The 576,716-nt window shown below is 41.9% G+C and overlaps 1 protein-coding gene across 4 annotated transcripts; it reads right to left on the bottom strand.

Annotated features, from left to right (window-relative positions):
- Positions 1 to 98,869: 98,869 nt before the first annotated feature.
- On the bottom strand, positions 98,870 to 379,419 carry SHISAL1 (shisa like 1). Of its 4 annotated transcripts, XM_074936639.1 has the most exons (7): positions 379,403 to 379,419; positions 299,833 to 299,963; positions 193,999 to 194,123; positions 172,241 to 172,340; positions 164,901 to 165,114; positions 151,530 to 151,823; positions 98,870 to 104,193 (listed from the first exon to the last, which is right to left on the bottom strand). In XM_074936639.1, coding segments are annotated over exons 4-7 (576 nt in total). In that variant the 5' UTR covers positions 172,308 to 172,340; positions 193,999 to 194,123; positions 299,833 to 299,963; positions 379,403 to 379,419; the 3' UTR covers positions 98,870 to 104,192. The 4 variants fall into 4 exon arrangements, with proteins under 4 accessions (XP_074792740.1, XP_074792736.1, XP_074792747.1 ...); XM_074936635.1 differs by lacking the exons at positions 299,833 to 299,963; positions 379,403 to 379,419 and adding an exon at positions 216,599 to 216,904; XM_074936646.1 differs by lacking the exons at positions 299,833 to 299,963; positions 379,403 to 379,419 and adding an exon at positions 215,105 to 215,225.
- Positions 379,420 to 576,716: the final 197,297 nt, after the last annotated feature.

Below are 576,716 nucleotides of genomic sequence, written 5' to 3'. Positions count from 1 at the left end.
TTCAGTAGTTCTCAAATACAAATATTATAAATGACAAAACATGTCCTGTGAGGATCCCAAAGTACTTTACAAACATGAATTAAGTGAGCTTCACAATTCCCCTGTGAGGAAGTAAGTAGTATTATATCCATCGCTCATATGAGTAACCTGAGGCACATAGGGAAGTGACTTAAATGCTACATATTTGTTTACCTCTGCTTCTTCCTTCTCAGTGTACTTTCACTCATCTAGCACACTACTTAATTTCACTTAACACTTACACCCATCCTTCATTTTTTGACCAACTTACACAAATCAGGTAGTTTCTTGCACTTCTTGTCACTTCTGACATCAGCCTGTTTAAAAGGCAGACCCGATGGTGGAAGAAAGACCCTTTTTTGCACCCTGCTATTACAAATTTTTTTGTAGCACCTCATTCTAAATGTCTCAAGCAGCTGGACTTCTGCAGCGTCCCTTGGGAAGGGTATTCTGCTATCAAATACATTTTAAACCTGATATTTAGGGAAATTTTCTTTTGCTCAATTTCATCCTATTACCCCAAGTTATAGTCCCCTTGGACAAATACCATAAGCAATTTCTCTCCCTCCTTGGTGCTTAGATACTTCTTGTGCACAGCTACCACATTCCCCTCTGGTCATCCTTTTACCAAGATTAACATATTTAGCTCTTTTAAACTTTCCTCATAAATCAGTCCCTCCAGGCCCTTCATCATTTTTTGTTGCTCTTCTCTGAATTCCCTCCAACTTGACTTATTAAACTTGGATCATTTGGTTGCCTCATTTTCATTCCAACTTAGTTCAGTGAGATTTCGAAGCAACAAGAAGATATCAAATTTGTACCTTGAGAATATCCTGATAATGAAGGATAGATGGAAATTCTAAATTACAGCCAACAAGAATAGCTAGAATTAGCAGATCGGGAAAGTCATCGGTAGCTTATTGCCATGTAGGTCTGATGGAGCTGTAAGTTACTTTATTGATATTCATGTGTAATGCCCACTAATGCTCAGGAGAGTGATGCAGGTGAATAATGAGGAGAAAACAGACCCCGTAGTACACAAGCTGATAGGTAAGTAGGCTCTGCACACTGAGATGACGCTGTTTGAAATATCCAGCAGGAAATAAATTAGATTTCCCCCATGTGCTACCACCACCTGCCTACCAGTTGAGAAGTGCTAGTGATGTAAAACAGAGCTTTAGAAAGCTATTGAAGTTACACTGGACAAACATGGGAAAGATTTAAGAAAATGAAACAGCCTAGGAGTAGTAAAAGGAGAAAGTGTTTCACTTTAATGCAATTCTGCGATTGAATATTTAATGATCAAATTGGAGTCTAATTTTTCTGAAAGCCCGAGTTCAGAGTGAGTTGCTATAAATATTACCCTTTTGAAGCATTGTGTGTGTGAGAGAGAGAGAGGGAGAGAGAGCAGGCCTCAAAATGGCTGAACCCTTTAATCACATATCTCTGGCTTTGTAAAATGGATATATGAAAATTCCAATGAATAAATATATTAAGTAGAAAAATCACATTGAGAGAAAAGCAGCAATGCACCTAGAATCACAATCGCTTATTTGATGCTCTCATTGTGTGTTAAATTGGAGATAAATTAAAGTTGAGTTAAGCATAATTCTTAAAATGAAGCTTCTGGTGCAAATGGAAATATCTTCCAGATTTGCTTAAAATTCACTGTTTCCACAAGCATTCCTAGACTAAAGTATTCACAGACAGGAAACATAAAAAGAGCCCAAATACAGACAAAGTCAATTCATTTAGGAATCTGACCAAATATTCAATTCTCTCTCCCCCCAATATTTGCCCCATTCTGTTATGAAGACATAATGTAAAACCTGGTCCAAAGCCCACTGAAGTTAATAGGGTCCTTCCATTGACTTCATCAGAAGTTAGATCAGACCCAGGTCTGAGTTGTTTCTAGCTCTGTTGCTAAATTGCTGTAAAAGTCTTAGCCCCTCATTTATCTCAGTTTGCCCTTCTGTGAAATGAATGTACGAACACCTTCTTCACACTGGTTTTGAGAGGCTTAATTTATTTAATGTTTGTACATTTCTTTGGGGCCCCAGGGGTAACAGGGCAAATTATTTACAATAGGACTCTGCTCTTGCCCCTCACTGATCTTCCCATCCCATAATTTGTGCATATCCGAACAGCGGGTTTTTTTCTAACACTTGAGCCAAGATTGAATGGTGTCATAGGTGCTCAACAAATACTGAATAAAAATAATAATCTTTAGCATTTTTATGTCTCCTTTTTGTGTATATTTAAATAAGAATATATACAACAAAAGCAAAACTTTTCATATCGAATTTTCAAACATTTCCATCCGATATTATAAGAACATTTCCAACTAGTTTGCATTTACTTAATTATACTCCAGGGAAATCACTTCAGCAGCAAATTTCCAACTTGATACCCTGTATCATGCCTTAATGAGGGCTATCCTTAGAATGTTTTCTGAATATGTTGTCTTATGAAATAAAGTATTTATAAGTTCTCAGTAGTAATAATGCTGCAGCTCAACTCTCGATTCCAAGCTCCATTTTTTTGTACCAATGGCTTGAAAGGAGTAGCCGGTGTAACATTTTCAAAGCTGTGAACAACTACAGATAGATAGAATCTTGACATCTTTAGGCTGAAGGATCCCCTAGAACCACCGGCAGCAGCTTGTTTTTAAAGAGCTGCCACTATCCCAGAGCTCTTACTTGGCCTTCCCGAATCAATTGTGACTGCATCTGGGGGGCGGGTTAGCCCCTTTATAAAGGTCACGTTGACACCAGCAACAACAGTACCATCACTCTCAGGAGCCGTGGCCAGGAAACACTCTGGGCAATGTGGTCTAGCGGGTAGAGCACAGGCCTGGGATTCAGGAGACTTGGGTTCGATTGCCAGTTCTACCATGGGCCTGCTGCGTGATCCTGAGCATGTCATTTCACTGCTCCTGTGCCTCAGTTTCCCCATTTGTAAAATGGAGATGAACCTTACCTGTCTTCATAAAGCGCTTTGAGAACTACAGATGAAACGTGCTATATAGGAGCTAAATAGTAGTATTATGGTGTGGCTTGCCCCCCTCTAGCGTTGTGTACAGTGTGGATTCCACCTATCGTCTCCAACTCCTCTCCCAGCTGCCTTTTCTATAAAGGGGATATTCTCTTAGGATTGGGGTAAAATTAAGATTTTTCTTACACTTATCTGGGTTGGACTCACCTTTCCAACCAGAGTGGCATAACTGGGTTTGACACCTACCTTATGTATGGGAATGAAAGACTGATACTTGAAGGAAGGGGGTGGGTACTTTGTGGTACATTATTATTCTGTATAATTTGTATTACTGTAGTGCCAAGGAGCCCTAGTTATGGATCAGAACCCCATTGTACTAGATGGGATGTGCTGGAGGTCTCTGGCAAAGCCCTCTGTGTGCACAATCTTTTTACTGTTCATTTTAGTTTTTGTTATATTTTTAGTGGGAGTGGTTAACATGGCTGAGAAGGTGGGGCAATGCTATTGCATGCTGGGTAGATGGACACTGGAAGGGGATTTGGCTGTAAGAATTTGAGACTCTCAATTTTTCTAGTATTGAGTAAAACAGGAAAAAGTTTGGTGTAAACTAAAATGAAGAGGTTTAGTATGGTATCCACTGGTTTTGCATTGTTACCTCATAACCTTTAAAGAGCTATCAGTGAATGAGGATCCCAGTAATTGGTTCATGCTATGTAATACAAGACTGGTGATTAGCAAATTATCAATGATTGTTATTTAATAAAGCATAAGGGTCCTGACTTTGCATTCCTAACAGTTGGCTGGATGATGCTGCAGGGAGTATTTTTACCTTATTGGCTTTGGTAGGGCATTGAATATGGTATGAACCTAAGTGGAATTGTAGAGGAGGAGGAATGTCTGCTATTCATCCAACCTGAAACAGAGGCGGTCAATACTCAGTACAGTGTGTCCTTGTATCTGTGTCCTGAGATGGAATTAAGATGGTGTACAGCTCACCCTCTTCTCCGCACAGTGTAAGGGGTGTTGATGGTCTGGTCTAGTGGTCACAGCTGGGCTGGTGTCTATACATCGAGGTAGTAGTCAGTGAACAGGGATCAGAGTAATCGCTAGTGCTGTGATCATTAGACAAGAGTCAGGCCGGGGTTGGAGACTGGAGAAAGATGAGGTCTGGAGTCACAGCAAGCCAGAAGTCTGTGTGGTTGCTCAGAGAATTTCTCTCCAGGTTTAAATACTGCATTTGGCCAATCAGGGGGTTGCAGGATGCTGTTGCTCTGAACCCTTCAGGTGGTTCTTACTGTGGCGTCTAATCTCCACAGTGCTTCTTGGATGTGGCTCTGCATGGCCTCCTGGTGGCAACGTGGGAACATCAGCTGTCCCAGGCACTTGGGTTCTAGTTCCATGGGGCCTTACACAAAGACTGCATGGGTTGCTGGGGTTCCTCAGTGTGTGGTGGCCTTGGCAACACCAAGGCAAAGAGTTCTCAATGACTGTAATAACCATGTCTCTGACAGTGTAGTGTCAATGACCATGCTTTTGGGAAGTTCATGGGTACCATGTTACTATCCTACATGGTTTCTGGTTCTTGGCTACATTGTTGAGCTAGTTTTTGGGACATTGGCCAATAGGAAATTTTACCCATATCATGGATTTATGGGATTTGAAGTTGGGGCACACCTCTCCTGTTCAGGTGGTCCATCCTCAAAAGTTAATTGGAACGGAGTGTTGCTGTGGGGCTCAGAGGGAGAATATTCTTTCTCTTGCACATCGTGCTAACTATGCTTTGATACACATTTATTGGGGTCTTTTGTCCTTTATACAGTTATCCCTACATGCCCTTTTCCCTGACTTTATCCTCAAGGTCACATTGCCTTCTGGATGACTATCTTCAGTTGAAACAGGAGGTAGGATGGCTAAAAACTGGAACTGGAATTCTGTGCTGAAACTGGCAGAGACAAAGATATGTTGCATTCTTATGCCACAGGAAGCAAAGTACGGTTTCTTTTACCTCCACCGTAGTGTCAGCTAAGTCTCAAGACTTCAAGAGGTAAATTTTAACCTATAAACAGAGCTGAACAGGAAATCATTTTCCTGATCCCCAAACATTTTTGAGATTTGAAAATTTTTCCTATCCTGAATCAGGCCCCCTCCCCCCCCCCCAAAAGGTCAAAAATCACAAAAATTTTTGCAAACCAAAAATTTGAAAAAAAAATTCAGTTCAGTTCAATCAAAACTTTTTGTTTCTATAATTTCAAAATGTTTCATTTTGATTTTGAATTTTATATTTTTTACTATAATTAGCTTGAATTTTTAAACAGAGTGGTTTCAACTGGAAAACCAGAATTGTTTGTTTTGAAAATGTCAAAATATTTAATTTCGACTATTTCAAATCTTTATTCTCAATTTTATTTTTAGTTGAGAAATTTATCATAAATAACCCATCCCTCTAAAAAGCATTGGTTTCAACAAATCAGCATATTCTGACATCCCTCCCCCCCCCCCCCAAAAAAAGTTGACAATTTCTCTAGTTCTACCTAAAAAATCCTAAATTACTTGGGACTGCCCTACTTGAAAAGATACCTCTTTCCCCCTGCAGTCCATAGCTGTGGTAGGAAGGCATACGTGCTTGCTTTGGATCCCTCTCAATTTAAGAGAGATGTTAGTGCCAGAGCATTCTCCAGGGGAAATTTATTTCTCCTCTCCCTTGGTCCAAAATAGCTTAAATTTGTTGCCCTTAGGGGATGTTGCAAAGTCCATCTCTTCCCCCAGGCTTTTAGGAGGCAGGAGTACACTGAGAGCTGGTCTTTGTAGGTGAGGTTGGTATTTTGTTTTTTTTAATACCCCCTGGTAATTTTCTGGTGTTGTGAAATCTGTTGGATTTCACTCTTGTTGGTATCAGAATGGGCGTGATTGTATGTTTAAAGGCCTCTATTGATCTGTAGAGGCACTTTTTACCGAATCATATAACCCAGAATTACAGCTGGTTGGGAAATGTTTTGTGAAAATGAAAAACATTTTCATTTTTGTTGACATTTGTTTACTATTTTTGGAGGGGTTTAATCAAAACACAGAGTATTTTCAAACAGTATTTGGTTTTCTGCAGCTAGTTGGTTGGACAAAACATTTTGGTTTTTCTGCAAAATAGCACCTCAGTAACTGAAATTTTTCAGTGTTTCATTTAATGCTACCCCCCCAAAATTTGTTGGCTAAAGACAATTTTCATTGAAAATACATTTCAAAAGAGAAGTTTCTACCAGCTATTCATTAAATAGATTTTTAAAATAAACAATTGACATTAATGACTTGACCTGAATTTTGCAGATTAGTAAATAAGAGAATAGTCATCATTTAAAACCCCAGACGGATAATGTAACACTTTATTCTTCTACCTGATCAGTTGAATTTTAATTATTTATAGGACTACTTTTATTGCATACTAGTAAATATTCTGATATTTTGTGAGAACACAGAGGTCTTAGTAAAATCTGTCACATGGCAATATATGTGACAGATGTAGGTCACATGGCTTAATGCACTACTGGAAAATGCGTAGGCCTTGTCTACACTGGCAAGTTTCTGTGCAGTAAAGCAGCTTTCTGTGGTGTAACTCCCGAGGCGTACACGCTGCCAAGCCACTTAGTGCGCAGGAACTGCACAGTTATAGTGCTGTAAAAAAAAACACCTCAAGGAGAGGCGTAGCTTTCTGTGCCGGGACTACAGTGCCGCAGTGCCAGTGAAGACACCGAGGTCGATTACAGTGCTGCGATTGGGAAGTGTCCCACAATGCCTGTCCCACAGTGTCCTCCGGGAAGTGTCCCACAATGCCTGTTCTCATCTCTCTGGTCATTGGTTTGAACTCTACTGCCCTGCCCTCAGGTGACCAACCGTCAGCCCCACCCCTTAAATTCCTTGCCAATTTTGAAAGTCTCCTTCCTGTTTGCTCGGTGACATGTGCAGTAGTCTCAGTGCATCTTTCCAGGTGACCACGCCTGCTCCACGCACCAGCGATCCTCAGCTTGGAGCAATGCGGAGCTGCTGGACCTCATCAGCATTTGGGGAGAGGAGGCAGTGCAGTCACAGCTGCACTCCGGCCATAGGAATTATGATACCTACGGACAGATTTCACAATGCATGACAGAAAGGGGCCATGACCGGGAGACAGTGCAGTGCAGGGTCAAAGTGAAGGAGCTGCGGAACGCCTGCCACAAGGCGTGGGAGGCAAGGCTCCGGTGCTGCGCCCACGAGCTGCTGGTTCTACAAAGAGCTGGATGCGATATTTGGTGGCAACCCCACCTCCACTGCGAAAGCCACTGTGGATACTTCGTTGGCTCGCATGCCAGTTGAGAGTGGACCGAGCCAGGAGGAGGAACTCTTGGACAAGGATGTGGAGGGGGACCCAGAGGCAGAGGACGACTCGGAGGCCAGAGATGCATGCAGCCAGGAGCTCTTCTCTGCCCTGGAGGAGGCTAGCCAGTCACAGCTGTTGGAGCTTGGCGAAGCGCAAACAGGAGAGGAGGCCCCCGGTAAGTGGCTTTGATTTTGGGAATCGCTAAAGCAAGTTGTTGGGGGCAGGAGGGTTGCAGAAAGAAGGCTTGTGTCTGTATGATGCGTGTGCCGCCACATGCCTAGGCTGAGCGGTGGAACAGGGTGTTGATTGACTCCCTCACTTCACTGGAATCTGCCTCAGAGATCTCCACAAAACTCTCATGGAGATACTGGGCAATCCACTGCCGCAGGTTCTTTGGCAGAGCTGTTTTGTTTCTTGCCCCATTAACGGTAACTTTCCCACGCCAGTCTGCTGTCACTGGGGTCGGGGTGGGGACCATTGCTGCATAAAGGCCAGCGGAAGCCACAGTCTTGGAAAAGACCCTCCCTTGATTCCCTGCTCACCCTCAGCAGCGAGATATCTTCCATAATGAACACAGCCTGTGGAAAATGTGGGGATGGTAATGATTATAAGTCCCCCCTACAGTGCTGACTCGCCCCAAGAGCCATGTGCCCAGTGCACAGTACGGTCCTGGAACACTGATTTCCCCTGCTCCTGCGGCTACTCACCATTTTGTGGGTCTTGTGGCTCATGTGTTCCTGCCTGGGGTCGGCCAGTTAGTGACAGGTATGTGAACAGTGGCTGTGTTTTAAATCACTGAATCAGCGGTCTGCCTGTTGCAAACAATACTGCTTCTGTAAAATGTTGCATTTTGGCTTCACAGATATGACCTTGGGAGCCCAGCCTCTCTCTTTGTTATTGCCGGCTGAACGGCTGCGCAGAATTAGAAAGAGGCCACGAAGAACTAAAGAGGACTTTCTGTGTGATGTCATAATGCACTCCAGGGCCGAAAAACAACAATTGAAGGAGTGGCAGGACAGCGAGAAGAGGGACTGAAAGGAGAACGCAGTGCACCAGAATGAAGCCACAGAGCAGCTCTTAAACATTACGGAGTGCTAAGTGGACATGCTCCAGGTGATACTAGCACTGCAAACCGAGCAGCTCCGCGCCCGCCCTCCCCTGCAGCTGCTGTTGCAAAACTCTTTCCCATGAGCCCCCCAGACACCACCAACACACTGTTATCAACCTCCTGGCTCCAGTCTGTACCGGCTGCATTTCACTCCTGCCCCATCATAGTTCAGCCCTGCGGACTCCCAGTATCCACTGCACTCAATACCCATCCCTCTGCAGTTTAGCTCTGCTGAAGAACAGTACCCGCTGCACTGTACTCCAAAGGACAAGGTTGCATAGGATATCTGGACATATACAAATCTTTAACCATCCCAGGACCCCACCTCCTCCTGGGATCCCCCCCTCCCCCACCACAGTGCTGATGTGTTTTTTTGTTTGTGTCTCTCCTCCAGTTGTTGTTTTTTTTTAATCAAAGAATTCTTTTGGTTTGAAAGCAATCTTTATTCCATTAATTGAAAGCAAGCAGAGCCCTGTAAAGCAACAGGCAATTTTCTTAAACCTTCACAGTGCATCGTCTGCACCAATCACAATCACCTCCTAGCACTACAAGCACTGCAATCCCAAGCATAGCAACAAATATTAGTGGCTTTCAGTTTCAAATTGCTGCCTCAAGGCATCCCTGATCCTTGTGGCCCTGCGCTGCACCCCTCTAATAGTCCTGGTCTCTGGCTGTTCAAACTCAGCTTCCAGGTGCTGAGCCTCAGCGGTCCAGTCCTGAATGAAGCTTTCACCCTTCCCTTCACAAATATTATGGAGCATACAGCACACGGCTATAAGCATAGGAATATTGTTATCGGCCAGGTTCAGCCTCCCATATAGGTAGTGCCAGTGGGCCTTTAAATGGCCAAAAACACACTCAACAGTCATTCTGCACTTGCTCAGCCTGTTGTTGAACAGCTCCTTGCTGCTGTCAAGATTCCCCGTGTATGGTTTCATAAGCCACTGCATTAAGGGGTAGGCAGGGTCTTCCAGGATCAAAATGGGCATTTTGTCTACAGTGATCTTCTGGTCTGGGAAGAAAGTCCCTGCTTGCAGCTTCCTGAACAGGCCAGTGTTCCAAAAGATGCGTGCGTCACACCCCTCGCGGGCCAGCCTGCATTAATGTCTATGAAATGCCCATGGTGATCCACAAGCACCTGGAGAATCATAGAGAAATACCCCTTCCGATTAATGAACTTGGTGGCTTGGTGGTCCAGTGCCAGAATTGGAATATACTTGCCATTGATCATCCCTCCACAGTTAGGGAAGCCCATTTGTGCAAAGCCATCCACAATGTCATGCACGTTGCCCAGAGTCACAGTCTTTCGGAGCAGGATGAGATTAATGGCCCTACACACTTCCATCAACACAAGTCCAACGGTCGACTTTCCCACTCCAAACTGGTTAGCTACTGATCAGTAGCAGTCTGGAGTAGCCAGCTTCCACAGTGCAATCGCCACGCGCTTCTCCAACGGCAGGGCAGCTCTCATTCCCATGTCCTTGTGCCACAGGGCTGGGGCGAGCTCAGCACACAGTCCCATGCATGGATCCTTCCTCATCCAAAACTTCTGCAGCCACCGCTCATCATCCCAGCCGTGCATGACTATGTGATCCCACCACTCAGTGCTTGTTTCCCGAGCCCAAAAACGGCGTTCCACTGTGGTCAGCACCTCCGTGAATGCCACAAGCAATCTCATGTCGTAGCTATGATGTGTGGCAAGATCAATGTCGCACTCCTCTTGCCTTTGTAGTTTAAGGAATAACTCCTCTGCCACTTCTGACGAGATAGTGAGAGCGAGCAGCATATTGGTTAGCAGTGCGGGATCCATTCCTGCAGACCAAAGAGGCAGGACGCGCAGTACACAAACTGTTGAACGATGGTGCCAAATACAGACGGAAGCACAGGGATTGCTGGAATGCAAAGTAATGCATCACAGGGCATTGGGACAGGACCCAGGATGCCCCATGACCCCCTCCGCCTTCCCTCAGCTCTTAGTGGCAGAAGAGGAAGAGATGCTCTGTGGGATAGCTGCCCAGAGTGCACCGCTCCGAATACCGATGCAAGTGCCACAAGTGTGAACACGCTATTGCGCAGGCAGCTGACCGTGTGAACACACAACAGTGGTTTCCCTTCAGCGCTCTCTGAGTGGTGCTGTAACTGCCAGAGATGTAACTCTGCCAGTGTAGACATACCCTTAGGTACTACAGTGTTGAGGACAATATAGAACCTATATCAATAGAATAGAATTAGTGAAATGAGAACACTCTACCACACTCTGCTATTCAGTCTTTGCTGTGATGTGGGGAGAGACATCTGTTTTTGTGTATTTGAATTGTAGGGCGTGAAGATTACTGATGTGCAAATGAGCAAGGTTCTACTATAAATAATTTTTACTTTCATCTGCTGCTATCATCTTATAATGCCAACATTCACTTACATTTATAATGTCCAAATGGTGTATTAAAAATAAGTTAGAAATTGACTCATCTAAATTTATTTGCTAAAATGCATGTCCTACTTTTAATACTGAGAATGATTTTGCCTCTGAGAGCTCAGATGCCACTTCTTCAGCAGTTTCCATCAGATAATGTTCACCATCTATGGCTTTATTTAAATTAGAGTGATGCATATCCATGCTTTGTTTGGCTTTTCAGTTAGTGCCACAGAACTCTGTAAGTTGTTCCACCTATTCTCAGCTTTAACTTATCAGTTTCATCTTTGGCTTCATTGCTTAAGTCAAATGGTATTTTTCTTGGTGAATGGATCATCAGTAAGGCTGCGAGTCTGTCATGGAGGTCATGGAAATCACGGATTCCGTGACTTCTATAGTGGCCAGTACAGCTGGCCCAGGGGCTGCCCAAGCAGCTTGGGCAGTCTCTGGGCCACCCACACCGGCTGTTGCTGGGGCAGTCTTGGGCTGCCCCCACCCCCAGCAGCAGCGGGGGTCCTGGGCCACGTGCCACAGCCTGCCCCCTCCCCTCAGCAGTGGGGTTCCGAGCCACCCGTCGCCACCCCCCCAGAGCACCCAAGATTTAGTCAGGGGTATATAGTACAAGTCATGGACAGGTCACAGGCCGTGAATGCTTTTTAACTGCCCGTGACCTGTCCATGACTTTTACTAAAAATACCCATGGTTGAAACATAGTCTTAATCATCAGAGTTACTGCTTTGTCCATCAGAATATAGTATTCTTCTAGCAAGCATCTTTGATCTTGGAACACTTCTGATAATTGCCCCCAGTGTTCTCTCTGTATGTATGCTCTCTCCTTCTCCCTCTTGCCATGATCGTGTTATTTATAGCAAACATCATTTTCACTAATTTCTTTGCTAGGCAGGTTTCTAATCCTAACACAAGTAGTATGTCTGCATTTAGTAACTGGAAGATTATTAAGAGCCAGATTGTACTACCATTAATCAAGTTGAGTAGTACTTTACTCCTTGTGTAGTCCCATTAAAACCAATGATACTATTCATTGGAGTAAAATGCTACTCAACATAAGAGTGACAACATCTGGCCCTTAATAATTACGGGTTTTTAAACATATAATAAAGTTGGCATTATACTATTTTTATACCCAAAATATGAAACAAGTTATATTTTAGCTTTCTGTAGCCTTTCCTTAGCGATACTATTTTCTTTGAATGCCAATGCATTGTACTCTGGTAACTAGTTTAAAGGAAACAATTTTAGCACAAACATTTTTTGATATCTTCCATTTGAAATCAGTTTGTTTCTTTAGTCCCTGTACTTCCAAGGAGCTCTACCTCACTGCTTTGCTGTTCTGTTTGATCCCTCTTCGGGTTAACAACTCTCAGGGGAGGAGGGGCATGGATCAGAGTTCACGTTGCACTCCCTGTGAGTACTTGGCCCGAGCTAGGAAAGCTAATCATCTGACCAACAGACCAAATGTGGTGATGAATCCTGGTCACGTGCCCCCTGAGGCCCATTGCTCATAGGCTAAGAAGAAGAGACAACTCTCATGACTTTTATCATGAATCTCACAATATTTTGTGTTTCTCTTTACAGCTGGGCAAATAGTTGATTGTTCAGTTTGGCCAGAAAACTGAAAAATCAGAAAAAAAAATAGCTTTGTTTCTGAAAATGTTTGGAATTTTTTGAGCAAATTGGAAAAGCCTAGTCCATTCCAGAAAACCACGTGTATCCACCCAACCATCCTCTTGCAGCCTTTAGCCCAGTGGTTAGGGCACTTGCCCGGGATGTAGGGGACCCCACTCTGGAGCAGAGACTTGATCTCAGATCTTCTGCCTCTGAGGTGGGTTGCTCTCAATAGCTCTTACTGAAGTTGTGCTACTTTTTTTTATAATTACTTAACTATTCATTGGAGGAAGAGCTAGAACCCAGGTGTCCCCTCTGCCAAGTGAGTGCTCTACCCCCCAGGCTATTGGCACTACTGCTCTGAGCCTGCATCTCTCCTGAAGCTGTTCCACTTTTTATAACTATGTAAATATTCATTTGGCCAAGGAGAGTGAGAACGATTCGTTAGGCTGGTGATTGAGGCTTTCGTGTGGGAGGTAGGAGATGTGGATTAAAATCCCTCCTTTGAATCAGGCAGAGAGAAGATTTCAATCCACATCAATATAGAGATATGCGCGCTCGCTCTCTCTCTTTCTCTCTCTCTCTGTTTACAACATGGAACAGCTTCAACAGAAGCACCTGAAGGAAGACTAACCTATAGCCTGGTGGTTAGGTGTCCTACCTAATAAACAGACAATTTGAGTTTAAGTCCTTGCCCCAGAGAGGGGATTCAAACATAAGTTTCCTACATCCCAGCCAAATGCCCTAACCAATAAGCACGGTATTTTTGAAGCTGGCCCTGAAAAACTTCTTCCCAGACAAAACTAATGGGATCAAATTTGTGAATACTTTCAGGCTGACTGAAATGGCACTTTCAATGAATAAACTATTCATCCAAAAATTTCTCCCAGCTCTATTTCTCTTATATTCTCAGCTTCTGGAGCCATGTGATTACATGAGAATCTCAGCTCTCATTTTAAAAGTAGTAGAAAGTTCCTAGCCCTCACGATGGTGAAGAAAAGCATGAAAAAGTAAACTGTAAAGGCTCAGAAACTAGAAAGCCAATAAAAGAACCCAACACTTATTAATTACATAACTCTCATGTTTTTTGGGGGTCTAACTCATGATTCCCCCCCACCCCCAACACTTGGGATTGGCAATAACATGCTTCATAATATCAAGGGATTCTGGAAGAGGGAATGTCAAAATGGAAGCGTTAAGGGAGTGGTTTAAAACGTGCTTCATTTAGTGTTTGAGTGTTGGATGTTAGCTTTTAAATGATCCCTACTAAGCTTGAAGGTCACATTTCATTGAAACAAATAGGGAGAAGAAGAGGTGTGTTTCTTGCTAGTGCTGTTCGTTAGAGGCAGGCTTTTCTACAAGGCTATTTTAAAAAAGGCAGCAGTGTGCTAGCTGACATTTTGAAAGCTATTATTGCAATAAAAAAAAGCTAGAAACACAATTGTTTTAAACACCATTAAAAAGCTAATTTAGGAATTTCAGATTGTACAAAATCTACCTGGGAGAAATGACTCGTGACTGTGTGCTAATGCACATTTTTCAAAGCCCTGCCTGGTCCAAATTAATCCCTGCTGTTAACTCCGTTGAAGCCAATGGGTTGCACTAGGGATAAATTTATCCCAATTTTAACACTGATATTCTTGGTATAGAGACAGTTCTCTAGCAGGATGTGAGCAAATGTCCTGATGAAAAATTAAACAAGTTTGCCAGTCACCACAGGAAACGTTGCTGCCAGGAATTTAACACAATAAACCATGGCATATGCCTTCCTACACCCATGCCCTCTAATGGCAGTTTGGTCAATTTTGTCATTTTAAAAATAAATGACTAGGGTCATGTCTGGACTAGGAAGAGAGATAATGTTTTAAATTATGTTAGCCTACACATTGTAACATGATTCTAAACAGGATTTTGCACCCAGTCTATACAGGCCAAATGCAGTTTAAAATGCATTAGCTAGGTGGATCACAACAAGGTAAAACACTTTTAAATATGCCTTGTCTTGTCTACACTAGGAGCAGAGCCCTGTTTGACATCATGTTAGTTTCAGTGTGTTAGTTTCCATGTTTTAAAACCAGTCTATATGTCCCCAATCTAGACGTGATCTAAATGGCCAGAGAATATGCTACTAGTGTTATTACAACATGATAAATAGGTTTGGGATGATGGCTGAAAATGTAGAATTCATTTTACATTCTCATAACTTCTGGAATAAAGGGTGCCACATCTTCAAATTATTGGCAGAAAATGAATTCAAAATAAGAACATGCAAACTCCTTGTAATCCAGTGAAGCGTGTTCTACTTGGACAAGTTGCTAATTTGTTTCCTTTTGGGTTTCCCCTCCTCTGCACTTGGACAGCTAACCATTAATATATTGCGTATTAATCTCAAAATAGACAACAGCTGGCTGAAAACCAAGAGAGACAAAATTAAATTGTTATCCAATTTCATTTCTGCTGTGTTTTCAAGTTTAAATTGGCATCAGTTGAAAATTTTATTTTATTTTTTTTTAAAAAGGCATATTCTTACTTAACTAATCTACACCCTTGGAGTTTTCAGAGCTACATCTGTTTGTAAGTGGCAAAAATAAATTCTTGCTACTTCTTATTTCTGTGAGCCCTGTAGAGCCAAGCTGGTAAGAGGGAGCGAGTTGTGTGCCAGATTACTTTTCATCTATACATAATTCATATTTGATATTGGGTAGAATTAATTCTAAGAATTATATAGTCTTTAAAAGCAGACTGACCAGGCTTTAGGTTGTCACTTCCAGACAAAAGTATTAACAAGCAAAATCATGATTACTGAGTAAGAATAAAGAACAGATAGCCTTTGGTTTTGGGGAGGTTTATCTGGATAATAAAATCCATAGGTGGATATTTAAACATGACCTATTTTTCTAGTCCAGGCACAACCATAGTTATTTAGTCTTTAAAATTACAAAATTGATGAACTGCTGTATGAGGGACATGAGCATAGGCAGGCATATGCCATGGCTCATTGTTTTTAATTCCCGGCAGCAACATTTCCTATGGTGACTTGTTTAATTTTTCATCAGGTCATTTACTAACATCCTGCTAGAGAACTGTGGGTTGTGTTAATCTCCCTTTACAATAACTTTCAAAATTGTGTAGAAAGAAAGAGAAACAAAACTGTTTGTTCAAAGCAAGAAATAAATCCAAACTGCACGGTGGAATCCTGCAATTTCCTAAGAAATGGCAATGGCAACTCCACAGGCAGGACACCTGTGTAAATTCCTGTGTGGGAGACGCATGGTATTGTAAGGGGCAGGCTAACACCTGTCAGATCCAAAGAATCTATAACTCAGAGACCACAAACTGTTTAAGATAGAGGGAGGACACCTGAGAAGCCAAATGGGTCAGAGGGGAGAAAGGTGCATACTTGAGACTTCTTTGCTGTAATTATATGAATTAACTTTTGCTGATTGTGTCTCTGAGCAAGCTCCCATTGAAATCAGTGGGGGATATTTCTATTAGGCTACAGTGATAGTTGGATCTGACCCTATAATACATGAAAGATATACTATGGAGACTGTTTATTTTGTTTTATTCTGATTTTTCTCTTCATAATCAGTATTGTGTTTAATGAGGCCATTTGAGGCTTGACTTGTGTTCAGGTAAAGACACTGCAATAAGTCCTTGAATGGGTTGCAACCTTCTGACCCCTTAAGGCAGAGAGGGAGAAAACAGCCTGGAGGAATTAACTGAAGCAACTCCCTAAGTAGTACCACCCCTAGTACCATGCCTAATGCTGGCTGCAATGAGTAACAGGCTCTGAGAAACTCAAGTGACCACAACAAGTGGCAGGAGCTCAGTTTTATCAGCAGTGCAATCCCAATGAAGAAGGTTATACTGATTTAACTGGGGTTCACTATTTGCAGATTTGGAATGGTGATTGCACAGGTGAACATGAAGATATAATTCAGTCTATAGAACCTCTGTTTTAAGTGGTGATGAACAAGAAGGAAAGAGCTTAGGTTGAATTTCAGGTTCCAAGTTGAATCTGCAGGGATGGCCATTAGAAGAGGACATGTTTCTGTTGGCAAAATGAACACATTTTGATCTGGATGTCGCTGTGAGAGAATAAACATGGAACCTTACAATGCCATTTTCATTGGGTCATTGTTCAGAGTAGAACCACACTTGAAGGATTAACTGCTTCTTTTAACTCTTGATGCTTAGCAGCAGCGAGCCCTTTGCTTCTATATTAGATGCATTTTTGTATTGACATTTAACACTGGAAAATCTGACTCAAGATTTCAGACTGAAGGAGGTTGATAATATGTCTCAGGATCAGTGTCCTTGTACAACACATTTACTTACTGCACAGTGACATTGTAATCTGGCTGTATTTTAAAATCACTTACATAAGCAGGTTCCAACTTGCACCATTTCTTTCACGCAAACAGCACTTTCACCTCACACTAATTAGCACTGATTAATGTATCCAAAGTAATGCAGTATACATTCAGCCAATGCACAGGATGAAGCAGCCAAACACAAATATTGTAGTTTTAAATCCTTCGTATCATACCAGTGTCAAAATATTATCGGGAGAAAACTGATTCCTAAATTGTAGCATATGTTTTTCTAAATTATGTCAAGGGTGCAGTTGCTTTGCTCTGAGTACTCGCACAATCCTGCAGGAATTCTGTTTCATGAAACTGTCTCTCTGAAATGCCCATGTAAATTTAATTGACACACAGCTCAGAAAAGATTTATATCACACGATTCCTTTCCTCCCTGCTTTTAGTGGGTTCAGAAAGTTGCAGACCTGTATGTGGTGTCTTCCTGCTTAGAGAGGTTTCTACATGCACTGTACAGCCAATAAGCACTTGAAGCTGTGGTCCTGCCTACTGGGGAAAGGTAAGAGAGTATATAGTAGTGGTCTCCAGTAACAAATAATAGTTAGTATTTATAGAGCACTTTATGGAGCAAACTATAAGGCATTGGTTGGTGAGAAGGCATGGATTTTATTAACTGCATGAACACCCCGCTCAGGCTGATTCAAGGTGAGTTGCACCAGTTTAAGCCTCTGCTGAATTAGACCTCAAAGCACTCCACAAACATTACAGTTCAGGATTAGAAAAAAGTGAAATGTCTCAGATATATGATCAGCCTGCTAGAAGGGCTGCCTCTTGCCCTTATGCACTCACGGCAACTCAGATGGAGGGGTGATTGGATGTCTGGACCATCCTAAAGTAAAATTATGAGAAGATGGAAGGCAGGACTTACCATGAGTTTGGAATAGACTTGTGGAGTGATTTGCATGGGAGAATAAGGCATTCAGACCTTTTCAAAGGGGCTCAGGATCAGAGCTCCTATACAACTTAAAGCTGAAGACTGCTGCTGAGAGGTGTATGGGTTGGAGCTAACAGGGATGGGGGAATGAGGTAAAAGACAGAGACATATAATTTAATGAGACTTTAATAATCTGACAATAGAGAGAAAATGAGTGAACCTCTCCTTACACCAACTCTTAAGAACACAGCTACTGAATGTCTCTTTGCGGGGAAAATGGGGACTGTTTCACAAGCAGGGAGAAAAACACTTTTCCCTCCTACCTGGTGCTATCAATAAGCATTCTGAGGAACATGGTTTTATATTTATACATATATATATAATATATCTATATATTTAGTGCTATAGTTCCAAACAGCATGTATCAGTTCACGCAGACAGAAAACTAAGCTGGGACATCAGATATATGAATCTGATGTCCCATCTTAGTTTTCTGTCTGCGTGAACTGATACATGCTGTTTGGAACTATAGCACTAACCCAACCCACATGGTTAAAAGTCTTGTATAGCTGAACCTGCTATCAGAAGGTGGAATTTGTGCCCTGCTCTTTTTTCATGAAAAAAGCCCTCAGTCTCATTTGACATCTAGGAAGAAGCCTTATGATATTTTAGTTTCCTCAGAGTACATAATTTCTTTCAGGGTCATTTGGCAGACCCTTTAAAAACTGAATACCCTTTTATTTATTTCTTGCAGTACAAACACTGCAGCAGTTTGAAGGAGTGGACTCAGTGTACTTTGAAAGTGTTATTTCAAAATTGCAAATAAATCTTCCTTTTTTTTTTTTTTTTTGCATGCTAGAGATAGTGAAACGTCGGTAAACATTGACCATATGTGTCAGTTTGTTTTAAAAATCAATAATAATACATGGCATATAACTTAAAATAGTACTAGCTATAGTCTGATATATTGGAATTTGGTACAGAGGGCAGTTAATACTTTTATATAGTATGTGTACAATAAGGACTTTGCTAGGCCTTAAAATTTTAGGACCAGATAAGAGAAGAACCAATATGCAGCTAATAAAATAGGGCTCAATCCCATGAAGTGTGCTGACCCCTCACCTCTTATTGTCTTCAGAACTGCTGCCTGTCAGCCTCTTGCAGAAACAAGTCCTTAGTTCTCATAAGTGCATTGTACAGAGAGTGTGTGTGTTAGAAGTGCAGAGCCTTTTGCTGATGTCCTTAAAAGGAGGTGCAGCTGTAGGATACTATTTTGTGACTAATGCATGCGTGTTGTTCTGTTAAAATGTCTTGTATTAATGCAGTAAAACATACTTACCAATGGAATCTGTGTAAGATGTCCTTTTAAAAATCCTACTTTATTTCTTTATTTATATATATATATATATATATATATATATATATATAAATTTGGATGTCTTGCTGGTGAGAGATGTTATATTGACAGCTGAGGAAATGGAACTTTTCTGTTTCCCCACAGAACAGGGACAGCACAGGTAGGAGTAGTGCAAGCTTTCCCTGTTCCCCACATTGCCTCACTTCTGTGCTGGTAGTTCATCCTTCTCCCCACCCCTACCCTCATTCAATCTGTGACTTCTCTGGTGAGACTTCCAAATTATGGTGATAGCAACTTTTGTGATGTGTATACTTGACTGTTAGGAGGAGGACTGACACCTTCAGCTAACTTCACAAAGACCAATGAACAGGCTGGTGTCACACCTGACCTGGGCACAATTTAAATAAATGAGGCCTAGAAATGAAAGGGTCCTTACATTCTCCCATCATCAATCCTGTACTGCCATAGTTTTTCTCACAGTCTGTTATTTTTATTCTAAACTATGTAAATTTAAGAATTGGTAGCTCTGCCTATATTTAAAGTTGCCCATTATAAGACTGTTTTCAGTTGCTTATAACTTTGCCACACTGCAACCTTTTGGGCACAAATTTCCGATGCCAGGTATGTGCCTCATAAGGAACTTGTTTTTTAAAGTTTCAGCAAGAATATGTCAAGCATTTCTGAAAATGAGGTTAGGGAAAATAGTGTTTCTCCCATGTTTAAATTTTTTTTACAATTGTTTAGTTGAGAAGATCTAGCACTTACATGTTTTGGAACTGGGACTTGACCTTTGGCTGGGGAATTGCCTTGGTGCCTTTTGCTGTTTCTGTGTAAAACCACCCACATTTGACCAAGTTGTAAGCCTCTGAAAAATTGCAGGTCATACATTCTTGTAAGAGTTTGGCAGCTAACTTCTCAGATTCTTCAGTGAATTCTATTCAGTGAACCTCTCTGCTTCCACCTTAAGATGACTGATTGACTTCAATATTGATGTTCCTCAGTGGGACTATTTGTATGAGTTACTGATTGCCATTGTGAATAAGGGGTCCATAATCCAGCCCTTGAGTTTAGCAATCTCAGCCCAATTAATGCATATCTCCGAGGGCATGTCTGTGATGTCAGGCTATCTGCATACCATCCCTTGTCTTTCCTGTGCCAGGTTGCAATTTGTCTTTGAGTAGACAAAATGATCTATGATCTATGCATTGTTTACCTCTACCAATTTCTGTGCTATTCACATTGGCTAGTCCAAAACCTGCTCCATTTTTAAAACAAATTGACAACCTGGTATCTTTCCCTGAAATATTGAGAACTGAATCCCTCCAGCCTAGAATTAGTATGTAGCCTCTGGATGGCCTATGGCTATAAAGAGATACTTGCTGTATAGAATACATGAATTCACTAATATTCTTTTAGTTTTAATTTTTTTAATTTATTTTTTATAGATATGAGCCTAAACTGAATCTTTGCTATACTTGAGCTCTCAGGTATGGTGCCTTAGAAGTTAGGGAGGGAATTGAGGTGACCATGGCATTTTGATTGTGGAAGCTGTCTGTATTCTTTTGATGGTAATTTATTATACCATATAGTGTGACTACACATATTTTCAAGCAAAGAAGTTTGAAACAAGTGGTTTCTCTATTACAAAAAAAAAAGAAGAGGACAATGAATGTTGACCTTTTTAATACTACCCTGTCATCATTGCCTCTTTTAGTCATCTATTGTGTCTTTGAAGTGTTAGCTCCTGAAATTGTTACTTCAGCAGGCAAGGACAAGAAAAGTGCAAATAAATAAGATTCTCACAGATTTTGTTTTGAAAGACACAGTTTGGAAAACTTGGATTATTAAGCTAAATTTTATTTATATATATGAGAGAGAGTGAGGTTTTTTTGAAAATGGTCTGATTCCTGCATGTCACATGCATGCTATTCAGCGACACCAGCTCAGACCATGCACAGTTATCGTAGCCCACCACTAGCTAACACTAGATCTGTTCCATCTATGACTGTGTATCTGATCTAGTTGGAGAGAGACAGAAAAGACCTATGAAGTTGAGTTGCCCAAGACCCTCTTTCAGGGAAGGATTGTGTTGTTTTGTTCACTCAATATATCATGAAAATAAGAAACTAACATTGGGATTGAGGGCATCTATATACAAAAATCTAATATAAAATTTGGAAACAAGAAGGCCAGGTACCTATCATTTCCTTTACATGCAAATTGCATCCTTTTCCGCCAACTTCTGTTTGTCCTTTGTACTTTAAAGTCCTGATGCTGTCAATGGTGCTCTGTGAGCTCTTTTGCTCTTACCTTTCCTTGTAATTATGGGCTGTATTGGCAGCTCAGTTGGAGAAGCTAGCACATGGGCAGGCTCCAATAGTGGCCAGGAAAAAGATCACATCATGCCTAGCGCCATCAGTGGAAGCCCCAGTAGCCCCTCTCATCTTCATTTGCTTCAAATTGGTTCAAAAATCACAAATTGTACAATCATCTCTTTGGAGACCTGCAAGTAAAATCTCTGTGGAATCAAGGAGTGTGTGTGTTAGCTGGCTGGGAAATGGGGTGTTGGACAGCAAGAAATGGGAGAGGGGTTCAGGGCTCCCTAGAAACAGGAGGTTTAGGGATGAAGAAATCAGGTAAATAGCTAATTGAGATTAATTGTCAGTGTGACTGATTAGCACAAATATCTAGCCCTGCAATTACCACAGTGGGTGGCCAAGCAAACAGTTGATATTATTGGATATATAGATGCTATATGATGAATTAACCTGCAGAAGAGAAGAATGAGGGGGGATTTGATAGCAGCCTTCAACTGCCTGAAAGGGGGTTCCAAAGAGGATGGATCTAGACTGTTCTCAGTGGTAGCAGATGACAGAACGAGGAATAATGGTCTCAAGTTGCAGTGGGGGAGGTTTAGGTTGGATATTAGGAAAAACTTTTTCACTAGGAAGGTGGTGAAGCACTGGAATGGGTTACCTAGGGAGGTGGTGGAATCTCCTTCCTTTGTGGTTTTTAAGGTCAGACTTGACAAAGCCCTGGCTGGGATGATTTAGTTGGGGATTAGGTCCTGCTTTGAGCAGGGGTTTGGACTAGATGACCTCCTGAGGTCCCTTCCAACCCTGATATTCTATGATTCTATGAATAAATCTCTTGAGAGAGAGGCTAATTATAAGTAAGGATACAATTTAGTCATTGAGATCAGGGAAGAAATGGATTTGCCCTCCCTCCCCTACCAGTGGCTGGGGCTGAAGCATTACGCTCCCCTCCCACACCCAGGAGCTTCCGCTGGGGCAGGTAGCCCATAGCTTTGGACAGGGTTGGGGTTATGCATTCCTCCTGCCCATAGCTTGGGCTGGGGCTGTGTGACCCCCACCCCACGGCTATGGTCAGGGCGGGAGCTGTGTGGACCCCAACCCCACCCCTTCAGCCGGGGCTGGAGCTGGGGCTGTGCGCCCTTATGGCTGGGGTTAGAGCCCGGGCTACATGCCCTTCTGGCTGTGGGGGCTGTCCATCCTGCCCCCTCGCTGCTTCAGCCGGGGGTGGGGCTTTGGCTGGAGTTGGAGCCGGAGCTGTGCCCCCTTCCGTGGCAATGAGGGTCTGGCCGTCAGTCCCCCTGACCCTCCGCGGTGGGGCTCCAGCTGTCATCCCCCCCACTCCCCTTTTATTTCTAGTAAAACTCACAGACAGGTCACAGGCTGCAGTGAATTTCTGTTTATTGCCTGCGACCTGTCCGTGACTTTTACTCAGAATAACTGACAAAATCTTACCCTTTTATAGAAGCAATGAAGTGTGCAAAAGCCTCTGAGTGCTTAGAATAACTGAGAACCTGAGTCTGTTGTAATAGATCTAGCTGAACTCCCCCTGCTGGACGCTCTCCTGACTTCTGTGAGAGCATTCAAATGCTGAATCTCGCGTGCCCGTAGCTTGCTGGGATGGGGCAGAGTTTAGGCATTGTCCCTGGGTTTGGGACCTCATGTCTGACATCCCTCTTGGCAATGGGGATGTTGTGATCCAATTGTTTACGTCCTAAAACTAGTGCTGTCCCCCTCCAGCTTCCTCAGCAGCTCTTGCACGTCCCCTAGCATCTCACTGAGTTTGTGGGACTTCTGGTTTACCGTTTACCTCTTCAGGAGTATGCGATAGTGAAGACAAACAGACACCCAGACTTTGCATGGGATTCTAAAATGTAATTTGCTGTTTATTTAGCATGAGAGATGCACAGATCTAGACAAAATAACAACACAATTCTATGTACTTTCCCTGCCTCAGTTTCCTCTCAACTCTGGACAGTTCTTTCGGCATAGGACAGAGTCCTCTAAGGAGTCCAAGGTCCTACCTCTGTCCAGGATTCTTCATCTGCCCTCCTACACATGGCTTCTCCATCCAGCAGAACTGGAACCTTTAGATCCACAGAACAAATGGCTGCAACTTGAGCTAAGACAGGAAATGAAAGCAAATGTAGGTTGTCACCCAGCTAGTGAGTGGGCCAGCTAGTACAGGAGGATGAGATGTACACTGCCAGGGGGTTTGCAGATATTTGCTGAGAGCAGAGAGATGTTAAGACTCAGGAATCCTGGGTTGTATTCCAGGTAGTAAGGGCAGTGTTCTCTAGTGGTTAGATCCTTCTTCCCCCGGTCCCTTCAGTCTGCCCATGTCCTGGTCTTCTCCCTCCACAATCTTCTCATCCCCCTCCCTGCACCTTGATTACATGTCGAAGACCCCACTGGCTCCTCATCCAAATCCCTGTTTTCCCCTCCACCCCCTTCAGCACCATGTCCCATTCTCCTCCCCTCAGTCAGCTCACACACCCCTTGACTCCTCATCCCAGTCTCCCCACATGCCCTTTAAGTTCTGCATCCCAGTTTTCCCACCCAGTCTTCCCAGTCAGCACCCCTCCAGGCTTGACTACTCACTCCTACATTCCAGCCAGGCTGCTGCCTCCTTCCTCCTCCATGATGCCTGAGCCCCCAGCAGCAGAAGCATCGAGAGCACATAAGAGATGGTCTTGCTACTGTCGGCTCCAGTGACCGGCACCACAGCAGCCCCCGGCTGTCAGAAGCAGCACTTGCTGGGAAAGTGCGGCTCACAGCCCTGCAGCCCCAGGATGGCGCATGCCACGTGTAGACAGAATCTTTGAAGAATTTAGCAGCCAAACCCTAACAAGTCTCTGCTGAGCATGTACAAACTGAGATTTTCAGAGGCTTATAACTTGGCCAAATTTGGGTAATTTCCCACCAGGATGGCAAAACGCCCATCCCCCTCCCTGATACCAAGATGAGCCCCCTCCCCACCAATTTTCAAGTCCCTGCTCCAGAGCATGGAGGCTCTAGCCCTTCTGAACAACATGATTGTGCGGATTTTTTTAACATGGGCAAAACAACATCCTTTCCCTTTGACACATTCTGAGAAATGGTTGAACTGTTTTGACTAACATTTTCCAAAAAACATTTTTCCTGAGGCAAACACCGAGCATGGGTAATTTCAGTCCAGATACTTAAAGTTTGGCAAATTTATAAGCAAATGGGTCTTATGATGGGAAGTGTTGGGCAACCTTAAGTAAAGGTGTTATCACCTGTGCCACCTATAATATGAAGTAAAATTTTGATTGAGAATTAATTTAACGTTGAAGACGCTGATTCAGCTAGGTAGCCCCATTAAGAAAATCATTTAAGCATGTGCTTAACTTTAGACACATTTTCAGGTATCAATGACTTCAATGGGATGCAAGCAAAAGGTTAATCATGTACTTCTAAAAGCTTTGCTGCATAGGGATGGATTTAAGAACATACTTAAATGCTTTGCTGAATTCAGGATCAAAAGATTAAGCTTTCAACAGCTAAATGTATGTAATAATAAATATTATAGATTGGTATGAGCCCAAGCAAATTAGTACATTTGAAGAGAGTTGAATTTTATCTAAGCTGCAGGAAAAGAAATATAAAGTCAGACTTTTTAGAAATCTGATCACTTATTATTTCTTATGTATTATTTATTTCTCATAACATAGCATCATATGCAGAGGTTATTGCAATGTATGGGCCCAACCTTGCAGTGTTTAATTCTGTGAGTAAGAGCAGATAGGGAAAATGATCTTGAAGTTAAGGCAGTAGATGGGCATTTAGGAAACATGGGTTCAATTCCTGTCTCTTCCAGTGACTTTCTGTGTGATATTGGGCTACATCTAGTAGAAAACAGACTCTTCAACGAAAGATTTTGTTGAAAACAGAGAAAGTTTCAACCAGCTGTAGGCCTAACACTGAACTGGTCAATGCGCTGATTTCTCTCCTGTAAAATAAGAATTCTTCCTCCTACTTTTTTGTCTAGTTAGATTGTAAATTCTTCAGGGCAGAGACTATCTTTGTGCCCGTGCAGTGCCAAAGCAAGGCCCAGACCTTGGTTGGGATTTCTGGGTGCTACAGTAATACAATACCTAATAATAATAAATTAATAATGTCCTATGTTGAACAATAATGCATTATGATCACATGTTAAAGGGAGCAATAATATATAATTCTCATGCCGTCAGCATAGAAAGTAAATTGTTTTCTCAGAAAGGAAACTGATATGTACAACACCTTGAAGGCTGCAACCTAATGCCTTTTTAACGAAGACAGCATGTTGAATGGTGATGTACGATCACTAAGAACACAGAGCTTAGTCCATCATTATTAATTCTTCTATACACTGTTACCTAAAATTTGCCTTTCAGTACTCCCTCATTTCAATATTGGAATACCTTGTTTAATACAGAGGCTTCCCCTGAAGGATTTAATATCTGACTATGGTATTAAAACTTATTGCAACTAAAGTAGATCTAGAAAAATAATTAGACTAATCCCCCATAGTCTCTGAATCATAGAGGCCAGATCCAAAATCATAGTAATTAATAAAGACAGAAGAGAGCCAGATATCCATTAATCCCTTGAGTATTAGTTCAGCAGTTGTGTATTGTTTGCCCTACCCCATATATTTACCTAACTGCCTTTCAAAACTTACCTAAAGTAGTTGCTTCCACTGCGGCAAACTGTTCTACACAGTAGGTTAACTGATCTATGTAGAAAGTAATTCTGCTTAAATTCCTTTAAGGTCTGACCCTTGTTTCAGTTCATGTCTCCTGCTTCCCCTATTTGACACAAGTTCAAATAGCCAATAGACCAGACATGGCTAGCAAACCCTAAGATGTTAATGAAAAGGGCAATCACTCCCTCACCTGTGGCTGAATGGCTGGTTAGCAACAGCTGGGATAAAAAGCTGCAAGGCCAGCAGAGCTGGCTGGCTACTGGAGAAGCTGAGAGCTCCATAGCATTGGACTGAGAAAAGCCTCCCAGAGAGAGACAATTTCTTGGCAGAAGGGTTCAGGGAAGGTTACTATACAGTAGATGCCTGCAAAGGACACAGGTAGGAAGCAGCCTGGGGGGAGGGGAGGCAGTAGGAGACTTAACTGCCTATCAGAGGGCACTGGGGCTGGGAACCAGGTGTGTCTGGGTCCCCTTACCAGCACCCATGCCAAAGTGGGGAAGAGACTGCTGAAGCCCAGATTTGGGGTGGTGGTCCTAATGTTTTTCTGACCTTGCACAAAAACACTGGACTTTATTTTTGTCCCTGTTTTGACTTACTTTTTGTTCCTTCCCTGCTGAAGACAGGAGAAGGAGAGTTTAGGCCCTGTGACTAGCTGCTGGAGGCCATCATGGGGCTCTTAGTACCTTGGGGTGGGACCCCCTTACTACTCCGAAAGGGGACAGACTCAAATGACTCATCCAAAGGGCTGGAGCTGTAAAGAGATTCCAAGCCCCACAGGCCATGCTTCTGAACTGGGATAAAAAGGGAAACTGAGGTGAGAGCATTGTTATCAAGGGCTTGGCCAGGAGGGGGCATACTGAAGGGTGAGAGGCTTGACCACATGGATCTGTGGGTTTAAACTAGGTCAGAGTGCACCCAAGTGCAGTTGAACCTCCAATTAAGAAGACCAGTTGCAGAATTGATCCAAAAAAGGGTTTTGTTTTTGTTCCCCTCCCCTCCCCTCTCCTGGTGGAAAAACTTCGAGTTTCTGGCAAAAATAGAAAACAGAAGTAATTCTGCCAAAAACCAAAATACTCTAAATCAGACATGCTGTTGCATTGTCTTACGGGAGATGAAGCTTGGGTGCCTCATGCACCCATTCTCCTCTGTAGGCCCAACTCCACGGTCAGACTACCTCTCCCTTAATACAGCACATTCTCCCCTCTTGGTGAGGGGAGGTGGTAAGTCCTGGCAGTCACACGGCAATGGTGCATAATGGAAGATGAAGCCCAAGTGGGGAGCTCAGCACATTGGGAGCATGAGGCACCCATTCTCCTCTATCTATAATTCCATGAGGCACCGTGGCAGTATTTCAGAATCCAAAATATTTAAGCTGTTGGCTGAAATAATCCAGTTTGCAATCTAAAACTAAAAACGTATTCAGTTATCGGATGTTCAGCTTTTTTCAGTTTGAAATATTGAGGGTTTTTTTTGGCAGAAGGCAGGTACTTTTTGGTTAAAATTTTGTTTAGTTGAAAATCCAATTTCCTGACTTAAAAGTAGTTTTGATAGAAAATTTTCTATCCGCTCTAATAGGTAGCATTCCTCCTGTTTGCACCATAGGGCGTGCAGACCTAGCACCAGTATTTTGCTTGCGACGTACACCTCACATGCAGCAGACATACTGCCATGATCAGATCAAACTGTGTGAGTGCTGTCTCCATTTGATCGTCGTCATTTTACTCTGTTTTTGTGCAAGGTCAGAAAAATGTACTTAGCCTTGGGTTCAATACCTCTCTTTATATTCTAATATTTTGTTTGCCTTTTTTGGTGCTTCTAAGTATTGTTCCAAAAAAGTCTGAATTTTGTCCCCCACTGATCCTCCTCTTGATCTGTTTTTAAGTATAGACCTATCAGCCATCCTTCTGCTTCAAAGCAGGTGCTTCTGCTATTTGAACTAAAGAATAATCTACTGAGTTAAAGTTAGAGGTGGACAAATACTGCAAGCCAGAGCTGGTTTAAAGTTTTCAAAATTTGATAATATAGTAGAATGAAAAATTGGGTAAAATGTTGACAAAATGTTTGGGTTAGAATACTCACTATGAACTGCTCATGCAAAATCTCCTGAACAAGAAGTAATCAGTGAATTAATTTTGAATAACAAATAAATTAAAGCAAACTTATAATGTCTTATGGGGCAGTTCAGAAACAGAAAGGTTTAAATCGATTGTGAGTAAATTACTTGCTCCAAATTATTTGCTTTGCTCTAGTTCTTGCACACACTCAAGCAGGCTGACATTCCATCCAGCAGAGAGTTGTTAATACACACACACATTAGCCTCTACATTACAAAGCCAATATCTGTCAGGGCTCCTAGTCTGCCCATGCTATTCTGAATTTGATTTCCCACTTCTATTATGCAGTGCTGATTGTCTAATATATCTCACTGCCTGTACAGCACAGAATGTCCTTTGGTAGGATCTACAGCCTTTGTCCCTTATTGCATGTTTTTTCTTCTTGGTCATTGATACATGAAACGACCTCTCTTTTAGATGTAGTAATGTTTATAGTCACACTCTTCTTGTTAACTTCTTTTATACAGAAGTGTTTCTCCTAATGCTATTCAGTTTAATCCTCCGGGACATTTAATTGGCCACCAAATCCCTATTTCATTCCTGCTGACCTTTTGCATTTTATCATTTTTGCGTGATACGCTATCGCAGTCTTTTTTAAATTAGAGGTAAATTATGTCATCATTATTGGTATTACAGTAGTGTCTAGCATCCTATTGGGTGTGACACTTCCTGTCCCAAGGAGGTTACAGTCTAAATAGATAAAACAAGCCAAAGGGTGGGAGGGAAGCTGGAGTCTTCAGCAAGGTGAAGTGGCTTGCCTAAGATCACAGAGCAGGCCGGTGGCCAAACTGGGAAGAGAACCCAGATTTCCTGGTTCCAAGTCCAGTGCACTACGCATTAAGCTACACATCTCAAATTCTCTTGGTTACCTCTCTGTATTGTTGCTTCAGAAATTCTGTCAGCTTTGTTCTGACATGATTTTGGTAAATTCATGCAGCATATCTTTATTCAAACTAAGTGTTCCAGTCAGGTATATCTAGTCTCTCTAATCAATATTTTCCCTTCTGATGGAGTCAGCCTTTCCGATCTGTATTTCCTTAATAGTCCCTGGATCCTTCTGTCTGTTCTGTATGACTTTACGATATACACAGTGTGATGTTGCACTCTATATGTTTATGGAAATATGCTTATAAGTGTAAATATAACATAACTGGAATATGCTTTATGCTAGATATGGCATGTGACATCTTTGCAAAGGTTATAAACTACTGAATATATTCATCCTATTTGTATGCATGTGTCATTTTTATATCTGAAGTTATGAGTTTTGGCTATGTGCTTGTATTTAAAGTGTTTGCTGTAGGAAACACACAAGGGAGGTTTGGACAACATACTGTGAAGGGGCTATTCAAGTAATTGGGAGTACTTAACTAACAATGGACTTTGGGAGACACCAATCCACATCTGAGTTTCCTGGGAATGTTCAAACTAACACTTAAACCATGGCGTCGGCCTGCAAAAAGCTTAATCGTTCATGGACATATGACTTGCCTAGGTGGCTACAAATCTCCATCTTGTTGCTGTGATTTTGCACAGAAGAACAAAGGGGTTTCCGCCCACAAGAGAGAATATAAAGGCCCTGGAAGCCTCTCCATTTTGTCTTCAGCTGGCTCAAGAGATGGCCCCTCCACTCCAAAGAGACGCCTCAAAGAAACTGGAACAAAGGACTGTAACTACGGGGGTGTGAATGATTGCTGGACCCAGGCCATAAACTACAACATTGGTCTGAAAAGGATTGTACCTGAGATAACATCTAGAATGAGACATTAGTATTTGTAACTATATCCTTAGTGTATTAAGTTAGTATTGCGTATTTTGATTTATTTTACTTAGTAACTTACCTTGTTCTGTCTGTTACTTGAAACCACTTAAATCCTACTTTTTATACTTGTGTTTATTAATTAACCCAAAGTAAGTGATTAATACCTAGGGGAGCAAACAGCTGTGCATCTCTCTCTCTCTCTCTCTCTCTCTGTGTTATAGGGGGCAGACAATTTATGAGTTTACCCTGTATAAGCTTTAACGGATTTATTTGGGGTTTGGAGCCCAACGGGCTCTGGGTATCTGGGTGCTGGAGACAGGAGCACTTCTTAAGCTGTTTTCAGTTAAGTCTGCAGCTTTGGGGACGTGGTTCAGACCCTGGGACTGTGTTGCAGCAGGCTTGTGTGTCTGGATCAACAAGGCAGGGTTCCAGAGTCCCAAACTGGCAGAGAAAACAGGCTCAGAGATAGTCTCAGCACAGCAGGTGACAGTCCCAAAGGGGGTCTCTGTGACCCACCCCATCACACATAGTATATATTTTGAGTTCTCAGGTTATTCCCCAGATAGAAATACCTCCACCCCAGCCTTTACAAATTTGTGTTGAAGTTTGAATAGCCCTGATGTCTTCAGTAATTCTGACTTCTTTGTTACCAGTTCTGGCTTATCCTTTCTTAAAAAAAAATCCTTCTGTTTCATGGCATCAGTCCTCCCCACCATGTGAGCACTGAAGCAAGAAATTCATTTACATTTTCTGTTATCTCTGCCTCTGTCACTGAATTGCCTGTATCTCTGAGCCCTTACTGACTCTTTCAGTTGACCTCTTTCATCTTATATACTTGAAATTACATTTTATTATCTCTCATTGTGTGCAGTGCAGTCTTCATTGTGTTCTTTGCTTTAGCTCTATCTCAATTGCATTCACCTGCACTTCTCTGTAAATGTTCCCATTCACCTCCTACAAGGTACCCTGGCATTTTGTTCCTCTCTGAGGGCTTTTTTCCCCCCTTAACATTGATTAATTTTTGCATTTCCTTGTTCCTCCACTTTGGCAGTTTCTACTCCTGACTGTATTCATCACACAGTTAGCAGTAGAAAAGCAGATGGCAGACACAATGCCATGAAATACCTGTTTGAACACTTTGCATTTTCTTATCGCTTCTATCAGATCCTTCCCAGAGGTTCTGTCATTCTTTCTTTCAAAATGTGTTCTGTTAAAAATTCAAAGTCCCGTCTGAATAAAGGCCTCTTTTGGTATAGAGCAGCTACTCATTACAAACCTAATTAGGCCAGGCTCACTATTTGTTAGATGCTGTCTTCACTTTCACATCTAGTCACGTCAGCTGTATTGCAGAGAAGAACCAAGTTGAATACTTCCTGTTTCCATGCTGTGTAAGGAAGCAACCCCCAGCCAGATCTATACAATATAGTTGTATAGATATACATATATAATAAAATAACATATATAATAAAAATTCTTTCTCCTCCAGTTTTAGTATCATCTGCAAATGTGGCTGTATCGTGCTTGGAGTGCCACTGCTAGATGAGTGATAGTATGTAGTATGCCTGGAATTTTCAAAGACTCGGCACCCAAATCCCATTGACTTTCAATTGCAGTGCCTTAATTGGTGCCTTAATCCTTGTGACCCCTTTGAAAATCTGAGCCTATGTGTGTAATTGTTCACAATATATTAGTGCCAGGGAACTTTAAAGCCCTCCTCTGTTTGTGGCCCATTCATAGCTATCTTTCTACTAGGAAATATTTCCATCTCAACTGTGGTTAACTTGAAGCATAGTGGGAAAATTAATCCATGGATTACAGACCGTTTATAAATGCATCAAAGCTGAAGAGCAGGTAGATAATTTTTTACAGAGTCACAAAGGATCTAGAAATAGAGATGGAAACTACCTCCACATTTGCAGATGGGTCTAAAATGTAGAGGAAAAAAATCAAATATTTAATATTAGATTTAATATCAGGAAAACCTATTCTGACAGAGAGATGTTTTTGGGTGTGGAATAGGCTGCCAATGGAAGTGGTGGAAACACCGTCACCTGTAAAACTAGTCTAGACAGAAAACTGGTAAATACATAACAGGGAAGAGTCCTATACTGGCATGAGGCTGGGCTAGTTGATCTAAAGGGCCCCTTGTCATCACGGTCCTCACCTTCACTTCTTACCTCTCTTTCTATGGAAATAATTCTCCTTTGATTTTATTTATACTTCTTCTTTCCATCTCTTCCACCTGCCCCTTTTTCTATAGAATCAGAGACCCCCCACATTTATCCCTGGTGGAGTGCCATTAATTTCAACCAATGACATTTGGAGACCTCTGGGAAGAAGGGGATATTCTGCACAACTGCCCTACTTTTAAACCAATGGCTGTTAGTAACTTTTAGAAGCCTTATTCTCTTAAAGCAATACATTTGGAAATGGATTAGCTAACGCTTTGACATAATCCCACCTCATCCTTGGTTTACTGCAGGCAGGTTAGAAATTTGGGGGTATTTGAGAATACACTTATTGGTTGGGCTGCTCTCATCAGCAGTTGTAAACAGCAGCATGTAAATACATGTGAGATGGTCTCTTGTGTAATATACTGTATCTTTCCGATGCAAATAAAGAGAGACTATGCCTCGTGTCTTTTGATTCTAGGATGGTAAACCTTTCATCTGAAAATCCCGCTGTCCTCAGCTGCTCGTTATAATAATTCTGTTGAAACATAAAAGAAGTTAGATTTTTTTTTTTGTCGTCATGACTGGGATTTTTGCTGCTTTAAATTACTTGGTGGACTCTAATCTCATCAGAAAATAAGATAGTCTTAAACAGATTGTGGATATTGGCTTTCTATTTTTTAACCAGAGTTTGTTTTTTTGGCAAACCTTCTCTTCTGTTTTATTAATGATTACACAGGGCTTCTGTAGTTCGGCTACATCAGAAGGAGGCTTTTGTGGTGTTGTTGAAGCTAAACCTTTCCCTGTTGGCCAGACCCAGACTCCCCCTTCCAGTTCCTTTAGGGATTTTAGGCTATTACCTTGGCTACTGGGTAAAGCTAGTCTTTTGGGGAGAGATTCATTAAGTGGAAAGAAAACACTTTCCCCCCTCAAGTTCTTTAAGGGCTATTGAAACATCAAGATTAATACCCCCCTTCTCACTGTGCACCCTGATTCTGATTGGGCTGCAGCCTCATCAGCTGGTTCACAGTGGAGTGTGATGTTTTTTATCAGCAGCTGAACAGCTGCTTTTCTTTGATTTTTATTTATTTATTGGGGGTGGATTTAGTGCTGGTGAAAGATCTCGGACTGAGAGGAAAGACAGTCTTGCGATTAAGGCCCTCGGTAGCTCTGGGTTCAGTTCCCAACCGTGCTACAGATTGCCTGGAGGAATTTGGGCAAATCCCCTATCTCTCTGTGCCTCACTTTTTCCATCTGTAAAATGAGGATGTTGTTACTTGCTTTCTCCCACCATTTTTGCCTGTCTGTTTAGTCTGCCTGCTGTTCAGACACAGACTGCTCAGCACAAGGGAGATCTGATCTTAGCTGGTCCCTGTATGTCCTCCTATAATAAAAACTAGACTGTAGACTGGAATTTTACTTTCCAAAACAGCAAGGTTAGCAGGGGTAGCGGCAATACAAACTTCCACACAATGTGGCATATATTTTCTTTTTGAAGGGCTGAGAATCTGGTTCAGTTTCCATATCCATTTGCTCTTTGGTGTCCTCCCAGAGGACTGGCAATTTTAAGGGAGGTGGGTACTTAGGAAACCCAAGTTCAATTTTCTGCTCTCACCCTCAGCCATGTCCCACTTAGTTCACCTCCCCAGGTGGAGAAAATGAAGAATATCCCACAGCAGGCAGGCCGAGTGGCTAAAATCAGTCCTTCTGGGGTATAGATAAAACCGAAGCCGGTGGAGAGTCAAAGGGGAGAGGGCAGACTTCATGTAGGAAGCCCTGGGAGTTGCTGCTTGGTAGAGAGAGAGAGACTCAAAGGAGCAGGAGAGCTGAATGAGCTGCTCTACGCAGGGGGGCTCTCCATAGTTCCCAGGCAGAGAGCTTGGGGATTGCAATCCTGCAGGGAGCAGGAGCCAGCTAGGAAGGCTGGAGACAGAGGAAAGTCTAAGCAGGGATAGGACTAAGAGCCCTGCATGAAAGGTTGAGAGCCAGCTAGGAAGGCTGGGTGGGAGTTTTTGTTTCCTTTGGAACTTCATTAATAAATCCAGACCCCATGGAGGGATGTTACTTGTCTTACAAAAGCCTATGTTGAAGCTATTGGGGGAAGGAAGAGGAGGAAACTGCGGCAGTGGCTAGCAAAAGCCAGAGAAGGTAGATGGTGCTGTGACAGGCTTCAGTGATGAGAGTGCTGGCAAAGATGGTGGTTGTGGTGACTTTTATGATGTAAACCTCTATCTTCTCTTATGTACTTTCATGACACCCAATATTGTAGTAGCTGAGTACCTCATCTTTACTGTATTTATCCTCCCAACACACGTGTGTGGTAGGGCAGTGTGGTTATCCCCATTTTACTGAGGCAGAGAGCAACTAAGGGCTTGTCTACATGAACAGTTAGTTCATGGCAAGTGGAGGGGTGAACCTGCCAAGGACTAACTGTCCATATGGACTGTTCTGAGGAATATTAGCAGTTTAATTCACTTTGATCTAGTCCCCTTTGAAATGGGACTAGATCAAAGTGCAATAATGAACTGCTAATGTGTCTCCGCAGAGTCCACACAACAGTTTGGTCTGCATCAGGCCAGTATGGAGTAGATTCAAACCCCATTTTGCCACAAACTCACTGTTCATGTGGACAGGGGCTTTGTGACCTGCCCACGGTAACAGAGGAAGTCTGTGTTGCAGCAGAAAATTGAACTTGGGTTTCCTAAGTACTGGATCAGCACTGTACCACTGGCTTTGTCTGCAATGTCTTCCCCTCGGAACTGAATTGGGACTGACTAACTGCTTTTGAAAGAAAACTAGAAAAGTGGCACTTTGTGAATTAATTAGTGATACCTATCCCAAATATCTATAATCTTATTCCAAAGTGTAAAATGCAGTTTGATGGATTGCAAGCAGAATTTAATCTTTAATGAATTTCTTCTCTGTGTTCATGGAGCACAATGAAATGTGATTCTTTTTTTATCATCATAGGTTCAGACAGAATGAAATGTTCAAAAAAAAAAAAAAAAAGGCAGGGGAGAGGGGGAAATCATTTGTGGACAGATAGTTGAAAAGGAAAAATGAGGAATAGTATAGAGTCTTATCACATTGATTATTTTACATAGAAAAGGATTTAAACAAACAAATCCACCAAAAATGGTAAAGGGAAAAAGCAGTTAGTGAAGAATTAGTTTCACTGCATGCATCTCTGCCCATTTTATTTCTGACCATCCAGTTGACTTTTATTTTAACATCTAAAATGCTTGTCATAATTATAAATAATGTTAATAGCTGTAATAATTTATTATTCCAAGAAGTGTGAAGGTGCAAGGAGCTATTGGATTTGGAAATACATTTTGCTTTGACTAATATTTTCCTCTGCTTTCCCTTAATGACACAGGCAGAGTAATTCATCCTTCTAGATGAGGGTGTTGATGCCTTTCACGAGTCACCTACAGACAAGAGATTTGCTAGAGGCATTTCCAGTCTCTGCTTCTGGGACTGACCAGGTTTCCTGTGCACCTCTAGTTCCATGCCATCCTGATGGACAGAGAATGGATCTTGCCACTAGAACTAGGCAAATATTATAGAAATGTATTAATGAGTCCTGTTTGTTTACAACCCCCTTATGATTTTGTCTCAGAACTTCCATTCACTTTTTGTGAATATTTGTGCCAGGGGAAATTTTGTTTGTAAGAAGGTTTGCAGAAAGAGTGTGTGGCTTTCACTTGTGCAAAAATATATTCACAGGCAGATATTTGTGCAAATGATTATTTTGAAGGGTATTCACACCAGAAGGACTGACTAAGCCGTTTTGAAAGCTCTGTGTGGATTTGGGAGCAGAAATAATGCCTAGTGACTTAGGTGAGCAGTCATACAGCATGAATTGTGAATGATGCATAGAGCGAACTCCATACAAGCATCATGGTGACTAGTTCACAAACCAGTCCATAGGCTGAAATGTTTTCCATTTTCAAAAGCTTTTGAATAGCAAATGTATTTGTTTTAGAATAACATGAACAGGAAAAGAGGCTAAATTTATTGAATAACCATTTCACTGCAATTTTCAGCTCTCCTGAGCACCCAAATTATGCAGTTCCCACATAACAGCACATTGCTGTGCCATTAAAGGGGCCATGCCACATCAAGGTACTTAAGCACATGTTTAACTTTAAGCATTTAAGTTGTCCCATTGAAGCCAATGGGGCTACTCATGTGCTTAAGAACCTTACTGAATTGGGGAGTATGGGGAAGGGTAAGCACATGCCCTTCCAATTTTGAAGTTCCAGTTGAATTAGGGTCAGATTTACAAAGGAATTTCGGCAGCTAAAGATGCTGATAGGTGCTTTTGAAAATCATACTAGGCACTTAGGTGCCGCATTGGATTTGAGTTAGGTGCCTAAATACCTTTACAAATCTGGCCCTGTGTTACTTTTCACAACCAAGCGAGAAACTGTAGCACACTATTTCCTTTTGGGCTCCAAGGACAAAAACCCAAATTCGGAGCTGGTGGAAGCATGTGCAACTCGCACCAGATCCAGATATAGCCCATAATGACTCAGGCTCTATCTAAGCTATGCTTGATAGGCTAACATGCAGTGCTTTGGTGCAATTGTATGTGGAAAGACCTCTTCATGACTGACAAGAAGATACAGAAAAATTTGTTTTCAACATGTCCAATGATTTATACTGTGAATCCAGCTGAAGAAAAGGAAGGCAGATAGAATTTGGTCCTATCCATAAGGATACCTGCTATAAGTTTGTTCTGTTACTAAAATCCTCAGTGGATCAAAACAGTGTGTGTGGGGAGACTAACGCACTTTCACTAATAAGTTTAAGAATTAAATTTCCCTTTATCCCTGGCTCTAGGATTCAGGGATCTTGCTGAAATATTTTTTCATGCATTAAACCTTACTAGAAGCACTGAATATTCTTTAGAATTTTCTCCCCCTTCCCTTGCTTTCTGGATTACAGTATTGCTAAAAGAGGAAGTAAAAGTCAATGTCTGTTTCTCTGCCTTTTGCATCTAATGGGTGTAGAATCCTCTTTTTTCTTTAACAACTCATAGCAATTTGGCTGTTTTGTTGCTGATATGAAAAGCAACATGCCAGCGATTTGATTGCTGATGTCCAGTTAAGACCTTTTTACCACCCACACTTGACTGACTCCAGTCCAGATCTCCTGACGCAATCTATCAGTCTGATGCTAAATTGGATGCTAATGAAGAGGGTTGGTGTCGGTGTATAGTTTTCAGTCACTTTCACCACTTACTAATCTTATATTTTATAGCTAGAGCTGTTTAAGAAAAAATGAAAAGAATGAGGAGCTAAAGGAATGTTGTTGACGTTAAAGGAATACTTCAGAGAGTGAGTGTGTGTTAAGAAAAAGAAAATTGATCTTATAGCTAAAGAGTCTTCAATTCCAATTCCCATCTCATCTTTATTAAAGCAGCTGGCATGTAGCAGGTTGTGCAGATGGATCAGCAATGACTATATATAATATGCTGATCCATCAGCATATATATGATGTGTGACTGTTTGGGTGTCAGTTTATCAGATTAATTTTCTTTGGCTTTGTAATCAGAAGACCAACTGTTTCATTCGTATTTGTTCTGCTTTGCCCCCAGACACCAGGCTTCAGTGTTCTGAGGCCTCAAGGCACTACCGTCCATCCTCAGAACAGCACAGTATGTGTTGAAATAAAGCCCCCAAAGTGTGTGGATCACAGAACTGTCATGCTAGGCAAGCTACATATTTAAAAACCAACAATTTGGCACTTAAATATCACTTTCCATCCAAGAACCTTGCCGTGCTTCACAAAGGAGGGTGAGTATCTTCAGCCCCCATTTGACATGCGGGGAGAAGCGAGGCACAGAAACACTGACAGGAGGTACAGTGAGTCCATGTCAGAGCAGGGAATAGAGTCCGGTTTGCATTGTATGTCACTTATATTTCTAAAAGTGCATTTTCTAGCTGATGTGCTTGGTGTTATCAAAGTGGGTGCTGAGGGGCCTCTCTACCTCTCAAAAATGGCTGGTGGTACAAATACAAGCATGCAGACATATCTTTAAAAAGCCTCCATGTGGGCAGTTTGAGATGTCTGAAACCTATGACTAAAACCGGAATGTTTCTGAACTTGTCTGAGGTATAACAGGAATACTTCTGATCACCCATATTAGCTGTTATATTGTCTCTAATGGCTTGGAGCAGAAGAAAGAGCCCTTATAAATTTCAGGATTCATGTTGTGTACATTTATATTTCAAATGTTCTACAAAGTTTATATTGTTTTCTGGTTAAGATTTGTAATGTCAACATGCATGGAACCATATGCTACCTGTAATGGCAAAAACACATTGTGTGTAACCTGATTCACAGTAGGCGCTCTCTGCTTGTATGAATTTGCCTGCCATGACTGGGTCCTGATGATCCCCCTCGCTGGTCTACTGCTGTAGGGTGCCTGGGAGCCTCATTTAAAAACCCTGCACACAGGTCCTATGCAGCGCTCGTACAATCTAAGACACCTGAGAGGCACCCCCTTCTTCATCTTGCCTGTATCACATTAAATTCAGCCTGCAGTGGAAAGAGCCATAGCAGTGTGCAGAACTTTCCTTCCTTTGCTGGCTCAGTCCATTAGAACCATTGTACTTCAAGGCTTATAATGAGATTTAATAATAATTCAGCGTTAGCAGCCTGAGCCAGCCATTGGGTTTCCACTACATATTCATAGACTCTAATAGATGCTTCGAATGAACTGACCTATAAAAGTCACTAATAGCTTTGAGATACACTTACCACTAGTCATAATGACCATGTAAGTGTTAAATAAAAAAACTCCTACACAATAGACCTGCTGTTAATAAAGTGACAGTGTATATTTAAAAATGCTCAGCATTGCACTACAAAGCAATCCAGCTCCTATTAAGTTGGCACAGAATGAATAATGCTGTGAAGTGTCTGCAGAGCACATGATGAAGATGGATAGGACAGCATTGTAGCGAAGATGCTGCTTTTAAGAACCATCTGCGTTTTTCTTGATTAGAATGAAATTCAAGGAATGAAAATGTTGCTGATAAATGTTGTGCATACGTGGGCAATTGCATGAAGTCATTAGATTTTTTTATATATATAGTTAACTCATGGGAATAGAGATGGAAAATCCTACGGTAAGCATCTGCCTTATTTTGATTACACAAATATTTTATTTTCACTTTTAAATCCATATGAGGGAAAGCTGCTGAAATGCTGATCTAATTTTTGCCAATAAAAGGTGACAAATCTGAAGAACTGTCCCAGATTGAGGTGTCATTAGAGGAGGTTTTGGAACAAATTGATAAACTAAACAGTAATAAGTCACCAGGACCAGGTGGTATTCACACAAGAGTTCTGAAGGACCTCAAATGTGAAATTCCACTACTAACTGTGGTCTGTAACCTATCATTTAAATCAGCTTCTGTACCAAGTGACTGAAGGATAGCTAATGTGATGCCAATTTTGAAAAAGGGCTCCAGAGGTGATCCTGGCAATTACAGGCTGGTAAGCCTGACTTCAGTATTGGGCAAACTGGTTGAAATGATAGTAAAGAACAAAATTGTCAGACACATAGATGAATATAATTTGTTGGGGAAGAGTCAACATGGATTTTTTGTAAAGGGAAATCATGTCTCACCATCTACTAGAATTCTTTGAGAGGGTCAACAAGTATGTGGACCAGGGGGATCCAGTGGATATAGTGATTTTAAATTTTCAGAAAGCCTTTGACAAGGTCCCTCACCAAAAGGCTCTTAAGCAAAGTAAGCTGGCATGAGATAAAAGGGAAGGTCGTCTTATGGATTGGTAACTGGTTAAAATATAAGAAACAGAGTAGGAATAAATGGTCAGTTTTCAGAATGGAGAGAAGTAAAATCATGACCGGTGTGGAGAAAGTAAATAAGGAAGTGTTATTTACTCCTCCTCGTAACATCAGAACTAGGGATCACCAGATGAAATTAATAGGCAGCAGATTTAAAACAAACAAAAGGAAGTATTTTTTTCCCACACAACGTACAGTCAATCTGTGGGACTCCTTGCCAGAGGATGTTGTGAAGGCCAAGACTATAACCAGGTTAAAAAAAGAACTAGATAAATTCATGAAGGATAGGTCCATCAATGGGTATTAGCCAGGATGGACAGGGATAGTGTTCCTAGTCTCTGTTTGCCAGAAGCTGGGAATGGGCGGCGGGATGGATCACTTGATGATTACCTGTTCTGTTCATTCCCTTTGGGGCACCTGGCATTGGCCACTGACGGAAGACTGGATACTGGGCTAGATGGACCTTTGGTCTGACCAAGTATGGCCATTCTTATGCGGGAAAGCTTCTGAAATGATGTTCTAACTTTTTGCCAATAAATGCATTGGGGGTGTGTGGATAGGAGGAAAGGAATAGATCCTTACCTGAAGTCAATGGAGCTATGCCAATTTAAACCAGTGTAAGATCTCTCCCAAAAAATAAAGTGACTTGAATGTTTTACGTTGTTCCTTAATAGAGCTGGTGAAACTTTTTTCCAACAGAGTGTGTGTGTGTGGATGGATGGATGGATGGATGGATGGATTTTTGTCAAAGATTTCAACAGGACATCACTGAAACATTTTGGTTGGTTTTGACCTTATAAAAATGGTTTTTTTATGTTATAATTTCAACTATTTTACCATAGCGTACCATAGTTGAATATTCTACATAAAAGTTGAAGTGATAGTCAAAATGAAATATTTTTTTTTGCAAAAATTCTGAAGTTCTGATTTTTTTTTATTCAAATTTGGAACAAAACCAGATTTCCAAATGTTGGCATTTCCCATGGGACAAATTCAATTTTTCAACCAGTTATATTACTTAATATGTTTGTAATGCTCTGGTCAGGAACTGTACGCCACTTCTTGGTTTCCCCTTTGGGATCATCTCAGGGTTTGTGGGTGGTATAAATCGGAAATTGTTTTAGTAAGTGCCATAAATCCCAGGAAAGTACTGGTTTTACTGATATACCAAGATGTTTAAAAAAATATCCTATAATTTTTCTCTACTAAGATTATCAATAAATAATATTTTGAACTGTTCTAGCACATCTCACCCAAGGAGCTCAAAGCAATTTGTATAGTTAGTTAAACCTGAGAGCAACCCTATGAAGTTCAACTGTGACCAGTTCAGTAGCCACACTTTTATTTTTCTTGATTAGATAAAACTTACCTAGATGACAGTTCAGGAGTTTTTAGAATCTTTTTGTGAAAGATCAGTCATCTTGTGATACTGCTACTTAGTGATCCTGTTCGTTATTGGACCAAATGACAATTTTGAGGAATTGGAATTTATCTTAATGAGAGATCCACACAACCTGAATATCATCACTGGGAGGTGAGGACACATCTGCAGAGTAGAGAAAAAATCCTGAATGTAGTTATAGCCCATTTGAGCTTCATGCTCTGACAGTCTCTCTCTTGCTATTAAAATTCACTTGTAGTAACTGTTACTAGTCTGTGCTGATGTAGTCCGTCACAGGAGACCTTTTCTGGAAGAGGGAGAAGGGTAATGGGAGGGGGGAATGTAAGTGATGAGATGATGAGATTACTGATTCTGTGGATGAAGGGAAAGCAGTGGATGTATTGTTTCTTGACTTTAGCAAAGCTTTTGACACGGTCTCCCACAGTATTCTTGTCAGCAAGTTAAAGAAGTATGGGCTGGTTGAATGTACTATAAGGTGGGTAGAAAGTTGGCTAGATTGTTGGGCTCAACGGGTAGTGATCAATGGCTCCATGTCTAGTTGGCAGCCGGTGTCAAGTGGAGTGCCCCAGGGGTCGGTCCTGGGGCCGGTTTTGTTCAATATCTTCATAAATGATCTGGAGGATGGTGTGGATTGCACTCTCAGCAAATTTGCGGATGATACTAAACTGGGAGGAGTGGTAGATACGCTGGAGGGCAGAGATAGGATCCAGAGGGACGTAGACAAATTGGAGCATTGGGCCAAAAGAAACCTGATGAGGTTCAATAAGGATAAGTGCAGGGTCCTGCACTTAGGACGGAAGAACCCAATGCACCGCTACAGACTAGGGACCGAATGGCTAGGCAGCAGTTCTGCGGAAAAGGACCTAGGGGTTACAGTGGACAAGAAGCTGGATATGAGTCAGCAGTGTGCCCTTGTTGCCAAGAAGGCCAGTGGCATTTAGGGATGTATAAGTAGGGGCATAGTGAGCAGATCGAGGGACGTGATTGTTCCCCTCTATTTGACATTGGTGAGGCCTCATCTGGAGTACTGTGTCCAGTTTTGGGCCCCACACTACAAGAAGGATGTGGATAAATTGGAGAGAGTCCAGCGAAGGGCAACAAAAATGATTAGGGGTCTGGAACGCATGACTTATGAGGAGAGGCTGAGGGAACTGGGATTGTTTAGTCTGCAGAAGAGAAGAATGAGGGGGGATTTGATAGCTGCTTTCAACTACCTGAGAGGTGGTTCCAGAGAGGATGGTTCTAGACTATTCTCAGTGGTAGAAGAGGACAGGACAAGGAGTAATGGTCTCAAGTTGCAGTGGGGGAGGTTTAGGTTGGATATTAGGAAAAACTTTTTCACTAGGAGGGTGGTGAAACACTGGAATGCGTTACCTAGGGAGGTGGTAGAATCTCCTTCCTTGGAAGTTTTTAAGGTCAGGCTTGACAAAGCCTTGGCTGGGATGATTTGATTGGGGATTGGTCCTGCTCTGAGCAGGGGGTTGGACTAGATGACCTCCTGAGGTCCCTTCCAACCCTGATATTCTATGATTCTATTTTGTGGTCTTCCTTTATTCTCAGTAATAGGGGGAGTTGACGTGAAAACATATCAATGTTAACACTTTTTTTTTTTTGAGTCCGTGTATTGTAATAGGGACTTAACTACCTCATCTCTAAAATCCTGCAGCTCAGGGTAATATTTTTCATAGCTATGGGTAAACACTGTTACCTCAAGGGATTGATAAATTACAAGACTACATTTTGTAGTCTTACATTTGCAGCAAGATTAAAATGTATCATTAAAGATGTATGGTCATTATTGTTTCAAACTGTGTTTCAAAAGTTTTAGATTGCTGCTTTGCACGTATATCCTTGCAGAGTCCAAGAGTTACCTTGCTACTGAGTTATAGCCCAGACTGTATTTTCTGAGAGCTGGGTGTGGCTGGAATGTGTCTCTGTAGGATATTCCACGCAGAAGGCAGTCAGAAAGGGCAGCTTGGGATTTATCAGCTTCAGTTGTATAATATTTTCAGCACACTTATTAGCTGAATTATTCTACAAGAAAAATTAGACTGCTATTGCCGATGGTACGAAGTGCTATTTACAAATTGGATTTATGCACTTATGTCAATTCAGCTTATGTCAATTCAGCTTGTTATGTGGTAGACACCTGTAGAGCTAATTTTTTACACAGAGCTCTCTCAGAACTTGATTTAATTAAAACAGCAAATACACTTCTAGCATCAATTTTCTTTCTTTTCTCCCTACTAAGCATTCAGCATGGAGGCTGCACACTCACAATTTTTCACTGTATTCTTTAGTCCTCCTTTTTTCCCCCCTCCCTCTCCCCCCACACAATCTCGATCTGTAACTAGGCTTTTGTAACCAGTACTCAGGCTCCCCATACTTTACCCTACTGTTGAATCCCTGTATTTGACTCCGATGCATTGCTGGTGACTGCTTGCCAGTGCTGTCAACATTATCAACTACCACAGAGCTAGGGCTGCTCCAGACCCCATCTTGAAAGAGCAGCCCCTGCTACCAGTGTGTGTTAGAATGTGTACAGATGAAAGGCAGGGAGCATGTGCTAACTCAGGGGTTGGCAACCTGAGGTATGCGTGCCAAAGGTGGCATGTGAGCTGATTTTTAGTGGCACTCTGCTGCCAGCCGCTGGCCCCACTCAGCCTGCTGCTGGCCTGGATGGACGGAACCCCGGGCCAGCAGCGGGCTAAGCGGGGCCAGCAGCGGGCTGAGCTGGGCCGGCGGCTGGGCCCCCGGCTGGCAGAGACTGGCAGATGGAATCCCAGACTGAGCGGCTCAGCCCACTGCCAGTCTGGGGTTCTGTCGGCAGGGGAGGAGGGCCTGTAAATGTAAAATTTATTACTGGCACGCGAAACCTTAAATTAATGAGGACTTGGCATTCCTCAAAGGTTGCCAACCCTAATGCTAACTAATGAGTAGTCAAAGACTTAGGGCCCACTCCTGTGAAGTGCTGTCTCCTGCGGGTGATACAGAGCGCTTTTGCTTTCCATTTACTCTAATGGGAACTGAGGGTGTTCAACATCTCATAGGCAATTAGGGCAGCTGACCAAAATACGTTTACCCCAGCTCTAGGTGACCAGTGATAATTCACTACATATCTGTCCAGTTCCTCAGGACTGGCTTTCTAATGGGTTTTGTCTTTGTTCACACAAATAATTGCATCATTGTTGGTGAAGGCCTGAATTTCAGTTAGAAACGTGGTGTTCTTGGTAATTCATTATCGTTGTTGGTTTTCGCACCCTAATAATACTGTTGTAGAATTGTTTTATAGATTGACATAGTTTTATAAAATGGCAAGGAAAGAGCAAATTACCTTTTATAGCATTTTTGTCATGCAAGTATGAGTCATTAGGATGCAGACTTAATTAGTAAACAATTACCAATAGCTCTTTTAAGTTTTCATGAAGGGTTAAATTTTCCGCTCGTATTACTTTGCAAAGCTCTTCTGAAGTCAGTAGCGCATGGAAACATTGCACAGTAGAAACTGGCCCAAAGACACTAGATTTAAAGGAAGAGAATGAAGAATAAGAGCGGGAAAATGTAGAACTGTAGTGTGAGACCGCAGCAACGTGTAATAGAGTTCTTTGTAAGTTTCTGCAATTTTAGAGATGAATTACCAAGCACAAAACCAATTGTATTTGCTCATTATTGCTTCATTATGATACATATAGAAAGCATTACCTTTTTAAAAAAAGAGCTTGTATGTTTACTCTAGATATAATGTGGGACAGATTCTCATCTAATGTAAATTGTTATAACATCACTGAAGTCAATGATAATGGAACTCTGACAATTTATGCCAGCTGAGGATCTGCTCCCAAGGCTTTAGGACAAACCCTTGACATTAAGGGCCACATTGTGCAGTGGCCCTTTGAAAATCTCTAAAATTGCACCTGTGAACTTTGCTTTGTTTTAGCAGTTGTGTAGCTAGCAGTCAAACTACACCATTTGTAAAAAATAGCTATTGTGGCAGGCACAAATTTAGATGCCCTTTGAAAAATGTCCTTTAATGTCAGACGAACACCACAGATTGCATTGTTTTCTTAACAGACTGAAACCAAGAGTTTAACTTGCTATGATGATCTTATAGGTTTGGTTTTTTTTTCTTTTTTTAATACTTTTCTTCCTTAAGGATCCAAAAGATCCTAACAGTTGAACAAACTGTATAAAGATCTTTTCATCCACTATTGAACAGACATGATATGTGGCCACTCTTGAGATGCACAAACAGCCATGCAACATAAAATTTGGAACAGGGAGTGAAGAGGGGGGGTTTGGGTAGGCAGAAGAGGTGGGAACTATTCACATTAGAATTTAGTCAGGACGCTGGACACTGCTACCTTTTACAAAAATTCTCCTGAGATCTTTAATGGCCACAAGTGGTCAGGACCTTGGTTTTCTGTCTTCTCTAAAAACCACACCTCTAGCACCAGTGCCCTTTAGCACCACAGGGATGATTATTTTCTTTCTGATCATTGATCCAAGACCAGTTCTTGGAAATGCTGGCTGTTTCTGAAAGCATGTGTACTGGTCCTGCAACTCTAAGCAGCTTTGCATCACTCATCCATGTTACCCCCCTGATTTTTTTTAGCAGTGACTGCTGGAGCTGGAGATTAACCCTGTACACTGTTTGAAAGCTGGCATTCCATTTGTTTTCACAGGATATAAAGGCATTAACCTTCTAGGTTTACGAATTCTCAAAACAGTGGCTGCTACAAGCATGTCTGATTTCAAAAGCAGGTGAGGAAAATCATGGTGATAATCAGAATGACACATGGTTAAGGTCTAATATGTCTCAGTCTGACAGTTAGGAAAGAATTCTTTGTACCACTGGGGAAGGTTCGTGGTTCAATTTTGCAGTAAGCCTTTTCTTTCCCCAGTGCTGATGTTTCATCAAATATCAGACCTTAAAACTGTCAATGGTTGCTCAGTCTAATAGTCTTGTTTTTGACGTTGATTTAGGACTGAATATATAATATGCCAGAATTTGGACCAATCCAAATTTCAGTCCCTTTACCGAGAGACGTTGATTCATAGCTGATTCAGAGGGACGAATATCACTTATTCATTAACACTAGAATTGGGCAAACATTTTGTGGTGTGTCGTTTATTTGCCAAAAAATGCAATTTTGACAAACTTTCATCTCAAAACTGTTTGCAAATTTGTGCTGAATGAATGACCGTGAATAGTCCCTGGGCTAGGGAAGGAGTGAGAATGACTTTACCTGGTCGCTAGGGCACTCACCTAGGATGTGGGAGACCCAAGTTCAAGTCCCTTTTCTAATGACTATTTAATGATTTATGCAAACTTGAACCGCTTCAGCAGAAGAGATTGAGAGCAACCCATACCATATTCTATTCCATAGCCCCATGGCTATCGCGCTGGCCTGCTGTGTGTGAGACACTAGTTCAAATCCCTTTTCCATATCTGGCTGAGCCGCGAATTGAACCTGCGTCTCTCGCCTGGCAGCCTAACCACTGGGCTAAAAGTTTTAAGGGAGTTTCTGCCCTTCCCTCATTCTATGAGTCTAGTCCTCCTTTGCTTTTGTTAAAATGTCTGAAATTGAAACAAACATTCAAGTCTTGGCAAACAAAATGATTCACTTGCCCCATTAAAAAGGTTTTCCAGCTTTTCAATTTACTAAACATTTTGAAAAATTTTCATTTTACATTCAGTCTGAAATGACTTGAATTGCCAGTGAACTGAAAAGTCCATTGCTTGTCCAACTATAAATAACACCCCTATTTTTGTAGCATCTGGGGATTATTTGAAAGTCTCCCATCCAAGGGCCAACCCCTATTTAGCTTGTGAAATTTAACAAGATCACAGCAAAAGATTATTTTTACTTGCGGGCAGAAATCTGGTGCGCAGTAACTCAGGAATCCAGTGAAACCGTTTGTTGAAATATAGGTGTGAGGAAAATATATTGCTTTTCTGGGTAAAGTCATCAGCTTTTAAAGTCAATCACATTTAATCCATACAGCACTGCACTGAAGAGGAAACTATTCATTGCTGAACATTATGGGCCAGATGCTTAGCTGGTGTAGGCTGGACTGCTTCACATAAATTGCCAGCTGAGGATATGGCCCATAATCTAGTTCCACAATAGATCTTCACACTGCGCTTAAAAAGTCTGACCTCTATTCTTAAAATATGCCCTTTTGATTCCAAGGCCTGTTAATGAAAATGGTAATGTAAAAAAAATATCAGGTCGAGACTTTTTTTTTTTTTTCTGTCAGCAGTGCTGTCCTCCGCTAGGTAACTGCACCATTTGTCTTCCCAATCCTAGCCAGCACTTCTTCACGGCTGACCACTGCTATTGTCTTGGTGGAGTTCCAGCCTTCAGCTTGACAGCATCTGTAGCAGCCGCACTTCATTTCTGCATTCTGTTTTTGGTCCCAGGGGATGCAAAGTCATTTCACCCAAGTGATCTTCTGTCATAACTAGTTCACTAGAAAGTCATGCTCGTTAATGTATTTGCCCCTCCAGAATGACTCTGTCTTTAAGACTTTCATTCAAAGCCAACCCAGTGGTCTTGGCTATTATTGATGTTGTTTTTCCATGTTTCCTGAAAATTTTTACACCTGATCTTAACCAGCAGTGTAGTCACAGCCGTAGACTCAGCTGAACTCCCATATGAATGATGATGCATTCATGCGTGCTCATGGTGAACCATTTGAGCATATTTTCCCAAATGACCATTAGCAGCATCACACTGCTTTTCCCTCTACAAAAATAGTGTAAGTTATGCTGTTGTGTTCTAAATCACTGAAGTAAAATCTATCCCTGTCTTGTTTCACCTTGACCAAGTCATTGAACTGCTCTGTGCCTCAGTTTCCCCATCTGTAATACAGGGAAAGTCCTACTTCCCTCTGTCCCTCACAGGAGAGTTGTGAAACTTAATTAACATTTGTAAAGCAGTCAGAGTCCCTTGTGTGTGTTGTAGTCGTTCTCTGTTCTTGCCACATTCGTGCCCAGATGCCCTGCTCAGGACCCCATTGTGCTGTGCACACACACATAAGAAGACGGTCTCAAAGAGTTTACAATCTAAGTATGAGAGATGCTATAAAACTGTGTTCTTGTTTTTCATATCCTCCTATCCCATCCACTTCTGCATCTGTAAATGTATTCATTTAAGCCAAATAAGTAAAGGAAAATAGTTCTGAAAAATGACCATGTTGCATATACCTGCTTTGATGATGCCAATAATGAAAACTCAAAGTATTCAAAAATCATGAATCAGACTGCCAAAAATCATGAGATTAAATAAAAATAAAAATTTGAGGTTCTATTTATTGAGCTGATTTTTTTTTTAAGCTTTAGGGTGCACTTGGGTCTTAATCTCAAGCTTTTCTCTGCAACCATGTGGGCTAGAAACGTACTTTAAAAAAAAAAAAGTTGAGATTCTCATGTGACTAAGTGCTTGACTTTGTTAAAATAACATGACAATAAAAAACTGAAATCTTAATTACATGTGTAATCCTGCTTTAAAACCGGCCCTTGCTTTTGACCACGATTTGAGGACTTCAATAGCTCAGACACAGGTGAGAGGTTTTTCGCAGGAGTGGGTGGGTGAAATTCTGTGGCCTGCGTTGTGCAGGAGGTCAGACTAGATGATCTTAATGGTCCCTTCTGACCTTAGTATCTATGAATTCACTCACTGTTGTATCTGCTGCAACCAATGCCGGGCTGAAGTGGCAGTCTGGTGACTTCTCCTCACAGGGGATAGGACAAAATGATGACTAGAGGCTGGATCACAAGATAAAATGCTCTGAGACTTGACAAGTGAAGTCTGTAATTAAATAGCACTTTCATTGACATTAAAGTCCTAGGCTTTCAGACGTATAGTGAGATTTTTTTTTCATTTCATTAATATGGTAGAACTGTAGGACTAGGAGATGGAACGGATGAGTTGACAAGGTCTTTTCCATCTCCATGCTGATGCGTGACTCTGTTCCCTTCAGTACATTTTACTGGTGCTTTGTCCGCTGCACATCTGCCTGGTACTTGAACATCTGAAGTTATTTTACTGAAATGACCTGTATACGTTGCATAAATGTGTGTGATTTTTGTACGTGGCTATGTGATGATAGCGTGTAGTTCTGTTTCCAGGAGCTAGTTTACTTTCCCATGGCAAGTATCTGGGTCTAGTGCTTAGATCATTAGGATCCCGGAGCCCTTCCTCGCAGCCTATTCAAGTCCCGCTGCTGTCACGCTGTGTGACTGTAGGCATGATACTTACAGAACCTTTGAAAAGTGAATGTAATCACAGGACTGTGAGGGTTCCTTATAACTTCTGAGAGACTGATCTCCTTTAGAAAGCCCATATCTTCGTTTTAGATACAGCCCAGTACCGAGGATGCAGTCGGTGACCAGCAACAACCAGAAAATAAGACGTGCTCAGGTAAAAGGATGTTGTTTCTAATAGTGAGCCTTGCAAACTCCCCATGAAAACTAAGCTCTTGATGTTATGAATCAGAGCATCAGCAGAGTGTAATACAAATTCATCCTAGGCTACATCTTGGCATACACATTAACTAGAAATTCTGCTGTTTTGTAGCACCTGTGTAGTCCTGTTCTAAAATGTCTAGAGATGGGCAGCCTCTAAGCATGCAGAACAGATCGGGCCCTGCTTGCAACTTAGGCAGTTGAACATCTATCGTCCCTGGTTTGTGAATCGTGGTCCGGCTTAAGCAAGAGATAAGTGTCCAGATGCCTAAATGATGGCAGCATTGCATGTGTTTCGAGGCAGAAATTTAGGCATTAAGGGTATGTCTATACTGCAGTTAGACCCCTGTGACTGGCCCATGCAATCTGCCTCAGGCTCATGGGGCTCTGAGTGAGAGGCTGTTTAACTGCAGTGTAGACACTCTGGCTTTAGGACCCGGCAAGGTGGAAGGGTCCCAGAGGTCAGGCCGCCTGAATGTTTACAGTCAATGAAACAGCCCCTTAGCCTGAGCTCCACAAGCCCAAGTCAGCTGGCCCCTGCGAGCCCCAGGTGTCTAATTGCTGTGCAGACATACCCTCCGAGAACTTTTATCCTGAAAACTTAGGGGTCTAAACTCACTTAATGCCTACAGGGTTCAGTGGGAGTTTTGTGGATTGCATTGGAGCCTAAAACTGGGATTTAGGTACTTCTCTGTGGTTTAGGTGCTGAAGACCTTTGTGGATCTGGGTCTTTGCCTCTCCGTGTTTTCAGTTCCCCATTTGTAGAATGGGCGTAATAGTACTTCCCTACCTCACAGGGGTGTTGTGAGGATAAACACACTAAAGAGCGTAAGTACCATAGATAGATGGACTAGCTACCTTGATCTCAAAGTGCTTTACAAACTGTGAGCAATGAAATTCAGATTACACTTGTGAGGTATTTTACAGTTTGTTGAAGAGAGGCATAGAGACCTGAAATGACTTTATCGAGGTCAAAGAGTGAGTCACTTGCAAAACTGACTAGGACCTAGGAGTTCTGATTCCTTAGTCCTGTGCCTGAACCACTAAACAATACATCGAGAAGGCAAGGACACCAAATAAACTACTGCTGTTTAACTAGGTATTTATGAACACTCACATGATGCTACTATCTTGGTGCTCATAGCCTCAAGAAAGTCAAAAATTGCTCTTCAAAACATCCATGCTAAGTAGTAGTTGTAGCAGCAGGCAAATGCTCGGAGTGACTCAAATCTTTGGCTGGTTAATATTAATCATATCTTTATTTCTTCTTTAACCACTATTGCATCAGTGCCCCCAGAAAAAGTGCAATTTAAGTCTCCTTTATGGGAAACTTCATTATTATTAATACGACTTCAAACCAAGTTTTAGGCTTTCAGAACACTTAATTATGGATTATAACCAAGCCTTTTGCTTTTCTGCCACCTCAGTGCAATTCTTCCATATAGTCTATATCAATTTTTTTCCAGTGAGGGAATTTGCACATGTATGCCCGTGCTCTCTGTCGTAAAGCAGAAATAATTGCTTTCACTGCAGAGGTGGCAGCTTCTGCTGGAACCTTTTTCGTATTTAAACAAAGAGGTATTGTCATTTAATGAAGAACTGTTCTCATTACTGTGATTTCACCTATCTCTGGACATCTAATATTTGTGAGTAAACTCTAGTCTTCTCAGTTGCAAATGTTTTTCATTAGGTTCTCAGAATCCTCCTTCCCAACATCTGGGCTCTGCATTCTTTGGCATGGTCACTTCAAATTTCTGTAGGATACAATGAGACAGTAGAATAAATGGGAGTACAAATTTATAGAGACAATGATATGTGATCCTGTTAACTCTCTGCTACTGAGTTAGTGCTATCTTGTATTTTCAGCCAATAGATTTGGCACTCCTTTCTGGAAGACTGTGGCCCAGTGCATAAGACTTGGGTCTGCTATATTAGAGGCCTGGGTTCTAGTCCCAGCTTTCTCCAATATGACCTTATTATGCAACTTCTCAGTCAGCATATTTGTAAAATGGAAGACTTATTTGTCTGCCTTCTAGGGTTGAGATACAAAGCCTTACTCAATAGCAAGGGCTTGAAAGGGTACAGGTGAAACTAGAGCTTCTGATGTACTGACTCGAAGGTCAGTGCAGTTTCCCTAGGCTTTCAGGGTAATTCTTTCCACTTCTGCCTTCCTATGCAGAACAATGCCCTGACTTGACATTGCAGCAGGACAGGCAGTTGGGGTGGGATGAGTATCTGGCAAAACAGAGACATTTAATCTCTGCTGTTGCCATGTGACACTCTTGAATGAGTGGTTTCAGAGGAGCAGCCGTGTTAGTCTGCATCCGCAAAAAGAAAAGGAGGACTCGTGGCACCTTAGAGACTAACAAGTGAGCTGTATCTCACGAAAGCTTATGTGCAAATAAATTTGTTAGTCTCTAAAGTGCCACAAGTCCTCCTTTTCTTTTTTCTTGAATGAGTGGCATTTCCTTTCTAGTATCAGATGTCACAAAGACTCTACATGTGATCCAGTTTTCTCCTTAAGGGTATTAGGTACAGAAAGAAATGCTAACCATGTTAAGTAAAAGGTCATATATTGATGCTAAGAAACATTCAGCTTGGATTCTCTCATAGAAAAAATATACCGGTATTTTGTTTGCAGAACAGATAATCTGGCTTTGGGTAAAAGTCTGTTCTGATATAAGATGCTCTGCCCATTCTGCTTTTTACACGAATCGTTTTTCATATGGAACAGTTACGAATGCTAATGCAGCTTTGTCAATTTTTTTTTAAATAAACCATATTTATAATTCATTTGCCTTTTAATAACGTTCTTTCCCTCTTTAATTGAGATGCTAAGGTTAGAAATCATACATTTAAAAAAAAATTGATGTTCCCTACCTCTGTTGCTAATAACACTTTTGGTTATTATTGTGATAGATTGGGAATAGGTCTGTGCCAAATTGTGAATTCCGTTTTTGCTCAGTGACCCCTGTTTTATTTCAGGGACTCTACTCTGTATTGTAACCTTCAGTTTTGAGTGTCTCCTTGCTAGCGAGTTGCAACCTTCTTTATGGATTTGATCATCCATGTTGGAGTTGGGACTTGAGAATGAGCGGAGAGACTGTGCTGAGACGTTATGGCAGAGCCATCAATGTTGAATGACTCTTCCCTGCTGTAGCGTTGGGTTTTCTGCTGGCAGGCCATTGACTTTGAATGTCTGTCTCTCCAAAAGCCAACAGGGTGTGGGGTGTGTCCGTAAATACTCCCCAGCTGCAGGAGATGGACAGAAATTGTGCCAGTCTGTTTTTAAAAGTGGAGTGCTTTGAGCGTGATGCCCGTCCATTGCCACATGCCAGATGAACAGGTTGCAGAGAGCGAATGTGAGAAGGACTGACTAGCCAAAGGACGATGACTATACCTGGTACTCACAGGAAGAGTGAGATCAGACTGAGGGGTGGGTGTTCAGGATTTTGTTGTTTTTCAAAGAGCTGTAACTTGGTAGCGCTAGTGTCTGCGGTTAAGAAATTCCTTAGCTATGCCTAAAAAGAACAGGAGGACTTGTGGCACCTTAGAGACTAACAAATTTATTTGAGCATAAGCTTTCGTGAGCTACAGCTCACTTCATCGGATGCATGCAGATGAAGTGAGTTGTAGCTCACGAAAGCTTATGCTCAGATCAATCTGTTAGTCTCTAAGGTGCCACAAGTCCTCCTGTTCTTTTTGCAAATACAGACTAACATGGCTGCTACTCTGTAACTTAGCTATGCCTGTATTCCTTCCTTGCTTGCCTGCCACATTGTTCCTGAAGGGGTTAATCAAAAGCTAGAACTCCTGTAGCCATGTGGACTCTGGGGAATGTGTCGAAGCAAGGGGTGAGGGGGCTTGGGAGGTCTGAGGCACCTGTTCTGAGATCTGGGTGGTTGGACTGGGAGGTTCTGCTGACCAAGAAGGGCATCAAACATAAGGTCTGCACCTGGGAGAGTGCCTGAGAGACCCAGAGCTCTAGAAACAGTGACCAGCCACTACCTGGACCCAGGGAGCTTACAGTTGCCAACTTTCACGTGATAAATAAGCACACCGACTTTCACAAGAAGCCAAAAATCAAGCTAATCCCATTTCAAAACAAGGCCAAAACAAGCCAATCCCTAAGAACCCCAACACTCCCTTCTGACTAGATTTCTTCCCCCCCGCCCCGCCTGCATGCAATCTGGGACTGTGGTGGGCCTGCTGTGCACCCCGACTCTTTCCCCGCTTTCCCCTGCTTGCCAGGAGCCAATAACAAACAAACAAGCCAAACAAGCTACAAGCCAAAAATTAGCCAGCAATCAACTCTCAAGCCGAAAACAAGCCCAATTTCTGTGTGTGTGTGTTGTTTTTTTTCCCACGGGTTTGGCATGTCTGCTTACAGGCACACAGGGCCTAGGATTTGGGTCCATGTACTGCAGACTGCCATCTATCCCGATGAAAGGACAGTGCCAAGCTGTGACTACTGAAAACAAAATCTAACTTACTTTTTTTTACCATTTATGCTGCTTATTTACTAATGTTTTACCCCTGGGGCAATGAAACGAAATTGTCTCTTGTTTATAGTTGGTGTCTCTTTCTGATTCTCATGCAGAATGCTGCAATGTTTGGGTTCCAAATACAGCAAGGAATAGTGAAATACAAACCAAACCTTGTGTTTGTGGATTTTTTGTTTTAAAATTCATGAAACATTTTTACTAACTGTTTTCTGCAACCATATATATTTTTTTTTCTTAAGAGGAAACTTAATCCTGGGCCTGAGCTATCTGACAGCATTGCTTTTAAATAGCACTCAGACAAATGTAAAGTCTCGTTCATCCCAGGTACAGCTGGATGGAAAACGGGGGGTTGGAAATGTTAGCAAAAACTTTCATCAGAATTCCCCCCCCCCCCCCCCCGTTTCATTAAAATGTTCAGGCAGAAATTTTCCAACCAGCTCTAAACTCAAGATCTCAAATTTCTTTTTAAACATTAATTAAACCTCAAAGCAGCTCTGTGGTTTAGAAACCAGGAGGATACCTATTACAGGTGATTTTTCATGTGTTCCAAAAACTGGTTCTGATTGGTTAACCGAGGACACCCTGGGCCAGATCCTTAGCTGGTGTAAATCAGTGTACCTCTATTGATTTAAATGAATTGACATATCTTTACACCAGCTGCGGGCCTGGCGCAGTATTTTGTTCAACTGTGCATTAGAATGTAAAAATATTCAGCACTGCACAAATGCATCCTTTCCAAGCTGTCAGTGGAACCATGCCCAGGGTATCCTGGCTGCAGAGCTTTGTGGTTTGCTGCTCCTGTTCAGTTTGTCCCAGCAGACACGGTCTTTGCATACAGATGTCGTGGAGAAGATGCTTGAGAGAAGAGATCACTGCTCAGACCATGCTGACAGGAGAATTATTGCTGTTAATGAAAGCACAAGCCCTCTGAGTTTTTCCTTGACCATAACTGATGGATAATTAGCAAATCCTCCTGCTGGTCCATCTGTTGACTGTGTTTCTTGTTACAATCTTAATCATTTACTTCCAAAACACACTACTTGCAGCATTTTGCACTCCAGCCCTAAAATCAGCAGGAGTGGCAGAGAATTTCTCCTCGCCTCCCTTTATAAATGCTCTCTTCTGGGGATGTGAACAGTGCATGACAATGTGAAATCTCTGTGCATTCCCATGCCCAGGAACAGACACTGTTTGTAACAAATTGACAAGATCTCTTTCTGGTCTCTAGCACGCAGTTGCCACAGGTCTTTGGGCTTCTCCAGTCTGAAGAATCTGTTCCCTGAGGCTTCCTGGAATAAAGGGTGTTTTAAATAATATGTTGACTGTCTCTTACCTTCCTAAAGCAGAAACTGGGTGGGGTAGGGGTGGGGTCCCTGCTCACTTTCTGAATCACTTTTTCCCCTAATTTTAACCTTATTCCCTCCCTCTCTCTAGTGGCTGTAGCTGTGCTCAGTCACAGCATGCTCCTGAAAGTTGCTCTCAGTATTCCTTACTATACTTGCTTGGATGCTGAGCCACCTCTGTACTTCTGCCCTCAAGACCTTTAGGGTATGCCACATGAGGTTCTCTATGTGCGGGGAGTGGACTTGTCAAGGTACTATCAGAAGTTGTCCAGTTAGCTTAACATGGCTGAGCTGTTTCTTCCTAGAGTTAAGGTTGTGTTCTGTTTAGTACTTAAAGCAGCCTGATTGCTTTATAGCACAAACACACTGTACCTGTCCCCGGTTTTCAGCACATAAGCACTGAATAGGGCTTGAATTTTCTGAGGAGTTTGAAGAAAAAATTGGTTTAACAAGTTCCAATCAATTAAAGATTGGGCCAAAAAAAACCCTTATTCACCCAGACCTGAGTAGGCTTGGCAGTCCAGAACTGTGCAAAATGGACTGTAGGGCAAATGTTTGGTCTGCTTATGGATGTGGGGAATATGGGAAAGAGGGTGCTGAAAAGCTGGCATCCCTATGGGATGGAGTTAAAATAGGGGTGTGTTTTCTATATACAGTGGTTATTACAGTGATAAGGTGGGTGTGCATGTCTGTCTGTCTCTCTCTCACTGGATGAGTAGAGGGTATGTACCATTAGATGTCTTAACTTTTCAGTTCCTTGGTCTTGTGTAACCTTAATTAACACAACATAATTTGTATATCGATAGAGATAAAGCTGTCAGTGTCTATGCAGTACGTACAACTTGTTCCTTAATCCAAGAACAGTATCCTGGAGTTAAAATATATCATGTGTCCCTTTACTGATCTCTGATTCGGGTAAAGGCTCCCAAGTTTAGCTTCACTAAATCGAGAATTTGTATTGGAGAAAGACCAAAACCCTGGATGCAGATGGCCTCAAACTAAGGGAGCTCAGATTTGATCTGAATGCTGCAGATGGCCCTTCTCTGTAATGGCCAAACCAAATCCCTGGCATGGAACGTGCACAGGCTTTGTGAAAATTCACATCTGGATCTGTAGTTTGGGATCTACACTCCTCTCTAATTTTAGATTGTTTATCTTGTAGATTTTAAAAGAACTTGAATTCCAGGTAACTGCATATACTTGAAGGTGACTTTAAAAGGACCCCTCTAAAATAACCTCCAGATGTGGTGATGATCCTTGCTTTAGGATAGTCAGCAAGCTGAGTTAATGCAGGCCAGTATGTAGACTGATGCTGTGAGGTGAGGAGCTACAGGGTGTGTGTGTGTGTGTGAGTGATCTTGAACAAATAATCCCTTTGATGCTTACAACACCTGAGCCCTGTCTCTTCTCTGTGGTGAGGGACAGTTGATTTCCAAAAAGAGGGGTATGGCTAGACTGAGTAACAGACTCCAGTGCAGAGAGGGGTTGTGGAAGGGACAAAGCACAGGGTCTGTGGAAGGCCAGCACATCAAGGGCACAGTCTGGACTGTCTGTGACAGGATTTTCAAGCTGTTGCTAATATTCAGAACAATAGTAATTAGCTATTCATGACTTCTATATCTAGGGAGTAAAGAGGGGACTGTATTCTACACTCAGAAGAAGAAATTAGCTATGCATCCCATGGGCATCACCATAAAGTTAGCTGAATTTGGAAAGCTAATCCTGTAGTTCTAGTCAAGCTGTGTGAATGCTTTGAGCGTTTTAATAAATGGAAATTAAATTAATGTTAAATCACCACCGCGTCTCTGGCTGTGAAAAAAGTGCAGTAAATATAAATAATTAAACCGGGGACACAGTAACACTAGAGCAATTTAGCTGTAGCATCATGTGTATGAATCCCCCATCCCCAACCCCTCTTGAAATGGGAGCATTACAACAGCTCAATTGTTCTTTAAGAAAATTAGTTTAAAAAATGCAAGCATTTAATAAATGTAAAATAGTGACATTATTAGGCTTCTCTTTCTGCTTCATCTCACAACATTCAGGCTCTTAACATTTCTGTAGCTTTACCATAAAAAGCTTCATAAATTAGTTTTCTAAAAATAACCCACCAAACTGTACCCTGCATTTTTCTCTGGAAGTACTGGGCCATGTAAATCTAGCCCCAAAATGCTAATGCTGTGAAAAGCAAATATTATTCCTTCCTGGAGCGTATGCATTATTAATAGGGGTTGGGGTTTTTTTTAGTGCAGAAAGTTCTGATGGGTGCAGCTTTGCAACAAGGGTTTTAATCTCAGACCCCCAAGCTCTTAGTGCATGCACGTAGACCTAAAACTGATGAATTATGAGTTGACTGTACTCATGCCTCCAAAGCCTGGGAGGACAGAAATGGTGGTAGTATTTAATGATATTTATCTTGATTCCCTAGAGCCTGGTGTGGTTTCTAGACAGTGTTGATGATCTATGCTCTATCGAAGGCAGAATGCTGTTCGCTTTTTATCAGGGCTTGTCCTTGCTTTCAGGTCTCTTTTACAAAGGTGACACTTATTTCACACTGACATTTTCACAAACTTTTAAGAGGGGAGGACAGAAGATGCATAAAATGATTCTTCTTTCTCTTTAGCGAAATGGCATCCACCCTAATAGGAATGACACTCATTTCCTTTGTTGAATGAGGTGCAAAATTTAAGACCAAACTCGCTGAAGGGAATTTTTCAAAGAAAGTACAGTATTCCGATCTTATGCTTTTGTTAGGGGAGGGAATTACTGGGGTGTGTAAGTGCTACTGCAGCTCAAGGGCAGCAGTAATTGATGCGATGACATTGAAAAACCGCTTCATTGAAGAGATTTATTGTAGGTAGTTCTTGCTCTGAGTTTTAAAGGGGGAGGGGGAAATTCTGAAAAGGAAAAAGCCTGGGATGGAAATTGCTTGAGTCACTGCTCAGGATTTTTTTTAAAAAAGTGCAAAGTGGTAAAAGGATACATCCTGTTAAGTATCTCTCCACATTACTCAAGGGGACGGAGTATTGTCTAGAAATTGGAGAATAGAACTGGAAGCTGGTAGTCTTGGTTTGTATTCCTAGCTTTGCTGATTTTCATGTAACCTTGAATCCAGTTGTTTAGGGCCCAGTTTTACAATTGATAGAAACAGGATTGGGCCCTTGACCTGTGTGTACTTCTGTTTTACTGTCTGAAAATTGGGGGTGATACTCCTTCTTTTCCTCGGAGGGATGTTGTTGAGACCTAATTAACGAATGCTGCCAAAGCACTTTGAAATATTCACACGGAAGGAGGTACAATAGAGGGTTAGACTGGCCTATAGGACTTCATGGAACTTTTCTCAGGAGACCCCAAGATTTGGCAGCTTTGCAACCCCCCTCTTGACACTGGAAGATAAACCAGAGATTTCACTGAACTGTTGATCTGGGTCCTAGGCTCACAAGATGCTAACAGACACTGGAGAAGAGTGTGGTCAGGCGAAAAAGCTGGGGGCTGCCCTTGTTGCTTTTAAAAATTTTTTTGCTTGCTACCATATTCTACATTACGAGCTGGTATACACTGGTGTAACCAAATCAGGCCCGTTATTTTTAATGGGACAGGTGAGTTGCTGTTGGTGCCCCCCAGCCCTTTTCAATTGAAGTTTGGAAGTTTGGGAAAGCTTATATCCCTTCTTAAAAATAACCCACTAGGCACAATTTGGGAAATCCACATGGGATGCCAAGTCTGCCAAAAGAATAACTGTCTAGTTAACTTCATGCTCCCTTTGAAAGGAGCTAGAAATATTCCTTTGGGGTTGTCTGGGTACCTATGAAAGTTACGACTCTTTTTAGAACTATCATTTGTAAGCGGGGGAATAGTCCCGCTATTGGGGGGAACTTTCCTGGCTTCTGCACTACCCCGGTGAAGTGGGCTAGCAAAAGGATCTGAGTCCTCGCTCCCACTTCCTTTACCCAGTGGCCTCCCTGCTCCTGAGGACTCCCCTTCCACTCTCCTGTCTGGCAGAGTCCTCGCAACCCCAACAAGGCTGGGCCCAGGATTCCTGGGGGGCTCGACCCCCAACCCTGCTGTGGTCACCTAGGACAGGGGCTAGGGTGTCCCCACTCTGGGGTACTCTCTCTGCACTGGCACTTCTCTGACCCACTGACCATTACATACAAGTTAAAGCAAATGCAAGTTATTTAATCAACAATTAATTTTAAAAAGAATAAGGAAAAACGGGAAAGGTTAAAGGAAACACATCACCCCACTCTGTGGCAGGGAACGTCACAAACAGTGTCTCTGGAATGTCCGGGCAGTTCACAGTCTGTTCCTTGTAAGTCCCAGGCCTTCTTCTCAAGCCCCGGCTGTGCTGCGGGGATGTTGTGGGTCGGACACTTGCTCTGGTGGTGGCCACACGCTCTCAGGCTCTAAGTGGTAGGACCCTTCTTCCCAGTGTCGACCCCGCCCTGTCGGGGTTACGATCCAAGCCTGGCCTGCAGAGCCTCTTGGCTGAGGTGTCTCCCTGTGCTGGGCCCGCTGCCCAGGGTCCCCCTCGCTCTCCCCAGCTGCTCACTGCACCCAGCTCCGCACTGCTCCAGCCCCAGCTCCACCACTCTGTCTCTGCACTGCTGCTGCTGCTCTGCCTCCAGCTCCCTGGGCTGCTTCCTTGGCCCCTCTGGCTCTGGTTGCTGCAGCTCTGCTCCCGGGGCAAGTCTGCTCTGTAGGCTGCTTCTGTGACTCTGCTCCCAGCACTGACCTGCTTCCTGGGCTTCTTTTCTGGCCCCTCTGGCTCTGGTTGCTGCAGCTCTGCTCCCGGGGCAAGTCTGCTCTCTCTGGGCTGTGCCTCTGGCTTTGGGGCTGTAGCTCTGCTCCCAGGGCAAGTCTGCTCTCTCTGGGCTGTGCCTCTGGCTTTGGGGCTGCAGCTCTGCTCCCAGGACAGGGTCTGCTCTCTCTGGGCTGCTTTTCTGGTTCCTCTGGATCTGGCACAGCTCTGCTCCCCAGCTCAGCTCGGGCCCCTGCTTTCGGCCCCACTCTGTCTGACCCATGCAATTCCAGCTCACACCGAGGACGGGACCTCCCTGGCCTCCTGACTCCCTGATTAGCCTGCTCGCCCTGTCATTCAGGCTGACCTGGAGCATTGGCGTCTCCCCATTGTTCCTGGGGGCTGTCAGTCTCAGGGTCCTGATTTCCCATAGACCCTTCCCCCTTTTTAGTACTGGGAGCCAGCAACTAAAACACCCCCACTGAATGTTAGTAAGGGGGCAACAGTCCCCTTACATCATAGAACCTTTCCGAATCATTTCAATGGATGAGAGACAAAATGCAATTGTGGGCTCTACTGTCTCTTTAAATCTAGCCTCAGGGGCAGCCTAGGAGCGCGCACAGACTTCCTGTTCCCCTTTTGCTCCTGGTGGGGCAAGTAGTCTGCTACAAGTCCTGACCAGGAGTGAGTTCTCCCACACTGGTTCCGTGGTGCTGGTTGGTGCCCTGGGAACAGAGTCAAGTTCTTACCTCCTCCCTTTACAGGGGAAATATGAGCCATACAGCCCTTGTTTTCCTCCCCATGCCTGCAGTGGAGATTAGGGGAATTTTGTGCAGGGGTCTGTGGTACTGTTGGTACCAGATACAAATATTAATGAATCGACTATAAAAGCAACAAGGAAAATATATTATGAAATGCACTTTAGTCATTAATTTGGCAAATATAATTCAATCTTAATTATTCAAACGCCCAATTTGGCCACTGTCATGTGGAGTAAAGTAATATTGGGTGTTAAGTAAGGAATCTAGGATCGAGTTAGTGCTTTGTAGCACCGTGGTACAAATAATGGTCTGGTGAGTACCTGCTCTTACAATATGTTGTTGTGTGGATACGTGCTATGACACTGCTGTTAAATTGTTACTGAAAAGTGTGAGTGGTAGCTATGTGAATTAGTGTGGGGTGTGCTAAGTAAATATTTAGTAGTTATAACACTGGGTAGCTACCATGTTAGCACAAAGTGGCCTAGTGAATAGAGCAGTGGAGTGGGACTCAGAAGACCTGGCTTCTATCCCCAATTTTGCTAGGAGCCTGCTGGATGACCTTGGGAAGTAGTCACCTCTCTGTGCCTTCATTTCCTCATCTGATAATGGGGAATAATGACACTGACCTTCGTTGTAAATCACTGTGAGATTTACTGATGAAATTGCTGTGTAAGACCAAGGAGGAGTTGTTGTTAACACAGAGCAATGATCTCAGATTGAGGCCTGCAGGCAGTATTGCAATGGAAATAATTAAAAGGATCCCATTTCTATTAGACAGTCAGGAGAGAAAACAATGGTGATATCCGCTCAAATGCTGGCTAAGTAGACTTTGCCAGATTTTAGCAATTCTAGATGGGGTGCCGCTGATTTCAATGGGGCTTCGGATTGGGCCCTATGTGACTAATACACAAACACTATTGGTGTGCTGTGCCAGTTTATGTAACAATGGCTATAAAGGCAAATGAATGAAATCATCGCCTCATTGGACAGTTCTGACCCCTCCGCTCTTAGGCACGCAGCCTGAGAAAAGCTGGGATGGGCAAACCCCCATTCACAGACAGCTGCTTTTGTCATAAACTCTTAAAATGCTTCCCAGCTAACTCACTGAGAGAACCTACTGCCAGCCAACTGTCAAATCTAAAATAGACCCAGTTCAAATCCAACCCCCTCCCCTCCGCTTCTTTTTCCAAACTGCTGTCTTGAGTGATGTTTCAGGATTATGCAAATTCTGCTCTCCTCACTTCCTATTGTCTCTTTGCTGCTACAAATACACATAATTATTCTCCTGTATAGCAGCATATGTCTGTCTGTTTCCCCCCTTTACAGTAGCAGTAACATGCCCATTTATCAAGCCAGGCAGCCATTTATTGTTTTGTGTATAACTCATCAGTTGAACAATGTTTGATATGAAATGTTTCATAGATTCAATGAAAACTATTTTAAAATATTTATTATTTGTATTACCGTAGCCCCTAGAATCCACAGCTGAGATCTGGGTCCCATTGTGCTAGGCCCTGTACAAACACACAGTAAGAGATAATGGTCCCAGATCCAAAGTTACAGTGTAAAGGTTAGGAGAGGAGAGAGGCAAAGGGTATGCTTACTCTGCAAAGAAAACCCCATGGCACCAAGTCTCCGGGGATGTCTACACAGGGATAAAAAACCCATGGCTGGCCTGGATCAGCTGACTTGGGCTCACGGGGCTTGGACTCCAGGGCTGAAAAATTGTTGTGTAGACATTCGGGCTTGGGCAGGAGCCTAAGCTCTGGGACCCTGCGAGGGTGAAAAGTCCCAGAGCTTGGTTTCCAGCTGAAGCCTGAACATCTACAGTGCTAGTTTTAGCCCCACAGCCCAAGCCCCATGAGCCTCAGTCAATTGACCCAGGTTCTGGGACTCGGTGCCGCAGGTTTTCCTGTGCAGTGTAGACATACCCAAAGGGATTTGCTGAAGGTCATGCACCCAAAGAGCTGGTAGAAAAATTTCTGAGGGCTTGTCTTTCATGGGAACTTTAAAAAGCTTCCCCCGAGAAAGACAAAAGTTTTGCCGACGCAACTGGCAGCGTGAACGTGGCTTTGTCTGCAGGAGCACTCGTGGGGCTGGAAGTCTTTTGTCGGAAAAAGTACCGACAACAAGCATTTACACGCGCTGACTTTTAGCAAGAAGGCTGTGTCGACTTGTTAGCCTTGTCGCTAATTGCTGCATGCTGTAGACAAGCCCTGACTGAACAGTTTGCCCTGCTAAAACAGGGGCGGGCAAACTTTTTGGTCTGAGGGCCGCATCAGGTTTCTGAAATTGTATGGCAGGCCGGTTAGGGGAGGCTGTGCCTCCCCAAACAGCCAGGCATGGCCCGGCTCCTGGCCCCTCGGAGACCCCTGCCCCATCCACCCCCCCCCGCCACTCTCTGTTCCCTGACCGCCCCCAGACTCCCCGCCCCTAAATGCCCCCCAATGTCTGGTCCAACCCCCCCCCCCACTCCTCCCTGACTGCCCCCTCCCTGGGACCCCTGCCCCATCCAACCACCCCTTCTCTCTGACCTCCCCTGGACCCCCCACGCCTAACTGCCTCCTGCCACCCCATCCAACCCCTCCTCTCCTTCCTGACTGCCCCCCCGGGACCCCTGCCCCCATTCAAATACCCTCCTGTTCCCTGCCCTCTGACCACCCCGACCCCTATCCACACCCTGGCCCTGACCCCGAACTCCCCTGCCCTCTATCCAACCCTCCCGCCCCCTTACCTGACACGGCTGCACCAGGTCAGGCCGAGCTCTGCAGCTGCGCTGCCCCAGGGGCTCACAGCCCAGAGCATTGCACCGCTGGCGCGACGAGGTGAGGCTGCGGAGAGGGGGAACAGCGGGGGAGGGGCTGGGGGCGAGCCTCCTGGGCCAGGAGCTCAGGGGCCGGGCAGGACAGTCCCGTGGGCTGGATGTGGCCCACGGGCCATAGTTTGCCCACCTCGGTGCTAAAGTGTAGTTGTTTAGGCTAAACTGCAATATTTCACACAAATGCATTGATTTTGACACAACTTGCAAAGTAAATGTACTGAAATGAATTGTTTTGACTATCATTTTTTGTTTTGTTTTTGACTTATATTATTATTATAATGTTTTGACATTATCAAAATGAAATGTTTTGATGTTTCCAAATAAAAATGTTTTGGAATTTCTGTTCTGTGAGAATTTTTTGTTTTTGACTTTTGTTCTCAACTGGAACACGCAGAACTTTTGTAGTGTTGGAATTTCCTGTGGGATGGAAATTCTGTTTTCTGATCAGCTCTACATACCAGTTCATTGGTAGACCTAGGAATAAGAACCCATGTCTTTTGCATCCTGGCCCACTGCCCTGTCTATTGGATCACACTGTCTTTAAGATTTAGATTTAAAACCATTCTGTTTTCTTACTACCTCTGACTCGATGCTATGTCAGTTGCTGTATTTTGGGGGCCAGACTATGATCACAGGTATGCAAAAGGGGGCACAATCGTTCAAGGACCCACTGCCTTTCAGTCCTCAGTGCAGTGGATCAGCACAATGGAATTCCTTGTGCTTAGGGAGGGCAAAGATGCTGTATGGCTAGTGTAGGATGGCTATTAATAACAGGCACTGCAGTTGAGATTTTTAAAGTAACTAGAGGATTTAAACATGATTCCCATTTAAATTAATGGGGGTAGTGTGGCTAAATGCTAGCCAGCTTTGAAAATCTCAACCTGTCTGCTACACCCTATTTACCACGGCAGACAAAACTGTGTGGAGATTTTCCAGGTTCCAAAGTTCATAGAATTCACTCCATGTGACTGGCAATGTAACTTCGTTCCCCACAGAGCCAACATTGCTATGGCAGAGTGAGCTGCATCATGCATCAGCAACAGTACTAGCAGCTATGTTGTGACTGCAGATGCACTACTGCTGTTGGGGAAAGGGATGAGGCAAGCTTGATTCTTTTCAGATCCCAGGTTGATTTTTGTACTGCTGACAACTAGAGAACCATCTCTTAGCTTCCACCGCAGTGTTCAGGGTAATGAGGCAGCACTGGTGCCATATGTTCAATGATACACTGGCTGCCTTTTGGCTTTTGGTCGGGGACCATCCCAGCTTACTGCTGCAGTTGTTCATTGGAGGCACTCAAGCTTACTTTGTTTATGTGAGTGGGAGCTGCTGGGAGGGTTTTCTCCTTGAGGGCCCCATGATTTTGGAATTCACTTTTCATCCCAGACTGAAATACTGCTGCAAAGCTCATAGTTTTGGGCAGGACCTAGAAAGGGCTGAAGTAGCTGGGGCAGGGCTGGGTTTCTTTCTGGGGGTCTGGAGTTTTGGAGGTCTCATTTTGTAACTCTATGCTTGCTGACTGAGTGGTGAGGGAGTTGCTGCTGGGTTGGTTTTTATGAATTACATATTGGGTGGATGGCAAGGGGCCTAGAGTCTGGAATAGGCCTCTTCAATGATGTTTAATCTGAATAAAATAAATATTGAGCCCCCCCATGACATTTTTTTTTCAGCCGTTCTCCTGCCCAAGTATAACCACACTTTAAAGGATTGTGTGACATGAGGGCAAGTTGAAAATTTCCCCTTTTTGCGTATTTATATTTTTTTGTACAGGTTGGGGCCAGATACATTCCTTTGATCATGAACTGCAGCTTGTCTGTTACCAGCACTATTTCATCTTTTCTCTGCTAGTTTCTTTTCCTTTTGATCTTTCTCTGTTACTCTTACACCTTGTGCTACGTGAGGAGAATAAGCAAATTTGAGACCCGCATTGGCACCAGAAAGGTAGATCTCTCCAGTTAGTAAATTACTTTAGTTGGATGTCTTGGAAGCTTGTCTGCATCCCAAAGTTTAGTGGTTCTGCTGGATAGTAAAACTAAAAAGTTTGTCTGGCGTGAATCTGACACCATCTGCATAGAATTTCTGTTGCACTTGGCTTGCCATGATTTGATGTGTTCATAGTGCAAGTCAGTCTCGCTAACATTCAGATTCTAGGTCTTCAGGACTAAACCTTAGAGATGATTGGAGAATTCAGTGATTTTTCAGTCTGATCTCCAGGACTCTAGTGTTATAACTTATAGTTGCTTATAGTCTAAATTTCAGCACATAAGGGCTAAATGGTCCCCTCCAATGGAAAAACCCCACAGGAGAGAAAAAATATGTATGACAACCTATATATATCACCTGTGCGGAGAAATCAACTATATTTCTTCTGAAGGCAGATGAGCTTGCAGTTGCCTGGAGGGGGAAGGAGTTCTGTCCTGAAAATCCCACACAACTTGCTGATCCGTAGGGACATTGGGACCCAACATCATGGAACACAAAATACTCATGTTGTGTCCCTGCCTCATCAGATATTTTTTTCCCCTCTTATTGGCAGCATGGCTTCCTCAAGAGTAGAGCTGGTCAGGAATTCTCCAGCAAAACCCTGTTTTATTGGAAAATGCAGATATGTCAAACTGAAATGTTTTGTGGAAATATATCTGGTTTGATGAGCTGCAGGCAGAGTTCCAATGGAAACCTGCCTTGTTTGCTCCTAGCTCAGCTGATGGGCTGCTGGGGACCCCTGGGAGCCCCAGCTCTGACTAGGGTTCAGCTCTGCTCTGCAGCAGGGAGTCTGGAAGCCTTGAGAAGTCTAGGAGCAGGGAGCCCTGGCTCCCAAGGCTCCTGGCTCAGCCGTGGCCCCCACAGCTTTTAGGCTTCCAGCTTCACAATTTTTGGAGCCTGTTGGCAGTCCTGTCCTCTCCTCCACATCCCCCAATTGGGGCATGGCAGGAATGGGCGGGGGACGGACATGTTCAGGTTCTGATTCAGTAGGGCCCTATAAGTCTATTTAACTAAATCTAACTCAGCAAACAAACAAACCATATATTTTCTCAAATCTGAGACCCTCGCATACATAGATCAGAGATGCCAACTCTTACGATTTTATCACAAGTCTTGTATTATTTGGAGTTTTTATTGAAGCTCCAATTCCTGAAATCATGTGATATGAGAATCTCAGCTTTCATTTTTTATAAAGGAAACTTTCTAGCCCTCATGGTTACAGAGAAAAGCTTGAAAATGTGACCCAAGTTAGTGCCAAAGGCTTAAACCGAACTTTTATATATAATCTCAATTTTTAATCCAATCTCCTGACTTTTTGGGGACTGATTTATTTTTGAGAATATGAGATGAGAATATGAATATGAGGTGAGGCCAGTCAGCCTCACCTCAGTCCCTGGAAAAATCATGGAGCAGGTCCTCAAAGAATCAATCCTGAAGCACTTACATGAGAGGAAAGTGATCAGGAACAGTCAGCATGGATTCACCAAGGGAAGGTCATGCCTGACTAATCTAATCGCCTTTTATGATGAGATTACTGGTTCTGTGGATGAAGGGAAAGCAGTGGATGTATTGTTTCTTGACTTTAGCAAAGCTTTTGACACGGTCTCCCACAGTATTCTTGTCAGCAAGTTAAGGAAGTATGGGCTGGATGAATGCACTATAAGGTGGGTAGAAAGCTGGCTAGATTGTCAGGCTCAACGGGTAGTGATCAATGGCTCCATGTCTAGTTGGCAGCCGGTGTCAAGTGGAGTGCCCCAGGGGTCGGTCCTGGGGCCGGTTTTGTTCAATATCTTCATAAATGATCTGGAGGATGGTGTGGATTGCACTCTCAGCAAATTTGCAGATGATACTAAACTGGGAAGAGTGGTAGATACGCTGGAGGGGAGGGATAGGATACAGAAGGACCTAGACAAATTGGAGGATTGGGCCAAAAGAAATCTGATGAGGTTCAATAAGGATAAGTGCAGGGTCCTGCACTTAGGATGGAAGAATCCAATGCACCGCTACAGACTAGGGACCGAATGGCTAGGCAGCAGTTCTGCGGAAAAGGACCTAGGGGTGACAGTGGACGAGAAGCTGGATATGAGTCAACAGTGTGCCCTTGTTGCCAAGAAGGCCAATGGCATTTTGGGATGTATAAGTAGGGGCATAGCGAGCAGATCGAGGGACGTGATCGTTCCCCTCTATTCGACACTGGTGAGGCCTCATCTGGAGTACTGTGTCCAGTTTTGGGCCCCACACTACAAGAAGGATGTGGATAAATTGGAGAGAGTCCAGCGAAGGGCAAGAAAAATGATTAGGGGTCTAGAGCACATGACTTATGAAGAGAGGCTGAGGGAGCTGGGATTGTTTAGTCTTCAGAAGAGAAGAATGAGGGGGGATTTGATAGCTGCTTTCAACTACCTGAAAGGGGGTTCCAAAGAGGATGGCTCTAGACTGTTCTCAATGGTAGCAGATGACAGAACGAGGAGTAATGGTCTCAAGTTGCAATGGGGGAGGTTTAGATTGGATATTAGGAAAAACTTTTTCACTAAGAGGGTGGTGAAACACTGGAATGCGTTACCTAGGGAGGTGGTAGAATCTCCTTCCTTAGAGGTTTTTAAGGTCAGGCTTGACAAAGCCCTGGCTGGGATGATTTAACTGGGAATTGGTCCTGCTTCAAGCAGGGGGTTGGACTAGATGACCTTCTGGGGTCCCTTCCAACCCTGATATTCTATGATTCTATGAGATGGGCAGTACTGAAATGATGTCTGAGACTGTCTTGACTTGGAAAAAGCATCCCCTTAGAAAATGTGTTAACTACCATGTTGTAACTAGCATCATGTGAAATGCAATTTTGTTCTGAGTGTAGATGTGCTAGTTGATTATGTTTAAGTCTAACTGCAACCAGCTGGCATGTTTTTAAGTTCCCTGTTAACCCTGGGTGCTAAATTGAGTTTAGCATTGGATGAGTAAGAAAATGTGTCAATTAACACATTTTTGAATATGACCTAGATGTGGCCCTTGATTACAGCAGGATGACTGGATAGCTCAGGGAGTTGTTAATGTGATGCTCTGCTTTTCATCTTTAAGACCCTGCATCAACTTTGACCCCAGGTGAGTAGTGACGAAAAGTCATTACAATCTGTCATCTGTTTGCTGACTTTTATATTAAACAAAATGGTGGCATTTGGGTGCCATTTTTTAATTTTTGTTTTACTGATTAAACAATTCTGTGGCTGAGCCAGGAATACCTCTTAGGTCTCCCAATTCCCAGTCTTGCACTTTGGTCACAATTCCCCTTGAATTTTCATCTATATTGCTTATTTCTAGAACTGTTTACAAATCACTCTGGAATTAAGGTGTATGTGGACTGTAAATTATGATCTTATATTATTTATATAGTAGCTTCACAATTTTGTACCATCTTAGACTGATTACATGTTCCTAGGTGGAGGGCATTTCTTACAACTCCATCTCTATCAGTGGGGGTCAGGTCATTGTGCAAGCATGCACCAGCTTCATCTGTCTGAAGCAGCACTAAGGTACACCCCTGGCTTGAAGTGGTGTTTGGTTCAATGGCTCTGAGAACCCCCACTATAAAAATTGTTCGAACACCCCTGCCTACTGCCATCTTCTTGGATGCAATCCATCTGTTGCATCTTTGCCTTTCCTCAGGGTCTCTCTCCAACCACCCTCTCCTGCCATGCTATTTTCACCAGGTCTCCTTCATTCATCCTCTGCATGTATCCAAATCAGCAAAGCTGTGCTTCCTGGATTTTGTCAGCCACACCGTGGACTTTGACTTCCATCCTAATACTCTCATTCTGAAATCTGTCTCTTCATGTAACTCTTATTGTGCGAAGACATCTCATCTCAAACACCTGTAGGGGTTGAACCTGCCATCTCTTTATCACCCAGGCTTCTGCCCCACACAGCGTTGTGGGTTGCACCATTGGTTTATACTGTCTCAGTGGCATCTGCTTGTCACATGCTACCTCTGAGAGACTGTTCCACACTCTCTTCCAAACACTCCACAAACTGGACTGTATCTCATGTTCAGGCTCACCATCTGCCATGACCCAACAGCCAACATACTTGAACAGGTCCGTCTGGTTTAGTCTCACTCCGTTAATCTGTGCAATTTCCCTATAGAACCTCTGCCGATCCCCATAATGTCAGTCTTAGTCATGCACATTTCCATCCCATGCCAGCTTAGCTGGTCATACCACTGGTTTACGATTTCCTCTAGGGCTTCTTTTGAGGATGCCCTTATCGTTATGTCATCTGCCTATAGCTGCTGCTTACCTTTTCCCATTAGGACCTTCCTGCTGACATGGTACATCAATATAATAAACAACAGTGAATTTAGGGCTCACCCCTGGTGCAGGCCAACTTTCACTTCAAAAGGACTTGCCATTCCCAAACATGTTTAGAGCACTGTGTTTAGGTGGCCTGTATAGAACATTCACCGTAGTTATTAAATCCTCAAATATGCCATATTTCCTCAACACTGATGTGAACATCTTTTGTTGTTTTTGTTGTATTCCTTTTCTAGGTCTATAAATGCCCAGAAGCTATCCTGCCGGTACTCTTAGATCACTGTCAGACTTTATTTTACCACTGATGGGCTCACTGTTGCACAGAATACTTGTCAAGCCATTTGTTTAATGTGGCTGTTAAGAGGATGTGGTGCTCCCCAGGAGTACCCAAGGTTGTGTGGCACATCACTACCATCTGCCGTTAGCGTGAAGCAGTCTCAGCTGTGCCTGCAGTGGATCAGCCCCCTGAAACCACCAGCCTCTGGCAATACAAGCACTGCCTTCCTGGCCTCTGTAGGCCTTCCTCACTTCGTACAGATAGGGATAGGCCCACATCCGGGAATGCTCCGAGTATTCGGGGGGTTGAAGTGTCCAGCTCCTATCCATGGAACACTCACCGAATTATCAGGCCTGCTGTTCCCAGAGCACTAGATATGTCTATAATGAAAGAAGAAAAAGTTAATTATCAAAGAACAAAGATTCAAGTGATTGTAAGAATATTAAAAAACACATGGTTGCATACACAACAAAATAATAACATACTTTCTAGAGATTAAACTGGACTAACCGGTTAACCACCTGTCTAAAGAATTTTTATCTCACCCAGAGTAGTTCTCCTGCATTTTCAGCCAAGCTTGGTTGAGAGCCCACAGTCATGAAGCACACTTGCTGTCCTTTTACTGCTCAGGTGAGGGATGCCTCCCAAATGTAGAAGAGCAACCCTCTGAGGTGCACCTCAATATAAGGTTCTCTCCTTCCACTACTTTTTTCTTGGTTAGTTTCTTTCTGAAGTTCTTATCCTTCATTTACCATTCAATTCATACTGGTGATAGGAGAACCCTTGTGCGTGAGACAGTACTCAACTGACACACAAAGGGATACGTTTGACCGAAAACTTGGTTTTCACCTTTGCTGGTGACCAACCCCCAGACACAGACTTTCAGAATATATTTTATTTATATGATGGCCAGTGCAACACCGGCTTTCGTTGGAGACCTCCCATGACATTCTTTGGTGAACTAGAATATACATCCCAGACCCCAGATATTTCTATAACCTCCTATGCACAGGGCAATGCTAGCATACTCATTTTTGGGGAAAGAGGGAGCAAAGGGGTGGCAAAGACCATTATTGGGGCAGCAAAGATTTTGCTATACATACTTTATAGAATAGGGATAAATAATGTTGGTAACAATTTATTTACCTTCTTGAAACTGGCTACGTCTGCTTTTGTCAGCAGCAGCAAATGTGTCAAAAACTGTCTTCAGATCAAGATACTCTGACCACTTTTTTCTTTCCCCCCAATACCCATGCAAACCAAGTCTTAGTTTGTCACTTATCATATAGTTTCTCAGGTAATCTTTCACCTGTTGAAGGCATGAGAATGTTCTTTCACACTTTGACAGCACTTCATGGAGGAATACACACCAATCTCTCTCTCTCTCTCTCTCTCTCACTTATGCAGTTTGTGGGAGGCATGTTTGTATTTACCCCCCCCCCCAAAAAAAAAAATTGCAGCTGCAGCAAACTATCAGTCTTGGACTTCTGCTCTTCTTCATACCATTCGGTTACTTTTGGCAAGTGTTTTACCTCCATCTCCATACTGTCTATATTGCATCCATAGTGTTCTGCAGGTGGTTTTAATTTTAGAAAGTCATGAAAGTTCTCATACTTTGGGTTAAAGGAATTCACACCAACAAGAACAGATTTATTTTCAGAAAATCTTTTTCAAAGTTCTCCAGTTATTTGATCAAGCACTAGCAAAAAGGCATGTTTCCTGAAGTCTCCATTATCTCAAAGGGGCTGTTTTTCAATTGACACTTCAGTCAAAATGTATTCCTGAAGCATGTTAGGAAACTTTTGTACACAACTATGTGTTCAACAGATTTCAGTTGGCTTTAACTCTCTTTGGAAGCTATGGTAATGACTTTACTCCTTATTTTATCAAACGCCTCTTCCAAATCACTCATGTTCAGAAATTCACTGATTAGCGCATTCACAGATAAGCATGCCTGAGACAAATCTTACTCAACTGCTTGCAAGTAGTCAGATATAACTTTAAGCAGTTGAAGAACTTTTGTGAATTGTTCGCATGTTCAAAGTCTAATACTCGACTAAGATCTTGTTCATCCATTGCCCTATCAACTCTTGACACATCTCAAGACGGAACAGCGAGCGTCACAAGAATGGATGAAATTGTCTCTTTCACAGAATTTCAAGCAGAAACTTGGTATGGCCATTAAATATTAGAGCTTCTTCAATTTCAAGACCTTTTTTGAATGACTATGAATTTAGTGTGTATAGCTGATCCAGACAGAAGTGTACAATTTCTGCAGGATAGTGGAAAAAATTCAGTGCATGTTTCTTTCCTTTTGCATACATCAATGACCACTTATATTTGAGCCTGTGACTGAAACAATGAATGTACAATGCTTGAGGTACCTCCTTCAGTAAAGAGCTTGCACACCACTAAGATTTTCCCTCATAACATTGGCACCATAATAGTTCTGGGCAATACAGTTCTGTATGTCCGTATCACACCGTGACCACGCGTTCTTCACATACTGAAGGAGAGACCTTGCATTAAGTGACTTGGCGGGATGGAAACCAAGCAATCTTTTGCATATAGTGTCATTCAAATATCTCAACACAAATGACACTTGTTCTACCTTGCTAATGTGCGTAGTTTTGTCAACCATTATAGAGAAATGGTTCTCTTGCACTAAAGCAAAATATGCATCAGTAATTTGCCACTGAACTGAAAGACTGTCACCCTTTGACTGAATATCCTTGAATGACACCCACACTACTTGACACCTCTCGTGTTTCTGTTTTCATGCTGTCAGAATTCTGCATCCTTTGCCATAGCTTCCCCCCCCCCAGTTTGTTGAAGCCATTGTCAAATAAACAGATTTTTCTACAGTAATGGATGTGGAAAAAAATCTGCATTGGCAGCTGTAAGCTACATTCGCTATTTCTCTTTGAACTGTTTACCACACTTCAGTACAGAGGTTGTTTTGTGTACAGTTGCCTTCAGGTTTTCCATCTGGCAGGCTACCTTCCCTTTCTCTTATGGTTGTGTAACATCAGTGTGGCTTTGGTGGCAGCAGACATTGCCTACCTAGAAACGTAACCTTAGGAAAGGGTTTAATGTATTGGAGCTGCAATTTAAAAGTTATAAATAAGAAAGAGGAACCAGGACCACGTGATCAGTCAACTCTCTCTGGACTGAAAACAAGTGCACAGCAGACCACCTCTTGTCCTAAAACCACAGTCTGGGAAACTCTGTGCTGTCCAGTTCATTGCAATACTTAGCACTTTAGATTCTATTTTCATCTTCCAAAGGCTAAGAATACATTAAATCATATCTTCCAGATGACTTATTCTAGACTTTCTGTGCCTTTAAGGAAGATGAGTCAGAATTTGCCGTTTCTTCTATGTCTTTCCACTTCACAGCTGTCTTATTTTGCTGTAATAACAATTTGCAAAAAAACATTTCTTGCCCTTTAATGATTATTGATACGTAGAATGCCAGGTCTCTGCAGTGTAATAAGGACATGATGAACAGATAGTTCACCAAAAGAGCAGGCGCTCGGGCCTAGCAGGATAGCAAGAACAACACCTGCCATCTGTGAAGATAAATTGGATTTCTGAAAATAGTACAGCAGTTGAATTGAGAGCCTTGTCTAATGTGAAATTATATTCCTGGAAAAGCCACACAATATTACATTTGCCGGCCGTTCAATTGATTTAACTGAACTTTTGCAAGTGTTATCAGTCTGGGCCTCTTAGAGGAAATCTTTTGTGCAGACTGAACTTTTCATTTATGTTTAGAGACAAGCTGATAGACATCACCAGACAGTTTTGTTCTGTTTGTACAACCAGGGGGATTAAAGCAAATAAGTGGCTAAGAAAGATCATTTGTGGCAGAATTTTACTTCTAGGAAGTAGACTTTTAGCTGGTGGATCTAAAGTATATTTAAATTGAATTTAACAAAAACTGTAAAGAAACAAAACCCGCGTGTATGAAGGCCATTCTTTGTCTCCAATTCCTAGTAAAGCTACTATATCATGATCTTGGGTAGAAGTGACACAACATGGGATCACGGAGTTGTAAAGAGAGCCAGATTGGAAGATGGGGGGGTTGCACAGGTATAAGTGATGAAAGAATATGAGGATAGTGGATGTACAGGTATCATCCAGGGCCAAATTTTCTTGGCAGGGACATTATGGCTGATGGTAAAGCATGAAGCAGAAAGAACCCAGCTTTCCTTTCAGTTTGCAGCCAGAGTGTTGTGGGGCCGGCAGGCTAAAAACAAACCAAAAAACAAAACAAAACATTTTTCTTGTAAACCTTAGCTCTGAAAATAATTGAGGCAATAAACAGCAAACCTTTTATTGCCATTTTTAGTCACTTTTCAGAACTGAACCACGCTTCCAGGTCCAACAATAAAACAAGGCAAATTATGAAACTTTCTGAAAGAAGCAGGTCCCTAAGTAATACTTGCCAGGTTGAATCAAATAAAGACCAACTGCTCTTAGATTTATACCTTTACCTATTTGCAGTGGTGGATATCTTGTCCCTTCACCTGTAACAAACTGTAGTATAAGCCTCCCAATGCAATCACCTTCTATTTATTTTCAGAGCTTTCGTTTTTCATTCCAGGAGACCAGTTGATTTTATTTGCTTCCTGTTTGTTTTAGATTGTATGTTGGGATTTAATATCCAATATTAAAAAAGCAATAATTTAAGATAGAGGCTATAAAAGGAATAAGTGAAGAGCTATTTGAGAGGCATGCTGTCCTCGGAATATACCTTGTATTCATACGATGTACATAAAAAATCCTGAAAAATTGTCTTTTTTTTTTCCCCCTTCCACATTCTAAAGGCATGTAATGAATGCCCCTTGTCTATCATTGAGATTTAACATTAGAGAGGTTCATGATGTAGCTGGTATTCATGTTAAGATAATCTATGCATGTACAATAGATGAAGCAGGATCTCCAGATAAGACTCCTGTGTTTTCTGATTTATTTGGATGCAAAGTTGTTAGAGTTTAATCATGTTACAGTGCAAACTGAACTGGGGAAATAAGTCACCGTTGGGTGTATGTAATTAGTGTCTAACGCTAATGGAAAACAAAACCATTCTTTTTAGGTGAGCTTTTAGAAATGGGTGCTTGTACCTGTTTTGTGCACACTCATTACCCTTCTGCAGTGATACTCAAGCAATGTATTATTAGCCTAATGCTTTGATTCCTCTTCAAAATTTTAATTGACTTTTTAAAAAGTTGTGGAATATTGATGGAGTTACAGCTTAGTAACTGAGAGAGTCAGAAAGTACTTTAAAAAGAAAAGGAGGACTTGTGGCACCTTAGAGACTAACAAATTTATTTGAGCATACAGCTACAGCTCACGAAAGCTTATGCTCAAATAAATTTGTTAGTCTCCAAGGTGCCACAAGTCCTCCTTTTCTTTTTGCGGATTCAGACTAACACGGCTGCTACTCTGAAACCAGAAAATACTTTGTTGCACTGGTCTTTTCCTTATACTTCCATCTCAGCTTTATTTTCGTGAATGTTTGAAAGCCCGCCTTAAAATCAGTGGTGCTGAATATTCCCTGCGGTATGCTTTTTGGCATGTGGGATATAATGTTAAACGTAGAAACCCACTAACCAAACAAGAATGTGATGCAGACTTAAAAGTGAATAACATAATGTGATGTATATTTTTACTAATGTAATCTAATAAAATAAACAGACATAGGTTTTAAAAGTAAAATAGAATGCCTGCCTGCTAACTAGGACTGGCCAAAAAGAGGAAGATATTTCACAGGAGTATCATTGGAAAATGTCTTCTGTGCGTGTGTTTTAGTAGCTTCAACCAGTCTAATGCTAACTTGGGTCCTAATCCTATAGGCTGATCCACACAAGTGGCTCCTTGCCTTCCCTCCCCCCCGGCCCCGGGCTCCATCTGCATGGATCAGCAGGACTGGGGCCCTTGTATGTAAATATAGTGCATGAAGTTATGAAGTTTTCAAGGTCCATCAACTTAGGCATCTCATGTGGTTTGGCTTTTCATAGGTGCTGAGCACCTCCCGGTCCTATTGACCTCAGTGCAAATTGCAGATGCTCAGTGCCTGAATATTGGGTCATTTTATTTAGATACCTATGTATGTTTCGAGGTACCTAATTTTAGGCAGCCACGTTAGTAAATTTTGGCAGCGGTTGGGATAATGTGCCCACATACACACACCCTGGTTTAAGTATACATAACCATGACTTCAAATATTTATCGTTCGTGCCTTTTCTCCAGGAAAAAACGGACCGTCAGGTTGCATTGCAGATTGCTCTCGAGGGCAGAGACTGTTTTCCTTTGTGTTTGTACAGTGGCTACACACGGGAGCCTTGTTCTTGAGTGGGGCTTTATTATTATTTATTAGGGGATCTTTAGGCGCTAATACTATACAAACTGGAATCTGTGCTAAATTGGTCTTGCTGCAGTGTATATATACGTAATGAAAAGACTGTCCTTGCCCCAGAGAGATTCCAGCTAAGATCCCAGTCCTGCAAAGATGTATGCATGTGCTTAACACTGCACATGTGAGGAGCTTAATTGAAGTCAACAGGACTGTTCATCTGCATAATGTTGAGGTAGAAGCATACATTTCTGCAGCACTGGGACTTGTGTAAGCTTTTGGGTTCGACCTCAATATAAATAACCTGTACCTCCACCCACAGAATAGTAGCTTGCTTTCTGGGGTAGACTGCAGCACAATGATAGCGGAGAGAATGGAGCATTGTGGCTGGGGCTAAAGATGAGACAGACACTCCTTGCTGCAAGACTTGGTGCTTTGTTAGATCACACAGATTGTCTTTGCATACCATGTAAATTAGGAGTAATTTCATGGAAGTCACGGGAGTTACATGGGAGCAAAACTAATGTGAGAGGAGAGTCAGGCCTATAGCCTTGCAGTCAGACACCTTTGGTAGCCAGCTTTGTAGATGAAATACCAGGCATATCTGTGTTCCAGCTACTATCTAGTCATATCTGCTGCCTATTAACAGGTGCAATCAAGAATAGTTTATGGTTGCTCCTAAGCTTGTACGGTACTACTAGGACAGAGAAGCATATTCTGAAGCCCTTTCTTTCCCATGACATTCCTAGAACTTCTAGTTTAAAAGCCAGTTCTGTACCTGTACTATAGTCTGAAAGGATGACATGTTTGCAGGTTGTCCGAAGGTTTGTGGGGTTATAACTGGGTTTTCTTTTTTAAATTTTAGAAACTGGCATTTTCTAAAAGTGAGGCTTTAATGAAAGCGAGAGTACTGTGGTGCTATTACATTAGTGCTGTTGCAGCCTCAAGTATCAAGAAAGCTGCCTCTGAATGACTGATTTTGGCTGACAATTAGTAGGGCCATCAGAAAAGGGGGAAAAGACTATTTGGAGGCTACCTTTCCTTTTACTCATTTCCTTCTCCTGCACCCCCATGGAAGCAAAAGACAGGGCGTAAGACTTGGCCTGTAGAGAGGCGGGGAGGGAGAGTAGAAAGGGGAGCAGCAGTGAGACACATCCTGAAGGAGTCTTCAGGAGATGGGTGATTATTAGCCCTTAGCCATGTGGACTACGCTTGTCACTGCTTCCCCAATAGGAGGTAGGAGGGAACTTGGACTGTGCTAAACTCTATCTGCACAGACCTAGAGACTTCATCCTACTCTATCCCTGAGAGGGGTGGCTGGCACAGAGTGAATGGGGAAGATGAAGAAGCAACAGAAGTTGGTGAGCAAAGAGCAAGGTCGGGGAAGACCACAGAATAAGTGAGGGAAAATGGTATGGTAGCAGGAGAGTTCTATGATTGGGGGAGCGAATGAGTGAATGGGAGGGGGCAGGTACATGGGGAAGGAGGTAGGGGAAGAGAATGCTATTGAGTGAGTGGAATTGAATGGGATGGAGAAGAAGAGGCTGTGCAGGAGGGAAAAATTAGGGGTTAGGGAATAAACCAGAGGGGTCAGATTGAGAGGAGTGAGCGAGATCATGCAGAGGGAGGGAGTGAACACAGGTAAAGAAACTGAAGAAAGGGGAAGAGCAGGAAAGCTGGAAAGAAAATAGTGAAGGGTAAAATAGAAGAAATGAGAAACTGAAGGGAGACAGAGAGAAAAAGGACAAAGGGTAAAATTTTCAAAATCACCTAAATTCCCTTAGTGACGTAGGGGCATGAGTCCTGTTTTCAAAGGTGATTTAGGCACTTGTCTGTTTTATTGAAAGTCAGTGGGGTTTAGGCTCCTAAGCGCCTGTGTTACTTTTGAAAATGGGACTTGTTTTCAAAAGCACCTAAGGGCTGGTCTCCATTTTGCAGAGCTGCAGTGGCCCAGCTGCATCGGTGTGCTGCTCTAGCATCTAGTGAAGACGCTACCTATGCCGATGGGAGAGCTCCTCCCGTCAGTGTAGGTGGTACTCCTCTGATTGCCTCTCGGGGAGGTGAAGTTCTGCCATCGACATAGCACTGTCTACACCAGGAGTTAGACTGGTATAACTGCATGGCTTGGGGTGGATTTTCCAGGGCTGGGTGACTTAGGAGTCTTTTATCTCAAGTGCCTTTAAGAGACAGGAGACTGATTTGATCCTAGATTAAAAAGTGGACCTAAACATGGTAACATGTTAGAGAAAAATGAGACACTGCTTGTCTTTGCTATGCCACAGTGTGGACGACAGGGGTGTGAATTGTTGCCCACTAACTGTCCTGTTTGGATGCTGCTGGCATGAACTAAAAGGTACCTAGTTCATAGTCCTGTTTGAAAGAGACTACTTCAATGTGCACAAAGTCCCTTTTAGTTCATGCCAGCAGCATCCATGTGGGCAGTTAGCACGCAGCACTTTGGTGTGCTCTGCAGTTCACAGGACAGCACATTTTAGTAACTGTCCCCACTCACTCCCCCAAAAAACCTCACTCCCCTCTGTCTATGGGCCTCTCTTTCAACCTGGTTATTCTACAAATATAGTAAGCTGACGGCGTGAGAATTTTAGGGGAATACCTATCAATTAATGGGAGCACAGGACTGAACATCAGAGCATACCTACTGGGCTAACTGTTTCATGAAGATACAGGAGTATGAAGTTGTTTATTCTTCAAGATAACGGACTAAGACAGTGGCAAAGTCTGGATTTTGAACCCAGGCACCCTGACTCCCATTTCCCTACTTCACAATACCGCTATCCATAGATCACAGAATGTGGAAAAACAAAGTTGGTGAAATCCTGTACAAGATATCTGGGAAAAGTAGGATTGCTGGGGTGGGACATTTTAGCGTAGTCTCTACCATCTTGGTTTAAGGAAGTTTTGTCTCTGAAAGACATGAGACTGTTTAAAATGCTTCATGGGGACACAATCTGTTGTACTGTATAGGAGCTCTGAGAACTGTGTTGGTGGTTTGTTAGTCTCTGGAGTCGGGAGTAATATTGTGAGGAAGATTGAAAGAGTTGAATCTTTAATGCACCAAAGTGCTGGTATAGGGATCTATATGGGCTATTCTTTGGCTTTAATGAAAAGAAGTCAAGGATTTGCCGACGTGAAAAAAACAGCTACATGCTGTGGAGATTACTTTCTCTGCGTTGTATCCTCCTCCTCCTCTAAAATGTGCTTCTCTGGCCAAATGAACATTCTTCCCTGCTCCAGATGAGTGTGGCAGAGACTTTTACTGAGCAAAGAAAGCAGAAGGCATAACTGGAATCTGAGATTCATGAATTTAGGGATGATGTGATTATATCACTTGTTCTGACATTTTTCTTTAATTCTCCACTGTAATCTCATTGTTTACCATTTCTAGCTTTGCTGCCTTGCCCTTTAGTCCAGGCAGCCACTCTTTTTAAATTAATGAGTCTCCCTCTTCTTTTGTAACCTTTAAGGCACGTGTGTTATCACTTAGGTATATTGTGGTTAATAGCCTGTTTCCAAATGAAGTGTATAAATACATTGACACATGGGAAATACATTTCCTACTGAAGCTTTTTAAAATCATTCCCTCTGCAGATGTTTGCTTGGATGGGGTTAGAAGTGCACCCTGACTTTACCGTTTAGGAGCACACAGTCAAATTACCAAATCTATTTATGTTTTTAAAGGTCCTCCTGATAATTTTTTTTTTTTTACATTTGGTGGGGGGAATGAATTCCATAGCTCCTGTGATATTTGAATTTCCCATCCCCTGTCAGCACTTAAACCTCTTAAAAATAATTTTTGATCATCCTGAAGATCTTTCTTGGGGATTTTGACATTTAAAATGATACTTTCTACCTTAATCTTCTATATGAATGAATACACACACGTTGTGTGTGTCTGTGAAGTCTGGCCTATACGCAGACCCACAGAAGCAAGGAAATGAAAAGTTAAGGCATCCTACTGTGACTGCTTCCAGCTTGATCAACACACTGGAAATTGAATCGGAGACCTCCAAAACTACAAGCATACGCCGCTCTGGCTTGAGCTGAAGAGCGAAGACTCGAGCTGGGGCTGCAGCACTTATACCCTCTCTGGGTTGGCCGGAGAAGGAGACCTGTCTCATCCATTCAACAGTGGGCGACAGTAACAGTGCGCACCCTCTGCCCAGACACACACCGCACTACTACAGCTACTACTACACATAGCCAACACGCCGTGCCCTGGTAACCCTGCCAGCGCTCCCCTCCCTGAACTCCCCGCTATCAGCACACAGAAAATACTTCCCCCTGCTATCGCCTCTCTGGAAAGCCGCACTCACTCGTGCTTGTATTCGCTCCCAAACTGTTGGAAAAAGCTGCCATATTGTGCCAGAGAAGAGAAGTAACTGATATAACCCGTGTTCTCTGCTGGCTTAGCCACCGTGCCTAACTATCGGTTATGATGAATAATGCCTCAGAATCATGGAATGTCAGGGTTGGAAGGGACCTCAGGAGGTCATCTGGTCCGACCCCCTGCTCAAAGCAGGGCCGATCCCCAACTAAATCATCCCAGACAGGGCTTTGTCAAGCCTGACCTTAAAAACCTCTAAGGAAGGAGATTCCACCACCTCCCTAGGTAACGCATTCCAGTGTTTCACCACCCTCCTAGTGAAAAGGTTTTTCCTGATATCCAACCTAAACCTCCCCCACTGCAACTTGAGACCATTACTCCTTGTCCTGTCCTCTTCTACCACTGAGAATAGTCTAGATCCATCCTCTTTGGAACCCCCTTTCAGGTAGTTGAAAGCAGCTATCAAATCCCCCCTCATTTTTCTCTTCCACAGACTAAACAATCCCAGTTCCCTCAGCCTCTCCTCATAAGTCATGTGTTCCAGTCCCCTAATCATTTTTGTGGCCCTCCGCTGGACTCTTTCCAATTTTTCCACATCCTTCTTGCAGTGTGGGGCCCAAAACTGGACACAGCACTCCAGATGAGGCCTCACCAATGTCGAATAGAGGGGAACGATCACGTCCCTCGATCCGCTGGCAATGCCCCTACGTATACATCCGAAAATGCCATTGGCCTTCTTGGCAACAAGGGCACACTGTTGACTGATATCCAGCTTCTTGTCCAGTGTAACCCCTAGACAAGAAGTGCTTGTCTGCAGAACTGCTGCCTAGCCATTCGGTCCCAAGTCGGTAGCGGTGCATGGGATTCTTCTGTCCTAAGTGCAGGACTCTGCACTTGTCCTTGTTGGACCTCATCAGATTTCTTTTGGCCCAATCCTCTAATTTGTCTAGGTGCAACCCTTTCAATGGGGTTTCTTTTTGTTAATTAACAAAATATGCATGGAAAGGCCTCAATGCTCTCCCTGAGTAAATATTTTTACTTTTTTGAAAGAGGGGGGTGGCATTTACGATTACAAGTTTCTAAATTTAGAATCTTAAAGAAATGTCTGTCTCTTTTGGTTTCATTTCCCTTTCACTTTGCTTAGCTCAATAATACAAACCATATTAAGAAACTACTGTCATTCGATAACATCTAGCTTTGCTTATAAAGTGCCTAGTTTTGTGCTTACAAATCCAGACAGGTTGTACATAAACAATTATTATAACTGTAATTTTGGGAAAATTATGATCTTTAGCAGAAATTATAAAAATCTCCAAGGAAGTGTTTGGGGAACTTATAGAACAGGTCCAAATATACCCTGTAGGTTCTGGTCAGGGTTGTCCTTTATTTTTTTCAGCAGTCATCTTAAATTTATTTATTTTTTAATCCCCCCAAATCTGTGTTTTTTGTGTATCACCTAGAGTTTACCTGCCAAAAGCGAGCTGCTGCTACTCCACCCCTTTCTTTATACAGCTTTGTTTTACTTTTTATAAAGTCTTATTTTAATCTGAGTTTAAGGAAACTAAAATACACTTCCTTCTTTATGGTAGATCACTCTTGCTTCTGCCCAGTCCGAGTGCAGATCCTGAGTCTTTGTTTTGTTTGTGGCTATCAGTCTGCCAACTGAATTTCCCTTCTCATCTTGCCCTCTCGTTGGGATGTGATCGTTTTTTCTGCCACGTGTAGCAGATGTGCTTGGTAATGCACAGAACTGTGAGCAAAATGATTTGAGTTCTTCTCCTGACTTTACCACTGAGTTGCCACGTGAGCTTGGGTAAGTTTGTTCATTTCTCTCCTCTTCCATTTTCCCCTTCTATTTAGTAGGTAAAATATTATTATAGATGTAATGAATTGAAAAGTAGGTTGAGATCCTTGGATAGAAGACAGTATGGGAGAGGAGAGTTATTCTTGTTCTCCTTGTTGTTTTTTATTGTTCACATCAAGAATTTTCAGTTGGAGTTGTTGCACCAAGGCTGTAGGATCTGAGCTTCCCCTTCATGTTACAAGAGGACTTCCAGTTTGTTAGGAACTTCTCCCGCCTCTCAGGAATTGATTGGCTTATATAGAATACTATGGATTTTTGAAGCCATACCTGGCAAGGTGGTAGAGAGGTTTTGGAACTCAACCAATTGTTTTTTTATTTCCATTATCTAATCTAATAGGAAGTGGGCTATATTCAGACCTGGTGTAAGCAGGTTCTGCAACCAGTGACATGCTTACATCAGATGTCAGTTTGCCCTGTTACCTCAGTCTTGCATTCCAGGATATCTGTGGCTGCCTGTATTCTATTTTTTCATCTAAGTGCCTCCAGACTGACAGGTTCCCCCCGCCCCCGTCCCTCTCCTGAGACACACTTTCTCTTCCCCGTGTGTATGATCTCCATTATAGCATGCAGTCTGGGTTTGCCACAGGTCTGGATCAAAAATAAGGCTGTCCTTGTTTCTGCATGTTAGGCATTTTCAGCTCATTAGATGCAATCAGGAATCTAGCACAAAGTATATTCTCCAACAGCTTCATTGTTCTTATGAGTGTAGCTGCTTCTCTCTATCACTTTTGATGCCAGAGCAGGGCTTCCTTGACATATGGTGCTCTGAGTCCTGCCTGGTTCCAACCCCCCATGCAAAGGGTATGTTGAAGAGCCAGTAGAGTTGTTGGAGGCGAGTGGGGGTGTGGGGAACCTAGAGGGGGAAAAATGAGGAGCACTAAGGTCTGTTGGTCTAAAACCAACAGGGAACATTGAACTCTAATTTTGGTTCTACTACAGACTCCTGTGGGCTTGCCACTATGGTGATATAGTGTGTGGCAAGCTGGGATGTAAATCTACAGCGTACTAGCCTGCTGTGCACTAAATGACTCTGTGGGCCCTGCTACCGTTCACTGAAATTCCTGTAGTGCATGGTAGCAGGTCCATAGAGCCAGTTAATGCATGGCAGATTTACACCCCAGCTTGCAGCACAATAAATCGCCATATAGAAAAGCCCAGGGTGTGGCCTTCAGCAGTCAATTTATTCGGCCGCCACGTTCCCTGTAAAAGGAGGGCAATGCCTTATAGCCGATAGCCTTACCTTATGACTGTGAAAACGGAGGCCAGGGCTACATTATAAACTTACATCGGTATAACTGCAGTGCTCAGGGGTGTACCAATCTAACCCTCCGTGTAGACAAAGCTATGTCGATGGGAGGGCTTCTCTTGTCTCTCGCAGAGGTGGATTAACTACACCGACGGGAGAAGCTCTCCTAACGGCGTAGTAGCATCTTCACTGCAGCACTACAGTGGGGCAGATGTGCCGCTGCAGCATTTTAGCTGTACTACCATCAGCAGTTTGTTTGTAAAACACTTTGAAGATCTTAAATGCTCTTTAACACTTGTACTGTATCAATGCCTAGAGGCTCCCCAGGTCAGAACCACATTGTGCTAGGTTTTGTACAAATATATAGTAAATGACAATCCCTGCCTCAGAGTTTACAGCTGAAGTGCTAAATATTAAAACCCTATTTTAATAAACCTAATTACATTCCCGGTAGAGTCGCAAATTTCGGGCAGGAAAGCAAAATGTTCAACGGGGTCTTTGCAAAGCTGTAGATAGGGGAAGAGACTTATTCTGTGTAGCTCTATCCTACAGAATAGAATAATTTCTAGCTATCTTAATCCTTTCAGAAGGAGGTGGATTTAAAAATGGTGATAAGATGTTCTTTCCAAGTGTCCCACATCCACGGTTAAACTCAGATTTGCTAAGACCAATCTCCACATCCACAAGGCATCTGAATTACTTGAATGAAGGATGAGCACATTGTGCAATTTCCTGGGCAGCATGTCCGTATAAAGAACATTCTGAAATGAAAAAATGTCTTCAAAATTTCAATGACCCTTCTTTCAACAAAAAGGTTAACACAGATTTATTATTATTATTATTATTATTTTTTACTATCCCTTTATGGGAAGGACAGCTAGTAGGGAATGAGGGAAATTGTGTTAGAATTTAGCCAAATGAATAGGATATGGAACAACTTAGCCCTGGAGTATTAGGGGGAAGGGAAGAGGAAAGAAAACAGAGCTGAGTAAATAATTCACTGTATGAGCTAAGCCTCTCTCTCTTCACAAATTGTCTGTGGGGCTCATGCTTTTCTTAAACATGTTGTTCTGAAATTAATTTGCCAGTTCTTGGTTTGTACAGTACGTGTAAATTGAGCTGTGGTAGTTCGTTTTAACTGTTGGGCACATTGTATTATCTCCACTCCCTGACTGGACTCAGTGTCGCTCTTAGAGTCAGACTTGGCTGCTGAATACCTGCAGAGGTGCTGGAACAATTTTTATAGTGAGGGTGCTGAGATTCATTGAACCAAACTGTAAATCCCGTATATAATGGAAACCACTTCAGGCCAGGGGGATGCTGCAGCACCCCTAGTTCCAGCTCCTATGAGTACTTGCCAATACAAGACCAAAAATTGCCTTCTGTAACTATTTGCTGATGTGGGAGCTCTCTTGGGCAGGGCTTGTCTTCCTGTTGGTTATGGATACAATAGTGAGTGCAATGGGGCTCATATTTGATTGGGATCCTTAAGTGCTACCACATTAGAAATAAGAAAAATAATTTTAACCTGAAATTTGCTCTCTTCATGAACATCCCTGCCATTAAACTTCTTTAGTAGGCTACTCATGGGAAGCCTACATAAAGGAGTGAACATGCCTATAAAAAAATCAGTGTTTTTATTCAAATGAATACATGCAGAAGTGTGCTTTTTTTTATAAAGGTACAGTACTAGTTTAAAAGTACAGTACGAGAGCATTTCTGTTAAGTTACCTTTGTGCCCTTCCATCAGACTTCCTTTTGGAGCACTGGAATAAGGAATTATTGTATACATTTTATTGACATATATTCATTGAAATATTCATGTTCCTAGGATACTTTCAGCCTCTCTATCCCATGAGTTGTAGTAAAGATTTTGTAGTTTGTGTCCTTGCAGGATTATTTTAGGGGAGCTGAATGGGTCCCAGATTCTACGGGGAGCTAGTAATATGAGGTTAATTTGGCACTTGATGCTTGTGGCACAATAGGCATACTACTAAACATGGAGTATCTGGATTTTGTTTGCTATAATGGGACATGCCCGCTAAACTCCTGTAGTGCAGAACACGTTCATGGCACCAGGGTCGGCCTGCTGGTTAAGGCACTGAACTGGAATGCGTGAGAACAGAGTCCTGGCTCTGCCACAGATGTCCTGTGAGACTTTGGGCAACTCAGTTAATCTCCGTACCTCAGTTCTTCATCTGTAGAATGCTGGTAACGATACTTCCTTAGTCTGTTTAGACTCTAAAGTCTTTGGTGGTGGGACTGCTTCTTACTATGTGTTTGTACAGCACCTAGCACAATAGGGTGTTGATTTTTAGTTGGAGGCATTTAGGTGCTACTGTAATACAAATAATAAAAATTATATTTACCACATCTGCCTCTCCTTCTGTAACTCTAGCATGTCATTAGACTTCTGGTACTCAATAAAATTCTTGTTTGATAATCTGATAGCTGTGACCTTTCCAAGCTAAGCTGGCTCTCTTTGCCTTTGATCTTTATCCTACCACATGTATTCCTGCAAGTATTATAGACTGTCAAAAACAGCTGTACTTTCATTTTGATTGTTTCCAGCTCCCTTCACATCTAGTGACTTTCGTACTCTGGTTAACTTCCAAAAGATATCATCCCAAAGGTGGCTGTAATTCAGAGCAATTCAATCTGTCTAGGGAAGGCGGTTTTCAAGTGTCCACTTATGACATTGCACGCTGTAACAGATAAAATGCAAACTAATTATGTCATAGTGCTTAAATGATTCATTACCTGTATAGTGTATTTTTGCAATGATTTTGATGAATGCAAGGCTTGAAATGTGAATGCAGCCGTATGACTTCAGGGAGCTCCAGAGTAGAAAGTAAACTGGCACTTGTAGAGGGCATATCATTTACAGAGAAAATGTAATCACTCAACTTTATAAAGTGCTGGGGGAAAATATACATTATTCTAAGTCTGTAAAAGAGGCCTGGACAAAATGCACTCAAATAGATGCCTAAAATGAGGCTATTTGAGGAGGACACTGCTCCCTTCACATGGACTCTATTTGCTTCTATGGCCCCATCATAATTGTGTCTGCATGCCTCAAACATTTGTGAAGTTCCCTCAGAACACCCCTCTGAGGTAGGGAAGTGTTCTTATCCCCATTTTATAGATGGGAAACTGAGGCACAGAAACACTAAGTGACTTGCCCAAGATCACACAGGAGTTTGTAGTACAAAAATAGATCTCCTGAATCTCATGCAGTGTCTTAACAGCAAAACCATCCTTCCTCAAGACTGTAGAAGAAATTTGGAAAAATGGCACAGAAGAGGTTTGCATGATTTTGAGATGAATGCCTTATGACCTATTTTACAGGAATACCTGTTAAAAATAATAAATGCTACTGTGCTGTATTTTTACTCTTGTGGTAGTAAATCGTAAAAACAAACAGCAGGTGAAAAATAACCATTTCCCCCCTTCATTTTCTCTATTGCATAAAATCAACTCACTGTGTTAAAGGTTTAGATGGAAAAACAGTGCAACTTAATTTTAGTTGAATCTATTGTATTTTTGGTCTTGCTAAATGCTGACAATTATTCTTCACCTCGTGGCTGAAGATGCATTTCTCCATCTCCTGTTACAAGATGCTAGGATTATTATTGCTATGGATTGGTGTGGGGGAGAATAAGGGGAAAATGTTCCTTCACTTGACAGATGGCTTATGAAATTCTGGGAGGTCTTAATCATGAAAAACATTTAGTGGTAAGACAGGTTGATGTGACAGATATCTGAACACATGGCTACATTTCATCACCTACAATGAATCTAGGAGCTGGATTTGCAAGCCAGCACTCTTCGAGACCTTTTCTCCTTACCTTAAGAACTCCCACTTGAATGGGGGAACCGTGTATCAATGCTACTGCAAGATAAGAGAACCTGTGCAATTAGGCATAAGCTCCCTGACACCAGGCTACTCTCTAATGCCTCATCCTGGCTCCTGTCGCAGAGAACTTTTTGATGTGGCCTCTTCACAATATTTCACAGGCAAACTTCAGTCCCACAATCTTGCTGGGGTCAGATGTCCCTGAGCCCCTTCATTTTAGCTGCACTTTTTGAATTGGAAACAATCAATCAGTAAGCAAAGGCAGTGCAAACTTATTGAATTCTACAGCTGAAAAATGAGATGGTTACATCAAGTCTTGCCCACTGGTTATTTATCATCATAATAAGAAATGATTTGAGCTCCACAGAGATTTTTTTTTTTTAAAGACAAACTTCTTTCTGTTCTATCACAAGCTCATAATGAAATTTCAGCTTTAATTTCACAGTATGCCTTCATCTTCTTTGTGCATTTCAGTTTGGAGGAAAAAATCTTTCCAATAGATTTTATTATTTCCTGAGGTTTATTAATGGGAAGAACATTGTTCATCAATCACCAGAAAGAAAAACAAGTCTTGTTATTAGCGAGTAATTTTGTTGTTGTGTTCTTGCATCTGCTATTACTCTCTCTACTTGTACGATGCCCTGATGGCTCTAACCAGACAGGTTTTTGTGATATCAGTAATTTTCCATTTTGCTTATTAAAACCAAAGCCCTCATAATTGAGTATGGTTTTGAGAATGAAGTAATGTCCCATTTAGTGAGCTCTTATGTTTGGTAATAAAGGAGAACTTTCACAGTGGACACTGAGAATACATTAACAGTAATATTTCATTGGAAGCTCTGCTTTGGGCCTTGACTCTGCAGTTCTGATGCAGGCATGACTTGATTTGAAGTCAATGTGGAAATTCCCTGAATAAAGACAGCAGAACTGAGGCCTAGGTAGGAATACAGCAGTTAGACCTGAAAGGTCAGGACAGAGGATGTATTGAATATTAATATGATATACTTGCTCTTAATCTCCACCTGTGTACTTCCACCTCCCTGTAATTCATATTTGGAGCAGAGGAAGCCAAGTATTTTTTAAAAAAATCTGTCATACAAATTGCAGCACCATATTTTGATGTATTGAATCTAATTTTTGCAAGCTATCCTTTTTTTGTGTGTGAAAATTTTAGCCATTTTCATTACATTTCTCTGCTAAACTTCTTTTTTTTTTTTTTTTTTGCCAGCTCTTGTCATGGGTCTTTAGAGCAGGATTCTTCATTGAAATCTATAATGAGTTGGGTTTTAAAATCGGTGACCCAGTAGAACACAGAGGTACAATTTTGTTGGTGAAAAATCTGGATATTTGCTTGAAATGTAAACTCCTAGAATTGTTCAGGCAGAAAGTTTGCCTTTGTTTTATTTTAAAAAAAGGAAAACAAAAACTCCAAACCCTTTGCAACTCATCAATTTTTACTATATGTTCAGATGTTTAATATATATTTGATTTTTCATAAATATTAGTTGCTAACCATTGCTAAGGCTCCCTTTTCCACAGCAATTCTAAATATTTGCCATATCACCTCCCTACATTTTGTCAGAAAACCAGACCTGACTTACAGAACTGCGAAATGTAAATTGTTCTATAGGCTCATTGAATTAAAGCGTTAATCACCAAGGTCGTGATTCAAAGCTACAGCTACTCTCATTGACCTCAACGAGCTTTGGATCCGCTCCCAAGGGCCCCAGTGCTGATTTCAGTGGCGGCAGAATGGCTCCTCAGAGCTGGAACCTCTTGCAGAATGCCTAACACAGTGGGGGCCCGGATCTTAGGTGAGACCTCTGCGTGCAAATGTACTACAAATAAGTCATAGTAGTAACTGTAGTAAGGAGGTTGGGTTTCATGGAACTCCAAAGGTGTCTCTTGGTTTTCACAGTCCTGGGCACACAAGCAATTTGGCCACATGTAAGGAAGGCATTCCTCGTTTTTCTCTGCTGTTCTCTGTAGTTTAAGCTGCAATATGAAAAGTATTAAATATTTAAAAAATTATTCACCCATTTCTGTAATAGCATAAAGTCAAAGCGGACCCCCTTGATGCCAATTGAATGTCAAGCAGTGAAGTCAGAGAGCATGTTCTATTGTTTAGCTTTGAAATGAGGACATGATGTGGCTTAACTGACACCAGGGCTGACAGCAGATACTTTCTGTGCTAAAAGAAAAGGAGTACTTGTGGCAGCTTAGAGACTAACCAATTTATTTGAGCATAAGCTTTCGTGAGCTACAGCTCACTTCATCGGATGCATTCTGTGCTAAGTGTCTGTCTGTAATTTTTTTTAATGTTTACCTTGCATTAGTGCCTGGAGGCCTCAACCCGGTCAAATTCTCATTGTCCTAGGTGCTGTACAAACACGATGTCTACAGCATTGCTGAGCCCAAGCATTCAAACCCCAGGTTCCAAAAGATCGTGATGTCTTTAAAATGTATATTTTGGGAGTTTCTTTGAGGATTTTTGTGTCTTCTGGCTTTTGAGCCTTTAGCGTTCACATTTCCAATCTTTTCTTCAAAATCATGAGGGATAGAAACCTTTTTTTTTTTTTAAATGAAAATTGAGATTCTCATTGTTTCAGGAGCTGGGGCTCAAAGAAAAAAACACCAAATAGCGGGAAACTCATGATTAAATCACAAGAGCTGAACTAGTGGGTCTATAATCTACAAATCTGTCTATAGAATCTAACCCTAGGCCTGCATCACAGTAGTATCTGAGTTACGGGAAAGTTGCTGTATTTGGCTCATGGGGCTATTCTGATCTAATGTCACGAGCCTGGTGAAGCTCATGAATTGGTGTCCCCCATTAAGGTACAGTCCACGATATTGGTCAGACTTGGGCTCTTTGTTGCCAGTGGTTAGAAATGCAGCATGGGTTAGAAACCTGTGCAGTGAGTAGTTTATGTTGGTTAGAGAGACGAGGTGAATGGTGAGTGGGGGTGGGGGGGAATTGTTGATCCAGCCACATTGGTACTGGCTTTTGTTTGCCTTTTCTGTAAACATCCATGTAGCCAGGTTTTGTTTACATTAACATTTGGAGTGGGGGTTACTCTTATTCCTGCATGAATGTGTAAATTCATGTGAAATTGAGTGTATTCATACTGGAAACTTTCACTCATCCAGCTTAAATATTCTGGCTTTGTGTTTTAGGGTGATGGTGTCAGGAAGCAGGAGGAGAATAGGTGTGTGAGGAATCCAGTGACTTTCCAATAAACCAAATAAGTACAACAGAGTGATCACTTGGCGTGAGCAGCAATGAAGAGGGGAGGGGGCGATGCTCAAATAACCCAAATGTTTCTTGTCTGGGGATATTTAGAACAAGTTTCAGCCCACAACATGGGGACAAAAGTGTCTCCAGTGTGACAGATATTGAGGCTGGGTGTTTGGCTGGACTGCCTTATGGAATATCCATTATGCATGGCGCGTGAACATACAGTCCTGTTAACATATTGGTGCCAACCAGCTGGAGGCTGAGGGCTGCAGAAAGGGAAAGAGGTTCCCAGCCTGGGAGAAATAGGGGACAGCAAGCACAACTGCAAATCCAGGAGGAAGAGGCTTGTGACAGCAGCAAGGTGGCTGTGGGCTGATCACTGAGGTATGTTCATATATTGGACTGGTAGGTGATTAAAGGCAGGGATGTACTCACCAGGAGCAGGCCACGAATGGAAGAAAGCAGAAACGCGTAGTGGGTGAGCAACTCCTGCAGAGGAATGGAAAGGTGTTGGCAGTGGGTTTTAGATGGCATATAGCTAAACACCAGCAGCAGGTGGAGGAAAATACAGAGTATCTATAGGAATAGTGAATAGCAGCTCAAACTCAGCCCCAGAAAACCCAGAGCCCTAGAACTCAGGGAATTAAATGAGCCAAATAAAGGCTTGGTCTACATTCCATACTCCCAAGAAACGTAATTATAAGTTAGTAAAGTCCACACCGCTAAGCAACACAGTTATACTGACCTGACCCCCACCCCCCAACCCCCGTGTAGATAGCGCTATGTCAATGAGAGGGCTTCTCTTGTTGACGTAGCTGCTGCCTCTTGGGGATATGGAATACCTACGCCGACCGGAGAAGCCTTCCTGTTGGGAGCCCACCCATTTTAAAATCTGGGGGTGTCCATGTGGTTCTCCAAAAGGGGAAAGGAGAAGACTTAATTGTCCTTCATAATAGTCATGCTGTGCCTCTTTGGAGGAAGGATTTAAAAGGTTATCCAATGAGGGAAGAGAAACCACACCATATGACTCGAGTGACCATCAATTTCACAACTCACATAGCAAATTCCGAGTAATGAAGATTCAAAGCCGTGCTTGTTACCAAGGTTATGCAATAGGCAATTTGCAAAAAATGGGACATAGTTAGTTTGCCATGAGGAGTTTGACGAGCTGTAATGTTAATCATTAGTGATCACTGTAGCCAATTAGTGAGCACCATTGACAACCTCTGAAAGAAGACTCTCTTCTAGTTTGAAAAGTGTTTCACCATACGACTATCTCCAATGCAATACAGTAATGAATCCTAGTGAGTTTCCAGTATTGCATCTTAGCTTGTTTTGAAAAAGATTTTAAAAAATTGACTCCATCTGTCTGATGGTAAAAGGTTATGGTAAGGTTCTTGAAAAATAGATTATTTTCCCTCTCTTTAATTTTATTTTTAAGTTTTTGCACTTTACTACCAAAACTACATTACATATAAATACTAATGATGAAGAGATTGCACGTGATTAATGTTAAATTGAACATTTGTTAAAATAAAGACTTTGTTTCATATAGCATAAAACTGTTGAATTACCAAAACACAGAGTTAAAATTTTGGTCCTTAGACTTAAGCATGACTAGTTTATTTTCTTGGAAGTGGATCTGAAAGCTGAAATTCCTTTCATCTCTGTCCTGCAGTATTTGTGGCTTAATAAACCAATCGGAATAATCTTTCCTTTCTAGTAGAAATAAAAGGAACTCTCAATTAAAAGGCCCAACTTTGATGCTTTTGTTTGTTTATGATTTTAGGGATAATGATTGGGTAGAGGCAGTTAGGTTTTACCGGTATAATTAATTTGTCAAGCAGTAGCACTGCACTATTTTCAGTAGGACACTTTAAGAAGCATTGGAAGACATTTCACTTGCTCTACATATACAGTACTTATTTAAAATCCCTAATGTTGTCCGCATGATCTTGAATATTCCTTGATTTTGCAATATCCTGAAAACAGTGGGGTTTGGGAAATATTAAGGCCACAACACACACAATGACTCTGATGAATTATGAGTAGCAGTGCCTCCTCATTGTCCTGGCCCCATAGCAACTTATCTGTTTTTCTATGTGCCTGGTTTAATTAGGCCACAAATTTATTAACTTACCTGGGAATACCCAGCAATAAAGCATACAGTGCGGGCCATCAGTCTTTCCTTAATTGTTTCCACGGATGTGGGAGGATTGCAGTCAGTCCTGGGCCTTCCCAACTTGTTCCCAGCCAGCCTGTTGCTGGGAACCCGCCACCCTCCCCTCATATAGGGAGAGGGAGGCTGGAAGAAGGCGGGGGGGTTCTTCCCCACAATACCAGATGTTAGGGGTGCCAACCAGCTTCCTCAGGAGAGGCCTTCCCTTAAGTAGCCTTCTAGCTCTGCGTTTTCAGGGAACCGGGTCCCTTATAGAACAAGTATCTGCGCAGGACACCTGCCTCAAAGAGGGACCAGCTCCTAGTCAGTGGTCAAAGAAGAGTCCGTCTGGAGCGTATAAACACAGACATGTGGTGTGCCTGGTATGTCTCTGCTCCCACCTGACAAGGGCTTCTGGCTCCCTCTTGCTCCACTCTGGTTTTGCCCCCTTGTGCCTTCCCCTTGTAACCCAGGGCAGTGGGAACCCTTAAAGGGGCAACAACCCCTTTTGTTCTTGCCATCCAGACAAAGACTCACTGCATCCAGTTGTGGTGAGCAAATTCTGTTTTTAAATTCTTTAGTGTAATAAATATCTTATCAGTTCCCATTTAAAGCCATTTCACACACTTTGAAATCATTAATGTTGACCACGTAATTTTGAATCTAAATATTCTGTCATTTTGCACTATGCTGAAAACACTGGGGTTCAGGTAATAGTAAGGCCACACACAATAATGACTCTGTTGAATGATCAGTAACAATGCTCTATCATTTGCTTTTTAAATTCTTCAGCTTTCAGAAATGCAAATGCACTTGTACTGCAGAACCTGAGGTAAGGGGAATAGGGACTGCTTTGTCTTCCAAACACTTAGCATAATGGGATCTGGCTGGAGCATCTAGGTACTACTGAAATACAAATAATAAACTAAGAAGTAAATGTCAAATATTAACAATTAAAATGGATCCTTTTATTTTTGAGATACTGTATACAGGTATGAAAGCGATAGGAAGGATCAGTGTTATGGGAAGAACACACATAATTGCAATAATTCCTCCTGTTCGCTTTAAAAATATAACTTTCAGCTTTTACTACAGCATGTTACCTGGTAGGTGTATTGCTGAAACACAGCATATAGGTCATTGTATGAATATTTATTTTATACTGTATTCTACCTATTCTAAAGCATTTATATAGCATTGTAAACTTCTGATGCTTTATGGAGATAAGGCACATTCCGTACCTCCAGGAGTGTGCAAGCAACATTAGACGAGACACCAGACAGGCCAATGGTGTGGGAGAGGGAGGGGAGAAAAAGGGAAGAGGAACGGCTTCCATTTGGCATACGTGGTGTTGAAAGGCATGAAACCCACTGTAGATCTCCCCATGTTAAAATCCAGTGTTACAGTCAAGTCTTAGTCAAGCATTTGATAAAGTAGTAAATACATGTCAGGAGTGGCCTTTTTCGGGGGAGGGTGTCGGATTTGTTTTGGTGGGCCGGTGTGTGTGTGAGTCATGGGACGGTGGGCTTTTTGGGGTGGAGGTTTGTTTTTGAAGAGATGGATCTGTTTCCTGGCCCCTGCTGCATGCTATGGGTCAATTGCAGATGGTTAACAGCCCCATTTTATGACAGCTGTCAGTGTCCACTGACTTTACTAAATATTGTTAAATCTTCCCTTTTTGGGAGGGGAGAGGAAGGGGAAATTGTAAATAAAATCAAACCTATTAACTGAAAATAACAATCCTTAACAAATTCAGCCAATTAACAAAACTTGCCCAAAGTGACATCTAGAGTGGAAGGGCTGTTGGAAGCTGTCAGTAATAAGTATCTCTGACCCTCGATGACTTTCTAATCACACGGCCTCTTTCTTATCCTCAAAATGGTTCTTTCTGCAGTCTGCTGAGGTGGATCTGCCTGTGCTTGTTGCTCTTAGTGGTGCGTTTCATCATTAGGGACTGGATGCGTGGGCATGCGTTCCTTTTATCTGCACAGGGACACTATCTGTAACATTCTGGATGCTGTCAAGAAATGGAGCCAGTGTCCCTGCTTGTGACTCAGCGCTTATCCCCATTCAGTCTGGTTGACTGAATGTTCATGTCCTTAGGCTTGGTTGGAGACTTTGAGTTGGTTCCCATGACTTCCCCTTTGTGGGCACTATTAAAAACATAGCACTGACATGGAGTGGTAACTGGAAACCCCAATATTTCTGTCCTCAGGGACAGATTTGTCCTTTTGTCCTTTCGTCGGTGCAATTTGTAGGGGTGGAGAGCAGACAGGGCACAGATGGTCTCACTCTGATCCTATACATGATGTGTACAAGATCAAGAGACCACTGTAGTCACTGTCTTCCCAGGAACACAGGGACTGCTCCTTCTCTTCATCCCTTGGAGTGCACATCACCCCCAAATTGGAGGGAAGGACCCAAGTCCTTAGTACCTCCCTCATCCTTGGTGCAATGATGAATTTGGGGTTGTGTATATTTTTCAGTGGCTCCTACTAAAGGCTCTGCTTGATAGATGCTAGCTAATACATAACTATGATACTGTAGTGTGTGTTAGTCTAAGGAGGGCAAATGGTGAGCTTCAAATGGTGCTCACTACCTAATATATAGGGCTTTCCTACGAGTAAGTGTGGCCATGTGAGGGCGTCTGAATTTTGTGAGTATGTGCAAGCCTGCTGAAGACTGGCTTGCACATACTACAATACATTGGCTACAATGTTATGGTGAAATCCTGGGTTTTCGTATCTGAGGTGACTCCTGTGTTTTGAGGAGTTTGCGTTATGATGTGAAAATTTGTTCTCATGTGAGACTTTTGAGAGGGTTTTTTTCCTCTGTTTGGGAATAGTGCTCCTAATTCCCTGGAGTAGGCTGAAACCCACCATTTATGCAGTGCTCACATGGCTCATTCAAGCCCCATTAGAGCAAGGGCTTATTAGAACAGTGTGGAGAATGGCAATTTGTTTTGTGGCAACTTTCAAGGTTTTGAAATTTTGTTTTCATTCCAGTGCAGATGTTTTTGCAAAATAGAATCATGTCAAATGTCTGTTTTTCAGACCAAAACCTCACCCTTCCTGAGTTGAAAAGCTTTTTTGGGTCATGTCCGTCTGTCTTTCTGACTCTCACCATGTAGCCTAGTGGGTAGAGCACTGGCTGGGGATATGGGAAACAACCCAGGTTCCAATCCCTGCTCTGTCTGATTCAGAGTGATCTGGGATGAAAAACTCTGCTTTGGATCAGGCAGAGCAGAGACTGGAACCTGGGCTGTTTCCTACATCCCAGGAAGGATAAGTTTCTGCAAAATGTTTAGGGTTTGAGATTTCATCAAAAATGTTCTTACTAGTTCTGTATGCTGTGTACCTGTAGCTGTGTTCGTCCCAGGATATTAGGGAGACAAGGCGGATGAGGTGCGATCTTTTATTGGACCAACTTCTGTTGGGGAGAGAGACAAGCTTTTGAGCCACATGCAGCTTTTCTTCTTCTAGCACCACCAGAAAAAGTTTTGTTGAAAAACTCAAATCAGCTCTAGTACTATCCAAATGGACCACTGGTTTGAACCAGTGTGGCAGTGCCCATGTCTCTGAGGGTGAGAGTGACTTTAAAGCAGCCTTACGTTTGAATTTCCTTTTTCTTTTCACTTATTTTCATACAAATTTTAGATGAATGGTTGACATCGGATTTGACTACCTATGGGAAAGGAAGGTTTTTTTTAATCTGCAGACTGGGATGGAAATAAAAACCTTCCAAGCTACGGTAGACTGTTTGGAAACATTAAAGCAAATTTTATTACAGGGATTATTTTACATTACACTCACTTATTAAACCCTAAAGACATCTTTTTAAAAACTACTGTATATAAAGACAAAAGCAGTTCAATAGCAGTGTGAAACATATTTTTTGGTTTTTTTTTTGTCTTCCTGGCTATCATTTCAGAAAGACCACACGATTCATTATATGAAGTCAGAATATTTAGCAAACAATAAGACATGAGTAAATCCAAAACTAGATTAGTAAATTATAGAACACTCGCACATATTGAATTTAAACATCAGTTGGTATGTAAGTGATATTTTCAGTGTATTAACAAAAATGAGAAAAACACTGTAACCCTAGAATTGTAATTAGAGAACTTAAAATTTGACTGTAGACTTAAAATATGTGATTGCAGTGTCTTCTAGTGTTTGTATTGTACTATTTACGAATGAAAAGTATTGGAGATTTATACAATAGTGTTTGCAAGGCTTATGAAGGAGTTACTCCAGATTAATTGTGTTTTGAGTTATTCTAACTTTTGTGTACCAGCTTGGTTGCTAAATAGGATTGAATAACTGGCTTCAAAATCTGTTTGAAGTGTACTTTAATATGCCACTTACTAACCTCATAATTTTCTTTATGAGGAGACTCCTCAAAAATTACAGCCATAATAAAAACTTACTTATTTAGAACAGCCACTCCAATAAGCTTAAGTACACTTTGAGATCAACAGGCCAAACTGTTGGACTCCTGTTTCTTTAGTGCAATCAGTACCAAGTATAAAGGATGAATAAATGTGACACAAGGCCTGGACTTTTTTACTAATTTCTTTTGTCTTATTTTATACAATAGTATTTAATTACTAGGAAGTCAGACACACATCATTTTAATGAAACATAAAATGATAGAGAATTTGTAAAGTAAGTTAGAGTCAAGGAATAAAGCCTTCAGAGTATGAACAACGCCATACACATTAAGAAGGGCAGAAGCCCATTTTCAAAGGGATAGGATGGGATTAGTCACTTCCATACTAAGGTGATTTTGTGCCCCATGTTATTACATAGGAAAGGGCATAAACAAAATACTTTTTTTTCTTTTTTTGAACAAAAGCCAACATATTGTGGACCTGATCCTTAGAAGTGCTTAGGTTTGCCAACTTTCTAATTGCACAAAACTGAGCACCCTACCCCGGCCCTTCCCTGAGGCCCTGCCTCCTGCTCACTACATTCCCCCTCCCTCAGTGGCTCGCTTTCCCCCATCCTCACTCACTTTCAGTAGGTTGGGGTGTGGGAGGGGGTGAGGCCAGAAATGAGGGGTTCAGGGTGCAGGAGGAGGCTCTGGGCTGGGGCGGGGATTGGGGTGTGGGCTCTGGGATAGGGCCAGAGATGGGGGTTTGGGGTGCAGGAGGGGGCTCCAGGCTGGGGGGTGGGGCAGAGGGGTTCAGGGTTTGGGAGGAGGCTCTGGGCTGGGGCAGGGGGTTGTGGGGCAGGGAGTGAGGGCTCCCATCTGTGGGTGCAGGGTTTGGGCTGAAGATTAGGGCCTTGGGATGCAGGAGGGGGCTGCTGGGTTTGGGAGGTAGGGCAGAGGGGTTCAGAGCGTGGGAGGGGGCTCTGGGCCGGGGAAGTGGGTTGGGGTGCAGGGGGGTGAGGGCTCCATTTGGGGGTGTAGGCTGTGGGGTGGGGCTGGGAATGAGGGGATTGGAGTACAGGAGGGGGCTCTGGGTTTGGGAGGAGGTGCAGGGATGGGGCAGGGGGTTGGGGTGCAGGATTACCTCTGGTGGCTCCCGGTCCACGGTGCAGCGCGGGGGCTAAGGCAGTCTTCCTACCTGTCCTGAGTCTGCGCTGCTCCCTGGATGCAGCCAGCACTGCAGGTTCAGATCCTAGGTGGAGGGACAGCACGCGGCTCTGCGTGCTGTTCTTGCCCATGGGTACAGCCCCCACAGCTACTGTTGGCTGTGGTTCTCGGCCAATGGGAGTGTGGAGCCGGTGCTCGGGGTGGGGGTAGTGCGTGGAGCCCCATGGCCCCCTGCGTAGAAGCCAGACCTGCTGGCTCTTCCGGGGTGCAGTGTAGAGCCAGGGCAGGTAGGGACTAGCCTGCCTTAGCTCCGCAGAACCGCCGACCGGACTTTTAATGGCCCACGGACTTTTAATGGCCCAGTCGGCGATGCTGACCAGAGCCACCAGGGTCTGTGGTCCCTTTTCCACGGTCCCTTTTCTACCGGGTATTCTGGTCGAAAACCAGACATCTGGTCACCTTAGAAGTGCTGAGTGAATGAGGCTCTTCAGGTAAAAGTAAATGTAGAATTTGGTGTAATTTATTTTGCTTTTGCTGTAATCATTTTACACTAGCTAAAAGTAGAGAACTGTTGGAGCACAGCCTTATTTGATGATGGCTGATATATTACAGATATTGTTTACCTAGTCATTGCTTTTCGAAAACTTCAGAATACAAAAGATGGGGACAGTGGGGGGAAATTTACCTGTGATACGTGTTTTGTTTTAGATTAAGGCTGAACTAATATTTGTTTTAGTCAAGATCCAATGTTCAAGTACAATATATAGGCTATAAGCTGGTTTTTTTAACTGATGCTAGATGAACTGTTGTTCCTCTGTTATGATATGGATTTATCCACATGTGTAAATTTGTAGGCAATATGAAAACTTCAGCCAGTGAGTATCTACCGAATATCAATCTGTCTGTACAGAGATTTAAAAAAAAAAAGCACATCACTTACAATGTGTACACATACCAGAAATAAAGCATAAAACTGCTCATTAATAACACACAATTCCCAAAGGGAAAAAACCCTTACAAAATCCAGTAAGACACACAAACCAGTATCTAGTACAAATTCCTTCATGAACACAAGCTTTTTACAAAGATCTCTATGGTGGCAATAACCTCACAATAAAAATAGGTAGTTCTAAACAATACTTAGGAAGAGTTCGCTTTTCTTGTTCTGAAGGAGACCGTTTGAATGACTATGTACAGGAAACAATTCTGTTGATTGTAAAGTTGCCGAGTTGCAGAAAATAGTCATTTATTTTAATGGATAATATTCGCTGTGGGCCTGATTCTCACCCTGCTGTAAGTCCAGAGTGACTCCATTGAAGTAAATGGAGTTACACTGGGGTAAAATGGTGCTCAAGATCAGAGTCTAGCCCAGAGAATCCATTTTATGTTATGCAAGGTTAAAATCAATCAGCTGAAGTTTGGAAACTGCTATTGGTATCTGACACATTTGTTTCAGTATTACTAAAATTGAGACCTGAATGGACAAAACTCGAGACTGCTACAATTAAAGGGACACCAACAATCTGAAAACTATTAATTTAAGAAAAGTGAGTTCTAAGGCTCACTCACTCCTGCGTCCCTTGTCCAGCTTTTGTGATTTTTACGATCCTATTCTTCTGTTCTTTAACAGTCTCACTCTCATTGCATGAAAGATCCAGACAAATGAAAGGGGAAATTGCCTCTACAGGAGAAACAGAGAGACTGATTACATACAAAGGTCTGGTCTACACTTAAAAAGTTAGGGTGACCTAGCGAAGTGGCTCAGGGGTCTGAAAAATCCGTACCCTCGAGCAATCTAGTTAAGCCGACCTAACCCATGATGTAGACAGTGCTAGGTCAACAGAAGAATTCTTCCATCAACCTAGCTACGGCTTCTTGGGCAGGTGGATTAACTCTGGCTGCCAGGACATCCCCTCCCGTCGAATTCGGTAGTGTCTGCTCTGCAGAATTACAGCGGCACGGCTGCAGCGCTGCACTGTATTTCAAGTTTAGAGAAGCCCAAAGTGCAGGCAGGCCTGTAAAGTAAACAAACTGGAAAAAATAGTGAAATAACTTTTCTCTCGTCTTTCATTGACAGTGAGCACACATGCTTCTTGTAGTAATATAGTCGTTAAAATATTACGGAGAAGTTTGATTTCTAAGTTGGCTTTGAAGTCTGATATTCCATCCTTAATTCAGCCTGTTGTGCTGAGGTAGGCATCACACAGTGAACGATGTGTAACAGAGTGTGTTGGTCTAAGAACCCTGCAATTCTCAGAGGATCAGCAGGCCTGATCCTTGGAAGTGCTAAGTGCCTCTCTTACTATTCCTGTTTGTAACAAATCGTTCCCAAACTTCGGTAGACTTGATCCTGTGGTACCTTACGTGTGTGTGTCAGGTCCATAAACAGTGGAAATGCTATGTTACTGCTGTGATGGAGGGAAGGGAATAAGTAGCAAAAAACATGTGCAAGGAGACTCTGTGTGTTGTAGATATAACCTCGGGGGGGAGAGGGGGTTGGTCTTTGCAAGCGAAGGCAGATAGGAAAAGAAAAGGAGGCATGTTGCCCACAGAGGCATGGCCAGAATCAATGTTACTTCTGGCTACGTGATTTTTCCGGCCTTTATGGCAAGTTGGGAATGAGGTGTCCATCTCACAGCTCTACTGTGTGTATTCTCCCTTCCATGCAAGCACAGCCCCTTTGCTCAGGCTAAATACTATTTTTGCAAAAACCCAATGCTGTATTGTACCAGTATCTGAAAACTCTCTATAATGCCCCTTTGATGGAGCTCTTATTGTCCCAGCTTCAACTAAAGTGCTTTGAATGGTATCATGAAATGCTATTTTAGAAAACTAAAAGCTCTGTGGTTTAAAGTGAATTGAGAATTTAAAAAATATTGACTCCCTTTACTACATTTGCCACCATGTACAATACCACAGTACATCTTTAAAGGCTCTAGTGTGGCTCTACAAACTGAATCACGTGCGGGGAAGAAGGGGGGCATCAGAGTACCCCTCACAAAGGGGACGCTGCAGGCATTCTGCATGGAGCAGGAGCAAGTCCAATGGCTGCAAGGGTGCTGAGGGGGAGCATGCTTACCTGTAGCTCTTGCTACACCTTTTCATTGGGTATAGCATGCTCTTCCCCCCCAGTGATACTTTGCATTGACTGGTTGGCATGCAGGGAGGTGGGACATGGAGATGTCCCTGTCCTCCTCAGGCAGGCCTCCTCTCAGAACTGGACTGCTGCAGGCAAGATTGGCTGGCTTCCCCTGCTTCTGCTCTCCAGAATGGACACCTCTCTGTGCCTTTTCACTATCTAATGCACTTCTGCAAGGTAGCCATAATTTGGCCCAAAGTGTCCCGTAATAATGTATCCCTTAGCTGTTCAGTAGAAAAAGAAAAATGCTCTCAATTCAAAGAAGTTTTAACAGAAGACTTCGTGTTACTCAGTAGACATGGAAAGCGTTCCTGCTATTGATGATGCTCTCAAATATATGCAGCTAAGTCACAGTCAGATCATTTGGTGTTGGTCGGAATAATATCAGCCATCCTGAATTAGTTTGGCACTAATGTGGCTGTGTTGAGTACTGTGATTCCAGAGGAATTCCTCTGTTTGGTTGTAGTCACCAGGTGCTCTGTATAAAACGATGTCTTGCTGCATGACTTAATTTCACAGGAATGATTGATATAAAATGGGTGGCCAAACTGTGGTTCGTGAGCCGCATGCACAGTTAAAGTGCAGTTCACGGAGCCCTCGCTCCCCTGTTCTCCACCTACCAGACTGGGAGAGGGGAGCTCAGGGCTTTTGCCCTGCAGCAGGGTGGTAGGCCTAGGGGCTTCTGCCCTGCGGGGAGGGGGATCTCTGGGCTCTAGTCTCGCTGGAGGTGTCTGCTGGGGCTCAGGGCTTCAGCCCTGCTCCTGCTGAAGCCCTGAGCCCCAGCAGGTGCGCCCAGCTCTCAAACTTCTGAAGATTATTTTATGTGGCTCAGAGGGTCAGTACATTTGGCCACCCTGATATAAAATATATTGTATGTCTTCAGATTAAATCCCTACCATAAAATAGAGTCAGGCTATTGCAACACGCAGTGACTCAGTATCCCATTGCTGTTCTGGCTTGCAAAGCAATCCTCCCATTCCTGAGGGGGATGAATTATGAGACCAATCAATTGCTGAATAACTATCGCCCTGAGGGGATTGGATTATTGCCTTGTAAAACAGAGGAGTAGTGGTGTTATTGCTATTGTAATCTGAGGGATTTTTCTTTTCATTTCCTATCAGGTTGAGGAAGGGGAGAGGTTGTCCTTTTTTAAATTTTTGTACCCTCCTCTGGAGGGCAAGTACAGTTGAGGCCACTTGTTGTGCTCAGGAATTTCATGATGTCATGCCAGTCTCATTGCTGTGAATAAAATGACCAGAATCGGGGACTGAAATGACTACTACCCTGCACTCTGATTGGATGAGGGGTCCCTTTGTATTGTGAGGTGTGATTGAGGGAACAGTGACGGGGAATGTCAGCATCTACTCTATTGTGACATATTCACCAGAGAACTTTGGAATAACTCACATTCATTATTCTGACACAGATTAGGCTCAAATGGCAATTGATGGATGGGGAGGCAAAGAAAGTTGATCTGCCAAAGGTTTGTCTTGTTGTCCTTGTCCACCTTGGCTTGGATCTTGCAAGAGCAACTTGTATTTCACTGTATTGAGCTTTCCATCAAATACGATATCTCCTTTCAAAATAATAATCTTGACCTAAAATTAAAATATTGCTTACAGATGGTTTTCTGAACTCTTTCAACATTGTTTTTGTAAGTTGATAGGAGGTGATTCTTGTCAGATGTCTTGACCAAACTCCATCTTGCAGTGTCATCTATGTTTGTTTGTTTGTCTGTCATTCACTTGGATAGTTGGCTCTTGAAAGCTGCTCGCTGCATTCTAAACTCACCTCTCCCATCTTGAGGCACATCATTATAGTTTTCTGAAAAATATAAGAATGTTTGCCTGTAAGTGTCAAGAAGACAGTGTAATGGGAAATAGCTTAACTGTAAACCTGTATTGTCTCATTGTTTGTTTTAAAACAATCCCTTCTAAGTAGAGCTGAACAAATAATTGATATTTTTAGTTTGGTGGTTGAACTGAAAAATCTGAGGGTGGGGGAGTTTGTTTTGAACCGAAACTGAAATGAAAAACTGGAAAAAAAACCAAACAAACAAGTTGAGGTTGATTTCAAAATGACATTTTCAAAACTATTTGATTAGTTCAGGTGCCCTAGAAATGAACTTTTCAGTAAATTTACTATTTGCCCAATTTTTTTTGTTCAGCTCTTCTTATAAGGACCCTGATCTTGCAAATACTTTAGCACATGCGTAACTTATTAATTTAAGTAGTCCTATTGATGAGTTTGATTAATCAGCTGTGTAAGAGCTTGCTTAGTTGGAGTCTAAAACAGACACTAACATTCGTTTCCTTCCCAAATTTCTCCTCCTCCATTGTGGATGACAGTTGTCAATACTGATTGTCTTGTTGCCCAAGAACATGACAAGGGGACATTAGTCTTTTTGTTTGTTTGTTTGTTTTGTTGTTAATAAGAGCATGACATATTTGTCTTGAAACGCGAAGGAAGAAACACATGTAGCGTGAATTACTAGCAAGTTGAATTTAAAAAAAAATCACTTTAAATAAAAAAAAAATTGGATTTTCTTTATATTACACTTCCTTAAAAAAAAACTCTTTAAAAATTGAAATTGTAGTAAGTTTAGACCTTAACACATGTCAATCTATGAAATAATTTTAAATTAAATTCCCAAAATAATATTAAGTGGTAAAATTTGGTAGTAAATTTTAAACAACGTCAAATCACAGAATTTGAGGAAGCCAGTGGCTAAGCATCTGGAACCAGAGTTTGACAGCTAAACCAGCTTTTGACAGCAGTATCCTCTTCTGTAGGTGCAGAGAGAATTTCAATTTATTAAACTAGGTCAGTTCAAAGACTACTTCATTCAAAATTAAGAAACCAGTTGGGAGTTGCAAAAGCAGGAAAGCTTGTTCTCCTCTTCCAGTGTATGAATAAAAGCTTAGGTGTGAAAGGATGAGATCTAAAATCTTGAAGGCCATAGTGACCACAAAGAATTTACTAACTAAGGATAATACTTCCTTGGTTTAATAAATCAGTTCATTTTAAATGCAAACCACGTTGTGATACATTTTTCTTTTATATCCAGAACACTTAAGGTAGCTTTATTGAATTAAAAAAAAGCAAAATGCTGCTTTTTGCATTTTTAATTGAACTTAAATGTCAATTCAAACACAGCTTGACACAAATCGTAAGTAAAAGATTAGCCATCTAGTAAATAAAAAATGCTGAATGATGCATTTCTCAATATAATAAAAATGTAAAATTAAGAATCTGAATGAATGTAAGTCAAGCTATATAATTGATTAAATAAATGTGTATAGATGCACTGTTTCCTCCTGGTTAGCAAAAAGAAGAACCAAACCCGTGTAAAGGTTATATTTAATTGCAAATCCGTGTTTTAATAGTTACTAACCAATGAGGATCAACTTTGTTTAGGAAAATAATTAAAAAGTACAAATGCAAAACATAATTAAAATGGATTTTTTAAATAAAAGCTTCCTGCTTGCTGATTTTAAATCATGATGAAAATCAGTGATTTAAACCATTTTGGTTTAAATCAATCCACCTTGGCTACTACAGTTGATCTAGTAAGTATTAACACTTGTAGAACACACTCTAAAAATACCAAGTATGTGCACCTGTTCCTCTTGTGAGTTAATATCACTAACCTGAGCAGTCTCGTTGGAGCCACTGGGACTATTGGCCTGACCAAGTTTTACTCGTGTGAATAAAGGCTGAAAGATAAACCCCTATATAAGTGCTAAATATTATTCTTACTGATGTTGTTAATACCTTATGCATGGGGCACTGACTAGGAAACTAGTGTCCAATCCAGATATTCACTCTGCCACTGACTTATTTTGTGGCCTTGAGAAATCCCTCCATGTTTCTAAACAGCTATTAGGATATTTATTTACTTTGCTCACATAACCCTTGAGAGGGTTATTCAGTCTGACAATAACAAATGCTATAAATGTGCTAGGCGTTATCAAGTATACAGTCTTTGCAAATGACTGTGGGCCTGATCCTGAGAGGTGCTGAGCACTTGCAAGTCAATGTTGTTGATTATTTACTACAGACATAAAGTAAGAGGAACAGTCTGCCTCAAAGAGCTAAATGGACAAAGAATACAAAAGGTAGAGGAGAAAGAGGTGAAGTGACTTGATCCAGGTCACACAATACTTCAGTAGCAGAGCTCAGAGAAGAACCTGGGCCTCCTGATTCCCAGCCCAGAGCCCTATCTATTAGTCCATGCTGCCTAAGGGTTGGGAGTGATCAGTTCCTCTCTGGATGTGGCCAGTGTCAAACGTTGCTCAGAACAATGACATGTAGCATAAATACCTAGTCTAGATCAATACATAGGGAAATAATGTAGATTGCATTTTGGGATAGGCCAAGCTTAAAAATCTTCCAAGGAGCAAAATACACTTTATTATAGTTTGCCATAGCATATGTCGGCTGAGGCACAATATATATTGTTCTAACCCTAATAATACTCATTTACTTAACCTAAGAATGGCCATACTGGGTCACACCAATGGTCGATCTAGCCCAGTATCCTGTCTTCTGACACTGGCCAGTGCCAGATGCTTTTGAGGGAATGAACAGAGCAGGGCAATTATCGAATGGTCCCAGCTTCTGGCAGTCAGATGTTTAGGGACACCCAGAGTAAGTGGTTGCATCCCTGACCATTCTGGCTAATAGCCATCGATGAACCTATCCTCTGGGGACGTATCTTATACTTTTTATGAACCCAACTATACTTTTTGGCCTTCATACCATCCCCTGGCAATGGGCTCCACGGGTTGACTGTGTGGTGTGAAGACATAATTCCTTATGGTTGTTTTAAACCTGCTGACTATTAATTTCATTAGGTGACCCCTGGTTATTGTGGTGGTCACTTTCTCCACACCATTCATGGTTTTATAAAAAGAAAAGGATTTATTTGTCTCTAATTTATTAGTCTCTAAGGTGCCACAAGTACTCCTTTTCTTTTTGCAAATACAGACTAACACTGCTACTCTGAAACCTGTCATGATTTTATAGAGTTTTATCATATCCCCTCTGTTGTTGTCTGTCTTCTAAAATGAACAGTCCCAGTCTTCTTAATCTTTCCTCATATAGAAACTGTTCCGTACCCCTAATGATTTTTGTTGCCATTCTCTGTACTTTTTCTAATTCTAGTATAGCTTCTTTGAAATGGGGCAACCAGAACTGTGTGCAGTACCCAAGGTGTGGGCATACCATGGATTTATATAGAGGCGTTGTTATATTTTTGATCTTATTATCTATCCCTTTCCTAATCGTTCTTAATGTTCTGTTCGCTTTTTGGACTGCTGCTGCACTTGGAGCAGATGTTTTCAGAGAACTATCCATGATGACTCACAGATCTTTCTTGAGTGGTAACAGCTAATTTAGACCCCTCATTTAAACTGATAATTTATTCCTACCCTTTGTTTCCTGTCTTTTAACCAGTCACTGATCTGATTAGCGGTGTTTAGAAATTTCATCTCTGCATCCCCTCCTGAGGTGACATGTACCCATCAATATGGGGTTAGTTGAAATCCTCCATTATTATTGGGTTTTCTGTTTTTGTAGCCTTTCTAATCTCCCTGAGCATTTCACCATCACTGTCACCGTCCTGGTGAGGTGATAGGTAGTAAATTCCTACTGCTATATTTCTTCCAACAGAAATTGGTAGTTCTTTACCTTTTGGGTATTCACAGGTCTAGGTGCTACATTATTCAGCTAACATTCCATTAATGCAGTGTAAAGAAATCTATGTTTATAGACCCAAAATTTCTGTGGGAATCACTGTTTGCTTCTATCTAGTAGACAGCTACCTGTCAAATCAACTCAGAACATAGGGCTTGATTCACCTTTTTGTTACTCCATTCTTATGCCAGTGGTAATGCTGTTGAAATCGCAGTGATGAATCAGTCAGGATGTTTCTTTGTTTGCTGTATGATCTGGACCGTCTGCTCTCATGCATAATGAGCAATGGTGTCTTAGAATCTTGTGCAAAGTAATCCTGTGCGATATGCTTCATCTACCATGTGCCCTTTGAAGAGGTAAACTGTGGGTCCAGAACATCCACATGGTCGGAGTTCTGGGAGGGAGTGTAAACACAGCCTATGAGGGAGTCTGCGGTTCAGCACTGGTAACAAGGATGGGGCAGTTGGATGGTAAACTGGGGTTGAGAATGGGGATGTGCTAGACAGAGGATCAGTGCTCCAAGAGTGTGTCTAAGGACCTCAAGCTAGGGGCAGTGCCTGGACTCATTTCAGACTCCCAAGGCTTAAAGCACTTGAACCCACTCACAGGAGTCTGGTGAGTGGTCAAGAGGGGGCACTCTCCTAGATCCGTGACACCTCATAAGAACACAAGAATGGCCACACTGGATCAGACCAAAGGTCCATCTAGCCCAGTATCCTGTCTTCCGACAGTGGCCAATGCCAGGTGCCCCAGAGGGAATGAACAGAACAGGTTATCATCAAGTGATCCATCCCCTGTCACCCATTTCCCAGCTTCTGGTAAACAGAGGCTAGGGACACCATCCCTGCCCATCCTGGCTAATAGCCATTGATGGACCTATCCTCCATGAATTTATCTAGTTCTTTTTTTAACCCTGTTATAGTCTTGGCCTTCACAACATCCTCTGGCAAGGAGTGCCACAGGTTGACTGTGTGTTGTGTGAAGAAATATTTCCTTTTGTTTGTTTTAAACCTGCTGCCTATTAATTTCACTCCAGTGTCACTGGGTGCTCAAGATGGACAGTGTTCACTGAATGGGTAGCTTTCAAGATATTTTGTTTTGTCATTCTCCTTATGTGTGAGCAATCTGAATTCTAGCATTTCCTACTTTTGAATGCTTAACTTTGCAACCTTAATATTCTTGTAATGTGGCTTTTTGGATGTAATTTCCAAAGTTTTGTAAAACCTTTTAAAAAAGAGAGGGATTAGGAATGTATTCAATTAAGAAACAAACCCAATGCTTCTTAAACAGAGGTTGTCAGTTGGAGGCACTCTTTGCAGTGCGACTCACTTAGTCCTGCATGTGGTCAGTACCTCCCCTTTTCTCATTCCTCAGGATGGGATTCTCATATATAGCAGTTGAATGGGGCAGAGACTCAGAGTTAAACAGCTAACTAAGCACTATAGGTGGGATTTCAAAAGCTGCTAAATTACTTAGCGCTTGTGCACTATGGGGGAGTGATTTCTAAAGTTCACTATCATGTTGGGCATGAATAGGTGCATAGAGACCCTGCTGGTGTGCACTAAAGGTTCCCTATTTCTATGTTAAAGCACACTAGGAAACCTTTAGTTTCCTTTAGAAACTCTACATATACCAATTCAATGTGCAACATGTTAATACTTTAGAAATCACTCAACCCCCCCCCCCCCCGCATTGTGCACATTACCCCACCATGCAGGCATGCCCTTAGGTGCACAAGTCCCAGTGACTTTCAATAGAACTTCTACCTTAGCTGGCCATCTCACTCCATCAAGGCCTGTACAGGATTCTTCAGCTGTGGTACCCAAATGCAGGTTCTGAGGGGTCCAAGTTATGAAAGCTATGTATTTTTGGTACTTATATGGTCTTTTGGGTACTTATATTACTGTAGTGCCTGATCATCTTACAACCTTTAAAGTATTTATCCTCACAGCATTCCTGTGCGGTACGGACGTTCTATTATGCTCATTTTACATTTTGGGGAAGTAAGGCAAAGAGACAGTAAGGGCTTGTCTGTACAGATGTTCAGTTCATGGCAAGCTGGGGTGTGAGCCCACCCCTCAGTAGTCTGCTGCAGACTTAGGGCAAGTCTATGCACAAAATTAAGTCAACCCAAGTTATGTTGATGTGCAGCCACCGTAGTAATTACATTGCTTTTATATAGCCACACTACTCTCCTTGTATCAGTGGTGTGGGTCCTAACTGCCAGTGCTTGCATCAATACCATGGGTAGGTATCCCACTGTGCAACTCGCCACCATCTAGCACAGGCTGTTTTGGGGGAAGGGTTCGCAATGCCCCATGGGGGCAAATGAGGCATGCAGGCATAGGCACCGACTATGGAAAAAAATTAGCAGGTGCTTAGCACCCACCGGCAGCCAAGCTCCCCTCCACTCCCATCCGCCGCCGGTCCTGCCAATCAACTCCTCCCCCTCCCTCCCAGTGCCTCCTGCACACCATGGAACAGCTGTTTTGTGGCCTGCAGGAGGTGCTGGGAGGGAGGGGGAGGAACAGGGATGGGGCAGAAAGAGGTGGGGCTGGAGTGGGCGTGGGGGCTTGGTGGAAGGTGTGGAGTTTGGGCAGGGCCTGAGTTTGAGCACCCCTAGGAAAAATTAGAAGCTGGCACCTGTGCATGCAGGGATGACTGGGAACATAATTTCAGTCTCCCATGATGCAGTTTTCTCCATCTCCTAATGTTATCTGCACCGCATAACATTTCAGGACTCTTTTCAGAAGCCCCGCAAACCCGCACGTCCACGATCTTTGCGAGACGCATGGATCCTGCCCAGCTTTGTGCTGTTGTGGTGAGTGCTGCAAGCACAATCTGCCGGATCCTGCAGTATTTGCAGAGCGGCCAGAGGAGCAGTGGGGAATAGTAGCTCGCTGTGGGACATAGAAAGAAACCATTCTTTTCCAGGGGGTTGCTGGCATTCATGGAGCAGCTGCAGACGGTGGAGTGCTGGGTCTGGGCCTGAGGAACAAGCACTGACTGGTGGGGTCGATCGTTGTGCAGGTCTGGGATGACGAACTGTGGCTGCAGAACTTCTGGATGTGGAAGCTGCATTCCTGGAAGTGTGTGCAGAGTTCGCCCCCACCCTCTGGCGCAGCCACATCAAAACGAGAGCTTCTCTGACAGTGGAGAAGTGATTGGCCATCGCTGTGTAGAAGTTTGCAACGCCAGATTGCTACCGCATCAGTCATGAATCAATTTGGAGTAGGGAAATCCACTGCAGGGGCTGCTGTGATGCAAGTGTGCAGGGCCATTAATTGCGTCCTGCTACAAAGAACTGTGACTCTGGGCAATGTGCAGGGCATACTGGATGGTTTTGTGGCAGTGAGGTTCCTGAACTGCGGTGGGGTGATAGCTGGCATGCATACCTCTGTTTTGGCACCAGACCATCTTGCCACACAGGACATCAACAGCAAGGGCATCAACAGCATGGCGCTGCAAGCCCTACTGGATCACCAGGACGTTTTACTGACATCAGTGTGGTCTGGTCAGGGAAGGTGCATGATGCACACATCTTTAAGAACACAGGCCTGTTCAGAAATCTGCAAGCAGGGACTCTTTCCAGATCAGAGGATTACCACTGGGGATGTTGAAATGCCAATAGTGATTCTGGGAGACCCAGCCTACCCCTTACTCCCATGGCTCATGAAACCGCATGCTGGCCACCTCGATAGCAGCAAGGAGTGCTACGACTGCAGGCTAAGCAGGTGCAGGATGAAAGTTGAATGTGTCTTTGGGTGTTTGAAAGGTCGCTCGCACTATCTATGGAAAGATTAGACCTCAGAGAAAAAAATATTCCAAAATGGTGATAGCTGCCTGCTGTGTGCGTCCTCATATGTGACACAAAGGGGGAAACGTTTCCAGTGGAGTGGAGGGTGGAGGTGGAATGGCTGTCTGCTGATTCGAGCAGCCAGATACAGGGCTAAAGAAGAACTCAGAGGAGAGCTATGTGGCTCAGGGAGGCTTTGAAAGGCTATTTTAATAGTGAGCCACAGTAATGTGTGCACTGCCTGGCGTGATTTTTTGTTTGTTTGTTTGGTTTTTGCACCCCAGTATAAACCGTGTAATGTGTGCTGTGTGTGTAGTAATGTAACGTTGCAAATGCACCTATTGCTATTAGCTATGAATGTCGGCCCCAGCCAGCATATGATATGAACTAATACAATGATTAAGTTTTCATAAACAGACTTTTATTCCAAACCACTGCAAACAGACATACAGGTAAGTGAATGAAACTTTATAAATACAGGGAAGAGAAACCTTGGAAGAGGAAAGAACAGTCATTTTCCTTTCATAAACACACACACTGACTTGTAAGAAACACAGTTGGTGTAAGTGCGGCTGTGATTGTCTGTACTCACCCCTGGGGTGGAGTGGTAGGGGTAATGCCGTGGCATCCAGGGCCATGGCATGTGGAGTGTGTGTAGGGAGGGCCCAGAATGTAGTTCTCTATGGGCTACAGAGGGAGGTGAGCCATGGGTCAGAGCCTGAAGGTCAGCAGGAGTCTCCAGCATGTCTGTTTGTTGCTTGAGAAGGGCTAGCATCTCCTGCTGCTTATGTCTCTCCTTTTCCTGTGCTTTTCTCCTCTCTGCTCTATCCCTGTCCATTCTGCCTGTCCTGTGCTTGGTATCTGAAGCACCAGAGGGTGGGAGGTGAACCCACATGAATGCACCCCTGAACTCTGGGGCTTTGCTGACCAAGGACAGCCAACTGTGTAGGGGGTGCAGTGGAAGGAGAGGGGAGGAATGTGTTAAAAGGACATTAGTTTGTTGGACTACCCCTTTTCCCCTCCCCCCACAGAAAAACCATGGGAAACTGAGGCCAAGGACACTGCCCAACACACCGTGGAGCTGGGTTGGCTTGGCTTATGATCGCATATGTCTGAATACGGTTGTGATGTTTTTCCAAACTAATGCCTGATTCCCTTTCCTTTTTAATATATACAAACTCAGTGCTTGAGAGTGGGCAAGTATTGCCTCTTAGAGGCAGCTGGGATGCAGTTAAGTTTTCCCCCATTACAGGGTGGGGGTTCAAGCCAGTTCTGTGTTGTAATGTTAAGCGGAACCCCTAGATATTGAACTCTGCCCTTGTTGCTGCTGACTTCACCTGACAGGGTTACACCATTGTACGTCTGAGTCTGACCCTGAGAACCAGTTAAATAATGAGGACCAGGTCCTCAACTGCTGTTAATTGTTGATTTCACTCAGTTATGCTGATTTATACTGTTGAGGATCTGGCCCTTTGTATAGTTTAATCACTTATGGTTGGCTCCTAATGGGTCTGGTCCAACTGAAGCCTCATGTTTGCTAATCCCTATGGTTAAAAATAGCTTTTGTATGAAGAATATTTTGTGTCTGTATCAGCAGCTTCTACTACTTATGAGATCAGTTATTACTTTGTCACAAGCCCGCTGTAGGGACAGTGCAGCCATAGAATAGGCTAGGAAACAGATTATGACTTGGTCACAACTTGCCTGTAGCTGCCTCCTGCTTGGAAAGGGGATGTACCCTGCACCAGCTCTGTAGCTGGCACAGCTTATGTCCCTGGTGCAGCTGCACTGGTTGGCATATTTGGAAGTGCAGGGCAGATGTATGCAGGTGGGGACTCTGCCCTGAGGAGACTGGGTAGTCTACAGGATGGGTAGCTGGCAGAGGGCAGTAAAGTAATCCCCCACATAGGCATGCAGGGAGGTCACTGATCTGGTCCTATGTGGCTCATAATATATGGCTCCTAATGTACTGAAATAAATTGAGTTTACTTAAAGCTCCCGTGCTAATAGCTTGAGTAACACATTGACTTCTTCATTAGGAGGTAACTAGATTATGTTGGTACTTCCTTATGCTGCATAATTGAATCTATGAGTCTACTGCAAGTGCTCTTTTAATATGCAGAAGATTCACGGGATCCAAATGAACTGTTTAAAGCATTTGTGTACAGTCGATAATACCTTAAAGCTTTAGTCTTCTCTGAACATATTCATATATAACGCCCTTCGCTATTAATGGAAATTACGGATGCACGTGAAGGGAGCGGATAATTCCCTTCAGTGACCGAAATTTGACTGGGTGACTAGACAGCTGTTTACATTGCTATTTCATTATGTGTTTTTGAATGTGGACATCTGATTCTGCAGTCCTCCATGTGCAGAAAACTCCTACTGGTAACAGCATGAGTTGCACAGTATAACTGGTACATCTTTAATATGGTAGACCACATTTTGTCCTGGCGTTAGCTAAGTAGAAGTCAATTGTAAAAGAGAAAATAGGTTACCTCTGTAGTTTTGGAAATGGCTATATCTGCACCAATTAAGTACATCCCAGGTCCCTCTAGCTGGAAAAAAATGAAACCACACAGAATGCAGTTTTCTATATTTACTTAATGAAGGGACAGATTTTGCAGCCTTGTCATGCAATTAGTAGCAGTGAGAAGTCCATGGGACTACCAGCATGAATAAGTTACTTATTGTGAGCGTGAGTTGCAGAATTGGGTCCTAAATTTTTGAAAGGCAAGTAGCTGTAAATTAATTTTAACTGGTATTCATCTGATAGTCCCTCATCTGGTTTGCAGCTGAGAGTTTTAGAAAGGAAATATATCCAAGTTCAGACTTTCCTTTCAGAACTTCGGAGACTTTAAAGAAATGTGAAATATGCAAACTTTAACAGAGGTGTATTGAACAGGGAAACAGATGAAGGAGACTTACGGACATGACACATAATGCTGGAGTATTTTGCTGAAAAACCTAAAAATTCTCTCTGTGTGTGTTCCTTAGGTCACTGAGTATATTATCATTTTTTTAATTACAAGAAATTCTCCTCTCTCCCCCATTAAAGTATATTATCAAGGAAAAAAATGTTTAAAAATATTTCAGCTGAGATTTTTAAATCACATTTTTACTTTTGGACGGATCTGTATTGGAAATTTAATAAGAACTGGACACCCAAATCTCTTAGATGGCTTTGAAAATCACATTCTTAAAGTCCTGCCCATGCTGCCCAAAGCAAGGCAATTCATTTTGGCTGAAACATTTGTCCTTAATTCATCCAGCTGTGTACGTTGAGAAATCATCATATATTTTAATGTATAGTGGTCATAAAATAACTAACATGGCCATTTAATTCACAGGGGTCACAAGAAAAACTGGCTTGATCAGGTGAGGACGTTTGAATGTATACCTCCGTCAGCCTTAATTGAATGTGGTTGGTTTGTCAAACCTTGACAGAACTAGTATGCCAAACTGAATAGAGATAATATGTAATGAAGCCAGACCTCTTGCTCAGCTAAAGAAGGTTGTAGTTAATGTTTCATGTCTTCACAAAAAAAGTCAAGATACAAGGGAATTATCAAAGTCAGAATTGGGCTATTTTAAATTATTCATATTTCTGAAATGTAGTGAAATGACTCTCTGTAGGGTAGTTGAATGGATCATTGTAATGTGTATGGAGAGAGGTTTTTTTTCCCCCCCTCTGTGTCTTTAGTGTCTGGATCAGACAAGTTGTTCTGGAACTGAGCCAGAGGTGGTCTGGAATTTAAAATGCACAGGGCACCAAAACTACTAACAAACTATCAAAGCGATTAAAATCTACAAGTGCTATAATAAGGGAAGAGATTTTGGTGGAAGAATCCAGGAAAAACTCTCTTCAGTAATTGAATGCCCTCACCTGCACCTAGCAATAGAAATAAGAGATTAAGATGGTTGGATTGCATAGTTTCTTATGTCAGCTCCAAACAGTCAGAGTTACTTGTGCAGTCCCAGAGGGGTACAGCTTTTCTACCAAATTCCTGAAGTTTAGTGACACTAGAAGATTCCTCTCACAAGCATGAATATAGAGATGCCGTTTCAAAGAACTACTACACCTGAGGCAGTGTGGTCAGCCAGATAAGGCACGAGACTGAGACTTGGACTTGGTTTCCATTCTTGACTAGCACCGAATTGCTGTGTAACCTGAGTCAGGCCACTTCACCTCTATTTTCCCTCCCACTGTTTCTTGGCTATGCTCATCGGGCCAGGGATTGTGGCCCAGAGCCTCAAAGCTATTTAGGTACCTAATTTCCCACTGGTTTCAAAACACCCTTGAGGATATGTGTCTCTCTTATTATGCGTTTGCACAATGTCTAGCACAATGTCCCAATCTCATTACATATAATAGAAAATTGCAATAATGATATTTTAGACAGTTCTCCATTGGTGATGAAGACTGGATTTTCTGAATGTCTCTAACTTCAGATCATCCCAAACCCCCAAAAGACTGTGTCACAGATTTTGCAAATGTATTTCCACAAAAGGACTTTAAAATATATACAGTATATAAAATATACTGGTGTTCTTCATATTTGCAGAGCTATTTTATACTGGACTCAGAGTGTATATCTAAAGACTAAATTAGAAAGCAGCACACTGAAGAGTAGGAAAGGCTTTAAAAGAGCATGCTGTTCCAGGAAAAATTCAAATATGGGTGGGAGAAAAGGCCCTCTTTCTCACTCTCAGCTTGAATTTAATGGATTCTTATTCACTGAGATGCTACTCTGTTGTTGTCTCAAAGCCAACTTCAAAAGTTAGCCGGTAAAATCTATCATGTGATGCAATCTTTTGCTTCCTGCTGTATTGCCAGTCCCTGGTTACATACCCTCTCAGCAGTTTGTTCTTTGCAGTGTAGAATTTTTGAAAATGTAGATTTAAAAAAAATCTTCTGTTCAGTAACAGTGGATACTTGATTCATGAAAAAGGTATTCTACAAAATATAGATACATTAAAAAAATTATAGTTCCTTCCTTTTCTCCATTCATCCAGCCTTTATTGGCCAACATAGAACCAAAAGTAATTTATCTATTTGTCAATGGATATTTGCCCGCCATTTTTCTCTCTCTATATATAATTAGAAACTGTGGGTAAGATCCTCCGTTGGTATGAATCTGTGTAGGTCCAGTGAAGTCAATGGAGTATACCAACTTCCCAGAAGTCACCTACTACAGGACAGGCCTAACAAAGAAAATAACAGAACGCCACTAGCCGTCACCTTCAGCTCCCAACTAAAACCCCTCCAACGCATTATCAAGGATCTACAACCTATCCTGAAGGATGACCCAACACTCTCACAAATCTTGGGAGACAGGCCAGTCCTTGCCTACAGACAGCCCCCCAACCTGAAGCAAATGCTCACCAGCAACCACATACCACACAACAGAACCACTAACCCAGGAACCTATCCTTGCAACAAAGCCCGTTGCCAACTGTGCCCACATATCTATTCAGGGGAAACCATCACAGGGCCTAATAACATCAGCCACACTATCAGAGGCTCGTTCACCTGCACATCTACCAATGTGATATATGCCATCATGTGCCAGCAATGCCCCTCTGCCATGTACATTGGTCAAACTGGACAGTCTCTACGTAAAAGAATAAGTGGACACAAACCAGATGTCAAGAATTATAACATTCATAAACCAGTCGGAGAACACTTCAATCTCTCTGGTCATGCGATTACAGACATGAAAGTTGCGATATTACACAGAAAAACTTCAAATCCAGACTCCAGCGAGAGACTGCTGAATTGGAATTCATTTGCAAATTGGATACAGTTAACTTAGGCTTGAATAGAGACTGGGAGTGGCTAAGTCATTATGCAAGGGAACCTATTTCCCCTTGTTTTTTCCTATCCCTCCCCCCCCTTCCTCAGATGTTCTTGTTAAACCCTGGATTGTGCTGGAAATGGCCTACCTTGATTATCATACACATTGTAAGGAGAGTGATCACTTTACATAAGCTATTACCAGCAGGAGAGTGGAGTGGGGGGAGAGAAAACCTTTTGTAGTGATAATCACCCATTTTTTCATGGTTTGTGTGTATAAAAACGTCTTCTGTACTTTCCACAGTATGCATCCGATGAAGTGAGCTGTAGCTCACGAAAGCTTATGCTCAAATAAATTGGTTAGTCTCTAAGGTGCCACAAGTACTCCTTTTCTTTTTACCAACTTATACTGGCTCAGGATCTGGCCCTTTTGTAAATACAAGCAGATTCTAATTTGCCCCTTGAGTTTACATCTGTCTCTTCACTGTCACCTTTTGAACATTTCAATGAAAATGGAATTGTCAAAATGTCCATTTTTGGATCGCAACCTGAGCTTTTTGAGTTAGGGAGGGGGAAAGAGACTGACTTTTGTATGCTGGTGATTAGGGCACTGGTCTGAAATGTGGAAGACCCAGGTTCAAGTCTGTATTCTGCTGGTTTCAGAGTGATCTGGGATGACGAACTCGGCTCTGAATTCTGATCCTAGAGCATTCTGACTCAGGCAGAGCAGGGGCTTGAACCTGAGTTTTCTACAATCCAGCCTAGTGCCCTAATCACCAGGCTCTAGAGTGAGAATCTCTCCAGAAAGCTTTGGACCCAAAAATCCTACCAACAAAGTTTTCATCAAAACTAATATCTCAGGTCAAATGTTCTGGCTTTGGCAACAGTACCCTGACCATTGGGCTAAAAGTTCTGAGGGTGGTCCTCCTCTGCCCTGGCTGCTTTGGGTGAGCTTGCCTATAGGGACCTGCTCTGGGAGGTGAGCTCTTGGCATGCTTACTGGATCAATCCTCATAGGCGAGTTGGGCAGACAAATGCCTCTCTTCCCCCAGTTCATGCATTGTGGTCTGGTGCTTAGGCATCCAAATGCATAGAATGAGGCTGCAGTGTACATGCACAGAGGCAGAAATATAAGCACCCAGGGAACTTCTATTGTAGATCTCAAGTGAGTTTAGGTGCCTGCAGGGTTCAGCAGCAGCAGAACGGGGTTTTTGTGAATCCCAGGGTGCCTGATTGCCTGTCTTGGAACAATGTTTTGGGTTTTTTTAATCAAAGAACCATTATTTTTGTGTTACTCCATTTCCATTTCAGTGTTAAGAGGAACATCATGTTACTCTTTTGCTCCAGAGATTGAGAGACAATGTTAAGTGTAGTAATTGTTTGGGTGAGAGCTAGGTTTCAGTGTGTGAGATGCAGGATGAGACATTCATTGTTTGTCCTCTGACCATTTTTTAAAAATAAAACTCAATTAAATGTCACCTTTTAGCAGGAAGAAACCTAAAACTAATCCTTTTAAAATAAATAATTGCAGATCTTGTATTTGAGACTGCAAATCAGTTTATTTTTCAATGTTGAAATTCACAGGACAATACCTAATAATTTTTTAAATCAAGACTATTCCTGATGCAGAGTTATCTGACCTGTGCACCCATTTCTATATGATCACATATGTTCTATGTCTACTATAGGTTTGTTTGCATCTGGACTGCATATAGAATCACTTAGTTTTGTTTTGGTTTTCCCTTAAAATGTAGTGAGGGTTGGAAAGCAACTCTCTGTATACTTTATTTCTCAATAGCTTTTATAACAACTTTATAGTGGAGATGGATTTTAGAAGTGTTGTACAGGGCAATGACCAGAGATTTGGTGACAGCGTTGGTGCGAGGGGAGAGGAAAGAAAGGCTCTCAAAGTTGTGAGCTTGAGTGGCTAGAGGATAGTGGAGTTACGACTGGTGATAGCAGGAGGAAAAGTGGCAATGGAATAAGAGAGATGGAGGTGTAGTTTTAGCCCTGTATGGTTTCAGGAAGTGGTACCATACTTTTGGGGAGATACTGGAAAGAGAGTAGGAGAGGTGCACTTGGAAACATGGGGAGGGGTAGATGAAATAATGTAGGGGTTGAGTGTTAATGCAGTCGGAGAAGGAAAACAAGATTTTCTGAGGTGACCCCAGTTGTAGTTGCGCTCTTTACAAAGAGTGCTCTTGACTCCAGCAATGGAGCTGTGTTTCTTTTAAAAACTGTTTCAGGGCCACATCTTAGTATTGATTTGTCCATGTGTAAAACTCCCTTTGGCTGGACTAGGATCTATGCATATGAATCAATGCATGGCATGGCCCCTGGTGAGCAGCTCTTTTTGAGTCACAATAGAAGTAGACACAAAAGAAAAACGAGTTTTGTTGCAATATTTCACTCATTCAGCAGCATCTGGTTGAGGTGCTTTACTGAGTCTGGCTTGATATGAATGATGATTTATGAAGTATGGAGATTTTGTTTTGAATGATTATAGCTGCCAGCTGGTCGTTGTTCCATGTTTGTTCTTGTTATTAGGAATTCACTTGTGTATCCGTTTTTCACATCGGGAGTATTTATTTATTGCAACTACACTGGGATGACTGACTGTTTCAGGTGTTGGCTTAATGTATGAAATGAGTTACAGAAAGGAAGTAAAAATTCGGAATGAATAATTCAACACTCTACAAATATTACACACATGCGAGTGCGCACACACACGCACACCCACTATGTAATGAAGAATCCTGGTGTGCTATGTTTGTTTTGTGTGTGTTTTTTTTAATCTGTCTATCTAAACACACACTCACAATCATAATGTATGAGAAAGAAACCCCACAAATCCAGATTTCTGTACATGCAGAATATTAGAGATGGGATTTGGCTGGTGGTGCTGAGAGCAGAATTTTCCCCTCTGTTTTCAGATTGATACATTCTATAATCTGACTATGTAATCACTGCATACTCCCATTGACATCAGATGCTATTATGTGGCTGCTGCATAACCAGCTACTCTGTGGGATGAGGTGGGGGGACATATGTTTGTCTCCTATGTTAAAAACATATTGTGGGGAACAAAACAATCGGAAAGATTTTATAAGGTTTTGATGTGCAGCTGCTAATCCACATTCTCTCACATCTCTGCAGACCTGATATGGATGCCATGTGGGCAGGGCCAGAAAAAACTGAAGTGGCTGGGAATCTGCTGGAAACTCTATTCCACAACCCCACAGATCCCTAGCTAAATTAATAGGGATCAATATGATCATCTAGTCTGACCTCCTGCATAAGACAAACCACCATAGAACTCCACCTAGTGATTCTTGCATCAGCCCCATAGCATCTAGTTGAACTGTAGGATATCTGTGTGAGAACATCTTGATTTAAAGTTGAACGTGCCAGAGAATCCACCAGGCCCATAAGTAAACTGTTCCAATGGTTAATTACCCTCGTAAAAACAACCACCACCTCATTTCTAATCTGAAATTGTATAGTGTCAGCTTCCAAACACTGGGTCTTGTTATACAGTTGTCTGCTACTTTAAACAGGCCTAAAAACATCAAGAAACCTTCATCCCAAGTATACACTTATAGACTGTGATGAAGTCACCGCTTAACCTTCTCTCGGATAAACTAAAGAGCTTATATTTGAGTTCAAGACTCTTAATGAAAAGCAAATTTTCCAAAATTCATAACTTTTGTTGCTGTTTTCTGAACCATTTTCAATTTGACAGCATTGTTTGAAGTGTGGATACCAGAACTGGACATAGTAGTATTCCAATAATAATCTCACTAATGTCATAAACAGTGGTAATAACACCTCCCTACAACTACTTGATATTCTCCTCTTTATGCTTCCCAGGATCACATTTGAACTATTTTTGGTCAAACTTTACCAAAAAATCCAACCTGAAGCAGTGACCAAAGCTTCACAATTTCAATCTGGGTAAAATTTGCCCAAGTTACATAAAGGAATTTATAATAGAAAGGGGTTGGGAACAGGTGTCACTACTGCTCCAGCTATAACAACATGTCATATAGCACTTTTCACCTACAAAAAACTATGGCTTACATCATCTCTAGGTACGTGTTTAGTATGATTAATGGACTCGGTCATAAACTGAGCAATACCTTACTCTGGAGTCATCTCAGTGAACCCAGACTAAGAGATCCCACCAGCCTTAGCGTGGTAGCAGAATTTGGGCCTAAGTGATTTTGTTTCAAACATCACCACAATTAGGTTGTATTTTCAGATGAAGACTTGTTAGTGATTTTATCTTGGCTCACTTGTTCACCGAAAATAGCATGGTTCATTTAGTCATAACATAGTACTGCTGCAGAGCTTGAGAGAGATTATTCAGCAATCACATATTTTCTCATGCAATTTATTTGAAATGATGTCTTGAAAATACTGATAGACAAGCATTGTTCTATGTGATTTCAGTCTTGTTGATCAGCAGTTTTGTTTATCTAATTCCAACAGATGAAGATAAATTTGAGACATTTTCAGTGACACCAAGGCAAAGGCCTGACGATTTCAAAACAGAATCCCCTCAAGATGGGCTTATTTTCAGTTAAGATTGGGCTGAGATCTACTATTACGATTCAAAGTGCAAAAATGGACCATATTCAACAAGTTTCCTTGTGACTCGCAACATCTTTGTTGCGAGATGAAAAGCTGAAGAAACAATAGAAAAGAACTCGTGTGCTCGGAGTCTGCTCAAAATGATTAAAACTGAAGAGAGAACAGGTGGGTGAAGTAATATCTTTTATGGGACCAACTTCTGTTGGTGAAAGAGTCAAGCTTTCAAGCTTACACAGAGGTCTTCTTCAGAAGTTGGTCCCATAGAAGATGGTATCTCACCCACTCAGATACTGGGACAAACACCAGCTCTGATGACATTGCATAAAGCTGATATTGCTAAGCCACGCTTAATAGAAATGTTTAGTGATTATTTAATTTGTTTAGTTTTTGATGAATTACAGATTTAATTACTACTTTAAATTGCCCTACATTATGGTAATGAATTTAAACAGCAATAAAGCATGACTGTATTTTGGGCTTGTTTCTGCTCTCCCTTGCAGCACCACTCTGTTGACTGTGCAAGGAGTCACTCTGTAGTTACTCCAATGCAAGCAAGAATAGAATCTGGCTCAGTAGTGTGCTTGAATGTTCCGTTAGTACACATCTCAAATTACTTGTGAACAACCTTGTGCATCAACCCCTTGAGATGTGTTAAAGAAACATTGTTTCCATATCTGCAGATGGATCCAGGGTCCTTTTCGAGAGACTGCTGTAAGGGCTTGATCTTATCAGGTGCTGAACATAATAGACCAGATCCAGCAAAACCCTTACCCACACGAATAGTTGTATTGATTACTTAATTTCACATGCATAAAAGTAAGTGTGTGTTTAAGTTACATATGTGCATAAGTGCTTTACTGGATCAAGGACAAATGCACAGCACCTTGCAAGATCAAGCCCTAAAACATGATTGAAAAGGTGTTCTGTTATAATATGGCTCTTTGTTTAAATTTTGGTTTCATATTTTACATTTATTTTCCCAATTTCTGCAATATATCTTTCTATTATGATACACATTTGATCACAGAAAGCTACAACAATCTTGTTGATGATTGTTTTGCTCTCTGCCTACTATTTTAAATGAACGTTGATTATGCTTTGTAAATATATTTAACTCTTTCCCCCTCAACCTTAGTTGGCCTCAACTTTTTCCTCAATCCCACTGCAAACATTCCATCTGCTCCTTTCAGTCAGCAGCCTTGCTGGTGTGTGTTCCCAACTCAGGGCCAGTTTCTACTTTTCATTCTCATTTAAAAGATCTCTCGGGTGGGGTGTTCAGATAGAAAGTGTGAAAAATAAGGACAAGGGCATGGGGGGGGGGGTAATAGATAATTTTGCCTGTATAAGACAAAACCCTGAATATTGGGACGGTCCCTATAAAATTGGGATATCTGGTGACCCTAATATCAGGAGCTGGGTCACACAATAACACATAGGGCTTAAGCTGTCTAATAGGAAATGGAAAGCGAAATGTGCTAGAAAAATTACTACAGAAATGGATGCTGTGGGCTAGCAGTCAGAATTAATTAAATCATCAGCACTAGATTCATAGATATTTAGGTCAGAAGGGACCATTATGATCATCTAGTCTGACCTCCTGCACAACGCAGGCCACAGAATTTCACCCACCCACTCCTGCGAAAAACCTCTCACCTGTGTCTGAGCTATTGAAGTCCTCAAATCGTGGTTTAAAGACTTCAAGGAGCAGAGAATCCTCCAGCAAGTGACCCATGCCCCACGCTACAGAGGAAGGCAAAAAACCTCCAGGGCCTCTTCCAATATGCCCTGGAGGAAAATTCCTTCCCGACCCCAAATATGGCGATCAGCTAAACCCTGAGCATATGGGCAAGATTCACCAGCCAGATACTACAGAAAATTCTTTCCTGGGTAACTCAGATCCCACCCCATCTAATATCCCATCACAGGCCATTGGGCCTATTTACCATGAATATTTAATTATCAAACCCACGTTATCCCATCATACCATCTCCTCCATAAACATCGAGTTTAATCTTAAAGCCAGATTACCAGCACTGCTGTATCCCCCCAAGTAACTTCTCTCTCTTCAATGGAGTTACTCAGGGTTTAACACTTAGGTTAGAAAAATGAGAATCTGTCCACAGGGATATAAGATCAACTAGCTGATCTTTTGTGATTTTTGAGTTGTGACAAGGAGGTGGTTCAATGACAGTTTGGTTGTGCTTCAGTTGGGGATAGCTGATTTTTTTAAAAAATAAACAAACCCACACTGAGCCCCCCATAACTTCTGAGTCTTTCTGTTACCCTGACCTCTCCCTGCATTTGGTAGGGCAGAAGAGCTGAGAGAAACTTCTGTCAGAACTTTTTTTGGAAAAACAAAATGGCTTTTACAAACAGTTTGCGAATGGGTCAATTTTACTGAATAAAAATAAATCAAAGATTAAACATTTTCAAAATGTGAAACACGATTTTTTTCAGTTCAAAATGATTTTTGTTTAGACATTTCCTTCATTTTTTTATTTTAAAAATAAAATAAAAATGCGTTTTGTTCAACTCAAAACAAAGCACTTTGAATTTTTGATTTGGCAAAATTAAAAAAAATAAATTTCTTCAATGGTTTGGAATTCTCTGTGAACCAAAGAATCAGTTATTCACAGAGCTCTTTGTCACCCTCACTTGTCTCTGTTTTTAGAGTGCAATCTCTTTAGGAGAGGGACTATCACTTAAGTCTACATTGCAACTGGGTTTGAGCTTCCCAATGCATGAAGACAGCCACATGCTGGTTCTGTTCAAGCTAGCACACTAAAAATAAGTGTGGCTGTGCTGGTACTGGTCGCAGCTCTGGTTAGCTGCCTGAGTATGTACCCAGCGAGTCCTGCGGGATTGTAATCGGGCAGCTAGCCTGAGCTGGCACCTGTGGCCAGTGCTATTTATAGCATACGAGCTTGAGCAGAGCTAGCAAATATCTGCCCATGCTGAGAAGCACCCTTCCAGCTGCAGTATAGACTGTGTGTGTGTGTGTGTGTGTGTGTGAGACAATCGACCCTTATTTTGCCTGGGTCATCCAAACGCTGTCATAATAGACCAGATGTAAGTAGAGCTGGTCAGGAATATCGGGTTTTTCCTGTGAAATATTTTCACTTTGTTGAAAAAATTAAATACTCAATTACTGTAAATCTTTGCCTGAAACGTTTTGTTTAACTGTGAAAACAATTTTACATCAAAAACAGTTTTGATGGAAAAAGTTCAACCAGCTCTAGTTAAGACTGCATCTGTGTGTGTGTGCAGGCACATTTTTAACAAGTTTATTTACTGCTTGTGAGAAGCTCAGAACTGACGGTCCTGAGTGTTAGGATATAGATATTCAGGCCTGTCTGTAAAGGCCTATACTCTAAGAATTTAGGTGTATTCTTATCACTTAGCTAGTTCTAGAGGTATAAAAGAGAGAATCAAATCACTGTCTGCCAGTGTAAGGGCCTTCTCTCACTGTGACAGTCTGGGGCCCTGTTGTTAGGCTAAGGCCTTTGGCTAAGCGGCAGAGGCAGCCATAAGCTGGGAAGCGACCGGTCACATCTTTACATTCCAAACTAGTCTCATTGAAATAAGGTGCTATTGGGCTGTTAGGCATTATCAGGACAGGACTGTATTCCTATCACCTCCAGAGAAAGGAAAGTGCCTAGAAAATGTGAAAGGAAACTTAGTTTGATAGCATCCTGTCTGGCAAGAACTCACTTATCAATAGCTGGGATGTGAAATCCTCATTTCTGTATTGTTCTATCACTGTAGTCCCCATTTCCCTATTGTTTCTGTATAATCTCTGTCTAGTTAATTAATTTTGCTGGGTGTAAACTAATTAAGGTGGTGGGATACAATTGGTTAAATAATCATGTTACAATATGTTAGGATTGGTTAGTTAAATTTCAAGAAAATGATTGGTTAAGGTATAGCTAAGCAGAACTCAAGTTTTACTATATAGTCTCAAAAAGAAAAGGAGGACCTGTGGTACCTTAGAGACTAACAAATTTATTTGAGCATAAGCTTTCATGAGCTACAGCTCACTTCATCGGATGCCTTCAGTGGAAAATACAGTGGGGAGATTTATATAGAGAACATGAAACAATGGGTGTTACCATACACACTGTAACGAGAGTGATCACTTAAGGTGAGCTATTACCAGCAGGAGAGCAGGGGAAAAAAACCTTTTGTAGTGATAATCAAGGTGGGCCATTTCCAGCAGTTGACAAGAACGTCTGAGGAACGATGGGGGGTGGGAATAAACATGGGGAAATAGTTTTACTTTGTGTAATGACCCATCCACTCCCAGTCTCTATTCAAGCCTAAGTTAATTGTATCCAGTTTGCAAATGAATTCCAATTCAGCAGTCTCTTGTTGGAGTCTGTTTTTGAAGTTTTTTTGGTTGAAGAATTGCCACTTTTAGGTCTGTAATCGAGTGACCAAAGAGATTGAAGTGTTCTCCAACTGGTTTTTAAATGTTATAATTCTTGATGTCTGATTTGTGTCCATTTATTCTTTTACGTAGAGACTGTCCAGTTTGACCAACGTACATGGCAGAGGGGCATTGCTGGCACACGATGGCATATATCACATTGGTAGATGTGTAGGTGAATGAGCCTCTGAAAGTGTGGCTGATGTGATTAGGCCCTATGATGGTGTCATCAATGGCCCACCTTGATTATCACTACAAAAGGTTTCTTCCCCCCCGCTCTCCTGCTGGTAATAGCTCACCTTAATGACAGGTTTCAGAGTAGCAGCCATGTTAGTCTGTATTCGCAAAAAGAAAAGGAGTACTTGTGGCACCTTAGAGACTAACAAATTTATTTGAGCATAAGCTTTTGTGAGCTACAGCTCACTTCATCGGATGCTTAAATAAATTTGTTAGTCTCTAAGGTGCCACAAGCTCATCTTAAGCGATCACTCTCATTACAGTGTGTATGGTAACACCCATTGTTTCATGTTCTCTATGTATATAAATCTCCCCACTGTGTTTTCCACTGAATGCATCTGATGAAGTGAGCTGTAGCTCACAAAAGCTTATGCTCAAATAAATTGGTTAGTCTCTAAGGTGCCACAAGTCCTCCTTTTCTTTTTGCGAATACAGACTAACACGGCTGTTACTCTGAAACCTGTCAGTAAGTTTTTAATCACTGCTAATTTAGGTTAGATTTGATTCAGCAATTTGAGGCTACACAATCCAATGTAAATTCTGGGAGCAATCCAGTGCCTGAGTATTTCTCTTTGATGCTCTCGATGCACTCCAGCTCAATAGCACTTCAGAGGCAGCTAGTCTGATTTCCAGTTGAGTCTGTATTTACAAAAGCTAAATTGGGAGTGATTGTCAATGACTGATTTTAGCTTTTTAAATGCAAAATGAACTTGAAATCAGCCAACCAAGACATCTTTGAAGTGCTATTGAGATCAATGGCCAAACTGAATGAGGTATGTGGGTCTTTTCTTTGAAGTTCAGTTGTTGCACTCAGCTGTACTTGAAGTGGCTGGGCTTGATTTCAAGTTTTACTGTGACATTTAAGCAGCAAAAATTGGAGTTTCAAACAGCTTCCAATTTTGTTAGGTCTCTTTGAAGTTCTGCTTCACATAGAGTATGTGCCTCTAAAGAGCTGTTTAGTGTCTGGGTCCTAGCAAGATGCAAAAGGGTAGGAAAAAGTACTAGCAACCTAACTACACTGACTGTTAGATGCACTGGTTGCTGCCACTTTCGGTATATTTCAAAGATAATAATTAGAAATGGCTTATATCTAATGGAGATAGTGAGACATTTGGTGATGAGGTTAGTAATGACACACTCCTCATTCCTGTGTGGGTAATTAAACATGGATATGACATTACCAAAAAGACCCAACCACAATCCAGCTGTAGACTCAATTGGACTTGACTCTGATTTCACATTAATCATAACTCTAGTTACTACAATAGCTACTTCTGATTCATACCAGTGTATCCAAACTCACACTCAGGCCATAAGACACCTGCAGGGAATGCTATATAAAGTGTAAGTGTGGGTGGTGGTCAAATCCGAATTCCACTATATGTATTATTCCCCCCCAGTCTGCACAGGCAGGAACAGACTTTAATTGTCCTTTTAAAATATTTTAGTTGCTATTTTCTGACCATACTTCACAAGCAGATGGCTACATTGATAATTAGTTTAATCACAGAAGGCTTTTAACGCAAAGTAACAAATGGACCTGGCTGTGAGTGAAATGCTGCTGAATGCAGCAGTCCCAGTTTGATGCGGGGGTAAAACGAAGTACCGTGCAGTTCACAGAACAAACCCCTACAGGCATCACCCATTAGACTTATGCTTCATAAGGCACTCCAGGCACACTGTGTTTTAAATACTTTGTACAGCGAAAATATTGTCCCCAAATACGCTTTATTTATTTAAAATCTTGACTCCTTTGTCATCATGGTCAGACAACTTTTTTTAAATATATATAAAGCAGATACTTAAGAAATACGGGCTTTGCTTTCTCTGACATTAGAAACTCTAGTTGCCAGGAAACAAGCTTGTTACATTAAGGGTGGTGAACATTCAGATCTGAATTTGCACTTGACACTTGAACTTGTAAAAATGAATCCCAGGAGGTTGCAGCTTATTAGGGCTCGTGATTAAATACACAAACCCTCTCCCATTCATTTCTGTGCCCATGACAGGTTTATAACTTATTTTTTTATATATTTCCTCTTTCAAATTTGCAGGTTTCTTTAATATTAAAGAGCCAGTTTTTTTTTCACTTACTCTAATTTTATGCCTGTTAATGCCAATGAGACGTTGGTCCCTCCCTCCAATCCTCACCTGACTTGTTTTGAGACGTACCAGTAAATCTTAACTGTGCTCTGCCCTTGTTGTTGGCCTCATCAGGAGCAAAGTTCAGGTCTTGTAACCACTTAGGAACACAATTGTTTTTGTGTGCGCACTGGCCTGCCCCAACAGCAACCCTCATGCTCAAGTTTTCCCTCCCTGCTCTAAATTTGTATGGGCATGCTACAGTGCAGTTTCTCAAATAGTGGGTGAGCCTGACCCAAGGGACTCCAATCCCCTGTATGTCAGCTGTCTCAAAGGGCTTACAGGGATAGGTCTCCTGGAAGCCATCGGCAGGTTGAATTTGCCTATAATTTATTGTGCTAGGCATATTACTTACACCATTCTCTGGGTTTCAGAGTAGCAGTCGTGTTAGTCTGTATTCGCAAAAAGAAAAGGAGTACTTGTGGCACCTTAGAGACTAACCAATTTATTTGAGCATAAGCTTTCGTGAACTACAGCTCACTTCATTCTCTAGGTACACCAAAATTTCAGAGCAGACCACTGAAAATTTACATTTTATCAAATTGTACCTGTTTGATCTCATTTTGGGCCAGAGTGTATGTGCTCCTTGCTCTACCGCACATCAGCAGAAAGGCATCCAGGAGCCTTTACACCAGCAATCCCTGTGATCTGCTCACTGCTGCTTCCTTGATGGAGGCGGATGCTGGGAATGGAGGCACAGTGTTAGCCTCATGTGTCTGCACCATCCCACTGGGTAGGACCAGCATGCTAATCTGGTTCATCCTAATGGATGGATCAGATAATGCACAGCACAACCCTGGATAGACCACCTGCCTAGGAGCAAGGCACAGTCTCTCACCTGCTCCTCCTGGGTTGCCCCCCCTGTCCTCCATGCAGGGGTGTGGTATAAGTACCACAAGCTGACCTAATCTTCAACAGATTTTTAATAAATATGCACAGGGATGTGCAAGTATAGTTTGTCAATACTCATACATTTTTGATTCTGCCATTTAAATTACAGATGTCACTGCATTACATGTGTGGCCTGTATGTTGTTGCACTGTAGTAATGGTTTACCTGCTGCTGGTTGAAGTCTGATCTGTGTATTTTCAAAGAGCTTGCTTGCATGGTAAACCCTGACTCCCACTAAAAGCAATAATAAGCGGCATGGGCACGGTCTTGCCAATGTACATCAGAGCTGATCTCAAGGAGCCACCTTGAAGTGTGAAAGAGTAGTTTAGTCTCGGTCAGTCGTTGACCTCTTTTCTGAGGCTGATGCCGCGTGTGATGGCGTTGGTTGGTGATGTGGATGTATGTCTACCAGGCCCTGGATTCAGACTACTCAGGCCACTGAATGCCCCTCAGATGGTTTCCATACTAAAGAAAAAATCTCAGTTAGTTGGCCTGTACAATCCACTCGCTGTTTGATGCAGCACCGTTATTCTAACTCGGATTTACTGTTTCTGAGATTTATGGTTTTCTTTCCTCTCCCTGCACAAAACTGCAACCCTATTACAGAGCAGGCAGCAGAACATGTAATGGATTCCAGACTCCTCTGGTTATAATAATATTATGACTATACATGGCCCTCTTTGTCTCAAGCAAATACCTAAGTGGTCTGCTATGACAAACAGTTTAAACATTTCTGGCCACCCCTACTCTTTAGTTCACTATGGTTTTGAGAAGGAAACTGGACAGACTTGTCCCTTTAAATACCTCAGTTTCTTAGTTGCAGGATCTGAAAACCACTGACTGAAATTTTAAGAATAAGATTTACACAGCATTTGAATTGGGGCAGGAAATAAATGGTTCTGTGCAGAGAAAGTTGTAACTTGCACATCATGCAGATGGATTCCAGTCCACTTTACAGACTATGGTTTGGGGCCAATTTCTTAGACTCTAAGGTCTCCGGGACAGCTGCTGTCTCAAAGAGGCAGAGCGGCTCTCTGAACTCCTGGGTATGCATAGATTTTAGGGCCAGACAGGGCCCATTAGGATCACTTAGTCTGACCTCCTCCATAACACAAGCCATAGAATTTCACCCAGTGTTTGTGGTGTCAAGCCAATAACTGCTGGTCGAGCTCTGCCCATCTTCTAAAAAGACATCCAGTCTTGATTTAAAGCATACTTATTGCATTCGGTATGACCAGCCAGCTCAGCTGACCAGAACAAGTGGGGGAATGGCAACAGAAGGAGCAACGTGTCTGCCTCCTCCCCACCAATCCCTGCCCATGTTGGGGTGATGGGTACCTTCGAGGAGTAGGAAACGAGAGACTAAGGTCATTGGGTAGCTGTTTTCTCCTATCACTTACTCTGGTGTGCCCTGGTACCTAATAAAGCACGGGGCCTGCAATTGTTTCTGGCCCTTATGTAAGCCACGCATGAAGAAGAAGATGGCTCCTTGCACCCTCACACCCACATAATGGCCAACCAGTAGCTGGCACATAGCCATCACTTTCCCCACAACCATATTGCAGCCACCTCTGGGATGGGCAGTCATTTAATTGCACCCGTAACAGTGTAGTACAAGAGCTGAACAATACCATCCAATGGAAGCTACAAGGGAAATCTAGGACACACAATAACTAAAGGGTAACATTTCAGAGCAACCACAGGGGACAGTTGTCATCACCCAATTTTCCTTTCACATTAGTGTAACTCCCCTGGCTTCAGTAGGGTTAGTCTGGATTTACACCAATTAACAATATGAGAGGAGACTCAGAACCCCAATAACGTCAGCCAGAGCAGCATGCCCAGATTTTTAAGCAGCATCGGGAAATTTACAACAATAATCTTCTTGCTAGAGTAGAAAAACATTCCAAGTTCTCTTTTCATATAATGAATATTTCATGAGACATTTCAACAAACAAGGTATCAACCAAGATAATGGGCTTCATGGAGTAATTCCTCAGCAAATCAATAAAGCTAATGGGCTCAGTTGTCTGCTGGTGTAACTCCCTTGGACTTCAGTGGAGTTACGGCAGCAGAGAATTTCCCCCAATGTAGTTTTAAATTTTTTCTTTTACCTTTGTCATTATTCTTGTCAAAGATAAATGCACAATTCTGTCAAATAAGTTAATCCTAAAACTGACAAAAGGAGATGTTTAGGAACAGCTGGATTCTGCATTCCCTTGCCTATCCAAAACGCCTGTTTGGGGGTGTGAAGAATGTTGGAACAGACTCCAGGTGAGTTACTATAAGTTACCCTTCTTTCATCCACAGAAAAGAAATTGCACACTGATCTAATTATTGAGGTCAAATGTAATGCACATTGTATGCATGACCTTTTGTCAGCCTCGTGATTCTTCTTGGTGTACTTGCATATTTTAAATTTTTGTGTTGCAAAACCAGAAAATAGTTTGTATTTTAAAGTAATTGCAACACACTGAGGCTGTTGGGTCATGCACCATCAAAGCTCAGGAGCTGGACACCATATAGAAAGCAACACAGATGAAACATTTTGGGGGATAATATGAAGAAAGAATGACTATACTCTGGGAAAATTGTTTCTTTTTACAATTTCAGAAACGCTTTAGTTTATATTTATATGCGGTAGCCCAATTTGTGTGCAGAGAAACACACACACACACACAATGTCACATCAATAAATCTCTTAACATTTCAATATGAGGTTTTATTATTGTTGAGTTGAAACAGAGCTTAATTATATACAGAAACTATGTTAACCAGTAAGACACTGCCAATTCTTTAAAAAACCTCTCATTTTGCTAAGTAGAGGGAGACTGATTAATTAACCAGCAAAGAAACTTGGATATGTTTGAGACACTTTATAATTGTCTATGTAAAATTAAAAGCTTTATGGCTGGAACTGTAGCATTGCTGAAATACCTCAAGATCCTAGAATCTGTACTTGGAGCAATGAAAATTTAAATATAAAGTGGGAAGTGTGGCAATAATTTGATAAAGGGCCATCTAAAAACATTACGATATTGAACCAGCATCTCACTTGGTTCATTAATAACATAATAATTAAATTGGAGAAGACTTAATATTGAGATCATTCCCCAAATATGGGCTGTATCAGAGCTAGGGTGACGAGATAGCAAATGTGAAAAATCGGGACAGGGTGTGGAGGGTAATAGGTGCCTGTATTAGAAAAAGTCCCAAATATTGGGACTGTCCCTATAAAATCGGGACATCTGGTCACCCAATTCAAAGATGATACTTATACTATACTTGATTCAAGCTACTATTATATCATGCAGCGTCTTACCTGCTGAAATAGGAGGGGAAAATTAGGATCAACTAAAGGAAGCACCTACTTATTTCTTCCAAGTAAAGACACTAGGAGAAAAGGGAATAGCTTTGTGTGGGGATGAGGAAAACAAAAAGACAGGGAACACTGAGTGGGACCCACCACTGCCTGTCTCCTGCAGTCACAGGAAACTGAGCATGTGGGATATGCTCACCTGATCCTAACGTATGATCCCCGTTTAATGCTTCAGGAAAAGAGGGGGAGGAAAGGTAAATCATTGAAAGTTTCTATAAAAGTTTAACAAGTTAAGACAGGAGTTCTTTTTATTAGTAATTTTACAGTAAAACTGCTAACCACGTTACTGAGCCCTATATGTTTAAAAAAACGAACAGCTATGCAATCACTGTATTAAGAGCTTTATATTTACATAAAAAGAAAAGGAGTACTTGTGGCACCTTAGAGACTAACAAATTTATTTGAGCATAAGCTTTCGGTACTATAGTTGGCTAATTACTGTGCAACTGAGGGCCCTAGTCTGTATTGGGACTACCACTGAAGTAAGTGAGAATTCAGTGGGCAGGAAGGCTGCCCAATTTGGAATATGAATTCTTATAAATGTAGTAAAAAGATTTGAGACCAAGATATATTTAAATTAAATTGAAAGAACAACAACCCTTCTCTAGACCAAATCAAGACAGCTGGCATTGAGTCTCATTATATTTACTTTATATCCCCAGAGTATTTTCTTTTACTCAGTTTATCATGAAATCAAATATGGGAATTCAGTTGCAGAAGTTAACATCTACACTGTGATGTGATGTTTACTGTTTGTTTTTCATAGGAGAAGGTGTATAATTTAAAAGGCTGTGATTTATATATGCCTAGACAAGCAGACACATCCTGGAGCTATTGTGGAAATCCTCACTAAGAACGGATACAGCAACTGCAGTATGTAAACTATTGCTTTTAAGTTTCAGCTTTCAAAACGAAGAAATTGTGGCACTTTAAACATTCTCTTTTACGTTGTTGTGGTTGATTTATTATCATCAACGATTTCTAAACAACATTTGGAAGGCTATTCCAAAACTTCACTCCTCTGATGGTTAGAAACCTTCATCTAATTTCAAATCTAAACTTCCCAATGACCAGTTTATATCCATTTGTTCTTGTGTCCACATTAGTACTGAGCTTAAATAATTCCTCTCCCTCTCCGGTATTTATCCCTCTGATATATTTATAGAGAGCAATCATCGCTCCCCTCAACCTTCTTTTAGTTAGGCTAAACAAGCCAAGCTCCTTGAGTCTTCTTTCATAAGACAAGTTTTCCATTCCTCGGATCATCCTAGTAGCCCTTCTCTGTACCTGTTCCAGTTTGAATTCATCCTTCTTAAACATGGGAAACCAGAACTGCACACAGTATTCCAGGTGAGGTCTCACCAGTGCCTTGTATAACGGTACTAAAACCTCCTTATCTCTCCTGGAAATACCTCGCCTGATGAATCCCAAGACCGCATTAGCTTTTTTCACGGCCATATCACATTGGCGGCTCATAGTCATCCTATGATCAACCAATACTCCAAGGTCCTTCTCCTCCTCCGTTACTTCTAATTGATGCGTCCCCAGCTTATAACTAAAATTCTTGTTATTAATCCCTAAATGCATAACCTTACACTTCTCACTATTAAATTTCATCCTATTACTATTACTCCAGTTTACAAGATCATCCAGATCCTCCTGTATGATATCCCGGTCCTTCTCTAAATTGGCAATACCTCCCAGCTTTGTATCATCCGCAAACTTTATTAGCACACTCCCACTTTTTGTGCCAAGCTCAGTAATAAAAAGATTAAATAAGATTGGTTCCAAAACTGATCCTTGAGGAACTCCACTGGTAACCTCCTTCCAGCCTGACAGTTCACCTTTCAGTAGGACCCATTGTAATCTCCCCTTTAACCAATTCCTTTTCCACCTTTCAATTTTCATATTGATCCCCATCTTTTCCAATTTAACTAATAATTCCCCATGTGGCACGCTATCAAACGCTTTACTGAAATCTAGGTAAATTAGATCCACTGCATTTCCTTTGTCTAAAAAATCTGTTACTTTGTCAAAGAAGGCGATCAGGTTGGTTTGGCACGATCTACCTTTTGTAAAACCATGCTGTATTTTGACCCATTTACCATTGACTTCAATGTCCTTAACTACTTTCTCCTTCAAAATTTTTTCCAAGACCTTGCATACTACAGATGTCAAACTAACAGGCCTGTAGTTACCCGGATCACATTTTTTTCCTTTCTTAAAAATAGGAACTATGTTAGCAATTCTCCAATCATACGGAACAACCCCTGAGTTTACAGATTCATTAAAAATTCTTGCTAATGAGCTTGCAATTTCAGGTGCATTTGTAGAGTTCTTTTCATACTAAAGCACTACAGACAATTCCACAAAAGGTCAATGAAACTGACTGCTAGTTTGCAAAACATTTTCCACTGTCCACACTGGTTTTGATATGCTTATAACTTCATGTAGATAAGCACTTATAAAGATTTCTATAAAATTTCAGGAACTACAAAATTTAAAACTCTCTGAAAAGTTAAACCTTGTGGGTCTGATTTTGTTCCATAGTTGGTTTTGCCCAAAAGTGGATTTTATTTTATTCTTTGCTTTTGGAATTTTTGAGCAATAGACCTTGACCCATTTCTGAGTTAGGAGAAACTGGAAAAATACAGTGGTCTCGTTGTAACCATACATTAACCAAACTTTTCTGAACAGTACAGCAAAAATGGAAACTTAATGAGGGGCAGGTAGTTTAATAGGAGGATGGAGAGATGAATTAATTGGTTGAATGATTGGTTGAATGATACTTCCATGCACACTCTGTGGGTAAATACCCTAAAACTTTTTATACGGTTTAATGAAGCCCTTTCTGACATCACTGCACATTCTCTCTGCCCACCCAACTAGCACAAAGGCTGCTTCTGGGACAATGTGCATGAAAGAGAGTTTGTGTCTTATGAAATACACACAGCAAAATTCTCAAAAATATCCTAACTTCAGGTAAGGAGAAAATCGAAGAAGGAACCCCACTCCCTGCCAACCACATCTAATTTTAGGGTCTCTGCAATTTTTGCCTCAGTTAGACCTGCTGAACAGAGCTCATGGTGTGAAGCAGGGGTGCTGAAGGACCACAGCTCCTTCCTAAGGGGGCAGTGAAATCACGTGGCTTGCCCTGGAGGAAGAATGAGACCCCCCTAGGGCAGTGCTGGGCAAATTTTTGCAGTCATCGCCCCCCCCCCCCCCCTTACCATTCATGGAATTTGTCACACCCCTCCCTCCTCCATTACTTGTAATCTGAAGTAATCTCTTGCTTCCACACTGCTGCTGGTGACGGCACTGCCTGCAGAACGGGCTGGCCGTAGAGTGGAGGATGCTGGGCATGGCTTTCATGTTGTTTGCGGCTCAGGAGGACGATTTTTTAATCCCACTCCCATCCTACCTCACAGTACGCAGTCTGTTTTTACCCTGCTCCTGCTATTATGGCAGAGGGTCCTGTGGGATCCCAATTTCTTTACGCCCCACCCCCACCCCAGAGAACCTCTTGCACCCCTCCCCTCCAACTTTGCGCACCACTGCCCTAGGAGGTCTGGCCCACTGAAGGGGTCCTCCCAGAGATTGTTCCAAAGCTGATGTCCTAGCACCGGTCCTGTGGATCTGTGACAGCTGCATAGTAAAACAGGAGTAAAACGGCATTTAAAAGCCCCCTTTTGCCATAAAGTCAACAAATCCAACACTAGATACATACAGGGTATAGATCTGCTGAGTGAGAAGGTGCCATATTTTTCTGGTTTTAGTTTTGGACAAAAGTTGAAATTTTCTGTTCTCTACTGTTGCCAAGATAGAGTTTCCCCTTTATATCTGTGTGCTACAGCCCTATTGACTCAACCTTGTAGAAGAGAGGCTAGGTCCGATGCCAATTCAGAGTATCTGAGGATCTGATGCTGTAGAATTTCTCTAGCCACATAATAGCAACAATAAAAGGAATGTATTTATCCCTCTTCACCCCATTCAGAGGAATGAATTTCAAAGTGTAATTGGGACTAACTATAATTATTTATTTCCAGTATCACCTGTAATGTGGTAGGCACTTTCTTAACAAAAGAGAGAGCAGGAATGTAATTATAATCTCATGGGAAACAAAGACAGAAGGAGTATATCATATCAGTTGTTAGGGTACCAAGATTTATTTTAACATATGAACTGAATTTAAAGTTCTATTTATTAAGCACATAATCTACCCCACTTGCTTTGTTTCCTTTTTTTAAAAAAAAACCCAGAAAAATACATTTAAAAGATTATTAATTACTTTAATCATTCTTTGTCATTTTAAGATGTTGCATTAAGTTTCCAACAGCAACTTCATTTCAGCCACTTTTCTATTTCTATAGGTAACTGTGTAGGTAAATAATGTATTACTCTGTCATAAACTAGATACCGTAAAACAATCAACAGCACAGGAACCTTAACTTTAACATTTCTCAAGTGGAATTTATACTGTGCAACCTGAACATTTAATTATTGGAGCATTTTGCACAGGCTTACACTGGAATCACTTTTCCCAGCACTGAAATAGAACGAGCAGCTGTTTAATTGCACACAACAATTTAGAACAGCAAGCTAAGAACACCATGATATCGAATTGAAACTGCAGGAGAAATATAAAACACTCAACATAGGCGGAATAAAGTCTCATATTAGCTGCTCTTAATTTTATTTTTTCTAGTACTATACAAATGATGAAGAAAATCTGCTTGTTTACAGATATCAGGGTTCTGTTCCCCTGATTTGAAACCAAGCCTGCCTTTGTAAAAAGAGAGTGTATCTGACATGCATTTTCAACCATGCTTTCAAAGAAAGCATTACACATCAATGGTTAGAAACTGTTAAATGCAATGCTAGCCACAGCTTCTTTAGGTTACAGTGATAAAATTGTTAGAAGACAGAGTAGGCCTAAAGGGTTTTGTGGTGGGTTGAAAGGGTCCAGCTAATGAAGTTGGACACCAGATTTGGATTTTGGACGCCTAAAACTTCAGGGATGTCTGGCGCTGGAGTTTTCATGCAGTGCATTAGGAAGACAGAGGCCGCTTATCAAATTCAGATGGGAGTTGGTTTAGGGCACAGCGTTCTAGGATTTCAGAATTGGGAGTTTTATTTGGATCCATCTCTAGAGATGGGAGCAAGAAAAGTGACTTGGCAGGGGTGCATGTGAAACAAGTCATAATGAGATTCAATATTTATAGCCAAGCACAAATAAGCTTCTCTCTCAAGTAGTAGCATAAAGGCTCTTTCAGTTAAAGAGTAAGGCCTTGTCTACACTACAAAATTAAGTTGACCTATGTTAGGTCGACCTACAGCCACAGCAGTAATTACTGTGGTTTTTTACGTCCATGATGCCCTCCTTCTGTCGGTGGTGTGCGTCCTCACGAGGAGCACTGGCACTGACTTAAGTGTGTGGGGGCTTAGAGCCCAGGCTGTCAGTCTGGCACGGGGTTCACAGCTGGACGCCCCGGGGCTGACAGCCAGGGCTCGCACTGAACACCTCCCTCTGAAAGAGGTATATAAAATTATGAGTGGTGTGGAGAAAGTGAATAAGTTATTTACTTGTTCCCATAATATAAGAACTAGGGGCCACCAAATGAAATTAATGGGCAGCAGGTTTAAAACAAATAAAAGGAAGTTCTTCACACAGCGCACAGTCAACCTGTTGAACTCCTTGCCTGAGGAGGTTGTGAAGGCTAGGACTATAACAGGGTTTAAAAGAGAACTGGATAAATTCATGGAGGTTAAGTCCATTAATGGCTAAGGAATGGTGTCCCTAACCTCTGTTTGTCAGAGGGTGGAAATGGATGGCAGGAGAGAGATCACTAGATCATTACCTGTTAGGTTCACTCCCTCTGGGGCTCCTGGCATTGGCCACTGTTGGCAGACAGGCTACTGGGCTGTATGGACCTTTGGTCTGACTCAGTATGGCTATTCTTATGTTCTTGTTCTTAGGTTCCCCCCGGCGCGGGACTCCAGTTGTGAGCCCTGCATGTGCCAGCAGGCGATGTAAATAACGCAGTGTCTACACGGACACTGTTGCCCTAACTACATCAACCTAAGCACTATGCCTCTCACGGAAGTGGTATTAGGTCGGTGTAGTGGGCATCTTACATCGAGTGCTACATTGTAGTGTAGATGCTTACAGAGTTAGGTCAACATAAGCTGTCTTACGTTGACTTAACTCTGTAGTGTAGACCAGGCCTAGAATTCATTGAGATACATAAGTAGAATCTGTACTGAATGCATCCAGCTCTGACTACGGTTCCAAGTGTGCCTGTTTCCACTGTTCCTAACTCCTGTTCAGAAATGAAGATGAATTTGGATTATTAAAAAAATTGTGCTCTAGGATTCCTTTTATTAAATAAGTCAGGCAAAAGTAGTAATAATAGGACTACTACTTCATTATTTGTATTGCAGTAGTACCCAAAGGTCTCACTCTGGGTCAGGGCCCCATTGTGTTAGTTACTGTACAAACACTGTCCTTGTTTGTTTGAAAAAATTAGAAAAAACCTACCACTGTGCCTTGATTTACATCTCAGTCTCCTGTAGCCTCCCTGATCCACTGGGGAGAACCAACTTCCTTTTTTTGCCGTTTCACCCATGTTATTCTCCTACTCAGAGCTCTTAATTGGCTTTCTCTTTCTCCACATCAAAATAAAACCACACACACGCACCATCGAGATCCACCCCCACTGTGCCTCTTAAAGCAGTCTTCAGTTTCTCCTGTTTGTGCCATACGCTGTGCCTGCTCCTGAGGTCGGTCTGTCTCCCACTTGTGTCACTGTGTCCTGTTCGTATTATCTAACCTTAGAACAGCACTCCTCCCACCCCATCTCCCCCAACACTTGTTTCTAGGGCTGGCTAGAAAAAGGAAGTCCCTTCCCTCCCAAAAAATTAGCATTTTTGACTTGTCATCCCAATTTGGGACAGTGTTTTCAAAAACATGACGTTGTCCCTCATTGGGATGACAAGTCAAAAATGCTACATTTATTTGGAAGGGAATTTCCAGAAAAATTCTGTTTTGAGAGAACTGAAATGGAATTTTCCAGTTTGCTGGTTTTTACCCCCCACAAACCCACCCCAGGGACTTCTACATGTTTCCCAAGATACACAAACAAAGGAATCTAGGCCCATCATTTATGGTAACAGCACTACTGAGGGAATATCATAGAGACCATCCTCAATCCACTCAGTGCACAACCTACTTCATCCAGAAACTCTGCAACACTAACAACCTGCTCAAAATACCATCCTTTCCACCAAGGATGTTGTCAGGGTTCCCTCCCTACTCTGGGGTACAGATGTGGGGACCCGCATGAAAGAACTCCCTAAGCTTATTTCTACCAGCTTAGGTCAAAAACTTCTCCATGGCACAAATTTCTTTCCTTGTCCTTGGATGGTATTGCTGCCACCACCAAGTGATTTAGACAAAAGTGCAGGAAAGGGTCTCTTGGAGTCCCTATTCCCCCAAAATATCCCCCCTTCATCCCCTTTCCTGGGGAGGCTTAAGAATAATATACTAACCAATTGGTTACAATGTGAGCACAGACCAAACCCTTTGGTTTTTAGGACACTGAAAATCAATCAGGTTCTTAAAAGAAGAACTTCATTATAAAGAAAAAAGTAAAAGAAGCACTTCTGCAAAATCAGGATGGAAGGTAACTTTACAGGGTAATAAAAAAGATTTAAAACACAGAGGACTTCCCTCTGGACTTAGCTTCACAGTTCTAAAAAACAAGAATAAAACTACCTCTTAGCATAGGGAAAATTCACAAGCTAAAACAAAAGATAATCTAATGCATTCCCTTGCCTTACTTAAAATTTTCATAATCTTAGATGGATCATTTCAGGTATGTTTTCAAGAGATGTTTTACCTACCCAGTCTCTCTCTCTATCTGGGGAGGGAACAAACAAAGAGAGCACAAACAAAACCTCCCCCTCCCCCAGATTTGAAAGTATCTTCTTTCCTTATTGGTCCTTCTGTTCAGGTGCCAACCAGGTTATTTGAGCTTCTTAACCCTTACAGGTAAAGTGTTTCAGTACAGCTGCAAGGAGGGATTTTATGCTACCCTTATCTTTATGTTTATGACAGATGTCATCTCCCTATACACAAACATCTCTCACCATGAAGGCATTGCAGTCTGACAATGACAGCACTCAGATATTCACCTCAAACACATCCTCACCCATAACAACTTAACATTTAACAACAAACAGTTTGTTTAAACCACAGGAACTAGGATGGCTGCCCAATATGTCAACCTCTTCATGGGCCACCTCGAGAAATAATTGCTGGAAAACTACACCACAACAACCAATGAGATACCGGAGATATACTGATGATATTTTCATTCTCTGGACAGATGACCTAAACTCTTTCATAGATTACCATCACAACTTCAGCAACCACCACTCATTCATCAAACACTCCCACACCAGCATCAACTTCCTGGACATCACAATCAGCTTAAACAATGTAACCCTACAGACTATATGCAAGAAACCAATGGATCACCACACTTACCTCCACAGATCCCTTAACTACTCCAGACACACCACGAAACCTGTTTATCTCCTGCCAGGCACTCAGATATCACAGAATATGCTCTGATGAGAAAGTCCGGGACATACACCTCAACCCACTTAAATCACCAAACAAGGACACTCCATCAGAGAAGATCATCGCATCACTGAAGGGGCCAAATGCCCCGAGAGAGCATGCTTCAATACAGGAAAAAAAGAAACCCACTAACCACACACCTGTAGAGTCCATCTACACTTGGGAATGTACACGGTTGCATGTGTGTTGTTATGTTGCAACCGTTCCCCTGCCCCACCCCATTGTCCACATCTGAAATCCTGAAGCAAGTTCCTGAAAAACAGTCTAATGTGCTAAAGTTCAGCATGCATGAAGATGTGGGTATGTACACATCTCCGCTGTGGCATGGCCCCATACCCATTCTACAGTCCAGTGTGGACAGGGGCAAGGGGCATGTACCAGTTCATGGGGTATCGACAGTCCTCCAGAGCCATTCCCACAATGCACTGATCCCTTTGCTGCCTGCCCCTTACCCAAAATTACACAGGTTCCTGCCCTCCATTGCCAATGCTACTAGCAACCTCTCCTGAGCACATTCAGTTCTCCCATGAACGCTGTTGATCAGTACCAGTCACCATGGAGCGTTCCATGAGCTGCTACCTGGTCTCTGAAGAACACCTTGGTGCTGATCCATATGTGGTCAGAGTACACCATGCTCCATGACTTTGCCTGTAGCAGCAGAAACATATACATATATCAGGAGAGTTAATGGAGGTGAGCATTCACCAGACTTTGTTCCAGTGCCTGGAGTGCATGAAGCACCTCGGGTTCCTGGCACATGCCCCTGCTATAATGAGCTAGACCAGGTGCTCTCCACGTCTCTAAGTACTGAGCCTGAATTCAGTCATGACCCCCTCCTCAACCCTGCCATCCTCATTATACTGCAGGACACTGATGAGGGGCAGGGTGAGGAGGCAGAAGGGACCTTGGAAGTCCTAGAGGAAAAGCCTGCCTAAGTACCCAGTGGACCCAGTTGAGAGAGCCGCATCAGGAGGACCACAGCAGGAACCGGAATCCAAGGCTGGTAAGGGACTATACCCCCCACATTCCCCAGAAATATCCCTGTTTTCTGCAGTAATAGATGGCTGAAGCTGGCCCCCTCACTGCACTCCATCCATAGTCCAACCTGATGTGGTCCCTGTGACAGTCTACACTATTATGATCACCACTTTTACAAAATTATGAGAAATCTTGTACAAAGTATGCCTTGTGATGTATCATTGGAAAAGCCATAATTTGCTGAATATCATTGTCCTGTTGATTCACACATTTTAACATTGTATATGGAGATATGAGATTTTGTTATATGTTTGTTACTGGAGCATGTTGTTTTAACTCTGGGGAATGCCCACGGTCTAGCTCTTCAGAGGCAACAAAGGGGTGGCCAACATCCAGCCAGGTGCAAAGAGACTATTGTCTTTTTAACCGGCCATTCACCAGCAGGGGAGTTGTAATCAAGAAATTTACAATTCACCTGAAGGACAATCGGCAGCTCACATATTCCATGGAACTGCCTGATGCACCAAGAACTTTTTCCAGTAAAAGGGTCAGGATATAAAAAGGGGATCAAAGGCCCCTGGCCACCTTTCTCCTCTCCCATCTCTACTGAAACAAGATTGCTTGAAAGACTTTGAACTGGGGAGATTGATCCCAGGCTGGGAAGGGAATTCAGCCTGTGTATTAAGAACTGTGAATTGCTGCAACACCCAGAGAGGTAAGAAAAGCTGTTTGCTTCAAATCTTACACCTTGTCTGCACTACACAGTTTTGTTGACAAAAGTCAGCTTTTGTCGACTAAACAGTGGTGGTTTACACACTAAAATGCTTCTCCCACTGATGTAACTAACTCCCTTGCTACGTCAACATGGTAAAACTACCTTGACGAGCGGCATAGGGCTTTTTGCGATGTAGTTAGAGTGAGGCAGCATCAGTGTAGACATAGCACTTGGTTATGTCACTCTCATCCTCCAGGAGGTATCCCACAGTGCCCATCCTGACCGCTCTTCTCAGCAGTTTGAACTCCGCTGCCCTGAAGGTACACAGGTATGCACCCTTTCCCTTTTAAAGGCCCAGGAATTTTTGAAATTCCTCTTCCTGTTTGCTCAGTGTGCACAGTTCAGACAGCATATTCCCAGCTGACCATGCTGGCTTTCTGCAATAGAAGTGCTCCTGCGTGAACACTGGTGCGGTTGGATCTGCTGGGTCTGTGGGGAGAGGAGGCTGTGCAGTTGTAGCTTTGCTCCAGCTGTAGGAACTTTGATACCTCTGGGCTGATTGCCAGTGGCATGCAGGAGAAGGGGCACGAAAGGGACACGCAGTGGTGCCGTGCTAAGATCAAGGAGCTGAGGTAGGTGTACCAGAAGGCAAAGGAAGCCACCCATTGCTCCAGAGCAGCGCTGAAGACATGCTGCTTCTACAAAGAGCTGCATGCTATCCTTGGTGGCAACCCCACTTCCATTGCCAAGAGCCCCACGGATACTTCGGGAGGACTGGAGGCAGCGGCCAGTAGACTCAACCCTGAGGACAAATTGGTGGATGAAGAAGTGGAATTCAAGGATGATGTGGAGCACACAGCAGAGTCTTCCAGTGGCGTGGTGAGTCAGGATCTCTTTTCTACTCCGGAGGGGTCTAGCCAGTCCCAGCACTCCAGCTCTGGCGCACATGATGCAGGAGAGGGGAGCTCCTGTAAGTGTTCATTTTGCTTTGATACTGCACGGTGAGAGGAGATTGAGTGCTCGTGTACTTTGTTATATGGTAGAGGAAGGATAAGGGACAGAAATTAACAACAGAGCCTGTGCATCTACACAGTTGGGTCATGGCAGAAAAGTTTGTTAATGTACACCGGGATGTCCTGGGAATCCTCCATAGAAATCTCTAGGAAACTTTCCTGCAGATACTCTGCAATCCTCTGCTGAAGGTTCCTTGGGAGAGCTGCCTTGTTTCTCCCCCCGCTGTAGTAAATTTTGCGACACCACCCGCTAATTATTTCTGCAGGGACCAGAGTGGCACACAGGTGAGCAGCATATGGAGTTGGCCTGTAGCCATACGCATGCAAGAGATGCACTGTTGCATCCTGGGTTACCCTTAGGAGTGACAGATTGGGTTCAATTACCATAACCTGTGGAAAAGGGTGCCAATATTCAGAATAGTCTCCCTAGGCACTCGTAGTAACCACATTTGCAAACCACCCAGACCCTATGCTTTGAAAAAACTGTTGCTGGCCAAGGACCACAATGAGAAAAGACAATAATTAACGAAGACAGATGTCATAAATATAAAGGGAAGGGTAAACACCTTTAAAATCCCTCCTGGCCAGAGGAAAAACCCTTTCACCTGTAAAGGGTTAAGAAGCTACGATAACCTCGCTGGCACATGACCACAATGACCAATGAGGAGATAAGATACTTTCAAAGCTGGAGGGGGGGAGAAACAAAGGGTCTGGGTCTGTCTGTGTGATGCTTTTGCCAGGGACCGAACAGGAATGGAGTCTTAGAACTTAGTAAGTAATCTAGCTAGATATGCGTTAGATTCTGTTTTGTTTAAATGGCTGATAAAATAAGCTGTGCTGAATGGAATGTATATTCCTGTTTTTGTGTATTTTTGTAACTTAAGGTTTTGCCTAGAGGGATTCTCTATGTTTTGAATCTGATTACCCTGTAAGGTGTTTACTATCCTGATTTTACAGAGGTGATTCTTTTACTTTTTTTCTTCAATTAAAAGTCTTCTTTTAAGAACCTGATTGCTTTTTCATTGTTCTTAAGATCCAAGGGTTTGGGTCTGTGTTCACCTATGCAAATTGGTGAGGATTTTTATCAAGCCTTCCCCAGGAAAGGGGGTGTAGGGTTTGGGGAGGATTTTGGGGGGAAAGACGTTTCCAAGCGGGCTCTTTCCCTGTTATATATTTGTTAGACGCTTGGTGGTGGCAGCAATAAAGTCCAAGGGCAAAAGGTAAATTAGTTTGTACCTTGGGGAAGTTTTAACCTAAGCTGGTAAAAATAAGCTTAGGGCGTTTTCATGCAGGTCCCCACATCTGTACCCTAGAGTTCAGAGTGGGGAATGAACCTTGACAAGAGACATTTCCATAAAATTCTTAAGTGAGAATACACACACAAAGGAAACTAAACTTACTAAAGATATCTGACACTGAATGGTGCTCTAACAACTCCGCCCTCCCTCATTAAACAGCTACCCCAGCAGCTATTGGAGTACTCATGTCACGGAGCAATCATGCACAGCATCTGATAAGAGATGTGAGCTATGGTGTCAGAAATAACACATTTTTTTCCTCAAAACTAATTCCCTCTCCAAACCTTAGAGAACTGTTTGTAATTACTTTAAACAATGTTTGTGTTCCCCATAAATTAACCCAAAACAGAGCAGTTAATAAATAACAAAAACATTGCTCAATGATGGCATTAAAGTGTGTCAACCTTCTCCACTACACAAAGCCATGGCCAAAGGTATTGACCTGAAGGATCCTCCCTCTGTTGTCTGCTTTTGATTAGTACATTAATTGCAGGGGATTTAACCCCACTGAGGTAGCTCGTGACTGAAAGATGTGACCATGCTCTAGTGTGCTTTTTGAGCAGCACCTTGATAGTGTATCTTGGCACACTCCCAAGTCATCTTCTGGCTCCCCATTGTTGCACTATGTCCAAGCACACAGCATCACAAATTTCCCTGGCCTGCTGGGAACCACAAGCTGTGTGCCACATGGGTGGGGTCAGGTTGCCACTACAGGCTTTGGAAAGCAGTTTTGTACTATGCCCACTTTGCTGTGGAAGTATTTCCCTTTAGCTTCATATACATTATGCAAAGCACCGCATGTCACAATAAGCCAAAGTGCTTTGGCCACACTGGCATCCAGAGCATGGGAGGCATGTAATGGAGGCTGGGGGAGGAACCTCATGCCACGGTGTGGGGAGGGGCAGTGGCAGATTACTGAATGGGCCCCGGCACAGAAACACCATATATAGTCATGTCATTTCAGGGAAATAAAGTCCTCTATTTTGTTCTGCAGTACAGCCCTGAACCACCCTGGTGTCATGGACCTTTCCCATGTGTTCTGCATTCATGTTCATGAACTGACTGCTTATGGCCTTGGAGAACCAGTGAATCCTAAACGTCACAGTTCATTTCTTCACTGGTCCCTTTCATTAGGCAAAGTATAGGTACATGCGTTCTGTCGACGTACCCCGCACAGTTTGGAAAACCCATCCTCTTGCTATAATTTCAGGGAGTTGTGTTATGACAACTATCCATAGGTACGTCACAGTACTGATAGCCTGGCAAACCTGTGCAACCACCATTCCCACAGTTGACTTCTCAGCCCCGAACTGGTTGGTAACTGACAGGTGCTGTTAGCTTCCAAAGGGCAATAGCCACCTGCTTCTGCACTGGTATGGGTTTCCAAAAACAAGTGGTCTGGCACTGGTGGATTGGTGCAAGCTGCTCGCACAACTCCTTGAAGATCTGCTTCCTCCTTCTTCAGTTCTGCAGCCACTGGTCATCATCCCAGGTTTCACAGATGATGTGGTCCCACCACACTGTACTGGGTCTCCAGGACCAGAAGTGGCAGTCAACCCATGGGCATGCCATTGCAATCCCAGCATTCAACACATCTACTGCAGGGGACTCAAGTGAATTTTCAGTCCCCCTCTGGGTCACCTGTCTTTGTTGTCTGAAATCTCTCTGGACCAATTCTGTCCAGTATCTGATACTGGATGGTTCTGCTCACATGAACATTTGTCCAGTGAGCAGTAGCAGGAGCAGAACCACATCTTCATGGACTTGCTCTATGTATCCAAAACAGTTTGGCAGAAGGGAGAGATGGCAGGGAGCTGCAGTCATCAAATGTGTGAAGGTGACATAGAGTTCCAGCAACACGTAGCAAAGCAATTCCTATAGCATCTCCTGTGATACAGGAGATGCAGTAGGATTGCCACCTTTTCCACAGACCAAAACTGGACATGCCACATCAGTTAATGGATATATTACTCCTGGGGGAATTCTGAGCCACTGCGCAATTCAGAATTTTGCAGAAGTTAATGTTGTGCGCGCAGAATTTCCTTTTCTGAACAGAAATGGGCTGCAGTGCAGCTAGCTACCACTAGGGACCGCTGGCCCTGACAGATCCCAGCTCGCACATAGAAGACACTGCTGTGGGGAGAGAGAGGGAGCTAGAGGGTTCCTGGCAGCTGCAGTTCCCAGCATGCCCTGAGGGAAGGAGACTGCAGTGTGCAGGAAACTCCATGCAAGCCTGGGACCGAGCATCAGGCTGTTTCTCCCTCTGGATCCCTGGGCTCTGGTGAAGAGGGGGCGGGTGTCTGGGCAAGGGGTGGGCCTGTGGCTGGGCTCTGGGGGGGAAGGGATTGTGGGTCCAGTCCCTCTGGCTGGATTGGGGGAGGCAGAAAAACAGGTACAGGGTTGTCATAGGGGTTTCTTTAACTCTCTACTTCTGGGGGAATTTTTGTGTGTGTCTGTATTGTTACGCACATACTTGCTGACAGATATTTTGAAATAAATTACCAAAATAATTGAAACTGGTGTTATGTAGTGTTATTTTGACAAATAAATGTTGTAGAATTTTTAATTTTTTGGCAGAGAATTTTTATTTTTTGGTGCAGAATGTCCCCAGTAATATATATGTCAAAATATATATGTCAAAACAAGACAACAGAAAGTGCTAGGCTTAGCTACATGACATTTGAAGTTCAATGAATGAACAGTGCATATTTTCACGTTTAACGTAAAATAACACCGAAACATAGAATGTATATTTCAGTACTAAACAACATATTGAAGCATTAAGGTTGTTGGCATTGCTTGTGTGTTTCACTTAAAACTGGACATCAGGACTTGTCAAATGGCACCAGGACACAGAAGCCAAAAACCGGACTATTTGGGTAAAACCCGGATGAGTGGCAATCCTGGGACTCTGGGATACTGCCCTGACATGTTAGCACTAATGACGCATGCTGAAAGGGGCAGTGTGGATGAAGGTGTGGCGTATACTTCTTACCAGCACTGGATAGGTGGACACGCAGTGTATCCCTAGTTGTCACCTACCAACCGACACTCAACCCTATAAGAGTATCACCAAACAAATGCAGCCCATTCTTGATGGGAACCACATTTTGAAAGAAATCTTTCCCCAACCCTCATCTTCTGGCCATCAAACAGCCTCCCTACCTTGCGAAGCTTACCATCAGAAGCAAGCTTCCCAAAGACTACCGCACACCAGCTCAAAGCACCTGCCAGAACAACAGATGCAAAGCCTGCAGGCATATCTCCATTGTTACGATAATCAATATCCTCACCCCCACAAAACACCTTTCAAGATCCATGTTTCCTATATATACCAATCACAACATGTGGTATACCTCATCCAGTGCATCAAAAGCCCCAACAACTATGTGGGTGAAACCAAATAATCACTATACTCACGAATGAACCTATGCAGAAAAATGATAAAGGACAAAAATGCTCTGTCACCCATGGGTGAACACACTTTCACAAAGCAATCACTCCATATCTGATCAGTCCTCATCCTCAAAGGACACTTGCATAATACCTTCAAAAGATGAGTCTGGGAACTTAATTCATAATTTTGCTAGACACTAAATGTCCTGGCTTCAACAGAGACACTGATTTTATGGCTCTTTACAACAATTTGTAACCTACTAATCCTCCTTTGTCCTATGACTGCAGTGGTGTTAATTGCCCACTTCATTTCAAGGGTTTTCTTGCAACATGTGTTAACCCCTTATGCTTAACCATCTGTTCCATCTTGTATTCAGCTGTGACTCTCCGGTTACCTTTTCCAAACCTGACTCTGTGAAGCATGAAAGTTGTCTCTTCCACCAATTTCCCCTACAATTTTTATCTCACCCACCTTGTCTCTCTCATACTTTGGGACCAACACACTACAAAGAACCTTTGAGGCAGGCTGCTGAAGGCCGACTACCCTGACTCCCAGCCTTAAAAGTTTTGATTTTTTTTTGCGATAATGATATTTTCCATCAGAAAATTCTCGACCAGCTCTACACATTTCTTTCAGTTAACTGTTCACACCAACCCTATTCCAATGCCTGACCATAAACTCTTCACAGGAAGCAAAACAAACTCAAAAATGATCTTTAATTTTTGCAACTCTTGATTGTTAACTTTTGTAACTCCGCTCCACTACCACTGTCAGAATGTTGTGTACATTCACTGTGTTATTCCTTTAGATTATAAACGTTTTGAGTTGGGGGTCCTTCCTTCTTATTTTTCTGTAGAGCACCATATCCACCCATGACACCATACAAATAATAGATAATTTACAAACATTAAGTGCTATAAAACTATTGGTATTAAAACACATTTTGACATACATGTATACAACATGGCAAGAATAATAATAATAATAAAAACCCTAGGCTATCACTTGTCCTTTTTAAATCTGTAAAATCATTTTCTCTCCACTGTAACTAACATACAGCTATATTTCTGTGACTAAGCAAATAAGACATTAAGCTAATTTTCACATTGTTTCTGTGTCTCAGTGGATAGTATGGATTTCTCACATCTCTAATTAAAACTGTTTTCCACTTAGTGTTTACATTGAACACTTGGAGTTAACGTGGTTTTTTTTTAAACTGAAAACAGATTAATTGCTATACATGGCAAAACCTTGGGTACATTTAGAATTTTATTTGCATGCTAGATTAATAATTAACTCTACAGTGGACTTTTTGTAGAAGCAAAAAGAAAAGGAGTACTTGTGGCACCTTAGAGACTAACCAATTTATTTGAGCATAAGCTTTCGTGAGTTACAGCTTACTTCATCGGCTGTAGAAGCAAAGATTGTAACCTTGTTTATATTTAGTTTGGCAGAATTTATTTATTTTTTTTTTATAATGTTGATGGATAATATCAATGTTTATTTTTAAGCTTTTTTATTGTTATTTATTTAAATGTTAACAGTATGCAGAAATTATGGGAAGGCCAGACAATGGGGAGTATCAGACAATAATTATTTAATGACAGTAGATATTGAGATTCAAAAAGTTAAAGTTTTATCACCGTTAAAACACAAATTGTCAACATCATATGTCAAAATATACAAAGTAAATATTCTTAAATCAAACTCTAAGTTCTCAAGCAGCATTTTTCTTACTTGGCTGATATGTATATTTTCATGATCAATAGAAATATATTTTTGTCGGTTTGTGTGTGTGCATACAGTGAAATTGACATTTAATGACATTTACCGATAAAAATCTAATCCTTCCAAACCTATTTATATTCACCCAGTACTGTAAATTTACTTACCTCCAGCACATATTTCTCTAGAGACAATCATATTTTTATCATAATTTTCTATGAAGCTGATGCATTTCTTCTGAGTGGTGATTCTGTAATGCAGTTCATACTGTAAAATTTATATGGTACAGATCCTCAGCTGATGACTTAAATGGAGCTATGCCAATATATACCAGCTGAGAATCTGGCGCATAATTGATAATGATGTTCCAAAAAGACAGATGACTGTTTATACCACAAAAGAATATGGTGCAAAAGTATCTGAACTTACCAGGCAGATGAACTCTGAAAAGACATCAATGGTGGGTTCAAAGCATCTCCTTTTAAAGTATGTACTGCCTGTGACATCTGAGGCTGAGGCTGAGTCTGTACTTGGCTTGGATTCTGAGCAGGGTTAATCCATCGGCTCTGTGCCTGTGTCATCCACTTTCCCTGGATTCCCCACCTTGCCAGGTAAAATTTGCAAATATCGTAGTTCATTGATGAGTAATATAAAAGGTCCAGTACCAGCAAGATCACAACAAAAAAGCCATAGATCCACACTCCTAACAATGCACTGTAATTGCTGGGGAGGAGGGGAAAAAAAAGAAAACAACAAAGGAAATGATTTAACAGATCATTCACTGTCATCACTCCATTTATCAGGGTTTTTTGTTTGCTGGTTTGTTTGTTTTAAAAATAATCTGGATTTTCATCTAAGAGAAGCAGGTATTTTTGGTAGAGTAGGGTTAAGAGAGTGGTTACCCAAAATGCTGCATTTCACTAGTATTAAGTACATCAAAACTCAACATTACAAAGACCAGTGATTTTATAATACAATTCATTCAATAAGTACAGAGGTGAAAACACATAGTAAGCTTACGTGTAAATGTTGGCATAGCTATAACATATATATGAGTGGTTTCAGAGTAGCAGCCGTGTTAGTCTGTATTCGCAAAAAGAAAAGGAGTACTTGTGGCACCTTAGAGACTAACAATTTTGTTTGAGCATAAGCTTTCGTGAGCTATAGCTCACTTCTGTAGCTCAAGAAAGCTTATGCTCAAATAAATTTGTTAGTCTCTAAGGTGCCACAAGTCTTCCTTTTATATATATGAGTAAGGATCAGGATGGTTACCACCCTGTCATTGGCTTATAAAAAAGTGCCTCAGAAAGCTTAATTGAATAAAGACAGAACAGAATGAGTAAAGATATCAAATAAAGTGAGAGAGAATAGTAGGGAGATAAAAGCAAAGGAGAGTGAAAACACTGTTGAGACAGCAAGTTTAGCTGTTTTTTTAAAAACTGATTGTTAGGTCTATTGGCAATTGGTATGGGAGACTGGGGTTTGGGAAAGAATTAGGCTAGAACAAACGTGCAGGTTTTGAGGAGGAATTTAAAGTGGGAGAATGGAGGTTGTTAGGTGTATGGCGTAGGAAGGTCGTTCCAGACAAAAGGCCTGGTGTGATTGAAAAAATGCAGAGCAGAAGTGGGAAAAGAAAAGGAAGCAAAAGGGGTAGTAGATAGAGATGCAGAGTCTTGAAAACCACATAAAGAATTGCAATGTGGCCCCCAAGCAATGCTTTAGGCATACATCATTTACGGGAATTACAAATTATATAAACCTGCCATTCAACCACCTGCACCCTGTTGAAAGCAGGGAAAGCAATGAATGTATAAGTTACAGCTGGTGAGAGAAACTTCGACAGAACCACATTCCAACAGAATATGCAGTTCTGCTGAAATCTATGTGTTCTGCCAAATTGGGTTGATTTCCCCCAAATTTTGTTATGGAAGAAAAACCAGGAAAAATGCTAACAATGTTGAAATGTCCCATTCTGACAGTTTCAGAAGAAACTGTTTGGAATTCGTGTTTTGAAATGACTGTTTTGAATGGTTAAATACTTTGTATTAATGACATATAATGCAAAACAAAAAAGTTGAAGTTGAAACAAAATGCTTTGTTTCCAGAATTGTTCCTTTGTTGATAATTTTGAAATGTTTGGTTTTCGATCTGATTTGGGACAAAGCCAAATTTCAAAAAAATCTCAAAAATCCTTTGCAAAAATGGTATGCCATCCTCAACCCAGCTCTATATTCAGTGATTTACTTCATTGAGCTATTCTGTGTTGGACGGGGTGGAGTCTTTGTAAGCAGTTCAAGGCAGCATCTGACTTCTTTTTATATGTTTGTAAAACCTGGAGGGGAGAGGGGGGCATCTCATGCACGATTGGCCTGACCCATCTCCCACTGTAGTCAATGGGGAGTCTTTCAAGGGGAATTTTGCCTATGTTAGGGTTCAGGCTCAGGCTCTTAAATGCAAAAAATATCTAAAGACTAAGCAGTGGTATGATTCAAAGCCCAAAAACATGTGCTTGTGAACCAATGTAGTATGTTGTACCTGAGATTTACTGTGCTAGCCTGAAAACGCAATGCTTTTCTCCTGTATTTCTGTCAACGCTTCCCCTATCATATAATGAAACTGCATTATCAATTTTGTACATTTCTATGTTATTCTAGACACACATGCACACACACACACACACACACTGCTGTCCAGTGTGTCACATACATTATGGCTGGACACCACAATTTGCCTTAAAAGGCAATCAAAAAATGAAAGCATTTTGAAGGCAGATTTTGATATCCAGGAAGTAGGGGAGAAAAGATTCAAGAACATGCTCATAAATTTAATTTTGTTTTAAATCAAAATTTCAGGTACGATTCTGAGTTCTTGTCACATCAAGATTTAAAGGGCCCAATTCGCCACTCGTTTATCACGGATTTACACTAGTGTAACTGTAGTGACTTCAGTGAAGGTAACACTGGTATAAAGCAGGTGCTAAAGAGAGGAGGAACAGGCCCTTAATGGATCCTATTAGCATGTAGCTTTAAAATTTCAAACAAACACTGGGTATTTAATGCTGGGATTTCCAGTAGTGTTTAGTACTACATCTTCAGTGGGAATAGAGGTAGACCAACGCTAAGTGCTTTTGAAAATCCCATCTGATCCTCTAAAAGGCCTGTTCCTGTGAAGACTTGTGCATGTGCTTAACTTTATGAACTATGAGTAGTCTCTCGTAATTTTTGTAAGTCTTTGCAGGACTGGAGCCTAAAATATAACCTGAGAGGTTTGGGCAAAGATTTTCAATGGCATTGCTCCTGATTTTTCCGTGGATATACTCTTGTTTACACTGGTAAAACTCTGGAGTCACTCCATTAGAAAATGAAAGGGGAGTCGGGCGTGAAGAATTCAGGATGAGCTCCACAAGGAGAAATCCTGTTCATTGTAACCATTGAATCTCAGTGAAGTCCCCAGGACCACTTCTGGGAACAGAATTTGGCCCACAGTGGGGAGGACAATGTATTTTTGTTTCCCATAAAGTTAGAAATCATGTAATTTATATGCTAGCAAGAACTTGTAGGCAGGAACGTTACCTTCTCTTCTAGTTGTTTCATATGGACGTTTTTATGGTTGTGTTTAGGCATTTGTTTTGTTCATTAAAAATCGCTTAGTGAAAAATTAGGTCTATTTTGAGCACTGCAATTTAAAGCACCAATTTATTAATCATGCTGTATGTGAGTTCTCCATCTGTTCCTTGTAAATAACAGCTGTTTCTGACAAGTACAAAAATGAAAGTGCATTATTTTAATTAAGATATAGTGGGACAACAGCATTGTTGAAGAAGCCTTGTGCAAATCACAGGCAATTAATAAATTATATGGGTTGTTCACAGGGAGAAACTCTATACATTGGTATGGTTTGTTAAATATTATGATGGTGCAAAATATTAACTTTAATATTGAAATTAAAGCTTTCACATACATCAAGAAAAAATAATACTATGAAAAAATGTGAAGCCAGGTAGACAAGCCCTAAGTTTCACATTTCTAGTTAGTTTCATTACTCTCTAGTTCTCCTGTGCTTTCGCATGGATGCATTATCTGGGTTGCAAGGAACTATTTTAATTTATATCAATATTCACATCCAGGTTTACATATGGATTTCAAATCTCAGTAAGATTCAGGGTTATTTCGATTCAGTCCATTACAGAAATTCCCTAGTCAAGCAATTCTGATGTGTGTTATTGTCCAGATTTGAAATCATGTTCTTTACCCTCGTTTCCCTGTGTCTTCCTAAGAAGTGCAAAGGTTTTCATTTTGAAGGTTCCTCTTCAGGCCCTTCACTAATTTTAATAATACAATACCTAAATCTGGACCATAAATTACCTGACAGCATTCTTTTAACTCACTAACTAGAAGCAGATTAACTCATTGGCCTATTAGGAAAGCTCAATGACCCAATACTTTGGCTTTCATTCTAATACAGTATAGGCTTGATCCAAAGTCCATTTGAAGTCAATGGAAAGACCTAGGCTATGGCTACACTAGAGACCTTACAGCAGCACAGCTGCACTGATGCAGCTGTAAGCTCTCTAGTGTAGCCCTTCTAAGCCAGGGGAGAGAGCTCTCCATCAAATTAATTAATCCGCCCCCAATGAGTGGTGGTAGCTATCTCAGCAGGAGAATCTGTCCCGCTGACATAGCCCTGTCCATGCTGGTACTTAGGTCAGTGTAACTTCTGTCGCTCCGGGGAGTGGCTTAGTCACAACCCTGAGTGACATATGCTATAATGACATATAGCCTCAGAGGGTATGTCTACACCGCAATTAAACACCCGTGGCTGGCCCATGCCAGTTGACTTGGTCTTGCAGGGCTCGGGCTAAGGGACTGTTTAACTGTGGTGTAGATGTTCAGGTGGGAGGGTCCCAGAGCGTCTACACCACAGTTAAATAGCCTATTAGCCTAAGCACTGTGAGTCCGAGTCAGCTGGCATGGGAGGTGTCTAATTGCAGTGTAGACTTACCCTGCATAATTTCAGTGGACTTTGAATCAGGACGTGTGAGAATGGGAAATACTTTTCTCCCTCATCTCCACCCCTTCCAATTGCAGAAGCCTACTTAGATTTTTACTTTGGGCCCTAGATGCAAATGGGGCAGTCACTCTTGTTGTTCCTCCTTCCCAAGCTAATTTTGCACCAGGTCCCGAGACTCTTTAGTCAACTAGCAAGCATGATTGGACCAGAGCATTTTTAAAAAAATCAGAATCAGTAGCTTCTATTTGGCATACATGAGCCTATGTGGAAAAATCAGGGAATCCACAATTTTGTCTTTTTTAAAAACACTTGCAAACAGCTCAATGCAGCTGTATAATTTATATGTAGGCAAACAGCCATGGAGAATGTTGTTTTCTGGACAGGGCTGATAATTACAGTAGCAATGCATTTCAAATTCTTTCTCTCAACCATACACAGATGGCTGATGGTGGTTAGATACCTGTATAACTGAGGATACAAGTGAATATTTTGACGTGTACTTCTTATGTATGACCTTTCCTAATTATATTTATCATATATGTTACAGAAAGAAAGGTCCCTAGAGCTACCTTTACGTTTTCTAGAGAGCCCATCAGTGTGGTACCTAAAGGCTGAATCCATAAAGTGATTTAGGCACCTAACTACCACTGTAGGCTCCTGAGCCCAACATTTAGGCACCACTGAGATCCTCAAAACCCCTGTTCTGCTGGTGGGCATGATCAAAACTGCCCAAGTCCTAATGGTGCTGAGCCGCTTGGCACCCCAGCTCACACCTAAGCTCTGGCAGGATTTTCACCCTAAGTGTTCCCCCTCCTATCTCACCTATGGGGATAGGCCTGCTCAGAGCCCCACACAAATGACAGCCAGGATGACCAGCTCAGGAATTGTGTGTGTGTGCGTGCATCCCAGAATACCCAATAGCCCAGTGGTTAGGACACTCACCTGGACTGTGGGAGAGCTGTTCTCAATCCCCACTCTGCCTGATTTGGAGAAGAGTCTTGAAACCCAGGTCTCCTGGACCCTGTTTCAGGAGAGTGCTCTAAGCCCCAGGCTCTAGGGTATTCTGCTGTGGATCTCTCTTGATCTCTTCTGTTGAAGATGTTCTACTTTGTATAAATAATTAAATGCCCCAGAGAGAGAGATTGACACTATAGACTGGTGGGATACAGCCAAAAGTGTCAGTCACTTGGGACATGGGAAACCCCAGTTAAGTCTCTGCTCCAAATTCAGCAGGGTGGAGATTTAGAAACAGGTCTCCCACATCCCAGGTGAGTGTCCAACCACTGGGCTATTGGCTACAAAGGGTAGGTGGCCTTTCTCACTCTCTGTCTCTCTTGTTCCCTTTCTCATGAAAAACGAGGCCGGGGGGTGGGGGCTGACCTGGCTTAGGTGTTAATCGTTGTGAATCCCAAATGGAGATAGATGCCTAGCTATCTTTGGGGCCGGGGCTTAAGCCCAGTTTATATGTATACAATTAGCTAGAGATCTTGAGGGACATCTAACAGCTTCACATGACTGTTTCTGAAAATTAGAGATGCTAGCTTAAGGGAAGAGGTTTGCTCAGAGTTTGAGGGCCAAGGACCACATCAAATAGGAGGCATAGGACAATCACAGGGGACATAACTAAAACTTGGTGAACGGTGAGTTTTGGTTAATTGGAGTTGTCTGAAATTACAGGCACAGGCATGCCCATAAGTAAAGATCACTCAAACATTTCCCCTCCAAAGGGCTAGTTTCAGATGTCCGTCGCTTTGTCAGTCTCCTGTACCTTTCCCAAAGAAATTTTGCATTGTGTAGATTCAGCCCACACACCCTATTTTCTTAAAGAAAAAAGACAGTGGGTGGGAATAATCTTGTGAAAACTTGACATATGTGATGGATTTCAGAAAACCAAATAACCAAACCAAGTCCATAATTTAATTGTCAAAAGTGTGTCCCTTTTGGCTGCTGCTGACACAGCACTCCAAGTGTATCCCTCTTCTCTTGAACAGAAACTTTTGGGAAAAAGAATTCAGCTGGTCTTTTGAAAACCTCACAAAATTCTTGCAGCATATTAAAAGAGAAGTAAAACTTTTCATAAACCTATGGAGCATAATTAAGTACATTTTCAGCACTACAGGGGCAAGCTAATATAGAACCTCTGCATTCTCCCATTGAAGTTAACAAGCGCTTTGCTAGACAGACTTTAGCCTGTTTTCTCGATTATGGTGAGTTAAAATACTATTCATACAGTTTTGTAACAGTAATAACTCTCATATGGGTATGTGGGTTATAGTTGACTACAAGCTCAAAAGTTCTCTCTATTGAAAGAATCACAGAGCACCAACTGGATATCCTTAGCAAAAGCCTTAACTTTTTTTTAAACACAGAAAAGAGATCCGATGATGTGAGTGATCTAAATTGTAATGTAACCAGGTTAGAGACCAGCATTCATTTGTCTAACAATTCTCAAGTTACTCTTCTGCAGACTAATTAAAACAGATGCAAGCTAGAACATTAGTCGTAACAGTGTGTAATCTGTAGTTATCATGCCCTTCTAGTCCACAGGAACAGAACAGACACATTCAGGTCTTGTGTAAGCACGTGTACAGCTCATCACATCAAGTTTGAATTTAGCTTATGTAGTCTACCTTAAGGGTCATGTACATACATTTTGAAACTAATTCACCATTTAAATAGTTGAGTTAATGAATAATGCAAAGTTGCTCCTTCAGGGACCTGAACCAAAGTTCATAGAAGTCAATAGGAATCTTTTGTCTTCAAGAGGTTTTGGATGAAGCCTCAAGAGAGCAGAGATATTTATTGGAGCCAGATTCTGCCACTTACTCATGTTGGGTAATACCTTACTCCGTGAACAGTGCCATATTCAAAATATATTGGATGAGGTACTATGTCCAGTATTGTATCCTCCCAAGCTAATTTTCTCAGGTAGGAGTAGATTAAGTTCAGGATCATTTATATTGATCACAGGGGTTTCCCCCCAAATTTTCACCCAGTCAGTTTGAGAAAGGAATTCTTGTATTACTTTTTAGGTTATGGTGTAAATTATTACTCAGGATGAATAAGGCTGGCAGAATCTGGCTGCAAGTAATAACCCACAAGCTAGGAAGCATTTAAACAATAGGCTCTGAAGGAGATGCTAGATATATACTTTGTGTGCCCTTTGCATGTGTATATGTGCATGCACACATTTATAGTTTATGATTTTGATCTCTGATCTTACAGTGAGACCAGAGGAAATGTATGTATTGAACACAGTACTATACATACCAAGAATCACTAATCTTAGCTCTGATTAATCCCTTGCAATAAAAGTATACTCTACTTAACATCTAATCTTGCAGACCCCATGTAGGCAAAACTTCCATTCACTTCTGTTTGCAGAAGGGTTGCAGGATCTTAGGAACAGTTATGGCTGCTTTATCAGGACACCTCCCAGGGAGCTGATTTAGCCTAATGACAGTAGCCTAGATTACCCCCTTGATTACATAAAGTGGTGGGAACTAAAGTAGCGGCAATTCTGTTATAATGCCTCAAAAACTGTCAGAGGAAAGAGAGCTGAGCCAGACTGGCATCATTACCTCTTTCACTGAACCTCTATGCTGCACAAAAAACCCATGCAGTCAGGGTTTGTGGCTAGGAGAAGTGAATATAGGAACTGCCCAGTCAGAGGCATGAAGCCAGGGAACAGACATGTTACAGGTAATGAACTCCAACAAACCTGTGGCATTTCATATTAAATTCCCAGAAGACAAAGGTCCGAATTCTCTCCTGGGTATAAATTGGCACAGCGCCACTGATTTCACTGGAGCTGTGCGAATTTACACCAAGCACAGAATTTGGCCCTTAATGTTTTAACATTAGAGCTGGGTGACATTTTTTCAGTGAATAGATTTCTTTTTGCATCAAAAATGCATTTTCCGATACTCCGAAACTATTCATGTATTAACTAATAGTTTCAGTTGGGGAAAAAATTTCAAAGTCAAAAAATTTTGTTTCAAAATATTTTCTTTTGACTTTTCATTTTGAAACAGTGTTTCGAATTCAAATTTGGCCAACTTTTTTTAAAATAGTGAAAACACCGGAAAATGGCTGAATTGAAATGAAAAACTGAAAAAATATTTGTTTAGAGTTGACTGAAGCATTTTGGTCAGCTTCAAACACATCAAAAAAACGAAAAATTTCCCTTTGAGTCAACCTGAAATGTTTCTTTTTTGATCTTTTGATTTGATGAAAATGTTTGAAAACATTGGTTTTCATTGGTCAAACTAGATTTTTTTTCTGTTCCACCCCTAAACTGAAAAATCCATTATTCACTGAGCTATGATTAACACTTTGTGACTTTCTGCTCAGCATTGGGGAGAGCGTTAATTGGTGACTAGGGAGGAGTATAAAAATAGTGCTCAACAATGCAGGGATGTAATCAGGAAGCCCAAAGCACAAATGGAGTTGCAACTAGCAAGGGATGTGAAGGGTAACAAGAAGGGTTTCTACAGGTATGTTAGCAACAAGAAGAAGGTCAGGGAAAGTGTGGGCCCCTTACTGAATGGGGGAGGCAACCTAGTGACAGATGATGTGGAAAAAGCTGAAGTACTCAATGCTTTTTTTCCCGCGGTCTTCACAGACAAGATCAGCTCCCAGACTGCTGCACTGGATGCAAGTTTTGAGGTCACTGCTTTACAGAACTCTCACTCTAGTTTTCCCATTCATTCCAATATAATAGAGATATAAAAGGACTAGATTCAGACCAAAATTAAGTTCAAACCCTCTCAAAGCTCTAAAATAGTAGCATACGAAGGCTAAGGGAACAAGGTGCCCAGCTCCCAATGAAATTCAGACCTCATTCTCTTAGGCTCTTTTGAAAACCACAGCCTAGGCCTACTTTCCCAACAAAGCCTACATTGTTTGTACTTTTACTGCATTTTTCTTATTGTCCTCAAGATACTGTATGCAAAAGCAAGAAAGCAAAACACAATGGGGTGGGGAGGAGGAATTAGATCCGTCTTCCCCTGTGTTTTTATGGCCACTGTAGTATCTGAGCACATCACATACATTAATGTTGTTTATACTCACAAAATCCTATATGAAGTAGCAAAGTGCTATAATTCTCATATTACAAGTGGGGAAACAGAGGCACAGAGAAACCAGAGGGAGAAACAGGGGCACAGAGAAATGACTTGTCCAAGGAAGTCACAAAGGAAGTTTGCTGAACTGAAACCCACTCTCCTGGGTCTGAGTCTAGTCTCTTAACCATCTACACCACCCCCCTGCTGTACATTAAATAAGTGGAGTCCCAAAACTTTGGACTAAAGCATGTTCCTTTTTAGCTATAGCCCTCTGGCATCATTGTAACTGAACCATTGTCACTGTTTTTAACCAATAATTAGGGTTTATATGCATACAATATAGCTGAATAAGAGTAATAAAATATATTTAGGTATCATTTTCTCTGGTATCTTGTACTCACAATTACACGGGGCCATTTGCAGTAACATCAATCCAAATCTGACCACATATATAACCCCACTGATGTTAGCATTGAAGTACTCAATGCTTTTTTTGCCTCGGTCTTCACAGACAAGATCAGCTCCCAGGCTGCTGCACTGGGCAGCACAGCATGGGGAGGAGGTGAGCAGCCCTTGGTGGTGAAAGAACAGGCTAAGGACTATTTAGAAAAGGTGGACATGCACAAGTCCATTGAACTGGATGCAATGCAGCCAAGGGTGCTGAGGGAGTTGGCTGATATGATTGCAGAGCCATTGGCCATTATCTTTGAAAACTCATGGCGATTGGGGTGGGTGGGGAGTCCTGGATAATTGGAAAAAAGCAAATATAGTGCCCATCTTTAAAAAATGGAAGATGAACAATCTGGCGAACTACAGAGCGGTCAGCCTAACCTCAGTCCCCAAAAAATCATGGAGCAAGTCCTTCAGGAATCCATTTTGAAGCACTTGGAGGAGAGGTAGGTGATCAGGAAAGGTTAACATGGATTCACCAAGGGCAAGTCATGCCTGACCAACCTGATTGCCTTCTATGGTGAGATAACTGGCTTTGTAGATATGGGGAAAGCACTGGACATGATATACCTTGACTTTAGCAAGCTTTTGATACAGTCTTCCACAGTATTCTTGCCAGCATGTTAAAGAGTATGGATTGGATGAATGGACTATAAGATGGATAGAAAGCTGGCTAGATGGTCAGGCTAAACGGATAGTGATCAATGGCTCGATGTCTAGTTGGCGGCCGGAATCAAGCGGAGTGTGCCCCAAGGGTTGGTTCTGGGGCCGGTTTTGTTCAACATCTTCATTAATGAGCTGGATGATGGAATGGATTGCACCCTCAGCAAGTTCGCGGGCTTTGGGTCAGGCTCTCTATATAGACTAGAAGGCAAAGCTGCACTAAAAAGTACTGAAGTTTCACATGGATGGAGGAAGCAGTGATTCAGGATTCTCCTTCCCTTTCTACATAGCTGTCATTATTCTTTCCACAAAAAATGTACATGGCTGAAGCAGAAGTGGTGGGGATTGGGAGGAAGAGCTGGAGAATTACAGCTATAAAGCAAGATGTTTCCTTTTTTTCCTACATGGATTAATACCACATCAAAAAGAAAGGGTAGGGTGGGGAGGGGTAGGGTGGGAGGAGATTCATTAATGCAGTTTAACTACCCCTCCATGATCAAACCACCTGGGTGGGAACTGGCTGTGTTATTTTTGCCTGGGAGAACCCATCTGAGTGCCTGACCAGGAAGTCTCAAGATTGTGGCCAGAGTTGCTCATAAATCTCTAGCTTCCACTCCTTTTCCTGACCCTGATCAATCCCTTCACAGTCCTGATAGTCCAGTAGGTTGCAAAGAGGGGAAGACTGGCTCAGCTGCAGCAATGCTAAAGTCATGGTCCTGGGATTTCTATTTTTTAATTCTCCTTCTACTGTGCATGATTTTACACATGTACGGTACAATTCACCCCTGTGCAGATGTGCAGCACAAACCTCATGCACCACTGAATCCCACTCCAAACCTGAAAATAGGACTTCAGTGGCACATGGCCCTTTTGCTGGTTCTTGGCACAAGGTGAATTTCACCCATAAGGAATATGGAAGTAAAACGTTCCCTGGCAAAGCTGAATGATTTGTTAATTATTATTGTTAGATATATAAATAGTGGTGCTTATCAAAGGCTCTAGCCACCACTCCTATAAGGTATGAAAACAAAATTAGATTGCCAACGGGGACCCCAAATTATCCTCTCTCCCATATGCTATCCATTTCTCTCTTTAGAGTACTGTTCATAAATAAATTGCCTAAGTAATCCAAAATAGATTAAACAAATTTGAAGTTGGCGACATGAATAAACAACCCATGAATGAACCCCAAAAAATGCTTTGCAAGTTTATCTCTAAAGGTGTAACAAACTTGGTGGTAGTGAACAGTTTTTGGTGTATCACTTTTGTAAAAATATAAGGCTAAATTCTGTCATGCATCCAAGGCCCAGACTATGGACAGTTTTTATACTTGTATAGCTGTTTTGGTTAGAGAGGTGATTTTTTTTTTAAACTGAGACATCTAGTGTGGATGCTCTTATACCAGTATTAAGGTGCCTTATACTGGCATAGCTTATTCCTCTTCCCATTTGGGAATAAGCTATACTGATATAAAGCACCTTACATACTGATATAACTGAGACCACACTAGAGGTATTGCACTGTTTTAGCTAGATTGGCATAGTCAGTGGTACAACTTTTGTGTGTAGACAAAATCCAAGACCCTCTCAGTACAGTAGTGTGAGGGGGCTATTAAGGAGGCATAACTAGCTCTCTGATTGTGCTGGCCCTGGCACCACTGAAAGTTAAAATAGCCTAATTTATGACAGGAGAATATAATCTCAAAGGGACCTACAACCCTGCCCCGGCTCCCATAGAAGTCAATGGCAAAACTCCCATTGACTTCAGTGGTGCGTGTTCAAGACCTAAGAATCATACCCTAGCTGAAAACTGGTGCAATGGCACTCCCTACCACTCCTTCTGAAGCTGAAACCTTCCCTCCCCTGACATTGCCCCTAAGCCAGGATGAGGGGGGCAGTTGTCTTAGGAGCTGGCTCTCAGTTGAGAGCTCCACCCTCCATCAGGGGAATTCAGCCACGGTGAGAATTCTTGAGTAGTGCAAAGGAGCGAGTCTGGACCTGGAAATCTTGCCCCCACAGCATGGGCAGTCCATAATTCAGGATCTACTTACTACCTTGTCAGTTTTTCTGCAAAAGTTCTTATTTTCTATCTTTAACAACAGGCCACAGAGCTGCTTTTAAAAAGAGAATGTGAAAAGAGATCTCAAACAGCAGACAAGGTGATTAAACAACCAAGTGCATTTTGCTGATCAAGCTCCGTGATTGCAAGTCATTAATATGCAAAACATGCACAAATTCAAAATAGCAGTTATCCATGTAAAACATTTGGGATGGTCTGAAAAATGTCAACTTGCCTTTCTCTTGCCATCACTTGTTGGGGTTTTCAGATACACATTTAAACACGGTTTTGTCCAATTTTGGGCGGAGAAACAGCCTATTTGCTTATAAAATTTACACACATGCTCTTAGGAATTTATATAATGGGCACAGAAGCAATAGAAGCAAAGGTAAACATCCCCTTCATGAGAAGTAGACTTGTACAGAAGAGCTTCTAGGAACGTTTCTGTGTATGTACAATTATTCTAATTGCTTCCATCATTAAATATATCTTACATTATGTGATTAGACTAGGAATAATTTGGTAAAGAGTACTTTATAACTCATTTACTTACTTATGCATATATCCATCTGCATTCCCCGTTAGGTTCATCTGCATAACAGTCTGAAATTCTGTCTCATTGCAGCAGTATTTAAAAACCGTGTTGTTATGGTGACAGCAGAAGATGTAAGATTTATTGTCAGAAAGACGTGGACAGTGAAAACCAAAGTGGTAGCGGCCTTTGTAGTCTGTATATGGCTCACAGACACGAAAATGTGCAGACAATGCTGTAAAACAAAGATTGATATTGTCTTTGTGAGTCATATGTGTTAGTTGCATGTCACATCCATTCTCATTTTTCAATTATCTTAAATAATTTTCCCCCTGGCTTCTGAGAAACAGTAATCATGTATTTCAGGCGTGTCAACCTCATAATATTTGATACGACTATTGAAAGCAAGAAAAGCATTTTTGTGATATTTTCAATTTTGAGTTACTATGTTTCTGACTTTTTTTAAATTTTAATTCATTTATTTTTTAAACAGAAGAGACGAAGTGCTGTCCATAACTATCACAATTTTGAACGGCAAGGAACACTAAAATATTTAAGTACATATCTTCAACTATGCAGTTTTAAAACTATGGGATATCAGCAAAGATCTAGAAAAGTTAGTTTAAGATTTTTCTGTGATGATTTTACTATCAGAAAAGAAAAAACATACATGCAAACTGAAATAAGAGTCCAAAGGCACATGATTTACAATGGCTGTTATTAATGTGTCAGAAACATCTGCTCTACTGTAAAGGTCATTATTTTGATAGGCATTGATCTTCCAAAAATAATAATTAAAAGATATGACCATGCTAACAGACCTGAACAACTGTGAGTATACAATATCTAGAACAATAACAATGGAAACACAATTACTGTTCAGATCTTAATTTTTTTTAAATTAAATCCTCATGTATGGCAGGTATTATGTCTTTTAAATCATTTTGCAGGTTTTTTGTTACACTGTTTTTTCTGGTCAATTCTCTTGAAAGAAATAAATCATCTCTGTATATTTCCCCAGAATTTGGGCTCTAGGCTAATTGTTGTGTGGTGGTTAGTATGCCTTGTAGGAGTTTGAGGTCTGTTGCTAACCCCAGCTCTCACACTTTGGCACTACTTTAATTTATTTAGGGGTTATATTATGGTAGTGCCTTGAAGCCACATCTCAGATTACACACACAGTCTCTGCCCTTGGAAGACCTTACAGTCTAAATATAGACAACAGACAAAACGTGGGAGAAATGATGTATTTTTACTCTGATTTTACAGAACTGAGACAGACACACTATGGACTGCTGTACACCCAAAGTTGCACCAATAAATTAAGGTGTTATTTTAAACTGATTTAGTTAACTGGTGCAACTTTGAGCATGTACACTCATATTTTTATATTTGTTTGAAAATTGGGATAATGATTCTGACCTTTTTTGTTAAATCGCTTTGAGATCTTCTGTTAAAAAGCTCTATATAAGAGGTAGGTGGTGGTCTCATTATTACTTATTATTATTGTATCAGCTTACCAATATAGAGTGTACACACAAAGGTTTGCACCAGTTTAACTAAACTGGTATATATTTGGCTGTAGACAATGCCTGAGTGAACTAGGTGCCAATGGAAATTAAAGAGAAATGAGTGCATTTCAATCCTGGCATTACTCCTTTGCTATCATCTACTGAGAGGAAGACTATGCCATCTTTTGATTAAGGCCACAGCCATTGAACTCAGAGGTTCTGAGGAGAGCTGATCGAAAAACAAAATTTCCATCCTGTGGAAAATGCAAATACTTTGACATCTATTTTCATCCTGAATCAGGGTGAATATCTGAAATATCAAAACTTTTCATGGAATTGAAAGTTCAGGAAAATTTCAGTTAGAAAAATGTAATTTAGACATTTCTAATCTAAGTGAAATGTTTTGATATTAGCTAACCAAAATGTTTCATTTTGGTTTGTTGAACTGAACTGAAACATTTAATTTCAGTTTACTTCAACATTAATCTGTATCCGACTGAGCAGCCATGGTGCTTCATAGGAACTGTAGTTTGAGTGTCTCATGCTCCCATTCTATATGGGATGGACTCCCCAGCTGGACTACATGTCCTGTGATGCACCACATTGATTCAACCAGAGAGAAGTTTACAGTGCATCATGGGGAAACTTAGTCCAGCCAGGGAACTTGGCCCACGAGAAGATTGGGGGCACAAGGCACCCAAACTACAACTCCCATAAGACATTACAGCAGCTCAAGCAGACATAGATTAATGACTAACTGAAATGTTTTGATTTGGGTTGACTTGAGATGAAATATTCCACTTAAACCTTCCTGAGAGAAAATTGAAAAATGTTTCCCACAGAAAATTTCATTTTGGCAGAAACTGCATCTTCTGTCAAGAAAACATTGATGGAAAATTTCTGAACAACTTTAGTTCTGAGTTCTGTACCCAGATCTGCCATTGACTTCCTTTGTGACCATGGGCTACAGTTTCCAACATCTGTCCCTAAAGTTAGGCTTCTAAATCCATACCTAGGCACTTCAGTAAGTACCTGATTTGTGGGGCTGTTCCTGCAGACACCCATCCCTCAAAAATGCAGAGATACATACTAACAAATTTAACATTTATCCAACTGTTTTTAACATTTAGGAACCCAAGAAGTGCTGAACTTAATCAGCTCTGTGATCTATCTAATCCTATATCCTTTCTTTGGCAGTGTCTAGTTTCAAATGCTCCAAAAATGAAGATGCAAGAAATGTCATCATGGAAAATAATGGCATAACCTCCAGAAAAGTGAAGTTACTTCCTAGCTCCCATCAGATACTGTTTGGCTTATGTGCTTAAAGCAGAAATTTTTAATGTATATATTTTGTCCTATCTAATATGTAACTCTGAATGTTATCACTATCCATATACATATGTCTGATCTTTTTTCTTTCAAACCTACTGAGCTCTTACCCTGAATAATATCTTATGACAATGAGTTCCACAAATTAATTTATATGTAATTGTGTATGTGTAAAAAAAAATTTCTCATCAATTTTACATTTGTCACTTTTCAGTTTTATTGTTCTCCTTGTCCCATAGGAGGACCCAATTTACCTTCTCTTACCTTATTTCCACCTACCTACCCCCGTGGTTTTATTGAAATGTTTAAGTTACCTCTTGCAGAGATGAAAGGTATAACATACTTTTTCTGAAGTGAAGTAGCATATGTAAAACTCTACCCCACATTTGAAATTTACTACCAATAATGTGAGGAGGCTATATCCTCCTATCTCTGTGCATGCACATTTCTAGGGCAGAATAGACTATCAGGCTTTGAATGATTGATTTATGCTTGTCTTTCAGGGTTTACTTGCAATATGTTCAGAAAAATAAGCAGCCAATGTAACTAAAATGTCTGAATACGCAGTCCAATGTAATGCTGCTTTCATAGATTTTGTTAGCTAGCTCTGGAGAGTATTGCTATGAGTTTAGTACCAAGTTAGTGTAGAAGTCTTTTATTTTATTTGTTTTGAATACTGATGCTTTCAATCAGAGGCAGGTGCTCATTGTAACAAAATATATACCATTCACTTGATATCCTGTGATTGTTTAAACATAGACATGACCCCTTTCAAGTATAAAAGAAAATGATTGTGAAGTGCAAAAAAATTGCCAAGTTTTGTATGTTAATATGAAATTCACTACCATCCATAACTTCATCAATGAGTTTCAACCCATTATTTTGTAACAAAAGCATCATTCAGTTGAATTAAATCAAACTATATGCTTAGGAGTTAAAGCAGACAGGGCAGATATTCTTTGTAGCATGCATGCATGGCTCCCTTTATTGTGAGTTATTGGTACAGCCACATCGAACTAGTGAGTACCAAAAAGTCCTACCATTTTGTCTCTTCTTGCTCTCCATCACAGTCTTAATCGTCCCAGTTCAATCATATTGGTCAGAGGGTTGCCATTAGAGCTGGCCTACACAAATTCCATTTTTGTGGAAAATGTCAAGGTTTCTGAATTTGTTTTCATTCCACATTAGAATGAAACCAAGACCTTTCAAAATTTTCATAAAAATAACAAAGTCCCTGTCCCCCCTCCAAAGAGCCACTAGCCCAGTGCTTGAGTATCAGAAACCATGTTGGGGATGGTCAGGCTTAGTGGTCAGAGCTGTGGCAGTTGGGCCAGTGGTCGAAGCCAGGGTGGTCAGAGCTGGAATCAAGAATCAGAGCAGGATTGGAGCAAGAGCTAGGCTGGAGCAGGCTAAGGCTTATGGAGTCTGTTAGCACTATCGGGCAGGGATGAGTCTCAAGCCATGAAGTGACGCTGAGCAAACTGATCTGCTGTTTCTCCTTTGAGACTTATATACCTGCCCTGAGAGTCACCGGAGTGGCTTTGGCCTTGTGGATTGGCTGGAGCCTAGCACAGGAATAATTCATCAATAATGTGTGGCGTAATCAGTCTCTAGTTCAGGGATGACCCATCACCTCCCATTAGGGCACGCACCTGGGATACGGGAAAGCCAGGTTCAAGGGCCTGCTCTGCCTGACCACTGGGCTAACCACTAGGCCAAATCAGGCAGAGCAAAGCCTACAACCTGGGTCCTAGGAGAGTGCTCTAAGCAGTGGCTATTCTGGGGTGGGTCATTCTCTTCTGTCCTGGAGCTGAGAAACCTTTTGTTTCATCAAAACCATTATGTTTCAGCCAAAAGTTTCAATTTTGACAAACTGCCATTTTCTGACAAAAAAATGTTTGTTAAAAAATTCCTGACCCGCCCTAGTTGCAACGTTCCTATTCTGCTACTGCCTTTTCTAACAGAGCTCTAGCCTGCCGGTCCTCACCGTAGGCCCTCCTTTTCATTCTTATTTCCACCTACTCAGACACCTTTCTGCCTGCTGGCAGGGAGCTGCATCTCCTTTCCGAGGCCAGCCAACACAGCTGAAGCTGCTCAGTGCAGGTCTCTACTATTCTGGTTCTTCTACCAACCCCATCATCTTATTTGAGCTATCCAGCTGTTCCTCTACCCCACTGTTGCTGCTTCCCTGCCTGCCTGGCTCTCCAAAACAATGTCCCCAAAAGTGCTGCACTGTACATCTGGGACTTATCAGTTCATTGTCATCCCAGCCTTTGTTATCTGTGCCTTGTGGTTGTGATCAGACACTATGCTCTTAATGATTATTAGATATGATCTTCAAATATCCTTGTTTTTATACTTTCCAATTCTACTTTTTTCAAGTATGAAATTAGTATAATTGCAATAAAAAGCAGCATCCTGTAGTTCTTTCATTCAAATTATGTAAAGCCAGTCGTCTCCCTTTACAGAATCTGGGGCATACGGGACATACACTGTACATATATCTGAGTTGATTACATAGATAAACACAAGTTACCGTGTAATTACTATGGTTATCAGCAAAGTTACTATGGACCTTTGTTACTGTGATGCTGCTACAAAATTAACATGCCTCCATTGTTTTAGGAAACTTGCTGTTTATGTGAAAGGAGGCCAAGAAAACACTCTCAATTGTGTTAATGCTTTATAAAGGCTGGGGATAGAATTTTCAAAGGTACTTAACACTGGTTAACATCATTCCCAACGTAAAACTCTCACTGACTTCAGCAGGCATAGAGTTAGGCCAGCACCGAATGCTTCTGACAGTCCTACCTGGGGTACATAAATTAAAGCTGCCATTATCATTTTAAACATCTATCCTGCAGCATAGCGTCATGCACCCTATGTGCTAATAAGAAATGTCAAAAAAATAATAAAGGATCTATTACAGGATAAGGTATGCATGCATAAACAAATAAAATAAAATGCTAGAATAGTGCCTGGTATTTATCAATGATTTATAAAATATGCAGAAGTCCTATGTAAACAGGATCAAAGCAAACACATTTTTCTTTACAGACAGCATTTCACCTCTCCCCAAAGAGACAGTGTCAGGGCTGAAAAGCCTAAACATATTAAATTCAGACCTAACAGCTTTGTTTTGGTTCGAGGATAGATGTTTGTGTGACACATAAAAATGGCTCAGCTTTGTTTTGGTTTGAGGATAGATGTTTGTGTGACACATAAAAATGGCTCAGCTTTGTTTTGGTTTGAGGATAGATATTTATATGAACAGTCAAGGTATAACATTAACGTTGAAAAGTAAAATTCTCAAAAGCCAGTAAATATGAACATTATGGCTGATGGTGCAAACTTAACTCTATCCCCTGTGCATATGCATATGAAATAGTATTTATTACTATGATGACATGCTGTTTCTGAGATAGATGATGATATATTTTTTTCCTACAATATAGCTGGGCACGTGTAGTTGGGATAAGTTATGATCATGTAATTAAAGGTTATCAGCCTGCCTGAACAATGTGCAGAGTAAAGGTTCTAAATTCAACCCGATTTTGCCCACATTTCCTGCCTTTAGATTATTTGACTCTGCCGCTATCTGTGTAAACTTGAGTAAGTCATTCAACTTTGTGCTTCAGTTTCTCCACCTCTAAAATAGGGATACTAATGCTCCTCTAACTTCATCAAGCACATTAAGAAATATGAATGAAAATCATTATATAAAAGAGCTAGTTGTTATTATTCATCCTCAATTAATCCATTCCAAGTTTCAAATGTATCTGCTGTATTCCTCATGACAAAAGTGCAATTAGAGTATTTTAAAATGGGATGGATGTCGTTTTACTCCTTCATGGAACTAGGAAAAAAATTGATGGGATTCTGCTTAAACTTCCCGAGAATAAATCACCTTCAGACAGAATTACAAACATGGAAAATTTCAGAAAACTGGTGAGCTTCTGAAAGTTATGAGCCTGTGAAAAGTACTACTTCTAATTGGAACTCTTCTGTAAACTTAACTATAGCAGCAGAAGACTATGAACAGGCATAGCGTGAAGATAACATGATCCGTACACATAAACACACATCCTCTTTTGTCCAATGTGAAAATGCACATGATACAACCTTGCTTCCTAGGTCTGCTGTACGTGGATCATTTGGCAGAATTGTTTGATTTATATGGTGTGAATCCTTCATTTTAAGGAGCTGATAGCCTATTCAGAATTAAAATAGTAAAGAAAATGATTATTCAAGTTGAATGTCAAATGTTGAGTCTGCTTATCTTGTCTGTGTCCTATTAGTGTTCCTTTCCTAAATGAAATAGTATTGCTATTTTAGTATTCTTGTTTTAGCTTCCAGTCACCAAATGCACAGCTAAGTTTAAGTTGCACAGTGCTTTTGTTTCAACTCATAGCATTACCTATGGTACCATTAGTTTTGTAGGCACTTGGGTTTGATGAAGTTTTAACCCATTTATCCCCTCGCCCAGCTGACATAAAAATAAATTTCTGGAAGAAACATTACCTGCTGACAAGAGCAATAAGAACACAACCATCAGCACATTCAAGGACTGTTGACCACAACTTGTCATCGTTTTGTTTTCATTGATCCATTAGAGAATTACCTGTTTAATAAGATGCAATGTCATAGTTAGGTGTCAATATCATCTCACTTTATCTGCTTAAATCTGTACTTGCAAAATGGCTTTGCAACAGAGAAAATGGTTTAGAGCAGTAGTCTCCAACCTTTTTATGCCCAAGATCACTTTTTGAATCTAAGGGCAACCCAGGATCTACCCTGCCCCTTCCTCAAGGCACTGCCCTATTCACTCCATCTCCCCCCCACCCCCCGTTGCTAGCTCTCCCCCACCCTCACTCACTTTCACTGAGCTGGGGTAAGGGGTTGGTATTCGGGAGGGGGTGTGGGCTCTGGGTTGGGGCCGAGGGGTTTGCAGTGTGGGAGGGGGCTCTGGGCTGAGCCTGGGGCAGGGAGTTTGGATGTAGGAGGGGGCTCTGGGCTGGGGCAGTGTGTTGGGGTACAGGAGGGGATACACGGTGCTGGCTCTGGGAGGGGGGTCAGGGCTGGGGAAGATTGTTGGGATGCAGGAGGAAGTATGGGGTGTTGGCTCTGGGAGGGGGCTCAGGGATGGGGGTTGGGGTGCAGCCTCGTGCTGGGCAGCACTTACCTCTGGCAGCTCCCAGTCAGCAGCAGGTGCAGTGAGGCTAAGGCAGGCTCCCTGCCTACCCCAGCCCCACACTGCTCCCGGAAGAGACCAATGTGCCCCTGCGGCCCCTGGTTGGGAGGGGGCGCAGGAGGCATGTGGTTCCGTGCGCTGCCCCTCTCTGCAAGCACTGCCCCCACAGCTCTCTTGGCCAATGGGAGCTGTGGGGGTGGTGCTTGCAGGCAGGAGCAGCGCGCAGAGGGAGACCCCGGCTCCCCCTCCCTCAGGGCCATGGGGCTGGGCTGGCCACTTCTGGGAGCAGTGTGGGGCTGGGGTAAGCAGGGAGTCTGCTTTAGAGGCAGCCACGCTGCACCACCGGATATTGCGATCGACTCTAGGATCAACCAGTCGATCACGATCAAGCGGTTGGTGATCACTGGTTTAGAGTAATACAATGCGAAAACAAAACTGTCTTACTTCCACTGCAACCGTTGCATGGAAAAACACATTTCACATAAGAAATTTTAAAATATGCTATCCTTTTATTTAGCTATGTGTACATTAAACAGTGTGAGTTATGTATACCCTTTATATTCTATAGCACGAAGTAGAGGTGAGCCAAAGGGAGTGCTCGGTTGGCTATTCACACCAAACTTTGTAATGTAAGAGGCCATGTCTCAGGCAGTGGAATGCTCTCAGAAAACTGGGCTATTTCAGTATGTCTGGAAGAACTAGGGGAGTTAAAACAATTTAAAATAAATAGGGCTGTCGATCAGTTGCAGTTAACTCATGCGATTATCTCAAAAAATTAATCGTGATTAATCGCACTGTTAAACAATAGAATACCAATTGAAATTTATTAAATATTTTTGAATATTTTTCTACATTTTAAAATATATTGATTTCTATTACAACACAAAATACAAAATGTACAGTGCTCACTTTATATTATTATTTTTTATTACAAATATTTCCACTGTAAAAATGATAAACAAAAGAAATAGTATTTTTCAATTCACCTCGTACAAGTACTGTAGTGCAGTCTCTTTATTGTGAAAGTCTAACTTACAAATGTAGATTTTTCTGTTACATAACTGCACTCAAAAACAAAACAAGGTAAAACTTTAGAGCCTACAAGTCCACTCAGTCCTACTTCTTGTTCAGCCAATCGCTAAGACAGACAAGTTTGTTTACTTTTACGGGAAATAATGCTGCCTGCTTCTTATTTACATCACCTGAAAGTGAGAACAGGAGTTCGCATAGCACTTTTGTAGCCGGTGTTGCAAGATATTTATGTGCCAGATATGCTAAACATTTGTATGCCCCTTCATGCTTCGGCCACCATTCCAGAGGACACGCTTCCATGCTGATGATGCTCGTTAAAAAAACAGCGTGTTAATTAAATTTGTGACTGAACTCTTTGGGGGAGAATTGTTTATCTCCTGTTCTGTTTTACTCATATTCTATCATATGTTTCATGTTATAGCAGTCTTGGATGATGACCCAGTGCATGTTGTTCATTTTAAGAACACTTTCACAGCAGAACTGACAAAACACAAAGAAGGTACCAATGTGAGATTTCTAAAAATAGCTACAGCACTCCACCCAAGGTTTAAGAACCTGAAGTGCCGTCCAAAATCTGATCGGGATGGGTGTGGAGCATGCTTTTGGAAGTCTTAAAAGAGAAACACTCCAATGAGGAAACTACAAAACCCAAACCACCAAAAATATGAAAATCAAGCTGCTGGTGGCATCTGACTCAGATGATGAAAATGAACATACGTCGGTCTGCTGTGCTTTAGATTGTTATAGAGTAAAACCCGTCATCAGCATGGAGGCATGTCCTCTGGAATGGTGATTGAGGCATGAAGGGACATATGAATCTTTAGTGCGTCTGGGACGTAAATATTTTGTGACACTGGCTACAACAGTGCCATGCAAACTCCTGTTCTCACTTTCAGGTGACATTGTAAACAAGAAGCGAGCAACATTATCTCCTGCAAATTGTAACCAAACTTTTTCATCTGAGCGATTGGCTGAAGTAGGACTGCATGGACTTGTAGACTCTAAAGTTTTACATTGTTTTATTTTTTGAATACAGTTCTTTTTGTACATAATTCTACATTTGTAACTTCAACTTTCATGATAAAGAGATTGCACTACAGTACTTGTATTAGATGAATATATTTCTTTTGGTTTCTACTATGAAAATATTTGTAATAAAAATAAATATAAAGTGAGCACTGTACACTTTGTATTATGTGTTGTAGTTGAAATCAATATATTTGAAAATGTAGAAAACATCCAAAAATATTTAAATAAATGGTATTCTATTATTGTTTAAGAATGTGATTAATCGCATGATTAATCATGATTAATTTTTTTAATTCCTTAACTGCTCTAAAAATAAATCAATCATTTTTACTTTTAAATACTTACAAGCAACACCTAGGTTCATCCCATTAGAACAGTGGTTCTTAACTTTTTTTCATTTGCAGACCCCTAAACATTTTTGAATGGAGGTGCAGACTCCATTGGAAATTTTAGATACAGTCTGCGGACCCCCAGAGAACCACAGAGTACAGGTTGAAAACCAATGCATTAGAAGATGCAGTAGTTCACAAATTGGGTTAGATAACAGAGCCAGTCAGAAAAAAATTTACAAAATGTTTTTTATCAGAATTTGCTGATTTGTGGAAATTGAAATGTCCATCAACTCTGATGGAAGTCTGCTTGATTTCCTGCAAGCTCGTTCACCTACCCAGTTCCTCGGCAGTCCACCTGACAGCCGCCATAAAAAGGCTGCTTTAATTTATGTCCAAGGCTGGTCCAGCCCACACCAGCCCCAAGATTGGAGGAGTAAAAAGTTGTCTTAAATCCATGTTTGTTCTACCCCATCAGTTATGCTGAGCATTCTTTGACTGTTGTTGAGGATCTGCCCCAAAGTGAATTTTACCATTTATGTCAATGGGAGTAGACCCTATGCCTGGTACCTAGAGTGCTGCAGTACACCCTATCCTGTCTTCCATGGCAGTATATCTAAAGTTAGTACTACATTAGCTGTGACACCAAAGGGCATGAAGAGAAGAAATTCTTTTATTGCTTATTCACCAATGTTAGTAGCCTGGATAATAAACAAGAGGAACTGGAGTTGCTCAGTTGTGAGCATAAATTTTATCTAGCTGGTATTACTGGAACCGGATGGGATGATTGGCATGACTAGAATGTTAAAAATCAATGGGTTAAATCTATTTTGGAAGGATGGAGTGGAGAAAAGGAGAGAGGGGAATGGCACACTATGTCAAAAAAATTACTACTTATCACCGACAACTCAGAAGCAAATGTTCTCGAATGTGGATAGATAAATGTTCTAATAGATAAAGCACAAGATGGGGAAGTAGTTGGTGTCTTCTACAGACCACCAAATCTCTCTCTCACACGCTCACACGCAAAAGGTGAGTTCAACTTGAGTGACCTAAGGCTGATCAAGAGTTCTGTGGACTATTAATGTTGATTTTCAGTAAGTCTTGGAACACTGGGAAAGTTCCAGAGGACTGGAAAAAGGCTAATGTGCCAAGGGTAAGCAGGACGACCTGGGTAATTATAGGCCTTTCAGTCTGCCATCGATCCCAGGAAAGATAATAGAGTGGCTGATTCGGGACTCTATTGACAAAGAAAAAGGAAGGTAATAAAATTAAAGCCAATCAACGTGGGTTTATGGAAAATAAACCCTGTCAAACTAACTTGATTTTTTTATGAGATTACATATTTGGTTGATAAAGGTAACAGTGTTAATGTGATATACTTACAGTTCCGTAAGGTATTTGACTTGGTAACTCATGACATTTTGATTAAGAAACTAGAATGATACAAAATCAACTTATGGCACACATTAAATGGCTGGATCTCCAAATGTAATCAAACAAGGCATCATCATTGAGCAGCTGTGTTTTTAGTGTGGTCCAAAGGGGACCTGTTTTTGTTGGTATTCTATTTAACATTTTTATCAATGACCTAGAAGAAAAAAAAATCACAACTGATAAATTTTACAGATGAAATAAAGATTGAGGGAGTGGTAAATAATGAAGAGAGCAGGTCACTGATACAGAGGGATTTGGATCACTTGGCACCGCACCCCAACCCCTAGCTCTGAGCCCCCTGCTGGAGCCAGCATCCCATACTCCCTGCCCCAGCCCTGCCCCCCTTTCTGGAGCCAGCACCCCAAACCCCCTCCTGCACCCCAACACACTGCCCCAGCCCAGAGCCCTCTCCCTCACCCAAAATCCCTCCCAGAGCCTGCACCCCCTCGTGCACCCCAACCCCTGCCCCAGGCTCAGCCCAGAGCTCCATTCCACACTCCAAAACCTTCGGCCCCAGCCCAGAACCCACACCCCCTCCCCAACCCCGCCCCAATCTGGTGAAAGTGAGGGGGGGGGGCAGCGAACGCGGGGGAGGGCCTAGAGTGAGTGGGGCAGGGCAGATCCTGGGTTGCACTTAAATTCAAAAAGTGATCTTATGTATAAAAAGGTTGGAGACCACGGGATTAGATGGAATATATGGGCCAAAGATTTTAACATAACCCAGTCACTGTCTGACATTTAACAGTGTATACCAAACCCCAGACCTTAAGAGACCTCAGCATGCTTAGTACCATGGCACACACCTCATTAAACATCCGTTTTATTAAAGATAAAGAAAAGAAGGAAAAACCGTTCCATTTGAAATGTAAAGTATTACATAAGGCTTTTGTTTTAACAGCATCCCTTGATCCCTTTCCTTTTAGCTGGAGAGAGTTTTCAAAAAGCCCCCCACCCCTTTTTTGACAGTTTCTTAGATGGTATCAAAGACAGCAATAACTCTCGTTTTGGGGAAAAGAGAAGAAGTTAGTCATGATGAGCTGGAGCCATTGTTGTTAAAGTCTGATCCCATTTCATCTCAGGTGGTGTTTGGGTAGGAGTGGTGATGTCAGCTGGATCCCTGTCTCTGGCCTGCTCTGGTCAGTACATCCCTCAGGATCAGGAGGACTAAGGCTTGGGGTCCCAAGAAATGGTAGGGATGGCAGCAATGATGGTGAAGCTTGCTCCAGTAACCTCCATACTGTTCTTTTTTCTTTCCCCGCCAAAGTCTCTTTCTTTAAGGACCCACAAAGAGCATAGTGAGTGGAATAGCCCATCCCCTCATTATTTTGTCCATCAATTAGGCCTAGTTGCCGACACACCTATTTTGGTTCACTGATTTCCTGAGCCATATTTCATGTTTACCAAGCGTGATCTTAACACAGTCCTTGAGTTATATCAGAAGCCTTTGTGTTTAGACTAATTCAGTCTTTTTGTCTCCTTTTTATGTCTTTTCCCATCAACATGTGTTATTATAGTTATTGTGACATTTTATGAACTTTCACATACTTTTTACAGTTGAGCTCACAATTAAAGTGAATTGATAGGCCCAATTATTAGTCTTCTTATCTTAAGAAAGATCAAGAAAGATAAGGTTAAAGGGTGCCTTGATCAAAGTAGATACAAAGGAAACAGAAATTTGAGAATAGAGGGCTTTTCAGACTAGCCGAGAGTGGTAGAACAAGACCCAGTGGCTTGAAGTTGAAATTAAACCAATTCAGACTAGAAACATTTTTAACAGTGAGGGTAATTAATCACTGGAATAATTTACCAAAGGTTTTGATGGATTCTCAGTCACTGGCAATTTTAAAATCAAAATTGTATGTTTTTTTCCTAAAAGAGACGCTCTAGTTCAAACAGTAATCAATTCAGGGAAGTCCTATCGCCTGTGTTATACAAGTCAGGCTAGATGATTACAACGGTCTCTTCTGGATTTATAATCTATCAATCTATGAATCAATATTACCAATTAGTATCCTTGTGGCACTCTATACCTCAGAGTAGCACCCTGGAACCCCATATTCACCACAGTCATATAAATTATGATATGTTTTGTACAAAGTGTACCTTGTGAAGTATCATTTTAAAAGTCTTGATCAGTTGAACATTAATATCCTGTTGGATTGTATCATTATATGTGAAGTTATGAAGTATTGCTATATGTGTTACTGAAATATGTTGTGAGTTTGGGAAACACCCACAGCTAGCCTTTCGGTTGCAACAAAGGAGAGCCAGACAGGCGTTGATGGCCCATCAAAAAGAATCCACTCTCCCAGAGAGTGCAGGTCAGTAATGGAGACTGCCTGGCCCCCAGGTCACAGAGGGGATCTTTCTAGCAACTGGAAGAAAGTATAAAAAGAGAGACAGTGTCATGATCACATGATCTCTCTCCCCCCTCCCTCCATCTCAACACCTGGATGATCATCTGGACTACAAAGACTTGGAAAGAGAGAGATCCCAGGCTAGAAGGGTGTTCAGTCTGAGCACTGAAAACTGTAAGCTACCTGTAACATCCAGTGGGGTGAGAGACTATTTGATTCAAATCTTGCTTAGTCTGTTAAAGTTAGAATTTAGAATTTAAACTGCAAATTTATTTTGGTTTCTTAGGTAACCAACTTTAATTTCTGCTACTTAATAATCACCTAAATCTAGCTTTCTGAAGTTAATACATTTGTTTTATATTTTACCTAAAACAGTGTGGTTTTGGTTGAAATGCTTGTGGAAATCTCAGCTCAGGTCACATCTAACAAGGGCACATCTACTACCCTATTGTCAGAATGGTGAACTTATTCATGAGCTTACACTGTCCAAGGGAACCTTGAGCAGTGTGAAAACGGTGTATTTCTGGGGTGCAAGGCTGGGGATTGGGGGGATTGGTATCTCTCTGTATGATTCATGAGTGGCTCAGGGAGCAGTCATGTAATACAGCTGGTGTGGGGCTCCACATGTTGATGGCTGAGTGATCACAGTGCCTGGTGGGGTGTTGCTGCTTGTCACTGGCATAGGTTTGTGAGAGAGAGCCCAGGCAAGAGAGTTAAGGATGCACAGTGATCCCACAGTTCCAGGTTGTACCTAGGGATCCCCATCACAATCATAAGTCTTAATTTTTTCCTTAAACACCTGCTCCTGGAATCAAAAACCAGAAGACAAGTAAAAAGAAACCCAAATGTTTCACTTTTTTAAAAATTTAAAAATTGCATGATTTTTTTAGGCCTGACTCGTGATTTTTGAACACTTGGGGCTGGCAGTACTGCATTAGTACTAGATACTGGTGTCTGGATGCCACAGTGATAGGTGTGTGAAAAATGCCAAAGACAGATAAACAGATGCTAGTAGTACAGACTAGTACTATACGTCGAAGGCCAAGCATATGAAGGAATCAGGGTTTTTTGCTTAAAAAAAAAAAAACAGGAAACTGCATCTATTATATAACCCCTGATTGCAAAATAAAGGGAACATTTCTGACCTCTTCTTGCTTCTCCCTTTGTGCCTGCTGTTCTCTGTTGCTGGGTGAAACAGTCAGATTCAGTGCTGTGTAGCTCAGGATGCTCCCTGAGCTATTTGGACAGAGCAGCAGGTAGAATAAGTGAATCAAGAAGAGGTGAAATATTTCCTAAGATTTGGCCACAAAAGTGAAGTTGGAGATAGGAATGTTATAAATTGCAAGGCAGTAGCTGGAGAATATTATTATTGTTAATAGTTAGACTAGACAGTTGGGGGATTTAAAATGAGTTTGGAGTATTAAGCTTGGAGGGATGACGAAAGCATTGTTTTATCAGTGTAAGCAGCTTGTCGCAAGTCCAGTGGGTGGGGCATAGGACTGGGTGGGAGCCAAGAGACTGGGGGGTTCTTTTCCAAGCCCAGCCAATCAATGACCTTCTGCATAGCCTTGGGCAAGATGTTTCTCCCCTCTATGGTTCAGGTTACGGAAATAATGGTACTCGCTCATCTTTGTAAAGTGGTTGAGATCCTTTGATGAAAAAGTATTGTGTTAGTATTTTCACTGGTGAAAATGCAACTCAGAGAGATTAGGGAAAAAAGAGAATTCCAGAGGAGGGTCCTGTGATGTTGTTGCTAATGAGCAGAGCAGATGTATAAGTGAGAAATAATGGGAAGGCAGCTTTTCATTTTCACTGGCTGAGAGCTTCTGGTTGCACTGTAATCTGAACTCATTGGCCTATAGCCCCACTCTGCTCACGATGGACCCTGGATGCCATAGTGTTTGAAATTGTAAGCTCAATGTTCTATGTTTTATTGTTTAATTGATGGAATATGTCAGCAGGCTTTAGTCACATGAGTTGGTGCATTTTGGCTCTCCCTGTGCTATTGTGTACACAGCTTTGGTTGCCTATGCACCCTGTCTGCCTGCTTATCTAGGAGTCTTGTGAGTCATTGGAAAGAAAGACATCGCCAAAAGAAAGAACTGCTTCATGTGACAAGCAGCCTTGATGTAAAAACACATAAGCACCTCAGAGTACAGGAAGGAAAGATATTGCATCTTTAAACATAGTTAGATAAATATAAGTTATACTTGTTTTTTTTTTAAAGTGAAAAATGTAAGACCAAGACAACCATGAGGATTCAGTAGAAGAATTTACAAAATATAACGACAGTATCAAACAAGTTCAGGTCACCACCACGTCTGGATACTTTACTCATCTTAAAAGCATATTATATGACAGTGTATGGATAGCACCTTAACATTAATTTGCACAAAAAGAAAAGGAGTACTTGTGGCACCTTAGAGACTAACAAATTTATTAGAGCATAAGCTTTCGTGACAGCTCATGAAAGCTTATGCTCTAATAAATTTGTTAGTCTCTAAGGTGCCACAAGTACAAGTACTCCTTTTCTTCTTATGGATACAGACTAACACGGCTGCTACTCTGAAACCATTGATTTGCACGTTACTGTTGGCTAATATTTGTACTGTTATTATCCAGAGGCCATATTAGGGATGAGGGTCTTATTGTGTTAGGCCTGGCCTGCTCATGTGGTAGTAGGATTAGAGGTAATAGTAAAATAAAATAAAATAAATAAATCAATTAATAATTAATAAAAAATAAATAACAAACAACAACAATAATAATAAAGATAGTCCCTGCCCCAAAGAGATTACAGTTTTAGGCCTTATCTGCAGAGAGAGGATTTTGCTGCAAAATCCTCTAGTGTTGTAATTGACATAAAAGTGCTCAGATCTGCATAGCTTATGCTGGTTCTCCTGACCACTGTCAGTATAGCTACACCTACACTAGGGCTTTTACAAGCATAAATGGTGCCAGTAGAAAATACCCCACACATCTAACTGACATAGCTATGCCAGTAATACTAGTGATATATTAACTGTGGTGGCTTATCGACCAAAATTTGTAGTGCAGACATGGCCTTAATCTTGTAAATAACGCTCTCATTTCCTTTTCCTATTTAATAAATCTTCATATAGTTTATTATAGGATTTGCTACAAGCATTATCCTTGGTGTGCGATCTAAGGTGTAACTGACCTGGAGTAAGTGACTGGTCCTTTGGGACTAGGAGTAACCTGACTATTGCTATGATTCTTGGTCATAAGGGCCATCAGTCACAGAGATACACTCATCTGGGCGGCAAGACAATCTGGAGTATCCAAAGGGACTGGCTGTGATTCCATTTAAGGCTGTTAAGGTGCCTTAGGAGTTTGTACTCGGTGCAGTTGGTTGGTGAAATCTGCATTTAGAACGCATGATCAATTTGGGGTTTGTGCCCTGGTTTTTTAACAGTCTGCCCTGAGGTTGGTACTTGCACTCTTGTGCCACTGTTAGGAACATCATAGTCACATCCATCTGTTACAAGTTATTGTTGTCAATAACAATGGCTAGAGACAGCTTTTAAAGTAGACTTCCACAGGAAGGGGAGCTGTGAGGGAGCACTGCCAGTTCATGCCAGGGACAGGAAAGGAAGATCCCCTCAGCCTTTAGAAGAAGTGGGGAAGCTATGTTTCCACTCAGAGCCCCCTTTTGTGCTAGCCCAAGTTATTGATCAATATGTCAGATATCTAAAGAAGGTAACCTGGCTTTTGACTGGCTAAACAGCTGCAATAATCTTAAAGAATATAAAAAGCTGATTTTAAGAAACTGATCAGCTGGAGTCCTAGAGCCTGCTTCCCTGCAGCCATACCATCTTATAGGTTTTTAAATTGAAAAGCTAAATTTGGAGCACAGTGAACTCTCTCAACATCAGCTCCTTATTAAAAATTAAGGGTTACAACTCTGCATGGCCAAGGGAAGCGCTACTGAAACCTTTGTCCACCAGTCTTGAGCTGAAAACCTGAGGGGGAGGGAGGGAGAAAGGCGAAGAGTTAGAGGAGTCAGAGAACAGCAGGTGTGGAGGATGCAGAACAGCAGGACATGAGGGAGGGAGAGCAGCTAAGCTCCACTCTATATGTTTGTGTTTTAGGAAATAAAGGACTACGTAAAACAAAGCTATGCTGCTGATGGCATCACAGGCCTTAGGCTTTGTCCCTGAGCCTTTCCATTAACAGTCATTTATACACAAAAGAAGTGACTCTATAACTCAGAGTTCTTGAAAAATACCACATAGACCAGCAGGTAAATGAGATTGTATCTATTTAATAAGACTAGTAATTCCTAGCACAACATTTTGAAGAGATGCTGGTCCCAGTCTTGCAATTGGCTGTTCACAGGCAGATTCCTGCACCCTGGTGGAGCCCTATTAGCTTCAAAGGGTCTCTGTGCAGGTGCAAGGAGTCTGGTAAGAAAGATAGTTGCAGGACTGAGACCACTATCAGTTTAAAAATTATATCCTTTATTTAGTGTGCTTGTATATGCATGTTCATACATAGGCACACACTATATATGCTATTATTTATTATTATTTGTATTACAGTGGGGCAATCATGTAGTCATGGATCAGAACCCCTGATGTACTATATACTTTACAAAAACATAATAAAGTAGTGGTCCCTACCCAAAAAAATTAATTACATATGATAATTGTATGCATACAAAAAGAAAAGGAGGACTTGTGGCACCTTAGAGACTAACAAATTTATTTGAGCATAAGCTTTCATGAGCTACAGCTCACTTCATCGGATGAAGTGAGCTGTAGCTCACGAAAGCTTATGCTCAAATACATTTGTTAGTCTCTAAGGTGCCACAAGTACTCCTTTTCTTTTTGCGAATACAGACTAACACGGCTGCTACTCTGAAAGCTGTCTATATGCATACAGACTACCAATAATCTGTATCTATCTATATATTGCAACATTATGCTAGTGCATGAAAACCAAAAGGTGATATAGATTAGTTTATTTTTTAAAAAATATTGCCCAACCTGATTTAAGTACAAACCCCCCTATATAAATAATGAAAAGTAAATCAAGTCCAGACCCTGCAAAGACCTATTCAAATGCTCAGAGTTCCTCAGTAGTCCCACTGCATTCAGTTTTTGTGTATAACCCAGGTACTGAGGTGCCCACAGTTTAAAACCAGTCTTCCTAGGTTAACACGCCCTGTGTTACGTATGGTAGAAAGTAAACAAGAACCGTAATCCATCCTAAAACGCAAAATGACCAGAAAGCAACTGACTGATGAGTTGCAAATGTAGGAGTATGAGTGTCCTTGAACTGACAACAGTGTTTTATGCTGGGAAAGAAAATATTTCTGAAAACACTGGTGTGCTTTTCTCCAAGCCAATATTTTGTTTCTAGTAAAAATCGACATCCTCCTAAACCCGAATTCACATTAGTATGCACTGACTGTAAGCACCTTATGGCTTGCAGCTGGAAAGTGCACTCTGAGTCATGCATAAAATAAACATGACCCAACCATGTATTTTATTCAGCTCAATTGATTTATGCTATATAAGTTTCCTCTCCATGGAGAAGTGCACCAATTTCCATATATTTTATAAAGGAGCTTAAATTCTGTGTTTTGATTATCACCTTAGATGACAAATAATAAAGTTGCAGGGTGAAATCCTGGCTTTTTGAAGTCAATGGGAATTTTGCCATTATAGTCAATGGGGCCAGGATTTTACACTAAGTGTTCATATCTGTAGTAATAAACCGCAACTATTCTTCTTTGGCTTGCTATAGGTAATATAAAGTGACACTCTTAAAATCACCACATTTACATCCTCCTGTTATAATATTTAGCACATATGTAGCACTTGAGATCTTCAAGTAATTGTACAAACACAAATTCATAGCGTGTGAAGTAGATGAGTATTGTACCCATTATATAAGTGGGGAAACAGAAATATTACTAATACTTCATATTGCAGTAGTGCCTAGAGGTCCCAAGTGAGATCAGAGCCTCATTGTGCTCTGCACTGTGCATATATATATATATATATATAGAAACAGTCTCTGCCCTGAGCAATTTACAATCTAAATAGACAAGGCAAACAAGGGGTAGCAAAGAGGAATTATTATGCTCATTTTACAGATTGGGAACGGAGGTCCAGAGAGATTAAGACGGTTGTCCAAGGTTACACAGGAAGTCTGTGACAGACCTGGGAGTTGGACTAAGATCTCTCAGGCCAAGTCCAAAGTCTTAAGTACAACACTGTCCTTCTGTTTAAAAGAAACATTCTACTCTGAAAAGTGACTATATAAAAATTAACAACAGACCTGCTTCCTATGTGTATACAGTTATATAGACTTACGTTAGTACCTAAAATAATATTTTTATTATATATCTGCAGAACCAACACACGAGAGAGAGAGCACATCTAGGTAACTTAGGATATGTCTACACTGCAATTAGACACCCATCTGGCCCAGGCCAGCTGACTTGGGCTCGTGGGGCTCAGGCTCAGGAACTTGCAGTGTAGACGTCCGGGCTTGAGCTATGGGACCCTACCACCTTGCAGGGTCCTATAGCACAGGCTCCATCCCGAGCCTAGCTGACTACACTGAAGTTAAACAGCCCCTTAGCCTGACCCATGTGAGCCTGAGTCAGCTGGCATGGGTCAGCCGCGGGGTTTTTTACTGCAGTGTAGACTACCCATAGTGGTGGACAGTACCCTGTCTGCACTATATGTAAAATCTCAAATTTAAGGTGACTTTACATTTATCATAATGGGATTGTATAGTGCTTTCTAGGCAAGTAAAATGTCAAAGAGGGAGTTTTACAAAGGGTGCCTAATGTCAATTAAGTTTCGGTGGGAGTTAGGTAACTGATTGCCATTTGCGTCTTTGAAAATATACACCAAGGTCCCTGCCCCAAAGAGCTTAAATGTAAATGGGGAAAAATAGCCTAGGCTGGATCTAAACCAATACATCTGTTTCTCGCTTTATTACAAAGTTATGATGAGTGATGCTAGCCACACTTTAACACAGAAGCACAGATATTCCCATTTACAAATAGATATTTCTAACAGGATCCTCATTTGGCTTTGAAACACAAAGACAACAATGAACAAGGACATCACTCAGATATGTTAAAGAAATTAAACAAGGCTAACAGTGCTTTAAATAATACTTTGATTTAAAAAAATAATGCTTTGTTTTTTGAAACTTTAATTGAGTAAGAATACTTCCTACTCTTTGTTGTTAAGACTACACAATATATATTACCTAACCGAGGGCCTCTTACTGAACCTCTTACTCTCAGTGGTGAAGTTACTCTCAACATGCCCCTAACTATCCAAATCCTTTTATTTTTTAAGTAGATCTAACTTATTTTATTTTTATGTCAATTTTATGATTACATACAAGAAAAAATATTAAACAAAAGAGAAAGCTAAAATTAACTGGTGAAGACAGAGAAAGAATAAACAGTAAAGCTAACAAATGACAATTTTTTTTCCACTAAGCCTGTCACTATCACCCCTTGCCTCAAGGGGCCACATGTGTGTGTGCAGATTATAGGTTTTCACTACAAGCTTATTTCAACCCTAATATCGCAGTGGATTTTCAAGCTATGTTACAATCTACAGTATCTGCTGTCAAGAAATTCTTTGACCTTATGTCAAACAAAAATGTAATCCTTTTGGCAGCTATCACAGATGCCCATTCTCTGATGATTTTCTTTTAATTAACCATAAGGTTTCTCATGCCCACTATATAATAGATCAAAAAGTAGCTGCAGAGTTACATACTCCAGACACTAAACTATGTCTTAGTGAAGTAATTACACATTGTACTGAATTATGAGTTCAAAGGTGGTTGGACTGGATCTAGTGATGTGTGTGACTTTTTGAATCAAGACTAGATCAAAGAGCATTAATGAAATGTTAGTGCAGGTTAGCAGGGTCCCCACAGACAGTTAGTCCAAACAGGCAGGCTAGTGTGGGGTAAACTCACACCCCAGCTTGTTACAAACTAAATGCTCATGTAGACAAGCCCTTAGTCTCCCAAATCTAACCCTTGACCCGCATGTGCCTCTTCAATTACTCTCCTTTTCCCTTTCATCTTTAAGCTCACTGATTGTGTTGTATAGTGTTTCTCTCCTCCAATTCTGTTCAAGACCTTCTCCAATCCAGTTTATGCCTCTTGCGTTCCATGAAAGGGTTCTCACCAAAATGACCTCTTCTAGCCAAAGCTCAGAACCAGTACTCCATCCTCACTGACTTATCAGCTACCACTGACACAGCCGACCAAATTTTTCTTGTTCTTGTTGATGTCTTGTCCTTCCTTGGTTTCTGTGACTCAGTCCTTTCCTGGTTCTCCTCCCTCTCTGATTGCTCCTTACTTGTTTCTTAGGGTGACCAGCTAGCAAGTGTGAAAAATCGGGACAGGGGGTGATGGGTGAATGGTGCCCTATATAAGACAAAGCCCTGAATATCAAGACTGTCCCTATAAAATCGGGACATCTGGCCACCCTAGTTTGCATGCTCTTTTCTGTGTTTTTCACAGCTCTGCCATGGATTTTTCACATGCTTTAATATGTGTTTTTGCAGTTACAATGATGGCAGAGGTAGTGGAGTGTAGGGTGTAACACGCGCATATTTATACAATGTCGCATCATTGTGAAAAAATATCTCATACTGATGAAACATCACAAGGTAGAGCAGGGAAAGTAAGCTCTGCAGACTTTCTGTGTATTAGCAGTTGAGAGCTTTTAGAACAGCTGAAAAATTTTATTATTGAAGCCCTGATCATTCTGATGATCTTTAGGTTATTTTTCATAATGAGATCACTTATGTTTGAGGTCTCTGTCTGGTAAGATTGTACAGTTAGTTGTCTTAAAGTGTGGGGAAGAGAACTCCAAGTGTAGGCTGCAGAGCATTTTCATTATGAATTAGGTATAATAAGTGCAGCACAGTGAGATCTGTTCCTTTTCCATTTTTGTCCTCATAGTTTTCTGCTAGCAATTTAGCTCCAAGGGTTATATCCTTCTCAGCCTGCCTAATGGAGTTTCAGAAGTCAATACATCCTTAGTATTGTAGCCACTACAGATTTAATTTATGCTGTAGCTGAAATACAAGGTTTTAACATGATGTCAAAGAACCTTTGTAACTACAAAAATATGTTGTTGGTTTAAACTCAAAGCAAAATACAATGGTTTTAGAGTCCATTAAGGGGCCAGGTTTTCAGCTAGTGTAGCTCAACATAGCTCCATGGACATTCATAGAGCAACACCAATTTACATCAGCTGACAATCTGGCCCAAGAAATCCTATGGCTTATACCACCACAGGTATAAAGTAATGTGTTCTTGATTAATAATCTTATCTAGTTCTGATTTAAATCCATGAAAAAACTTCCAGTGATATTAATGGACATTTGATCAGTCCCTATGCGTATTTATAGGCCAACTATCCCGGGATCCCTATATAAATTCTGAATTTTCAGACTTTTCTACACTGGGTCACTGTGACCAAGAGTGTTATACTTGCCTCAAACCCCAAGATATGGAAAAGACCTTTCTGTTAGTTTTGTGGCAGTCTGATATTCTTGATTATTTACATTCTTTTCACTTCCACATAAATCAATCATGCCATATAGATTTTGCTCTAATTTTCAAAAAAAAAGTCTCTTCCAGACTGAGACCAAGGGACAAATCTAATCTTGTTCACACTGTTCACCAGGAGTAATTCTGCTCAAGTAAATGAGGTAACACAGATGTAAAACCAGTGTGAATGAGATCAGAATGAGACTCCAAGAATGGGAATTGTCACTAAAAATGGTGAAATTTTAAGAAAGTTTTGAATAATGTGTTCTGATTAATTGGGAACAGAAAGTAACAATGCAATTCTGGACAGGAACTGCCATACATCAGATCCATGTAGTTCAGTGTCCAGAATCAGCTGCTTTAAAAGGAAGATGCAAGAAATCCTAAAGTGAACATCCATGGAATAACCTTTTGATAGGAGAAATTCTTTCCTAGTCCTGTCAGGTAGAGGATAGCTTGTACCCCAAAACAGGAAGATTTTTATTCCTTACAAGCTTTTCAGTTATTGTAACTGTGGATGTTCTCATTATCCATATAAATGATGGATCCTTTTTTGAATCCTACTAAACTCTTGTCCTCATTGGTAGACTGTGGAACTCACTGCCACAATTTAATCATGCATAGCATAAGAAGTATTTCCTTTTATCAGTTTTAAATTTGCTGCCGTTCAGTTTGATTGAATGTTCCCTTGCTCTTGTATTATGAGAGAAGGAAAACAGAAATGCCTGATCTACCTTCTTCAGACCATTCATTATTTGCATGCCACTATCACGTCCCCTCTTATCTGTCTCATCTGTAAACTAACAGTCAGTCTTTTCAATGTTTTTTCTTTTGGAAATTTTCTTATGTCTACTCATTTTTGTCACCTGTCTCTGAATCTCTTCTATTTCTGACATGATCTTAACTATAGGCAGCTGCAATGATCGGTTTTGCAAATATTTATTTCAAGGGACTATCTGTGTGAAAGATGACAGCTCAGGGAAACAAACATTTGAAGAGGAAAGAAATGTTTTGAAAACTGTTTTGAAGAGACTGATATTTTTAAATAGTTAAAAAAATTGCATTCTCCCTTCAAAGACATAAGTTCACAAAGTCACAGAAAGTTTAGAAGCATCCCAATGACAAGACAGAATCCTGTACTAAAGCCCCCTGGATAACTACAAGGAAATTAAAAGGAGTTGTTGTTCTTAATATTATGTCTTTTATGAAAAGTCTCAGACTGGCAGCTATTTGCTCTTCTAGATATTTTTGGCTTTATGCCTTTTTTGCCACTGCTGTCCATATATCAACTATGCATCCGATGAAGTGAGCTGTAGCTCACGAAAGCTTATGCTCAGATAAATTTGTTAGTCTCTAAGGTGCCACAAGTACTCCTTTTCTTCTTTCAACTATGTAATGAAAATGTTAAGATAAATAACAAAGGTTAGTTTTGCAATTTTATCCTGTGTGTTAATTCAAATACACTATGAAAGGATAATATTTTCTAGAGGTGTTTTTAAATAGTTGTATTTTCAAAGCAAGTGATGCAATTCCTAATACCCCTTCCACTAGGAGGTCGTTAATAACAATTGTGAATGGCTTTCTAACTTATGCAACACCACAAATCTCTTTCCCATTCCAAAAGAAAAGGCCACCTTAAATGCAGATCTGGTTAAGACAGAGCTTATTTTAAGCATATCATTCGGAGGAAAGCATTTCTCAGTTCAATCAGGGACTACAGCTTGAAATTGCAATACTGCGAGCCCCAGGTTCCACTTAATCCTTCACAGAAAGGTTAGTAATCAGGTTTGGCATCTGCACTACCATTGCCTTCCAATCTCATAAACCTTGTCACAAAGGACCTATTCAAATGAAAACTATTATGAAGTGTGCTCAGACAAACTAATAATCTCTTTTACAAGGAAAGTAAGAGTTAATCAGAACTTAAACTCAAACCTGGGACACAGGAGGGCGTGGGGGGTCACACGTCCTGTCAGATTTCTGCCAGGTTGTTGGGTTTGTTTTTTTTTTGCGGGAAGAGGGTTCAAAATACATGCCCCCAACTATCAGTTATGCGTCACCTCTGAACGTGTGCAATGTGTTTTTTCAGAGGGCATATCTGCTTGATAATTACAAATGCAAAAGCAAAAGATAAAAGTTGCAAAAAGTATGAAGGTAAGAATTACTGCTGCACGATAAAGAACTATCCTACTCAGAATGGGTCATATGGAAAGCCAGAAGGCATTGCTCATGCAAGCAATGCAAAGATATAGGCTGAAAGAGACTGGCTGGGAATGAAGAAAGATGTAGCCATTCATATTCATAAACCAAGTGATGATCAGAAAAATACAAAAGAAGAACTGATGCAAAGTGGCAATCTCTTCTGACTCTTCTTTAACTGGCTGCTAAATATCTGCTCTTCAAAACTAATAAGAGTGCTTAACAAGAGACCTGTGGGAATGTCAGCTCAATGATCTGCAACAAAGCATTTAATAAGACAGTGTTTGTGGGCTGGTCTACACTAGAAAATTCCATGAAGCTAGCTACCGCCTCACAGGTAGGTGAATTACCTACACTCTGGGGAGAACCCCTCTTGTCAGCATAGTTAGGTATGTACACACTACAGCGTAGGTCAACGTAACTTATGTCACTCAAGGGTGTGAAGAAACCATCCTCCTGAGCAACATAAAAGTTTCACCAATATAAGCGCCGGTGTGGACAGCACTACTGACCTAGTTACCAGCTCTCAGGGAGATGGATTAATTAAACCGATGGGAGAGCTCTCTCCTATTGGCATAGACCATCTTCATCAGCTGTGCCTCTGCCAGTGCCAGTTCTAGGATTTTTGTCGCCCCAAGCAAAAACATTTTTGGCTGTGCCCCCCCCCCCGCCCCTGGCTCCACCCCAACTCCACCCCTTCCCAACCCCTTCCCCAAATCCCCGGCCCCGCCTCCTCCCCCTCTGTGCCGCTGTAGTGTTTCAAGTATAGACAAGCCCTATACTGCAGCACTACAATAGGACTGGAAGGGACCTCGAGAGGTCATCTAGTCCAGTCCCCTGCACTCATGGCAGGACTGTATTATCTAAACCATCCCTGACAGGTGTTTGTCTAAGCCGCTATTAAAAATCTCCAATGATGGTGATTCTGCAACCTCCCTTGGCAATTTGTTCCAGTGCTTAATCACCCTGACAGAAAGTTTTTCCTAATGTCCAACCTAAACCTCCCTTGCTGCAATTTAAGCCCATTGCTTCATGTCCTATCCTCAGAGGTTAAGGAGAAGAATTTTTCTCCCTCCTCCTTGTAAGAACCTTTCATGTACTTGAAAACTGTTATCATGTCCCATCTCAATCTTCTCTTCTCCAGACTAAACAAACCCAATTTTTTCAATCTTCCCTCATAGGTCATGTTTTCTAGACCTTTAATTATTTTTGTTGCTCTTCTCTGGACTTTCTCCAATTTGTCCACATCTTTCCTGAAATGTGGCGCCCAGAACTGGACACAATACTCCAGTTGAGGCCTAATTAGCGCGGAGTAGAGCAGAAGAATTACTTCTCGTGTCTTACTTACAACACTCTTGCTAATACATCCCAGAAGGATGTTTGCTTTTTTTGGAACAGTGTCACACTGATGTTGACTCATATTTAGCTTGTGGTCCACTATGACCCCCAGATTCCTTTCTGCAGTACTCCTTCCTAGGCAGTCATTTCCCATTTTGTATGTGTGCAACTGATTGTTCCTTCCTAAATGGAGTACTTTGCATTTGTCCTTATTGAATTTCATCCTATTTACTTCAGACCATTTCTCCAGTTTGTCCAGATCATTTTGAATTATAATCCTATCCTCCAAAGCACTTGCAACCCTTCCCAACGTAGTATCATCTGCAAACTTTATAAGTGTTCTCTCTATGCCATTATCTAAATCGTGGATGAAGATATTGAACAGAACTGGACCCAGAACTGATCCCTGTGGGACCCCACTCATTATGCCCTTCCAGCAGGACTGTGAACCACTGATAACTACTCTCTGGGAATGTTTTTCCACCCAGTTATGCACCCACCATACAGTAGTTCCATCTAGGTTCATTTCCCTAGTTTGTTTGAGAAGGTCATGTGAGACAGTATCAAAAGTTTTACTTAAGTCAAGATATATCACAACTACCACTTCCCCCTATCCACAAGGCTTGTTACTTGTCAAAGAAAGCTATCAGGTTGATTTGACATGATTTGTTCTTGACAAATCCATGCTGACTGTTACGTATCACCTTATTATCTTCTAGATGTTTGCAAATTGATTGCTTAATTATTTGCTCCATTATCTTTCCGGGTACAGAAGTTAAGCTGACTGGTCTGTAATTTCCTGGGTTGTCCTTATTTCCCTTTTTATAGATGGGCATTATATTTGCCCTTTTCCAGTCACCTGGAATCTCTCCCGTCTTCCATGACTTTTCCAAGATAATTGCTAATGGTTCAGATATCGCCTCAGTCAGCTCCTCAAGTATTCTAGGATGCATTTCATCGGGCCCTAGTGACTTGAAGACATCTAACTTGTCTAAGTAATTTTTAACTTGTTCTTTTCCTATTTTAGCTTCTGATTTTACCGCATTTTCACTGACATTCACTATGTTAGGCGTCCAATCACTGCCAACCTTCTTGGTAAAAACCAAAACAAAGAAGTCATTAAGCACTTCTGCCATTTCCATGTTTCTGTTATTATTCCCCCCCACCACCAATTGAGTAACAGCCTACCCTGTCCTTGGTCTTCCTCTTGCTTCTAATGTATTTGTAGAATGTTTTCTTGTTACCCTCTATGTCTCTAGCTAGTTTGATCTTGTTTTGTGCCTTGGCCTTTCTAATTTTGTCCCTACATACTTTGTGTTATTAGTTTATATTCGTCCTTTGTAATTTGACCTAGTTTCCACTTTTTGGAGGACTCTTTTTTGATTTTTAGATAATTGAAGATCTTAAATTCAGTTGTATTCAATATGTTAACATATCAGTGGGTATCAGAGTGACTGGCAGAGTTGAGCACCACCAGGGGTGGGGGTACTATGAGAAGATAAGCGTGATAGAACATCCCCTACAAGGTCTGGGACAACAACAGTTGGTCTGGCTTAGGGAGGAAACTCGCCCAGTTTACTGTGAGTTGGAATGAATGCTCAGAACCTCCACTTCAGCATTCTCCACTCAGCCTGCTGAACTACTAGATATCCAGGAAGTGCCTGGCAGTCTAGTCGTGAGGAAGAAGCAGGAAAACAATGACTAGATGAACCAAAAAGAACAGGGGGATGAGGAGCTGGACTGAGACATGCAGCTGTGTTCCCACATAATCCCCATAATATGGAATCTCACCTCCATCCCTTCGACTACGTGGGCGGCTGTTCCTGTTTCGGGAGGAAGTGGCTGGTTCAGCAGCAATAGATGCCCAGACCCAAAATGGTGCACAAGTGGAGATTTTGTTTGTTTTCGTTTTTGCACTGAAAATGAAATGTCAAATTTCTAAAGTCATAGAGTTTTATTACAAGAAATTACACAATTATGTCAAAAAGCATTTCCATTACATTGTATCTATCAGCCTGTCAACACCAGATCACAGCACATAATTAGCATGCTGCTTTTATCTACTGTAAGTCGCATTTCAGGCTGCCTTTCTATTCAGAGCATGAAAAACATTCCTAGGCAGGTTCATTGTATCTCACTGAGAAACACTCGGTACACTTTAAAAGAAAATATTTATATTGTTCCTCATCTTGTATATATGTTATATCTTTTTATTATTCAAAGCTGACAAGCTTGTTCGTGTGCAACAAAGTTTAATTCTTGTAAACAAAGGCTCTGGTATTTTGCACATCAACCATGCTGTTCTATCATAGCAATAACAGGTCAGTTCACTCTTCACTCACCCATACAAACATAAAGCCATTGTAAAACCATCCAGACTAAAAAGCACAATAATTAACTCTTCGTAAACTTCCTCACTATACAAAAGATAATTGGATAATTAATGAAGGTTGTTTTTCATAACACCCTTCCTCCCTGCTCCCAACAGCATTACAAAAAATTGACTTCTGCGACAAACACATTATTATTTACTCTACTGCTCCACATCGGGTTCCCTCCTCCATTTGAAAGTGAGAGTTCGAAAGCATGTGCACAGAGCAGTTCTGAATTGTTAAGCATGCCCTCTTGCAGAAGGTGTTAACAGCCTCAGGCACAGCTGCTTGCATGTCTGGCTATGCAAAGGTTGATATTAGCCCAGTTGCTTCAACATTCCACTGTTAATCAAAAACGTCTCCTTTGTTTTCAAGCATGGTCTACTAAATACAGCCAGGAAATATGATAATCATGACATTATGATGAAAGTCATTGTGGGTAAACAGATGTCTTCATTTTGCTTTTAGTTTCCCCAAATCACAGTCCTTTCACCATCCTTCACTGGCTGAGTGTACAGCTAAATCTGCATCTTGCAGGGTCAGTAGAATAATGAAGAGTGAGAGTGGATTTTCTAAAGGAAATGAGTCAATAAGGAGCACAAGTCTCATTTTAAAGTCAATATTATGTCTTGCATGTAGGCCCCTTTGAAAATCCCACTGTTTAAGCCAAGTATGAAAAAATAGGGGATTTTACAGATGTAGTAATCCAACAACTAATAAGATTTTGTTGAAAGGAGGCCTGAAAATGATTTTTTTTAATGGGCCTGTCTTTTTTTTTTTTAAAATAGAAGTATCAGGAGTGGCAAGTCCTGGCTTTCCTGGAGAAGCACTGGCATATTTCATAACAAGTGTATTTTCAGCACTCACTTTCCAGGCCCTTCATAGACAATCCTCATTCCTCCTATCTTTCATTCACTACCAAACTGTTGGTGCTCATCTCCAGTTGTCCATGATGCCGGCCAGCATTGCCCATTCATTAAATTTTCAAGCAAGCACCTTTGTGCTTTCTCCTATGGTGCCCCAGAGGCCTAGGAGATAATCCTGTAAATATCTCATGATCCACCTTCAGATCCCTCCTCAAAACTCTCCTTTGCAGGGATGCCTACAAAAACGTGACAACAGTTAGGTTACTGGTATGCAGAGTCCACTGTCTATCATGCTGACCAGTATTGTCTCATTATTTCCCTGTACTTCTCCATCTGCCTGTGTCAATTTGTTCTCTCTTGTCTGCTAATTAGATTGCAAGCTCTTTTTGTGCTGTGTTTATATGGTGCCTAGGATAGTGGCATCCTGATCCATAATTAGGGCTCCTTAGGCACTATGATAATACAACAAATAATAATTGATTGAATGGGGATGGTCTTGAATCATTAAAAAAAAACCTTGTTGTCCAAAGCATTCATTAGACATTACATTAAGAAGGTGTTAACAAAAAGCAAACAAAAAGACAAAAAAAAATTATAGTCTGACTTAAAATCCCTTTTCCTCTCCTTTGTTCAGCTTTCACTCTCTGGACTGTTGCAATATTGTTGCTTCACTAGTTCTTTATCATCTGGGAATATTTTAAGATAGACAAGACCTGCATTTGTAATGTAAACAAGCAGAAAACACGAACAACTTTTTTTTTTTAAAAAGGGGACACAAGATCAACTTTAAGTTAAAAAAATGCTTCTAAGCTAAGGCTAAGAGGGAAAAACATCCTCCCAAAGAAATGTGTGTGTCAAAATGATTAGCCACATAAAAAGGGAGTTTATAATGGAAATTGCATTTTAGGTTTAAATATAGAGGTTAATACCACTCCCTCTAGTCCCATTGACTTCAGTGGGCTTTGAATTTGGCCCTATACTATATGAGCAAGCATAAATATATGTCAATACAGCTATGTTTTTACATCTATAAAATACCAAATGAACACTTTAATGATGTGATACTTCAAATGTTACCAAACACTATCCAAAATTAATATTTGTAGGCCAGACTTTCAAACTTAAACGTCTAAAGATAGGCACTTAAATACATATTTAGGAATTTTCAATAATTGTTTTCAATAACCTGGATGAAGATTATTCTAAATAATTCAGATTTGTCACAGCTTATATTCTCTGCATATTTCTGATTTGGGGCTGAAGACTGGAAGAGGGGTTAAAGCATGAAACATCAGGTTAGGTAGACAGTGGAGCGCTCCACAGGAGTAACCTTTCTTTCAATCAGGATTCCTCAGGCATTATATACAAGAGATGCATTATGCATCCTTAGCAAAATAAGAGTCATTCAGAACTTTGGGGAACCCTGAACCTTGGCTGGCCAGAGGGCAATGATTTATAATTAGGGTCCAACCAAATTCATGGTCCATTCTGATCAATTTCACGGTTACAGAATTTTAAAAATGGTAAATTTCATGATTTCAGCTATTTAAATCTGAAATTTCATGGAGTTGTAATTTTAGGGGTTCTGACCCATAAATGAGTTGGGGGGGGTCACATGGTTATTATGGGGGGGTTTGCAGTACTGCTATCCTTACTTCTGCACTGCTGCTGGCAGGGACGCTGCCTTCAGAGCTGGGTAGCTGGAGAGCAGTGGCTGCTGGCAGGGAGCCCAGCTCTGAAGGCAGAGTCGCCACCAGCAGCAGCGCAGGAGTAAGGGTGGCTTGGTATGGTATTGCCACCCTTACTTCTGCACTGCTGCTGGTGAGGCACTACCTTTAGAGCTAGGTGCCTGGCTAACCCCAGTTGCCGCTTTCCAGCCGACCAGAACTGAAAGCAGCTCAGAAGTAAGGGTGGCAATACTGCAACCCCCCCGCAACTCCCTTTTGGGTAAGGACCCCCAATTTGAGCAACGCTGGTCTCCCCTGTGAAATCTATATAGTATAGGGTAAAAGCAAACAGAAGACCAGATTTCACGGTCCATGATACATTTTTCATGGCTGTGAATTTGGTAGGATCCTATTTATAATATTATACATATTACTGCAATGCAATACAATTTAAAGTATTATGTGAGTTTGTGTAGAAATTCCACTAATTCTGATGTCTGAATTAAACTAGAAGGTATGCCACATTGTCTCAAGCTATTGTATGTTAGAAACAAGCTTTAAGCTCCTTTACAAGGTTCGACAATTCACTTAAAAAAGTCTTTCATTAGCATCACCTATGGTGTATGTTTAAGCAGAGTAACAGAATAACACAATATAAATGGAAAAAATAAATAGCACAAATCATGTCATGAGAGAGGTTGTTCAGAAAAATGACACAGAGAGGGAAACATTCAGCCCAACTGCTGAGCAATCCTTTCAGCAATAAAATGCAGAAGTGAAAAAGATGTTGAATACAAGAAACAAGTGAATGTAAAATATACTCAGGTTAGAATCCAACTGAAAGAACCACTATTTTAGCATAATGAAAGCACTTTTAGATGTAGTATGTAGGAAAATGTTTATAGTTGACTAAATTTATCATCTGTCAGAGCTCACTCATTACTGATGAATTAATAGCAAGGTTAGTGAAAACTATAGTCAATGGGTTGATCATCTGTGAACAGAAAACTGAGCTTACTACCTAGTTTGAACAATCATTATTTTTTTTCTTTTTTTAAATAAGAGCCAGTATACAGAAGGTGATGCTTACATGTATGTGCAACAAACTGGCACAGAAATCTGTACGGTCACCAGTGTGTTGCGAGTGGACCCAAATTGCTGGGTACTATGTGCTTCCATTCCAAGTGGGTCTGGGTAGATTCACACAGACATACTTTCCCCTAGCCTGAGCTCCTCTTCTGGGGGTCTATGGTTTGTCAGTGTTTCAGGCTGGGCAGAGTCCCCCCTGCCCTCTTGTTCCCACAAGCCCTTCTTATGTATGGCAATGGTTGGCCCCCTGCACACAGCAGGACCCTACTATAAAATAGGGTCTTGCCTCCGTGCCATGTGCTCACACTCCCAGCCAAAAGGGTAATGCTTTTCCCCTCTCCCTTCCTGTGTGTGTCCCTCTGCAGACATACTGCTGTTCCCTGGAGATGGGCCATGAGTTCAGAATCACTGAAAGTTGAGGGTCCCAGTTCGCAGTCTTGATGGCTCTGGGTGATGGTTTTTCAGTGAGGCATTAAATGCCTTTCCCCAACAGACTGCCCCATGGCAAGTCCAAACTAGCACAGCCTCGAAGACAATATTTCAACACCGGAACAAAACAGACTTCACAGTTTTTTAGTCACTTCCCATTCTGTCGCAGAGAATGGACCCAGCCTGACTCCACTTTGGTTGTAGGATACAATGAGATCACAGCTCGAGGTTGAAACAAGAGAGGGAATTCTTCAAATGGAACTTTTATGTCTTGAAAATGGATGTGTGGAAACAGTGAACTCTGTGTATGTGGGACAGGGGGCAAGAAACACATTCCATTTACAAATCTAGTCCATTTCAGTCCATAGGTGTCAAATTTGACTGGGGGTTGAAATTTTGTCCAGAAATGTAGTGGAGGGGGAAGGGGAGGAGGGATAAGGAGGATGGCTGTGGAGTTCTGTTTGTTTGCATGCAGCCATAACCAACTAAACCATATAGAGTCTAATACATCTTCCTGTTGATTCCCTCATGAATTCTGACCCAATCCCAGGTGCTGATAGCTGCAAACTTTTCCTAAAGAAGGAACTCTAGATAGAAAGTCACATTTTTGGGAAGGGCATATTTTCCAGGGCTCCCTCGGTACCTGACATGCCCACTCCATTCATAGATGTGCTGTTCAGTCATTATACATTTGAATACGTGAACATTTGCATGTTACACTGCAGGTTTCCCCAACAGCAGCTTGGAATAAGACCTCCCTTTGCCAATCAGCACCACAAGAACTGTTATGTCCTTCAAAATGTGGAAGGCCTGAAATGTCAGAGAAAGGTTTTGTAACATGGTTACTGATGGCACCGCACCCCCCTCAAATAGTTCTGCAATGGTTAGAAAATAAAAAACAGGTCTGAATTTTTAACTTTCCTTTGTCTCTGCACTTCTTTCACTGTGCTTAACCAGGTTGTGTCCAGGGAGCTTCTGTGGTTTGAAGCAGCCCTCTCACAATATATTGAAGTTCAGTTTGGAAAAGTAACATTTTATGTCCTTGAAATTCCACAAGGATGTTTTCTGTGCTCCCGCACTGGGCTATGTGAGATAATAACCCTCTATGCCTTGTCCTGTTCCAGGTCCCTCGACTTCTACTGGCTGCAGCTCTTCCCCAGCTCACCCACATGGCAGCAGAAGCCTGGGCCAATGTTCCTTCACAGGCCATTCCAAGGGGAAGTGTTGCCATGACGAACTTATGGTTGAAGTTCTGGAGAGGGCCAACAACCAGGTCCAGTACCAAAGACAAGCGAATTACAGCTAGAGGAAAGGCCTGGAGAGAGGCAAGAGGAGAGCCTCAGGCTGGCTGCAGAGCTTGAGGACAGGGTTTCACCATGGGAACAGGAATGGCAGCTAAGGGGGGGAAGGACAGAGCTTAGCAGAAAGAACTGCTTGAAATAGCTGATATCATTAATGGCTGCAAGAATACCTGGTCCTGCTGCATTACCTGGACCATGGCCTGAGTCCCCTCCGCAGTACCCTGTGATGCAGCCCAGAAGACTCCTGGCCCATGCAATCAGGCTCCATGAGCAATTATGTCCCATGCAGCCCTCCATATTGACCCCCTCCCTCGTGGATTCCTCCATTCCCCTCCCCCCCGGGTAAGTGCGCAGCAAATGGGGAAGGAAGGTAAAGGAGAGTGGGGGACCAGAGAACATGCAATATTAGGGTGTTTCTGTCTTGGACACAGTTTCACTGTTTGCACTTGTTCATGCACTTTGTTTGTCATTGTTACTGGTGTGTAGGTGTTGTAATGGCCGCTGGCCTGCCTGGCAATGGGTGAATGTTATACTTTTCTAATAGATATTTACACATAAAGCTTTTCATTTCATCAAGAAAGTTTATTACTATCACTACATCACATCATACAATGTGTATTACAGATAATAAAGGTAAATACATGCGCAGGGACAATTAGGAATTAGTATGCAAACACCATTCCTCAATACAGTTCTCTACATCAATCCATACTTCAATCGCTTCCTTACATCAATCCATACTGTGACTCACTGCCCCGCACCATTTCATAAGTGGCCATGTCATTCATAAATACGCTGCATGGCAATCAACTCCCCAAGCACTGAAAACTCCCACAATAAATGAGCCCCACCCTCACTGGCACATTCATAAAGGCACTATGCCCCGCTCCTGCACCTTCTATTGGGCCATGCAAGTCCATAGCACGAGAGCACAAAGCACGCCTGACTTTTGTTGCCAAGGTGCATCCAGCTCCAGCAGTCGTAGGTGCACTTTCTGGCTGAGTGTACTGGTTCACTGGCCCTTTGCTGACATTCCGGGGAAAATGGCTCACATCTGGCTTCACAGAGATTGCGAAGAGCACAGCAAGCCACATAATGCGTACAATATTGATGACACTGGGATCCAAATGGGTCTGTAGATCCAGATGAGCCTGTCCATGAATGCAGATTCCCAAACAGCAAAAAATGCTTGGCATCATGAACTTTTCCAGTGCAGTCCATGCTGACATTCATAAATCGACCTCTGTTGTCCATGAGGGCCTGCATAACAATGGGGTAGTGCCCTTTGGGGTTTGTGTACTAATGTGCTCCTTGAGAAGGGAAAACTATGGGCACATGAGTCCCATCAATGGCCCTATCGCAATTTGGAAACCACATTCCCTCTAAGACAACAATTACCTCAGGAGTATCTTTTATGCTGGCCACCTTGGGGTAAAGCACATGCCTGATTGCCTCAGAAACCTCTGCCACCACTTTACCCACAGTTGATTTTCCAACTCCAAGTTGGTTGGCAATGGACTTGTAGCAGTCTGGGGTGGCCAGCTTCCAGATGGTTAAAGCAACCTGCTTTCGGACTGGCAAGGCTGCCCCATGTGTGTGTCTTTACACTGGAGGGTTGGGGCAAGCTGCCCACCAAGCTCCTGAAATGTAGCTTTCTTCAGGTGAAAGATTTGGATCCATTGATAGTTGTTCCAGGCCAGCATGACAACGTGGTCCCACCAGTCTGTGCTCCAGAAGCACTGGTCTATGTCGGGGGCATCAGCAGCTGTACCGAGTGTCATGAGCAGCATCGGCCAGTTGAACTGTGCCATGTCTGTGTCCTTTTCCTCCTCAGTCATTAGCTCTGTCAGGTGCCTTTGGTGGGTCAGAAAATGCTAATAAATGTCCACCAGCGTCTCATGGAAGCTCTGCCCATTTCTTGGCATAAGAGTGAAAGTACAAGCAAGAGGAGTTCTTCAAATGGTGCCTCTTCCACGTTGCTGGCTCAGGTTTCTGGGAGCGCACAGACCAAAATGACTATTTGGCAGGCTGTTCAAACTTTCTGCAACATGCAGGGTGAACAGTCAAGTGCAACACAGAGCACCATGGCCAAAGGGCTAGAGCCACCATATTTCAGGAGGGCGCTAGGGAGTCTTGGATATGATTGGTTTGACTCAGATCTGAGTGCTGCAGTGTGGGCCCCACAGCCCCAGGTTCGAGCCCAGGTTAGAAAATTCTTAATGTAGGGTAGACAATCAGTATAGATGCTCAAGACCTTGGTTCTCTAACCCAGGGTCAGCTGACTCAAATCCCACTAATCCTGGGCTTACATTGCAGTGTAGACATACTCTGTTTCTGAAAATCAGGCCCTGGTTTTGCTAGAGTATTCTTTGGATGGCTCTAATGTGGATTATGAATAAACACTATTTTCATTTAATGTAACCATGGAATGTATTTTGTTGTATTTAGGATTTAAGTTTACAGAAAAAAATACTGCATAGATACACAAAGGAAAGAAATAAAACCATAATCCATTAGGCGAGGTGGACCTGCAGAATGACACTGATGACTAGAAGTTAAGAAATCCAGTCTATTCCAGTCTCATGTCAGTGACTAGTTATCTAGTGACTAAAGCAATATAGTATGTTTGCCCTATGGACTATTCTAAATTGATTAGGTTTTATGTACGTGTGTTACTTCCAGTCTTCTACTGCATCCTGCAGAGATATGATTTAGGGAGAGGATGATTATAGCTGTCATAAAACCCAAACAAATTTCTTCTTTGATTAAATAGAGAGGCCAGTGTCACATATGAAAACTTTTGGATCAAAAATTTTCAGACTAAGATAAACCATTGGGTTTTTGATGTTGTCACTGAAAGGCAGTTATACAACTATAAAATGAGCACACCTTGTTATCTTAGCTTCAAATTGCTTTTGATTTTCAAAGATATACACAGAAGGTAACATTTATGGCCTAATCTTGCAAGGTGCTGGGCACTCTGAGCTCACTGCCATGGGATTTGATATCAGTCAGCGACTTACAGGTAGAGAAGGGGCGAATGGAGATGTGTGTATGTTTCTGTTATGTATAATAGATTTAGAAAACAAAAAACTGGAAGCAGGCTATGGTCTCTGTGGCTTCTGGGTTTATAGTGACTAATGGTAGATGGAAATTTCCTTCCTGTGAATATGTTACGATGAGAAAGAAAAGAGCAAGATAGACAGTACAACAAAGACAATGAATGGACTAAGGAGCATTCTGCCAAGAATCGTCCAGAAGTGTGGGAAGCCAATGATAAAGACTGAAGAAGCAGGTGAAGAGTTATTACTGCCAATCCTCTTCCTCAGACATTTCTCATTGTTATATTTAGATGACTGGGCAACAGAGAATCTTCCTGACTCCTGTCCAATTTTTATGCAGAGAAAACCCAACAAGGGATTTCTCCAACAGCAGCTCTTCTCTTTCAGAGAGTAGGGGCCAAATCCTGATTCCATTCAAATCAATGGGAATTGTTCCACTGACTTCAAAGAAGCAGGATCCAGTTCTCAGATGGTACTTGTCTACAAAAGTTTCCCAGACACACGATTCAGTGGCATCTCTTAATCCACCCACTTCCACTCAGAATTAAACCTGCATTTATTTCTTTGCCATATAGTGGATTTTTTTTAATACAGCTCACTATGTGATGCTCATGCAATGTAAATGTTAATAAAATATAGTAGGGGACTGATTTTCCCATCTCTTACACTTATGTGACTCTATTGACTCCAATACAAGGTGAGAATCAAACCCCACATATATGCAAAAAGGGGAAGGCGATGGTGGGTGAGTTAGGCCACGAGGCTCAGATTCTTGGCTGCTGGTAAGGTGCTCACAGCACAAATGATTCTTGGATGACTGTGTGCCAGGCTGCTATGCTAGCATTAGAAGAGCCTGAAGGCTGTTCTGAATTGCACCAGTTGTTAATGGTACCAATGGACTGTTATAACATCAGGAGAGCACTGGGATATAGGAAAGACTCAACCATGGTGCCTGTCCTCCAGCTACACCTACTATACAAGGTTAAGGGAGGAATGGGCAGCACAGGAACCACTGCACTGACATTACACTACAAGGGAATGTACCTACACTGTATTGATCTTTCCACAGTTGGCTACGCTGGCTTTTGGACCATGTTGTACCAGCAGCGTAACACAAATCAGCCCAACATACTGGAGAATCTGGGACATGAATTCATAACGTTACAATTTCTGACTTTTGTGCATGTAAAATCTCCCCACATAGTTGGTTACAAAGTTATTGTTTATCTTCTGGCTGGAATCCAAACTTCTAAAGTGCTGCCCACTAACAACATTTTTAAATATGAAAAATCACCAATGGCTTAATCAAGGAAACGCTGAAGTACAGCCAGGCTTTCAAGGAGGATCACAATGAATTATTCTTGAGCTCCACATAATCACAGTGGCTAATGAGTATGGTTATACTGAACTTACCCGATACATATGACTCTATCCTTGGAATCAGCTGCAGATGATTTTCTTTCAGGTCTATTCAATTCTAGCCAAGTCTGCCAATGAGCTGAACCTTCTGAGAGGCCATATTGTCCTCTCAGTTACACCACTGGAGTCCTGTTGACTAGTGCTGCACCAGCCTGACTGAGAAGGGAATTTTCCTCAAGATGTTGGTGACAATCTTACATTATATTTAATGGGGAAGGTTTTACTATTTTCATAAGTTTGGATTACTACTGAAGATGGCTCAGTACTCGCATAATACAGATACTATAGTCCCAGTTCTACTCTCAGACGCACGAGTTGTCCATGAATTTGGAGAATGCAGTTTACCCATCTGTAGGGAGCCAGGGTGGCTTCCCTCCGAACCAGAGGGTAAAGAGCCACCCTCTCAACCTGAGTGGGCGGGGCCAGACCAATCTTACGCCAATCCCCGAAAGGGGAGGGGTGGGACAGGAAGTACAAAGGTGGGGCCGTTTGCCCAGTGGGGAGAGCACCAGGGAGGGAGACAGACACAGGCTGCTCCCTCGTGATCCTGCTGCCGACCCAGGGGAGGCCCTGTGCCAGGAGGAACCTGACCGGGAGGAAGGCCTGTGGCGACCAGGACTGCCAGCCGCTGAATACCCAGAGGACCTGGAGGGGCCCGGCTGTAACCCAGGCCAGTGTGAGTCTGACACAGAGGGGGAGCTGGAGCTGCCAGCGGCGGAATATCCGGATGAGCTGGAGGGACCGGAGAGACCCGCTTGAGAGACCGGGTAGGAAGTAGCCCAGGGACAGAACTGCACCGTGGGGTGGGTGTGTTTGGTCAGCGGGCGCGAATGGCCCCCTGCTGACCGAGCGGCAGGACCTTCGCCTCTCGCCACTGTCAGGGCCCTGGGCTGGAATGCAGTGGAGTTGGGTGGGCCTGCGTTCCCCTACCCCGGCCAACCTGCCTTGGGTAGCAGAACTGTGCGCGACAAACCCGTGCCGGCGCGCCCCTGCCTGAGGGGCGCACCGCAGACTCGGGCCGGCGCTCCCCTGCTTGAGGGGCGCACCGCAGACTCGGGCTGGCACACCTTTCCCGCTAATTCCCCAGCGCTCGAAAGGTGTGACTAAGGCCCGCCAGTGGGACCATAGGTCTCCAACGCCCCCTAGGGGCTCGGAGGACCAATTGAAACCTGTCACATCATCTCTCTAAAATCCTGATGTTGTACCCATAAGCAGTGCAAACAGTATAGGGTCTTTCATTTTTATTAGTGTGCTGGATAGCTACTATTTATGGTTATCTCATAAATTTTTTTTATTAATTTCTGAAAATAACTTTTAATTGTTGGTCTTGGGGGCAAACCCCATTCACAATGTTTTGCCTGGCTGATATGCCCAGGTTTCTCTTTTGAGGCTGGTATTTAAAACAACTATTCATACAAGGTTGGAAGTAAATATTTAAAGATATTGGGCCTGAATGTCAGAGGTGCAGACCGTGCTAAATTCCAGTCAAAGTCAATGTTTGCTGTGGGTATTTGGCAACATCTATAGCTGTTGCAAGACTGGGATGAAGGAAGAATTGTCTGACTCTGAAAGATGACATAATGGCTACAGATCATTTGGCTACAAGAAGGAATGACAAAGTAACTGGTTTTACTATAAAGTGTAAAGATCCACTGGGTACTGAACCATTTTGTTGAGACAGTGCCCACAGACACTTCCTGGGGCTTGAGACATCCATTCTGATCTGAGGGAGCCTGTGACAAACTGCCTGATGGAGATACAAAGAACTTCCCAATATGCAAACTGTTCAACTTGGTTAACCCGTGTGTGTAGCTAAACTTTGCTCTGCTTAGTGCTATTTATTGTAATAACATGCCGAGTTAGTATTATTCCAACTATCCTTTCAAAATGACAATTTGAGCCTCATTCTAATGCCTGCTGAAGTTCAATAGAAAGTCTCCCTGTGACAGTCTGTACCCTTATGTTCACCCCCTATACAAGACCAAGATAAACTTTGTACAAAGTATACTTTGTGAGAGATCATTTGAAAATTCATCGTTTGCTGATCAATATTGTCCTGGTAAAATGCGTGTGGCAACACTGTATGCAAAATTATGAGACTGTGTAACATTACTGAGATATGTTCCAAATTTAGAAAAGCACGCACAAACCAATTTCTCAAAGATAAAAGGCAAACTGACGCCTCAGCCAGGGACCAACAAAATAAAATGAACGATCACCTGGTTAAGTGGCCATTCTTTGGCAGGAAAAAGAATGTGTGTGAGAAATCTACATTTTGGCAAAGAAACAGCTGGAGGATCCCATCGCCCAAAACCTTATGTCTCCTGAACTTCAGGTAGAGGTGATTTTCAGAGAAAAAGAGAACTGTAAGAAAGGGGAGCAGACACTCCCCAAAGATCTCTCCCTTCATCTCTACTAGCAGCATCCACAACACTTGGATGACAAAGGAAACATAATTGGGCTGAGGAGGGATCCTGGTGGAAAGGAATTCAGCCAGTAAGACTGCTAGAACATGTGGTGAGAGAGACCTTTGCTTTTAATTCACTCTAGCTTGTAAAGTTAGGTATTAGTTGCATTTTACCTTTTATTTACTTGTAACCAATTATGACTTTTATGCTTCATTACTTCTAATCACTTAAAATCTATCTTTCTGTAGTTAAATAAACTTGTTTTATTGTTTTATCTCAGCCAGTGTGCTTAGATTTAAATGTTTGGAAAAATCCATTTGTGCTAAGGTTTGTGCATAACATTTTTCTATTAATAAAACGATAGACTTTATGTGAGCTTGTATTGTTCAGGAGAGGGCTAGGCAGTACAAGACACACGTTTCTGGGAGAGCCTGGGACTGGGAATTTGCTGGTGTTACTCTGCAGTGTAATTCAAGGATAGCTGACTGTAGCACTTTTGCAAAATAGCTGGAAGTAATTTACATGCTGAAGGCTGTGTGTGAGCAGGCCAGGAATGGTTGCTCTCACAGTGAAGGAGTGTAAAAGGCACCCCAGGTTGGAGAACTCAGGGGCCACAGCTGTTCAAAAGTCCAGATTGTACCCTGGGGAATGTCACACTCCCATCGTCTTAAACAGGCTGTTGGAGACTGGCCTTGTTCCATGCTGAATAGGCACCAGTCTGTTGCAAAGAGCAGTGTGTCTTGGAGACTGGTAACTAGACTCTTCCAAACCCAGAGGTCTTAGAAGCACCATTAGCTTGCAATGCCAGACACCCTAGCCCACAGCAGTGAAAGCAGTGAAGTGTCACTGTGGGCAGGTCTGCTAAGTTTCGTCAGTCTGAGAAGGTCAGCATACAAACTAAGAAAATCACTGTACAGGCAGTCTGAGCCGCAACCTGTGCAATTAAGCATGGTGATGATGGGCCTCTCCCTTTCTTCTTAATCAAGGAAATATTGATGCAGTTTTGAGTACAATAACTCAAAACATTGGCTGCTATTCGATAAAGGGAAAAAAGTGTATGCTGAGCAGTTTGTATCTACTGCCTCCTGTAGCTAAAAAAGCATAGGAATCAGTGTGACCATCAGAGCTGACAATGAGGGAGAAGATAGGACAGTTAGAAGAGAGGGAAAAAAGACATAGGGTACTACTTCTTTCACTGTTTTGGCTCTTTATGGGTATTTCCAAAGAACTGAGAGAACAGACGTTAGCTCAATCATCTCTTCACAAAAACCTTGCCTTAGAATTTGGTATTTGCTGGATAAAATAAGTGATTCTTGAGGTGTGTTTGGTGGCTTTGCATGACCTCTTGACACATCTGTCTCTCCGACAACTCCTAATCTCTTCTAGAGAAGATTCTACTATGCTACTTATAGATATTGGGCAGCTTAGATACTACATTAGCAGAGAATGGCATAAATCTGTCTTCTGAACTCATTTGAACTTGCCAAAGGCTTTTTCCACAGGCATATGTGTATTGTTCAAGAAAGGTTGTGCTATTTACACTGGGCTATTGCACATTAGTTTGTGGTAACATTTGTCCTTTTCTTCTTGTTTGTAGTTAAGAACATTGGCTCTTTAGGGAAGGTAATGTGCCGTGCTATCTTAATGCTAGTTAATACTAATAGTTTGCTTACATTTATTTTGGTCATTATCAGTAAACAAATCCAACCTTTTTCCCTAATTTTTTCTACCCCTTTGAACCATATTAATCTTCTTGTGTGTTGCCTTTTTCCTTTCTGTTTTTCATTAAATTTTAAAGGAACTCCTGAGAATAGTCACTTCTGAAGTCTGAAGGGTATTTTCCAGATGCTGAAGTAAAGGCTATAGGATAAGGCTAACTGCTTGCCACATTTCTGAATTTCTGTCTCTGTCTGACAGATCAGTTTACTTGCTAGAATCACAGCTACTTGTTTTGTTTAATTATGTAACTGTCACATATCCACACTTCAGCTGGGATGTGCCCCTCCAACCAGGAGCAAATTAATTCTGTACAACTGTTGAGACCATGCAGGGCATAGCAATCCTGATGACTTCATTCTGCTAAGTCTGCAAAGGCCAAATATGTAGTCCTGACTTTGTTTTCAGGGTTTTTGAAGATGTGATCCTTTTGTTCAGTGTCTCTGAAGCAGTGAGATCTTCTGATTTGCTCTCTCTCGGATCTGATCCATTTCGACATACGATTTGGCTTTTGTTTTTTCAGGTTTCTGGAGATCTGTTGAAATTACCTGGCTCATCCATTTCTGTACAACTTTTCTTTTTTAATTCCTGTTTTCTATGTGTGCTATTTATATTTTTAGAGACTAACCAATTTTTTGAGCATAAGCTTTCGTGAGCTACAGCTCACTTCATTTGATGAAGTGAGCTGTAGCTCACGAAAGCTTATGCTCAAAAAATTGGTTAGTCTCTAAGGTGCCACAAGTATTCCTTTTCTTTTTGCAAATACAGACTAACACGGCTGTTACTCTGAAACCTGTCATTTATATTTTTGTTTCTATTTTTTAAAAAAATGTCTTGCCATAAATGTATGTCATTTATTTAGGGCGAAACTGTGATCACCTTAGTCATGCAAGCAGTCCTGTTCAGTGCAATGGGACCACTCTTGTGAGTAAGGCAATCACAATTGGTGTTTAATAAATATTCATTTTGCTTTTGGTAAGTCTCAATGATTTCCTTCTGCATTTTGCTTTGCTTTTCGCTGAGCCCCCCAACCACTGAACTACCCTTTCAGTTTTTGGCTTGAACAATAACAATGTTCTGAAGCAATATATTTAAGCAGAGTTTCTTTTTTATAATTCTGCTAATTTTATAATAAAACCATCAAGATTCTCAGTGTGACTAGTGGGTTTGGAGGGTATACAACTTGAGACATTTTAAAGGGCTCTGATTTTCAGAGTGCACTATCCAGAAATCAGGTCACTTGTGGGGAAGGGGGGTGTCTCGAGTTTGGTATCCATAATCACTAGATATTTGGGAAATCTTGTACTTAGTTCCTTAAAGAAAAAAGAATATAGCACTAGGGAGAACTGATACCTTATCAGTCAAGATCTCCATACACAAAAGTTCAGGCTCTTAGGAGGAATGAAATGAAAGAGCCAGGGGCAGAGCTTTGTTTTACTTTGCCTTGTACCACTATGTGAAAGTATGTTCTTTGTTTTACATTACCTTATTTTGGCAGCTACACAGTGATGAAAGGCAGAAATAAAACTTGCAACAGAGGAGAGATCATTTTCAAAGTCATTTTTTCAGCAGTAAACCTTTCATAGGAAACAACCCTATTTCAAGCTAAAAGACTTAATGTACCAGACGGCATTTGTACCCTCTACAGTGGTTCTGTTGTATATGAAAGCCAAAAGAACATAGCTGGACTTATCACCAAATAGGTCACCTTTTGAAGTATAAATCTAGTTCTAGGGGGGGTCTATCAAGAGCTTAATTCAGCTCTGAAGTGCAGTAATTTATAAAGTACAGACATTACTTCCCTAGTTTCTTATTGACATTTCTCACTGTTACAAAATCAAACAGGATGTGTTGTGGGCAGGGAAAAGAGATGCACTTAGAAATGCCGCTTCCCCATCTCACCCCCCCCCCAATCCAAAAACACAGAAAATTAAGATTCTGCTGTGGATGGGTGGTCTGTGCTGACTTATGGTCTTACTGAACACTTTGCCATTAATATGCATATTATAAGGTCATAACTATTGTATTTTGACATTCAGAGAGCATATAATACAGACATATGCTAGCCCCAATGGGAATCTTGATTGTGCAGAAAATGCAGGATTGGGTCCATAATATAAACTCATGCAATTAGACCTCTGAAGAGCAAGCATATGAATTGTTATGGGTGTTATTTTATCCTTTGAGAATGTCTGTCTTGTTGTGTGAAAGAGAAAGTTCAGTAGATGTTAGTCCTCAAAAAAGGTTTTTTTTTGTGTGTGTCTTTACAAAAAAACTCTTCCATTGTACCTCAGCCCCAAACTGCAACAAGCCTGCTATTCACAGCATGGCATGTCGCAAACAGTGACTAGCAATCATGCCAAATCATTGTGGTTTTGGGGATACAGAAAAACCTTGACTATTATTCTTTATTATTAGTATTACAGCATCGTCTAGATGCTCTGGCAGAGATTGGGGCCAGATTCTGCTATGTGCTGTCTTAACACCTTGAAGAGCTTTATATTCTAAACAGATAAGAGAAAAAATGGGTCAATAGGGAAAAAGAGACACAGAGTGGTAAAGTGACTTGCCAAAGGTCACACAGCAGGTCAGTAATTGAGCCATGAATAAAACCCAGGTCTACTAAATTCCAGTCTGGTGTCCTAATCACTGGACCACACTACTTCTCCAGCACAGAGAAACAAGTTGATACTAGCAGACTTATTTTTCACTTGTGACCGAGATTCAGGGAGTACTTAGCTAGTGTATAAACACACAGCCTTCTAATGGAAGTTTGTACTTCAGTGTTCAGGAAAAAGCAGTACATCATACCTAACGTACTTGGGTATAATGGATACTTTTAAAACAATATAAAAGTATTATAATCCTGTGGATTTAGTCTTTAAAAATTATATATGCAGATATTTATATACCTGAAATCTAACACCTTCAGCAATAATTAATATTTTAAAGTGATTATGTACTGAAAAATAACTGTAAAATAATATAGGTTTTATGTATATAGGTTTTATGTATATTCTCTCACTGACTTCTTTAGCAAAGGTGATTCTTTTACAAGTCAAAAAAAATATTTTGGTGCAAACTCTACCAGGGTTGTGAAAATTAAGATGAAATATAGTTCCTCTTATCATCAGTACTAAAAAAGATTATGTAGTTAGAATTGAACTATGTTTTGCTGAGCATGTGCAATACTAAATAGAATCCAGCTCATTTTTCTCTACTTGTATTAGCTCTGCAGTGATAAATAGTAAGAACTTGGGTGAAAGGGGGTAAATATAAATAGTTAAGTAAAGAGCTATGACTCAGTAATATACAGGGAGCAGATATGCTGAGCAAGAAGGTGCCATGTGTATTATTTTCTTTCTCTTTTTCTACAAAATGATTCAGAGCATTGCTATAAAGTCATGTCACTAGGGCCACTAATGCTGATATGGTCATAACTTCTCAAGAAACTATCTAAGTCTAACTATATAAGTCAGGTGCCTTGTTGCTAAATTGTTGGAGATAATGAAATTCAAAATCAAGGTAATGGGCCAGCAGATTGAGGGACGTGATCGTTCCCCTCTATTCGACATTGGTGAGGCCTCATCTGGAGTACTGTGTCCAGTTTTGGGCCCCACACTACAAGAAGGATGTGGAAAAATTGGAAAGAGTCCAGCGGAGGGCAACAAAAATGATTAGGGGACTGGAACATATGACTTATGAGGAGAGGCTGAGGGAACTGGGATTGTTTAGCCTGCGGAAGAGAAGAATGAGGGGAGATTTGATAGCTGCTTTCAACTACCTGAAAGGGGGTTCCAAAGAGGATGGATCTAGACTGTTCTCAGGGGTAGCGGATGACAGAACAAGGAGTAATGGTCTCAAGTTGCAGTGGGGGAGGTTTAGGTTGGATATTAGGAAAAACTTTCTCACTAGGAGGGTGGTGAAACACTGGAATGCGTTACCTAGGGAGGTGGTGGAATCTCCTTCCTTACAAGTTTTTAAGGTCAGGCTTGACAAAGCCCTGGCTGGGATGATTTAGTTGGGGATTGGTGCTGCTTTGAGCAGGGGGTTGGACTAGATGACCTCCTGAGGTCCCTTCCAACCCTGACATTTTATGATTCTATGATTCAGCAAAACACTTAAGCACATGCTTAACTTTAAGCATAAAAGTCCCATAGAAGTCAACAGACTACTCATATCCTTAAAGTTAAGCATGTGCTTAAGTACTTCCATAAATCAATGCCAGAGTCCAGCATTCCAGGGTATCTTCAGCATTTGAAAGGCAGGAGGAGTTTATTTTTTTCCTGATGTAGGTTACTGACTTAAAAGGAAAAGAAAACAATCATACTTCTAACTGAACATTGGTTTGTTATTGTTACCAGTAGACTAAATGAAATAGATTAGAGACAAACCAATATTTTGTTGTTTGTCTCCGTCCCCGTCCCCGCGCTCCCCCCACCCGCACTGTGTTAACTGGGCATTCTACAATACTTTCTATGTTCAGTTCCACTGTTTCCTCTGTAGAATCAGTTAGTTTCTCTTCTTGATCCTGCTAGTTCTTTCACAAAGCAACCAGAGAGGGGGAAAAAACCCTTTAAAAATAATAGAAAGTGATTGTTGGGGGGAAAACCCCACACAAAAATTGGCAGGAGGCGTGTGCCAATATAATACCTGAAACTACTTGTAACTTTTTTTAAATTGACTATATTTCAAGTTGATTCACAGATTCCAAGGCCAGAAAGGACCACTGTGATCATCCAGTCTCGATCATCCAGTCTCGCTTCCTGTATAATAATTCCTAGAGCATATATTTTAGAAAAAGATCTTGATTTAAAAATTGCCAGTGATGAAAAATCTACCATAACCCTTGTTCCAATGGTTAATTACCCTTACTGTTAAACAGTTACTCTTATTTCCAGTCTGAATTTGTCTACTAGCTATTGGACAGTTTTTTATCTTTCTTTGCTAGATTGAAGAACCCACTATCAAATATTTATTCCCCATGCAGGTACTTATAGACTGTAATCAAGTCACCACTTAACCTTCTCTTTGTGAAGATAAACATGGTGTCCCTTTAATTTTTTTCAAGTAACATGCTTGAGTCTTTCCTAGATTATTCATGACAGTACAGCAGACAATCCAAAGTATTGTTCTAGTTTATAACATTGTGTCTGTCTTACTATTGTGTTTTTGACCAATTGCATATTATTTCTTATACTCTATAATATAAAAAAATGTTCCTATAAACAAAAGAACAACTACTGAAGAGTCTACATTTTTAATTTAATTTGATTTAATAGAAAACCAACCATCAGTAATTAGAGACACAGTGTAATAGTTTAAAAGTTTAAAATGTATTGAGCTAGAGCCTCAGCTGATGTACATCATCACAGTTCCATTAACTTCTTGATGAAACACCAGTTTAACTAGTTGACATCTGGTGCAATTGTGATTTATTTTTTAAAAATAGATGAAGGTTAGAAAGGGATTAGATTAGATTATGTCTATCTCTGCTCGTTTTCTGTGATGATATATGCTATGTTTACCAGTTGTACAAAAGACATGTAATGTACTGAAGTTTTCTAAAATAAATAATTATTTTACATTTCAACCGTCTTTTGACCAATTATATCAAATCACTTTACAAAGATTAGCATCACTGTCCTTCATTTTATAGGTGGGGATACAGAGGTACAAAGAGGTTCAGAGACTTGCCCAAGGTCATACAGTGAGTCAATAGCAAGGTCACACAATGTGTAGTGCCAGGTTCCCAGCTTTCTGCTCTAACAATTGAAATACAGGATTTATAAGACGAAAACACTGAAAGGACAGGTCACTGGATCATAGCACTCCTAAATACATGGCAAAACAAAATGACAAACTTATGAAGTATGAACAGTTCTCAAAAGTATTTTGAACAAGTAACTCAAAACATATTTTAATTTGAACCAATATATTTTTTTAAATATCAGGACATGCAATAGGTATGCTTCTTACACATCTCTCTCCCCTCCCAAAATATACTATTCACGGATGAAGCAGAGGGGAAGGGGACAGCTGAGTGGGGACGGCAAGGAAGGGGTACTTTTTGTTTGTTTCTAACTGGGATAACAATTGGATCTGCACAGCCTTCCGTTTCTCTTCGTAAACATAGGAACCCAAATTGGACCGAAAGATAGCCGGAAGAATCTTACGGTCATGGAAACAAGTCACCACTGAGGAGCTTTCTAAGGGATTAACACCTGCGTGCTACACATAATTATTGACTGGGAATCCAAATGTCCACACGGCAACCGCAGTGCCAGAAGACTGGGTAATGAGCAAACAAGACTGGGTAATGAGCTAACTGCACCAAGTTACCTCACAGTGTCTTCTTCCCATCACAGTACTGAGCAGTGCTATTTACATACAATGTGGGCTTCCTTTCACATCAGAAGCCACAGAAAGTTTCCTAATTCGGAGCTGCCAAACTGCTCTGTGGAAAAAGAGCTTCCCACACCCCTACTGAATTGCTCCTCTCCCCCCACCTGCCTAAGTCCACGCAACAGTTACACTTCCCAGGAGTCAAGATGACACTCTCACCTACCTCAGAGGGCTGTGGTGAGGCTGCCATGAGTCAGGACAGGGAGCTTGCTTCTTGTTAGCAAGGAGTTAGAAGACAGGAAAAAGACTCCACCCCCCATATAACTAACCTAACACACTGTCACGCCAGAGCCACTTTTCGCAAGTGTTGTTTGCTGAACCAAAGAAGAAAACACGCCAGTGGCTGCCAGAAAGCCCAAGCCTGTCCCGGCGCGAAAGCAGCTCTGTGCCACGGGTACTGCCAAGGGAAAACTCGCGCTGGAAGAGGCAGCCGGAGGTGCTGCAAAGAGATACCCGACAGCCACATGACTGCTCCGGGAGGAGGGGAGGGGACGGTACCTTTCAGTGCGAGAGAGAGACGCCGGTGCGCAGGAGCTGTCGCCAGCAAACTCAATCGCCTTCCTTGGCTCTCCTCCGCCCTCTTCGACGCCCCCAGGCATTGTAATAGGATTATAATACTTCTGCCCTCGCTGTCTCGTCTCCCCCCGATTTCTTCGCCTCCCCTACTTGTTTCCTCTTCATGCCCCCCTCCTCTAACGCCTGCTTTCCTCTGCCCTCCCCCGCGTCCCTTTTCACGCCTCCACTGACTCTTCCCCTTCTCCACCCAGGGCAGATTTGGTGCGGGGCCACCTCGCCCTTGCTGCCGGTGTCCCGAGCGCCCAGGCACTGGCTGCAAACTTCACTTGCGCTACAGCGGGCTCCCAACGCATCCCTGCAAGCCCCCGAGCAAACCCCAAGGTGCAGCCTGCGCCGGGGAGCCTCGCCTCCTGCTGCGCCTCCTGGCTCGAGCCACCGTGATCCCCGGCTCCTCTAACCCTGGCCCGTTCCCAGGTGTCTAACCTGGTCTTTTCGGTGCCCAGCCGGAGCCATCGGAGGGTTTGCGCTGGCTGGAGGACAGGCCTGCCTTTTGGGGAGTTATTCCGCCGGGCTGTGCTCAGGAGGGGCGGGAGTGTTTAAACTACCCTGCTGAGTTTTAGGGAGCAGCCCACACAGGGAGGGGGTTTGTGCCGGAGGGCACGGGGCATACAGCACGGGATTGCTCTGGGGAGTCAGTGCAGGGATGGGAATAGCTGGGCGAGGGGGGTGGGGGCCGAGGGCTGAGCGAATGGAGTTAGTTTTGGGGGCCCTGCGGGGATGGGGCAGAGGGGAGAACTGCACGCAGGGACGGGGCATTAGGGAGCACAGCATGCAGGGACGGGGCATTAGGGGAGAACTGCCTGCAGGGACGGGGCATTAGGGTGCACAGCATGCAGGGACAGGGCATTAGGGGAGTACTGCACGCAGGGACGGGGCATTAGGGAGCACAGCATGCAGGGACGGGGCATTAGGGGAGTACTGCCTGCAGGGACGGGGCATTAGGGGAGAACTGCACACACGGGGCACCGGGCATTGCCCAGTTGGGGCGAGGTTTGGAGCCCAGCGCCCGGCTGTGGTTGGAGGTGGGAGCCCTGCCCGGCTGGGGCGAGCCCTGGCGCGCTGCACCGACACGGGCACTCACCTAAGGAGAGCCGGGCAGATTCCTCCGGGGAAGAGCCAGCCAGCGGCGCTGGGAGCCTCTCGAGCCTGGCGGCGGCTCCCCGAAGCCCGCTGGAAACGGGGGCTCCAGCCCGGCGGCTCACAGAGCGGATCCCATCTCCCCCCCGTCCTGCCTTGGGACCCACCAGCAGGCGGGGAAAGGCGGCTCCGGCTGCCGCTGGCGGGGAGGCAGGAAGGGAGGGGAGCGCCGCCGCGCCCGGCTGCCTCTCCCCTCGGACACGGCCTCGCTGCCTGCCCAGGCGCTCCGCAGACTTCCCTGGCCCCTCCGGGCAATTCCGCCGCCGCCGCCAATGGCTCCCGGCGCAGGGGGGCGGGCCGGAGGAGCCGCAGGTCAGGAGCAGGAGCCTGCAACCAGCCAGGTTTCCCCTGCGCTTCCCCCGGGTTTCTCAAGGCAGCAGCGCTCCCGGCAGGCTGGGGCGGGATCCACCGGGACCCGCAGGCACGAGCCCAGCAGCCGCAGAAGCCCCAGGTAACTAACTGCTGCCCGGGCACACGAAGGAGAGAGCTTGGGTCCCTCCACATTTACCGCTCGGTTCCCTGACACTTCCCCCCTCCATGCTGTTCTTCGGTGCAAGTGCATCTGCAGCTTTACAAAAAAGAAACGTCCCTAAGAGCCTGATACTTACTTCAAACAATTCCTACGCGGTGTGGCGATTCGCGTGCCATTCTTCATCAGAAAGGCTCTGTGTTAAAGGCTGTGTCATAAAAGCTGATTACATTGAGGGGGGAATCAATATGAAACAAAAGGGGGGGAAAACAAAAGGGGGGAAGGGAAGAGGAGTTCAGCGTCTATGATGTAAAGTTTTGATCCGGATTTAACAAAGTAATATACTCCGCTTTTAGTATAATAACTATTATCCAAATAATGATCAGTTGACAATGCGGAATAATCTTGTCACAACATCGCTTTGAACGCGTGTCATTTCCCCCCTTCTATAGTCGCGCTCCTATTCGTTACAAGGGTTTTTCAGTGTACTTCCAGTTTAAGAGCGTTATTTGATAAATGGTATTTTGGGGGTTGTACACACCCCGGAGCATTTAGTAACCCTGTAAGAAGCAATCCTCTTTTGAGGATGTTTTAAGACTTGCTAAATCTCCAGGATAAGCCTCCTAGAGAAGGCTTTACATTTTTGAACATCGTTACTGATTTAAGGACATTCATCACATACATTTTTATTTTCAAGATTAAGGTTTTAAGGTTTAACACATCTATTGGCATCAGCAAGGAATTTATTTACTTCAGATTCTTTTTTTAAAAAAAAATCTCGCTGACAGCTCTAAGGAAAATATTTATCAAGACAAAGCCACGGTATAGTTTAAATGAATTGTACACTGAGCTAGATCCTAGCGAGTTGCTCATCAATAAAGCGATTCAGTTAAAAATACATACTATATGTGAGAGTTGTGCTCTATCTATCTTCATGCATATATCTAGAGAGATACGCCTTAGTTGGAACTAAATTAATTGCTCATGAAGACATGGTTACTATGATAAGCGTGTGTTTGTGTATGGTACAATCAAGCCTCAATTAGTGTTGAAACTGAACACAGCAAGTGCAAATACTATTTGCTATGAGGATGTGTCAAGACACTTGAATAGCATCTCCTAGGAACAGTGACGCAAGTAGTAGTGTCTGGTACCACTGCTGGCAATCAGTAGCTTTTGCTCAGTAACAATACAATAGTTTGAGTTCTGCATCTTACTACAAATTAAAATAGCTAAGGTCTAAAGTACTCTTACTTCAATTCCCAGAGTTTAAATAGGCTCTGGGGCAAAAAAGCATCCTGCAAGAGGTAAAAGTCTGATTTTTAATTATGTGAATCCACAGACACACACACACACACACAAAGCCACTGAAGATTTCATAATTCCTAATTTAAAGGCGTATTTAAGCAGACCTACATAGGTAATGTCGGTATCTAATCTGAAATAGGATACTCCTATTTCTCTGAAAAAGAAAAGCAAATGCTTTGTAAAAGCAATATTACCATGGGATGATTCTCTCTCTCTCACGCACTAAAGAATAGGGCAGTGTTAATAGGGAAGAAGCAGTGCAGTGACTTATGAGCTGTTTTCTGAATTGCTCATGCTCCCTTCTTCAAGCACTCCCACCCCAATCACACTGTGATCTGAAAAGCATTCAGAAGAGACTGACCTCAGTGAAAGGCAGCCTTAAATCTACCAAAGGTCTCTACATGTAATTTAAATTCTTAATAATACCTCTATCTCGTCTACCTTTTAGTATGTAAACTGTGCTCCTGCAAAACAGGCAGCTCTGTAGACACTGTTGCAAAAGTGATGACTCATGGTAGCCAGATGTATATTATTTATTGTTTGGGAATGGAGCTACATTTAAATTAGGCTGCTTAATAATACACTTTTGTATGTTCAAAACTCCTTCAGTTCATTTATAATATAGAGGAAATTAAGTAACATTTCTTAATCCCAATTTCTCTCTTTGCAATATCTTACCTAATTCTAGTGTGTGATTTGTTAGTCTCGAAGGTGTCACAAGTACTCCTTTTCTTTTTGCGAATACAGACTAACACGGCTGCTACTCTGAAATATGGCTTCTTAGCTATCAACTCTACTATTTGAATATAGCACATTCCAGCTGGTGAAATACACTTCATTTATAATATGCACAGGCATTGGACATGGAAAGGAGTAATTACAAATGTATTTAGCAAATCAGATAAAAATACGAACAGTGAGTTCTATATTTTAGATCAGCGTCTATTCAGAAATTTAAAAGCTACAGCAGACTGTTTGAATTACTAATTTTTTAGGATTTTAAAAAGAGATCAAGGTGCTGTGCCATCCTGCCCCTATTCTACATAACAGGGTCTTTCATTACATGATCACTTACAATGAGGCAATACTGTACTCCTGGGGACATGAGTTAAAACTGCAGGATGGTTGGTGAGTAAGTGTTAATATTCCATACACTAATTGTAGCAGATTTTCAGATTATACACAAAAATTGGCATATTAGTCTATCAATTTAGTATTACATAATGATTCTGTACTTTCACTGATTCCCCAAACGTCTATACCCAAAGGACAAAATACTGACTAAAATAACTAATAGCTGAAGGGAAAGTAGCAATGAGCTATTCCATTCCGTATTTTTTCCATTTTGTTTTGTCAGTAGGCATACACAGGCATCCTTGATGTAGGTTCTCCCTTGACAACCTCTATCCAATGAAGAGGAACGTGTCAAGGAAACTCTCTCCAGCCTGAGTCAAAGATTCAGGAGTAATGCCAGCTGTCTCATAGTAAGGCAATAAGGCTTAAATCACTCATTTATTCTGTTATTGTTCTTTCAGTTAAGCCAAGACCCCTCACTCATCCATCGGGTTGCTACAACTGACTGATATGGATCAGAGGGGGAGCTAGGGCTGTTAGTTTCCTCCAGGCAGCACAAGATGGCAGAGGCCTGAATCCACAAAGGGACATAGAGAACTTGAAAGTCACAGGAACACCACTACAATCCACAAAACCTGAGTTAGGTGCCCAGGCTCTCTATACATTGCATAGGGGGAGAGAAGCACCTAAGAATTCAATCCACAAAAAGCCAGAATGCTAGGCAGGGGGTCGCCTCAACTAGCCAATAGGAGATGCTGATGAGAGGGGTATGTCCTAAGCCCTGTCCCTCACAGTGTGGGCACTTAACTCCGGGCAGCTGAAGGCTCCTGTCTCTGCTAGTAATCCACAGCTAGGAACCCCTCTCCTAGGGTCAGATGGCTTAGGCACCTAAGTCATTTCTTGTGAGAATAAGTTAGGCACCTGCCTCGCTCCACAAAACGGTGGGGAGGAGTGCCCCACCTTATAACATTTAGCCCAGTTGTTAGGCTTGGGTTAAATTCCCCTTCTGTCTGATGGGGCAAAAGGACGTGAACAGGGATCTACCACTTCTCAGGGGGTGCTCTTACCACTGGGCTATGGGATATTCTGATATAGTCAGGCTTTTAGCATATCCAACACCAAGATATATTTGTTGCAAATAGACTTCCTAGCTAATGTTAAGGATTGCTACAGCTGTTTCACTTCTTACATCTCAAGACCCAGATCCTGCAAAGTCTTGTACACGAAGTATGCATAAAGTTAAACCTGTGTGCAAGTCTTCTTAGGGTTGGTCCCAAATCTCTGAGATTTTCATTACTAAAGTTTTTAGTTTGCCAATGTCAACAATTTGATGAAATTTCTTCTTTGGAAATTTTGCAGTTTATATAATGGATAATTGTATTAAAACTATTAATTTATTCTTAGTGTTACAATGTAACATGTATAATATTAATAATGTATTATTAGTATTTGCATTCCTATTATCACACAGGTATAGAATGCCAGATTCTTTTTTGATTTGGTAGCTCTCTCTCTCCTAAATATTTAAAATTGTTTTTGTTGGACTAATATAGTATCTTGTTACAGTCAAATGCACACTCTTTCCATACAGGTTTCAGAGTAGCAGCCGTGTTAGTCTGTATTCGCAAAAAGAAAAGGAGTACGTGTGGCACCTTAGAGACTAACCAATTTATTTGAGCATAAGCTTTTGTGAGCTACAGCTCACTTCAAGCTGTAGCTCACGAAAGCTTATGCTCAAATAAATTGGTTAGTCTCTAAGGTGCCACAAGTACTCTTTTTCTTCTTTCCACACAGTACATGGAAAAGGGATAGCATTGCAATAGCGTTTCAGCCATCTGCCGTAACTCATCTTTATTATCACAGGGATCTTTGTAGACTTTTTTTGGTAGGGAATTTGCATTCTCACCAGGTACATCCAAGACACCAGACCCTACCAGATGAGAAGTGTTGATATCTGCAGTGAATTAAAAGTCAGACTGCTGACTCTGGGGCTGGTTTACACTGGGAAGTTGCATCAGCATAGCCACTTCTCTCAGGGCTAGTCTACACTACAAGGTTAGGTCGAATTTAGCTGCGTTAGGTCAATTTTATAAGCAATGCGGCTACACAACCAACCCTGTTCTGTCGACCTAAAGGGCTCTTAAAATTGACTGCTATACTCCTCCCTAACGAGGGGAGTAGCATTAAAATTGACGTTCTTGGGTTGAATTTGGGGTAGTGCAGACACAGTGTTGTGCAATTTGACAGTATTGGCCTCTGAGAGCTATCCCAGAGGGCTCCAATGTGACCGCTCTGGACAGCACTTTCAACTCTGATGCACTAGCCAGGTACACAGGAAAAGCCCCGGGAACTTTGAATAGAAGTAGCTATGCCAACCTAACACCCGGGATAGACAGTCAACAGAAAAATTCTTCCATTGATTTAGCTACCACCTCTCGGGGAGGTGAATAACCTATGCCAAAGGGAGAGTCCCTCCCATTGGTGGAGGTAGTGTCTACACAAGTGCTTCAGCACCGCAGCTGTACCACTATAGTATTTTAAGTGTAGACACAGAGAGGTACAAGCTCGGGTGGTTTGGACGTAGTTACCACATGGCTTGGAATGATTACCAAAGAAGGTTTTCAAAATCAAATGTTAAGGAAGTGGCTCAGGGACAGGCCTTACAGTTGTTGGCCAAGCTACATATATCATTTGTAAGCAGAAATGGAAGCAATATCTAAAAGGTGGCCCAGAACCAGCAGCACTGGCACACACTTCCACCGACATTGGTGGAGCCATCATGCCACGACTCTGCTACAGTGAAACTATTTTGTTGATTTAATTAATTTGTGTTTCCATCCCAGGGGGAAAAAATGGAAATGTAATAACATGTAGGTGAAAGTTTGAAAACTATTTTAATGTAAGCACATATGTATATTCACAAACTTATCTATACACACACACACACACACACACACACACACACACCCCTTCCATTTTCAAGAATGTTTGAGCTAATTAATTAGCAAGTCATTAAGGGCCAAACCCTCAGACTGATGTACACAGTAGCCCCTTACAACCGTATAAAATGATGGAGCACCAAGGAGACTTAAACTCACAGTGCTATTGGGATGAAGCAATCACCATTTGCATAGTTATTGAAGAGTGAAGCTCATTTACACCTGGACACACTGAGCATCCTACCATGGTTTCAGGATGCTCTCTCTTTCCATGCCGTGCCCATGCAAATCAGACTGGAGCACCCCCATGGTACTCACCCACCCCACCCAGTTGCCATTCAGAAGAAGGGAGAGGCAGAAGGGTAACCATTTTTATTATTCCTTTATAGGAAAGAGTGGGCTTGGCTATAACATGTAACATTTACAACCTGTAAAAATTTGTCATATAAATATTATATCATAGGCTCCTTATCACTTAGTGATGAAATAAAATCAATACTAAACCACCCCAGGCCAAATATAACTCTCTGGCCTTTCAGACACCCTCCTCCCCAGATGCCTGGTAGAAAAGATGGGCCCCTCTGTTGTGTGGGTAAATTTAATCTATCTGGGCTGTGGTGGACCCAGGTGAGGGAAGAGAATCTGAGAGTCAAGTGGCATGTCACAGGTCTCAATACCATGACAGCTGAAATGGAGCTGCCATAAAGAGCCAACGAAAATCTCTGTTTGGGCTACATTAGGAGTAAAGATACCCTGAATGGCTCCCCATGACAGTCTGTCAAACACCCGGGGAAAACCCAGCCTTTGGAACCACATGCTCTGTGTCTCCTCAGCCCCTCCCCCCCAGCACAAGAAAGGGCCCCCACTCCAACATGGGGAGAAGTCACAGACTCTTGTGGCCTCATCAATACCAAGTAATCTTGCCTGAGAAGAGGTTGGCTCTACAGAATCCAGGCAAACCTCTGTGGCCATAGACCCCAGCCAGATCACACAGCTGTGACAGGTTCTGTGCCAGAGATGTAGCAAGAGCCAAAATTTGGCCCTACGTGTGAAATGCTTAACAACAAAAATATAATTAAAATGTGATGCAGAAGATATTACATGTGTAAAGAATGGGAGAAAGACTTCAATGTGAGGCAAGAAAAAGTGAGCAAATACAGTGAGGTCCAATAGACTGAAAAATTCAATAGAGTATAGTCTGTATGTCCAGTCTAAATTAAAATGTACGTAATTAGACAATGAGGTCACTAAAAATTTACCCTGTAGTTTCAGTTAGCTAAGGTATTCTTCACTTTCTGTCCTAAACTGTTATGATGAGTCCTTCTGCATTGTTAAACAGTTGCTACAGTTCACCTCAGAGGTGGCTGTACTTTAGTGATAGGTCAAATCATTACAGATGATGTATCTTGTAAAATGTATAAGGTTTTCAGATCCTTATGAATGAAGAGAGCTAGATACAGGTAAAAATTACTATATTTTACTGGGAAATAATAAACTGGAATGGGGAGGATACCTAATTGGAACTGTTTTCTTGTGGTTAGACCATGAATCTAGAAATTAGTTCTTTTTCCAGATCTTCCCTCCGCATGACATTGGGAAATCTGCTTAACTTGTATGTTTCAGTTCACCCACCTGTAACATGGGTGTAATAATAGGTCTCCCAGATGTGCTGAGACACATATTATTTGAAAGGCATTTTGCGATCTCCAAATGCAAGGTACTATAGAAATGCAAAGTATTTTAATTACATTATTGTATCTCGTATATTACAGGCCAGATCCTGGCTCACACTACATTCCCATTGTGCTGCTCCAGGGGCGCAAAGAGAACAGAAAGCTGCCGTAATGAGGCATCTAGGGTTTCCCTAGAATGGGGATTCCTGACTGCTGTATATGTCTTCTTCCTCAGGGAGGGGGTAGAGGGTATGTCAGGGGTTCATCTAGGAGTGGGAAGGGCCATGGGTGGATGAAGTGCACTCTGGTGATTCCCAGCTGGTGCAATGGCCCCTGGCAGGTCATTACAAGCCAATGGAATTGAAAGAATCCCTGCTAGGTGCTGACCCTTACAACCGGCCTTGGACTCCCCTATCCCATTCAGAGGTCTACCACAGCTGAGGATCTAGCCCAATATTCTCAGGGGGAGAATATGGTCTTTTCTTAGTAAGTTAAGGTTTTATTTTGATGGATGCTCCAAATGAGATTTTCCTTAATCTACTGTGCAATTCATTCAAATAATCTCTTTGAAGGCACATCACATTAATCCCTGCTATTGTGTGCGAGGGGGATGGGGAGATGGGAGAGAGAGAGAGAGAGAGAAAAAACCGAAAAAGCAAGAGTGTCAAATTCATTGATCCATGGAAAAGGCTAAGAGGTTGGATCTACTGACTCTTTCTGCAATAATAAATATTTATGTTGTTTAATTCTTAATATTTCATTGGAAATTCCCTGCAGTTGATTTAAATGAGAAACATGCAGCATAACAAACTGGAGTGCTGTGTCAGCTAAGGGATTTCTCTGATGTATGGTAATAAACTGCAAAAAGCTAGGTCGAGGGATTTTTAAATGTCGGGTGAACCCATAGATTGAAGCATATTTTGTAGTCACTTGTGTTTTCCTTTATATTCAGTCTCCATGGAATCTGTCAGCACAGAGCAGATACACCAAATATATTATAAAATCATGTTAATAGATTTTTTCCATAATATTCTACATTCAAAGGTTTTCTTCTCCCATCCTTGTGCTAAGGATCTGCATGCAATAACTAACTCCCACTACTATTAGTGGGAGTACTTGTATAAATCTCCTGTGCCTTAAAGAGAGATTACACCCAGAGCAATGTGCCATCCTCTTGCTTAATTTTTTACTGGTGAACTGGAGGAGACCTTTGGGAACTTGCTAAAGTTCTACACCAGTTGAAAGGGAAATCACGGATAGGAATTAAAGAGAGGAAAGTGTTTTAATTGTAGGTATGGAAAGAAAATCCAATGAGCAGGTAACTGGGGGTGACAGCTTAGTTGTTTAAGCATGTTTGAAGTACTTGGTCTTTCTGGATCCATAGGTTCAAAGTCAACCACTTCTTCTCTTTGGGCTAGGCAGTTCTGTACGCTTTGCCATATGAGGGTGTTATGGATGAGATCTTTATAAATTGAGATCCCTGTCTGTTCAACTTGGACATAGTAAGATCTCATGGTGCCCTTTGATAGAAGGGTGGTTTCATTTCACTGATGCTTTATGCATAGGGGAGAGTTCCTTTGGGATGAAAGATATTAAAATAATATGATATGTAATAACTAATGTTATTTGAATTTCTTCCTCTTCACCATGAAAATAGAGAGCCAATCTGCATGCTGTTTTATTGAGAAGATCTAGATCTGAATGCTGCATGCTGTTTCCCTCATGGAGTAAGATCTCCACATTATCCTTGAATTAACAATGAATGTAATATTGACTATATAATGTAAGATTGTCTAACACAGCAAGGGCTGACTTGTTCACCATACCCAATATTTCCCCAATAAAGACCATCCCCACCTCACTGTGGTACTGGGGTTTTCCCAGAGGAAATGTCTGGCTAACCAGACTCTGAGAACCACATTCCCACCTTGAAGTTGTGGAAGAGAGTTTGTAAATACAATGTTACTGCATATGGGGAAACCAACCTGTCACCTCTTGTGTTTTCTGAGGAGGTGTTGACAAATATGCTGCTGCCACCTTTACTGCCACATATTTGAATGCAATGGGCATCCGCAACCATATTGTGGAAGGTGGAAAAGTTCTTTATAAGCAAAATATTCATATTGTTGCTATACAACAAAGTTTTCTGATAAAGTTTATCTATTACAGGTATTGACTGCTTGAGAAAGGAATGCAGGGGAAGAGCTGGTAGAGGTCTGATGTTTATTGTCAGGGCGACACTCAGACATGAAAAAGATAAGGAAATGTAAAAGACAAACAAGCATACTGAATTAGACTGTATCACTGTCAAGTTCAGGGGTGAGGAGTTAAGAGCTGTCAATGTCTATCATCCGGATGAGAGCCCAACTCATAAAGAGAATCTTGTGATAGCATTAGGAAACTGCAGCCGAATCTATGGAGATTTTAATGCTTAAAGTTAAGTTTGATGGAACAGAACAATCAATGTGAATGAAACATTGCTAGGGACCGTCCCTGACAATGATTTAGTTGTCCTGAATGCTGGCACTATGATTTATACATGAAGATCATATAGCACACAGTCGACATTAGATGCAACTTTGGTGAGCAGTAGCATGTCCATGAGCTGCACATGGAATGTACTGGAGGTGTTGGAAGTGATCTTTGACCTGTACTCACCTGTTGAAAAGGAAGATAATGAGCTCTCAGCTGATAAACAGGAGGTGGAACTTTCATAAGGTTGACTGGTTCTATTGCACGGACACGCTTGAGAATATTATTTCTCAAACATCTAGGAATATCTCAAGGTTTTTGAATGTGCTGTGCAGAAATCGGCAAAAAAAAAAAAAAAAAAAAAAGAGCATCCCAAAGGCAGGAGGAAGAAATGGGTTGCACTTTGGAAAGATACTGGCATAAAAAGTCTTACTAAGGAACAGAATCAAGTTTGATTGGAGGCTGAACAGAACTCTGGAGATGAACAGGCCAGCCAACAACAAAACATTCTCAAAGGAGGTCACTGTGGAAAATAACAATGTAGATGAAGTTATTGGGAAGAGAATTATGAAAGGCTAGATCCTCAGAGAGGAAAAGATTTATGGATGATACTAAAGTGAATTGAAAATAAACTAAGACTTACATTTTTTTAATGAAATATATCAATCTCCTGAAAAGTGGACATGTAGAGGCATTAGATGACAAAAAATCGGTGAATATTCTGGTTGAACTTTATGCCAAGACTAGCAGGCTCATGTATAATGATGAGGACAAAGCCGTTGCAAAATTCAAAGGATGCAGTATTAAGGAGGAAAGACAAAGAGAATTTAAAAATCTGCACACAGATCGAACTGAGAACTTTGGCTTTATGCAGTGTTTTTGTAGCCATGTTGGTCCCAGGATATCAGAGAGACAAGGAAATACTGAAATATGTGTTAACTACTTATGCTAAACAACCTGTTCCACCGTGTATTTAGCTGTTACCCTCTCGGTAAGTTTCCCAGACCTGAAAAAGACCTCTGTGTAAGCTTGAAAGATTGTCTCTTTCACTAACAGTGAAAGAGTTGGCCCAATAAAAGATATCACCTCATCCACTTTGTCTCCCTACTTTGGGTCTGGAAAGATCTTTGTCATACATGAATTAGAAGATGCAACAGAGAAGCTCAAACCAAGCAGATCCCCTAGGCTGAACCTCATCTCTGGCTGTATGATAAAGCACTTCAGGAAGAAGGCTAAAGCCAGATTACTGGACATCATAAACAAATTGTGGATAAAAGGGAAGGTACTTAATAGGTGGAAGTTAGAAGTTATTGTTCCTCTTCTTAAGACTGGCAAAAACCTCTCTTCTCTGGGTAGCTATCAGCCTGCCAGTTACCTTTGCACAAAAATGGAAAGAATGGTACAAGCAAGGCTTCTATGGTAGCTTTCAAAAGAAGTGAAAATAGAACCTACCCAAAATGGCACACAAGTCCTTGCACTCTATTATGGACCTATTGGTGTCCTTCTGTCAGCCCATTCTCCACAGATTCCAACAAAAGCTACCACAGTCATCAGTAAGAATCTTTTTTGGATCTCAGTGTGGCATTTGATTGAGGTTGGCATGATAAGCTCTTAGTGAAACTCAGTGAGGTGGGAATCTGTGTAAAATGTATCTTTAGATAAAAGACTCCATATGGTACAGGACAATAACACTAAGACTAAATGGTACTTTTTCCAAAAACAAGGCCACTTAGGGTGTGAGTTCCTGGGGCTTCAATTTTAAGTCCTCTTAATTTCCTGCTGTACTTTTCTGGACTGTCAGGTGGCTTTAAATTATCAGTATTCATGTATGTAGATGATATTGCACTTCACACCACAGGTTGTGAAATAGCTTTATTGGTGAATGAATTGAAAGAGTACTTGGAAATTGTAACTACATGGGCAAATGAACAAATTCCAGCTGAATCCAGCAAAAATAAAGTCCATCTATTATACCATGAATCAAAGGCATTTCAACGACAGTTCAAAATTGACACTGGATTGAGAAGATATTGCTGTTGAGAGGAACACAGTATATTCTGGAATAACATTGGGAACAGAACTAAGATTTGGACCATAAGTCAGAAAGATGGCAGCCAACATGAAGAAATTGAATCTTCTATGATGTTTTGCCAGTACCAAAGGGGGTTCACATGTTAGGACACTGAAAACAACTTACTGCTCGATAGCTTGTCCAATATTTGAATATGCTTTACTTGTCTGGTCACATGCTCTTCTTCCTTGCCACTTCCCAGGGTTGGCGCCTTTTATAACCTTCTTCCAAGACTAAAGACTGTACACCTGGCTGTTATGTAAATTGGTCTCTCTAATCTCCACTGATATCCAGTCCATGTACTGAGTCTTTGGCCTCCTCCTGGGTTGTTTTCCATCCATGATCATTGCAAGGGCCATCCTACCAACATGACTCTTGAGCAGGGCCAGATTAACCTTTTGTGGGCCCCGGTGCCGAACGTATTTGTGGGCCCCCATGTAGTCATTGTGGGCTCTGAGTGTGCGCCCGATGTGACAGAGCCATTAGTACCATAGTATACCCGGTACTGAATCTCAGAAACATTTTTCATTTTGATCACACACGTCTGGATGACTATATGCATTGACATACACAGTTCCCTCAGCCCCCAGTTTTTCTCATTGAGCTGTACACCCATGTGGGTTTACCAGTGTCCACAGTGTGCAGAACTTTCATAGTGATCAGTGGAAACTCCCCACAGATTTATCTCCTTCCTCATTCAGACCATCTATAGCCATGTCTCCAGTACCACCTTATGTCACCAGTCACTGTATGTGGTTGTGGTCTCAGCTCAATAAAGTTCCACAGCCAGCAGACACCTGCTCAATTCTGACAAATGCCTCCCTCATCACCCATCCTGCCATTTGAGCAAGCCACTTGCAAACACCATTTCCCCAAAGTGAGGACTTAGCCCTTGGAAACCTGAAGTCACCGGCCTTTCTCCCTCTGCTCCCATCTACGTCCTAGTCTACTACCTGGTCACCACCACCTCTCCCTATGCCTGTTTCCCTTACTGTAGACGCTATTCTGCCTTGCAAGCCTGACCTGCTTCCTCTTTCCCTGCTTCCCTTGACATTCCTTTCCTATGGGTGACCTCTGTTCCTTGAGGTTAACTCCAGTTTCTTTATCTGCTCTTAGCTTAATGGCCCCCAGTAGTCACAGAGCCACCTGTAGCTTCTCTGGCTACAGCCATGGGGCCAATTGCCAGAGTCCAGCGTTAGATAGCTGTAGCTATTAGTCTAAGGAGGGGTGGCAATTCCCAAGGCTGTGCATGGTTGAACCTTGCAATGGCAGCACTATGGACTCTAAATCCTCAGCACTGGCCCTAGGCAGCTGCAGACTCTGCAGTTAGGCACTTCCGTCCTCTAGACCATGGCTTTAAGTACCTGAGATGCCCATCACCTGCAGCAGAGGCCACCAATTCCCACACACCCCTCAGCTACACGTAGGCGAGCAGAAAGTGCAGCCTGAATGATTTTGGAGGCTGGAGTTCCAGGGGGCTCCCATCCCTGCAACAAGCTCACACGTCCCCCCTCTGCTTTGGAACCAGGACCCTATGAAAACAGAGTTACCCTGTGTATAACCAGTTCTGTCCAAAGTGAATGGGATTCTTTTCATTGTCTTTAATGGGCTGTATATAGAAGCAAAGGACCCCATTCTAGACTCTCGGAGCAAAGTGCATTCTATGCTGCACTGATTTACTATTGTAACAGGAAGGTCTCATATTACCTAGTGAATAAGCAACTCCTCTTACAGCACCTAACTTTTTCTGAGAGGCTTCCCACACAGTTACTAAATGTAAACCTGCTTCGCTTACCAGGGCTGAAAACATCAGGTAGTATGGTCACAAAATCAAGGCACTTCTGAATTCAGTAGGAATTTTGGATGTGCACAGAACACAGACAGGACTGGTTCCCGCTGGTTACAAAACTGCAGTGAAGTGGAACAATTTTGAGCTTGTGAGATTGGAGGATATCTGGATCCACATTATAAGACTCTCCTACATAAATGAGGAAAAGTTGAGGTGTCTGTTATTCTTTTGTTCCACTCTTCGTTTGGGTGGGGAATTTGCTGATGCAATACTACTGTCTTCTTTTTAAATAAACAAAACTAAAAAAAAAAATGGTAATGGCTGTTGAAAATAGCAATTCCAGCCCTAGTTAGACTGGGAAGATGCCAGCATTTGTTGCTTAATTTTATCCTACGTTTTCTACAGCAAATTACAGTGGATCAGTATATTTGATTTGGGAGAAATGAAGTAATAGCAGCCTAAATTGAGCTTGAGCACGCCTGAATTTTGAGGGTGTTCAAATCTGGAAGGCAGGTGCTAGATTTCTTTTAGATAAATCTGGAAACGAAAAGCCAATTTCTGCTTCTGTGGCTCAGAAGTGGAAATCCTCCTGTACTGTATCTAAAGCTGCCCTGGTCCTCTAGTAGAGCCTCCCCTTCCTTACTTTTCATTTTAACTTCTGGTGGGATCCACATACCTCCATGCTAGGCTTCAGACAGAGAGGTGCACTGTCCATTTAGTCCACCCAATTCCTTCTTTGGGGGCTGCCAGGTGAGGTCACACCAGCATCCCTAATCCAGTCTGGGGAAGTCTTCTGAGGGTGATATTGGGGCCAAAGCCTTCTTCTACTCCTTGGGCATACTTGTTCCCCATTCACAGTGCCACACTTTCTAGCAGCCAGCTCTCCATTCACAGCAAGCTGCAGTGCATGGGGTCTCACTGCTTCCCCACTCTCTCCCCCTCCCTTTCCTGTTGATAGCTGCCAAGGGAATGCTGGGAAATGTGTAGTTTCTTCCCTTCTCCAGGGCTGGCTCTATAGGCAGGGAGCTGGCCAAGGAACTACAGTTCCCAGGGCCCTGTGGGTTGTCAGCTCCCTTGCTGGATCCCTGCTGCTCCGAGACTCACTCTCAGAGCCTCCACTTCTGCAGCACTGCGAGAGAGGAGGAAGTGACTGTTATGGGCCCCCTTCTGAGCTTGGGCCTGGTGCTATGGAGCCATTGGCGCCATGGTAAATCTGGTACTGCTCTTGGGTCTCTGCTAGCCTAGCCTCCCTCAACTTTTCTTCAATTGGGGTAACCTTCCTTAGGTCCCTCGTTTCCTATCATGGATTGTCGAACCATTTGATCATCTCAACATCTTCATTTCTGTAGTGGAGAACATACTGTTTTCTTTTCTTGTGGTTGACCAAGTCTCTGTTCCACACATTAGGATGGATTACAGTTTTAGACTCTCTGCCTTTTAACTTTATTGGCATCTTTTGATCACAGAGAATTGGGGTCAGCTCCCGCCATGTGCACCAAGGAGCTTTTGTATGATGCTAGGCATCACTCAGCAGGGCACTATTGTCAGCAACCATTCATCCTAGATATTTAAATTCTTTCACTCATCTAAGCTTTCTGCCTGTAATATCCTTTATGGTGAGTCCTCCCCTCCCTCAGTTATCTAAACTTTAGTCTTACCAACATTCACTTTAACTTCTCCACTGTTCAAAGTTGATTTGCAGAGTCTCACAATCTTTTGCACATATCACAAAGTCATCATTAAGCAGCAAACTCCAAGGTGGCTTCTTTTGTATAACCTCAATCATCACATCCATGACAGTCACAAACCAAAAAGGGCTCAGTGCTGACCCCTGATGCAGACCAACATTTATTGGAAATTCTCTGCTGTAGCCCCAACTGGTTTTAATTATGGTAGTGTTTCTATCACATATATCCTAGATAAAACAGACATAAGCACACCTCTCTGTCACAAACCCCACCAAACTAAATCTCTTGGTACATGATCGTAAGCCTTTTCCAAGTCCATAAAGACCATACTGAGTTGCCATCCATTTTCTCTGAACTTCTCCATGAGGATTCCTAGGACAAATATGGCATCAGTTGTGCTCATTCCCAGCATAAATCCATACTGACCTGTCCAAATTTCAACTGTTCCACACAGATGCTTTTCAAGAATCTTCTCCCATATTTTCAAAGCATGTGATGTCAACTTAATTGAGCAATAATTAGCACATGGTGTAATATTTCCTTTAGGTTTAAAAATGGGCACTACAAAGCTTTTACTCCATTCATCCTGCATTCTGTCTTTCTTAATAATATCATTGAACAGTACTCAAATGCTTAGCGTACCCTCCCTTCTCAATTTACTTCAGCACATCCATTGGGACTTCATCAGGCCCAGGTGCTTTCTTCCTCTTCATTTTCCTAAGTGCCTCTGCAACCTCTTCCTCCTGTATGAAATCTATCACACCCCAGTTCAGCTTCCATGGTCTTAGTTCCTCCTTTGGGTTCTCCTCATTCATCATGCCTTCAGAAAGATCACTCCAGACTGTTGGTTTATTTACCGTTCATTTGCATTATACCATGTTCATTTCTAATATAAGCAAACTTGTTCATACCCCTTGACTTAGTGAGTCTGCAGATGGTCTTTTCTCCCTCATATTCGCCTAGTCGGTTATATAGCTCACCACAGGCCAATTTTTTAGCTGTTGTAACACTTTTTTTTGTCCTCTGCATATGCCATCTTATCACTGCTCAAGTCACTGGCCTGCCATTTTGTAAAGGTTACCTTTTTCTTCTCAACATTCTTTAACTTGAGGATTCTTCCACCAAGTCTCCCTTTGTATCCTTTTTGGCACTGGTTTCAGCATTCCTAAGACTTCATGTGCTGTTTCCAGCAATGTTAACTATAGTTTGTACCAGTTATCCTCCACTCTTCCCTGTGTGTGGTCAGGAAGTCTATGAATTACATTGTGTTTAAAAATCTTTCCATTCACATCTTTCCATTTCCACCACGTAGATGTTTCCAGGTCCCAGGGGTTCAGATGTTTGAGGTCTCTGCATTTCTGAAGTCCATAAGAAATAGTCTGTGTTGGCTCACAATGCACTTGCCATGCATTACCTACAACTGATTATTTGTAACCTATTGCTTCATATTATTAACAAGACATCAATTTTGGACTTGTGTTCTTCACTGGCATAACTTATGAGGTGGCTTTCCCTCTTCTGAAAGTGTGTGTTTGCAAGCACTACATTCAGTGCCAAACAGGTCTGTAGGACTGTATTCCATCAGAGTTTCTGATTCCAATACTGTGCCTTCCATGGACTGTTTTATAGTCAGCCTCTGCAGTTCCAATGTGTGCATTTAGATCTTCTCTGATAATTATTTGCTTATTAACATAAGAATGGTCAGACCAATGGTCCATCTAGTCTAGTATCCTGTCTTCTGACAGTGGCCAGTGCCAGATGCTTCAGAGGGAATGAACAGAATAGAACAATTATCGAGTGATCATATCCCATTGAGCAGTATGTTTCCAATAAGGCACAGCAATTAAATGAAAAATTCCTCTTTTACCTTTCAACCCACTCCTTACTGTGTCTGGTCACATAGTGCTCCTAGTAATCTTGCTAGGATCATCATTGTGCAGTCATCTGCAGTTCACCTGATAACTGGAGCTATAAGATCCACTCCAATAGCAATTTGTGAACACAAGTCTGATGTTCAACCTCTTGAGAATCAAAGAAAAGAACAGCTAATTCATTTTGGAAATTGTCTTTGTTCCCTACATGAATGTCATCACTGCTCAGTAACTGGAAAACAAAATCAAGGCTGAAATGATCATCATGTGTTGGAAGGCATGTAAAGGCTGCTATAGAAACTCAAGAACTTGATGATGTTAGGAGGTAGTGTGTCTCAAGAAGTTTGTATGTCCAATAATTCATCCACATTAACCTATTTGTGTTAGTGTCTCCCCCTTTTGCAATTTTGCTCAAAGGAACACACAGACTTGGCCACAGTAAGGAAAATTGTAGAAAAAAGAATCCAACACAACAGTATCAGTCACAAGACAAACATATTCTTGTGTACACTGATGATGCATCAGACAAATCCTTCAAGAATGGTGGTTGTGGTGTAGTATCTCCATTAGGCCACTGGATGAAGACAAGAAAGGGCACTAGTTCAGGAGATATCTACTCAAACTTTATGGCCAAACTGAAAGCTATTCTCAATGCACTGCAAGAAATAAACAGAGCAGGAACAGAAGCAGACTCACAGGTGGCGATCCTCAGTTCCTTTTGAAAAAAACAGAACACTATCAACAATTCATAAGGAGGCTCAGAGGATTGGGAAAAGGGGCAATAAATTGACTTTTCAGTGGATTCCATCACATTGTGTATACAAGAGTGAGGTAGCTGATGACCTGGCCAAAACTGGAAGACTGAAACTCAGGTTGGCATGACAATAGTTGAAGATACTGATGCCTTATCAGGGGAAACATTAGCTGAAATAAATAGTCAATAGATGAAAGATTCTCTGACTGATGTCAAAGCATCTTGAAAAAAATATCCACTATTATGAGATTGCATATGGGGCACACTGCAGGAATGAAAATCAACAGAGACGGGACCAAGCTATATTCACTTTGCGAGATGTGTTGGGTTTTAACACCTGCCCATGCTTTTGAATGTCATATTGTAAGGAAAGTGAAGCTTTTCAGATTGGATGCCTTGGATCAAGCCCTTATAAAGAACCTTATATAAGTTGCCAAATTCATTCTTAAACTTCATGACCTGATATGATTAACTCAGGACAAGACAACAACCACACACCCCATTGTCCATTCTAAGAACACATCAGATTTTTCTGAAAAGTGGGTCAGATGAAGAGATATCAGAATTGGAAATGGGGAAGGAGACAGAAGAAGTATCAACTAGAATCAGTAGGTATGCAGGCTTCAGGGATGGCACAGAATAGAAGAAAGAAAGAAAGAAAGAAAAAGAAAGAAAGAAAGAAAGAAAGAAAGAAAGGTTTCAGAACCTCGGAAAGAGTAGTGTGAGAAGGAAAAAAGGGAATTTGCAGAGGTATAGAGAAAATAAAGGAGTGAGGAAGAAAAAATGATGTCTGGGGTGCTGTCCAGGAAAAATGTCAGGACCAAAATTGCAAGAGGAGAGGAGAAATTTAAAGCTGGGGACTGAAGGAATCTGCACAAGGAATGGGAAGATTTAGGGATCTACTGGAAACAGAATCACAGAGGGAGACTCTGAACTCTTTGAGGGAAAGGGCTGTCCTTTAAAAAAAAAAAAACTACACGTTCATACAGCATGTAGCACAGTGAGGTCCTGATCACTGCTTCATGTCCCCAGGTGCCACTCGACCACAAATAAAGAATAAATCACAGAAACAGAAAAATGTCAGGGATGGATTTTCAGGGGGAGAGAGTGAAATTGAGACTGGAATTGGCCAGGGAGAGAGGTAGGAGCAGATTCAGGGAGATATTTGGGCTCGAGCTGGGGGAACAATTTATTCAATATAACCTTTTTTTCTACTGGTGAATTAGCCATGATGAGATTTGGATTATTCAAAATTATTAAAGGTTTATTAATAAAGGGTTTATTACTCACTGGCCACTAATGGTGACTATTGCTATCACTACTTGATATTTATGCAGCTTGGGGATTTCTGATAAACTGCTCATGGTGACCATTACTAGGAGTATGTGCTATTCATGCAGTAATATTGGCCACTCAAGTCAAATGACCACGTTTTTGTCCCTGATGCCACAGACCTTTCAAGATGGCCATGCAAACACGTCCTCAGTGCTCATGCAAACACAAATTCATGACACTCTCTTGATGTAAATGTAAATAAAAAGGAGTCACAAATACTGTCAGAACCAATTCATATTTTAAAGACAAATGATCACAAATACTCCCCACCCCTCCATCCAAAATACTTGTCCAACTTTAGTAAGGACCAGAATCGGGTAGGGGAGACATTGCAGAGCATTAAACAAGATCATGTACTATCCTTTCAGTTTCTCATCCCCAGTTTTAAACAAATCCAATTTTTGCAGCTTCTTTACAAAGATATTTTCAGACTACTACTGTAGATATTCACAAGAATAATGTTTAATCAATCAGTTATTGTTACTGCTTTAATTATAATAGCATTATTCTCCTAAATGAGTTGTGTATATCAGGCACTATCTATATCTCTTTCATAAGATTTCCACCTCCTGTTTATTTGCAATACTTTTAAGAATCTCGAAAACATAATTTCTACTGATTCTGCCCTCCTCTGCTAAGGAAACATTTTGCTGTATTTCTACTGTATCCAAAGCCAGCATGACCTCCCTTCAGAGCATTTATTTGCCTGTTCACCAGCCCAATCAGAGAAGCGAGCAGGAACATGCAGTGCTGTGGGAATAATTTTTATGTTCGGTGGCAGAACAGTAGGAGATCTCCAACATTATTTCGTGGTCATTTTGTGTTGCTGAAACTTGCACAGAGGATGAGCAGATTTGGTGGAGATGCTGTAGCCTATCATAATTTGTGTCAGCCAATGGGGATTGAGGAAGATTTTTAATGAGTACATTCAAAAAGTGAGCAAGATGTGCTACATGGGTACCGATACTCTTTACAGTGTTCACTCGGTTATCAGAAACCATATCCAGCTGCCATAGTCCTTGGAGCATGTGCATTTACTTACAGCTTATTTAGGCAAAAGTCCCACTAAAGTCAATGGGAATTTGCCTGAGTTCAGACTTTATGATCAAGCCCTTAGACGTGGAGACAGATCCTGTTGAAAACCTTTGCTCATGTGCATATCCCATTGAAATTAATGAAGTGGATTGTTCAAGGTCACACAGGAAGTCTGGGGCAGAGCCAGGAAATTAACTCAAACCACAGAGTCATAATCCAATTCCATAACTAAAAGACCATTCCCTTCCCCCTCCTTGTTACAAAGTTCAGAAATTCTTAGAAAACACCACTATGCTGAGAGGTAGTGAGAAAATGATATCCACTGGAAAAATAACCCCCAGGGAATCTGTTGTGCAGGAATTTGTCCATACACCACTACTGAGATGTAAAGCTCTGCTCTTGGACAATAACGCTTACCTGTCTCATTATGAGGTATTATTAAAGGGATACTCTCAGATTAAAAATAAATAAATAAAATAAAATAAGATAAATGACTTAGATTGTCAGGAGTGCAGAACCTCTGCTTATTGCACCTCAAAGTGGTGAGAAATAAAGGCGGTGTTGCATTACCTTTTCACCTCCCCTGATACATAGTTTAGAGCAGCCTAGGGACTGCTCTAAACTACATGCAGCTGCCTAGTTCTAACAATGTCCCAAGGTGCTCTCTACCAGCCATAGATCCTGCAGTGTACTATGCTCTGGCCATGCCTAAGTCCCCTTTTCACCTTCAGTACATCCCCTAATTTGGGAGTAGCCAGGGACAGGTGATGCTCCTTTGCAAGGGGAATCCAGGTGGCTGTTTAAGCCAGCTTTCCACATGTTTTTATGTTGCCAGACTAGCACCAGGGGAAATGGGGAAAGTGTCAGGACTTGGCCCCATGTATTTATAAAATAAATGAGTTTCCTTACCCATGTAGCAAACACCACCTCAGTTCATTAAACCAGAACACATTTTAGAAATCTAATTTACTTTTCCCTGTATATGTTCTTTGATTACCTTGTGTGCTTCTCTCCATTTGGAATGAAAATAGAATACTTAGTTTCCAGTCACTTTCAATTTCAGGTTCTCCTGCACTTGCATACCTATGCAATGCCTGACTTGCAAATACTGCAGGGAAATGTTTGTTAAAATATCTGTTTTCATTGGATTTTTTTTTAATCAGAAATATTTCTGTTGGTTTTAGATAATGTGAAAGCTTATTTTTACAAAACCTTAATGTGGGGCTAGATTTGATGGGGCATTGTTCCTTAATATTTGTAAAGTGCTTTGAGATCCTCAGATGAAAGGCACTATGTAAATACAGAGGATTGTTATTCATTTAGAATATTCCTCACTTTGTTTTTAAGATCATATATATTTGATATAGTTAGAGTGGGAAAATGTCTGTAAAGGAATGCAATAACATTATTTCTAACACTTGTGCATGCTATGAAAGCCTTATTTTTCTTCAGTGAAAAATATTGTCTTTCAATTCTGCTAATAGGCTCATTTTTTAGCTTTCCTAATATGCTGCTTTAGCTATTTAGCTCTCTCTCTGTGTGTGTGTGTGCGCGCACACATGTGTGGCATAGGAATGGATACAGTAAATTTACTTTCTCTGTAAAGTGCCTTCTTAAAGATTGAGTCCTTTGCTATCAGAGGTTGACAGTTTGATTTCTTTACACTAATAAAGAATATAAATGACACTTCTATAGTGAATTTCATCTAACGACTTCAAAGTATTTACATTCATTACTTGCTACCCTACCCTTCTGAGGTAGTTAACTATTCATTGTTCAGTTTTACAGATGGACATTATTGGTTTTATCACCATAGTATGGATGGCAGGAGCTGGAAACCCTAATCAAGATCAGGGACCCAGAGTGCTACACATAGTGTAAACAAAAGACAATCCCACTCCAAAGAATTTACAAACTAATTTAAGACAAGGCTCTATGAGCAGGTGCAGTAAACATTCAGAGGAATGGGGAAGGAGGATCAAGGAAACAATAATAAAAACGTAAATATACAAAAAGTTCATATGTGATTAGCTGGGACAGTGCTGGGACATCCCCATTAGCTGGGACAGTGCTAACTTTTTTGAAAATGAGTAAAGGCCAGATTCTGTCCTCATTACTCCTGTGTAGCCCCTCTGAAGTTGCTGAAGTCTATGGGTTTACTGAGGTGTGAATGAGGGCAGAATGCAGGACTGTGATCATAATGGCACATGAAAATTACAGAAGTCGTCCCACCAGGATCAGCTTTCCACTCAATGCTGTGAACAGCACCTCAACACAGCCAAGAAGGTGTCTATCACATGATAGGACTGGAACTCATTTAGATGTACCCAAGCAGGTTATAATCTAGCTAGGGTCCCAGAGCACTGAAGCCATGGCAGTGCAGGCTTCAGCAAGGGCTCCTGGAACCGTGGGGTAATTACTCCTGTGGCTGGCTTGTGCTGAAGCCCATGTCACCATGGCTTCACTGCTCCAGGACCTGAGCTAGCTAGATTAAAGCTAGCTTGGGTGTGTCTACACACACTCCTATCACACTCTGTGATTGCAGAATAGGCATACCCCTAGATTCACGCCTCAGTGTAACTATTTCTTCTGGAGTCTGAATATGTTACGGAGCACTTTGTAGGAAAACACATCTTGAGGTGTCACAAGAGGTTAGTGATGCACTTCAGTCATTAGGGGCTGACGTTGATCTCATGCTGGTTAAGGCATTGGAGTTACACCTGGGGTAAGCAAGATTTAAATTTCACCCTTAGTCACTCTGCTGAGATTACTAATTATAGTGGTAGTTTCTGTGACAGACCCACTGTAAAATGGACTTAAACCACCAACTCATTTCATATTGACTGCCAAACTAGAGATGCACCAGCACCTCAGAAGTGGAAGTATGCAAAGACCATTCCTAGCTCTCCTGAGCAGGGTGCTGGAACAATTTTTATAGTGGGGGTGATGGAAACCATGTATTTGGGTTGTTATTACTACTCCCACCACCCCTAGTTCCAGTACCACTGCTCCTGAGCCATCCAGTCCCCATAGCTGCAGGAGCTGTTTTTCCTCTCACTTATACCAGTGTAAACCCACTGCTTTCAATGGAGTTAATTGTGATTTACACTGGTGTAACTGAGATCAAAATTAGGCCCACTGTCTTGACTTCTGTCACCACATGATGACTCTATTCTTTTGGCAACTGAATTTTCTCCTATCTTATAAATGACTATGCAAATTATACCAGTAGTATAATTGATATAAAATCCTATCAAATCAGGGTACTAGTGTTTTACATCCACTCCACACACTACAAGGTGAAAGGGAGTGGAGAATCTAAACTTAAGTATTTTTGCATTATGTCCTAGGGCCAACTCCTTAGGTAGTGTAAACCAGTGTTGTTCTGTTGACTTCAGAGAAGCTAAACTGATTTATACCACCTGAGGCCCCGGCTTTTTGTCTTTGGGGAAATACTATATAACTCGAATCCTTGCTTAAAAAGTTGCCCCTGCTTCCACTGAAGTCAATGAGAAAATTGCCATTGATGTCAATGGGAGCAGGACAGGGCCCTAGGGATCTGAATTTCAGAGGTTCTGAGTGGAGGATTCTTTGAAAATTAGGTTCTAAGGACCCAGGTCACTATTGTCTTGCACCTTGTATGATCACTTGCTCCCATGCAAAGTGGATCTACAAAGCAGAATGGTAGCATTTCACAGCCACTTTGAAAAAAGTGAAAAAGCTACACACAGTGCAGGGCAAGGGTGAATCAGTCCCTAAGAGTTTTAAGAGCAATATTAACAGACACTTAATACTGCTGTCAGCTGAGCTCACACATGGCCTCTTTTAAAGAACACAGCATTGTAGAATGTTCACATGATAAGCTGTTTCATTAATTAGTCAGCATGGTAATGCAGTTGAAAACAGCAAAATACTAAATGGCTGAGTTATGTTAGCTGTTCTTTGACAATAGCTCACACAGTAAGCAAACTAAGGAATCCGGCTATAGAGATAAAGTGAAAAGACTATGCTGCTCACCACAAATTCAAAATATTGAATGTGTCGTGATGAATGATCATTAAATCTGCTTGGACATATTTAAACCATATGGTGTGACAGTACACAGATCATGAAGCAAAAGGAAACTCCAAGCCTTCTATTTCCTGGGAATTGTTATTTTCCCAGCAGGGTACACCATCCTCCTCCTATCTTACTGCATTTGTAAATTAGAACCAATATTTTAAAAGCTCTTTTCATACTAAATAATGATGGATGCTTTAATTTTGGGAAAAGTTGCTGTAGTATATTATATAATGACATTACTAGTATTTTTTCTCTCTCCTAAACTATGTCCCCTTTTCTTCCTCAAGATGGGTCTGCTGATTGCATTTCTGCAGCTACCAGTCCACAATAAGCTTTTACTATTTATTAGAAAATACATTCTTAAGGTTTGTATTACTCCAATTTTAATGGCTAGACACACAAATGGAAAGCTATTATGGAGCAATATCAACTGAAACATTATTTTAGGTTGCAAACATGCTTACTATTTTTGCTCTGTAACCATCGTGGAAACCTGTGAGATGAACACGAAAAATACTCCACTAGAACAGACTAATAATCCATCTAGTCTGATGTCTTCTCTCCGACAATGGTTCACCTGAGATGCTTCAGATATAGGCAGTCCAAGTTCCTGATCTTAGTCTTTTGCTAAGTAGTTGGAATTGGGATCGCAGTGGAGATGAATCTCTGAACTACAGGAGCTACCATGGTCTATCTAGCTATCTAAGGAATATATATGTTGCTAATCACCATAGGATCTAATTGCTCTGGTAGCAGCAAATGGCTGATTTATGTGGAAACAAAACTGCCAAGGTGTCTGATTCCTTCTTTCCTTCCAATGAAAAAATGTCTCTAACAAAACTGATTTTGCCAGTATGACATCCCAGGATGCTCTGAAAAGAGGATAAATGTTGTGTGTGCTGGCAAGGAGAAACAATTTCAGTGACAGAGAAAGGATAATATGGGTTTTTGTCCTCAAGTTACACAAGGGTCAAAGTCTTGGATTTCAGAAACTCCAGATTCTCATCCCTGGAAAGGTTCTTGTGTGGAAAGTGAGCTAGAGGTATAAAATCAGGGTATGTCTACACAGCAATTAGACACCTAAGGCTGGCCAGTGCCAACTAACTCGGGCTCCTGGGGATCAGGCTAAGGGGCTGCTTAACTGAGGTGTAGATGTCTGGGCTTGGGCTTCAGACCATGCTCTAGGACCCTCCCACCTCGCAGTTAAACAGTCCCTTAACCCGAGCCCGAGTCAGCTGGCACTGGCCAGCCTCAGATGTCTAACTGGAGTGTAGACAGACTCTCAGAGACTTGTGCTGAGCAGGTGAGGCCTCACATTGGATGAACTGTGCGCTCCCTTCTAATCAAGAGAGATAAAGCAACACAAATGGCTGGATTTACCCTGGCTGGTGTGGGGGGTGTATATACATTTCACCCACCTGCCCCCAAAGAAGGCTACTGCATGCGGCGAGAGTGCTTGTAGTGTTTGTACTAGTGCCCTTCCCAGGGGTCTGGCTGGAGGAGGGCAACTTTAAAGAAACAGCCAATGGAGCCCCACTGGTGGGAGCTGCCATGGGGATACGTTGAATTTATGCATCCCTCAGGCATACTGGCCGCGCCACCTTTCTGATCAATATGCATTGTTGTGGCCCGTTATATTCTGGATGGACGTCCCCAAAGCTTTTGTTGGGTTATGTTCTATAACTTCATCTCCCTGTAAGATCACTGGGCCTAATATAAGTAGAAATGTTTTGGAGTGGAAGATGTTTGTTAGGGGGGCCAATTTAATCATTTGCTTCATTTCTGAGCGAAGGGCAGGTACTGAGGGATGCACTAGGAACTGTCAGACAGAAAGACATAGTGAGTCAAACACAGAGATTCTAATATTCTGGAACTGAACACTGAACTACAATTTACCAGTGTTTTTACCAGCTTACCTTTATTATAGACCATAATACTGCATTAAAACTCCTAACATTAAGTGAGATTCCAGTTCACCCCTGAAATTATCTCAACATTTTCATTCTATATGACAGATCTATTGAATACCGAAAAAGAGTATAGGATTATAAATTTTGACAATACTGTGACTCTTTATATGTTTTGACAGACTTTTCTATTTATTTGGAAATGTAGGATCAGATTGTTGACATTTTCTTTTCTACCAGTGTCAATAAAGCTCTGAAAATATATAAAGGCAATGGATAATAAAAAAATAATATGCCTGATAGCATCATTTAAAAAAAACCCATTTAAAAAAAGCCCAAACAAGACACTCAGCTAGACAGCCCTACCAGGCAAGCTCTCCAAAATACAGTACATCATCCCCACTGCCACTTTGCTGGAGTAAATCAGACCAGCTGGCGATTTGACCCATTAACTCTAATTGCATAAATGAAGTGACATTATACAAAACCACTTTCTAGAATCATTTAAAGGGTACACATATGCCTCATTTTGTCCTAAGGATATCTCCATGGGATGCTGAGTGCATATTTTATCCAGAATTATACCATAATAATTATGCAGTTGTGAGTCCCTTCCATAGGTTTGCATTCCCTCACATTTTACTGCATAGTCAGTCAGTAGTATAACCATACAAATTTTAGGGCTTTTTCAAATAAAATATGTTACTATTTGAATTACAGTAGCTCAGTGGTTCTCAACCAGGGGTACGTGTATTCCTGGGGGTACACAGAGGTCTTCCAGGGGGTACATCAATTCATTTAGATATTTGCCTAGCTTTACAACAGGCTACATAAAAAGCCCTAGCAAAGTCTGTACAAACTAATATTTCATACAGACAATGACTTGTTTATACTGCTCTGTATATTATACACTGAAATGTAAATATAAAATAAATCAATTGGAATATATTGTAAGTATGTGGTAAAAATGAGAAAGTAAGCCATTTTTCAGTAACATTGTGATGTCACACTTTTGTATTTTTATGTCTGATTTTGTAAGTAAGAAGTTTTTAAGTGAAGTGAAACTTGGAGGCATGCAAGACAAATCAGATTCCTAAAAGGGGTACAGTAACCTGGAAAGGTTGAGAGCCTCTGCAGTAGCTTCTAAAGGCCCACTGTACATGTACATTTTAATGTGTACATGTACATTTTAAGGGCTAGTCTACACTACCGGGGTTACAGCAGTATAGCAATGGTGCCGCAGCTATGTTGCTGTAACCCTGTAGCGTAGTCCCAGAGTATAGCAATGGTGGAGATTTTCCCCCTCACTGTAGGAACTCCACCAAGCAGCAGGAGCTAGGTTGACAGAAACCTTATTACACTGACATAGCTGTGTCTACACCAGAGGTTAGATTGGCATAGTGACAGTGCTCAAAGGTGTGGATTTTGCATGCTCCTGTGCGACATAGCTATGTCAATCTAAATGTTTACCATAGACCAGGCCTAAGACACTATCCCTGCCCTAAAGCACTTACAGGGCATGTAGACCAGGCAGGCAAAAGTAGTGTTTTCATCTTCATTTTACAGATGGGGCCACAGTGACACAGGAAATCCATAGCAGAGCAGGGAACTAAACCTACGTCTCCTGAATCCCATTCTAGTGCCTGAACCACAAGGCCAACCTCTCTGAATAAGCAGTGATACTCTCATTGTTCTCCTAGCTCTAGTCATGGCAAAGTTACTAAGCCAAAGAAGGCTCTTCTCCTGTGCCCATCAGTACAATACTCTCTGCTTGGCCATTACTGCAGAACAGAGTGAGAGTCTCCATTCCCATAGGAGCAAAGTGAGCTGCTTCATTACTATTTATTATTTGTATGATGGTAGCACCTAGAAGCCCCAGACCTGGCCAAGGACCCCATTGTGCTAGGTGCTGAACAAACACAGAACAACAAGACAGTCCGTGCCCCAAAGAGCTCACAGTCTAAGCTTCACTGGCATTGCCAGTAGCTGAAGGGCTCCCCATTGTTAACAAAATCAGAAGTGTTCAGCTGTGATTAGTGTAAGACTTTGGGCACACACTATCTGTATATATTTATGGTCTTTCAGACATTGTAAACTACCTACGAGGAGCTTTTCTGTGTGAATAGACTGATGAAACCACCTCTGTGTTCCTGTGCTCAGAAAATAAAGTGTCTTTGTTTGGAAGAGATTTATCCCACTGGAAAGACAGCTTTTATTGTTTAGGAATCCTGTGCTCGCTGGGAGATTTTGAATGTTTCTTTGCAATTAAATTTCCTTCAAGACTGAAGGAAAAGAAAAGATTATTATTTTGGGGGGAATAAAGAGGATTGTTGAGATCATTTCCACCCCTCAGATAAACAGATATTCAAGTAAAATACAATATATTTGACATTTTGGCTGCGGATTTACAAAAACTTACTAATAATAACCCATCTGTGTTATGGACAAAGGAAAAATATTTTTGAAGGATCAAAACAGCTGACAACCAGTTTAATTATTTGTATTGTAATTTTGACAGAAACCGTAAGAGGTTATGGTCTTACACCTTTCAGCTCTTTCAGGTATCTTGAAGAACAGAGGGAGGCTGAGGGAAAAGATTCTGAATCAAGAGCAGATTTACTGGAATATTTACATTCCACTTTAATTAAAAAATGATCTGGCTATAGGTCATCCCATTGGGATTCTAAATCCAAGGAGCCAACAAGATAAAACCCAGACATTTTGCTGTGCACAGGGATTTTGTGTAAATAATATTGTCTGATCCTTTTTTAAGTAGTACCTTCCCCCCTAAAATACTCCTATTAAAACCAATGGTCCAGATTCTGCCATCCTTACTCGTGTTAAGTAGCATCTTCCTCTGTAAGTAATCTTGCTTACTTCAATGGAGTAAAGGTGAGAGAATCCGGCCTTGAGGCATGAGGCAGGATAGTAGCTACGACAAAGCAAATCTGAGTTATTGCAATAGGGGAGACAGTTCAGTACAGCAAGACTCATTCTGATGCTCTGTTGGGGAGAGGAGGAGATTTGTCTCTTTTAAATGATTAATAAGCAAGTGACACACATCAGTTTTATTGAAAATGTTTTCTGACAACACACTCTGGGAAGTCTGTTACCCACAGAGAGTTAAAAGCTCGTAGACTTAAAGGCTAGAAGGGATCACCAGATCATCTAGTTTGACCTCCTATACTTCACAGGCCACCTACGCCACCCACACACTATACCACCTAACAGAAATGAGATCAAAGTAAATGATAATAGACTAGACTATTATGTGCCACAGGCAGAGAATAGGAGGGACCGAGGTGCATCATTGCCTGAGTGCCCCCCTCCACACACACACAATGGCAGGAAAATGATTGAGATGCACCCAGATAATCCTGGCAGGTGCCCCATCCCACACACTGTGGAGGAAGCTGAAAAACCCCCAAGGTCACTGCCAGTCAGACCTGGGAGAAAATTCCTTCCTGACCTCACATATGGTAATCAGTTAGATCCTGAGCATGTCAGCAAGAACCAGACAGCCAACCACCTGAGACAGAGAATGCTTGATGCTACTTCAAAGCCCTGACCCACCCCACCCAGTGTCCCATCTCCAACTGTGACCATCCCTGATGCTTCAGAGGAAGGAGACAAAAAAACCCTCCCAGAATTCAATGGTCAATGGCATCTAAAGCAGTGGAACCAGAAAAACCTTTCCAGGTCCCAGCTATAGCCAGGACTGGCCATTCAGCATTACTCCCTTAGGATTCTGAAGAGCTAAGCATGCTGAAGAATAGAGAAAAGAGAGTGGGCCAGCCAGTCACCTCCAAATAGCAATGAGGTGAGAGCTGGTTGTTCTCTGACAACACAGAAGGGGATGTATAAGGCTGTGGGGGACCTCTGGGATTATTGGAGGGAATTGTATTTTTCTTATGTAGCCTGTTGTTTTTATGGTGAAACTTGTAACTTCTGTTAAAATCTCATAATTTGCTCACTTCAGAATATAAAGTTATTTGACAATCTTATAGCACATTTCAATCTGTTGTTTTAGATGAATATGGCCCTGTCTACACAGAGCAGCTATAACTGACACAGTGCAATAGAAAACCCAGTGGTCCACTACACTTGGCTCACACCATTGCTAAATGAAATGGGGGCTGAACTCAGGTTAGCAATGGCAAGAGATTTTTAGAAGATTTCAGTAATGTAGGTAGGGCCTTACAGACAGGCTGGGTGCTTAAGTCTTATCCTTTTTCTAATGAATGTTCTTTCTGGGAGCTGAACAAGAATATTCTCCTCTTGATGTGCATGCGTAATTCCAATAAATGCTAAAAGAGATTAGCTAGCAGCCATGTTACCTCAGACTGAGCTGTCCTCAGATCTTGTAAGCAAATCAGGGTCAGACCTAGTCAGTGCTTGGATGGGAGACCTCCAGGCAATACCCAACTACTGTGGAAAATGTGTTAATGATTCAGCAGGTGACAGTTTTCCCTTTGAATCAGTTTTAAACAATGACTCAGCAGGCTATTAAGGGACACTTGGCAACAAGAAGTGCTGTCTTTTGCATGAAATAGAAAATCAAGGCCCTAGTCACTTGTGGTCACCATTAAGAATATCCTGGCACTTTTTTTTTTCTTTTTTTGCAGCCTAATTAATTTCGGTGTCCTCACCAAATTTCATGTCCACCTAAGATCCATTTGTGGTTTAACTGGATAACTGTCCCCTCAGCCTGTTATAATCTGTTGTCCAATACATGGGTTCTCAACCCCAAGGTGGTCATGAATAGCTCCAGGGGGATCATGGCTACCCTCCCTTTTTATGGCTAGATGGGAGAGGGGTCCTGAATTTATTTCTGTGGTAAGGTGAGGTCACATTACAGAGAAGGTTGAGATCCATTGATCTTGTGCTGTTAAACAGTTGCTTCACTCCATTTCTAGTGGTGAGTGAGTTAATTCCTACACAGAATCACTTGCAATGTGCTTTAGGATCCTTTAGGATGAAAATCACAAATGTAATGTGTGTTACTTAAGTCTTTTTTTCTTAAATTACTTTTGGACAAACCATCTATGACAGTGGAAGATTCAATATATATGAACCATGCCCTCAAAAATAATTAGGTAAAATTTTGAGCAATGACACTTAATCCTCTTACTATTTGTACGGACATCGCACAGTGAGTACTAAAAACCTGCTCTTTACTCATCCAGCGGTACTCCTGAGTTCAAATTAAAAATTCAGAATAATAATCAATCCAAGAGTTTTCTTGCTGGAAATAGAATAATGTTCCAAATCTTTATACACTTGCCAAAAGAAGAATGGAGAAACTGTGTGTCTGCATGTGCATAACAAGTAAAGGCTGTTAATTGTTATTCATTTTAAGAACTTCATTCCAAAAGATTCCATTAAATCCCTCACATAAAACCTCATTATGCATCTGCTTCCTCTCTTTTAGGCAAGTGCAAAATTCTATCAATCATTGTGATCCCATTTTATTATATACAAAACGAACATGATTACTAACTTATACAGCAAAAAGAAAAGGAGTACTTGTGGCACCTTAGAGACTAACCAATTTTATTTGAGCATAAGCTTTTGTGAGCGACAGCTCACTTCATTGGATGCATACTGTGGAAAGTACAGAAGATCTTTTTAAAAGATCTTCTGTACTTTCCACAGTATGCATCCGATGAAGTGAGCTGTAGCTCACGAAAGCTTATGCTCAAATAAATTGGTTAGTCTCTAAGGTGCCACAAGTACTCCTTTTCTTTTTGCGAATACAGACTAACACGGCTGTTACTCTGAAACCTAACTTATACAGGAAATCTAACAGAATTAGAGAATATAACAACATAAGAGTAAATGAGTTTCTCATGGTTCCGTCTGCTACTCTCCAAAGGAACAAAAAATTATTAGCCACTTTTTGTAATGTTCTATTTTGCTGAGGGTGTCTTGTAAATATTAGTATCTCATTTGGTATTAATTACATGATACCGATCCTATAAAATTTGTTTGGTATTACTGTGTGAATGCCTTTTCCGTCTTTGTGAAAATTCTATGTGAGTGAAGGGTTCCAAAGATCTGTTCTGAATTAGGTTTTCTTTAATGTACATTTTACTTTTACATTCCTGCAGTGACAACTGAGACACAATTTCCTATGGATTAAATGACTGTCTGAAAGAACCAATCATTCTTCATTACACTTGCATACAGTAAGTCTCTTTAAACATGCAGATACCACGATGATAAATGCTGTATAGAAAGAGATTAGATTAGATACAAGAAGAGATGGGAGAACATGTGGAAATGAAAAAACCCAAACCCATTTTTGTTTTTGAAATTTAAGTCACAGAACCAAACCTTAAATAAAAGAAAAATCTCTCATCCACCCCCCCACAACAAAATATAAGCTCAATCAAAATGTTTTGGGACTCATGTTCTCCAAGATAACGTGAAGAACCTTATATGCCATCACAAAGCGTCATCTTACTTTTTTTACTCGTGAGCTCAGCAGTGTTGTATAGTGAGTAGCAGCAGCAATAAGCAACATGGAAAATGTTGTAATGAACAAAGGGCAGGACTGAAACTGCAGGAGAAGTGTTAGGGGCTCAAAGAAGGGCTGGTGTGTGAGGAAGAAAATGAGGAGAGAGAAAAGATGTTAAAAAGCAAAAGCAAAGGGCAGAGAGTAGATGTGTGTGCCCGGAAGCAACTGGATATGTGCCAGATAGAGGCTTGAATGTAAAGAAAATGGCTTTGGAGTGAGAAGCAACTGAGGAGAGAAAGAACTGGAAGCTGACAGAATGAAAACAAAATTGCAGGGGGACAGGCTTTTCTGAAACAGAGAGACCATTCTGGAAGGCAATGATATGTGAGTGAAAGAGAGAGAGAAAGAGAGAGAGACACACCCACTGGCGAAGTGTCCCCTGTTCTTTACAAACTATTGTCACCTCACTCCTGACAAACTGACTACACCAAACACAGGTCTTACAGGATATTTATCCGTAAAGAGTAACATGTAAGAACAGCCATACTGGGTCAGACCAAAGGTCCATCTTGCCCAGTATCCTGTCTTCAGACAGTGGCCAATGCCAGGTGCCCCAGACGGAATGAACAGAGCAGGTAATCATCAAGTGATCCATCCCCGGACGCCCATTCCCAGCTTCTGGCAAACATAGGCTAGGGACATCATCTCTGCCCATCCTGGCTAATACCCATTGATGGACCTATCTTCCAGGAATTTATCTAGTTCTTTTTTGAACCCAGTTATAGACTTGGCCTTCACAACATCCTCTGGCAAGGAGTTCCACAGGTTGACTGTGCGTTATGTGAAAAAAATACTTCCTTTTGTTTGTTTTAAACCAGCTACCTATTAATTTTATTTGGTGACCCTTAGTTCTTGTGTTATGAGAAGGAGTAAATAACACTTCCTTATTTACTTTCTCCACACTGGTCATGATTTTATAGACCTCTTATCATATCTCCCCTTAGCAGTCTCTTTTCCAAGCTGAAAAGTCCCAGTCTTATTAATCTCTCCTCATACGGAAGCCATTCCAGACCCCTAATAATTTTTGTTGTCCTTTTCTGAACCTTTTCCAATTCCAGTATATCTTTTTTGAGATGGGGCAACCACATTTGCATGCAGTATTCAAGATGTGGACGTACTATGGATTTATATAGAGGCAATATGATATTTTCTGTCTTATTATCTATCCCTTTCTTAATGATTCCCAGCAGTCTTTTCACTTTTTTGACTGCTCCTGCACATTGAGTGGATGTTTTCAGAGAACTATCCACAATGACTCCAAGATCTTTCTTGAGTGATAACAGCTAATTTAGACCCCATCATTTTATATGTAGAACTGGGATTATGTTTTTCAATGTGCATTACTTTGCATTTATTGACATTGAATTTCACGTGCCATTTTGTTACCCAGTCACCCAGTTTTGAGAGATCCTTCTGTAGCTTTTTGCAGTCTGCATGGGACTTGAGTAGTTTTGTATCATCTGGAAATTTTGCCACCTCACTGTTTACCCCTTTTTCCAGATAGTTCTGAATAGACTGAATATGTTGAATAGACATTTATGAATATGTTGAATAGGACTGGGCCCAGTACAGACCCATGGAGGACACCACTATTTACCTCTTTCCATTCTGAAAACTGACCATTTATTCCTATCCTTTGTTTCCCATCTTTTAACCAGTTACCACTCCAGGAGAGGACATTCCCTCTTATCCTGTGGCTGCTTACTTTGCTTAAGAGCCTTTGGTGAAGGACCTTGTCAAAGGCTTTCTGAAAATCTAAATACACTATATCCACTGGATCCCCCTTGTCCACATGCTTGCTGACCCCCTCAAAGAATTCTAGTAGATTGGTGAGGTATGATTTCCCTTTACAAAAACCATGTTGACTATTCCCCAACAAATTATGTTCATCTATGTGTCTGACAATTTTGTCTTTTACTATAGTTTCAACCAGTTTGTCCGGTGCTGAAATCAGGCTTACTGGTCTGTAATTGTCGGGGTCACCTCCGGAGCCCTTTTTAAAAATTGGCATCACATTAGCTATCCTCCAGTCATTTGGTACAGAAGCTGATTTAAATGATAGGTTACATACCACAGTTAGTAGTCCTGCAATTTCACATTTGAGTTCCCTCAGAACTCTTGGGTGAATACCATCTGGTCCTGGTGACTTATTACTGTTTAGTTTATCAATTTGTTCCAAAACCTCCTTTAATGACAACTCAATCTGGGACAGTTCCTCAAATTTGTCACCTAAAAAGAATGGCTCAGGTTTGGGAATCTCCCTCACATCCTCAACCGTGAAGACAAAGAATTCATTTAGTATCTCCGCAATGGCCTTATTTTCCAAAGACCATTGAGTGCTCCTTTAGGATCTCGATCGTCCAGTGACCCCACTGGTTGTTTAGCAGGCTTCCTGCTTCTGATGTTCTTACTTTATTTATTTATTTATTTATTTATTTGCTATTACTTTTTGAGTCTTTGGCTAGCTGTTCTTCAAATTCTTTTTTGGTCTTCCTAATTATACAGGAACCTAGAGAAAGCTTGTAACTTGTCAAGACTCAATCATTGTGATATGTATGTGTGGGTAATATTTAAGGAATAATGTCTTTATATTGAAAGTCTGCTTTATGGACTTGGATTTTAACTGTGAAGCTGTAACAAGACTTTCTTGAGCGTATGTGTAAAGAAATCAGTCACCGGGAGGGTAAGATGTCTCAGTGATGATCTACTTAAGCAAGAGGGACTTGACACACACCCCTCCCATGTCAGCTGGAAAGGTAATGCAAGATTCCACTGTCTCTACTCTTGCCACATCCCAGAACAGTTAATGGAAAATCATCAAGGACAATTGCAAATGATTGTAACCACTTGGAGATGAAAAGGAGCATTATAGCATGCAGGAGACCCTTCTGGCTATGAATAAAGACAAAAGACTGTCTCAGTGTAACAGAGTGTAGGGAAAGGCACTCTGTAGCCATTTGCTGAGGAAATCACTTAAGGAAAGGGGGTGGGCTTTCATGAACATTTGGATCCTAGTTCTTGTGAAAGCAGACAGCTCTGCAACAGACTGAACGGCGGGGGGCGGGGGGGGCAGGGAGGGAGGGCGGGAGCCTACTTTATTAGATAGGAAAGGTAACTATTCATAAGTGTAGACCTAGGTTCTCATTTTATGATTTTGTTGTGTGTTGTAAGCAGTTGTTTCCATCACTTTCTCTCACTTCTAATTAAATCTTTATTCTTTCTTAAATAAACCTGCTTTCATTTTATTAAAGTGCTCACAAGTGCTGCATGGTTTACAGGAGGTGTGGTTTAAGGCAAAACTGATAAACTGGGGTACACTGCACCTTTGGGGGCAGAAGATCTGAAATTTCTGAGTCGCCAGTGGCAAGGGCTGGATATCTCAAGGGAACAATTCAAAGGGCCTCAGACTGGGATGCACCTATTGATAACCTGCCAGGCGAAGTTAGGGCTGACACAGCTTGAGTGTCAGAAAGATTGGTGATGCTAGGGAGCTGATACCCAGCTATCACAAGACTCTCTCTTGCTGTAGGCAGTGGGTAACAAGGTTCCTTACAGTCCTGGAGCCCAGCTGGGAGATTCAGGGGTGATATTGTCAACCCAAAGCAGCTATAAATCTAAGATTTAAATAAAAATCCTTGTCACAAGTTTAAGGTCACATACTTCGTTAGAAAAATGTATATTGTTGACTTAACTGAGAAAGCAAAGACCATTTTAGAATATCATGAATCTCTATTGAACAGTTCATTTTCAATCACTATGAATATTGTGAATGCATTTATATCTTTGCTTTGTTATGTTCTTTTTCCATTTTAAAGTTTCAGCCAAAACAGTCCAACCATTTCTGAAAATGGGATTAGGGAAAAATACATTGTTTTGCCAAGTTAAAAAAAAATTCTTACAGCTGTTGCGTTGAGAAGTTCTAGCACCTCTATGCCTAGGACTACGGATTTGAAATTTGTCAGGGATATGCCCTTTGTTGGTCCTGTGAATATCTGCCCAAGTTTGGCCACGTTATAAACTTTGGGGAAAAAAATCTCACTTTACACACACGCTCAAGAGAGTCTTGTTACAGCTCCACAGTTAAAATCTCCAAAGATTCCTTCTGTACTGAGCATGGTCCAGCCCAGGGCTGCAGGGGCTAAGCAGCACTTTCCCTGTGATAGATGTGCTTTGCAGAGCAGTGACCCAGTCTCTCCTGTTCTCTGAACGACCCCTTTTGCAGGGGCACAGGCAGCGTGGAAGAGGAAATGGCCTGACTGAATGCAGAAGACACAAGAGCCAGGGGAATGAAGGTGGGGAGGAGAGGAGGAGCAACTTGAGACAAAGAGCCTGGGGAGGGATGGAGACTGGGACTGGACGCTGTTGGGAGGGGGGAGGAGAAAGAGAGACTGGCAATGGCTTGGCAGGATGAGAGTGGGGAAGGAGCCTGAGATTGGATGAGGAGTGTAGTGAAGGAGACTGGGACTGGGAGCCAGGGAAGTGGAGCCTGGGACTAGGATGAGGAGTCAGGCGTGAAGAGGAGACAGGTCTAGGACAGGGACAAGTTATTAGGGACAGGGCAGGAGGAGACAAATTTAGATCGCAGTAGAAGCCAGATTCTCCTCCAGAGCCTGGAGTGGAAGCTAGGATTCCCAAGTCTCATCACTTCTCTGCTGACAGCAGACATCCATGAAACTGGCCTGGTGTACCTCTCATTCCCCTCTAGTGCTGTTACTTAGCAATAGAAGGTTGCCATCCTCTCTATCTGTTACTCCCATAGCTCAAGTGACAGGGGTCTGGGTTATTGATCAAAAGATTCCAACCCTGCTGATGACCATGTGAGCATCAATATGATGCCACGTGATAGAATTCCTGTTTTTTTCATTTGATTTTTAAAAAAAGGCATTTACATCCAGTAAAACCACATTATAAAGATTACAAAATAAAGCACTCAAAAGTTCGGAAACACCAAAATTAAAATTACCTGACTGCATCCTGCCTTGCAGGAATATGGACTCCATTTTCAAGATAAGTCTTTTCCACCTCTGAATGCTATGATCCTGTATTTCTTTAGCTTTGGCTATTCTGTTCATCATGCACCCTTGTATCCTTTTGAATATTTTATTGGGGTTATAGTTATCAAAGTGATTTTGAAGAAAGCATTCACCACGATCCTCAGGCCCTGTCAAAGTTTTCATTCTATGATCTTGTCAAAGAACTCTGAGATGCATACATTCACATTATACTGCAAATACATATATCGAGCCAGATTTTAGTTGGTGTAAACTGGCCTAGCTCCATGGCATTCGAAGGAGCTATGACAGATTTACACCAGTTAAGGATCCGGATCATACCTTGCGCATGTGTTACAACCTTTTTTTCCCTTCAAAATATTATTGTTGTTTTTCAGTTTCAGATACAATAAAACAGATATCTACAAATGAAGGCATATAGCCAGAAAGGTCAAAACCACAAGCATACCAATGAGAAGGCATTTGATCAAGTTTAGTGGATGTTAGTAAGTAATACAATAAGCCAATATATTATTTAAAAGTGTTTTTATAACTCATTAAATGTTCACCAGCCTTTAGCATTATGAATACAATTCTTACTTTCTCTCCTTTAATATACTGGTTAGCATGTATGTGTGTCACTGCTCTCCACTGGTTAGAATCAGAATGGTATCAACTGTGTGAGTTATAGGCCTTGGTACTAACAGCTAATAAACATTCTTCTCTAACTTCGATATTAGAAGCGTCTGCATATAGAACAAGATGAATCTGAGTTCATCGAGTCTAAGGCCAAAAGGGATCACCTAGATCTTCTAGTCTGACTTGGTGCATAACACAAGCCATAGAACTTCCCCCAAATAATTCCTGTTTGAACTATTAAAGCGTATCTTTTAGAAAAACATCCAATCTTTATTTTAAAATTCCCCGCAATGTAGAACCCGTCACAATCTTTAGTAAGTTGTGTCAATGGTTAATTACCCTCACGGTTAAAAATGTGCACTTCATTTCCAGTTTGAATTTGTTTAGCTTCAATTTCCAGTGTTAGATCTTGTTATATTTTTTTCTTTGCTACATTGGGAAGAGCCCATTTTCAAATTTCGATTCCCCGGGTAGGTACCTATAGACTATGAACAAGTCACCCCATAACCTTCTCTTTATTAAGCTAAATAGACTGAGATCTCTGAGTCTATTGCTATAAAGCAGGTTGGCTAGTTCTTTAATTATTCTCATGGATACTCTCTGAACCCTCTCCAATTTATCAACTTCCTTCTTGAACTGCGGACACAGTATTCCAGCAGCAGTCCCACCAGTTCCAAGTACATAGGTCATAGCCTCCTTATTCTTAGTTGAGATCTGTTAACAGGTTCCCTTCTCTGCCCTTTGGACCACCACAAACAGGCCAGATGCTTACGAGTTTCTAAGCACCCATGTGTTATTTATTGGGTGACCTCCACCAATTCTCCAGTACAGCTTTGCGCAACAGCATACAGTTGGAAGTAAATTCCCCCCTTAATCCACCCTCCAGGGAGGGAAAGGGTAAGATCTTACCATCCTGAGATCCTGTATCCCCCTAATTCCTGCTAGCCTCCCCACTTTTGCACTTCCTTCCTGTTCTTTTTCTGTTCCCAGTTGATTGCTTTCATAAGGTCATCAGCATCCTGCCTAATTAAGCCACTGAACATCTATCCCTGCCCCCAATTAAATCCATTCTAGGGGGGTAATAGCTGGTAACACGGTGACCAGAATGCTGGGTCAGCTCTAGATTTCCAGCACTCCGTCAAACATCCAAGAATCACATTAGCCCTTTTGGCCACAGCATCACACTGGGAGCTCATGTTCAGCTGATTATCCACCATGACTCCTAAGTCTTTTTAAGAGTCACTGCTTCCCAGGATAGTCCCTCTTTCTGTAAGTATAGCCTGGATTCTTTGTTCCTAGATGCATACAGTAAAGTAGAGAATCTGCTTGTGCTTACCAAGAGATCCAGATTGCTCTCTATCAGTGACCTATCCTCTTCATTATTTACCACTCCCCTAATCTTTGTGTCATCTGCAAACTTGCTCAGCAATCACTTTATGTTTCCTTCTTGGTCATCAATAAAAATGATTAACAGCGTAGGGCTAAGAACTGATCCCGGATGGATCCCACATTCTCTTGATGATTTCCCAACTACAATTTACATATTTATATCTGTCAGCCAGGCAGTATTTAATTCATTTCATGTTAATTTTGTATTAGCCCAGTTTTTAAATTAAAATGTCGTGCAGCACCAAAGCAAATGCCTTACAGAAGTCTAAGTATATTACATCAACACTGTTACATTTGCCAACCAAATTTATAATCTTGTCCAAAAAAAAAAAAAAAAGATATCAAGCTAATTTGACAGGATCTATTTTCCATAAATCCATGTTGATTGGATTTTATTACCCTCCTGTAATTCTTTTATTGAGTCCCATATCAGCCACTTCATTATTTTACCTAGGAACAATATCAGTTCTATCCCCATACCAGTGAAGTTCTGAGTGGCCATAGTATGCAGCAAAAATACCAGTGAGGAACTTATAGGTAGCTACAGGTTTAAACCCCTCATACTTTTGAAGGCTGAAATTTTCAGACATGCCTGGGAGAGATAGTTACCAAAATTCCAGTGAAATCCGTTGGAATTTGGGTACCTAACTCTCTTAGGCCCTTGATAATCCCAGCCAAAATGAATATGACCCTTAAAAAAATTGTATACATACTGAATTCCTGGCAAGAAAACAAACTCAATTCACTGAAGTACAGACATATGCCACAGAATTAATCTTTGGGATGAGGATTTCCAAGAGGACAAACATTTGGGCCTATAAATAATAAGATTAGTTCTAGGATTGATCAGGACAGACTCCTGGACAGCCTAAACCATAAATTCCTAGAGGGACAAATATTCTATATATGACGGAATTCCTAACTGCCTGGCTATACGGTACATGGCCATTTGTCCTGATGGAATTCAATATTTCTCGTTAGTGTGTCCATAAATCATGTACTATACAGCCAGACACATCCGTTAGGAATATAATTACTGATGAGAGGAACCCATACAATTTTTTGCAGGACAAAATTTAGGGGGATACCCTGTTTGGAATAAATTAATAAAATTAATTTCAAAACAAACCCTGGATGACAAATATGTGGGTTAAATCCCATTGCAAGGAAAACACGTAGACCATTCCAGAAAAATTTTCCAGTCAGTCAAATTCATAACAAGACCAAAAATTCATGCTGACACTTAACACTGCAGTTGTACAATTATGCTGGCCATTAAGCAGATTATGCCAGAAGGGCTCCAGATCAAAATAAATCAATATAATATAGATTTTGTCTGCACACACAAGGTTTCACAATTTTTTTTTTTTACATGGACTTTGGGTACATCTACATTGCAGGTGAGGGGGTGAATGGCAGCTTGTGTAGACGTTACCCATGATAGCTGTACTCTAGGTAGCTTGCTAAAAACAGAAGTGGGCAGTGGGTGAAACTTCCCCAGGGGGAGGCTAACTCCTTGTCCCAGAACTTTTATCTGGGTTAAATATTCATTTGCATGAGTGCATTTCAATAACGAATCATTGGAATGAATGGGAATCAATGGGAGCTGCTGAGTTTAAGCATTCCTTTCTTAAAGTCTAAGGGTCTGTCTACACTTGCCATTTAAAGCGGAAAAAGTCCCTTTTTTGTGCAAAAACTGTGGGAGCGTCTACACTTGTCAATGACTTTTTTGTGGTGAAACTCAGAAGTTTCACCACAAAAAGAAAACCACCTCCACGAAAGGCGAACAGCTTTTACTGGTGATACTTTTGTGGTGATGCGCAAGTGAAGACATGTTCTTCCTGTTTACACAGCTTTTAGCCTCCGGAGGATATCCCACAGTGCCTATGTGACCACTCTGGCCAGCAGCTCTGCTGCTCTGACGCTAGGTAAACAGACATTGACCCCTCCCCCTGTAGAGCCCCTGAAACTCTCCTTCCTGCTCACTTATCATCCAGCCAGGTGACAATGCCTGCTCCATGGAGCAAACAATCCCCTGCTTGGAGCAATGCTGAGCTAAGGGAGCTGATCAGTGTTTGGGGAAAGGAGGCTGTGCAGGGACCTAGGATGCCCTGCGATCATGCCCAACCCCTTCCCACAAGACCTATCGTCAAAATGGAGAGAGCTGCACTGTGGGATAGCAGCCCTAGAGCGCTGCTCTCATCGACAATGGAAATGCTGCAAATGTAAACACTCTCTGACACCTGTGAAAGTGAGTACACAAACCAGCGCTTTTCTTTCACCGATTCACTATCACCAGTGAAACTGACCATGCAAAAACTCTGCAAGTGTAGACATAGCTGCTAGACTGTAAGCACCTTGGGCAGGGACGATGGGTGAAATACTAAACGCTGGCCCCACTGAAGTCAATGGAAGTTTTGCTGTCAATTTTACCTTCTATCACCTCTATGTTTCCACAGTGCTTGGCATGCCATCAGCAAATCAATCAGTAATCACACATCTATATATAGGGATTATTCACTTGCTGAGAGCAGGGGTAGAGGATGAGGTAATCTATTTATTTATTTCCCATTTTAAAAGAAATGCTATGTCATCACTATAACATGACCAACGAAGGAAACACCATCAGCTTGCAAATGCATTTATATTAAGTGTCCTTTGTTAGAAATATTTAGTGCTTAAAAATACCCTAACTATATTGACGGTGCACCACACCATCCAATTTGCATAATTAGAAATGGAGCAGGAGATTGTGTCTAGGGAGCTTCGGATGTATATTCCTCTAGAAAATTTTCCACGGGGTTCCTTCCCTTGGGATTTCTTTAACATCAAATTACCTGACACTTTGCACAATCTAGTGTATTTCACAGGCAAAACATTTGCTTTTCAGAAATATTTTTATGAGCCCACAGATAAATCATCCCTGGGAAGAATGATTAAATAATCTCCAGAAAATGGGTTGCTCTCCATTCAAGACACAGAAATCTCCCCTATCCCCCAACCACACCTCCCTTCAAATTACAGCGGAATTTTAACAAGATACTCTCAGGAGCCCCTTCCAGCATATCACTGCAAAAGGCATCTCATTACCAATCCCCTCTGCTAACCAGTTCTACGCCAAAAGGGAGATGTTCTAATAAAAGGTGATTAAAATGGTGTTTAGCTGCAAGCCAAGGCACAGTGCTCTACTGCTGCATGTTAATGGATCCACACGGGGTGACCTAAAGGCACTAGTCAAGGACTTATATTTCAACAGGGTGGGAACAATTTAATTATTGTACATGTGTTACAAACACTGTAATTTTCATGTGCACAACAACAGAGCACAATTGAGTTTGTCTTTAAAACTAAATAATGAGATAAAGGCCGGTCTCCGGTGGAAAAAATTAGTACAGTCACTTTCAAAACACTCAGAGAAAGCGACACAGACAGGATAGCAGTACCAAAAAGAAGAGAGGGGAGGATGGGGAATTTATATGAACATTCTACAAGGACTAGCAGCAGAAATAGAAGAGAAAATGATTCGGAGAGACAGAAATCCTAACCCCATTGAAGTCAACGGCAAAACTCCAATTGATTTTGATGGGGCCAGAATTTCACATAGAGACGTTAGCAGCAATCCAATGCCTTGTCCCCATACGCTGTACCAGGCAGTTTTGTTCTCTACCTTAATCATCATAAAAATATGCTTAATCCTGGAATTCTATTTCTCTTGTCCTTCCCACCTTCTGGCATACTGAAGGGACTTTGCTGAAAGGGTTACCCTGCACACTGAAGTTCTACTCAGTAGCTGTAACATACATGTACTATCGGATACTAACTGGAGATGAGTGAACATCTACAGATATACAACCAAATTTTCAGAAGTGTTCTAAGGCCCCAGTCTAACAGAGTAATTTTAAGATCACATTAAACCCAATGGAGCTACCCAAGTGCTTAAAGTTAAGCACTTAATTAAATACTTTGCTGGGTTGAAGCCTAAATTTGGAGGCCCAAATTGACACCCTTGGGTCTGATTTCCAGAGATTCTGAGCACCCGCTTCTCCAAAAGGCATGTCTGCTTATCCCAGGCAGACCCAGGATGTGCAGAGTTGTATGAAAATGTGTGAAATGTGTAAAAACGAAACAAATATGGTATCAAAATATTTTGAACTTAGACATAGGTTCAGGTTTTATTTGAGGGTACTTAGTCTTCAAAATATGGCTGAATATACATATAATATAGCAAAATAAACCTAATGGGACATTCAATATCTCTGCTTTTAAATGCGGAGGCCAATAGTCTTAGGGCTAACTGTGGTTAATGACTTCTACAAACTCAAACTGTTATAACAACTGGACTTATCTAATCAGAGAGCATGAGCAATATGGCATATTTATGGAAGTTAACCAGAAAAGACTAAGCAAGAAAAGGAGGGGACTGTTTCACAGGTTTAAATTTGAACCTGATTCTGCAGTCTAAGGAGCACGTACCTCTCACTGAAATAAGTGGGAGTGTTGCATGCAGCAAGACTGCAGGAATGGGTTTTGTGATGCTCATTGAAGCTTTTTCAGAGAATATAAGAATTAGTCACTTAGGGCATGGCTACACTTGCAGATGTAGAGCGCTTTGAGTTAAACCTGCCTTCGGAGAGCGCAGTAGGGAAATCGCGGCAGTCTGTCCACACTGTTAGCTGCAAGTGCACTGGTGTGGCCACATTTGCGGCACTTGCAGCGGCATTGGGAGCAGTGCATTATGGGCAGCTATCCCACAGAGCACCTCTTCCCATTCTGGCGCTGTGGCTTGTGGGAAGAGGGCAGGGGGTGCGGGGCATTCTGGGTCCTGTCCCAATGTCCCATGATGCATCACTTCGCATCCCAGCATTCCCTGTGCTTCCATCCACAATTGGCGCCATCTTTCAATGTTTTTTGTATTGTGTGCTCTGTCTTCCCTTTCGGTCTGCGGGAATGGAGTCCGAACTGCTGAGGAGTACGCTGACTAGTCTCGCGAGCACGTCTCGTTTGGCAGTCGAGTTATTCCTTATGATCCAAAGTGACAGTGAGGGCTCCGACGATGATATTGACACGAGTAACGCATATGACACGAGTTTGCTTGTGGCATTCACGGACATGCTCACCACCATGGAACGCCGCTTTGGGGCTCAGGAAACAAGCACTGAGTGGTGGGATCACATCGTCATACAAGTCTGGGATGAGGAGCAGTGGCTGCAGAACTTTCGGATGAGAAAAGCCACTTTCATGGGACTGTGTGAGGAGCTCGCCCCCACCCTGCGGCACGAGGACATGAGATTGAGAGCTGCCCTGACAGTGGAGAAGCAGGTGGCTGTTGCAGTCTGGACGCTGGCAACTCCAGACAGCTACTGATCAGTCACTAGCCAGTTTGGAGTGGGAAAGTCAACCGTTGGAATAGTGTTGATAAAAGTTTGCAGGGCCATTAATTGCATCCTTCTCAGAAGAACCATGACTCTGGGTAATGTGCATGACATCGTGGATGGCTTTGCACAAATGGGTTTCCCTAACTGCGGAGAGGCGATAGATGGCACACACATTCCAATTCTGGCACCAGCCCACCTAGCCTCCGAGTATGTTAATCAGAAGGGGTATTTCTCTATGGTTCTCCAGGCACTTGTGGATCACCGTGGGCATTTCATTGACATTAACGCAGGCTGGCCCAGAAAGGTGCATGACACACTCATCTTTCGGAACACTGGCCTGTTCAGGAAGCTGCAAGCCGGGACCTTTTCCCCAGACCAGAAGATCACCGTAGGGGAAGTCGAAATGCCCATTGTGGTCCTTGGAGACCCTGCTTACCCGTTAATGCCGTGGCTCCTGAAACCCTACACAGGGAGCCTTGACAGCAGCAAGGAGCAGTTCAACAACAGGCTGAGTTGGTACAGAATGACTGTGGAGTGTGCTTTTGGCTGTTTAAAGGGCTGCTGGCGCTCTCTGTATGCGAAGCTGGACCTGGCCGATGACAGCATCCCCGCGGTTAAATCCGCGTGCTGTACCCTCCATAATATTTGTGAAGGGAAGGGTGAATGATTCTCTCAGGCATGGAACTCGGCGGTTCAACACCTGGAGGGTGAATTTGAACAGACAGAGAACAGGGCTATTAGAGGGGTCCAGCATGGGGCTGCAAGGATTAGGGATGCCTTGAGGGTGCATACTGGTGGCTTTCAGCCTCAAATATGTCTGGTGCCCTGCACAGGAGTGAAGTGCAGTGGTTCCAATGTTAGTAGGAATCTGTCTGCACTACGCTGACTTGCAGTGCCTGTTGCTTTCCTGGGCTAAGGTATCTTTTACTTTATGCAATAATAAAGAATGTTTTCAAAGCCAAAAACTCCATTTATTGAAAAGAAACACAACTGTTTGGGAAACAGAAAGGGCAAGGGGGTGGGGAGGGGAACGGTACAATCACAGATTTGCGTATGTCCTGTTATCATACTCAGCCTTCCTGTCTGGAGCGCTGTGCAATGAGTGCTGCACTTCCAGATGGCTATAGTGCATGGTGATGGGGGTTGTGTGCAGTGGGTAAGGGTTGTAGTTTTCAGGGCTGGGTGATGAAGCTACAGGTGTTGGAGGCAGCTGGTGGCGGTAAGAACCCGGATGTTGGGGAAAGTGGGTGGGAGGTGACATGGGGGCACAAGGGAAAGAGTTTTGGGACAAGGGCTGGGGGGGGGGGGAGCGCGTGGTAGTGCTCTGCCTGCATGGCTACGAGCGCCTGGATAGAGTCCGCTTGGTGCTCCATTATGCTTATCAGCTGATCCGTGCTTTGCTGCTGGAGCACCGCGCTTTTGTGCTAGCACTCCTCATTCTGCTGGCGGATCGTCCTTTCACTGTCCCGCCACTCCTGCGCTTTTTGATTTTCATTACTTGAATGCTGCGTTACTTCATGCAACATGTCTTCCTTGCTTCCACGTGGCCTCTTTCTGATTCTTTGGAGTCTTTCAGCTGGTGATAACATGGATGGCGGAGATCTCAAGGTTGCATCTGTAAAGGCAAAATGCAACACTTAACAGAGGCAGCATTGTTCACACCAGTCAGAGCAATGATTCCTCCATACTTAAGGGCAAGCACAGTCTACACAATAGCACAATTTGCCCGTCCCATAGCGAGCGCACATAACCCACGGGAGCCCCAAAATGGTGAGTAAGCACAGGGTCAAGCATGACTGTTTCATGGCTGTACTGTCCTCTGAGTTTCTGCACCTTGGGGAGAGCCAACAGCAGCAGGGGGCCCCTATACTGAACACTGTCCCCACATTTTCCACAGGAGTTCATCCTGGAAGATATCTCACTGCTGAGGGTGACCTGGGAAGCAAGGGAGGGTCTTCTACTGCTATGTGGCTTCTGCCCTGGCCTATATGCAGCTTGCCTGTGTGCAGCAACGTGGGCCCCACCGCCCACGGCACAGTGGCATGGACAAGTTAGCCTTACTGGGACAAGGACCACAGTGGCTCTCCCGAGAAATCTGTGCAAGCGCATTGCCCAAGTTCTGGGTGAGACCTTTGAAGAGATCACTGAGGCCGATTACCACGATGTGAGAGCACATCAACACCCTATTCCGCATCTAGGCATGCATGCAGCCCTAACCCTCCTCACCCCAAGAGCCAGCACCAAATAACTTCCTTCCCAAAATAAAAGCCGCTTACTGGAAACCTCCTCTGGTGTTTGTCCTTCCCCAAGCACCGGCTGCCACGACTGGCTACCTTCCTCCTGGCTTGACAGCAGCTCCTGGCTGCATTCATCTAGGGATTCCGGGGTGTCTTCCTCCACCTCAGCACCCTCGCTCCTGCTTTGCTGTTGTTCCTCTTCCTGCCTTTGCCTTGTTTAACTGGGCTCTGAAGTGTCCATGGTGGTATTTGGAGTGGAGGTGGGGTCACCCCCAAGTATCACGTCCAGCTCTCTGTAGAAATGGCAGGTCACAGGGGCAGCACCGAAGCAGCGGTTTGCCTCACAGGCTTTACGATAGGCATTCCGCAGCTCCTTCACTTTAATCCTGCACTGCAGTGCGTCCTGGTCATGGCCCCTTTCCATCATGTCCCTTGATATCTGCCCAAAGGTATCGAGCGCAGCTGGGACTGGACAGCTTCCTCCCCCCAAACACTGATGAGGTCCAGCACCTCACCACTGCTCTATACTGGGGATCGCCTGGCGCGTGAAGACATGGGCACCTGGAAAGATTTGCTGAGAGCACTCCATGCCTGGCTGAGCAAACAGGAAGGGGATTTTCAAAATTCCCAGAGAATTTAAAGGGTGGATCTGACGGTTGGTCACCTGAGGGCAGGGCAGTAGAGTTCAAAGTGATGACCAGAGTGGCTAGAACAGGCATTGTGGGACACTTTTGGAGGCCGATCAGAGAATACTAACAGATCAGGGCGTCCACACTGGTGCTGCGGCACTCCAGCGGGGGTGCACCAAACGTTATTCCACTCGCCAAGGTGGAGTACCAGGAGCGCTCTAGCCGCTGAGTCAGAGCACTCTATGTGCCTTGCCAATGTGGACGGGTAGTGAGCTAGTGTGCCCGGGGCTCCTTTAATGTGCTCTAACTTGCAAGTGTAGCCAAGTCCTAAAGGTGAAATCCTTGCTCCACTGAAGTCAAGAGTTTTAGGATTTTATCCTACATTTCTTTTCTGCTACACGAAAGGCAAGACCTTCAGCAGGACTGGTCCTAGACCAAATGGTGCCCCAGGCAAAGAGTGTCATGAGCGCCCTCCCCTCTCCATTTGTTAAACTTTTGAATACTTTATTTTTTATTGCATTTGTAGCCCATATCACAACTTTGATGCAAGATTTGCATGCATGATTTATCCCTGTCAGATAAGACAATAAATTTGCACACTAGGATCTGTAAATCTGTATTTATTCATGCCATATATAAGCAAATAAAAATGGTTTCCTTTAGACTTATAGAAACTTTTTAATTTTAAGAATAACTGAAATGTCACTAACAACAAAAACAGCACCCCAAGCCTGGCACCCCAGAGTCACCTGCCCCTAAACCCAGCCCTGACCTTCAGATGGCATAAGATGGTGTAACGCCTGACTACAGCAAAGAGTCTGGCCCAGATTTTGTAATCTTGAACCTAATTCAACAGACATTAAGTGAAAATATACAACCTCATTTTAATGAAATCATTACTACATGATTAACTACATTATTTGATTGAGGGAGTCAGGTAAGCATCCAAATTATACCTATGTGAATCAGGGTATTCTATATAACTAAATTCTAAAATACTATGCAATTCATTAGAACTAGTAAATTATTTAAAAATTTTGGGCCTGATCTTGCAAACCTTACTCATAAGACTAAATTACTGGACTGCTTATCTTCCCCATTCCTCCACCCCCTTCAGTTCCAGAAAGTACACTGTGTGCAACAGTAATGTGCATTTATTATAATTAACCCTTTAAGATAATAAAAACTAATCAGTTCATCAAGAGTTATGGATCCAAAAAATTGGAAAAAAGAACTAATTTTGATCGACTCTTGCTAGTTAGTGTCTGTTATATTTGGAGTAATTGTTATTAAGGGACTGGACCATAATTAGAAAAACAATAACTTTTATTAGGAGGGATTAATTAAAACTACAGGAGCAGAAGAAACCAGTTCAGATAAGTTTTCACAAAACTCCACCCACACAGTTCTCTAGAAAGAATATTAACTTATATACATTACATCAGCAGAACAAATCACCATTGGTTGATCATTGATCCTGAGGGCAGAACATTGTTGCTTAGCAACTTCTCAGAGCTGACTTTTACAATTAACCCTTTTGGGAATATCACATACAGCAACATCTGATTAAAAAAAAAAAAGATAGGCCACAAAAACAAAAGTACACAACCCTTCCCCTCACCTCAGAAAATAGGAGGATACAATTATATTCCTAGCTATCATCCACACAGAGACAAATTAACTGGAGTAGCAATTCTGCGATAGCTCCCCAAGTGGATGTTCGATTTTGTCTGATTTACCGTAATCCGTTTTGGAAGTAGATTAAGCCAAACTGAAAAAAATTCTCTCTGATTCCAGAATAAGAGTGTCCACATGGGGATCTATTCCAAAATAGTTATTGTGCTTTAAAGTCATGCCCTCCCTTAATCCAAATTAATTTTCAAATGAAGACAAGCCCCTAGTTCATCTGGGTTCCTGTGCAGTACACCTGCCCAAGACAGCATTAGTGATCTTTCTCAAGCACTTTAAATTGGGCTAATTTCTGCAGTACTTGTAGGTGTGGGTGTACAAGGATTGTGGGGTCAGGGTGAAAATGGGTTAAAGTTCACAGAGAAAGGCTATATTGTGAATGTAGAACTCACTCTTACAGGTGGTGTGAAGCTGAATGGCCACAAGAGCAGCCCAGAGAGTTACAGTCCCTTCCCTGGTTCCTGTCCTCTTGCTTCACAGGGGAAGTAATCTGCTTCTGGGCTATACCAGCAGCAGATTAATTCTTCTCTTCTATGCCAGCTCAGCTCTGCTGGGGCCAAGGCCAAGGCCAATGCTCCACCTATTTGTGCACCTTCCCATTTGTCTGTGACTCACAATGTGGGTAGTCCTTCCAGGGGAACAAGGGGTGCAAGGCAACCCTTTACTCCCCTAAGTGGTGTTTTAAGGCAGGTCACAATCCTGCCCTAATTTTGAGTTATGTCCAATTTTCCAATCCCTAAATTCTTATATAAAAATACAGGTTCAAGCTGTTCTTCTCCTTGAGCAGCACCTGCAGATTTTGACCGAAAGGTTCTTTCCGCATAAAGTGTGTAGGTGGGAGCAATCTTGGAAATGTTTGGATACATTTGGAGTTCTGATTCACTTCTCTTAAAGTTTTGCATTAACATGAACTGAATTATTCATCAGTTTCCACCCTTCCCCCTTTCAAATACCAAAAAAAAAAAAAAAAAGTGAGAGCAAAAACCAGACGGCTGCTCTTTTATAATAAAAAGAAATAACTTCCTCTTAGTATATTTGCAATATTGCCAATTAAGAACTATAAAAAACAAATGTTCACATAAAATAAAGTAAAACTTACATATTGAGATGTTAGTATGCTGTACTCTGCATATGGATTCTGAAACAAAATGGGAATGACATCTCTAAAGAACAGCTTGCTTGTTTTTTGAGCAATCAAGAAAAACTACACTGTTCTTTGCCATTCAAAATTCAGTGAGACACAAGGTCGGTGAGGTAATATCTTTATTAGACCAACTTTTGTTGATGGAAGGGACAAGCTTTCAGACTTAAACAGAGCTCTTCTTCTAAGATTTGTTGATAAAGATAATTGTTTTGGTGTAATATATGTAGACTTCTGTAAGACATTTAATTATAGCATCCTGCAGCAGCAAGTCAAAGAGCTAGAATGATATTAAACTAACATGGGACACATTAAATGGATCCAAAACTGGCTAACTGATAGGTCTCAAAAAGTAACTGTCAAGGGAATTGTCATTGAGTGGTTCTGTTTCCTGTGGGGTCCCACAGGGATCGGTTCTTGACCCTTTATCATCTTTATCAATTTATCATCTTTATCAATGACCTGTAAGAAAACATTAAATCACAACTGATAAAGTTTGCAGATGACACAAAAACTGACCGAGTAGTAAATAACAAAGAGGACAGGTCACTGATTAAGAGGGATCTAAATCACTTGGTAAACTGGGCACCAGCAAACAATATGCATTTTTATATGGCTCAGTGTAAATGTAGACCTCTGGAAACAAAGAATCCAGGCCATACTATTAAGACAGAGGACTCTAGAGTCAAGCAGTGACTCTGAAAAAGATTTGGGGGTTGTGATGGATAATCAGCTGAACATGAGATCAGTGTGATACTCTGGCCAAATAAGCTCATGTGATTCTGGGATGCATAAAAAGGTAATTTTTTATTTAATTTAATTTTAATTTAAAACAAAATGATCACAATTATGGCATTGAGGCTATTAACGCTATACTAAACTTGTCTTTTAATTAACATAAAGCCGTCCTGTGGTTACATTTCAGTCTTAAAATATGTAGAATATAGTTAAGTTACTTCAAAATAGCTTACTTCTTACCTCAGAACAGCTGTTATATTAGTTTCTTTCTGGGAGGGAGTTGGGGCAGGAAGGGGCTCCAGGCTGGGGCAGAGTGTTGGGGTGCAGGAGAGGGTGAGGGGTGTGGGCTCTGGGAGGGAGTTTGGTGCAGGACGGGGTTCTCGCCTGGGGCAGGGGGTGGCCGTGCAGGAGGGGGTGGCCAATGGGAGCTGCGGGGACAGTGCCGGAGTCGGGGACAGTGCACAGAGCTGCCCCCCACCACCAGGGGCCGCAGAGATGTGCCAGCAGCTGGCCGCTTCTGGGAGCGGCTTGGGCCCCTGGCATGCAGGCAGCCTGCCTGAGCCCTGCTGCGCCGCCAGCTGGGAGCCGCCTGTGGTAAGCACCTCCCGGTTGGAGCCTACACCTCGCACCCCTTCCTGCACCCCAATCCCCTGCCCTAGGTCAGAATCTCTGTCATATCCTGGGACCAACATGACAACAACAAAATTGAAGCATTCTATAAGGCTTGAGCACATAAAGGCTGGGTATTCAAGTTTGATCAATACATTCTATGTTGCATTTGCGGAAAAGCTATTAGTGTCAATACAACATTCCCTACAGCTGCTCCTAGGGAAGGAGGGTGGGACAAATTCACTCATGGTGTAACTCCTTTGGCTTCACGAATTTGGTTCATTGTGCTTGTTTGATTATGATAACTCTGCAAATGTCCTAGTGGATAAAATTACCATAAATATAATGAAAAATAATTTTGAAAATACTTTCCATAAAGGAATGATAGAAATGGAAGGATTTCAATATACTTGACAAACATCAACTTACAACACTCCTGTAACTTGGCTCCCAGGGGAAACAAACTATGTAATGTAAGAATGCCATAGGAATAGTGTGCATTTATATATTGGATTTATATTTCATTTAGTACATGAATTTACATGACAGTGGCTGCTTTCATATACTACAGTAGTTCACACAAAATATGTTAAATATATAAAAATAGAGCAAATCCGAATGTTCTTAGAGATCATTATACAAACACCCCCTGCCACATGTTAGCTTGTTAAGGTTACATAGTGATCATTGCACAATGATGGAAGTGCAGCAGCTGTTTAACAACACACTGCAACACTACCCAACAATTTAGGGCATCAACTGAATAAGATATCCATTCGAAACTGTCTGAAGAATGTAAGTGAGAGGAATTCCACATTGGGATGTAGCCAGAACATTAGGAATACTGCTCCCTACTCTTATAAAAAAGACATGGGCTCTCAAATGACTCCGACAGTCTTGATTTTACATGTTAGCAGAAAAAAAGGAAATTCACAATATAGATCAACTGCACGTAATGAGTAGGATATAGACTGAAGTGTGATGCCAGCCTTGCATTGACCCCTAATGATGCTAAGGGGAACATCTCCAACAATCTTAAATTCCTCAGTTATGTATTTTATATGTCCTCAGTAAATCTATTTGGGTTTTTCAGGCACCTTCCATGGTGAGATTTTATTATCAATCAAAAATAAATTGACCAGGAATGTGCAATTTCTATGTGTGGGAGTTAGAGTTATTTCTATCTTCCATTGCCCCTCAGTGCGAAAATGAGTGGGTGGAAGATGTGGGAATCTCAGGCAGTACAGTGTGCTGCATTATGTATTCAGAATACTTGCTTTTAGTTTCTAGTCAGTGTAGTGAAGACAGGAATCCCCAAAAGGTTTTGGGTGACAAATGCTAGCCTCAAACTATGTTGAAAGAAATGAATCTATGTTTAATTTTTCAACTATTATTAGTTTTGCTGTCTTCCATGGACCGAAAAAGAAAACAATGTTTGTATTAATGATTCCTGGATTCTGCACTGCTCAATGTACATATACTAATAATTTAAGATTTGAATATGCCTACAACAAATATCATCAGGTTTTTGCAACAGTGACCATTAAAATTGTGGAAGATGTCAGATTTAAAGTAGGTTCCTAGGTGTGAGGAATCTGCTGAATCCCAGTCTTCGAATAGGATGTACTGTGTTCTGAATGATCTGAAGAGAAGCATAATTGATGAAGTATGGGAGCCATAAGCCCTGTACTGCTTAGAGATCCTCCTTTAACTCAAGTGACAGGGACCTCTGCTTTCATAAGGAGGAAGACCCAAGTTCAGTACCTGCTGTCACTATGATTTTATTGACAAGTGGGACATTGCTACTTGTCCACAAATTCATTATATCAAAGCTCATGAGGCATGTTGAGATATGCCTTGGGCCACCCTGGCCTTGATTCTTGATAGAACGCTGATGGAATTACAAGTACAGAACAAAGGCAGTATATGGCTGTACAGTACATCTATTTCCTGAAAATTTGACAGCTCTTTCCCTGTAAGGAAGGTTTGGTATTTGTGAAGTATGACTTTTCAAGAAACATTTGTGTAGTAAGGCACAAAAATTTGAAGTGTGTATTTGCTACTGAACTTTCTTCAAGTTAACTGGAGTGATGGATAGCTGACAGGAATCTATTCATATGATGGAAGCTATCTTATTGTTTGCCAGCACAGGAAGCATGTGTTGTATCCTTAAGCATCACTTGTAGTTTTCTACTGCACAGTGGCCTGCAATCTCATCCAATTGATTTTAATCAAAAATACTCAAAACTTCTCTAAAGGAGTTCTCTTCACCCAGGCTAATCAGATTAGGCAGCGTGTAATTAACGATCAACTCCTACTAACCCAGAGGATTGAAAGGCATCTCTCAAGCATTAAGCCTTTGGAGCCGAGGAATTATTTGTTTACATTTTTAGTGAGTTGGAGGCAAAGAGAAGTAGATTCAGGGAGATGTAATATCCTATTGAGTAGAAAAATGAAAACCAAAACACATACTGTTAAAATTCAAACTAAGGGGGCTGGACTGCTCAGGGAAGCGGCTTGTGGACTGAGAGCCTTTCATCTCTAGGCTGCTTAAACTAATTGGCTTTCTTTTCCCTCATTCTGAACAGACACACCAAGGATTTAATTTTCCATGGAGACCAAAGTACCCCTCCCACTAGAGATGGTCCTTTGGGGTCAGATTTGAAGTACGTTTGCAGGGCAGCATGGGAGAAGCTCATACTGCTAGTACCTGTGCTTTATGTAACTATTTTATGAATGAGACGCTTCAATCTGCAGGGCTGTCAATTTGTCTCCTTTCTTAAGCAATAATGTCCTGATCTAGTGTCCACTGAAGTCAATGAGAGTTTTTCCATTGATATCAATGGTTGTTAGGACAGGCCCAGTCCATGCAAATTAAAGAAGCCAGGAATGAGTAGAATCCAGGAAATGCAGAGATTAGGCTTGCCCCTCTGTCCTTCACTTGCTCTATGTTATTCATCACATGAGCTGCAATACTGAAGCACAAGAGGACAAGTAAAAAAGGGACTGAGAGCCTTAATGCATTTCTTTGCTCTTAGCAGTTTGTGTTTTAATGCAGTGTTTAAAATTAATTTATTTTTAAATCAGTAACAGAAAAATCAAATGATGTATTATTAATAATATCATACAGTGATATAGTACCTTTCAACCCAAAGGCTCCCAAAACACCTTCCAACATAAATCTCATATCCCCCTATTCATTGCATGCAGGGGAATTTAGGTTGTTGTAAGCTCCATGCCTAGTGCTGTAGATTCCTGCATTTCAGCTACAGGAGATGGGGACAGACAGGGGTTCTACCACCAAGATAACCCTTTCAAGGTTGAAGAGCAGAGGCCTTACCAAGTGGCTCAACAAGAAGCTGGAGCTTGCTTAGAAGATAGCAAAGGCGGACCCGGAAATGGTTCCTGAAGGACGTATGCATTTTGAGTGGGTGTGGTAAGTGGAGTCTATACAGGGAAATTTACCAGCATTACTATACCTCTATATTTAGGTCACTGTGGACATTCTTACAGTGGCCTTTTTTGGTGGTGTGGGGGGGTTTAGATTATACTGATAGTAATGCTGGTAAATTTCCCTGTGTAGACAAGACCTAGGATCCAAAGACAAATCACAGACTTCTTTAAAGCTGATGCGTGTGCCAATTTCCTTTGGGCTCAACATAAGAAAAAACAAATCAAGCCCCTTTATGTAGTAAACATAGCTGAAGAAAATGGTAAGGACTTCCCAGGTCACGTGAGCAGAGGGATTTCCCATGTTGCAAATACAGGGATTAGAATGTTGGTTTGCAGCCTATGGGCATGAGAAGTGGAAAAGCCAGCAGAAAGAGTTGTAAACATGACCCTAGGAGGAAGCAAAGAGACAGAACTTTTGGGGCACAGAGCTCACTGGAGTGGCAGACTTGGGGATTTCTGTGCAAGGAAACTGGCTGATGCTGTTTGTTTCTATTGTGTCCAGGGAAACAGGACCCTGTGTACATTCTTTGTAAATAAACAAGTTCACATTGATCATGTACCTGATTCATATCATCAGTTCTTTGCCCTAAAGAAAACAACCCTCCAAGGCAACGAATATTGACTAACTGCTTGGCCCAAAAGGGGCAAAACAAGCCATTCTCCTAGGAGATACCAAGGTCAGAGAAAATCTCATATCCTCTTAGGGGGAACTGAAAGGCTCTTGATAGGTAGCATGTGAGACTTTTACAGGGGGTAACCTGAAACTTCAATTTATGTATGAACTCAAAACTCTAAGGAGACCTGAACAATAAGCCACTGTGAACAAAACCTGCTCTTCATATACTCAAAATCCACAAGTATTGAAAATGGTAGACCTCTCACAGATCTAGTCGATAATATTATATACAATCCAATCCTACAATATATCGACATGCTGGAGTGACCAGGGCTCTGGACTGGGACTCAGGGGACTGGTTCTATTCCCAGATCTCTGGCTGATGTGCTGTGTCACCGTGGTCAGGTCATTGCACTTGTGCCTCTGCTTCCCATTCCATCCCCCATCTGCCTTGTGTATTTAGGGTTTGATTTTCATTTTACAAAAAGGCCCTTTAACGTCACCCTGTAAAGGTGCCCTAAAAATGGGTGTCAACTAATTTTGCACTCACTTTAGGACCTTGTCTACTGACAAATGTTGTACTGCTTTAACAACACCAATACAGTTAACGCAGTGCAACTCTCCGAGTGCTGAAGCAGTTATACCGATAGAAAGTTGCTTTATACCAGTAAAGCAGTTCCCATACAGAAAGGGGATTGATCTCTACCAGAACAAAGACACCTTTTTACAGGTATAACATGGCAGAGGTCCCGAGCTCCGCCCCGCCCCAGTCTGGTAGGTGGAGAATGGAAGGAGCTCCGCAAGCCGCACTTTAATGGTAAAAGAGTCACATGTGGTGCACAAGCCACAGTTTGGCCACCCCTGCCATATGCTCTCCCCCCTGCCCCAAAAACTGTTAGCATTTTGGTGATGGGAAGAAGCAATTCTAATTAGTGTACATATAGTTTGTACAGGGCTTTGGGATTTATCAACTGAATGGCATTATATGAATTTTATGAATAGTATTAGTTGGAAAAATATCCCAATCACTCTCATATACATGACAATTACATCCTTAGATAAATGTAAATAAGTTCGGTAGATGAGATGCAAGCATAAGAAGAGAAAGATCACAGAATTCATAGCAGGCTCGATTTTTTTTTTATTAAGAGTATTCCCCAATTTGGCTATCGCTTCAGCTGGGAAATGAAGTGTTAGATGGAGAGGCATGATCATCTTTTCTTTTAAAGCCAGCTTACTGATTCATTCTACAGAGAGAATACAACACTGTCCTGTCCATTTACCCAAAGAACCCTTAGCAGAGCAATAACTGATCTCTTGTGTTATTTAAACCATTTCATTTTATCTGTTTTTGCATTGCACACTACAACTTTTTCTAAATATAGAACTTAAAAGAAAATATAAGAATTTATATCTAGCATCTGGCCTTTTTCTACAATTGAAAATAAACAAAACAAAAAGTAATAGAAGATGAGAGACATTCCAGAAGACTGGAAAAGGGCAAATATAGTGCCCATCTATAAAAAGGGAAATAAGGACAAGCCGGGGAATTACAGACCAGTCAGCTTAACTTTTGTACCCGGAAAGATAATGGAACAAATAATCATGCAATCAATTTGCAAACTCCTAGAAGATAATAAGGTGACCAATAGCAATCAGCATGGATTTGTCAAGAACAAATCGTGTCAAAACAACCTGATAGCTTTCTTTGACAGGGTAACAAGCCTTGTGGATGCGGGGGAAGTAGTAAATGTGGTATATCTTGACTGTAGTAAGGCTTTTGATACTGTCTTGCATGACCTTGTCATAAACAAACTAGGGAAATGCAACCTAGATGGAGCTACTATAAGGTGGGTGCATAACTGGTTGGAAAAACATTCCCAGAGAGTACTTGTCAGTGGTTCACAGTCATGCTGGAAGGGCATAATGAGTGGGGTCCCACAGGGATCAGTTCTGTTCAATTTTCTCATCAGTGATTTAGATAATGGCATAGAGAGAACACTGATAAAGTTTGCGGACAATACCAAGCTGGGCGGGGTGGCAAGTGCTTTGGAGGAGAGGATTAAAATTCAAAATGATCTGGATAAACTGGAGAAATGGTCTGAAGTAAATAGGATGAAATTCAATAAGGACAAATGCAAAGTACTCCACTTAGGAAGTTGCACACATACAAAATGGGAAATGACTGCCTAGGAAGGAGTACTGCAGAAAGGGATCTGGGGGTCATACTGGATCATAAGCTAAGTATGAGTCAACAGTGTAATGCTGTTGCAAAAAAAGCAAACATCATTCTGAGATGTATTAGCAGGAGTATTGTAAGCAAGACATGAGAAGTAATTCTTCTGCTCTACTCACCACTGATTAGCCTCAACTGGAGTATTGTGTCCAGTTCTGGGTGCCACATTTCAGGAAAGATGTGGACAAATTGGAGAAAGTCCAGAGAAGAGCAGCAAAAATGATTAAAGGTCTAGAAAACATGACCTATGAGGGAAGATTGAAAAAATTGGGTTTGCTTAGTCTGGAGAAGAGATGACTGAGAGGGGACATAACAGTTTTCAAGTACATGAAAAGTTGTTACAAGGAGGAGGAAGAAAAATTGCTCTTCTTAATGTAAGCAGTATCAGGATGAGCTCCACCCTGACATCTGGTGGTGAGGTGTGGCAAGTTGTGGAAAAGAACTTCAGGGGCCGATCTCATTTGCATAGGCACACCCACCCCGCCTAGAATGAGGCCATAGCTGCCCAAATGGTCACTTTGGCTGCTGTGGGATCCCCAGTGTCTCTGTTATTGGGGCAGGAAGAATAAATTGTTATTACCCTGATTATGGGAACTGTGCTTGGAACTGTACTTGGCCTTTTGTTATGATGGAGGGACTCACCATCAACTAAGTAGCACTCGCAAGGCAAGGGTCATGGGTTCCAAAACTCTGTGAATTGAGAGAGGCTGGGGACAAGTATTAATACTTGGTGGCATGGGCCCCTTGGTGAGGGCCTTACATGCTAATTGCACTTCCTCCTCTCTCCACTGTGGAATATCAGAGCTAATTTTGATTTCATTAGAAATCTAGTTACAGGCTGCTGAGCTCACTTTGGGCTAATAGTGCACCAGCACTGAGGCTCCCCTACTACAAGCTGAATTCACCAAAGAGCTGAAATCACTGAGCATTGTGTTAAGTAGTGGGGGAGCCCGAAGATATATTGTGGAGCAGTTTGCGGGACAGCTGGAGTGCCTTGTGGACAGGCTGGTGGAGCAGTTCATAGGATGGTGGGAGCGGCTGGTGGGACGCGGAGCAGTTCGTGGGATGGCGGGAGCTGCGTGTGGGCCGCGGAGCTGAGCGAAGCAGTTTGTGGGGCGGCTGGCGTAGTGGAGCGAAGGCCTATGGAGCTGTGGGCAGTCAGCTTCAGATCATGTAAGGTGCCTCTTACCTCCGCCCCCATCTCCACCCAGGTTGGGAGGTAAAGCTCTGTAGATAAACTTTTGAACTCTGGGGCTGCCCTGACCAGGGACAGACACTTTTGGGTCATTGGACTTTTGGGACTTTGGCTGATTTAGGGTTGCTGGACTCAAGAACCAAAGGGAAAGGGCATGCCCCAATTTGCTTGGGGTGGGTTTTTTGCTCATGGGTTGTGTTATGAATCCTGTTGGTGGTGTTTCCCCAACATAATGCCACATTGTTTCTCTCTGTTATTAAAAGGCTTTTTGCTACACTCAGACTATGTGCTTGCGAGAGGGGAAGTATTGCCTCTTGGAGGCGCCCAGCAGGGGTGGTATATATTTGTCCCAGGTCACTGGGTGGGGGCTCGAGCTGGTTTGCATTGTCCTATTGGAATGGATCCCCTAGATATTGAACCTGGCCCTTGTTGCTGCCAACTCTGACGGGCAGAAGGGTTACATTAACCTCTGAGGATAGGACAAGAAGCAATGGGCTTAAATTGCAGCAAGGGAGATTTAGGTTGGACATTAGGAAAAACTTCCTAACTGTCAGAGTGGTTAAGCAACGGAATAAATTGCCTAGGGAGGTTGTGGAATCTCCATCATAGGGGATTTTTAAGAGCAGGTTGGACAAACACCTGTCAGGGATGGTCTCGATAATACTTAGTCCTGCCTTGAGTGCAGGGGACTGGACTAGATGACTTCTTGAGGTCCCTTCCAGTTCTCCGATTCTATGAAACAACAGCCTTGTCATCAAAATTAGTTGTCACTGGATCAGTGGCCATTGGAGTATTTCAGATCAGATGATTTGTAAAGATAATAACTAATAAAATCTAGACTGTATGCAGCATTTCACATGTTCAAAGCACAGAGACACTGATCCATACCACACTCCTGGTAGGTAGATGGTTCAGTATTATTACCATTTTACAGATGAGGAAACTGACACAGAAAGATTAAATTACTTGCCCCAAACCATCAAATCAGTGGCGGAGCCAGGACCAGAATTTAGGACTGCTGAATTCCTTTATCATCTGCCAAAATTATATTTAAACTGAAGCATATAATACCTCTGCATTAAGCATATGAATGCAGGACAAGCTAGCAGATGGCCTTTCCATGGCTTATGTGAAATTGATTGGGCAGGAATTCAGAGGAGGAGCAGAAGTCAGGACAAAATAAGAGTGGGGATGAGAGGGGATAGGGACAGCAGATGGCGAGAAGGCAGAAGAGGACAGGGAGAGGCTGGGGTGAGGGGAAGCAAGAAGAGGCTGTAACCACTAGGAACACTGCCCTACAGAATCTGGAACTGAGTCTCATCATTCCTTTGCCGTCTTACAAATAGCTGTGAAGTCCACTGGCAAAGTGTGTGTTTCCATCCCCATCAGATGACTGGTTCACATAAAAGATAACAGCTTTCTGCTGCTCCCACTAACCATGTTAGTTCAAGTGGTAGAGGGCTCTGCTGTTGATCTAAAGATCCAAACCCTACTGATGACCCATCTGGGTGTCAACATGAGGAAATACATGAGAGTCCTTTCCTGCCCCCCAATTTTTAAGTTTAAAAAAAATTAAATTAAATAAAACAGCCACATTAAAAGAACATAAGTGTAGAGTCAGCACTTTTATTCTCAAAAAGAAAAGGAGGACTTGTGGCACCTTAGAGACTAACAAATTTATTTGAGCATAAGCTTTCATGAGCTACAGCTCACTTCATCAGATGCTTATGCTCAAATAAATTTGTTAGTCTCTAAGGTCCTTTTCTTTTTGCGGATACAGACTAACACGGCTGCTTCTCTGAAACCACTTTTATTCTCGCATTCCCTAACTTAAAGTTGCATGTTGTCTCTAGGTCACCTGACAGAACAAGGAGTAATGGTCTCAAGTTGCAGTGGGGGAGGATTAGGTTGGATATTAGGAAAAACTTTTTCACTAGGAGGGTGGTGAAACACTGGAATGTGTTACCTAGGGAGGTGGTGGAATCTCCTTCCTTAGAAGTTTTTAAGGTCAGGCTTGACAAAGCCCTGGCTGGGATGATTTAGTTGAGAATTGGTCCTGCTTTGAGCAGGGGGTTGGACTAGATGACCTCCTGAGGTCCCTTCCAACCCTGAGATTTTATGATTCATTGTGGAAGATGAATGGAGTATGGTGAATGAAGCAGAAAAGAAAGGATGGTTTTGTGATTAAGGCTGTTGAATACCACCCTGGAGAATTGGATTCAATCCCTGCCTCTGCTACAGAATTGTTAAGTGATGCTGGGCAAGTCACTTAAACCAAACCTTTCACAGGTGGCCACTGTGTATTCCTCATTTTCTGGGTACTTAACTTGAGCCACATGAGGTGTGTTTGCAGAAGTGCTGAGCACTCACAGCTGCAACTGCAAAAGCCCAGGAGGAAATTAATTTTGTATTAGAGCAGGGTTTGGATGGTGTGCAGTCAATAATGCTACTGGCCATACATTGAATGCTGAGGATAAAAAAAAACCTGAATACCTATACACTCAATGAGCACTACCCATCCTGTGCACTGAATGAGGCAGGGATCCTGTGGAAAAATACTGTATGATCATGTGATTAAAGATTGTATCATAATATATACACACTAAAGGGGCAAATTAAGGTGACACGTGCAATCTTAATTATTGTTTTTACTAACTTTCAAGTACTTGACTTTCCAACTGTAATGTTCTTTTAATATACTATATAACATTAATAATGTAATATATAATATACACACACACACACAGCTGATCAGTAGTTTTCATCATATGAATTACGACCCCAAAGTGAATCACAAGTGGGTAGATGTTGGGTCACAATTACCTAGTTGAGAAATTAACAAAAATCCCATGAAAACCCCTTGGCACAACTCTTTCCTGCTATCCTCCCCCATCTCTATGCTATACTTTGCTCTGGGAAAAGACACAATTTCAGAAGCTGTGAAACTGGATGCCTTTGACTCTGCATCCCAAAGGTTGTGCGCTCAGTTAAAGCAATATCTTCCCTTGGGCAGAAAGCAATGTGAGGCATGTATTGTGAGAGGAGAGAGAAACATCTAGGTTTCCCCAGCAGCTCATATGCAACACTCTCAGACACACAGGTTTGGAAGGGCCCTCGAGAGGTCATTGTAACATTACCCTGGGTACAACCTGGATTGCTGAACTGCTCTGTCCCCTTAGCTCTCCAGCCTGAGATACCCTTTCCACTGCTTTGCCTAATGAACAGCAAACCTCTCCAGATTCTGATCACTCACAGCCACCAGCATACAAAGTCACTCTCAGCTGAATGCATGAATGCTATGCCCAGCCATTCTTGAATAGACACAGGGCGACACCCACATATTCCCTCAGTCCCAGTCTTGCTTCCCAGAAATGTGCATCTTGTAATGTTCAGTAGCCCATTGGACAGTACAAGCTTATGATTTTAGTCCGTCATTCCAACAAAGGGTAATGAATATGCACCAGCCCTGTTGACCTGAGTAGAGATTTCCCAAACACTTCAATCAAACATACTCATACTGTTTTATCTAAAACAGTAAAACACATTTATTAACTAGGGAAAGATAGATTTTAAGAGGTTTACAAGTGATAAGGCATAAAAGTCAGAGTTGGTTACAAAAGAAGTAAAAAGATAAACACACAAGCTAATTCCTAAACTTTACCAAGGCTAATAAGTTTAAAAGCAAAAAGGTTTTTCTCTCTTAACACTTTTCAGCAGTTTGCACTGGCTGGAAAACCTCCAGATCAGGGCCCCTGCCCCCCAGTTCAATGATGCACCTTTGTCTTTTGCTACCATGAGTAGAGATGGGGGAGGACAGGTGATAAGGAGGTCACGGTCTCTCCTTTTTATATTCTCCTCTAAGGATTACCTCCCACCAGGGTGTAGGCAAAACAGTCCCCTGTGTACAAGAGATTCAAAGTGTCTTTCAGATTCATTTTAAATTTATTTATTTACAGTTTCCCCTGCTGGTGAATGATTGCTTCAGCAATTAGTAGTTTTGTAACACCGGTGGTCAGTTCTTTGTTGTCTCTGAGGAGCTAGTCTGTTGGCGTTCCCCAGAAATGCAACCTATTTCAGTAATAAACATATAGGAAAATCTTATAGCTCCATATATGTTGTGACAAAGTTCCTCCTCTGCCTTGGTGGGTCCTGTGCTTATTGGCGGATTTGCTCACCTCAGAGATTCACAGCAGCCCTCAGTTTGGCCACTTTTGCTAGTGGCTCAAACCTGCCGTTCACTCAGCTAACCTCATCACTGGCCAGCATGGGGAAAGGGAGAACAATCCCTGCAGTCTCTGCTGACCCACCTAGTGGGTCAGGGGACAGGCCAGAGACCTCCCCCTCTGGTGGGACCCACTGTCCAGGTCAGCTCCTCTTGTATCAAATAGGGAGTTGGGGGGGGGGACCCGGGCCCGCCCTCTACTGCAGGTTCCAGCCCAGGGCCCTGTGGATCGCAGCTGTCTACAGTGTTTCCTGTAACAGCTGCGTGACAGCTACAACTCCCTGGGCTACTTTCCCATGGCCTCCTCCAACACCTTCTTTATCCTCACCACAGGACCTTCCTCCTGATGCCTGATAACGCTTGTACTCCTCAGTCCTCCAGCAGTATGCCTTCTCACTCTCAGCTCCTTGCACGCCTCTTTCTCCCAGCTCCTGGCACGCACCTCACTAACTGAAGTGAGGTCCTTTTTAAACCACGTGCCCTGAGTAGCCTGCCTGTCCTAATTGATTCTAGTAGCTTCTTAATTGGCTCCAGGTGTCCTAATTAGCTTGCCTGCCATAACTGGTTCCAGCAACTTCCTGATTGTTCTAGAACAGCCCATTATCTTACTCAGGAAAAAGGGACCTGCTTAATCTGGGGCTAATGTCTCTACCTTCTATCACTCTCCTATAGCCATCTGGCCTGACCGTGTCACAATTGATACACATATTTTAATAAGACAATGATGTTCAGTAGATTATGTGAGGTATCATTTGAAAACTCAAGACATACGTTGTACAAATATATCATAGCCATATAAAAGTGGTAAACATGGGATACAGGGTTTCATATGGGGTACAGAGTGTCACAGTGATCTACGTGCAGACCCCAGCACTGAGGCCTTGACCATCCCTGACAGGTATTTGTCTAACCTGTCCTTAGAAACCTCCAATGATGGAGATTCTATAACGTCCCTTGGAAGCCTAGTCCAGTGCTTAACTGTTCTTAGAGTTAGAAAGATTTTCCTACTCTCTAACCTAAATCTTCCTTTCTGCAGATTAAACCGATTACTTCTTATCCTACCATCAGTGGACCTGGAGAACAGTTGATCACTGTCCTCTTTATAACAGCTCATAACATATTTGAAGGATGTCATCAAATTCCCCCTCAGTTTCTTTTCTTAAAACTAAACATGCCCATTTTTTCTGACATTTCCTCATATGTCAGTTTTCCCAAACCTTGTATCATTTTTGTTGCTTTCCTCTGGACTCTCCCCTTTGTTCACATCTTTTCTGAACGGTGGCACCCCAAACTGGATACACTACTCCAGATGAGACCTCAGTTGTGAGAAGATGTTTTCTGACTTTAATCTCAATTTTACAATCCTTTGAGGTTGTTAAGGATTATGGGATTGAGGTCTGCAGCTGGTCATTAAATCAGAGTGTAAAAATGATTTAGTAGGTAGCGACTGAGAGCCACACAAAGGGCCAAATTCTGCCTTCCCTTATACATATGGTTCCAATGGTGGCAAAACCAAAATCAGTCTTAAAATGTTTATTTTAATATTAAATGACTACACAATGTAGAAAATATAACTATAACAAAAATTTAAAGAGGTTGGGTACACACCGTAAGCTGCCCCAAAAGTAGACCTGAATGAGTTATTTACTTCTTTTACAAGCATCCAATATTCAGCTGAATTTCCTTTACTATGCACTATAAAACTCTCCCAAACCAAGCTAATTTCTAGAAAGCATATTTTTGCTGTGCATTTTTATTGCTTTTTCACAATACATTTTAAACTCACATCCTGTGTCTCAAAATGCTAGGTGTTAAACTACAGTAATGCAAATAATAAATAAAATAATACTGATACATACACACATACACTCTCAAAGCCAGAGTTTGAAAGGCTACCTGTAGACATGTTTTGACTACATGCACATTCTTCAAAACACAAGGCTATCCAATCAACAATGACTAGGTCTACTGACCTAACAGATGACACCATGTTCCATTGCTTCACTTTATGCTTATTTCTGGATGGAGAATCTCACTGGGAATTCAGTAATACTTGATCTTTGGCACTGGAATATCATATAGTCGTCATTGCCAGAAAGGGTATTCCAAAAAAGTGGCAACTGGAAATAATTTCAGCATAGGCGGTTGCATTGCCCACCAAGCTCAGGTCATACAGAGCTACAGATAGACACAGGCTCTATAGCAGATGTTTCATTACCAGCATCTCTCTAGTTAAATTTTAGTAGCTGTCAAAAGTTTTTATTGCATTATAGACTCAGTGCCAAGTCACTGAACACTGCTGTTCATTACTCTCTTCTGTCTGAGTCTCTCACAGAATACCACCTCTAATGAGGGAATTAATTTTAATCCACACCCATTATAAATGGCTGTCTTCACTGTTACTATCTTGGATTCTTAATCTGTATTTGACAAGCACATATTGACATACATGTCTCAGAAGAAAGAAACTTAAAAAGACAGAGATCAGATATAGTATACGGAGTAGCAGAGAAAGGACTGGACAACTTTTTGGATGGGATATCGAACCTTTTACCAATAGGTTAATGACCAAGATTCATAGTAACCTGACCAAGAACCACATGTCTTTTCTATTTTAATTTTTATTGATCATGAAACCTGCCAGATTGACAGTCCTGGAAACAAAAGCCCTCTTTTAGCCATAAGACAGGTACAGTACAGACAGTAGCAGTCTATGTGCTCCCACACTGCCCTGTAAATATGCCAAACCGAGTAAGATCACTTCCAATGGTGAAAGAATAGTTCATTTGCCATGCCCAGTCAGTCCTTGGCCAATGCACTGAGACTGCTAAGTAGGGTACCAATCAATGCTACTCACATTGGTTGGTTTTGTGACAAACACACCTGATGTAGAATCACATTTCCATATGCTGCCAATCAATGCTTAAAGTGGTCTTAAAAATGGGGTATATGATATATTATATACTATAATCACCCCACATCTGCCCCCAGCCCTGCAATTCTGCCCCCGAGCCCCTTCTCTGCTCCTCCTGCAGTTCCTGGCACTTTTTACTGCCCTCACGTTTTCCAAGGCCTGGGGTGGGCACTGTAGCAGGGTCACTTCCTCCCCCTCCAGGGCTGGGAGAGGCAGCTCCAGGGGTTCTATGACATATCCCCCTCTGCTCTTTCCCTGCATAGATGTTACAGTGAGGGTAGGGGAAGCAGTAGAGGAATCAGCCTTGCAAGCTCCCTTTGCCCCCTCCCCTTCTCTGAGAATGGTGCTGGCTGCTGAGGGGAGAGCAAGACAGCTCGGCCTGCTTAAGATAAACAGCCCTGATTGGCTGCCCTACCCCAGGAGGCAGATGAGTGTGGAAAGCAACCAGTCAAAGGGGGTTTTCTCCCAGTTTTTATGAAAAATGTGCTGGTTTTTTGGGGGATGGGGGTTGTTTTGGGTTTGTTTAGTTTTTAGAAATTTTATTTCCTGTATCTGTCACCCAGGGTACTTTAAGTACTGCTGCCAATTAGTTCTTTCAACCCTATGATATTTGCTGCTCGTTGCTTAGCCAAAACCAACTGCTTTCCTAAGTTCATCTTCCCCTTCTGTCCTTTTAACTTGCTTGTGCAACACTCTACATTTTGAGCAATGATTTTATTATAAGCATTTATACAGCCCCATTCACTTGTAGGCTGTGACGCACTCATCCAAAGCCTACAGAAAATAATAGGAAGAGTCCCTTTGACAACAAGGGAATTTGGATCAGGTCCCGTCCTACAGGAGACAGCAGTAGAGCAGTTCAAGTGCACGGAGAATGATGTTAAATTCTCTTCTGTAAAGAGAAAAACTAAATTGTGAGGGGGGGGGGGGAATCATTTCCATGATTCAGCCTTTGGTGGCAGTATAGAAACATAGTCCGGGGAGCCATGCTGTTTTATTGACTAAGTAAATCAATCAAAATACCTACACTGGTTAAGAACTCTGACCTTTGGCTGCAGTTGCCAATGCTGAAATAGGGATATGGGAAATAGACAGGCATTGGCAAGCATCTGCTGAGGCTGAGAGTAAAATACCACAGGCAGTTTTAAATAATGCTAGATTTGCACTTTGGTAAATATTCTGTTCCAAGCTGGTGTTCATCTGTCACCTTCCGAGAACTAGTTGGGCAGTATGAAACAAACAAAAATTGTCACGGGGAATGGTATTTTGTATTGATTTCAAAGCTTGCTTATAGGAGAACAGGCACTTATGGAAAAAGTCATAGGACTTTAAAATCCCCGTGCTAACTAGTGGTAGATAATACAATCCATTTTTAATTAATTCTAGAGAACATATACAAAGCTGTTTGTAGTGCTGGTGTCTATATAAAAATCCTGTTACCTGTTTATGGGGTTTGGTGGGTGTGTGCGTGTGGGTGCACGCGTATATATCAATGTGTCTCCTAAGATTAGAATATGGTGTGGACACTTAGAGGGAGATGGTGCGGATAATGTGGACACTCCCTGGGGAATGGAGCCCTAGCTAGCACTACTCTGCATCACTATCTTCCATCACATGGGGCAGGAAGCAATGGGGAGGAAGAGTCACCAAAGTGCAGTCCCTCACTGACTACACTCGCTGGCTCGCAGTCCCTTGGGGACCATTGCCACCTAGCAGAGGTTAAAGCAGCCTTGAGGCTGCTGTAAGCCACAGCAGGGATGAGGGGCTGGGCATGAGAAACAGGGACTTGAAACTAGCTCATCGATAGCTAGCTCCCAGACAGCCCCCACTCTCTGGTTTCTTCAGCATAAGCTTGGGGAAGCACAGAATCTGGCTCCAGTTGTCTGAAACTGTATCCATTGGGTCTTTTGGGGATGTCACAGATGCATAGCAGTTCCCACTGGGGCTCTACTGGGACCTCATCACCAAAAAGAAAAATCCCTATACTGATTGTGCCAAATTAATTCCAGGTGGAGCTTAATTGAAGTCGATAGACCTGAAACAAGAATAAATATTGCCCAGATCCTGGTGCCCTATTAAGTCTGCTTTGCACTGCACTAGAAGCACAAAACAGACAGATGCCCTAAATGGCCAGCTGAGGATGTGTAGATGAATCCTCCAGTGGCACAGAGCTGGCTATGCCTACATTTAGTCACTCAAGTCCGTATTTAGGCACTTAACTAAGTGACCTGATTTTTCAGGGGTGCTGACCATTTGCAGGTCTGAGTAACTGCAAAATATTAAGGCAGTTCAGCGGTAGGAGCAAGAATAGAGATCAGAAGTGTTAGGCTATTTTTAGGCAGAAACCACTGACTAAACTCCTTCCATTTATGGGATTTAGGAAATCTGCAACCCACAGTTATTACCTTAGGTACTCATTTTTACCATATGTGCCTTTGGAACTTTGCTGCATGCAGCTGCTCTAAAGCGTAGCTTAAGGAAGCATACAGCAGAGTTGCTGGTACCATGTGAAATTCCTAGATTCGTATAGATCAAGATGCTCATTTACATAAGATGCTGCCTTCCTAAGTTTTTTAAAAGCCTGTTCAGGGTTTGAAATGCCCTGATGCTATAGAGTGCCCATTAACACGGTTTATAAGTAATAATTCCATCATTAAACCCCATAAAACTAGTCCAAATTAATACTCCAAGTTAATAGTCTTCAAAAAGATAAATAAGATAAACACAAATTTGGACATTCTAAACTATTCAAATTATGAGTCAAATAAAAGTTAAAATATTCAAGAGGTGAGCAAATGTCATTTTATGAGCTCTAATATCTCCCAAATCCTTTGAGTAATGTGCCTCATGCTTTCCAGAAGAAAAAAATGTGTCCTGGCATAAGATCACATATGAAATTTCATGTTTACTAGTTAAAGTTTTGGACAGATAGGCTTCTATTATAAGCCTAATTTTGAACATATTTGCAAACGCATGCACACTCCTCTTCTGTGTGGAAAGGTGTGTATTGTCCATTCTAAACTGGCAACTGAAAAAGTTTTCACCATTTCAAATATCAGAATCCTTTAATCAAGGTAAATTAGCTATTTTAGTGACTGTTGACAACAATTCTTTAAAAAAGGCTTTTTCTAGCTCTTAGAAAAGCATTTGAGAGGAAAAGACCTCTATAGCTCTAAGAGCAAAAAACTAAAAGCTCTTCTAAGTGTGGGAAGGCAAAAAGTGCATAATACCATTGTCTATGCAAGGAAAGTTGGTTTCAGGTGAAAGTAAATGGATTGTCTTATGGTAAAAGGTTTCCAATATAGCATGCAAACTTGTCCATGGTGTGATTTATTAGAATTCCCCCTTTTTATCTTATTGATAGCATGAAGGTTGAACAGTTAATCAACATGTTCTGAATGTATTAGAAATCATTTCCACTCTTCATATGCAACCCAAATAATTTGATCCAGGATGAAACCATGAAGACTCTAGTATTGGGATTCTGTATTTCACCCATACTAGAGCTGGGACAACATTGCTCCAACACATTCTTCTTTGTAACTACACAATTGCTGCCCGGGATTCAAAGATTAAGATACATGACATTTTCATGGCATGATCCTCAAGCCAGCAGGTTCTTAAATCACTAACTATCCAAACTGTTCTCTTTGTACTCACATGCACCCCGTGTAAAGTAAGATCAGCCAGGGAAAAAACTGCCTCCAGATGTGAAACAAGAATAGTGCAACTCCAGCTAGGCCTGAGATTTATTCACTAGGTATGTAAATGAAATGACATAAGAGCAGGATGTATCACATCCTACAGCACTTATGCTGCCGGGGCCTATGCAACCATGATAAAATGTGTTAGGCCCATGAAATAAGACTTGGCTCTTAGGAGGCACACAGCCTGTACCATTTAGAAAGCCTGCAGCAAGCACCTCCCTATAGTGCAAGAACGAGTACGAGGCAAACTAGTCTCAACACTGCAAAAAAGAAAAAAAACCACGTAAAAAAAGCAATGCTGATAGAATTTCAAAAAAAGTCTAAAGTTCCATTTGTGCTTATTTAAAAAGTCCAAACCTATGGCAGTCCCCACTCAGATCAGTGGCTCTCAGTTCCCTCATAATGCTCATTCCTGTATTAGGCCCAATAACTGACTTTTACACATTCAATCCCCAGTGCCACCTATTGTATTTTTGATAGGGAGAGACATGGGTCTGAAAACCTGGTTCAGCATCTTTGGTGGAATACAGGCCCATGCCCGCCCTCCCTCTAGCACCTTTTGGGGATATCATTTTTCCCATCCACCAGCCTCAGAAAATAAATCAGAATGGCTTCTGTTGGCCATCTTCAGAACAGAGAAGGCCCAGTCATGCAGGAAAGCTGAAGAAATACCATGTAAAGACAACCAAGTGATGAAACCCAACTCATCTCAAAGCTCAGAAGTGCACTGTGAAAAGCAGCAGTGACTATAGTTAAACTGGTAGTGCAAAAACTGTGCCCAACCTCAGCTACGTTTTCATTGACATGAACGTGTCTGTTCATTTTCACAGAAGCTGTGCAAGATCAAAAACGGTCAAAGTTAGTGCAATACCGTTGTAGTAGGAATAGAGTCTGAAACATAAGCCCTTGTATCAGAGGCCTAAGACCTGGGCTAAAGTAGTGGTCAAAACTTTGTGAATATAAAGCAAAATCAGGCTGTGAGCTAGATGCAGGCCCTGCTCACAGAATCTGGCAAGAACAGGGTTGATATTATAAAAAACCACACATTCCTAAGAGGTGCTATGCACAGAGCACTCATGCAAACACATTCCAGAAGGGTGGTACCAGAACACCTCGATACCAACACATTCCCTAAAGATAACCGGCCCATCCTAAAGAGAAGGTCAGGAGGACAGTGTGATGGATAGAGATGTACAAGGTGATCGGTGGTAACTGCCTTACATCAGAGGGGGTCAACTAACTATGTCAGAGGGGCAATATATAACTTGTTTGTACTGGTGTATTAAAAGGTCTCTCAGAAGTAGTGTCTTTGGTTGGCCTAGGGAATAATGGAAAGTCCCGCCATTAACTGAGCTAGTCCATTGCAATGGGCATACATGTGTTAGCGCACCTGTAACCATTGAGCCAGGACATTAGGACCGTGCTTCGTTGACAATAAACCTGACCAATTGCCTTCACTACAAACCAAGTCTCTGGATTTACTGGGCAGTTTGATTGGAGCCTGTTGTACGGGCTATCTGGCCAGAGTCAGTACAGCACTCAGAAAGCACACACACGCTGCCAAACATCTGATCACAAATGTGAACGCTCTACTCGTGCTGTTATTTCCAGAAGTAGTTCTACTGGCATCAATGGGAATAGTCGAGTGAGTAAATGCTCTGCAGTGGGAGTAAGAGTCACAATCAGGCTCAGATTATTTTTAATTTCACAATGAATACTTCACCACAGCTCTAATTATGGATCATGTAACTGACTGGGTATGTGCTACATTTAAACAAGAAGCTAGAGACTCTTTATTGGGTTTACAAGCAGGCTGGTACAGTTTATAGTGCAGCTTTCACTTCATTTTCTCTTTTCCTTTTTTACATTTTGTATGCTTATGAATCAGTGCTATGATAAAACTTTCCGTAAGTCCCTTTCCAAGGCATGCTTCAATTTGATTAAAATGAACCCATGAAATTCCCAGCTAGATACAATCACAGAGTACTTCAATAATAGTCTGCCAGCTGTTAGCTACTAATGAACATTCGAGGGGCTGGGACTCTTATTTATGAGCCACTAAACACTTTTACATCACTACCGTGCGGTCTCCATCAGGGTATGCCAACACTACAGCAGCTACAGTGGCACAGCTAGGACATTGCAGCTATGCCACTGTAGCACCATAGTGTAGACACTGCCTAATATTAATAAGAAGGATTTTCCCATTGATGTATTTAATTCACCTTTCCAAGAAGCAGTAGCTAGATCAATGGAAGAATTCTTCCGTCGACCTAGCTGCATGTACAGTGGGGGTTAGGTTGACCTAACAATGTTTCACAGGGTTGTGACATTTTTCACAACCCTGAACGATGTAGCTAGAGCAATCTAATTTTTAGGTGCAGACCAGGTATCAGTGAAAAGGGCCTATGCCAGTCTGCCTTTGAAAATGTATTTCATCTACCCAGTTGACTGACAGAAGCTGAAATAGACCATGAGCTTGTCTATATTAGAAAAGTTGCACCAGTTTAACTAAAACAATTACATTTTATCTAAAAAATTCAAACCCTTAATGCAGCCCCACTTAAAGTACTTCAACCCTTGCTTGAATTGGTTTATTTTATGTTGGTAAGTTACTGAATTAAGTTAAAACTCTTGTTTAGAAATGGTTATAATGCGAGCTATTAATGGCTTGCCATTAGAGGATACTGGTATATAAGTGCCCAAAGTGAAAAGAGTTAAGATGCCAGGTATTAACTGCACCCAGAGAACTGAGATAGAGAATGAGTTGGCAATTCACTACACTAGATCCTAGTTAAAGAAACTGAGGACTTTTCTACAAAGGAATTTTTTTATAGTTTGCGGGGGGGCATGTGTTCATGTTCCAGAGTAAAAGTGTCCTCACAGGGGAGTTATACTGTATAATTATAGTAGCTTAAATTCACCCTGTCTGACTCATAGTGGCATAACCTTCCTAGATACACAAGCCTTGCGTGAGTTAACTGTCAAGTAGTCAGGGTTTTGGGGTTCCTTTTGTAAAGGTTTCACAAAAGGAGGATTAATGCTCGAACTGGTCAAAAATTTTCCATTGAAAAGACTTTTGCTTATTTTTGTCTCTTTGGAGATAAAATAGAGAATATAAAAGGTGTATGATAGCTCAGGGGAGGGGGATGAGCAAAAAAATAAATAAAAAAAATTTGGGTATCCAGAACCTCTGTTAGGGACAATTTTTCATGCTGATCCCTTTTCCTAGGCTTTGGAGAGGAAGTTGCTTGTACAGACTTCTCAGGTCTGTATTTCAAGACAAGTCTGTATTTCATGCAAAATGAATGATAAACTATACAGTTGATTCAGGGAAGAAACTAACTTCAAACTGGCTTCTCAAAACAAGAAAACAGCTTTTTCTGGTACACCAGGGATCAAAAAGGGACCAACCTCTCCTCAGTTATTTGCATTTGGAGAAGCCAGAATCATTAGTCTGGAAAAGAGGAGACTAAGAGGGGACATGATAATAGTTTTCAAGTACATGAAAGGTTGTTACAAGGAGGAGGGAGAAAAATTGTTCTTCTTAATCTCTGAGGATAGGACAAGAAGCAATGGGCTTAAATTGCAGCAAGGGAGGTTTAGGTTGGACATTAGGAAAACTACCTGTCAGGATGGTTAAGCACTGGAATAAATTGCCTAGGGAGGAATCTCCATCATTGAAGATTTTTAAGAGCAGGTTAGACAAACACCTGTCCGGGATGGTCTAGATCAGAGGTTCTCAAACTGTGGTCCCTGGACCACCAGTGGTCCACGAACTCCATTCAAGTGGTCCATGGAGTTCCTTCTAAGGTGTGCACCTGCATGTCCGCACACAAGAGAATGAAGGGCCACACACAAAAGAATGAAGAGCCACCCACCTTATTAGTGGAGCTGCACAGGCGTGGGCTCCACTAATTAGGTGCTTGGACCCTGGAGAAGTTGCACATGTAAGGTGAGGTGGTGGCTTTGGGGGGGAATTTGGGACGTGCAGGGCTGCGGTGGCCAGAGAAAGAGGTGACTTCCCCCAGCTCCAGGGCTGAGGCTGCTGGGGAGAGACCCCTCCCTCCTTCCCAGGGCCAGCTTGGGGGCTGCCATGGCGGGAAGAGAGAGCACATCCATCACATTAGAGAGGTCAGACTACTGATATTAAAATATGAGTTGTGTGCTTCTATTTGTAGAACAAAAAATGATTATTATTAAGGGTTTTTTTATATAGCGCTTTTATCTATAGCAATATCTATTTTATATAGCACTTTACAATAGTTAGCTAACGGTACAAACAACATTTGGAAATACCATTAAGTGGTCTGCTGAGACCCTACTGGTCTATATAATACGTAGTCCTGCCATGAGTGCAGGGGACTAGATGACCTCTCGAGGTCCCTTCGAGTCCTATGATTCTATGCTTTGATGCGTTCCATCTGTCTTGGATCCCTGACTTTTGAGTGTCTTGAAGATTTTAAATGGAAATTGCTGTGAAACAATGTTTATCACTATTGTGATGCTGTGACATGAATATACCCCTATATTCACACCTTCCATACTAGTCTATTAATCTTTTGTACAAAGTGTGCCTTACAAGATATCATTTGAAAACTCAGTTTGCTGGTCAGTAGCGTCCTGGTAAAATGTGTAAGATAATGTTGTATGTGAAGTTATCAGAGTCCCCTATGTGATGTTATTAGCACATATTCCAAACCCCACAGTCCTGCCCAAACAGAAGTTGGCAAACAGGTCGGTCCTAAACAAAGGAATGTGTGCTCTGCTTAATTTGCATTTAAGCAGTAAAACTAGTCATCAAGCAGGAAGGGAAGACAAGGGAAGTTCAAACAGATGAAAAAAACAGCAGGGAATATTCTTCCACATAGATGTTCTGGCTCCTGGTTTCCAGCTAGAAATGTTTTTCAAGAGGGGGACTGAAACCATAAAAAGGAGGGACAAATACCCCAAGGGACTCCCTTCTTTCTCCCCCAGCCAATCGCATTCACTGCACCTGAAGAGACGAAGGAAACAGCCATTGGGACTCTAGGGAAGGGGTCCTGACCTGGGAGTTTGGTCAGCAATTTGCTGGAGCTTGTGGTGAGAAACTTTGTTTGAATCTAATATAGTTTGTTAAGTTAGGCATTACTAAGCATTTTATCTTTATTTTTTGTGTAACCATTACTGACTTTTATGCCTCATATTACTTGTACTCACTTAAAAATCTCTCTTTGCAGTTAGTACATTTGTTTTATCTATTCCAGTGTGTTCAAACTGAAGTGTCTGGGTAACTCCATTTGGGGCAATAAGTTGTGTGCATATTATTCCCTTAAAGGAATAAGGAACTCAATATATTTGCACTGTCCTGGAGATGGGCGGGCAGTATAGGATATGTGTTTCTGGGGCAAAATCTGAGATTGGGAGTGTGTTGGGATCCCCTGTGGTAATTTTTAAGGCTGGTAAGAGCTAAGATGTGGCTGGCTGGCTGCAGTTTGCACACAGACATAACTGGGAGTGATTTACATGCTGGAGGCTGTTTGTGAGCAGCAAGGCATTGTAAAGGGCACCCCAGGTTACACGGCAGGGGTGACAGCTACTTATTAGTCTGGATTGTACCCTGGTATGTCACAAATGCCATGTTATGATTGCACTGAGGAGCATTGGTGGGAGATTTCTACTATTTCCAAAACATTAGATTGCCTAGTTATGATATAGGTTCTGAAATGACCTAAGAAACTCTGGAAAATAAGGTTTCAGAGTAGCAGCCGTGTTAGTCTGTATCCGCAAAAAGAACAGGAGTACTTGTGGCACCTTAGAGGCTAACAAATTTATTAGAGCACAAGCTTTCGTGGGCTACAGCCCACTTCATCGGATGCATAGAATGGAACATATAGTAAGAGACAGAGATATATATATACATACATACACACACACACACACGTTGGAAGTTACCATACAAACTGCGAGAGGCTAATTAATTAGTTAAGATGAGCTATTAGCAGCAGGAGAAAAAAAAACTTTTGTAGTGATAATCAAGATGGCCCATTTAGACAGTTGACAACAAGGTGTGAGGATACTTAACATGGGGAAATAGTTTCAATATGTGTAATGACCCAGCCACTTCCAGTCTCTATTCAAACCCAAGTTAATGGTATCTAGTTTGCATATTAATTCAAGCTCAGCAGTTTCTCGTTGGAGTCTGTTTTTGAAGCTTTTCTGTTGCAAAATTGCCACCCTTAAATCTTTTACTGAGTGGCCAGAGAGGTTGAAGTGTTCTCCTAACTGTTTTTGAATGTTATGATTTCTGATGTCAGATTTGTGTCCATTTATTCTTTTGCGTAGAGACTGTCCGGTTTGGCCAATGTACATAGATTCATAGATACTGAGGTCAGAAGGGACCGTTATGATCATCTAGTCTGACCTCCTGCACAACGCAGGCCACAGAATTTCATCCACCCACTCCTGCAAAAAACCTCTCACCTATGTCTGAGCTATTGAAGTCCTCAAATCATGGTTTAAAGACTTCAAGTAGCAGAGGGGCATCGCTGGCACATGATGGCATATATCACACTGGTATATGTGCAGGTGAACGAGCCCCTGATGGCGTGGCTAATGTGATTAGGTCCTATGATGGTGTCACTCGAATAAATATGTGGACAGAGTTGGCATCGGGCTTTGTTGCAAGGATAGGTTCCTGGGTTAGTGTTTTTGTTGTGTGGTTGCTGGTGAGTATTTGCTTCAGGTTGGGGGGCTGTCTGTAAGAGAGGACTGGTCTGTCTCCCAAGATCTTAGAGACAAATTTGTTAGTCTCTAAGGTGCCACAAGTACTCCTGTTCTTTTTTCTGGAAAATAAGTATTTTTTCCCACTCTCTTTGCTTTGGAGTTAGCTGGTTACTTTTGCTATCGATCACATAATCTGTTGCATAGAAATTAAAGTTGACCAAATATGTCTGTGTTAGGGCTCTTGCTTAAAAATGGGATTTAGGTGCCTTTGAATATGGGATTTAGGCACATTGGAAAATTTTACACCTTGTCATTAAGAGTGAAATCCTTGCATCATTAAAATTAAGGGAAGTTTTGCCATTGACTTCAATGGGGTCAAGATTTCCCACAGTCATCTAGGCTCAGAGATATCAGTTGCATTTGAATGATCTAAAGTGTTCTAAAACACTTTGATATTCAAATTTCTGATGACTTATTTTGGTACAATTCCCTTGGCCAGATTTGTAGTACTGATTACATGTTGGGGTAATTCTCCATTTAGTAATTCACCCGGAACAGGACAAGCCTTAGTATGGAGGGAATATCTGGAACACAGTACTGACAGAATTACAAATTCTCCTGTTTCCTTCAATATAATATTGAAATCAGTCAGATAAAGGTTGACTATCAAGCATTATTTACCCACTCAGAAGTCTGCATATATGTTATTAAATACATAGGGCCAGGTCTTCAGCTGATGTAAACCAGAATAGCCCAACTGAAGTGCTGATTTACATCAGATGAGGATCTATCCCATACTACTTATCTGGAAAAATACTGCAGTTATATTCAAAACACTAAGAATGTTACTTGGCAATTTTTTTCTTCCTTCCAAAACTGTAACTGTACAATCAACAAAACACATGTAATCTGGGAATCATAGTTTTCTTTTTCTTTTTATGTCCTATAACAGTAGTTTTCAACCTTTTTTCATTTGCGGACCCCTCAACATTTTTGATGGAAAATGCAGCCCTCTTTGGAAATCTTAGACATATTTTGGGAATCCCCAAGGGTCCGCGGACCACAGATTGAAAACCACTGTCCTATAAAAAAAATGGGTGTGAAAGAGAGAAACACAGAGTCACCCACCCCACAATAGCCAACTGCCCAGGTGTTAGAGGTACTCAACTGATTCAGAACAGCGACTTGAACCCAAGTCTGCCATGCCACTGGTGAGCCCCCTAATCATGGGCTATTGGCTATCCTGAGATGTGTGAGGGCATGAAAATTTTTGAAAGGTCTCCACTTTGTGCCAATGTCAAACAAAAATATGTCAAAACCTCCAACAATTTGGAGAAATGGATTTCTTGTTTTCTGGCCACCATAATAAAAATGTACCTTCGTCACTGCGGGTTGGTCAACACACACTTGATGTGCTGCTTTAACTATACCAGTTTAGAAATGTGGACAAAAAGTTATATTGTATAATGGAGCCTCTCTGGTAAAACTTACTTCAGATCTAAGCTATACCAAGAAAAGTACCATTATACTCTCTGAAGGGGAGAACAGAAGGTCCAAACCCCCAAAATAAGCAGTTAATCCAACTGATTGCATACTATGTTATTTTACTGTAAGAGAATATTGAGCAAGATCTTTTATGAAAGCTTGTAATGCACTGATCTTAATAGTCATTTATATATTTGTGTATATAGAAATCTGTGCTCAGAATCCATGGGACCATGTCAGGTCCACCTCTCAACAAGCCAGTAAGGTAGTCAAAGCAGTAGGGGCACCTCTCAAACTAGTTTACACAAAACCAGCTTCAAGGACCCATCCATTGTCCGGTTCAGAAAAAGACAATGATGGACCATTAGAGTTAACGAAAAGAATATCCCAGCTATCAAGTCAAGAGAGAATTTCCCCAATCTGAATAACCACGAGTCACTATTGATGGGTGGGAGGAGGAAGGAGAAAAGGGGAAAGAAAAAAAAAAGCCTTTGAAAAGCAGATTTAGATCTGAAGTTTTTAATCCGTAACTTGAGGGACAAACTTGAGGTAGGGGGAGGTCTGTGAAAGCTGGATCCCTCCTGTAGTGAGGGTGTACACTGCAAAACTATTTTAAGGCAATAGGTAACTGCTGTTAGAAAAGGGATTTTATTTAATTTGAAAGTGTAGAAGTCTGAGGTTGCATCTTTATGTTTATTTTCTGTTTAACTTTTATAGGTTTGTTTCCCTTACTATTTCATCTTTGAATTTGTGTTTTTTCCTCTTATACAAATCTTGTGTTTATTTTCAGATGAAGTAGGTCTCTGGTGTGCAAACTGTATGGAGCGTGTGTGCCAAAATAAGCTGATAACAGGAGGGCTGGTTTGAAACCTTCAGCCCTCAGTCGGAGTGTTTGGTGATTAAGAACTTGGGGAGGGAGACTTGGGATTGAAAGGACTGTTGGCATCACCCTGCAAAGATTAACTGGGCTGGTGAGACCTATTGATTGTGCACTGGCTACTGGTGTCAGGGATCTGAACCATAAGTACACAGCACAAGGCCCCCAGGACTGCAGGGGAGGTGGTGACAGAACCCTTAGTGGTCTGAGTAGACCCCAAAATGTCACAACTGGTATAACTGTACCCAAATTAGGGGGTGCATTGCTTTAATTATATCAGTTTCTAAACCAATATAATTACAGGTTTCAGAGTAACAGCCGTGTTAGTCTGTATTCGCAAAAAGAAAAGGAGTACTTGTGGCACCTTAGAGACTAACCAATTTATTTGAGCATGAGCTTTCGTGAGCTACAGCTCACTTCACTGGATGCATACTGTGGAAATTGCAGAAGACATTATATACACAGACACCATGAAACAATACCTCCTCCCACCCCACTCTCCTGCTGGTAATAGCTTATCTAAAGTGATCATCAAGTTGGGCCATTTCCAGCACAAATCCAGGTTTTCTCACCCTCCGCCCCCCCCCCCCACAGACAAACTCACTCTCTTGCTGGTAATAGCCCATCCAAAGTGACCACTCTCTTCACAATGTGTATGATAATCAAGGTGGGCCATTTCCTGCAGAAATCCAGGTTCTCTCACCCCCCTCCAAAAACCACACACGCACAAACTCACTCTCCTGCTGGTAATAGCCTATCCAAAGTGACCACTCTCCTTACAACCTGATACTATTAATTTAGGCTTAAATAGAGACTGGGAGTGGCTAAGTCATTATGCAAGGTAGCCTATTTCCCCTTGTTTTTTCCTACCCTACCCCCCCAGACGTTCTGGTTAAACTTGGATTTATGCTGGAAGTGGCCCACCTTGATTGTCATGCACATTGTGGGGAGAGTGGTCAGTTTGGATGAGCTATTACCAGCAGGAGAGTGAGTTTGTGTGTGGGGGGTGTGTGAGAAAACCTGGATTTGTGCTGGAAATGGCCCACCTTGATTATCATGCACATTGTAGGGAGAGTGGTCACTTTGGATAGGCTATTACCAGCAGGAGAGTGAGTTTGTGTGTGTGTGGTTTTTGGAGGGGGGTGAGAGAACCTGGATTTCTGCAGGAAATGGCCCACCTTGATTATCATACACATTGTGAAGAGAGTGGTCACTTTGGATGGGCTATTACCAGCAAGAGAGTGAGTTTGTCTGTGGGGGGGGGCGGAGGGTGAGAAAACCTGGATTTGTGCTGGAAATGGCCCAACTTGATGATCACTTTAGATAAGCTATTACCAGCAGGAGAGTGGGGTGGGAGGAGGTATTGTTTCATGGTGTCTGTGTATATAATGTCTTCTGCAATTTCCACAGTATGCATCCGATGAAGTGAGCTGTAGCTCACGAAAGCTCATGCTCAAATAAATTGGTTAGTCTCTAAGGTGCCACAAGTACTCCTTTTCCTTTTGCGAATATAATTACAACAGCACAAAAATTTCTGTGTAGACCAGCCCTAAAACAAAATAGGAGTTGCAATATATATGGGTAGCAGATCTGTTCAGTAAGATGGGGCCAGTTTCAGTGTCAATTTTCAGACTAAAATTGTAATAAGTACTGCTCAGCCTGCTTCTATTTTCAGATATAAAATTCTCTCATTTTCCCATATTGCATAGCACTTCTATGGTTTCTAGTTTACATCTCTCCTTGACGGGCTGAGCTTAAACCAAAAGGACTGAATACTTATTTACTTCCAATAGGAAGCTCAGTAGTGAAGTATGTTTGCTTTTAAAGTTATGTCTGTCACGGACCATTATTGAAAAACAACTGCTGAAAAACAAACCAAGAAAATGTTACCTGGCCCAGTTATTTTTCAGAACAAGTGTCTCCAACCAAGCAGTAATTTACTATATCAACTCAAATGTTAATGGATAAAAAGAAGGCATAATAAGCTAGCAGAAAGACCGTTCATGGAGATATCTTATTGTTTACCAAAACAGTATGCTAAGCAGCCCTGCATAGTGTTAACACATTTTCCATTTCCCTGTTTATAAATCAGAGATATTTTCACTTAATACTGTTTTTAATGGCTACCTATTTCTTTACCTTCATATTTGCATATTAGTAATCATGCTATCTGTAGCATATAATAGAGACCATGATTTATGCTACCTAACTATACTTCCCAGTGAAAAACTATAGATTTTGCTATCAATAACAAAAAAGTAGGTGTGTGGGCAGGTTACAAGGGTAAATCGAGAGTAGGATTTAGCTTCCTTTTGATGTATGTGGATAACTTGCAGTAATGGGAATAGTACCCACGCCTGTCAAAAGGCCCATGCACACTCCATTACTATTACCACATCTATTTATTAAGGACTTGATCCTGCACCATCAAAGTTAATGGAAGTTTTAACATTGACTTCAGGGGTAGCAGGATCAATCCTCTATAGCAGTGAAATAAATGCATATGACAAAGGTTCAATTTACATGGATCTGAAGTATTTGCACACTGTATGAAATGTACCTCCAGCCCCAATTCAGCAAATGAACTTAACTTGAAGCATGTGAGAACGCTTATTAAAAATCAGTGGGACAACTCAGGTGCTTGCAATAAGCATCTGCATAAGTACCTTGCTGAATTGGGGTCTCACAAGGCCTTGTGTACCCTGAGTTGCATGCTGGACTCAGAGTCTGGGGCAAGGCTCCCTGGTTTCTATGGCACTTCAGTGCAGCGGACTTGAAATTCCATGGCAGTTTCAGCAATATTAAAAAAATGGAGGTTTTCACTCAGTTAAATGACAGGGCCATGCCAAAGACATGGATCCTCCTCTAAATGTTCCCAGTGTGGGTGGGTGTTCAGAATTGGTGTTTTGGTTCAGCTTACTTCTAAGTAGCACGAAATTCCAAAACGGTTGTTTGTATGCATGGGATGAACAGAACCTATTAGGCCCCCATCTTGCAAAGACTTATGTACATGCTTAACTTTCTGTGTTTTGAGTAGCTGCATTGGCTTCTCTTGGAACATACACCCTGATGGTAGATGTACTGTACCTGACTGACTTACCTACCCTCTTCATATACACATAGACTTGCTCATACCCTCCCTTTGATAGCTTGGGTCAAACAAATTGTTTTAGAAAATAAGGTAGGAGGCTGAACCGAAACGTGGGGGGGGGGCACCCTACAAATCTGGAGGCAGATAAAGTTTAAACAAACAACAAAATAAGTAACACAAGGAAAACTGCACTGATTGTATTATTCCTTTTCAATTTTAAGGCCATGTTCCTGCAACTGATAGCGTCTATGTGATTGTTGTATAATAGCTTACCTGCATTTAAACCAGTGGTGTTCCATGTACATCATTCCTTTCAATTAGCTTCAACAGGCTTTGGGTCATGCCCTATATGAGTAGATTGCTAGATTCCAGAAGCAACCATTGTGAGTATTTGGTCTGACCTCCTGTATAACACAAAAGAATTTCCTCAAAATAATTCTTTTTGAACTAGAGCACCTTTTACGGAAGTTCCAATCTTATTTAAAAATTGCTAGTGATCAAGACTCCTTAATGACCCTTGGTAGATTGCTCCAATGGTTAATTACATTCTCTGTTAACAGTGTATGCCTTATCTCAAGACTTTATTTGTCTAGCTCAGGGGTTCCCAAACTTCATTGCACTGACCAGAAAAATTACTACACGACTCCAGGAGCTGGGGGACTGAAGTCTGAGCCAAAGCCCGAGCCCTGCTGCCCAGGTGGAGGGCGGGGGGCGGGGGGGGAGCCAAAGCCCAAGCCCCACTGCCCCAGGCAATGATGCCAAAGCCCAAACCCTAGGGCTTCAGCTCCAGTAGGGGGTCTGTAACCTGAGCCCCTCTGCCCAGGGCTGAAACCCTCGGGCAGTGGGGCTCAGGCTTCGGCTCTGGCCACGGGCCCCAGCAAGTGTAAGCCAGCCCTGCTGACTCCATTAAAATGGGGTTGCGACCCACAGTTTGAGAACCGCTGGTCTAGCTCAACTTCCACTCATTGGATCTTGTTGTACCTTTGTCAGCTAGTTTAAAGATCCCATTATCAAATATTGGTTCCCCATGTATGTACTCAGAGACTGTGATCAAGTCACCCCTGAATCTTTTCTTTGTTAAGCCAAATAGATGGAGCTCCTTGAGTCCATTACTGTAAGACATTGGGGTTTCTTTAAAAAAAATCCACTTAAAAAAACAGACCTGAGACTGCCACAAAATTTCCAGTCTGCTGCACTGGACGGCAATAGGTACAAACTGGGTGGCCTGCCCCAAGAATTTAAATCTTACATTTTGCCTCTTTCATCAGGATGAATGCACCACATCTATCTGCTTTCCTTTATTACATACACTAGATATTCAACCAGTTACATACAAAGCAGAAATATATCTACCAGGAAAAGAAAACACTTATTACACCTAATCATGAGCACAAACTTATCACAGATACCTCACGTGGGAAAGCTTTCCCACTGAAATACTGTGTAAGAAAGAATGACAAACAAAGTAAACTAATGGTAAGCAGAACAACTGTATTTCCTTTTTAATCCATTTCTCCTTTCCCCATAGGGAAGGCATTCTTCACTTTATTTGACCCTTAAGATTCCTAACGTGCTGGAATTCCCTTTCATGATTTTCTAGAATCCACATGATCCTAGGAGTTTGGGATTAGGAGATGATGTAAATACAACGTAAAAACTACTACCCAATACTTCTCATTCATGTCAGGGCACTAATGATATTGTGAGGTATGACCCTGAGCAGATCAGAAGTGACTGCAGGACTCTGGGAGTAAGGGTGAAGGAATTGGGGGCACAGGTGATGGTCTCTTCAATCCTTCTGGTCAAGTATAGGGGCCCAGGTAGACACAGATGCATCCTGGAGGGAATGCCTGGCTACAAGGATGATGTTGCCAGGAGGGCTTCAGCTTCCTTGACCACGGGGATGCTGTTCCAGGAAGGAGGACTGCTAAGCAGAGATGGTGGCAACCTATTGAGGAAGGGGAAGAGCGTATCTGGATAAAAGACTGGCTAACCTAGTGAGGAGGGCTTTAAACTCGGTTCGATGGGGGCAAGTGACAAAAGCCCACAGGTAAGTCAAAAACATGGAGACCTGGGAGAAGGGTCGGAATCTGCGGGGAGCATGGGGTGTTATAGCAGGGATAAGGGAAAGACAAGAGATAACATAGAGCAGAAATCAAATCAGTATCTTAGATGTCTGTATACTAACGTGAGAAGTATGGGGAATAAGCAGGAAGAACCTGAAATTATAGTTAATAAAACACAACTATGGCAGTTGGTGTCACAGATTTGGTGGAATATGCATGACTGGAATATTGGTATAGAAGCGTACAGTTTGCTCAGGAAGGACAGGCAGGGAAAAAAGGGAGGAGGTGTTGCCTTATATATTAAAAATATATACACTTGGACTGAGATTGAGCTGGAAATAGGAGACAGACTTGTTGAAAGTCTCTGGGTAAGGATAAACAGGGTAAAAAACAAAGATGACATCATGGTAGGGGTCTACTACAGACCACCTAACCAGGAAGAAGAGGTGGATGAGGCTTTTTTTAAACAACTAACAAAATCATCCAAAGCACAGGACTTGGTGGTGATGAGGGACTTCAACTACCCAGACATCTGTTAGGAAAATAACACAGCAGGGCACAGATTATCCAACAAGTTCTTGGAAGGCACTGGAGATAATTTATTATTTCAGAAGGTGGAGAAAGCTACTAGGGGAGAGGCTGTTCTAGATTTGATTTTGGCAAACAGGGAGGAACTGGTTGATATTTAAAAGTGGAAGGCAGCTTGGATGAAAGTGTCCATAGAGTTCATGATTCTAAGGAATGGTAGGAGGGAAAACAGCACAATAAAGATAATGGATTTCAAGAAAGCAGATGTTAGCAAACTCAGGGAGTTGGTAGGTAAGATCCCATGAGAAACAAATCTAAAAGGAAAAACAGCTCAAGAAAGTGGCAGTTTTTCAAAGAGACATTATTAAGGGCACAAATGCAAACTATCCCACTGTGTAGGAAAGACAGAAAGTATGGCAAGTGATCCACCCTGGCTAAGTCAGGAGATCTTCAATGATCTGAAACTCAAAAAAAGAGTCCTACAAAAAATGGAAACTCATTCAAATTACAAAGAATGAATATAAACAAACAACACAAGTATGTAGGGACAAAATTAGAAAGGCCAAGGCACAAAAGAAGATTAAACTAGCTAGAGAGATAAAGGGTAACAAAAGAAAACATTCTACAAATATATTAGAAGCAAGAGGAAGACCAAGGACAGGGTAGGTCTGTTACTCAATGAGGGGGGAAAACAACAGAAAATGTGGAAATGGCAGAAATGCTCAATGACTGTTTTGTTTCGGTTTTCACCAAAAACGTTAGTAGCAATTGGCCATCTACCATAGTTAATGCCAGTGAAAATGGCAAGTAGCATCAGAGGCTAAAATAGGGAATAAACAAGTTAAAAATTACTTAGACAAGTTAGATGTCCTCAAGTCACCAGGGCCTGATGAAATACATCCTACAATACTCAAGGAGCTGACTGAGGAGATATCTGAGCCATTAATAATTATCTTTGAAAAGTCATGGAAGACAGGAGAGATTCCAGAGGACTGGAAGAAGGACAAATATAGTGTCCATCTATTAAAAAAAAGGGAAATAAGGACAACCCAGGGAACTACAGACCAGTCCGTTTAACTTCAGTACCTTGAAAGATAATGGAGCAAATAATTAATCAATTTGCAAACACCTAGAAGATAAGGTGATAAGTAACAGTCACCAAGGATTTGTCAAGAACCAATCATGTCCAACCAACCCTTTAGCCTTCTCTGGCAGGGTAACAAGCCTTGTAGATGGTTGGGAAGTAGTAGATGTGGTATATCTTGACTTTAGTAAGGCTTTTGATCCGGTCTCGCATGACCTTCTCATAAACAAACTAGGGAAATATAACCTAGATGGAACTACTATAAGGTGGGTGCATAACTGGTTGGAAAATCGTTCCTAGAGTAGATATCAGTGGTTCACAGTCAAGCTGAAAGGGCATTTTGAGTGGGGTCCTGAAAGGATCAGTTCTGGGTCCGATTCTGTTCAATATCTTCATCCATGATTTAGATAATGGCAGAGAGAGTGCATTTATAGAGTTTGCAGATGATTCCAAGCTGGGAGAGGTTGCAACTACTTCAGACGATAGGATTAAAATTAAAAATGATCTGGATAAATGGTCTGAAGTAAATAGGATGAAGTTCAATAAGAACAAATGCAAAATACTCCACTTAGGAAGGGACAATTAGCTGCACACATACAAAATGGGAAATGACTGCCTAGGGAGGAGTACTGCAGAAAGGGTCATAGTGGATCACAAGCTAAATATGAGTCAACAGTGTAACATTGTTGCAAAAAAAGCAAACATCATACTGGGAGGTATTAGTAGGAGTGTTGTAAGCAAGACACAAGAAGTAATTCTTCCGCTCTACTCTGCGCTAATTAGGCCTCAACTGGAGTACTGTGTCCAGTTCTTGGTGCCACACTTCAGGAAAGATGCGGACAAATTGGAGAAAGCTCAGAGAAGAGGAATAAAGATGATTAAAATGTGGAAAGTGTGACCTTATGAGGGGGAAAATGAAAAAAATTGGGTTTGTTTATTCTATGATATTGCACAAATGTAAAATCTGTGGTAATATGAAATTTGTAATTAAAATAGAAACTTTAGTTACAGTAACACTTTGCACTAGATTCATATTGCAACTGCTCCTGATCTGCAGTCAGCAATGAATGCTGGTAACAAGGTGATCTACAAGTGGTTTTTTATTGAGAGGTGGGGATCTAAAACATCAAGCACCCTCTGTAAGTGGACTCAGTTGAGTGGCTGTGGAATGTCTCCCAATGAGGAGCCCATTTCAGTGAATGGAACAGAGACATTTGTCACAGGATGTGAGTGGAACCAAGTGAGGATTGTGGAATGGAGCCAGCTGGCCTGGATGCAAGAGATGCCCTGCACATGAGCAGAGTTGGGGTAGAACTGGTAGAAAAAACAGTAAAGAGTTTTCATGAAACATTTCAAAATCATTTCTGTTCTGCCAGTTTTGAAAAGGAACAATTTATCACTGATTAAACATATCCCCCCCAAAGTTTTTAGAAAATGGGTTTCCCTTTTTTTCATCCTCCTTTTTGTGCCCCTGAAAAAGGGGGAAATAAAAGAAAAACTGAAAACCAAAACCAGGAAAATTTTCATTTTCGGGAATTATAGAAAATTTGGGGATTTTTTTTAAATTTCTGTTTTGTTTTTTTAAAGGATGAAAAAATTGAATGAGAAAGTTTTATTTAAAATATTATGACCAGCTCTAGTTAATATATTCAGAATGCATGATCAGAAGACTAGGATGATTCATTGACGAAAGGTGTTCATTATATGGAATAATGGATACATCTGAGAATTTTGTGATCTGTGCACTGCCAATGAACAGAGAAAGGTTGCATTCAAATAAATTACATGTTGAAATTTATGTGCTTTGTTACATCACTGGTGACACACTCTCACTCTTGCGCACTGATTTCAAGTATCCTGTCTTTAAGCATCCCCTGGTGATGAAACACACATTCTGCTGAGCTATAAGAACAAAAACATGCATACGCGTAATCTGGTGACAGTACAGTTAATGCTTTCAATGATCACAATGAATTGGTATGACACAACATGCAAAGAATAGCACGCTACATTGCGCTAGCTAGAGAATGCAATGCAAGCTACTATAGTGATATTGCTGATTTATCTGGTTCATTAACTAGCCTATTTTGCTGACACCGTGCCTCTCATGTACACTTTGGTTCCTAGTGGAAAGAGAGGTTATTAATAATCTAGGCAATGAAATATAGCCATTTGTGACACTTGTTGATACCAGGTCAGGAATTATTTATCCTAGTTCTGATTAGCACCACAGGGCAAATACTGAATTCAGATGCCTGGTATTTTGCACTCTTTTCTAGCTCTAGATCAAACAACTTTTCATCATGTTCTGGTATAGTTTTAGTAGGTTACCTGCCTTTTCTTATACTCTTTACAGCTCACTGATATAGACTGGCATAAATGAGAAGCTGACCTGTCAAAAACAAACTCCTAAATATTAGTCTTGCTGATGGCCATTTATTATTTATTGAGCACCAAAGATTTGTGCAACCCTGCAAAATACAGAGACAGGCATGTCTCCTGCTATCCCATGGGGGTTATAGTCTAAGACAGACAATCCAGTACCAATAAAAGACACCAGCTGGCTCTATGAAGGTCTAAGCCGAAAGATGGTGAATGATTTAAAAATATATTTTAGATGTATACTGACATATTAGCTACGTGGTCTATTGTAAGTAGGTGTCAAAGGAAAGGGAGGAGTTGGATAAGAAGGAAACAAATATCCCTATCAACAAAAGAAAGCTACTGTGGTTGAAATTTTGAAGTATTCTGAGGGAGGAAGAGAGAAAGAAGGTTTGACCATAGTGAATTTGATTAGTAATATCCATGATGACATTAAACTATATTTGCAGTGCACAATGTTAACTGAGTTACACTGCTTGTTAGATATAGCCTTGTTAGACTTGCTCTAATAATAAATCTTTCATCAGGAGATTTCAAAGCCCTTTACAAAGGTGGTAAGTATCATCATCCCCATTTTAGATGGGGAAACTGAGGAACAGTGAGAAGTGACTTGTCCAAGGGTCACCCAGCAGGCCAGTGACAAAACCAGGAACTGAAGCAGATCTTATGAGTCCCAATCCAGTGCCCTATCCACTAGGCAACACTGCCTTCTCATAAGTACATGTCTCTTCATAAAATGCCCATTGCGCAAGGAAAGACCTATTGGGACAAGAGAATGAATTTAAGGAGAATACTATTAAGACGTGCATGGAATAAATAATTTAATATATTTGACTTGCAGCAGGTTTTAGAGCCATGTCTTTTTCTTGAGGCATTGAATGCTGATGGAATTCATTAAACATATGCATGGAATGACTGATCCAAAGTCCATTGGAGTCAATGGGAATTGTCCCATTAATTTCAATCAGCTTTGATCAGGCTCAGAGAGAAGAGGGGCCAAATTCTCCTTTTAGTTACATTGGCACACTGAAGTACCCAAGAAGAAAATCTGGCTTAACAGATCCCTAAAAATGTTACTCATTTTACTGGTATCAAATGAACCATCATCAGAAAACGTGAGTAGTAGTAAGGACAGTTGGAGCTCTTACTGGAAATCTGGTCAGAGACAGTGAAGCTGCTTGTTGATAAATGTGTACTCCTCCTAGACAGAAGTCTTAAAAACACTCGAATGGGGAAATACCAAATATGCCTAATGATAAATCATACTGTTAAGTTTCGATTTCTGAGCTGGTAACTATGCATAGGGATTTTACAATACCCAAATCACACAGTTGTTTCACTTAAACCATGTCATGTTGTGTGATGCATCATGCTGCAAGGTACATGATTCATAACAAAAGTATTTTGCAAAAAGTCCTTCTCAGCATGGAGTAAATCATGTCTTGGGCTATTCACAGCTCTTCACCAGGTCAAGCAAAGCCAAGAGCAGAGGAAAACTTAAAATATATCAGCCTCAACCCTTGAAATGACTATTCATAAATAAGCACTGTATTATAATATAATGAATTTTGAAAACTGAGTTTTCTTTTGAGGGCTAATGAATATATCTCATATGATAAATCTGGCTACCATTCCATCTGTCCAAAATGACATAAGCAGTAATTATATTTGTATTAAAAGTGCTGAAGCTGTAAAAGGAATTTTAGCTAGTTAATGAATGGTGGGGGACACGGACACAGCTTGCTGCAAGGTAGATATGTGACAAATTGTTTCCAGTGCTAACCAATATGCTATAGTAGGCTAGGTGGTATTTAACATCCTATCTCTGTCATGTTCAATACTAACTATTTGCATTGATACAATTATTTTCACCTACAACACTGATCAGCCCTTTCCCTCCTTTAAATAACAGTTTAGCACCCTCATGCCAAGCTATGGAAAATTATCTTGCAGCTGTGGCATTTGGCTCCAAAACAGATTTCACTGACAGCTGTGTTTATGGTATTAAACCTGTATCTTGGTCTGTCACTTTGTTAGGTTGCTGATGGACTCTAGCTATCGGTGTCTCACTGTCTTTCAATTATATACCTTTGCTTGGGAGAAACGAGTGTGTCATTTGAGGAATAAATTCCTATGACATACTTGCCCTGTCTTATGCTATAAAATATTACTCTGTACTTGTTCAGAGGGAGCGGACACACATGCTAACACCGTGAGGGCACTGAATTGTTGAAAAGGGAGGGTGATTTCAGCTTTTGATTTGCTGGTTTCAATTATATTTCATGATTCTGCTTCATTTTATAATTATTATTCTTCCAACATAACTAAAATGCATAGTTTTTAATTATATCAAGCCTAGAGCACATAGCTAGTTGCTTTTTTAGTCTGTGGCCAAGATTTTTCAAAAGCAAATAGTGATTTTGGGTGCCCAGCTGTAGACAACATGGAGACCTGGTTTTCAAAGGCCCTAGGTGCTGCTCAACCTTTGAAAAATAAGACCTGTTCAAGGTGTCCCAAGTTTGGCACTCAAAATCCCAAGTTATTTTTTAAAATCTTGGCTTGTGCATATAAATCCAAATAAATGAATGTGCTACCAAATTAGTGCACTGGGAGTAAACTCCTCCCATTCTTGGGTGAATAAATTTAAAACATAAAAAAACAACAACACTATAGTAAAATTCTAACCGCTAAATAGGATCATAATGAATTTTTGCGAAGGTATGCATGTAAGTAAAACATTTCTTTCTGAACATGGTCTTTGATAATTCAGTGACTGCCCTGTTTTTAATCATTATCCCATTCACGATATTTTGGGGTGATTGTTTCCTCCCTTCTGGATTTGAATCTTAACATTTATAGTGTCCTGAAACACAGATGTTGCATGAAAAGTGGTTAAAGTGTGAATGAGTGTGCAATTAATTATGTTACATCAATACGTCTGCTAACCAAGAACAAGGCTAGTGATACGAAAGGTGTACTGAATCTTCTAAAAAATCAATGCAGAGCACGTTGTATCATTATAGCAACAAATGAGACTCCTTTCTTGTGTGTCTGCTGTGTTCCCTTGGATTTTCAGATGAAGTAAGAGAGAAGATGGTCTTTATTGTGACTAAACTGAATTTTTTACCAGAGACAAGTCAGCTTTCCCATGCACTTATGCTGAGGGTGCAATTAGATGTTCTTTATTTGAGAAAGGATAATGAAAGCACTCAATCTGGAAGACCAGAAAATGTAGATGGATGAGTAGATTTTTCACAATTCGTGCTCTCCTAAATTCATATTTTATTACACAGAGAGGCCCTGATCCTCCAGTGAGATGTCTGTGGGTCCATCCATTCAACTACACAGACTTCACTGTAGAATTGGTGCCTAAATCTGTAGTTATTAATACAGCCCAGATGCTTGATCAAAAGTGGTCCAAGCTGCTTGCTATTTTCTGTTAGATGAATTTATCGTGTCAGGTAGGGCTATAGTCCATAGCTCGATATATGTCCATCTCTCACAATCACCAACATCACCAGCTAGCACCCTTGTTGGCAGTCATAGCAGAAGCACTAGGATGGACAAAACTAGTCTCCATTCACCACAACATACCATTTTTTCCTGGTCAGGAGTGAGGAAAATTGTGGGAAAGTGCAGAGAAGTTTGCATGCCATGGCCTGCACTGTTATGTGGATATTAATATACATAACTAATACACTATGTGTCAATTGAGAATGGTCTATACAGAACGTGTCTCACAAAACCCAGAAGCAAAGGAATAAAAAGTTATGACATCTAGCAGTACAGGCCCATGTCTCACCAACAATACCCAAACACTGCTATGTAGGGATGCCGGCCCTTAATCACTCCTGTCCTCTAGTTCAATGGTGCACAAACTTTTCCAGTTGCAACTCCCCCACGCTTACCATTAACAGAATCAGTCCATCCCTGCCCCCACTCCATTACTGCGCAACCAAGCCTTCCTCAGCAGCAGGCTGCTTTTGCCTTACAGCCAGGCTACACCGCTAGGGCAGGGCCAATACCCACCCCTCTGCCCTTTCCCCCTTTGCGTTTTCAGGTTGGGAAAAGGCACATGCGACGGTCTCTGGGGGCGAAGGCTGCCAAGAGCAGAAATCAGCACTGACCCACAGGCTGGGTGGCCCGCTGAGGTGAGTGAGGGGGATGGAGGTGGCACTCCCTCCCTCAACCCTGCCACTGGGGCTGGCCCGAGCTGCCTAGCTTTGCCACTCCCCCCCCGAACGTTTCTCCCTGTCCCTCTAGGGGGGTGCACCTCAAAGTCTGCACACCACTGCTCTAGTTCACCACCACCACAAACAGCTCAGACTTCCTCTCCCATCTTTTCTGCACATTCTGAGTTGAGGGGGTGGAATCACTCCCTCCTTTGTAGGAAAGCCGATGCTGGAAGACCGATTATAACTCAAATCAGTTAGCAGATTTACATGAAAATTGTCTGAAAATTCAAGCTTTCCTCAGAAATTGTGCTGAAATTTTGAGGCAAATAACAGGGTTTTTCATACAAAATCTAGAGGTTGAACTCCTGCTTTAAGTGCAAATAGAACCAAACAGTAATGATGGTGTCACAAACGATAGCTGGTCTGGAATTTTCTGCCAACATTTTCCAATGGAAAATGCCATTCTCGCAAAAATCAAAATTTTCCATGGGAAAACTGTGATTTTGCTATAAAAGTTTCAATTTTCCAGTGGAAAAAAAATCAAAATAATGACTCCCTGGGTGCTTGCCTGCAAAGCTCATCAATGGCCCTTTCTGCTTAAGAGTTTTCCAGGAAGGCTGGCAGCAAGCCAAAAAATTCTATTTGGATTCTCTCAGTGAAATTTTTCAGGAAATCCTTCCAACAGAAATTTTCACTTTTTACCTTTTATCCTGATTTTGGGAGAGGTGTCTCCCCCCCCCCCCCCCCCAAAAAAAAAAAACCACATAATTTTTTTCTGGCAATGGATTTCTGTAGTTGCAACAACTCTGCCTTAGTAGAGTGCTGTTCATCATCCAGCGCTGTGCATACAGCGCCTGTCACAAGTATTAAAAATTCATACTTAAGACTACAAATAAAAATAGAAACTCTGAATTATATTCCATAAATCAAAAATATGGGGATGTCTTGATGAATAATAATATGTTACCTTCTACCATAATCTACGTCAAACTTCATGTTACTGTTCAAACATGCTTGTAACAATTATACTGTCTTCTTGTTCCTCCTTTGTGATCACATATTTAAAACCTATTATACTTCATCATCACATTAAGACCTTTTATTATAGTTAACATTGCTATTGTCTCATGTAACAACTCCACCACCAATATGTTGTACCTACAGTGTATGATTAGTTTTTTCATACTTTGTTATACAATGAACCTAATAAATCTATTCTGCTCTATTTAAATAGCAGAAATCACTAGCTGCAAAATAAATGGTCCCATTCATTTCCTAAATATTTTTAAGACTAGTACATCCAGATAGTTTCAGTATAAGACTCCAGACTAATCATTAAGATAGATATTGAACACATTTGGTGGACGCTGGAATTTTGTAGTTTGATCCCCCTCTGTCTAAATTTTTATAGTATTGGAGATTATTCCATGCATTAATAAAGAATGGAATACTTCTGCACAAGCCTTTGGCAACAAGAATTATATATATATAGCATAGCTGGCTATAGAGATTAGTGCCATGTTTGCAGTTTATCAGATCTGGGTCTTGTGAAATTCCAGGACCTCTTAGTTTTCTCTAGGTCCATTTTCCTTCAGCCACCATCTTACTGGTCAGTGTGCATGTGGGGCAAGGGGAGGGTCACATGGTTATGGATGCTAAGGGACAATTTAGGTTTCCATATCCTTCTGCTTCAGCAGAGCAGAAGGATGAGTACTATTTTACCAGTGGAAACCAGCCTCCGTGAATGCCCATCTAGAAAGGTTTACAAAAGAGAAAATCTATACGTGGGGGAGAGAGAGTACACCAAAATGGTCTCATTCCTGTGGAGGGTGACTTGAAGCATTCACAACAGACATAGGAACAGGAAAGAGGGAATGCGTTCAAGTCCTCAGAAACATAATTGGAGAAAGAACAGGAGTACTTGTGGCACCTTAGAGACTAACAAATTTATTTGAGCATAAGCTTCCGTGGGCTACAGCCCAATTCATTGGAGAGGCTCCCTTCTTGCAGTATGGTAAGGTATCTCGGAGATAAGCAACTGCATTTCAGAAGTTAGAAGACCTTTTCATCCACACTATTAGGATAAGAAAGAATATAGGCTACTGAGGGTGAAATACCTGTTTATTCAATGTGATACATAGTGGATATGCTAAATCGAGAGGGCAAAAAATCAGACCAGGCATAACATCTTTTTGGAGAATACAATTTTAATCAGCACATCTTGACTGGTGAAATTTGGTTCTATTAGGCAAATATTTACAATTATGAAAGCTATTTGAAGAGTCAACATTAATTTATTGTGCACTTCAGTATTAATGCACCATGTCACATAAAATAGACAGGACTAAACAGGCAGTAAAAATGAATAATATAGATATCAATCATCAGAATGTATCATATACTTTATTGCTATTGTTTTGTGAGACTTGTTTTTTTAAAAAAAACATTTTGACTTTATTTAAAGAGTGGGAAGGTTATTCGTTTTCAACTGTTTAGGGGGCCACAACACTTTTTAAATAACCGTGAACACTTTTTTAAACTCTTAGTATGATTAACATTAAGAGCTCTGCATCAGCATCCTCGGTCTGTTTATCCAATATTTCAGCTAGGATGTTCTCAAACTTACTCCCCATGGGACCCTCAAACCCAGTCAGTCCCATAAGCCTTTGCAGTTGCAATAGACAACAAACTTGTGGAGCGTGCACATGCATGTGCGCGCATGAGAGAGATGTATAAAGGTGGATTCTCCTAGGTGGGGTTGGGTGTAGTGCTGAGGGTGTAGCTGACTACTTCCTGGGGGGTCAGAGGGATGGAGAATGCTTCCTCCTTTGACAGCTTTTCCTCCTTCTCCTGCTGTGCTTTGCCAACAGAGGTGATGCTAAAGCATGGTGAGGGGCTGGCCAACACTGTGAGTAGCAGGGTCCTTGGGATCAAGAGTAGATGGCTCTTCATACCTTTAACCATCACTTCCTTGGATCAGAGTATTGTACAAGCAGCAGAAAGGGCGAGAGAAGACACAACATGGATGGGGCAGAGGCAAAGCTGCATCTGTAGAAGAGAACACAGTGTTTCCCTTCCCTCCTTTTAGCTTGCCAGTGGTCACCAGATTTTGGAGACTGCATCATGTCCCCTCCCACCAACCATGCTGCAACCTGTCTAAATGTCCCAATACCTCAAATGTAGACAAAGGTATTTGTTTCCTTGAAGAAAAGATAGAATGTTGGCTTAGCTTTATTTTTTCCCATCCTCTTCAATTTTCTCTTCAGGATTCATCATATCCAGAGGGGAAGAATCCTTTTATAAGAAATAGTGATCAAAATTATGTTGAAGGTGCATATCTAAGTGAAAAAGCTTGCCTCTATAGCTGAATGATGGATATTTTCAGTCACATATAACTGTCTTGATGTTGTGCCAGGTCCTCAGTGCAAGTACGGCTGCAGTACATGACTCCAGCAGCACAAAGCAACCACAGCACCAATTTAACTAGCCAGCAGAGAAAACCCATAATATTGGGGAATCCCTGGGTGGCTGTAAAGACACTATTGCAACTCCTGTGCCGTCTCTCTCTTAGCCCATCTCCTAGACCTGATGTTCCAGGTGTGGCCTGGGCACCTCAATGTCCCAATTATGCCTGGCTGTTGGAATGGTATGTTGGGTTAGACATAGATTAGAACACTCCTCAGGTTGCCCAAAATTATGCGAGGGGCTAGCTTGGTGCCCAACTCACCACAGACTGGAAGGTGTATATGCAGCAAAAAGCCCAGGATTGAGTCATTATCTTTTGGGTTGAAATGTCTCTGGCAGGAAATGAAATTATTTGATCCTTTTTATAACAATCCATTCAGCCATTTTTTTAAATGATCAGAATGAATGAGACTACATTCTGGGGCAGGGTGGGGCAGGAGAATAAGTTTCGACAGTTAAGTAGTTTTGCATCAACCACACAGTGACCATGTTGCAGCTAAAGAGAATGTAATCAAATGACCCAGATGGGACACCCCCCACACACACCCCTATTTAGCTCCACATTAACATTCGCAATGTCGTCTCTTATGACTCATCCATAGTTTTGTTTTTCTCTTCACTCTCTTTCTCCTTTTCCTGTTGCCCCAAACAATAATTTTTAACAGACTCAGGAAGGATCTTGATATGGTTCTTTTGCTCATTGCATTATTTTGTACTTTAAATTACTTCCTTTGCATGACGTAAGCATGGCAACTCTTCAAGATAATGAGTTGTGAGAAGGTCAGCCAGGGATGATATTTAATTTTGTTCAGATACGGTATAACTGTAAGAATTATTTTGCTTTTATCTGATCTTGCCTGACCTCAAGCTCATATTGCTGGGCCAGGTCCCCAGCTGGCATAGCTCCATTGAGGCCAACCTGATTTACACCAGATGAAGATCTGGCCCTATATTTACTAATCACTACATACATCAGCCAGGTTGTGAAGGTTAGTTGTTTTCTGATGAGGCAGCTCTGCTGTTTCTGGCCTACAGCAACAGATACGTGGTATCTGTGAAGTACTGCAGCACTAAAAAAACAAACATATCTCAGTCCATTTGCTAATGAAATACAGAGATATGGGTCACTTTTTCCTTTACTTAATATAGCAATATACAGGAAAGTGAATTATTAAAATGAAGTGCAGAATCCCTTAATAGAATGTTGATTGAAATGTGTGTACTGCCTTGTCTCTCTTGAAATGTTAAAGCAACTAATAAAAGACTAGCCATAGAAAGGGTTACATCTGGCTGATATGAGGCTCCTATTTTGATGTAAACTTAGATAGTGGAAGAGTTTGCTCAATGGGACAATTCTGACCCAGTTATTGGACCTTAATCGAGGAAAGATCATATAAGTTTATGGAAGGAAACCGTATTACAACGTACACTAGGGAGAAAGATTACACTTCAACTACTTCATCATCATTACAGTAATGCCAAGAGGCTCCAGCAGAGTTCAGGGCCCCATTGGGTGGGCACCGTGCAAAATACATAGGATGAGGCACTCCCTGTCCCCCAATAGCTTATAACCTGTATAGACCAGTCAGACAGTGGGGAAGAAATAAAGCATTATCCACTTTTTAAGGGTGGAGGACTGAGGTACCGAGAGATTAAATGACTTGTCCAAGATCACACAGGAAGTCTGTTGCTGAGCCAGGAATTGAACCCAGATCCCACAGTCCCAGTCGAGTGCCCTAACCTCAGGACCATCCTTCATTAGCCCTTCATTTTGTATTTTATTGGTGGGCTTTAGCATGAATACATTTCTTCCTCCCGTATTTTTTCCTCTTTCAGATATTTATACTGAGTTACATCCAGTGGTGAGCTGGAGCCGGTTCGCTAGAACCGGTTGTTAAATTTAGAAGCCCTTTTAGAACTGGTTGTTCTGCAAAGGACAACCAGTTCTAAAAGGGCTTCTAAATTTAACCGGCCAAAAGTGGCGCCTTAGGTGCCGACTCCACAGGTGCTCCAGCCCTGGAGCACCCAAGGGGAAAATTTGGTGGGTGCAGAGCACCTACCAGCAGCTCCCCGCCCCATCCCACCCCCGCTCCCAGCTCACCTCCGCCCCACCCCCACCTCCTCCCCGAACGCGCCGCCCCGCCCCCCCCCCCCCGGCTTCCCGTGAATCAGCTGTTCGTGCGGGAAGCCAGGGTGGGCTGAGAAGCAAGCGGCGGCTTCCCGCTCAGGCCCCGGGAGGCAGAGCGGAGGTGAGCTGGGGCGGGGAGGGGCACGAGGAGGGCCACCCGCGCTGCAGCAGGTAACCCGGGGGGGGGCATGCAGGGGAACTGCTCCCTGCTCCAGCTCACCTCCGCCACCCTCGGCCTGAGCGGGAAGCCGCCGCCTGCTTCTCAGCCCTCCCAGGCTTCCCACCGAACAGCTGATTTGCGGGAAACCCGGGGGGGGGGAGAGAGGGGGGACACAGAGAAGCAGAGCGGGGCAGTGCATTCAGGGAAGGAGGCGGAGCGGAGGTGAGGTGAGCTGAGCTGGTGCCGGGCGTGGGGTGGGGAGCTGCCGGTGGGTGCTCTGCACCCATCGATTTTCCCCGTGGGTGCTCCAGCCCCAGAGCACCCAGGGAGTCGGCGCCTAAGGCGCCACTTTTGATGTGATCAGTGGGGGGAGCGGCTGCTCCCCCTGCTCCCCCCCAGCTATGCTCCCCCGCCCCTAGGAGCCAGAGGTACTTGCCGGATGCTTCCTGGGAGCTGCCCCAGGTAAGCACCTCCAGGACTTCCCATCTCGCCCCCCGGCAGGTGCCTCTGGCTCTTAGGGGTGGGGTGGGCACCCACTATGGTGGCCCACGAGACCCTCCTGCCCGGTTCTGGGGGCAGTCAGGGGACAGGGGATGGGGGTGGATGGGGCAGGAGTCCCAGGGGGCGGGGGTGGGCAACCACCCCCTCATGGGGTGAGGAGGGAACCCGTTGTTAAGATTGTTGGCAGCTCATCACGGGTTACATCCCCTTCACATTTTTTGTTTAAATTAAACAAGTTTAGTTCCTACAAACATCTCAAAATCATTCTCTCAGAACACATAACTTTAGTTGGACCTTTGCAGTACAAAGTAATGATGTAACCTCTCATGCAAGGACAGAGATTCCTCTCTGTGATATTTGCCTGTGAGAAAGGAACAATGGACTTTTTCTACTTGTGCAGTGTCATTGCTCTCAAAACTTCTATTCAGTTTCTTATCAGTACTCACTCAGAGCCTCTTTCTTCACATCTAGTGTCTAAATAGAGTCTCATAGTTCATATCTGTCCTGTGTATTATTCTTCTCTGGTACAAATCAAAGTCAAGGCCATCATCATCACAGTTCCAGACATGAGGGAATCTTTATACAGCCTACAGACATGCTACTTGTGCTATGATCCTGTCAGCTATCCAGGCTTGGGCAACAAAGTACTTTAACATGGGACACTTGCAAAAGACAGGTAGGCACTGCATGAGGTTGTGTTGCCCTAGAATCAAGTGAGAATAGGGACAGTATAACTTGCACATAGAATAAAGGATTCAGGGGTCTAGCCTGGTGATGAACTACAGCTGGTTTCACCCGATGTTTTATGTCAACCCTGTAGCTTAACGACACAGTTTAGATTCTGTGCATAACAAATTTGGCTAAGATGGGAAAGCTTCTCTCACCAGAAGTCATCACTTAGTAGCCCCATTCAATTAAGCATAAGCACATATGTAACATTAAGCACATGCTTAAGTCCATCCTACTTAGATAATCACTTAAACATGTATTTGACTTTAATCAGCTTCCAGTTACATGCATGCTTAAATGCTATGCTGAAGTGACCAAGTAAATTAGCATAGAGATGTAGAGAGAAAAACTTGGAAGGCAAAACCTAATTATCTATTGCAAGCCAGAAAAAACTTCGTTTGATTCTCAGCTATTCACCCCAACCGGAGTGGTTATCCCTAGAGCCCCTTTGGGTACAAACACCACCTATGTTCTTTGGAAAAAACAAACAGTCTGTTCACAAACATTACTCTCCTACAGCAGAAATCCCTAGTGCAATGTGGACCCATAAGTATTGCCTTCAAATCATTTTTCTCCCCTTCAACATTAGTTTTTCATCATGTAGGTCAGTATTAGAGGCCCAGTCTTCTCTAGTCACACACTCTCTTGCCATTTTATTAGGTGCAGCTCTATCCTCAGCAACTAAAGATCCTCTTTCAATACTTCTGTCCCTGATCCTGGAATTCAGTGGCATCCATCCTTACAAAAGGCCAGTTACTAAAAGTTACTAATCCTAGTGATCTGAAAGAGCTCTGTGAAGATCAAAAGATTGTCCCTTCCACTAACACAAGTTTGTCCAATGAAAGGTATTACCGCACCTACTGTCTCTCTCTCGTATCCTGGGATCAACACGGCTACACCACCACTGCAAAAAACTAATCCTCCTAAGGTAGTTGCAGGTGTTGTGCACCTCTCAGGATTTGACCCAAAGCCTACAAGACACAATACTCTTCCATCAACAGAATGTAATGGTCCTGATTCTTATTTACACAACAGTCCTTTTATAGTGTAAAGGGGACATCAGCAGACCTTCAAGGTCCCTTTATATTGTCAGAGTGGGATAAATGGACCTTATCGTAAATCAGAATCGGGCCCACCATTTCTAAATAAAACAGATTCTTTCGTAATTATAAATAATAACTTCCCGTCTTAAGAAAAGCATTTAAGTACATGCTTAATTTTAAGCATATTGACTTCCGTGGGACTTACGGATACATTTAAAGTTATGCACATGTTTAAATGCCCTTCCTGAACAGAGATGATTTCCTGAATCAGGGTCAAGTTCTTTTGTTAACTGCTGACAAGACCATTTAAAATTATTTAAACAAAAACCCTATATCCTCACTCTCATATGAATTTACAGTTTGTTGTCAGCTGCATTGTTTAGTGCCTCCCTTAAGATAATTGTTTAAGCATCCAGACATAGGCAAAATTCTCACTGACATTGATGGGAAATATTTGCAAAGAACTGACCACCATTTCAGTGCATTATTCCAGTACATTATTTGTGATCTGGATAATATACTGGCATAATTAACAGAAATGGTGGTTTCTTACTCTTAGTCTTTGAAAAAAGTTCCCATTTATAGCAATGAGAATTTTGTATACAAGGCCTGGGTTCAATATGGGTGTAAGAGCTACTTAATCATAATATTTGCCTCCAGTAAATAGACATTTATAATGCTTTTAGAGAGTGCATTTACTGTAGATGCTATTTACACAAAACAGTGGGTAGATAAAAATCACGCAGTACCGTACTCTTCTTGTTAAGAACTAACAATAAACGATGAACCAGACTGAAAAATGGTCAAGTAAACAGTTATAATAGCAATACCTAAAACATGCTGCATTAGACATTAAAACCAGATGTTTCCCTCATATTTTAAACTGCTACTTTATTGTGTGTTGTTGCCTTGTAATATTTTAGAAACAATTTGCTTTGGGTTTTATATATAACACATTGCAGATGTGCTAACACTAAGCGTGCAGAGTAGAAATTGTGAATAAATCCTAGTCATCTGTCAGCTTTCATTATGTAGTTCTACAGCATTTGTCATCTTCTAACAAAACGTGGCTACATCTGAGTAATTTCAAATACAGAATTAGATACTTTACATTTTAAATGTAGTATTTTTAAGGAACATCAGCAACTTTCTGAGGTTCAGATTTTCAAAATAAAGACAACTGATGAATGATGCTGTTAGTGGAGATGAGTAATCTGGGACCAGCTGAGGGGTTTTCAAACAATCTATTTGGGGGAATAGATTCGGACCCACTACGAATTCTTCTCTGCTCTGTGTTCGTTGTCAGACACGGTTGGGATGTTTCCCTGCATAATTTTTTTTTCATAAAACGCGGGGGGGAATCCCCTCCCCCCAACATTTTTCTTTTAATTTTTTTTTTGTTTTAAGTTGAAAAGCTGTAACCCTCCTTCACGCCCCCCACCAAAAAAAATGGTGGAAAAAATTGTGGTTATTGTGTTTTTGGTTATGTCCAAAGGTTTTTGTTGTGGTTGAGAATGGACTTTTCCACAGAAATTTGTTTGGTCATAAGAACATGAGAATGGCCATCTCCTCTGATAGTGGCCAATGTGAGGTACTTCAAAAGGAATACACAGAACAATGCAATTATCAAGTGATCCATCCCCTCTCACCCAGACCTGGAATCCAGCAGTCAGAGACTTACGGACACCCAGAGCATGAGGTTGTATCCCTGACCATCTTCACCAATAGATTGACTTATTGACTTATTTGTCACGAAATTATGCAATGCTTTTTTGAACCCAGTTATACTTTTGGCCTTCACAACATCTCCTGGCAATGAATCCCACAGGTTGACTGTGCATTGTGTGAAGGAGTACTTCCTTTTGTTTGTTTTATACCTGCTGCCCATTCATTTCATTGGGTGACCTCTGGCTCCTTGTGTTAACGGAGAGGATAAACAACACTCCCTTATTCACTTTCTCCACACCAGTCATGATTTTATAGACCGCTATCATATCCCCCCATAGTCGTCTCTTTTCCATGCTGAACAGTACCATTCTTTTTTAATCTCTCCTGTTCCATACCCTTAATCATTTTTGTTGCCCCTCTCTGTACCTTTTCCATTTCTAATAAATCTTTTTTGAGATGGGAAGACCAAAACTCCATGCAATAGTCAAGGAGTCAGCGTACCATGGATTTATATATTAGTAAATATCATAATGCCATGAAATATATATGACTATTATTCCTTTCCCAAAGGTTCCTAACATTCGGTTAGCTTTTCTGACTGCCATTGCACATTGAGCGGATGTTTTCAGGGAACTACCTGCAAGGACTCCAAGGTCTCTTTCTTGCGTGGTAACAGCTAATTTAGACCCCATCCTTTTGTATGTTCAGTTGGAATTATGTTTTCCAATATGCATTACTTTGCATTTATCAGCATTGAATTTCATCTGCTATTTTATTGCCAGTCGTCCAGTTTTGTGAGATCCCTTTGCACCTCTTCACAGTCTGTTATGGACTTAATTTTGTATCATTGCAAATTTTGCCACCTTTGTTTTCCCCATTTTCCCAATTATTTATTAATATGTTGTACAGCAATGGTCCCAGTACAGATCCCTAGGGGACACCACTATTTACCTCTCTCCATTCTGAAAACTGACCACTTATTCCTATCCTTTGTTTCCTGTCTTTTAACCAGTTACTGATCCATGAGAGGACCTTTCCTCTTATCCCATGACTGCTTACTTTGCTTAAGAGCCCTTGGGGAGGGACCTTGTTGAAGGCTATCTGAAAATCCAAGTATAGTATATCTACTGGATCACCCTTGTCCACATACTTCCTGACATGTTCAAAGAATTCTAACAGATTAGTGAGACATGATTTCCCTTTGCAAAAGTTGTATTGACTCTTCCCCCAATAAATCATGTTCATCTGTGTGTCTGATAATTCTGTTCTTTACTATCGTTTCAACCAATTTATCTGGTACTGAAGTCAGGCTTACCAGCCTGTAATTACTGGGATCGCACTGGAGCCTTTTATTTAAAAAAAAAAATTGGCATCACATTAGCTATCCTCCAGTCATTTGGTACAGAGGCTGATTTAAGGGATAGGTCACATACCACAGTTAGCAGTTCTTCAATTTCATATTTGAGTTCCTCTGGAATTGTTGGGTGAATCCCATCTGGTCCTGGTGACTTATTGCTGTTTGATTTACCAATTTGTTCTGAAGCCTCCTCTACTGACATTTCCAAAAACACATTTTCAGTTGAAAAAACTCTGATGGAAAAATAAGAACCAGCTCTCATTATTATCCTGTGCACATCACATGGTATCTGGGCACTTAAAGGTGACTATTATTCATTATTTTTACAGTTAGGTCTAGGGGACCCAATCAGGGATTTGGGCTCCATTGTGACAGGTATTGTACAGACAGGGGTGAAAGTAACATTAAGCACTTATCGGTACGGGGGCCTGGCTCTGGGCCCCCGGAAGGGGTGGGGCCTCAGGCAGAAGGGGTGGGGCCTCGGGTGGAAGGGGCGGAGCTGGGGGGGTCAGTCTCCCCCAGCCAGCCCATCCGCACTGCCTGGCCTGCGCCGCCTGGGGCTCCGGTGGCAATTTAAAGGGCCCGGAGCTCCGGCCGCTGCCACAGTAGCACCAGCCGGGAGCCCCGGCACCTTTTAAATTGCCAGCCCCGGGGCAGCTGCCCCTTTTGCCCTCCGGTCAGTAGCCTGGGGCGGAGGGGTGGGGGGGCAATGACGTTTAAAGCACTGCCACAGCAGCGCTTTAAGGAAGGTCCTTTGCTGCAGCAGTGCTTTAACATCGCTGCCTCTTTTCTCTTTTGCTCCCCCCCCCGTCAGTGGCCCCGCAAGGGGGGGCAAAAGGGGCAGCAATGTTAAAGTGCTGCTGCAGCATCGCTTTAATGTTGGCTGCGTACGGGCCAGTACCGGCGGCCACTTCTTACCAGTACGCTGTACCGGCCTACTTTCACCCCTGTGTACAGACGTGTGGTAAAAAGACAATCCTTGCGCCAGAGAGCTTACAACCTTGCAACAAGCCTGTATAACCCTTACTCACGGCAGCAATCACTTACTTCCATGAGCAACTGACATGAGTAAGTGCTCACCAACGTGAGTAGGTTGCACAGTCTAGCTCTTGGTTAGTAACACAATGAAATGGGTAGCTTATATTGATAAATGTAGGGAGTGGGTTGAAGGGAGGATAAGGTAAAATATGACAATGTTTTGGCAAAAAAAGTTAGCCTTGTGCACAATTTAGCATGCCACCTACCTAGCTATTAATTTAATATCATCATCATCATCATCATGAGATGAGTCATTTTACTCTGTTATGTCTGCATTTTATTTTAGTATGTTGTAAAACCTAGTAAACCACTTCAATGTGAAAACAGTATAGCGTAGCAAAAGAGAAATTCATATTCAATCTCATCTAGTATACTACCACACTGTTTTATATGTAGCAAAATTCAACCCGTTCAAATTATGAGGCTACAAATATCAATGCTTGAAAAAAATAAACGTTACATAAAAATGCTGAATTTCATGCATGTCTGATATGTCTTCATTAGAAATTGATTACTTTCTTGGTACTAGCAACACCGGACTGATATCATTTGGTCCCTGATCCAAAATCCACTGTAATCTATAAGAATTGACCTCATTATGATTGGATTGGGTCCGACCTTTAAATTTAATCCATCCATGCTAGTGAATCATTTTAGAAACATATGCCTGAATTCTAAAACTTTCATTTACACCAAGTTTACAAACACTTTGTGGATACTAATGTATTGGAATGATCAGTAATTAAAAATCTGAAGAATAAAACTTCAGGGTGAAATTTCCAAAAGTGCCTAAATGACTTAGGAGCCTGAATGCTGTTTTCAAAAGTGATTGTCATTTAGGCATCTAAGTTGCATTTAAAGTTACTAAATCATTTTTGAAGATGGGACTCAGGCCCTCAAGTCACTTAGGAACTTTGGAAATGTTCCTTTTAGTTTTGCAATTCAGAATATGTATCCATTGCCTTTGGGAAGGCTGGGTAATTTTTCAAAGAGCTATTAAATATTTTAAAAATTTACAAGCACAAGAAATTTTCAAGTAGTCTACAATGTGTTCATTTCATGTAGAGAAACTGTAGTAATATCATCAGAACCAAAACAAATATATACTCTGACATGAAGTGGCTTTAAAGTATGTGCTTTTCTCCAGTTACGGATAGACTATCACATAGCCATTCCCACTTTATTATGTGTTTATATTATCCACATAAAGGCTGCATTTTGCTTTCAGCTGTATTTATGCAACCCCATTGATCTTAGTGGAGTCACACAGAGCAGAATTTGGCCCTATCCTACTGTATTTTAAAACTAATCCTTTACATATTTTTAAAATATCTAATGTGGATTATATCTCGGGATACACAAATTTAATCAGCTAAAACAGACTTCCTGCATTTTTTTTTCCAAACTACAAATAGTATGTGTATCAGACTCTTTGAGTTTCACCTTTTGATTTAGTTTATTTCTTTCTGATGCACTTTTGTATTTCTTGATGATGGCCAGGATTGCAGGTGGGCACGAGAAACTACGAAGAAGCAGCAGCAGCCGCTGTGCACCACACATTTTCTACCTCTTCCACATTAAATCCAAAGGCAGAACAAGGGGGACTGCTATTCATATTCACCAACCCCCACCATCCCTTCCTCCATCCATTACACAGCAAGCCATGAAGAACTTTCAGCCTAAATTACCTCAAGTAGTTGAAAGAAGAAATGTTTGTCTCCATACACCAGAAGAGACCTCTTCCTAATCACCAAAACAGACCTATTGGATGTTATTAGAATGTAAAATCTTCCTTTCGTTCTTGTCAGGTCACTCCACCAACTTTTATAACTACAAAAAGTTCCCAGCTCATATAACAAATCATGGAGGCTCACCAACATAAGCATTTCAGAGAAACAAACAAAAAAAAGACTTTCTACAAATAATGATGATAAAGAGGGGATACCAATAAACCTCTGAGAAACACTCCTAAGAGGCAAAATAATTGCTCTCTCTTGAGACAGAAGGAAGCAATAGAGAGAAATGATAACTGTCTGGAAAAGAACATTGCACTATTAGAGATACAACATGAGGAAAAAATCAATCAGATAGAGTCCTATAATTTCTAGAACCCATCAGACTGGAATTAAACAGCCTGCTAAATGAAAAATTAGATCATCAATATAGATAAGCAAAAACAATTCAGTTACAAACACTGGAAATGGAGGAACGTGAATGTCATTAAATCTCTCAAAGAAAACATTTCTGAACAGATCTGGAGGCAGACGTCAATAAAACCTCCGAGAACACATTCAAAACGACTACAGGGAAAACCTGCATAAAATGCTAGACATAGATTAGCTTCCCTTAACCTGACAAACCACCACCACCACAGTTCTTCCAACAGAAGAAGGTTTAGTCCAATGTGCCTCACATAGGACCATCCCCCCACATATCTATCTCTAACACTCCTCAGAAAAGTAACTGTTCCTTATCTAATACAGCCTATCATCTATTTCCCACACTCATGGCAGGCCTCACGCAGAAAAGACTAGACTCAGAAACCTTAAAAAGGACTTTTTAAAAAAGATTTAATTGTATTTTCTGAATTTGAATAGATAAAATGAACGTTTCCTCACAAATTTAATATTTTGTAGATTATCCCCTCATCCTAGCATTGGATGAAGAGAAAGCTGTTGAAAGAGTGAAATGGATATATGGGTTTCAGGTATTACTGCATGTGGGGTATTGAGATGCATTCACATCCTGGTTTAAAGGTCTATGTTCAGCTCGTTCCTCAGAAATTTAGGTGAAAGACTTCACAACAGCCCAGAGTTGGGTTGGTACATAGAAGAGCCTTTACTGAGTAGGAAACTTGGTTAACGTTTCTACAGCTACACATCTTCACTAGCCAAAACCCAACACATTGTGTGGGACTTGTAATGATGGTTGCACTAGTGCTCCCAGACCTTTGAGGGGAGATTCCATTTCATTGATTCCTGTTGAAATCCCATCTACAAAGCCTGTTTTGCTCAACTTAACTGTGGGACCATGTTTTAACCCACAATATTTCCAATTTAGCCAAAAGTTGACATTACAGGAAATTTCTTGAGACCCTTCTTCTTACAAGATCTTCCAGCCAATGTATAGAGTAGAGAGGTTTGGATGATTTTGGACAAGCATTTATCCAAATCAAAATTCTGAGTGCAACATTAAACCAACCCATTAAACTATTTTCTATACCAGGTATGGCCAAACTGTGGCTTGTGAGCCACAGACAGCTCTCTAACAGTTAGTGTGGCTTGCAGAGCCCCCTACATGCCCCCCCCTTCTCCTCCTAACAAACTGGGCAGGGGGGAGCTTGGGGCTTATGCCCTGTGGCAGGGTGATGAGACTAAGGGCTTCTGTCTTGCTGGGAGTGGGGGGTCTTAGGGCTTTAGCCCTATACCCTGGCAGGCGCCGCCACATGGGGTGGGTTGTACATGTCTTGTGACTCTCTAATCTCTGAAGATTATCATATGCAGCTCAGCGGGTCAGTAAGTTTGGCCACCACCCATTCTATACTACAGCAGACACTGAATTTAGTTGCATTCCCTAGCTTGTACATTAGACCTCTGGTTCCAGCTCCTGCCTGCCCCGGGCACTAAATCATGAGGCTCTTCATTACTTGATAACCTCCCTCTCACAAAGAGTCAGCCTCAATCTAAAGATTGCAAACAAGGGGCAACTGTAGGAGTAGTGGTGGGGAGATGGTAGTGGGGACAGAATGTCAGGAATATGGAGTTTGGGGACCAAATCACAGGTGGATAAGGAGGTGGATAGGACTCTATATGTCTATACCCTCAGGTCCCAGAGTCCAGGCTCCAACCGGAGCCCAAACATTTACCCTGCAATTTTATAGCCCCACAGCCCAAGCCCCATCAGCCTGAGTCAGCTGACAGGGGCTAGCCACAGGTGCTTAATGCAGTGTAGACATATTCTTAGGGCCTGAGAAAACATAGGGCTAGTATTGAATTCACCAAACTGTGTGAAAATTGATTGAAGCATTTTTGGAGGTGGTCATTTTCAAAAGGAAATAGCTATTTGAATGGTGGTCTCAGCCAAAATTCTTAATTATATTTTGAGTGTAATTATTTAAATATCGCACCTCCTTACCATTCAAAACATATTATAGTGGTGACCTCGTAAAAAAAATCTTTCCATGTATTTAATAAAATAATGTAGCATTTGCAGTATTCCCTAGATATAACCTCTTCTAAATATAGGGAATGCAGACACTACCTAGGTGATGTTATTCATTTATCAAAAGTGAAGCTGGAACACGTGTAAAGGTAACCATTGTATATGTATGTTTCAAGAAGGCAGACCTGTATAAGAAAGTACTCTAATGAGAAAAATAAAGTGGATTGGCCTTAAATCACACATTTCAGAAGTCTCATTAGTTCACTGGAAGATTGCTGGAGACTATAATTTGGTTCACTGCAAAAACAAACACATAAGGTTACCTTATATCCATAGTATTTCCTTGTATTACTTATACTTGGTCCTATACTTACCATTAGAAAGGCCTTGTATGCTGCAAATACAGAAGCTAGCTAACTTCAAGTCTTTATTTCTCTAAAGTGACTCTTGCAATACTGGAATGCAGACTTAAAAAACACAACCCACCAACAATTGCACTTGCTAAAAATGTACAGTGTCTTTTTTCTTGAGATTTTTTTAAGAAAAGCAATTTGTGAAAGCAGAATATTAGAAAATTGCATTAACCTATTTATTTAAGAAGCTCTGAGGTGCTACTATTGTATTATATTGGCTTTACTGTGGAGGACAGGAAAATTTGGAAATTAAATCAGAGGGGGAAAAGAGTGAGAACTGAGAGGTTGGAACAAGTGCTTTTGTAGGCCAGACTCCACCTACAGACCTCACCCAAAGGAGCAGAACTCCACATGGAACTAAGCAGTTCTCCTCACTCAATGAAGTAGCACAGGTATAACCAAGTGCAGAATTTCACTTAGAAGTGTGTGCTCCCCTTGATGCAAATGCAGAGGTACATTTGGACTATACTTGGGTAGATTAAACTGAAATATATAAAAAGTTTGCCTCTGCTTAAGAAGTTGTTCCTCCCAGAAAACCAGTAATGTGAACCATGTATGCTTGCCAAACTGGAGTCACAAAAGTAGAGCTGGTCAAAAATTCTCAGTGGAATTGTTTTAGCCTAAAACCCAATTTTCAAATAAAAAAAAAGTTTCATGGGAAGTGTCTGCTTTCCTTGAAAACTTTCAATTTTTCACCATAAAACCCCAAAATTCAGCTGCCCAAAACTTTCAGTTTGATGAAAAGCTGAAATTTTGTATAGGGGAGAAAAAAGCTGTTATTCCAACCAGCTCTGCATATGACACTGTCTGCCACTTCTCCTTTTACGTCAGTTCATAGCACGCTCTGGGAGTTTGGAGGGCACCTCAGACCCAGTCTACATCTCTTTTCTGAATTTTGCACCAGAAACAATTAGGCGTGTGCTAAAATTCTCACTGTTCTTTGACTTGCGGTTGGATTAGGGATCCTTCCAAAACCCATGACCAGATTGCAAGTTTCTTGCTTTCCCCGCAGCAAATATGATTAATGTTAATGAGAAATAAGGACACATAATGGGGAAGATTATACATAACCCCGCATGTTGACTTTTCTTGGAAAGAATTTGGAGATGAAAAATTTTGAAACACTATACCTGCAGTAAGTGTCAGATCTATTTCAAGATCTCCTGCAGTGTTAGCCAAAATAATCTATGCTAAACTGAAAGAAGGGGCCCTACTCCAATGCTATTTCAATCCAGACAACATTTCTAAGTATGCCTTTTAACCACACACTATAGACCAATACCATACATGCTATCCTCCATGTATAGCACTCCCTTAGCGTCAACCAGTAAATGCCATCTGTAATTTATTAAAATGACCAAATCACTCAAAAAGCTGTATTTTCCAGTTTAAAAAAAATGATGATTAACCTTTTCTAAATTACTAATTTATGAGTTAGTCTGTCTTGAAGGCACACCTCTTTCCCCCCCCTCCTTGAGAAGGCCTCCTTTCGAAAATAGTATAATAATTATGCTAACACACCCACAGAACCCTAGCCTGCAAAGCCTATAAACTAGATTCTCATAAAAGCAGATCTATATTTGTTAAACACTAGAACGCACTGTCTTTTTATTAGTCAGTTAGCCTGGTTTCTTGAGGAAACAAGAAAGATAGTGTTGCTGTTTTGGTATTTTGCTTATGGGAGTTCTCTGTTTTAACACTTCCAAAGATACATAGAGAATTCTGCTGTTGGACTCTTCAGTATATTAAACCCCATTGTGTTTTTCCCACATCACATTAAACCACCCTGTATAACAATCATATTGAGGAAAGTGAGGAGAGACAAAAATCAGACATTAAGTGAATGGATGCTTTGGGAGTGGGCTCAAGAGGGTGACAAATGGACTGCAGTGATTCTGGAGTTGTCAGCCGCAGAACCACTCCTGTTGCTTCATCCATATCCAGTGATATAGAAAAACCCCAGACAAATAGAAAGAGTGCTGCATCAGTCACTTTCTGTGATATTCAGGGAATACATCCAACATTTAAGACTGAGTTCTTTAGCCTTTGGGCTGGGGTTTTCAAAAGCATTGGAACTGGCCTAACTCTGCTCCCAGTGGAAGTTCTATCACCGATTTCAATAGGGGCAGAATAAGGCCAACATTGAGCAGTTCTGAACAGCCCAAGCTTTTTATATTTTCCTTTCATTATAACATCTCCATATAACCCTAATATTCGAAAAATTGGGTAGTATAATTTTTTTCAGGTTGGGACTGGTGCTAAGAGTATGTGGAAATTGTGTAAACAAAGCTCTACCAGAACCCTTGATTAAACAATGGAGAAATGTGCTATCTGTAGACTTTAAACATTAGATATTAAAACATAGCTTCACATGGCGGCTTGATGGGGAGGAAAAACATTTATGTTTATTTTCTTATGGCTCCAAGCACAGAGATTAATTGACAAAATGCCTACACATTAATTTCTGTGAAAGATCTTGCATAAATGAAGATATTGACATTGTTTATTTGTAGTAGAACTTTGGGCCTAGACAATGTATCTTTATGCAGATAGAGCATCTGTTTCCTGATCTCAATTATTATTCACATACTGCATTTCAGATTTATCAAGTGGAAAAAAGCTATTAAAACTCTTAAAGTAGAAATTACTGTAATTATCTCTGACTTATTGTATCCTTGATACCAGACATCATGCTGGTTATGTTTTAGTCTTTTGTCCGAATAATTCTTAACTTAGATCTAGCACAGTGACACGACGAAAGTGCAGAGCACGTTCAGATAATACCCATGATGAAATCATGACTCCACTGAGGTCAATGGGAGTTTTGCCTTTTACTTTAAGTGGGTCGGGGATGTCACTCCTAAAGTTTAATTGAAAATTGTGTTCAAAGTTGAACTGGACACAGTTTAACTAGACTCAGATGTTTCGCTTGTGTCTATTAATGTCAATTTATACAAAATCACTCCTCTTCTCATATCAGGAGATAGCACTAAATTTAACTGGAACTACAATTTGTCACACTGAATTGCTTTTTATTTATATACAAATTATTTCTTTTTTCTCCATCAAATACACCTACAGTGTATATTGATAATTACAGTATCCCTCATAGCAAAATTTACTACATTTGGGCTCATGCTGGGCACCATCAAATGTCACTAGTGATGGTTTTGCCTTGTATACTATACCCCTATCATGACAGAAGCAAATTTCATTTTTATTATAAGTAGATCTGGTTGGGGATTTTCCAACAAAACCTTCCCCCTCCCCCCATTATATGTGAGTTTGTCAAAACAGAGACTATTCACGGGAAAAGGTTGATTCTGACAAGTTTCCCAATTTAAAAAAAAATGTCGGATACAATTTTGTAATTGTTGAACCAGACATTGCAACATTTTCTAAGTGAAAAGATTTTTTTTGTTTGTTGATTGGTTTTCAATTCTAGTATATATATATATATACTATATATATATATATACACACACACACACACACACACACTAAAAAAAGGTAAAAATAAAAAGGTCAAAATCAAAGTAAAACATTTAGAAATTATTGAAGCAAAGCATTTTGATTGACCCAATCTGAATTGGTTTTCAAATTCTCAGTTTGTGAACATTTTTTGAGACTTTGACTTTGTGTCCCATTTTGGGACGGAAAACATTTTTGAACTTTCCAGCTCCCAGGACAGGAAAGCCATTTCCGGCCAGCTGCAATTACAAGATCTTGTGGGAAGCATGTTACCCATAATCATACACAGTACTTTGACTTGTGAGATCTCTCACACAGTGCATACATTTAGGAAAGGGTATCTATATTTCTTATCACTGCTAGTTTTAAAAGGAGGGAAAGGGCCGAAGGTGGGGGGGGGGAGGAAATCAGCCCCCTTTCCTCAAGCCGAGTACCAAAATTACATCATGCTTGCAAAAGGAATGTCTGAGGGCAGAAGGTTCAGCTAAGAAGGAATAGGAGAGAAAATAGCATTTATAGTCTATTTTACAAGCTTTGGAGTTCAGTGCACTATCATGCAACAGGAAAACAACATCACTATGAATCCCTGATGGGATGCAACTACATCTGGAGTGGTGAGCAACAACCAGTGGGCACACAATACACTGCACAGTGTGGAAAGGCTAGCTCCACCCCAATGCAGGACCCTGGCTACATATTCTATGCTGCCACAGCTTCACTGCAATGGTTACTACCAATTGCCGTGTAGACGTATCCTTAGCTACTCCATTTGCCACTAATATTGTTAGCCAAGGAGTATTAGAAAGTGGAGTTACACAATATTAGCAACTTTTCTCAAAAGAATAATTACAAAATGGTATTTGATCATCATTCACAACCTTTAGAGGTGTCTGAGAAACTCACCTGAAAGGAACAGGGCTGCTTCAGGAGGATTGTATGGTAAACTACATGGATAATTTATGTTGTCATCTGCTATTTAACGGACATTGATCTGTAAACGACACCCCTTTGTCATCTGCAACACTGTGATCTAGCAGTTATCAGGCGTTTCCAACCTTCTGAGTAGTTTGTGCTGGTACTGGAAATGTGCTAATCAGAAACAAAAAGTGACTGGCTTTTTATGCATTGTGATTCTTAGATGGACCTGATGTTGAACATCCTAATTTTTAAGCTCTCAAAGTTCAGCATAAAACTTTTTTCCCCAATGTACACAATTGCTTAAATACCCAATATCCCTTAGGTTGCGAGCTATTCAAAAACAGATATCTTTTGGTGTTGAACAGACAGTTATTTCACGCCCTGCTGGAGTTTAATTTTGTATAGTCTCTCTCCAGGTCAACAAAGACCAAGTATATATATATATACACTTGATGTGTGTGTGTGTGTGTGTGTGTGTGTGTGTATCAAAGATAGATTACTTAATGGAATAAAAGCTGTTTGTTGTGGGATATACCGGAGTGAGAGTGGCTGAGTAACTCTGTACTGGGATAATATAAGTCAATTACACAAGGCTATTGTTAGATAACAATATAAGCAACTGCTTGAAATGTGAATTGAGACTATGGCTGTCTTTCTGGTTAACATTGCAATGGACTTGTGATTGAGACAGCTCATCACTGCACTATAGCTCACTTGGAAGCGAGCAGGTACCGACAAATAAAATACCCACATGGACCCCTCTCACACGCCCAACACCTGCGATTCTAAACTTTGAACTTCAAGAACACTGAGGGCACCCTATTTTGGTGGTATTTGTGGGAGTTTGTACAAACTCTGTACTACACTGTTGGATGGCAGCAAAACATGGGTGATGAGGAAGGTTGAAGAGCACCCGATTGACATTTTCATCAGCTGCTCCACATCAAGTGGGAGAACAAGATCCAAAATGAGGATATTTGAAGCCAAACCTGACAACTGCCTCCATCTGCACTGGTTCAATTTCAGTGGCTTTCTTGGTATGGCCGACCATCCTAATATGCCAGTGATGGACAATCTGTGTGGCACTGAATCTGCAAAGAGGCTACATCCCTTTGGGATTTGATGATGATGATGAAGATAAAGTTTATACCTCCAGGATATAACATTACAACATCAGAAAGTCATCTCTATTTAACAATGCGATGTCCTTTCTTAAAGCACCTTTTATGCAGATATTAGTTTGGGACATGACACCAAAAATAAACTCCTGGAAAAGCTCTGTACAACATATATATTCCCTTTTATTGTGTGGGTAACGGAAAAAGTACTGAGTGGTAAAACACAGACACTCGCAATTTTAACTACCCTTAAAAGTTTATGTGGTTAATCTAATATAGGGCCAGGGCAGGAACTGAGGCAAAGATATCCTCTGTGGGTTGGGTTACTTTCCACCCTACACTAAGCACAATTAACTTCTCTTTTCAGAGGAGAACTCTGCCCTGCCTTCTAGACAGGAACCACCACCAACGAAAGGACTGGAGGTCGGGGGAGGGATAGCTCAGTGGTTTGAGCATTGGCCTCCTAAACCCAGGGTTGCAAGCTCAATCCTTGAAGGGGCCTACTTTGAGCAGGGGGTTGGACTAGATGACCTCCTGAGGTCCCTTCCAACTCTGATATTCTATGATTCTATGACTACAGTATTACAGAATCCTTCTGTAGGACGCAGAAGCAGAGAGACAGAATAAGTGGCAACATCAACATTCGGCACCCATCTACTGTTCTGACTTCAATTCTTTGAAGTCTTTGTGTAGTAACATTGTCTGTCTCTGCAACTGAGCTCACGTGTGCTAACAGTTGGTGTCAGGACGGAACTTTGAGAAAGGACCCAGCAAGCAGCAGGAGTAGAGCTGGTTTGAAAGAAACAAAACAAAAAACCAAGGAAACTGTTTTCCTTAACACTTTTTCCTGGTTATCATTACAAACATTTTTCAACAAATATGTCCCAAATAGCTTCAGAGCTAGCGGGAAGAAAGAGAAATAATATTAATAAAATGATCCCAATTTACAATAAAACAATCCCATTTTTGATCAGTTTTACCCATAATATTACTAATCCACTCATCCTGGGACACACTGTGACAAAGCATGCATGCTGCCAAGTCCTTGAAGCTTCCATCTGGAGAAGGAATAAAGAGACTTTACTGTGTTAATACGTCTTTAAAAGGTAGCCAGCAGGTTTATTTTACTGTTTCTGCACTGATAAGATTTCAGGTTCCACCGCAATTCTAACATGAGGCTTCCCACAATGTGGGTTTATAACATGACCATTTAACCAAAGATAACACATTCCTTCTAACTGCTTTGGCTAATCCCTAGTTACCCTACTTTACGGAAAAGCAATTCTGAAAAGAAAGGTGTTTATCTGGACCTTTCATACTGGCCCATTCTTAGAGTTTTCCTTTGGGGGGGGATGATGCAATGGCCAAAACAGGTATATACCAAAATTATTAAAACAACTGGATCCTTATAGGAGCCATCATATAGGACTGTAATAAAATGCCAGTTTTTCCTGAAACTTGGCACCTTATTAGCAGGGGTTAATCCTTTAGAAATAGTGTTGGTAGCCCCTGCTGACTTGCTGAAGCAGGTGACTCTTTATTCCACCTAGATACAAGGGAGGAAGGAGTGGCTCTGTAGAGAGGATCTAAATTGTGGGTTGAGCAATCCTGAAGGAGGAACCCCTCAAACTGCCAAACCGGGTTGGGGGAGAGAAAGGTTTGAATTGATCTCTGTTATCCTATTGTTTTGTTATTAAAGCCAATCCCCCAGGAAAGGGGGTGAGAGTGGACTTTACATACTGCATGGACTGTGCTTTCCCAACAGAGGTGGTTGGGAAAAGCATTTGCACATACATGGTGTCAGGAGTCATATTCCTCTGCAATATGGAAATTAAAAGGGGGCAAACTAGACACAGCCAAAAAAGGAACAGCAGAGTCTGTTCCGAAGCAGATGTCCTAAAGGCTTGTTAACACGGTGAGAGCAGACACAGCCATGGCTGTCATGGCTGAATTCCAGGCTCTTTGTCCAAGGTGGGATTGGGTGATGACCACATAGCCTGCTTGGTCACCTTCAAGTAGGAAGTTAGTACTGCTCAATAGGGGAAGAAATCCTGGGCAATCTGAACTCTTTTTTTTTTTTTTTTTTTTAACACAGGAGAGGTACCAGCTGCATATGGGGCCCTGCATGAGCTCGTTGCTACTAGTCGAACCTGCCATCCTGGGTTGCTTATGATCTTAGAGGAAATTCCAGGCATTAATACCAGGGTGAGCCCCCATGGGTTATTGCCGAGCAGTGTGAGCATCTCTAAGCCCTGACAGATCAACTAGGCTTTATAGTTTGAAAATGTTGGCCTGTGTGACTTAAGGGTATCAGAGTTGCAGCTGGGATTAGTCCCTTCTCAATGTCTCTGGCTTAGTCCACAAGTCTAGAGTACCCTGCTTCTCATGCTCTTCAGCTGCACCTCCTTGCGGTGAGAAGTAGCGCCAGCTGCTCCGAAGAGGAGCCAGCTCATCTGCAGCAGAGAGCTTGTGGCATCCTAACACCATCAGCTCTTCTCCCTGCAGTTTTGAACTGATCTTCCCTAATAGCAAGGGGGATAGCGCTTTCCCACCCTACTCCCCGCCCCGAACCTAAGAGGTAAGCTTTGTGTCTCTGAGGGGAGTGTTAAAAACCTGTGATCGTGAGATTAAAAACCATGGAAAAAGCTACCAGCCCCCCTTCGCTTTGCATTAGGTTACATTTTCAAGGGTATTTTTTGCCAGGAAAAAGGCATTGCAGTTTCCTTTAAAAAATATTAAAGATTGAGCTCCCCTTTTAGGTCTCCCAGATTAGGGGGGGGACAGAATCATGGGTGTTGCAGATTTGCATGAAGGCCAGCTTTCATCCCAGGACTCACAGCTACACTATCAAGCATGTCTCTCTCACGCACTTATTTCCCTTGGGAAAGAAAGCTCAGACACATTAATCTTCAACAGCCCTTAACTATATTAGCATTATGCTTGAGGGACTATTGGCAGTATATTGACTAAAAAAATACTGCTTGTCTGTACTCGTAAGTGTACGTATTAGGCTAGGTCAGATAATTTGTTTAGTTTTTAAAGCAATTCAGTTTAAACCGAACAGGATGTTTCTCTTCTGCACTGTAATAACAAACCACAGTATAATTCACTGTGGGTCCCATTGTATTTCAGAAATCTGCTAAATATTAACTGTATTAACTGTAGCAAAATACTCAAGAAGCCAAGTCTGATACATGAAGATTAAAATAGACTAGAACAGCTAAACCCTACCAGAACCTAAGATGAGCCTTGATAAGCTATTAGTGTCATTATCTGCCCATTACTGCAAATCCCACACTCAATCCCCAGTAACAAATATTGAAAATCCACAAAAAGTAAAACTAAGCAAAAGTAATATTCAAAGCCAGGAACTTTTTCTTGATTTTTTAAGCAAAGGATTTATTAATTTCCTTGGTATTTAATGGACATATTTATCTTGTTGAAAAAAAATGTATATTTAAAGTGTTTTATAAAATTATTGTGCTAAAATACAAACAAAATAAAAAAAACACAACTCTGAACCACTGCACTATGCAACAACCTAAACCTTTACCTGAACCCAACAGATCAAACAGAGCAATTACCTGCGCTTCACTTTCACACTGATATTTTGGGTGACCTTTAATATAATTTTAGCAATTTTGGTCTGATAATTTCAGAAATCTGAACCAATTCTCAGAATTCCCTAGAATTCCGCTTTAATATTATATAATTAATTATTATTAATTGGCTGACATTTGCTTTTTTGTTAAGAAAGATACATCTAGAAGTGGTATCATCTGGTTACCATCCATAAACTATTTAAAGATCAGATTAAAAAAAAAAAAAAAAAGCTTTTTTCCAAGACTTAAAAGGGGGTGGAGGGGAAAAAAAATATCTGAATAATCTTATGACTTTCTGTAGCCCTTTTCTTTCTCTAGCAAAATTGTAATGACTCATTGTCCTGTTTATCTACAAAAGTAAACATTTGGTTTGGCCAAAGACATTAGACAGAACAACATTCACAGAAGGCTGAAATGTTAAAATAAGAAACACTAACTGGTAAATGTTTTCTCTATCTGAAAAGACACCATGGTAGAGGACTTTTCACTTTCTGCTAGTGACATATCTATATTTTCCTGTATGTGCACATAACTCAACCTCTCTTTTTTCTCTCCTGTGTAGAGAGATTGTTGCTTGACTGCCTTTTCAGAAAATTTCCATTTAGTCTGACTTTAAAATTCATTAACAGAATGTAGGCATACACTACACATTATGGGTGAGATTTTCAAAAGGCAACTGTGGGAGGAGAGTTAGGCCAATGCTGAGTGTTTTAGAAAGCCCTGACAATGAATACACTAACTCTACTGAAAGAGGTTTAGAGGGAGTTGCTGAGGCCAGTGACCCTCCATTCATTTTCTTATCTATCCTATACAAAGGCCTCACATTAGTCCAAACCATCCTTTTTGCCTAAGAAGGGCTGGACATACTCTCTTCTGAGTTATAGTATTCCTGGATTGGATGGAGGAAAGTGTTACACACCTTCACTATATCCCAAGTGCTAAGCATTCTGCCCCTAAGCTACTGCAAGGCTCTGTCAGCTCTCATGAAGCTCAGGGCCCAAACTGATCTTCCATGTGACTGGCTTATGTTTACATTTTAAGACAGGTTATTTTAAGTGAATGCAGTCCTTGTGGAAGATGCCTGCTGCCTGCTCAGGAGAACTAAGTCTCCTCTTTATCCACAGACCAGGTACAGCATGAGCTGCAGAAATTTGAGCTCTCCAACCCCATGCCCAGCAATGTGTTTCAAAGATGATCTCGAAGGATCACTTGTTGGGGAATAAGGCAGTTCACACTGCAAGTTGTTAAAATCTTAGAGAAGCCAAATTATACTACCATTGAGCGTGTTACTGTTTGGGAGAGAGATGGACATCTCATCTGGCCGCTGGGAAATAGATTGAGACAACCAGTGTATTTCACTCGTTATGAGACAATAGCCTCTTTTGGATAGTACTTCAAAACAAAACTGAAGATGAAGCATTTCCATCATTATGAATCATCTAGAGGAGGAAAGGCAGGAGGGAGGAAATGGTCTTTTAAAATAATTCACTGCTATAGTTGCTGTCCCCCCACGCCAATAGTTGCTTAATAAAAGCCAAAAACAATTCTACAATGGATTTCTTTTTCCTGCACTTCCTATGCTTTTTAACAGGTTTCAGAGTAGCAGCCGTGTTAGTCTGTATTCGCAAAAGGAAAAGGAGTACTAGTGGCACCTTAGAGACTAGCCAATTTATTTGAGCATAAGCTTTCGTGAGCTACAGCTCACTTCACCGATGAAGTGAGCTGTAGCTCACGAAAGCTTATGCTCAAATAAATTGGCTAGTCTCTAAGGTGCCACTAGTACTCCTTTTCCTTATGCTTTTTAAGGCATTCCTGGTGCCTCAAACTTTTGTGGAAAGACAGTGAATTCTAAACTCAGCCTTACTGGATAAATGGAAGATGAATTGCTTTTAAACTATTTAGTTTTAACCGGTATTTATGTATACTTTAAGTACTCTACATATGTACAGTCAGAGTTTCAGGATTTAAAACGGTGGGCCAGATTCACTGGTACACTTTAGCTATTTCTGTGGTGCTTTGGTGACAGAAAGCAGCTGTAAACCTTACCTACACAAAGCAACCAGTAAATCTGATCCCAACAGTTTACCTTATAGACTTAATAAATGGAGGATGGAGATAAAAGTTCTGAGACTGAAACAAAGAACATAACGGATTCTAACCATATTTTGCCTCAAAGTCTAGTCTAATATCTTGGTAAGTGATATAGACACTAAACTAAAGAGCGGTTTTATACAGACACACACACACTTCTTAAAAGTGTTGTATAAACTCCTTAAAGACTGGTCCTGTGTTTGTGCCTCACATAGAAGCAGCTTTCCAAAAAAGCCTAAAGATGTCACATAAACAAGAGTACTTTGCAGGTATATAGGATGTCAGCTTTGTTTCAAGAATTTCAAGCCCTTCACAAACATTTTCCTACAACTTTCATGAATGTCTCCTTTATTTATATATCTGGCCAAAAAAAGTCAAAGTAAGAGAAGAGATTCTTGAGCAGTCTGACCCTACCCAAGAAATTCACAGTTGTGTCCATGGCCAAAGAGGAACACACTGGTGCCCTAGCAATCCAGAATTGTAGATGTAGACTCTCCCTTTACTTTTGCACTGAACAATAGGCTGAAGTTGTTAAAGAGAGATTCCAGATCAAATTACAATCCTGCTAGTGGGAAAAGATGCTGTTGTCTGGTATTCAGTGCATCCCTCAACACTTTTTGGAACGGTTTTATTTCAGAATCAGGAAGAGAACCGTATAGGGTTCTGTGCCTGCCTTTACAACATCACAGCAGAAAACTGGGGCTAGGGTGATTATATATGGTCAGAATGTGTACAGCAAATGAGAAGCATGGGGTTTTGCTATATAGAGTGGGAACATTTGATATTATAGTTGTCTCTAAAGTCAGATGTTATTCACCGAGTATCTCTGCTCTGCTTGGTAGGTAAGTCAGTGAGACACATTCTACCCCTCACACACACTACTTTGGCTAAACCCCATTAATATCAAGGGGGCTATGCCTGATTTACACTGGTGTGAGAGAAGAATCAGGCCAAAGTATGATTATTTTCTATCTGCGGACACATGGTAAAAATCTGTCATGTGCCATTTGATAACAGTGTGGTCCTGACTTGATTAATGAGATGGGAAAGGACATTGTTTTCAGTGACCTACCCAACCATTTTCCTTCAAAGTTACCATTGCTAATTTGATTGAGTTTAAGATTGCTAATAATGGTTAATGTACTGTGGCTCTTTAAAATTTCGTAAACTCTTCAAATATTTTATGTGGGGGAAATAAAATACACTTGATTGCTTATGGCTAGAGTTATATAATAAAAGACGACGGACAGAAGTACATTGGATACCCTGTTCCAGAGCACTTGGTCCTCTGGGCACTTGATGCTGTAAATGCTTAGTACTTTCGCTGATTTTTTATTTATTTATTTAAACTGTATACAGTGTCTTGGTTGACTTCACTTCTTACCTAACATGTCCCCGCTCCCTGCAAAGCTTCCTGAAGGTTTGGAAAAGGGGGATTAGGGAGCTGAAGTAGCAAATATGAGCGTACAAGAAATGGCATTTGATCTAGAACCAAGTTTGTAGGATTAGGCAAATGGGTGAAAGATTTACAGGGAAGAGGGAATTTAGCTTGTTCTTTTTAATTGGTAAAATAGGTAATAAACAACACAGATTTGTGAAAAGTTAATTCTGAAACAATTTGCTTCTATGTAAAAAAAGCCTTGAGTTGGGCTTTAGGGATAGTTTAATACACAACTTTAAATGTCAGCTCTTAGTGTTCCATCTACTACTACTTTCCCCTTTGCAATAATGTATTACCTGCTTTAACAGAATGAATATCATGAAGACTTGATATTAATCCAGGACTTTTTATTGGAATTCTCTCTCTCAAATCATGTTATTCCATGAAGAGTTTAAACCTCAAGGTCTCATAGCCACTTACAAATACAAGGGGTCAGAGCCTCAGCTCCGGCGGATGATCATCTAACTCCACAGATGACAAGAGGAGGTAAAATTGCTCTTTGTGCTCCCCTGATCTTTAGCCACTCTGTGTCAACTATCATAGACCCCCAGTGGGTGATTTCAGTAGCTGGGGATTGTCAGTACATAGGAGCTCTCAGGCCATACTCCTTCAACCCCAGCTATGCCTGCTAGACAGGACAAGCTTTATCTAGAAGCTGCTTTAAGCCAGATGAGGAATCCTCTTCCTAGTGTTGGATCATCTGGTTTAGGGTTTTTTTTGCTTTAATAGATGCTGCAGTGCCACACAGGATTTCCAGTATAGTCCCCACATTTATTTTTAAGACCATTTCTAGATTGATCTTTTGGACATTTGAGACAATGCTCAGTGAACCCTGCCTGAAGCCTCTCAGCTTATCAGACACAGACCACCTTTCTCCATCCAGATTGCTTATGTTTGGCAGCTTGTTGAAAGGATATACAACTGGTTGTAGGAATAAGTCTGCAATACAATCACTTTGTTGCTCCAGATTCCAAGCATTGGCAAGTAATTTTTATCTTAGTTGAATTTAACAGACACTGTGAAGCTTATTCCAAGTTTCAGATGCTACTGAATTGTTACTTTTCTAACTCTCACAATACATTCAAGATCCAGTAAGTGCCAGTCTCCATGTTCCTTTTCACAGATGTTCCATGTGCAGCCAGGTTTTTAAGACTTCATCCATCTGCATAGTCCTGCAAATATGTGCTAGATCAAAAGCTATGTGGTATAGATAGCATGTTGGTAATTTTAACTTCTCAATTTTTCAGATTTGCAAAAAGCTTGGAGATTTTTATCCTCGGCCTTTTTATTAATCCAGAAGGAAACTTGAGCTTGATGCTGTTAATTGTTTGAAGTACAGCATGTAGGTTGGGATACATTGGCATGTTGCCTTCCTGCATAACTTTGTGGAGAGGTACATAAAGCTGCCCTCTGCCCTTTTCACTCTCTCTTGAGTCCTTAATCACCACTATTCAGGGTAAAACAAATATTCCAAGTACAAGGCCTGGAGTCAAATGCCATACTTTTTTAACATGAAGATGGATTGGCTGCTTTTTGTAAGTAATCCTACCACAATGAGACCTAAAATCCTGGCTACCAAAGCTCTCCAAAGCAGATGTCCTTCACATTTCCAGAGGACATGCATCTACCGTGCACCAGGTCCCAGAGCAGCATCAGGGCCATTCTACAGCTGCCGATGCATTGCAGTTGCCAATTGCTCTGACACTCTACACCCTTGACTTGTCCTCTGGAGAGCTGGTGGGTTGAAATTCAGCCGCTGTGGTGCTTTGATGAGCCAAGCCTTCCCGTCAATCCTGACCTAAAGCTGACTGCCTGAGGACTTGGGGGCAAACTGAGCTCAGACACCTGGCACTAGTTCCACAGTTTTTAAGAACTGAATCAGACCATCTTGTCCTGCATCCTGCCTCCAACAGCAGCCAACACTAGATGCTTCAGAAGAAGATGCCAAGCCCCCTACATAGGCCAATTAGGCCAAAAGGTGCCCTGGTGGAGTTTCATCCTTCCTCCAAGCTGTTAGTTGTATCCTGAAGCACGAGTGTGTGTACCCATTACAAAGTTTTATACCAGCTCATGTAGCTGCAGAGATTCTTATTTTTCATAAGAATGCTTAATTTTTTATTGAATAGTGCTAATTTCTTGCTCTCACCTCCCGAGTGATGGCACCAGTTGACCTGCCTGGGGCCCTTTGCAGCTGTAGTAGAGGGGGCATAATTTGGCCTATGTATGTTAGATTTACATGTCTTTCCTCCTGCATTTCTGTTTAACTGGTGCCTCTCCAACATCAAGGCTTCCTCAAAATAATTAACAGTTTAGCTATTTAATTCCTGTTCTCAATACCAATATTACTAAGGGCCTCATTCAAAGCCCACTGAAGTCAATGTGACTTACAACTCTTTCACAGCCTATTCCCTGTTTCCTGTATTAGGTGTATATAGGCAATAAATTAAACCACTGGAATTACAGATACACTAGCAGTTTTCCAATAAACTGGTGCTTCTGAAATAGCAATGTTTAATAAGCACTGATAATGGTTCAGCTATTTAATCCCTAATTTCATGCATCATCAACAAGTGTAATTCCTGTGCCCCTTTGTTTATCTTTATTTTCATCAACTACTTGTTTACCACTCAGCAACATCGATATCACTAGGATTCTGAACCTGAAATCCATTCCTTGTGGGTAGACTCCAGCCCACATGTGGAGCCCCATTGGTTCCTTATTTTTCCCTTTCAATGGATTTACACTGAGGAAGTTTGATATGCAAGGAAAATGTTTTTTTTCCTAGCTGCCAGACCTCCAGTCCCACACTGGAAATGAAGCACTGCTCTTTTTGACCCATGCACCGTTCACAATAAACATCTGTATGTTATTTAACCGTTATGTTGCTGATAAGCAAGCCCAAAGTGAATCCAGCTCACTTTGGTACTGCTCCCCTGGTATTGCAATGCCAACAAGTGGGGAAAAAACAAAAAACAGTGAAAATTTAATTCTGTCAAGAACATACACACTGCAGGTATTACTTGGAAGACATACAGGGAGCAGGTTTATTGAGTAAGCAGGTGTTTCTATAAAGTTACTTTTCTGAACATATGCAGGCTTTAAGGGCCAGACTCTGGCTGCTTGGCACCACTCCTAGTTTAACTGTTTGGTTTATGTCTGATTATGTCACTGGGATGGTGCAGAGTGTCCAGATCATACTGATGAGTCTGGCCCTAAGTCTCAGTAGACAAGCTATTCATCATGAAGTTTAACATTTTTGCAGGCTATAGAACTGGCTTGTATAGAGGGCAAAACATGCCAAAAACAATCTGTGAGCAAGTAAGATTTATGAAAAACTATTCAAGATGCAATGATTTGTGTAATCAATGTATTTTGATTATCTGATTACCACTTTTCAATTGCCAGTGGCAGAAATAATCTCTCTCTATAAAATTACAAGCTCATTGAAATTAAAGTCAGAGCAGATGGAAAGCTGTTTCAGTTGTTGACATTTTTAGTTTCTGCAAACCCTTCAAAGCATATAATACTGTTAGACTATAACATGTTTAGGATAAAGCAACATCATCAACACTTTTCCTCATTCCAGAAACATGAAGGTTATAAACCAATTGCTCAACTTGATGTACACAGCACAGAGCTGAAAAACTGACAAATAATTTCTATTAAAAAGTTCACCTTTATCCTATGCATGACTTATTCTCAATGTGCATAATTTAGAATACATACAGCTCTATTCAGTAAATAATACTTGGTTTGCAGATCATTTACTAAGCATTCACTGTGAATGGACCATACTCAATTCGTGTAAACTAGCATAGCTCCATTAGCTTCAGTGGATCTATACCAATTTACCAGACTGAGGATCTGCCCCAAAATCTGTAATTCACAATTCATGCTTGTTGATAGTAGTCATGTAGGATTGTAAATGAGTGTAGAATTTGGCCTCAGGACTGATTTTAAAGGTGCAACACAATACAGCACAAGTGGGTAAGTCAACTATGATGTTCTTAGATGTTTAATTGTTTAAATCTAGCATGATGTGCTAGTTTTCTTGGAATAGGTACTGTAAGACTGAATTTTGAATTTGAATGTAAATGCATTATTCATTGAAGTAGCTTGCTCTCAATGAAGTAATGATAAAACATTCTGTTATGGGAGATAGATGGCAAGTCAATATATTCATGAAACAACTGATTACTTTAAGCATCCCATTCTCTCAGTAACAAGGAAATAATTAATCTATCTTACAGTATCCTCCATGACAATCTATGATGAACACACAACAAAACCTTTCCTGCCACATTATTGCAGCTACATCTGTGCAAAATTTTTGTAAGGAAACCAGAAATCTGGTGTAACTCAACCAGAACTCCCAGACTTGGGTCAGTTTCATGTACCTTTTAGCCAACTTGGGCTGAGTTTCAAGTGTACTTATGCACGTGCATGGATCTGGATGAAAACTCATATGTATTAACTGGCTCCTATTTGAAGCCATGCATAACTATAGTTCTTGACAAAATTTTGCTTCCAGTCCTGGAGGATCTTTTGAAATTGAAACAAAGTGAAACTGACTTATACGCAGAAACTGGAAAGAAAGTTGCCAGGGGTTCTTATAAACCTAAACCCCCCGAGTTTTACATGGGATATGTAAAAACACCAACCGTGATGGTTTCAGAAATTTGTGCCTTGTGCTCAAAAATATGCACATGTGCCAAATTGCAGTAATTAGCCATGAGATTATGTATATGTTTTCGTACCCCCACCCCGATTTTCAGATTTTTGGAGACTCCCGCAATAGCTAGGCACAAGAGGGCAAGTGGAAGAGTTGCCATTAATTCATAACTTCTTTAAAGCTTGTAGATTTTAAAGCGTAATGCTCTATGTGTTGTTTGTTATAGATCCCTGATAAGAAAAGAGGCCAAGTTCAGCACTAGCACCATAGACTTCACTGGACACATGGACTGAATATGGCCCATTATTTTTAGTGGTATGTTAAGGTATTATTGTTAATGTTTTACAGCATTCATTGGTTTTGGTGTATTTGTATAAGAATATGTATTCTGAAGTATTATTTATTTGTACTGCACAATACCAAGCCAGATAAAAATATGTAGCAACTCTTCAGTTTTAAAGTTTACCAACAGAATTTGACAACACAAGTTACACATCCCCCTTCAAAACTTTCTTTAGTTCACCTTATTACTTTGCACAATGCCACTTTAAAATTCATACAAATATAAATGCCTTCTAAAATCTGTCAACTTCTATTTTTATTGCTTTTCCAAAAGGTTTGCTGTGAACATTTCGGTTTAAAAACTGCTTCTGAGTTCATATCACGTTTAGCCTTAAGCAAAATTTTTAAATAGCCAAGATATAACCAAAGCTCAAATAGTAAATATTTAATCATGGAAATGCTTCTTCCCATCTGCTCTCATTGTACAGTTTAAACTAATTGGTTTAATGTATTTAAACAAGGATAAGTGGGAACCACATTTCTCCCAGTTGCCTTGCAACTAGAGTTTTGGTTTTAAACAACCCACTGAAAATATTTTAGGGCCTTTGTATAGAAAATATACAATATTAACCAAAATATAATGGTACCATTATCTCCCACTATTCTCCCAGAGGTAACTGGAATTAGAAACGACTGTTGTCCTGAACAGCACAATATAATACAAATCAAATATGGAAATTACAAGGTCATCTGGTTCTAATGTTCTAGCAAGCTTTACAGGACTGGGTGATGTATTTGGGTTTATGACTGCTATGCCTTTGTTTTTGTGTACTGCATCTTTAAATTTTTTAAGACCCTGCTGTCTGCTGAGACAGGAAGTTGTACGTTCAATTCAGTGCAGACTGGGTGAGGATATACACAGAGTGTTCTCCCTCTTACCAACTGTAGATTAAGAGAACCACAAAACAAGGGAAACAAAGTTAAAGTAACTGCACGTGGAGAAACAAAACAGTTTCCCACAGTATAAAGTGAATCTGTTTTAAGTGACAACTAAAAACAATGACAAGAAATGTGGGCAGAATTATTCTCAATATCTTTGGGGGCACTTCAGGGAAGTCTATTAAAACATAAGATTGCCCAGTAAAGAAACCAGCCCCCCAACCTGAAGCAAATACTCACCAGCAACCACACACCACATAACAGAACCACTAACTTGCAACAAAGCCCGTTGCCAACTGTGTCCACATATCTATTCAGGGGATACCATCATAGGGCCTAATCACATCAGCCACACTATCAGAGGCTCATTCACCTGCACATCTACCAATGTGATATATGCCATCATGTGCCAGCAATGCCCCTCTGCCATGTACATTGGTCAAACTGGACAGTCTCTATGTAAAAGAATAAATGGACACAAATCAGATGTCAAGAATTATAACATTCATAAACCAGTCGGAGAACACTTCAATCTCTCTGGTCACTCGATTTCTGATCTCAAAGTGACTATCCTTCAACAAAAAAACGTCGAAAACAGACTCCAACGAGAGACTGCTGAATTGGAATTAATTTGCAAATTGGATACAATTAACTTAGGCTTGAATAGAGACTGGGAGTGGTTGAGTCATTATACTAAGTGAAACTATTTCCCCTTGTTTATTCCTCCCCCTCCCCCCTGCACTGTTCCTCAGACGTTCTTGTTAACTCCTAGAAATGTGCTGGAAATGGCCCACCTTGGTTATCACTTCAAAAGGTTTTCTCTCCCCCCACCCCACTCTCCTGCTGGTAATAGCTCATCTTAAGTGATCACTCTCCTTACAATGTGTATTTTTTCATGGTCTGTGTGTATATAAAATCTCCTCACTGTACTTTCCACTTTATGCATCCGATGAAGTGAGCTGTAGCTCACGAAAGCTTATGCTCAAATAAACTGGTTAGTCTCTAAGGTGCCACAAGTACTCCTTTTCTTTTTTCTTTTTACGAATACAGACTAACACGGCTGTTACTCTGAAACCAGTAAAGACTGTCTCTTGTATAGGTTTCACTGTATTTTCCAGTGCTTTACCAAAGTATTTCAGAAATAAAACTCACAAGTCAGAGTAGCAGCCGTGTTAGTCTGTATCCGCAAAAAGAAAAGGAGTACTTGTGGCACCTTGGAGACTAACAAATTTATTTGAGCATAAGCTTTTGTGAGCTACAGCTCACCTCACATTGACTCAGTTGCCGGGAGAAGTTCTCCCACTGATCTTATTACTGTATATTATGTACAGAAAGCTGAATGTGATTTGATATTTATTTTACACACACACACACAAACTTACTGAACTCTTTAATAAGCTAAAACCTGCATTCTGAAGATCTAAATACCCTTTCAATCCCTAACATCTGATCTCTATTAAAGGAAACTTTCCCAGCTAGGACAGTGAATATCAAAGTGACTCTAAAGCAGACATCTCACAGTTGACCTAGCAGGCAGGGCTAAAGAATCATTTAATTGGAGGGACTCTAAACATTTATGGTTAAGAGCAATTTTGTAGTAAAGTCTATACTGTATCTCTCAATTAAAGGCACAGTTAGAAAAGTGGTTTAATTTCTGATTACCACTTGTTCCCTTTTCTGTTACTAATTGAGGGGGTATTAAAATCCCATACTCTAAGGTCTAGAATGTGGCTTAAGTCACATTCACACCACGCCAGCAGATGCACAAGACAGATTGTGCCTCAGGGGCTGCTTCTTGTGCAGGGTGGGAGATTGCATCTCTCTCTCCATACTGCTCTATAGACCAGCGCAGGAAAGAGGTTGGGGTGAGGTGCTAAACTAAAGTCCTGTCCCCTCCTTTTCCAACAGTTTTTCCCCCCAACAGTGAGCAGAGACAAGGAACACAAGAGATGGAGACTTCTTGCTTTCTCCTCCACTTCCAAGTGGCCATGCAAGGATGTTTTATGATCTGTGTGTAAGACAAGTATTTGTACATGGAAGAACGGGCAAAACTCACCAGGGTTTGGACCCCCATGTTTCACGTTGCGTTTCCAAATCAAGAGACATTCAGCTGAATTCCACTTAAAGCATAAATTCCTCCTCTGCACTGATGGGGATGAAAGCGGTTGCTGAAAACATGGCCCAGGTTTGCTTGAAAGGTTCATAACTAAGGCGAAGACATGGTGTGTTTTACTTTATGTTGGTTTCACATTTGTACTTGAGAGGAAGAAGGGGCTATCAATCTGGAATCCTCCAACAAATGTACTTGAAGGATCATATATTGGGAGATGTCCGTGAAGTATTGTCAGTACAGAAAATACCTGCCCATCTTATTAGCACACTCAGTCATGAGTGCAAAAGCACAAGATGGAAAATGGAAAGTTTCTGCAAATAAGATGAGAACTCACTTGCAGTAGACTGTCATGTTAGCGCTTTCTAGTTACTGAAAGGAACCACTGTGATACAAGTTGTACTAGTGAAGAATCTCTGTGCCAACACTGTAATAGGAGCCCTTTTATGAGTAAGCAGAGTTTTTATATGCAAACTGTTATGGGTCAAGCAAGGGACGTAAACAGACAAAAGGAATTAAAACAGCCTGTAGCTCTACTGAGAGCACTAACTGTGAAACCGTTGGAACATTACATTAGTTAGTACTTGTATGGGAGATTTTTCCACACAAGTCAATTACTTGTACCTTTGGTACAATGGCGATAAAGTGCAATAGGTACACGTTTGCCAATCTCATTCTCACAGGGTGAAATCCTGGCCCTATGGAAGATGATGAGAGCTTTGCCATTGACTTCACTGCAGCCAGGATTTCACCCACAGTTTTAAAGGAAAATACAAAATTGGATTCAGCTAAACCAGTGAGTCTTCCACTACCATCACAAGCTATGTTAGCCGGAATCTCATGGCCATCTCCACATTGGGCCCATTTCTCAAGTTATTGATAAAAAACATATATCAGAAGTCAATGGGCAAAATTCTGCTCCTGCTTTTGATAGCTACAGTAGATGCATATATGTATAGGCATGTAGAACCTGTTATTTATTTATTTGTATTGGAGTAGCACCCAAAGGCTACTATCATGGTTCCCCTCGTGCTAGCTACTATAACACACAAATAACGAAGAGACAGATTATAAACTCTTCGGGGGAGAGGCTAGCGATTTGTTCTTCTTTTGATTTTTACCTTTTACCCCATCCCTGTGAGATGTGGAAGCTCCCTTAGTAATGTAAGATATCATGTGGGCAAGTGGTGGGACGCAAAGCAGAGGGCGCCTTCCCACCTTAGAGCCTTGATTACAAGCCAGGTGCCCGAGCACAAGGACTGCACTCTTAGCACCCTGAAGGGCCAGCCCAATGGAGGTGGGGATGAGACAAAGGCTGGCCTTCCTTCCATCAGCTGCACTGCCCAGACACAGAGAAGGCAGTACACTGGGAACACACATCACCCTCTTAAAGGAAGTGGGCATAACCTCTCTGTGCACCTGGGATCTGTGGCCCCAATTCAGCACTTGCTTAGTTTTACTCTCATATCTAAGACCCATTTGTGACACCCTGACACCCCAAAATTCACCACTGTCATGTAATTAGGATACGTCTTATACAAAGTATGCCTTGGGAGGTGTCATTCTAAAAGTCTTAATCTGCTAGACAGAAATGTCTTGTTGGATCATATGTGCTATCGTCGTATGTGAAGTTATGAAGTTTGGCTACGTATGTGTTACTGAAACATGTCCTGAGGTTGAAAACACACACAAGCAGCCTTTCAGGTACGACAATAAAAAGGCCAAACAATATTAATGGCTTATTGAGGAAATGCACACAAGCACAAGGATTACCCCAGGAACCGTGTACAATAGACCCTCTCAGAGATAGCACTACACCAGGGGTGAGCATACTACAGCCTGCAGGCTGGATCCGGCCCTCCAGCTGTTTTAAGCCAGCCCTTGAGCTCCCACTGGGGAGAGGGGTCTGGGGCTTCCCCTGCTTCATCACTCCAGCCTGGGAGCAGGGTCGGGGGCTGATACACGCAGCTCCTGGAAGCAGCGGCATGGCCGCTCTCTGGCTCCTACATGTAGGGGCAGCCAGGGGGCTCTGCATGCCTCCCCTGGCCCCAAGTGCCGCCACCGCAGCTCTCATTGGCCAGGAACCAGGGGCAGTGCCTGCAGATGGGGCAGCTTCCAGAGTCGCCTGGCTGCGCCTCCTCATAGGAGCCGGAGAAGGGACATACCACTGCTTCTGGGAGCCGCTTGAGGTAAGTGCTGCCCAGAGCCTGCGCCCTTGAGCCTCCCCACATGCCCCAGCCCCCTGCCCCAGCTCTGATCCCCTCCTGCCCTCCAAACCCCTTGATCCCAGCCCAGAGCACCCCCCTGCACCCCAAACCCCTCATCCCCAGCCCCACCCCAGAGCCCGCACCCCACTTCCCGGCCCCAGCTTAGAGCCTCCTCCCGCATCCTGAAATCCTCATTTCTGGCCTCACCCCAGAGCCCGCACCCCCAACCAGAGCCCTCGCTCCCTCCCACACCCCAACCTCAATTTCATGAGCATTCATGGCCCACCATTGACTTAACATTAAGCATGTGATTGAAGTGCTTTGCTGAACCAGGGCCTGAAGGAGGAATTGTCGTACCATCACACAAATTCACAATTTACACGGTGGATGAGGTCAGATATACAGTCTCAAGAAATATGGGCCAGAACCAAAACTCTGAAGTCAGTAGGAGTCTTTCCACCATTATTTCATTGTGCATTCAATTAGTCCCCAAATACATTAATTAGGGTGTTTAAAAATATTTTATTCAACATCATTTACCTCTTCCTTTTACAAAAGCACTCCGATAATAAGTCATGATGTCCTAATAGCAGAAACAGGAACATTACCCCCCCATTAATGTGCACTAGTAGCACTCACTAATGTCAATGTTTTATAGTTTGATTCAACTGAGTAGCTGCACATTTAGTTTTAGACTAAGTAATCTGAAATGTTCTGCATATCAGGGAATTTGTTACTCATCTGTTTTCTACAAAAACTAGAATAGCATCAGGAATAGAGGTGAACTTCTTTAAACTGGATGAATTACTGTTTTCTGATTTTCAGTTTCTAATCCAGTCTGCTTTTTTGCAAAGCCATTCTAACTGACTAACCTAATGTGTTAATTTATACATTCAAACAAGTTATTAATGATAGCAATGTAATGTCTAATTTTGTCACACCAGCTGAGTGCCTAATCCACCGTTATGACAGATGCTGGGATGATTTATGAATACAAAGACAATACGTTTTCTTTTCACTCAACTAGCGTTAATCTCAGTTTCCTCCCTATACATTACCATTAAAATGACAAAAAACAGTAGTTAAATTTTATCCACACATAACATAGAACTTGGAGTCAAATGAAAATTGCATTTTATAGCACTTAGGCTCACTACAGTTAAAAGTACTAGATAAATTCCTGTGAAGACAGATGGATGGTTAAGACTGAATAGTTGTTGCTTACAGTGATCATTCCTGTTTATAAATTCAATATTCATTTTACGTAAAACTAATCAATATAAATTTATGGTGGAATTAGCTTAACAAAATGGAAATCATAGTTCTTGCTACAAGGGCACTAGAGATCTTTTGTGAATAATTATCTAGGCATTTTTCATTGCATTCTTCTCTTCCAATTGCTTTTACATGCAAATAGGCTTAAGATAGAAGAAATGAGTAAATGTGCCCTAGTGTCAACGATGTTAATTTTGCAGAAAATAAATCAACCACCCAATGAACTCAAATATCTATTTGAGCATCAAGGACCATATGATCCTATCAGTTACTCCAGCGTACAAGTTGTAACTCCTGATTTATACCAGTGTAACTGAGCACAATCTGCCCCACAGCATTAAGGGTTAATTGAGAAGCTGGTTTACTAAGATCTCCAAGTCCCGGGTTCTTCTAGATTTCCCAAAAGACATGATGGTTTCACTTCACTCACACCAAAGACTGTACAGAGAACAATTTCAGAAGCCTTGATATGGCCTCATCACTTACAATCAGGGATCAGACTGGGAAGGGTGGGGGAGAGGGGGGAGGGAAGGAATGCTGCTGGTACTCTTTCAAGCTCCACCTACAGAAATATACTCCATCTCTGTGAGTTATCGAGATGAGGTGCTGCTCACAGGAGATTGTGAAGATGTTCAAAACATGACAAGAATGTTCTCTAAGCTCCTTCAGCTTGGTCCTCCCTTGGTGGGACTTAAATATACCCTGGGCTCTGCTACACACCTTGGGGTAGCTCTGTCTGGCTTGGATGTCCTCCCCAATGCCACCCAATCGTGGCATCAAAGTGAGATGTCACTCATGGTAAATTGTGTAGAGTTATGATCCTCCCACTCCATTTTTAGGCCTTTTTGAAGGGGATTTGTTTTTAAACCAGTCATACTGATAGAACCTCTGTTGTGTACACTGTTATGCGGATATAAGAATGCCTGGTTTCATTTCAGCTTATCATAGAATATCAGGGTTGGAAGAGACCTCAGGAGGTCATCTAGTCCAACCCCCTGCTCAAAGCAGGACCGATCCCCAATTAAATCATCCCAGCCAGGGCTTTGTCAAGCCTGACCTTAAAAACTTTTAAGGAAGGAGATTCCACCACCTCCCTAGGTAACGCATTCCAGTGCTTCACCACCCTCCTGGTGAAAAAGTTTTTCCAAATATCCAACCTAAACCTCCCCCACTGCAACTTGAGACCACTACTCCTTGTTCTGTCATCCGCTATCACTGAGAACAGTCTAGATCCATCCTCTTTGGAACCCCCTTTCAGGTAGTTGAAAGCAGCTATCAAATCCCCCCTCATTCTTCTCTTCCACGGACTAAACAATCCCAGTTCCCTCAGCCTCTCCTCATAACTCATGTATTCCAGTCCCCTAATCATTTTTGTTGCCCTCCGCTGGACACTTTTCAATGTTTCCATATCCTTCTTGTAGTGTGGGGCCCAAAACTGGACACAGTACTCCAGATGAGGCCTTATGGCATTTGCAAAAGGGTTTAAGCTAAACAAAAAAAACCAAACCACCGCTATTGAAATAAGTGTATCCACACAGTGGGTTATACCAGTATAGTACTATATTGGGTTGAATTGATACCCGAGATCATAATGGAAAAAAAAGCTTTCCCATTTTCCCAGGTGGACTGGGCCCTTTAAGGGGGAACTGCTTGAGCCCACCTGTGCCTTGTTCACTACTGAGATGGGGGCTTGACAGGGATCAGAGTGTTTCCTTATAAAAAGCCAGGGGGAAAGAGGAAGCTGAAGGAACAACAGAGAGTGAGAAGGGCTCCTGAAGGGAAGATCCTGATACAAGGGAGTTTGAAAAGCCAGAGCCAGAAGGCCGAGCTCCACCCTGATAAAGCCTGGGAGAGGTGGCTGAATCACAGGAAGGAAGATGGAGTCCTTGGGAAGAAGGAGCTGGGTCAGGCCCAATTTAAAACAGATGTAAAGACTATGTGTTTGCTTTGGACCACGAGGGAAGATACACCATTGAGTTCTGTTTATTGCAGACTTTGTTGCCAACCTGAGCAGAACTGATGAAAGGTGATTCAAAGGGTCCAGGGAGAAGAAGAGTCCAAGCCCCAGAAGAAGGGCCATGGGTTCCCTTCGTCAAGAGGGAAGGGTTTGGGGCCGAGAAGACCACTAGAGACTGTGTGCAAAATTAAATAAACGAGACCCCACCCAGAAGGGATAATTTTGTCTGAAATACTGTGGACTGTGCTTCTTAAGGAGCCCTGAAGAAGGAGAAAATAGAGGCAGGGCACTGAAGAGTGACCTTGGCCATGAGAGGGTGCTAAGGAGGCAGCCAACCCTGTTACACCTATAGAGTCAAAGTCTGGAATAGTTCAAGTTCACATTTAAATTTTCATCACTGGCATCCAAGTTAACACCTCACTAAGAAGAATAAGGCAGTTGACACCTCTCAGAGCTAATGTCCCAGGTTCTCTGCAGACTTATCTAGACACCTCTGTATCAATTACAATAAGTTCACACGTTTGAGGTTCTTTGCTACCATAACAACTAGAGACTTATTGGAACAAAAAAGCGTAAGAGCTGAGATTCTGAAGAACAAAATAGTTTCAGAAAAGTGCCAATATGGCATCTGAGCACAGAGTTTACAAGCCCTGCTTACACAAGAAACCCACCACTCTGAACTTGGCATAAAAGCTTCTTGTTAGCTATTTCACTTTAAAATTAATTATAATGCCAGTGCCTTAAAACTGGGAACATCTTCCTCTTTGACTTTGTACAGATCTGAACAGTAGTAAGGCTCTAAGCAATAATGAATTCAATGCTAAAAACAACCAGCCCCAGATGGCAATGCAACATTAAGGTTGCATAATTAAACACTTGTAAGTCAGAAATGTGAACATTAGGGATGAATGCACAACGTATAGAGAAATCAGTAGAAATATACAATGTACTTGTTTTATGTATTAGCATTTTTAAAATAGTCTTCTACTATTAAGGCTTCCTACATTTGAGGTATTTTAGGGTTTAATATATATTCTCCAAAGGGAAATACTTTTAAAAGTTCTGTTTCCCATTCCTTTACTGGCAGGAGAAGAATTGATATTAGGCTCTAAACCAGAGGCCTTCAATGAGTAAGCTAAAGAAGCAACTTCATGGCCCATCCACTAGATCGAGCTGATACGACACTTCAGCAGGCAGGATTTACCTTCACCCTCTCTCTCTGGCCACTATCAGAAACAGGACACTGGTCTAGCTGGACCACTAGTCTGGATCCAGTATGGCATTCCTACATCCTTTCTCACTAGGTAGAGGATAGTCAGTCAGAAGTTATGTTCACAGCACACACACAGAGAAGTTAGATAAACATATAAAAAAAACTCTTGCTGGAAGGTTTCAGCGTAACACTATTTTATTCCTTAGAATTTAGAAGGATAAACACATAAGAACCCAAGAACAGAGAGAGAGAGAGAGAGAAAACAGGTGGTTTCCTAAGACAAGCAACTGTGAGGCACAATTCCCCCAACCTTGCAGTAAGCGGTGTTTTTTCCCCAGACTGCTTGTCTGTTGATTGACTCAGATCACATGGCTTTAGCCTGGAAGCAGGTCCAGGAAACCCCTCACATTTAAAGAGATAGCTTGTCATTTTTAACCAGTTTCCAACACACCACAATCCTATAAATACATACACGTGGAGAGCCACAACAGCTAACAAACAGTGTGATGGCACAGAGTTGTGAAATGAGATCATTATGGCTCAGCATGAACATGTCCTGTTGACAACCTTGTATTTGTTGTCTTCACTAGAAGGCTTAACAAGCAAGATCTGAATAAATTGTTTTTTAAAATGTTAGCCTTTCAAATGTCACAAGAGTGTGGGGCCACAAGTGCTGCTGAAATATAACTCTGCAGGAGGCTAAAATGATGCAGGAAACATGTTTGCTTGCCATGGAAACCTATATCTAGATCTAAGAGGATGAATTCCTATCACCACCCCAATTGTGCATCTCCGATCTTGCCACTGAACATGCAGTATTCACCTAATGGCCACTTGCCTGTATGTTCAGCCTAGAGTTGGTTAAAAATTTTCAACCAAAAAAAAAAAATAGAAAAGAAAGAGGACAATTTTTTTCATAAAAATTTCCATCATATTTTCACCAGCTCTAACTCACCCTTCATCTTTCATATTGCGATGAATGAGGTAGCCATATACAGTGATGAGGACACATCCACTGCTCCACCAAGTGCCACATTAATTCATGGCACTCCTGCTACCCAAACCAATCCTGTGTCCTAGCTTATGCTTGTATCCCAGATCCTGTATCTGAACTTGTGCTGTCAACACTACCCCCATTGAAACCTCACCTGCCCAATCATAGGTAGTGGGTGAGGAAGTGACTGTTTAGCATTTCCAAGTGCCATTGGGAACTGACAATATTGATTTCCACCCATTCATCTCCCTGGGCATGAAAGGAGTAGCATTCTGTGGAGACTGCTCTCTCTGCCCTTTCCACAGTGTGGCTCACAATGCACTACATCATAAGGGCAGGATACAATCCCACATAATACCTTTTTAACAAGGAAATTTACTATTTAATAAGTGTGGTGTGTATGTGTTCACCCCATACTTATAACTAACACTAGAATTCTGTAGAAAAAAAGAAGATCTAGTCTTTTTGAAGTAGGACTTTCCTTTTCATACTACTTTGGAAAAAGCTTGTGTAAGGTCAATGGCAAGAGATTGAGGGAGACATTTCATATATTTCTTTTTCAATTAAATGTCCTCCTACCTTATTAACATTTTAAAAGGTGGCAATTCTTAAAAAAGAATAATAATTGCAATGCAACACATTGAAAGTCATCCTGCAGTAGGTGAAATTGTTCTACTATGAAATACGGTTCTTTACTGAGCTTTCTGTTTTCTACTCGATCAGACGCAAGTAGTTGAGGTCTCAGGCATGAACTCATTATATTAGCAGCCCTTTAAACTTCTATTCAGGGCATCTGTGTTGAATTATTCAGCAGCTTCACAAATTAAGTACCGAACCACTCTCCTTTACCACAACAAGGAACCTTGTTGTGGAGCTGCTACTGGACCTGCAAGTACTACAGCTAGGTGGAATAATTACAAGGTTAGATGTCCCCTCTCTTTTTTTTAAAGGTAGGTAGACAGACATTGAAGAAGCCTGAATTCAATAGTCCCTTTTGATACAGAAATTTAGCATAGCTATATTCAGAAACATGACTTTCAGTGGTGCTCACTTTCTCTACAAAGAATTACATTGTTAGTCATTTTCAATGAATTTTTAAAAAGTAAAGAAGTGGGGGGGAATGTCCTTGATATGTCATCCCTCAGCTGATTTAATTCCACATGGTTAGATAAGACTATTTAATAAAAGGTAAAGGATGGAATTTCAGAATCACCACATTTCCAGTTTTAAAAAGGAAGAGGTCAGCAAAGAAGTGCGGCCATAAAGCAGCTGACAGTTTAAAGCTGTGATCCTGAAAATGAGGGGGGGGGGGGGGAGTCAGACACACTAAAAGGAGAGGGTATATTTACACTTAAATTATACTTCTGAAAAATAATGTTGAAAACCCTCTAAGAGGTGGCTTTTGGCAACAATTACGGAGTCTAATCTGAAATCCACTGTCATCCATGTGAGTCTTTCCATTTACTTCAATGGGCTTTGGATCAGGGCCAAAGTGACCTTTTGTGGAAATTAAAATAGCCAAGAGGCAATAACCCATTTTTAGGCCCCTAAATTACTTCAGAGGTGCTGAGCACCCATAGTTGTCATGGTGCTGTTGGTCTTTGCCTAACTGAAAATTAGCCTATGAGGGCTCAATGCTATAAGGTGCCCAGCTTTGTTGCCCCAATCCAGCAAGGCACTTAAGGACATGCTTAACTCTTCACTAACACTACTCACATGCTTAAAGTTAAGCACCTGATAAAATGCTTTTCTGGACAAGGATCATAGAGTCCAACACTTTGCAAAAATGAGTCCTTACTTCAGTACCTAAATACGGATTCAAGTAAGGACTCGATCCTGCATGGTGCTGATGTTAAGCACTTTGGTAGATTGTAGCTCAGTGCTCTGCACAATCAAATCCTTACTTAGCAGCCAAAATATGGATATAAGTGCCTAACTTTAGCCACCCAAGATTGCACATTTTGGCCTCTTTAAAAGCACATGTGTGTACCTGAATCTTTTAAAGTTAATCCAATAGAACTGTATTAACTACAAATTGTCATTATACATTAACATCTCGGTAAATAATATGAAGGTCAGAAAGGTTGACTTTTAGGCCTAAATGTTGAATAGCAACAGGCTAATGCTGATGTCAAACTATTCAAATGCCCATGCAAAAGTAGCCAATTGAGTGGGCTCTTTGAAGATTCCCCTGAATGAAGCTTCATGGCTTGTCTACACTTAAAAAGCTACAGTGGCAGAGGGTATCACATCAGTATAGACACTACCTATTCCCCTGTTGGCACAGATAATCTACCTCCCCGAAAGGTGGTAGCTAGGTTGATGGAAGAGTTCTTGCATCGACCTAGTGCGGTCTACATGGGGACTTAGGTCAGCTTAACTACATCGTTCAAGGATGTGGATTTTTCATACCCCTGACTGATGTAGTTAAGACAACCTAATTTGCTAGCGTAGATGAGGCCTTAGTCTCCCATCACAAAGAAAAAAGGGGGGCATACAAACATGTAGGTGTTTCAATAATTGTCTGTACGTGCAATTATACTAAGTTTGTTATTTAATAACAGAAAAACAAGTTTAGAGTTGAGAATAGCCTGAGGCATTCCTCCTTGTTAAGCAGCCCTCAGTTTTAATAAGAAGGCATGAAGTGACTGGTCACGAAGTCTGTTAAATGGGAAGAATAATGCAGAATTCCTCCAGTATAAAGAAACAAGAAAATATCTAAATAAGAGGGACAGCCTTAATTAATCAAAGTTTCTCTCTCACTTAAAACTCAAATTAGGTACTAACTCAGTGTTGAAAGGTGGAGTTTAATTCCAGAAGTTTACTGGTATTTACCATTTCCTTTTTCTTTTCTTTTTTGGTAAAAGTTAATTATATGCTTCTGACAAATATCTATTAGATAAAACTTGCAAAAAATAGTTGCTATTTTTTTTAAATGAGTTTTCTTATTACAAGATGTCATGCTGAAAGCCCTGGATTCTGAATTCCTCTATATACCCATAAAACAGGTCAACATAGGCTTCTCCACATAGCCCTGTCAATGTGCTTCAGCACTGAATTAGAATTAGAGAGGCTAATTGAAGGAGAGAGAGAATATTTCATTTTCCTTGGGCAATTCAATCTTTGGTCTCAGCTGAGAATGTCAAGAATGGTGCCAAGTTGTGCTGATGGTTTGTGTGATTTGGATCCTTGTCTACTAGAAACTGGACTGATGACAACAAGTCAAAGAGGTCACCCAGCAGCCATCAGACATTAACAATTTTTCAGTCACTATTAACCCTTAGTGGATTTCAACTGTGTTCTCTATATATTTCCAGAGAGCTACCTCTGATTAACAACCAACCAACTTCCTACTTATTGTAAACCATTCCAACTGTTAGAGTAAAATACACGCTGTATGACCAAAGTGAAGGGCAAACCTCAAAATGTTCTGCTTCGGTAAGTACCCCAAAGCTCAGATATTTATTTAGATATAAACTGAATTTCTCCAAATAATTTTAGTTTAAAAATATGAGACTAAGTCTCAAGTACAAATTTTAATCAGAAATTTTTGTCCCAATCTTCTCAGAAATATCCCAGTAGCCTTTCTTGCTGCTTTTTCTATCTATCTTAAAGTTTTATACTGTTGCTCATCATCATAGTGTATGAGCACCTTCCACATTTATCAGATCGGCAATAGTTAAATTCCTAGTGGAGTTCAGAGTCTGTCTTCTCTTTTTTTCAGATTCTGCTTGGGATATGGAATTTTTCAGAGATACAGGTTTGTTGTGTCATTCTGTTTATGTTGGGAAAGCTTTCTCAAAGAAGAAGGTCTTCCAATGTGATCTAGAGAGCATCAGATAATCTCTTCTGGATCCCTCATCTGAATATGCTTATACCTAGCAGTCGCATGCTTCACTCTATGCTTTGTGATCTGCATTGTTCTAGAGAAGTACAACTATCTAGTTGGTTCACAGATAGCAGTGTGGTCTCCAGTCTAAATGGGATTTGATCTATTCCTTTTTCATGCTCCTTTGGCCCTAGTTAGAGCCAGGAACTGTGTATGAAACAGAAAAATACCAAATTGAAAATGCAAAGTTAACAAAACTTTTTCAAACCTCAAGAGTTTGGGATTCAGTTCCAATTCTAAATTAAAAATAAGACCTGAGCCAAAAGTTATCTGAAACAGTTCAGCTTCTTTATAAAACTGATTTGAAACATCTGAATATCAAAGAGTCAGGATTCCAAAATCTCATAAGGAATTAGTTTATTAACTGCTTCTCAAAGTATTAGACAGCCACAGTGGCCTTTATTATTGAAAATTGTTCAGAGTAAGATATATAAAAATATTAATGGAAGATTCGTCAATCCATTTGCACAAAGTGTTCCGCTTACCATCAAGATCCCTCTTTGGTTGTTCTAAATGTACTTTTGGATTAATATCAATCCTACCCATGGCATTTCTTAGCTATGTGCAAAGGTTCCAGGAAGTCACCAGGAAGCATCAGGTTAAGTTCTACAGCTAAATTGGTCCTTCTCAGCTTCAACATCTTTCCAATTCTATCAGCAGTACGCTTCCCCACCACCATCTTTCTATTACGTTAATTTTGGAATTTCATATTTTCTTCTCTTTTTGTCTCTGATCCTGCAAACCCCCTCGTATAACCTTAAGCACATAAGTAGTTCCATTAAAGTCAATAGAAGTTTTGCTTAGTAAGTATTTACCAGGCCTGCCGGCGGTGGCGGCAAAGGGGACAATTGCCCGAAGGCCCGGGAAATTTAAAAGGGCCCAGGGGGCCCCAGCCCCCACCACTGCTGCGGTAGTGACCGGGAGCCCCGCATAGGGTTGCCAAGCGGCCAGTTTTTGACCAGAACGAGCAGTTGAAAATGGACCCTGGTGGCCCCGGTTGACACCACTGACTGGGCCATTAAAAGTCCGGTCAGCAGCAGGGGGGATGAGGAGGCGGGCCTGCAGCAGCTCTTTCTCTGTGGAGCTCAGGGGTTGTGTGAGCCCCGGCAGGCCAGGGGTGGATCCCAGCAGAGGGACTGGGAAAGGCATTTGGCTGCAGGCTGGGGTCGGCAGGTTAACCCCAGACAGCAGCCTCCGCAGCGGCCAGGGTCTCCCTGTGGAGCAGGAATTGTGGCCTTCAGGAAGTGCCTTCACCCCCCTCCTTACCCGGCCCACTGCTCCCCGGACGGCAGAAGCAGAGAGAGAGGAGCCGGCCCGGCTCCTCAGGGGCTGCTTGCAGCCGGCGGCAGGGGAGGGGCCAGGGCAAGCCACTGCCACCTGCCCCAGGCCCCATAGCCTGCTCCCCGGGAGCTGCTGCACCGGGCTCATCTTGTGACCATGTGGCCAGCAGGTAAGGGACTGTGGGCTAGTCAGTTTCCTCCTGGGGATGAATGGGCTGTGTGGAAGCATGGGGCTAAAGCATGGGACTGCTCTCCCCGGGAATGGGTCAGGGAAGAGTTGGGCCGCAGCTGGGTGTGGAGGCCCCAGCCAGCAGCCAGGCAGGGGATGGGGGGAGGTGCATGAAGGAGAGTGGCTGGGAGTCACTGAAAACGGCACGGGGAGGAGGAGGGAGCCTACAGCAGCATACTCTCCAGAGCTGCTGTGATTTGGGCCACGCTGGGAGACCAGCGAGCCAGGGGCAGCAGTAGGGTGTGTGGGTCACTTGTGGGGAATTTTCTCCCCTTCCCTCCCCACCCTCATTCCAGAGAACAGGAAAAAATTGTGTTCTCATTGTGCTGGCCGAGCCATGCATCCAGGATTCATGGCAGACAGAGCAGCCTCTGAGGCACGGGAAATGCCAGGGCAGTGCTGGTGCGGCTGCTATTTAAGGAGCCTCCTGACATCAGCGCCTCCCAGAGCCCCTGCAAACTGCACCCGCCAGAGCCACACAGAGCCTGCGCCCCAACCCCCTGCCCCAGCTCAGAGCCCCTCACACTCTCAAACTCCCTCTCACAGCCTGCACCCGCACCCCCTTCTGCAATCTGCACCCCCACACATACTGCAAACCCCTTGGCCCTAGCTCTCCCTTGGCCCCCTCATGCAATCCCAAGCCCCTCATCCCCAGCCCCACACCAGAATGCACACCCCCAGTCAGAGCCCTCACCCCGTCTCATTTCATTGTATTGATACAGCAATATGACATCTTAGCTATATAATCAAGGAACATTAAAACTGCTCTAATTAATATAGCGGTGTGGAAGATGGAAGTTCTATTTCAATGAAGCATTTAGAGATTTCAGAATTTGTTTTTGTACTGAATCAGAACCAACGCTGAATATGAAGTATGGAACAAAGGGATTTTTGTGGCAGGTCACATTAATGATCCATGTAGCCCAGTATCCTCTCAACAAAAGTGGTCAGTACCAGAACCTTCCTCTGAAGCATCAAAGAATCTCTCAGTGAGATTTTGTAATGGCCATCCCATAAGGAAAGTGACTTCCTTACCTCTTCAGATAGAATGTGGTTTATGCCCTGAAGCATGAAGATTTGTGTGAACATTTTAAATCCTTAATCTTGTGATTGTGGATGTTCTCATTATCCATATAAATGTCCAATCCTTATTTGAATAGGGTAAATGACAGTGTCCCAGCTTCACACATTGAGTCACTGACATAATAAAACAGTTTTATATTAGAAAGACAAACAAGTTTTGTTCTAAATGTATTGCTAATATTTTACATTTATATAAATAGAATTAATTTACTGAAGATATGAAACAATTGTCAAATAGCAATGAGACTATTCACACTTCAGTGTTTGCAGAATTGGGGCATATACAGTCATACCTCTTCAGGTAAATAGTTTGGATTAGAATTTTTAACTGTTTCAATTCTAAAGTTCAAATCAAAGTACTTAAACCGCTTTCCAAAATTATTCGTGTATAATTCGAGGATTAGAAATCATCTCCATTTAAGATGTTTGATATATGATTACATTAGGGGAGGAAAAAGTTTGTAATAAAGGTAACCATAAATAATGCATACTTAACAATAACTGATATAGTTTCTTGTTTAAATTCCCTAAACCCAAGGGCTGTTGGGGATTTTTTTTGGGGGGGGGGCAGGGGAAGGGGAAGAGTATGAGAGATTATAGATGTATTGAAATTCCATGACCCAAGTCAGCACACCTTGACTAATATAAACCTTGGTCTTTATTTTTGCATTTCCTTTGTTTTGTAGGGTTTATATTAGAGTTGGGGGAATAAGGTAAAAAAAAAAGTTATGAATAGTTCATCCAAAACTCAAAAAGTGGCAAATGTATTACTCAGTGAATACTGAAAAAAGTGTTGTCAAGGGTGGGGGAAAAACCCCTGTCAAATAATTTAAGGGACAAAAATGCCACTGCTGGTTCTATAAAATGCTTAGAGAATATTTGACCAGGTCTAGTTTACATGCTGGAACTTGAGAGGAATACTAAAAAATATTGTCCAAGGACCTAATCTTGCAAACCTTCTGAATCCAAGTAACTTTACTCATTTGAACAATCTGATTGAAGTCAACAAGACTACTTGTGCAATTCAAGTTGCAACATATTACATATAAGTAAAATCAGGACCAAAAGTTATTTTATTAGATTACCAGCAAAGGCACCTGAAAAGGTGTGCACAAATCTTATTTGCCTTACTCAATACCCCACTAAATCAGAAAGGTCCAGTTCTGACTTTGGATGCATATGTGCCTTCCATTAAATATTAATAGAAGTACCACACTTTCACTTGCAGGAAAAATTGGACCCCTAATATGAAACAACAATCAACACATGCATATAAGCAAATTCCAAACGTGTTCGTGATGCTTAAACATGTTTCTAGCTTGTCTGCCTTCAGATATAGCATGCATATTACAAAATGAAAAGATTTAATTTATTCTGGATGATAATAGGATTGTGCCCATATACTGAAAATACAACAGTTGAAGCATATCATTTCACTGTTTTTGGTAGTATTGTATACATTGAACATTTCATGACAAAAGATAAAGATCACCTATGCACACCAAGAGAGTAACATACATTAAGGGTTCATACTTCAAGTAGTGTAGGTATATACAAAATGCCTCTACGTTCAGGTTTCTACTAGTAAGATTTTTGTCTGAAACTTCATTTTGATTCCTCCCTTCTCCGTCCCACCCCTCGCCAAAAAGGATATATGGCTCCTTTATAATCAATAATCTCAAAGCTGCTGAGAAAATATGGTTTAGGGTTTTTGTACAGTATTGTGCAGGATTAAGTAGAGGAGAGGATTAAGTAGACTCAAGCAGACATTGATAGGGTATTACTGCAAAGTATGCTCTAAACATATAAGAAGAATTTGTCCCCACTCTGAAGAATTTACAAGGGTAGTGGGAAGGATAGATCACAGATGGCACGTCTTGCTAGTCTGTCTTTCTCTTTATAGGTTTATATTTTTATTTTATTTATACCATAAAATAGTTTTAGTGTTTTGCTGGTGGGGGCACTCATTGGGGCTGATGTGGAGGGAGGGGAAGAAGGGACTGAGGAAATAAAACTGGAGAATGGGTGAAAAGAGGAGAGGTGAGCAAGAACCAGTCTGATTCAAGGAGAGAGGGGTTTGGTAGCTGAAACGTTGCAATGGTAGGAGAGACGATAGGTGAAAATGAAATAGCATCTAACACCAACAGAACGAAAAAGAAAAAGATATCCAGGGTAAAATCCTGACCACATTAAAGTCAATGGCAAAATTCCTATTAACTTCAGTGGGGCTAAGATTTTACCTGTAGAGTCCATATTCAGAGTTGAGTGAATAAGACATTGGCTATCTGTGAAAGTCCATCTGGGCCCAGTGCCAGAGGTGGGTACCTTTGAGTTTAGGAGAGTGGGAACGCTGTTGACCGGGGCAGGTCCCTCTAACTCTGAGAGCTTCCAATTAGAAGTTGATATGGTTTTACTTTAAAGAGTACTATACTTAGGCAGAGAGCTAGCCAAATATTAAATTGGCCATTCTAGAGCTAGTAAAGATCTGAACTAGCTAACATGAGGAGGAAAGTGCTTGTTTTCAAAGGCTATGATTGTTGTCAAACTGCTGACTCTTACAGCTTGGAAAATCCCCACAACTCTAAATAATAAATGCTTAGGTTCAAAAGGTACTATTTTAAGGACAACTAAGCCATACTAGCATTTCCCATAGCACCATTTTACAGAATGGAAGTAGGGAATAGAACAAGTCAAGCAAAGTATATAGAACACGGCATTAACAGTGTGAAGTAGCTACCTTATTGGATTATGACAGTAGATATCGTTAGCTATACAACAGCATTCTTTAATGCTAAGAGCACAAAACTGGGAGTCAAGAACTTCTGATGCCTGATCATAGGATTGCTGAATAGTCCTGATCCGATGCCATTTGGATTTAGTAGAAGGAATCTCAACAGACTTCAAAGAGCAGTGGCTCAGGCCCTTTACGTGCTACTCCCATGGACTTCAGTGCAATTCCAATAGAAGGTGCATGTATGCTGTGGGCCCCTTAATTCTGATATGGTTTAACAGCAAGCAATGCAAAAAAGGGAGAAATACTCAGAAAGTCTCAAGCATACTGATCATATCCAAGAGGCAAGGAACCCAGAATTGAAATACACGGCAATTTAGAATTTGGTATACATTTAGGTACCATCACATTGGTGCTCATATAGTTATTCCTGGGTTTTGGGGAATGAAAAGCTACAAATCTATGGATATTCATTCTTTTGGGAAGTTAGAGTTTTGACATTAAATTGATTGTATTTATGTGTAGATGAACATTTGATCCTCCTTTCAATAGTAAAAAGATATAGTTGGATTATCACCACACCAAGAGCTATTTTATCAGCAGCTTGCTGATAGCTCATCTTAGTGCCTACATGTCGGAACTCGCTTGTTTCTATTTCAGGAATGGCACATGCAACAGACAAGACTTATTTATTACTAGTTGGCTGGGTTTATCCAGATAAAACAAACTTAAAATGGATGATGAAAATGAACTAGAAGTACAATTTAACCCTAAAGAGTGGGAAGATGCTATGAATTAAGGGACTAGTCCAGATCTTCAGCCTAAGTCACCACAGGGAAATCTGTGTGAAGTTGAAAATCCCAGGTTCCAAATCATATGCAGTACTACTTCACAGAAACCACTTTGACCAAATGCACGTCCTCAGGCAGCCTCCCTTCCGAGCAGTGGGAACAGGACACGCCTCATAAATAGCAAATCCTCCAGCCCCAACATTGATCTCTTCTCCAGCCCAGACTATCCCTGGCCTGCCTTTTATATGCATATAATATGTGCATATAACAATAAGGGGTTTATTCAGGGGTTCTACACCACTCAGGGAGCACGTACAACATGCATGACTCACCTCATCCAGACCCCCTCTTTCACACTGCGCAGTGCAGTGAAACCATACTGGAGCAAAAAAGGTCTTTTTGCGGGAGGGGCTGTATTAGCCAACACCATAATAAAACTAACAGGAAAGGAAGCTAAAGCTCAATCATTATAAAAAGGTATTTCACAGCATACGATGGACTCAGGAGACATTGGGAAGACTAAGATCACATGACATGTATGCACACGTCATCAATACAGGGGGAATTTAAACTCATTTTATCAAGCCCCAAAACTGGTGTAGACTGTATTATACCTCATTTATTTGATGCACAATTTTGATTTGCTCAGAAATGTCCAATTCATCCTCCTGTATGACCATTATTTAATATCAGCCACTACATAGAGATTTTAAAAGTGGTTGTCCAAAATTTTTCTTCTACCAAGAGATATTTGTTGCACAAATGGAACTTTAATCGTACACCAGAAATTCAGGATTCAAGATACAATGACTGAGCTGAAGTGGCAGTTTGGTGATGATATTCATTGGATCACATTAAATGTAACTTGAATATGCCCAATTTATTGTATTATATCATTGAAAATGTGCATCTTAACTATATGCCAAACATTCTTTATAAAGTTTATTACTCTCATTTATTCAAATATTTACTAATAACTTTTATTTATTTTTAATAAATTGTGACCAACTGCATGTTATCTCCTCTTGCATGTAGATTTAATTTTATACTTTGTGTATGTTGCTATTTGTTGTGTGTTCCAGGTACACTTATGTGCATCAAAAATAAAGATTTAAGAAAACAGTAGATTCACTACTATTTTCCAACAGGAATTTGGCACCTGTTATTTGTGCCTTTGAAAGTCACCCTGTAAGTCTGATTCTCATTTACACTATTCTGGCAGTGTAGAGTCTATCCCGTTGCATGTACATTTACTTTAAGTCTACTCTTCACTGCCACAACAGTGTAAATTGGTCTTCGAGTAAATGAGAATCCGGCCCACTAAGTCTTAAGTATAGCAACACCTTGGACGTTTCTAAAACAGACATAGTATTAAAAGGCCTGATATTCCATTTTTGTAAACATTGGCCAGTCTTCTCATAATGCTGTCTTAACTATTCTGATATTTTTCTATTCAATAAATCCAATCATTTGATATTACACAAACGAAATAAACTTTTAAAAAAGGCAAGATTATTTCCTTTTGGGTACTGTGAGATCTCCAGAGGTCACCATCTTTATTTTTTTATGGTCCTTAGAGTATGTACTGTAATTCATACCAGGCTTTCTTGAGGTTCTGAATTTAAAAGGGGACAGTATGGTTACATTTCAAGCAGCTAGGTCATGTCAGCTTTAAGAGTACCAAGTCATTAATGTGGAAGTTAAATGAGCGTTAATTGTCTTATAGCCATTATTTATAAACAGCAGGTTGTTTGCTGCCGTTCCCTCCAGAATAACTGCCATTATAAGGATTCTGTGATCCTTAAGGGAATAATAATTTCTCATTTACTAACTGAACAAAAAACAAAACCAAAAACACCCCCCCACCACCATTTGAAGGTTGTTTTTAAAAGAAAGTTGCCACTTAAAGCGATGAGATTGGATTTTAGTGTACAACACCTAAGGGTTTTTGAATGGGTTTGATTGGATTTTAATCATTTATACAGGTCTAGTCATCATGAAATTGTACATATACAACATTTTAAAAGTCTGTGAGCATATGTTGCAATAGTTACCTTGCTGGAATTCTTAAAAGCTCTTCCCATTAGTTCTTCATCTCACATAATGTTCTAATAACACAGCTATGTCACAGTCCCCTGTCACATTCCTTTAGGTCTGTTCTGCTTTACCAGTTTGCAACTCCCCCACAACAAAGTTGTTCGGCTGTAGTGTAACATCCCATATCAGCTAAAGAAATTGGTTTTGAGAGAGTTAGCCTGTGAACATACAGAAATTATATTCTCACTAACAATTTACCCGAGCCCCAGAGCGGAGTGAATGTAAATGAATTGAGCGGTGCTGGTTTATTCCACTTATCCCAGTTATCAGAAGTGTCTAATATGATTTATCTCTGACTGATGCAAAACAAGGTATCTTTTGTTGCAAAGTTTGTTCAACTCATCTACATAAATGTTTTGGCAAGACTTAGCAGGTCTATAAATGTTTCTGTGTCTTAAAAACACTTTACAAATCAATATTTCTAGCATCTTGTTAAGATGGAAAGTATTTAAACAGAGAGAAGCTGAGGCACAGAGTCGGTGACCTACCAGTTAGTGGTTCAGCTACCACCATCCTGGTAAAAGAGCCTAGATAGAACAGAGCGTTCAAGATGAGACACAGACAAATAACGGCTTTTTCAGTTCACTGGCAATTGTGAAAAAAAATAAAATAAAAAATGTGTTGTGTGTCAAATGAAACAATTTCATTTTGATTTAGAGCAATTTTTTTAAAGTAAACTTAAAGGGAATTTCAAATTGAAACTCACGTAGAATCAAAACATTTTGTAAGTGTCAAAACAAAATGTTTTGATTTTTCAGGATTTCTTTTTGGCCAAAACAATTTGGTGAAATCAACACGACTATGTAAAACATTCTGATGTCAGTGAACCTGCATTTTTTGCCAAAAAAAAGTTTGTCAAAATTTCACCCAGCTCTATTCGAGACCACACTGTGACGCACTCTATATGATTTTATAAAAATATGCTAATGAGAGTGACTATAATGTAACTGGAATATGCTTCTTGCAAAAGGTCTCTTGTAAGGTATGATTATAAAGTTTATAATCTACTGAGTGTGGTCATCCTATTTGTATAAATGTATCACTCTTGTATCTGAAGCTAGAAATATAAAATATAACTCTGAGGGCCTACTGTAATTATGCAAAATGTGGGCCATTAATGGTGGTTTGGAATCTTGATGGCTCCCATTAACCAGGACAATTGTCTGTAGATGGCTCTGTTTCACTTGTAAGTCTTCCTGTATACCTGTGTGCTGGCAAGTGGGTAATGAAGTCTTACAGTGACATGTGATCATGTCACCTGAACTGGAACCCATCTTTAACCTGGTGCTTTTCCATTGAGAAGAAGAGGTGGGAACCCAGACAGGGACAAAGGATTCCCACCTCATGCAAAAGATATATAAGTGGGTGGAACAGAACAAAGAGAGGCAGCCACCATGAGAAATCCCCTATAACAAGGGCTGTACCAGGGAAAAGGATTGTGCCCAGACTAGAAAGGTGTCCGGTCTATGAAAGAAACTTATTGAAACATCTCCAAGGGTGAGATTTTATCTGTATTCAGTTTTATTACTGTATTAGACTTAGACTTGCATGTTTTATTTTATTTTGCTTGGTAATTCACTTTGTTCTGTCTGTTACTACTTGGAACCACTTAAATCCTACTTCCTGTATTTAATAAAATCACTTTTTACTTATTAATTAACCCAGAGTATGTATTAATACCTGGGGGAAGGGAGGAGCAAACAGCTGTGAATATCTCTGTCAGTGTTATAGAGGGCGAACAATTTAGGAGTTTTACCCTGTATAAAGCTTTATACAGGGTAAAACGGATTTATTTAGGGTTTGGACCCCATTGGGAGTTGGGCATCTGAGTGTGGGACACAGGAACACTTCTGTAAGCTGCTTTCAGTTAAGCCTACAGCTGTTAGGGGATGTGGTTCAGACCTGGGTCTGGGTTTGCAGCAGGCTAGCGGGTCTGGCTCAAACCAGGAAGGGCACTGAAGTCCTAAACTGACAAGGCAGGAAAGCAGGAGCAGAAGTAGTCTTGGCACATCAGATGGCAACCTCCGGGTGGTTTCTGTGATCCAACCCGTCACACACACACACACACACCACAAGTCATTGGGAGATCTGTGACTATAATTTACAGTAGGTTGATCACATGGTCTCCTTTTGATTTGTATTTAATCCCTCTCACATGTCTCTCTTGTTCATTTCCCCAGGAGTTCCCTGCACATGCTACTCTGCCATTCAGTCTCCTTCCCTGCCAAGGCTGATTCCCCACTCTGGCACTTCAAGTGCAGAAGGTAGGGGCCTGCAAGGATTCTAAAAATTAATACTGGCGACTCCAGGCTTGTATTAAACTCCCAAGGTTACAGCTTTTTTTCTGACTTTGGATAGGTAGATGCTGCCACCACCCAAGGTCAAGAAACCCCTTTTGGAACCCAGGAAGATGCACTTGGGAATTCCTTCCTGTGGGGTACCCTCAAGCCCTTTCACCACCCCCACCCCCGGGAAGAGCTGAGAAAGACGACAAAGGAAATGAGCTGTTGCCACCAGCTAATTAAACAACATGTGCACAAACCTCTTAGGAACACAAAAATCCAATTCCATTCTTTAAAAAGGTAAATTTTATTAAAAAACAAAAAAAGAAAATACATCTGGAACTTAGGCTTTTTTCTAGGTTTCAAAAAACAAACAAACAAACAATTAAAAGGATTAAGCATCAAAATAGCTTCTTGAGGTCCAGCTTAAAGGTTACAAGCAAAACAAAAGCACCTGGGGTTAGCAGAAAGGAGTCCACAAGCCATAAAGAGATAAACCTAATAGTCTCTTCCTAGACATTTCCTAATCTACTTACATATCTGGGGTTTCAAACGAGTAGTTTCTAGGTATGATCTGATGATTTTCCATACCTGGCCCAAAGCTTTTTACAGCATAGTTCCAGACCTGTCTCTGCTCTGTCCCATCTCTCCGGAGAACAACAGGCAGACAAACAAAGGGGAAGTTTTTTCCCCAATTTTAAAAAGTTCTAGCCTTCCCATTGGCTCTTTTGGTCAGGTGCCCATTCACTTCCTTTTACCTATGGACTTTTTAACCCTTTACAGGTAAAGCAAGTAGCGAACAGCTAACAACAGGGGTTTGATAGCGAACTGGCTGGCTGGGTGTCCATAAAAGGGAGCTCCCCCCCCCACCTTCATTTATCACATCCCCTGCAAGTATTTCTCTGATATCTCTTCCTCCCTTCCACATACTGCCTGACTCCCCTTTCCCTCTGGATATTTGTTTCCTACTGGTGGCTCCTGCAGTTTGCAAGCAGATCTCACGCAGGTCATGCTTCCTCATCTTCCTCTTATGTAGCAGTGACCTCTAGGGGAGGCAGATGACTGGTTCCACCTCACCTCCAGCTGCTTTTTCAGGTGGAAGAGCTAGTAAAGTTGCTGTGTGCTTCAAATGGCTTCCTGAGTGTACTTCTTTACAGGGAGCTCTTATTAGAGGCATCAATGTTCCTCTTCTTAATTAAAGCTATGTAAACACTCAGAAAAACAGAGCAGAGCGTTACAGCCTATATCCTGCCACTTCCCTGCAGGCCACACTTAAAGATCTACTCTTCTTGCATTAACTATTAAAATTCCCTTTTGTGGTGGGCTCCTTCAAACCCCAAGAAAATTCATTGTTTTCAAAATACTCCTGGCCAAGTTTCTTGCTCATTCTAAATTCACACGCCAAACTTTCCAAACCTCAAGAAGTTAGACTCCAAAAATCTATATTTAGACACTTGAAAGGCAGATCTCTCTTTCAAGGCACTGAGCAACCTCAAGTCCCATCAAAATCAACAGGAGCCACAGGTGCTTCAAAGGCATTGGTCTATATCTACTTAGGTTCCAAAATTCATACTTGGACAACTAACTTCAGCCACCTGGAGAGGTAGGGCTGGGGGTGTTGTCAGCCTGAGGGTCAGATACTGATTCCTTTACTCACACTGACTTGTACCTTATTGCACAAAATTGGTCTTGGTAACTTTGAATACCACCTACTTCAGGGGAGTCCCACTGTACCCATCTAAACTGGAACAGAACAGATCAGCCTTATAAAAGGGGCTGTCTCCTTGTGCTTTTTATCATGATTTTAGACTCCTTTATTCAGAATAGACATCCTGGGTTTTGATGTTCTAATTTTAAATGAGGTCTGCATTATACATATTTAATTATCTAGAACTTGGTGGTGCCTTCTACAGACACTGGCAAAATTTATTTTTGATTAAGGACTATCAAGCACATTGAGAGCCTTAGAAGAAGAAAGGTGATATGCAAGAGCAAATTAATATTAGAAAGTACAGCAGTTCCTATTTCTTAAGCTCTCCCATTTCCACTTCTGGAAAGTACTGTATGACCAATAAAGTCACTTAAAACTGCAGTGATAACATTCAGGACTCATCCTGCTGGATACCAAGTTTTTTCAAAGCTCAAGGTTACTTTGTTTCTTCTTGGGGATAGTCTGACCCTTGTATTCGTTGCATAAGAAGTTACTTTAAGTACTTATGAAATGTTAAGGACAGGAGACTGATCTAGCCCAACATGTCTTACAGTTTTGGTTTAACCTAGTATCCTTATTCCTATTGTTTCATCACACCTTTTAAAATCCTATCTATCTTCAGAAGAAATTCTAGGTGAATCCTAGGGCTTGTCTACCAGGTGTCTTAGCCTGCATGAGATAAATTCTAATGTGCACAAGCATATCGCATACTAACTGGCATGTGTGGACCCTGGTGCACTCAAAGTTCCCCAGTGCTCATTCATATAATCCTGTTTCACGCAATACTATGTTGTCATGCACCAGTGCACTTTTAGTGCATGGTGGCCAGTTAGTGCAGGACACAGGAGTACACAGTAGAGCTTACTCCCCTGCTTGTGTGGACTAAGGCACCAGGTTGACAAGCCGTGACACCCACCCTTTTGTTACATGGAATAATTTACCAGGGAAGGCAGGTATGTGTTACCCTTTCCTTCAGGTAGTCCTGTCTTAGCTCCCTATTTACTCCTCATGTGTTATTTTGGATTTTTTTTTTTAAATGTAAAACTGTGTGTGATTAAAGTCATCAGAGATATGTTTTGAAAGTGGAGAACTCTGAATTACTGGATGAGATGTATGTCAATAGTATCTTTTGTCCTGTTTTCTCTGTTCTGCACCTTTAAATGGGGAGCATGCTGTTGCAGAAGCAGCTATAAAAGTGTGTGTTGTGCGCTACAGGGGACACGTATGTACACAAACAGCGTACACACACTCTCTCATGGAGACAGATTAAGGGAACAACAAATGTCAAGGCCACTCGGAATCAAGTAATTTTGTTGATCCATGTGTATGGAGAAATGGCATTAAGAGGTCAGTGGCCTATACGTTGTGAGCGGAGACTGCACCCTATTGCATCGTCTCTCCCTGTCACACAGACACACACAGAGTTCATAAAGAAACACTGTCAAGCACTTGGGCAATCACAGAGAACTCAGATTTAGATTAAAATATCTTCTATGACATAGTGGAGATAGACGAAGCACAGGAAGCAGCAGTTGTCAGAACTGCCCCTCAGTTTTTAATGTACTCTGGAAACAGAACAGTAACAAAAGAAGAGCTATTCAAACACTGTTCTCCGACCTTGAGAAGCTGATTATGTCTTACATCTAGATCCCCTGCCCACAAAAAAAGGACCCACGAACTCTCTTTTAAAACACCTTTCTTTATAGCTGCTTACAACCACTACCACAATTCCTCAGTCGCCTGACTTTTCCCAGCGTGCTTTTCTGACAACTGACCCTTCAATTATGGCAGAGACAGAGCTGCAGCCCCAAAGTGGCCTTTTGGCAGCTGGCCTCTGTTTACTGAATCTCTTGCCCCTGTGAGCTAGCCACATAGAGTATCAGGGTTGGAAGAAACCTGAGGAGGTCATCTAGTCCAACCCCCTGCTCAAAGCAGGGCCAACACCAACTAAATCATCCCAGCCAGGGCTTTGTCAAACCAGGCCTTAAAAACCTCTAAGGAGGTAGTGGACTCTCCATCCCTAGGTAACCCATTCCAGTGCTTCACCACCCTCCTAGTGAAACAGTGTTTCCTAATATCCAACCTAGACCTCCCCCACTGCAACTTGAGACCATTACTCCTCGTTCTGTCATCTGCCACCACTGAGAATAGCCTAGCTCCATCCTCTTTGGAATCCCCCTTCAGGTAGTGGAAGGCTGCTATCAAATCCCCCCCTTCACCCTTCTCTTCTGCAGACTAAATAACCGCAGTTCCCTCAGCCTCTCCTTGTAAGTCATGTGCCCCAGCCCCTAATCATTTTTGCTGCCCTCCGCTGGACTCTCTCCAATTTGTCCACATCCCTTCTGTAATGGAGGGAGGGGAGAGGGCAAAACTGGACACAATATTCCAGGTGTGGCCTCACCAGTGCCGAATAGAGGGGAATAATCATTTCCCTCGATCTGCTGGCAATGCTCCTACTAATACAGCCCAATATGCCGTTGGCCTTCTTGGCAACAAGGGCACACTGCTGACTCATATCCCGCTTCTCATCCACTGTAATCCCTAGGTCCTTTTCTGCAGAACTGATGCTTAGCCAGTTGGTCCCCAGCCTGTAGAAGTGCATGGGATTCTTCCTTCCTAAGTGCAGGACTCTGCACTTTTTGTTGAACCTCATCAGATTTCTTTTGGCCCAATCCTCCAATTTATCTAGGTCACTCTGGACCCTATCCTTACCCTCCAGATTATTTACCTCTCCCCCCAGTTTAGCGTCATTTGCGAACTTGCTGAGGGTGCAATTCATCCCATCATCCAGATAATTAATAAAGATGTTGAACAAAACCAGCCCCAGAACCGACCACTGGGGCACGCCGCTTGATACCAGCTGCCAACTAGACATCAAGCTGTTGATCACTACCTGTTGAGCCCGACAATCTAGCCAGCTTTCTATCCACCTTATAGTCCACTAATCCAATCCATACTACTTTAATTTGCTGACAAGAATACTGTGGGAGATCGTACCAAAAGCTTTGCTAAAGTCAAGATATATCACATCCACCACTTTCCCCATATCCACAGAGCCAGTTATCTCATCATAGAAGGCAATCAGGTTGGTCAGGCATGACTTGCCCCTGGTGAATCCATGTTGACTGTTCCTGATCACCTTCCTCTCCTCCAAGTGCTTCAAAATGGATTCCTTGAGGACCTGCTCCATGATTTTGCCGGGGACTGAAGTGAGGCTGACTGGTCTGTAGCTCTCCTGGTTCTCTCTCTCCTCTTTTTAAAATATGGGCACTATATTTGCCTTTTTCCAATCATACGGGACCTCCGCTGATCACCACAAATTTTCAAAGATAATGGTCAATGGCTCTGCAATCACATCAGCCAACTCCTCAAACCCTCGCTCTGGGATGTCTCCAGTTGGTCAGTGTTGAGGCATGCTACTAGGGGGAAGAGTGGGAACTGTGCTTAGCCACAACATGAGTACAACACAGGCTATGGCTATGAAGAGGGCTTCACCTTCTAGTGGTTTTGTGACACTGCACCCCCTATTCTTCACAATCATATAATATCACTGTGACATAATCACCATGTATTTTATGCAACTCATGTGAGAGGTCATTGGAAAGGTTATGATTTGCTGAATATGATTATCCTATTTATATGCATGTATCATTTTTGTATCTGAAGTTATTAATATTGTGTATCTGTATTTCAAATGTAGTTACTCCTGGGTAATGCCCACTAGACAAGATGTTTTCATTCTAGACAGTGAGTGAGTGGGGAAGGGCCATTAGGGAAAAACAATAGGCCTTAGGAGAAGCTTATCTCTCACCTGGTGAGCCTTCCTGTGAATGCTCCAAATAGCCTGTGAGTGATGGCTGCTATAAGACTACAACATGTGATGAGACCACATGTCTCTAGACTCCATTTTGGGATGTCAGTGTTCTTCTACAGACCTCTCTGGGAACCCAGCTTTTGGAACAAAGAGTTCCCACCATATGCAAAAGCTATGTAAGGCAGGGAGTGACATCATCAGGGGTTCTTTGTTCCCAATACAAGACTCCTCCTGGAAACACCTGAGGAACAAAGACTGAACTGAGGGAAGTGCTGGACCCAGACTAAAGGCATTTTTAGCCTGTGACTGAACACCTGGGGGTTCCAAGTTGTAAAGAAAGTGCAGCTTGCCCTTCAAGAATCTGCAGCCTGCTTGTATTATCTCTTTGGATACGAACAGCAGATTATCACCCTATCTATTTAGTATATTAAGTTTAGTTTGAGGGGTTTTTTGTTTATTTGCTAGATAATCTGCTTTGAACTGTTTGCTATCAATAATACTCACCTAAAACCTATATTTTGTAGTTAATAAACTTGTTTTTGCTGTATGTAAACCAGTGTATGGGAATCATAACTCAGGGGCAAAAGACTGTTGCATATTCCTCTCCACACTGAGGAAGGGGGCAAATTTTATGAGCTTACGCTGTACAGTTCTCTAGTCTTCATATTAGGGATAACTGAAAAGCAGACATTTCTCATGATAATTTTACATCTAATTATTCCCCCAGCTATCTCTGCTCTATGCCTATTTATTTGGGGTTTATACTTCAGAAGGGGTACATGCCTGAGGAGCTGGGAGCAACTTCCCATGCAGGGACTGGTCAGAGAGCTTGCTTGTAACTGCAGCTGGGTGTGTCCCTACCTGTATGTATGCAGGCTGGGAAGCTTTGTAGCTTGTCACAGCAGTACAGTGTCAGAGGGAGCGCAGGCTGATGGGTCAGGGGGCTCAGTGGTACCCCAGTTTCAGGTGGCACCCTGGGGGGAACCTGTCACACTCTGCTTAGCCACAACATGAGTACAATACAGGCTGTGGTTATGAAGAGGGCTTCACCTTCCAGTGGTGTCAAACACACACATACTAAATTGACATTTTAAAAAAATATCCAACCTTTCCTTTATGAGCTATACCTGTAGACCATCCCAAATCCAGAGTGTGCTAAAAAGACTTAATAAATGTATATCTAAGGCTCTGATCCAGCAAAGCACTACAGCAAGTGCTTAACTTTAAGCACAAAAGTAATCCTACTGAAGTTAAATGTGTGCAGGATTGGGGCACAGGCAGACTTTCAACGATAGCAAGTAAGACAAGAGGCAGCATGGTATTTAGAATTATCTGACAAATGAGGAAGGCTGCACATTGCATAGCCATTGCATAGCGTATTTCACATTGTTAAGACTTTGTTTCAAGGGCTCATGGGCTCCTTGCTAAAGTTACTGAATTTATCAGCTATCCTATTAAACGCTGCTACCATTGTGTTTTTAGGGCAATTATAAATGAATACCAAATACACGGATAATGACAGAATCTAAAAATGTCACCATAGTATTGAATCAGTATTTCCAATTTTAAAATACTACCCTTTAGCTTTATGTTTCATTAAAACGGCAAAACCCTTACTGCAGTAATTGCTAGTGACAATTCAAGACACTCCATAAAGACTTAGGAAGGTAGAGCTATGTCAAGTAGATACAGTGCAGTTCATGGAAATAAATAAAAATGTTGTTGTCAGACCTCACACTGGATGGACCTCAAAGTGCTTGACTGTGAGGCCTATCTCCATATTAGAGATAACTGGAAAGCAGACATTTCTCATGATAGCTGGGGAATAATTAGATGTAAAATAGGGGGGAAACGCTCTCTACTCTATGCCTATTTATGTTTTTAAGCTAAAACGTCCAATAACCACCACAAGGGAGTCTTGGCCAATACCCGTGACAAAAATCACATACCTAATAAAGCTATAACAATGCCCGGTGCAGAGCTTAGTATTGTAAATAAATTACCGCAGCTAGATACACCAAGCTACTCCCATCCCATGGTTTGGAAAGGGGAAAATGCCTACTGAACCTCAACATGATATTCTGTAAGTTTCTGGTAGTAAAACATGGACCTGACCTATCATGCTAGATAACATAGCCCATCAACTAGCATGTTCCCATGGACCTGAAACTTTGTGTCTTGGTCCCACTCACATAATCTGGGTCAGAGCTCTAAAGGCAACATGCACTTGTCACCTGACAAGGGCCAATATTTGTTACTGTAAGAGACACAACCTCGAACACCAAGCAGAAGACGAAGACAAAGACTGGAAAGAAGAAGCAATTCCTTGCTGGTTGGCAGGGCTGGCCTTCGCTTTCTGACATTTCCAGAGGAAGTGATGGCAAGCCACTCCCAAGAACTGGCAAGGGCATTACCTACTGGCCACAGAAGAGAGCCAGGGAGACAGCAATTTGCATTTGCTTTTGCACAGAGACCATTTTAACTAAAAAAACATGCTTGAATTGTTTTTCTTAATTGCTTTAGTAAATTATATACAGAGGGGGAAAAGTACTAGATTGGCAGACATGGAAACTGAAGCCCTTGCAAGAGGAAGGATGAACCTGTAATTAAAGTACTACCCAAAATTCTGGGTTCAAGTCAATAGAGCTGAATCTGATTCAATATCCTGCTCTACCACAGATGCCCCGAGTCATTATGGGCAAGTCACAATCTTGCCACGCCTCTGCTCCCCATCCGTACTTCATTGCTCCTGCCACTTGTCTATCTTGCCAATATAGATTGTAAGCTTTGGGGGGCAGGGACAGCACCTAGCACAAACAGAGCTCAATGCTGGCTGAGACAGCTAGGCACTACCACAATACAACTATCAGAGGGGGCAAGTTAGTCCTTCATTTCCATATCCAGTTGTGTTCCTTATAGTCTCAGCAAGGAGGACAAGTGACAATTGTACTGCCCATTTAGATATGACTATATGCCTATAGTCCAAGAACGTATACCTACAAATCAGAATGCACCTCAACTTTACTTACAAGAGTCTTATAAATTCTGTATATTGAATGGTCCTTCTAATGTAGACTGTTAGCATAACGATTGTTCATGGATTAAATTCACAAACAAAATAGCTTATATCAGAGATGGAAGAATCCACCTGCACTTCAAGGGGTCCCTTGCCATCAATCAACAGAAGGTTCAGTTGGGGGGGGAGGGGAACATTCAGCATTCACATTACAAGAACAGAAATAATTCTGGAATCCCAAAATGCTTTAATAAAATGATCTCCTCTTTCACAGGGAAATGTGGATCAAAATTAATCCTCTTGCCTTAAAAAAAAATCCTTTTTAAAGATTAGGTAAAGAATCTTTTTAGACAGTAATTAATATTTGGAAATGTTCACGTATCACAGGATAAGCAAGCTCCAGAGCATTAGAGAATTGTGCCTTTTTTCAGTCCAACAAAATCAAACCTTTCCTATTAGAATAGCCATGTTAATCTATAGTTCATGCAGAATTTAAATTTCGCCCTTTGCAAAAAGTGGTCCATTAAAAAACTGCAAAAGCTTAAAACTCAATGCTCTGCTATGGTTTAAGTGAGAGTGTTTGAGATAAATATTTCCTCTTTGCTTTTTTGCACATTAATGGAGATTAGGAAGTTATGTTCCTGCTCAATACAATAAACATGAGACTATGGATGTATATCTGTCTGGCTCAACATTCATTTCCTGGAAGGGTAGAATATAGTAGTGTTTCAAGAGGTAAGCCTCTTCAGATCTATTTATCATAAATTAATTGCTATCTTCTTTTGTAAACCCTAACATTTGAGCAACCAAGAACTACATGTAGGAGTTATTGCTTCTTTCACAGGCTGCAGGTTTCTCAAATCCCAAACTGTAATTCTGGTGGCTTTCCAAAAAGTGCTTCCTGGAAACAAATTAGCTGTAGTGACTTAAATAAATACACGTGGTGTTATCACTATGTTTAGTTTAATTTTTTTTATTACAGTAAAAGAACAAGGGCAGAGACAGTTGCTGTTTTTCAGAGACACATTATCCTGTGGGGAAAGGCAGATGGTTTCCTGACAGAGCAATCCAAATTCATTCCTGAACTGGTTTAAAAAATAGTAATAAAAAAAATCTAGGTGTCTTGATTTAATACTAGGACCTTTCAGGCATGTTTCTAAAACATATGAGAATATATTAAAACATACGAGAGCTTTTAAAATGTACAAATTAATAATTCCTGAAGTATAACCATTTGAGTCCTATTTAGTCTTAATGTGGCTCTCAAAATTCTGTCAATAGGATTTCCTCTGGTATTCAACATTAACTAGATCATTACATTTTAAAGTGCTATTAACACATTGAAAGGCAAAATGGGTAGCCTACTGTTTAAAGGTGAGGAATGTCTGTGCCTTTAAACCAAAATGAATTCCCTTCCAAAGTGATATTTCATTGTACAGATGCGGTAAAAGCAGTATAAATAACATTACCTGTTAGCAAGTCAGTTGTCACCATAGATAGAGCTGAGGAGAAACAACAATGGATTTCAAACTGACAGCCTATTGATCAACTTCATCCATGCTCAGTGTACATTCAGATCAGCTGCAGCTCTAAATGAGGAGAGAATCTCTTCACTTGAGAGCAGATTCCTCTGGATGCCAATTTTGTTACACATTCCAAATGAAATAAAGAGGGCTATTTCCCCCCCTCCCTGCCAACAGTGGAAGATGAAATGTTATCTAAAGCCACCTACCTCAATTCAAAGCAGTTTGAGTGTTAAAAACAATGACGGTTTAATTTATGATACACAGCACTTTGTAATCAGATCACAGCTTTTTCTAACTACAAGCTCTCTGACTGTTTCTCTTCTTGGGTTGCCTGGAAAGGTTTATATTTAGCACATGACCCTTTACAACACAGGAATTATAGGAGAGATTTCTGAAGATTTTAGCATTCAGAATTTCAGCCTATCGTTTTTCTTCACACATCTCTGAGCCCAGTTGTGACTTCTTTCTAGTGATATTTGGGGGACAGGGTATAAGCATGGGGAGTTTCATGCTCCTTTTGCTTCTCTCGCTTTCTGTCTCTTATGAGAAGGGGTGGGTGGAAATGCCAATTTTACAACAGCAGAATGGGTGGAAAAGGCAATTATACCCACGAAATATAGAAAGCAGAGTGATGTCTCTTCAGGTGCAAACAACCTGGAGTTCATTTCACAGCTGTTGGAGGATTCTATATTACGTGCAATTTTTTAAGCCAGTGTTGATGGCAACAGAGTTGCTTGTTTGCTTTTTGACTAGGACATGGGTCAAAGCTCACTGGTTCAGGAACATTTTTATGATTTCTCCAGCTGGGAATTCTGAAAACAGAACAGTTTTCTCTCAAGTGAGCATTTGAGGCATAAACATGCTTAATGAAAGGCTTGATATGCTGAACACTACATTTAAGATACATAGCACACTTCAAAGAAATATGGGATGGGAGTGTCTGTATTCCCCACAAACCCCTCAGTGGTTGGTCTGGATTCATACATGCTGACGCACACAAGATATGGGGCCAGATACCCAATTCTCCTCCCACACTGGCAGTGACTCAATTGATTTAAGAAAATAAGTGTCATCAGTCATGATCTAAGTACCTCTATGGGAAGATTTTGGATAGTAGACCACTCTAATGTAGCAAACAAAGGCTTTATAAGACCTAGTGGCAGGAATTTGAAGCTAGACAAATTCAGACTAGAAATATGAAGGATTTTTTTTTTTAAAAGAACAGTGAGTAAAATTAACCATCGGAATAACTTTACTTAAAGCCCTAGTGGATTTGCCATCAATTTGAAGTCTTTAAATCAAGACTGAATGTCTTTCTAAAATATATGCTACATCTTAAATAGATGTTTTGGACTAGATGCAGGAATTAATTACATTCACTCTACGATCTGTGTTATGTAGCTGGTCGGATGACCATAATGGCCTCTTTTGGCCTTATTTAAAAAGAAACTGTTACACCTGTATAAAGCCAGGATCAATGAGAGGTGAATCACCAGCCAGAGCTGTTGTGCAGTAAGAAGAAGAGGAATACTCCATTCTTTGAGGTATGCAGGGCTTCCACCACCACCCTCCCTCAGAGGTGCTGCCAGAGGAAGGCAGTTTTAATCCGATCCACAGGAACCTTGCTGGAAGCTGTGGTGGTAGCGTGTTTCCCTACTCAATAGTTCCTCTTGGTGGCTGCCGTTCACAGCAACTTTCAGGCCACTGGATGAAGGGCTGGTTGCTGCCACTTACCCCCTGTGTGTAACTGTAACCACGGAGATTCTGTGCCAGAGTAAACCTTGGATCAATCTTGGGCTATAATTAAGTCATTCATTTTCATCCCCTTTTACCTTAGGGCCCTTGCTACCATGCACCGCATTGCCCGTGCTGCTGCTCAAAAAATGCCTATAAAACTTTCCCTTCCATAAAACAGCTCTTACTCATTACGGGAGCAGTCTGATTTTTGAAGGGGAGGCTTGGAAGATTGTGTATTTCCTTCCCCTTTAGAGGCAATACAGCAGCTTGCCTCAATACCTCTTAGATTTATGAATGCAGAACAATTTCCAATCAAGTTTCCAACCCTGAAGTTGTTCAATACTTAACAGAAAAATTAAATCCAGCAGCAACATTTTCCTCCATTCCTGCTCACCCCCATCCTTCGTCTTCTTACTCTGTTCCTCCAGTTCTTCCCCCCCTTCTCTCCCCACAACTCCATAGCCAGGGAATGCCTGCTCAGACTCTCACTCTGTCCATTCTACTTTAATTTGCAGCAGTAGAAACTTTGTTCCCTCTCTTCTCAAGCCACCAAACCACTTTCTCAGTGACTTTAAATACTGCCTTAAAATCTGCTTGCAATTCCAAGCCTTTTTGTGATACTGTATATATTAAGGATGCTCCAGTTGGGCTGCTGGTGTGTGTGGGAAGTATTTCTGAATCTGTCTGCTGCTAAATGAGGCAGCAAGCAGGCTCTGAAACTCAAATCTTAATGGAGGTTCCATATCAAATGAACACACCCATGCCGTTCAAACAAAACCTATCCAGGCTGAAAAACGGAGGTTATCAAGACAGCCTCATTGGTGGTAATTCACTAATTTCATTGGACATCCCACTTATAGCACAGAATCTGTCGCTCTTTTTGTGCCTAAATTGTTAGAGCTGTTAAAGACCCAGATTGTGGGGGGTGGTGGAGCTAATAAAAACTAAAGAATGTGCAGTGGGTGGTACTGCAGATACCTGTCTAATTCCAGCCCAAACAGTCTGCCACTCATTTATGGGATAGGTTAGCATGCTGATTAGTGACTGAAGCTGAAAAGGAAGAAATGAAGAGTAGTTGCTCTGGCTTAAACCACTAAACTATGTCAGAAGACAAATGCTTAGTGCCAGCAGACAATTGGCTCTTTCCTGAGAAAGAAGGGAGCAGATGTATATCAAATTACATAGGTACATTAAAATCTAGTGACTGACACTGTTTGCCCCCCGGTGTGTATAATGATATCTCCATCACCACCAAGCTCTTCTCTTCCTCCATATGATGTTAGTAGTGTTTTGTTTGTTTTTATTTAAAATATCAAGGGCCTGATTCACCACTGTGTTACTAGAGTTTCTTTTAGTAGATGTAACTAAAAGTTTCAATAAAATTAAAAGGGGATAACAGTGGAATAATGCCGTAGTGAATTTGATCCTTAAGGGTGGGTACAGAACATCGATCCAATACAGGGAGATACATGAAGGCCCTGTGTAATCTGCCTATAAGATATAAAACTGTAGTTATATGTAACTCATGCTATGATACTGGGGGGGGGGGTGTCTTTGTCTCCAGGTTTATCAGCCTGCCACGGCTTGCAGTGAAGAGACTCTATGCTTCAGTTTGAGCCGTAGAAACTAATGATTTTTGTGTTAAAGATCCTGGATTCAGTCCCCTCCATTGGCCCAAACAGAACAAGTTATACTCAATGCTCACATTGGCTGGTCAATTTATTGCCTGAAGAAAAGGGATGACAAATTTAAAAATCTCTCTCACTATGTTTCTATCACATGCAGATGCAAGTCACTGGAAAGATATTCTCCCAAACAGAGTGGTGGATCACATCACAGAGAACTCCGGTTTGTACATCTCCCTAATTTAATTAGGGAACCATTTTAATTTTCCCCTTTTAGTTTCAGTAGGTTCTCCTTTACCCTTTGGGAAGAACACTCAAATCTGAGAAGTTAATACCTATGGCTCACCTTTGCCATGAAGCCTAAAAATTGCTGCCAGTGACCATGGCTAGACAGGTGGCAAACTGACTCTCTCGTCCTTTCTTCCTTTTCCAAAATCCACTGCTTCTGCCATAACTCCTCACCCTACTGCTACCCTCTCCACAATTAAAAAGCACCAGCAAAACAACTATCAAAACTGTGTCAATCGTGACCATGTTCATGTATATTAAAGCTCTACTCCCCTCCCCACTTTGGCTGTAAACTTTCCAGGGAGGCATTGCTTCTCCATCTGATTTGGAGAGTGCCGGGCATAATGGTGGCCTGCTCCTTATTAGATCCTTTTGATAACTAGTCACTGGAACTAGAGGATGTAGTGAGTTTTCCCATCACCTGGAATCTTTAAATTGATACTGGGACATCTTTCTAAAAGATATTCTGTAGTTCAGCCACAAGTCCTTGATCTTGATGGCTTGATTCAGGAATTATCAGGTCAAATTCTATGGTTTGTGTTACACAGGAGGTCAGATTAAATAATGGTCCCTTCTGGTTTAAAAAAAAAAAAAAAAGAAGCAGCAATGGATCTGTTTAGACTGACTACAACTTACTCCAACAGGTTTTTGTTGCAAGCTAGGCCGAGTCCCTAGATGTATTGTGCATTTCAGTCTCCGCCTATTCATAACAGAAGAGTTCATTGTTATTCCTGGCTTGTTTTTTTAAAAAACACTGCTCCACGTCTTGGCCCATACACAGAAAAGGAAGCAAGAATCAAAGGAGGCAGTTTGATTATGCTGGGTTGCATTAGATAGATGACTGTAAAAAGTGGATCTGTCCTATTAAAGGGAATACTCATCCTGACTAATGTGCTGTCAAGTGCAACCTGTCATCATCCAACTAAAAAGGCATTATTCATAGTTATTACTGAAGAAAAGATATCAATATCTTTCTGCAAAATGTTTTGACCTCCAATGCCGCAATTTATTACAAAGGGATGTTTACATCTTGATTAGATACCATCTCTGTGGGTTCCCAATGAGCATTATATGCTAGAGTAATTCTTTTCCTCAGAGGTCAGAGAGAGTTCAGTTTTATGGCAGGTGAGTGGGAAGGAGTCTCACTTTTTATGGATGGCACAAGCAGCTGAACATTATATATTGTCCTAAAGAAAAAGGTCTTGGAAGTAGTTTCAGAGAAAAATGGATTTACAGCTTTTCCACAGTCATTACTCCTGACAGTGCATCCAGCAGGCTCTGTTCAAACTGGAAAGTAGCTGTGTGCTATTCACTTTCAACATGGGAGTGAAACAAAAGCACCTGCCTCAGGATTTCCCCTCAATTTATCTTCCATGTTTTGTTTCTAAGGATGTGTGCACCAGCTCAGAAAGCGTTGCCATGTCTAGAAAAACCAAATTTCAGAACCACACCCCTTCTTACAATTTCCTGTCTCCAAATTATTAAAGCACTGACCCATATTTATTCCCGAGATTTTGCACGTCATTATGTGTCAGCCAGGAGTAATGCATGGTATAATTTTCACTGGAAACAATGGCAACTAGAAGTGACAAACCACACTCCCCTGGTGAGAACATACATTTAGTTCTGAAGATAGCAGATTATCACATTATTATTAAATGTTACAACATCTGAATTCTTAAAGGTATGTTCTCCTGACATTCGAAGAATGGTCTTATGATTAAGGCACTGGGTTGAATCTCAGGAGATCTGGGTTCATTTTCGAGATCATTTACAGATTTCCTGTGAGCACTTCTGGAAGGCACTTCATTTTTCTTTGTCCCAGTTTCCCTTCCGTAAAAAAGCGATTCCACCCCCTTTCTCCACAGGAATATTATCTGCTCTGTCCTATCAGTCTTTACTATTTGGAGTGCGAGCTTTTCAGAGCAGGATGTCTCTTACTATCTGTTTATATGGTGTCTGACACAAGGGGGCCTTTGATTTCAGTTGGGCATCTACTGGAGATACTAGAAGAGGAATAATTAACAACATGACCAGTGGGAGAATAGACCTTTGAGGTCCAAATCCAGACCTAGTGTAAGGAGGTATAACTCCCCGCATGTTAATGGAGTTCTTCCCATTTACTCCAGGTCTGAATTTGGCTCTATGTTTAACAAAAAGGTAGAAGGGTTTCCACATGGGGCAAAGAATAGGGTATTTCCTCTGCAGTGGTTCTGGAGTGAGTGTGAAAAGTGTAAATTCAGGGACAATATGAATTTTTAAATGCATTTCATTCCGAGCAGCCTCTGAGCACATAAAGGAAACTTTAAAATGTGAAAAATTGCCTTGATGCCATATATAACTGAGATGCTTTCTTTAGTAGAACTATAAGACAAAATACCTCCTTTTCCGCAAATAGAAAAAAATACGTCTTTCCTTTAAGCATAATTTTCTGTCAAATTACATATATTAATGGAGTATTAATCTGTTTTAATATGTTACTTCTATATATTTAATCTCCTACATTTCAAGCAGGTGTGTCCTTTGAACGCTGTCCCACGAGGCCATTGGCTGATCTTTCTGTTGAGACTCCTCATGTGATGGAATTGTCAATGTATAGCACTCTCTCCCACTGCCCTGTGCCCCCATGCCCCATACCCTGGCACTAGTTATTTCTGTCACTATTTTTCCTCTTTCCATTTCCCCCTGTTCTTTTCTCTCTAATATTTTTTCATTTACTGTTCTCTTTCTTTGATTATTTCTGGTTCCTTTTGTGCTGGCAGCACCTTTCCAATTGCCCTCCACATCCCCCACTTTACCAAAAGGCCACATGAAGTTCTGAGAATGTCCACTGCTCACTTTTTTGAGTTAGGATGGATGCGCTTTCACAGCTGAACTGAGTGTTGCAGGAATAGGGAAGAGAAGCTGCAGCCTTACAGCTATATGTATAACCTGTTCCCATGGCTGGCTGCATTAAGGGTCTCTGTGGAAGCAACAAAGATGGCTCATGCCTTACTTGCAGCTACATAAGCACAGGTAGCAGGGTAGATCCAGCTTTCTTCATCTCCCTCCTCTCATACACATGTTCCCAGAATTTGGAAACACTGGACAAAGGAAGATCCACTTAATTGGCCTAATTCACCTTCTAGTTACACCAGTGTAAATATGGAGCAGCTCCCTTAGCATTGACAGAGCTAGTCCAGATTCATACTAGGACAAATAAGAGCAGAATTTGGTCCAAAGAATTTTCTTTTGTTCCTTTCACAGGCCCATATTTCTAAAGAGGCACACACTAAAGTTTGTTGCATTTCTGTGTGCACCTCATTTCAACTGTGCAAATCCATCAGTATGTAGGTATAAGAGGGCAAGTTGTTTATGCCCAATTTTCAGTAACACATGATATTTATGAAAGGGGACAGAAGCTAATATTTTGCATTCATACAGTGTCTTCTGAGATAGGAAAATGCCTTACAACCGCTAATGAATTAAGCCTCACAACCCTCTTGTGAAATAAACATGGTAATTATTATTTCCATATCTCAAAGATGGGGATAAAGGAGTCACAGACACATAAGTGACCCGCGCAAAGTGATACCACAAGTTTGTGACAGGCAAGAACAAAACTCCAGATCTCCCCATTCCCATCCTGTGCCTTAAGCACAAAATTATACTCCCGCCCACCTACCACCCTGTTCATATTTTCGGTATAGGCTGGATACATGTTATATTGGGACATGTGACAGGTTTCAATCGGTCCACCGAGCCCCTAGGGGGCGATGGAGAGCTGTGATCCCACGGGCAGGCCTTAGTCACACCTTTTGGGCGCTGGGGAATTAGCGGAAAAGGCGCGCCGGCCTGAGTCCGCGGAGCGCCCCGGGGCTTGAGGGGCGCGCTGGCACGAGTCCATGGCGCGCGATTCTGCTACCAAGGCGGGTTGGCCGGGGTAGGGGAACGCAGGCCCACCCAACTCCACTGCTTTCCAGCCCAGGGCCCTGACAGTGGCGAGAGGCGAAGGTCCTGCCGCTCGGTCAGCAGGGGGCCATTCGTGCCCGCTGACCAAACACACCCACCCCACGGTGTAGTTAGGCCCCTGGGCTACTTCCTACCCGGTCTCTCAAGCGGGTCTCTCCAGTCCCTCCATGTCGTCTGGGTATTCAGCTGCTGGCAGCTCCAGCTCCCCCTCTGTGTCGGGCTCACGCTGGCCCAGCTTACAGCCAGGCCCCTCCAGGTCCCCTGGGTACTCCATGGCTGGCAGTCCTGGTCGCCACAGGCCTTCCTCCCGGTCAGGTTCCTCCTGGCCCAGGGCCTCCCCTGGGTCGGCAGCAGGGTCTGGAGGGAGCAGCCAGCAGCCTGTGTCTCCCTCCCTCCCTGGTGCTCCTCTCACTGGGCAAAGGGCCCCGCCCTTTGTACTTCCTGTCCCACCCCTCCCCTTCCGGGGATTGGCATAACACTGGTCTGGCCCCGCCCACTCAGGCTGAGAGGGTGGCTCTTTACCCTCTGAACCAGAGGGAAGCCACCCTGGCTGCCTACAGGACATATTTGGTTAATTATCAGACACTCATGTCCTTCATATTTTGCTATACTCGACATACATGCTGAATATCTAACAAGGCCTTACTGCTTTAACTATCGTGTGTCTGACACTTCCCCTATCTGGAACACATATTAGCAACTTCTATCACAAAATACAGGCTGTTAATATGGCTAATTTGGATGACATGATGACATTAAGATTCAGTGGGAAGGTGACAACAACAGCGTAAAATCCAAGAATGGCATTAGTATGGCAGCGTTTCCAATTCAAGTGTGTGAAAGCTCAATAAATGTAAAAAAAGAAAAGATTCTAAACATTTTGAAATGTTCCTAGGCTTTTCCTTCAGTTTGACATGTTAGGATTTTATATAATGCTGTTGCAACAGGGACGCAGCACATCACTTGACACATTCATTTTTATGACACCATTAAGCGGCAGTACAGCAGCTCATGTTAAAACTCTGTCATACAGAGTTACATAGAATATGATCCTTGGAAAGCAATCATTTTCAATGTAAATCAGATTAGCTGGCACACATTTGACCCAGAAGGCCATGGAAGCATTCACTGCGTATGATTAGAGCAATACACAATCTAGCAGTGATTTCACAAAGCTTGTGGAATGCCCATTATGTCTGACAGCTGGAGGCCAGACACTAGAAAAAGATAGCCAATTAGAAGTAGGGCCTGCCATCCCACTGGAGACCTCACTTATATGGCTCCTGCACATTTCTAAAGGCAAGACCTGAACTGGGAGCCTGATGGCCTGAAGGCGTCAGTCCTGTCAAGTGTCCCAGAAGGAAGCCTACCCTCTAGTCAAGCCAGTAGGAGCTGTGCTAAGCTTGACTGAGCTAGAAGCTGTTCTTTGCAACAAAGATTGCAGAGAAGTTAAATGAAGTTCAATGTCTCTTCATTTTAGCTGTAGAGCTCAGTTCCCTCCTATACTGTAATGCCCATAACACACCCTCTGTGCCTGCTCCTAATTTATGTTCATCAGCTGCCGAATTAATAACCTGTGAAAGCTACATAGCTGCAGTGCCTTTGTCCTTAGGCCACTGCAGTGTATTCATTAACCTTTTATGTTACAATATCTGGAAGTTCCCGCTATAGTATACATACCAATATTCTAGCATGAAAACGTTTCCCCATACTATCAGTGTTTTCCTGTTCTCTGAAACAGCCTATTATTCCAACACCTTTTCAAGATACTTAAATTGAATCCTGCTTTATTTAAAATGTGTGGTTTGCCACAAATACAGATGATCATCCTGAATGCTCAGTGTCAGAGCTATCAACCTGGCAAAGCCTGAATCTGTGACTCTGGCCATTAAAAATGTGTGACAGAGATCCGGGATAAAGGGCAATAGTAAAAAAGGGAGTCTACATTTACATGTGACTAATTTTCTTATGGTGTTTTAAATTTGACATCACCTATGTTCCAAGATTCTGCAATTGTGAGGTAAATAATTTGGAAAAACAAAAAACCAACCGTGAAATAATCTGTATGTGAGATAAATGTGGCTTTTGTGATAGGGTATGATTGTTTGAGGGTTATGGCTGTTAAGAGCCCCCTAATCCTAACAGAGCATTAAACAACTGATTGCCCCTTACCAACATTAAACTACACTTGCCTGGGATCTCTCCAACGATATATTTCTATAGCTAAGAACCAATAAAGATCTAATAACTTGCCTACAGGACTATATGTAATGCTGACAGACCCTGGTTGTCGGTGGGCGGGATCGAATCAGGGACCGCTGGAACTTAGTGCATGAGCCTCTACAGCATGAGCTAAAAGCCAGTTCTTCTCTCCCCCCCCTCTCTCTAAGTGGTCTTGGTGCCATTAGATGCAGGTCTGGCTCCAGCGAACCAAGCAGGCGCCTGGGGCGACAAATGTAAAGGGGCGGCAGGATGTTGGGCTCGGCGGCGGCGGGAATTTGGTGGCCACTCCGTCACAGCGCGTTTTGCGCTCAGCGGCAATTTGGCAGCGGGGACGCAACTCTTCTTCGGTTGCTGGCTGCAATTCGGTGGCCACACCATCACTCTGCCTCCGTGTTCGGCGGCAAGGTTTTTTGTTTTGTTTTTTTTTGCCGCTTGGGGCGGCAAAAGCGCTGGAGCCGGCCCTGACTAGATGGGACAGAACACTACACCCAGGAGGTGTGTGGGATACATACACTATACTTCTGTCCAGTGGGGGCCAGCTTGGCTTACAAATATTCTATTTTCTAGGTTTTAGACAGACACATTTCATTCACAGTTGTGTTCTTGCCTGCATCATTGCCAATGGTAGCTGTAGTAACAATTTGCCATGTAAAGTAGAACTTTATCAAAGGATTTTGGAAAAGCTGGATTAAGTGTGTTGTGTGCACTGCTATTGTCAGTTTCATCTGTCAAGCAGATTAGTTGGAAAGGGATGTTCTTTTTTCTAGTCTCTAAGCATCTAGCCAGTACCCTGACTTTAAGTCAATTTTCTTTATTCTCTGTATTCATACGTACGCTGCTGAGCGTTTTAGCCAGGTATACAGGTACCACAGTTCTGAATTATTTAATGGTATATTTGTTAAGCTGATGTTAACTTTAAGATGTATTACACCATTTACACAAGTTGCACTTGACCTGAGCCATTTAACAGGTTGCACAGAAAAACATATACATACAAATCTCACTGGTTTGAAAAGGCCTAGGTTTGTTAACTTCCCAGGTATGCTACTGCAGGACCCATTTGTTTTGCCTGGCCTTTGAGGAGAGGTAAGGGAAATTGAAAAATTGGCCAGATGTTTGCGATGTATTATTTGTATTTAGAGCTACTGCTGGATAGAAGAAGGGTTAAGCCAATTTAAAACTACAAAAACAAATACTAATTTCAATAGCTGGTAGGGCATTCAGAGCTTATGTCTGGACATTTTTAGTGTTCTAAACTGAAAGGAAACAACGTGTAATATATTTTTTCTGATCATTTAAAATGCTCAAAAGCAACCCCATGCTAGTTCCGATATAGACAGCATGTACAGACTCATGTGTGCCCAAGGAAATTTCCAGAAGATCTAGGAGTAGAGGTGGTCAATGTTTTCTGAAATTTGATTTTTCAAAGTTTTTTTTAATCAAAATGGTGATTGGACTAAAAATGACACTTTCTGCAAAAATACCATTTTTAAAGCTAGCTGCACTAAGTTAAGAATTATTATTATTTGTATTACGAGAGCACATAGGACCCCTAGTCATAGATTTCCATTGTGCTAGACACTGGACAAACACAAAATAAAATGACAGTCCCTGCCGCAATGGGCTTACAGTCTAGTTTATCCCTGAATTTTGGCAGAGGGGCAAACTAGCTCAGATAAAAGAAAATCCCTCTCAACCGTCACCTGAAATTTTAACACACTTTTCAACTGTCCCACTTCTTCATATGTAAAGAAAATTAGCCTGCTCACACTTTTATTTGGGAAACAGATAATGAGAAGTTTATTCTTTTTTAAAAGGTGATTCAGGGTGTTGCCTTGTTTGGGTGCCCTATTTTATGCAAGCACTAAGTATAACATTAAAGTATTATATTTGCATTAAGAGTTCAGATTAGCAGCAGATATTTATATTTAAATGTTAAACAGTAGATTTATACAAGCTATTAACGTATACAACTTATTTAGGGCAAAAAATCTGTATAGGGAAATCCAAAATTTTAAGCATTTTAAGGCTCCTGGTTATATATTCCAAATTTACATTGACTTTGCAATAAGTCACTTCCTTCAGTCTCTTCTTTTTGCCATTAGGGCGCTAGGGGAATTTCAACTAATTCCTGCTAATGCAAAGTTTGGTGCATAAAAATGAAATATAGAGCACTTTCAGCATGATCACTCATCTGAAATAATGTTCAGTAGAGTCATTTTTTGTTCCATGGAGGATTCTTCTAACAAGGCATTTATTATTGGTATCAGTTTGTTCCTTTCATTTTTTGTACTTATCTAATTGTTCCTCAAAACACATATAGTGATTGTACCATCATTTTCCTCAGTGACTTTTTCTTCTCTCTGGTTGTACTTTTAACGAGAAAGCTTGTATCAAAAGTACTATTTAAGCTGCGAATTACTTCTTGTTTGACCACTAATGTCTACTGTAAACAAACATGTCTCCTTACTTTACACTATTGTTTTTTATTGTAGTGTTATTTGACTGTATTTCATAACCAATAAGATCAATAGAATAAAAAAAATCACAAACCCCACTTTTTTGACTATACAAATTAAGCTCACAAGTTCTTTCCTCCTAAGGCATCCTCTAGTCTCTATCATCTGACCTACTTTTTTCCTTTAAACCAGTACATATTTTACTCTGGCTTAGCTGAAACAAACATAGGTGGGAAAACACACTGGCCAAGCTTAAATCCAAATAAGATGCTGACTGGAGGGATGAAGCAACAGGTGGAACTGAAGGAGATTGATAAAGTATATCCACACTTTCCAAAAGAGTTCAATGATTTAGGCTTGACTTTCCCTCTCATAATCTGGAAGTATATTGATTTTTCCTGACCAACCGTTTGGCACTCCCAGAAAATAGCAATGGTTCGTGTTACTTGTTTTCATCTGTAGTTAAGATATTGTGCCCTGTCATTGACCTAGCCACATCGATGAAGCTAATGATACTTTTGTAAGCCCCAGTTGGGCTAATGCAAATAACTCTTCTTTGGCTAACACTTGGAAGCTTCATCTGGGCCCTGAGACAAAGCTCACTGCAGTCAATCTGACTTTACAATGACTCGAACGAGACTTGGTTCAGGCCCTTAGTGCAAAGTGAAATAGCACGCCAGCTTAGAGGAGGTTGGCAGAAACACATTATGATGACATCATCCTTCAATCTGTCTAGTGTTGGTTTCAATTCATAAAGTTCTTGGGGGTTTGGAATTGCACTTCTTTAGACCACTTCTCTCTCTCATATATGCAAACATATAAGCACAAATAAAATGCCTACCTAGTAATTAAGGACTGCGGCTGTAGGCACTTTTTCTCACAGTCCTTAGATACACACTAATGACTGGAGGGTGAAGTTTTTTGTCAGAGCATGACTGCGTTAGCCTTCAGAGCACAGAGAAAGGCTTATCTTATTGGGCAAGGTTTTGCTGAATAAAAGAAAACAGATGGGGAAAGAATGACAGTGCCTGTAATTTCCTCCTCATCTTTCTGATTTACAAACAGATATATTTTTAATCTGTTACATTCCCAGATGTCTTAGCAATGGATACACTATAAGTCACCGAATAAATCAGTCAAATAAATACACCACACATTTCCCTGTACTGAATTCTCATTATTCCTGCTGACAGAGAGAGACAGGGTCTGTGACTGCCTGCAGTGTTTGCTGGCTGTCCTGGCTTGAAAGCCATTCTGAATAAATAGAGTCCCAAGTTTACTTACTATTATGAATGAAAACTTTTCCAAGCACACTGAACTGTTCCACTGGGTTAATTCTCTATACAATAGGTATGTATATTTTAGAACATCACTACCTAGCTATGTTAAAGTTAGCCTTGCACTGGGAGAAACTATGATTTAAATTATCTATCTTTATCTATTGTAAAAAATAAAGAAGTACACTAAAAATGCCCATGAAACACTCAAAAGTCAGGAAATGCAAAGGCTGATGTCACCCTAGCAACCATCATCACTCTGCACCCTCCCCCCACATGTCTATGCATTTCAGCACAGTTTTTACTTACAGGATTACAAACTATTTCTCAAATAATACCATACTTTCTTCTCTACCAACCTCAGATGTGTGTAGTGTCTAGATTCCTCTTCCCAATGCTGCAGTATGCTGACAATATGTGAAATACCCCACTCAGTTAGCAGGCTTTGATCCTGCTGGGAAAGCGTTGTGGTTTCTGTTGACTCACTGGTATGTCTACACTGTGATAAAAGATCCCCGGCCTGGCTGCCGCTGGCCTGGCTCACCTGACTGGGGCTTGTAGGGCTTGGTATGCGGGGAGCTATAAAATTGAAGTGTAGACATGTGGCCTTGGGCTGTAGCCCAGGCTCTGAGACCTGAGGGGAGGGGAGCCCTGGCTCCATCCCAAGCCTTAATGTCTGAAATGTCATTTTTAGCCCCACAGCTGAGGTTCTGAGACTTGGTGCCACAGATTTTTTTAATCACAGTGCAGATGTTCCCACTGAGGCAAGCGGCTTGTTCCTGCATTTTCATGAGGACAGGATAAAGCTTCTCCTGGTAGCGGGAGTGTGTGCAAGGTCGATAAAGAACTGAAATCCCTTTTTGGGCCACCATTTTACAATTGGTGCAATGGTCCAAATCTTGGACTGAAGATTTTTCATTCGGCACCCAGGGCCTGGTCCTGTGCACACTGAAGTCAATGGCAAAGCTCCCATTGACTTTGCTGGGGCTTGACCTTGCACCTGCAAACATAGGCCTACGTAATTTGAGCTAAAGAGCTTGTGCTTTTGGTGGTGAATGGTCCTGGTTCTATCACTGCTCACGATCTCTTGTTGGGGGTGGGGCGTCATATACCTTGATCAAATACGATATCGACCCAGAGCTAATAAATCAAAGAGTACAAAATTTCCAAAAAGAGAAATGCAGTTTTATAGAGCTGGGTTATAGAATCATAGACATTATAAATGGAAGTGATCTACCAAGTCATCTACAATCCATCCTCCTGCTTTGCAATATTGTTCCCTACAGCACATTTTCTAAGCTATTTGTAAATATCACACCTAGCTAATATTCCCATGTGGAAATGGATCCTATGCATCCATTACTAAATTAGGTATAAAATTTTACTATTTCATTAAAGGTTCAGTTGGATCAAATATTTTGACTAATCTTTCATTATTATTTTTTTTAAAACCAGTATCTACAGGGTATATCTGGATACAGCCACACTACACCTGTTTACTGCTAGCAGTAATTACAGATTAATCAACATTACTGCCAGTTAATATTCTCAGACTGATGAGTGTCTTGGAAGTAGGAACCCCATTCTTTCTCCACCTTTAGAGCCCTGATAGAAGTTCTCCTTTATTTCTACTCTCAGAATCTCTTGGGGGAGGGGAAACGGATATGTGTAAACACGATGTAGGCTAAGAGAAGTGGAACTTACCTGTCATTCCTTTTCTTTCTTCTTCTAATTGCTGCAGCATTCCAGCTTTTTGCTCTTGAACTCAGAACAGAGATCAAACCTCTTCCCCCTTTTGTTTTCTTTTCCACTTGTACTCTTTAGCCTATTAGACAACCTTAGGAAACAACAGAGGCTTCAGATTGATTAGGAAGTCTTTTCCAGAGAAAGCCACTCAACATATCCAAGTGAAAAGAGAACATTAAGCTATGTACTTCGGCATTTTCTCTCTAAAACCAGAGCTTGTTTGTCTGAGAGAAAAAAGCAGCAACTTCTTTCCTTTCAGAGTAACACAGAGACTAAATTTACAAAGCAAACGGTCACTTGATGAGGGCAGTGGTAAATGCAGCTGGCACTAATTGAAAGGTACACAGGTGGATAATCAGGAAGCTGAAGACACATGATTCATTTGTCTAACACTGTCTGAAGACAGGATAGGAAGGGCTCTGGCACAGCATCTGTGATAGAAATAGTTATTTGAAGGACAAGGACTAAAGCTTACTTTGGAGACCAAAGTTCTTTATACAAGCTCACCAGAGTAATTGCTACCTGCTTGGTATGGTTACACTTTTTCTTTAGAAGGAGGAAGGGAACAATTTGAAGTGAAACTCTAGGTTGGCAGAGTTCCTTGTTTGTTTGTCACTTGGGGGAAGGGCTAATTGCTGTCCTGCAGAGTGATCACTTTGCACAATAACCCTGTAGCATAGTGTAACTAGATAACAAAGGTTATGAGGTCATGCACTGGAAGAAGATGTATATGGGTAGGAGCTGCAAAAACAAACAAACAAAAACCAGATCAGTTGGCGGATAAATAGTTTCTGTGACACAAAACTGTAACCACAGGTAACAAAATGCATGTAATTTATATGCAAATACTATGGGACATTGGAGATCCCATGCTGATATATAAGAACAAAGCAGAAGTGGCACCTCTTAGCTATAGCCATTCACACTCATTTTTATATAAAAGCAACACATAAAAATGCCCTTTACAGATGGGTAAATTAAATACAATGCAGCAAGAAGTATCTCTTATCTTCAGCCACAATCCTGCAAACACTTACGCACTTGCCGAATGTTACTACTGTGAGTATCCCCATTGAGTGGGTGGGTGTGTATTATGATGTAGGTACTGGACTCTAGGACAATATTTGTTCTTAACAACTGATCTTCATGTTTGCTTTTAAGGATTCCAGGAAAATATAAAGTGACTGTACATCATAATCAACAGTCACAGGATACATTCATATGGAGAGAAGGAATCATTTCTTTACCAGTTTTTTTTTTAAACAGACAAACATGACAGCTGTTTTAAAGCAGTTCAGCAGTCTAAAATGTTAGAACTAAAGTTGATAGAAAGTGAAAGAGGAGTGGCCAAAGGTGCAGGATAAATTACATTCATAATATTATTTTGCAACATGTTACATGATTATCACCTCCATGTAGCAGATTAATATGCATATAAATATTAACTAAAAAGTTTTGCATTGTATAAAATGCACTTGGTGTCAAGCTAATTCTAACTGATGACCAGTCTACCTTTCCTCAGAGGAAACAAAAAAGGAAGTTAATCCATGATACAATTTTTAAAGAGAGAAAAGATGTGACAAAGTATTGTCACCTAAAATTTTTTTAGAAGTGACTTTGCAGAATGTAGTTGCATAGAAAGAAACTCCCATGTGACAGATGATAATCATTGTCATCTAATGCACTCCTGGAAGCTACTCAGCTGGGCATGGTATAAAAGTATAAATAGAATGGGAGATAAATTCATATAAGACAAAAGAGAAACTACTAATAGAGGTTTCAGAGTAACAGCCGTGTTAGTCTGTATTTGCAAAAAGAAAAGGAGTACTTGCGGCACCTTAGAGACTAACCAATTTATTTGAGCATAAACTTTCATGAGCTACAGCTCACTTTATCGGATGCATACTGTGGAAAATACGGAAGATGTTTTTATACACACAAACCATGAAAAAATGGGTGTTTATCACTACAAAAGGTTTTCTCCCCCCCTCTCCTGCTGGTAATAGCTTATCTAAAGTGATCACTCTCCTTACAATGTGTATGATAATCAAGGTGGGCCTTCTCCCCCCCCAACAAACCCTCTCTCCTGTTAGTAATAGCTTATCTAAAGTGATCACTCTCCTTACAATGTGTATGATAATCAAGGTGGGCCATTTCCAGCACAAATCTAGGGTTTAACAAGAACTTCTGAGGAACGGTGGGGGGGGGGGGAGTAATAAGCAAGGGGAAATAGGTTGCTTTTTATAATGACTCAACCATTCCCAGTCTCTATTCAAGCCTAAATTAATTGCATCCAATCTGCAAATTAATTCCAATTCAGCAGTCTCTCGTTGGAGTCTGTTTTCGAATTTTAAGGAGAGTGATCACTTTAGATAAGCTATTACCAGCGGGGGGGGGGGGGGAAGAGAAAACCTTTTGTAGTGATAAACACCCATTTTTTCATGATTTGTGTGTATAAAAACATCTTCTGTATTTTCCACAGTATGCATCCGACGAAGTGAGCTGTAGCTCACGAAAGCTTATGCTCAAATAAATTGGTTAGTCTCTAAGGTGCCACAAGTACTCCTTTTCTTTTTACTAATAGAGGCAATTTTAGGCATTACCTAAAATTGGTAATGCTGTGAATGTAGCTGTTAGCCAGAAGACTACAGAGAAACAGGGATTTCATTTAAAATAAATGCAAGGCCTCCGTTCATACAGACAAGGGAAGAGCAGCTAGCATGTTCTCACTGTGGTAAAGAATACCACATACCTGATGTATGCTATTATAAAAAAGCAAAATGGTAAAAATGGCAGGAAACTGGGCAGCTTAGCTGGATATGAAGGAAAGAAGAGCAGAACAAATAATGTTTCAGAAAAGTACTGACAAATTAATAAAGTAACTTAATGGAAAACATCCAATATGTTTCATATGAAAACATTATCTTGAAAAGGTACTTTTGGGAAAAGCTGCTTGCATATTTGTTGCAGATAATATTCATTGTGATTTAGTCCTTTTTCTTTTCATAAGCTTTATTTTGACTTAGGCAAATGCATCAGTAATTGGTAAACATTTGCCATATACAGCCATTGGGATGACCAATTTTCAACCTATGGATTTTCTGTGAATTGTTCCCACTGACTATTCATGTTTTGCCCAATTTGAGGTCTCATTGCAAAAGAAGAGACAAAGAATCTACACACCGTGTCAAACAGTATTTAGAAATAATGTGGCATGATGTGTCCTACCAACTAGAACAAATGGACCTAACCATTAAGATCAGTTTCTATCTAGCTAAGAGTCAAATAATGTGTTCTTTGTATTTTGGGTTAGTTGGTGCTTCCTAAAAAGCAGATCCTTCATAAATTAAAATCAATAGGATTTTGTCCATGACAACCAGTATGAGCTCTGTAAAGAAATGAGTAACAATAAAAGAAAACTTTTTGGAAAGTGGAAGACACTAAATACAGAGAAGATAAGACAGTTACAAATCCTTGGGTATAGGCAATGTGTTGCCAATGTTGTTTGTAGGGCCCAATCAAGTAGGCTGTGCTCTTAGGCAGCTTGGCAGCACCAGGCTTTAGACAGCTCTGTGCATGCCCACTGGGAGAACTTGGGGACTTTAAGCACCTACAGGGTTAGGCAGCAACTGAGCAAAGGTTTTGAAGATCAAAATTTTGTATTCAGGTGCTGAAAGCAGCATTTCAGTGCCTAAATCTCTTTGTGGATCTAGCCCTCAGTCTCTAATGAGATAAAGACTAATGCATGTGCTTAAGTTTACACACAGTACAAAGTCTCATGGACTTCATATAAAGTTAAGCATGAATGTAAATCTTTACAGTATCAGGATGTCAGTTTCTATCACCCAAAGCTGTATGTTAGAGATAGCTGATCAGACACTACACAGCCAAAAGCCAACTCACTTCTATGTAAAGTACTTCAGAATACCATGTGTAAGCAAGACGCGACATAAAACCAAAGGTTTACTCTGTACTATAACATACTAACAATGACAAAATTACCATATGAGGCTGGATACAGAATAAAAATCTCAAGGCAGCTGATCCAAATGATCATCTGCTAAACATTTTCACCATGTTTGCTTTTATTGAAAAAAGCTGAATACAGTTGAAAACAACTTTAAGATGCTTGATCTACTGTTCAAGTGCATACTGCTGCTGCAATAAAGGACTCAGAATATAATTGGGGAGAAAGTAAGTGGAAGACAGGAAAAAAATTGTTCTTAAGACTTCCCCACTTCATGTTTATTTATGCTACATTAGAAGCTGACCAGACTCCTACAACTGACATTTTATTGACTCAAAGGGTTCTGCTTGTGTAATTATAATATCTATTATGTCAGCTGTAAAATCCACTACAACAACCAAAACTACTTTCCTAGATGTAGTTAAGTCTCACCAGGCTGCTTACAATGTTTAATAAGACACTGGATTTATGCAAAGAGGAGGAAAAAAAATCAGAATAGCTGCTAACTGTGGGCAACACTGATTTATCTGACCTGCCAATTGTCCAAATGAACTCAGACTGAGTATTCTTGTTACACAATGTCATTGGGCCACATTCTCAGGCCCTGTTCTGGTGGCTTTGCAAGCTCAGCCTGCATGAAGCAGTCAGATGGCTGGCCTAAAGGGGCAGGTGGAGACTCTCCTGCCATAGAAGAATCTATTGTAACCTGCTTCTCTGCATCTATGCTGCAGACATGTTGGAAGCAGGGTGGTAGCACATAGCACTCCTGCCAATCCTCAGCCAGTGGAGCAATCCATATGGGATCACTGCTACCAATGTAATTTAGAGCAACCCCACAATCAGAGGTGTGTGGAAAGATGGCTTCGAATGTTTGCCTCCCACTTGGCTGCAGTGAGTTCAGTGCAGCTGAAAGTTTGGCTTGGTATTTTAGAGATGGATGGTATTATGCAAGTTCAGCAATGTTTCTCATCAGCTTTCAGACCCACTGTTGCATGGTGAAGAGGAATAAGGAAAGGATAGGATAAAACTGCTTCTTAAATATAGAGACGGGTGTAAGCAGCATTCATATCTGAATTCTAAATACTCACCCCCACACATAGAGGTTATTCAAAACCTGGGACTTTCATTCTGACACATCTCCATTTAAATGTGGTGAGACTACTTCTATTTTTAAATGGCCATTTTTTTCTTCTTTCCCAACCTATTCTAAACGACATGCAGAGTTTGATTCTGCACTAGGAGCAGTGAGAGGCTTGAGCACACTCAGTGAGGATGGAATCTTCAGAGATTTGGCTGCTAAAATCAAAATAGTCTCTACTGAGCATGTGCAAACTGTGATTCTTCAAAGACTTAAAACTTGGCCATATTTGGGCAAATTTTGACAGGGATGGCAAAAAACCCACCCCTGACATAAAGGCCATCCTCCTCCAAAATTTCATGCCCTTGCTCCAAATAATGGCAGTCCTAAAGCTTCTCAAAGAAAAAGTTGCCAGAAATATTTAAGATGGGCAAAACAAATGAATTTTCCCTCGCCTTGTTCTTGGAAACAGCGGCACTATTTTGGCTGAAATTTCCCCCCAAAAATGTAACCCGAGGCAGACACCAGGCTCATCGCAGCATAAATGGTTGAAGTTTTGTGAAGTTATAAGCAATTGAAAATAGGTTCTTATAATGGGAAGTGTCTGCAGTGCTACCAACCCCACCTTTAATAAAGCAATTGACGTATTTTACTATAACTAGATCAGCACTAGACAACACAGTTCTGATTTTTTTTCCTTTTACGCATAACACACAAGTATTTGATTTTGTATTAGAGAAAGAGAGCTATTTACCTAGCATTCCCTTTTCCCTGCACTTTTCATTTTCTACCCTTCTTGCAATACACATGCACAATATTATTCTGTCAGGGATTAGATGAGCTCTCGGTTAATGAATGCAGTGCTCTTTGGCTCTGCTGAAAGTGATTTGATTCCCACTCTCTTTATACAAGCTACTATGTTTAACTATGTATTTTTTAAACATAAAAAGACCTGTTTGTGGGCCACTCTCTTTAAGTATCCCTGGTTCTCTCTTAATCTGACAGCTAACACAGATACCATCATCCTAGTCTCTAGCAAGGTGTTGCTTAGGGAACATAATCCAGCAGTTATCTATCCATAAATCAGCAATTTTCTATAAATCACTTCAAGACACTAATATTAAAAGTGTGATATGGGGACAAACCACTGCATTTTCAGGGAGAGGAAAGATATTTTCAATACCTGTTATGGTTTTTATGTTAGCTCTCCCTTGTTTTAGCCCCCTAAAATTCACCTATGGAATTCTAGCACAGAGGACTCTGCCAAGGTTCTTTTTAATAATTTTGAAATATTTTTGTTGCTTTTATAAAATAATGATGCCTTGGAAGCATAAAACTGTTAAAAACAGAAGAGCAGCCCCAAGACATTGTCTACAGGGATTTTAGTAGACTGCTGAAGAAGAACGTTAGAGATTACACAAGAAACAAAGATGATAAACCTAAAAAAGGCTATGGGAAACTTACTGAACTACAGTACCTCTCTTATTCCCTTGGTGTTTCATACAAAAGTGCGATAAACAACTTGAAATATGCAGCCAGTCTTCCTTTAAAAGTAATTTTTGTGACAGTTCTCTCCAGAAGAGATTTTAGGGAAGTCTGCCAAATTTCCAAGAGTCCTGTAGAACCTGCCTGCTAGGCTCTTAAGAAAGTAAACTGAGAAGAGGATTTTGTTCTTCCCACAAAACATAAAGAAGAAACATGACACACTCACAATGTTGTCCTAGTCTGGGACTGGGACTCCTAAGCGCTATCGCAATATAAATAAATAATTAATAACATCTTGTCCCTGACCACCCATACACTATTTTCATTAATATATTTATTAAGCATGGATAGTCTAACTTTCTATATTTTAATTTCCTTGTGAATATAAATATGAGGAGAAAAACAAAAATATGAGCTGAAAACAACCTGGCAATCACAACTAGAGCAGCTCTTGTTAAGAGGGCGAAAGAGTTTTAATTTTATTCAGGAGAGTCAGTAAATAGCTTGCAGACCTAAATTACAGTTAATGACCCATATGCTTCTCTAGCATTAGGCTAAAATCCAATATTTATATTTTCATAAACTTACAACATTGATCTAGATGAAATCAAAGCAGCTGGAAACAGTCTGGAATGTAAACAGCTGATGCTCCTGGGAAATTACATCAGCATTTTTAGCCACCCTTAGAGAAATGCCAATTAAAATCACCTTATTTTTAGCCAGGAGTGGGAGGGAAGAGACTGTTTTCCTAATGTACTCCAATAGTTTATACTGTCAATGTCCATTTCTCTCCTTTCCTAAGGACACTGTCATCCCACACTAAATCAATAAACAACTGTAAACTGGTGGAGTCAGGAGACTGCTGGCCATGCTGATCTTCCATAGATCCAAATTTGTTACCAGGCTACACAGGCTTTACAGAAGGAATTTTGTTCAATTACTCTTAGCAGAGGTGCAAGAGGAGAAAACCCCACTGAATCCATTTCCCACTTTCTTCTTTCCTTCAGTTATTTATATGTGATCTTTTGTAGCAAACCTGGCTGAGGATAATAGTAATACCTAACTCTTACTTGGCACCTTCACCCTTATATTTCAAAACACTTTACAAAGGAGGCAAGTATCATTATCCATTTTACACAGAGGCTACTTCTACACTGCACATCACTGGTAGCAGAGTGTAGGGTGTATGTAGTTACATGCCACAGTGAGAAGCAGACTGCCCACACTCCGGTATGTAGCTACAGATGTCAGTGAAAGGCTCTGGCAGGGGGGAGGTAGCGGGGAAAGACTCCAGCAGCTCCATGCTGCTGGAGCCTTTCCCAACTGCTGGAGTCTTTCCCTGTAGGGGGGCACTACACTGCTAAAAATAGCAGTGTAGACAGGGAGGCACTGCTTGGATGTGTAGGCTACATATCCATAGTACTCAGCATGTCTTTACTCTATGCACCAAAACCATGCCTTACAGTCTACAGCGCTATTTATACCCACGCTAGGAGGGCATGTCATGTATGTACCATAAGGGGTGTGCAGTGTAGACGTAACCAGAGAGGTCCCAGAGCAGGCCAGTGTCAGGAACAGAACCCAGGTCTCTTAAGCCCAGTCCAGTATATTATGCAATTCTGTGATGTTCTGTGCCTCAGAGGAACACCCAGCACCCCCGTGTTCATCCTTATAATATGATTGTGTGGTATCTAATGCAAATTTGTCATGTTGGGTGTCTTCGGAAGGCTCATAATGTACTGAGCATTGTTGTTATGGTAATGTTACAGTAATTGTTACAGTAATGTTATAGTAATGATATAGGTTGTAATTTCATTTATATAGTTATGAGGCTGAAAATGTGTCCTCATCGCTTAAAGCAAGCCCAGGCAAAAACTCTCCAGAAGCAGAAAGACAGTTTACACCTCATTAGGGCATGTATGGGACAAACCCAGCCCAGTCTCACAGGAACAAAGGACATTGGCCTGGGCAACAACAAAGCATCTGTTGGACTCTCGAGTGAGTCACCCCCCTTCCTTTGGTCAGTTTGGGACTGCGATGAGGTAATGCTCACCTGACTCTGAAGGGGGGCAGGGGTGCAACACCAAAAGGGAAGAAAGGACATGATAAAAGGGAGGGATGTTTGCCATGCTCTTCCTCTCTCTTCCACCGACATCTACAGACACCACACCAAGTGACTGAAGCGCTGCTCAAAGGAGGGAGCCTGGCTGAAGGGCAACCAGCCAGCCTGTGGTGAGAAGCATCTAAGTTTATAAGGGCACTGAAAGTGTTAAGATCAGCTAAGAATGTGTTTTGCTTTTATTTCATTTGACCAAATCGGTCTTGTTATGCTTTAACTTATAATCACTTAAAAATTATCTTTCATAGTTCATAAATTTGTTTGTTTATTCTACCTGAAGCAGTACATTTGGTTTGAAGTGTGTCAGAGACTTCCCTCGGGATAACAAGCCTGGTACATATCAATTTCTTTGAAAAATGACAAACTCATATAAGCTTGCAGCATCCAGCGGGCATAGCTGGACACTGCAAGATGGAGGTTCCTAGGGTTGTGTCTGGGACTGGAGATATTGGCTAGTGTCCTTTAGTTGCAAGGAACTAAACTCAGAACTCAGAACGCAGAAGCTGTGAAACTTTAAAGCAACATTTCCTGCATACATCAATTTTTTTAAAAACACAAATTTCCTTATCAGTATTACTAAGAAAAATCTGAACATATAAAATCTAATTTGCTTTCATTTAGTGTCATTTAATTTATACAAGATTGTTGGTTTGGATATTGAAAATAATGTAGCCAGTTACTCTTTTGTGTTTTCAGGCATAAGTACAATGCTGCAGAGTTTAGGTTGCAAAGAAAGTAGAAGAATGTAGGTGTCACAGTGCAGGGCAACTGCCTCTGTGTTCCCCCCTTGCGGTTCACCAATGGCACCCACTTAAACATTCTTGGCTTCAAGCTGTCACCTCTCTTGAACAGAGAGCCATATCTGTCTCCCTCCTGACTGGGAGTTTTCAAGTCTGCACATTTCCCTGCCTTACATTGTGATATTCCCAACAAGACAGACTGCCTTAACAGGCAGCACTTGTGCTTTGCTTTCTCTCCAGAGGTTATGAATAGCATAATGGCCTGCAGATACAAGTTACCAGAAAGTACTTGCTAAGCAAGCACATTTATTCTTAAGGTGAAAACGTTACAGAAAAAAAATATCGAAGGCCATAAAAGGACCTACGTGACAGGTCAACCCAACTCCAACCTCAGGTTCTGGTAGGTGTCAGTCCTTCAAAACCCACAGATGACTTTCTCCAATGGCCACAAGTTCATAATTGTCTCATATTCAGAACCAGAACCACCATAAATAATTCAGTCTTTTCTTGATATAACTTGGGCCTTTTATCTTGGCCTAACATAAGTGTTCAGCAGACAATAGCAAACTCCTCAGAGCAGAGCTTCAAAAGGCTGGGTTTTTGCCTCACCAGAGGTGGGGAATTTGTATTCACCTCCCCCCAGAGATTCCCCAGGAAAACTACTTACCACTTTTTGTTCTAAAATTCTGTTGTTGTTTGGCACATTGTTCACTATAGAACTTTGAACCTCAGCTCTCACATCTGCTAACTTGAGAGGTTATATACAATCCCAGCCCACAAAATAAACCATTCATTTAATAATATGGACCCATTCATTCAATAAGGTCTCCCAAGGATATTGCAAGAAATTGCCATATCTGTCACCATAGGATTCCTTTTGCTGGTATCTTTTTGTCATTTGTTTTCATTTTAAACTTTCAGTGGATTTTACAAAAATCATGGAAATATTTTCATTTGTTTTAGATTTTGTAAAAGCTACAAAAACCTAATTTGATATCAGGGATGAAATTTTGGCCCCATTGAAATCAATGAGAGTTTTGACTAATGACGAGAACCTCAAATATTTTGGGTGCTACCATAAATGACATAATATAAAATAAATAATAGGAGAAAAAAAATAATGGAGCCAATAATCAAACAAAGAATTTGTAAGCATGGCCCAGTGGATAGGGAATTGGACTGGGACTTATCAGACCTGGGATCTGTTTATGATTCTGCTACTGAATGCTGTATTACTCAGCCTGGGCAAGTCACTTCTTTGTTTCTTCTCCCACCCTTTGTGTGCCTTATTTAGACTGAGCTCTTCAGGGCAGGGATGTTAATTCATGGCATTATGGTTCAGCTAAGCAGCTTTCCATCAAACACTGCACCAGATGAACACACAGCACTGCAACTGACAGATGGTGGCTACTCAAGCACTTGGGAATTATAACTGGTGTTAATTCCCAACAGTAACACTTTCACATTTCATTTTTGCACCCACAAAAGTTGAATGATTTATTGTGTCAGATTCTTGCAATGCTATTCACAGCTTTAGTCCCATTGTAATTTGTTCTTACAATGGATTGCTTTTTCTTAAGCTTGCTTATTTCTGCAAAATGCCACTGTTGCCAATGACTAACTACTGTGAGTGGATAGAACTGCACTTGCAGGGCCTTCTGCTTGTGCATTGCTGAATCTCACACCTCTTGACATGAGTAATCTTGGGAAGTGCTTTAGGATGTGTGACACAGAGGCATAGAAGAGGCACTCAGTCAATGCACTTAAGATGTGCACCATTTCCAATTAATCTAACTGAATTCTTTAATGGGTTCTAGATTAAGGATGGATACATATAAACAGGGGCAGCTGAACCTTTCATTCCACTGACAATTGATTTTTCCATTAGGATGATATCTTGACATGGCTTTCAAGGACTAGTAAAAGAGTACACTTTAGTAAATGTAAAGGGAGGATTGCACTTCTAGCATATATATGTAACCCTTCTGCCCATCAGAGTTGGCAGCAACAAGGGCCGGGTTCAATATCTAGGGGATCCATTCCAATAACACAATGCAAACCGGCTCGAGCCCCCACCCAGTGACCTGGGACAAATATATACCACCCCCGCTGGGCGCCTCCAAGAGGCAATACTTCCCCTCTCGCAAGCACATAGTCTGAGTGTAGCAAAAATCCTTTTAATAACAGAGAGAAACAATGTGGCATTATGTTGGGGAAACACCACCAACAGGATTCATAACACAACCCATGAGCAAAAAAAACCACCCCAAGCAAATTGGGGCATGCCCCTTTCCCTCGGGTTCTTGAGTCCCAGCACCCAAACGTCTCTTGAGTCCAGCAATCCACAAATCACCCAAAGTCCAAAAAGTCCAGCCCCAGAGTTCAAAAGTTCATCTGCATAGTGTTACTCCCCAGTCTGGCTAAAATGTGCCTGTGTGTGGGGAAAAGGGGCAAGGGGCACCTTACGTGTCCTGAAGCTGACTGCCCCACAGGGCTCTGCTCTGCTACGCTGTCTCACGAACGGCTCTGCTCCACCACGACCGGCTCCGCTCTGCACCGCTCGCCGTCTCACGAACAGCTCTGCTCAGCTCGCCGTCTCACGAACACACCGCTGTCTCACGAACGGCTCTGCTCCACCACGACCGGCTCTGCTCTGCACCGCTCGCTGTCTCAAGAACAGCTCTGCTCAGCTCGCTGTCTCATGAATGGCTCCGCTCTGCTCAGCTCGCCATCTCACGAACAGCTCTGCTCAGCTCGCCGTCTCACGAACACACCGCTGTCTCACAGACAGCTCCGCTCCACCACGACCGGCTCCACTCCGCACAGCTCGCCGTCTCACGAACAGTTCTGCTCAGCTCGCCGTCTCACGAACACACCGCTGCACTCTAGATCTTCCGGCTCCCCACTACTTGACACAGTGCTCAGTGATTTCAGCTCATAGTGGTGGGGGCCTTAGTGCTGGTGCACCTTAAGGCCAAAGTGAATGCAGCACAGTACCTGTAGCAAGACTCTTAATAGACCCAAAATTAGCTCTGACATTCCACAGTGGAGAGAGACAGAGGTGCAATTGGTGCTTCAGGCCCTCACAAAGGGGCCCACACCACCAGGTACTAATACCTGTCTCAAGTCTCTCTCAATTCACACAGTTTTGGAACCCATGACCCTTGCCTAGCGAGTGCTACTTAGTTGATGGTGAGTCCCTCCATCATAGCAAAAGGCCAAGTACAGTTCCAAGCATCGTTCCCATAATCAGGGTAATAACAATTTATTCTTCCTGCCCCAATAACAGAGACACTGGGGATCCCACAGCAGCCGAAGTGACCATTTGGGCAGCTATGGCCTCAGTCTAGGCGGGGTGGGTGTGCCTATGCAAATGAGATCAGCCCCTGAAGGTTTTTTTTTCCACAACTTGTCACACCTCACCACCAGATGTCAGGGTGGAGCTCATAATAATAGTAAGTCAGTCTGCCCCATATAAACCGAAGACAGTCTGTATCTTAAAGAGGAGTTTTAGGAGAATATTAGTTTTACCTTCATTCTAATGCTATGTTTAGTATAACCAGAGCAATGCAATGCTTTCAGATAATATTTCACTGGGTCAAGCAAATAAGCTAGTGCAAGAGAGGAGTAACTGGGGCTGATCCTCCTCTTGCTCATGCTGGTGTAAATCAGGAGTGACTTACATTGGTAAAATACTATTCAATTCTGTGGATTTACTCCTGATTTATACCTGCATAATCAAGAGGATAATAGGGCACCAATAATGGTAGTGGGTCCTGGTCCCTTGCTGCTCTAGGAGTGGGTTTAGCCAGGGCATTTTTCCACAGTGATGATCCTGCTGCCAGAACAGCCTGTTTGGATTCTGAACAGCTGGGTGTGAGTTCGCCCTGAGGCTGATTTAATTTATATCCAGTATCACTACAGTCCTTGGACATAATTGCAGGAGAGAAAAAAAAGTGTTTTACAGCCAACTTTGCAACCCCCTACCTCTCCAGTTCTGAGCTGAGAACGGCTTCATTCAACCTTTTCAGATAAAGATGGAGACTGGAGGGGGGTGGGGAAAACATGACATTATGGGAGACTGAAGAGAAGGCAGCAACCTCAAAGGCAGCCAAAAGTCTATTCAGGAAAACAGCTGTGTGGTGTCAGTCAGAAAAACCCCAAGGGTAGTAGAAGCTGGAGATTTTCAGTAGCTGAGGGTGAAGATATCAAGGGATAATTAAATGTTTAATTTCTAGTTATGTTGGCTAGTTGCTTATGTAAGTGATCTTATAACAAACAAGAAAACATTTAAGTAAAATTCCACTTTAAAAAGATGACAAAGATGGCACAACAATAGCATGTTAAGCTATGACTACTCTTTTCATCTCAGTTAATTGGTATGTCATAAGGAGGAAGAGTTAATTTGGGCTGTTGTATTGCTGAAAGTCATTGTTTAACAATTATTGATTTTCAGATGAAAAACCTCCTAGCATTGTTTGTCTTGTCTAGTCTTTCTTTTTGCAAACAAAACAAAAAATATATAAACTAGGCAAGCACTTGGACCAAAGTCTGGCCCAAAGCTTCTCCAAAGTTGTCAGGATTTAGGGAGCCAGAGATAGGTTTGGGACCTCTTACTAATTTAAGTCACTATATGTGAGATTTAGAATCTTAGAAACATAGGGGTGCAAGGGACCTGTAGTCCATCCCCCGATGCTGAGGCAGAATTAAGTATACCTAGATCATCTCTGACAGGTGTTTGTCCAACCTGTTCTTAAAAGTCTCCTATGATGGGGATTGCACAATCTCCCTAAGTCACCTGTTCTATTACTTAACTATCGTTATTGCTAGAAAGTTTTTCCTAATATCAACCTAAATCTCCCTTGCTGCAAACTAACCCAATTACTTCTTGTTCTACCCTCAGTGGCCATGGAGAACCCATGATCACCATCCTCTTTATAACAACCTTTTAGATATCTGAAGATTTTTATGTCCCCCCTCAGCCTTCTTTTCTCTAGATTAAACATGCTCAATTCTTTTATCATAGTCCTGTTTTCTAAACCTCTTATTTTTGTCACTCCCCACTGGATTCTCCAATTTTTTCACAACTTAAAATGTGGTACTCAAAACTGGACACAGCACTTTAGGTGAGGCCTCACCAGAGCAGAACAATGACCTCTCATTTGTTTTATGTTGTTTGTAGACTTGATCAAAAAACCCCACAACTAATAAAGTGTAATAAAAATATACTATATTCTCAATTTCAATGGAAAATTTACACTTTCCAGCCAATTGTAACTAGGCCCAATAGGCTGAAAATCTGTCCACTTGTAATTATGATGTATATTTTGTAATCCAGACAGATCAGATTGGGAGTGTTGGAAACTGTGGAAGCAAGCAAGAAAATATCTGTTTAAACCACCCATCTAGAAAATGGTTGGTTTCAGAGTAGCAGCCGTGTTAGTCTGTGTTCGCAAAAAGAAAAGGAGTACTTGTGGCACCTTAGAGACTAACCAATTTATTTGAACATAAGCTTTCGTGAGCTACAGCTCACTTCATCGGATGCATTCAGTGAAAAATACAGTGAGGAGATTTATATACACACAGAACATGGAAAAATGGGTGTTATCATACACACTGTAAGGAGAATGATCACTTAAGATGAGCTATTACCAGCAGGAGAGCGGGGTTGGGGGGAGAAAACCTTTTGTAGTGATAATCAAGGTGGGCCATTTCCAGCAGTTAACAAGAACGTCTGAGGAACAGTGGGGGCGTGGGGAGGGGGAAATAAACATGCGGAAATAGTTTTACTTTGTGTAATGACACATCCACTCCCAGTCTCTATTCAAGCCTAAATTAATTGTATCCAGTTTACAAATTAATTCCAATTCAGCAGTCTCTCGTTGGAGTCTGTTTTTGAAGTCTTTTTGTTGTAATATTGCGACCTTTAGGTCTGTAATTGAGTGACCAGAGAGATTGAAGTGTTCTTCGACTGGTTTATGAATGTTATAATTCTTGACATCTGATTTGTGTCCATTTATTCTTTTACGTAGAGACTGTCCAGTTTGACCAATGTACATGGCAGAGGGGGACTGCTGGCATGTGATGGCATATATCACGTTGGTAGACGTGCAGGTGAACGAGCCTCTGATAGTGTGGCTGATGTTATTAGGCCCTATGATGGTGTCCCCTGAATAGATATGTGGACACAGTTGGCAACGGGCTTTGTTGCAAGGATAGGTTCCTGAGTTAGTGCTTCTGTTGTGTGGTTGCTGGTGAGTATTTGCTTCAGGTTGGGGGGCTGTCTGTAAGCGAGGACTGGTCTTTCTCCTAAGATCTGTGAGAGTGATGGGTCGTCCTTCAGGATAGGTTGTAGATCCTTGATGATGCATTGGAGAGGTTTAGTTGGGGGCTGAAGGTGATGGCTAGTGGCGTTCTGTTATTATCTTTGTTGGGCCTGTCCTGTAGTAGGTGACTTCTGGGTACTCTTCTGGCTCTGTCAATTTGTTTCTTCACTTCAGCAGGTGGGTATTGTAGTTGTAAGAATGCTTGATAGAGATCTTGTAGGTGTTTGTCTCTGTCTGAGGGGTTGGAGCAAATGTGGTTATTTTATGAATGTAGTGTTACTTTGAAAAGAAGTGCTGCATTTGTCCCCCCTTTAGAATTGTATGCATTGCCCCTCATATTTTAAAATGTTAACGTTTATTCATTTCAGTTCTAATGTCAGCTACATGCAAACATTTGGACTTAGAGGAGAGATAGCCTAATGATTTGAACCCAGGATTTTGAGCCCAGTTCTAAATACAGCTATAACACAGGCTATCATTGTGGCTTTGGGCAATCACTTAAGAAAACAGCAGCATAGAGAAGTTATCTTTAAACTGAGGATAATACCTGTCTCTAAAGTAGTGGTTCCCAAACTTGTTCCGCCGCTTGTGCGGGGAAAACCCCTGGTGGGCCGGGCCAGTTTGTTTACCTGCCATGTCTGCAGGTTTGGCCAATGGCAGCTCCCAGTGGCTGCGGTTCACTGCTCCAGGCCAATGGGAGCTGCTAGAAGTGGCGCGGGCCAAGAGACATACTGGCCGCCGCTTCCAGCAGCTCCCATTGGCCTGGAGCAGCGAACCGCGGCCACTGGGAGCCGCCATCGGCCAAACCTGCGGACGTGGCAGGTAAACAAACCAGCCCGGCCTGCCGGGGGCTTTCCCTGCACAAGGGGCGGAACAAGTTTGGGAACCACTGCTCTAAGGGATGCTGTGAGGATTAGTTAAGAGTTTGTAGCATACTTTGAAGATAAGGTTCTATATAAACTGTTGGTGATTATTTTAAAAGCATGCAGGTGGGGGATTATTTATGACACAGTTAATTTAAAACATATATAATGGATGGCAATGCTTGATCAATGATTGTTTTTAAATTTCCTCTAGTCTCAGTAAGAGATCACATAGTTTTCTGACCGTGTTTGCTTTTGCAATACTGAATGTTTCCAAACAGAGGGGGGAACCTAGAAAAGGGTATGCAGAAGAACTAAGACACCACCAGAGATGAGGCTGGGGAGAATGGACCTATCAGTATCAATATATATACTATCAGTATATCAGACAATATTCTGCTTTATCATTTATTTGCCTTTTATAGAACTCTGAGTCAAATTCACAAAAGGAACAGTTTAAACTCTTCAGAGTTAGATATTCCTTGCGATTATTGAATATATATCCTTCCTCATACAGCTAGTCTCTTTCGTCCTAGGTCAAATCATTATTATCGTTATTTAAGTGCTGATGACATACTTAGCATTACACAAACCACGCTGTCCCAAGTAGCTGGACTCTAAATAGCCAGACAACACAAATCATGTACAAAATGCAACAAGACATCTGCCCCATCGGGAAACCAAAAGAGAGAGGTAAAATGACCTTGGCTGTTCGCCACAGTGGGAATCCATGTTAATGTCAGATTTAAATGTAGGGCAGTGCAAAAAGTCTCATATTGAAATTACTAATATTTTAAATATGTGCTTGTAGCGGGGTTATCAGTTCAGTCAGCAGCCCTAGAGATCAGGGCCTGCTGCCACAGTCTCTCTTTTCATCCAGTGTGTTCAGGACCCCTGAACAGGATTCAGCTGGGTCAGCTTCATTGTAGGTAAACCCCTGATCTGCCCATTCCAGAGGAAGGCATAGGGGAATCTGGAATGGATAGGTCCCCCTAGTCTACCAGGTCCCAGCCCAGGGCCCTGAAAAAGTGTGACAGCTCAGGCTGGCCTACATTTGGCTCATCTCTTGTTCACCTTCCCCTGGGCCACTTCCTACCCCACCCAATGCCTCGGTTTGAGGCAGGGCTGTTGTTTGATTCTAGAGCTTTGCTACAAGCCCCCAGAGTCTTGGGCTGATACAGGCAATCCTCTGGTGCCCATTCATGTGGTTCTCTCTATGTCTATAGTGATGTCTCAAAGGAGGAGGGGAAAAGACTCAGAGCTGGACCTCCTTAGTGAGAGCTTCTCCTCCTGTCCCAGGGCAGTGCTCCTCCTGGAAATAGCTTCTCTCCTCCCCATGCCTCAGCTACTGGAGCTCTTTTTGTACTGCTCCTTTATCCTGGAGCATGTTCAGCAGTGGCTGAGGGACAGAGCTTTCCTGGTCCAGTATTGCTCCATCCTTTCCCCTGCCTCTGCCTTAGGGAAGGGTTTGTAAACCCTATAGCAGAACTGTTTAGCAATTTTCTGTAATGAAACCTGTAATGCTATGGGAGAGCCACCAGGTCAGCAACTACAATCCAGAGAGTATTAAGCCAAAAGAGACCATTGTGACCATCTAGTCTAACCTCCTGCATAACACAGACCATAGAATTTCACCCAATGATTCCTGCATCAAGCCCATAATGTCTGGATGAATTTCTAGTATGACACATTTTATTTAACTGAAGGCATAGATCAGCAGAACTAAGAGAAATCCTGCAGTTACTGTAGTTGTGAAACAGTGTTTTGCAGAAGTTGGGCCGTACCACTGTAAAGCTGATTCCTCATCAGACTCTGAGCAAATCTTTTTCTTAGCTAAGAGTTGCTGCCTATATGCTGTAACCATGCAAGCAAAGAAAAAAAATGTTACTTAACCAAAAACTGCCTTATACTTCAGAAAATAAAAGATTACCAATGTTTTCACTTGAAAATTAACCATTTTTCAAGCTGAACAGGATGAAATGACACCCATTCCTGCAAAAGATATCAAACTAAATTAGGCTAATTTCTGAGCTGACGTGGATTTCCAATGATAACATGTGGAAGTTTGCATCTGTGCATAGGCCTGCTGTGAAAACCACGTTCGATGACATTTCCATCAAAAGCTAGATTTTGCCAGTGTAGAATTTTGAAAGATTTCACAAACATTTTCTATGATATGAAACAGACCTAACCGGAACTCTGGAGTTCCTGGCTTCTATTGCCGTGCTCAAACCACACCTTTCTTATGCCTCTGATTTATGTTAACCTCGCAGTAAGAGCCTTTTAGTTTTCATTTCATCTTCAATGTTGCTCACAAATCTTCAGGAATGTGCAAAGTCTTACCACATGTCCTATCTCAAAGTGAGCACATTCATTTTGAATTAGATATCATTTGTATAAAAACCACCTCTCAAACTTTGGTCCAAAGTAATCAGAGGAAGGAAAGCTAGCCAACAAAACGGAAACTTCACTATGTTCCATAAAATGAAAAGCCGGGGAACAGATGTCATGATGAAAGTAATAGGTTAACCCGAGATATATAACTGAAGAACACCAGTAGGGAGTCCAATCAAGTCTCAATCAATGCTCAGATCTTGCACAGCCTGACAAATCTTTCTTGCTATTTCTGGCTACAGTCAGTATCATCTCTCTGGGATTGCAGGTGGCAATTATGGGTGAGCCTATCAGGCATTTTTCACTTTTTGTCATTGTCCAGCTTATCAAACTGTCTGTGATTTACCATTGAGGGGTGAATGGAGTTTGTTATCTAAGAATTTGTACATTTTGGAATCCTGGTTGTACAGTTATTGTCACATTGTTTTGTATATGTGTGTGTGTGTGTGTGTGTGTTCATATTGATTTCTGCAAAAGACAGGAGGGGTGTGTTCATTAGGGACACATTTACTAATGGGCACTGGCAAGTTTTTTATTTGTCACTTAAATGAACTCTTTGTTCCAAATTCCAATTGTCACAAGACACCCTGATCAGAAAATATAGCTATTTTTCTCTCTCTCTCTCTCTCTCTCTCTCTCTCTCTCTCTCTCTCTCTCTCTCTCTCAGCATGGGGGAAAGCTATGGCTTTATTACTGGGTAAAAATAAGAAAAATGAACTCACCTACAGATTTTAAACTATTTCTAAAGCAGAACCTAAAACCTGAACATGGTCATAATGACACAGAGTTTAGAACAGGAAAAAAAACCTATTAGATCAAGTCCATCTCACTACCATTGCAGGATAGTACAAGGCCTCTTCTGAGGTTGTAAATCAAATGGGCAGATCCCCATGCAAAGGGAAAATTTTGCCCTAAAGCTTGATTAATTCCAAAGCAACTGTGTGGTACCAATGTAAAGTTCTACCTCTGGATTAGAACATAATTCCCATCTATACCAAGCCTGGGAACAAATCGTAATTCTCCAGGCTCCATAACAGGATACTGAACTGAAGAATCAGCCTCAAGACGTACTTTCTCTTCCCAGAAGGTGCACAAACAAGCTTTCCAAGATCATCCTCACAGAGCCACAAGGAAAAATGCCATCTGACATTTGTTATGATTTAGTGCCAAAGAATGCCAGCTGTTTTGCAAACATAAATGAAGACATTGCTTGCTATTCTGGGTAGAGGCTATGTATATAATCTTCATATACAACAATGAGTATCTTTATGACAGTGAGCAGATTTTCAGAATAATTCTCATACTGGGTCAAGGGTGTCATTTCAACATTTCGTTCAGAAAAGTTTTATGGAGGTGAAAAATAAAAAGATGCCATCCTGGAATGTCTAACAAGTCTATATTTAGCCCATGTGAAATATCAATCAGCCTTTTGCACAGAAACACACCGTTTTTCATTGGTAAAACCTAATTTTCATACTAGAGAACAAAAGTGAAGAGTTTTAAGACTAAACAGTAAGATGTTTTATTTATTAAACATTTTCAGGAAGCAGAATTTTTTCCCCCAACTTTTGCAAATCTGTCCATCCTGACCATTATAAATATGTACTGGCCTCTAAAACCTGCTGCAGGGGAGTGAGAGAGGTGAAAAGCCAGTCACAAATCTGACAGACAGTCAAGAAGTATTACTTAAGCAAGTCAGACATATACATGTCACCACCCCTTAATCTTATGTTTGTAACTGCTCAAGGCATAGTGAATTCTGATTCATCTGATGTAACTGTTGAAACATAACATAACTGAAGGGAAGGCATCTTCCCCTTTTAATTTCCTTTAGCTAGCGGTACAACAAGATTATGAGGTTACCATTATGCACAACATTTATTTATATACCGCAACATCAAAGTCAAGAGAGGTAGAATAATACACACAGAAAAGGAAAGACTTCTAGTGTACACACACCCACCCCAAAAAGAAGTCAATGGAATATACAGATATATACATATGTGCAAGCATTTTTGGGGTACCAAATTCTAAACCTAACTCCCTAATTGTAGGAAAGAAAGATTCCCTCTTCATGCTTACGCAAAAGAACTGCTCGGACCACATTGCTCATCCCTCCACTGGATTTGTCTTGAATTCCACATCAAATTCAAGCTTCTCTTCCTTTATTTCAAACCTTTAGACAACTCCTTTGCCACCTACACTTGTTTTAGCTTCTGATCATATCCTCCATCCCCTTCTTTTTTCTGCTAGTGAACTTACACCACTACTCCCTTGGTTTCCTTCTTTTTTATTCATGCCTTCTTCTGTACTGCTTCCTACAAATACATGGAACTTCCTCTTTATCCTAATGCACCAGGCATTCTCCTTTGCCACATTTGTCTCTCTTCTGAAAACTCCTCTTCTGCACAGTCCACCAATACCAGCCCACCTAGGTAAAAAATTGCCATGCCAAACTTACCCTCCCTCCACAACTATCTGTAAATAAAGACCATCCTCTAATTTTCCAAGTGCGATCTTCTGTTGTCTACACAGACTGTAAAACTCCTTTGGGCAGAGTCTGTGTGTTGTCCTTTTCTTGTACAGCACTGTAGTCATTTCACAAATAAAAAATAATACAGAGATGCCTCATGTACCATGATCCCTACACTGGGTTTTATGATTCCTCGATTTTCCTTTGAGTGGTCACTGGTAAATAGCCCCATTTTGTGGTTTTCAGGAGTTTCCTATGTTTCCACTTCTCCTTTTCCTATACCACTTACATTACTGTAGACCAGATGTGCCCCATCCCAAGTGATTTAGTCTTGAGCTGAGCTTAAACAGTTTCCTTTGGCTGACAGTTAACCCCAACTGCCTGAAACTGGTAGTTCATATCTCCTTCCAGAGTACTACCCCAAAGATACCCAAAGCAGTATCCCCTACCGTTTCTTCAGAAATCCCTTTTATGTCTTCATTTAGAAGTCCCAAGTTTTTCTTTAATTTTGTCACACCGCCTCTTTCATAGAGTTGCACCTCATGTGTGCTACAGATCCTCATGCAAATAAAGTCAACTGAATCTATTTGACTATGAACACTACCCCCATTTTACCTTCTGAGCAAAAAGTACGCTGCCTCAATATGAAGACTGTCTAACCTAGTCCACAGCCCTTCTCCAAATGTTTAGTTAAAAACAAGAAAAAATCAAATTAGAACTGGAAACAACTCAAAGGAGAGCTGCACACCTCCTTGTGCCTAGCTCTGGGGATTAGCTCTCACCTCCTCTGGTGCCCCCTTCCATCAATTGCTTGTGCTGTGCCCTCTCTCTCTGGGACTCAGGGTGCTCCCTCTTTGTTACTCAGCCCTCTGGCCACATCATGAGGTAACAAACTCCCAGCAGACAAGCAGTCCGTACACCATCTCAGGAAGTCTTCTGTTCCAACTCCAGGTCCTGTGCCACTTTGCCAGTTGCTGATAGGAGAACATGGGCCTGCCTGCTACACTGGGTTCCATCCCAGGAACCCTTTGACTAGCAATCCAGGTCTACTCAGTTTTAGTCCCTATTGCTGTTTCCCAGGGCTCCTTCCCACCGCACCTCTCAATCTCCTTGCCTACCTCTGGGTTTGCCCCAGAGTTTCCTTCACTCCCTGTGGCTACATCATCCCTCTCAGCCTCTTGCCACGTTCCTTAGTCTAGGACAGGGCCTGGGGTTTACTCTCCCCCTGGATTTCCTTGTTGACTTTGGCCAACTCCCTTTCTCTAGGAAGTGACTGCAGATTTCATCCCTGCCCTTTGTTCCTGGCTTTATATCCTCTCTCTGGATTTCCTTCTCCCAGTTAGACTTCATCTTCCATTAGGCCCTGTTAATCCCCAGTTCCTCTCCAGGTGTCGCATCTAACGTTAGTTGGCCCATATTAACCCACTCAGGGCTTGTGTGGGGGGGACAGCCCATCAGGAGCTATTATATCCCTCAGCTTGAATGATCAAGTTAACCCTACCATGTTGCTGGGTGGTGATTGAGCAAGAAAGCCATTTGCACTTTGAGGTGAGCAATGGAGAAGTGTCAGGAAGAAAGCTGGCTAGAACATGCAAATACCTTCCCACAGGAAAATAAACAAACTGTGATGGGTTTAGTCACAGAGACCCCCTCAGACTGCCACTTGATGTGCTGAGACTACCTCTGAGCCCATTTTCCCTGCCAGCTTGGGACTTCAGAACCCTGCCTTGTTGAGCCAGACATGCTAGTCTGCTGCAAACACAGACCCAGGTCTGAACCACATCCCCCAAAAGCTGCAGACTTAACTGAAAATAGCTTAGCAAGTGCTCCTGTCTCTAGCACCCAGACATCCAGCTCCCAATGGGAACTACACCCCAAATTAATCCATTTTATTCTGTATAAAGCTTATACAGGGTAAACTCATAAGTTGTCCGCCATCTATAACACTGATAAAGAGATATGCACAGCTGTTTGCTCCCCCAAGTATTACTAATTACTCTGGGTTAATTAATAAGCAACAAGTGATTTTATTAAGTATAAAAAGTAGGATTCAAGTGGTTCCAAGTAATAACAGACAGAACAAAGTAAGTTACCAAGCAAAATAATACAAAACATGCAAGTCTAAGCCTAATACAGTAGGAAACTGAATACAGGTAAATCTCACCCTCAGAGATGTCCCAATAAGCTTCTTTCACAGACTAGACTCCTTCCTAGTTTGGACCCAATTCTTTTCAGACCAACATTATGGTTTATGATCTGGGTCCAGCAATCACTCACACCCCCACAGTTACAGTCCTTTGTTTCCATTTCTTTCAGGCATCTCTTTGGGGTTGAGAGGCCATCTCTTGAGCCAGCTGAAGACAAAATGGAGAGGCTAACAGGGCATTTGATATTCTCGCTCTTCTGGGTGGAAACCCCTTTGTTCTTCTGTACAAAGTCACAGCAACAAGATGGAGTTTGTAGCCACCTGGGCATGTCACAATTCCATGATTTTTGCAGGCCGATGCCATTGTTTACATGTTAGTTTGAACGTTCCCAGGAAAGCTCAGATGTGGATTGGTGTCTCCCAAAGTCCATAGTCAGATAAGTGTTTCTTGATTGGGCACTTACTGATAATAGTCCTTTCTCAAGAAGATGACCAAATGCTTCACTGAATCAAACACATTGAGGTACAAGTACATAGCCAATATTCATAACTTCAAATGATACACTCATAGAGACAGCATAATCATAACCAGCAAATTACAACCTTTCTATAGATACCTTACTTGTTCTCCTTTGTACAAGATTTGGTGCAACTATAGGACCTTGGTTGCAACAATGATCTATACGGTTTCAGTTTATGTCAATAATGTCACACAAACAAACAGGGGTTTTTTTTGAAAAAAAGTTGTCTTGAACTGGAACAAAACGTCAAAAATGTTACTTCTTTTGTGGGAGGGTTTTCAAGAGAAACGTCATTGTGGGAGAAACACAATGGATTTTTTTAGCTTCCTGGAAATCATTCTGGATGGTTCTTATCAATTTCACTCTCTGGGCTGGAGAAGCAGAGAGCTTGAGTGCTCAGCCTCCCCACAGTGCCTCTCCCCCACCTCCAGGTCCAGAGAGGCAGAGTCTGGGCTCTCAGTCTTCCCACCTTCCCCAAATTGTGGCAGAAGCTCATTGTCTCTCTGGCCCCAGAGCTGTGAGGAGGGTGACAGAGAATCAGGGAGGTCAGCCTCAGCAACCTTTCAAGAAAGCTTGTGTCAATTTCCCTTGAAGAAAAAGAAATAGACAGGAGCCTTGGAGGTGGGCAGTGGGAGAGCCATCATTTCAATTTTTCCCACAGGAAAATTTAAATTTTTCAATAAAACTGAAGTTTTTCATGGGAAAATTTCAGATTTGAAAAAAAAATTCTCTCTTGTGTGTGAGAATGATTTTCTGATTAAACATTTTTGACCAGCTTTAGTCAGGAATCAGGTCAGGGGAATTTAGGGGACAGAGATGGGCTCAGAGAAAACAAAAGTGATTTGGTTGGACTGAGGAGGAAGTGGGCAAGGATGGAATGCAGAGGAGACTTGTGCAGTGTGAGGCAAACTTCAGAGAGGCATTTATAAACAAGTTTGTCCTTACTGAAAATTAACTAAACCTCCAAAACCCACTGAATGTAATCTAATAATGAACGACATCAGTTCCTGCTTAATGGCAAGTGACAAGTGGAGAAAATTATCTTTTAAAGTAATAGCTTTTGTAAATCACTATTTTATTAAAGGCAAAAGAGAGGGGGAGGTAGTGACTCTCCAAAAAGGGGCACTGCTGTAGGTAGTATTTAAACATCATATGCCATTTGGCTGAGTAATACATATATTCAGGAACTGGATCCAAATACAATACAAAAGCTATTTCACACTTCTGTGACCTTTTTGCCTAGAGAGCTCCTATTTAATTTCTCATTAATAAGATTCATTCACCTCATGGAAAATTCAGATTGAATTGAGAGAGTCACAACAGCCCTAATGCAAGGGGGGTTTACTAAAAGAATTAGCCTTGCATTTTGTAAGTGAAGGATCAATATTAAATTAGTTCTTGCACTGAAGGAATGGCGCTGCTTCTTTGCACCAGGCTATTACATCATGTCATACAAATCAATATCTAACTATCTAGAAAGCCCGTGATAACCAAAAAAGCTACTTATAAAGAAAAACAATTATTGGTCCTTTTACCTTTCCATCAGACAATTGAAAGAAGAGGATACTATACCCAAGAAAGATATGACATTCAGCTGGGATTACTGACTTCATTATTGGCTCTGTAATTTCAATCCAAGGGCACACCAGTACAATTGTTAGAAGTTATTAAATGAGTCTGGTGGTTCTCAGAGGCGCTGATATCACTACTAATGCCAGTATGTACTAATTGGAGCCCTCTCTGGCTTCAACAGCAGAGAGCACTACGGAATGATTTGGAGGATAGACTGCTTCTATGCCCATTTTAAGGGTGGTCTCTCTAGATCAGAGTTGAGTCAAATAGCCTAAACTATGTGGAGAAATTTGTACTACTAATACCCATCCTATACATATACGCTATCTCATTTTCATGTGTCCTCAATTGTGCATTTGTCTTTTAAACATAGTGAAATATGTATTATCAATAATAGCTTTTTTTGAACTGTCTTCCAACTGAGCTTCCTTTGCTCTAGGCACTTAATCTACCCTGTGCCTCAATTCTCTTTCTGTAAAATAGGGATAATATTTCACTACCACACCCAGGTGGTATGAGGATAAAATCCATCAGTGGTAGGGTTGCCAGGTGTCCGGTTTTCACGGTTTTCAACCAGAACATCCGGTCGAAAAGGGACCCTGGTGGCTCCGGTCAGCACCACCGACTGGGCCACTAAAAGTCTGGTCAGCGGTGCTGTAGGTCTAAGGCAGGCTAATCCCTACCTGTCCTGGCACCGTACCATGCCCCAGAAGTGGCCAGTAGCAGGTCCAGCTCTTAGGCAGGGCCCACAGGGGGCGGGGCCCCGAGCACTGGCTTTGCGCTCCCATTGGCAGGGAACCACAACCAATGGGAGCTGGGAGGATGGGGTGCCTGCATGCGAGAGCAGAGCACAGAGCCTCCTCTTCCCCCCTGCCCAGGAGCCAGACCTCCTGGCTGTTTCCAGGGCACAGCAGGGAGCCAGGACAGGCAGAGAGCCTGCCTTAGGGCCTTATTCTGATTTTACCAACTCTAGTAGCCCGCATTCAAGTGTGAGACACACAAAACAATATGTTTGCTTCCACTGTCGCTCTACTCTAAGCAGTTAGCTACAACATGATACTACCCACATTTTTATTAAGCAGAACTTCCAGTTATGTTATCTTCCAGGTTTTTATGCTACTCCTTAGGAACTGGTGTAATCCACTGGTGAGTGTGTTACAGGTTCCTCTCTGTGCCGATCCCCAGAAGATAGGAGTGGTTAAAACTCCCAACTAGAGAGTTTTAGCTTAACCTGCAGTAGCTTATGCTTTTAGCTCTGGGGGACCCTGGTTCAATCCCAGATGTGTCAGTCAAGAGGGAGGCCATCACACCAGCACGATGCCAAGAGCAGGTGCCTTCTGTAGTACTGTGCTGGGTGTCACTGTCCAGCATTGTCCAACTCTCAAACCACAGACACCACAGGTCTTAAAGGAGACTTGATACAGCACAAAAACAACACTAAGAATATGGGCAGCAGGTGCTTTTGGTAGAAGGGTGGCACTGACAGCAGTCCAGTCCTGCAAATATATTTCACAGATCATAGTCTGTTCCAAGTTGGATGTGGAACAGAGCAAACTTTGAATAAGAGCAGAGTATATCCATTAAGCCAGGTAGAGAGAGTGAGTGTACAGTTCAAATCACTACACCAGCCAGATGGGATCAAGTAACATTGAAATACACTTACATCAATTACACAGGGCCACACAAAGCACTCAGTTGTCTCATTAAAAGCTTTACAAATTCCTTTGCAAGCTATCCCTCCTTGGACTGCCCTAAGTATTTCCTGACCCGAGATAAAAAGACTTTTTACCTGCCAAAATAGAGTTCAATTCCTATGTTTCTCTGTAACACATCGAACACCTAAAACAGCAGGAATCTGCACACCTTGGACTGCTTTAGGTGTTTACAAAGCCAGCAGGAGATATTAGTGATGAGAGTAGGAGAAGAGTTTTGGATCTGGATCCAGATTAGGGTTAAATTGAGATTTGGGTTAGAGGCCTAATCAGAGCTAAGGTTTGGCCTGTGCTTAATTCTTACGAAATTCCACCATCTTGGGCTACAATAGTGCGGGAATGGATTGTGCTTGTGAGACTTCAGCTATATGAAGTATTGGGACCTGAACTCAGATCAAACCCCCTGAGCTGGCTTTTGAACTAGGGACCTGAATCCCAAACCCAAAATTCAAAGATGTATGGATTGGGGATCAGATTCTTAGCGGGTCTAAAGTGACTTCACTAGAGATATGCTGACGATGAGGCCTTCTAGTTTTTGGCACCTCTCTGGCAGAAAGAGAATCCTTAACTCTGGTCTTGGCAGGTAAAAGAAGGAAATTTTAAACAATTTAGCTGTATTTATTTGGTTTTAGCCCACGCACATTCTGTTGCTGATTAGTGAGCTTATATAGGATTTACTGTTTATTTTAAAAATATTTCAGTTCACCACTATTATTATTTTTTTTAAAAACCTCCATTTGTTGAGGAGCAAAGAGAGATCAAAGCAGTGGATGTCACAAATAATAAAAGTTACCATCTACAAAGTTTTGGTTAGCAAAAACAATTGGCACTAATTAGCAAGCTTTATTCGTTTGCCATTTGTTCAGCTTTGAAATTTTCCTGGCACCTGACTGATTAGCTTCAAAAAACATTTCCCCAAGGAAAACCTTCAAAGCTAACACCTAAACTGTTCTCAAAAGGGTAATAGGATCTGAAAATTCACAGTGGGTCTTAGGTTACTTATTCTCTGAACTTCTTTCAGGTACAGGGCTTGGTAGCAATTGCATGTGAAACACAGGTTGGTTCTTCACTGACACCGGTTTTTACACTGGTATAACATCATTGTCTTTTATGGAGTGACTCCTGATTTACATTAGTGTAAAATCAGAATCAGGCCCACTGGATTCAGCAAAACACAAACTGACAGTCTTATATAGCTTTATCAGCCACTTGAATGGCAGGCATTAAATGTTACAGAATTATTTCCAAGAAGGGCTTGCTATCATTTTGCTTTATATTTAACATTTTACTAACACAACAGAAATTGGAAGTCAAGCAGCCACACCCCATTCTACCCCTTAATTAGGGATATAGGTAGCAATTTGTCTGCATGGACAAAGCCATTGCTCCCAGAGCCAACTTGCAGTATCCCCTATATGCCTCAGACAGAAATGCCACTAACATTTTTCTTGATCATGAAAGACTGCAAAAAATGTTCTGTTTCCATAAATACCCCCAAACCACTTCCCTTGGTTCAGCTAAATGCAATCCAGTGAAACACTACTCCAGTTCAGGGGATTTCATCACAAACTGCATTTTTTACTCATGTCTCCATGCTGCAACCCTTATACATGCAAAACTTCCGTTAACATGAGACAAAATCATGCACATAACAATATAAACAGCAGCAGAATAGAGCTCTAACATCATTTTATAAGTCTGGTTAGAAGAAAGTGCAGCCTCAACTAATTTCATGAGATTACATTCCAAGAACCACATTATGAAATAAGGTAGTGATAACAAACCAAGTCTGAAGGTAGGAACTGAACCAAACCTGGCTTTTAGAGATGTTAAAATGGCAAAGAAATTATATCATGCACTAAGGAGGAAAGAGGCAAAAAAATAAACTTGATGAATACATGAAATATTATAGCGCCAGATTCCCCGCTTATGTAAATTGATGTAGTAACATTGACTTCAATGAGTCTACAACAATTTACTTTAGCTAAAGATTTGGCACTGTGCTTTTTAGTAAAAGTGTTTTGATTTTGTTTATCTGTTTCTTCTTCTATATCTCCACGAAATAGAAAGGAATATTTGCAAATGAATAATGCATGTGTTTTTTAGATCAAAATTTTAGCCTGGGACAAGCGTGTAAATATCTGAAGTTTGTTCCACATTTAATGTCTTTTTAGTCCGTTTTATAATATGAAACAAATAAGTTTTCTGGGGAAAATGGCAATATCTTGTGGGGAAAAATCTATTCCACATAAAAATTAATGAAGGAAAAATTGTTTGAAAATAAGAGAATAGCAGGGCTTTTTTTAATCTTTACTAGAGCTCATCTGTCTTGCTGTCAGCCAATGCCTATTTAAATAAAGCCCCAATTGTGTATCTCATCTGAGCTGAAATTTGCACATCAGGGGACTGGGAAGGATTCAAAGAGGCTGCATACCACCTTTGTAGCTCCTGGTTTCTGGGGTCAGATAGATACCAGCCCACAGTATAAATTAGAAGAGTCTGGGTGTGATTCTAGAAGAGTCCGGATGTGATTGCCAGAGTGCACAAGCAAAGAAGGCATGGTCAGAGAACCTACCAGTGCTCTTATGCTGAGCATCTGCAGGAAGTTGGTATAGTGTGTTCTCCATCTACTGGGGCTACTCTTTTCCTGTAGGCAAAGGGAATTCCCAGGTGGAGAGCTAAATTGGAGTAGTTCAAAGCAGCTGCAGCTGGTGGCCATATCTGACCTAGAATCTGTCTCTAAGTTTCCTTTTTTTTCTTAGCCTGTTACTGTGGTGATCATTATATCCATTAGATAATGCTGAACAAAACCCACTGATACAAATTACCCTAATTTTGCATGGGGAGGGTTTCAGAATCTTAATATTGTAACCTGGGCCAAATTATTGATACAGTTTGTTCATCTAGGGCTTAGTCCAGCATCTCTTACTCAAGTAGAACTTTTATTGACTGGAACCTTAATAACAAACCCATTATACCACAAATTTATTGTTCATCTCTACAATGTGCTGATAAAAATTCAGCCTTTTCTTATCTCCTGGAAGGAAATAAAAGACGTTTCTATGAATTAAATATAAATTGCATGCAAAATTCATCTGTTCATCAAACTCAGCAATTTCTGATTCTGGCAACACTATCTGGAATAATGCACTATTCAAGGTAAGCAGAAAGCATTAGCTACCTGGGGCCAGCTGTGGGTTTAGAAACTCTACAGCAATAGCAAAACAATTAAAATGCAGAGTAGTTTCTTTTCAGTCTTTAGTCTCCGTGATTAGGTTCATTTAGAAGAATGTGTATTGTAACAGCTGAAGTCCTAGGATGCCTTCAAGATACCACATGGACAACAGGTGTATAAATTAGTGAGTAATTTAGTTTGCAGGCTTTTGGCTATGTGTGGTGCAGTATTGCCTCTTATAAATATTTGCTTTAAAGGTCCTAAGCACTATCTAGCAAAGCATTAGGGCCCAAATCCTTAAAGGTATTTAGGGACTTAGGTCGCATCAATTGGAGTCAGGTGACTAAATACCTTTTGTGGATCTGGGTCATAGAATATCAGGGTTGGAAGGGACCTTAAGAGGTCATCTAGTCCAACCCCTGGCCCAAAGCAGGACCAATCCCCAATTTGTGCCCTAGATCCCAAATGGCCCCCTCAAGGATTGAACTCACAACCCTGGGTTTAGCAGGCCAATGCTCAAACCACTGAGCTATCTCCCACCTCAGTCCCTCATGTTTGCCTCACACTCCCAGACAAAGTTTTGTTTCTCACACTTCAGCCCCAGTCTCACCAGACTCCTTGTCACAATCTACTCCTTTTCCTCGCCCCTAGTTCTAGCTTTTGTCCACTCTGCATTCAAATCAAGAGGCTTCCTCCTCTGTGCTGCCTGGGCATCAGCAGGAGATCATTGAGAGGACAGGAGAGACAGACTTCCGAAATTTAAGATGCTAAAATTGAAGAAGTTTATGCTGAGCATGTGCAAACTGATTTCTCAAAGGCTGACAACTTGGCCAAAGTTGGGCAGATTTTCATGATGGCAAAAAGTCATATCCCTGACACAAAGGCCACACATCTACCAAATTTTGAGTCCCTTCTCCAAAGCACTGGGGCAAAAGAACATTTCAAAGAAAAGGTCTCAAGAACTCTTTAACATGAGAAAAAAATCTTTACATACCTGTTCAGTAAATGGTGCCCTTCAAGATGTCTTGCACATGCCCATCTCACTTTAGGTGTCTGTTCACCAGTGCACCAGAGCTGGACAACTTTTTCCTATAGAGGTACTTAGTGTGGCACATGTGCCTTCCACATGCTTGTGTTGCCAGCCAAGAGTATAAAGGGATGGAGCGCCCCTGGCCCTCCTCAGTTCTTCACACTGCAAACCAGTGTTTGAGGTGACTCCAGTGTTGAGGGGAAGGAGTGTGGGTTGTGGAATGGAAGAATAACTGTTACTGAATAGATAAGTAACTTTTTTCTTCAAGTACTTGCACATGTCCAGTCCACTTTAGGTGACTCACAAGCATCCCAGATGGAAGAGGATATCTGAGTCTATCTAAACAAGGACTGCAGCCCAAACCTAGTGTCACCTCTAGAGGCCTGGGCTGTAGCATAATGGGTGGCAAACATATGGACTGAAGTCCAGGTGGCCACCCTGCAGATGTCAGCATTGGGAATGTGACGCAGGAAAGCTGCTGAAGCCATTTGATCCCTCAGAGAGGGAAACTATGGGGTAAAAAAATCACATCAGTAATGCCATAATACAAATGAATGTAGTGAAGATCTGGGAAGATATCCTCTGAGATTCCCTTCATCCTATCAGCAAAGGATACCAATAGCGGAGGACTAAATTCCTTAATAAAACACCAGTGCCTTGCAGATGTCTGAAGTATGACGTTTTTGCTCATCTCTGTGAGACTGGGATTTTGGAAAGAAGTACACAGTATACAGTCTGATCCATATGAAGATCCAAAGAAAGAAAAGAAATTTGGGGTGTGGTTGCAAACCAATTTTGTCTGAGTCAAAGACCATATAAGAAGCATCAACCATCAAAGCTACTAAGCATCAGCTATCAATAGCTACTAAGAATGCTACCTTCAACAATATATGATACAAGAAGCACCTAGCCATAGGTTCAAAAGGAGGGTATTTTATCACTGAAAGAACCAAGTTCAGATCCCAGGATGGAATTAGATCTCTAATAGATGGGGGAAGTCTGTCCAAACTTTTAGGAACTGAATAGTCATAGGGTTGGAGAAAAATGATCTCCCAAATATAGGAGGGTGGAACACTGAGAGGGCAGATAAATGAACCGTCAGGGAATCGACTGAAACACCTTTCTTTTAGGTGAAGCAGAAGTCAAGATAGACTGAATGGAAGCTCATGAAGGGGAGCTATCCTTCTGCTGAGACTACACTGAAAACCACTTCCATTTCATCAAATAAATGTAAACTCAGTGCTATTCAAAAGAACATTCTGAACTGCAGCAGAATATGTAGCTTCCTGAGTATTTGACAACTGATCATCCAGGTAGGCAGGTGTAAGCTTGGAGAGTTAGAATGCAGAGTCTGGCCATGATCCTGCAAAATTAAGTCTGGGATCTGAGCAAGGGTTACAGGATCTTGAATGGAGAGGTTCAAAGGGTGTGAGAGCCAGTGTTGAGAAGGCCAGGCTGGTACTATCAAAATTAGAACAGCATGATCTCATCTGAGGTTGCCCAGCACTTTCAGTATCTACATGAATATAGGAGGAAAAGTGTAGAGAAGCTTCCCCTTCTATGGTAGTAGAAAGGCATCCGTCCCAGATTCTGAACTGAGACCTATCCTTGTACAGAACTGATGACACTTCCTGTCCTGTCAGCCAGCTAATAGGTTCATTCTGGCTCAAATCTTGAAAATGGACTTTACTATGTCAAGTCTGGGGGAACCATTCATTATCTCTTCTGAATGATCTGCTGAGATGGTCAGCCAAACAGTTTGAGATCCAGGGAGATGAAATGCTTTAAAAGAGATTTCATTCTTGATGAAGAAAGTCCAGAGGTTCATCACCTTTTGGCAAAGGGGGTCTGAACTGGCACCTCCCTGCTTGTTGAGATAAAACATCACTGCCGTCTCACATGATTGGGATGTGGGTGGTCGTGCCTAGTAGTTGGAGCAGGAGTCAGGCCTCATGGTCAGAGCAGGAGTCAGGCCTTATAGTTAGAACAGGAGTTGGTAGCCAGGAGTGGGAGCCCAGGATCAGGACTAGCATCAATGTGGAGGGAGAGGTCCTGATCTGACTAGAGATCTTGAATCTCAAAATTCTCTAGCTGCACTACTCAACTGAGAGATGAAGCACCTGAGACTAAGGGCATAGCACGAAAAGTTGGAGCAAAGGGAATACCACTGCATATATTGGCAGGAACCATCCACCAGTTCAGGAAAGACAGGACCAATTGGAAGTATGTGAGTCAGCATATCCATGACAAGGGACAGTAAACAGACTTCAACCACCTCTGTAAGATTCTGAGATGAAGTCTGGAATGCTGAGTCATGTACGTACAAGCTGCCATATGGCCTAGAAGTTTTAGGTAATTCATTTCTGTTGTACTAGGATATACCTTGAATTCTTTGCACGGGTTGAAAATTTCTTGAAACCTGGCCTGAGGCAAATGGGCCCTTGCTGAAGCTTAGTCAAGAACCACTCCTGTAAATTCGATTCTCAGTGCTTGTTGTTGTGGCTTAAGAGGCTCAAAGAACAGAAGAGGGACTGACTCTTCTGAACCCCTGCCTTCCTGAGGTGTGCTGCCACCATTCATTTTGTGTAGACTCAGGGCTGACGACAGGTCAACGGGGAGGACTGAACTGATAATGGACACCTGGTATGACAGACCTTAGGAACCTGCTGTATTTGTTGAGGTTTTGCAGGCCTACATTAAGCATGAAGCCCTGGTGAGCTTTGGAAAGAGAAAAGAGTTGGCATGGTATCCCTTCCTGTGATGTTGAGGAGGTACTTCCTCTATGGCCCCTAACTGTAATAGAGACTGAATGTTTTGAATCAGTAAAGTCTCTGAGAATGGTCCCTAGAAAGGAACAGAGGTGGGAAGGGGAAATAGAGGTAAATTGCAGAATATATCCCTGTTCCACTGTGCTTAGAACCTACTTGTGCTTAGAAGCTACTTATCTGTTGTAATGTGGGTCCAAGCCCCTAGGAACTGGGACTGCCAAAATGTGGGGATATCATAAAGAGTGGTTTGCTTGGCCAAGAAATAAAAAAGACTGATTGGATAAAGCTGGATGCTTGGAAGTAGCAGAAGATGTAGGTGGATGAGTTTGTCTCTTCCTCTGAGGCCTATGTCACCTCTTGGACCAATCTGGCTATCTCACTGGATAGAAAGAACGTCTTCTGGACCAAAGGCTGTACTGCCTTCTTTTCAGGGCTGGGGTATAAATGCCCAAGGATTTCAAGGTCACCCAAGAATCCTTTAGAGAATGCAGGGCCTAGTCTTTCTTTCCTGAAAATAAGCTAGGGCCTTCAAAGGGCAAGTCCTTAATGTCACAGTTTCAAGGTAACTGCACCTGTATCCCCTCTGTGGTCCACCAAGGGTGCCTACTTTAGGCATCTGGCTTCCAGACATCACCTCTCAAGGATTTTAAGGCTGCGCAGCTCCCTGCCTTACACTGTGAAATTCCTATCAAGCCAGATGGCCTGAAAGGCCAGCACCAGCACTTTGCTTTCTCCCTGAGGGCTATGACCAGTGTATTGCCCGCAGTTATAAGTTACCACACAGCTCCTTGTAAACAAGCACCTTTATTCTTAAAAGTTAAAGCATTAGAGAGAAAAGCAAAACAAAAAACAATAAGAATTCCTAGATGCATGCTAAAAAGCTTATCAGAGGTCACCCGCAACTCCATCCTAGGGCTCTGGTTGATGTTAATACTTCAAAACCCACAACTGGGTTTTCCCCATGGTTACAAGTTCATATCTGTCTTAGATCCAGAACCAGAAAAAGGTCTGCACAGATAATCCATTTCTTTATACAGCTCAGGCTTTTGATCCTCTAGTTCTGTTACAGATAATGATCCTCTCCTCAGGGTGTAGCTTTAAGGCTGGGTTTTTGCATAACCAGAGCTGGGGAATTTGCATTAACTTCTCCCTAGGGACTTCCCTGGAAATCACTTAATACTTACTGTCCCAAAAGTCCATGCTTGTCTGGCACATTTTCAATATAGTCTTGTCAACTCCCAGGTCTTACATCTGTCACATATCCCCTCTAGAGAGGTTACGTACAATCTCAGCCCATAATAATACATACACTTAATGCAATAAGGTCTTTCAAGGACATTTCAGGAAATTTTCAGATCTGTCACACTTGATTCTTTGCGGGACTTCAAAAGTCAAACCCGATGACTGCCGCCAAGAAGCACAATGCGTGTGATCGTTGTTGCCATCCCATGAGCAGCCTCATCTAATGTCGCCTATAGAGATGATCATGTGACCAGATGGCCTTCATTTAAATGAGCCTTGAACTCTTCCTTTGCATCATCTGGCATCTTGTCTGTAAATTTAGACATTGAGTCCCAGAAAGGATAACAATAGCGGGCCAATCATAAATTGTAAATCTGCGGACAAATACACCTTCTCCCAAATAAGTCTGGTTTCTTTGAATCTTTATCTTTAGTAGTAGATTTAAAGTGCCCTTGCCTTGCCTTCTTATTCAGAGCCATTCCCAAAGAACCTGAAGGGAGGGTGCTGCAAGTAAAAATATTCATGCCCCTGAAAAGGTACATAGTATCTCTTCTCTGTTCTTTTGGCAGTAGGTGTCAAAGAAGCAGGAGTCTGGCAAACGGATTTTTGCAAGCTCTAGAATAGCCTAATTAAGAGGCAAGCCACTCTAGGAGGTCCTGCAGAATGTAAAATGTCTACCAGTTTGTGAAGATTATCTTTGAGCAGTTCAATCTGCAACTCTAGGGAAGTAGTAACTCTCTTAATCTGTTCCTGGTAGGTTTTGTAGTCATCTGTGATTGGATCTGACGATTCCAACACTGTAGCCTCATTGGGAGATGAGAAACAGAGGCACTAGCACTTTCAGCGGCTCTGGTGGCAGTTGAATGGCTACAGCAGGAGGGTAAGAAGTTGAAGGGTTAGCCTCCATCTTTGTTATGTGCCAGTATCAGTACTGGCGATGGTATTGGGTGGAGAACAGTGCCCCAGTGGCAATCTTGTAGCGTGGTGTCACAAAGAAGCAGCCCTGGAATCTAGGTGATCTCCCCTCAGATTCCAAAAGGGCCACTATTTCAAATGCTACAGGACTGGAGACCAGCTCATGGCAGTGTCTCTCCGGATCTGCTGCTGTAAGGGTCATGGTACTGGTACTTGATGCACACATTGAGCGGCAAAGAGCTATGATGAATCAGCGTTGGAATGCCAAGGCAATGCAGTAACAGATGGAGAAGACGGTTAGCAGGATCAGGACCAGCAAATAGTAGACAGTACCAGTAGAAGCATCTGGGGTTTTCTGGCAGAAGATAGTATGTGGTTTGATCTGGGGCCCCAAAGTACCAGAACAGAATGGTACCAATACTAAGTCAGTGGTTGATGATGCTGTGAATGTGGGTACTGAGGCAGATCCCAGCCTATACAATGGAAATAGTGGGCCCCACCGACGCTTTTTGCATCAGTGGTGAGACTGGTACCAACAGACACAGCAGGTCTTTAGTGGCTGCATAAAGCCACATTTCAATGTAGGAGAAGTTGATGTTATCACAAGTCCAGACAACAGATATCGGTCTTGACAGTACCACATGAAGTGCCAGAGTCAACAATTCAACAATGCTGGAATGCAGTAACAGGGAGCCTCACTGTGGTTGCACTACCCTCAGTATCATTTTCCTCCTTTGAAAGTCTGATGGTGACTTAGCCCTCTAAAAGGAGGACTCCTTCTGGCCAGAAGAAGTCAAGGTACTAAACTTTCTGGTACTTATAGGGTACCCGGGACAGAGAATGGTGTCTTCTCTCTGATTTCTGTCATGGCAGGGAAGCTGCTAAGTCTAGTGGTTTGCTCCAGGAAGGAGTCAAGTCTGAATCCCTGTGTGCCAAATGGCTGGGTAATGAATGGGGATGGTACGCTGCATCAGTCAGAATGGGGGGGAAAAAAACCTCTCAGCTTCTTTGTTTGCATTTTAAACCCTCTACAAATGGGGCCTTTTCCTAATGTGCCCTTCTCCTAAACACTGTAAGCAGCCGGAGTGGGGATCATTTACTGGTATTGATTTATTAGAGCCAGAACAGTGCTTGAAGCCCAGGGACTTTGGCATGCCCCAGTACCAAGCCACAGCTCAAAGAAAAAGTAAGACTGAGTATAAAAGACATCCTAAAAACAAGTACCACTAACTAACTATTGTGACTACCCTAACTAACTAGTTACAAGAAGATAATCTAAAGGGAAAAGGGAAGAGTGTAACAAGCTCATTTGATCTCCGACTACTGACCACAGCTGGTGAGAAAGAACTGAGGGGAAGTCGGGTTGATTCTGCCCCTGGGGTTGGTCAGATATAAACGTAGGGTAAACTACACATTTGAACAGGTGATCAATGGGAGAACCCCTTTGAACTGTACAGAGACGAAAATGAAGACTACGAAAGGGATTATTTTTAGACCTGAGAGAATAGAAAAAATTTGGCAAATAGGCATTTGAATTTGAAAACAAAATTGAATTTGAAAACATATATGACAGTGTTCACAACCCTTTCATATTCACTCTTCAAATTATTTGAGTGTTTAGCTTTATTAGCATGAATATTCACAAAAAGCAGATTTTAAGCTCAAATGTGCAACTGATTGCCAGAAATATATTTCACATTATATAGTCATTTCAGTTCTAACAATCAAAATTCACACTGTTTTGTCAGACTGTGTAAATAAACTAATTAGGAAACACAAACAATGCCATGTGACTTATATAACTCACCAACACATTATCAGTTTCAAAGTTCAGCTATTCAGAATGAATTACACGTTTTGATGGCATTCATAAATCATTTCAGACACCAAACCTGAGAATTCCATGAGCTGCTCATTAATGGAAGCAGGCAAAATTAGACTAATTATTCATTATAAATTATTCACTCAGCTCTACTTGGTAATCTAATGTCAATTGATGTTTATGTGAAAATAGAAGGAAATTACTTTTGTACTGACTAGCTTCAGACAAAAGGGTTGTAATCCTATGCGGTTTGTTGTTACTTATGACAAGTTCACATCAGCAACTGACTGAAGATGACTGAGCATATTCTTATATTCTCTGAAGATTGGAGGTGATACACCTTTGATAGACTGTTGGAGATCCAAGATTCCGGCCATAATACGGCCAAGTAAAAGCTGCAATACTGTGTAATTTAAGGATAAGGTCAACTTGAAGGGACATTCTATCCTCTCCATATCCTTGGGTCAATAGTTACATCTTTATTTTCTGTAAAGTATTGTTTACTCTGAACTGAACTGAGATTGGTCCGTTACATCTGGGAAGAGCTGCTACCAAGTGTTCTTGAAGGGGCAAAGCTCTCCTCTGTCTATGTACAGGCAGTTTTGTGCTTTGAAGCAGTACCGAGAGGAGAAGGAACTAACACAGAAGTACAGTAGGTAAACAGATTGCTTAATATTCCAGCCCCTGAAGCTACTTAAGCCCATCTTTCACAAGTATCTTTGCATAAAGTAATAATGGAGAAAGAAGGCATAATGAATTACATTAATGGTGATGGGTTCTTCCAACCCATTTCTAATTACTATTTTTCCCTAAAGTTTTTTTTCCCTAAAGTTTTCCCTAAAGCAAATGAAAACCTATTAGAAAAGAACAAACCATGCTGTATGGAATACACAAGCCTGCTTAATACATCTCATGTCACCTGTAGGAACAAAAGGAAATGGTGGGCATCAGCAGATGAGGGAAACATCTTCCAAGGTCAAAATGTATGGTCTCTATTCTGGTTAGAGTGACTAGAAGAAGAGAATTTAAAATATTTTACAGTAGACTGATTTCTCTGCTTAATGACTATTTTGCAGCCTATAAAATCAGCCAGCTTCACTTCTTGCACAGAGGCTAAACAACAGACACGCACTATGGTTGGCTATATTTTTAAAAGGCTTTATACATTTTTTCTCTATTTGTTTTCTCTTCTCTACAGACAGGAAGGGAACCTGGAGGTATTTATAAAAAGGACTGTGCTACACAAATGAATGGGAAGGTGCCTTGCCCAGCCACCAAAACATGTCACTCTGACTATGTATCTAAGCTATTTCTGCAGAAGCCACTTTAAGAGGGGAGGAAATGCTGGAGTGACATTTTGGGGGAAAATAGAGAAACAATTTGAAAGGACATGGGGTGAATACAAACTGTGTTGTCCCAAGTAAAAGGATAGTGTGTATCACCACTGTCCCCATTGTCAGCACAAATCTCATCTCTAAAAAAAAAAAAATCCATGTATCAGTCTTCTGCTGGCAAGTTTACATTAAACTCAGAAGACTCTTCTCATCCAATGGTGGAGCCATATATCCAGTGGTATGAGAATGAGACATCTGTGTAGTAAAGTCCATCCCTATTATGCATAAAGAATGTGCATTATGGAATTTGCCAGATTTACATCCATAGTCTCTGACCACAATACATTATTTCTTTCTTCCCATATATCAAATGCCTTGGAACAGAATCATAGAATCAAGAGAACTGGAAGGGACCTTGAGAGGTCATCTAGTCCAGTCCCCTGCCCTCATGGCAGGACTAAGTATTATCTAGACCATTCCTGACAGGTGTTTGACTAACCTGCTCTTAAAAATCTCCAATGATGGAGATTCCACAACCTTCCTGGGCAATTTATTCCAGTGCTTAACCACTCTGACAGTTAGGAAGTTTTTCCTCAACCTCCCATGCTGCAATTTAAGCCCATTGCTTCTTGTCCTATCCTCAGAGGTTAAGAAAAACAATGTTTCTCCCTCCTCCTTGTAATAACCTTTTACAAACTTGAAAATTGTTATCATGTCCCCTCTCAGTCTTCTCTTTTCCAGACTAAACAAATCAATTTTTTTCAATCTTCCCTCATAGGTCATGTTTTCCAGACCTTTAATCATTTTTGTTGCTCTTCTCGGGACTCTCTCCAATTTGTCCACATCTTTCCTGAAATGTGGTGCCCAGAACTAGACACAATACTCCAGCTGAGGCCTAATCAGCACGGAGTAGAGCGGAAGAATTACTTCTCGTGTCTTGCTTACAACACTCCTGCTAATGCATCCCAGATGTTCGCTTTTTTTTCAACAGGGTTACACTATTGACTCATATTTAGCTTATGGTCCACTATGATCCTAAGATCCCTTTCCGCAGTACTCCTTCCTAGGCAGTCATTTCCCACTGAAGTTACAGATCAGGGCCAGATTCTGCCCTCAGCCACCCAACCTCACTGTGTTCAGAGCAGCAGGCACATCTGATACAATCTTTAGGACTGATTAAAAAATTTCAAAACAACCACCACAACCAAACATGCAGCGGAATAGTAAACTCTTGATGTGTTTTCTCTCACATTTGTTTTCAACCCATTTGGAAGTGTTGTACAGACCAGACCAGATCCTATGCTGTTGTAAATCAGTATAGCTCCACAGATTTACACCAGTTGAGGACCGGGCTCATATTCTTTCAATATTTGTCAAGAACACTCAGACGTATGCACATTTCGTAGCTTCAATAAGATCTCTGTGTGTTTAATCTTCCAGCAGATAGCAGGGTAGATTTTCAAAGGCACAAGAATTTAATTCTTTGTGCCTTTTAAAATCAACCCCGATACTTCTGTAGAATAAAGATTCATGCATATAGAGGTTTTAGATTCCTTTTTTCTCTATATGCAGTTATTTTGTTTACCGTAGTCATTTCTATGGTACTCAGCACTGTAGTATCTATTCTGAGTTACTCAAATTTCATGGGCACTTTGAATTCATCTCTGATATTAGCACATACCCAAACTATGGCCCTGCTCCTACTGTGGAAGTCAGTGGAAAAATTTCTGTTTACTTAAGTGGGGACATACTGGTCCCTATATCTGTTTTTTAATGTCCAAAGGAAACAATGTCTTGGTCCTATGGGATGTTCTGTGCAATACATGTGGAACTTCAATTACTATAAATAATAGGGCTATCTACAGGAGTATGAGTCCACAAGTGCAAAGCAACTTGAAGAACTAGGACATAAGTAATAAGACGCATCTTCTTTACTATTATGGTAACTGAAGGGATGCAAAGCTATGTGATTAACCTCTCAACAGGTATCCCTGTCTGATTGTATAGGGTAGGGTAGTTAAACTACATACTTACCCGACCATGCATGTTGCCTATTACTGGCGTTGTTCATGAAATTCCTTGCTGTAGCATCTTTCTTCAGCATGTCTGCTGAGCATAATCTGTGTCCTTCAAATTTACTTCAGTTCCACTATGTTACTTTCATGATTGAACACTTTTACCCACTCTTGTAGTTGGTTGTGAGCAGGAAAATATTATCCATGAACCTGAAGTGGTTCAGTTACGCTCTTTTCTTTTCCCTTTTCTTTCCCTTTCCCCCACCCCACCTCCCCAGTGCAATGCATGCACTTCAGGTTCAGCTCCAACAGGGAATAATCTATAGTAGTCAGGCTTGGATTGTCCAATTATTGCAGAAAAATAATTTTTCTGCAATAATTGGACAATCCAAGCCTGACTCTGGCCTGATATTTTCTTAACTAGTAAGTTGCTTATTTTATGGACAGTAAAAAACCAGTAACTCTTAGATGCTAAAGAAGAAATGAACACCTCAGAGAGGCGAGCACTATCTAAGGTAATTATATGCATGTCCCTGCCCCTCCTCCCACTACTGTAGCATCTAAGCACCTCACACTCTTTAATCTATTTATTCTTACAATACTCCTGTGTGATAGGGAACTAACATCCCCATTTTGGTGGGAAAAAACCACTGGATCATCCTTCTGCTCTAAGCAATACTATGTAATTGAGATATGAGTAGAGTCAATTGGCCAAAAATATATCATGCATGCTTTACTAAAAGAAAAAGCTGAAGTACATGCAGCTATCAACTGCATCTCATCCTGCTTCAGCTCTGCTCTTGTCTTATTAAGATGCTGTTCGGTCCATTTTAGTTGACTCTTTTGTTCATTTTAATGCAGACCACAATACCTTGGGCTCAGTCTTGAGAAGCTGAGTGCCATTGTCCCCCACAGAGGATGATGTGAAGGTGACTTAGCAACAGACAAAGCCAGGTTCTTAATCATCTGTCAGCGGAGACAGAAGAACCAGCACACATGGTGGGCCTTCCAGAGCGAGATCTGCCATTGGCATTAGAGGTCATCCGAAAGACCTAGAGCAATCCTAACTGGAATTAGGCTTAAATGCATGAGGCTTTTAGACTGAAGAGACTTTTGCAAAACAAAATGTCTCTTCTTCTTAAAGTCCTTTGATTCCTTGTTGTACTCACATTTATGTTTCTTACAGAATGATGCAGATTCATGGTCTTTACACTCTGATTAATAACACCTCTTTACACTTTGGGAATGCAGGGGAAGTCTGTAGACAGATGGTGGACTGTGATCCAGGCAATGACAAAACAAATAATTAAGACCCCTGAGCACAAAGATGCAAATACACACTTGTGAGCCTCCGAAGATTGTTGTAGAGTGATCATTCAATAGTCAACAACTTTCAGGCTGTTTCTTCACAGTCATCCTATTATTTTATTAAAACATTTCAAAATGATGAATTCACATATCTAGTTAAAAAAATCTGCGTATCTCTGTGCTACAAATGGTTTTGAATAGATATTTGTGCAGAGCTCACTACAGAGGGAGAACCAAGAGAAAAGCTTTTAATCTCAGTAGCAACTTTACTCTTTCAGTTATTTCATTACCAAACAGGAAGTTAATTTTCAGAGCATGGATAATTTTATCAGTTACTTGCAAGAAGATTTTTTTTTTAATTACAAATTAATACCTCCCTCTCTGAAGAACCACATAGGCAGAAATGTAGGTTTCTTTTTACAGGGAGGAATCTGCCAAGAAACTTTCATATTAGAACAGAGTAAGCACTCTGACTGGGGCCAACTGAAAATCCCTATAGGTGTGGGTTTTAAGTGATAGCATGAGAAGGTAGGGTTCAGGGTGAGCAACATAAGGAATTGAAAGCATCTCAGACCCATCCAGCAGGAAATGAACTCAGGCCATCTGGACTGATAAACATGACCTTCTACAGCTTGAGTTAAAGGAGCCAATCAATTATCTCAGAGACAGTAACACACTCAGACATTTACGTGGTCCAGTCACTGAATGGTACAAAGTCACACTTGGCCAATGTGTTACATAAATATGAAACAATATTTACTCTTTTTATAACAGCAAATGGTGACACTGCACCTTGCAGGAATATTCTATTAATCCTTTTGTACAGTCTCAATTTTTTTCCAGCACCATCTCCATTCCTGGAAAAAGGATTTACCCTCAAGATATTCTGGGAGTGAACAATGAAGTCAGTTGCACTACTTGTGGAGTAAAGTGTTACTTGCCATTGTGCTACATTTGTGATATAGCAGAGCTTTGAAACATAGGCCTGTTTCAGTTCCAAAATGCAATAGAGATCTCAGTCAGACCCAGAAGCTGTCCATGTTCTCAACAGAACCTGATTCACTCTTAACTAAGCCCAAATTCAGTTGAAAAGTCCAAAAGGCTATCCCCTAATGCTGATTCATCACATCTGGCTGAATTTTCCTTATTTAATAGATCTAGAAACTCTGGGCTATCTTGTACTTTTAGGCACTACCCGGTGTAGGAGCCCAGGGAAAGATTCCTTCCCTGCTCCCCCCTTGCTCCAACAGGGAATAATCTGTTACTGGCCCCGACCAGGAGAGCAGATTACTACCCCCATAACATGCCAGCTCAGTGTAACCCACACACCTTCTGGGTGTGGTGTTGTGTTCCATCTAGTGGCACTGAGACCACTTAGAGAGAGTTAAATGAGTCTGCTCTACAGCCTTAGCTAAGAGCCAGTTGGCTTTTAGTTCATGCAGTAGAGGCTCATGCACTAAGCTCCAGAGGCCCAGGTTCAATCCCTCCAGCCCGTGACCGGGATTCGTCGGTGTTACAAGTGGGGGCACTTTGTGTGTTTGTTACTGTTTCAACTGGCCAACTTTCTGGTTGCTGCTCAATAAGAAACACAAATGAAACCTGGCAGTAAACAGTCTTTTGAATAAACCGAATGCAATTGCAAATCAGCCAGGCTTTGTCCTTGTTGTCTGGCTGCACAAGAGAAGACTGACAGAAAATACCTGAGCTAAGTCTCTCTCTTTGTTTTTGGTGCCAATCAAATTAAATGAAACCTATGATTTTAAAAGCCAGGGAGAGAACTTATTAATGAAGCTGGAGAAACAAATTGTTTTGTGGGAAGTCTATGAACTTCTAGACCTTGGCTATGCTGAAAATGGGCTCATTATTACATGAAAATTAGCTATAAATATCAATTAGCTGACTTTTAGAGGGAAGTCAGTCCTAAGGCCGGGGATCCAGACTTCTGTGATACCTACCCAGCAGTCAGCACCACTACATAATTATTTCTACATCCAAGGCACTATGCAGAATGGACAGGGCATTCGTCGTAGCTTCCTTCAGTAGTTAGTAGAAGTGACTGAGAGGAATATGTTCAGTGAGACTTTTTGCCATAAGAGGTGTGAGCTCAGTATTTTCTATATGGGGAATGTTCTGGGGCATTTATTAGCATATTTTCAATATTTATCACCCATAGTTCAGTCCCAGACTATCACACAGTCACTTTATCTCAGCAAAAGCGTCATGGGTGGGAACCACAAAGGTATTTAGGTGCCTAAATCTCAGGTTTAGGTGCCTAAGTCCCAGTTTTGGCTCCACTGCAATTCATAAAACTCCTGACACATTCTGTTGATGCCTAAACTCACTCAGTGCTTAAGTTTTTCAGAGTGAGAGTTCCCTTGACACCTATGTTTTGAGGGTAAAATTCCCTCAGCACCTATGTTCCTGCCTCTGGGCATGTGCACGGCTGCCTCCTTCTAGGCACTAGGATGCCAATCTCACATCTAAACCCCACAGTAATTCATTTACCAAGGGGAAGATAGGCATTCGGCCACCTACGTTGCATGCAGGGCCCAATCGCATAGGCATGCTCAGAGGCTACCTATGGGATCAGGTCCCATTCAAAATCTGACTGAAGGAGATGGTGGTGCCTGCCTTGTAACTTTAGCCCAATCATTAGAGCACTCATCTGGGAGGTGGAAGAACCAGATTTAGCTCTCCCCTCTCTGCCAGTGGCGGAGAAGGATTTGTACAGGGGTCTCCCATATCTTAGGAGAGTTCTTTAGCTACTGGGTTAATAGTTACAAGGTGGGCACAACCACCTCCTCCTCCAGTCATTGTGCATGGAATGAAGCAGGCAATAACTCATTCCTTCCAGGAGCAGCTTAGGTGCCTAAGCTGTCTGACTCAACCACCTGGTCCTGATTGCTAAGCAGAGCCACACACCTCCCTGGAGCCTGGACTTAGCCGCCTATCGCCAAGAGAGGAATGGGGCTTGGCACACACCCCTCTGGTTGGCATCTCCACTGCCTAGCTTAGGCAGCTCCACACCTCATGTGCTGGCTTTGTGAATCACATTCTTAGGCATCTATCTCCCCCTATTCATTGTACATGGAGCCTACACACCTAACTTGGCTTTATGAATCACAGTGTTGTTCCTTTGATTTTCTAGTGCTTAAAGTTGGACACTGTGACATTCTATATTGCAATGCTGAAATCCTTTGGTGGATCCCACCCCACCTAGCCAAAATGGCTGCTAGGTTGAATGACGTCCCCATGTTCTAATGGAACATGAGTTCACATGAGCTACAGCAGAGTAAGTCATTGATTAACAGGAAAGCAATTATTTATATTATCCACAAAAGGAAGTGTTGCACAAATCCCTGAAAATTTCTCATGATGCCTCACATGTAAGACATCCAAGATGCCTGGAGACAGGCTCATGATTGATTGAACTTGAGAAGTTGGTCACTTGGTAGGTATAGTGGGTGCATAATATGGGGTTAACAATAGTGGCATTTAAACTGAGCACACTGGAGGCCTAATGCAGTTCCCATGGACTTCAACAGTTACCTCTTCAGTGACTTCCATAGCTGTTGGATCAAACTATTAGTAAGTTAGTTTACTCTAGGAGTGCAGTTGTTTTTCCATCTTTCTGATGATCTCCTTTCTTGTTAGGGTTTTAATTACTAGTTTGTATTTAGATAAAAAGTTTAATTCTGCTTAAACAGTAATTCCATAAGAGACACAAATAGGAAAATTCAGAAGAATTGGATTGTGGGATATAGCAAGTAAGCCAAGAGTTATGATAAAAGCTGTATTAGTGAGCAGGTTCTCATTTGTTTGTCCATGTTTCCTTCAGTAGTTCATTTATTTCTATCTATCTTAAGTATTTATATAATTTCAATGGGAGTTAGGCATCTGAAGACCATTGAGGGTTTGGGCCTAAGTATCTCACCCAAGGATATAAAGTAAGGCTGTGGGAGAGGAAAGAGGCAGGTCTCTCAAGTCCTAGGCTAGTAGCATAACCACTGGACTATCCTTCCTCTTCTTAACCTAATACAGGCAATATGTCTTTTGATTTCGTTTATTCTCATGTTCCAATTTTATGTGAATTTAGTCCTGATGAAGTTTGCTGAGTTGGCAGCTCTGGAGGGCAAAGTGTCCTAGTTATTATCTATCAAACATTACAGGTACAGGCATAGGAATGGGGACTAAGCTTCCAACCTTCTACACAACACTGTGCCAAAATGGCTCATTGCTGACTCAAAAGGAACACCCATTCAGTCATTGGTCTCCTTGAGACTGACAACAAATGTGCCAGTTAGTGAGAAGTGTTTGATAATGCACACTTAGGGGCCTAAGTACTGTTGAGGATTTGGGCCTTAAAATCATATTATAGATTAGAGTAAAACATTTCACAAAGGGCTCTGAACAAGTCATCTGACTGATTACTTTTGGTCACTATTTTTCTGTCTCAGATCAGTGGCCCCATTGGGGTAGGGGCTCTATAGGCATATCATAGGAGACATGCCCTCAAACTGATACAATCCAACTAGATGAGACAAAGTGTGGGGAAAAGGAAGTTCTATTATCCGATTTACAGATGAGAAACTGAGGCACCAATTAAGTGATTTGCCCAAAGTCAGCCAGGACATGTATAGAAGAGCCAAGAATTAAACCCAGGTCTCCAGTATTCCAACCAGGTGTTTTAACGACACAAGCATCCTTCCTTCCCAAAACTCTAAAGTACAAAGCTCACGAAAGTTTATGCTCAAATAAATTTGTTAGTCTCTAAGGTGCCACAAGTCCTCCTTTTCTTGTCACTTATTAAGAATCCTTTGAGCCATCTAGTCCTTCCCCCTCCCTTTGTTTTTTTGTAAGTAAATAGTGATGATTAACACAACAAAAACACAAGAGCATGCAGAGCCCTCCCTCCCACAAAATATACTCAGATGAATGAATTTTGCCACCTCAAGTCACAATTTCTACTGGAATGGCCATATTTTACCTTGGTCAAAAATCTCTCGGCCGTGCTGCATTTTCTTTTGCTATAATTACTCAGATTACTCATGTCACAGCTACAGTGGTGTGTGGCTCTTCAGTTAACATCCATTTCCTCAGCAGCAATAACACTTTCTCTCCTGATCTCTCATCCCCAAAGCATGTGTTGTTTTTCAACCAGATAGCGCTGAAAGCGCTTCCTGTAAATGGGCTTTCTTCAGTATTCATTTTTGAAAGCAGCTTGCAACAAAAGTCTGCCAAGAAGTATTCAGGGAGCCATGCAGCTAACTATTCATCTCATCTATGACTTAGAATCATAGAATATCAGGGTTGGAAGGGACCTCAGGAGGTCATCTGGTCCAACCCCCTGCTCAAAGCAGGGCCGATCCCCAATTAAATCATCCCAGCCAGGGCTTTGTCAAGCCTGACCTTAAAAACGTCTAAGGAAGGAGATTCCACCACCTCCCTAGGTAACGCATTCCAGTGTTTCACCACCCTCCTAGTGAAAAAGTTTTTCTTAATATCCAACCTAAATCTCCCCCATGGCAACTTGAGACCATTACTCCGTGTTCTGTCATCTGCTACCACTGAGAACAGTCTAGAGCCATCCTCTTTGGAACCCCCTTTCAGGTAGTTGAAAGCAGCTATCAAATCCCCCCTCATTCTTCTCTTCCGTAGACTAAACATCCCCAGTTCCCTCAGCCTCTCCTCATAACTCATGTGTTCCAGTCCCCTAATCATTTTTGTTGCCCTCCGCTGGACTCTTTCAAATTTTTTCCAAATCATTCTTGTAGTGTGGGGCCCAAAAGGGCTGTGAAAATACAAGTTAGAGACTTTATTGACTGTAGCTCCATTTACATTTGAACGCTAGAAGAGGCAGAGAGTTGGGGAAAAAAATCCATGAAATAGGATTATCAAAGGGAATAATATGTTGGCAAGCCCCATTTTAACGTCTCAAAGCTTTCTCTGGCATCTCTGTTATTTGTGCTTTTGCTAAACTCTGGTGTGAATCAGAACATGTACTTACAGTTAGGAGGTAGGGCAAGGAAGCAAGCCAGATATTGATATTTGATTGTAAAATGTCCTTTAGTTTACAAGAATTAAGCCACCATGGTGCCACAAAAGTAATTTAAAAGCACATTGTATAATACAATACAATGAAAACGTTATAGGGCTTTTGGCAGAGCAGAAAACAGCTCGTCACAAATGTATTAAGGATATTAAAAGCAATTTGCTTCTGTCTTTGCTAACGCTTCCAACAATCTCTTGCAGATGCCACTCATCTGCAAGCTCACCATCCTATAACAGGACTAAAAGATGTAAGTCAAACATGGAAAAAAAGAAATGTCATTATGGACTTTCATATTAGGTATTAGTTAGAAGTGGGTGAACAATTTATTCAACAAATGTAGTCCTTCTGTGTGTCAATTATACATAGCAATAAGTTACATATTTTAGGCCTTGGATCAATAACTATCTGATGCTAGTATTGCTTTTTGTATTCTCTATTTGTAATTCACTATTCATGCTATGTCACCTAAATCATATGATATCAGTTTGGCTACCTGATTTGGATGGTGGAAATGTATAAAAACAGGAGAAGTTGTGTGAGCTATCTGTGGAGTGAATCCAGCTGACAGTTCACAGCACTTTGAATGCAAATACAAATTGGCATGAATAATTTCAACCTTTTTTTTCCTGCAAGCTCCTGCCGCTCTGAGCGGCATGGTAAGGGGGCGGCGGCAGCCCACGCAGAGGCAGAGGGGCAGAGGTTCTGGGGCAGTCGGGGAACGGGGGGGAGGGGTTGGATAGGGTGTGGGAGTCCTAGGGGGGACCTGTCAGGGGGCAGGAGTGTGGATAAGTCGGGGCAGTCATGGTACAGGTGCAGGGAGGGTTGGATAGGGGGTGGAATCCTGGGGGGGGGGCATTTTGGGGCGGGGGTCCCAGGAGGGGGCAGTCAGGGGATGGGAAGTGGGAGCGGGCAAATAGGGGATGGGGGCCAGGCTGTTTGGGGGGCACAGCCTTCCCTACCAGGCTCTCCATACAGTTTCACACCCCGATGTGGCCCTCAGGCCAAAAAGTTTGCCCACCCCTGATATAGAGTGACTGAGTTGATCTTTTTGTTGGAAAATTAGTATCACAGTCTGCCTTGTAGAGATAGTTTTTTGCATTGAGTGGATATGCCTAGTGCTTTATACAGCATTCTGGGAAACTTACATATATATATTCGAACTTGCACAGCATGTTAAATGCATTGATTCATGGTGAACATTTTTTGAGAACAGTTTTTACCAGCTGAAAATTCAAATAGCAATACTACTTGGCTTTCTACCAAAAAAGAAAAAGAAAAAACAATTTGAGAGCAAAATTGCCATTTCTACTTTTTAAAGTTACATCTGCTCATCAGTACTGAATTATAACTGAGGTAGATTACTAAATAATCAGGGTAACCATAGGCACTGTGAGCCAGGGGGCTTTCAACTAACCATTGTATCATGTTGTGCTCTAAGAATGAGATATTTTGGCAACATATACGCAATATTTAAGATCACCACCTTTTTATGGTTCTGATCCAAGCCCACTGAAGTCAATGAAATCTTTCAAAGACCACTGAAGTCAACATAAGGAGGCCCTTTAAGCTCTCAATTCCTGTTAGAGAGCAAGAGGATTATTCAGATCTTTGGAGAAATTAAGCACTCTGAGTAAGGTATAAGGGGAAATAGACTTATAGAACCTGCATTATTATTATGACAGTCAGCACAATTTCATTGCATGTCAAAATACTTGCTGTGGTTCCTTGAACTGGCTTTGTTATAAACAAAATAGCCACTTATCCATAGTACCAAAATAAGAGTGGTTAGAAGAGAAGTTATGTATGCCTCTTGTCCAGTTTAACCCTGAGAACTAATCGTGAGATACTATGACCATATCTTGGAAGAGAAGGGACAGGAAAGAAAGGAAAACTCCTGATTCACTGATAAGTTTTGGTTGTGTAAGGGGACTGTTGCCCCCTTACTAACATTCAGTGGGGGTGTTTTAGTTGCTGGCTCCCAGTACTAAAAAAGGGGAAGGGTCTATGGGAAATCAGGACCCTGAGACTGACGGCCGCAAGGAACAATGGGGAGAGGTCAATGCTCCAGGTCAGCCTGAATGACAGGGTGCGCAGGCTAATCAGGGAGTCAGGAGGCCAGGGAGGTCCCGTCCTCGGTGTGAGCTGGAATTGCATGGGTCAGACAGAGTGGGGCCGAAAGCAGGGGCCCGAGCTGAGCTGGGGAGCAGAGCTGTGCCAGATCCAGAGGGACCAGAAAAGCAGCCCAGAGAGAGCAGACCCTGTCCTGGGAGCAGAGCTGCAGCCCCAAAGCCAGAGGCACAGCCCAGAGAGAGCAGACTTGCCCTGGGAGCAGAGCTGCAGCAACCAGAGCCAGAGGGGCCAGAAAAGCAGCCCAGGAAGCAGGTCAGCGCTGGGAGCAGAGTCACAGAAGCAGCCTGCAGAGCAGACCTGTGCTGGGAGCAGAGCTGCAGCAACCAGAGCCAGAGGGGCCAAGGAAGCAGCCCAGGGACTGGAGGCAGAGCAGCAGCAGCAGTGCTGAGATAGAGTGGTGGAGCTGGGGCTGGAGCAGTGCGGAGCTGGGTGCAGTGAGCAGCTGGGGAGAGCGAGGGGGACTCTGGGGGCGCAGCACAGGGAGACACCTCAGCCAAGAGGCTCTGCAGGCCAGGCTTGGATCGTAACCCCGACAGGGTGGGGGCGACACTGGGAAGAAGGGTCCTACCACTTAGAGCCTGAGAGCGTGTGGCCACCACCAGAGCAAGTGTCCGACCCACAGCATCCCTGCAGCACAGCCAGGGCCTGAGAAGAAGGCCTGGGACATACAAGGAACAGCCTGTGAACTGCCCTGACATTCCAGAGACACTGTTTGTGACGTTCCCTGCCACAGAGCGGGGTGATGTGTTTCCTTTAACCTTTCCCATTATTCCTTATTGTTTTTAGAATTAATTGTTGATTAAATAACTTGCATTTGCTTTAACTTGTATGTAATGGTCAGTGGGTCAGAGAAGTGCCCAGTGCAGAGAGAGTACCCTGGAGTGGGGACACCCGATCCCCTGTCCTAGGTGACCACAGCAGGGTTGGGGGTCGAGCCCCCCAGGAACTCTGGGCCCAGCCTTGTTTGGGTTACGAGGACTCTGCCAGACAGGAGAGTGGAAGTGGAGTCCTCAAGGGCAGGGAGGCCACTGGGTAAAGGAAGTGGGAGCGAGGACTCAGATCCTTTCGCTAGCCCACTTCACCGGGGTAGTGCAGAAGCCAGGAAAGTTCCCCCCAATAGCGGGACTATTCCCCCGCATACAGTTGTTTCATCCACATATTTCAGGTAGTAAGTAGATGGTATACACACAGAGCTTCTGGACTTGGGCTCACTTCCCCAGTCTGGGGCAACATCTGGCAGAAGTGCTCTGACCTCTTCTCACCAGTCCTCAACACTGGGGCAAGACTGCTTACAGTGTGTAGCCACTTAGGCTGTGAAGGTATCATGTAGTTCAGTTACTTCAAAAGTTGTTTAAGCTTTGACTTGATTAGGCAGAAGCCAAAAGGAGAAGAAAGAGAAAACAGAATGGGGATGAAGCGACACCTGAGGAGGGGAGAGTAGGGAACTTAATTCTTACATCCCAGGAGTTGCTCAGGATTCAGCAGGTCTCATCCTAACAGCCTGGTATTCTCATTGGTCTGTTTCTAGTCCAGATGCACTGGAAAAGTCTATCATAGTCCACAGGCAAAAGTGCTTTCTTTACAGGCAAAGACAACTTTCAGGAGTGTGAGCTTCCTGAAGGTGCTACAATACTCCTCTCCAAAGCCTCCAGAAGGGTGTGTAGTCAACCATCGATCTCATCAAAATGATCAAATACATTCTGATATGCCAAACACAGGCATTTCTGTTTTGGCACGGCCTGGCAACTGGTGTGCTGAGATCACTGCTTATTAACCTATTCTTTACTGTCTCATTGTTACCTTGAGCTATCCCCTGTCTGTTTGTTGTCTTGTCATTGACTCAGACTATTAGTTCTCTTGTTGCAGGGACAATTTCTTCATTATGTGTCTGTGTATAATGCCTATCACAGTGGGGCCTTGGTCCTTGACTGAGACCTCCAGATGTTACTATAATATCAAATATTTTAAAGAATTCCTAGTCCATTTTTATGTCCATATGTGATATGATATAAGAGTCCCTGAGGTCATTATATGGTCAAGACAGTTTTCATATCAGCCATATAGTCCTGTGGAAGAAGAAGTATGTGATCATATAATTAAAGACTCTATCAAAGCGTACATATGCAAAGGCGCCAAATTAAGGTTCCACAGACAATCTTAATACTGACATTTCCTAACTTTTCAGTACTTTGCATTACAACTTTAACACATTTACTGGACTTCTTTGAATGTAATTTCTTACTTTTTTTTAAAAAAGCAAACAAAAAACATCACGTGGAACCATAATGATTCCCACATGGTCCAGCCATGTAAAAATCTTTAGATCCAACACACAGGCCTCTGCTGCTTGAGCTAACAGAGTAACTGATGGTAACAGCAGGTCATCCCAGTCTCCCATTTCATCCCAGTCCCACTGCCACACCCTCTTCTGTTTCTTTGTCTTAATTCCCACCTGTCTTCCACCCCTTTATCCTAATCTCCCCTCTCACCTCCCTCTTCCTAGCCCTCCCCGGCCTGGCTCCTCACCCCACTGCATTCCAAAGAGATGATTTCTTCCTTCTCTTCCTTGCTGCCTGGGAGCCAGCTGGGGGACCACTGAAAACATAGGAGAGGCCTTCTCACGGCTCTCTGTTCCAGTGCCCAGCACCACCAAGGCCCCTTGCTACTCAGATGAGCTATTGTGGGGATAGAGCATGTTGAGTTACTCTGTAGGGATGACCCATGCACAGTCCAGTCAGCATGTAGGAGTTCAGAAGATGGAGTGTGCTCATTACAGGCAAAATCTTTGGAGAACATCTGCTATATGTCTAACAAATCTCTACTGACCATAGGCAAACTGAGATTTTCAGAGACTCCAAACTTGGCAAAATTTGTGCAGATTTTCATGGAAATATCAAAAGGCACATCTCTGATGTGAGGGAAATCTCTCTGCCAAATTCCAAGTTCCTGCTCCAAAGCATGGAGATTCTAGAGTATCTCAAAGAAATTGTGTTGAGCACATTAAAAATTCTTACTGTATTTTCCCCTAACCTCATTCTGAGACACAGCTGAACACTTTTGCTTTCAAAACTTTCAAAAACTTGCTTTTCAAACTTTCAAAAAAGACAAAGAAAATATTCAGCCTGAGCCAGACACAGCATAGGAAATTTCAGTCCAAGTAAAGTCTGGTAAAGTTATAATACTGAAAATAGTCTCTAATGGGAAGTGGTCAGGCAAACTTAACTATAAGTGGTTCTATTATTTCCACCTATAACAGTAGAATCCTCATCATTAAAGTAACCATTTTTCAAAAGTTACATTTGTACAGTATTTTTGGAGAGAATACTTTCTCTATACTTGTGCTTGTGGATGTGTGGTAATGGCTAGCAAGTTTTCTCACTTTGAGATTTGACTGTATTTGCTTATTAAACAAACATTTATGTAAGCTCTTTCATCCTGTAGGATGTTAAAGTGCTTTACGCAAAGATTGAGGCTGCCTAAGGGAGTTGAATGCTGAATTCCCATAGAAATCAGTGGGAACATAGCATCAGTCCTACAGGAGGCTTTGAAAATCCTACCCACAGGTTTTATTTCACTTACCACTGCCATGCAGCTACCAGCCTATTATGTTCAGGACATACACACAGAAAAGTCAGATAAAAACATGAATGCTCTTGCTAGAATATTGTAACATAACACTACTTTATTTCTAGAATTCAGAATGATAACACACAAGAACCCAAACTAGAGACAAAGCATGCTACTCCCTAAAACAGAAATGCACAACTCACCCCATTTTACTCTAGGTTAGCTGCTGCAGACTGACTGCTGCTACACGGCCAGATTGTATGCTTACCTACAGAGGCCCCTAGCCTGCAAGCAGGACTAGGAAAACACTCTGAGCATGGAAAGTGAGAACTTACAGTTTCAAGACAGTTCAATACACCATCCAAAGACACTGAGCAGACCTCTCCTCTTATGAGGAGTGTCATGGGACATTTAACCTGTATGCAGAAATTAATACACAGGGGGTAAATGAAAGGAGTAATAGGAAGGGGGAGAGCTGGAGACTGAGCAGTGTTCAAGGTGAAAAACTGTTAGAGAAAGGGAACTCCATAAAAGACAGATGAAAAAGAGCAGCACTTGGCAAATATTAGGTCTGTCCAAATGTTATTTGTCAAACTAATTATTTGATTAAATTTTACTGGTTTTGGTCTAGTAATTTATTTGACAAATAATTTTTTTCTAGTACTTGACCAACTCTATTAAAAGTCAAGTCCAGAGAGTGACTAAAGGAATGAAACTAGAGTAGAAAATAAATGAGTCAGCGAGAGGAAATGAGACACAATGGAATCACAGGGGTAGTTAACACAGAAATTAAATTAATACAGGAATTGTCATCATCATGGATGAGGCTTGAGGACCATGGTGAGAGAAAGAAAGGAAGCAGGGTCAGAGCTGCCCTTCTTGCTAGTTTTAAGAAAGTGATGAAAAGAATTTAGCAACTGTTTACCTAGCAAGATATATAAATCTCTATTACTGCAGAATTATATCATTGTTAGAAAGCCATTGAATCCTTAGGTTTTAGCATCTGGCAAATTAGGATGTCAGATGTTTTCTAGTAGCTAAACAGCTTATACTTTCTTAATAAAACTCAGGGCAGAGATGGGCTAAACGCATACAGAAAATTGTAGGTGACTGACTAGAAGGTACAACCCAGAAGTTGGGATGTATTTGGAGCTGCTCTGTAATAATTCATGAATACAATATGTTGACCTGGTTGTTGGGATGTTTGCTGTATGTATATAGTGGGTCAGTTTAATGGGGGGGGTGTTGGGAAAAAAAAGCAGGGAGAAAAAAATATTGCGCAAGATAAGCCATCCCTGAGTAAACACTTAAGGGTTGTTAAGAAGACAGTGCCAGGACAGGAGAAGGCCCAGGAACACAAGAAATCAAAACAGCCATGGCAGGTTTAAGAAAAGAATACTCTCTCTGGGAAGGTGGGGAGGGGTTGTTGTTCAGGGGAATTGGACAGACACAAGCACCTGCTGGAGAGGTCTGAACAAGTTAGGCCTGCTATACTGGGATCGTGCTATTCACCAGTTGGTGGCGTCTCCTTGTGGTATATCTGGGGAATTAGCTTGCCACTGTCCATGCCCTGTCCGCTCAGCCTGTAGCCTGTCTCACTGGTCAAGAGCTGCAGCGCCTCTCCTTCGTGGCTTAGTCCTCTGGCCAAGTCACAATCATCCTCCCTTTCCAGAGCCTCACCAGAGTCTCTCTCCACACAGTCTCAGGCAGTCTCCATATTCAGTGCACTGACCACACTACTCCTGCAGTGGCTCGTAGGTGAACCTGGGCCCCCCTGCTACACCAGGTTCCAATAAGGGGCCCTTAAATCTGCAGTTCAGGTCTGTCTTCTCAGGCCTTACTGCGCCTTCCCTCAGCTTCTTCCTTCACTCCTATTACGGGCTCCTACTTTCCCCACTTGTATCAGGGAATGTGACTGTACGCTTCCTCACTGCTGCTTCTTCTCTATTGCCAACTCCCTGACTTTACAGAAACCCTGTCTGTTTCTGCCCGGGGGAGCTTCATCCCCAATTAAGCCTCATTGCCTCCTAGCTCCCCTCCAGGTGCATCCTATGGTTAATTGGCCTCTCTTGCTTCTATGAACCCTTCCAGGGCTAGTGTGGGATAACCTGCCTAGATTACCTTCATGGATGGTAAGTCTTTAGGTAATAAAGACATACATATAGATGGTTTGTGGTTTTAAAATGTGCTTTTACTCTAAAAGTTTTGTTCCTACTGCAAAATAAACAATACTTAGGTTTATGAAGATAGTTTGGTCACAATATGCACCACTGGTCACAGACGCCCAAAGGGAAGAACTGCAGATGCAAGATCTCAGAGTATTGATACACAGGTACTGAATCCCAGAGCCTGGTCAAGGAGTAGGAGAATTATGGAATTCTACCCCAAGATAGGTAAAAGCATGAGGTCTAACAGCTGAGGGGATGTCCTCTGAGAGGTATCTGGACGTACAGAGCATTCCACTAAAGGGCAAAGGTTAAGATTTTCAAAAGTGACTAGGGATTCTGAGTGTTTAAATTACTGAGTGCCCAATTTAAGACCTACTGAAGGGGTCCAAACTTCAGAAAGTACTCAAACCCATCCATTGAAATATAGACCTTCTAAGATGTCTGAAGTTGGGCACCCAAACATTGAGGCACTAGTCACTTTTGAAAAGCTTGCCCATATTGTTCAACTGAATATTCCATCTCGGTGCATAAAGAATCACATAGCGTCAAGGTCTGAGGTCTCATGAACCTTTCACATAGGACACACCAGCCTTATACTACTGGAGAGCAAAGAGGCCCCCCTTTTCCAATGGTATAGAATATTCTTTTCTAGGCTTATGAGATATTAAGCTTGAAAATAGTGCCTTCTGGATTTACTGAATAACTATTCTAGCATTCATTTGAGGATTCCTTTTAATGACTGGTACAAAAGTATCTCTCCCTCTACATGCACCGTTGGACTCTGAAACTATCTTCTCCCTCTCTCCACTCACCTAAAACAAACTTCATCTCAGTCCTTCCCTATAAATTCAGTATTGTTGGTTTGACAGCTCTCCTGCGCAGCAAAATCTGTGCACTTCTTTATATCACTGACTCCACAGCTTTTCACATTTCATCTGAGATATCTTCTCTTTCTTGCCTCTTTCTTTAATCCTCTCCCCAATATTATATAGTTTTAACTTTCACTACATGCAATCCTATTTTCCATAAACCTTTACAGGTTTGAATACGGTTAGAGTTAAATAGTAATAAGAAAAGTGTATGAAAGGTGCTATAGAAAAATGGTTGGGGTGTACTGAAATGGGTATCCTGTACAATACTCCATTCACCATTTACATGGACACTCTAAGATCCAGTAACAGCCAGAAATCAGTCTTTGATGTTAGTTAACTTTGAAAGGTCATATTATTAAATTAGCTTTAAATGCAGTTCTGTTCTTAAAGGTGACTGTGAAATGGCACCCCTGATTTCCATTTGCATTGTAATTCAACAGTTCCAGCATATATGTCTTCAATTTACAAAAAAAAACCCCAAAACATGTCTTTTTACTACCTACCAGTCTTGTAAGCTCCACCTTGAATTTGAAAGTCAAGCTGTATTCTTTCCTTCACACATTGTCATCAGTTATAAAATTCTGCAAATCACATTCTCCCACCAATGACACCTGTGCAACCTCCCCATTGTCTTCTTCCTGTGAAACAGGCATATTGCCTACATTTTACTGAAGAGGTATTTTGAAGACAATTCAGTTGTGTTCATATACTGCTTTCAGTTATACCTTTGACTGATTGGCTTGGCGTTCAGTTATATCTTTGACTGATTGATCATTGATGTTGCTGGTTGACTTGGCAGTTTAAACTTAACTATTAGTTAAAGTTAACAATTCTGTTGATGGAAGGGATAAAATCCAGTTCAATCTCTCAAGATGCATTGGCTCTGCTGAACTGAGACTACTCCTGAGGGAATTCTGTGCCAAAAAAAAATAGAAGTTCTGTGCACAATATTTTAAAATTCTGAAAATTTTATTTGTCAATAAATAAATGTGGAGGCTCCTGCATGGCAGTGGGGAGCACAGGCCACTGGCTGCACGGAGGTGGGAGATCACCCTGCAGCCCCCCCTCCCACTCCGGGACATGAACTTGGCCACGAAGCTGCACTGAAACCTGACACAGTGCATGGGCCAGACCTACCCCAAAAATGCCCCAGGGCCCTGTCCCTCCATACCAGGCACACTAGATGTGGACAGGCAGGATCAGCTCAGCAGGATCCAAATGTGGACAGGTTTAGTGTGGGTTGAGAAGGTTCTGTGTGGGGCAATCTGGGTACAGGCAGAATAGTGGGAGGTCTGGATGTGAGGGGGATCTGAATGCACAGAGGCTCGTTGGAGGTTTATGGTGTAGCAGCAATGGGACTCTGCAGGGGAGTCCAGGTGAAGGTGGTTAGGGCTCAGCAGGTGGGGTCTGGGAGTACACTGATGGGGCTCAGTGGGATGGGGGTCCAGGTGCTGGGGGAGTGGGGATTGGTGGGGTGGGGGTCTGGATGCCGGGGCTCATTGGGATGGTCTAGGTGCAGGGTGGAGTGGGCTCATTGGAGTGAAGGTTTGAGTGCAGGGGACTCAGAGAGGGGTGGTCTGGGTGCAGGGGTGGAGGGTCAGGATGCAGAGGAGTAGGGATCAATGGGGGTTCTGGGTGCAGGGAGGCTCCGGATGCAGAAAGTGAGGCTTGCTGGGTGGGAGTTTGGGTGCGGGGTGTGTGGGGTGGTTCTGGGTGCAGGTGGTGAGGCTTGGTGGGAGGGGCTGGGTATGGGGGGTCCATATGCATGGGGGTTGGCAGATGGGGAAGCAGCTTCCCATACTGTGACCCCCTCCCTCCACAGCTGAGGACCAATGGGGGCAGGAAGTGTGGGGTGGGGAGTGCAGTGTCAGGGGAGGTTTCTGGGGTGGGTCTGACATGGCCCCAGCCACTCCTTGCAGGAAAAGAGGAAGTCCCATCCTCCCCCACCCCCAGCCCAGCTGGGTCTAGCAGCTGAGCCCGGGACAGGTAGGAGCCACTGGCCAGGGTGTCCCCAGCCCTCTTCCCACCCTAGCGGTGATTTCTCTCTCCACCAGCTGCTCTGGGTGCCTGAAATTACATGCCCATGCTGCTGGGGAGGGGTAAGTGACCACTCTTATGGCTTACCTTTGCTTCCCTGTCAGAAACTCATTTCTCTGCAGGGAAGCAAAGAAATCTGAAGGGGGCATGAATTCTGCATGCATGCAATGGCACAGAATCCCCCCAGGAGTAGCTGAGAGGAGGAAAAGCAGTAAAAACTTATTTTTTCACGTAGGGCAACAGATAGGATCCTGAATGTGCATAGGAAGTAGATGGGTTGAGTAGGAAGCCATTTTTCATAGTTATTTTTCAGAGTACAATCACACATTTTAAAAAAGCAATGAATTTGTGCACAAACTTGGTCATTGAAAGTGTCAGAGGACATTAGTTTGATTGGCTACAGCCTCTTCAAAGTGAGTGCCTTCCTCAAAGTCAGATAGTGGCATCCTTTTCTTCCTCTGAAGGCAGGAAGAAAATTTCTAACATCTATCTGACAAAGAAATGCTTGAGCGGAAAACTCCAAATTAGGCTCTATAGACAAGCACAGATCCATGTAACAATTCAAGTTATTCAAGCATCTAAAGATTTGTGGTGTAAACTTGTCCCCATTGAAGTTAACAGCAAAACTCCCATTGACGTCAATTTCACCCTCAGAATATCAGTTACAGGAACTATCTGTGTGCATTATAGTAATTCTTTATCTCTGGCTTTTCTGCGCTATCCTAATTTAATACATTGGTCCTTTTATCTCTCTAAAAAAGCACTCTGGCTATCAGTAGAATCCATTTAGTGGCCTCAAAACTTATCATTACTTCCTGACATAGTTTAGATAAAACTGCTAACAGTGCTAGCAGGATCCATTTAATTCTAACAAGTTTGTGAGGTGTAAAGCAAATGAAGAAAACATTCTCATTTAAAGAACAGTGTACACATGATTTGAAAGGCTGTGAAAAACTGTTTGCACATTCTAGCATGTTAAAAAAAGACTGTCTCCTTTAACTTTCAGTATTGTCAGCTTTATGATGCAGCAGATTCAATATTGAGACATTCCCTAAGACCCTTTATTAGTTGTTCCGGGGAAATGCAGTTACCAATTAAAGTGAATTCCTTTGTTCAATACACTAGTGCTGTCCCTAGCAACATACAGGAAACATTTCCCAATGAATTAGATTGTTGGCTCCTCTCCTAATTTAGGATTAGACTCCAAATATGATAAATGCCCTTTCTTCCCATTGACTTGAAACAGGTGGGCCTGGGTTCCCCCACGGGCCACTGATGAAGTGGCCTAAGTCCTGAGAAGGGGACAAGGCTTGTTTAGAAGCCTGATTGAAGGGCTGGAATTAAAGGTCCCAGAACAAGGGCTGAAGACCCTGGTGAGGGTAGATAGTCCAACAAAACTATCAATTTTGCTACCCTGGAAGAGGTTCATCTTGACTGTGTGACCTGGTTAGAGGGCTGACAATGTATAGGGGGTGTCAGGAGTAGGAAAAGTCTTGCAGTACTGAATGCAAGCAGCATGGGGCGCTCAAGAGATGAGTGCCACCATTAGAAGTCCCAACTTGGTTGTGCTGTTTAGCCACTAACACAATATAAATGTTTATTAATAATATTGGTCAGAGAATCTCTGTTGAACTCACAGAATCTTTCAAAATGGGAGACTTTTTTTAAGTGTGACTGACTATTGTAGATGGCTTTATCTCTAATTCAGGTTTGTCTGTATAACTTGTGAAGTAAGAAAAAATTGAAAAATGGATGAATAAATTAAAGATGAGTCATAAATATGCCGAAGTGATAAAATACTAACAACAAAGAGGAAATATGTTCAGATCACAAGATAAATTTATTTAGAGTAGGATTAACACAAACACAGAGAGAGAGAGAACACACAACAAAGGTGGGAATCTATATGAAAACTTTTCAGCATTACCTGGGTATGTATCTGAAATGGTAATTACAAAGTTATTTCAAAAATAAAGTGATTAATCCTAAATCTTAACTGTGTCAGATCATCCATTTTTAAGAAAGAGACACAAGATGTGGCCATACTTTTTCCTAATGGATATTATCTCCTCTATTGCCATTCAGTAGTTTTCATCCCAAAGTCTTCAGAAAGATCTGAATGATATTGCTAGTTTGCTCAGCTGTGATATTAAGGTAAAACACAGCTAACCTTGTGGGACTTCACAGATTTTTCCATTACCTGAAATGTCTTCAGATTATTAATAAAAGCAAAAGTCCTGATCCCAGGGTTATTATCCCACTATTGGAAACTTAAACTTCAAAATGATTGAATGTGCTCCTTTCACTGAGCATTAGGGTTTTTTTATTTTGTTTTTTTTAGATCCAAACCAACTGTGACTATGTATATATGCCTTCTGCAGTCTCCAATGACTTTAGCTGACCCACAACCACTATACAAACTACTATATGGGTGTCTTCCTTAAGGCCCCAGTCCTACAAAGACTTTCATGTCATGTTCATTTGACTTTGATTAAACCACTCACATGCATAAAGTTTATCTTATGACTAAGGCTTCATGCTCCCTGAACACTAAGGGTGAAATCCTGACCGCCTTTCAAGTCAATGGGAAAACTCACATTGTCTTTAATGAGGCTAGGACTTATCCCAAGTAACTTATCTATACCACTGGGCTGGAAGCACTCCTCTGTCAGTTGGTAGAAGGATGCACTAGCTTTCCACTAGCCTCCTCCTCCCCGCACCATATATACTTTAGCTTTAAGAAGACTTTCATTTAAAATGACTAGCTCCAACAATTGACACAAATATTAAATGAATAATGGAAGAACTAGAACACAATTGCAATTTATCACCATATAGAAAAAAATTAGAGAGGTGCTAAGAATGGAATGTATTAAAATTAGGATTAACATAACTTTTCAGTTCTCAGGAGACAGCACATCTTAAAACGTATTGAGAGTTCACCTTCTACTTGGCCATGATGTCCCCTGCACAATACGTTTAAATACAAGATAAAATATATTTAAAATAACTAATTTGCATACAGACAAGGTCATCTATTAAACGAATCCTCATGGACTACAGAACAACAGCAGGTCTACTGATTTATGCCTCAAGGGAAATATCAACGCTGTTATCTTAATAATGGGGTGACTATGAAGAGAATGTGGGTTATAAACCTCAAATGCACATGCATGTATTCTATATGCAGATATTTGCATAAATATTTGTCCCGTATACTGAAATGGCATGGAGGAGATACATTGAATCTTTTGGGATGTAATTACTATAATTGTACCTTCTAACTTCCTTCTATTCAATCCGTGTAACATATTTCATTTCAAAAGCTATTTATCACCACAAACAAGCTAACGTAAAGGAATGCTGGATTTTCTTTGGGATAATCTTATGATTAGATTTTAGGAATATTCATTATGGATGTATTGGCCAAAATTATGGTTGATTACACCTATGAAGTGTCCCTGAAATCAAGAGGATTGAAAGTACTAGAGTGTTTGACCCATGGCATATAAATGGTAATAGAAGTACACAGTGTGACTTTCACTACTCTGAACCAAAAAAGGATTATTTAAAAAAATGCAGCAATATACTACATACAAGTTCAAACTGAATGTGAATAAATGATAGTAATGAAATTTAGTGGATCTGTTCTCTGAAGAAACTAAAAAGGCAGACATCTTGATTAGTAAATTTTGAGATAGGCCCAAGCTGCTCCATTTGGAGGAAACCTGCTTTGCAAGAACATAATGTTAATGGTCAGAGGACTATCTCAGACCTAGTCACAATGATCCAGGCAGTGGTGACTAGGACTTGTATTTCATCATGATTATCATTTGGGAATGTATCATGAAAAAGCTCCAATAAGTACAAAGCGCAGCAACCAAACCTATAAATCAATGCAAGTCTGAGTTCATTACCCTGTTGTGTAGGGAGGGGAATCATATACTCTAAATAGATAGATATTAAGTTTTTTTGATATACCCAATCTCATTGTTCTCAAGAGTACATTTTCAAAATGCTTCATGTAGCTTTTGCTGGTTATATCCAGTAAGAGCAATGGAAACCCTCAGGGCTAGCCTGGGGTCAGATGGGCTCCCAGCAAATGTCAAATTGTGTGCATTGTCCACAAGGCTGTCAAATCATGAAAACTCCCCATGCCATAAACTGTTTCCACATAGGGGCTCCTGAAGTCAAAGAATCAACAGGCGATATAAGAGATTAGGAAGCATGATGAGACCCCACTGCACTAATCTGAAAACTTACTTCACAAAGTCTCCCTTTGCCCTCCAAGTGCTAACACTCTGCATCAAATTCAAACACCTTAATTGAGCTTGCTTTTCATCCTGAACACAACCAGTGAGTTATCAAGTTATACATTAAGACTTTCAAATGAAGCCTATGGGAACTGGCTCACCAGAGCTGGGAATCGCTCATCAACAGCTAATTGGACTGCATTTTTTATTATTTAGATCAATTTCTTGGTAGTTGATATGATTTTTTTCTTCCGGCTCACAAATACCCTTGACAACTACACGTGACTTGGTTAAAAAAACAGAGGTACATTTCCTATTTCCACCAGGCATTAGCCTCCTGGGTACTCAGGGGGGCTTATAGTTAAGCAGAAATCCAGTGACATGTAGGAATCTGTACTGCTTGCAGCAAACCCCTGTGGCTCAACAGCAGATGTTGTTTATACAGTATTATCCCTCCCCACTTTCACCTGGCCTGACACAACTCACCATCTGCATCTTAAAACACAAGGGAACCTGAGGGATGAAAAAAGGAATAGCTCACTTGCTAACTGGGTCATGAAAATATATATGGTGCAGCCCCAATCTCTCCTTTTGGGTGGTGGGGCAGGGGAGTGGAGAATTTGGGCTCCTGTGGTCTTCCCTCTCTGCTGGGCCAGGGATGTTGCTTGGCCTCTGAGCCTATCCCACTGACTCCTGCTGTCACTGGACAACTTGGCTCAGGACAGACCAACTGAGTGGCTCCCACCTACAAGGGCAGGGGGAGGAAAGAAGGGTTGTTTTTGTCCATTGCTGTTCTGTAGCCATTTTTGCCTTTGTTCCATCCCCACCCTTTCCCAGGGGTCATGCTAATAGCCAAACTTTATTTGGGGTCTGGAAGGGACATTTCCCCACATGACAAAATTGACAAAAGCATGTGGGTCTTTTCACTTTCCAATTGGTATCCCAGAGATCTGATTTAGTGATAACGTCACAGCTGTTGCAACTCTGGTCAGTTCCATGGTGCTGGGTGGGTTAAGAAAGCCTCTGAATGTGAAGTCCCTCTAACCCTATGAGTTCCTTGGGCATGGGCCTTGAGCACAACATTGCACAGCAAGGGGCTACACCTCCATGTCTCATGCAATGTAGGGCTCCCCTCATTTCTCCTATGTTTCATGTGGATGAAAGGGCAATGGATTGGGACCCTGGCTTTGTGCCAGAGTCCCTAGGTAGGCCAGGGGGTGTGCAGGGGACATTGCCATCATACCGATTCTCAGGCTTGTAGCACTGGGAACCACTGATGCCCAGTTAAATTCCACCCTGGAACAACCCTGCTTGGGAGTTTGGAAATGGGTTCATTGGCTAATAACTTAATAAAATTGCAGCCTCTGCATTTAACCATACGTCAGCGTCTGGCTCATTGTTTCTGTATTCACCTCAATTCCTTATTTGCTATTGATTGACTACAGACAAAAGGATGGGATTTCAGTGGCACTCACAGGGCTTGTTAGGTAACCGGACAGTTGAAGCACCAACTACATCATAGTCCTCATGTTCAAAAGTTGGTAGGTCAAAATGTAGCAGGTTGTCCTGCTCATCGCTACACTAACGAGCGCTAAGCTTTCTGCTAAAATGTCTCTATATCCGAGTTGCGATTTTCATCTATTTGTTGTTCATTGGCAATATTCAGTACTTATATAGTTGCTAAAACTGTTAAATCTGAAATAGAAAAGTTAAGACCATTGTTAGATTCTGTTTCTGTGAGGGAAGGAAAACTTGCCACAAATTCAACACAGTTTTGACGAGGGCTGGCCTTACCATGAGGCGAACTGAGGTGGCCGCCTCAGGTGCCAGACTGTGAGGGGGCGCCACTAGGACCCAAAGTGTAGAAAATTGTGTCTGCTGCTGGTGCATATGTATTCTCTCTGCTCTAGATGCACAGAGATGGCGGAGTGCTGTGCTGGAGGAAGGAGGGCACAAGAGACATAACAGGCAAGCAGGAGAAAAGGTGAGAGGGAATAACAGAAAGCAGCAGGAGCTGCAGGGAGAGAGAAGAGGAGGAGCCTCTTATGTACCTCTCTAGCACCTCCAGGAGCCTGGACTGATTAACACCAGCTTCTAAGGGAGCTTCCTGTTTCCTGCTGCTTCCCTGAACCCACTTGAGGAGAACAGGCAGTCAACTGAAGTAGTAGGAGCCAGTTAGGCCCTTAAGACGCTGATATCTTCCCTCTCTCAGGCCCTGCTACCAGCCTGCTTATTTTTCCCCTTCAGTTGCGTGTTGAGAGCCACTATAGCTGGCACAGAACAGCAGTCATGAGTGAAAGAAGAAATCGCCCCTCTGGGGCAGCATTCAGAAAAAGAAAGAAAGCAAAGGAAGCTTTTCTATCTAAGCAGGAAGGAGCTCTCATGAGATACACAAAAACAAATGTTCACGGTGAGCCTTCCGGCCCCTGTCAGGATGTGAGTGGTGAGGAGATGCCTGATCTTCCAGTTAGTCAAAGTGCAGGTGACCTGGCAGCTACTGCAGCATCCGTATCTCCATCTCAAAAGGATGTAACCATGCACATTCCTGAAGAAAAGTGTAGATCAGAGAAGAGTGTGGTGGAGGCGCAAGAAACAGCTGCTGCTGACTTTAGTTCCTGAAGTCTAGATGATCCAGGACTGTGGACCCACTTGAGCAGTAGCCTGAGGGACTTCCTTGTACTTCATGGGCCCCAAAGACAATGAAAATAGACGTTTCCATCCAACACATGACTGGTATGAAATCCCCAATGGTGATAAAGTGGAGAGGCCATCGCTTATGTACTCAAAAACCCAGAATACCGCATACTGTTTTTGTTGCAAACTCTTCCAGTCTAATGTTCCAGCCGCATTGGGTTCTACAGGAACAAAGGACTGGAAAAATCTGGCTAGTAATCTGGCGTGCCATGAGAAGGCGGCAAATCACCAGAGAGCATTCCATAGGTGGAAAGAGCTTGAGATGAGACTAAGGTTAAAGGCCACCATAGATGAGCAGCATCAAGAGAAGATTGCATCAGAGTCTCTTTACTGGCAAAATGTTCTGAAAAGGCTCATTGCCATTGTGAGAATGCTTGCTACCCAAAATCTAGCACTACGTGGCACTTCAGATCAGCTGTATGTGCCAAACAACGGAAACTTCCTTAAAATTGTGGAGCTGATGGCTGAGTTTGATGCTGTACTCCAGGAGCATCTAAGAAGAGTCACCACCCAAGAAATGTACACACACCACTACCTTAGAAAAAACAATTCAAAATGAGATCATACAGTTACTGGCAACAAAAGTCAAACAGAAGATTGTGGCAGATCTGAAGTCAGCAATATATTACTGTTATTCAAGACTGCACTCCTGACATCAGCCATACGGAACAAATGACTTTAATGGTGCTTTTTGTAACAACAACAGAATCTAGTGAAAATGTCCCTGCAATGGTGACTGTCAGAGAGCATTTTCTAGAATCTATTGACATTGATGATACTACAGGAGCTAGTATGACAAATATGCTTCTTAAAAAGCTGGAAGATACGGGAATTGCGATAGCTGACATAAGAGGTCAGGGCTACGATAATGGTGCCAACATGAGAGAAAAGAACAGAGGAGTGCAGACACGGATCCGAGAGTTAAACCCTCGAGCTTTTTTTGTCCCATGCAGTTCTTATTCGTTGAACTTGGTGAAGCATCAGCTTCTAGTGAGGCTGCTGAATTTTTTAATGTAATTCAAAGCATCTATGTATTTTTCTCTGCATCACTCATCAATGGCAAATTTTGAAGCAACATCTGGGAACATCCTCTTTGACACTGAAACCACTGAGTGCCACATGATGGGAAAGTCGCGTGGAGGCAATAAAGCCTATCGAACACCAAATTGGGAAGATAGATGATGCCATAGTTGCCATTATGGAGGATAATGCTATGACAGGACCTGTTCATGGGAGAACAGTGGCAGAGGGAAATGGAATCACCAGAAACATACATAACTTCACATTTCTGTGTGGCTTAGTGTTGTGGCATGACACACTGTTTGAAATAAATGTTGTAAGCAAGAGACTCCAAGGTATTGACCTTGATATATCTGGAGCAATGGAACAACTGGACAAAGCAATGTCAGACCTACAGTCTGACCGGTCAGATGAGGGATTTCAAAACGTTCTGAAGAGTGCACAGAAGTTGGCAGAGGAACTTCTGCTATTTCCTGAAGCTGTTTTCTCACCCATTCAAGAATACAAGAGTCACCAAAGAAGAAGACATTTTGATTATGAGGCATGGGATAATCCAGAGGTGGGCAAACTACGGCCTGCGGGCCACATCCAGCCTGCGGAACCATCCTGCCCGGCCCCTGAGCTCCCCACAGGGGAGGCTAGCCCCCAACCCCTCCCCCTCTGTCCCCCTTCCCCCCCTAGTCACACCGCCACGCAGGCAGCACTCTGGCCCGCCACTCCTGTTGGGCAGTGCGGTGGCATGGCTGGCTCAGGCATGGTAAGGGGTGGGGAGTGGGGGGGTTGGATAAGGGGCAGGGGGTCCCGAGGGGCAGTCAGGGGACAGGGAGCGGGGGGGGAGGGGTTGGATAGGGGGTGGGGTCCCAAGAGGCGCTTAGGGGCCGGGGTCCCAGGAGGGGGTCATTAGGGGACAAGGAGCATTGGATGGGTCGGAGGTTCTGAGGGGGCTGGAAATAGGAGGGGGTGGACAGGGGCAAGGCTGTTTGGGGAGGCACAGCCTTTCCTACGCAGCTCTCCATACAGTTGCGCAACCTCGATGTGGCCCTTGGGCCTAAAAGTTTGCCCACCCCGGGATAATCCCATATGAGATCCCAAACAACAATTCAAAGTTGAATTCTTTAACCAGGTGCTAGATTGTGCAATCCAGTCAGTTGAAGAATGTTTCATGCAGCTCAAGGAACACAGCAGTATATTTGGGATGTTGTATGATATTCCAAAACTCCTCACTATACCTGAAGAAGACCTATACCAGCAATGCAGGGCTCCAGAGACAGTGTTGACACAAGATGACATGCGTGTTATTGACGCGAGTGATTTAGGTGATGAACTGAAAGCCCTTTCAAGATACATTTGAGCAGGATCAACTCCAAAGGCTGTTCTGGAATATATGTGCACAAATAAGATGACCACCTTCTTTCCAAATGCTTTTGTTGCGCTTCATATACTGTAACAGTTGCCAGTGGAGAACGCAGCTTCTCCAAGCTGAAGTTAATAAAAACACATCTACGCTCCACAATGACACAGGAGAGGCTGGTCGGCCTTGCAACCATCTCAGTAGAGCATGAGCTGGCCCAGACTGTGGACCTTCAGGAAGCAGTTCAAATCTTTGCAACCAAGAAGGCATGGAAAACACCACTTTGATTATTCAAACAGATAAAAATGCCAGTGTTTACTACGTAGACAAAAAAAGTTACATTTGCTGTTCAGGCGTTTGAAAATTAAGTGTTACTTAAAATTTTTGAACAAGGCATTTTAAGTTGTTAGTTCTCCTTTATTGGGGTAGGTAGCAGAGCAGTACCGTGAGAGGAGTAGAACAGGAAGAAGACAGAATTGAGACCTTTCAAGGTTTTGGCCCAAGCGAGGGGGAATGGCGTGTCATTTGAGCTCCCCGCCTCAGGTGCCAAAATGTTGTGGGCCGGCCCTGGTTTTGACCCATCAGCAATATATGCTTTCCTATTCCGTGTGTTCCCTCCTCCCCGCCCTCTTTACATTATTTTTCCTCCTCTATTTTCTACTCTACACATTAGTGCAGTCATTGTACTGCCTATCTGCAGCAGGATTTGTGTATCAGGAACATTCAACAAATGGCGATTAATTGCCCCAATACAAAATTAAGGTGTATTGACCCAGCAAGGGAAACAAGAGGGTAATCTCCCATGGAGATTATGGCAAGAAATTCAGAGTGTATGACTAATAGGTAGCTATGCAGGGAATTCTTCAACCTTATCCTGTGGAACACTTTGCTGGAAGTCACTCTCTCTTTCTCTAAAATCATCTTATGTCTATACAGCAACTTAGTTTAAGCATGTATCTGAGTCACTCAAGGGTCTTCCTATTGTGACTATGACTATCTATGTTTGCAGTGTTGCCGGTAGCAGGATATGAGTGAGACAAGGTGGGTGAGTTAATATCTTTTATTGGGCCAACTTCTGTTGGTGAAAAAGAGAACTTGAAAAAGAGCTCTGTGGAGCTCAGCAGCTTGTCTCTTTCACCAACAAAAGTTGGTCCAATAAAAGATATTACCTCACCCACCTTGTCTCTCTCAATGACTGTACAGTCATCTAAAATACTTTGTTAAAGATATACTTTGTGAGTAGACTTAAAAAAATCTCCTGTATGAAAATCAATGGGTTAATGGCTGCAATGGATTACAAAATGGAAGTGTGTAAAAAGGCATGGCCAAGCATGACCTAGAACAGGGCAAATTTATTTCACTGCCACCAAAAACATCTGAATTGGATGTCAGTTATGTGCAATGCTGTGTATTTAATTAGTATCCTGGGTGTTCTGGCACTGGCTTTAATCATTCTTTTGCAAGTTAGTGCATGCTCAATATGAACTGAATAGATCAAACTACCATATTAGCGTATATAAATGGAGTTTATGGCCCTGACAGCTGCCAAATAAGCACAGACTTATCTTGGACATCTCCCAAGCTGCTTTCTTTTCCTCTGAATTCTGCAACAGCCAGATTCTCACCACTGCCCATTTCAGCTTCCACAGCAGCTGTGCCAAGTTTCCTTGACAATGTCAAACCAAATCACTTCACAAAATATTTCTTTTCCTTGCTTCTTTAAGCTATCAGACATCAGGACAGCTGCGGTCTGCTACAGTAAGCATGGAGCAGGGGATTCAGGAGATATCCAGACCTAGCTCTGATACTCACTCACTATGTGACCCTTTTGCCACTGATCTGCTCTGAGACTCGGTTTGTAGTCCCACTCTGCCAATGACTTGCAGTGTGCCTTAGTCATCACAGCTGTAAAACATGGCTAAAAATCCTTACCCTCACCCATCAAAAACATTATAAGGGAAGAGTATTATTGATTTATTATTATAAACCTATTTTATAACCCAAGCTACTGTACCATATTAAAGTACTTTTTGTTAATGTTCTTTCAAGCCATCAAGCCATATGTTGACTCAACATGCTTTTGGAATCCAAGGGCTTTCAGGGCTCTCTGGATTCAATATATGAACTGTGTTCTCTCTCAATAAATCTGCCCACATAGAATATGTCTGGCATATGTCTGGCATCAAGGTGTTGATCTCATGTTCATTGCCATTCAGTGGCTTCCTTAGCACGCATGTGCTCTTCATACGTGAAGAGATTTTTTCCCCTTAAAAACTAGTCCTGAAAACTCAACCTAGACTCAGAAACAAACTGGGTTCTTTCCATCACATTCATCATCATCAGTAATTGATGTTCTGCAGGCCTAAGAGGAATAAAACACAGTCAAGATTTGTTTTTTGCCACTAAAGTCAGATTATGTCTGAATATACAAAAGTAGCTGACCTGTTGTGCAAGATGCCATTTTTACATAGTCTCTTCACATAGCAAACACAACACTTCCAGGATTAATCATTTATTGGTCTTGTCCCAATAGTCACATCTTGCCCTTGAATTACAGGAGGAAAAAAGGACTATTCAGAGACTTCCTCAGTAAAAAGCAAAGAGACCATCAAGGCTACAGGAAGGAGAATTGCAGAATGTCTGGAAAAAGAAAAATGGATTGTCTGGTTAATCTAATGTTTGTACCCAGGGTTCTTCTACTTCCACCCCAAAATATTACACTTTTCCTGGTTTTGAATACATACTTCTAAGAGGATGTGTTAAATAGGTAGAGCTGGTCAGAAAACAGGGATATTTTCCATTGAAAGTACTGACTTTTCATCAAATCCCCAAACCAAAAAGTGTTTAGTTTTCAGCTAATTTTTAGCTAAAAATCTTTCTTCAGGTTTTGGTTTTCTGATGAAAAATGTTTAAGGGAAGCAGACTCGTTACACGAAAATGTTCATTTTGTCAAAAATCCAGTCTTCTGTCAAATGATAGTTTCAAGAGAATCAGCCAATAAATAAAACTCCAGTCCTGCTTTGGGGAATGCATTTTGGGACAGGAGCCCATAGAGAAGGAATCTTGTGTCTTTAAAGAAACGGATGATAAATCACTTTTGAACAAGCTGCTTCTGAGTCAGGGTTTCAAACATAATGAAAGCACTACCTCATTATTTTAACTGTCAGCCCTTGAAACAAGGGTTGTGCATTAGTGGCCTGTTTTTCATATCTATTGAGCACGCACAGATCCCATTGTCTTTAAGAAAAGCTGCAAAGGTTTTCCTCGAAAGGTAGGTCTGCATAGCGCATGGTGCCCAAACTCCCAGTTCAGGGCAACAGACTTGGGCTAGCACCAGCACTCTAAAAATAGCAGCATAGATCATGCTTTGAAGTTGTGATTGAGTTGAAGCTCAGGCTCTGAAGTGAACACTGTCTACCCAGCTATTTTTAGAGCACTGGGGCAAGCTCCACAAGCCCAAGTCTGTCAGCCTGAGCTGAGGGGCTCACTGCCACAGGCTGTGTATTCATGCCTTAGGGAAGTGGCATAGCTAGGACTGGAAATCTGGGTGGACGCCAACTTTCAGGTGGGTGGGCAATCACAGAGGGTTGGAGGGAGGGTGCAGGAGGAATGGAGGGCCTGCCTCCCCACCACCCCCTCCAGCTGGCCCTTGCCACTCAGCAGGCACCAGAAGACAAGGCTGCCTTGGGCACAGAAGCTACGGGGCATGCCTCTGGGGCATAGCGGGGCCCCGCTGGGGCTCAAGCTCCACCCCCACCCCTGCCGACCCCAGCTTGGTGTCCGTCCGCCCACATCTCTCTGTCCTGCTGGCACCATGGGCTGCTGCCCCGGTCTCCAGTGCCTTGCTCGTGCGCAGCCCAGTCATGCGCCTAAGTACCTGGCCCAGCTTTGCTCCAGCCCCAGTGCTAGCCTTGCCCAGACCTGCCTCCATGAGGCACGCTCCCCGTCTGGGACAACTCACCCTCTCCCAGCCTGTGGATTCAGGGGGATCCAGCCCCACCTGCGCTCTGGCTCAGATTTGTCTGGGTCTGGATGCTAAGTGGGTGGGCCACAGCCTTCCCATGGCTGAGCTCCTGGTGTAGCGTACGTCTGCACAGCAAATGAAGAGTGACTGTAGCACTGGGTAACAATAGCAGTGACCATGCAACGACATTCTCTTCAGCATGGGCTAGCAACCCAAGTATGTACCCAGAGTTCCCACTGGACATGCACTGGGAGCTTGTGTACCGGAGTGGCTAGCCCATGCTGAAACCAGTGCCACCACATCCTCACTACTACCGTTACCTGCACTAGCGAGACTAAAGCTACAATGGGTATGCCTACCCGCACAACAGTCACACCTTCATCTGCTGTATAGACATACCCTAAAAGTCAGGCCTTGCATTGCTATGTGAGCAGATTAACACATGTTTGGGGTTTTCACTGGTTTCTCACAAAGGCTCTGAAATGCTTCAAATTGCACTACAAACCTTCGATTATCTGACTGTAGGGAGTCAACACATCAGGAACCGCTCTTTAAATGAACAGTTTCCTGTATGACATAGTGTTCATGCCAGGATGGAAAGCTTACGCATCATGCTGATTTATGTCAAATACTTGTTATTTTCAATGTTCTGCTGCTTTCCAAGAAGTTTAATTTTGTGAAGTTGGTGAGGTGGAGAGTCACCGTAGCCACAGCGCAAATTATTTCACATCTTTCATAATTCTTGCAAACTGCTCAGGAAACACTGTTTAAAATCTATCATCCATCCCAACTGAGAACAAAAGCAATTCTACTCAGTGTTTTCCTTCTCACTTCTGCCTTTTCCCTTTCAGCAAAGTGCAAATTACAGCATTCAAAGGTTGAATATAATGAGGTCTTACTCGCTGCTACCTGAAGGACATAATCACTACTTCTTTGTAATAGGAATACAAGTCATTCACTGACCAGGGTTTTGTTGCTATGGTGACTTATTTTACGATTTACTTTGGAGTTTGCAATATTTCACTGTGTCAAGAAACAAACAAACAAAAAATACCCCAACCTCTCCCACCTCCATAAATGATAGCAGGTTTTATTTTTTCCCCCTCCAATTTGTGGATGGTTTCTAGGAGAGGAACAAAGTATGCTGTATTCCATAATTACCCTTTCACAGAGGAAGAAAAAGCTTTCTCCAGCTAAACAAAACCTGATAAGCATTATCCCCCTCCAGTCATTCAGCTCAAGGATTTCTTGTTAATGTTCAATATTTTTTGACACTGGGAAGCATGATAGGTACCATGACGCAGGTCTTGCAAGCAACAAAAGATTTATTAATGAGAAGAATGGACCTTTAAATGGTGGGCTTTGTTTTGTTTTGAAAGTGCTCTCATTAAGGAGAGATGAACTGAATAATCCAGTTGCTGGAGTGTGTGAATATCAGCGATACTCTGACTATAGCCAAATATAACTGATGTTCATGTGGTTTCGATTTGTTTCCTAGGGGCTGCTGATGTCAGCATCCTGACAACAGCAGACCAGAGCTAAAGTCATAAACTAGGAGCTATTAGCCTTCCTCTAGCTTACTTTGTCTTAGTTTAGAGACTTAAAGGCTTGTTTCCTGCCCCCTCCCTCTCCCACACAAACCTCAGTTAGGGGTATCATATTTTTCTGAAATAAAAATAGCTATGCTGGCACAACCCATAGAGTACACACAGACCAGTATGAGGGTGCCTTACATCAGAATAGCTTATTCCTCTTCCCATACAGGTATGAGCTCTACTGTTATAGGCCAGTATGAAATTGCTTAACTGTCAACAGTAGAGGACTTGCACTGCCATAACAATACTGCTATAATTAAAGTGGTACCACTTTTGTGTTTAGACAAGGCCTTAAGTATCCTCAGGTTGCACTATCCTGGTTCTCTGTCTGTCATTTCCTCTTTCATTGACATTGTTAGCAAAAAGGTGACTTCTCTGTATAAATGTAGATCACAGCAGTATTCAGTATTTCTGTTGTGTTTGATTTGGATGAATAAGGAAGGTCAATGCATTGAAATAGCCTTCCATTTAATGTTCAAAAGTCAAAAATACAACAAATTCAAGCAGGCTTTGTACTGTAAATGAAATGTTTCCAATAACCCTATGAAAAAAATGAAATATCCTTATTCAGCCTGCAAACCCTGTAGGGCAGGGCAAGGATGTTGCTATCATTAGAAGCAGAAATTCGTTGGACAGAATAAGATGATCAAATTTGTTTGTAGTCTTACCTCCTAAGATTCAGAGATGAATTCATCTCATGATCAAAGTCCTATGCAGCATTTTAGGCTCTGAGCTGAAGTGAGGGGAGCTGAAGAGGAAAGCCTACTTCCGCAGCAAATATTTTTTTCTGCTTACCCTTACAAAACCAACAGATGTGGGTTGATCTCACTTAATCAACCCTGCCACTGAAGGGGCCTCAAGCATTGGTGCACCTTGGTCTCTCCTATGCTCTGCCAGTGGATAATTTAGCCTCTATGACCAGCAGCCACTCTGAAGAGGACACAGGGGGGCTAATCGAATCATAGAATCACAGAACTGGAAGGGACCTCAAGAGGTCATCAAGTCCAGTCCCCTGCTCTCATGGCAGGACTAAGTATTATCTAGACCATCCCTGACAGGTGTTTGTCCAACCTGCTCTTAAAAATCCCCAATGATGGAAATTCCACAACCTCCCTAGGCAATATTAAAAAGAAAGTTATCATCTGGTGAGAATCAAACTCCCTACCTAGGAATACAGATGGTTTGCTGTATTAACTGCTACCGGTATTAGAACGCTTACTAACTTTCCTCCAGCAGACTTCATATGGTGAAACAGAGGGAGCACCTCAGGCGTGGTGATATGGAACATAGACAGTAGAATCAGGCTACTAAAGCTAGTATCACCGCTCGACTGCAACTGATTGTATCAATTTAAGAACAACACATTTCATAGGAAATCCTGATTCATTATTGCCTGCTGGTGGGTCAGTTTAAATTATTTGTTGAGGCAAAGGAGAGAAAGAGAGAGAGAGAACACAGATAATAAAAAGCCAGGAGGTATTTTTCCTGGAAAGAGAGTGTTGAGATGACTGTTTCTCAAGGAGGCAGAGGCAGTTAAGTAAGGAAAAAGGATTCACCCATCTCATCTTCCTGAAGATAGAAAATTAGAAATATGGTGTCTATTTGTTTATTTATTTAGTATCAAAAGCCCAGGGAGCAGGGCCGGCTCCAGGCACCAGCATTCCAAGCAGGTGCTTGGGGCAGCAGTTAGAAAGGGGCGGGAGTTCCTCTGGCTGTGGCGGCAAATCGGTGGCAGCTTCTCCCCTTTGCCAACCGCGGTGGCAGTTTTTTTCACTGCTTGGGGCGGCAAAAACTGTAGAGCCAACCCTGCCAGGGAGAGCCTTAGATTTGCGGGCAAGTAAAGCTTCCCCTCGCTACTAGTAGATCTGAAGGACAGACTAATTAAAGGATAAAAGAGTCTTTGGATAAGTTTGATAGGGTCAGACTTTGGTGTGAGAAAAACAGAGCCTCTAATTTTTTTCAAAAAGTTGATAAAGTGATAGATATGGATGATAGGGAAGCATAGTTTACTTGGATTTTGAAAGGCTTTAGATACATTGTCTCATAATAGATTAAAGAAAAAATAAATAACTACAGGATAAGAGGCAAAGTCTTGTGAAGGATTTAAAGATAACTGATTAAGTGATAGGAAACAAAGCATCACTGTGAACAGCTGCAATTCAGAGTAGAGAGAGGTAAATAGAGAGCTTGGCCAAAGGGATATAAAATATTAAGGAAATGGGCATGGAGTTGGGGAAGTGCATTGAAAAGCAGAAGTTGTTTCAGTTGACAGGCTATTGAGAATGGTTTAAAAAAACACCTCCAGAATTGTTTATAGTATTTGAGATTCCGAAGAGTTTAATGAAAATTGATTAATTCCATCCTTTGGCCTACAGCAATCCCTTGTGGTCTGGTTTTTGTCTTCTTTAGAAATCTTTTATGTTTATATCGCAACAGTGGAGGCACTCAAGTGAGCAATTTCCATATTTATAAGGCTGTAGGCAGATTCTTAAGAGCCCTCAACTTGACCATCCACTTTCTCCACTGGACTGACAGAATCCAATGACTCAGTTCTCCACAGCAATGCACCTGGGATAGTTATTTTCCCCTTGCGCACAGTGGAACATAAAATGTTACTATTCTGATTTGTTGGTCCTTTTTACATACACCTATTTTGTACAGATATAAATGTAACTGTACAAGGTGCAAAACAGTGAAAAACCGGGTCCCAAATTTGTTGGATTTTAGTTTCTTCCGCAAGGCCTGTAAATTTGGGGCTTCAGGTTTTTACTGGAGTCATGGGTTTTGCTTGTGTTTAGTTGATATTAGTTCAATTTGCTAAGTTCTGACCCAGAGGTGTTCCCTCATGACCTAAGAGAAGGAGCAAGAACAGCTGCACCTGTTGTTCAAAAGGAGAGATTAAGACAGCAGTCACCTAGGAAGGTTGCTGCTGCTGGTAGAAAGCTGCTTGCTACATCCTACAAAGGTATGCACTTTTGTTTTCGCACTTTGCATGAAACTTTCCACCAATAAGCAGCCAGGAGTGGCCTTCCTTCAATTATAAGGAGGAGTGACCGTAGCTGTTTTGCCAGCCGGGGCAGAAAATATTTTTGGTGGTCCCCTTTCATGTCAAGTGGCCAAGCAAACAAAACAAAACACAACTGGCCAATCAGTGAAAAAGCTCTAACAGCTGAGCAGCACAGGGCTATAGCATCCCCTGGAGAAAGGTGTCCATGGTGGCTCCCTGTTTGCCTGCCCCTAGAACTGTGCCTGGCCTGAAGAATGAAAGAACTTTGTTTTTTGTTGAAACTCTAAAATAATCCACCCTCTTTCCTACAGTGCAGTTTTTGTTCTGTACCAAAAATGGTCCTTTTTGTTCTTGGAGGAGACTCTGGAAGTGTGTTTGGCCCTATTGCATATATCTATTTACTGTTGGATTCTTTTTTTAAGACTTCTCAGGGAATCCTGTGTATATAAATTTTGTCACGAGAATAGTCTAAAAAGTTGAGATTTATGAGTTCTTGGATTCCCGATTAGAGCTGAACAGAATAATCAAAGGCATTTCCTTACAAGTGATTATGCAACTGAGTTTAGATGTTGAAATGAAGATTAAATGCTTATAGGATTTCAATTAGGATCTCTGCTCTGAGAGTTAATATTGTACAAAAGTAGGCTGAAGATAAGGAGGTCAGGGATCTGCCTTCGGTGTAAGCAATATGTCTAAAGTTAACCATCTCTGTGTTAGTTTCCCAAAGAGACTATTTTTCTATGATTAAGGAAAATAGAAGGGCTGTTTCAAGATCACGGAACTCATCTCTTCCCTGATGCAACTCCAACCACTCACACAAGACACTGAATTTGCAGATAAGGGGATAATGGCTTCTGTTTTAGATTGTTTTAAATTGAGGGTTAAAATTCAGAAAAGATAACATGTCAGTAGTAACCCTAAAACTTTGACTTGCAGTTCAGACCAGATGATCTATGACAATCAAAGAGGGTGTCCTGCTCCTCTACGTCAAGCCAAACCAATTTATCAAAAAAATGTGGTAAATAAAATAGAGATGGGGAGGAGGGGAGTTCATTTATTCACTTTTTTATTCCATTTACATCAAGAACTCAGTCATTACATTAAAAACCTGATTATAAGAGTTACTCCTACATTCATTAAAGCAGGGAATAGAAACAATGTGTCATTTATGCCTCTCATCAAAACTAGCCAATGCATCTGAGATTTCACATCTTCCACAAATCAGTTAGAGAAGCAGGGCTTATCTGACAAAACCATTTGACCCATTTTGAACACATTAGCAAAAATTGTAAGCAAGACACGAGAAGTAATTCTTCTGCTCTACTCTGCATTGATTAGGCCTCAACTAGAGTATTGTGTCGAGTTCTGGGCGCCACATTTCAGGAAGGATGTGGACAAATGGGAGAGAATTCAGAGAAGAGCGACAAAAATGATTAAATGTCTAGAAAACATGACCTATGAAGGAAGATTGAAAAAATTAGGGTTGTTTAGTCTGGAAAAGAGAAGACTGAGGGGGGACATGATAACAGTTTTCAAGAATGTAAAAAGTTGTTACAAGGAGGAGGGAGAATTTTTTTTTTCCGTAACCTCTGAGGATAGGACAAGAAGCAACGGGCTTAAATTGCAGCAAGGGAAGTTTAGGTTGGACATTAGGAGGAACTTCCTAACTGTCAGGGTGGTTAAGCACTGGAATAAATTGCCTTGGGAGGTTATGGAATCTCCATCATTGGAGATTTTTAAGAGCAGGTTAGACAAACACCTGTCAGGAATGGTCTAGATATTACTTAGTCCTGACTTGAGTGCAGGGGACTGGACTAGATGACCTCTCGAGGTCCCTTTCGATTCTATGATTCTTTGAAATGCTGGAAGTATTAAAAAAAACATATTGAGAATAATAATGCAATAGATGTTTAATACAACTCTATTTATTAAGCAGCCCAAGGCAACCTGAAGCTAGAACACCAAATAGCTATTAAATATTCAATATGACAATATATAAACTGATGGATAATGATGATTCTTTCAAAAATTAGTAAAATCAGCATTTGAACCACTTATATAAAGAACAATATTCTGAAATATTGGTAGTTATCAAGAGCACTCAAATAGTACATTAGGTTTATGATCAGATAGATAACATAAGTACTTTTTGAAAGGTAAATAAAATGGCTTCACTTGTTGATCTAAAACATCTCTGAATGCTTCATTAATTTTCCTCTTGTGGCTTGTCAGCATTTCTAATTATCCCAAACTAGCCAGGAGGTTGTTTTCTGATGGTGCATTGTCTTAACACATTATGTTTCTGGACTAAGTAAAAAGCATTTGAGAATTGCATGTCACCAGGAGCACTAAGCTCTTGCCCTATAGTTTAAATTCTTTGTTTCTGTGCTAGCTAAAGAGATTCTAAATTTATAAATAGGCTTTGAGAACTTAGACATGGACAGTATTATAAAGGTGTGACACACCAGAGGACCCATAAGAGAGTACTGTTTATTTCCTAGCCTAAATCACATGACATGTATTGCAAAAGATTATTGTAGCTGTGGCTCATGGCTGAGTTTAGTATACATTGAGTCCAGTGACTACTGTTATACCATAAATCCCCATCCAGAGACAGTTTCCTTCTACACACTCAGGGAAACCTCACCCCTAAACAGGCCTCTAGAAGGACATATGTGGTTTCAAGGGCAAAGGGTATCATAGCATATAGGAATTGGTTAGTATATCTTTAAATAGTTTGAGCCCTGTAGTGGCTTTCACTATGTTTCAGAAGCCACCAGAACCCTGCCATAGCTGTGTGTGTATATGCAGCAAGACCTTGCAAGTTGTATATCATTTGTACACATGGTTACTTGGATCCTACTGAGCCCATGTGTTTTCTTTATATTATGTTAGTAGTATAAGGGCCCTACCATCAATCAAACCCTGACCCCGCCCCTTGACCCCTTAGCCCCGCCCCTTGACCCCTAAGCCCCGCCCCTTGACCCCCTCAGCCCCGCCCCTTGACCTCTTAGCCCCACCCACCGGAAGTCCCGCCCCATGGGTTATTACTTCCGGGGTCAAGGCTGCCACGTGACCGGAAGCAAGGTGTGTCATGTGACACCCACCCCACCCCTTGACCCCTTTAATCCCACCCCTTGACCTCTCCCCCCCCCACCGGAAGTCCTGCCCCATGGGGTATTACTTCCAGGGTCAAGGCTGCCACGTGACCGGAAGCAAGGTATGTCATGTGAACCCTCTAACAACTCCTCCCACTGCCCTCTACCAATCAGGATGGGTTTCGCCCCGTAGGACTTCCCCCGCAAGAGGAGCTTTGACCAATCAGGGCGAGTTCCGGAGCGGGGTGTCCTCTCCGGAAGTGGGTCTTGTGACCCCTCTAACAACTCCTCCCCCCACCCCTCACCCTCTACCAATCAGGATGGGTTTTGCCCCGTAGGACCTCCCAGAGAGGAGCTTTGACCAATCAGGGTGAGTTCCGGGTTGGGGGTGTCCTCTCTGGAAGTGGGTCTTGTGACCCCTCTAAGAACTCCTCCCCCCACCCCGCTACCAATCAGGAGGGGTTTTGTTCCGATAGGACCAAGAGGAGATTTGACCAATTAGGATGAGTTCCGGGGGCGGGGTGACCCGTTCGGAAATGATTCGTGTGACCCCTCTAACAACTCCTCCCACCAACCTCTACCAATCAGGCCGGCCCGAGAGCAGATTTGACCAAAATAGGGCAGGTTCTGGGATGGGGTGAACCACCCAGAAGAGGGGCGTATGACCCCTCTGCCAATCAGAGCGCAGCACCATCACCCCATAAGGCCCAGCGTCGGGCAGAAGAGGCTGTCTTTTACCAAGAGCGCGTGTTTTAGAAATCGTGGAAACATGGACTCCTTCACCACCCCCGTGAGAACTTCGGACTTTGTTTTAGCCCCAAAGGCCTTTGGACTTGTATGGAGAAAGCGCTACATCAGCGAGAGTTCTGAGGAGGACCCTTTGGCCCAGCCGTTGATGGACACACCGGAAACCGACCCCGAAACCCGGCTGCTTGTGAGGCCCCACGATGAGAGTGATGGCCTCTTGTTGTCCACCCCCCGAGAGGTGGAAGGTGATCACGGCTTGGGGGAGTTACGGGCGGACAAGGTGAATGAAAAAGACGTGGCTCAGGTAAATGAATGTTTAAGAAGTGACGGTCGGGGTGGGGGTGTATAATGGGGGTGGGGGTGGGGGGGGGAGGGCTAGGAACCAGGGATTGTGTAAATCAAAAACCAAGCAGTGGTGTGCTTACGCTGTTTCTTTTTTGAAAAAAAAAATCTCTCAACAGCTCGATGATGCCTTTCTGGAGGCCTTTGAGAACTTACACATCGGTAGCCCTGTGGGAGTAAATGTATCATGCGTCAGCTGTTTTTGCTCATGTCTGAGACACAGATCTCAAGAGGAAAAGGACAAAATGGAAGAATGAACCAGCACAGACACCCTCATGTTAGGAGTCATGGCGTCCATTTTTACAGGCGGTTGTAAAAGGTTGTGTTAAACCAGGCGATTAATAAAACTTATTTAAACGTGTTAATATGAATGTTGTCCCCCACCCACACTTGTGTTAGAAAAAGATGGTACCAGTAATAGTCATGTCTCCACAGGCGGCTCTGTTAAAGAAAATATATTACACCCCCGGGGAAGTTGGGAGCTTTGGCGGGGTGAACCCTCTTTTTCAAGTGGCCAAAAAGCATAGTAAAACTTTAAATAGAAGACAAGTAACAGCTTGGCTTTCAGACCAGGATGCTTATACTTTACACAAACCGGCTCGAATACGTTTTAAAAGAAACAAGACCATTGTTTCAGATGTGGATGCGCAATGGCAGGCAGATTTGGTGGATATGCACCAGTTCTCCAAACAGAACAGCAATTTTAAGTACATCTTAACAGTGGTAGACATTCTATCCAAATATGCCTGGGCCTTAGGCCTAAGGGACAAGACGAGTGGTGAGGTATGCAAGGCCTTTAAAGCTATTTTTAGCGAAGGGCGTGTGCCTCAAAAATTACAAACCGATCGGGGGAAAGAATTTTTAAACAAACCCTTAAGCAGATTGTTAAAACGGCATGGCATTCACCATTTTGTTACTAATAATGAAGTCAAAGCAGGGGTTGTGGAGCGGTTTAACAGAACTTTAAAAACTAGGATGTGGAGATATTTTACAGCCCATAACACCTTTCGCTACATCGATGTGTTACCTGACTTTATAAAGAGTTACAACCAGAGCTTTCACAGAACTATACATACCAGACCCGCTGATGTTAACCCTTCAAATTCTCTGAAGGTATGGAAAATGGTTTATGGAGATGATTTTAAAATAAAACCGGTTGTTGCCCCTTTTCGAAAAGGCGACCACGTGAGACTATCTAAAACCAAAGGAGCTTTTGAAAAAGGTTATGAACAGACATTTACCGATGAGATATTCATAGTGGATGAAGCCTTAACCAGGGGTCACAGACCTGTATACCGATTAAAAGACTATGAGGGTGAGACAGTTACTGGATCTTTTTACCCTGAAGAATTACAAAAAGTAAACCCCAAACGAGACAGGATTTACAGGGTTGAAAAAGTTCTAGCGGAGAAAGGAAAAGGGAGAAAAAAGCAACTACTGGTAAAATGGTTGGGGTGGCCTGATAAGTTTAACAGCTGGGTGAAAGCTTCTCAACTCTGTGACATTCAGACACAAACAACAAACAAACAAAAGTTATTCCTCCCCGCAAAGTCAGAGAAGATGAGCGACGGCGGGTTTTACATTACTTTGCCCAGCAACGCCAGCGCTGCAGTTTTTCCCCAAAACACCAGCTCGAACTTTACAATACGGCTAATTAAGCCCTTGGATCTCCGGGGTGCCTGGGAGGTGGGGTTAGTGGAAATACAATACCCGCACAGCTGGAACACTATCAACGAAGACACCCCTTTTGAAGTCACCTTTGGAGATATGGCATGGAGTTTCATCCTACGACGAGGTTATTATGCGTCCATACCCGAATTACTGGATCATATGAACAGTATCATAGCTCGTCACCCCGGACCGCCTGAGATGGTCATGAACTATGACCCTGTGGGTAGAAAAATTAGACTTAAATCCGCCGCTTTTACTTATATGTTTTCTACCAGCGGGGAGCTAGCTAACATTCTGGGCTTGGGCCCCAAACACAGCGTCCAAAAATTCCCTTTCTCGGCAGACATTACAGGGGGTTTTAATTCCTTGTATCTGTACACGGATATCGTAGAACATCAGTTTGTGGGGGATTTTTCTGTTCCCCTGTTACGTTGTGTCCCCGTCCAAGGAAGGAACAACGAGTTTGTCACCATCACCTACGATAAACCTCATTACGTCCCTATCAGTAAACACCACATTGACACAATTACCATTGAAATAAAGACAGATCAGAACAAAAGCGTCTCATTTCGCTTTGGCAAGGTGATCATCAAGCTACACCTGCGCCCCCGGAGAGAGCGAGTTTTCTAAAAAAGCAAAACAGTATTATGGCGATCCTAAAAAATTACGGCGACCCCAACGTCTACAGAAACTATTACAAAGCCCAGGCAGGATACGCCCTTCCCGGATATCATGGGGCCCCCGTGATGTATGGGGCAGGCGTGGGTGGAATATTCCGTAGCCTCTTTCGAAAAGCCGTACCGCTTTTGAGGAGGGGGCTAGAGATTATTAAACCCCACGTAAAAACCGCCACTCAAAACATAGCTAAAGACGTGGTAGGTCACGTCTCCCGCGCTGTTCTGGAGAAGGTGGGGAACACAGCTTCACAGGAAGGATCGGGGCTGATGTACATTAAAAGGAGGAAGAAGAGAAAGAGAAATGCGTCATACCCGCGACGCGCAGGTCCCCCGAAACCCTTTAAAAGAAGGGCTTTGACCCGCAGGGTCGGCCATAAGCGAAAGTCCAAGAGGAAGCCTGGGCGAAAGAGGAAACACTCGCCGGCTGATACGAGAGATATATTTTAATCAACATGGCTTTCGTTCACTGCGGGTCTGAAGAATGCACCAAATCCGAACTAGACTTGTTCCAAATAGCCCCTACGCAGACCAGCATTGAGAAAAGCATCTACATCGAGGTGCCACCTCTGTCGGCCGTTACGGAGTCTGCCCCCATTGACTTCTTTATAGCAGGGAATGGCGTAGATTATATGGATTTAAACAACACACTGCTGTACCTGTGTTGCAAGATTGTAAAAGGAGACGGAACTGAACTCAACGCGGGTGCCGAGGCGGGCCTGGTGAATTACCCAGTGGCCTCTATTTTTAGTCAGCTGGATGTCACGCTCGGAGACCGTCTTGTAAGCCAAAGCAACAACTGTTACCCTTACAGGGCCTTTATAGAATCGGTGCTCAATTACAGCAACGACACCCTCGCCACGCAATTTTCCGCTGGCCTCTTTTACAAAGACACTGCCGGACAACAGGAAGACACAGACTTGGATGGCGAGAATCTAGGGTTTGTGAGGCGTGCAAAGCTGACCGCTCAAAGCAGAACAGTAGAGCTTCTGGGTCATCTACACAGCGACCTGTTTTTTCAAGAAAAACTATTGTTGAACGGAGTGGATGTGAAAATTAAACTGACGCGCAGTAAAGATCCTTTCTGTTTAATGGGCAGCGGAACCGAAGGCTTTAAACTGCGCATTCTATCAGCATCCCTTTTTGTGAAGAAAGTACGTGTGGCCCCGAGCATTCGTCTGGGGCACGCCGAGGCCCTGCTTACCGCTAATGCCAAATACCCCGTGGACCGTGTGGGAATGAAAGTGTTTAGCATCCCTGCGGGCAGCAGGGTCAGTAACCAGGAGAACCTGTTCTTGGGACAGTTGCCCAAAATGCTTGTCCTGGGGTTCGTGGATAACGATGCCTTTAGCGGAAGTTACGCTAAAAATCCCTTTCATTTTAAGCATTACGATATTAATTTTGTGGCCTTGTATGTGGATGGTGAGCAGATACCGACCAAGCCTCTGCAACCAGACTTCGAGGCAGGACGCTGCGTGAGAGAATACATGAATCTGGTACAGACGGCCGGTAAACACATGAAAGATCGTTCTCTGTTAATCGACCGTGAGGAGTTTGCACAGGGTTACACCATGTTTGCCTTTGACCTGTCCCCCGACCAGGAATGCGCCGATCACTATTCCCTGATTAAAACCGGGAACCTGAGAGCAGAAATTCGTTTTGGGAAGGCTTTAACCATTACCGTCAATATGATCGTGTATGGGGTTTTTGACAACCTCATAGAGATAAATCAGAGGAGAAATGTTCTGTTTGACTACATGTGAACATGGAGACCGTGCAGCTCTCACGTGTCTTATCAACAGACCCTTACACGAAAAAGAATTTCTTAGACGTGTTTCCCTGCGATTGGCTCCCTGGCGGCAAGCTGTCTCAGAGACCCCTAGGTTTGGTGGTCAACACACATCCACACAGCCGACCGGGTGAACACTGGCTTGCCGTGTATCTGGTGGAGCGTAACCTTGGAGAGTTTTTTGACTCATACGGGCATCCCCCGAACAGTGTGTTCTTTCCTAAAAGCATTATGAAATTTTTAAACAAAAATGCCACAGACATTGTGTTTCACAACAGACAATTACAAGACCCCAGCTCCGTTGCCTGCGGCTATCACTGCGTGTCTTTCTTACACCATCGTAGCAAGGGTTTATCTTTTGACCGGATTTTAAAATTGTATTCTAATGACTTAGTGCAAAACGACCGGATGGTGATGAATTTTGTAAAAAATAAATTTAAATACTTGGCCATGCCTAGCCTTGCTCAAAGCATGTTTCAACAAGCCCAGACATGCGTATCTTGCAACGATTTTCATAGTCATGTTACCCAATAAAGCACCCCAGGTGGGGAGTTTAAAGACAATCGATGTTTGGCGTGGTTTTTTTTTAAAAAAAAACAAAACACAATGACCCAATTCAGAAATGTTTTATTTAAAGCAAAACATTACCAGTTTAAAAAAAAAATAGAACGTGAAAAAGATCACAAACTGAGCCATTCGGCTCTTTTAGCCAATTTTCGTTTTTTAGATGGCAAAAAAGGGGTCACTGTTTCTTGGTCCACACCGGTGTCGGCGATTGAGGCCTTGAGGCGTTCCAAAAGATCTCTGTTGGTCGCGTTGCCCATGATGGAAGATGGCATGTTCAGTTCCGCCATGGCATTCATAAACACATCCCATCCTTTAGGTACATGTCTGCTAGGAACAGAGCGTGTCTGGGTGACGGCCCTGACTAAGTCGAGCATGTTAGAACCATTAACCACAGAGCCTTTGTACACAAAAGACCCTTTATCGGTCCATGAAGAAATGTTTTTATCTTGGCCCAGCTTATTTAGCAATACTGATGCATTTTTCTTATAACGCTTATTCACGTTATCCAACACCTCCTGAGCAACAGAGTCTGAGGTCTTTGGTGTTTCGGAGGGTTTGGCAGTCACACTCTGTTCCTGTTCTGGTAGAAACAGACTTAGTTTTCCTTTGTCCACATCGCTCTGCTTCACGTACGTTAGGTACCTTTGAAGCACGGTGCTGTAAAGTTTAGCCTTTTCATATTCACCTAAGTCAGTTCTTTGAAGAACAGATTTCATTTCAGCATCCAGTAAGCGAGTTGCAGTCGTTCTGATATTTTCCTCTGCCGGAGGGGGAGCACTTAATTGCTCCAACTGCCGGCTGGGCACCAGGTACATTTTTTCTGCATACTCCATTATCGATTAGTTAAAAGCCCCGTTATCAGAGGGATAGCAAAACTTAACAGGGGTCCTATAAACCCCCCAGACTGCTTCACCAGATGCTTCTTTCTTTTAAGTGAAACCCTTTTATTACACAAAGTTTTTATAAGCGTGTGTTTCTTTTTCAGCACACGCACTTGCTTCGGTGTTAAAGGTACGTTTCCTTTTAAGGTGTTGAGCGCTATTTCTGAGATGACTGCTACTAGATCGTCAGAGGCCGAGCACAGTATAGCCCTCCTTTGCTGTGGGGACGATTTGCTAAGTAATTTTAAAAGGCCCAGGTTTCTTTTCACGCAGCTAGACATGTTTTCAGTCAGCAACCCCGGCTGCTAAAAAGGGACCTGCCAATAATTCATCTCTTTTTATACAGGGCTGTTGTTCTTTTTAAAGTATAAACTGCCGGCCAGTCTGGAGGGAAAAGACCAGTTCTTAGCCTATAAGCTTCTGGTGTGGAAGCATTTAAATCCACCACCAGGTAGCCATAAGGCCTTTTGGTAGCATCCTCAAAAGCTTCTAGAAAGAACTGAGCTTTGCCGGGGTACATTTGCCGAGCGAGTGTAGCAATTTGTAATCTGTCCCTGGGGTTTTTGAACAGAACCATGTATTTTGTGTTTAGGTTAATAGTGCGACTCTTTTTTCCCTGGCAAAATACGTTCTGAACTATATACATAATGCTCAGGTTCCTGTGATGCACGTACTTGGTAAAGGCTTTCTCGATTTCATCACTTTCACAAGCGGAGTTCATCAGATCGTCTATGATAATCATGTTCACTTTATTGGTAGGAAACAAACGGTCATCGTCAAAAGCATCAGGCAGACCCTCCACAAAATTGATAAAGGGGTATTTACAGAGCAGTTCTTTATACAAGGGTTGCCAACAACTGTAACACCACACAATATTCTCAGGCGTAACAGACAATGTTTGTTTGGCATTATCCAATACATTTTTTATAAAGTAACTTTTCCCGCAGTTGCTAGGCCCCGCGAGAATTGCAGAAAAGGGGTGTCTCCACCTCGTATCCATTTTTCAAAAACCGTAGGGCAGGGTTTTAAACCCTTCTCCTAGGACCCTCTTGTTGTAAACGACTTTCTGTGTTTTTTTAAGGGTTTTTGTCTCTATTTGCCACTGATTTTTGTTTCTTACAATAGAGGGTTGCTGCACCTCTATCTTTTTTGAGGGGTTCTCTCGCAGACCCGTGCAATAGTCCAGGACTAGATCTTTCAAACTGTCAAAGTTGATCTTTTCACAGTTTGCTACGTTCAGGGTAATACCTTTGACCTTCATACAAGCCTTTCCTCCCGACAGTTTGTACCCGTATGTTTTTGGGCCTGCCGACACAAACTCGGTGATGTGTTGATCTGGTGGGATCTCGCTCGTGAGGTCCCCTAAATAATCCCCCAGAGGGGGATTCCAGGCCCCCTCCCTTTTCACAAATATCACAGAGTCAGTGTCGTGGTACAGGCACCGCTCTTGCAATCCGTCTAGGAGGTTGTATAGTTCTAAGCGGGCATAAGCGGTGGTGAAACAGGCTATGAAAACATTGGTATTGCCAGAGACAGAATAACGGTCTTTTGCGTGCTTCCAAGATACGCACGCTGTTTCATCGTCGATAAACTCACAGGATGAAACCTCGTAGTTGGGGGAAAATAGGTACTGAAAGAGTTTGTCGGGGTCTCTCACGATGCTGGTATTGGGTAGGTTGGTTCTTTGGCCGAATTTACCCCACAGAGAATTTAAAAACAGTTTAGCAATTTGGCGTTTAGCGGGGTTTAGCCTGATCTCGTGTCGGCGTAAAAGCACGCCTTCTTTCTGGTAGAAATCGTTAACATACTTATTTTGTTTGTCTTCGTCTGTGCACCAGCTGGGATACCCTGAAGCCTCTTGTTTCTGGCGGAGGTGTAATTTTATGTACTCCGAAAAGAGTTTATCAGATTTTTCATTAAAATGCCAGATTTCATAGATTTTAGCCACCACATACCCCTTCGCTATGGCTGCGTTCAATTCCACAGTGCACCAAGTCCCCAGGATGGCCCTCTCCTCGTCAGTGTGGGTGCACGTCTCCCGCTGCACGGTTTCCGCGCAGGTTCGGCATAGCGGGAACATAAGCTTGCCGCCCACTCTGACAGGTAACAATGGGAAAAAGAGGCCTCGTGGGGGGTACACTTTAACTTTTGCAATTCCAAAATAATTTGCAAGGGGTACAAATTTGTCATAAACTATATCGGGGTGCCCGATAGGGTAGTCTTTCGTTTTGTTTACAAAAGGGTACAAGCTGGTAAAATCATAATAGTGGATTTCTTCCCCGGGCTTAGGTTTATAATATAGACGGATGGCGTTCGTCCTCCCCCCAAAAAGAGCATCCCTAGGCATGAGAGGCTGGGGTAGCTGGGCTCGGTTTAAAAAGCTCGCAAGCTCCCTGTCTGTTTCTTTCATCACCACCCACTCGTGCTCCCAAAGAGTCCTCACTACAAAACCAAGCCGTTTTAGATAGTCGGTCTTGAGCTGCGTCTTGTAATAAAGAAACCCAAAAGTTGTCCCCGTCATAGGATTTTGTGCTTTTTCACAATGACAGGCGACACAGCCGTGAAAAAAACACCCATTAAACTCAAAGGCTGTGTGTACCCCGTCAATATTGGCATAACCGTCTAAAAAGTAGGGGCCTACCTGTAGTTCCCCACCCTGTAAAGCGTGCCGTATTTGTATATGTTCTTTTTGAGAGATATACAACAGCCACTGGATAGATGGGGTCGAATATCTCTTTTTCTGTCTGTGATAGTTTTCTGGAGGGAGAAGAGCTACCGTGTTAGGCTCCAAAAACATAAACCTGTACATAGCCATGCAGACGGATGCCAGCGTTATGTACCGGAACGGATCTATACACAGTTTTATCTCAGTGAATTTACCGGGTTCTCTCTCTACTAGATCGACCTTCTCCGTCATATTCATAATTTCTTTTCTGTATAGGATACAAGCCTGTCTCAAAATTTTTACATCCTGCTGGCAGTAATACGCAAGCTCTTTCTGCAGGTCAAAAGTCTCAGAGCTGTGGTCTTGATACCAGTCGAGAAACTCTGCTTTTTCCCTGGGCATCATGCTTTCTACACCGTAGTGCTCCACACCGGGCATAGGCCCCACATAATTTTGATTTTCTAAAGTGTTAAAAAAATGTGGAAAATACCCTTTGCAACCTTCAAACCCCATCGCCTGTGGGAGCTTGCTAAGCTTCATGGGCAAGAAGTTTAAAGAGTCTATAAAACGAATGCCAAGGGCCTTAACTTCCACACACATTAGTTTACTGCCCTGAGTGATCAGTTCTATGCACATCTTTTCCTTCAGTAACTGTCTAACGCAGAAATACGCATCATAACCTTTGGAATTGTGTGCTAGGAACGTGTAGTCCCGGAACTCTTTGCCAATAAAGGTCTTAACAAACATAGAAAGACATTCGTCACCCTTAAATTCCCAGGATTTTTCCGGCTTTAGGGACATTGCAAAAATATAATTGGGAGTGTGCAACCCAGTCTCCTGCATGCATTCAAAATCATAAAAAATATACTTTTCTGATGATTCGGGCTTTCTAAGGCTGTCCATAAAACAGAGGTGAATGTCTACATCTCCAACGATCAAACCCTGACACTGCTTACAGCGCCTCCCTTTACACCTGTGCTGCTTGTCCACGTACGCCTGACACTTACCGCACAAAGTTTTAGACAGGCATTCAACTTGTTTTTTTGACGCACAGTTGACATGTCTGTCTAAACACTCTTTGGACCGACAATACAGTTTACAGCTAGGACACCTCAGCTGCACACCCATGTTGTCAGAGCATGTTGCGCTCAAGCAGAGACGGCAACGATACCTGCAAGAATGGTCGTGACTGTACACCGTGTGGCAAAACTCACAGTAATTTTTTGCTCCGAACAACTTTTTCACATCCAGAACCCCATAGTAATGTTCATTGTGCAACAGGATGAAATAAGTCTTAGGGTACACGGGGCCCCCCGTTTTAAAAAAAACCCAGCCACCTTTCACCGCATACAGCACCACCTGTATGTTAACTCCTAAATGCTGTTCAAACTTTGCTACATCAGTGAGCATAACCTTTTTTTGATCTGACCACCCCAGTTTCTCGTGCAACTTTCTCGCCTCTGCTAACAATTCTGCATCTGTAGGTTTATGACCGGCCATGACAGCCAAGAGCCCTCCCGCAAAACATAGATTGGTACCGGTGTAAGTCAGGTCTACTAAACATTGTCTCTTTTTATGAATAATCTGACTACTAAGGATAGAATTTAAAACTCGTCGAGCGCCCCCACCCCTATTTTTTACAACTGTCACAACAAGGCGCAACGTCCCATCGAAATGCAATTCTCTATTGCTCTGAAGCAGCTTTGAGGTCTGGTTCAAGAAATCCTCAGCGGACAGCTCATCCCTAGTTCTTCTGACTGAAAACAAAGGGTTAGTTAAATGACGGCTCTCTAAACGTAACTGTACGTAATCATCAGGACCTACCCTACCATTAACATCATCAAGAACTAGCTGTATCCCTCTGTGTATGGCTTCAACAGCCTGTTGAGCTGAATTTATTTGCTCAAGATGGACAAAACGAAACTCCTCACAATACACCGACCCCCCAAATCTAGGTAATTCACGTTGCCAACTTCTCACTCTCTCCATATACACCTCTGCATTTTCAGGGTTACTTGGGGGTTCCTCTACGGAACCATCAGTGGCATCTTCTACATCCGATACTAATTGAGAGTCAGACTCTGAGACGCCTCCGTGAGGGGCATTGGGAGTCGATGGGACTCCGTCTAGAGAGCACTCTGGGGAATTTTCTAAACCAGAGTCTGATTTCGCCTCCCCATTTTCAGACATGCCAGTTTGAGAGCCTCTGGTAGGGGGCATCTCTTTTTGTTTTTTTTCCCTCATTACCTCTTTAGCCCTTTTTAAAATTTTTACAGCGACCCTGGCCTGGAATTTTTTGGCAGCCATCTGTTTATCCCCCAAGCGCCGTCCGCCCTTTTGTTTACACACGAGCTGATGTGCACCCTTGAGGGTATCCCTTTCCACACCTAGTCATGCCTGATCAGAGCCACCCTTTCCAGCCCGCCTTTCTTTTAGGCCCCCTGAGGATTCAGCGTCCATCAGTTTTCTGAACAAAGCGTCGTATTTTTTCCAAATCTTTTTAGAATGCCGTAGTTTTAGACTCCCCGAAGATACAGCGTCCATCAGTTTTCTGAATGAAGCATCAAACTCTTCCCAAATACTAGAATATGGGGGATCTTTGTCAGTCCTTAGTTTTTTATTCACAACCCCTAGAGTGCCTGCTCTGGGTTTGTGAATGTGTGTGTTTCTGCACACATTCAGAGCCCCTAGAGTGCCTACTCCGGGTTTGTGAATGTGGACGTTTTCGCTCACAGTTTTCTCAGGGCTTGGTGCGGCGGTGGCCACTGAGGAACTGGAATTGTGTTTGCATGGTTGCAATACCTTGGCATCGCAGGTGTTTTCAATCCTTGGTTTTTTATTCACAATCCCTAGAGCGCCTGTTCCGGGTTTGTGAATGTGGGCGTTTTCGCTCACAGTTTTCTCAGGGCTTGGCGTGGCGGTGGCCGCTGAGGAACTGGAGTTGTCTTTGCATGGATGTTTTTTACCAGAGTGTTTTGTTTTGTCCTTGGGTTTGACGTAAATGAGGTTTGGACTGGGCTGATGCTTCATCTGCACTCTTGTGCTGTTTTGCGTTGTTAAAGGTCTCAAAGCAGATTCCTGGTTCTTTGGTGGTTTTCGGGGAGGGGTCCTTGTAGCTCCCACTACAGCCTTGTCAGAAGGGCTGCATATGCCTGCTTGGGGCAGGAGGGGGAAAAAAAAGCATTTTACAGAAATGTAACTTTGCCAGCTTTCTCACCCACACCTATGTATGTACTTAAAATACAAAACCTCATAAATTAACCAGATTAATAAGCAAAATATATTTACCCGGCTTCATCCATCCATCTGTCACTGATACTTGTGAATTTTTCTTTTCAATTGTCTCTTTCCTTTTTCTTTTGAGCATTTTTACCCGCTCAAGTTTTGACCGTGCTGTAAAGCAAACAACATTCTAATAAAACACATGAAACTGTCTAGTAAACTTTAAAATAAAATAAAATAATATCCATTAGAGTGTTTTTTCTATTTAAAAAAGTCATAGCTTTAAAACAAAATAATCCATTTCAGGCTGTACAACAATCACAGGTTTTGAGTTTATTTCTACCACTTTGAAAACAACCCCCACAAATATTTTTTTTTTTAAAAATACATCTCATTTTGCAAAGTAAAAACCCTGTTAATTGGAAACACACCATCACCATCAGTTTGTAGACATATACTTTTTAAAAACCGCCTATGTTTTACACACACACACACACAGAGTTTAAAACACTGTTTGCAACAAAATACTTTTCAATAAACCCACATGCTTTTAAAAAGATCCCTGGTTGTTCTGGCCCCCGCCCTGCCCCAGCCATGTGTGCTTGGGGTCTTTGGGGTAAGAAAAACAAGCCAAAATGTTAGTTAGTATTAGCTCCCAAATCCCTATTCAACCTATGTAATACCTGAAGTTATTAAGCACAACTACAGTTAAAAATGGTTTTTACCTTGGCCTGGTGATGAACTGCAACTTAAAGTTACTGGCTCCATGCTAAACAGATCACACTGCAATACAGATATGCACCATTATTTACTAAGATAGCATGGCCAAAAAATGGCATTATATAATATATATATATTTTCAGAGTTAAAAAAAAAAACCAGGGAACATACCTCCACTTGCAGCCCAGCAGCAATTCAAGAGAGTTTCTGTTGAAAGAGACAGTTTCCAAGCTATCTGAGGTTTTGTGTTTTTTTTTTTACACCATCCTAACTCTTTTGTTTCAAAATAGTTAGCAGGTTGATTGGATCACCCCTCCCTAGCATTCCCTTTTGTGATCGGGGGTGGGGAATAAGTTTTTCTGCACAATTGGGCTGCTTTTCTTTTTTTTTCTTTTTTAAGTTCAAATACTTTTTGTTCCCCCCACCCTGTAGGGCCTTCTTACAGTAACCATTTCAAGTGAGGGGCCCTTTGCAGATATCAATGAATGTCTTGGGGCTTGTTTTTGTTTTTAAAAACATGTTCTTTCATGCTTAAAGTTTGGTGGGACGGGGGGTGATTTCTAGAAAAAGTGCCCCGTGGCCTTCAACCAACTCCTGGGCCATATTTAGACTGGCCTATAGCGTTCCACCAACTCCAGGGGTTATATTTAAACTGCCCAATAGCATCTGCAAACTCCTGAGGTTTTATTTCATTTCATATTAATCAGAACTCACCATCCTCACCCACCCACCTCCCTTACTATGGGTGCACCCCCATCAAAATTAACCCTATGGCAACAAGGGTGAGTAATCACAGTCACCCTGGCTATTCAGTGACGGGGGGGTTAAACCCGTTCAGTTCAACAGAATAAGTCAACTCTTATTGTACTCAACCACATGTCTGAACCATCCCCGTTTGTTTTATTGTAAACACATTTTTAGGGTATTTTTCCCCCTCCCACAACATACATTTTTTTTTTTTTTTGCTGTAAATGGGTCTCTCTTACACAAAAGACACAAGAGCTAGGTTCTCACAAACAATTTTTTTTTTATTTAAAAGACATACAGCTCCTTCAAAACAAACCAAGATGCTCCATTAAAAAAAGAAAGAAAGAAAAAAAGACTTTAAGCTCCCTTAAGGGCCAGAGACCTTTTAACAGAAATACAAATAGTCACAAAGCCCTTTTCAATAGATTTTTTTTTTAAATTTACAGCTACCAAGTTTTATATCGCATGTTTGGCACCTCACCATTTTCTAACTTAATCCTTTTAGATTTCTTACAAATAGCCTTTTTCTTAAGCAGGGTTCTGTAACTTTTTGTGCGGACCAGACGGTCAATATAACGCTCTAAGCAGGCATCTTCCGGTTTGGTCATTTTCTTTAAAACATGGTCAGGGTCTCCACTGAATTGCACAGCATTTATCAAGGTCACCCCTTGTGCTAAATGTTCTTGGGTTAGGCATAGACATTGCATAGCATAACCTATGGCAATCACAGTGTTTAATAAGCTTTCCAAACACAGCTCAGCACACAGGCCCCGGAGCTTGCAGTTTATATCCACTGAAGTCCAAGTCACACAGTCATGGTGCCGCTGGCCTGGTGCATCTATGACACAGCCCTCACAATCTTCAAAAAGCTTTTCCCTAAGACAGTGATTAAGAACAGAATAAACAGCAACGCGTACAATAGTCCGCATGACTTTGTTACGCTCATGACGTGGCACTGGCTCAGTCAGTTCCATGCCAAGCCTCCTCCTAAACTCCTCATAGCCGTCATCCTCGGAGTCCTCTTCAACATTTTGTATTGGCATTGAGCAAAAACAAGGTGGGCCCGGTTCATCTTCGCTGCTTGGTGCAACACTGTCCAGAGTCTCCGGGTCCTCTAGAAAGGCATCATTGAGCTGTTGAGAGATTTTTTTTTCAAAAAAGAAACAGCGTAAGCACCCCACTGCTCGGTTTTTGATTTACACAATCCCTGGTTCCTAGCCCCGTTACAACCCCATCCCGACCGTCACTTCTTAAGCATTCATTTACCTGAGTGTTCATCTTGTCCACTAGTGACTTCCCCGAGCTGCGATCACCTTCCTCCTCCCGGGGGGTGGACAACAAGAGGCCATCACGCTCATCGTGGGGCCCCACAAGCGGCTGGGTTTCAGGGTCCGGGGTATCCATCAATGGCTGGGCCAAAGGGCTCCCCTCAATTGCCCCCTCCTCCTCCTCGGAACTGTCGCTGATGTAGCGCTTTCTCCGCGGTTTGTTGAAGGCCCTCGGGGCTAAAACAAAGTCCGAAGTTCTCACGGGGGTGGTGAAGGAGTCCATGTTTCCACGATTTCTAAAACACGCGCTCTTGGTAAAAGACAGCCTCTTCTGCCCGACGCTGGGCCTTATGGGGTGATGGTGCTGCGCTCTGATTGGCAGAGGGGTCATACGCCCCTCTTCTGGGTGGTTCACCCCATCCCAGAACCTGCCCTATTTTGGTCAAATCTGCTCTCGGGCCGGCCTGATTGGTAGAGGTTGGTGGGAGGAGTTGTTAGAGGGGTCACACGAATCATTTCCGAACGGGTCACCCCGCCCCCGGAACTCATCCTAATTGGTCAAATCTCCTCTTGGTCCTATCGGAACAAAACCCCTCCTGATTGGTAGCGGGGTGGGGGGAGGAGTTCTTAGAGGGGTCACAAGACCCACTTCCAGAGAGGACACCCCCAACCCGGAACTCGCCCTGATTGGTCAAAGCTCCTCTCTGGGAGGTCCTACGGGGCAAAACCCATCCTGATTGGTAGAGGGTGAGGGGTGGGGGGAGGAGTTGTTAGAGGGGTCACAAGACCCACTTCCGGAGAGGACACCCCGCTCCGGAACTCGCCCTGATTGGTCAAAGCTCCTCTTGCGGGGGAAGTCCTACGGGGCGAAACCCATCCTGATTGGTAGAGGGCAGTGGGAGGAGTTGTTAGAGGGTTCACATGACATACCTTGCTTCCGGTCACGTGGCAGCCTTGACCCTGGAAGTAATACCCCATGGGGCAGGACTTCCGGTGGGGGGGGGAGAGGTCAAGGGGTGGGATTAAAGGGGTCAAGGGGTGGGGTGGGTGTCACATGACACACCTTGCTTCCGGTCACGTGGCAGCCTTGACCCCGGAAGTAATAACCCATGGGGCGGGACTTCCGGTGGGTGGGGCTAAGAGGTCAAGGGCGGGGCTGAGGGGGTCAAGGGGCGGGGTCAGGGTTTGATTGATGGTAGGGCCCTTATACTACTTATGTTTGTTGTGCAAAAGAAAAAGACACACATCACTTGGCTCTGGTCAGCATTTTTTCTCTCCCATGGCAAATTTTCATGTTTCAGCTTAAAAACAAAAGCTTATAATTTTCACATGAAAAGCTTCAGTTGAAAATTGAAATACTTTGAAACAGAAATGCCACTGCAATGCCTCATGGGAGCTGTAGTTCTGGTGCCTCATATCTCCTCCTCCTCTATGGGTCATGCTTCCCAGTCAGACTACATATCCCATGATGCATGGCCGACTCTTGCTTTAGAGGCTGCGATGGGTGATGGGAAGTACATCATGAACATAAAGAATGGCCATACTGGGTCAGACCAAAGGTCCATCAAGCCCAGTATCCTGTCCTCTGACAGTGACCAATGGCAGGTGCCCCAAAGGGAATGAACAGACAGGTTATCATCAAGTGATCCATGCCCTGTCACCCAATCCTAGCTTCTAGCAAACAGAGGTTAGGGACACCATTCCTGCCCATCCTGGCTAATAGATTCATAGAAGACAGGTCCATCAATGGCTATCTAGCTTCCTTTTGAACCCCGTTATAGTATTGGCCTTCACAACACCCTCTGGCAAGGCGTTCCAGAGGTTGACAGTGCATCGCGTGAAAAAATACTTTCTTGTGTTTGTTTTAAACCTGCTACCTATTAATTTCATTAGGTGGCCCCTTGTTCTTGTATTATGAGAAGGAATAAATAATACTTCCTTATTTACTTTCTCTATACCATTCATGATTTTATAGACCTCTATCATATCCCCCCTTAGTCACCTCTTTTCCAAACTGCAAAGTCCCAGTCTTATTAATCTCTCCTCATACAGAAGCTGTTCTATACCCCTAGTCATTTTTGTTGCCCTTTTCTGAACCTTTTCCAATTCCAGTATAGCTTTTTTGAGATGGGGCGACCACATCTGCATGCAGTATTCAAGGTGTGGGCATACCATGGATTTATATAGTGGCAATATGATATTTTCTGTCTTATTATCTATCCTTTCTTGATGGTTCCCAACATTCTGTTCGCTTTTTTGACTGCCGCTGCGCATTGAGTGGATGATTTCAGAGAACTATCCACAATGACTCCAGGATCTCTTCCTTGGGTGGTAACAGCTAATTTAGACCCCCCTCATTGTATATGTATAGTTAGGATTATGTTTTCCAATGTGCATTACTTGGCATTTATCAACATTAAATTTCATCTGCCATTTTGTTGCCCAGTCACGCAGTTTTGTGAGACCCTTTTGTAAGAAGCAGAGTCTAACTGCACATCCTGGCCCATAGAGAAGAATGGAAACATGAGGCACCTGAACTGTAACTCCCATGAGACTCTGTGGTGGCGTATCCACATAGAGATTTTTCAAGGGCTGGACTTAACCAAAACTTTCAGTTTGAGTGTTTCATGGGTTTTGCTTTTTGACTACAAATTTTGAAATTTTTCCTCAGGAAGCAGACACTGTTTTGTGAAAAAGATTGTTCTGTTGAAAACAAAACCAATCCAGATATAATTTTTAAACCAGCATTAGTATCATGCATTAGACTAAACATTCCCTTATTATACATTTCCTTAGTGCCTCCCCAAGTTCTGTTTGTCTGTGCTAGCAGAACTGGAGAGGAACCACAGACCCAAATTTATAATCCAATTATAGAAGACATCCTCATTAAGTGATGGGACAATGGCTGCCATCTAATACCACCATTACTACCACCAGCCTGAAAGTTAACTTTAAAAACACAAAGATTAACAGAAGTCATAACAAAAGCATACAGTAAACAAAAACCAAACCAAATTACAGCATACAGTAAACAAAAACCAAATTAATCAGACAAATTCTAAACAAAATTATTGAGCCTTACAATGTACCCTGAAGCTACCCAAATAAAGCACAGATGAACCAACAGGGTAAGAGAATTCTGAAGTGTGGGGTTATTTCGAAATGACTCTTACAAGCCAAGTCAAGTTCTACACTAGAAATCAATAGCATCCCAGCTGATCTCAAATACCATAAAAGGGCATAGGGTGAGAGACTGTTTCTCAAATAGTTGGGTCTCAGGCCATTAAAGATAATTGCCAGAAGATTGAATTGCAACTGAAAGCAAATATGGAGCCAATGAAGAATTTTGAATACTGCCATTACATAGTCAAGCTGGGCTAATCCACTCAGGAGTTGGGTCTTCTCTATCAGCCTAAGGATCCAGATAGTCTTTGTTACTATAGTGGAAGATTCTAAACCGAGAAATTTAAGGAATGAAGGATAAGCCAAATCTGCAGGAAGCGCAGTCAGGGACTCTTGGCCTGCCGTAGATCATTACAGGCCATCACTACTACAGGAGAATTGAGAGCAGGGCTAGATCCAATAAGAAATTGCAAGGTAATTTGGCAATAGATGAATACAACCTCAATGACTGATTCAGACACTAACCCAGACCACTCCTCTGGATTATCCTCTCAACAAGCATTATTTCCATATTACTTGGGTTGAGCTACAGCTAGTTTACCACCATAGTTATCTGGGAAGCCCTTTACAGCCAATTCATCCTCATCCAGTTTATTTGCCAGGCACTGCCAAAGTAATGACACCATAACCTCTTGGTTCAGTGAAAATGTGAAACAGGCTGCATATCAGCATATGTCTGACACTGCAGCTCTACATGTTTCACTCTTCTCGTGGCTTTAACATTGAGAGGAGAGTGTGTAGCATGCATCTTGTCTAGATATCTTCAAATTGTCCTTCAAGGACAGAGTATCTTATAAATCTATTTTAAGATTTGTAGAGAATTAATGTAGATGTCTGAACTCAAGAAAACTGGAGATATTAATTTTGATGTCATTAAGCAGATGGCATGAGATACTGCTTATTATCCTGACCACAGTCAAAGTTAAGAATAAAATAAAAAATCTTGATGTAAAGTCTCCAAGTGATACCCTTGCTTAGGGCATAATTAGCAGGTTTGAAATATCTAGACTCTGGAACCTCTTGTTCCAATTCCAAAAGGGTCGGTTCAGCCCTTCATTCTTTCTCAGGTAGGTAAGTTGAGTCTCATGCACATCCCACACACTGTCAGGTGCTGTGGAAGAAATCTTGGTAGCAGAGGTTCTGTGTTCTCTGTGTCAACGAAAAGGCCTGATTCTCAGAGTCACTGGGATTCCACAACCCCTACTGAAGTCAGCACAGAATAAGCTTTTCTTTCCCTAACCCCTTTGGTGTTCTTTGCCAAAACTTTCCCCCTAGCCACTTGTGTGCCAGTTTCCTTTTGTCCTTCCACCCCAGAGATAGCGGCATTTCAGCAGTGCTGTATTTCTATTGTTTTTAAAGTACTTTGGAATCTCTTGGGATACTGTGTAAATCTTAATTATAACCGACTTTTCAATAACTCCAGTACAATCCTGGCTTTTATTCTGTTACTCAATTACATAAAAGAAATGTAGAAGAAAGTAATTGAATTAACTCCAAGTTCAATTTGCTAAAATTAAAGTGCAGTTCTATACTCTGAATAGTGTCTCTGTGAAAACGTTATTGTGTCTCACTGATTTCTAAATCAAAATTTGTTCAGCTTGCAAGGAAAAAGATGTCTTTCTAACAGCCAGCCCTGCAAACTCCCCCTGGAAACTGAAAAGCAAGCTGTGTTCTTCCTGGCTCACCAGTAATAACAATCCTGTAATTAGAACTTAGTTAATAGTTTTGTTGATGAGAAACTAGCCTAAAGAATAAGAGCAATGGCAGCCCACCAACAATTGTTCTTTCCCTCCACCATGTTGGCTCTGGCAGTGCAGGTAGCACGGGCAGGTGAGAGTAATGGGACTCCTGAAACACCCTCCCCTCCTCTGTCATTACTCTCCTGCCTAGGCATCCATCTGGGCTCAGAATAGAGCCCACAGCAAGCAGATCTGGGGAGAACGGAAAAAAATTGATTGTGGGGAGGTAATTCTGTTTCCTGTTTTACTTTTCTGACCAGAAAACCCACTTTGACTTCAGAACATCACATGGGTTCAGCTGGAAAACATAGATAGGTATAAAACTTTGCTTTTGATGGCTTCTGGCAGCTACTCATGGGGGTTGAACTCAAGATCTCTAGATTTACCCATAGATTCTACCAGTTAAGTTGGCACACTTTGCCAGTGGGTTCCAACAGTCTGCTGTGCTCAAGCAAACAGTTGCATCCATCAGCATTTCTGGGATCTCTTCCTGACTCTAAGAGGTTAATCAAATCAGGGTTTGGAACAGGAACTAGAGAGGTAGTGAGGTGGCTGCCTCATTCCTGCAGAAAAGGGCTTAAAAGCAGCCTTGGAGAGGGCTGCAGAAGGGAAAGCGATTAAGAACAGCTGTGGGAAGCTGACTGAGTTGCTGACCACAGCTGTGGCCAGCTCAATCAGGGCCCAGCTGGCCCTTATAAGAAGGCTGGGGGCCAAGCACTGGTGGAGTTTCACTCTAGCCCTGGAGTGGGAAGGGATAGCTGCTTGAAAGTGAGGTACCTTAAGTGGAGTAGGGCTGGGGAGAGGCAAAGGGAGCTGGGGCGCTCCAGCCTGGTAAACCTCCAGGCTACAGGCCTTGATAAAGGCCCAGAAGGGTACTGGGGCTGCAGAGGGGCTGCCTGGGAATAGGCAGAGGCAGCTGGTCCTACCCCCTTGCCTTTGATGAGTGGCCATTACAGACTGTAGTCTGCCCCAGTGAGTGGGGGCTAGAGGATGACTGGCAGTAGCCACTGAGGCAAGGTGGGTTTAGAGGGTTGGGGGTTCTCCTGGGAGGGGAGACCCAGAGTGTGGGGGTACTGCTGGGGTAGAACCCTGGAATAAAGGGCACTGTGGTCTGGGATGGACATGGGAGCCAGCAGCAGGTGAGACACTGGCCTGCAGAGGGCCCTCTGAAGGCTGGAAAGAGCTAATTCCTGAGATGACCAGCAGGAGGTGCTGTACCAGTGAGTCTCGCTTCGCTACAAGACACAATAGCCAAGTGTAAAGAATTGGTATAGTCACTCCAAAAGGCAGTATGGATAACTGAACGGGACTTGAGTGTAGCATATTGGAGATGTGGGCACTACCATGGTGGGAAACCATATTCCCACCTCTGCTAGCAGTGACCTTGTGCAACTTCTCTTATCTGTAAAATGACATGAATGATAAGTTACCAACCCCTAGGGTTAGAGTCTGGTTAATAAAGTGAAGTCCATGTAATCAATCAAAGAAGGTTTGCCTAGAAATCATGATCTTCTAGACTGCAGCCTTGAACACGTCTTCCTCTAGACCAGGGAATGTTTTGCATGAGAAGTCTGTGTGATGTGTCAATGGAGTGCCAGCTGCAGTGTTCCACCTTCAGTCTGGAACTGGAGTATAAACTGGTGGCATGAGTCAGCAAAATTAAAAATCAAAATTAGTTAACCTAAACAAATAAACAACTAAATCACCAATTGTGGGGTTCAGCCCAGTCCTATAAGCTCTGGGTGTGGTGCTCTCCCCTCCCCAGAATGTTCCCCTCTTTCCCAGAAAGCCATCCTCGCGGCCTTTCCTCTGAGCACTTGCACATGGAGAGAGGGAAGCTAAGATAGAGTTAATCCCCTGTGTAGCAGAGACTAAGCAGTGCCCTAATGCCCTGTCATGGGTGGACTAAGAACTAAATATGACCTTTTCAGTGTATGTATTTGGAGCATTCTAGCAAGGAGGGAAATCAAGATTTTGTAACATTTATGGAACAGCTGCTACCCACGTTGCTTAGCATAAATACTAAAGATGATTCCTAGTATGTGCAGAAAGCCAGTGGTGAGAAATAATTCAGGGGGAACCAAAATCATCTTTTTCATGGATGTGATGGACTGAGTGGTGAATGAACCAAAACCTGGAAGAAATCCCCTATGAAGGGAAAGCATTCTTATCTTCCCAGACCTAATTCTTCTGGTCTTAATGGCAGGATTTAAAAAAAAAAAGGAAAACAACACTTCATAGCAGAAGGAGTGGAAATAAGTTTGTTATATTCACCCTACTTCATTGGGAAAACAGGTATTTTCTTGGGACCAGAAGGCTGCAAATTGACTGCTGGAAAGAATCTGAGTAGAACATACAGCACAAGAAGATGATGATGAATTGGTCCATGCAATTTAAAAGGCTGTTTTTATTGATTAAAGCTTTGTTCACAGAATGGTGGCATATTAGCAATAAAATATTGTGCTTGTTAAGTTGTTTCTTACCGTGGAATATCAAACTAAATTTTTTTTTAAATGGCTGGTTGCTGACATCCTCTGGGACTTGTTAGCACAGAGTGTGACTACAACAGACAACAAATACTCACCATGCAGGCCACTTAATTGTTTTCCTTTCTTTCTCCTTTCCATGGAGTACAAATACTTTGTGGTGAAAAAAAGTCATAGAAAAGAGACCACAGGCTCCCAGAAAGGACATCAAAGATTATGTGAAAGTTATTTTTACCTCTCTCAGTGAAAATCTGACCCTTTCAATAATCCCTTCACATTCCCTTAATTTTGTGGGTTGTTTCCTCCCTCCCCCTTCCTCTATTTTAAATCTACTCTATTGAGGAATAGTACTTTCCTCAATATAGACCACAGTCCTGAAAGTTGTCCCTTGCAGTTTCAATAAGGGTCTGTTCAGGCATCCACCCATAGATAGCTCATTGCAAATGGGGTCCCAGAGAGTAGCAGAACTGAGTTTCTGTGAGCATTGCCACAAAAACTGAAGAAATGTTTAAAATATTCCATCTTAAGTTATTAAACCTGAAAGAAGATTAAATACCTAAGACTTAAATCCTACAATCTGTTATGTATTTGATTAGTTCCTTTGTGTTCAGTGGGACTAATCACATGTGTATGTGTTTAGCAGGACTGAGACCTTAAATTGCTTTTCACCATTTATACAATTTTACTATTTGCATTACATTCAGGTGGGACAATGACAACAGACTAGCAAATTTCACATTCTGGTTATAATTCATTAGGACAATGCTGAAATGTTTACACTGCAAGCACTTGTCTCATGCAAAGGCTTTTAAGAGTGTCACAAAAAATATTTCTATTAGGTTTTGTAAATTTTCCTGTTCAAAATCTAAACATGGGGCCTAAACTACCTGTTAGTGTTTCTTTAAAGATCATAACAATGAACCAACACAACCCATTACCACATGTCAAGCTTTTGTGGATTTTTATTTTAAAGAGGTAAAAGGATACTTGAGAGAAAGACAAAACCTTTCCTGCCTCTGTGTATTTTGAAAGGTAATGGCACAGCTCCTGTGTTTCAATGCACCTTAGGTAACAAAAGCAGGCATATTTTGTGTGTGTGGGTGCGGTGAGGTCTCTGTCCACTTCCCATTGGACTGCATCCATACTAAAAAAATCATATTGGTTAGCAATGAAACTGACAACTATTTTGGCAGTCTTATCAGAGAGGCCAAAAACTGATAAAGGCATGGAGACTAAACTACTCATCTCTAGAGGTGGTCCCTTCACTTTAGAGTTGAGGCACATTGCCAAAGTTTGCACAGCTTTTGCCCATAGTTTTGCTGTCAATCCAGCACTAAAAACCCATCTTCCTTTTAACTCATCATCAGTAGAACTCAACTATTTAAAACAAAGGAGGCAGTCCAGTCCAGTCACATTGGTCAGGATAATAGGGAAGCAGGGTGATTCTATTGACTCACTCTTGGTGAAGTGCTGATTGATTTCTGATGACCCTCTGTAGCTGTGTGTCTCTAACTCCACTTTAGCTAAAGGGGAGGTAGAAGAATTCTCTGTCAGAGGGATCTAGGACAGTTTTTATAAGGAAGCCCTAGGAAGAGCCAAGCTTGAGGGGGGAAGCTTAGGCCCAGGCTTACATTAATGATGGAGGTACCAGTTAAACCCAAATCTCAGGAAGAGGACCGATTGCACAAATGGAACTATCCCAATTTATACCCGCTGAGGAACTGGGCCACCAATGATAGATTCTGCCCACATCGGCATGGGAAAAACACCTGTATACAGTCAGCACCAGCCTAGATTTGCAGATGTTTATTCATAAAATAGAAGGTATTTAAAAAACAAACACACACCAGTACATCACTTTCCGCAAAATAAAATTAAAATGGAGTCAAAAGCTAGTCATTTCTGTTTAGCTGTCTCAGCAGTAACTGATGGAAATTAAACAAATTGAGAGGAGATTTCAATAAAACTTAATTCAAAGGATTACCCAATCAGTTAAACCAAAGAGGATTTAGAAGATAACTCTTCCGCCCTTATTGGCAGGCCAATGGCAGATATTGTCAGAGGGCCTTTGAATCTCAGCTTCTGTTTTTCCTTAAAAACATTGCCTAACTACTGAATATCGAAGAATTTGTTTAGGGGTGGATTTAGCAAAACAGTCTTTGTAAAATCAGTCCAACATGGGTTCACCAGACTCATCACAAAGGAGCTTACTTGCCAGTCACAGATTTGACGTCACTTGTAAGTTAATCACAGTGATAACTGGAATTTTGTTATTGACCTGCTACATGCTGATTTAAATGATTGCATCAAGGAATTATTCTGTCCAACAACCCAACAGAAAAGCTCACAATAAATACCACCACACAGCATATCACCAACACTGGATTTGAACATAGGCCTTTATTCATTTAAAAGATAGATGTGTTATAATAAGAACTGAGCACGAAATATGTAAGCAAAGACCAGCATGCATTTTTCTACCATGGATATTTATTTGTATCAATATGGCACAGTTTTTTATATTATAATTTATCTTGTGTATTTTAATGTATAGAGTGGGCATATGTGAAGTAAGGAAGTTGAAAATCTGATCTCAAAATTCTGTGCCAACTGTTGTTACAAACAACAGCTAGGATTACTATAAAGCAAAGAGTTTGGAAGAAAAGTGTGTGTGTTTTTTTTTAAAAATGGACAACACTTTGAGTAAAATCCTGCTGCACTGAAGTCAGTGGCAAAACTCCCATTAATCACAATGTGGTCGGGATTTTACCTTGTGTATCTAGTTCATTGGTTTGCAGCCTCTGGTCCTCGGACACCTACGGGTCCATAGACTATGTCTAAGGGGTCCGCAAAAGGATGTTGTTACCATAGAACAGTGGTTTTCAACCTGTGGTCCATAGACCTCTGGGGGTCTGCAGACTATGTCTAAGATTTCCAAAGGGGTTTGCACCTCCATTCATAATTTTTTAGTAGTCTGCAAATGAAAAAAAGTTTGAAAACCACTGGTCTACTTAGTTTCACTGGGGTTTTTTGATACGCAGTTGCACTTCCTATCTTGTGTATTAGCATATTGATATCACTCTTGTGAACTGCTCATGTGCTTTACCCTTTCCTAAAGTGTTGTAAGAGGGTGTTTACCACTAATGCAGCATCACAGCAGAAAATGAGGCCTCAGTTCAGCAAGGTACTTAAACAGATACTTTATTTTAGAGCACACGAGTATCCCATTGGCTTCAAAGGAGAAAGTGGAGTGATGGACCTGTGTATGTTTGGTGTTGCTCTTGGGTCTGCCCACAAGACTCCTGTAAAAGGATTTTGTAAGAAAGAAACAGGACATACTGTACTATTTAAAGCAGTGATGCGCAATCTGTGGGGCATGCACCCCCCTCAGGGGGGACACAGAGAAATGTTTGTGGGGGTGAGTAGTGATGCCACGTGGCTTGTGCCAGCTTCGTGAAGTGGGGCCTGGGCCAGTCCCTACAGGTGGGGAGGGAGCACCACCTCTGCCCCCTCACTCACCTCAGTGATCCACTCAGTCTGTGGGTCAGTGTGCTGTGCCGATTTCCACTCCCAGCAGCCTCCACACCCGGTGCTGTCTCCAACCCCAGAGACTGTCGCACATTCGCACATTCCTTCCTCCACCCTGAAAACCCGAGATGAGAGATGTCACACCCTGTACCCCTTGTGACACCTTGTATCCCATGTTCAGCACTTCTATAGGGTTATATTTTGTACAAAGTATGCATTATGAGATATCATTTGAAAACTCATAATCTGCTGAATATTATTATCCTGTTGAAATGTGTCTAACAACACTGCATGTAAAATTATGAGATTTTGCTATATGATTGTCACTTAAATATGTTGTAGTTCTGGGTAATGCCCTGTGACGGTGTGGACTAGGAACTAAAGTCCCCTGCTAGAGGCCTTGTGACCCTGCCACACCCCACCCCAGAAAAGGGCAGTAGAGAAGTCCTCCAAGCTGCCTAGAGTGGCTGTGTGTAAAGCTACCAATCAGGGCCCAGCCAGCAGGCTAGTATAAGAGCTGCAGGGCCGGAGCAATTCAGTTCCCTTCTAGAGCTGGAGGAGAGTGGATGGAGCTCTGGGCTGGCTGCTGGGATTCCACCAGGACAAGGCCCTGAGGTAAGGGTGTAGAATGTGTTGGAGCCACAGAGAAGTGGCCCAGGGAATTGTAGCAGCAATGTGGTGTATTTAAAGGGACATGATGGACAGCTGCTATCTACAGGGTCCTTGGACTGGGAAAATGGCTTGGACTTTGATGCACCCCAGAAGGGGGAACTGAACTCTTTTAGTGGCCCAGCTGAAGAGCTGGGGGTCAGAAAGGTCTGCAGAGGGAGCCCGGGGGGATGTGGCCCCACACCAGGGCTAGAACTGCTTAAAGAGCAGGGATAATTTAAGGGAGCCCAGAAGGGGCAAGAGACAGTTTAGCCAGTGTATTGTGCTAGGCCATGCTGGACCGATTGAAGAGTGAGCCCCAGGATAGAGCTGCAGATTGAAGGACCTTACAGAGGGTGCTGAAATAAGCCCCAAGTTGGACTTATACCCTGAAAGGGGTTTGCTTTACTTTTATCACACAGACAGGCTGTGTGTGACTTGACCAGAGAGCGAGAAAGTGCAGGCACACTCAGCCAGGGGGTGCTTGCAAGAGGTGATGGTGACAGAGAAGGTGTAAACAAGAAATTTACATTTCATCCCAGAGATAGCTCAAATCTCATGTACAAAGGGAACTGTTTGTCTATACCCCAGTGGGGGGTAATTCTTGGAGAGGAGGAGGATATAAAAATAAGAGACCGTGACCTCCACATTACCCCTCTCCTTCTTCCATCTCTCTGCTCACGGCATCAACGAATACCTGAAGAACATTGAACTGGGGCAGGGGTCCCTGGCTGAAAGGAAATCCACCCTGTGAACTGCTGCAGTTTATGGAGAGAGAGAGATTTTGCTTTAAAACCTATTAGCTTGCATTTTTATCTTTTTATTTCTTTTGTAACCAATTCTGGCTTTTATGCCTTATCACTTGTGATCACATAAAATCTGCATTTCTGTAGCTAAGAAATTTTGTTTTATCTAAACCAGCGTGTTTGGATGGAAGTGTTCTGAGAGCAAAGCAGTGTAAAAGACATCCGAGGCTAGAGAATCAAGGCGACACAGCTGTTCAACAGTCCAGATTGTACCCTGGGGAATGTCACAGGAGGGGCGGGTGGTATGCCTGCTCTCCTGGTGCAGCCTGACTGAAAGCTAGAAGCTGTCCACTGCGGAGGAAGCCTTGACTGTGCAGCAATGGAGTAGGGGCACAGACAGATACTATTAATGGTTGTGGGGAGAGGGCGCGCGACTGAAAAAGTTTGTACACCACTAACTTAAAGGGCGCTTTATGACAAAGCTAGCAATTTTAATAATCAGTTAAAATCATAGGTCAAAGGGATTGTATAACTCACTGAAGTTAACCAGTCCATAGGAAAGGCGCATAATATTTCTTCAGGATCTGACAGTATGAGCATGTACAGTAATGATACAGTAATGTTTTGGCTGCTTCTCTATATATAAGAAGTTGCATATAATAAAAATAATGGCTAATAACTTTAAATATAGGCAGATAATAAATGAAATAGCTTGCACAAGGCACAGAGTCCATTCAGCTGAATAGAAACAACTCACAAAGGAGTCACTGAAGATAAAAAATCTTCCTAGGTTTGATTGGTTGACTTTAATCGTGTAACACAGTTCTGAGTTCTAGGTTATATTCTCCTTCCTTCTGCTCTCAGAATGATGCAATACATGGCCCTCTAGTTTCTATGCTCCAGGAGCCTCTCAAGAAAGGTGTCTCTTCTAAAGGCATGGGAAATAAGCTCCTTTGATTATTAAGGTCCCAATCCTACAAACGCATATGCAGAGAACTTTACACGTGTTCAATAGGACTACATAAGTGAGTAAAATTATTCATGCACATGTGCTACCTACCTAGCTGAGTCAACAATACAACTCCACTTCCTTTGGCTCCATATAAACTGAAGATGCAGGCCCGCCTGCGCCATGCCATTCTGGAAACCCTCAGACTTGTAAGATCTGAATTCACTGGCAATTATTCTAGTTCCCCTGGGAGCAGTAGTTAGCTTTCTAGGTAACTACTGTCAGCCTGGTACTCTACACATTTACTTCAGTGCAAACTATTGAGTGGTCAGCACTTGTGGGAGGGTGAAAAAGAAGTCAGATCACATTTCTAGGTGCACAAATATAGAGCTACGAGACTAACTTTAGGTGCCCAGTTTTGAAAAATCATGGCCAACTTCCCAGAAATTCCCTTATAAAAATATACTGTATTATTCTACAGCAGTGGTCCAAAATATTGCAATAAAACTATTGGAAAAATAGTATTATTTTTGATTATACATTTCATAGTTTTTCAAACATTTCTTTTCATTTTGATAAGGAAAATAACCCCTTTTTAACATTTTTTTACTCTCCATGCCCCCACTCTTTTTCCAGTGGGGAACGAAGTTTAAAAAGTGGGCTTTTTTCCCCTCACCAAAGAAAAACTAATTTTTTTTACAGAACATTTTGTTGAAAAAAAAAAATTCCTGGAAAATTTTAAGCAAAACTAAGTTTTCATTTCTTTCAAAAATTTTCACAAAAATATACACTTGGGCCCAGATCCTCAAAGGTATTTAGAAACCTAAATCCCATTGATTTCTTTGAGTTAGCTGCCTAAATCCTTTTGAGGCTCTGGGCTGTACCTTTTTTTGACCTGGTCTACCTACCAGCTAGACAGGCATTAAAGATTGAGGGGGAGCTAGGTAGTTTGAAACAAGAAAGAGAAGCTGATTTTTATTGGTTAGGGATACATGTGTGAAAGCATTCAACTATTTACACTGTAAACTCTTCAGTGCAGGAACTTTTCTTGGATCTACATCTGTAAAACATCTGGTATTCTATACTTAAAGCACTATACAAATTAATATCATTATTCACTGTAATAATTGGTGCTTCGCTACCTGTGAGTGCTAAACTTGTCAAACATTTAAATTAATTTCATGCTTATCTTTGAAAGAGCTCAGCTTTTGATGTATTTTAGTTGTGTGCCAATTATTAGTAAACAGTCCACTTAACCTGACAAAGGGCCAAATCCTGCTTGCTGGGACTTTAGTGAAACTACTTGAGTAAGGCAGATAGGATTTGGCCTATTTAACAAAGAGCTGACAGTCACCTAGTTGCTGATTGAAGTAAAATGTGAGAAAGTCATGAATAACCAGTATGGAGCATTATTCCACCTAAAAGTAGATGACTCTATTTTCAAAGGTTATCTGGAATTTTTAAAGGGCTTGTGATTTGCTACATGGCAGCTTCATAGAAATTCTTCCATCATACAGAATATAAAAATATGTATATAAAATTCTTCCTGGTCAGAGGTTAATATTGCATTGATGACAGTAACATCAATAGTTTATTTTAGTGCTTGAATTTGGCAGGCATGGGAGTTGAAATGCCATGCCCACATATTGGAGTAATCTACACACAGAAATCTAAAGCATGGATGAATAGGAAGTCCCACAGGACTGAGAAGCAGTCACAGCTTCCTGGTCTGCCAAGATGATTACAAGGCCCATCTACTGTCTGGGAACTGAGAGAAGTGTTAGTCACTAAGATCCATGAACTGTATAATTTGGCAAAAGCTGGAAAGACCGCTTCAGTGATTGGTGCAGACACCAGCCCAATGGACGTTCCTACCAACAGTCATTATCTCTATTTTGTCAATGTCTCATTGCAGCGAGCTCGCTAAGTTGCTCATTACAGCTATTTCATCATCCAGCTCTGAGAAAGTAATAAAACCATGGCGTGGTGGCTCAATGAAAAGAGGAAACTGAGGGTGGCCAGAAAACACCACTTCCATTTTGGGGGGGAAAAAAAAATCAAAGTTTTGACATTTCTTTTTGTTCCGACATGGAATGAAACTGAGACCTTTCCAAAAAAATTAGGGGGGGAGACAGAGACTGACTCCAGAATAGCCCAGAAATTAGGGCTCTCAGATGGGATGTGGGAAATCCAGGTTCAAATTCCTAATCTGCCTGATCCAGAGGTCCATGATGGAATTTCTGGTCCAAAGAAACAGCTCCAGCAGGAGAGGGTTAACTTTGTATAGCTAATTAAATACTCAATGGGTTCAGAGAGACATTAACCCTTGAGCCCAGGGGATGTGGGAAACCCAGGTTCACAGCCCTGCTCACCTGGATTTGAATAGGGGACATGAACCTGAGTCTCCCACCTCCCAGGTGAGTGTCCTAAACCTCAGGCTAGGGTGTCTCTCTCTCTTTTTGGCCCTGACCCCCAGGCCTCAGAAACCACCTTGACAAGGATTTAGTTGTAACCAATATGTTTCCATGCAAAGTTTTGGTTTGACAAATCACCATTTTCTAATGGAAAAAATATTTTGTCAAAAAATTTCTGACCATCTCTAATCAGCATATTGATGACACATCTCAAAATTCCTCTAGCTACCTTAACACTGGGTAAGAGAGACTGGTCTGATTTTTCAGAGGCTCTATGCACATGTAGATTGCACTGATTTGAACTGGAACTGTGCTGCTCAGAACTTGCATGAAAATCATGCCCCAAGGGCACCCAATGTTAACTGTAATAAAAATAGCACCCATTCCCCAACTTGTTTACAGAAATCAACTCCTTTACTGAAAATATACTCAGAAAAAATAAAAGGGCAGTTGTCAAAATAAGTAACATCTTAGATTATGTAAATGGAGAAATATATTTTTACCATTTGTGCTGGTTATGGTTGGTATTTCATTCAGCTTTGCTCATGAAGATAGTTTGGTTCGTTTCACTTGGATTTACAGCAATCCATCACCAGTCAGTTCCACTTTCCAGTTCCTGTGAAATAGCACAATATTTGGTGTCTCAACTGTATAGGGGAAGGTTCAACATTAAAGAATCTTCAAACTATGCACTTATATGTAAAAATAAACCATTATATCACTTCTATTCTTAATATTTTATGAAACTTTTTAAAAATATGAACCTAAAATTAGATGACTTTGTCCCTTTAACTAGTGTACATGCAACCCTGTTTAATCGTGCTAGATAAAAAAAGATTTCATAAAGGAGGAAAAAGTTGATGAACTAAATTAAGGGTAAACTGAGTACTTTGCCAATCTATACAGCTGTGCATATAATGGAATTCAGATGCAAAATGTAATTGTAGATGTTACTTATGGAAAATATTCATGGTTTAACAATGCATACGCTCAGACTCTCAATTTATAAACAGAAAAGCTTTTTAAAATTTACATTTGGATTATCTGTACTCAGACAGGGATGGACTCTCATTGCAGCAATCTTGTACTGGTACTGGCAGCCACAAACTGCGGTAAATATTGAAACAATTGTCATGCTAGCATGACATCGAAACACCGTTTTCTTAACCGAGTGCCAAGTCAAACCTAATGCACATTATCATGAATGTCACACAACACTTAATAGAAAAATTGACTTGCAAATGTGGCCTAAATAAGATAGGTACAGAATGTGTTGTAGTATACTCAAATACACCATGCATGCACTACAACGAACTTACTGCTCTAAACAGTGAATACTAATTCTGAAAACCATTTAGTTGATTACAACTTCCCAGTTTTGTATCTACTGTATATAGGAAATAATGAAAATTGGAAATTAATTAGGCAAGTGTAAGGATAGTTTTAAGGTCCCCCTACTGTAAGCAGAAAATCCCAGAAGTGCTGGAATTTAGTCTAGCGAATGAGATGTAACAATCTGGGGCAGACTTCTGGAGCTCTGATAATAAAACAGTGTTAACTCCTGAGTGTGAGTGCTTGAAATTACTTCCACAAGACACTCCAGTAGCATTCCCATGGAGTTTTAACACTTACTACTGTAAAGATCTCACTTTAATGTGGGTTTTCAAGTCTAGCATAATGGAGAAAAGGGTATAGCATATTTAGAAGTGTCTTGGTATACTGAGCAGGTCTGGACTTCAAGAAGAGTGTTGAAGATCCACTGGATATACTATGAAGATCTTATCAGAACCTAGTGTCATTCACAGATCGTGGGTGGCCAGACCTAGGAGTGAGAGCCAAAGTCTGCAGTCACAAGACAGGAGTCAAAAGTCAGCTAGGTTGGTACATCAAGAAGTCAGAAGCCAAAGACAAACTGGAGATCAGAACCATGAGCCAGGAACCAGAGTCAGAATACTAGGGGGTCAGAGGCAGGAAACACACTGGTGGTCAGGAACCACGAGTCAGATGCCAAGAGCTCAAGCTGGGCAGAAAGACCAGAGCAAGATAGAGCTCAGTTGTCAGACAGCTTCCTGTTCCTGCTGCTGGCTTAAGTTGGGCCAGCAGGCCAATCAGTTGCCCTGGGACTCTGCCATACCTCGCAGGTGGAGCCTCACATTGGGCTTCATGGTCTCAGGTAAGCTATTGTCAGCAGGTTACCAGATGGAGGGCTGGAGTGTGACTGCTCCTAAAGACTTTGAGGGCCTAGGGTTTTGACCTGTGGGTCATGACACCTAGAAAAGAGTTAGCTTTTAAAACTGAAGATCCGTATATCTTTTAGTAATACTGCTTCTCTAAAGATGTTGCCTGGTTTAACTTCTTATTGCAAGTCTGGTGGAAGTTCCCTAGCCACCTAAGAGGGCCCCTGTTAGTCTTTGTGCACCATCCCATCGGTATAAATGCTGCCCTTGGAAAGTTCCACGCAGTGAAAGGTGAAGGAGCTTATCACAGGAGCTGAACCTCATTGGCTGTGCATTAGTTCTTCTGCTGGGGCCTCATTTGTCAGATATCCTTTTCCAGATACCTTGTGTTCCTAGCAGGTCAAATTAAAATTATTCTAATTTTTGGAGGTGTATGCCTTTGGTGCTTTGGTATTTGTTTTATTAACTGATCTAACATAACTCTGGTCCTTCCCTATTTACTGTTCTTGGGTCAGATTTTGTGCTGTCCTGAATTTAGGGCTAGAAACTGATTCTTTAAAAAAAAAAAAGAGAGAGATTTGAGATTCTTTTGTATTCTTCATAGCTTCAGGTGTGCGGAAATTATGGGAGGGTGCTGGTTCTGAACAGGCCATCTGATTTTTCAAGTTTTTTTTTTTAAACTGAGTTCAATGGAGCGACACTGATTTACAGTGAGAACCTAGATTAGTATCTTTTTTACAAAATTAAAATTCTCAGGGTTTCAGCTCAATGAGTTTAAAAAAAGTAAAACTCAAACTGAAAAACATCAACTTCAATGCAAGTCCGTCATTCTGCTTTATTCTGGGTCTTCATTAATTTTTTAGGCAATGCTTCCTTCCCGTGGCAAAGGGATATACCAAATGGCCAATGAAAGCAGACAGCAATGTGAGGAAGTTTCCACAAACCCTTCCCAAGCAACATCACTTCTGTTCCTAAACAGGGGAATGTAGTCACCATGGCTGTCAGTTCATAGATTCATAGATATTTAGGTCAGAAAGGACCATTATGATCATCTAGTCTGACCTCCTGCACAACGCAGGCCACAGAATTTCACCCACCACTCCTGCGAAAAACCTCTCACCTATGTCTGAGCTATTAAAGTCCTCAAATTGTGGTTTAGAGACTTCAAGGAGCAGAGAATCCTCCAGCAAGTGACCCGTGACCTGTGCCCCATGCTACAGAGGAAGGCGAAAAACCTCCAGGGCCTCTTCCAATCTGCCCTGGAGGAAAATTCCTTCCCGACCCCAAATATGGCGATCAGCTAAACCTTGAGCTTATGGGCAAGATTCACCAGCCAGATCTACATAATTCAGTCTGCTCAAATTGATCCTGAAATATTTAAAAAAAAAATTATGTAAAGTTTTGTATTTTTAAAGTTTCATCTAAGCCAAGTCTAGTTATTGTGTCTTTCTCTCCCAGCCCTGTGTGCCATGTTTTATCAGAAAACAAGACTTCATTTCAAACATAAGTGGGAACAAAATGTTTATAGACTATGACAGTATGCAATGAGACATCTGTGAAGAAATGTCCTAGACTCTCCCCACCCTTTTCATGTCTAGTTTTTTTCTGTTTTTTTCCTGGTACAGAACATCTACTTTCCAGTAAGTGAAAGCTTGGAAAATTGTTTTACTCTATTAAATCCACTCATTGGGACATAGAGAGTCTGCATTCCATAGCTTTGGTCTACACTAGGAGTTGAGGTCGAATTTAGCAGCGTTAAATCGATTTAACCCTGCACCTGTCCACACATCGAAGCCCTTTTCTTCGACTTAAAGGGCTCTTAAAATCAATTTCCTTACTCCACCCCCAACGAGGGGATTAGCGCTGAAATCGGCCTTGCCGGGTCGAATTTGGGGTACTGTGGACACAATTAGACAATATTGGCCTCCGGGAGCTATCCCACAGTGCTCCATTGTGACCACTCTGGACAGCACTCTCAACTCAGATGCACTGGCCAGGTAGACAGGAAAAGGCCCGCAAACTTTTGAATTTCAATTTCCTGTTTGGCCAGCGTGGCAAGCTGCAGGTGACCATGCAGAGCTCATCAGCAGAGGTGACCATGATGGAGTCCCAGAATCGCAAAAGAGCTCCAGCATGGACCGAATGGGAGGTACAGGATCTGATCGCTGTATGGGGAGAGGAATCCGTGCTATCAGAACTACGTTCCAGTTTTCGAAATGCCAAAACCTTTGTCAAAATCTCCCAAGGCATGAAAGATAGAGGCCATAACAGGGACCTGAAGCAGTGCTGCATGGAAATTTAAGGAGCTGAGGCAAGCCTACCAGAAAACCAGACAGGCAAATGGTCACTCCGGGTCAGAGCCCAAAACATGCCGCTTCTATGATGAGGTGCATGCCATTTTAGGGGGTTCAGCCACCACTACCCCAGCCGTGTTGTTTGACTCCTTCAATGGAGACGGAGGCAACACGGAAGCAGGTTTTGGGGACGAGGAAGATAGCTCGCAGCAAGCAAGCGGAGAAACCGGTGTTCCCGACAGCCAGGAACTGTTTCTCTCCCTGGACCTGGAGCCAGTACCCCCCGAACCCACCCAAGGCTGCCTCCCGGACCCGCCAGGCGGAGAAGGGACCTCTGGTGAGTGTACCTTTTAAAATACTATACATGGTTTAAAAGCAAGCATGTTTAATGATTGATTTTGCCCTGGCATTTGCGGCTCTCCTGGATGTACTCCCAAAGCCTTTGCAAAAGGTTTCTGGGGAGGGCAGCCTTATTCTGTCCACCATGGTAGGACACTTTACCACTCCAGGCCTGTAGCACGTACTCGGAAATCATTGTAGAACATAGCATTGCAGTGTGTTTGCTGGCGTTCAAACAACATCCATTCTTTATCTCTCTGTGTTATCCTCAGGAGAGTGATATCATTCATGGTCACCCGGTTGAAATAGGGTTCTTTTCTTAAGGGGACATTCAGAGGTGCCCATTCCTGCTGAGCTGTTAGCCTGTAGCTGAACAGAAATGTTCCCCGCTGTTAGCCGTGGGGAGGGATGAGGGGGTAGCCACACGGTGTGGGGAGGCAAAATGCAACCTTGGAATGAAAGCATATGTGCTATGTATGTAATGTTAACAGCAAGGTTTACCATGAAAGAGTGTACCCATTGTTCTATAAAATCTTTTTAAATACCACTGTCCCTTTTTTTTTCCTCCACCAGCTGCATGTCTTTCAAGGATCACAGGATGCTCTCCTTCCCAGAGGCTATTGAAAATTAGAAGGCAAAAAAAACGCACTCGCGATGAAATGTTCTCTGAGCTCATGCTGTCCTCCCACACTGACAGAGCACAGACAAATGCGTGGAGGCAGACAATGTCAGAGTGCAGAAAAGCACAAAATGACCAGGAGGAGAGTGGCAGGCTGAAAAGAGGGCTGAAGCTCAAATGTGGTGGCAGCGTGATGAGAGGAGGCAGGATTCAATGCTGAGGCTGCTGGAGGATCAAACCAGTATGCTCCAGTGTATGGTTGAGCTGCAGCAAAGGCAGCTGGAGCACAGACTGCCACTACAGCCCCTGTGTAACCAACCACCCTCCTCCCCAAGTTCCATGGCTTCCACACCCAGATGCCCAAGAACGCGGTGGGGGGGGCCTCCGGCCACCCAGCCACTCCACCCCAGAGGATTGCCCAAGCAACAGAAGGCTGGCATTCAATAAATTTTAAAGTTTTAAACTTTTAAAGTGCTGTGTGGCCTTGTCCCTCCCTCCTCCACCACCCCTCCTGGTGCTTCTCTCCCTCTACCACTCCTCTTGGGCTACCTTGGTAGTTATCCCCCTATGTGTGTGATGAATTAATAAAGAATGCATGAATGTGAAGCAACAATGACTTTATTGCCTCTGCAAGCGGTGATCGAAGGGAGGAGGGAAGGGTGGTTAGCTTGCAGGGAAGTAGAGTGAACCAAGGTGCGGGGGGGTTTCATCAAGGAGAAACAAACAGAACTTTCACACCGTAGCCTGGCCAGTCATGAAACTGGTTTTCAAAGCTTCTCTGATGCGCACCACGCCTTCCTGTGCTCTTCTAACTGCCCTGGTGTCTGGCTGTGCGTAACCAGTGGCCAGGCGATTTGCCTCAACCTCCCACCCCACCATAAACATCTCCTCCTTACTCTCACAGATATTGTGGAGCGCACAGCAAGCAGTAATAACAGTGGGAATATTGGTTTCGCTGAGCTCTAACCGAGTCAGTAAACAATGCCAGCATGTTTTTAAACGTCCAAATGCACATTCTACCACCATTCTGCACTTGCTCAGCCTGTAGTTGAACAGCTCCTGACTACTGTCCAGGCTGCCTGTGTACGGCTTCATGAGCCATGGCATTAAGGGGTAGGCTGGGTACCCAAGGATAACTATAGGCATTTCAACATCCCCAATGGTTATTTTCTGGTCTGGGAATAAAGTCCCTTGCTGCCACTGTTGAAACGGACCAGAGTTTCTGAAGATGCGAGCGTCATGTACCTTTCCCAGCCATCCCACGTTGATGTTGGTGAAACATCCCTTGTGATCCATCAGAGCTTGCAGCACTATTGAAAAGTACCCCTTGTGGTTTATGTACTCGCCAGCTTAGTGCTCCGGTGCCAAGATAGGGATATGGGTTCCGTCTATGGCCCCACCACAGTTAGGGAATCCCATTGCAGCAAAGCCATCCACTATGACCTGCACATTTCCCAGGGTCACTACCCTTGATATCAGAAGATCTTTGATTGCGTGGGCTACTTGCATCACAGCAGCCCCCACAGTAGATTTGCCCACTCCTAATTGATTCCCAACTGACCGGTAGCTGTCTGGCGTTGCAAGCTTCCACAGGGCTATCGCCACTCGCTTCTCAACTGTGAGGGCTGCTCTCATCTTGGTATTCTTGCGCCTCAGGGCAGGGGAAAGCAAGTCACAAAATTCCATGAAAGTGCCCTTATGCATGCGAAAGTTTCGCAGCCACTGGGAATCGTCCGAGACCCACAACACTATGCGGTCCCACCAGTCTGTGCTTGTTTCCCGAGCCCAGAATCGGCGTTCCACCACATGAACTTGCCCCATGAGCACCATGATGCCCACATTGCCAGGGCCCATGCTTTGAGAGAAGTCTGTGTCCATGTCCTCATCACCGTGCTGACGTTGCCTACTCGCCCGGTTTCGCTTTGCCAGGTTCTGGTGCTGCATATACTGCTGGATAATGCGTGTGTTGTTTAATGTGCTTCTAATTGCCAAAGTGATCTGAGCGGGCTCCATGCTTTCTGTGGTATGGTGTCTGCACAGAAAAAAGGCGCGGAACAATTGTCTGCTGTTGCTCTGATGGAGGGAGGCGTGACTGACGATGTGGCTTACAGGGTTGGCTTACAGGGAATTAAAATCAACAAAGGGGGTGGCTTTGCAAGAAACAGAATGGCCCCCTCAAGGATAGAACTCAAAACCTGAAGGATAGAACTCAAAACTGGGTTTAGCAGGCCGTTGATTTCATGGAGGGAGGAGAAAATGAATACAAAACAAATCTGGTCTAGTTCTTGTTTTGATCCACTTCATCTATCTTTATACATCTTGCTGGCAGCAGACTGTGCAGTACGACCGCTAGCCATCGTTATCTCCTGGGTGCTCGGCAGAAGACGGTGCAGTATGACTGCTGGCCATCGTCTTCTGCTGGCTGCAGATTAAAAGACAGTGCACTGCCGGTAGGACTGAATCGCCATGAAACGAAACTTAAAAGGGAAATGACTTGGCTGAATCACTCCCATGTTTGCCCAGGCATCTCCTGACCTCATCGAGGTCGGTTAAAAGAGCACCCTGGACTACGTCGATGACGGCTACCAGTCATACTGCGCTGTCTGCTGCCAAAAGGCAATAAACTGTTGCTGTGTAGCAATGCAGTACCGCGTCTGCCAGCACCCAGGAGACATTCGGCGACCGTTAACTGAGCGGGCTCCATGCTTGCCGTGGTATGGCGTCTGCACAGGTAACTCAAGAAAAAAGGCGCAAAATGATTGTCTGCCCTTGCTTTCACGGAGGGAAGGGGGGCCTGACGATATGTACCCAGAACCACCCGCGACAATGTTTTAGCGCCATCAGGCACAGGGATTTCTACCCAGAATTCAAATGGGCGGTGGAGACTGCAGGAACTGTGGGATAGCCACTCACAGTGCAACACTCCGGAAGTCGACGGTTGCCTCGGTACTGTGGACACACTCTGCCGACTACATGCACTTAGAGTATTTGTGTGGGGACACACACAATCAACTGTATAAAAACGCTTTCTACAAAACCAACTTCTATAAATTCGACCTAATTTCGTAGTGTAGACATACCCATAGAGACATCTGTTCAGCTATGAGTGAATTATTTATAACCCATTTAATGGGAGTATTGCTGTAAAATATTTTAAAATGTAGTTTAGACTCTAAATCAAAGTCAATATAAAACAAATCTAGGCTTTCCTTAAAGAATCCCATGGAATTTTTCCCATTCTTATTTTAAAATTCTCCCTGTTATGTAAAATGTTGTAATAGGGCTACACAGAGGTTCAGGGCAAAATCTGAAAACTGAGGCCTCCCCCCATTTCCAAAAAATTACCATGAAGATGAAAGAGTTTAAGAGAAGGGGAGGAGATTGGGAAGGGGCATAGGAAAATCCAAAGGCCTACACCTGAGGGATTGCTGCTCTCCCCGCAGTCCCACCTCTCCATGCAATCTGGCCCTACTGCCAGTGGGAGCAGTATCCCCAACCCTGCTGTCGCCTCTGGCCTCTCAGCCTGGCAGGTAGCCCTGGGCCCAGTGTGATAATTGCAGTGACGGTGGGATCTGGGCCTGGTTGGGACAGGCAAGTCGTTATTCTGGTAGGCACCAAACCTGCGTGGTGCTCTGACCCCATGCACCAAGTCACAATGCCTCTCACTCAAATTTGGCCTGGCCATCCCACCATCATCTTGGGGGCCCTCACAAATGGGGGGCCTGCGGCAAACTGCCCTGTCACTCTTCCCCCCCCCCAGTTCACTCTGTGTTGTAGCAGAATTATCACTTTCTCTCAAGTTCCTTCCAATACGAAACACATGTTTTTTCTGGGAGAAAACTAGAGCCATGTTTTAAAAATAAACCTTTCACAATTAAGGAAATTGATGTGGAAATTTTTTTCCTCAAGTTTCATGAAAAGCTATATATTCTGCAATTTATCTCAGATAATGCATCTTTTCCCACAAAAAAAGAATAATTCATACTTTCATGGTAGGATCTCAACTCACTTTTACAAACATTAAGTTTCCCAAGATTCCTTTGAGGTTAGTATTATGATTTATATAAAAAGAAGAAAAAAACCTCGCTTATGAATGTTTGAAATGTCATGTAATAAAGTGAATTTCTTTTCTTACCACCTCATCCCATGTTACTCAATCAAATCAAAGGAGGAGAATAATGTATATTTTAGGATGAAAATAAAATATTACAGCAATAAGCAGCAAAGTTAAAATATTAAATTTCTTTCAAATGTTTTAATAAGACAATTACAGGGCTGGGGAGCCCATGATAGATGAGGTTAAATAGTGCACGTTTTTAGTTTTGTCTAGCAGTTTGAGTGTATGGGAAAGAGGATGAAATCAGGCTAAGGCCTCAATCCTGCAAATACTTTAGCATGTGTATAACTTTACACAGGGGAGTCATCCCACTGAAGTCTCTGGGACTTCTCATGTGTAGCAAGTAAAGCATGTATTGAAGAATTTTTAAAAATGGAGATCTACTTTTATGTTGAAAAGCTAGAAGGTTACACCTGGTTTAAATATTGCTGGATGACACAATTTGAGCATTCTGTCAAATTTTCAAATTATTATATTGTTAAAAAGATTAGAATGTATTTTAGGATATTTGGTACTTGTTTCAGGAGATAAACTGGTGTAACGTCTCTATTTAATATTTCCTCTAACATAGCAAACTCTATTTTGGTGGGTGTAAACACTTAGATCATTTTTACAAATTTATATATACATACACATATGTTTGACTCATCTTTCCTCTCGCTATCCTTTTAACAGTAACACTGAAATATATTAAGCTTAAAAAAGGCCCTTAGCTAACAGTCTCCTGACGTTAAAAAGTAAATAACTAAAGCTCTAGTAAACATTTCCACAGGGAATAGCTCCTGTACTATCAAGAACATAATACCAGACGTAACTCAGCATAGCCTTTTTCCTAAACAGATTTACATAAAATTAATTATAATTAACGCAACAGGGCATTATACCCATATATTTCTGTTACTAAAAGCAAACAAAACTAAAATAGGTGCTATGAGAGTGGCAACATTTGAGAATCGGAGTTATAAGTTTTAATAATGGTTTCACAGACCTAACTGTTACATCAAATCTTCAATATTCCATCATGGGAGTTTGGTTTTTTTCTAAACAAAATTTCATTATATTGTTTCCCCCTTCCCGTTATGTTTGGCCTCAAGGAGTATGGTCCCATGTTTGTTCCTGTCTGACATGGAATTTTCTTCTCTAATTGGGTGCCTTTATTCATGTCAAAAAGTTGTTAATTATCATAATTAGCTCAACATTAAGTGTCAACAGTTTAACTGGTGCATTGCAGACTGGGCCACCCAGTCTCAGAATACTGTTTGGCCTAGAGCAGTGGTGGGCAACCTGCAGCCCACGGGCTGCACATGGCCCATCAGGGTAATCTGCTGGTGGGCCACCAGACAGTTTATTTACATTTGCATGGCTGTCTGCAGCTCCCAGTGGCTGCAGTTCACCGTTCCCAGCCAATGGGAGCTGCGGGAAGCAGCAGCCAGCATGTCCCTGTGGCCCGTGCCACTTCCCGCAGCTCCCATTGGCAGGGAATAGCGAACTGCGGCCACTGGGAGTTGCGGGCAGCTATGCAAATGTAAACAAACTGTCTGGCGGCCCACCAGCGGATTACCCTGATGGGCCACATGCGGGCCGCAGGTTTCCCAGCACTGGCCTAGAGGGAGGTGCACTGGACTGGGACACAGTGGGTTCCGGTCTTACCTCTTCCATTTGTTGCTGATAATATTTCTATGCACTTCACAACCCTTATTACAGGCCAAGACTTCATGTCCTTACCCCAAGAGGTATGCAACTATTATTTCCTCCTATTGTACAAATAAGGTAACTGAGAGATTGGTAAACATCGCCTCATGCAGAGCAAGGAATAGATGTCTGGTCTATACTCTCACGGAGCCTTTCATCAGCACTATATATACACTTTTTTAAGATGGTGTATATAGTTATATGCAAATTAACAAATGTGCAAATTAGCTCATTAAATCATTTGTATAAATTTCACATGGAGCATCACAACACTTGGAGTCACACATTGAGCATCACTACTGATTAAAAAATGCAAGAAAGAAGAGAGACAATTGTAAAGGAAATCTGCAGTCTAATGTGAGAGGCATTTCATTTTGGTATGACTGGGTGGGGCTTGGCGTGTGGGTGGGTTTTGACAGAGTAGCACCACTACTTTCTTCCCAGTCTGACCCATCTCTAGTAAACATGGAGAAAATCATTCGGTGAATGAATTAACTTCCAGTATAAAATTTTCATGGCACTGTCCCTCCCAAATTCCCACTGTAAACATACCTGACAGATCTCTGCAGCTTACAAACATTTGTTACTGTTTGAAGCCTCTGTGCTTTGAGAAGCACATTGAGAAACTGCCAAAAAATTATCTTCCTGCACTGTTAACCAACCAGATAGATAATCCTTCAAGTGTGCATCATATATAATGACAATGTTCCAAACCATTCACTGATACCATCTGTAACAACCAATCAGACAAGAAGCTATACCTTCTTGAAGGAATCTGGTTCAAAAACAATTTGCATCTTGCCAAACTCCATAGGCTAAAGAGATCCACATTATTCATGCTCCTGTAGTATATGCTTCCTATTTGTTAGAACTACTCTTTGTTCATTCTAAATCATGTTGTAGGCATAGAGCTGAGGTAGTCAACAGGCCAAATCTGGACCACCAGATGCTTTTGAACAGACCCCGAAATCTTTTTATTTACTTATTATTTATTTATTTATTTATTATCATTATTGTTGTTTTTGATGGAGTCTGGATCTTGACTATACTTGACCAAGAAATTTGGACCTTGACAAAAAATAATTGACTATCCCTGGCATAGAGAGTATGGTGATGGACACTCTGTAAATGCCTGTAGTAATAAAAACAGCAGTGTGAGTGAGGAATGCACATTTAGGGGAAGATCTTCCAAACCCTTTAATTATATAAGCCATCCTATTAAAATTAGTAAGACTACTCTCCTATTAAGTTTCAGAGTAGCAGCCGTGTTAGTCTGTATTCGCAAAAAGAAAAGGAGGACTTGTGGCACCTTAGAGACTAACAAATTTATTTGAGCATAAGCTTTCGTGAGCTACAGCAAGTGAGCTGTAGCTCACGAAAGCTTATGCTCAAATAAATTTGTTAGTCTCTAAGGTGCCACAAGTACTCCTGTTCTTTTTTCTCCTGTTAAGTATTATTCACACCAATAAGGATTTGCACCAACAGGCCTTTACTGTATAAGGGTTAAAAGCCAAAGCATAGGTATGGAAACACATACTAACATATACAATGCAAGCTTTTCCACTTATTGGGAAGTCCTAATTAAGTCAATGGGAGTCACATACACAGCATTATTAAAAGACACTACTTGACCTTTGGCTGGCTGTTACCTGTTAAGTCTACAAATATGTGTTTTACTAGTGACACTGACAGGTGCAAGTTGGTGTTTGCAGACAGATACCAAATTGGTTATAGAAATGGGGACTTTTTTCCATTAAACACAGAGTATATTAACAGTATGTCAAGGTTATACATTCAATTTTTCAACAAAACTTAAAGATTAAATTCATAACCACAATTCTTCTCTTTTGGATGTATTCACCAGAATATAGGTCCACTGATTTCCGTGGAGTTTTATCTGTCTTTACCAGTAGTAAATTTGGCCCATAGTCAAATTTGTGATACACGCATAGTGGCAGGGGGAGGGAAACCTTATGTTGTGGAAACCCTGGATGTTGTCATTTGTAGAACAGAATATTTCTGCCTATAAAGCCAGTTTGGGTTGTATTCTTAAAAATATATGTAGTATTCCTACAGAGATTCTTCTTTGGCAGGAGAAAGATGGTTCCTAACATCTCAGACAGGAAGCACTATTGTGTACCATAAGTGTCATATCAGCCATGAAAGAAATGGAATAAACACATCCTACTGGGTGTGGCCAAACTGACTTGTCTATCAGATGACTTGTCCTCTTATATATACAAGGTTCAACTCATTGACCTATAGTGTACATATAATATGAGAAGTGAACTGTCAGGCACAACTGGTTTGGGCTTGTGTTATAAACAATGCATAAGTGTGAGTTATACTGTAGAGAAAAGGAGTAGAAATTCCACAATAGGATTAGAAATTTGGATACCCATGCCCCAGTCTAGAAATTAATCAGTTGCACAGCTTGCTATTTGCTAATGTCTTCCTGGACAAGATGAAGTCAAAATAGGGTCAAACTAATTAATATCGAACAGGTACATGTAATGGAGTGTAGCCTATATAAGGGAGAAATTATACAATTGATGAGAGGTTGGTTTGCTGCCAGAGTCAGAGCTGTCAGCAGTTAAAATGTATCTTCATAGGAAGCATTGGAAATAATAATGAATTCTGATAAATAACAGAATGAAGATTTCTGATTTAACCCTGGAGTTAGAGCAAGATGAAAGGTTACTCTAATGCTAAGGTTAACAGCTTGGTTAAGAAGACTGTCTTGTCCAATAAAAATTCTATTTCCTTCTGAGACCTACAAATTCTACTGCCTTACATATTTAGACCCAGCCAAATGTTCCTAAGTGAATACTGTTTTCTTGTTCACACTAATACATTTCAATGCACTCTGTCATCCATCTATGGAACTTTCTGTCGAGGATATTATTGAGTTGAACTCTTTACTAAGATTCAAAATAGGATTAGACAATTACTTGTGTGCATTTGCAGTTACATCAGCAAGGATGTATGTCACAAAGGTTATCAAGCCTGATGATCCAAAGAAATAAGCTGAGAAAATCTCTCTCCATGGTACAATATTGCACAACTGGACACATGCATGTGAATTGTGGGAGTGTTTTGCCTTCACCCAAAGTAGAGCTATTTCAGCAAACTTTCTTCTCTAAGGAGAAAAGGGGAAATGGTTTTCCTGAACGTTTTTGTGAAAACTTTCTTCACCATTTTCTACCCAGCTCTACTCTGAAGCTTCAGGAATAGGCCATTGTCAAAGGAAGGTGTGATGGGGCCTATATGCTCCATCTCTGGTTGAACCAGAGAGGGTTAAACCACTTGCCTTGTGCTAAAAAGAAACCCTAGCTCAGCGACTGAGGTGACAGGCCTGCAGAAAAAGTGGACAGGTGTTGACTGTGAGGCTGCTGGAAAATAGAGGCAAGAGCTGGGCCTCCTAGGCAGGAAAGTCTTAGAAAGCCCAGGCTTCCAATAGAGGAGAGAGGTACTCCTGGGAAGAGTGTGGAATTTCTTCCCAGACAGGACAGGAACCAAACCTGGGCATAAGACCTGGGGACTCCTCTTTATTCTCTTTCAACTTGCCCAAGGGAAAGACTAGTGTATGGCCACCACACAGAGGAGGGGTGGATCTTAATTGCTTCTGTAGGAGCTTTTACCCTTTTACTCTTAGGTTCCGGGCCATTTCAATCTGTTAAGTGATATAAAACAAAAAAAGTTAGAGAAAAGAATTACATCTTATTGTCTACGCTGTGAAGAATATCACATCTGAAAGAAATGTGGAAACATTTTTAAGTTGTATCACAAGACAAATGTAAGTAAAGTAAACCACCTAATAGAAAATGCATACAGGTCATCCAGCCGCAGATAATTTCCCCCTCCCAGATCTCATTGTTCTGTGTTACATGAAGGTAGAAAAATGTAAAATGCATATAAGTTTTCACTAAAGAATCTTTAACAAATTACAGAGGGAAGTAGTCATGACACAATGTCACCCACAATTTTAAAAAGGTCTAAGCCCACCCAATCACACCCATAGATGGCCTCCATCTTTCTTCTCAAGTAAGGGTAGCCACTAGCCACCTCCAGATAGACCAGTCTTCCTCTCAGGAAATCTGAGAATTTGTGATGATCTAACATGGATGTCTGACTGCAATCCCTTCTCTTAGTCAAAGCCTTTTGATTTGCATATATATAAACTGTCACCATGGATGTCTATGGGAATCTGAGGGCCCAATCCTTTAGTCCTTACTCATGTGATTAGTCTTTAATTTCACTGGGACTATTCATATGAGTAAGGACTTCAGGAATGTGTAAGGGTTTGAAGGATTGCACTAATAGGTCCTGATTCTACAAACTACTACCCTGTGAGTAGTCCCATTAGTTTGTATGTTCCTGTGTACTGTATTTAGGAGTGTATGCCCACGGAGCTATATTCTGCCATCAGAATTTGTCATTCAAACTTGTAATCAAATGAGATTACATGTATTTTACAGAGCACTGTCTGGCCCAGCATTTAATAGCATAAACCATTCCTCTCTGTGTTTGTTCTTCCATAAAGAATAATATTTAGCACCATTTGACTTAATTACACAAGTGACTGTTCAGAAACATTTATTATTAATTTAGGCTATTTATTATTAATTATGTTCTATAATAAAAGTAAGACTAAAAATGGTTTCATTTGTACAGTAATGGTTCATAAGAAACACAATGTAATTCTAGCATAAATTTCATTTGCAGTGCTTTGAGACTGTCAGAAGAGATTTGGATTTATAACTACGGGAAGCCATTCTTTAAATCTCACAGGCAAACAGATGCACACAGTGTTTGTTTATGGTAGCTCATGTCTTACTGTTATAATCATATAATAAATATGGTAAGTATGAATAGTGCCATTTACCAGTCAGATTTTCTCTTATCACAGCTTTTTATTTCATTTTTTTTAACAGTTTTAAAAGGTCGACACTTTGAAGGAAGGGAGATGTGAAGGAGCTAAAGCTTAAAACTACACTGGATAAACTGCTAGAACTCAGTCCTGTCTCAGCAGAGGCATTGAGTCACTAGATGAAAATATTTTTTTCTATCCTATTTTTTTGTATTTATTTCTGGAAGTCAAAGGGTACAAGCACTATTCCAGAATCAACAACAGTGGGCACAGACAGTCTAACGAGTGACAGGTTGTTCTAATGAACCTTGGCGCAGAAGTTCTGAGCATGTTAGCTATTATAAAATCACAGACAACAATCAGAACTACTTAGACTGCAAGCTCTTTGGGCAGGGACAGTCTTTTTGTCACATGTGTGTACAGACCCTTGACTGGTGCCCTGACCCTTGACTGGTGCCTCCAGGCACTACGGCAGTACTAATAAAGAAGCTACTTATAATGAAACTAAGGTTGGAATTTTTAACAATTGCTCTGGGCCTCATTGAGACCCCAAATTTCATACTAGGAGGTGACCTTCCTCATATGGATCTACCACCTGCCAAACACCAGGGGACACTGTTCTTCACTTTGGATGGGGGACCAAAAGAAGGAAGGATTAGAGGCAGCCCAGTGGTGGGGAGGGGGGCGGAACTGCTGAGGATGCACATCTCCCTGCCTCTCCCCTCCCCTCCAAGCAGCTCCATAGAGGTTCTACAGGAAAGATAATGCAGGCTGGAACTGTGTTGCATTTCTTGTGGATTCTCTTTAGCGGGGATCTCCCAGAGTAGGGGGGGCATGAGGGCGTGGTCCCTCCAGCCCCTGAAGCCATGCTATCAGAGGGAGGGGAAAGGGTAGTAGGCTGCAGAGCTAGTGCATAGGCACGGGAGACTCTGCTTGGATAGCCCTGCCTTCTGCAGACCTATAAGGCCTGTGGATCATAGAAGAGTTTTCCTTCCTCTTAGCCCTCCTTTCCATGGATTTTACTGGAGGAGGCACCAGTCCAGACTTATGGTTGTAAGGACATTAGGCTGCATGGCTTACTACCAGACAGCTCCAGGAGAATTGAGGGGAAACCATCTAGCAAGTAGGGAGGGGCAAATTTCAGATAGGTCCATTGCCCGCCTGTGGTCAAATAATCATTCAGAAATATGGATGTTCAAACATATAAAGTTGGTCGGCAAAATTGGGCTTGCAATCTCACGTGAACACTCTCCTCTGCCAGTAATTCACAGTGAGTCATTTATTCAATAGATTTAAGCCTCTCTCTGTTCACAAAATGTCCATGAGCAATGTATAATTTTCTCAAGTTTATTTGCTATTCAAAATTATTCACTGTATCATTAATTCTTGGTCTATACAGGTTGTTCTCAAGTGATTCATTATGAATATTCAGTGTTTTAAATTCCAAGCTTTGCTGGTTGTTACGACGGGACATAGTTAGAATTCTAGAAATGTATGACTGGAAGGGACTTCAACAAGTCATCTAGCCCATCTTCCTCCCACCACTTCCCCCGCCCTCTGTACTGAGGCAAGATTAAGTGTACTTTAACATTCACTTATCATGGTTCCTGTTCCCCAATTGGTTAAGAAATATACTTAGAATCACTTTCTGGTGTGCATACTCACAATTATGAGTTCATAATTTGCTTCCAGTGAATATTCTCTACTCTAAATTTAAAATTAGCTATTTCTGTGAATATTCTAGCTAGTGAGCTATTTTGCTAGAATATTTACAAAAAACACAGAAGGGGTCCTAACATAGCCAAGGCAAAATCATCCTGCCCCAATCAAATATTATCAGAAAATGCTGAGGTATATTCGCCCAGCTCTCCTTTTTGAGATTTTTTCCGACACATTCACTTGTGATCCTAGCCAGAAATAGTGCAAGCACAGCCGCTCCTATGATATTTCAGCTCTTCCAGTCCTGGTTAAAATCCAGGAGTGTGAAAAGATATCCATTTCAGAACCCCCCCAAAATTCTGTTCTCCTTCAACAACAGGCAGAAGTGTGAGGGGCTGAGAGAGGGGCACGGGTTGTTCTTATTTTACCATAACTAGTTCCCCACTCCCTACAAAATAATTATTACACATTAGCCTTGATAATCCATGGAACTGGAAATGTCACTAAATAGTCCCCCAAATGAAGTTTCCATAGATGATGAGAATTATGTGAGACTGGCCTCAGCTGATTTTCTGAGTCTGAGGCCTAGTGCTAAGGCATCTCCTGAGAGAAACTGTCACGGTACACAGAACATTCTGACAGGCACTGTGAGAACTGTCTGCTGCTGTTCAGAGAAAGGGTTCCTTTTATAACAAGAAGTGATTTGTTGCCAGCTAGCTCCCAGCACACAATCTCCATCCTGTGAGCTGACACTATATGCAACCAGCACTAATCAAACTGAGTTTCTCAAATGAATAATGATCTTAAAACTCTGCACCAGAAAATTCACAGTTTATGCATGTGACCACTTTCCACTACATTTATTTCTGCAAAAATATATATTTGTTAATGTAATGAACTAAGCGATGCTTGCAATATGATCAGTGCAGAAAACATTATGGTGCATTCCACAAATATAGCTTTTATATTCATTACCATTCCTAAACAGTTTTCAAATTTTAGGAAGAGCAAATTTAGTGAACAGCTAAGACTGAAGGTAGCTGGAGGTTGGTAAAAACTTTGGGTTATTTGCATTGAAAAACATAACTTTTCTATATTACAGCTTTGGGGGTCAGATGTTCTGGAAGATGATTTGTTGACATTTCAATGGAGCATAAACACCCCCATTTCCTTTGGGGTCTCTTAGTGCTTTGGTAATACAAATAGTCGGGGATAAAACCCAAAATGGAAATATTTTTGCAAAAAGTTCATTTCTTTTTTTCACTGAAAATTTTTTAAATAAATAAATATCTAGATAAATAAATAGAAGGCTGGACAGTCTCTTACCATAGTGTGGGAAAATGCACTGCACTCTGTAGGTCTGAGAACTCACCACAGTTCCCCCATCTGCTGTTTGTGGCAGTACATCAGGCTGAGAGAGCAATCCAATCAGATTCTTTCACTGGCCATGGATACCAGCGAGTCAGTGAACTCAAACCAGTTTCCTTCTCCCGAAGGTAGAGTATCCTTCCTTCTACAGCAACAAGCAATCAGGACTTGTTTCCTGATAACAAACAAAACCAGAGTGTGGTATACTTTAAATGAAATCTTTATTTTAAAAAAAGAGAAGAAGCCTGGAAAAAATAAAGCACTTAATTATTCTTGTATAGGCCATCTCTGTTCAAAGCCTCATTGGAGCAAACTAGGAACCTTAATTACACAGACTACAGGTAACTATTGCAGGATTGGGTCATCTCATCTCAGAGTTAATTCCCTCTCCCCAGATTCAAGGCTTCTCCCACACTCTCTGTAATTCTCTCCCCTCCCCCTGTCCCTTTTAGGTAGGGCAGGCTCCTTTATATATTGAAGCCAAGCTCTTGGCTTTTTCCAGAGATCCCCCTTCTGCTCATGATAGTGGAGGGGAGTACATGGGCCAAAGCATGCAACTTCCTTGTTTATATCATATGAAGTTTTGCCATTCCATTAAAATGAAGCTGGAAACAAGTGCAACTGATTGCCACTCATATCCCTTGTCCTAACATCACCCTAATACTATTACCAACAGGTCAACAGAATGAAGTTTCATTTTACTAAATACTACTTGTAAAAATTTAACAGAAGAAAAATTGACACTTTAGTCTCTGGGACACCATGACTCATTTTTCCTAACAGCCCTGTCTTCGTTCTCATACAACTGACCATGTGCAAATATCCCAAAGGGGAACTTTGTTAATAGTCACACAAACAGCTGACATCTGCTGTTCCAGAAATGAATCTGATTAATTCAATTTCATATCTCAAAGGAAAATTATATGAACAAAATGATGAGGCACAAAAGTTTAAAAGGACCCAGTCTTGCATTTCACAAAGCCATTCACATTCATTCCAGTGACAAGGTGTGTATGAGAATACAAGAGTGCGAGGAAACCCAGCTTTCACAAAAACTCTTTCACAAAGATGCTTTGAAGAAGCAGACACACAAAACAGATTGACGGAGGATTAACACAGAGGTGAGATTACATTGGCAGAGATACAGAGAGAGTAAAAGAGAGAGAGAGAAGCTAATGCAGATACCACACTGTCACATGATGTATTGGTTGCTTGGCTTTCTGTGCAAAAATCATCTAAATTGGCCCCTGGAAAGAAAAATCTATTTTCCCTGTATCTACTGGAGAGACGTGTCTATGATCCTCTGACATTAAGAGGCTGGGTTTGCTAGGCAAATGACCCTGGTTACCCTGCCACTTAATCCAGGAGAAGCTACAGCATATCACCTGCAGACTTTTCCTAGGAAGGGCTCTGAGAGGTCACAAAACCAGCCAGAGAACCTACATTAAGTCTGGCTCAGTAGCAGCAAAGAGAGTTTTGTTTGTACTGTTTAAAAAAAAATTTACTTGCTGAAGTCCAATAACTGTGAGAGAAAGAGTAGACCTGGGACCATGGACAGACACGTCCTTGGTGTGTTTCATGTATTTCTCTTGTTATAGGTCTAAAATATAGCACAGGAGGGAGATGGAGAGGAGAGACCTCCTTGTTAATCAGGACACAGAGAATCCAGTGTCTTTTATGGACTCTGTTACACATTCATTGCAGACACATCACATTCTCCTCCTTCTTTTTGTGGATATGAGTGAATGGACTATTAAAGTGCCATACAGATAATTCTTTAATACATTTTTTCTAAAGACATATTTACTCTCCTTATGCCATACCACAAAAAACAGAAACTAATCCAGAAACACATTCACATAAATGAGGAATACGTTGATCAACCATTTTTATATCTGAATTCCATGAACACTGATTTTTCATCCAGGTGCAAATCTAGTTAGAATAAGTCATTCCTTTTCCTTATGGTACATCTATATCGTATAAAACCTTATACTACTTTAACCCGACTGTGATGGGGTGTTCACCCCACACAAGGCCTTAAGGGGTTAAGGTGGCTAGGTGAACCAATTAACTACCTCGGCTGAACCTGGAGGAGGAGCCAGGGAGCAAGGGGGACAAAGTAGTGATGAAGCTCAGCTGGGGGAGAATAGGAGGGGCCTGTATAGAGCCCAGTAGCTGAGACTTGAAGTGGCTGCAACTCTCAGGATGAGAGAAGGCAAGATAGAAAAGTAGCCCATGGATACAGCAACAAGGTTTAGGACTGGGCAGACATTGACTGATTGTTGTAGAGTCCCTGGGCTGGAACCCAGGGTAGAAAGTGGGCCTGGGTTCCCCTACCTGTCACTGGGGAAGTGACGCTGTTAAGGAGCAGTGGGTCCCAAGAGACTATGGCACACAAACCCCAGCCCAGAAGGGGACAATTATAGTGACCTGCCGGAGTACCAAGCCATAAAGCAGGAGCGGTCAGGTCCCAAGCAAGCAAGATAGGGAGAGAGGCAGAGTGAGCAACGACCGGAAGTGACTGGCAGACCTAATCCCCAGAAGGAGACGCTCCAGCGGTGAGTAGAGCACCCCCTGACACCTACCTTAAGAAAAATACAGCTTTAAAAGTACTTTATTAAATCCTAAGCGGGGGTGGGAGCAGTGGCAACGCCAGGCAGCTTGGGCCAGCCCTGAGTTGCAGGGCTCGGGAGCAAGCCCCACTTCCACCCCTGACTCACCTCAGCAGGCCACCTCCCGGCAGCCTCCGCTCCCAGCTCCGTCCCCAGAGATCATCGCAAACACTTTCCCCCACCGTGAAAACCCGAGGGGGGGAGGGGCAGGTATTGGTAGAAACAGCCCACTGCCGTGGTAATTTAAAGTAATTTAATTTAATTTGAGGTAATTTAATTAAAGTTGTGTCAAGGGTATCGAGCATACTTTTCCAGGTATCTATTTTTGGCTAGTTTTGGGGGGGAGTGGGCGCAACCAAAAACTGTAACTCAAAGCAGGGAGGGGAGGCTCAGCTCAAAAAGTTTAAACCCCCCCCCGGCTTTCCTGGCTTCCAAAGTAGAGGAATTTTTGAGACAGGTAGTGATGGACGCTGACCATCTGAGCTGGGAAAATAGCCTTCAGTATTTTACTGTAGTAACAAGTAAACTGCATAAGGCAAAGCAACAGAATAAAATAACGAACCAAATCTTGTCCTAAACCCCTATATCGAAGCTTTATCAGAAAGTACCCACTGTCATGCTACCACGGGCGCAGTTCTGTTGGGGGAAGCTGTGACAGACTGACAATATCCTGCCATACCCAGGCCAAACCTTATGGAATAAACATAAAATTAAACCTTATTGAATTAGATTTTAAATTTTTCGTGTCCACTGTATTAAAAATGCAGTTATATAAGTGTTATTGTGCGATTGTATGTAACTCCTCTAGGAGGAAGGGGATTCTAATGTAATTCCTCCAGTTATCAGCCCTGTGAAGGCACCCCACAAAGCAGCGTACATATGGTTCAGTCTGGATGATCCCAGGACCAACAGACAAAGAAAATGTTTTTGGATAAATAGCTTGGTTTTAAGCAGGCTCATGGCCTTCTTCTTGATCCAGCAAACGGACAGGACTCCTGGTCTACAGAGAGCCCCAATCCTGAGGGAAGGGTTGGAGGGACTGTGAGCCTACTGAGGCCCCATAAGACCACATGCTTGTCCTCAGCTGAATCTGTGATGAACTTGAAACCACAAGGAAACCCCTTGGGTGAGTTATTGGAGGACTGCTCCTCCCGGACTCCATGTTAGGTTTTGATGATATCTGGTAAACTGATTAGCGTGCATGTACTTTTTCCTTGTTTGTAATATGTTTTCATTGTAACCCCTTTTCCTTAAGAATAAAATAAGCTTGCTTAGAAAGAATTGTGTGGTAGCTTGTAGTTGTGGGCACTCACAACGTTAACGGTCTCTGAAGAGAAAGCAAACAGATGTGCTTGGGCAGCCTGTCTCTGCTGGGAATAACACAGTGAAGGCAGGCCGCTGTGCAGTGTGGAAATACCCTGGTCAGAAAGGAGTGAGATGTGGGTCTCCACCCAATAGAGGCAATGGCTAGAGCGTGGGAAGCCTGAACATAGGTACCTTTAATGGACCACTGAGGGGAAATTCAGGTTCAGTTGCTGTTATATTCCTGGAGCCAGCAGAGAAGAAGATAGACAGACAGATGCACAGGAAGCTGATGGACACACAACTTTCTGCTGTGGTAGCTTTATGGTTCTGGCTGCAAAACTTAAAGATAGGCTTTGCACTGGAGAGATGGGAGAGTACAGAGCCTCTGAATATTTAAAGGGACACGACATCACAGTTGCTCTGAACTGTAAACAATAGCAATGATGAGAATGCTAGTCTAGACAGGTGTTTTTCACGACTCTGTCATTTAATCCTGCTCATATCTACTTTAGATGTCATGGTGGTAAAATGACTGGCGAAAGTTGTAGTCCTGTGTACTCTAGTACTTACATCACACACACAGCTGGATTGGTTCAGGTGCAATTGGGGGGGGGGGGGGTTACCAAAAAATGTCAAACAGACAAGTCCTCAAAGTTGTATATACCAGTTAAGGAGAAGCCAGAAAAGTGATCCCGCTTCCCAGAGTAGTGAGATCTGGCTCCAAATTGTCTCTGTAGCACCACAAGTTCAGAACACACCAGAGCTGAACAAACCAGCTATTGAACTTTACATAGCTGATGCCAAAGGTGCTCTGCCATTGCACGAGTGGGGTGGGGGGACAGATATAAGAACAGCTGTCATGAGGAGAAAGAGAACGTTCCCCTTGAAGCCACCTGGCTGGAGTGGTACAAGACAAGCAGGCAAAGTTAGGTTCAGCCTTTCCTGTTTCAAACACAAGTAGAGTGCAGCCATGCCTAGGGATTGATGAGGGGGATATTTTTTATGAGAAAATAAGTAGCTTATCATAGGGGGTGGGAGTGGGTGGTTGTGAGGAAGGGGGAGAGAGAGAGAAAAAAAAGAGGTGGCTTGGCATGGTGGGGGGTGGGCAAGGGCTCCTAAAAGGTTCAGAAATCCAGGTTACATTTTGGATTAACACCCAGTTTTTTGGATGTCTACCCAGACTAAGTTACAGCATATTATAGCTTTGCAGGGTAATTCAGATGCAGCACAGGGAAAGACAAAGCTAGTGTATTTTCAGTAAAGCAAAATCAGAAGAAGGTACCTCCTTGTTCTTTGCAACCATAGGATTTACCTGAATTTGAGTCACAGTTCTCCTAATGTATCATTTTGCTTACGGAGAAAAAGAGAGAAGGGACTCAGGTGCTACCATAACCTGGAAAACTTTCACATTCCAATTGTAGAGCACAGCCAGAAAGTATAAGGCTTTTAAGTGAGAGAGACACTTTGTCTAAAAACTCATTGTTTGCTGTGGTCTTTTATTCTCTCTCTCTCTCTCTCACACACACACACACACACACACACACACAAAATCTTTGTGCTTCTCTAAACCAATGTTCCCCACTGCTCTGAGGTAGGTGTTTAGATAGAAAATAATACAGTTTAGCTCTGAGAATACCGAGAGATCTCTATTTCACACACTTCCACCTCAATAGGAAAGCAGCATCACTATAATTATTGTTCAGACCACACAGCAATGCCTCAAAATAGCTTTTTGAAAGCACTTTGGCCATAAACGCACACAAAAATTACAAAAACATAAGTGACAAGAAATGAAAAAAAGAAGACGTATATGAATTACTCTGTTCAGAGAACATTAAACTCTACCACAAACAGTATTCCCTTCCCAGTGTTTACTGTTGTCCTCCGTTCTCTACCCCTACACATTACTATAGGATCTGGGCTAGATTCTTAGCTGATGTAAATCAGCAAAGCTGTATTGAGTCAGTGGGGCTATGAAGATATATGACAGCTGAGGACTTAGAAAGGGACCTTGTTAATCCCCTTTAAAGATCCCTGCCATAGTAAGAGATTTTTGACCACCATCAACATAGAATCTGATTGGTGTTTATTATGTCTGTGTGCTCAGTTACAATTTTCAAATGCATCTAAGTGACTTAGCAGTCTAAGTTTCACTGACTAATGTGATGAACTGAGAACTGTGTTTGAATTGCAAGCTATCACTTTGAAGTGGGGAGAGAGAGTGTGCTGGGGGAAAGGCGGCTTATGGCCCTGCTTGCTGACTAGGGTGGCCTGTAGCAAAATGTGCAATGAGACAGTCAGTCTGGAAAAAGGCAGCTTAAGGCAACGGGGGGTGAGTTGGGCCTCACTGCCTTAAGGAGCAGCCTGCTTTGTCTCTCTCTGGTTTGGGGTTCTTGTGTGTTATCGCTCTGAATTCTAAGCAGTAAAGTAGTGTTACGTTGCAGCCTTCCAGCAAGAGTATGAATTATTTTATCTAACTTCTTTCTGTGTATGCTCTGAACATAACTGTCTAAACCACTTTTGAAAATGGAAATTAGGTTGCTAAGTTGCTTTGGCACATTTGAGAATTTTTCCTGCATCCAATTTAAGGTATGATTCCATACTATCTTACAATAGTGCAAGTCAGGAACAACTTCACTTCAGTCAATGGAATTAAACTAGTGTACATGAGATTAATATCAAGGTAGGAGCTTGATATGACAGTGGTGACCGTTAAAACGTTACAGTTTAGTCACTTGCTTTAGTCAGTGACACCATTGTATTCACTGTATGCTTAATATAAGGAACATCATGGGTATACTGATTACTTGCAAGTGACAATTGTAAAGTTTTATATGATTAAAAACTGTGGTGCCTATGTTTTTATATTAAGTAGAGTGATTATAGATTGATTAGTTGACTTGTATATTGCACCCATCTTAATTTTTATCTTTTATAGCAGTAATTTATATTTAAGGTCCCAGTTCAGGGAAGTACTTAAGCATGTGCTTAAATCACATTGACTTCAGTAGGACTTAAACACTTAAAATTTAACACATGTGTAAGCACCTTTTCTGAACAGGGCCTAGAAGGAGAAATGACTTCCAAAGGAGAATTCCTCTTTGATAAAAGCAGTTGTAAAAATCGCTAGTGTCGGTCTTCTCTCAGTTACACCGGTGTAAAACTGGAATGTACTAGTGAAGGTAATGGAGTTAGTTCTATGCAACTTGATGGAGAACTGACTCCCTAGAGTTCTTCAGAGATGGGGTTCCTGCTTCCTGACAACTCCACTTCATGGGAGTCGTGGCAGTAGACAAATGGTAGAAATTGGCTTGCAGCCTTTCAAAGGCTCTTAAACCAGAATGTCTCTTCTAAAGCATGATTATGGTCCCGTTGTCACTGTAGAAATGGCATCTTGCTCAACATAGTGGATCTGCTCCCTGTGTGTTTTCGAATCATACCCATGTAAGTTAATTTTCTAAGGTTTGATAAACTTCCAGGAAATTCAATCTCCTATGTTGTTAAATATAAATAATGCTGCACCTTAAACTAGCACTTTAATAAATGTGAAAATTAAAAATAGTCTTAAAGAAATTACAGTAAGTTTTTTAAATGTTAGTTCCATTTCAAGATGAATACTTCAAATCCAGTTCAAAACCCAATATGATTTCAGGGTTTTTCTTGTAAAAATTATTGTACTATAGTACAATAACAGATAGAGAAAATAAATAGAGGGTGCTTTTATTATTATTTTGCACTCACATTAAATACTGCTTATCTGAGATTATGGTTGAATTGGATGTGAATCTATTCATTAAATACAAGGAAATCAGTGTGTTTGATTATGTAGAACTAAAGCTTCTAGTTTTTTACTAGGAAGCCAATATCTACATTTGTCACTATAATTTCCTCCCCCTCTCTATCAGGCAATAATAGGCTTTGCTTGGAGAATGATGCAGGTTTGTTCCCCATCAGCATCTCTGCCAGGCAGCAGGGAGAAGTTGTGTTACTCTGCTGACTATTTTCCCCTAGCTTCTAGATGCCTCCCATAAATAATGAAACTGAGCCTTTTCTATAACTTCTCTTGCGCAGTAAATAATAAATAACAATGGCATCATACTTCCTGTGGCAAAAAAAAAAAACAGTCCAGTTGCAAATTTGCACAGTAACAGAGGACAGGATCCTGAAGGCATTAAATAAAGAGCTTTTCATCTCTAGGTTACCAGCTCCAAACTGGAGCCATATCAGCACTGAATAGAAAGTATTCAGAATCTGATACAGATAGTTGAAACTTTTCATACTGAAACTTTTTACTAAAGAAAAAATGACTTGGAAAACAAACTTTTGTGGCAAAAAATAATTTGTTGAAATGTTCTGTTTTTTGACAAAAAAAACCCTGACAATTTTTTGGTTTCTTGGGTATTATATTTTACCCTCTTTCATTCCCTTTCTAACTATCCTTTTTCCTTTTGTCTCCTGCCCCTTTTTCCGTAATGCCATTGAAAAAGGAGAAGGGTGAGGGAAGGAAGGGAAATGGAGAATAACTAAAAACCAGAACTTTTGGATTGGGGGGGTTAAAAAAATCAAAACTTTGTAATTTATATGAAAAGTTTAAGAAAAAAAGTATCCATTTTTCTTTCTGTGGTACATACTTATCATTTTCCAACCAGTTCCACAGTCCAAGAGCAGCTTGGTAGTAAATGGCAACCTACGCCTAAAGCAACAAGGGGCTCTGGTGACATGGCATGTTATGGTTACAGAAGATACCAGCTTTGGCCTATGTCTCTATCTCTCCCCCACAACATGAATTAAGGAGAGTGGTGATGGTGATAAAGAATAAAGACACACATGAAGGAAACGGCAACAATAGCAGGCCTAGCAGCTTGACCGTTTCAACCCTGTTATCTTCCACAGGCAGAGATAGGAAATGGATAAGGATAAGGAACTCCTCCCTCCCCCAAGCCCTCCCCCTTCACACACAGATTGTGGAGATAGGAACCTAAGGACCTATTTCCCAGCAGCATCCCCAGGAAGGTAAAGTCTTTCATTGCTCCAATCTTCCCTCTTCTCTAGTCTCTCAGGAAGGAAAAAAAAGGAAAGAGAAGGAGAGTGTATTGGGGAGGAAAGAAATGGACTGGCAGGAGGAAAGCAAAATAAATGGAAGGAGAATATTGTACAATAAACTAGAAGTTAGAGATCAGAATGAGCAATCAGGCCACCTAGTCCCATCTTCCACTAATGCAGAATTATCTTCTCTAACATATTTTCTGGTGTTTTATCCATTTTAGCTTTGAAGGTGCCAAATGATAGGGCTCTAGTTAATTCTCTTGTGTGACAATTCCACACCCTAATAGATCAATCATAGAATCATAGAATCATAGAATATCAGGGTTGGAAGGGACCCCAGAAGGTCATCTAGTCCAACCCCCTGCTCGAAGCAGGACCAATTCCCAGTTAAATCATCCCAGCCAGGTCTTTGTCAAGCCCGACCTTAAAAACCTCTAAGGAAGGAGATTCTACCACCTCCCTAGGTAACGCATTCCAGTGTTTCACCACCCTCTTAGTGAAAAAGTTTTTCCTAATATCCAATCTAAACCTCCCCCATTGCAACTTGAGACCATTACTCCTCGTTCTGTCATCTGCTACCATTGAGAACAGTCTAGAGCCATCCTCTTTGGAACCCCCTTTCAGGTAGTTGAAAGTAGCTATCAAATCCCCCCTCATTCTTCTCTTCTGCAGACTAAACAATCCCAGCTCCCTCAGCCTCTCCTCATAAGTCATGTGCTCTAGACCCCTAATCATTTTTGTTGCCCTTCGCTGGACTCTCTCCAATTTATCCACATCCTTCTTGTAGTGTGGGGCCCAAAACTGGACACAGTACTCCAGATGAGGCCTCACCAGTGTCGAATAGAGGGGAACGATCACGTCCCTCGATCTGCTCGCTATGCCCCTACTTATACATCCCAAAATGCCATTGGCCTTCTTGGCAACAAGGGCACACTGTTGACTCATATCCAGCTTCTCGTCCACTGTCACCCCTAGGTCCTTTTCCGCAGAACTGCTGCCTAGCCATTCGGTCCCTAGTCTGTAGCGGTGCATTGGATTCTTCCATCCTAAGTGCAGGACCCTGCACTTATCCTTATTGAACCTCATCAGATTTCTTTTGGCCCAATCCTCCAATTTGTCTAGGTCCTTCTGTATCCTATCCCTCCCCTCCAGCGTATCTACCACTCCTCCCAGTTTAGTATCATCTGCAAATTTGCTGAGAGTGCAATCCACACCATCCTCCAGATCATTTATGAAGATATTGAACAATCTCCCTGTCAGGACATTTTCCTATTCAGCTTAAATGTTCACATTCTAAATTGCATCCTATTTCTATTAGTTATATTCCCTTTGATCACCCTAGATTCCTTTCTAACCTTAGTTTATATAACCCATCCAATAGGTACCCTATATACCCTCTATTAGATTATCTTGCTTCCACTACCCTTATCTTTGTCAAGCTATAGGCAGGCAGATTTTTAATCTTTTTCTCATGGGGGGTGGGGGGGGAGTTTTTGCAGCTCTCTGATTGCCTCTGTTGTTCTACTTTGCACTCTGAAATTCAGTGTTTTCAGCCATGAACTGAATGCCGTATTCCACCATTATGATATGAAGAGCATCTATGGACCCCTGATATGTGACATGATGCTTCTGGACATGGAGTCCAAAATGATATTGACCTTTCTTGGCAGCTGTGTTGCATTACAAAGTAATTTATTTTTTGCTCCCCACTACTGCCCAAGAAAATCTTTTCATCATGACATAGTCCTCCTACTTACATCAGTTCTACGCTGTTGTAATTTCAATGATTCTGGTGAAGTTGCTCCTTGTAATGGGATGCAGAACTGTATTGGATGGTTAAGCCACTGGGTGGCACTGTGTATAAAAGACCTTATTTAAACTAAACTAAGCCATACCAGGCAGAGCATTAAAGATCTTATGATGATCACATCTGGTGGGTATAAGCAAGGTCTGGGGCGAGTTCATATCCAGTACAGAAGTACATGATATTCCTGTTTTACCCCAGCATAAATAAGAGGAGACTCAGGCTGAGTCTGCATTCTTGTGAGTCTGTGGAACAGCCTTCCCTGATTAAACTGCTGTTGCCTGATAACTGGATCACTCACTGTTACCTGGCTACTGGCTGGGGTAGGGACACCAGTACACTTCAAAAGGACAGAATCAGAGAGTTTTCCCTTATGTCCTTAGCAGCTGTACCAGTCTGGAGCTTGCAGATTATGATTTACAAACTCTGGCTGAGACCTCTACTTCTCTGACTCCCCAAATTCAGCCTCTCATTGCCTTTTTTTCTTCCCACTTCCTTTAAGGAAAAATGCCTGGCTTTTCATTGGTTGAAAAAGGCTTTGATGATCTTTCTCATCTGCCATAGGCTACTTTCTGGAGAGACAGGCTGTCACTGCTGTGGCAATTGGAGCCAAAACCCAGAAATCTAATTAGCAGATTTTGTCAAGCATTCTTACAACTACAATACCCACCTGCTGAAGTGAACAAACAGATTGACAGAGCCAGAAGAGTACCCAGAAGTTACCTATTACAGGACAGGCCCAACAAAGAAAATTACAGAATGCCACTAGCCATCACCTTCAGCCCCCAACTAAAACCTCTCCAACGCATCATCAAGGATCTACATCCTATCCTGAAGGATGACCCATCACTCTCACAGATCTTGGGAGACAGGCCAGTCCTTGCCTACAGACAGCCCCCCAACCTGAAGCGAATACTCACCAGCAACCACACACCACACAACAAAAACACTAACCCAGGAACCTATCCTTGCAACAAAGCCCATTGCCAACTGTGTCCACATATCTATTCAGGGGACACCATCATAGGGCCTTATCACATCAGCCACACTATCAGAGGCTCGTTCACCTGCACATCTACCAATGTGATATATGCCATCATGTGCCAGCAATGCCCCTCTGCCATGTACATTGGCCAAACTGGACAATCTCTACATAAAAGAATAAATGGACACAAATCAGATGTCAAGAATTCTAATATTCAAAAACCAGTCGGAGAACACTTCAATCTCTTTGGTCACTCGATTACAGACCTAAAAGTTGCAATATTACAACAAAAAGACTTCAAAAACAGACTCCAATGAGAGATTGCTGAATTGGAATTAATTTGCAAACTGGATAAAATTAACTTAGGCTTGAATAAAGACTGGGAGTGGATGTGTCATTACACAAAGTAAAACTATTTCCCCTTGTTTATTTCCCCTCCTACTGTTCTTGTCAACTGCTGGAAATGGTTTACCTTGATTATCACAACAAAAGGTCCCCCTCCCCCCCCCCCCGCTCTCCTGCCGGTAATAGCTCACCTTTCCTGATCACTCTTGTTACAGTGTGTATGGTAACACCCATTGTTTCATGTTCTCTGTATATATAAAATCTCCCCACTATATTTTCCATTGTATGCATCTGATGAATTCAGCTGTAGCTCACGAAAGCTTATGCTCTAATAAATGTTAGTCTCTCAGGTGCCACAAGTACTCCTTTTCTTTTTACAGATTTTGTCCTGTAATCATTATTACAGACTATCTTTATTCAAAGCAACCCCTGTCTGTGCAGGGAAAAACTGGCCAGCCTCACAAACACACATGGGCGGGGGTGGGGGGGCGGTAACATTAAGAAGCATAGGAGAGTTAATAAATTGTAAATGCAATGCAACCTCTTTACTTGGGCAAGGTAATTTGCTGGGGTGGGTGTGCGGGATTTGTTCCAATAGAGTAGTGTTGAATGAATTGAATCAGAAAGATATTCCAGATGAGATGATACATTTAGGCTGGTGCTTTTCTCTTGAATGGAGGAGTTTATTGATGGATTGTTCATATGGGTGACAAAGTGTCGCACGATTCTAAAATGAGCCACCTGAACGAGATATGGCCCAATTTACGATTGTATTTATATCTCAGCATTGCATGGATGGGGAACATGCACCTACCTGACAACACAGGATATGGCAATTTGGATTACTGGTCATACCATAGTGGGTATTTAATTAATTTCAAGTCTTCTCCAGTCATATCAGCTGTTCCATCTGTGATGTGAGACTTTTCTATACCTTTCTGTCATGCCCAGCTGCCATTTCAGTTCCTCTCCTACTGCGAGCCAGATAAATCCACGGGCAAAATATGTTGAGTGGGAAAATCCCCTGAAACTTCAAATATGTGATAGTCTTTTTAAAAAGTAATTAAAAACTTCTGGGAGGTTTTATTTATCTATCTTCTGGGGAACCTTCATTTTATAGTCAGCACTAGCCATGACTGGAATCAAAACTCCAGATCCAAACACCCCACAAACCTTGTGGCTCAAGCCCAGTTCTATCTCATATATAGCTTGTAGCATTAAGTAGTTGCTACATAAAACTTCTTATAATTCATGTGTGTTACAAACTTAAGAGCTACATTGTGATCCATACCCTGTAATGAATACAATGTGGTGTGGCAGCTATGAGTTATCCCCACCCGATAAAGCAGCTTCTGTCTGTCAATTTGCTGTCCCATTTGCACAGGATCAAGACAGCAGCGCTTCATAAGCAGCCAATGAAACAGTGCTTTCAGACATACTCATTCTCAAGCACTTTCCTGGACAGGGCAGTATTTTGCTTCAAACTTTAAAGGACAGGAAAAGAGAAGACCAAAAGATCATCCATGTTCCTTTTTAAAGTATGCAATTATGTAAAAAGCTCTTTTTAAAACAGGTACAGTTTAATATTACAGGGCCAAAATTCTAGCCCAGGATTCTGGTGAGTTTATGGTACAAATTCTTAGTTTATCACATCATCAAAACCCCTCTGCAAAATTAGAAGGCCACCCTTCAATTTGCCTGTTATTTATAGTGATGGGCCAAAACTTCAGTTTAAAACCAGACAAATGACAGAAGCTCCATTTCCCAAAGGATATCAAGATTTTGCTTTGTTCCAAATGGGAACAAAACCGGAAAATTTAAATGGTTTGCATTATTCAAAATGTTTTTTTAGACTGATTCTTTTATTTTGCATTATGCAGTACTTGATTTGTGCCAAGGCTTGCCAGGGCTGAGCCCTGGCACCATGAGGCTTAGCAGTTCATAGCCCTGGCACCTCTGGTGCTTGCTGTGTCACTTATGAAAGTAAAAAAATTGCTTGAGCCCTGGCACCTCTTTCATTACAAATTAAGCACTGACATTACAATACAGTATCTAAAAAAAAAGATAAAATAAAAACAATTTCAAAATAAAAAATCAAAATATTTTGTTCCAAAAATGACATTGTCAAAACTCTTTTCCCTTTCTTCCAAAACAAAATTCCAGTGAAATCAACCCCATTTCACAATGCATTTTCTTTCTGATGGAATTGTGTATTCTGACAGATTACGGTTCCATCAATGTTTCTCTGGCCAGCTACACTGCAAAGTTCGGTTCAACCAAATTCAGTGGGTTGGATCTGGGAGTTCAGTTTAGACCAATGTGAAGATGCCAGTCCTGTAATGAGATATGAATGTGGAACCATGAAAGCACACAGAACCTCACTGCCATCAGTGGGTTCTAGGCACATGCTGTAATCCACCCACAAACATCTGATTACAGGATGGAGTCCTTAGTTAATTATTTTGGGAGAGGTTTTCAAAGGACAAATGGGAAGTAGAGCCCTGATCCTGCCCATTGAAGCCCCTGGGAACTTTGCCATCGATTTCAATGGTTGCAGGATCCAGCCCTACGTCCCCAACTCCCATTGACTCCCAATGGAAGTTGGCCACTTAACAGTGCCATGTGAGTTTGAAAAAATCTCCCTCTTAACACACAGATTTCACTCAGTCTGCATGAATATGAAACAGAGAAGGGGGAGATATTGTTTAGAATGTAGATCTTGTTGGTTGAGTAATTTTCTTTTTCATTGCAACACAGCACGTTGCAGTGTTGGTAAAGGATACATCACTCCTTTGCCACAGGAGTAAAAGAAAAACTCAGTAACAGCCTGAGATCTGGCATGGCACCAGTTTTATTGTCCTGCATTAATAGCAAAGTCACACAAAATCTCTAGAGGAAAATAAGACCTGGGGGAGGAATGGTTTTAAAACTTTTGGTGTGTCTTTATATTTGTTTATAACCTGTCAAGAGGAGTTGCAAGAAAAGCTGTTCTTCATTCCTTATTTATGAAAGGTACCTAACAAGTAAAGGAAAACAGACAGCAATAGATGCATCTTTCTCCCACAACTCACTGCCAGAGATGCTGATGTGAGAGAAATGATAGTCGTCATTTTTTCCACAATATCTTTTTCATTTCTGTGCATGGTCTTCAGGTTAAGTTAAGTAAATTGAATAGGAAAGAAGAATAGCATTTCCTGCTTTAAGGCTTCTGTATTGATCATTAGAGCTGGTTGAAACTTTTCCATTGAAAAATGTTTTCAATAAACAAAAACGGATTTTTGATTAAATCGACATTTTTTTGGTGGGGAGAAATCAGTTTATTTCAAAAATTTGGGTGTGGTTGAAAAACCCAACATTTTTCAGGTTTTCCATGAACACTCAAAAATAGACACAATGGAAAAATAGTTTTATTCAAAATTAAATAATTTCCCAATTATTTTCTCTTATTTTGTGACCAATCTTCTCTTTTTCATTTTCATTTCCTTACCTAACTCTCACAATACCCATGGGGAATGTTGCCACAATCATGCCCTTCAATTGTTTTTCTCTCCTCTGTTGATCCCTTTTTAATTCTATCACAGAATCCAAAGGCATGCACTGCCAGTGTGGAAGGCTCCCTTGTACCGACTTCATCAAGGGCAAAATATTGGCCCCTTTTGTTGACCCAGGCACCCACAAACTCCTTGTGCAGGTCAGGTTTATGATTCACCTGAACAGAATTATAGATGATAGATTTGGAAGAAGGAATCTTTTGGGTCACCTAGCCCAACCCCTGCCGTGTGTAGAAATAGAAAAGGCAGCATTTCAGATAAATGTTTAACACTCTTCTGGGAATTCTTTCCCGTTCAGCAATAAATAAAATAGTATTAAAACATAAAATAAATGGTAATATCCTGTGAATAGGATGACTCAGCTACGAAAAGAGAACTTAGTGAGAGTGAACTGAATTTCATCTGATTTTCTGCCCTGGACATTTTCATGTGCAGCATAGGTTAAGCTGTAAATGAACACTTCAGTAGCATATTTGACGTATTGTCAGGAATATTCTTACTGGATCGGATTAGTGGTCCATCAAGCCCAGTTTCCTGTCTCTGAGCAACATTGAGGCCCAGTCTGCACAGCAGCATAAGAAATGCTACCCATACCACAATTAGCAGCATGGAGAGGAAAACAGCCTCCACAGGGCTGCTACTTCCCCTGTATGCGAATGGGTTTTGTGTTCAGTAATTAGTCTGAGCCCAAGGTACGTGAAAAAGATCCTCTTTATTCAGTGAGGCAGTACCAACTGCCTCTGCATAACAGAACATGGCCTTCTGCAGCACCCTTCCCCCAGACTTCCTTAAGCTAAACCACTTAAAGTACAATTCCCAACACCATAATAGGTGGTATTGGGCAGAGGTACTCATCCAATTCACCTATTAGTGTATCTGCACTAGTACACAGCAGGAAGTTCACTACCCCAGGTGTAGGACCAGTGCAAGGTACTTCCCCTGCAGAACAGGGGAAAACTAAGAGACATAAGGTAATTCCAGCATCACAATCTGTGCTGCCTCTTGTTCAGGGCTCATAACAAAGCTACAATAGCACCTGCTGACAGTGACTAGGATCAGACACTGCAGAGGAAGGTGCAATAAACCCTGCCATAGGCAATTATGGATTAACGGGTCCCCTAGGAACTTTCTTCCTAACCCTCAATAGTTAGACATGGCTTAGGTCTGAAACATGAGGGTTCATATCCTTTCCTCAAAACAAATTCATCTAAATTACTTATTAGTACCCACTCAGTCAGACTACCCCACTTACTATAAGCCACTGGACTGGGATTCGGGAGACCTGGGTTCTATTCACAGTTCAGCCACTGGCCAGCTGGATGGCCTTGAGCCAGTCACTTCACCTGTCTTCCCCCATTTCCCCTTATGTAGAATGGGAAATGGGGAATAGGCACCCAGCATTGGCCACTGTTGGAAGACAGGATACTGCGCTAGATGGACCTTTGGTCTGACCCAGTATGGCCGTTCTTATGGGAATAATGAAATGATACTGACCTCCTGATGAAAAGCGCTATACAAGACCTAGCTATTACTATTATTAAGAAAGAAGACCATGTGTCAGACGTGTTTTTCTCCATGTAGAGATTAGGTTCAATCCATTGCTTGATTTTTACAGCCCGGATCTCACATCCACTTATTGGAAGTGTTGTATCTGCCGTTAGAAACGTTACTCGGTCTAAGCTTGAGCCTAGAAAATAGTCAACTCTACCTCCCAAACAACGCCACAGTGTTTCTCTTATGATTACAGAAGAGGGAATGCTGATGCTAGTATTTTAAAATGTGATTGTTCCAGGGAAGGATTTGCAGATATTCAGGATTTGCAGATATTCAGGTACTTTAGAGCAAATCAAACCTTCTCAATCAAGCACTGCCAACACTGGTTTATTTTAACATTAAGCGCATAACTTCAGCAAGAATCCCATAGGGAAAGTATTTTGGGGGTAGCAGGAACATAGCTATAATCACTGTAGTACAGTGGTGGCAGGAATACTAACTGTGGTCAGCTTACTTCCTGCCATTCCATGTTAAATCTGCCGGTGGGACAGGCTTGCTACATGCTGCTGTGGCAGTAGTGCTGCAAGTGTTCCTGGTTGGGACAAATGTACTTTTTTTAGTGTATATTTCTTTTTTCTCTTTTTCAGATCCCACTGTAGTCTGGAACAATTGGGGGTGTGGCTGCGGGTGTGCATCCCCCATCAACAGGGAAATTGTGAGCTATCCACCTGCATGAGTAGAGACAACTGGGAAGGGGAAAGAAGACATTGCCCATGGTCCTTGAACACAAAATATGGACAAGGTTCTTCCCACCCCCTGAAGGGCACATGGAGGGAGGATCAGTTAGGCTTCCATCGTACTGCACTCCCAGCGAGCAGCACCAGGAATTTTGTGGAACGTGGAATAAACTGAGTCACAACAGGTAGGGTAGGTGAAGGGGCCAGGGAGGAGCAGCTCTGTGACATTACAACAAAGATCTCTTTAATCTTCTTTTACAGTCCATATGAGGAGTCTACATTAAAATTTGTGGTAGCAACACCAGGATATGCTAGTTATTACAGTCTATGATTTTTAAAACATCTATTCTCAATAGGCAAAGTACAAGAATTCTCTACCCTATAAACTTCCGGGAACCATAGACAATGGAGAAGGGCAGCCTGTGAATAATTCTTCATTTTCCCAAGAGTGGTTTGGAGCAGTGGTTTTCAACCTTTTTTCATTTGCAAACCCCTAAACAATTTCAAATGGAGGTGCAGACCCTAGGTTCATCGAGAGCAATTCCGGGGCCTGGGGCCAGGACCATCCCTGGGGGGTGGGCAGAAGTGATGAATCTGTCACTCCCGGGACCGCCCATCACTTCCAGGACTGACCGAGTTGGGCAATTGCACCGGCCCACAGGGCCACCAAAGCATGGGTCCTGGAGTGGCGGCCGTGCCTACCTAGGAGCCCTGTGGCCCACCCGGGCAATTTAAAAGGGCCCAGGGCTCCCGGCCACCACTGCCACCATTGCCCCCTCTGGCCCTCCTCCCCCCACTTCAGCAGGCCTGGCAGACCCCTTTGGAAATCTTACACATACTCTGCAGTCCCCCAAGGGTCTACAGACCATAGGCTGAAAACCACTGTTCTATGGTAACAACCTTTTGTGGACCTCTTAGATATAATCTGTGGACCCCTGGTTGTCCTCAGACTACAGGTTGAAAACCACTGGGTTAGAGAGATGAAATCTTGAGAGTCCGAAGGCAGCAACTTCTAAGGCCACAGATGTCACAGTTTCAGGACCATCGTACTGTTTTTCAGAAATTTTCTGCTTTCAATTGGTTTGTTTGCTGCATAGAGATTAAGTGGATTAATATATATGTCTGTGTATAGCATTCTGACAATGTCAGAACAGAGCCCTGAGTTTTAAATTAATGATCTTAAACAAATGAGGTAGTGAGAAACAACTGGAAACAAATAAGAAAATGCTGAAAATAGTGAAGGGTACATATTGGAGGGAGCTGAGCTTCATGTATGGATTTAAGGGTTTTATATGAATAAATAAAGCAAATGTTTTGTCAATATTGATTTGGTAGTTCTAAGACATTATCTAATCCTTTATAAATAGCCCGCCATTCAGGAAGATATTTAAGCATGTGAGCTGTCCCACTGACACCAATTAGACTACTCTATGTTTCAAGTTAGACAAATGTTTGAGTACTTTGATCAATTGGGGATATCAGAACATAGGTTTGGGTGGGGGGGAAGGGAGTTGGTTGGTTGGTTTTGTTCTTGTTTTTTGCCAAGGTTCACAACATCTATAAATGTGACTTTTTTATGTACAGTGCAAAATCATCTTCAAAGTGCTACCTTCTGTGACTTTTAAGAACACATAGGGGATAACATCAAGATGTGCATACTGGGTAAGCTTTTTTCTGTTGCAGTCACGCTCCAAAACTCTTTAGCTCTTGCTAAAGAAAACCTAAAAAATGCTCAAGAAGAGCAAAAGGCCAGGTATGATAAACATGCCAGAGAGCATTCCTTCAAAGTAGGGGACCAGGTCATGGTCTTTAAGGCACTCCAGGCCCATAAGATGGAAGCATCATGGGACGGGCCATTTATGGTCCAAAAGCACCTGGGAGCTGTTAACTATCTTATAGCTTCTTCCCCCACTTCAACCCTAAAACTGAAAGTGTACCATGTTAATTCTCTAAAGCCCTTTTATTCCAGAGAGTTAAAGGTTTGTCAGTTTACAGCCCAGGGAGGAGATGACGCTGAGTGGCCTGCAGGTGTCTACTATAAAGAAAAAAGTGACGGTGGCATGGAAGAGGTGAACCTCTCCATGACCCTTGGACGTATGCAGCAACAGTAGATCAAGGAGCTGTGTGCTAGCTTCATGCAGATGTTCTCAGCCACCCCAGGACGGACCGAATGGGCATACCACTCCATTAACACAGGTAATGCTCACCCAATTAAAGCCCAACCTTACCGGGTGTCTCCTCAAGCCAAAACTGCTATACAATGGGAAATCCAGAACATGCTACATATGGGGGTAATCCGCCCCTCTAACAGTACCTGGGCATCTCCAGTGGTTCTAGTCCCCAGACCACATGGGGAAATACGCTTTTGCATGGACTACCATAAGCTAAAAGCTGTAACTCGCCCAGACAACTATCCAATGCCACGCACAGATGAGCTATTGAAAAACTGGGATGTGCCCAGTTCATCTCTACCTTAAACTTAACCAAGGGGTACTGGCAAGTACCGCTGGATGAATCCGCCAAGGAAAGGTCAGCCTTCATCACCCATGTTGGGCTGTATAAATTTAATGTGCTCCCTTTCGGGCTACAAAATGCACCCACCACCTTCCAAAAACTTGTAAATAGTCTCCTAGCGGGATTGGGAAAATCTGAAGTCCCCTACCTTGACGATGTGGCCATCTTTTCTGATTCATGGGCAGAACACCTGAAGCATTTACAAAAGGTCTTCGAGCACATAAGGGAGGCAAGACTAACTGTTAAGGCTAAAAAGTGTCAAATAGGCCTAAACACAGTGACTTACCTTAAACACCAGGTGGGTCAAAAAACTATCAACCTCCTACAGGCCAAAGTAAATGCTATCCAAAAGTGGCCTGTTCCAAAGTCAAACAAACAGGTCCAATCCTTCTTAGGCTTGGCCAGATATTACAGGCGATTTGTACCGCACTACAGCCAAATCGCCTCTCCACTAACAAACCTAACCAAAAATAAACAGCCAAATGCAGTTCAGTGAACGAAAAAGTGTCAGAAGGCCTTTAACCAGCTTAAAGCGACACTCATGTCTGACCCTGTACTAAGGGCCCCAGACTTTGACAACCCTTTCCTAGTAACCACAGATGCATCCGAGTGTGGTGTGGAAGCAGTTTTAATGCAGGAAGGACCAAATCAAAAATTCCATCCTGTCGTGTTTCTCCGCAAAAAACTGTCTAAGAGGAAAAGCCACTGGTCAATCACCGAAAAGAAATGTTACGCCATTGTGTACGCTCTGAAAAAGCTACGCCCATACGTTTGGGGACGGCGTTTCCATCTGCAAACCGACCATGCTGCACTAAAGTGGCTTCATACCATCAAGGACAATAACAAAAAACTTCTTCAGTGGAGTTTAGATCTCCAAAAGTTTAATTTTAAAATACAACACATTTCGGAAGCTTCTAACAAAGTGGCTAATGCACTCTCCTGTAAAAGTTTCCCAAAATCAACTGGTCAAAATCGTCCTTAAAATGTGGAAAATTTTATTAGTTTTTATATAATCAGTAGTATAGCTAAAGGTGCATGTGTCTTATTAACTGTTTTCTCCTAAAGCTCCGGGAAGAAATCACAGCCAGTTTGGAGTAGGCTGTCCAGAACTGTCTGTAATTTGGGGGGCGTATCATAACCATACAGCTAAAGGGTAGCATAAAATCCCTCCTTAACCTGTAAGGGGTTAAGAAGCTCAAATAACCTGGTTGGCACCTGACCAAAAGGACCAATAAGAAAAGAAAATCCTTTCAAATCTGTGGGGGGAGATTTTTTGTTTTGTGCTTCGTTGTTGTTCTCTCGGGACAAAGAGAGGGACCAGGCAGAAAAAAAAACCCCTCTCCTAAAACCATACCTAAAATAAGCCTGTAAGATTACAAATTGTAAGTAAAGCAACAAAAAAAAAAAGCGTTACTTTATCTTTTGTTTTAGCTTGTGAATTTTCCCTGTCCTAAGAGGGAGGTTTATCTCTGTTTTTTGGTAACTTTGAAGTTTTGCCTAGAGGGGAATCCTCTGTGTTTTAAATCTTATTACCCTGTAAAATTACCTTCCATCCTGATTTTACAGAGGTGCTTCTTTTACTTTTTTTCTTTATAATAAAGTTCTGTTTTTTTAGAATCTGATTGGTTTTTAATATCCTAAAAACCCAAGGGTCTGGTCTGTGCTCACCTTGTTTACCTATCTGGTTGGTAGATTATTCTCAAGCCTTCCCAGGAAAGGGGTGAAGGGGTTTGGGGGAATATTTTGGGGAAACAGGAACTCCAAGTGGTCCTTTTCCTGAATCTTTGTCTAACTCACTTGGTGGTGGCAGCAGTACTCATCCAAGGACAGGGAAGAATTTGTGCCTTGGGTAAGTTTTTAACCTAAGCTGGTAAAAATAAGCCTAGGGGGTCTTTCATGCGGGTCCCCACATCTGTACCCCAAAGTTCAGAGTGGGGAGGGAACCCAAACAGATGCCTTTTCTATCCTAATAACAAAGCATTTAGCAATGGGCAGGGACACCAGCCTGGACCATTATATCCATCTGAATGGCTTCAAAGTCATCTCTGAAAGCTGAAGAAAAACTGAATAGCTGGATGTGACATTTGGGGGGAAAAAAGACTAACAGTATCTGTAATATTTCCAGAAAAGAAAATTAACGGCTATATAAAGCCAAGGGGAAACTGACATCGGGCCATACTGGGACCCATGTATATGTGAAAATAAGGGATGCAGTAGTCCTTTTCCACCAGGTAAACTAGAGGGGCTTTAGTGGGCTGACCAGTCCTAAGATGCATACTGGGATACAGAGGATTCACAACAGCTCTGCGGGGAGAAAGTTATAGAGCTGCTTGGGGTACATGTTCAGTTCCTCCCCCACCACAACAGGTGAGGCAGAATCACAGACTATTCCACGGGGCATGGTGGAAGAGTTGGGCAGCCACATAAGCCCAGAACCTCCAACATACTTAGGCACCTAACTCCTAATGATTTTTCCATTCATACATATTATAAAGAGGAAAATATCCTTTAGGGTGACCACACAAGCAGTATTGCCCAGATCCTCAAAGGTATATAAATAAAATACCAGTTCTGATGTGGAGGTCTATATTTTGTGTGTCTCTGTGTGTGTGTGTGTGTGTATGTATATATATATATACACACACACACACCAGAACTGATTTGGGCCATGTGCTCCAGCTGTATCAATGCCATAAAGATTCAAGCACTCTGAATTTAGTCTGTTCTACTATATTCTATATCACTCTCACCTCTGTAGTATTTGAGTACCTTCCAGTGATGCATTAAGTGACACAACTAGCATCTGTCACATGGCTCATTATTTCTTTCATCCTCTCTCCCGCCAGAAAAGTGTGTGTGCTGGGCTGTTTTGTTTTAGATTTGTTTAAAAATGTAACACATGTACAGTGTGCTATGTGTTAGAGGAGGCAAGGTTGAAGAAGTGCACTTTGCACTCGGAGCACAAGTTTAGCAAGGTCTGTGGTGGTTCTTTGTTCCTGTGAGAGCTCCTGGGTATACAGGCTATCTGTAGCAATGTGCACAGTGATTTTGAAGATCGCTTTATTATGTTCACTGAAGCTCCTTTTCAGAAGTTGAGGAACCAATTGTTTTCTCTTCTTACACAGTTGTTTTCACTGTTCTCCCTTGCCCTCTCTCCAGAGGTCATGTCTGACTATCATTGCTGAGTGTTGCAATTCGCCCTCCATAGATGCAATCATAGTGTAATGAAGTACCATTATCCCTTGAGTGTCTGGATCTTTTGAGTTTAATGATCATTGAAAGTCAGTGCTCACATACTCTGCAGTTCATCACCCAGTGCTTGAAAGACAGGTCCTTTTTACCATAGGGTTTCATTTCAGCTGGCTCAGAATTTAAAATTGTGTAGGGAATTTGGGGTTTGTTGGCTGACAGCCAGGTCACACAGTATGTGTTTGGGATTAAAAACTGCATGTTTGTGTTTTACTCGTGATATCACAGAGTGGTCCAGGCTGGTTTATCATTTCCATTTAGAAGCAGAAAATGTCAGGACAGAAGTACTGTCAGACCTCCAAAATAGGTTGGATATTCAATACCTTTCCCTAACCCTCCAAATTATGAAATGTGACAATTGATTAGCCGATGAAGTGAGCTGTAGCTCACGAAAGCTTATGCTCAAATAAATTTGTTAGTCTCTAAGGTGCCACAAGTACTCCTTTTCTTTTTGCATATTCAGACTAACACGGCTGTTACTCTGAAACCTGTCAATAGGAAAAAGGTAATTTCTACTCTTCAGAAAACTAAGTTATTAAACAAGAAACTGGCATATGCCTGAGGAATTATTGTGTAATTGAAATTTCATAATGTCTTTCTGCGCAGACATGCTGAGCATCCAAATGGCCATTACAGCCTGTTTGAGGTGATTGATCTGCAGATTAAGGAGGACTTAATCTGGCAGTCACTACCAAGTGTAATGCTTACTGTTGTAAGCAGTTCCATTGATTCTGTGGCACTAATGTCTTCTATTGCTTATTTATAATGTAGACTATCATGTGAAACAAGTCCTCATTTTTCTCAGCAAAAGGAGTGTAAGCCCTGTGGCCTGATGTTCTAAAGGATAAGGAGCTCTCTGCTTCTATCTGTTGGTGAACAGGGGGAAATATGACTACAAAGAGAACTTCATTTGCATAACTTTTCTACCCAGAATTCCCCCAGTGACACTTTGGGGGTCACCATAACTGTACCCAAATGTGACACAGAACTGAGAGGAGAGGAGGAAAAACACTTCTACCTAGTTGCAAAGACTCTGATCCAGGGTCCCATATGCTATTAGTCATCACTAGGCATAAACACTCTGATTTAAGCCTCCTGTGAGAGGGAGTGGATATTTTGGGTTGTATTCTCCAGTCCACTAGGGCTGCCTTTTGTGATGAAAAGTGGCCATAAAGCAACTACAGGTTGGCCAGTGTTGAATTCACTCTGTACAAGGGAACTTTCAGCTAGCAGAAATCTGGCTAAAGCAGCTCTGTTGCTTCCTATGCTGTCCACTCCTTCCTCCCACAGGATAAGGGGAAGGAAAGGGTGTGTCAGAATGGGGCACTGGAGGAACAGAAGGGGTAGGAAGCCATAGAAGAGCTGAACTCTGTTATGTCTGATTCTCTGTTGCTCTAAGGGTATGTCTACGCTACAGAATTAGGTTGAATTTATAGAAGTCGGTTTTTTAGAAATAGTTTTTATATAGTCGATTGTGTGTGTCCCCACAAAAAATACTCTAAGTGCATTAAGTACATTAACTCAGTGGAGTGCTTCCACAGTACCGAGGCTAGCAACAGCTTCTGGAGCATTGCACTGTTGGTAGTGTGACAAAGCTCTGTCCTTGCCTCCATGGGTCCCGCGCTTCCTGGTGGATTTCGCTAGCCTCAGAGGCTCACTGTGACCCTCCACGTAACCCTTCCCTCTCTAGAGACAAGGGTCACAGTCTACTGAGCCATTTTCATCATAAGCCAGCAAGGGAGGTGAGGAAAAGTTATCCTTCCTTGCACGGTCTCTCTTGTCTCCCAGTCTCAGTGATTAATCAGGGGGCAAAGGGAGTGGGGAGCCCGGGCCCACCCTCTACTCCGGGCTCCAGCCCAGGGACCCTAATAGTATCAGCTATGGTAGCTGACCTTTTAGAAACATGACATGTATAATTCCCTGGGCTACTTCCCGCACAGCAGCTCTCACTTCCTCAAGCTCCACTTCACCCTTACCTCAGGGCCTCCTTCCTTGTGCCTGATATGGTGTGTACTACTCAGTCTCTCCAACAGCACAACTTCCTCCCACAGCTCCTGACATGCACACCCACCTGACTCACTGGGAGGCTTTTAACTAGTTTCAGCCAGCCCCTGATTGGCTTCAGGTGTCCCAATCAACCTAGCATTCTCCCTGCCTTCTGGAAAGTTCTTAATTGGTCCCAGGTGTCTTAATTGACCGGGAGCAGCGCTATTTCACTTATCCTGGTACCAGGGATTTGTTTAGCCTGGAGCTAATATATCTATCTCCCACTACTTTTCTATAGCCATCTGGCCTTGCCCCATCACAGTAGCTATCCCACAGTTCCCGCACTCTCCGCCGCCCATTGGAATTCTGGGTTGAGATCCCAATGCCTAATGGGGCAAAAACATTGTCATGGGTGGTTCTGGGTACATGTTGTCAGGCCCTCCCTCCCTCCGTGAAAGCAAGAGCAGACAATCGTTTTGCGCCTTTTTTCCTGAGTTACCTGTGCAGATGCCATACCACGGCAAGCATGGAGCCCACTCAGATCACTCTGGCAATTAGGAGCACATTAAACACCACGCACATTATCCAGCAGTATATGTAGCACCAGAACCTGCCAAAGCGAAACCGGGCGAGTGGGCAACGTCAGCGCAGTGACGAGAGTGATGAGGACATGGACACGCTAGCCAAACAGGAAATGAGATTCAAAAGTTCATGGGCCTTTTCCTGTCTACCTGGCCAGTGCATCTGAGTTGAGAGTGCTGTCCAGAGCAGTCACAATAGAGCACTCTGGGATAGCTCCCGGAGGCCAATACCGTCGAATTGTGTCCACACTACCCCAAATTCGACCCGGCAAGGCCAATTTCAGCGCTAATCCCCTTGTCGGAAGTGGAGGAAAGAAATCAATTTTAAGAGCCCTTTAAGTAAAAAAAAAGGGCTTCGTCATGTGGACGGGTGCAGGATTAAATCGATTTAATGCTGCTAAATTTGACCTCAACTCCTAGTGTAGACCAGGGCTAAGGTACTTTATGGCCCTGTGCAGCTCTGACTTGATCTCAGGCCAAGCAGCTCTGAATCAGGAAACTACATCTGGCTCCTTGCAGCTCCTCCTCTCCACTCCATCTGAGCACAAAGTGCAGAATCAGACATCAGATTTTAGATTGCCTCAGTCCTACTACGTGGAAGAGAAATGCCATGCAAGCACAAAGAGAGAAAAAATCATGGAAACTAGGAGAGGAACAAGAAAGGGGGAAAATCTTAGGCCTGGAAGCTAGGGAGAAGAAGGGTAAACAGAGAAGAGCAAAAGAAGGAAGAGAGTATCCTAGCAGAAAAGGCAGAGCCGGAGATTGGTCAGGGGAAGGGCCAGGAGAAAATGGCTTTGTGGAATTAGATTGAGGGGGTGGAGTTGCTGCTAACATGTTTTCCTGTTTTGCTTGCAGGAGCAAGAACAAAGTGAGAGGGGATTACTAAAGCAAGGGGAAGCAAATGGCAAAGTAAAAGTGCTGGCATGCTGTGGGAAAGACAAGGAAGGAAGTGAGGGAGCACACACTGAAAAACTGAAGAAAATATACAGTGGCAGGGAAGGAGAAAAAAGTATGAGGCTTAAAGGGGGAAATATCAGAGATTCACTAGAGAGGAGGTCACAGTAAATAAACAGCATCTTTTAACTACTGTAAGGCATTTTAGAAAACAGACACAGAAAGGGAGAACAATAAGGCAGAATAAGGTAGAGGAGAATGGGTTAGATTTTAAAAACATTTTGTTGAAATAATTGCCTTAGAATATTGTGAAATGAAGCTCCCTCCCTCTCTTGAAAATGGTCAATTAATTAAAATGTAATTTCTTACAGTTTAAATAGTAGTTTCTTAAATTTAGAGGTAACAGGAGTCAGTGGACATGGACACCTGTCTTGGGAGAGGTATATTGACTTTTGTCCCACTGACCCAGATCATATGACTGGGGACAACTTATAAAGTTCACTTTTGAACTAGCACTCACATGTGTCATACTCTTATTACAATAGATACCACAATGATGGCAGGAAACCCAGTGCATTTAGTTACGTACTCAGCACCAGTCCTGAAAAATAGCTACTTACAACATTCAAAACAGGGACAGTTGGAGGGGATGAGAACAGACTCCTCGCAGTGGGGCTCAGGGGCAATGGTGGTAGTTGAATTCCTGTATATTCTACATGGTAAGGGACAAGCCTTATCTTAACAAACTGGAGTATCTGATGTACAACAGTACAGATGTGTATGTGTACTGCCCTCTACTGGATGTAATTATCTTGCCACCTAGTGCTTGGTCTGAAAAGCCAATAGCGAATGGAGAGACATTTCTTTAGTCTAAACTGAGGGCTGTTGGGTTTCGGTTTTTTTTGTTTGTTTGTGTGTTTGTTTTTTTGGAGATTATGGACAAAGTTGGGAAAAACTCAACGGCTTTAACTTAACCCCAGTTTCCCCATCTGTAAAACGGGGATAATACCTGCCTACCTAACTGGGATATTACAAGGCTTCACTCTTAATGAGAGTTAAGCAAAAAGTACTATTATTCTATGTTTATAAAGTCAGTCCCAAACCAGACAAGATCAAGGTCTCAAACTTCACTGTGCACATATTATAAGGCTCTGTGATATTCCAAACCTAATCAAAACCCAGAAGTCTCATCAGAAAGACTGCTTTACAAGATTTCCAGCCAGGAGAAACAGGATCAGCTGTGCTGAGATAAGCCAGACGTTTAAGGAGTTTAAACCAAACACCAGTATTGCCAGTCATACTGATAGTGGTCTATGTCCATAGCACCCAATATGAAGTTTTCTGTTAAGGGGTTACATCTAGGCACATTGAACACTTAGTCTCTAAGGTGCCACAAGTCCTCCTATTCTTTTTGCGAATACAGACTAACACGGCTGCTACTCTGAAACCTGAACACTTAGTGAAACTTTGCCCCCTAGAAACTTAATAATAATCATGTAGTAAGGTACAGGTGAGCCCAGGAAACCAATGGTAGTATGTCTTCTGAGGGAGCCATACTGTGAAGTCCCTTTCCTCCCACTGCAAGTGTAATGCAGAGTTGTTGCCTCAAGATCTGTGAAGATCCTGAGATATCATTAAAATGGGAAAGCCATGACCCCTGTCCCCTGCACTGCAGGAAAAGCTCACGTTGGGAACTCTGGGTATAATTTTTGCGGAGTTTCCTAATTAACTCTTCCTCTTTGGTGTTGGTGGGAATGATCTGGGGCCCTGATCGTTATACCACCGAAGGCCAGATTTCAGATGGTGAAAATCTGTACAGCACCGTTGACTTCCAGGGAGTGACACCAATTTACACCACCTAAGGAGCAGCCCCTACATGCCTACAAGGCTAATGAGCTATAGCTTTCTCCAGCAGAACCAAACTTTAACACACAGCAGTATGGCTACTTCACAGACCCGTGCCCCTCTTAAAGTAATTTACTTGGCCCTGTGGAAATAAAAGCAAAAGGAACAATAGCCTTAAGGTAATTTATTTTCAATATTGAGAACCTTGAGGGAAAATTTCCTTTTGTGAAAATAACTTTGTGCTTTTTCACTTACAAGCATTGGTTGTAAAGAAATACAACGAGAACATGTGAACAACTCCAACACTTAAAAGTAGCTGGACATCTCAGTGTAATTCTCTTGTTCAAATAAAGATGTATGCTATTTTGGCTTGAACATAATGGCTCTGTCTCATCTTCGCAAACATAAGATATGGTCTGGTTTGAAATGAGATTCCCAGTAGAGAGAAGCTAATGATGAATAGTAATAGCTTGCTGATATAACCATTTTCAGACCCCTTGAGAATCTGAAAGACATGGAATTAGAGAATATGCCAAGTTATAAATAATTCTTCAATAACGTATTGTGATGCTTCCCCAGGGTACCCAGGGTTGTGAGGTTGCCCTTAGTATTATGGAGTCTTGTCTGTGCCTGCTGGGAATCAGCTGCCTGACTCCACCAACCTCAGGCAACATAAGCACTGCCTTCCAGATGATGACCACAGTGACACAGGCTTTCATCAGAGACTTTACGTGACATTTTTGATGGACTAGTATGTAGATACCAGACCCAGGAGATCCTTGTAATCCTTATGGATCCCTGGGCCTTCTGCCAGGTGGCATCACATTACTTGAGTCACACATTACTCGAGCACTGGCATGAAATAGATGTTGTACAATGAATCCCACCGCCACCCTGATGTTTGCCAGACAGAATGTGAAAACAACAGAATGGGATACACTCTATTCAAAATAAAAAAACACACACAATGCAGAGACAGGCCCTGAGTCAAAAGAACATCTCGATTCAAGAAAGCACTTAAGCATGTGATCAGTTTAAAGTTGATCATGTGCTTAAGTGCTTTTTTGAAAAACATCCTTAAAAGTTTTCCTGAACTGGGGCCATAATGTGTAGCAGACTGGAAACATCAGCCATACAGCTGTAAAATGCAATCACTTTAGCTGAGGCTTTCAACACATGTAATTATCTTTGTGATCAAGGACATTAAAAATATGTGCATATGCCCAGTGAGTGCACAATCCATTGTGTGCTACTGCTCACTCACATTGGGAGGGAGCACGCGTCTGTTAGTTAGAACAGGAGAACACATGAAGAGCCAACCTTTGATTTTTTTTTTCTTTATTGGTGTGTGGAAGGGGACTTCTGAAGTAGTAAGAGAGCATGAAGCGATCTGACCTCTTGGGCATAGGGAAATAATGTATTGGTACTTATCAGGGGAGGGCTAGAAAACAGCAAAGGCCTACTTGTTGGTCTGGGAGAAAGAGTAAATTTAGGTCCTATGCCTCATTAAAGAACATCAGGGCTTAGTATAATTGTTCTTCAAACACCATGAGCTAATGGAAGACTGCCCAGGTTAAATATGTCCAAATTTTGATCTACCTTTTTCCATCCCCTTACAGCTTCTGATTTTGTAATGTATTTGAATGAGTAACAGAGCTCCTATAATGGTAAATTATATTTTTATATCTAGATGATATAACAGGAGTTACAGGATGTTCTTTTCTACTGTGTTGCTTCTTGGTTGTTCAAAAGCTAGATCAAGACTCTGTGTGTGTGTGTGTGTGTGTGTGTGTGTGCGCTTGCACACATATGCCTCACGCTGTAGTTGATTCCAAAGAAAGTCTTAAAGATACCACAAATTGGTGATGAGGAGAGATTCTGAGACAGGTAATCTGTATTAACATGTAATCACTGAAGACCAAAGGGGTAAGCTGCTTTATTTTAATCAGCGATCTTTGTGGATTTAGATAGAATGGCTGTGTTTATTAGTAAATTAGTAAATTTGTTAGTCTCCAAGGTGCCACAAGTACTCCTTTTCTTTTTGCGAATACAGACTAACACGGCTGCTACTCTGAAGCCTGTGTTTACAAAGACCCTCTGAATCCTGCAAGGATGGGGAATTACATACTGAGAGAATGGAGCAGTTTCCTGGTGTTAATAACTGGTGGCAGTTAACAAAAAGTTACTATCCATTTTGCATCTTAAGGATAGACCATTGTGTGCACTCACAGCATGAGTCAAGCTAAGAAAGTTATCCAGGGATTGTAGCTATTTTACAAAGGTATTGCCTCTAAAGCTAGAGTTGATCGGGAATTTTTTGACCAAAAATTTTTTGACAGAAAATGCTGAGTCATCAAAATGGAAGCAATTTTTTTAAATTCCCCTCCCCACCCTAATATAGGATGTGTACTGGGGTGAGGGTGAGGGTGTTAGCCTGCATCTGGAGCACACTGCACTTCCCAGTTGCTGCACTGGCCACTAGAGAGGCTATTGCAGGCTGTTACATTAAATTTGACAGCGGTCAAACTGGCCCCAGCTGTTCCAGAGATCAATAGAGCACCAGCTTTGGCCTCTCTCCCCTGGGGTTCGACATCCGGCATCAATTATTCTCTCTTCCAGTTTAAACAGGCCCTATGTATCCATCACATTTTCTTGAGAATTCACACTCAGCCTTTGTTTGCTGTCAGCCCATGTTCTCTGAACCACAGGCTTTGTCTTCACTTGCACAAATATGTTCTTTTGTTCTGTTTAAAAAAAACGACAACAATAAGACAAATACTGTTGTATTGTCTTATAGGTGCAAATCACTGTAAAATCCTAGGTGGAGACAAGGCATTTGTTGTGTTTCCGGTGAGGTTAGCTGTATACCCCTTGCTCACCTAGTTTACCTTGAAGTAAAATGCCTCATCTCCATTATGTTTTCACAGTAAGATAGCTAAGGCTAACTGTTTTGTATTAATCTTGTGATGTCATCAGGTCCCAAGAATTCCTTGCATGGTTTGTCTGCCAGATCTCAGGAGATGATGCATCTTCAAGGGACAGTCCATTACATTGAAATGGTACCTAATGGGAATGTGCTGTGATCAATGCATGAGATTTTGGGATCACCGCCATCTGAAAATAAATATCAGTTATGTCCTCTCTATCAATTTCAGCCCATCTGTCAATGTGAAATATATGTGTAGTCTTTACATGGTAAAGGGTATTTGTCTACAGGAATAGCTGTTAATTTGACACTCCCAAAAATCCTTACATCCCCATTATTCTTGACAGTAGCTACAAATGGTGTTGCCCACTCACCGTGATTTATTCTATTCAAAATTACTTCCTATTTTAGCCACTCAAATTCTAGTTAAACTTTTGGCCTAAAAGTGCATGGAATTGGTCAGGCCTTCTTGCACCTTTCCGAGCACCATTCATGTATCATGCACAGTGGCTGGGTAGCATTTCATTTCCCCACACCACCACGAAAGCTGTGCTATGTTCTTCCAGAAATTTGTCCCTTCCATGTCTGATAACTACGTGTTGTGACACTGCTTTAATGTCATGCCAATTTTGCTTAATGTAATGGATCCACTCCCTCCCCAGAAATAGACACCCACCCACATCCATGATAGTTAGCCATAACTGATGTATGCAGGAGCCCCACTTGCAGGTCTACGTAAATGGTAACCGATGAGCTTCCCTGGGGTTTGTTTACCTTGTATATAGTCATGCTAGTTTCGTTGTACAGTCACTATTGCTGGCAGAGCTCATACATGCCTGAACTATTCTTTCATGTGAATTTGTCACAGTTGCATTTCCCTTTTCAAATGCTCTGTATGGCACTTCTGATGCTACTCTGCTTTGAAACAACAGAAGTCAGATACTGAATATGGTCTGCACAGCTATTGGGAAGAGTGAATGTATATAGAATGTGCACAGCCTGACAGCTGGCTAATGTGGCATTCATTTGATATACATCTTCTGTGTAATTTGTTGCATATGCCACAGATGCAGCAATAGCCACCGCTTGTGGGGGGAAAGTAAGCTCAACCTCTGTTAGTGTTTCCGAATGGCTTTGTATCTCAAATCATGCACCAAATGACCCATCAAGAAGCATCAGCCAAATCTGTTCCAAATGCAGAATGCTAGATTAAAATCTTCGCTTCACCCCTGTCTTATAGACGTTTGATAGCTGCATTGCTTTATGATTTATAAATTATCATCATTGCATTTTGTGAAACTTTGCAACATTCCTGCATCTGCCACAACAGGAAACATTTCAGTGTCAGACTAGTATCAGGTTAATGGTTAAAAAAAATTGCTGTAAAAAGATATTAAAGAATGCCCTTGGGGATAGGTGGCTGCGTATTATAGAAAGAGGAGAGAGAATCACTTTGATTACCAGTTTGAAGTTTATTTGCTGCACATCTGTGGATGTCAAAGTGCATTTTGGCCCAAAGCTACTATGGGAAACACAGTGAAGGTTTGACTCTAACTGTAATTTAACTTACTGTATTTGTTAATAATGCATGGGTTGCTGGATACCATTGTTGGAAAAGTTATCTTTAGACAAGACCGTTTATCAAGTTTAATTAACGTGTCAGAGGAAACAGTGCAGAGAGATTGCACTGAGCTAACCACTGATAATACTAATTTCTCCATATTAGAGGGATAACCGCTTTAAGCATAGAAAAAACATCAGTGATAACATTGAAAACCAAATAGGGAGGTTTTTTCTTTTTCAAATCAAATTCAACATTTTACAGCTAGTGCATTAGAGGAAAGAGAAACAATGAAAATATTCAAGGACTCTCAGTGACATTTTTCTTTTATCTGAACTGAAAAAGGGTTATAAGTGCATGGAGAAATATGGTGGTAACTTAATAAACATTCACTAATTACAAGGCAGCAGAAATATGCTATGCCAGAATCTCAAGAGACTACTAATTAAGTTGTGTGTGTGAAATATCTGGCTCCAGCACACAAAGGTTCATGCTAATTTTTGTTTTTGTTTCTCATCCCTGAGTTCTGGGTTCATATAGCCACAAAATAGCCAAAACTTATGAATGTGCCTTATTTGTTTGTTTGTTTTTGTTATAACTAAATTATAAAACTAAACGATAAAAGTTGGCCCAGGTTTTCCTGAAAGGTTTGCTGAGGTCAGGCTTGAAATTAAACCTGAAATTAAACATGAAATCAGGCAGCTTTCATCTGGTTTCAGGTTTTATAATCCAGGTGTAACAGGAACTATCAGATCTTCTCTGCCCAGGGCTGGAGGCATCAGTGCCCTGATTCCCCCCTACTCAAGGAAAACCTACTCTGACTGGTTTACCAACAAGACTTAAACCTCCAGAGGCTTAGCAGGCCCAGGAGGAGATACTGATCAATCAGGAGCCAGCCAGCCACTTAAGAAGACTTGCTGGCTTCTTCTCAGGGGCAGAGCTATGACAGAGGAGGACCCCAAGGACCCCAGAACCCCAAGGCCAGTAAAGCTTAAGAAGGCCTGCCCAATTCCATACACTTTTAGGTCAAAAGTTGAACTAGCATTGGAGTGGTTAAGGCGGCTTGCCTGCTTCTTCTCAGAGCCAGGTCTGGGCTTTGCCTGGCCTTGCCAAGCACTGCAGCTAAGCACATGCCTTTGAGTTTTGTTTATTTAAAGGCATAGGCAGCCACATCCTGAGTTGTGTTATCCTTAGTTAACTGTTTAGAGACTGATGACAAACTTATGGCACAGGAAATCAGAAAGGCTAAGGCACAAATGAGTTACAACTAGGAACATAAAAGTGAATAAGATGAGATTCTATAAATACATTAGTATCAAGAGAAAGAAAAAGCAATATGTAGGTCCTCTACTTAGTGGGGAAGTAGCACTAATAATACACAATATCAAGGAGCTATGTTCTTTAATGTTTATTTTGCTTCATTCTTCCTACTTCCTACCTTTTTTTACTAAAAAGATAAATTGTGACCATATACTTAACACAACATTAACAACAAGGAAGGAGGAATGCCAGCCAGAATAGGGAAAGAACAGGTTAAAGAATATTTAGATATGTTAGAAGTATTCAAGTCAGCAGGGCCTAATTAAATTCATCCTGAGATACTTAAGGAACTGTTCCTAGTTCGCTTCAGCTAGTTATATGTGAGAACTAATGGACGGGTGAGGTCCCAGAAGATTGGAGAAGGACAAACATAATTTCTGTTTATTAAAAGGAGAACAAAGAGGACCGCAGGAATTATAGACCATTCAGCCTAACATTGATACCTGGATAGGATACTGGAACACATAATTAAAGAATTAATTTATAAGCATCGAGAGGATAATAGGGCTATAAGTAATAGCCAGCATGGATTTGTCAAGAACAAATCATGTCAAACCACTCTAATTTCCTTCTTTGACATGGTCACTGGCCCAGTGGATAGGGAGAAGCAGTAGATGTGATGTATCTTGATTTTAGTAAGGCTTTGGACACAGTCCTACGTGACATTCTCATAAGCAAACTCGGGAAATGTGATCAAGAGATGAAAATACTGTAAGGTGGGTGCAAAAATGGTTCACTGTCAAATTAGGGGGACATATCTAGTGAGGCCCCCCTCCTGGATCTATCCTGGACCCTGTACTACTCAATATTTTAATTAATGACTTGGATAATGGAATGGAGAGTATGCTTATAAAATCTGTGACTGACACCAAGCTGGGAGGGATTGCTAGCACTGCAGAAGACAGGATTAGAATTAAAAATGACCTTGACAAATTGGAGAATTGGTTTGAAATCAACAAGAGGAAATTCAATAAAGACAAGTGCAATGTACGACACTTAGGAAGAAAGAAAATCAAATGCACAACTACAAAACAGGGAATAACTGGTTAAGGAATAATACTGCCTAAAAGGATCTGGAGGTTATAGTGGGTCACAAACTGAATATGATGAAGTTGTGAAAAAGGCAAATATCCTGAGGTGTATTAGCAGAAGTGTCGTATGTAAGACATAGAAGGTAATGGTCTTGCTCTACTCAGCCCTTCTGAGGCCTCAGCTGGAGTACCGTGTCTAGTTCTGAAACTGGGCAAATTCAACATGAATTTATGGAATGTTTCAGTTGACCTGAATCTATTTTATTTAATTTATTTATTTATTTAGGAGGGAAAAAAAGTTTGGGCTGAAAAATTTCACCCAGCTCTACTCCTAACTTCTAATCTTAGCACTGAAATCAATTTAAGGCCTCTTCAAAGTCCACTGAAGTCAATAGGAGGTGGTACTTCAATGGCGATGGATCATGTCTCTGTTGAGCAGCTGTGGACAAGTCACATAGGAAATACTTGCACAGAGAAGCTACCATTTATTTGCTAACCCATGGGAGGATTGGTCAATGTGTGGAAAACACTTTGAAATTGCAGAGTGCTAAGAAAATGCTAAAATAGATTTTTTCCATATCACCAAAATTACTCTGCTGTTTTGACCAATTAATGTAAAATTGTATTTTCCCCCTCAGTTGACAAACTAAATATTGGGTTAATGATGGGCTCCTGAATTATATTTCCTCTGCAGTAAATCTTCTTAATACTGTTTTAGAAAAAATATATTTTAATTGTTTCGTTACACGGTATGACAACAAAATGCACTCTGAGGGCTACTACAGTATATGAAAAAGCATATCATAGCAATGTTTCAGGACAGAATTTGTAAAAGTATGAGCCTATACAATGAATTATATACATGGAAATGTGCTATGTGGCATTTCCTAGGGGACCTGATCTAATTTCCCAATTATTAGATCCCTAATCTCAAAAATCCAGAATGAAGGAATCTAACCACTCACATTCAAGACTTTTTTTTTATTTTTTATGATCACAGTAGAATAGTATGTGCATCTCTCTTTTGGAGATGTCAGGATATTTTCCCATCATTGATTATAATCATTCATCTGTAGAAGCAGCTGACAGAATCCACACTCCCCCTGTTTTTAGATTTGAAAAGAAAGTTTAACAGTTTTGTGTTTTCCAAGTAAATGTTTGGGATGCAATACAATTATACTGCACATCATTCATACACTGTGGCACAGCACACAGCACTCGCTATCTGTACACCTGCTGATAACACTGCAGATAATCTGAAAGTATTGGCACTTGCTAGTGTGACGTCTGCCCTCTTGACAGAGACACCAGGGACTGAATCAGGGATCTCCAGAGCTAAGAGCACAAGCTACTACAGCTCTTTTGCCAGGGAGACCGGTAACACACATTCACCATTGGGTTACACTAGCAAATCTACAATATTATGCAGAGTATATAAGAACTTGATTTTTTTATTTTTATTTTTATTTTTTTTAGAAGACAAGATCTTTTCAAACAAAAGATTGTGAGCAGGCAGCATTCAACTTTACACTTACAGAATGCAATTGTACATTTCTTTTTTTCTCATGGGATTAAGGTGAAGGAAGATTGAGGCTGCACAAGTACCTATAGAATATGGAAGTGAAAAGCCAGAGCAATCCTGAAATTAAGACACCTTATTGCTTTGGCTTTCCTCGATCTACTTGCGTAACTCAGACCTGAAATACTACCAAGTATTATGGAGGGTAGTAAGTGGTTTCTCAAGAATCAATTTTGTAGGTGTGTCAGGTGGTATTTACAGAATAGCAACACTGTATAAATTGAACATTGTCCCCTCCTGCATTTTGGCTGGTAAGATCAGATGTCACACACCTAAAATACCAGCGAAGCACAGCACAGAAGATGTAACCCCATTGTTGGGAGAGTTTTCATTAAACCACTAAGGAGGGAGGGAGCAAGAAAGAAACATAATGGTGGCTGAATGAATTGCATATAACCTTTCCTCCTCACCTTCAAAGAAAGGGAAATCACCTGGAAGAAACCGATAGTGGTCTTAAAGCAACATCACTGGATTCAGTGTTTTTACTTTACTTGCTATGTGGCTCTACTGAAATTAAAGGGAGTTTTACCATTCATTTCAATGAGACCAGGATTTCACCCTATGTTATCTCTCTAGCCTTCTTCTCCTGCCTCTGTACTTCCTGTTAGATACTTGTCATGTCCACAAGATGGCACTATGCAACAACTCTCATGAGAGGGAAACAACGAGGAGTCTGGTGGCACCTTAAAGACTAACAGATTTATTTGGGCATAAGCTTTCGTGGGTAAAAAAAAAAAAAAACACTTCTTCAGATGCATGGAGTGAAAATGACAGATGCAGGCATTATTATACATGAAGAGAAAGGAGCTACCTTAGAAGTGGAGAACCAGTGTTGACAGGGCCAATTCAGTCAGGATGGATATAGTCCACTCCCAATAATTGAGGAGGAGGTGTCAATACCAAGAGAGGGAAAGTTGCTTTTGTAGTGAGCCAGCCACTCCCAGTTCCTATTCAAGCCCAAATTAATGGTGTTAAGTTTGCAAATGAATTTTAGTTCTGCAGTTTCTCTTTGAAGTCTATTTTTGAAGGGTTATTTTTGTTGAAGTATGGCTACTTTTAAACCTGTTATTGAGTGACCAGGGAGATTGAAGTGTTCTCCTACTGGCTTCTGTATGTTACCGTTCCTGGTGTCTGATTTGTGTCCATTTATTCTTTTACACAGAGACTGTCCGGTTTGGCCAACGTATATGGCAGAGGGGCATTGCTGGCACATATCACATTAGTAGATGTGCAGGTGAATGAATCCCTGACGGTGTGGCTCATGTGGTGGGGTCCTCTGATGATGTCTCTAGAGTAGATATGGGGACAGAGTAGGCAATGAGGTTTGTTACAGGGATTGATTCCTGGGTTAGTGTTTCTGTGGTGTGGTGTGTAGTTGCTGGTGAGTATTTGCTTCAGTTTGGGGGGCTGTCTGTAAGCAAGGACTGGCCTGCCTTCCAAGGTCTGTGAGAGTGAGGGATCGTTTTCCAGGATAGGTTGTAGATAGTTGATGTGCTGGAGAGATTTTACTTGGAGGCTGTACATGATGGCCAGTGGTGGTCTGTTATTTTCCTTGTTGGGCCTGTCCTGTAATAGGTGACTTCTGTGTACCCGTCTCACTCTGTCAAACTGTTTCCCCACTACCCCAGGTGGGTATTGTAGTTTTAAGAATGCTTGATAAAGATCTTGTAGGTGTTTGTCTCTGTCTGAGGGATTGGAGAAAATTTGGTTGTATCTTACAGCTTGGCTGTAGACAATGGATCATGTGATGTGCCCTGGATGGAAGCTAGAGGCATGTAGGTAAGTATAGCAGTCAGTGGGTTTCCGGTATAGGGTGGTGTTTATGTGACCATCACTTATTTGCACTGTAGTGTCCAGGAAGTGGATCTCTTGTGTGGTCCAGGCTGAGGTTGATGGTGGGGTAGAAATTGTTGAAATCCAGGTGGAATTCAAGGGCCTCCTTCCCGTGGGTCCATATGATGAAGATGTCATCAATGTAGTGCAAGTAGAAGAGGGGCGCTAGGGGATGAGAGCTGAGGAAGCGTTGTTCTAAGTCAGCCATAAAAATGTTGGCATACTGTGGGGCCATGCAGGTACCCATAGGAGTGCCGCTGACTTGAAGGTATAAGTTGTCCCTCAATCTGAAATGGTTGTGGGTGAGGACAAAAATCACAAAGCTCAGCCACCAGGTGTGCCATGGCCTCATCAGAGATACTGTTCCTGACAGCTTGTTGTCCTCCTAGGGGAAGGGAAAGTCCTCCTATGACACATCTTACAGGGAGTAAGACATAACATGCCATTAGATACAAATATTAAATGCTAATATAGATGAATTCAGTTAATAAAGTCATTTAGTCCTTCCTAGATTTTTAACAGTAGAGATTTTGTTTCGAACATCCAGAAGTATACTCTACATACAGTGACATCCACTGCATTCTTAAAAGCCACTTGATGCTGTGATTCTAACATTTAAGGAAATATATTTAAATCTGTGCAAATGCATAAGAAATTTGACTTGTAAATTTGACACAGGTAATCTAGCTTGGGTCGCTCAGTGGACCTGAATCAGTGTTGGAGTTTAACATTTTAAAGTATTTCTGACAGTTTCTCATTCTACCGCCTGTGTGCATGGAGCTGGTTAGATAGGTGGCTGTCGTGAGCTAATTTCTGTCAGCAGATCAGTTGTAGGCAGTCAGGCCTAGTGGTCGGAGGAGGAGTCAGGGTCAGGACCAGAGGTGAAAGGAAGCCGGTACGCCCCGGTACAGCGTACCCAGCAAGAGCTGGTGCGCCGTACCGGGGTGGATCGGCTTCCCCAGGTGCAATTTAAAGGGCCTGAGGCTCCCAGCAGCGGCTGGAGCCCCCGGCCCTTTAAATTGCTGACAGAGCCCCACTGCCGGAGCCCTGTGGTAGTGGCAGCGGGGCTGGGGGTGGCGATTTAAAGGGTCTGGGGTGGTAGCAGCGGCCGAGCCCTGGGCCCTTTAAATCGTCCCTGGAGCCCCGCCACTGCTTCCCCAGGGCTCCGGCAGGCTCCTGGGACAATTTAAAGGGCCCAGGGCTCCGGCCGCTGCTACCACCCCAGGCCCTTTAAACCACTGCCAGAGCCCCCGGCTGCTGCTGTTACCCCGGGGAGGGGGAAGGAGGCACTTGCCGGTACAGGGTGGGCCGGGGCTGGCTCTGACCTCCCCCAGCCCCACCCCTTCTGCCTGAGGCCCCGCCCCTTCCGGGGCCAGAGCTGGCCCCAGCCCAGCCCAGCCCTGTACCAGTAAGTCCCTAGACTTACTTTCACCCCTGGTCAGGACTCAGAGCTGAGGGTGAGAACCGGAGTCAGAAAAGACAGGAGCAGGGCTGGTTCTGCAGCAGGAACAAGACTGGGTGCAGGACAGGACCTAGGCTGAAGCAGTGGAGGAGCAAAGCAGAAGGAGGGCTTGGAGAGGAGCACAGGGAGATAGCGTATATGGGCATATGCACTGATCAGCCAGCTAGCTACTGCTGTTGCTAAGTTTAAAGACTAACCTCCTGGCTTCCTTAGCCAATCAGACAGGGCAGTCCATCAGGCAGCCTAGCTGGCTCATTAGGGCATTAGAAGTACTGATCAGGCACAGTGAGGGCAGTTTCACTGAGAGAAAAAATAATATGGATAAGAAATACAAACAAAATAATATAAGTGTCTGATGAAAATAGGCATTTCCAATTTCACTGTGTTTTTAGAATGTAAACATATTCCACTAAGCGGAGCCTCAATTTCATTCTTTTTCCTCTTTTGTAGATTTTAAGGTTCATTTGGTTGAGCTGCCAGTTACAGACACGGACAGCTTCCAATTCACTGATTAGACCTTTGATTTTGCTAAACCTGCTTATCACAAATCTTACCAAATCAAGTCACAGAGACAACCCCATTTATAGTTAGGGCCTATTGGAAACAAGCAAGGGTTTTTTTGTCTGAGATAATTTAACTTAATCCATTCTTTAGAAGGAGGTAATGTATTTCTAAATATTTAGAATGTTGTTGTTTACATAATACTTAGAGGTATGCTCAAACAAATCCTTTTATCGCACACTCCTAAATTTTGCAGTGTTCATAATCCACATGTGAACTTTGTAGATGACCCCAAATCCTGTAAATAGACTGAACCAAAAACATAGGTCCAAACAGTCCAAACACTGATCTGAATTATGTGGCTTGATCTTAAATCGAAATATCAGATATAGAGGGACAATGTTTTTTTTTCAAAAGTCTTTATATTTACACAATTTTCTGTGCATAATAATTTACATTATAAAATATGAGATTTGTAGGCATACACGGATGCCAGACTGAAGCTGCTTTGAAAATATGGCTATATTCATATTAATCATTGTAGGCTAATCTTTCAGTAACTTTAGCAAAGAAGAGTCACACGTGTACACACATAGACCCTCAACTCCAAAAGAAACATTTCCATCAGCAGTTACTTTCCTACTATTACGGTAGTTTGCATGCAGCATTTAAGAAGCAGAAGTGACTTGCTGGTAAACCAAACCACAGAGTAAAATGGTATAAACCTATCTTTCCTGCCTGTGCAATAGACCATCACTTGAAGAAGAAAAAAAAAAAAACAACCTTCTCTCTATTTTGTTCAGTTAAATGTCCCACAGTTTTGTTTTTTATATGAAAACATTGTTTATTACTGCCTGCACACATGCAATATTCTGGATCTCAAGACACTTTCCGCTGATTACTATTCAGAAAGAATATTTGTAGGTTAGGATACTAACTCCCCAAATTAAAAATCAAATCCATATCAAATATATGCTACAACCCTCCCAGGAACAAGTGAAATGTGATCAAAATTATAAGAAATTTGCACAAGACATTTCTTTCTTCAGTGCATCACTTCCTTGAAGTCTGTATTTGGGCAAAATACTTATTGAAGTTTTGCCTGATTAAAAAAATAACTACTTCAGGATTTGTCCCTATGTGAATTGCAAACATTAGAGAAAGCTGTAGGCCAAGACTTGCATAAGTGACAAGTGACTTCAGGTGCCCAACTTGAGCCACCTTTAAGGGCCCGATGCCTCCTCTCTTTAAAAACCAAGGTCCTTTACTGCATTTCCATTCAGGCACTCAAAACTGAGTCCACCAATATCTCAGCTATAATTTTCAAAAGCAACTTGAGAGCCTGATCCTGCTTGCACGAGAGTCAATGAACAAGGTTCCATTGACACAGTAGGAGCTAGGTCCCTAACTGCTTCTTTTACATTGTTATATGGTTAGAAATATTTCTATCAATAATTATCGAAATGTACAGATAGGCAAAGTAAGAAAAAATGCTGCTTGAAAAAACTTACTAGACTTTGATTTAAGGATACTTATTTTGTATATTTTGACATGTGATGTTGACAATTTGTGTTTTAATGGTTACAGATTTCATTTTTTGAATCTCAACATCTACTGTGATTAAATCATTATTGTCTGACACCCCTCCCGAGAGCTTCTCACAACTATGACAATATAAATTGATATAAATAAAAAAATGCTCAAACAAACTGTGACAGGTTGGGTCGCAGAAACCCCCTTGGGACTGCCATCTGATGTGCTGGGACTACCTCTGAGCCCATTTTCCCTGGCATTTTGGGACTTCAGTACCTTGCCTGGTTGTGTCAGACATGCTAGCCTGCTACAAACACAGACCCAGGTCTGAACCACATCCCCTAAAAGCTGCAGGCTTAACTGAAAACAGCTTAAGAAGTGCTCCTGTCTCCAACACCCAGATACCCAGTTCCCAATGGGATCCAAACCCCAAATAAATCTGTTTTACTCTGTATAAAGCTTATACAGGGTAAACTCATAAATTGTTCACCCTCTATAACACTGATAGAGAGAGATGCACAGCTGTTTGCTACCCCAGGAAACAATACTTGCTCTCGGTTAATTAATACGTAAAAAGTGATTTTATTAAATATAAAAAGTAGGATTTAAGTGGTTCCAAGTAATGACAGACGGAACAAAAAGAAAAGGAGGACTTCTGAGTACTCTTCTGGCTCTGTCAATCTGTTTCTTCACTTCTGCAGGTGGGTATTGCAGTTGTAAGAGCGCCAGTCGGAGAACACTTCAATCTCTTTGGTCACTTGATTACAGACCTAAAAGTGGCAATTTTTCAACAATAAACCCTCAAAAACAGACTCCAATGAGAGACTGCTGAATTGGAATTAATTTGCAAACTGGATACAATTAACTTAGGCTTAAATAAAGACTGGGAGTGGATGGGTCATTCCACAAAGTAAAACTATTTTCCCATGTTTATCCGCCCCCACCCCTCGCTGTTCCTCAGACGTTCTTGTCAACTGCTGGAAATGGCCCAACTTGATTACCACTACAAAAGGCTTTCCCCCCCGCCCACTCTCCTGTTGGTAATAGCTCACCTTACCTGATCACTCTCGTTACAGTGTGTATGGTAACACCCATTGTTTCATGTTCTCTGTGTATATAAATCTCCCCACTGTATTTTCCACTGAATGCATCTAATGACGTGAGCTGTAGCTCACGAAAGCTTATGCTCAAATAAATTGGTTAGTTTCTAAGGTGCCACAAGTACTCCTTTTCTTTTTGCGGATACAGACTAACACGGCTGCTACTCTGGAACCAGGCAGAACAAAATGAATTACCAAGCAAAATAAAATAAAACACGCAAGTCTAAGCCTAATACAGTAAGCAACTAAATGCAGGTAAATCTCACCCTCAGAGATGTTCCAATAAGCTTCTTTTACAAACTATACATCCTCCTTGTTTGGGTCCAGCAATCACTCACACCCCTGTTGTTACTGTCCTTTTTTCCAGTTTCTTTCAGGCATCCCTCTGGGGTGGAGAGACTATCTTATGAGGCTGAAGACAAAATGGAGAGGTTTCCCAGGGCCTTATATGGTCTCTCTTGTGGGTGGAAACCCCTTGTGTTTTCCTATGAAGAATCACAGCTACAAGATGGAGGTCTGGAGTCACATGGGCAAGTCACATGTCTATGCATGACTCAGTTCTTTACAGGCCGATGCCAGTGTTTACATGTTAGTTTGAATGTTCCCAGGAAAGCTCAGATGTGGACTGGCATCTCTCAAAGTCCATTATCAGCTTAAGTGTTTCTTGATTGGGCACTTACTGAGAATAGTCTTTTCTTAAGAAGCTGACCAAATGCTTCACTGAGGCTACTTAAAATCAAACAAGTACATAGCCAATATTCATAACTTCGAAAATAAAAATGATACATGCATACAAATAGGATGAATATATTCAGTAGATCATAACCTTTGCAGAGATATGTTACATGGCATATCTAACATAAAACATATTCCAGTTATGTCATATTTACACTCATAAGCATATTTCTGTAAAGCATTATGGGGCACAATGTCCCACACACATTGATATTATCCAAATTACAAAGAAAATAAAAATTGAATTCACACACCACTTCGGTAATTCTCTTCTTTATGAGTCTGAATTGGATTGAGAGCTCAAAATGAAAGATGAACTGAGCAATTGAGAACTCCACTGTTTTAATCACGCAGATAGAGAAAAATGTACATTAAAATCCATATTAACTGATCTCGCATTTCATACTTCCCTACTGACACTTGGGTAATAGAGTACAGCTCTGATCCAGGCTCTCATTATTCAGGTCAACCAAAAGCTACTAATCTTTTTTTATTTACCTGTGCCCCTATGAGACACTGAACTCAAAGTTCCTTTTCCCTTTCTTCTTAAGAAATGCAGACACCTCCAAATATACAAGACGATGTCAAAAATCATGCCCTTCTTTTCTAGCCTGGGATGCTGGCATTCAGACACCACACATTCAATGCCGCCTCTCCGATCAGATGCCAGCTGGTGTGATGAGGGGAAACCTTACATATGTTAAACACAAAATGATTTGTAACGCTTTGCTGTTCCATTTCAGTTGTCTTTTCACAGGAAGGACTTTTTTTTCCCCCTTTCCTGTAGTCAATGGATTTTTCAAGTACATAGGTTTTTCCTTGATCCTTAGGAGCAAAGACATGAACAGACAGTTGTAATAATCTATCAAGATGCAATAAGAAATCCTTACTGAATTGCATCCTAAAATTACTGAAGAACGAGTGATGGACTGGTTGGATTAAAGTGCCTTTTGACTCAAATTCTCAGATTTCAAAAAGCCAGTCATCATCTATATAAAAATAGATAGAGGGGGCTGCAGAGAATTCCAAACACTTTCATTTAAACAGTGAACAAAATCCTTTTGCTGCATGAGCATTTTGACTGTTTTCTTTGTGCCCGTGTGTGTGTTCTTGAATTCAGTGAAGTCTTATCTGCCCAGCCCACTGCCAGGGGCTACGCTGGAACAAAGCACGGACATAGTATCAAACAGGATGAAGAAAGGAAAGAAATTATTTGTTCACAGCCCCCACACAGGTTGTGTTCTCTCAAGGTCTGGAAACCACACTGGTGTTAGCTTTCTAAAAATCTTGACTTGGGCAAGGGGGAGGGCAGACAATTAGATGCCTGATCCAAACCTAACAGAAATCAGGAGAAACCTTTCCATCAGGCTCTAGAGCAGGATGCTGTGAGTCAGCGTGGCTGGGCTCTACTCCTGGCTCTGCTACCTATTCATTGTTTTATGCAAGATGCTCAGCCTCTGCCAGTCTTAGTTTACCTTTCTGTAAAAGGGGGATAATACCCACTGCACAGAGGTGACCAGGGCCACTGAGGAACCTCTGATTAAGGGACCAAGTTTCAGAGGTTTGAGCACTCTTAATTCCCAGCCCCTCACAGTATCACGGCCTAAAATAGCACCTCATGCAAGCAGAATTAAGAACGTAAGAAGAGCCATACTTGGTCAGATGAATAGTCCATCTAGCCCAGTATCCTGTCTGACAGTGGCCAATGTCATATACTTCAGAGGGAATGAACAGAACAGGGCAAATTAATAAGTGATCCATCCCCTGGCATCCAGTCCCAACTTCTGGCAGTCAGAGGTTTAGGGGCACCCAGAACATGGAATTGAGTCCCTAACCATCTGGGCTAATAGCCATTGATGGATCTATCCTCCCAAAATTTATCTAATACTTTTTTTAACCCAGTTACACTTTTGGCCTTCATAACATCCCATGGCAATGAATTTCACAGGTTGACTGTGCATTGTGTGAAGTTCATCCTTATGTTTGTTATAAACCTGCTGCATATTAATTTCCTTGGGTGACCCCTGGGTTTTGGGTTTTATGAAAGGGTAAATAACACTTCTTTCTGCCCTTTCTGCACACCATTCATGATCTTATCGACCTCTCTCATATCCCTCCTTTGTCCTCTCTTTTCTAAACTGAACAATCCCAGTTTAATCCCTCCTCATATGGATGCTGTTCCATACCCTTCATTATTTTTGTTGCCCTTCTCTATGCTTTTTCCAATTCTAATATATTTTGTTTGAGATGGAGTGACCAGAACTGCATTCAGTATTCAGGTTGTGGGCCTTCCATGGAGTTTGTATAGTGGCATTGTGATTTTTTTTTCTTTTATTATCCCTTTCCCTTTCCTAGTGGTTTCTAACATTATTAGCTTTTTTGACTACCACTGCATATTGAGCAGATGTTTTCAGAGAACTATTCACAATGACTACAATATCTCTTTCTTGAGTGGTAACAGCTAATTTAGACCCCATCATTTTGTATGTATAGTTGGGATTATTTTTCCAGTGTGCATTACTTTACACTTCTCAACATTGAATGTCATCTGCCATTTTGTTAGCCAGTCACCTAGTTTAGTGAGATCCCTTTGTAACTCTTCACAGTCACCTTGGGACTTAACTCTCTTGAGTAATTTTGTATCATCTGAAAATTTTGCCACCCCCTGTTTACCTTCTTTTCCAGATCATTTTTTGAAGAGGGCCTTTGACTCAGACAAAGACACTGTATAAAGATAAAGGACAAAATAATATCTATAATGAGTATATATTGTTACGTATCAGTTCCCTGCATAACAACCTTCAATTTTCCATCTTTGGCAATTTTGCCCAATAGTGGTTTAGTTTGGCCTGCAGTGAACGGCAATTTTTATCCCCAAATTAATAGCAAGCTCATAACTGGAGGGCTTTTTTAAAACAAAAACAAAACACTTTGAATAGTTTTCTCTTATGTCAGGTTTAGGTTCTCTCTGTGCCTGTATCCACTTACTGACTGCAGTGAGAGGCTAGGAGTTAAGCTGTGATGAGAGTTATGGAAGATGTCAGTAACATCATAGCTGGGGTAAGTTGTAGGAAGACGATTTCCTCCTTCTCTAATGAGCTATGTCTGAGAGGGCAGATGACTCCAAGAGACCGACAACAGCTGTGATGGGAGAAAAATGTGGGAGGTTTGATTTGATTTGGGGTTTGTTTGTTTTTAGCAGAGTAGCAGACTGTGCACACAAAGAAATGTTGAGATGAGCAAGATATAGAAGTGGGAGTAAACCCAGGAAGGAGTGATTATTTAAACAATGAGCAAGGTATATGTCTTCCCCTTAATGACTCCTGGCAGGGAGAAAGGAGCTGTCTCCTCAAGCTGGGACAGCTCAGGCAAAGGGGAGCTGGGGCAGCTCAGGCAAAGGGGAGCTGGGGCTGAGGAGAACTGCCTGGGGAGACTGTGAGATGTTTTGGTGTGCAATACCATTACAGGAGAACCTCTGAGTTATGGACAGCTCAGGAATGGAGGCTGTTTATAACTCTGAAATGTTCATAACTCTAAACAAAACGTTATGGTTATTCTTTCAAAAGTTTACAACTGAACATTGACTTAATACAGATTTGAAACTTTACTATGCAGAAGAAAAATGCTGCTTTTAACCATCTTAATTTAAATGAACGAACAGAGGAAACTGTTTCCTTACCTTGTCAAAACTATTTTAACTTTCTCTTTATTTTTAGTAGTTTATGTTTAACGCAGTACTGTAACTGTATTTGCTCTTTTTTTTTCTTTTTTTTCTTTTTTTTGTCTCTGCTGCTGCGTGATTGCGTATCTCCAGCTCCAAATGAGATGTCTGATTGACCAGTCAGTGGACAGTTCATAACTCTGGTGTTCGTAACTCTAAGATTCTATTGTAGTTTCATTAGTGACACATCAATATCACCAGCTGACAGCAGTAGGATCTACATAACTTTCTCATCTGATCCAGGCAGTGCACCTTTCTTGTTTTTCTAGTGTCTGGATGAGATTTGAGAATGAGGTGCCTAAGGACATATTAATATAAGTTGGTTGAGAATATATTGGGGAAAGTAACTTGAGCAGGGCTGTGGCTATGCTGGTGATGAAACATGTCCACCATTTGCCAGAGCAATTTGCAATCTGGGAGTCCTTTTCACACAGAGATTTTAAGGTCAGAAGGGACACTTATGATAATCTGTTCTGACCTCCTGCATAACAAAGGCCATGGAATGTCACAAAGCAATTCCTGCATCAAACCCTTAAACATAACTTCCACTTGAGTTAGAGCATAAGAAAGAAATCCATTCTTGATTTAAAGACTTCAAGTGATGGAGAATCCACCACATTCCTTGGTCAGTTGTTCTAATGGTAATTACCCTCACTGTTATAAATGTGGGCCTTTTTTCTAGTCTGAATTTGTCTAGCTTCAGCTTCCAGGCTTTAAATCTTGTTATGCTTTTGTCTGCTAAATTAAAGAGCCCTCTGCTACCAGAAATCTTCATCCAATGTAAGTACCTATAGACCATGATCAAGTCACCTCTTAATCATCTCTTTAATAACTAAATATACTGAGTTTCTTTAGTAAGGCAGGCTTACCTGATCTTTCTGGTAGCTCTTTTGTGAATCCTTTCAAATTTGCCAACCACTTTTTTAGGTGGAGACACTAAAACTGGACACAGTATTCCAGTAATTGTCTCCCTAATACCATATACAGCAGCGATATCACCTCCCTACTTGTACTCAATATTCCTCTGTTTAGACGCCTAAAGGTCACATTTGCTCTCTTAGCCAATGCACTGATGCAGGTCATGTCAGTGTTCCACTTCTTTTTAAACCTATTTTAATGTTGTCAACCCAAAAAAAACCCCCAAAAAACAAACAAAAAAACCCCCCAAACTCAACCCAAAGAACCAAACAAAAACTACCACCAAAGCCAGGACTGATTCAAACTAAGAAAAATTTTTTTAAAAGTAAAATTAAAAAAAAAAGGCAATTCAATTCTACTGAGAAGCTTCAATTACTGGGGAATGCAGGAGCTCAGTTTATGAGTTCAGACTGTTGAGGTCACCCAGTCACATCTTTTCTCCTGGGACAGTGCTGGCTTTCCTTTACTTCTGGCTGTCATTCAAGGTTTTAATTTGAATCTGTAAAACTATAGGGGTAAGGACCAGGCTATCTTTCAGACTGCCTGCCTCTATCATGCGCCATCACAAAAGGTAAAGTACTTGTGCTTTAGTCAAAACAAGTTTTGGACTAAGTACAAGACTAACTGGATGAAATTCTCTGTTAGGCAGGAGGTTAGCACAGATGATCTAATGTAGGGGTTCCCAAACTGTGGTATGAGTTCTCTTTGGGGACATCTCTGGGGTGTATGCAGGAGAAATTGTATAATGGGGGGTTTTATTTATTAATTATCTTATTCACTGCATTTTCAGAATAAAGACAAAGCTTTAAAACTCTGTGGGAATTTGTTATATCAAATACGGTAGTTTAATTTACTTCAAGATGTACCAGTGAGAACACAGATACACAGAAACGATGACGTACAGAGCCAGTACCTCCAATGACTATACAGCAGGGGTTCAGTTGCCCAGCAACTGTCCAGTCTAACTGAGCTCAGAAATTGATCAGGGTTTTTTTCAGTTGTATATGTCGCACTGTAACTATATCTGTATGTAACAGTGAAATACGGACAGACGGCTAAAGACAGGTAGCATTGAGAAGAACAGTGATGAGAAGGGTAGGGGTACGCAGGCAGCTGGTAGATCTAGAAGGGGGTATGCAATAACGAAAGTTTGGAAACCTCTGATCTAATGGCCTTAAAACTTAAAATCTATCCCTAGAAATATAGTCTCACATGGAGGCAGGACATTCTCAGTGGAAGGTCCTTGACTATGAATCTTGTTCCCTCTGGTGTCCATTAGAACCCAGGTTTGTTAGATCTTGGAGCATGGTGCAAGGTTTATTTTTTCTGGCCAAGACTTTGCCTAATAGAAAGCACTGTCTTGTCTTACTTTGATTTTTCTCTTTTGTATAGGTATAATAAGGCATACATTTTTTCTAATAGTTCTGTAGATAAACACAACCATTGGCTGTCAGTGAAAGATTTAACACTGTATCCTTGAGCAATCCAAGAAGAGAAAATTACAGTATTACAAGCCCTCAGTGCAGGAAATTCTCCCAAAAAGGGAGTGTGGCTTGATTTACTGAATTACTTAATGCCCCTGCAGACTTTATTAGGGAGTCTTCATCTTAAAAGCCACACTCTGCTTAGGGCCACAGGAAATTAACAGCTGAAAGAAAAAGTTCATTTGTGGTTTGTAAGAACAAAGCTGGAGAAATTTGTTCTCTTTGCTTAAGGGAAAAGCTTAGGTGGAAGAAAACCTTTTCCAAGACCAGGATCATCCTTGCCCCCAGATGCACAGACAGAGGGCTCCTTCCACATGTGAGTTTCCTTTCTACTGTGTGAAAGGCAAGGCATCAGTATCCCCAAACCTTCTCCAGATATCATGGGGATTACTTTGTGAATCCAGTGTGAATGTTAGGAGGAGGAGTGGAGACTGGGCAGGCCAGGAGCAGACCCAGAGTGTGCACTACATTGTCCCCACAGAAAACTTACCTCTCCCTAACTATTCCATGAGGTGGAGCAAAGCCTATCCCCCAAATGGAAAAACTGACTTAATTTAAAAGAAAAGGAGTACTTAGTCTCTAAGGTGCCAAAAGTCCTCCTTTTCTTTTTGCGGATACAGACTAA

Source organism: Natator depressus, chromosome 1 (assembly GCF_965152275.1).
Source record: "Natator depressus isolate rNatDep1 chromosome 1, rNatDep2.hap1, whole genome shotgun sequence".
Classification (NCBI taxonomy): Eukaryota; Metazoa; Chordata; order Testudines; family Cheloniidae; genus Natator; species Natator depressus.
The sequence above is the reverse complement of the archived record's forward strand: the minus strand, read 5'-3'. Positions and strand labels throughout refer to the sequence as shown.

Coding starts and splice junctions, on each gene's coding strand:
- SHISAL1 (XM_074936639.1), bottom strand. CDS start 172,307: ATGACAAGTTGTGGTCAACAGTCCTTGAATGTGCTGATGGTTGTGTTC. Junction 165,115..172,240: donor CTTATTGCTCTTGTCAGCAG/GTAATGTTTCTT, acceptor TTTGTTTTACAG/CATTGTCTGCACATTTTCGT. Junction 151,824..164,900: donor GCAGATGGATATATGCATAA/GTAAGTAAATGA, acceptor CCTCCTCCCCAG/CAATTACAGTGCATTGTTAG.